The following is a 522,661-nucleotide window of genomic DNA, read 5'->3' as shown; positions in this document are numbered from 1 at the left end:
GAGTAGATTATTTGTTAAATAGTGGGTTCTTTGGTGTAGGAATGAAGACGCGTAACTGAGTACAGGGTAACTCATAGTTTATTTCGTGCAGAAACTGTACTGGGGAAATGGCTGCAACTAGCTGCAATATATAGTCTAGCCCCTAGGTGGCAGCCAATAGGTGTGAATCAACCATTGCCGCCTGGAGATAGCCAATTGCAGCACAGGAGACTTGTAGTCTGGGTTGCTGGAGAGCCATTAGCTGCTCCAGCACCCATGTGGTATTCCTCAAGAGCCCAGTATATAATACCCCTCCCCTCTTAGAACAGACCATAATAACACCACTTAGTCTCAACAATTGTCAAGACTCATTATCCAAACACACTAAAGTAAAAGTGATAATAATAATAAAAAACAAAAAACAATGTAGGTTACAATGTTATTAAACAATGTCTGAATGAATAGGCTTCAAAGATGGCACTTTTAGAGAGTTACATCATAGCACTAGTTTCTGTAGTATAGTGGCAAACAGGAATTACAACAATATATAGCTCTTTATTTTACAACGTAATCTGCAAGATATGAAGGAGGCTTGTGTGCCCTAGAGGAACGTCTCGGAGTTCCCATCACTTTGTGGTCTACCAGTTTACCCAGTGGGCTGGGTAGACTTGTGTCCCTTTCTGCTCCTGAGTCAAGGGGATTCGATGCACTCTGGCTGGCCTCTCCAGGTTGGCCCACCCCAGAGTCAGACTGTTCAGCAGAGTAGGCAAAGCGGTTGCTGAAGTTTGGTTGGCTTGCTCCTTCAAGGGATCCATGTTGCATTCCAGGGCTCCCCAGTTCTCCCTCCGGTTCCACCTCAGTTAAGAAGGAAAAGTCCTGATAGTCCATGTGAGGACTGGCTTGGCCACAAGTTTGAGGACCTTGGGAGGGACTTATGATGCAGTCCTCACTTAGCGCCGTTCTGGAAACCGTTTCCTGAGCTGATCAATGTGTCATCTGACAACTCGCCCTCCCCCCAACCCCACTTCATAAGATAGGGGTCCGGATGCCTTGGTAATTTGACCAGGAACCCACAGATTCCCATGACCATAGTTCCTGGCCCAAACCCAATCGCCCATGTGCAGCCCCCTCAGGGATTTTGGTCAAGAGTCTTCTGCTGCCACTCTATCTGGATGCAACCTGTCCAGTTTAGTGATCAAACGCCTCCCCCAACATAGTTCTGCAGGACTTTTGCCTGTAGCAGTGCAGGGTGTAGAATGCTGGCAGAGTAAAAAGTCTGCCAATCTGTGATGCCAGTCACCTGTGACAATGCGCTTGAGTGCTTCCTTCATTGTCCTCACCATGCGTTCAGCTTGACCATTAGAAGATGGATGAAAAGGCGCAGACGTTGCATGTCTGATGAGATTAGCTCTAAGGAAGGCCTGAAATTCAGCAGCAGTGAATTGGGCCCCATTGTCTGAAACTAAGACATCTGGCAACCCATGTGTGGCAAAGAGTTTTCTCAGCACCTGGATGGTCCTAGCAGTAGTCATGTTAGGAACTGGAATTACTTCCAGCCATTTGGAGTGGCTATCCACTACTATAAGGAAGAGCTGTCCCTGAAAGGGCCCAGCGTCTATGTGAATCCTAGACCAGAGAGTGTGCGTTTCCTCCCACCTGTGAACTGGAGCCTGTGGCATTTCAGGCCTAGATTGCTGGCATGTATAACAACCATGGACTTGAGCATCAATGTCCTTATCAACCGATTCTCCTTCATTTGTGGAAAGAAGCCAAAACTGGGAAATGGCCTTCTGCTCTGTAGGTATCACATAACACTTGCTTTCCAGATTGTGGTAAAGGAATATTTTGAAGATCACACTTCAACGGATTTTAAAGCCCTGAGGTAAGTTCACAGAAGGAGTTTGCTCATATAACAGCAACTGCTTCCACAGAGGCAGCAGGGAGAGAAGCTCAGTTGAAATAGCAAGCTTGAGAACTTGTTCATTTCTCTGATGTTGTCTGAATGTATCCTGAAGTTATGATGTGAGCAACTACCAAAGAAGGAAGCTTTTCCAGCATTGTTAAATGCTTAGTGTACTCATGTATTAAAATGTAAATAAAACTTAAAGACAAAGCATATGTTTATACTTACTAGCCCTTTCCAAACCTGCTGTCCAGCAGGCTTAAACTGCAAAACACATGTGGTCCTCATTTAATGACCATTTGCAGTTATGACAGTAATGAAAAAAGTAACTTTATGACTAATCCTCATATTTATGACCTTTACAGGTCTATAAAAGCTGAAGTAAAAACATAAGCACAGTCTAGGTTTCATTTAGCAATCATTTTGCTTAACAGCTGGTCCCAATTGTGGTCACTAAACAAATACTACCTATATTAGTTTTTAGTCAGGAAGAGCGTTTCTCAAGATTTTTCATTAGGTTATTAAATGGACTGAGAAACTAGTCAGCAGTGCATTTTATATTTGTGAAGTTATCAGAAAAAAAGTTAAGAATCAGAAATTAAATGAGAAAATGCAAAATAAATTCCATTTTCTTCTTTGAAGACTGGAGTGTCCAACTAAGTACATGGTCCAAGTTTTCTGATAGTAGCTAGATTTAATCTCTGCAAGTATTTGGCAGTTGGGTTCAGAAGGTCTTGGCTTTGTAGTCAGTCACATTGGTGCTGATGAGCTGAAGAAGATCAGAATCCATTTTGTTAAAGGCTACTGACCTTCAAAGTAAGTGGAAATCTGAACAAAAAAAGGTTGCTTGATCCATCTGATTTCCATTGCTGTTCCCCTTCTAAGTCTCTAGCCCTTCAAGAAGAAGCAGGATGAGGCAACGAGAGGCCCAAGCCGTGCTTCTTCTGTAGGCCCTGGGACTGGTCCCCAGGGTGGGTGGTTGCTAGCATGGCTTGCTAGGCCGACTGAGGTGGGGGGGAACGCGTTCCCTGCCAGGCGCTTTGCTGGCCTCACCCCCTAGTGACTTTCAGCTCTTCTGAAGAAGCAGGATCCCACCTTCGTCGCCAGTGTTGTATAGTGGATTCTTGGGAAGCAGGAGGTGAGACAAGAGGGTTCAAACAGGAACATTGCTTTATTGAAGTAACAGGAACAGAACTGAGAACAGAGGCTTCTACGCAGCTACTTATACAGTTGGCCACTAGGCGCCAGTCAATAGGTTTAAAGGAACCTATTCCCGCCCCAGAGGCAACCAATGATCATTCTGGAGACTGCATGTCTGGGCAGCCAGTGACCGTTACACAGACACCCTAATTAAGCAATCTCAAGCAGCATTCAAAGACACGTGAAAACAGTTCAGGTAAAAGGCCCAATACATTACAGTTTCCTTTTGTGAATTTTTTTAGTTCATTTAGGTTTTACACCAACCCTTATTGTCCTGTGATCATTTCCACCCTCAGAGGATGTGCTCATTGACAATGTTTGCACACCATTCTAAGCTGAAATGTGATTGCTTGTTCACAGTTCAGTATGAACCAACCAATTAGATCAATTCAGTTAACAAATAAATTATGTATTAGTAAATGCAGCTATTGAATCTATTTGTGATACAATTAACATATATATGATCATACAAACCTTTTTATAGAGCGGGTTTTTAGTATAAAGTGTTTGCATTATCTCTAGGATCTTCAGCTACAGGTGCTTAGCACTGAATCTGGTTCCTCTGCATTCAAAACATGAGCTTTTACTCCTATGAAATGTGAATATTGCACAGGTTTTTTAAAATTTCCTATTAACACCTACGTAATAATACTGTGAAGATAGTGAAGGACACTCACGTTGGAGTTTTTTCCAAGGCATATGAATGAGGACTTCAATGACTTTATTGGTGTTTATTGAACTAGAGATTCTCACAAGATAAGTCATTTAGGAGCAGGTTACATTCATCAAGGTATACTTGCTAGAAAATCAGTGCAATTTCTAATAATTAAATTTATCCTTCCAGTAGATATGCTCTATTTCTATGGTTAGCTAACAAGGGAAAGCTATACTAATAACTTTTTTAATTTTTTAAAAAATAAGTGAAATCAAGTACATTTATCACTCTTCTGCTACTGGGAAGACTGGTTTCTCATGGGGGAATTACTTAAATTAAGTAACCATTAATCTCTTGAGCTAATCTACAATGATATATACCAAGCATATTGAACAGGTGGTCTATTTTCATCTATAGATAAGACATTCAAGACTTTTCCACCCAGGAACTAGAGCTTAAATTAAAATTCTGTTCTCATCTCATAATTTCGATTTACACTGAGGTGTGTTTAGTGTGGCTATTGTCAGAGCGATCCTGCTAGCATGGGCAAGATATGTATACACTACAAAGAGGAGGGTGGGAACTGTGCTACCTAGGAGGGGAGGGAGCGAGAGAAATTGAAACCCATTTCAGTTTCAGATTATTGGACGGGGAACGCGATGACATAAGCCCCATGTAATACGACTTTTTCCCAAGGAATTGTGCTTTTCAGTCGTATACGCACGAGTCCAATTCTAACTTCCCCACCTCCATCCTCTCTTTTATTGAACAACGCTCCGCCAAATAGAGGGGGGGAAAACCCCCATAATGCAATACATCCTTTCTAGCGTCTCCAAGTGCGGCTTCAAAGGCTGCCGGAAAATGTAGTATCCTCTTAAGAATCCATTTCTTCCGCAACATCCCTCTCCTCCCCGAAGTAAATAGCACTCAACCAATAAAAGGAGATTCACCCGCCTCTTCGGCTTCCCGTTAGCCAATCGAAGCCCATTTTGCCTCCAGAGGCGGGGACGGTTGCTGGGGCTTAGCGTGGCGTCATTCGAGGTCAAAGGTAGAAGAGTTTAAAAAAAAAAAAGAGGCGGTGGTTGCTGGCGCTGCTGCTGCTTCCTGCCCGTGAGAAGGAGCTGGCCGTCTGGCCGCGCCCTAGTCAAGAATGGCGGTGGAAGCGGCGCTGGCAGCGGTCGGAGGGAGAGACGGGGCTGAGCAGGTCCTGAGCCGCTTCAATGAGCAGGTAGTGACAAGATTCCGCTGGTCCTCGCTCTGTTAGCGGCACCGCCCCCCTTTGTCAGCCGGTAGCCTTCGGGGCATCCTTCCCATCTTCCGCCCTCCAGGTGCTGGAGAAGCAACGCCCATAATTCCCGCTTGGATTAAGTCTGGCGCACTGGGGAGAATGGGAGTTGCAGTCCATGCATCCTTGCATGACGCTAGGATAGAGAAACCTCTGAGGGAGTCCCTACCTCTCCCGCCCTGGGCATCCTTCCTGAGCCCTTCACTAGGGTCTGGGCTGCCTAGAGCAAAGATGGACCCTCCCTTGCTGCTCTCGAGCGAAGCCGGTTCTTGCACACACCCCCCCGCCCCCACCCCGACACTCCAAAGCAAAGTGCACAATCTGGGTAATAGTGCATAAGATTGCCACCTCCTTACCTCTTCCATGCCATGCAATGCTGCGCCATAATTACCTTTGTCTAATGGAAAGCTGACCTTTTTTGTTCTGCCAAGCATGAGCATTCAGTTCTGCCTATCGTCCACACCAAGGATGTTTTTTCCCCCCCTAGGCTTAATCCATTTCTTGTATCTTTCCCAGTAATAATATTGTTTTCTCTTATTTTGAGCCAATGCTATTAAATTCTACCCATCATGCATTTCTGCCCAACATCCAGTACTGCCATGGTGATCACCATCACTATTGTAGGCTGTAATTTCTGCTATTTCAATATATTTTTCCAGAATATAATGCATAGATTCTCAAAAAATTTTCCCACTTCCTTTAGGTTCACGTTACTTCCTCTTCTGTGTGTGCATACGAAAATGCAAGCTTACGCAATGAATTCAACAAAGTCTGTACCAAAAATCCATGACACTATTAACCACAGTAAAGGGTTCTATAACAGTTAGAATTATAATTTTTCACTTTGTGTAAAAGTGACACTTCTGAGACAAAAAAAATTGCCAAACATTAAGTTCCATAAAAACAAGTAACTGATTTAATTTTTCTCCAGGATCATATTTTACACCTTTTCTCTTTCAGCTTTTCTCATTTTTAGGATTTGGGTTTTCTTTTTGTTTTTTTTTATAATTTGAAGAATGGAAAGCAAAATTCCTCATTTGCTTAGATATAGACCTATGTTTGTTTTTCTGTTATGAGTTGAGTAATTAAGTTCTTCTACTCCTTTGGGTACTCCTCTACACAAAATTACCTTTGGCAGCCCACCCCCACAGGTAGTTGCTTGGCTACTAAAAAGACAGCTCTAGCAACACTGCTAATCAATACTGTGTGATAGTATATTGTGAAGATAATTGAAATGTCTAGTTAAAGTAATTTGCTAGGCCCTGGTTGAAATATCTATTGCTTGATGGTGATCTCAAGAATTTTTCTAACTTGGGTCAAAACACATCCTGTAGTTTGTTAGAACATATTACTACTTGCATTATGTAGTCCCAGATGTTTGTATGCGGATTAAAATTTGAGATGCTTCTTGCTACGTATTTGATGCAATAACTCTTTCACTGCTGAATATTTTAATAGGCATATTCACTTCTAGCTTCCTTTTTGTTGCCATGGTTAATAGTCATGGTAACCTGTTGTCCATGAACTCATACTTTGTAAAATCCATCTTGGCACTGTCTTGATAAGGGCCTTTTGCTAATAGCTCTATTGTAATAATTCTGATAGAGCAATCCTGTATAAACCCCTCTGAGCTTGATGGGGTTTCATTCTAAGTACACATCCTTAGTATTGCACTGCCAAGAGTATTAAGGCTGGCATTTCAGAGGATGGTTTGTCAACTGGTTGGGGAAAAATCGCTAGCTGTGCAGTCCTAAGTGGGTTAGGGCTGCTCTGTCCAACATGATCTTTTGTAATTGTAAAAGAAATGTATTAAGCCTCAGTAACTGCCTCAGATTTCTATTTCTCCAATTAAACATAGGTATAGAAGGCAAATGAATTGCTAGCTAATCTGTATTCATGTTTAATTCAAAACTAACTCAATTTTGCTAAAGGTTCAGACATTGAATTAAAGTTTGTTTTAGCAAAATAAACTGCAAGTGTGTACGAAAAATGTATATTCACCATTTTTTTAAAAAAAATGACTTGCTTATCTCTTCAGAATAGGGCTACTTTCAAATTTGAGTCATCAGATGAAGAAAAAAGAAAGGTAAGCATGTTAATTCTGGACATCAAACTGTGGGTACATGAAAAAATATTATGATATATGAAGTTTGATTGAATAGTACCCATGTGATTGAAGCTGACAGCTTTTACATCAGCAATACAATTATGTTATTGTACTTGAAGGTATAGGGAAAAAAAACATTTTTCACACATGGCTATTGAATTGATAATACCAATAACCAACATTTCATTCCCAAAGAGGAATCAGGCATCCTAAACACATATGATCTCATGGTTCCGACAGATGAAATTCTTCAAAAGAACTTTGAGGCATTGTTTATCTTAAAGAATCTTTTATTCGAGAAACAAAGTATTGGTGCTACATAGTTAAAGCCAAAAACTGAATTCCTGTCTCCTGGGCACAAAGTAGCAAAGCACAATTTCCTCCTCATAAATCACATTCCCCAATTAGTTTGAAGGTAGGCTTTCTCCCCAGCTCTCCAGCCCACCAAATCTTTATCAACTCTGGGTGCAATAACCTTGGATTCCCATGGCTGAGTTATTATTGTTATGACTAACTGGACTCTCATCCACATTCCCCCTCGCAGCATCAACTAACTCTAAAAGCGAAAGAGAAAAGATGGCTACATTCCCATCTGTTGTCAAAGCAAGAACATCCGATGTTAGCAGCGTTGACATATGAGTTGTTTAATTTGGTTGTTTACTTCTCAAGCTTTTTTGTTTAGGTCATGCCTGGAGACTAAAAAACGTGTAGTTATTTAGTTTACTTTTTGTACAACATGCAAACTGGGTTATTGTTGGTGATTCAGGATGGTGACTGCAGGCTTATTCTGTACTGTACCTAGGGGATCCCAAGCCTACATTTTCTAGTAACTATAGTTTCATGATTTTTTACATTATATGCAAACTTGTCCCTTTTTGGAAAACACTTATATGTACATTGAGTTTCTCTGGTTGTGGGATCAGTACTGCAATCATAGAAAAAAGAAAAATGAAACAGACAAATGAAAATTGTATCCTTCAGAATGGTGTCTGCAGATGGTTGGTATTGAGAACAAGTGTTTTTTTTTACAAATTTTATTGATTTTCTAATATTTATTGTTGTTGTTGTTAGTTGCGAAGTCGTGTCTGACCCTATCGACAATGTTCCTCCAGGCCTTCCTGTCCTCTACCATCTTCTGGAGTCCGTTTAAGCTCACGCCTACTGCTTCAGTGACTCCATCCAGCCACCTCATTCTCTGTCGTCCCCTTCTTCTATTGCCCTCGATCTTTCCCAGCATTAGGCTCTTCTCCAGTGAGTCCTTCCTTCTCATTAGGTGGCCAAAGTATTTGAGTTTTAGCTTCAGGATCTGGCCTTCTAAAGAGCAGTCAGGGTTGATCTCCTCTAGGACTGACCGGTTTGATTGCCTTGCAGTCCAAGGGACTCGCAGGAGTCTTCTCCAGCACCATAGTTCAAAGGCTTCAATTCTTTGGCGCTCAGCCTTTCTTATGGTCCAGCTTTCACTGCCATACATTGCAACTGGGAAGACCATAGCCTTGACTATACGGATTTTTGTTGACAGGGTGATGTCTCTGCTTTTTAGTGTGCTGTCTAGATTTGCCATGGCTTTCCTCCCAAGGAGCAAGCGTCTTTTAATTTCTTGGCTACAGTCCCCATCTGCAGTAATCTTGGAGCCCAGGAAAATAAAATCTGTCACTACCTAATATTACATTCACATATTTGAAAAGCAACGTGATGGCTGGGTAGTAGTAATTCATTATATACAGATATCATTAGTACAGATTTCAAATTGCTACCATAAACATTTCCTCTCTTTTTCCCTTCATATATACTGTCTATTTGTAGGTTTAAAGACAAGTTTTATCCTATCAGTCACATAGAAAATAACTTTCTTACATATATCCATAGTTTTTAGTTTACACATATTCTAATTGTTTTAACATACAATCTTTTAGACAATCAATGACCTAATAGATTTTTCAATTTTAATTTCCACTAACAATTAGATTTAACGTTTGATATTTATCATTCCCAAGATTTTTAGTATACTCCCAATTCATCTATCACCATTCCTCACAAAATCTAATATTCAAAATACACATCCCATTTACTTAACTTCTCACCCTCTATGTCAACAAATTAAGGATACAATATGATATCCTTCCTTTTTGCTAATTTTCAGTTGTTGTTTTTTAAGTAGTAATCAAAATTTCTTTTTATTTCAATATTTAATACTTCCTCTCTTCCTCTTTGTATCTGCTATCTCTTGCTTAAACTGTTAATTTTCGTTTTTAACATTCCATATAGACCTATTTATTACTTTCAACAATAGTTTTTTAGCTTGTCTACATTATTCACCTTTACATGATCTTTATGTACAAATCAATATTCAAATTATCTATTAATATTTATACTGCTAAATTTTAATGACCAATTTTTTTCCTTTATCTCAGTTCATAACAATGTCTTGAGTTCAACATATACATCTTAGCTATTTAAGTACATTCTGTTTCAGATTTCAATAAGATGGTCGAAACTCCATTCTTCTTGAGTCTTATTCTGGCTTTTTTCCTTTGCGAAATCATCTTCCATGTCCTTGTTTTTGGGTCATCGAACCAATGTCCTTGTAATGTCACATATATTATTTGATGTTGGCAAAACCATCCTGTCACCATTTTTTTGAGATCTAGTAGGTCGTCTCTTTATTCTTCCATATCGACGTAGTTGTTCTGAATTGTTTGTCTTCACATCCAACTGTTCTTTTTCTAGATCCTCTAGTTCCTTCTAAGTTGTATAAGAAACCTTTTCCTTTTTCCAAGTTGTCAATGTCTTTTCTGGATTTTCAAATATTAATATTTGTTTAATAGTAGATTCTTCTGTCATCGTACTTGAATGTTTCATTTTTTCTATTGCATTTTGTATGGATGATTCTTTAGTTGTGGCCAAGGTTTGGGCTTTCATATCTGTCTTCTTGTCCTTCACGTAGCCTCTTAGTATTTCATTGGTTGTGGTAAGAATTTGGATTAGTGTTTTCAACATAGAGAGAATTTGTTGATCTTCATCCATAAATAATTTTTGTTCCTGGTCTTCTTCCGTATTGGTATTTTAAGCTAAAGGCTTTACCTTAAAAAATCCAAAAGAGAGATTTTTTTTTCTAGGTAGGGAACACAAAACCTTTCACAGCTGTTGTTTCAAAGTTCTCAAGGTTATGTATCTTATCTATTTCCCTGGGCAGTCAGCCAGGCCCCTTTTAAAGTTTCCCTTTGAGTCCCAAAGTTGTCTTAATCTTTTCAGGTTTTTTTCTTTTCATAAGAAAGAATCCAGATTTCCAAGAGAAGTAGACAATGAAAAATAGGAAATAATTTTTTTTCAATCCACATGCTTTGAGAAATAAGGTTCCAATTGGGATTCAGTTACTTTTTCAACATTTAAAATGCCCCTGGGTATTTAGTCTCCGCTCTTTCTGGAGGGAGGGCTGAAATCCCTTTTCCCTCACTGCAGGGGGGAAAATGCTTAGCAGCTTAAGGAGGTACAGAAAGTAAATAGGGTGTAAAAGAGGTAGATCTCACCCATAGCAGCTGTGTGACAAACTGGAAGTCTCGAGAACAAGTTTTACTATCCTCAATTTATGACCATAATTGAGCCCAAAATTTCTGTTGCTAAATGAGATATTTGTCAAGTGAGTTTTTCCCCATTTTACAACCCCTTCTTGCCACAGTTGTTAAGCGAATCACTGCAGTTGTTAAGTTAGTAACATGGTTATTAAGCAAATCTGGCTTCCCCATTAACTTTGCTTATCAGAAGGTCAAATAGGTCATCACATGACTCTGGGACACTGCAACCGTCACAAATATGAATCAGTTGCCAAGTGTCTAAATTTTAATCATGTGACTATGCAGATGCTGCAACAGTTGTAGGTGTGAAAAACTGTCATAAGTCACTTTTTCAGTGCCATTATAACTTTGAATGTCACTAAGTGAATGGATGTAAGTCAAGGACTGCCTGTAATATTTTCTTAGAATAAACAATATTAATCCAAATCGTCCTATTTTATTAGAAGTAGACAGTAGAAAAAAATGTAAAGGAATGTTTGTAATGTTTTTTATTGCATAACCTGTTAACATACCGTATTTTCCAGCGTATAAGACGACTTTTTAACCCATGAAAATCTTCTCAAAAGTTGGGGGGTCGTCTTATACGCCGGGTCGTCTTATACGCCGGAAAAAAAACAAATCAGTCGAGCGTCCCCGTGCTTGCAAAGCCGGGCCACCCCGCGCAACCGAGCTATCTCCGGTGCGGCTCCGGGACACTGCTGGGTGGGAGCGTCGGGCGGCTCTCCCCACGCGAAGGCGGCGCTGCCCGTCGGCTCTTGTCCGTCGCAGAGGAGGCGAAGGCCTGACTGGCCCCGCTGGCCCTCCCGCTGCTCCCGCGCTTCTGCCGGCCCCCGAGGCGCAGCGTTTCCCGGGCGGCAGGCAGCTCTGGAGGGCAGCCGCCACCCTGCCACGGCCGGCGCCCCTCCTGTTTCCCCCCCCAGGCCTTGAACTTTCATTCGGCGCAGGGCGGGGCAGCTCCGCCCGCAGCCTCTTTTTCATGTGCCGCTTCCCTCTCACCGTCGGCCGAGGCGCGCTCGGCCCGGGCTCCCGGTCCCTCTTCCCGGCCGGCTTCCCACCCTACCCCTCATGGAGCTGGACTGGGCGTGCAGCCTCTCGGTGTGGCTGCTTTTCCTGGGCAGCCTGGCGGTGCGGCTCCTGCGCTCGGACCTGTTGCTGAGCCGGCGGCTGCTGCTGCGCGTGCGGCTGCTGGCCGTCCTGCAGGCGCTGGGCTGTCCTGCCGCTGCCCGAGGGGAGGGCCTCGCGCCCGCCGGACTCACCTGTCACCAGCACCGCTCTCCCCCCCGCGGGAATGCGCTTCCACCGGGCGGTGCTGGCCGAGACGAGCCAGCAGGCAGCCGCCGTGAGCGCGGCGCTGAGGGGCAGCGGCAGGACGGCCCAGCGCCTGCAGGATGGCCAGCAACCCCATGCGCAGCAGCAGCCGCCGGCTCAGCAACAGGTCCGAGCAGCCACACCGAGAGGCTGCACGCCCAGTCCAGCTCCATGAGGGGCAGGGCGGGAAGCCGGCCGGGAAGAGCGCGCCTCGGCCGACGGTGAGAGGGAAGCGGCACATGAAAAAGGCGCTGCCCGTCGGCTCTTGGCAGCGGCAGGATGGCCTGGCCCAGTGCCTGCAGGATGGCCAGCAGCCCTACACACAGCAGCAGCCGCCGGCTCAGCAACAGGTCCGAGCGCAGAAGCCGCACCGCCAGGCTGCCCAGGAAAAGCAGCCACACCGAGAGGCTGCACGCCCAGTCCAGCTCCATGAGGGGCAGGGCGGGAAGCCGGCCGGGAAGAGGGACCGGGAGCCCGGGCCGAGCGCGCCTCGGCCGACAGTGAGAGGCGGCGAGCGGAGCTGCCCCACCCTGCGCCCAATGGGAGAAGTTCAAGGTTTGGGGGGGGAAGCAGGAAGGGCGCCGGCCGTGGTGGGGTGGCAGCTGCCCTCCGGCGCTGCCTGCCGCCCGGGAAACGCTGTGCCTCGGGGGCCGGCAGAAGCGCGGGAGCAGCGGGAGGGCCGGCGGGGCCAGTCGGGCCTTCGCCTCCTCTGCGACGGACAGGGAGGGCAGGGCATGTAAGTATTTTCAGGCGTATAAGACAAAAAACCTTGAAAAACTTCTTAAAAGTAGGGGGTCGTCTTATACGCCGGGTCGTCTTATACGCCGGAAAATACGGTAATCAAAGCCTTCTGGAAGGTATTTGGGATTAAAATTCTTAAATTGGTTATTTAGCATTTCAGAAAAAGCCTACTATCTAGGTTTTGGTGAATCTAGGAAATAAATATTGGGAAATTGATGAGAGCCCCAATTCCAAAAGACATCAAGCTGTTGGATCAGAAGAACAAAAGGAAACAAAATTTATGGTTCCTTTGAGAGTATCATAGTGTACTTAAGAAGATGGAAATTATAGGCAAGTCTCTGAATAGTGCAGCTATAAAAACTCAGCAAAAGTGTTGCATATAAAGGAGTTGCTTTCTGCATTGCTAGCATCTAATTAATGTTTCATAAATCTGAGACCTTTTGCTGTTCCCAGGAGTTAGCATTTTTCACATAAATCCTAAGCTTCCCTCAAACTTGGATTTCTTTTAACTGTAAAAAGTACATATATATGTAGTAGGACTGATACTTGTGATTTTTGCAGAAAAGAAGGCTGCTGGAAAAATAAATTCTTAAAATAGGAACAGAGTATAAACACATGGTATGAGGCTGCATGCATTCTCTAGAAACTGGGGAACAGATCCAAAAAGCATATATTTGCAGATAAGCAAATTGTAACTGGTTAATTAGCCAGTTCCTGGTTTCTTTCCTCTTTATTTTTGCTGTTCTCACCTGGGTCTCATTTGAGGAAGTATATTTCTTATTAAACCCAAATGACCAGCATGTATTTTAAAACTTCACCAGAGGAATGTTTATGATCAAAAACATTAAACATTATACTGTAATATTTTTAGTATTATCCAAAGGTAGAAAATCCATCCTTCTTGGTTGTTTTAACTAAATACAAATCCTCTTGGTGTGTTTTAATTTTATATGTAGTTTGTACAAAGAAGCAGTCTTTGGGCAGCAGTTACCATCCATGTTCTCTGTCAAGCAGTCATGTTAATCTGTTGGAGCAAAAGTCACAAATCATCCTGGTGTCCTTTAAAAGCTAATTCATTTATTACACCAGAAAGTTTCATATGCCAGACAGCCCACTTCTTAAGATTCATCAAATCTTGTGGCTTTCTCTAGACCAGGCATGTCAAACTTGCGACGTATCGTGACTTTTTCCCCATTGCCAGCAATGGGGTGGGCGCAGTTTCAGTATGATGCATCCAGCCTGCGGGCCGGCAGTTTGACATGCCTGCTCTAGACAGTGGCAAATTACAGTGATCAAAGATCAGACCCTTTGCTATTTCTCGTCTGATTATATTCTGATCATACCATTCTAAGATAAGCCTTCCCCCAAGCTGGTGTCCTCCAGATATTTAGATTAAACCGTCTCAGATATTTGCATCCAGGTTTGGAAACACCATGTTAGACAGTATGGTTAGGCTCAATGTGGAGAATGAATTTGGGCATTGTATTTTGTAAATTATGATTTATAGCTTAGCACAGTTTATCAGCCTAGCAAATTAACATACAGTGGTTTATCTGGGTAGGATGCTTTTTTCTTTTCTTTTTTTTTTGCTTTTCCCATTCCTTGCCTACCTGAACTCAGTTAAAATTGTGGTTGCTAATGTCAAGGACACTAACAGCAAGGATTAGGTAAGGTCTTGTAGCTTCACTTTGTTCTGTGCCATGTAGAATCAATAGTGGGAATGATGTTGACTTTCTACAGTCTGAGTTGAGTTATAAAGAAGCTGGAAAGGGGAGATCAGCTAATTATTTAATTTATTTGTAGAGTTCTTATGTACTTCATTATAACATAACTTCCTAGTTAAAAGCTACAAGCCTCTATTGAGTTCAATAAATTTAAAAACATTTGATGAGCCTCCTACTGAGGAGTTAATCAAAATCAATTGAGAATTTAGGATTGGGATGTTCCTGGGACAAAAAAACCCCTCACCATAATGAACTACAAAATCTTAAAGCCAATCGAGCATGACACAATGACAATTATTTGTGTAGGAGGCAAGGAACATCATGTACTTGGCAAACAAATCTTGGTGAATCCAAAACACTGTGGACTGCCTGGGGTCTTATATTTTGTTTTCCAGTTATTAGACCCTTTTTGCAATAATTGCTTGTTTCTAAAGAAGAGACACACCAAACTGTGGAAGGAGTTTACTGCAGATCAGTTTTATTTTATTTTAGTTTCATTTACATAGTTTTGATAGTAATAGCTGCCAAATTCAGCTAGATTGTTGTTATTCTGTTATTTCTAAACTAAATCTCTGACAGTTACATACAGTATATAATACAGTGTTTCTATTTGGTTGACAGTGATTATTCCCAGCACATGCTTGCACAAAGGTAGCAAAAACAACACCCAAAAAGCACAAGAGTGAAATGGATCATAGTTTGGATATAAGCCTTCTTGATTCGAGCAGAAATCCATAGGGATGAACTGCCTATAGATATTACTGGAGAAATACAAGTTTTTAACTGAGATGTGAGAGTTTTCATCTCATGAAACACCAAATGGAGCTGAGAAATGGAGAACAGCCTAAAAACTGAATATAAACATTCTGATTCTGGAACATACTTTCTATTCTTTTAGTCATTGTCTTTGTAATAACAGTATTATGTTCAAAATAAACAAGATTTTATATCTGGTTACGGATGGGAGTTGGGTTTTTTTTAGTGATACTTTCAAGACTTATTAATAACTTTCTAGCAATAAACCAGGTAGAGGACACAAGAAACAAACATTATGAAGATCATTAAAACTTTGTGATTATGGATTTGTATATTCCAGAGGAAATAATATTTGATTTTCCATCTTCTTTATTTAGCAACTATGTGAAGGAATATTGCAACTATTAAGCAAAGATATAAACACATCCTATAGAGTCACTTGCCTAGAAGCTCTTCGCATTCTCTCAAGAGACAAGAAAGTCTTAGTTCCTGTAATGACAAAGACCAACATGCAAACCTTGATGAAGCTAGCAAAACTGGATACTTTGGAAGATCATTTGGAGGATGTGACTGATTTTCCCGTCATAGTGGAAGCTTTAAAATGCCTTTGCAACATTGTTTTTAATAGCCCGGCTGCCCAGAAACTCAGTTTAGAACTGAACTTGGCAGCTATGCTTTGCAATCTTCTGAGAAAGTGCAAGGACCAGCAATTTGTGGAAGACATTAAATGCTTTGATCTACGACTCCTCTTCCTCCTTTCCCTCTTGCACACAGATATCAGATCCCAGTTGCGTAATGACCTCCAGGGTTTGCCCCTGTTGACTCAGGCCTTGGAAAGTGCGTTTAGCATAACGTGGACAGATAAATACATCACAGCTGAAGACCAAGAAATGTCACCATTGTCTCTTCAAGAAACAGATTGTGCCATTGAAGCATTGAAAGCTCTCTTTAACGTCACTCTTGACAGCTGGAATGTACACAGTGAGGTAAGGCTTGAATTGAGATCATTCCGATTATATTTATTTCTGTTTGTAGATTTCTGTGCTGATGTTTATGGATGCAGCTATGTACAGCCCAAAGATGCAGGCAGGCCACAGACAGTAAGTTTATCCAGAACAAACCACAGGTAGTCCTTGACTTACAACAGTTTATTTAGTGACCATTCAAAGTTACAATGGCACTGAAAAAAGTGACTTATGACGATTTTTTACACTTACGACCACTGCAGCATCCCTGTGGTCATGTGATCAAGATTTGGATACTTGGCAATTGGTTCATATTTATGACAGTTGCAATGTCCTGGAGTCATGTGAACAGCTTTTGCGATCTTCAGTTATTCATTTTGCAATTATTCACTTAACTGCGGCTAGAAAGGTTGTAAAATGGAACAAAACTCACTCAACAAATGTCTCAAGAACATAAATTTTTGGCTCAATTGTTGTTTTTTTACAAATTTTGTTGAATATACAATTAAAAACAAAAGTGGACACGTTACAACTTCCCTGGCTTCAACATTACTATTAGTATTACCTTATATAAAGAAATAAATGAAAAGAAAAAAGTTACATTGTGCATATAACATCTATGAGTTTTCTAGTGAACAGTCTTTCATTCATCTACGTTGTGATTAAGTATCTTTCAATTCTATCCTGTAAAAATTTTCTAAACTATCAACTAATCAGTCAGTATTCATTCCAGCATTCCTCCTTAACTCTAGCCATTTGTACACATTGTTCCAAATTTCATAATAGTCCGTTTCGGTTTTGTTTTTGATCTCTAATGTTAACCTATCCATTTCAGCGCAGGATAGGAGTTTGCTTATTAATTCTTCTTCGGTAAAGGTTTCTTTCCTTTTCCATTTTTGAGCGTAAGCCAATCTTGCTGCAGTCAAAAATGTGCAGTACTAAGTATAAAGATCCTTTGCTGAATTTATTGTTAATAATCCCTAGTAGGAAGGTTTTGGGTTTTGGTAGATTAGATTTTATGCTCTGGAACACTTTCGAGGATTCACTAGGTACTCACGGCACCAGGTTAGTTGTGAAGGTGTCCCACTAATTCACCGCTATTTCTGTCCAGCTGACAGCTGTCATTTCTTCGCGGCCGCCATGTTGGGCCATCTCCTTCTCCCGGCCGACTTCTCTGAGGCTTTCCTGCTTTTTACAATTTGGGCTGCCATCCAGAATCGTTCAGCTGGGTGCCTCCTTCCCATCTCCCTCTGAGAGATCTGGGGCTTTAAAAAAAACAACTGGGCACAGAGAAATGGCTGTGGAATCGGCGCGCTCATTCAGAGCAGCGTCTCAACACAGCCATTCAGTTTGCCAGCTGGCTCCGCCTCCCAATTTCTGGCTCAATTGTTGTCGTAAGTTGAGGACTACCTGTATGTATGGATAAAATACTCAGTTGCTTTTTCATTCCCAAATGGCAGCAATTTAGTTCTGTTTCAAAACATTATCTCAACTAGTGATGGAAAAACCAAAGGATATATTTACTCTCTATTTCACTGGCTTGCAAATAGCATAGCCAAAAAGTACCAAACTACTAATGGAAAGAATAGCTCTTTCCTTTACTTGTTTATAAATATTTCTGATAGGTATTCCCATAGGTCCTAGTTAAATATGTGCATTTATTTCACTGTGTACATGCAAAAACCAAATTAATTAGAACATCAAATTGTTGCAAAGTTAATTCATGTCAAATTTATATATAACAAAGAAACCTTACATTAATAGATAGATTGAGGCAAAGATCAGTAGATTAGCATTTCAGAGAAATATATTGTAGTGTGACATGAAGAAAAATAATACTTAAGCTAATAATTCTGATTCCAGAAATTACATACTTCCAATAAACTATTTGAATGCTAAATTTTATTGCGTGTATTTTGACAACATTCTGCCATCATTGATGCCCCAAAGAGAAAAGTCAAAAGCCTACATAAGGAGAATGCAAGTTAAAACTATGATCTGGAACTGTCTGTGTATTGATAAATTACCGTTTCCATCATTACCTTCATTCCTTATATTGATTGAGATTGCTGGATGTTGAAGTAAAGTATGTCTGAAAATCAGTAGGTTGTCAGCTCTCACTGTTCACATTATAGGAGAGGAAAAAATTAATTGGAAAGTAGGGAGTGGAAATTTATGAATATCAATCCAATGTCTGTCATTTAGTGGTGCAATTTTTTAAAAAATTAAAGTAACAGACATTCTGTATTTTGAACATCAGTTTTGGGTAATATAACAAATAGATTCCTTAAAACAGAGCTATCTTATTCTAATAGTAGACTAAACATCTCACTATATTTTTAGAAAACACCTTGCAATTTAACTAAATACATACAGTTGTATGCAAGAGGTTAGGCATCTCTGGTTAAATTGTACATTTCAGGGAAACCCTAAGTACTGATACAGCCTCATCTTACTTCAAAATTAAACATTACCTCTTTCTGCAAATTTGAATGTGAGTCATTTATAGGTTCAAAATAAGACAATAGTGAATATGATATATGCAGAAGTCTCTTATAAATTTTTAATTGCAAGAATAAAAATAATACAGATGGAACTTAGAGAAAGAGAACAGAATAGAAAGAATTAAAAAGTGCAAGAAAAAAGTAAAAGAAAAGGCAATGTATTAAGGAAAAAGAAAAATGTATAAAGAGGTGACTTGCAGTATTCCTCTCATAAGTAAAAATAAAAAGTTGTTTAATGGTATAAGGTTAAACAGATACTGTATCTCTTCATCTGATATTCCATCTCTTATATATAAATAAATCCATAAAACATCAACTTTTCAAGTCGGACATCAGCAAAAAGTCCATAAAGAGTTACCAGAACATTGCCAAAAAAAGTCTTATTTTAACTTTGATCAAATAAACAAACTTTATATTCTTTCTATTTATGTATAACAATCTTAATCTTTAATTCAATGAAACATTTGTAGGATTTTATTTCTCTTCAAAAGTGCTTTTTCAAGAGGCAACTGGACTTTCTTGTTTTTCTTTGAACATGTTTCATTCTCATCCAAGAAGCTTCTTCAGAGCTGAACAAGCTTCTTGGATGAGAAACGAAACGTCTTCAAAGAAAAATAAGAAAGTTCAGTTGCCTCTTGAAAAAGCTACCTTTGAGACAACCATGACCTGGATAGACTTTTATTTTTCTTCAGTTTTTCTTTGTCACAGTGCACAGATTCCATCAAGGCTTTAACAAACCTCTTTTGCACATATAAGGAAACATTTTGCTGGTCATTCTTTCAGTTTATCATTTGTATTTCCTTTTTAATTTTTAAAACTTCAGACAGTTACTTTTATATAGTGTCATTTTTTGGGTAAAGTGTCATTTTCCAAATCATTGTCTTGCCCTGTCATTTATAGTTCTACATTCTTTCATTTATCTTGTCATATAAAATTTGTTCCACATTCTTTCATTAACATTCTGTAGACATAGTCTATCCATAGAAGCAGACATCATTGTTGACGATGTTGATATTGTAGTTAATTTCTGGCTCCATTCTTCAATGTTCTTTTTTGTTATAACATTTTATAAATTCCAATATGAACATCAGACTTGTATTTTTTTTCTTCGGCTTACAATCTTTAATCCTTCTAGCGCCCAGTTTCTAAAATCATCATTTATCTTTTGTTGTGATTTGTATTTGTCAAGATAGGCAAAATTGTTTCCTAAAGTTTTTGTTTTTTATAGTTAATTCCAAAATCTCATAGTAAAAGTCAATATTCCAAATTTCTCTGGACTCTTATAACATTTTAGATCAAAATCTTACTTAACTTTTTGCAGTACATTTCAAACTCTTCTTATTTATTTATTTATTTATTTATTTTATTGGATTTATATATCGCCCTTTCCCGAAGGACTCAGGGCGGTTTACAGGGTATTTAAAACAAAGATCGATACAAAAGTTAAAAACAATTAAAAAAGATTAAATCAATCCCTGAAAAAATAAAAACCCCAATTAAAATTAAAATTATGCTTGTAATTAAATTTTCTTTTTTTTTCAGAGCTGGATATAAACTCACCCAATACGTCTTTTCAAATTTGTCATTTTAAGATAGTTAATAGGCCATTTTTGAAAGTAATTAGTGAATTTTGCAATTTTAATGTGCTTTAAAATGCTGTGCTGCAATTACAAACAAGATGGCTAATCCTGTCTTCCTAATAATAATCCTCCTGGCGTTCAAATTGCAGAAAACTGCTGTCCTGCTTTCCCTTTGTCAGGCGCAGCCATCCAAAGCACATGTGGGCAATCTCCCATCCTCTCCTTATCTGGAGAGTTTGCAAGGAACTGGTCTTCTCTTCAGTTCCTTGGCCTTTGTCTCATCTTTACTTCATATTCATATTCATATTGAGCCTTGGTGGTGCAGTGGGCTAATGCCTCCTTAAGTAACACCAGTTGCCTGCAATTAGTGCAGGTTCGCATCCCACCAGGCTCAAGGTTGACTCAGCCTTCCATCCTTCCGAGGTAGGTAAAATGAGGACCCAGATTGTTGGGGGCAATTAAGCTGACTTTGTAATAATGCCGCTTGGGGTGTGTGTGAAAGCCCTAATAAGCAGGCATATACATAGAATGAAGGCTACTGCTAAGCTTGTAAGCCGTCCTGAGTCTTCGGAGAAGGGCGGGATATAAATAGAATTAAAATAAAAAAAATAAAAAATATTCAGTTCACCATACCACCCCAGACATTATGGTAAAATGATTAGTTACCAATTATTGCCTTACTAAAACATTCAGCCTCTTTTCAGCTTCAGTGCATAGCATCATCTTTAAACAATCCAACTCCATTAATTAACCAAATTTAAAGTTAAATAATGACTTTTAGATATCTTTTAAAAGTGATATAGGGCAAGTAACTGAGATATTTTGAAAAAATACGAACTCCACATTTTAGATCCCATGTTTATTTATATATTTATATATTACTGTTTTTTTTAAAAAAGGTCAGCAAGGTTGGTGCTGATCTAACTTCACTTGGAATACTGTTCCAAATGAGGGGAACAACAATGGAAAAAGTGTAGCATGGCTGTAACACTGCTTCAAAGTTGGCACTCAAAGGATATCTCTGCCATCTCATTGGACAAGCAGGAACAGCTGGGAGAAGGTGGTCTAACACAGGGCTCCCCAATCCCTGGTCTGTGGACCATTACAGCATGCCAGCAACCGGTCTGCACAAACAAGCAAAGCCCCATCTGTGGGATACAGGCAGCACACAAAACCACACACGGAAAAACCTCTCTCCATGGAACCAGTTCCTGGTGCCCAAAAGGTTGGGAACCTCTGGTCTAACATATATCCCCGACCCAAGATATGTAATTAAAGGTGACAACCAGCAACTTTAATTGCATTTGGAAGCCAACTGGGAACAACTTCTCAGTTCTTGCAGTTAGCATGCCCCTAGCTACTCAAACTTCATTCTGGACTAGTGTACCTTCTGAGTAGTCTTCAAGGGCAGCCCCATACAAATATATTGCAATAATCCAATCAAAAGATGACCGAAGCATGAGTGACTGTGAATAGAAGCTTTTCATTGTTTCAGTTACAAAATGCTTATAACTGGTGTGTGAGTTGCAAAGGTCCTTCTGTAAGTCTCACAGTAAGCAAAAAAAAAGAAGCAAACAATGCGTTAAATGCTAAATTTTCAGAAAGTTGCTGCATCTAAATGTTTATTCTCTGGAGGTGTTTATTCCATCATAGATTCGTTGAAACATATGACTTGACCAGAGGAGGGAAAACTTTTATTGTAGATGGCAAGGCTGTATTTGAAAAATAGCGTTTTCCCAGTTCAGAATCTCATACAAATCATTTAAGAATGGCTAGTTAGATTTTTCTTTTTTAAAGAGAAAACTGGTAGTACCTGAACTAAATCTATGGGCAAGATTTAGTTCAAAAAAACAAATTCAGGGGCAATGATAGTATTCTGGATCAAAGCCGTTGTACTGTAATTAATCCCTTGTTAAGACTTCTATGGTCTATATAAGCAGATGCCATTACCATTAACAGCTCTCTCTCCAGATAGTTGAACTCGTGGAAACACGTTTATCATTTAGAAATACCTTTATTGCATGGAGAATAGCTTTCTGCATGGTGAGGTGCACTCAGATGATGTTTGTCAGTATTTCCAAGGTCAGAAAATGGTAATATTCCCAGCGTCTGCACATGTCTGCTGTAATCACATGTTTACTGGTTAAAGGAGAAGGAGAAGTCTCTAGGGACAAAGGAGGAGCAAGTCCATCCCAGAAAGGGGAGGGAAGAGGAAATACATCTTAGGGTAGGAGGGTCTGACTGCCCACATTGTAATTTCTCCAAAACAGCCATGTGGTGGCAGCACAGATAGATCCCTGGACTGAAAGTCTCTAGGGGAATGTATTAGGAAGACGTGTGGGCCATCTTCTGGAGATTGGTCAGGTTCATCAACAGTCCAATATGGGTTGATGGTGGCAAATCTGCAATTTTCCAAATTTTGTTGTGTAGTATTAGTTACTCAGGGAATAGCTAGATTAAAGGTGACAAGTAGAAACTAGAAAAATAGAGCTAAGAGGCTGGATCCTGGCATTTATAAGGATTGGTTACTTTATTTAAGTCTCATTTAATGTTGAAAAGAATGATGGACATAAGTGACATAATCCTGCATGAATAACAGCGCTGTGGAAAAGGGCAGTTTATGGGATGGAAGGAGGCTGCTGCCTTTCATGAACATGTAGTTTAAAACAAGAATAATCCAAAATATGTGCATCAAAAGCTTTCAGATTGATTAGGATTCTACAGTGTGATTGTCTTCTTATTTTATGTCTTTTCATGATTTTGAATTTCTGCTTTGGAGCCTTCATAATATAATATGTTCCTCTTTATAATTGGATTTATACAGAATGATTCTCATGAATTTCGTTATATGACTGCCATTCTGCGTCATTGCTTATTGAGTCTGGGCCCTACCGAAGTTAAAACTGAAGAATTACACAGGTTAGTGAAATTACAAATTCAGTTATTCTTAAAAGGACATTCTAGTTAGGTTTGGTTCTCAGCTATTATATCTAAATAACGATGAGTAACTTAGTGCTTTTTGTACATAGTGGACAGCTTCCACAAGTTTTAATATTATGATTAATCATATGGATTCTGAAATGATTGGTCTCTTCTTAAAGTAGTCAATTCCAGGGACTGTACAAAAGAAAGCATGGCTGACCATCTGAAATTTTGTTTAAAACTGAATTAATGTAATGAGAGCTTGTTTGTTCAATAATGTATAATGATTTATGTTTTACTCCAGTGGTAATATTGTTATGATACAGACTTGTCCAATATCTTCCAAGATATCATTTTTTCCAAAACATTTTAGAAAAGAATTGTCATTATTACAATTTAAAGATTTTTTTTCTGTAAAGTTTTGGTTTTAGACCTGTTGAAGCTAGCCACATAAAAAAAAAACTTCAAAAGCCACCTTGCAAAAGCTTCCAGTTTTTGAAAGTAGGAAACTGCAGGATGTTTATGCAGTTAATGAATTTTTATCATTTATTTATTAGGTGAGCCCAAATATAATATCATTCCAGAGTCTCATTAGATGATCTAGAAGGGACCTGAAGCATATCTAGTCTGTGGGCGACAGGCAGAAAGTACTGGAGACAAGTATCTCACAAGCCCTGTGGCATGCAAGACTTTAAAAGTAACAACTTGCATATTGAATTGCATCCAGAAACCTACTGGAAGCTAGTGTAGCTCTCATAGCAGTGCTGCTACATGGGTGTATCACAGAGTGACCAAAACTGCATATGCTACCACATTCTGGACCAGGTCAGGTGTATCTTCCAAAAATTTTACACATAGACTGTATTTTAGTGTTGAACTGAGAATTAAAGTCATTAATGAGTAGTGAGCAGTACAGAATATCACCATGTTGGTTACAAACATACTCAGGGTGGTTGGATGTGTACAAAGAATAAAATTCAAGCACGGTGGTTGGGTGTGGCATCAGATACAAAAGAGGAACAGGATGGCCAAGGATGATCAAAACGTCTTCATATAAGTAACAGTGGCACAGAAAAGATGGAAGGGATTCAGAATTAAGAGACGCTGGGTTGTGTGACTCAGCTTTCAGCTGGTTGGTTTCCAGAGTAGTGAGCAGTAACTCCCATGGGTACATTTGGTGCACAAGATTAAATTATGCAAAGCCCCTTTTGACCACAGTTTGTCAGGAGCCACAAGGAATCTTAAGTTGAACACCAGCTCTTTCTGGGGTGGAAAGGCCAGATCCAAGGATCAGGTCCTGACCCACAGTCATTTTGTTTTAGGGTTCACTTGGAAGGTTGAGTTAAAACTCATTCTTCCCCATCCAGATTTTCATAGCCTCCAATCATGAGAAAGAATCTCAGAGGCATCCTTTGGATAAAACTGGTTTCAGAAGTCATAATGATAGTGTATTTTCTACAGCTTTTCCCTGAAAACCCTGTAAATTAAAAACTTTAAAATGAACATATATTAAATCTTATTTTGTACATCACATACTTGATTCATTGTTCTTACGTTATCACAGTAAAAGCTCTGTTTAAACACTATTTTGAAATATGTACATTATTGCGACACTTATTTATTGCTATTGTTATTCTAATACAAATAACCGGGAGATAACCTAAACTTTTCATTGCATAGCTCTTCTTTGTTTGAGAGAGCAATTGTGAAAGACAGGATTTATATCCAGGTAAGAACTTAATAAAAATCCCATAGTGCCCAAATATTTAAAATTAAGATAGTTCAGTGAAGTGGTGTACCTGAGTGACATAAAAAATGTAGACTGTTTGACAAAGACCTCAATATTCATAAGTTACTCAAAAATAAATTCAAATAATGCTTGTTTCACATTAAATACAAATCAATCAGCTGCTTCTTAGCTTTTGGCTAATATTAAATGTAATATAGATCATGGAAAAAGCCTCTGCCTAGACCTTGGTGAGCTGTTGAATGTCAGAAAAGTGTGGATGGCGAAGGATCTAATCTTATCCATTCATTTGTGTTCTAGTTCCCTCTTGTAAAGTGATTCTTTCAAGTATGCCTGGAGGGTCTGAATTTAATTTTAACTGTGAATGGAGACTTTAAGGTATATTCAGATATTACTATATAGTTTTAATAATAATTTTTAAGAAACAGTACTATGTTTAGAGGATAAATCTGAAGGAAGTCTCTTTTTTAAATCTCTTATGAATATGAATTTAAATTAATAAAAGTAGAATATTCATCTTATTAATTTAAATTTGTATTTATGGAGACATTTAAAAATTATTTTCCCTTCATTAATTAAGAATGAGTATAGTAAAGAGATTCTTTTAGTTCTGTGCATTCTATCACATAAAATAGCCAAACTTCAGTGAAATAAGTTATGGTAAATGCCATGTTTGCCCATTCTGAAGATTTTAATCACAGCTTTCGCTAGTGCTAAAGTGTTGTTTGCTTTCACTTTTGCATATCAGGAGGGGGCTGAGAGCCTGAGTAGGTGGATGTCATGTCTCTGTGATTAATGATCTTTAGGAAGCTGAGAGAGAAAATAATATACACAGCATTTCTACCCCCTGGAGAAGGAATGCAAACACTATTGTGCCGATCTATGCATAGTCAGTGACTTCCTGGTAGGTGGAGAATTTCATACACTCCTCTGCCACAAATAAAACTGTCAGGTGGAGTGACAAAGTTCAGAAAGCCAGACTCCAGTTATTGAAAAGAATAACTCAAGCACAGTGATCCAGAAAATTAATTTGGTAGGTGTTTGAGAACACCATTGCTTCATAAGAAACTAGCAAAAAGAAATGATCCAAGCTTCCTTTATTTTTCTGAATTAAAATCCTATTGTTCTTGACCAGCCCTTGTTTTACTTCAAGCAGATTATTTTGTAAAAAGCAAAACTCAATCCCACGTGCGTTAAGCATTTCAATTTAGATTGGTTCTGCTTTAAGAAAGTTAAATAAGAGCACTGGCTGAAGAGACAAAATACTAGTAGACAGATACAATTGCACCCTAGTAAAATTCTTGCTTTAAGTGAAATAAGGGATCCAAATACAGCAGTCTATAACTCTTAACTAATATCTGAACATAACAATACTAGTATATAGTTAGGTGAATCTGTTTAGGCTTACAGAGAAAGTTAATGGACTAAATGAATTGGAGTGGGAGGGAAATGTGATATAAAATGCAAGAATTCTGAAACTGCTAACTAGCAGTAGCTTTACAGATAGATATGCCATACTGTAACTTACAGTATACATAATATACATCATAATAAAATCCAGCATAACAAGATCTAAAACAAAAAAATTAAAAAATAAAATGCAAGATATGATAAAAACAGGTTAAAACAAAATCTTATACAAAACAGAGGTTCCGGTTTGCCACGCGGCCAGCATGGACAGCTGGGAGATTTGCTGTCCCCCGTCCAGTTTTGCATCGCTGCGGGGCCCTGAAAAGGGCCGAAAGTCACCCCAAAGAGGCGACCAGCAAGGAGGGGCGTTCGCTGGATCACGGGAGAGCCACAACTCTCCCGCTAGACCTAGCGATCCCTCCAAACCAGCGGACGAAAGGACTGGCCATTATGGCTCATCCCTAGGTTGTAAACAGCTGAAGTCACATTTTCCACCAGGCAACTTTTAAAGCAGCGCGGAAGAGACTGGGTGAGATCTACCTCTTTTACATCCTAACTATTTTCTGTACTTCCTTAAGCTGCTAAGCATTTTCCCCCTTGCAGTGGGGGAAGGGATTTTAACCCTCCCTCCAGAAAGAGCGGCGACCAACTACCCAGGGGTGTTTAAAACATTGAAAAAGTAACTGAATCCCAATTGGAACTTTATTTCTCAAAGCTTGTGGATTGAAAGACTTTTTTATTTTTTATTTTTTACTTTTCATTATCTACTTCTGTTGAAAATCTGGGTTTTTCCTTATAAAAAAGAAGAAAAACTGAAAAGATTAAAATAACTTTGGGACTCAAAGGGAAACTTTAAAAGGTAGAGGCGACACCGTGTGGTCAAATTTGGTATTTTAATCTGTTATTTTCTAGGGGCCTGGTTGACTGCTTAGAGAAATAGATAAGATACATAACCTTGAAGATTTTGAAACAACAGCTATGAAAGGCTCTGTGTTCCTTACTCAGAAAAAAAAACTTTTTCTTTCTTTTGGATTTTCTAAGTGTAAAGCCTTTAGTCTAAAATACCAATGTGGAAGAAGACCAGGTGCAAAATTTCCTTATGAATGAAGATCAACAAATTCTCTCTATGTTGAAAACAATAATTCAAACTCTTACCACAGGCTATGGGAAGGCACAAGAAGACAGCCCAGATGTGAAAGCCCAAACTTTGACCACAGCTAAAGAATCATCTATACAAAATACAGTAGAAAAAATGAAACAGAAGAATCAATTATTCAACAAATATTGACATTTGAAAATGCAGAAAATACACCAACAACTTGGAAAAGGAAAAGGTTTCTTATTCAACTCACAAGGAAGTACTAAATACAGCAAAAACTCCAAACTCATGGAAAGAAGCAATCATCTCACTAATTCCTAAAGAAAACTCTGACCTGCATTAAAAACTATAGGCCCATTTCTTTACTGAACACGGATTACAAGATTTTCACGACTATAATGGCAGAAAGATTAAAAAAATATTTAGCTGAATTTATCCATACTGACCAAAACAGCTTCTTGCCTAAAAGACAAATTAGACATAATGTCAGGATCATACTAGACATCTTAGAATATTATGAATTACACAGCAAAAAACAAATGGCATTGATTTTTGTTGATGCTCAGAAAGCGTTTGATAATGTCAAATGGAATTTTATGTTGACTCAACTCAAACAGATGGAATTCAGGGGGAAATTTATAAATATGTTTAAAGCAATATATTCCAAACAAGAAGCAAAAGTAATCATAAACAGAGAATTAACAAATAGCATTCAAATACAAAAAGGCATGAGACAAGGCTGCCCACTATCTCCTCTATTATTTATCCTTTCTTTAGAAGCACTCACAAGAATAATCCGAAAAGATAAGCTGATTAAAGGATTAGAAATCAGAAAAGAGACATTTAAATTACAGGCTTATGTAGATGATTTAGTTTTCATTCTGGAAGACCCCTTAGAATCTGAAACAAGATTATTACAGGTGCTGGAAAATTATGGAGATGTTGCGGGATTGAAGATCAATAAAGAAAAAACTAAAATGTTAGTTAAAAATATGTCCAATTTACAAGAAACTGAGCTAGTAGAAAAAATTAATATCCAGACATCTAAAAGAGTAAGGTACTTGGGGATCCAACTGTCGGCAAGATGTATTACACTCAAAAGAGAAAATTATGACAAATTAATAGACCAAATTACAGCAGACCTAGACAGATGGAAAAACTTGCAGCTCTCCTTTATGGGGAGAATAGCGACAGTCAAGATAATCACTTCCCAAATTACTCTTTTTATTCCAATGTGTACCAATTAAATTAGGGAAGGATTTTTTTTGAAAACTTAAACAGAATTACATCCAAATTTATCTGGCAAGGTAGAAAACTGAGAATTAAATTAAAATTATTACAGGATGCAAAGGAAAGAGGAGGGCTCGGCCTCCCGAATTGGGAAAAATATTATCAAGCAGCAATAGCGGTATGGATAAAGGATTGGATACACTTAAGGAACAGAAGACTACTAGCATTAGAAGATCATGACATGCAAATTGGGTGGCATGCTATAATGTGGGATGGAAAATATAAGGCTCATCAGTACTTCCAGAATCATCATATTAGACGGGCACTATTAGACGTGTGGATAAAAATTAATTATATAGAAATCCCCAAATGGCTATCCATATTAGAGATATTCATGCACCCCAAATTCATAAATTTAGGAAGAGTAATCACATATAAAGATCTCTTAGACGAAAATGGAGACCTGAAAACAAGAAAAAGACTATTAGAAGATGGTATAGAGTTGGAATGGTGGGCATACTTACAAATACAGTCACGATACAGAAAAGACAAAAAAGAACCAGGGATAAAATTAGAGCATACACAATTAGATAAAATCCTTCTAGGAACAGAAGACCAAATGATAAGAAAGATGTATCAATATCTATTAGAATAAGATTTGTTAGAAGAACAGGTAAAAGAAAAAATCTTAACCTGGAGTAAAATTTTTGGTTACAGTATTGACCTAGATAATTGGCAATCACTATGGGATAGAAACAGGAGGTTAATGCTAGCCACCTCCTATAAAGAAAATCTGTACAAGATGTTTTATATATTGTACCTTCCCCCTACAAGTTTAGCAAAAATAGATAAAAAAAATCTCACCAACGTGCTGGAAATGCAGAAGGCTTCCAGGGACTTACTATCACATGTGGTGGGAATGTTCAAAAGTGCAAAATTTTTGGCAGCAGATAAAAAATTGGTTGGAAGAAATATTACTACAATAAATTGATTTAAAACCAGAAACCTTATTAGGGATTATTAATGATAAACTCAGCAAACATCTTTCTACTTATTATTGCATATTTTAACTGCAGCAAGATTGGCATATACCCAAAAATGGAAAAGAAAGGTAACCCCCACTGAAGAAGAAATAATAGATAAAATTTTACCCTGCGCTGAAATGGACAGGTTAATCCTAGAGATTAAAAATAAAACTGAAATGGAGTATTATGAAATTTGGCAAAATTTGTACGATTGGTTAGAGATAAGGAGGATCGCTGAGATAACTATTGTTTGATTAGTTGATAAACTAATCAATTATTATTAGCACCTATATCAGGACACAACTGAAAGATATGTAAATATAACGCTGACGACTGAAAGACAGTTTACCAAAAAATTTACAGATGTTATATGTACAGTTTGTTATACTCTGTCCTGTCATAGAATATATTTTAAGTTTTTGTTTTTTCTTTCTGTAACATAAGGTAATACTAATAGTAGTGTTGTAGCCAGGGAAGTTGAATCATGTCCACTTTTGTTTTTAAATGTACATTTAATAAAATTTTCTAAAAAGGAAAAGGAAAAGGTTTCTTATACAACTCAGAAGGAATTAGAGGATCTAGAAAAAAAACAGTTGGATGAGAAGATAAACAATTCAGAACAACTACGTCGATATGGAAGAATAAAGAGACGACCTACTAGATCTCAAAAAAATGGTGACAGGATGGTTTTGCCAACATCAAATAATATATGTGACATTACAAGGAGATTGGTTTGATGACCCAAAAACAAGGACATGGAAGACGATTTGCAAAGGAAAAAAGCCAGAATAAGACTCAAGAAGATTGGAGTTTCGACCATCTTATTGAAATCTAAAACAGAATATACTTAAATAGATAAGATGTGCATGTTAAACACAAGACATTGTTATGAACTGAGATAAAGAAAAGGTTTTGGACAGGCCTTTTTTTCTCATAGAACACTCAGAATGGCATTCCGGCACCCTTTTTTTTGAAGAAGAAGAAGAAAAAAAAGCTCCCTCTATTGGCTTTAGGAGTAGGCAATCTTGGCTCTTTTTTATGACTCATGGACTTCAACTCCCAGAAATCCTGAGCCAGCCACGCTGAGGGGAAAGAGAGAGGTTTCCAAGCTGAGCCATGCTGGCTCAGGAATTCTGGGAGTTGAAGTCCTTGAGTCATAAAAGAGCCAAGGTTGCCTACCCTGCACTAGAGGAGGACATTAAAATTATTTACAAGGTTACTTCTTTAGGAACTAAACTTTTAGAATCTAAAACAGCTAATTCAAAAAAGCCAACAGGAAAGAACCTCACACTTTTCATCTGCTTCTGTCTTTTGGAAGGTAAAATTAGATAACAAAATAATCTATTTCCTATGTTAACATCTCTGCAATGAAATCAATAAAAGTAACAGGAAAGAAATGAGAAACATTTTTCTCAATGTAATGTCTAATTTAGCTGATGCTAGAAAAAATAGTATCTTTTGTACACTCTTGAAAACTATTTTGAATCTATAACCATCTATTACAACTAAACCACTTTAAATTAAACAATTCTTAAGAATGAAATATTCTTAATTTGGACTTTACTTTTACTGTTTGGACTGTTGTGTGTTTTGAAAAATAGATTATTTAGAATCTAGTTATGTTGCACTTCAGTCTTTAAATAATTAACCTAGTATATACATAACAATATATGATGTTTTCCATGGTGAGCTTAAATCAATAACAACATTTATTAAAAAGGCTAAAATAATTTCTGGTGGTATTATCTGTACATTAATTTTGTTTAGTCACAATCTTTCACTTTTCACATTCTGGACAAGCAGAATGCTAGCAAAAGATGTTACATATGTGCATAAGTGTAGTCAGTAGCATATGCCTTTTTAAAAATATCAAACATGCAAAGAAACAAAAATAAGTCCAAAATATCTGTATTACATCCAGAAATGCCAACTTTGCAACCAATATTTCTCATCCATAACTATGGCACCCTAAGGATACCTGCATACATGCAAATGCTTCTCTGGGATCAGTAACACAGCAGGGATTGCTTTTTCCTTCCAGTAACAGATTGCTGGGAAATACCAAACATGGCCTTGAGAATTCCAATGTTTGTTACAAATTTTTCTGGATGTGGTTGGAAAGAGGCTGTTTGGCGCCGGAGACCACTGCCATGAGGAACACAGCTCTGGGTCGGGGTTCAGAGCAGCTCCGGGTGGGGGCTCAGCACGGGCCGCAGCGTGGCAACTGCAGGGAGGGGAATCCCCACGGCGGCTGTGGGGAGGGGAATCCCCGCGGAATGTGGCTCCGAGCCACAGGGGTGAGGGTGCAAAGGATGGGCGGCAACGCCGTAGCAAGACACCGGCATCGCTCCCTCTGAGTTCCAGCACCTTTTTTTTTTAGAAAAAAAGCACTGGTTTTGGACATTAAAATTTAGCAGTATAAATACTAATAGCTAATTTGAATATTGATTTGTGCATAAAGGTCATGTAAAGGTGAATAATGTAGATAAGCCAAAAACTTATTGATAAAAATTATTATCTATATGGAATGTCAAAAACAAAAATTATTAATTTAAGCAAGAGATAGCAGATACAAAGAGGAAGAGAGAGGAAGTATTAAATGCTGAAATAAAAAGAAATCTTGATTACTACTTTAAAAAAACCCTGAAAACTAGCAAAAAGGAAGGATATCATATTCTTAATTTGTTGACATAGAGGGTGCGAAGCTAAGTAGACGGGATGTGTATTTTGAATATTAGATTTTGTGAGGAATGGTGATAGATGAATTGGGAGTATATTAAAAATCTTGGGAATGATAAATATCAAACGTTAAATCTAAATGTTACTGGAAATTAAAACTGAAAAATCTATTAGGTCATTGATTGTCTAAAAGATTGTATGTTAAAACAACTAGAATCTGTGTAAACTAAAAACTATTGATATATGTAAGAAAGTTATTTTCCATGTGATTGATAGGATAAATAGACAGTATATATGAAGGGAGAAAGAGAGGAAATGTTTATGGTAGCAATTTGAAATCTGTGTTAATGATATCTGTATGTAATTGAATTACTACTACTCAGCCACCACGTTGCTTTTCAAATATGTGAATGTAATATTAGAAAATCAATAAAATTTGTAAAAACAAAAACAAAAAACAAAATCTTACACAAAACAATAAGAATTGTTGTAATTTATAGCTATGGCTAATAAAATCTCACTTAAAGCAGCAGTTCCAAAAATGCCTGTTAAAATAAAATGATCCTTGCCTGCTATTAAAAGACCATAATGTAGGTACCAAATGAACCCTTCTGGAATGTTCCAGAAATGGGCTGCTAGTGTTGAAAATGCCATTGTCTTTATTTCATCTTACTTCACCTTTATAGGGTTGGAGAACCTGGCGAAGTGTCTTTAATGGTCTCAGTGTAGAACAATTTCTTAACCTTGGCAACACTTAAGATGTTCGGACTTCAACTCCCAGAATTCCCCAGCCTGCATATTGGCTGGGGAATTCTGGGAGTTGAAGTCTATACAGCTTCAAATTGCCAAGTTTACATAACACTGGTTTAGGACAATAAACACCTCAAACCTTTAGGCGTTATAGATAGAGACAGCATTTTAAATTTGGCCCAGAAGTATACTAACAGAAGAAAGCATAGGCCTACTATTTCATCAGTCACCCTTTGAACTAGATTCCAAGGCAACTCCATATATAGTACATTGCAATAATCTAAGTAGAAAGTTACCAGAATACTTTTGCTGAGTTGTATGGCCGATTGGAGTCTTATCTTTACTTATATGCCACAGAGACTATAAAAATGATGATGTGATCAGGCAGCTGCTCTTTCCATGTCCACCATTCAGTCTGAATCATGGGTGACAGAAGAAGCATGCTAGCAGAAGCAGCTACTAGCATACCGCTTCTAGACAGCATTGTGACTCTGGTTTTCTCTATCATGGTGCCCAGGGTGGGTAAGCTTTTGCTTGCATGCTTCTGTACTTCTTCCCTAAAAGTGCAAAATTCATAGCCAAGACACTTCTGTGTTTTGATTCCACATTGCATCCTGAAAATGCAAAACAACAATTTAGTGAATTTCTGAAAATACCAATTAGAAAAGTGTAAAACAGTTGAAATGTAACTTGTAGTATTGAGGTGCATTAGCTGTTGTGTAAAATTATAACATTATAAACCATGCGGTTATGTCCATGTTTCAAGGACTTCATTTGCATATTATGCACAAAAGTATGTATTATACTTACATTCAGAGAATAACTTTTAAAATTTCTTTCAGCAATGCGATCAACCTGTTAAGTAATGTTCCAGTCTCTTGCTTGGATGTCCTTATCAGTCCATCAACTCAAGAAGAGGCAAGGGAAACTGATGTGAAATACAATGGCATGAATATGGATGCCATTCAGGTGCTTTTGAAGTTCATGGAGAAGAGAATTGACAAGGTAAGAATTTTTGAATTTGGGAGCCTTGTTCCATTGTTTGCAGCATAATGCTGCTTGGACTTTAATTGTGCAGTATCATAGAATGCTTCTTAATCAAAATAGTCCTTGCGTACTAACCCCCAGGTTTTAGATGTTTGAAAACAAATCAAGGTTGTGTTCTGTACCAGCCTGCTACTGGCCCTGCAGAAAAGGCAACCCCTTTACAAACGGCAAGAGGCTGGAATACGTCTGCCAAATTTATTACTACAAAAAACAAGACACGAACCAAGATACAGGAGCTTTGAAACACTATCTGAGCGGTTGCTTTCAGCAAACCAGCCCTCCCCACACATTCCCTTTATAAAGAGTTCAGGGCGTGGCCTCTCTCTGCCTCCTTCCGAGAAGCCCCACAGCCTTCCTCTGTTTACTCCTACTTGACTGCCTCCTGCGTCGGGCGTCCTTGAACAGGGCCAGGTGTGGGTCATTTTCATCCACACTGTCAGGCTCACACAGCTGGGTCTCCATGGTGACCAAGTGGGAGGGGCCTGCCTGAGGGCTATCATCAGCAAGATCTTCAACCCCCTCAGCAAGGTCTTCAACACCCCCCTCCTCCTCTGAGTCGTCCGACCCAACTGCCGAACCCACAGGCTGACCCTGCATCACAACAGGTTGTAACATAGCCATGAGAAATACATGGTCATGGAACAAATTGAATATTCATCTGAATACCCAAACCCAAACTAAAACTCTGACTCAGTGTTGCATGTGGAGAATAAATAGTTCAGTTGGTTCGTTCAGATTCTTTGGGAAGTGCAAAATATAAAATAATTTTCTGCTTACCTTCGCTTTATTTATTTTCAGTAAAAAGTATTGACTGACACACTACTTAATACTCTGCTCAAAAATGCATTGTGTTGCAATCAGGGGATGTGACGGATGTTCCTATATCTGGAAAAAAAGGCACAAACATACACTGGGGAAACATGGTTAGTCATAGCTGCTGGTGTATATCCTGTGAGCTTTCAGATAAAGTTTTGAAATATTTTTTAAAAATGATTTTACATTTTAAAAATGTTTTAAAGTTTGGATGAGCCATCATGGAAATAAGTGACCCTATCTACTAGAATTAAGATTTTTCTGTGCCGCATTTGAGTTATGTTGTTGGAAAAATGTTGCTAAATTCTTTATTCTTTAGGGGAGCAGCTATAGGGAAGGCCTCACTCCAGTGCTCAGTTTACTAACAAGATGCTGCCGGTCCCATCGGAACTTCAGGAAGTTTATTAAAGCTCAGGTGAGACATGAGGATATCCAAAGACTAAAATGTAATGGAATCTCTTGTACTGAATACGCATAAATATTAGTTTCTATTCATTAAACAATCTGATCCTTCTTCAGCATTTTTTTGGCATTGGACGTGTAGGACAAACATAAAGCTGAATAAGGAATAAATGCATGAAATTGCTGATTTTGTACAACGTATATGTTTTCTTAAAAGTAAATATGAACGTTGGTCAGTGGAACTTGTTTACAACTTAAGCAGACTAAAACAACTATTTAGAAGAAATGGAAAATGATATACAGGTAGTCCTCATTTAACAATGTTAAGTAGGGTTGGAAATGTAAAAAAAAAATCACGTGAGCATGCTGCTTAGCAACGGCAGTTCCAGTTTTCGATACTAAGTGAGGACATGTGATCGCTGCTTCCAGCTTCCTTCCAGTTTCCCCATTGATTTTGTTTGTGAGAAGCCAGCAGGGAAAGTCATGAATCATGATCAGGTGCCAAGCGCCTGAATCATGATTCCATAGTCTCAGGGATACTGTGATGACTATAAGTACAATGTATATTCAAAACTACCATTCATTCAGCACCCTAATAAGTTTCAGCAGTGGCTGAATGAATGGTTATTAAATGAGGACGACCTCATATACTCACAAGAGCATGAAAGCAGCAGAGTTAAAATTGTTGAGTCATAAAAATGGTCTATTTTTATTAAGGTTATTATTTTATTAAGATTATCGCCTGTCAGACTTTGCCACCAACCAGTTGGATGCAGGCCAGGGCTAGAGGGAGATGGGCAAAAGGGTGCAGTTTAGTGCTCCCACTTTCTCTTGCCCTCATGCAAATTGTTTTAGGTACCCAGGAAAAAAAGTGGAATTATTTTGAGGAATCCAAGGGAATAAGTGTGACAATACCTTGCATTAGGCTTAATTCCTCTTCTTATCTTTCTGTGTCTTTAGGTGCTGCCTCCTTTGAGAGATGTTTCTAATCGTCCTGAAGTGGGCACAACACTGAGAAACAAATTAGTGCGTCTTATGACTCATGTTGATCTGGGAGTGAAGCAAATAGCTGCAGAATTTCTTTTTGTTCTTTGTAAGGAGAGAGGTACAGAGGTTTTTACTAGACCATGTGGGTGGTTATAGCATATGTGCAAATACAGAGTGTCCTCAGTTAATGACCATAATTGGGACTGGGAACTCTGTCACTAAGCAATGCAAGCATAAAGAATGACCATTCCGACTTCCAACAGCAGCTCTAGTTGCAACAATTAAGCCTAACTCTAACCCATTTCCTTTGCTTGTTGGAGGCTGGAGGTGAAGATTGCAAATGGTGATCATGTGACTGGGATTCTGCAACCGATTCACAATCACATGGTTGCCAGAACTCTTTGATGGCTGCAACTTCGAGGTCCAGCTATAAGTCGTCTCATTCAACATTATCGTAACTTCAAACAGTTGCTGAACAAGTGTTCACTAAATGAGGACCACCTGTAATCCCTTGCTGAGCTGGCTATTTGTTGCCAAATAACGTTTTTTAATTAAATCTAGAAGTACCGGAAGATGCATTTTTACAGATGTGACAACAACAATTTATAAAGCGCACACAGGCATTTTACTTTTTATGGCAACTAATCTATTATTTCTCTCTCTAGAAATATCTTAAGCCAGATTAAATTGAAGACAAATAGAAGTTATTAAATTTAGGCTTAGCCTTTTCTTAGCTATAAAGTCTTAATTAGTGAGTACAGGGTATAAAGTTGCATGTAGAGGCCTTCCTTTTAAACTGACCTGTTAAAACCCCAATCTAAAATATGAATACAGCTTTCAATAAGCTTATGCATTCTGCTTTATTAGGGTCATCCCCTGCTGTTTGCAAAGTCCTCCTCTCATTCTCCTCCCCTGAAAAACTCTTCAGATTTACCACTCAACTACTTTGGTTGAAGTAACCCACACAGTTATGTGATCCTTATGTTTATAAGTATCTGTCTGTCTGTCTGTCTGTCTCAGTTGGATTTAATGCCCAAAGAAGGAATTTTCTAAAATTCCAATCCAATAATGAAAAATGTTAATCTTATTCTATCTTCAAGCCACAGTTTGATTGTTTCCTATTGTTTTGCAGTTGACAGCTTGTTGAAGTACACTGGGTATGGCAATGCAGCAGGCCTGCTGGCAGCCAGGGGCCTCTTAGCTGGAGGAAGAGGGGAAAACTGGTACTCGGATGATGAAGATACAGACACAGAGGAATACAAATCTGCAAAGCCAAAGTACGGCATGGCTTGAATTCTGCCTTCCTTCCCTTCACCTAGGTCCGTGTTTCAGCTCCCAAAATTTCCCAGCCAGCATGTCTTAAAGTTGCCAAGTTTGAAAAACACTGACCTATACCATTTCTCCCCTCCCCTCCACCTTTGTCAGAGAACTGGCCCCTGACTTTTGGAACTGGTAGTAAAAGAAGGACTAGGAATGAAATGAGAGCAGCATTCCAGTATCTCAAGGGTTGCCACAAAGAAGAGGGAGTCAAGCTATTCTACAAAGCATCTGAAGGCAGGACAAGAAGCAGCGGATGGAAACTATAATCAAAGAGAACCAACCTAGAACTAAGGAGAAATTCCCTGACAGAACAATTATTCAGTGGAACGATTTGCCTCCAGAAGTTGTGGGTGCTCATCTCCAGAAGTTTTGAAAAAAAGATTGGACAACCATTTGTCTGAAATGATATAAGGTTTCCTGCTTGAGCAAGGGGTTGGAGTAGAAAACCTCCAAGATCCCTTCCAACTCTGTTGTTCTGTTAACAGCAATCATTGGTACTGGAATTTTTGTTGCTAAGCAATATGGTCATAAAGTGCAATGTCACATCACCACATTGTTCAGCAATAGCAATCCCGGCAGTTTCCATTGTCATCATTAGCTGAATTCCACTGATAGTTAGGTGTGGACCCACCCCAATCCAAGCCATTCACACCAAGTCCCTCCAGGCCCCAAGCCGCCTCTGCCTCCTCTTCAGCACACACACACATGCACACACACTTGACTATTTCCCCCTTCATCTTTTGGCTGCCAAATTACTGTTGCTGCCAGCTGACCCTACCACCCAACCTTGTCCATGGCTCCTCCACTACACCACCTGTCACTACTGTACCAGTAAGGGCTTTCTTTTGTGCCACTTTCCTTTCTGTCAGTGCAGCTGGGGCTTCTCTCATGGATCACCCAAGGCCTCCATGCACCAGCCAGGGTGCCATTAACACACTGCTAAGGGTCTTCTTTTGCAAGACTGGTGCATGAAAGAAAACCCCAACAGCACCAGCACAAAAGAAGAACACAGCTGGAAAAATTCTTCTTTCAGCTGGCGCAGCCAAAGCCTGCCTTCACACCTCAGGCTCCTTTTTGTGAAAAAAAGGCCTTGGTTGGGAAATAAATGGAGGCCCTGGACAAGGTGCTGGCGGGGGGGGGGGGTTTCTACTGCACCAGTGCAAAAGGAGTACGTTTGTTCATGTGACTGTGGGGGAAGCAACAGCCAGAAATTTGAGGACCAATCATAAACCCCTTCATTTATCATCTTCATAATTTTGAACAATCGCTGAAGAAAATGGATGTTAAGAGAGCAGTACTTATATAAGTAATGGGTTGTAACTAACTATGAGCAGAATTAGTTTGAGATGCAAAGGCTGAGAGAAGCCATAAAACTTAAATTAATGTGCATTTTTGAGAACTAAAAGTGCTTTCCAGTTCTGGAAGGCATTTGGAGGTGTTTTGGGATAAACTGATATTTCCAGTTCTACTTTAAAACTTGTGGAACAGTGTTCTTGAAAACTCTTCTTGAAGATGTTGTTTTTACTTATTCTTTTCTCTTTTCCCACTTCCCAAAGCATTAACCTAATTACAGGTCATTTGGAAGAGCCAATGCCTAACCCAATGGATGAAATGACTGAGGAACAAAAGGAATATGAAGCAATGAAGCTGGTCAATATGTTCGATAAGCTTTCTAGGTATTGTATCTCTTTGCATGTTCATTTCTTTATCCTTCATACTATTTCATTATCATCAAGAATTTCACTATATTTTAGTTAGGTTTGCATCAGTGAAGTTCTTAATTCAGTACTCCACTGGCCAAGGATCATTTTCCTATAAATTTTGGCAGATATGCAATATCGGATCATTGACCCTAATTAAATATAAAAATATATCCAGTAAGTACATTAAGAGTTTCACAAATTGCAAAATGCAATCCGACAAAATGCAATTCAGTGGTAAGAAAAGTAAGGCAACAAAAACAAATGCACAGGTATAGAATAAGTGGCATCTGGCTCATTAGTAGTAACTGTGAGACAGCTACTTAAGTATGAGCCAGCAGTGTGCTGCAGCTGCCCAAAAAACAGTGTAATTTTAGGCTGCATCAACAAAGGGATAGCATTAAGATCGTGTGAAGTATTAGTACCTTTTTGTAATTCAAGTTTTATTGGTTTTTCAGTATTTACATATACATGTACTTGTGAAGCAATATGGTGGTTGGGTAGTGAAAAGTAACAAATAATAAGTTGTTTGTAAATAGTTCAGGTTGCATCAATAAGGATTCCCTCTCTGATTCCCTTAGTTTTCACATAGTCAAAGTAATCAAATTAGTACATTTCTAGATATAGCCTAATCAATTAAGAAAGTTTGCAATGTAATTAGACTGATATCAAAATCCTGTTTTTTAAGTTTTACCTAATTGCAATAAAATACTCTAAAGTGGCCTATAATATACAGAAGAAAGCTTACTTTTTGCGTAACCTACAATTCCCTATTTCAGTAAAGAATAATTCTCTTGTCTACAAAACTTACATTGTTCATTACAAATCATTCTTATGCTTTAGCAATAAATTCAAGTTTTCATCTTCACAAATCACCAATTGTTAGAAAAGATTTTTGTCTTAACCATTCAACACTTATTAAAATACTGTCTTATATTATAAGATTCTAAATTCTATAGTATAATTCAAAGTTTTATTCTAAAAGCTTAATTTTGTTTTCCTTTAAAAATCTAAAACCTAAATATGAAATCAGTTTATATTTTTTTAAGATTCCCCTTAGTCCATCAAAAAAGATTTTTTTAAGTTCTGTCCTTACAAATCCCCCCAAAAAAGACAAGTCTATATCTTTAAATCTAACTCTCGCCTTCCTTTTGTGCCAATCAAGCTTCCATCTTAGTGTCTTTAAATTCTTAAATGTGTCTCCCTTTCTTCCTCCACCTCTTATTTGAATCCACAGAGACCATCCAAATGACAGTTTTGCGAAGCTGGTGTCCCCTTTATAATCATTGAAATATTGCTTTAATAGTTCAGTTTTTGATGTTTGCTGTACTTCTTGTTCCATTTCCATCTGGGTTAGGTAGAACGTAGTAGCTAATGTTGTTATTGTTTGATTAGCTGAATCCTCAACATACTGTATTTCAAGGCCTTTGATATCTTCACTCTTAATGTTGCTTTCTTCTGGTGGTGTTTTTTGAACTGTAAGTTTTGTAGTTAAAGTTGGAGTTTGGACTTCAAAGTTCTCTGTAGGTTGTGTTTGTTGCTCTTTGAAGTCTCCTATTTCAGTGTTAATTTCCAGTTCTTCTATTTGTTTTTGGGTTGTCAGTTCATCATTTAAGGTCAAAGTTTGGTCTGGTGGCTTTAAGTCATCAGGTTTATCATGCAATTTGGCTTTAATTTGCTCAGTTATAGCCAAGATTGTGTCCAAAATCAATTTGTAATTAAGTGGTGGGATATAGTCATCCATTTCGTTATTGTTTACAGCTAAGTCTTCCATGGAGGCTATTTTAATAGAAGTCAGTAATTTTCCACCTCCAATGCTCTTAAAAGTTGTTTTCAGTGCCAGGTGTTCCCACATTTGTCTTGGAAGATAATATCAAGGACAACTTCGTTATTAAGTCAACTGTCAGAATAAGCAAAAGATTTACTTGCAAAATTGTAAAATTCTTTTTTTTTTCAAATTAATATAAAGCTTTTATATAATTAGTCCATTCTTTTTTCCTTAGTTCACATCTTAAACAGAAAATAGGGTAGTAGATCCCCACAAAAATATAAGCTTTTTAATAGGTAGGAATAGGATTGCTTAGTTTCATTGCTTGATCAGATGGTGTTTTTTTTCCCTTCGCTTTAAGGCTTAAAATGTTATTCCCCCAGGTATATAAAAGCTGTTTTTTCAAAAAGGGGGAGGGGAAGAAATTTTTCAGAAAAGTCCCACAGGCAGGCAGTTAGAGGGATAAGAAAGGAAAGGTCTCACCCAAGTCCTCCAGATTGCTTCGTTGTGCTAGATGGTGCTTTGGCTTTCGGCAGGGAACAGCTTAATGATCAGCCATGTTGATGGCCGGTCTCTTCTTCTTCAGGCCCAAAGGAGCTGCTCCGGATTCAAGCGGAAGGCTGCTGCCCTTCCACGATCACAGGAGGGCCTCCTAACAGTGGTCACCCCTTCAGGGCGACTTTTGACCCTTTTCAGGGTCCTCCAATGAAGAAAGATCGGATGGCAGGGAGGGAGCTCTCTCTGCGCGTCCGAAAGCACCATGCACGCAAACCGGAAGCCAAGTATTAGTACCTTTATATACTCTCTTGGTAAGACCACACTTGGAATACTGCATTCAGTTCTGGTCACCACAATACAAAAAGATGTTGAGACTTTAGAAAGAGTTCAGAGAAGAGCAACAAAGACGATTAGGGGTCAAGAGGCTAAAACATATGATGAATGGTTGCAGGAACTGGGTATATCTCGTCTAACAAAGAGAAGGATTAGACACGATAGCAGTCTTCCAATGTTTGAGAGGCTATCAGAAAAGAGAGAGGGACAACTTATTCTACAAAGCACCTGAGGGCAAGACAAATAACAGATGGAAGCTTAACAAAGAGAGTTCCAACTTAGAACTAAGGAGAAATTTCCTGACAGTGAGAACAATTAATCAATGGAATGACTTGCCTTCAGAAGTTATGGGTGCTTCAATACTGAAAGTTTTTAAGAAGAGATTGAACTGCTTGCTATTTGTCCGAAATGGTATAGGGCCTCCTGCTTGAGCAAGGGGTTGGATTAGAAAGTCCCTTCCAATTATGTTAATTCTGTACAGAATACTCTTTTTACTGCACACTCTTGCACTTTGCCAAAAATAACTAAATGGCTGTTCCTGAAAGGATTTCCTTTCTGCCTGAAAGTGGGACCATCATGGAATGGCTACTCACTGCTATTTTAGACAAAAAAACACCATCTGATTCCTTTTGAATGGAAAGGGTAATACTTACAAGCAAAACTGATTACCTTTGGTGAAACTGCAGATTCCACCGTATCAAATTATATCGTGGGATGTTGTCAGTATTCCTAAAAAGCTAGAGGCTTTTCTAAAATACGAGAAGCACATTGATTTATAAGGAGAGAGTATTGCAAATATTTCCTAATAAAAGACACTATGATTACTTCCAGATTATTAATTCTGTTAACATGTTTAATTGGTATTGCTGTATTTCATAGATCTGGGAATGATTTAATTCTGGTTTTGCATAGATGGGTAACATTTAGTTCATAACTACTCTGCACAATACAAGATTTAAATTGATCCAAAATTGAATAGGTGAGCTGAAACTCACTCTTGTTTCAGTTATTTCATGTTTTGAGGTTGGGATATCCAATTAAGATTAACCCAAAGAAACATATTTATGCATAGTGCAGCTAAGAGTGTCTCACCCTTTCCCAGCTCCCAAATCCAGGCCCCTTTCTGCTATGCTCTTTAGAATCACATTTCTCTCTCATTCTTTTGTGTTTGGTGCATATTCTTCTCTCACGCTGCACCTTCCCTGCAGTGCTGAAGATTTGGTTTTTGTTCCATTCTCTGTGTTTGTAATGCTACTTCTTGGTCAGGAATTTAACACAATCCAAGATCATGTGTGTACTGCCATCAGGGAATATAAATTTATGGCATGTAACTTTTATCAGGTCCTTTACTTCTTTGTTTCTGCTGTATCTTTCTCATACTTAGTGTTGTAATTAAACAACAGATAATGCATCCCCAGTGTATAATTCACATCACTAGTCATTAGTTCTAAAATTGTATTCAAGACTATAGATGCTTGTAGAAGAGAAACCAGTTTAAGATTAAAGAGGAGAAAATAAGCCAGTTTCAACTTGTGAAAGAAGGACGGAACAATGTTAGAATCCAAATTTTAGCTTAGTTAGGAAGTAGATTGGATTATTCCTTGTAAGTAGTTCTGCCTCCCATTTTATTAATGCAAATAATAACAATTGGGCCAATGGCAGATTGGAAATTGTCAGAACATGTCATTGTCACCTTTACAAACTAATTGTTATAGAACTCACAAAACATTTAAGAGAAAGCAAGCTGAATACAAAGATCTCCATATTCTTCTAATCTTATGTAATGATTCAGGTTATTTTGATATTTTTCCTGGACTGAGGCCCCATTCTAACAAAGCTTTGGATTGCAGCCATGTACAATTTTTAGTATTATATAAATTATTTATAAAAGTGCTTCAATTCCAGTAGAAGGCATGCATGCAGATCTGGGAAAGTTCTCAAAATGGCTACACCAAAGCTTTACCACAATATTTCAGTAAGTGTTGTTACGATCAAAGCACTATTTCAAATGATGCACATATTATTTCATTTTCTAAGAATATCTCTTAAGGTCATGTATGGTCCTAAAACATCTTAAATAAATAAATAAATAAATCTTTGGGAATAAAAGATAATGCTAGAAGCTGGCTGTGTTTTGCAGCCTGGCAACAACCCATTTATTTATCTTATAAGATTCTTAAAAAAAAAAATCAAAATCAGGTGGGGCATTGATTCTTGTGGGTATCAAAAAGTATTTTTGGATATGCTGGAACACACTGGAGACCTAAGCATTGAGTTGGATGACTGGTTCTGTTGACTTTTTTGGCAGAATTGATTATTTTAGATAAGCCATGATGTTGCTATAAAGCAGACATGTCAAACTCGCAATGTCATGTGATGTCGCGCAATGTATCGGAGCTTTTTTGCCATTGCTGGCAATGGGGTGGGCGTGGTTTCTCGATGAGATGTCCGACCCATGGGTCGGCAGTTTGACACCCCTGCTATAAAGTGTTAAATAGAAGCACAGCCTCAGATGACAATTGGGTTTAAAAAACCAAACATTCCAGAGTATACCTCTGTAAACATGAATATTTCTAAATATTTGGCACCATATTTTTACTCTTCTCTTAGCAAGGTTTCATTCACATGCTGGGTGATTTGGGCACTTCAACAAAATGCAGGAGAGATCACATAGTACTTCAAGACAGCCTGAGATATTTAAAAAATGGTGTTGTCTTTGATGCTATTTTCTGATTAGAAGTGTAATAGTGACCAGCTGAATCTTTATTTCAGACCAGTAGCTGTTTAATATAACATGAATTTTGTGACATGCATGCAGCTCTTTCTCTACTTTGTGTGTTTGGAAGTTTTCTGTGTTAATTAAAATGCTTTATAAATATTTTCTTGCTATTATAAACTGGTGGCACAGCTATGAATTCACTGAGTAATTATAATGCCATGATGCTTTTTCCAAGCCAACCCTGTATTAATACTAGGAATCCTTTTGCTGATGAAATAGTCCCCAATTATCATAGTTTGGGTTTTGTTGTGCATTGACAAGAAATCAGTAAAACAAGGACGTAACTAAGCCTAAGTAACAGCCTTGCTCATTAAAAATGCAGAATTAATCGCAGTGATGGCTATAAAAAACAGTGCCTCTGTCAGGTTTTCTCTCCTTTTCTAATTGTGGAACAAAATAGTGTATAAAAGGGTCAGCACTATTATGTAGCATTCAATTATAGAGAGGTGAATGGATTCCCCAATACACTATTTTATCAAAGGAACAGACCAATGTTTGCAATATGTTTGCTTTATTATAGGCAACTATCATTAGTTCCATGTGTTTAATACTGGCTGTTTCATTCACAGAGCAAGCAAGAAAGACCCTTGGAAAATAAAGCAATGGTTTGGGAGTTGACCAACTAAATGGCAGGCAGAAAGCAGAAACAAGCATTCTATGAATAAATTTGAAGAGTTAGTGAAAGATTAGTGAAAGTGAGGAAGAACATGTTTTTTTTAAAACTGTTTCATTTTGTCATGTTTGCCAACAAATAGTATTGAATATATCCTTTTTTATTTGAAAGAAAAAGCAGTTTTGGAAGTTATCCAGTCATGTGAGGATTAGTTGAGTAGATTTAAAAGAGTATATTTATATACATAGGCGTTCACTTGGAATATAGTTCTGGAAAGAGTTGCTTATTACAAGCAAGAAGAAGAACGTTTAGGATGATTATTTTTTTATTACCGGTAGTCCTCAACTTACAACAGTGTGTTTAGTGACTGTACAAATTTATAACATACCTGTGTGACTGTTTTTCACACTTATGATTATTGCAGCTTCCCCGCAGTCACATGACCAAAACTCGGCCGCTTGGCAACTGGTTCACATTTATGACGGTTGCAGTGTCCCAGGTTCATGTGATCACTTTTTGCCACCTTCAGACAAGCAAAGTCAATGAGGAAGACAGATTCACCTAACAGTCGTATTGCTGTCATAACAGTTGCAGTGATTCACTTAACAAACGGGGCAAGAAAAGTTGCAAAATATCTTGTTTAACAACAGAAATGTTGAGCTCAATTGTAGTCATAAGTGGAGGACTACGTGTATTCCTCTGTGGGTGGCTAGAAGAGGCATTGGGACTTTGAAGATAACTTTCAGTGCCCTATACTAAATGTTTAGACTTCAGCAACTAGGCATTTGGAAGGTACAAACAAGCATATGAATATTTAACACATCATAAGTTTTCTATACTAACCCCTGGTTACATTAGCAGAAGAGCTGGAGCAGTTTAACTGAAGCTAGGGCTAATGATTGTAACCTTGAAGCTGCTGCTCTAACAGTTTTCATTTACTACAGTCCTCTAACATCTCTCTCTGACTTAAGTTCTGTGTGTTTAATTATCATACTCCCAAGTGATTGTATTCTAGGGAATACTGCTCCCAATTTTTTCCAGCCACCATGCTGCCTGAGAATTCTAACAACCGTAGAGCCAGCCCATCTGAATGTGTTAGGTTGGTTGAATGGCCACGTTGGGGGTGTTGTGCACAACACCTGATTTCAGATCTATTTTTAATGACTTAGGGGAATGTCAATGACTGTTGTGCACAGTGATTTCTCTGTTGTTAGGTTCTAATGCTCAGGTAAGCTTTTGTAAAATAAGGATGATGGGAAGGATGGTACACTGTGATGTCCTTGTTTGTTGATTTATAGCATCTGTGAAAATATGGAGAAAACATTTTCAGAAGATCAGAATGTAACTGTCCTGGCAGTTTTTGCCATAACCCACAAATATTAAATAAGATTATGAAGAGCTTAAATAAATCTGTGCTAATACCGTTTGATTGGCTTAATCAATAATTAATCATCTTGATAGGAGGCTGTAGCTTGTGGAGTAGATATAATTGGATTAACGGCGAGAGGCCCCGGGTGCTTTTGAATAGATTAAAATGGCTGTCAAACGTATAATTAAACAGCTGCAAACAAAAGCAACTGTATTTTTTTTAAAAAAGGGACTTGGAAACAGAAAAAAAAATCTGGCTGCATCTAAGTGAATGCTCTAGTACTTAAGCTCCACTAGAAGCAGGTTTGATAGGACAAATCTCTTTTCTTGATTGATTTCTCATTCAGTGAAATTCATATGTATACAGTTGTGATTTTGAACTGAGAGAATTGACTATTCTCTGGCAGGTGGGACTTCAGCATATTAGCAGAGATTAGGAATAAGCAACGGCTGCTTTTTATTTCCTCGTTTTTTTTTAAATTTAATCAACAGTCATTCTGTTCTTTGTCCTTATTCCATTGGTAATTGATTTCTCTTTTCCAGATAGGTCTTAATTGACTTAGTACATACGTGCTGTCTGAATGGAGTCTTTATTGATGTTATTCCCCACTTCCCCCAATCAGCCAGTACCTATTTTTGAGATAGCCCTATTTATGTTCATATACTTGAGATCTAAATTCCCTCAAAACTTTAAACTGCATATTGGCATTATTCCCCTGCCCTGTTTATTGATAGCATCTAGTGGCTCTGAAGATTTTGGTTTTTATACTTGATGAAGATCTGGCTATCTCATTTATTATTATTATTATTATTATTATTATTATTATTATTATTATTATTATTATTATTATTATTATTATTATTATTATTATTATTATTTATAAACCTTGAATTACTGAGGTGAGCTAGAACAAGCAGGTAGCAATTCCACACTGCACATTTTGTTCTACTGCATTTGTATGTGAATATACTAATGACGTTATTTGCCATTTTTAACTATATGACAAGACAAAATCTAAATCTTTTTCTTTCCACTTATATAGGGACAAAGTTATAACACCCATGGGAGTACGACCAGATGGCACCATGACGCCTTTGGAAGAAATCGTCTGTCAGCATCAAGCCAATGAGCATGAAACTTCAGATTCTGACTAAAATATTAGCTATTTCACATTCTTTCACTTATTTTCCTTTACTCGTGGCATTGTTCATTATCTGAATGTTAAAGCACTCTTGCAACCATTTTATAAATTGAAATGTTCAAATTATAAATTATGTGGTGTACTTATTAGCATTTCTAAGATACCAGTTTATATAGCAACAAGAAATAACATTAACGTCAAGCTAACTGTGTTCAATAGGAGATGAAAAATGTGGTGTAAAATTGAAAAGATTACAATGTTGTTCTTTAGTTTTGAAATCAACCCTATAAAGAGTCATTCATGAAATAGGAAAGTAGAAGGTGTTTTAAAGCCCTTCATGCACAGCTTTTTTCTAAAAAATAAAATAAAATCAGTGTTTTTCATGTAATTATAATGGTTTGTACTGCTTTTTATGTTTTAAAGATACTCTATTTCCTTTTTTTGAGGACTGAAATAGAATATCTAGATTTTAAAATTATGAGAAATCTTTAAAATGATGATGATTAAACTATCACTTTAAAGAAACATCTATCAGATGGCTTTGATTTATTATTGATTGTTTTCTTATTTCCTCTATTATTTTGCCCTTTATTTCCATACCTAAGGGATGCTGAATTTTGATGAATTAATGTCTTTTTACCATTACCTTATATAAATGGATTCAGTGTTTTTATACAGTTACAGCTGCAGGTTCACATACAGTACATCATTATTTTGTCCTCAGATCCAGCTTAAAGAAGAGTTTTGTCCCCTGTGTTTGCAGGATAGCTGCTGAAATGGCTAGTTCATAAATTAAGTAGGAACACACACCAATCCTAGTACAGTCTCAACCCTGTCACTAGTTATGTGCTTGTCGATAATGGTTAGCCACTCTTCAAAAAGTTATATAAAGTTTAAGACAAGGCAAATACTGTATTAAAAATTCCTTCCGAAAAAAGTATAGATACAGTAAAATTTTATAATATGAGGAAACAAAAGCAATTTGTCTCGAAGCGTGTTAATGTCAGAACAATTTAGCTGTGTAACAAATATGGAAAATATATTGCAATCTCTCAATAAAAGTTTATATACAATGTAAGCATATGGTTCTACTCAGTTGTTCCCATTTTCTCAAATAGTATCTCATTAGGGAATGGTCTTTTTTCACCAGGTACAATGTTTGATTTGTGCCCTTTCCATCTCCAGGGTAAGCTAAAGATATTCTTGTTGCCAATTTGTAGTCTCTAATTAGGGAAAAATTTGTTAAGTTCCTCCAGTAATACAGTGACTCTAATAATATGATGATCCTATGATTTCATCACTAATCACAATTTTTCATGAGAATGATGTTCAAGATGGTTGTTCCAGGAATACAAATCCATCTACTAAATATCAAGTTGCATGCACTATTTCTGATTCCCAATTTCAAGGTCTCCAATTGCACAAGCATTCAAACAAACAATACCCTATCTATTACATTTCTAATTTGTCCAAAGTTAGGAACAAGGGGGAAAGGGTTGGGGATGACCGCCAGAGCTGTGTTTCACAATCATGGCAAATTTAAGATATATGGACTTCAACTCCTAGAATCTTCCAGCCAGCATTTAAGTCCACATATCTTAAAGCTGCTAAGATTGAGAAACACTGCTTTAGGGCAGGGTTTTTGTCCCACATAAGCCCTAAACACTAATTTTACACAGGTGTAAATACCAAACAGTCCAATGATCACTGGAAGCATGTACCTATACCACTGAGACATACACACAACTACCATTCAAATGTGTTGGTGTTTTACATGAAGTTGTTTATGACTGCAGAACCACATCACTTCTGTGATAGTTAAAGTAAAAAGAGTTGATATTTTTTGTATGTGAAAATTAAACAATTTGCCATCAATCTCTCTCAGAGTGAATTGGCCATGGGTAGAGATGACATATGGAAGAATTACTTAAGTAAATAGATTATTTGTTGCATTATTACCTGGTAATTTGCAACCTGGAAACAATATTCAAATCGAGGCAACACCATATCACTTTAATTACAGATTATGTGCACTCATTCCCTCAAATTTGGAAAGGTTTTTATCACCTCCAGAAATCCATTAGCAGTTTTGATCTAATCTTTCATTATATGGGTGCTACAAGAGAAACACATTGTCCTCTGTCCCTTGGTAATAGTAAACATTTAACAGAGTTTGTTAAGGAGTACACACCATACCAACCAGCAATTCTGAATAAACATTACATGGAGGTTTCTTATATAAGTGATCTTTAAGAGTTCATTTGGGACCGTTTCTTTCAGGATGAATCTATGGATTTTCAGAAGAAAGCATAGCTTCAGTTGAAACGGGGACACGATAACTCAATGGTTAAAGATGGATGCTGAGCTTGTCAGGTTTGAGAACCGAGCACTGCACAATGAGGTGAGCTCCAGTTATGTGTTCCAGTTCCTGCTCCTGGCCCTCCCTCCTTGACCAGTTCACCAGTGTCCAATGGTATTGGTTTTTGGTGTTTTGGGAATGGCTTTGAAGTTTGGCACCTCTCTGGTGTAATTTTGTATTCTGTTCTCAGGCTCCATCCTTGATTGGCTGGTTTATTCCAGATCGACACCTCTGATTCCTGTCACCCTGTCATCCCCCCCCCTCTTTTCCTGTGCATTCCCATGCCCATTCCTTTACTTCCCCAATTGCCTTCTCCCCTCCCTAGCCTTTTATGGCAGTATACATGTGAAGCGAAGTATGCTGAAGATGGCAGGCCTGACAATAGCATTCACAACACTGCAATCAAAGCTCCCAGGCCATCCTCTTGACTTTTTTGACCACAGTCTACAGAGTCTCCGAGAAGGTGCTGGAAGACCTCGATAATTGGACTTGAAGGTATGAAAGGTTGAAAAACCAAGCACCACTATATGGAAAAATTCTCTGAAAAATATATTGTGCTCTGCTGTACTCCAGTAGCAAGTGATTGAGATTTTTTTATGGATTGGTTTGGTGTGATACATCCATGTGTTAAAACTAAAAACCTGAGAAAATGTAGAGTTTTAGAAATTAGCCTTAAAAATGATACGTAAGGAACAATTTCTCAGTGGTGCGTATACACTGCTGTTCCTCCTTTGCTTTGGTGTCTTCACAGTTTGGACTGTTTCTTTTGTACAACAGGGATGTACAACCTGCCTTCCATGCTACCGGGTGCCAGAATGCAACCTAAATTGTGCCCGAGAGAATGCACAGAGATAATACACTACTTATCTATTCGAGCCATTTATAGATCTTAATGAGCATTATAGATCTCAGTAGCAATTAAATTATTTATAGCTGACATCCAAGCACAACTTCTAAATGATGTACAAATAGGGCTGTATAAAATTATCTCATTGATGGAGTACCTGCCATCAGGTGTCTTGAATGTTACTCTGTAGCTAGAAGTTGGTATAAATATACATTGAAATGTTATCCCTTCACTCACTAAATTATTGACTAAAAGCCTTTTTCCATTGGATTGGCCTAATTTTCTTTTATAGTTTTATTAGCAAATAGAAAAGCTCCATTCTACATAAATTACTTGAAAGATCCTATACTATCCGGAGGCCCTGATCAAACTGAGGCAAAGAATAATTAACATTAAAAAAAACAGGAAGATCAATCTTGTGTGCTAGTAGGGGTCTACTGAGTTGCTCAGCCTTTCAATTTCAGTCTAGTCAGATATCTGGGATAAATCAAAATATCTAAATATAGACTAGCTGTGACACCAATATAATTTAATCTCCTGTCTTGGAAGGGAATTACAAGAAAGTTCTATATAATAAATGCCTTTGTCATTGTTGAATGGGTTAATGTTGAGGCCGCTGCTTACTTTTTTCTATATTGTCCCTTTTACACAGATGTGTGTGCACATTATTTAAAGAACACTATTAGCAAATCATCCATACACCAAGACTATGGTATCTGTTCTCTGACACATATTATTTAGGCAGTCCTTTAGCAACCACCATTTGGACTGGCAACTCAGTCATTAAGCAAAGTGGTCACTAAGTGAAACCCCAACTGTGCTTATGCTTTTCCTTCAGCTTCCCTTTGTTCTGCAGACCCGCAAAAATGATAATGTCAAAGCAACAACATCCGATGCTAACAATGTGAGGATTGGTTGCACGGTAAAATTGATTTTTCATCACCACCATAACTGCAAATGGATGCTAAACAAGGGAGTTGCTAAATGAGGGGGTGCCTATACAGTTTTCCTTGCTTATCCCTAAATACTCCTACATTGTGGAGATTGAAAGGAGATGTTGGTGGAATTGTCTGAGAAAGTATAGTATCTGTGCTATAATATTATACACTAACTAGTGTTCTTTCCTTGTAGGAGGACAGTTATGAATTAGTATGGTTCAGGACCATCTCTCCAAAACTTCTGGTATCTTGGTTTTTCCAGAGATACATCCATAATGATGGGGTGTGAACATGAACTTAGTACATTTAAACAATGTATCAAAGGTCTGGAAGCCCAACCAGATCAGTCTGCTCTTCCTAAGAACTTTTTTTTTGTTTGAGCAGTCAAATTCCTCTTTTCAAAGCAGTGAGATATTTACATCGTGTAACTGTCCCCAACCTGCGAAGGGCGCTAACTTTAGCATGCTGCAATGCCCTTCGCGCAGCAGTTTTGAAGAACTGATGTAAAAAAAATTCCATACAAAGTAAGACTGTGTCCCTGTGGACAAGGGGCTACCAAAACTAAACCAGGCATCCTATTATACTGTACCTCCTGTAGGGACTCAAAGACCGATTTCATCACCTGATAAAATACCCAGGAAACATCAATCTTTTTTATGCAGAATCAGTCCAATGTAGTCTCTTTGAATGTAGTTAAATTTTGTTGTCTGCAAAATTAGGCAGGCAAATTTGACTGCCCACTGACAATCCACCACTAATTGTAATATATGATCTTGTCTTTTTATTATTTTTAATCCTTTTTATTTGTAATGCTGGTCTGCGATCTTAATGAAAATTACTTACATGCCTAAGTAAATGGTGTATTTGTTTAAATACTATCGTTTGCATATTATATTTTATTGCACCTTGGTACAAACGTTAGCCTTCACACACCAGAATAACCGATTCTTTCTTTTTTTACATCTATAAATTAATAGTTTGTAGAGGCTCAGTTATATATTATTTATTTATTTATATACATTTATATAGTTGCCCCTTCTATAATTAATTCTGGGGAACTCCAGTCTAGACTTATGTAGGTTTATCAGTTATATAGAGTTATGTTTATAATGTTTAATTTTATTTACTTTATTTGAATTATTTGTACTTACTGAATTTTATTTTACTATATGTTGGTCACTGACCAAAATAAAGTCTCTCTCTCTCTTTCTCTCTTTTTCTTTCTCTCTCTCTCTCTCTCTCTCTGTCTCTCTCACTCTCTCTCTCTCTTCTTTAATGCAAGATTTGCTTTAAAGAAGAGAGCAATTAGTACTTGATTTTTCCAAACAAATGATTTTTTTTAGTAGGACCTAATCATCTTTTTGAGTTGCAGTGTGCACATAAGATGGAATCATCATGAACCAAATAAACTCACATCTTCTTGGACATGCATATTTTTATGGTTTACACCAATTAGCATATTAACAAATAAAGTAGTTTTCTTTTTTTCCAAGAACGAATATCTGAGCTTTTCTCAGGCTTAGAAGTCTTCCAAACTTTTTTCCCTTCCTTTACTAATGGCCAAGTGACCCATATTTAAAAAACATTTACAATAAAATTATAGCTCTTGCTTTTGTATTCCTGGCTTTCCCAGTAGAAAGCTGAAATGTTTTAAAATTGTCACTTTTTGATGGAGGTAATTGCTGTAATATATTTAGTCCCGTTCTCTGATTGTTCTTGAAATGGCTGCCCTAATAAAGGGCACAGCTGTAGATTCTTTATGACCTGCTTGGGGAAAGGAGGGAGGGAGGGGGCGGCCCAGATTGACTGTGAGTGTCAACAAATGCAGCTGGGGGAAAAAAGCCCCTTGATGGCCTCTGCAACTTAAAAGTGCAAGATAAATGATGTTCCTGGTTGTTGGTTTTTTTTTAAAGGAACAGGAAAATGGAGAGTGGAATTCAATAAAAGGCAAGCTGAAAAAGAATTGTTTAAAAGCTTTTCTTCCCATCCAGACAGCTTAGAAGAGAAATGAGCAAAACTGAACACAGAAAGAGGGGAACAGTTGAGAAAGAAAACAAAGGCCTATCTTGGGAAATATATTACACTACCAAATTATCTGGAGTGCATTATCACTGGGGGATTGGAGAGAATGTAGTTTAAATGGAGATGCAATAGCCAACTTTTGCATCCTTTATTTCTTGGCAGGGAAGGAATAGTACCGTAGGTGGCTTTGTTTATTTTGGTAGCAAGGTCAAAAAGAATCAATACTTCAGAGCATTGGAGAAACTATGGTGCCAACACCCTGTTGGGCAAGTTGCTTCAAAAGTAGGGATTCAAACCTTAAAATATGAATTCGGGGGGGGGGGGAGGGAGGGAGAGAAGGACAAGCAATTAAGAAGGTTTTATTCCTAAAGGAATGAAAAACACTAATGGAAATCAACCTCTATCTGAGCAGATGTTCTTAACGACTGCAGTGGAGCCCCAAATTGCAGTTTTCAGTCACTGAGGTTGCAAGTCAAGGCACCATGTGATCAGACTCAATTTTATGACTATTTTATGATGGTTGTAAAGTGAGTCACCACAGTCAAAGAGAATCATGTATTTGTTAGGTGAATCACATGGTCATTAAGCAAATCTATTTTTCCAAATGGGTTTTTTTTTTTTGCTAGAAACTGCCAGAAAACACCAGGAATTGGCAAAAAACATTGCAAATCACAGTCATCTGAACACAGGATGCTGTAGCTGCTCATAAATGCCAGCCAAGAGCCAAGGGCCAAGTTCATGAAAAGCAATCGTGACCTCAGAGGAAGGGGGCCGCAGTTGTAACTTTGAGGACTAATAATAATAATAATAATAATAATAATAATAATAATAATAATAATAATAATAATAATAATAATAATAATTTGGAAGGGACCTTGGAGGTCATCTAGTCCAACCCCCTGCTCAGGCAGGAAACCCTATACCATTTTAGGCAAATGGCTGTCCAGTCTCTTCTTAAAAACTTCCAGTGTTGGAGCATTCACCACTTCTGGAGGCAGGTTGTTCCACTGGTTAATTGTTCTAACTGTCAGGAAGTTTCTCCTTAGTTCTAGGTTGCTTCTCTCCTTGACTAGTTTCCTTCCATTGCTTCTTGTCCTGCTTTCAGGTGCTTTGGAGAATAGCTTGACTTCCTCTTCTTTGTGGCAGCCCCTGAGATATTGGAACACTGCTATCATGTCACCCCTCACTCTTCTCTTTGTTAAACTACACATACCCAATTCCAGCAACCGTTCCCTATATGTTTTAGCCTCCAGTCCCCCAATCATCTTTGTTGCTTTTCTCTGTATGCTTTCTAGAGTCTCGACATCTTTTTTACATCGTGGTGACCAAAACTGGATGCAGTATTCCAGGTGTGGCCTTACCAAAGCATTGTAAAGTGGTATTAGTACTTCACTTGATCTTGATTCTATCCCTCTGTTAATGCAGCCTAGCACTGTGTTGGCTTTTTTGGCAGCTGCAACACACTGCTGGCTCATATTGAAGTCATTGTCTACTAGGACTCTGAGATCCCTCTCACAGTTACTACTGTTGAGCAAGGTACCACCTATACTATACTTGTGCATTTGGTTTTTCCTGCCTAAATGTAGAACCGTACTTTTTTCACCACTGAATTTCATTTTGTTAGATAGCGCCCAGTGTTTGAGTCTGTCCAGATTCTCCTGTATTTTAAGCCTATCTTCTGGAGTATTGGCTATTCCTGCCAGCTTGGTGTCGTCTGCAAATTTGATGAGTTCCCCATCTATCCCCTCATCCAAATCATTAATGAAGCTATGGAAGAGCACTGGGCCCAGAAGAGAGCCCTGGGGCACCCCACTACACACTTCCTTCCATGTAGATGCAGTTCCATTGAGGACCACACGCTGAGTACGGCCTGTCAGCCAGCTACGAATCCATCTGGTGGTGATGCTATCTAACCCACATTTTTATATCTTATCAAGTAGTAGGTTGTGATCTAATTTATCAAATGCCTTACTGAAGTCCAAGTAAATTATATCTACAGCATTCCTCTGGTCCACTAATTTTGTCATTTGGTCAAAGAATGTAATAAGATTTGTCTAGCATGATCTGTTTTTGACAAACCCATGTTGACTTTTAGCGATGACTTTGTTTGCATCAAGGTGTTCGCTGATTTGTTGTTTGATTATCTTTTCCAGAATCTTCCCAGGTATTGAGGTCAGGCTGATAGGTCTGTAGTTTCCTGGATCTATTTTTTTTCCTTTTTTGAAGATGGGAACTACATCAGCTCTCTTCCAGTCCTCTGGTAGTTCCCCAGTGCTCCAGGATCTTTGAAAAATATAGTTCAGTGGTTCTGAGATCACGTCTGCCAGTTCCTTGAGAACCTTGGGGTGTAATCCATCTGGTCCTGGTGATTTGAACTCGTCTAGGCTGGACAGGTGTTCACTTACCATTTTTTTGCCTATCTTAACTTGCGTTTCTATTCTGTTTTTTATGGCACTGGTTTTGGTAGGTTGGACTGTTTTTTCCCTTTGTGTAAAGACAGATGCAAAAAACGAGTTAAATAGTTCTGCTTTCTCCCTATTGCTTGTCACCTTCTTGCCACTTTCCCCCACTAATGGACCAATCATTTCCTTAACTTTTTTCTTGTTTTTTATATGTTGAAAGAAGCATTTTTTGTTATTTTTGACTTTGGTCGCAAGCCTTAATTCATTTTGAGCCTTAGCTTTCCTCACTTCATCTTTGCAGGCATGGGCTATTTGCTGATATTCTGACTTAGTTATGTGCCCCTCATTCCAATTCTTATACTTGTCCTTTTTAGCTTTCAATTTATCAGAGAGTTCTTTATGCAGCCATGCTGGTTTCTTTTGAGAGCTGTTATTTTTCTTCTTTGTTGGTATTGTACTAGACTGGGCCTTTATTATCCCACTTTTCAAAATTTACCAAGCTTCTTGAGTTGTTTTCCCCTTTAGGATTCTCATCCATGGAATTCTTCCCATGGTCTCTCTAAGTTTATTGAAATTAGCTCTTTTAAAGTCCAAGACTCTAGTTTGGCTGTGTTCTATTGCTTGTGCTTCCAGAATGTTGAATTCCAATATTGCATGATCACTTCCCCCCAAGGTCCCTGTGGTTTCGACATTCTAAGTACATTTTTAAAAGTCCGTCATAACTTCGATTAGTCATTAAAAGATCAATTGTAAATTGAGGACTACCTATATGTCTGCCTTCCATCTTACACATGCCCATCTCCTACTTTATCATGCTCCTAGCTTAAGAACTTAAATCTCAGTCTCTTTCAGTTTCAGTCTCCAGTTGCCTCATTTCGCTAAGAATGAAAATCCTAAATTCCTTCTTCTCACCTTGCCTTTACTACTTGGTTCTTCAGAAAGAGGCACTACAATAATCTATCCAGATTTAAATGTGGACTTTGCAATCTATTTAACCAGATCCTTTCTGCTTAGTTCCATTAAGACTTTGCCAAGTGCTGTATCTTAGTTGAGTGAGGTTCAAAACTGTATCTTTAAACAATTTGTCTTCTTTTTCAAATGATTTACCTGCTAAGCTGTCAGTTATCCCTCTGCCTTATAAGAATCAGGCAATTTGTTACCATTCACATGTTTCAAAATTGCAATTCTTACAGTTTCTTGTCACTGCTGACTGAGACTTTAATAGAACTTGTATTCCAGGTCCTCTGACACTGGGGTAGCAAATTTTAGCATATTCTAGCAGTCTGTAGCATATTCTAGGACAGTTTTCAGGCTGATCAGATCTGTTGAACTACAGATTCTATCAATCCAAGCCCATCAGCTCCATACGATTACTTTTAATTTGTCACATCTACATACTTATGGCACCTACGGTATAACCTGAGAGTCTATTTCCTGCCATCTAGTGGCCATCTTGATTTTTGCAGCCCAGATAAATCAGCACTAAGAGAATCAAAGCAATAAACCATGTTGTTGTTGTTTTAACCATTTAGTTGTATATGACTCTTGGCAACTTTATAGACACATGCTCTCCATGCTACCCTGTCAAGCACAGTTTGTGTCAATTGTTGGATGTTCAACTTTGTATCAGATTTGATGTTATCAAGCCAGCGTATTCTTGATAAACTATGTATAAAACTGACATTTTAAGAACTTGGTCTCTTCTTTCTTTTGCTTCCACCATTGGACATTTTCCATGTTTAGTAATAAAACTGAAATCCAGTCTTAGCCCTTTGCACTTCAGTGATGGACTTAGCTACAATAAATGTGTTTTCAGTATGACAAGATAGCAGTGGGTATTATTCCAAATCTTAAATGTTAATTCAGGCACAGTTGCTGCCTGAAACCTATAGTGCTATTACCATTTTGTTAATACACATAGGCTAGACTTACAAAGCAGTTAAGTCAGTATAGTTGGAATTTACAACTGAGGCCAGAATTTATTGTTGAGCAATAGAGTACTTAAGATAGACATATTTTGCAGCCACAATTGTTTTAGTGCTGCTTAAGCCTAGAATCAAAATTATCAAAATTATCAAAAAACTAGCCTTCCTGTATGGAATTTCAGATGTGAATGCATCCCAGTAATACTACATTGTTTGTCTGTACTTCCCTGCCCAAAAAACAAAAAATGCATTTTTAAAATATAAAATTTATTGAACAAATTTTAAATAACAATTGGGGAAATTAAAGATGAAAAAAAGAAATTTTAAAAAGTGACAAGAGGAAAAGAATAGAAAAAAGATATAAAGAAGCACCTTCAGGTGTTCTTTATAGTAATTATAAATGCATTTATATTTTATCTTTTCTCTATAGTTATTGCATAGCTCCCTTCATTTCATTATCACAAGACTGGAATGGGCTACAAGACTATTGCCAAGCAGCTTGGTGAGAAGATGACAATAGTTGGTGCGATTATCCGCAAATGGAAGAAACACAAAATAACTGTCAATCTCCCTCAGTCTGGGACTCCATGCAAGATCTCACTTTGTGGAGTTTCAATGATCTTGAGAATGGTGAGAAATCAGCCCAGAACTACACAGGAGGATCTTGTCAATGATCTCAAGGCAGCTGGGACCATAGTCACTAAGAAAACAATTGGTAACACGCTACGCCGTGAAGGACTGAAATCCTACAGCACCCGCAAGGTCCCCCTGCTCAGGAAAGCACGTGTACAGGCCTGTCTGAAGTTTGCCAATGAACATCTGAATGATTCAGAGGAGAACTGGGTGAAAGTGTTGGGGTCAGATGAGACCAAAATCGAGTTCTTTGGCATCAACTCACCATGTTTAGAGGAGGAGGAATGCTGCCTATGACCTCCAAGAACACCATCCCCACCATTAGGTAGAAACATTATGGTTTGGGGGTGTTTTTCTGCTAAGGGGACAGGACAACTTCACCGCATCAAAGAGATGATGGATGGGGCCATATACTGTCAAATTTTGGGTGAGAACCTCTTTCTCTCAGCCAGGGCATTGAAAATGGCCTGTGGATGGGTATTCCAGCATGGCAAAGACCCAAAACACACAGCCAAGCAACAAAAGAGTGGCTCAAGAAGAAGCACATTGAGGTCCTGGAGTGACCTAGCCAGTCTCCAGACCTTAGTCCCATAGAACAGGGGTCCCCAATCCCTGGTCCATGGACCGGTACCAGTCCACGGCAACCGCCAACAACCGGTCTGCACAAAGCCCCATCCACAGGATGCAGCCAGCACACAAAATCATGCCCCCTCCATTCCGTGGAAAACGTCTCTCCAGATTTAACCAGTCCCTGGTGCCTCAAAGGTTGGGGACCTCTGCCATAGAAAATCCATAGAGGGAGCTGAAGGTTTGAGCTGCCAAACATCAATCTCAAAACCTTAATGACTTGGAGAGGATCTGCAAAGAAGAGTGGGACAAAATCCTTTGTGAGATGTGCGCAAACCTAGTGGCCAACTACAAGAAACGTCTGACCTCTGTGATTGCCAACAAGGGTTTTGCCACCCAGTACTAAATCATGTTTTGTGAAGGAGTTAAATACTTATTTCACTCATTAAATGCAAATCAATTTGTAACTCTTCTGAAATGCTTTTTTCTGGATTATTTTTTTGTTATTCTGTCTCTCACTGTTAAAATAAACCTACCATTAAAACTGATCATTTGTCAGTGGGCAAACATACAAAATCAGCAGGGGATCAAATAATTTTTCCCTCACTGTATCTTTTCCAATTATCAACCCCATAAATACAACTTAATTTTTTCCAGCAAAAAGTTCATAAATAGCTAAACTGACAAATATAGTTGTTGTCTTTTCTATTCAACTATCTGGTATTCTTCCATTCTATAAGATAGAATTCATCATTTTTGAATGGGTTCATCTCAAAACATAATAGGGAGCTGGTAGGCCATTTGGTCAAGATACTTTCCCTATTTTAGTATATTTATAGCTTCACAAATTATTTTGTGAATAATTATTGTTACAGTTCTACTCATTATTTGTTTCCATGTATCAGTAATCTCCCATAAATTTTGTTTCTTTAGACAAGAATCAACTTTTGCCAGGGAAATTTCTAAAATACAGCAAGCTGCTTTAAGCAGTAAAACTCAGTGTATCTAAAAACAGTACAGTACATCAAAAATAATTTAATTAAATACATTGCTGCTGATTGTGAGGGAAGAGTGAGGTTTTTTTCATATACGTGTGTGTGTGTGTTGAGTGTTTTTATGATGCACCCTGTCGACCCAAATATGTAGCTGGCTGATGAGAGCAAAGCAGCTTGAAATAGCTATACCAGTTTCCCTTTAATTCTTTGTTAGCAATCCAATATATATATATATATGTGTGTGTGTGTGTGTGTGTGTGTGTGTGTGTGTGTGTGTGTGTCCTTAATTAAGCTAAAAATGCGAATCCTGGGCATACTCATATTTAAAAGAGAACAATTGAACACCAGGATAAAATATAAACAAGACTGTTTAATACACTAATACACTTAGCTGTCGTTGGCTAGCTGCCGACATCATCAGAGTAAAAAAATGGAGTTCTGGGAGCTTGCTTATAAAGCTGGTTGTTTTTGCGCCCTGCTCATTGAGCGGGTCACCGGTCTACCCGCCCCTATTGACTGTATAGTTTCTAGCTGTCCCGCATCAGTCTGCATATTTGTAGGCTTGGGAATCATTTCTTCACTCATAGTCACTCTCCTTGTCCACCTGGCTTGTATCCAAATACCCCTAGGTTGGCTCCCTGAAGGTTCTTGTTTTACGGCCACTCTCCCTTTTTGCTGGGTCCGGGCACCCATCTTAGGGTCTTGTACAGGGCGCATTGGAGACTCCTCCCTTCCGAAGGCAATAGTTCTTTTCTGTGTGGGCACACCGTTCCGATCCTGCAAGTGTATTAGTGTATTAAACAGTCTTGTTTATATTTTATCCTGGTGTTCGATTGTTCTCTTTTAAGTTTGTGTGTGTGTGTGTGTGTGTGTGTGTGTGTGTGTGTGTGTACAACTATATATATATAGTTGTACAACTCTTGGCTCTCCGGATAGAGAAACTCCAATGTTAGAACACAAAGAGGAGGTATTCCATAAATTCTCCCTAGATCTGGCAGAAGAGCATTCCAACTTGCAATCCTTTTATGAATCCTATGCTCAGTGGCCTTCTTCCCAACTGAATCTTTGAGTGGCCCCACCCTGCGGGAGACGAGGAATCATTTAATGGGCTCCTGTGCCTCAGAAGGAAGTTATCAACGGGTTTAGTTGCAGTGGAGAGCAGTCCTGTCAAGAAGGATGACAGAAGAAGGAAGAACCGCAAAAGAACAACAACATTTCAAGTGAAGTTGATTGGCACTTTGTATTCCAATACATCTGGAAGGATGGGTTGGGTCAACCATATCCAAGCAGAAGTAGATCGGCTATCAATGCCTTGTTGTTGTTTATGCTTCTGTCTTCTTTGCGAAATCACTTTGGGTTTCGTTTTGTTGAAATCAACAGGCTGTTTTTTAAAAGCTCCTCAAGCTGACACTCCTCCCCCTTTTCTTTTTTGAAAGGTCAGGCTAAGAGTTGGCAGTTGTATAGGAGCTGTCCTCTGTATAGAAAGTCTTAACTAGCCAGGCAGAGACTTAACCCTGCTGCTGAAAAACTAACACTGTCACTAGGATATGATGAAACCATGGTGAAGAACTAGGAACAGCCCGACCACGGCAGAGTGAGCAGTTGGAATCTGCCCGGTGCATGTTTGTTTGCCCAATTCAAAATGGGGAGAACGATTGTTGAGATGATGTAGACAAATTGACTCAAATTAGTTTAGGATGGGCTGAGCAGAGTTTAAACATGTTGAGTCCAGACACATAGCAACAGTCCGCTGTAGTTTTGGAAAGGAATATATATCAGAATAGCTAATTTAATGGAGTTGGAGAAGAGAGAATGGGAAGGAATAACAAAATCATTGGAAATCCAACAAGGGCTACACTTACTTTTTTTATCCATAATGACAGCTAAGCCTGGGTTTTAAAATATCATCTCTATTAGAATATTCTAATCCAGCAATAAATTAATTTATAGACATTCTTGTGTGCACTAGCAGTTTTACAAGCCTTTCATCTTTGAAACATTATTTAATGGCTAAAACAAATCCCCAAGAACTGATATGCTAGGCTCCTCTGGGAAAAACAGATTGAAAGGATTTTGAGATTTTTTTTTTGCCTTTTTCTCAGTCAAATTGTCCTAAATCCTGCAGCACAATAAGTTAGTGCCTTATGCAAACAGCAGGCCACCATGAGTGAGGGTCTGACTGAACGTACAGTAATCTAATTAGACCAGGCCTTCAATTCACAGCCTGATTCAGTATACAGGCTTTATCCTTTTAATAAGGATTTTACTTAAAAAAAAACTTTTAAGAGATGAATAGAAGTGAGGAAAAGAGCTCTGGAAAAAGTATCTCTATGAATGGGCACTGTCCAATATAAATGAGTTGAGACTAATCTCATTCTATTGTTTTTACAAGTAATATTTGTTAAACTGCTATAATGTATCAGAATCCATATTACCCTTTCATTCTATTTAGAAAACACCATATTTTAGCTAATAAAAGCCCTACACTTTCCAGGAAGTTGACTAATATTAATTCATAGCAAATAAAAATTAAGCAACCTACCAAGATCAGTGGATTTGTCACGAGCATAATTTGCCTTTGGATTTTAAAATATTTTAAACTCTAAATAGGCAAATTAATGACAACACTAAAATTACTTAATTGTTCCACCATAGAAAAAGATTTGTCATAAATATCTTTTCCCCACAAGCAATAAACTAATGTGTGATTTAAATGCTTAGAAAGTTTGTAAGCACCCATATGCCTGACCAAATCTTCCTTCAGAATAATAGTCTGGGATTCAGAAGAATGCTTGCATTGGGGAAGGATTCCTACTGCAGCCCTGCTTGCTTGCTTGTTCATTCAGTCATAAATATATACTGTACATACATACATATATAAATACATACAATATCCTGCCTTTACTTATTTTTTTATAAATTACCCAAGGCAGCATAATAATAAAACTAATACTTCTTCTTCTTCCTATTTTCCCCACAATAACAAGCTTGTAAGTTGTGTTGAGTTGAGTTTAGCTGAGAGTGAGTGACTGGCCCAAAATGACGGAGCTGGCTTTCATGGCTAGGGCAGGACTAGACTTCAGTTTCCTGATTTAGCCTGGTGCCTTAATCACTAGACCAAAGTGGCTGTCCTTGAAATTCTTGTGTTTATATTTTGTATTTGTACAAATTCTTCTCTTTCTATCCTACAATAAGATGGTATTTTTTTTGTTTGAGCTTTAATGACCTAATTTTTCCAAATGTCCTGATCCTCTTCAATTATATTTCTTTTCAGGATTTTCATTCATGAAATCCTTTCTATTATCCTCCTAAACTTATTGAAAGCTGGGTCTATTTATTTGTATATAGGTGGGTTCCATCATTTATTTATATTCAGATCTGAAGTATGTATTTCTACTGAATATCAGGTTCTTTACTTTGGATATGTATTTAGAGTTGTACAGTAGTGAAACACCCAAAGAACTACTATATCAAATAAGAATACCAATCTATGAAATTTATACTATTTTTTCAGTCTGGAAGTGGCTCCTGAGGTTTCTTTGAGGTGTTCCCAGTTCTAATAATTGAAATCCATAACTCCATATGCCTACAATTTTCTGCATGTGAAACATATATTTTACTACAACTCTTTCCATGCAAAATCAACATTAATGTAATAGGGTAAATTATTACTCTTATTATTTAAATGTATTGAGTTCACAATTCCAGTGAATAATAGAAACCATCACACTCACACATTGTTTGTACACACACACACGAAATGTTTTACTTATCCAAATTTTGAAAGCTGTGGAACTTAGCTCTGTCTTAAAAAAGAATTAACACAGGATATTACAAAAAGTAGAATTATGCAACACAAAGTCACACTTATGGAAGTATGATTATCTTTTCTTTCTGTGAGTTCTTGTGAGCTGGATTTTCCTTCTACCTGTTTTGCAAAGATGGTATCCTGATCTAATAACTTATTTTTCCCAGATTACATTGCCAGGCTTTCTTATTTACTCCTATTCTCATTTCAGTGTTTATATTATAAATGACATGCAAGAGTTTAATTTAACATTTTTATGTTAATAAAATAAAGTTGTTCGGAGGGGCGGATTTTCAAGAAGTTACAAAGCTGAGCCATACTTTGAATGTGCTTTTACTGCCATCTAGCTGCAATACACTGTTGCTGCTTCCTCTGGCTTTAAACATGTTCATATAGTAATTAAAATAAGGGAAAACAGAACAGTATGATAGCAGCAACATGGAATGTAAAAGAAAGAGCAGCAAAGGCAAATTCCTGAAGTAGAGTACCCATGTGTGATTATAATAATTATCAATGAGAATTGATAATAAGGTTACTTATTCTTTAGTTAAAAACAAAGAAGTGCAGTTGCACTGTTTGCCTCTTGCCACATTACAAGTAGTCCTCAACTTATGACTGGTCATTTAGCAGTTCCCCAAAAACGGATTTATGACTTGTTTTCCTAATTCCAGTGTAGAGGTCTCCAGCGATCACATGACCACATTTTTGGCACTCAGCAAGTGGTCTGCAATTACATTTGCAGTGTCCCATGGTCATATGACCACAATTTACAATATTTTTTCTAGTTTCTGGCAAAAAAACACCTTATTGTGAACAAAGGGTACACTTAATGACTGTGACATTTACTTAACAACTGTGGCATTTAATTAATGACTGCTGCAAAAAAGATCATAAAATCAGTGATGTGGTGAGCCTCTTTATGACTGTTGTGACTTACAACAATAATTGCAGACTCAATTACAGCCATAAGTTAAGGACTACTTGAATTTGTCTTTCTGATCCAGGATTGTCTTATCTTGTCTTGTCTTGTCTATATTCTGCCTGGTATTCGGGGTCAGATCAAGGCACAGCAACAATGGGCATTGGCCCCCTCAAAAGTAAAACTCTTTCAATACTTAAGACAGAAGTACCTCTTCCAAGGAAGGAAGGAAGGAAGGAAGGAAGGAAGGAAGGAAGGAAGGAAGGAAGGAAGGAAGGAAGGAAGGAAGGAAGGAAGGAAGGAAGGAAGGAAGGAAGGAAGGATAACGTGCAAGGTGACATTTTGGGGCATTTAGAGCATATCTTCTATATATCCTTATTGATAATTCATAAGTTATATAAAAATGGCATTAGTTGTAACCAAATTTTATTGATATCAAAGGACAAATTACATTCCAGCAGCAATTAAATTGTTTGCAGCTAAAACACATGCTCATCTATTGAACAACGTGGCCCATTTATAAGAATAAAGATACATGAAATCATTCAATCAAGCTTCCTTAGGACTCTGGTTCTCCAAACTGCCTCCCTAATACAGTTTTTAGTCTTGAAGGTAATGTCCCAACCAATAAGGCCACGTCTTAGATCAACCTTGTGGCTCAGAATCAGGTTTGATCCTACAGGGTGGTTACCTCTGCTGTTGATGGACAGCTATCAATCTTATTGGCATCAAATTAATATGGAGGAATTATGTAATCTTGGCCATTCTCCTGAATATATAATCCAATATACTGCCTGTCAGTATAACCAATGCTGAGCTAAATTGCCAAATGTTTTAATTTGGAGTAAGGAAGCTTCCTATCTTCTTGAGCAACAAAAATCGTTCTCTTTCCCCCCAGTAAAGCACACATAATCAAATTAAGCATTAACCAATGTTCAGATGCATGGAGTCCTCTCTTAGTATCATGGTATCTTTCGGAGGTATTAGACGACAGCTCCCATAGTCAGCATCCTCAATGCTTGTGCTGATTCTGGTTCATAAAAATCGTAATCCAAAACACATTTAAGGATATGGGGCAGGCTGGTTAATACTGGTTCTTCTCATAAATTGGAGCATGTTTTCGGTCAATTACAAGCACTCTTGTGTGAATGAAACACTGCCCAGGTTTAGTGGTTTAAACCAAATTTTGCATGGTCTAATGGTGTGGAGATGTTTAAATCTATAACCAATCTGATTGCATTGGTTATCCAGAAAGTTTCTGTTGCTTGATTTAAATGCATGTATATGTTTGTCATTTGCTTTCTAGGATCCAAATTATCACCATTATCATTACCATCACCATTGAGGTATGCGTACATGTGTGTTATTTCTTTCAATAGTGTTTGCTGTTTAATAGGATTGCTGCTTGGAAGTACAGTTGCAAGAACTCCACTTTCCAATATTTGTAATTACAGAATTGATGATGACTATTAATATCTGCTTCCAAACACACACAGATCCTTGGATGTATGGTATATAGTTATGAATTAGCCTGAATTATGAACTAGACAACGGGCATCAAACTCGCAACGTCACATGATGTGTCACAACATATCACGACTTTTTTCCCATTGCCGGCAATGGGGTGGGAGCGGTTTTGGCGTGACGCAAACAGCCCGCATGCCGGCAGTTGACACCCCTGAACTAGACTATAGAAGCATCTTGGATAAGCAGTGCAACATTTCAAACCAAAAAAGAAGAGAAGTCCAGTTGCCAACAAGTCTAAACAACTCTACCTGGATGACCGAGAATTTTCTTGGTGTACACAATGTACACATCAACTTATAATGTAGTGACTGTACTTAGGATGGTAACTTATACTAGGATTCCTTGAAATAAAGCTGTGAGTGTACTTGTTTATTGCCCTCATAAAAGAGTAAAATATTGTCCCCCCCATATGAGTCCACTGAAGATATTACTGTTCATTCACAGACTTATACAGTATGTGTCAGAATCCATTTATATCACATTTCATAATTGTATAGGTAGAACAACGTGCTATTTCTGAGGATTCTGCCATCTCTCCGAGGGGGGGGAGAGGATGGTTACTAAAGCGATTTTCAAACAACAGGGGATGTCTTAACTGGGGAAGGGAGGGAGACAGACAGGTCTGGATTGTATCTTCATTTACAACTGAAAAGGAAAGCAATAACCATAAAACCAAGGAGAGTTCCCTTTCCCATGGAAGGCCCTGACACCTAGCAACTGACGACAGCCTGACCAAATGGATGAGGGGAGGGGCTGAAATGGGAATGGTTTATATAGGATTGAAATGTAACTTTTGTCAGATTCCGTCTTGTATTCCCACAATCGATTCCATCCTAGTAAACATTTTCCTTTTGGACTAAACTTGCATCCAAGAGTTCTTATTTCCTAAGATGTGGATTGAGGTGGGTCCTGACAGTATGGCATATCACAACAATGATGTTCCATTGAACATGAAAAGAAGCCATAGATGTTTCCAATTAATTTATTATATTTTATTTATCGGTGAATTAATAAAAACCTTTAGTTGTAACCCTGAACTAAGTTAGTTTCCAAAGACTGCAGCAGAACAAGGAAAAAGGACAGCTGTCTCAGGGAGCAGCAACTCTTTCTCTAGAATTATGGAGCCTTTCTGACATCTGCATGAGCAAAAAAAAGGGCTTTGCTTTCTAATCAGCTGTTTGGATGACTTGCAGCTGGGATCATCCCAACATTCTAAAATAAAATCCAGGGCACATATATAATCTTTCCAGCACAGAGGAGATTGTGTTTGTAGCCTGTCAATCAACATCTCAAAAATAGAATTGCTGTAACCTTTAATTTTATCAAAAGATATGTGCTAGTTGACCCTACTAATATCTAAATTTGGTGTATTGAATGCTGGTGCATCTAAAGAAAGCCATCTGGAATAGGGTTGACATTCAATTAAAATCAATGTGCTTCTGCAATTGACCAATTTATTCAATCTATACGATCTCTCATCTCATACAAGTAACAAAAAAAATACAAAATAAAATGGGCAATCAGCAGCCATGATAAAAACAACAAATAACCATCAGTACAAACATAAACATTTCAGTGAAACCTATTCTGACTGGATCCAGCTTCCCTGCAGCAAGAGAGATCACCATAGACTCCAGGGCCAACAAGAGTCATATGACTTGACAGATGAGTGACAACAGTCTCCCTCAATTTCAAATTATTCCAATTATAGTATGTAAAAGCAACCATTCCCAATCTGATGTATCTGACATATCTAAACTGCATCATATACAGCTGCCCTTAAGATTTCTGCCTATGTAATAATTTTAATTAATTTCATTAAGTTTAAGAAGGTTGATTCATTGAGGGTTAGTAATATTTTGCTTATTAATGTTATAAAGGCAAACTAAATTTCCACAGCTTAGTAACCCAGATCTAGAAATCAGACTTGACCAGGAAGACTGATAAGAGAGAAAAAAAATCTTATTAGCAGCTGACAGCAAGGAACGCCTTCATCCTTAAGAGGCTGGGGAGCCAGAGTGGTGATGAATAGCAGTTTAAAAAGTGCTGAAGGAGATAATAAAATTATGCCAAGGTTCTTGCCTAAAGTACACTCCCAACTGATTGGTACAGTGATCCAGCTATGCCAGCATGTTGAACTGAAGTGTGACTTACCTTCCGAAAGGACAAACTGGGAAGGGAACCTCTGCCAATTAGATAAGGGCCAGAAAACATAATTTTCATAAAAAGTATGTCATCTGGGTAAGGCAGGCTGAGGCCTGCGTCAAGACTTTTGATTGCAAAAATGGCCGCCACCAGTGCAAAAACAAAAATATGAACAAGGCTATTCCAAAAACTAAATTTGTTTTTGATTCAATGTTAAGTCCCAAGCACCTGGCTCTGTCAGTTGGCTTGGGGCCTCAAAGGGGGAGTATCACGTTAGAAGTGGTTGAGAAAGTAAAAGAAAATACCACTTCCCTCACACCTGCTCCCTCCTTACCATCTTTTAACTGTAATTTTACTCTTAATTCTATGTTGTCTTTAGAAATATTTATGCTTTATGGTCTCACAGCTTTTAAAGTTGTAAACTGCCCAGAATTGTCTCGACAAGATGGGCAGCAAACAAACAAACAAACAAATAAATAAATGGAAACTAATTGTTTCAATTAATTAACTTAATTAGTTAATTGTATTTCCCCAGTATCTACTAATTTTGCTTTTTTTCATATTGAAAATAGTAATTCAGCAGTGTGTTCTAAAAAATCACCATGGCCTTTGGAAGATGAAGTATGACTCTCCCATCACAGATTCTAAAGCCTGCATTACATAGAAATTGGCTAAATGAATCAATCTATTCTATTCTACTCATTTGAGTCAAGTTTGCAGAGTACTGTACAACTAGTCCTCAACTTACAACCATTTGTTTAAGGACCGTTCAAAGTTACAATAGCATTGAAAAGTGACTTATGACCAGTTCTCACATTTGTGACAATTGCAGCTTCCCCACTGTCACGTGATCAAATTTTGAGTCCTCAGCAACTGGCATGTATTCACAATGGTTGCAGCATCTCAGGGTGTCGAGATTGTCATGTGCAACCTTCCTACAGAGCTTTTGATGGAAAATCAATAGGAGAAGCCAGATTTGCTTAACAACTGCATGTTTTACTTAAGTATTGTAGTGATTCACTTAATAACCATGGCAAAAATGTTGTAAAATGGGGCATAATTCACTTAACAACTATCTCATTTAGCGACAGAAATGTGCACTCAATTATGATTGTAAGTTGAGAATTACCTGTAAACACCATTGACTTGATGGAATTTAGTATCAAGCATTTAGCATGTAGAGGTTGTTTGGATTAGTGTATCAGGTACCATGTAGGAAACCAGGAGATTGTGAGTTCTAGTCCCACCTTATCATGAAAGCTGACTTGTTGACTTTGGGCCAGTTACTCTTTCTCAGCCCAACCGACCTCACAGGATTTATGTGTGGGGAAATTAGGAGGAAGAAGGAATATTATGTAAGTGTACTACCTCATTTATAAAAAAATAATGACAGAATAAAAATAAATAATATATATATAAATCTCCATATGTATATTTGGCCATTTATTTGACAGTATAAAATATAAAGGAGTTCTTTTTATTTTGGTGCTTTTAAACACACTAGCTTACTATCACATCTCTATGTTGTGCAACTGTTGCTGTATTTATGTCTCTCATAGTTGTTCAGGTAAAGGTAGGTCTTATTAGGCTATTTGATAATAATAGAGAACTGCCATATTTTATGCAGCTATTAATGGTGCAGCACCTTTGTCTAGAAAAAGATAGTAACTCTACTTTGATTCTGCACTGTGAACTCATTCAGAGTTCTTTAAATAATATTCACTGAATTGTCTATTTAAAGCCCCAAAACAAAATACTATATTCATTCATTCAATTTCTATAGTTGTCCATTTTAACCCAAATGATTTTTAAATACCTTTTCAATACAAAAAATATGTTGAGACTCTGGAAAGAATGCAGAGAAGAGCAACAAAATGATTAGGAGGTTGGACATATGAAGAACTGTTACAGGAATAATGTCTAATCTAATCAAAATAACAACTGGGGTGACATGATAGCACTGTTCCAATATTTAAGGGGCTCCTACAAAGATGAGGGGGTCAAACTATTTTCCAAAGCACCAAAAGGCAAGACAAGAAAGAATGGTTGGAAACCAACCAAGGAGAGAAGCAACCTAGAATTAAGAAGAAATTTCCTAACAGTGAGAGCAATCAACCAACGGAACATCTTGCCTTCAAAAATTGTGGATGCTTCATCATTGGAGGCTTTCAAAAAGAGACTGGACAACCATTTGTCTGAAATGGTATAGGGTCTCCTGCTTGAGCAGGGGCTTGGACTAGACTTCTGAAGTTCCTTCCAACTGTATTATTCTATGTTCTAAATAATAAATACAGAACAAAATGTCTTAATATGAGAATTACAATGGAGAATGTGATTTGTTTTTTTAAAAATAAATTTGTATTTCATCTGAATGTGGGACTTTGCTCCAGATAGATCTTACATTTGACAGTACAAAGAGGAATTAGGAGCTGAGAGAATATGATCTCTGTAACTATTCTCTAGTGCAAAGAATAGGAGAGAACCCTTTAAAATAAATTTAGTACGGGTAGTCCTTGACTTATGACTGTAATTGGGTCCAGAATTAGTGATAAGTTGCATCTGTCAAACGGGACACCTTATGGCTTATGATATGCCTGATTCAACAATCTTTTTTATTAAGCAAATGCCACGGTTTTAGCAAATCTATTTTAACTAATGGGTGGTTTTTTTGCTGGGAACCAGAAAACACCAGTCATGTGATCACAGTCACAGGTTCATGAGACACTGCAAATAGTTGTAAGTGTGGATTGGTTGCCAAGTGCACAAAATGTGATCACTTGACTGGAAGGGGTAGCTGTCAGAACTTCAAAACCAGGTTGTAATTAGTTCTGAGGAGGTCCATTGTAACTTCGAATGGTCACTAAGTGAGTGGTCATCAGTCAAGGACTACCTGTATTCAGATCCTCACTAGAAAGACTAGTAAGTCTGAGAAAATTGTTCTTATATTTCTGCAACTAAAGATGCAGCTTTGATGTAGCAGGCCAAAATAATCCCATTGTAAACATATAATTACAGAAGTACCTGTTGTACTGAAGAAGGCAATACCAACTCCCTTGTTGGAAAAAAAAAATCTTCCACATCAGGAAGATCAATTTTGCCTTTGGATGTAAAATAACTAAATCTTGAGGCCATGATGGTACCTGATTAGAAGGGCGGGATATAAATGGAATTAAAATAAATAAATAAATAAAATAAATACTTTGATCATTCCAATCTTTCCAACACAAGCAGGGGAAAAACATTGTTTTAGTAGGCCTCATAGAAGTTTGTCATCTGGAAACTAATCAAAAATGACCTCCCAGGTGATTTCTTAACTCACTTTTTGGTCTATTTTTATATGCTCCAGGACCACCAGATAATTACCACAAAGTAGTTGACTTCTGTCTGAAAAAGGGAACAAGTACTGTCACAATTTAAGTTGCAGAGATAGATGCAACTTTTAAGCCATAGTAACATTTGTTTTCAGGCTGCATAGAAACTTGAAGAGTCAAACTGCTTTACGGTATAGGTGAGAAATGGAGGCTGAGCCCTTGTTATTGTCTTTCGAAATTATTTTCAGACCACACAGTCTTACTAAGAAATCATTAACATTACAACCAGTCATTGTTAAACCTGTCCTCAGAGAAGATATGAACTCTGCTGAACACAAAGTTATGCTAATCTCCAGCCCATGACTGGCTGTCAATCCTATTTCTATCTTTGCTGTATTACTTTTTAAAATGGTTACGGTAAACTGTTTTCCCACTTGTTGGAAATGCTCTCAGGATAGTAATACAATAAAGACATTCCCTACTTTCAGAAGAGGATGGAGAACACAACAAAAGTGAGAAAGGGATGAGGAGAGAAAACAAAAACCAATTCATCCAGAAAGTTGCAATCAAGCAGCTAGGAGCCTGGAAGAGCAATGCTGCTGAAATTGTCAATTCTTACTGGTCAAAAACATTGCCTCTCCCCAAAGATGGATGGACATCCCACCCCATAAACTCTACTGGCTACTGCTACACTCCAATCAACAAACACTAATTGAAGGTATCGGTTGTATTTGCTTTAGTTACATATATATTTACTAATGCTATCAACAAGAAGCAACAACAGGCCTACAGGCCTCCTCTATTCTCAAATGCAGAATCTAATATAATCTAAAATTATCCAGTATTTGTTCCTACTTTCCAGGGCGCTTAAGTAACAGTTTCACAGCGCCCATCCCCACAACTTATCCCCATTTCCAATCACTGCCTATAAGGCTGGCAAAAGCTCCTTGACACCAGATCACTGTCATAACATCGTCCTTTTCTTCCTTCTGGTCTCTCCCTTGCCTTTAGCAACTTCAGGCAAAACTGGATCATAATTCATAGCGGACACAGTTGCACTTGTTGAACTTCAGCCTGACACGCAGCTGTCAGGAGCCTGCCTACTTGAGAGAAGGGGTAATAATTTGCAACGAGCTCAGGTCGTTATTCAACATCCTGGCCGTAACGTCCAGCCAGGGCAGGGCGCTCAAGGTGAAACAAGAAGCAGAGGGAAGAGGAATCATTGATCGCTGCTGTCAACTTCATTCCTCCCGTTGGCTCCTTAGCATCGCTCTCGGAAGAGGAGGAAGAGAAGAAGGTGGAAGCGGAGGAGAGGCAGTCCAGTTCCAAGACGGCCCGGTCGGGCTCAAGCGCCTGCGCGCCCCTCCAGAGCCCCGCCGGGGGGCGCGGGGGGGCCAGCCTGGGGCGGGTTCTGCGGGCGGGGACAAGCGAGGTGCGTAGGGCGCCACGTCGGCAAGCGCTGAAGAAGCAGCCGCCAAGGGGTCGGAGTCGATTCGGGCTTGCCTGGCCAAGTCCTCCGACGTGCTGAACCGAGCGGCGCGGGCATCCCAGCGAGGTGAGTTTGGAAGGTGGCCTCCTCGTCTGCAGCCTCCTCTGGGCTTTGCGCCGAAAATACGGGGTGGAGTTGCCTGGGGCATCTTCTCCACCCCTTTTCCTTCCGGGGTGGAAGAAGAATGGGACGGGGATCTGTCGCCTGCCCCCCCCCTCCGCGGCTCGGCGAGGCCGGGGTCTCTTGCCGGCTGGGGCCGCGAAGGTGGGAGCGAGACGGGATGAGGCGCAGGTAAAGGACCGCTTTGGGCACAAGGGAGCCGAAACGCCATCCGTGCAAAATTGGCCCCAGAGTTGTTCTGGATGTGGACGGAAGGTGCTTCCCGCTAGCTGCCATCCCGTAGCAAGGGGGGGGGGGAACGTGAGAAGCCCAGCGAGGACAAGGGGGTCGCTCTTGGTGTTGTTGGGGGAAAGGAAAAGCCTCAAGCAAGGAGTTGTGGTTCTTGCCTGATCTTGACCGAGCAGCCGTGCGCTCCCGAGGTTCCCGAGGGGACCGTTGCAGCGTTCGGAGGGAATATTCTCCCCGAGGGCAATTTCCTCGGATCGCCGCCTTCCAGTGGAAATCGAGAAAGCTCGGGTCAATGGGAGAAGCTCCCCTTAATGGCGTTGTCGGTAGATCTTAACTGTTGAAAATATCCACCAGCCTTCCCTGCAGAGCCAGTTTCAGTAGCATTGGCCGCTGCTGTGATTGGAAGGAAAGGAGAGAGAACGGAGCGGGGTGGCGGGGGGGAAATTAATGCGGCGTCTAGAGGTTTTCTCCCCCGGGAAGAGAGCCAGGCACACGCAGCACTGCTAAGTGCGGGTGCAAAGAGAGGTAAAAATAGGTTACGCAGGAGAAAAGGCAGAAGTGTGGCCAATATGTTCTGGCAGCGGATATTTAGATTTTTTTGGGTTCAACGTGGAAGAGCCCGTGAGGAGGTGGGGAAAAGAGGCCAGGCGGCACGTCAACAGCAGTATGGCTCCAGGTCCTGCGCCTGCCTCCTCTGCCACGTCACTGCTGCGTGCCATCCATCAGCCTTTTGTGTCTGCTGGGCCCCCATTTGGAGCCTTTTGCAACAGGGAGGCTGCTGTTTACGCTTCTGTTCCTGAATGTGTTTTCAGGTTTGGTCCCGGTGGGGAAGTTTATTATTACTCTCGGTGGAAAACAGGGTTGGGTGTAATGCATGTCCACGGATTGTCAACTAGTTCATTGGATGCTCTGAAAATTAAAAATGCGACTTCATTTGATAGTTTACTGTATGCCTGTAAGTGTATTCCTGCTTTTACTCTATGACGCCGAAATTGTAAAGTTATTTAATGTGCAAGTCAACTTTGCCTCGCTAGTGTGTGGGTTCAGAACTCTTCCAGGATGGTAAAGTGCCTCAATTTTAAATTAAGCATTGAAATGTACGTTTGACAGAAAGGAGTGGGAATTTTCTTCTTTAAAAGTAGTCTGGGGCCCTACACGTTGTTGGGCAACACCCACCCAATATCATAAAATTAAATTACCAGCTGGGGAGTTGCATGGTGAAGCCCACAAAAAGATGCAATAATAAAATAAGAAGTTCTCCAACCTCTTTGGAAACATTGCTTTCCCTTGTGGGAATGATGAGGAATTTTAAAATGGTTCTTTGAATTAAGTTTGGCAAATTTCTAAAGAGAAACAAAATGGCTTTCATTTTTAATATTTTAGTAATTGGCTTTTTTAATTTTACTCATAAGTTGTCTTGATAAAATAATGAAGAAATATTGTATTGGACTTCTCTTGGTATTGAAAAATTTAATTGAACTGCTTTTCCAGTCAAAGGGTCTTCATTGTATAATGCAGCTTTCTCCAACTTTATGCCTAAAATGTCTTGGATTACAATTTCTGGAATTGCCAGCCAACAATTATAAAGGTTCAACACATCTGGCTACTACCAGGCTACCACCAAGGTAGTATGGTAGCAGTAATACTTTAGTTGTCCCCAAGTATCAGCTTCTATGACTGCAAACTTTTCTAGGTGCAAGGAATGAAATGTGATTTACAGTTCTGTTTTAGTAAGAATGAACACAATAATCAGGATTATTAAAATAATGATAGCCATGCAGATCTCTGTTCAATGATAGTTAGGCCTGAATCTGTTTTTCAGATTTTGTGAAAACCGAATATTGTGAATTTGTTTCTTACACAATCTGAATGGGACTGCTGGGGAGAATCTGAACAGCCATATAATTCTGAGCAAATGTTTAAAATATTTGTATGCTGCTTTAAAAAAATTGAAGCACTATATAATTAATATTCACCTAAAGCAATTAAAGGTCATTATCTAGTATTTTGCTTAGAATATCTGAAAATATTTTTTTATGAATCCTGAATCTTCATTCTCAAGCTAGTTCAATGGTTGCTTGCAAATATTTTTCTGGAAGATAAGTTCACCCTTCACATAATTTGAATTGAGTCTGTGTTGTATTTAGATTTCTTGTACTGTAACATTTTGATAAATCTTTATATTAAAAAAGTTATATAATTTCCTTTGATTTTATATAGGAAATCACACTGGGATATTTCAATACAGTAACATTTGGTAAGTATGGATATTAATAAAATGTGTTTACAAATAAAATGTATAAATACAAATATTTACAAAAATACCCAAGGTAAAACTTTAGTCAAATATTTTATTGTTGCATAGTGTAATACTCATCCTATCTACAAATATGAAGAATTCTTTTGCAAAAGTTTAGATAGGAAATGTCTCCTAGAAATGAGAAATGAATCAAAATATTTTGGATTTTATATGTTATTTGAATTTATTAGCTATCCAAAACCAAAGAACTTGGGCAATCTAAAGAATTCATATTGTTGTTTCTTATTTATGCTATAAGATTTTTGTGTTATTATGGAAGAATGTTAACTATAATTAGACTTTCTACAGATATGGGAAAGAATCTGCAGGATGTAAAGATGATTGTTGTGTTTGTGCTAAAACGTGCAATGAAAATAAAGGATCATCTTTGCATGATTAAAGATGGCAGACTTTCCTGAACAACATTGTCAAATTTATTTGTTATATAGCAGGACATATAAATGGATTGCGCATAATTTTCTACATGTTATGTAGTCATTATAGCATGTAAAGGCCGTGTGCAGAAGCAGAGAAAGGCACATACCGTATTTAATTTTCAAGTACAATTTTTCCACCATGTAACTATATTCTACTAGTGCTCAGCGGTGCTTGGATTTGATTTGGGAGAAGTTCTTTAGACCTTGTGAGAGCTTGAATACAGCCGTCTATGGCTCATTAAAGCAGTTGTACTTTTTCCCAGAATCATGCATCCTAGAAAAAGACAAGGCCACCTTAATGGATCACAAATGTTGCAAGTGTTTCAAAACACCTTTTCCAAATCAGTTGAAGCATTGCACAGTCCTAGATTGCATTTTACCCTTCCCTGACCTACTTCAACTGAGTTGGGACTACGACTCCCAGAATCCCTTCAGTGTCTGCAGGCTTCTCTAACCTATTTGTGTATTATTGCAAAACTATTGAATAAAAATATTAGCTCTTTCAGGAGATTCTTATTTGATACAATAAATAGGAGTATTTAGCACTTTTTTATAATTTGGTATTTGTAATTGCAATTGCATTATTAGACTGCATAGCAATAATGAGGTATATATTAAAGTGTTGCACAGCTGCATATTTTTATTTTTACATCAAAATATCCCAGAGGGGAAGACGCTTGTTCATTAAGCACATAGGCTAAAAATAGCAACTGAACAACTGTGTCGCTAAAGGAACACATTACCAGATACTACATTGTCTAAGCTATAGTTGTTGAATTGGCTCAGCAGTTTTTCTAGAAGGTATATCTTGTAATATATATTGTTTTTGTTGACATAGGTTAAACTTTTGTGCAACTTAAAATTGATGTCATTTAATTAGAAGAAAATAAGATGAGGGAACTTGTCATTCTGAAACTATATAACTAGGCATTAAATACAGTAGGTATGAAAGTCACATGAAATATAATTTTGATTTATATTGTATAAATCTCTAGAAATGATTTTTAAAATATTCTAATCATAATTGGCTACTTACTAGATTTTAGAATTCAATATTTGCCTGACTATTAGTTTTAAAAAAGCTAAAATAGAATTTGAGCCATACTAAAATGGTAAGTTTTGCCATTGACTTGTTATTCTAGACAACAGTGCTTAAAAATTCTTGCTGTCTTTTTACAGAAGGAAGAAATCTGTAAAAGGCTTTTATAGTTCTGTCTATTTAATTCTTCACAGTATGTTAAAGAAAAACCATGCTGAGACAGCAATGGGAAGGACATAAAACAATCCTACCCAATTCTGTAATAGCTTTGTTCCCTATGCCATCTGTCTGGTAAACTCGTAAGATTTGTTTTTCTCGCCATGCACATATATACATAATCTGAATTAGACTGTGTTGTTTTTCTGTGTCATATAATATATGTGGGTATATGCATAATTCTGTATTTTTGTCATATTTATGTAGTGTATATTGGAAGTATATTTGAGAGCTGTGTGCAATGAAATTTCATTTTAATGTATGCTGATTAGTGTACGTTCAAAGTGACCATAAAGTTAGTATTCTATTCTAATTCACCTGTTAGCATCAGGTAAATCATGTGACATTTTAAAATAGCTCAAAAATCAAGGTAATGCTATTGTATTCCAATTTAAGGACAGGAAGTGGAAACTATTGTTATGTCCTGTTAAACCTGTAGGCAATAAGTCCCACTAATAAAATAAATAAATAAATAAATATACAGTTATTCATAGTGAAATCTATTTTCCATGTTGAGAGTTAGGTTAATACCACATTACTTGGCAAAATTCCATATGATCTTGATAATCCTGAATAAGGTTCATGAAAGATTTCTCCACGGTAGTACTTTCCCTCAGCCTTATTGAATTGCCTGTGTAATCAGATGTTACTTAACAATATTGCTTGTGCAATGCTTTCATGTGGCAATCTGATTTGTATAAGGATAGGCCATTTCAGATTGCTGACATCTTTATCTTGAATGAAATAGAAATGAAATTTTCTAAATTGAATAGTTGAGTCATCTTTACACGCAAATCCTTTTATTTCAAAATATTACATGGTTATTATAACTTTAATGATACATTATTCACTGAATGTATTTTCACCTTGAGATTGAACTTACGTGCTTTTAAATTTTACACAAATATGACAAAGTCCTAATTCCAATTCCAACATTACTTCAGTATTCCTAATGTGTGCATTACAATTTATTGTAGTGATACATTAATAAATGACATAACCACAGTCTTTTTCATATTCTAATTACTTGATATTCAAGATAATATAGGCTCAATTGTTCTCTAATTATTAAAATTGCAGAAGGTGTTGAGAATGAGGATTAGCCTCTCTTTTTCTTATTTAAAAGAAGAAATCTGTTCTAAATTTGTTAAATTATTATATAAGGATTTACGGTAAAAGATCTTGATTCAAGCAATTATATTTGTGGCTTGGTTTACAGCTTTTCACTATTACAGCACAGCTGAAAGTACAGAATTATTATTTCCTTACCTCTTGTGAGGCAGGGTTTAAGAAATTCTTCAACCGACAACAGTTGTTCTGTCATTGAATGTTATTGCTTGACATGTTCAAAACAAGAATGCAAATTATCCTGACTCTGAATTAGATAACACTTTTTAGTTTAGTTTAGTTTTATTATATTTATATACCGCCCTTCTCCCGAAGGACTCAGGGCGGTGAACAGGGCACATATAAAAAATACGAAATACGAAATTTTTCTTTTCCACATTAAAGCTTACATCCTAGGACTTGAAGGAAACACTGGAAGTTGCACATTTTTGCTTAGTCTGAGTGCCCCTAGGTACAGTCATGGTGAACCTTTTGGGCTTGGTGTGTCAAAAAAATTATGAAATGAATAACTTGGCTGCTGGCATGTCAAATACATACAAACTAAACAAAAGAGGAACAATTCTCTATCTCCTTCCTCATTGATCCCCTAGCACTGTTCCCCAGGATCTGCCATGTGTCACTTACCTTCAGGCAGTGTTTTCTTTCTGTTAATAGGTCCCTGCAGCCTATCCAAGGCTTCTCCCGGTCTCACAATATCTTCATTTTTGAAGTGGCTTTGGAGGAAGCTCTTCTGCAGCCTCTTGCAGCCTCCAGAAACTATGTGAAAGCAATGTCCTTTTCTCACAGGATTTTTGGAGGCTCCAGTGGCCACTCAAGAACATACTTCATTTTTGCCCAGCCTTAGAAAATCACATGATAACAAGACGTGCTTTGAGAATAGTTGTCGGATGTTGGTGAATGTAGGTATAAGAACTGGTGTATTACCCAAAACATTGTGGCATGCCAGCTTTGAGGTGACTTACGTCTGCCATCAATGCTTTAACATATTAATTCTTCACATCCATAAAGTATTGTATTGGTGATTGGAATGCCATGGAAAACGTGTCCCAGCATATGATTTCATTGAATTATTAGTGAGCAACTTTTCAAAGGAACATTAAAAAGAGCTGGTATAATCTAGATTCTATACATTTCTGAATTTTTAGGCAATAATGAACCAGACAGAGAAGAATGAGCAAGATGTTCCTCCATATCTTAACAGTGAACCCCCAGAAGGTACATTTTGCAATAATAGTACTGTTTACTCAAATACGGTGCAGTAGATTGTTCTTTTTAAATTGTTATTCTATTCTCCATGAGCAGACTTTAATTTCATGATCAAAGCTGACTTTTATAAATTACAAAAAGTAACTTTTTTTACTTTTAAAGACATGTTTGTTGTGTTTTGCTTGCTTAAGGATAATTTGGTCACACAAACCCCTCAAATTCATGGCAACACACTGAATTACTAGTCTGCCTTTCTCATGGTTAAATACCTAAGCTAATACAGTTAAAATAACCTAGGTTTATGCAGAATCTGAGTTATATTGATATGTTGCTCTCCTAATATATTGTCTTTTTAAAATAGCTTTTTATGACTTACATGTGATATGGCTGCAGAGAAAGGAGCACTAATTTATGCAGCTTGGTTTTGAACCAAATCATTTGTAACCTGTAAATGCAAGTAGATAAATTTATTTGCACAAATGAAATCTGTCCTATTCAGACTTCCAGGGCAGTCTTGCTTTTTTCAGAATCTCTGTCATCATTGGTCTTCCATTCACATGGAAGGTAATTGTATACCTGCTTTTCTCTCTCAGAGAGTGGTTTTACTATTGATTAAGAGAGCTAAACACATAAGATGGACAAATATGTTTGTGAAAATATGTTTTTCTTCTTTCATTTTTGATACATAGACTTTGTATATGTGTGTGTGTGTGTGCGTGTACACACATGTACATAAATGTATGTTTCTGGCTCTGCTGGTTGTGGTGGACAGTGTAGTGCAGCTATGTCTGAACAGCCATCAGCTATTTTCACTTTTTAAAAAAAAGGATTTTTCATTGGAAAGCATTCAATACATGTGATTTTTCTGAAAAAGCTCTCCTTTGGTTTTTTTTAATTGCATGATAATATATTTCATAAAGGATTCCAAAATTCAGATTTCTCAGTTAGATTTGCCTCTAACTTCTGAAATAAATGGAACTACAAGTTCAGTTATGAAACAGGAGTGATGAAGTGAAGGAAGTGTTGTTTTTTCTGCTATCCTGGAAAGGTGTTTGCTTATTACTAGTGCTAGAAAGCATAATATGCTGACCTTTCTAACCCATTAAGGTATAGTAAATAGCTATAATGCTGAGTTCACCTTTTAGGAATAAATTTTAATATGGTATGTCAGATATCTAAATGGTCCCTGACTGGTATTAACAAATTATGATGAGTTATAATGTAATTTCCTGACTTTGGCTCAGGTAACGTATGAGTATATTCATTGTGTCTTATAGATAATGATTTATAATTTGCCATTTTATGGGTCAACGTGCCATAATTAAAACCCCTAGTTTAGCGTATTTGAACCCAGCAAAGGGTTAGCAGTTCTGTACTAGTATCTCAAAGAGCCTTGACTCTGCTCCAAAATAATTTATCCCGTAGTTAGTAGACAAAAATGCTGAATCTCTTAATTATAATAATTTAAAAAAACCAAAACACTTCCATAACTTTCTTTTGCATTGTTAGAAAATATGGAGACTCTTGCTATTTCCCCCCCCACCCAAATGCTCTTCTGCCAGTGATAGATCATAGGAAAGAGTTGTAGAGCAAAATTTCACTGGGACTTTCATTTGCAAGTGATGCTTTTCTACCACATTTAAACTAATTCTGAATACTGACACTGACACTGTTTCTCTTCCTTAGATTCAGTAAAAGATCATCCACAACAACAGCCTGGCATGCTTACCCGGGTGACTGGTGGCCTCTTCAGCATAACCAAGGGAGCTGTCGGTGCGACAATTGGTGGTGTAGCATGGATAGGAGGGAAAAGCTTTGAAGTGACCAAAACAGCAGTAACAGCTGTGCCTTCCATGGGAGTGGGATTAGTTAAAGGCAGTGTTTCAGTTGTGACAGGAAGTGTTGCAGCTGTAGGATCTGCTATCTCAAGCAAAGTGCCTTTAACTGGGAAGAAAAAGGATAAATCTGATTAAAGAAATTCAGTACTGTTTGTATGAGAACCTTGTGTAGTTATGGGATCTACACGATTTGGATTGCTGTAAGGTCACCATTATGGAGGAATATCTAAAGAACTGAAAGAATCACTTTCTCCTACGAGGGACATAAGCAGCCTGTTATCACAGAAACTAGATTTCTTCAGGAACTTGTCTGGTGAAATGTTACACTTGATTTTTAAAAAAGGAATCAACTACATGGATCTGAAGGAGTGGCTCACGTTTGAACATTTAATTCACTTTTCAAAATCTTGAATTAAAAATGTGAAAATAGAAGTGAAGGGAATGACTTGGCAAAAAGTTAAGCACTTCACAGTTCTGATGATATAGCTTCCTTTAAAATAATTTCAGCATTAAAGTGCTTAAACATTAGCCTGATTATGCCCTTAATTGGTTGCCTCTGCCATACACAGATACATTGATGTTCTAGCTTCAAGCCTATGATGTCTGTATTTTTTGGGAAACAGTCCTTAAATTCCCTATAGAGTTCTTGTGTATCTTTGCTTTTTCAAGCTATTTTTATACACTAAATTCTTTAGAAGTCAGCTGTCACAAGGGTGTGTTTGTGTGCACACGCATGTATATATATAGTATATTGAGTCATCATTCATGCCTTATGGTGAAAAACAATATTTTTTACTTAGAGAACCTTTTAAAGTTTTTGTAATGTCTTGTCATTTCAAAGCAGTCTGTAGAAGGACTTTTACACTTTTTTAATCTGTTGATACTGACAAAGAAAGACTGCTAAATCTCAGGTGTAGCTTACTGATGTTCTCACCTGCAAAATGAAAAGCCCTTTATGTTGTTAGGTTGCTTAAACTGAAAATTAATTCCAAGTTTACATTAAGACAATATTGAGTAACTTTCCGCTGTAAAATAAAAACACTTCTGTGATTTCCAGCCTCAAGGTACAAATGTGTACAATCTTATTTCCTGAGTACATAATGCAAATACAGCAATTGCTCTTTCTGCGCATAATCTGTTGACTCGAGTATCATCCATTATCACGATTTTGTAGAAGTTGATGAATTATGTTTGACATTTTCAATGCTAATTAACATAAAAATACTTTATACAAATAATACCTCAGCAGGTTAAGTTTGCTGAATGACACCCATGACCAATAATGATAAAAACAAGTGATTTGCAGAGAAATGTATTTCATGCATACACTTTCAAAGTTTTCTGAGCAAGAGATATAGTAGATACGTCTATTCCTGTCTTGTTCCTAATCCCTAATCCATTAAATCAGGATAGGTAGTCCTTTGTACTCAGTGGGCTATATTGTGGATTTATTGGACTGATATCTCAGTTTCATTTAGAAGTTCAGCATGTTTCTGTTGACTGTAGCATTTTGGTAGTCCTTAAAAAAGACTGAAGTTCACATGATTATTCTGTATGCAATGTTTCTTAAAATATGAAAATCTGGTTGGAATAGTTATGATTAGGGTTCGCGCTGGTGAATGATCTCTGGAGGGCTAGGGACAGGGGTTGCTCCTCTGTCCTGGTCCTATTAGATCTCTCAGCGGCTTTCGATACCATCGACCATGGTATCCTGCTGCGGCGTCTCAGGGGGTTGGGAGTGGGAGGCACCGTTCTACGGTGGTTCTCCTCCTACCTCCAGGGCCGCTCGCAGTCGGTGTTGACAGGAGGGCAGAGATCCGCCCCGAGGTCTCTCATTTGTGGAGTTCCTCAGGGGTCGGTCCTCTCGCCTCTCCTGTTCAACATCTATATGAAGCCGCTGGGCGAGATCATTCGTGGTTTCGGGGTGGGGTATCACCAGTACGCTGATGATACCCAACTTTTTCTTTCCACCCCGAACCAACCCAGCGATGCCCTCTCCGTGATGTCCCAGTGCCTGGAGGCGGTTCAGGTCTGGATGGGGAGAAACAGGCTTCGTCTCAATCCCGCCAAGACTGAGTGGCTGTGCATATCGGCATCTCGGGTTAACCAACTTATTCCACCTCTAACGATGGGGGGTGAGGTGTTACCCCCCGTTGATAGGGCTCGCAACTTGGGCGTCCTCCTGGACTCACGGCTCAATTTTGAAGACCACATAGGAGCCGTGACCAGGGGGGCTTTTGCACAGGTTCGCCTGGTGCGCCAGTTGCGTCCCTATCTGGACCGAGACGCCCTACGCACAGTTACTCATGCGCTTGTTACCTCCCGTCTGGACTACTGTAACGCTCTCTACATGGGGCTGCCCTTGAAGACCACTCGGAGGCTTCAACTGGTGCAGAATGCGGCCGCGCGAGTTGTAATGGGGGTCTCCCGATACTCCCATGTAACACCTCTACTCCGTGAGCTGCATTGGCTTCCGGTTGCCCTCCGGGTGAAATTCAAGGTGCTGGTTATTACCTATAAAGCCCTACATGGCCTGGGTCCGGGCTATTTGAGGGAACACCTGCTGCCGGCATCAAACGCCCTTCGCCCAGTGCGCTCCCACAGGGAGGGTCTGCTCAGGGTGCCGCCGGTGAGAGATTGCCGGCGGGTGACACCCAGGGATAGGGCCTTCTCAGTGGGAGCGCCTGCCCTCTGGAACCAGCTGCCGGTGGAGCTGAGGACTGCCCCCGACCTCCGATCATTCCGCCGGGGCCTGAAGACCTGGCTCTTTGAGCTCTCGGGCCCAGGCTGAGGAGAAATTTTAATTGGGGTTTTAAGTATACAGGGTCAATTTAATATTTTTTAATTTGGTTTTTTAACTTTTGTATGGTGGATTTTTTAATTTCCTGTAAACCGCCCTGAGTCCTCAGGGAATAGGGCGGTATATAAATGTGAATAAATAAATTATAAACACTAGATTAACAGATGATATCTTGTAAAAGTAATGACCAAAAACTGTCCCTCTAAAATTACACATCCATAAATTAAATTAATGTGATATAATTTATTATATTGTTGCAATTTGTATTCCATAGCTCAGTGATAAGAATATACTGTTCATGGAATGGATTTATATTTAATTCTTAGCATCTCCAGTTGAAAAGAATTATCAATACTGTGCTGTTGATAACTGACTTGGATTTGCTAAACCACTAGCTTGATGATATCAAGCAACATCATATGCTCACCAGAACACAGAATATTTTATGGCCCAAAGGCATCATTAAAACTTCAACTAAAAACATTATAAAACAGATTTTATAATAATACCATATGAATTAGGAGTTTGTTTGTAAATAGTATTTAATTAGGTGACTGGATTACAATAACAATGTGCCTAGATTAGAGAGTTTATCAGACAATCTTCATATTGGATACCTTGGCTAGCACTCTTGTCATTTTACTACTCAACCAATCCCTAATAAATGTGTATCTTAAAAGCATATGTAAAAAGAATAAAATGTTTATGCGTTCTTTTTAGAAATGTTTACTAAAGGTTTTAGTGTTCTCAACACCTGAATGGTTTGCATACGGAAATTGTATTTATAGAAGGATTAGCCACAGGCATAAAAATTACAAACATATTGATGTACTTTAAGAACTGACATTTGGTATTTCTTTGACATTGACTTTTAATGGTAAAAGATCTTAAGGTACAGTATCTGAATTAATGTGCTTAGAATAAGGAATAGAGAAATCTAATATCAATAAGCTCTAATGTCAATATGCCCCAGCAGGCATCTCTCTTAGTAGCCATCAGATTCCTTATCCCTCCTATTCATATCAAACATGTCTGGAAAACTATTTTTCATTGAAGCAAATCTCATTGTGATTTCTGATAAATGGACCCCTTGTAACATTCCCATGCCAACTACTTTGTGAGATCCTGTCCTCATATACCTGTTAATCCAATAAAGTGTCTTTTTACTGATGGACAGAATGACATAATGAAATATTACCCTCATTTTTTGGTTGATTCTTGATTGCATTATCATTTAAAATTGAGCTGAAGACACTACTTGGGAACAATTGAGTGGACCCTATGAAATCAAGAATACTAAACTCCAGGGCCTCATCCCATTTCTATACATCGAGTTCTTTTTAAATGCATGAATTTTCATGTAGTTCTAAATATTAAAGTTTGTCACGCTTGATATTTAGAAAGAAAAATAGGATAGTTAAATAAACATAGTATGTGCTACATGCAAATTCAAAGCTAGGCTTTCTATGTAGTTGTGAGATGTGCCATTCTGTTCCATGTGTCTTCATTCCTAAAATCATTGAATTCATATTTACCAGGTTGATTCCAAATTATTTAAAATGCCAGAGAGAATATTGATAAAATAGATCATGCATATATATACTCGAGATCTGTGAAAGAAAGATTATGTGGTTACTAAGACATGACACTGACTTGATGGCACACAATAGTCACGAAGGTATTTCTAATTAGCAGAAATTACACAACACTCATTTGTGCATAATCTAAGCTATTTATAAAATGAACAATATATTCTCAATATATTTAAATTTTATTTTAAATATTGCAAAAAGCAAGCATGTTATAATTTAAACAAATGTTCGGTGCATCTTGTCTATCAGGGCACAAATTTAAAACTCTTCCTTCCCTTTCCTAGATAATTTATATATTCTGTTGACAACCCTATAATAATCTTATATAAACTATATTGGAGTACTATTTCCTACTCTAGTGCTTACATCTTAAATATAATGTAGGGTTAAGAGAAGCAGCAAAAAAGAACAATGGTAATTATCAAAGGACTACTTTGTAAGGAGATGAGTGGCATAGAACTTTAATAAATAATTGCTTTTATGAAAAGTTAAAATGTTGAGATTTACATTTATACAGGATGCAGAAAATAAAATATTTCCTTTTAAGTGAAAGACCTTTAGATACAAATAAAGGTACTACTTCATGCAACATGAAACTACAGAATCCCATCTCACATATATTTGTTTTGAAGAGAAATTGAATCCATGGAATATAGGGTTCCGTGCGCCTTTGGTGTCTAGTCATGCCGGCCACATGACCACGGAGACGTCCTCGGACAAGCGCTGGCTCTTCGGCTTTGAAACGGAGATGAGCACCGGCCCCTAGAGTTGGAAACAACTAGCACACATGTGCGGGGGAACCTTTACTTTTACCTTTATAGTTTCTAGGCAAATTGCTATCAATTACTTCCACATCAGAAATATGCCTTTTAATATTAGTTCCTAGAGAACATGAGCAATGGATGCTACTGGACTAGTGTCTAACTTGTAGGTTTCACACAGAAATGTGGTTGGCCACTGTAGGAACAATGTTAAATCAGACAGGCTTTTAGTTTGATCCTATAAATTCCATGACAGTGTCGCATATTTAGAAACTGATGCAGGAAAAAAAAGCCTGAATACAAATTCATTTTCTAAGTAACAGTTACATCCAATTTATTTGAATGGTGAAAGACAAACTGGTCCTGTCATTTTATTAAGCAGGTTCTGGAAACTAATCTTCAATACTCAAAGGAGCAACTGGATTATATATGGGTCTCTCACTTTTTGCTTGTATCTTTCCATAGGTAGTTTCAAAATCTTTTTTTGTTCCATTGAGATATTTTATAGTTCCATTCTTCAGACTGTATCCTAGGGCATCTAATTTTTTAATCCTATATTGTATTATCTCTGTTGATAATTCTAATACAGCAGGCGACTCTTTAATTTGTTCTATAGAAATTCCCTCCTTCAACAGTTCATTTAGTCTTTCTTTCAGAACTGGAGCTGAATAATAGAGAAGGGCAGGGCACTGTAATATTAGCTTTTTTAATTCTTGATCATTGCAGTTGAAGATGGTCTTTGAAAATAAAAGGCTACTCTGCATATTGCTAGGATTAAGTTGAAAAATAAATCCTTTGAGCTTGGACAACAAGCTTAGAACTTCAGAATTGGTGAATTGATTGTTTTGAAGAAACTCCAGGTTTTCTTGGACAGTAGTAGAAGTATTTAATAAAATAAATGGATTTTGACTCAATAATTTCAGTAGCCAGTTTTTCAAATTTTCCTGTGAACCACCTAGTCTTAAATAGTTTCTTTGCAGAGATTCTATCATATGCTTATTCTTCTCAACAGGATTGTGAAAAATATTTGATGCACTTGTTAAAAATCGGCAGATGATAGCATTCTTCAGCCCCAATGCTTTGAAGAATCTAATGTTGGCCTTCTGATTTTCATAATGTTCAACATTAAAAAAAGCATCTGGAAACCGTTTTATTAACTCCACTATCTGCTTTTCATTTTGACAGACAGATAACCACAAATCTCTCTGACAAGTGATATTGGTAGGACTACAAAGAATGGCTTCAGGACAGCATTCAAAAATATGTGCTACTGAAGGTCGATCAGCTCCAATTGTTTGCAAAATATTAGCTATTTCTTTAATATATGACATCTCTTTTGACAACACCCATGGCTTCAGCCTACGGATTTTGTTTATATCCACAGATAACATGGACAGATTTTCTACAATGACTTTATTCTCCTTTCCTAAAGAAGTATCAGTTGCATATCTCAAATGCTGTAAAAGGTGTCCATTCTTTTTTTGATAGAAGACTGATAAAGCTGGCAATAATAGGCAGGGCTGAGTTCTAGCCAAAAATTGCATATAGAAATTTGGGACAATATAAGCCATTTCATTCTATCGTCAAGCGCCACATCAGGAAAGGCCTGTAAGAACCAAAGCATAAAATATTAATGCTATGTCAAATTCAAACTTGGAAAAAAGCAAGAAAAATAAATTCAATAATCTTAATAATCCCAGATACATGACTAGAATATGCAACATTATGCAACTATTTTTTCCTCAGTTATTTATTCAAGCAAAAATGCTAATATAATGTAGCAGACATGACTTAACTGAAAGACTATATATTATTAAATCTCATCATGACCTTTAATTGGCTGGAAGGGTGCATCCATAGAGCTACAATTTTTGAACCAAAGCACCTGAAATGGGCTAACTTACAGAATGTGTCCAAAATCCAGGACCAATGATTCCTGAGGGAATGAGATTTGGATACGTTAGGGCTGCTTCAATACTACTGACTGCTGCTGTGTTACTACTAAGATGGTCACATGATCTTCATTTTGAACATTCCATGACAGTTTCCCAGCAACTCTGGCAATCCCTCACTCCCTTTCCCCTAGCACAGGGGTCAGCAACCTGAAACAGTGAAAGAGCCACTCGGAACCGGTTCCCTCACAAAAGGAAAAACGGAGCCACAAAAAATGTGTGCGCATGTGCGTACATGCGCGCATGCGCAGAACAGGGTTTGACTGAAGAGTGGAGCCAAGGCGAGATATGCACCTACCCTGCATATTTGAATTGATTGGTTAAACTTTTTTAGTCCCACTTTTTTTTTTTGGACTGCACATGGCAGAGGACTGGGAGCCGCAGGAGACGGCTGAAAGAGCCGCATGCGGCTCCGGAGCCGCGGGTTGCAGACCTGTGCCCTAGTAGCAGCCACTTCAACTGCCTGCTGGGGAGGTTTCCAATATTCCATCAAATTCCCAAAAGGAAACTCAGTGGGGAAGCTAGTAGGAAGTCAGAAGTAACTGCTTTTTTGCCCCTCCTTGGTCATTCTGTTTCTCTGCTTAAGTAAGGAAATATCTCTGAAAGGATGACCCAGTGGGGCATGGATTGTCTAAAGGTAAAGGTTCCCCCGCACATGCGTGCTAGTCGTTTCCGACTCTAGAGGCCGGTGCTCATCTCTGTTTCAAAGCTGAAGAGCCAGTGCTTGTCCGAGGACATCTCTGTGGTCATGTGGCCAGCATGACTAGACGCCAAAGGCGCACGGAACGCTGTTACCTTCCCACCGTAGTGGTCCCTATTTTTCTACTTGCATTTTTACGTGCTTTCGAACTGCTAGGTTAGCAGAAGCTGGGACAAGTAACAGGCACTCACTCTGTTATGCGGCACTCAGGATTCGACCCGCCAAACTGCCGACCTTCTGATCGACAAGCTCAGCGTCCTAACCCACTGAGCCACCGCATCCTATTATGGATTGTCTAGTGTCATCTAAATCCTTTCTCTTCAAATAAAATGCTGTGATTGTGATACAATTGATGAATTCCTTCTCAATTGCCTCTTAAAATATTTTTGCCTATTTAACAAAAAATCCTGACCTTCCCATTCCATTCAAATTAAATTATGTGAAAGCTCGCTTTGGATTGTAATGATATACACATGATAACTAAACGTTAAGTAGCAGCAAAGGTCCAAACAGACATATTTCTTTTTTTTAAATAATATTTTATTAATCTTCCAATTTTACATTTAAGTATTTAAAAAGCAATGTGGTGACTGGGTTAATCAATAGTTCAGTAACAAAATCTTTAGTGCAAATCTCAGGTTACAACATCAAATATTCCTTCTCTTTTTCCCTCAACATTTACTGTCTTGTATTCAAGCTAGTACAGTTCTAGTTATATCAACTAAATAAAAACATCATTACATTTATCAATGAATTTTTAGCTTATACATATCTTACATTCAATCTTCATAAACAATCCATATCCTGTTATTAATTTTTACCCAATTTTTAGTTTCTCATTATTCAAATTTAACGTTTGATATTTATAATTTTCAGGCTTTGGGTAACCAAGATTTCCCTTGTCTCAATTCATAACAAAATATAGTATCAATATCCAAAATACATTTTATCTATTTGAATGTAATCTTGTTCTATTTCCTAAAAGCTATTTCCCACCATATTAAATCATCTACAATAACATCCCCTTTAATAAATCAAAACCATTATGTATGTTACCTGGGTTAATCAATAAATCAAACATATTCATAATAATTTTCTTTTCCCATTTAGGTCTAATTTTTAAATATTAAATAGATAGATAAAATCTTTATTTTCAACTAATTTCCATTGGTCATTTTAAATCTAATGACCAAAATTCCCCTTATTTCAACATCTCTCTTTAACCCTCTAATTAATAATATGAAATCCCCTCTAATAAGTTAAAATCCCAATTTTCCTCAACCTTATTTTGGCTTTCTTCCTTTGCCAATGAGGCTTCCATATCAGTACTTTTAGATCGTCAAATAGATCTCCCTCTATTACGGTATTATATATGTTATTTGGAGTAAAGGAGACTATGTAATTGCCAGTTTTCTGGAAGAACCAGCCCATTTGTAGTTGTTAAATTGTGTCCCTGTTATTCCAGCTCTCCATGCTTGCTTCTCTTCCATTCAATCTCTTCTTCTTCTTTCTCAAATTTCTTCTGATTTATATATAAAGTCATTTCCATTTTCAGTGTTGTCACTTCTTTTTCTGGATTTTCCATCAGATGTATTTGTTGGTCAATTGAGTCCTCTGTCTTAATAATTGATTGTCCCACTTCTTCTGTTATCTTCTGCATTGTTGGTTCTTTGGTTGTAGTCAAAGTTTGGGTTTGTGTATTTAAGCTGGTGTCTTGATCTTTTATATTAGGTCTTATCACAAGCTGAAAGAATGGTTTCATGTATTGCTTTCAACATGGAAAGAACTTTTCCTAGTCTTCATCCATCTCTTTCACATGTTTATAAATAGCCTTTCTAGTAAAAGTTGTTTGTCAAGCAAAATTTTATAGTCCAGGGTATTTCAACATCTCATATAGTGACCAATATTCCTCAAGTAAAGAGATAGGAAAGCAATTTCCCACATAAAACTTTGAAAGTCAGTAAATGTTTGCATTCACAGTTCAAGAAGGCCAGTTATGCCACCCAGCTGTTCTCTTACAGTTAAGTCTCTCACAGGTGGTGCCAAGGTCAGAAAACTCTTATCTAAGGTCTGGGCTTCAAGCCAAGTCTCTTTTAGGAAATAACAAGTTGTAATACCAAACTTCACCACAAGATGTCACCAAAGCCATTTAAGGTTTTCTAAGTCCAAAATTTTTCTAATCCTTTTTCCAATTTTATTTCTTTTTTGTAGATAAAAAATAGAAATAGGAAATAGTAGAAATAGGAAAACTTTTGGTCCCCAAGTTTCAGGAACATGTAAGTCCAATTAGATTAAAATTGTTCATTTAATGCTTTTGATTCCCCTGGATAGTCAAACGCCACTATTCTTAGAGGGTGGGATAGAAAGTCCCTTCCCTCTCTCTTCACAGGGGGAAAGATATTTCAAGTAGCTTTTACAGGAAGAGAAGGTAAAGGGTAAAGAGAAGATCAGATCTCACCCAGTTTCATCCGCACTGCTTTTGAAGTGCTTATGGTGAGTTTGACTTCAGCTGTCTGCAGCCTAATGATGGGCCATATTGCTCTGGCCGGTCTTTCCTCTGCCAGTTTGGAGGGCTGCCCTGGATCGAGCGGAAGTGCTGCCGCCCTCCTGCGATCAAGCGGGGATTCCCTCCTTGTTCGCCGCCCCTACAGGGCAACTTTCCACCCTTACCAGGGTCCCCCAGCAAAGGGAAGTGGGATGTGGAAGACGGAGCTCACCAACCGGAAATCCAAACAGACATATTTCTTTTGTTGTAATAGTATATGTAGGTAGCAAACAAATCTGAACAAAATAACACCTCTGTAATAATTCCTGCCTTATTTCCTCTTTGATCACACAGCTCTGCCTGCCATGGAAACTGGGAAGAGTATGTAAACAAATAAAATACTAGAAGCAACTGTTACCAGGTAACTTTTCTGATTGTATGTCTAGCAGCTTTCTTTTTGCCAATATTTTTGAAGGCATTTGCAGACTTTTTAACTGTTGTTTCACATAGTGGCATTATGCCACCTTTTAAGTGGGAAGACTTACATTTTTAAAGCTTAAAAATAAGCTTTCCTCGAATCAGGCTCAAATACTAGTGGGCAGGTAATATGAATTTCTTAACCCTGTAATAATAAAAGTAGTTTTTAAAAATATTTTTAATATTATCTACATTTTTGAAGGTTCCTGGGGATTCTCTATTCAAATACCAACTAATCAACCCACCTATTCCACTGAGTGTTATGTTCCTATATTAAGAGCATTTAATAGCATTCCCTAACAAATCTCTAGTTGAGATTTCCGCCTTCCCGTTTTTATTACCTAAAGCATTTCAATTTTTCCCGTAAAAAACGTTGAAACGGCAGCCGCAGATAATAAACAAGTGACAATGACTACACGTGCAACCGCACACCTAACTATGTTTAACTCAATCCTGCGTTATTCAACGTAGCTGGCGAGCCGAAGTGTTTAAATCACGCAGCCAGAGATCTCAAAGCGGGGAGTGAAGGCAGCCAGCATTGTTTGTGATTGCAATGCGCCAAAAATACCGGCAGGAGCTCGACGACACTGTAATTTTGCGAACGAAACGAAGCGTCTCTACACCGGATCGAGTCTTGCCTTCCTTGGTAAAAAAGTCTGCGCAAGCTTCGAGGCGAAATGTTCCGGAGAAACCATATCTACGTAACAGAGCGCATCTACCCCTGTTGAAAATGCAATAGGTTCGCCACGTCCTGCCTAGAAGCAGCCGGCCCTAATCCTGCCCTAGGCCAGGGGTCGGCAACCTCGGCTCTTTTATGACTCGTGGACTTCAACTCCCAGAATTCCTGAGCCAGCTATGCTGGCTCAGGAATTCTGGGAGTTGAAGTCCACGAGTCATAAAAGAGCCGAGGTTGCCGACCCCTGCCCTAGGCAAACTAGCAGGCCTTGTCCCCCTTCCTCTGTTGACCCAGCACCGCCCTCCTCCCCTACCCGAAGACGGACAAACTTCCTAGCCAAGAAGCCACCGTGAGTCACGACTTACCGGGGGTGCCAGCTGCAGAAACTAGGCTACTGGCGTCACAGGCCGTGTTCTTGAGCCATACCAATGCCCGAGGTGGGGGAGTTGCGATGGCAGAACAAACCATTTCCGATTCAGCTTAGTGGCTGTATTCACGTGCTTTCAAATCGTACATTTTACAAATTCCGACGAGTTTTTGAACTTTTTGAAAGATTTATTCTAATATTAGTTTTTGTATCTAAAAAGTAGGGTGTTTTTTTTACAGAAATGTATAGATGCATTGAAATCTTTCCCCGCTTCTAACAGCAGAGCCGCAGACCAAATATGACTTTTTTTAAAAAAAAACTTCCTTATTCTGTGATGTATGAACTGCATTGTCTCCATCCGGCTCTCTTCCTCCCAGGAAGGAAGGAATCAGGACTTTCTCATTAGCAAAATTCCTTGCTGCCAATACAAATTTTTACCTCTTTGTATTGTTGTTGAAGCGGAACTAGCAAAGCGTGGTGTCACTCCCACAAAGGCTTGTCTATACTTTACAAAAACGATTTCAACAAGCCTTAGGATGTTTGTAAAGCAGCCGGATTGTATTGTGGGTTACTTTGTTTATGCTGAAGAATAACTTCACATACGTACATTCGGATTGCAACATACATTTTGCTAATATTTTAATCAGATGCATTTCCTGTTGTTAGTTACTTACTGTTTACATTGCAATATCAATCTACACAATAATTTATGGAATATTTTAGGAGCAAAAGTGAACTTTGCTACCGAAATATATACAATCAGAAAAATAATAAGAAAAGGAACATGAGGTCAATAGAAGTTGTTTTGCTTTGTTTTTCTGTGGTGAGGAAGCCATTTGAAATCAAGGCTGGCTTTCGGTGGCTGAAGAAGTAGCAGCATGCAAGGATTTCACAATACGAATCAGTTCTAATTAGAATTTCCATAGAGGAATTCCATGCTGGTTTATTTGACATAGTTTGGACACTTGGAAAAATTTCATAAGCCAATGCTGCAATGTAGGAATGCAGATTTTAATGTTTTGCTCATAACTGACAGAAAAGTAGGATGGAATTCACTAAGCCAAGATCTGTAATGACCCTATCCACCTCAGTAGTTCTTCAACTTTAAAGTTTTATTTATTTATTTATTTTCATATAATATATTTGCACACGTGCATTTTAATTTCAAATAAATTTACTGTAGGTGGATACAGATGTTTTCTAAACATGGCTGGAAGTTTTACTTGCTTCCATACCTTTCCAAATGTGCTAAACTTTATTTGAAGTTTTGGGAAACTGTGGCCTTAAAAGTAGCACATGGCATTGTCTGGCAAGGTAAATAAATGTTTGTATCCAATGGAGTCACCAATATTCCATTGCAAACATATCAAAGAATGCCCAATTTGGGCCTGACATCAAAGGAGCATGACTGGCAGGATAGTGGACCATAAGAACTTTCAGTGATCATACAGGTATTTCTCCATGAGCCATACTGTACGTGATAGGACTCCAATATGCCAATGGTGCAAGGTTTCCACAATATCCTCCATTTCATCGCAATCAACACATGCTCTGTAGACTGCAACTTAAAACTGATGGTGGCTTCAGTTCGTTCATTTCATCGATACTGTAAAAACATTCATTGGATGCTCATTTTTAATTTGCATCAAAAGAAAATGAAAATTTCCTTTCTAAATCCATCAAACATACAGCTTCATATATAACTTCCTAATTTAAAAGTAATATACTTTTAAACCAACGTAATAGTCACAATACTAGATGCAGAGATTCTAATTATCGTAAAACTTAATTGTATAGGAGATTAAAAAAAGAATTAAGACTATTGAGAAACTTAAAAAGAAACAAGCATATAAAGGTGTACAGCACATAATTAAAAACCCACAGAATGTTAGCACCACCTTGCACTAACGTCATAGGACAACCATAAGATAAGAAAATTATAGGTTTTATTATACTTCCAACTTTAAGATAATTTCATGTGTAGATATCTCTCCCTTCATGCTCTTTAAATAATGTTAGATGTTTGGTGTCATTGTGCTTAGTCACTTCTTGATTGCTGTCACTGGCCAATAGATATAAAATTCAATTAAAGTGTGATAGAATCCTTGCTACTTGTTAACTGCACAGCCAAATATTGAGATCTCTTATTCCTAGAACTTGATTGGAAATCCATGACTAGAAAGAAGCTTCCTAATTATTCTTATTAATATTTTATATATTCTATGTGAAATTGGAAATTATTACTATACCTGGACCAGGGTCATTCAAGACATTTTGCTTGCTTAGTCATAGAGTCCAATAAAGTCCACCTGTTTTCATGTGCTAAAGACAACAGGACTAGCAGTGAATCTTTATTTTGTGCAGTTTGCACAGAAGTGTCTGAATTTAATTCTCCCAAATCCCCTTTTCTGAGCTGGAAACAAAGACCCTACCATTAAAATTACAACTTAGAAGTTACCGAATGACATTGGCAGGAGATTTGGAATAAATAGTCTAAAAATATTTTTATAGTATTTTTCTTTACCCAAGTTTCCCCCCCCCTTAAATGCAGTGCAAAAAGAGGTCATAGTACTATCTCATTTGATTTCAAGAAGGGAAGACTTCTTGAAAATTGGAAATTTTCAGATGTTGTATGTCCTTGAATAAAGAATTCCACATAAACTGAAAGGTTGAGTACTCATGTCCAATAACTGCCCAGAGAAGTTTGAGATTGTTGATCTAGTTTGGGAGTGGGGAAGGGTAATATGCATATGTTCCATTGAACTGGAAATAATAAAAATGGAATAAACCCATATTTATAAGCTATGTACAAGTAGACATACAATATAGGGTTTCCTAGCTGTACATTCCTATGTATGTATCTATCTTGCCTCTCAAGTAAGTGTGCATGATTCTGCAGGTTGAATATATAGTTGAAAATACTGAGCTGAAAGCACTCATTTGCAAATAGGGGAAGCTATTTCATGGTATCCCTTCCTTAAATTAATCTTGGATCAATTTCCCTTTGAAAGTGGAAAGTACTAGGGTTTTATGGTGGATTTATAATTATTCATTACATTTCAAATGAAGTGGCTAAGCAGAATTTCACAAAGTACAAAGTAAAGTATATGGGTAATATCAGATTTGCTGTCATATTCTTTTTGCGTAACACAACTCTTAACACTGCTTTTTCAGTGCTATCAGGACAGTTTTCCAAATGGGACTGATTTCCCAAAAGTAGGAAAATGATCCCATATATGTAGATATAAAATATATTGTCATAATATACAAATCCATTCAGCAAAGGTGACCAACAAGCAAGTACTAGAGTGCATAACACCAGACGTCACCAGAAGGAAAAATCACAAAACTCTGTCCATTTATTTTGGCTATGTCATGCAGGGGAATTCACTGGAGAAAGCAATTATGTTGGGAAGAGATAGAAGTAAAAGGAAACCAGGCTGCCAGAGAACATGATGGCTGGACATCATCAAAGCTGACACCAGCCAGAACATAGAAAAATTCAAAGAAGCAGTGCAAGATCGGAAGATGTGGAGAGACCTGGCCCATAGAATTGCCAAGAGTTGGACACAACTTAATGGATAACATCATCATTGTACAAATTCAGGGACAGCTATCTTCACATAATAAGTCTCTAATCTTCAGAACTGCCATAAAATCAACAGATCTATTTATTAAATCATCTATTACAAAGGTGATACTAAATGTAAATATATGCTAAAATGATGTGTAGAAATGTTTGTTTTCATTTTTTCCCCCCAAGCATGACACAGAATTTTTTTAAAGAAACAACTACAAACTATTTGCAGTAGTCAGGAATTACTGGGTGTAGGCTTATTTTTGTGGAAAATAAATGAAGGTAGACTGGCCTTGCCTAATCTAATGACGTTTGCCACATCAAGTACTTCCTGCTATTGTCTACCTTTACTTAAGAGCAGGATCAAGGCCATCACTTATTCCATCTAGCAAAGTTATAGCTTAATAATTTTAAACTTTAGAGAGAATATATAACTCTTCCTAACTCTATGGTTTTGTTCTTCTTAGGAGATGTATATATGGGATCAGACTTGCAAGTCAAAGCAGATATATATACAACTAACTTTATTCAATTATAATTATTTTTGTAAATAATTAATAAATAATTATATTTATTTCTTTTAAACCAACCTGGAAGGATTTTTTTCCAAAATGATTTAGTTGTTTAGAAAACATAAATAAAAGGTAATTTAGTTGCTACAAGATTCTACACTATGACCACAACTGAGTCCAAAATTTGTGTTGTTAAGTGAGACATTTGTTAAATGGGTTTTGCCCCACTTTACGACCTTTCTTGCCACAGTTGCTAAGTGAATCATTGCAGCTGATAAGTTACTAACCCGGTTAAGTGAATCTGGCTACCCCATTGACTTTACTTGTCCGAAGGTCACAAAAGGTGATCACATGACCCTGGGACACTGCAATGGTCATAAATATAACTCAGTGGCCAAGTATCTGAATTTTGATCACATGATTATGGGGATGCTGCAAAAGCCATAACTCTGAAAAGTCACTTTTTTCAGTGTCATTGTAACTTTGAACAGCCACTAAACAAACCGTTTGAAGTCGAGGACTACCTGTATTTGCAGTGGTATACATTGGCCTATACATAACTGTATGATTAAACTGATACATATTTACAAATGAAAAATATTTCTGAAAAATACTTTTCACTATCTATAATTGGTAATATATGTAAAACATTTACATCAAGTTTATGGAAAGTAGTACTGAAAATATGAAAATATTCTCTCATAGGGACTTTAACAATGCAGTACAGGTGATGAGGAGCAAAAATGAGGAAATTTACCAGAAAGGTCAGTGATTGCAAACATAATTTCATGCAAATAAAAATCTCAGCAGGCAGATAATCGCTAAGTGTGTTGCAGAGGCTTGGAATACATCTACCGTACTTTGTCAGTCAGTGATATGGTCTTCTTCTCATCTTTATCTCTAATTTTTGTTTGTTTAGGAAGAATCTGACTTTCTAAGCCTGAAACAGTTTTTCCTTAAATATACAGAACAAACAATGCTTGGAATATTACATTCAGTTACCTTTTACAGGGGTCCCCAACCCCCGGTCCATGGACCGGTACCAGACCGTGGCATGCCAGCAACTGGGCTGCCCAAACATACATAGGGATGCAGGCAACAAACAAAACCATGTACTCTCTGGTCTCTGGAAAAATCTTTCTCCATGGAACCAGTCCCGGGTGCCCAAAAGATTGGGGACCTCTGGCCTATTAGTATACTACTAAGCACCACTTTTGCTAAATGTAAGTCTATCATGTGTTTTCAATGTAGTCATCCAGGTGGCTTTTTATGGGCATGGCAGCTCCTGGACCAAGGGTTCAAATATAGTACTTGCAACACATAGATTTTTGCAGGTTTCTTCATCATAAGAGAGAGAAAAAGAGCATGTTTTTTAAAGAGAATGTAAATTATGTCACAAAGACCCAACAAAAAAGAATATTAGATTGCATGCTAGTGTGTTATATATTGTATATACATTGTAATATACTTGGTGTAGTAGTTCAGGTGCTGACCTAGAAACCAGAAGACTATGAATTGTAGTCCCGCCTTAGGCATAAAAGCTGGCTGGATGACTTTGGGCCAGTGACACACTCTGAGCCCAACCCATCTCACAGGGTAGCTGTTATGGGAAAAAGAAGAGGAGGAAAAAGTATTATGAGGGTTCACTGCCTCCAGTTACTTATAAATTTTCTACGGTACCCAATTTCTCTCCATCCAGAAAAGCTCCCCACATCCCATCTCTGGTGGTCCAGGTGATGCAAATGTGGTACCACTTTCTGTCACTGATGAAGAGGGAAGCTGGGTGACCTTGTCATTGATTAGGAGTTCAATGGGGTTGTTCCCCCCACTTGATCAATACTATTTCATTGGTAAGAGAAGGGTGTCCCAATTCCAGGGGATACACCAGATTTCAGCCATAAACAGATGGTGAAGGCATAGAGCTCAGGAAGCATCTTCTTGATCTTCCTGTACAAGTAGTTGGCGCGAAGAGGGAGGGAGATTTTAAATTCATCCAGTGCTTTAAAGGCGCAAGTTACTTATAAAGTATTAAAGGTGGGATAAAAATCTAATAAATAATAACTGTTTACAGATACAATATAAGGACTATCTTATATTTATTCTGATTGTTTTCCAATTGCAAGCTACCTCATAAGGTTATCATGAGGCTAAGATATAAAGTAACATTTAAGGTTGCCAGCTGATGAGAAAAATATTTGGTTATTGTTTATTTAAACAAAGATTTAAAAAATGGTAGGCTATGGATCAGGGGTGTCAAACTCAATTTCATTGAGGGCCGCATCAGCATTGCGGTTGCCCTCAAGGGGCCGGGTGGGTATGGCCAGGGTGGGCATGGCCTACTGGGTGGGCGTGGCGAGTGCTTATGGCATACCGGGTGGGCGTGGCCAGCTCTACATCGTTCGCATCAAGGGTGCCTATGGGGGCCTGGGCACTAGTGGGACAGATCTGAGAGTCTCTGGGCCAGGGCCAAGGCAGTGGGGGCCGTTCCCTCACTGTTTCCAGGATGGTTTCGCGGGCCACATGAAACCACTCCACGGGCCGGATCCGGCCCCCGGGCCTTGTGTTTGACATGTCTGCTATGGATCAACTGTGAGAAAGATGAAGTAGCTCTGCTCAGCTAAGTATTTTGACCTGCAGGAGGTTGAGAGACATTTCCCACCACCACCACCTACCATAATTGCTGTAGATTCTTCAAATTTCAGCCTTCTTTGAGATGGCAACCTCTATGGAAGAAGCAGGGTAAAGCAAGAGCCAACACCGCCCTGTAGAAATGATGTCCACTTCGCTGAGCAGATTAGATTGAGCAAAATAATAAACAGAGGATTTGAAACTTAGACTAGTCTTTAGCAGAAAAATGGAAAAGTATCAACCAATCCTTATGCCACCTAACTAGGGGCTCTTACTTATGGGAGAATGTGATGGGAGAAGGAGACAAATATAAGTTTCAAACTTTAGGTTTTATCTATTTTGAATCATAACCATTTGCAATTCCTGGTGTTCTTTGTATTAGAGGGCCTTTATACTACCTGAAATAAAAACTAGTCGATTTAAGAATTATATCCCTGAATCCCTGCCAGCCAGCCTTCTAGTTTAAGTATGAGTCTGGGAGAAGTCTGATGCTTTTCTGTTCCTCCCTTTTCCTTATGAGGGGAAAATGCTCAATGTAAACAAAGCAAAACATCAGCTGGAAACCCTCTTGCTTTCTCCAGTTCCAGATGTGGTGTGGCTCACAATTCTTGCTGGTTTACCTGTCATTCATCTTGTATAACAGAAGGAAAGCCCTTGAAGGTTTCCCTAGGTTGCCTTGTGTCCTCACATATGGAAGATTGAGTGAGAGTAGAGAGAGACACCAATATACTCTGGAATCGTTTGGCCTCCAGGTTGGATATGGGGCTGCGTGCAGCCTATAACAGTGATGGCGAACCTTTTAAAGACTGAGTGTCCAAACTGCAACCCAAAACCCACTTATGTGTGAGCCCCACTGATAGGGCTCGCAACTTGGGAGTCCTCCTAGACTCACAGCTTTCCCTAGAAGACCATATAATAGCTGTGACTAGGGGGGCCTTCGCCCAGGTTCGCCTGGTGCGCCAGTTGCGGCCCTATCTAGACTGGGATGCCCTGCGTACGGTCACTCACGCGCTCGTGACCTCTCGTCTTGACTACTGCAACGCTCTCTACATGGGGCTACCCTTGAAGACCACTCGGAGGCTCCAACTGGTACAGAATGCAGCCGTGAGAGTTGTGTTGGGAGTTTCCCGACACTCCCATGTCACACCTCTGCTCCGCGAGCTGCATTGGCTTCCAGTTGTCTTCCGGTGAGATTCAAGGTGTTAGTAATGACCTACAAAGCCCTACATGGCATGGGTCCGGAATACCTTGGGGAGCACCTGCGGCCGGCGTCAACTTCCCTCCGCCCAGTAAGCTCCCACAGAGGGCCTCCTCAGGGTGCCACTGGTCAAAGAATGCCGACTGGTGGCCCCCAGGGGGAGGGCGTTCTCTGTGGGCGCGCCGGATTTATGGAACCATCTTCCGGTCGAGCTCCGGATGGCGCCTGATCTCTGCTCCTTCCGGCGCGATCTTAAAACCTACCTCTTTGAACAAGCTGGCCTGGCCTGATGGGATGGGGTCGGGTTTTATAAACTGATCTTAACCTTTTAATTTGTATTAATTTATTACGGGCATTGCTATTTAATTACTTTTTAATTTTTGTATCTGGCTTTTTATTATGTATTGCCCTGTTCACCGCCCTGAGTCCTTCAGGAGAAGGGCGGTATACAAATTAAATTAATAAATAAATAATAAATAAATAATATGTAGTCAGGTGCTGGGTGAGCGTGACCCATTGGGTGGGTGTGGCCTATTGGGTGGGTGTGTCTGTGGTGGTAACGGCAGACTGGGTGGGACTAAAAAGTTAAATCAATCAATTCCAACTTTTTGAGATTTTTTTTTCCCCCGCGAGTTGAAATTGATTGATTGAACGGGTTTTGTTTTTTGTTTGCACATGGCGGCAGAGGCCTAAAGCGAAAAATTTTTATGAAACTCAGCTGAAGGCCTAGGACTGGGGCGACGGCGCGTGTGCCAACAGAGAGGGCTCTGTGTGCCACCTGTGGCACTCGTGCCATAGGTTCGCCACCTATGGCACGAGTGCCACAGGTGGCACACAATATAGCCTATTGAACAAATCCAGTTAGCAATACATGCTGCATCCTGAAAATTGCTGCCATATCTATATAAAAATGGAATGCACAAATAATATCATTTATCACAGCTGAACCAAATACTCTGTTCTTCTTAAGGGGCTTCAGAAAAAAGAAACTGAAGAATGTAGAGAAGAAATGATGTTAATCTGTTGTAGGAATGTCCAGGGCATATAACTTAATAACTCATAAGTTTTTAATTGAAAAACCGAAGTATTTTTGTGAAATGTTCACTAAAAATGTATCATTCCACCCCAAGGATAAATGTGCATTGTAGAAAACCACCCGACTGTCTTTATTTTGTATTTAAATTTTCAAATATAATTTCTGTGCACAGCATAACATTATACATTGAAAATCATGCACAATAAAGCCAAGTTTATTATAAAAATTCAACCCTGTGCAGAAAAAAAATACTTTGCTCAAACATTAATCTGAGATGATAGTCAAAGAATGATATATATGGAATCCATCTGAAATCTACTGTTCTAAGACTTGTTCATCTTTTTAAAGCTTATTTAAAGTAGCTTCCTAGTGCTATTATCTGTTTTTCCCCCAAACATCAAAACCATTGTGCAACTAAAACATTCAAAAGGAAAGTTAATAGGGGAGTTATCTATCATCCATTTTAAATGGCATAATTGTGGTCAATTCTAAAATGTCTTTCTTGATTTTATTCTAACAGTAAAGAATCCCTGATATACATTCTCTATTCTTATCAAAACATTAAGAGCTAAATCATACAAATATTAAAGTGGCTTCATTTTACTCTTCCCTTTTTCTTAGTCTAAATACCTCTATAGCTAAATTAATCTCTATTATAGAGTATGAGGCAACTGCCACAGGCAGCTGATGCTGTAGTTCACAAACATGTTATAGTACCTCCTTCCTAGTCATTTCCCCTGAACTTCTTATGCATTCTGTTGAATGGAAAACAAAGCTGATTATGCTACATTACCTGTCTTACATCCTTTAAACTAGGGTGGATTATAGGCTGCATCGGACTTAAAATAATCTATATGGCTCAAAAAACTTTTCCACCAGGCTGGGAAATGTTTTTGTGTTTTGTAACCCCTAGGGTTACTACAAATTCAGGTCTCTAATATTGGTATCGTCATTATTTAGATTGAGATTATGGACTTCTTGTGTACAATATTATGTAATGATACTTGTTAGCTTCTCCATAAGGACGAAGTCCATTGCTATATTAAATCACGTTTCATAGTTGAGACATTTATTGTATTGTCCCTATTTATGTTTGCACACAAACCCCTCCCTGCCCCTGGAGTTTCCAAGTCTGATTTTTTGAATGGACTTTTGTGATTGTATTATTTGCTTTTAATCGGTTAAAGTCGTCTTTAAAGTATCATGTGCCTCCAAGTGCGGGGCAGTTAACCTGATAGTCTGCAAACACAAACACACATAGACACTCAAGAGAGAATCGTTTGGAATGGACCATTTCATATTATTATGTAATGAGCAACCATAGCCACGAAGATCCATGTTAACGTGCTCGCAGACCTTTGAAGACTCTGATTCTCGTTCTCTTTTGGCTTCAATTGCCTACTGCAACCTTGCAAGGGGGCATTCGCAGAATCCACGCGCCCCTATCCAGAAAGAAGCGCGGGGAAGGGGAAAGAAAGCGGACCCGCAGTTTCCTCTGTAGGTTGGAGCTTCTTCGCACGTGCGTACTGTGCACGGATCCTTTCCGGATTCGTCTCGATGCCCTAATCAACTCGCTTCATAGAAACCTCCATGCAAACCCCGTGTTCACACTCCCTCCCCCCTCTGAGGACAGAGGGCGTGGTTAGAGGAGCCACTCAGCCCCCCCCCACCCGCGCGCGCTCTTTGTCCTAGCTTTTTTGCGAGCACGCGCTTTGCTTCTTTCAGAAGTGCGCCCACTTCCGCTCCCGCCTCTTCCTTCGGGCCGGGTCTTGCATAACGCCATGGCAACGTTGGAACTCGGCGAGACCCGCCACCGCTCCCCACCAGACAAAAACACATTTGAGAAACGTGAGGCGGCGGCGATCACGTGGAGCCGGCGGCCAATGAGGAAAAGAGGGCGGGGCTCGGCTGTCCCGTCATTCAGCAGAGGTGCGTAGAGTCACAGGGCGAGCGGCGAGGAGAGAGAGAGGCGCTCGGGTTGCGGCGCGGCGAGGAAGCGCTTGTGGGGAAACGCCAGGAGGAGGAAGCCTGGCCACCGAGCCGCTCCCTCTCGTTGCCGCCGCGTTTACCAAACGTCGTGGGGCTCCTTCCCCAGCTGTGAGTGGGCGTGTGAGGCTGAGGAAAAAGGGGGTGATGCGTTTCCCGCTGGCGGCCATCTCCACCGAAGCCGCTGCTTCGACCGCCGCGGCCGCTGCCTCCACCGGGTCTTAAGAGACGCGCTCGAGCGGAGGCTTCCGCCCTCGGCTCCTCTCGCCCCCGGGTTCACCGGAGAACGGGCCATTACTGTAGCGGGATCCATCCCGACATGAGCCGCGAAGCCGACTTTACTCGTCACTGAACAGCCGGCGACGTTCTTTCCACCTGGCGAGCCAACTTCTCAGAGATGGGAGTGAATTCGGTGCACTGGTTCCGCAAGGGGCTTCGACTCCACGACAACCCGGCGCTGAGGGAAGTCATCGAGGGGGCCGATACGGTGCGCTGCGTCTACATCCTGGACCCCTGGTTTGCGGGCTCCTCCAACGTGGGAATCAACCGGTGGAGGTGAGTGGGCGACGAGGCGGAGGCGACGGCTCCCTCGGACGGAGCGGCTCGCTTCTCAACCCCGTTGGAAGGCGAGGCGCATGCGCGCCGGCGTCTGTTATACAACCTCGGGTCTCCGCGGCCTCCTTAGGACTCGTTGCTGACGTCTCAACAACCTTCGGCAGGAAGGGAGGGGGATGGCGACTCCCCCGCCTGCTTTCGGTGAAAACGGGCTTGAGGGGCGCTTATTTCCTTCTGAATTCAGCCCTGGTTTCCTAGGAAAGGCGTAAAAAGGTTACATAAACTGCAAAAGGCTAACCTGGTTTTTCCTTACGGCTTAGAACAGGGGTCTTCAAACTTGGCCCTTTTATGACTTGTGGACTTCAACTCCCAGAATTCCTCAGCCAGCAAAGCTGGCTGAGGAATTCTGGGAATTGAAGTCCACAAGTCATAAAAGGGCCAAGTTTGAAGACCCCTGGCTTAGAAGATTAATACCAAATCATCGGTATTAGGTAGCTTGTGTTGGAGACGTTGAAAAGGTTTTGCATGAATCCAATGGCTCTGTAATCCTTTAGCTCATCCCAAATGGATGTTTATAATCACATTTCTTGAGACAATAGACCTGGGTAATATTTACCAAGGCCTCATGAGATGAAAATTGTGTAAGAGATGATTTTGATTTCCATATTATTTTCCTTACACTGTAAAAGACACTTAGTTGTTGCTTGGTTTTATTTTTTATCTTCATAATCTTTATTGTCATTTTTTACTGTAGGCACAATGGCACACATCAAAAATGAAATTTAGTTGCCCACTCTCAAAGTGAGACACATACATGACACACACCTAAAACATACTACAAACAGCATATGTATAGACCCACACCCCTACATATGCATAACAATAAACTATTAAATATTGCCCATCTTGAATATATAACGGAAGGAGGAAGCCTGAGAGTTCACAAGGTTAATGCTGTATGGAATGAAACTATGGCTGAATCTGGATGTTCTGCTGCGGATACCACAAAGCCACCTCCCAGAAGGTAACAAGGAAAACAGGTTGTGAAGAGGATGAGTAGTGTCCCAGATAATCTTATGGACCCTGTTCAAACAACGCTTCTGTGCTATGTCCTGGATGGGAGGGAGGGAACTGCCAATGATCTTTTCGGCCGTCCTCACCACTCTGCACCGTCTTCCTGTCTGAAGCAGTGATGCTTCCAAACCAGACTGATGCTGTATGACAGGATGCTCTCAATCGTCCCCCTGTAGAAAATGGTCAGAACACGCTGCTGTCCCTACTTTTGCTTGCCATGCCCTGTAATGTTCCTAACTGGATCTTTTCCAGTCCCTTCCCAATGCTGACAGCAAAGAAACAATGACATATGCAATCCCTTCTGTTGCTATGCACTCACATGCATTTCAATTGGATGTTTCATAACCAGTATTGAGTTGATAGAATTTGTGAAAGATCTGCCCAAAATTCTGGAGTTAGAGTAAAACATTGGATGTACCTGTTTGAATGTAGTGTTTAATAGGAAGTATATTGAGTAAAAATACAAGCTTTTGTGAACTGCATCAAAATTAGATCAAGTGAAAGCTTCAAACGTGTATTCTTTAACACAAAGGCTCATGCCTTTCAACATTTGTTAGTTGGAAATAATGCTGCTAAACTTATTTTTAGCTGTTTGGTTCTGTTTTTTACTTTAAAAAGATGTAAAATTAGGAAATACATGCTGTGTTATAGATTTAATTTAGCACAGTGAGTGTAAACATACTCCTTTAGGTGTATGGAAAGCAGATATTCAGTAATAGCAGAAGTATAGAAGTATAGCTATTGTTCATCAGTAGAGCATCTCCTTTGCATGTACCAGTAGAAGTTTAATCCTTGCCAATCTCAGGAAAGTGTTATCTTAGAAAGCCATTCTCAGTATAGACAATTTTGCCAATGATGCAAGGCATCTTTTGAGGTGTAGCAGATCAGGGTATAACTGGTACAGTTTCAGAATATTTTAAAACATTCTAAAGCAAGGATCAAGGCATGAGTCATTTTCAGATATTTATTAAGGCTTAGTGGTTTTAGAATACCATATTTTTAAAGTCTGAAAACACTTTTCTTTTTGTTTTGACCTAACAATGATCAGTGTTATAGGACTTGTATAATGGCAACAGCAGTAGTAGCCAGTAGGCAAGAAAAATAAAAAACAAGGCTATTTTCCATAATATGAATTGTGCAGCTTCTTGTGCGATTAACAGTAATTACCTGTTTGTAGTATCCAGATTTTTTTGCAGGCCTTTATAGATCCAATGTTAAGCACTTAAATGTCATTTATTTGAAGTCTAGTCCTCCAAGGATTCTGAATTTTCCAGAAACAAGTAAGCATGCTAATAAATTCTGCTTGATCACTATAATTTGATTCTCAGCAGTTGATTCATTGTTGATTTAGCATTATATGCCGATAGTGTTCCTGGTTTGTAAGTTACAATGAATTGTGGATGGAATTGCCAGAGACCTTTCACTATTAGGGAGACCAAGAGAAAGAGATTGAACACGTGTCAATGGGTTTTTTTCATTGGTCATTCAATAGTCATTCACAGGTTAGTAAGAATTGTATCTTATTTTCCCTCAGCACCCTGCCATTGGCAATTGAAAGTATCCTGGAGAAAGAAGTAAATGAAAAGGAAATGGTTAGAATGTATAGAAAAATTCTGGGCATGATGAAGTGAGGTATATTGGAAACATTGTGATGTAAGATGTGCTCAAAATTCATATTAAACTTATGAATGAATTTCATTATAGCTGACCTACTGACATGCTGTGTATAATTGCTAGCCTGCTGTGACATATAGCAATCATTGACCTATTTTCATTATTTTCCTGTAGCATAGGTGATGATGTTCACATTGTGAAAACTTAGTACAGTATTCAGTCATTTTACTGTGACTCATTTTTTTCTGAATGGGCCTTATTTCTTTATTAACAAATTTTAAAAAAATAAATTTGCAGCAAGTTACCTTCTTGAAGTCTGTGTTATATGTTCTGTTAAGGTTTTCTGTGACTCTTATGTAAAATGTCATATTTACTAAATACTCTATAAAGTATTGTTCTATTTTGATATAAATAAGACAGTTCTTCAGATACAATAAAATATCAATTATTTTATCTTATTGATATAAAGCAGAAATCATCAGTCCTACATATTTCAGAATTTGAAGAAATTGTTGACATGTGACTCCGGCTAGTCACAAAAACAAGTTGCACAGGAAATTAAATACAAGGCAGAAATTTCATATAAGGAAAACTAGCTATTTTCTGTAACCAAAAATAGTAATTTTTCAAAAGTAAGAGTAATTATATTTTAGGAGTTGCACTAAAATTTTTTTCCAAGTGATGAGAAGATGTGTTGTTTTTAAGTGGTCTTGGGATAGTCGTGTGAAGTTCTGAAATTGCAATTTGTATGATTCACCAGGAAAATGTAAGTGGAAAATTGCAATCAGTTTTCACAATTGTGATAGAATCCTCCAGGGGGCACAAAATTACACTTCAATACTGCAGGTAGATTGGACCCTCAGTTTGCCTAGAAGTGATAAATAAATATTCATCTGTTTTCATCTCTATATTGTGCTCTTTTTTCTTAAGTTTATTGCATATTCATATATATTTGGTGTAGAATTAGGAATATCCTCACAACTAGCAATTTATTGAGGGTTATTCCTGTAAAATGTTAAATGTCCAATAAAAGAGCTTCTTCCTCAACACTCAATGGTTTTAGAAAAGGGTAAAATGAAATAAAGGTGAGGTACCCTTATGGAGAAATACACTCATGAGTATCTTATTTATACTTGATTTCTGGGGAGCTCAACTCTAAAAGAACTTGGGTAGCTGACTATTTTAAAACTATATAATGTAGAAGAAAATAAACTCATAGAAATAAAAATCAAAAGATCACAATGAGCTCTAAAATTTTAATGACAGGGACGAAGCCAGATCTGCAGAAATTTAGGGAACTTTTGCTTTTTCCTAGTGTGTCACGTTATTGGTTTGAAACAAACCAATAGTTGAATGATAGCACATGTGCTGTGTTGAGGGTTGGAAGAAGTTGATTGAAATAGTAATGCTTCCTGCTTAGACACAGAAAAGGTCAAGACAGTATTAGGATGCACAGTTCTCCTGGTTCTTAATTCAGTTACATATCTATGTCCTAAAGCAGAGGTCCCCAGCCCCAACCCCTTGGCCATGGCCCACTACCAGGCCTTGAGCCTTTTAGAACTGGGCTGCCGAAGTGGCAGGTGAGCGCGTGCCATCTCCTCCCCTCCCCCAGGTCCGCAAAGCCGAAAAGGATGGGGAACTCTGTCCTGAAGCATGTCACAAACTATATCTGTGTCATATAGCATCTGTGCATAGTAAGTACATACATATAAGTCAGATTTTGTTCTGGAAAGCTATGCTAAAAGAAAACCAGTGAAGATACTTTCTTTTGCATAGATTCCAGATGTATGGACCTCAAATTCCAGAAATCCACAGCCACCATTGTTTTCAGAATGTCAAAAATGAAAATTTGATCTTGAGGAACATGTCAGAAAGGAGCTTATGGACAATGTCACTTCCTGAGGGACTTTGACATCAAGGTTATTTTTGGAGGGAGGGGATATAACATTCAGGAGGGTTGAGAAAGTCATTGCCATTAGCATCTTTCTCTCAGTGCTCTACTTTCTAAAGTCAAGATACAAATGCAAAAATGTTAATAATGAAAACCAAAATATGTAGAATGGCTTATTTAATTGTTGCTGATTCTGCTACTAGATTAATGTTTCCCTTAATATAGGTGTCTCATTAAATTAAAAAAACTATGCTGCAAATAAATTTATTTGTGAAATATTATTGATATATTTTAGGATTTTTTTTATTCTTTTAATTAAAACTAAAAGTTCTTTTTAAAAAATGTTCCATATTCAGCAATGGGGAATTTTGTTTTGCCTGGCACAGCTTGCAAAAATAAATTACACTGTTCACAAGTGTTTATAATACTTGCTAACTATATCCTGTAACTGTAAGCCGCCCTGAGTCTTCAGAGAAGGGCGGGATATAAATGTAATAAAAATAAAATAAAATAAATATCCCATGTTATAATGGAAAAGTGCTTTCTGTGGAGGAGTTGAGTTTCCTAGCTATAAAGTATTTTGACAAAGAAAAATGTGTATTGCTTTGATTCTGCTGCTGACTTAAAAACATCATGCAGGTGAAACATGGCCTTTCAAGAGCAGGATTAGAACCATACAAGTCTGGGTAGAATAGGTTTCAATTTAAGTTATTTATACAGAATAGGATTATTCTTGCTAAGATTGATATAAACCGGGAGGAAATTAACCTTTTATTCAATTATTTGAAAGTCAGTTATATATATGGTATATATTTTTCTTGTCCATATTTTCATAATTGAAAGTTATGTTACAACTTAGTTGATTTTAAGAATCAGACTTTAATAATTGATAACCAGCCCTAAGAATTTTGCTTGGAACAAAACTTTCTACATTCTGCACTTTTCTCCAATAAAAAAGATTTTTGTTTTATTGCATCTTGGCTTATTATAGTAAATTTAGGTCTGTAACCTACATTTAATCTGTTGATGTCCTTTTTGTGATCTTTGAAGTTAAAATAGGTGCATTTACCATTGATAATTGTGAAAATTTAGCAGTTTTATTCCCATTTTTGCTCTCTGAAAGGAGCCAAATTTTTCTTTCCACCATAGATTTTAGTGGGCCGAATATGTGTTTCTGATGGTCTGTACTAGCACATGGTAAATCTCTTGGACCTAAAATATTATCCAGCCCTAAGTTAGATTGTCAGAGTAGAATTGTGTGAGAGAAGAGTTATTTAGGGATCCATGACCTTTTCTAGCCTAGATACGCTTTCAGAAGGTTTTGTTTTTAAAGGGATGCCTGAGTGGATGTTATGATGTTAAAACCACCATTAGTATGTATCTTCATAGACATCATAGACATCTTCTGTCTTTGTAGATATTAGAACTATGTTGCTTTTGATTACATGTTAGTGAGAATGGAGGAATATTGAATGGAAAAGCTCCTTAATACATTTGTGTCAATAGTACCAATAATTCATTTTACTGTATTATTTGGCATTTAAATTGCTTAAGCTTTAAAGATGCAGTTGTATGAAATACTGTAGAATAGTTTGGTAAGTTTTTATTTCCTTTCTAACAAATGTCTGAGTTTGTTTAGAAGTGTAGCCTGATCTCTTCAAAACACTGTGGTGATGAACTTGAAATTCAAGTTATGAAACTGTGTTGTAGCATGATCTCTAAAGTAGGTCATTGTGACGGGAGTAGTCCAAACAGCCTGCTAGTTGCTAGAGCAACGGCCTATTTAAAAATTTTTCTTGTTGATTCATATTGAAGTAAGCCTTTAGAAATCATGTAACAAAACTGGATAAGAGAGACACACCAAAGGTAATAATAGCAAAAATTTATTAAACTGGCTGTCTTTCTCTACAAAGTTTAAGGGATTTGAGGGATGAAATGATATATCTTTATCTTATTACAGTAGATCAGACATGTCAAACACAAGGCCCGGGGGCCGGATCCGGCCCGCGAAGTGCTTTCATGTGGCCCGCGAAGCCATCCTGGAAACAGTGAGGGAATGGCCCCCACTGCCTTGGCCCTGGCCCAGAGACCCTCCTTCTGCCAGAGACCCTCAGATCTGTCCCACTCCTGCCCAGGCCCCCATAGGCACCCTTGATGCGGACGATGTAGAGCTGGCCACGCCCACCCAGTAGGTCATATGCACTCTAGCCACATCCACCCAGTAGGCCACGCCCATCCTGGCCTTACCCACCCGGCCCCTTGAGGGCAACCGCAATGCTGATGCGGCCCTCAATGAAATTAAGTTTGACACCCCTGCAGTAGATGATCTCTTTTCCCTATTTTGGCCATCATTATATTTTCAAATGAATGATGCTATTAACATCTTGAAATAATAAAGAGAAAACCAAGTTTGGACATTAAACTTTTTATAGTGCTTAAAATAAAAATTATGTAAAGAGTAAAGTGAGTTATTAGAGCAGAATCTTATATATCAATACATAGAGATTTCTTTTATTTTGATTAATATCTTATTAGCATCCTTCAATATTTTCCAGATGTGTTGTGCTGTTAAGATAAATTTTGTGTCCCAACAGTTTATGTTGGACACATTGTAGTTTTCTGAAAAAAAATTCTGAAAAAAGATTTACTATCCTCTGAACTTTTGCATTGCACCTTAGCTCAGGCAGAGAGATAATTAGGGCCAGTTGTGTATTATAGAGAGCTGTTTTGCTTCCTATCATCATAGTGAAGGTATTGCCACAGAGATTCTATTTGTTTAGAATAATTTTGTTAAATTTTACAGATACAAAGATAAAAGAAGTAATACAAACTTAAAAATATATAAAAAGTAAAGGAAAAGGAAAATTAATAGAAAAAATAAAAAAAGAAAAAGATGCAGGCAGTCCTCAATTTACAACCACTCATTTAGTGACCATTTGAAATTACTGAAAAATATGACTTATGACCATTTTTTGCACTTATGACTATTGCAGCATCCCCATGGTCATGTGATCAAAATTCAGATGCTTGGACAACTGGCTCATATTTACTGCTGTGTCCCAGGGTCATTTGATCACCTTTTGAAACCTTCTGACAAGCAAAGTCAATGGGGAAGCCAGATTCACTTAACAACTGTGTTCCTGACTTACCTGCAGTGATTCACTTAACAACTGTGGCGAGTGAGGTCATGAAATGGGACAAAACTCACTTAACAACAGTCTTGCTTAGCAACAGAAATTTGGGGCTCAATTGTGGTAGTAAGTTGAGGACTACATGTATGTAAGAAATAACCAGTATACTTTATCTACTACTTCAATTAAAAACCCTCTTCTTGCCATGTCTCACCCCTTATCAATAATGAAATTGCAAAAAGACATCATTTAGTTCTGATTAGCAAAAGTTTATTAAGAGCTACCAAAATTATTAACATATTTTAATCTTAATTAAAAACTTCAATTTTATAATCCAAACTTATTTGTCACTCTAAAAAAAGAAAAGAAAATCTCTCCACTTATAACAGATCTTTAAAGTCTCCTCATTCAGTTCTAGTAAAAAGGAAACTCTTAACAGCTACCAGAAACTACAAAATACATATTTTAACTTGATCAAACAGATTCACTTTATAAATCTTTTTAATTTTTAAAAGCTTGAGCTTTAATCCCATCAACATCAAGTAATGTCCCACAAGCTGATTTTGTATCATTTTCTTTCTCTTTGTCTCCTATCAGAAATGGCTTGAGTACTGTAATTCCTCTTTTGTCTCTTCCTAGAAAGAGTTTCCTTGATTTCATGCATTCCTTTTGTAAATTCAAGATAAGAAGGCTTTCCAAGTCACTTTTCTGATTTATTATGTCCTCTTTCATTATTAATACTTCAATTGGTTTCATTTATAAATCCATTTTGGCATCGTTTACCATATCACTCTTATAGTCTGGCATTTTAAAATCCATTTTCAAAACAATAGCATCTTTTTCCATTTCAATTTTGTAATCCAACATTTTTTAAATCTCTAAATCCACATTCAAATCAGTTTCAGTCTCTGTTTTATGCAATAAAATCTGTCCTTCTACATGCTTTGCATAGTATCTATCTTGTAAGTAACTTATTATAAGTAACTTATGAGTATATTGTTCCCAAACAGATTTAATATCTTTTATAGCCAAATATTGTTGCTTTTTTCCCTCTTTAAGAATAAACTTTTGTTCTCTCCTTCAATTTCCTTCTTATCATCTATTTTCCAATCAACAAAACCTGGGGGTGGGGGAAGGGAATGGATTTCTTAACAATTAATTTTAAAGATCTCATATATTCTTTTATAAACCTCACAGGTAATATTTTTTCAAGCCCATCTAGCCCCTTAATTTTCCAAGATCCACATCCTAGTACACCCTTTTGCCGTTTTCCAAAAAAAGTAAACCTTTTCTTCTTAATCCTTACACTAACATTGAAGCTATTTAGGCTAATGACAACTGCAGAATTTACCAAATGTATAACTATAGATTCCTGTTGTAGATAATCAGCTTCTTAGATCTGTTTGGCAGTATCTTATAAAGGCATACTTTCATTCCTAGCTTAAATCCCTTGCAATTCATGAATGCCCAATAATCAGAGTATATTCTCAAGTTCAACGCTTCAGCAATAGCAGTAGCAGCCTTTGTTCATTTTCAGATGCATACTACAGTATTGGTTCATGAGAAATTAAGGTGGTATTCTTGGTACTGGACAAATAGTTTGTTCATCCAACTACTTAGTCTGGGAGATAAATCAACAGAACTTTTTTTTCTATCACACAACTCACCTGGAGCTTGACCAAGGATGTCTCCATGATCAGATGGAAATTCCTTGTAGGGATTTCAGAGTCTCTGAAATTTGTATGCCACCAAATCACATTGCTGCCTCCAAGACCTAATATTCTACTTCATTTTCTTGAACGGAGTCATGTAAATAATAGTAAAGTCATAGCAAAAGGGAAGCTATTCACAGATGTCAATTCACTTTATCTGACCACTGGGCCATATTTTTCTGACATAGAAAATTTTTCATCGCCTCAGTAAAGTCAGCATCATATTATGCAGGCCCCCCCCCCCCGAATTGAATTTGCCTTGTGTGCATGTATGCAGTCATGCACATATGTGACACTCAGGAGCAACTTACAAAGTTCTTCATGAATTGGAAAAAAGGAATAGCTGCTTTACTAGGGATGCTTTATACTACTGATTTGTACAGTTCTAGTAAACAACCTGTTGCTGAGATGGGGCAGAGGTGGTGGTTCAAGAAGATCAGCAGCACAGGACAGAAGGAGTATTTAACATTTTAAGAGACTGCTGTTGCCTTTTTCTTTAAAGATTTTGTTTACATGATAGCCAGTGTTTGCTATGTGTAACCCTTTAGAATCAGTATTTTTGTACAATAGCAGTTTCATAGGCAGTCACTTTAAAATAGTGGAACTTCTATGAGTGCACCTGAAGAATGTTTGAAAAACAAGTTGAATCAGCGTAAACAACAAAATACTATGAATAGGGAGTACATTGTTTTAGGGACAGGATGAAGAAGAGAAGAGAAACAAAGGACCCTTTCTATGCATAGGTGGAGCCTAATACAGATTCATGGTACAGTATCAGTATCCAATAAAAATTTCCAATTAACATTTTTTTTATTTTTAAGAGGAAACAGAATTATAATTCTATATTGTGTGTAACGTACATTGACCCAAAATACTTGGAATAGCTGTACATCATTATCAAAGTTTGCACACTCTTTCAAAGCTGTAGTCCTCTATTTGTATAATAGCAACATTATTACATCATCTGTGACAGTGTCTCTAAAGATTTCTGAATATACTATGGATTATGATTGTTTATAACTCTTTCTTCACAAATCTTGCCTTTGCAGCAAACTTTTTTTAAAAAACATACTTCCTTTTCATGTCATCTTCCTTACAGATTTCTCCTTCAGTGTCTTGAGGACTTGGATGCCAACTTACGAAAATTAAACTCTCGTTTATTTGTGATTAGAGGACAGCCTGCAGATGTATTTCCTAGGCTTTTCAAGGTAAATTTGGATTATTTGAAGATGACTTGAAGCAAATACAAAAGTGTTCACAAGATTCTGGAATATATGTTCAGTGAGATAATTGCCAAACTGAGGTTTAGGTGAATAGAAAAAAACTTTCAGGATTTTTGGTTTTCAACTTACTTGAATATTGTGATTATACTTAAAAAGTAACCTTTGTAATATTTATTGGGCATAATTTGGCCAAGATTAGCATCACAACATTGGGAATTAAAAATAAAAACCTGGTCAAATTGCTTACTTTTTAATTTTGTATCTTACTTTTTCATATTATAATGTGATTAGATATATTAGATATAAACATTTACCATCTGTAAATTGCATTGTTGCGACCATTTATAAAGATGAAGCAAAAACCGAACTTACAATACCTTGTTGTTATAATACGTATTCATGAGACCCACTTTTTCTTTCTGTTCTAGCTTCATTCTTTCAGCTTGTTACCTCTTGGTTAAATCTCTTCAAATTAAGATAAAATTAGCATGCTGTAAGAGCACACTCTTAAAAGAGGGAGGGAAAGGCTTAATTGCATACAATCCAGTTTTATGAATATGGACATTTTAAGAGGGAAATAATAAAAATATAGTTTGGAATCTCAAGGGGATCCTATATTGATTCAGAATTATGAATGGTAAAGTCTATTCAGTGCTAGGAAAGGGGCTAAACCACTCAGGGTTATTAAATCACACTACATTTTAATGTAATATTCATTTTATAGGGTTCAGTTCTGTTATATTTGAAAAAGGAGGGCTAAGGTCTGCTCCAGCTTGCTTAAAACCTCCTGTAGCATAATTCTTGGCTTGTACGTGGAGAATATTTTTTTCTGCATTTGCTGTTGAAAACAGCCATTTGTTTTTATGCATTCAGTTATGTTAGTATTTTTATTCCTTCTTATTCCTTGACCTGGGACAATTGCAGTTTTGAAAATCACATTATTATTTGAAATTATAGGAATGGAATATTTCAAAACTTTCTATTGAATATGACTCTGAACCATTTGGAAAAGAGAGAGATGCAGCAATTAAGAAATTGGCCACTGAAGCAGGGCTGGAAGTCATTGTACGAATATCGCATACCTTATATGACTTAGACAAGTAAGTTACCAATTTCTTAAGTGTAAAAGGGAAAAATAATGTTTTATGTAGTATGAATAGATACTGATACTGACAGAGGATATAAAATAATTCTGAGTGAACATTTTTTATTACAGCATTTTCTGTAATATATCAATTCTTAAAATTATTTAGTAGCATAATGGATATTTCGATGCCAATCAAATTTGGCAGTTTAATTTAAGCACTGTGAAACATTTATATTTACATATGAAACTTGTATACTGCTGATTTCAACAAATTGACTCATGGCAGTTTACAGTAGAAAACATAAAACAGCCATGATAAAGAGAAATAAATCATCCATGGTAACAGGATTCAGACAAACACAATATTAAAATGGTCAGGATAGCTTTAAAAATAAAATATTTTAAACATTGGAGATGTGAAACCATAGCAGAAAAATTGATATTTGTACGATAGGGAAAATCTCTATGGAAAAACTGTCTTTAATTGTTTCTTGACTGGCAAGTATGAAGTCAATAGAGAAGCTGTTTCAGAGAACTGGCGCTGTAACAGGAAAGCAACACCTCTTGGTAACAGCCAACCAAATTAGGGTATCAGCAGCAGCTTATTTCAGTGCAATCTTGCTGTTCAGGGCAATTCTAACTGGATAATGTAGTCCTGGATAAATCTAGCCAGATATGCATGCAGCACGTGCTTGCAGTATCTTAAAGCAAAAATGTATTTTCCTGGGATAGAGGTTCAGCTTGTCTGTCCTTCCTTCCTTGGACCTATTTGCCAACAATCCATTAGAAAGTACCTGGATTTACCTTTTTAAAGCCCTATATTTTTTTGGGGGGGGGGATAAAAAACATGGAGTAGAAATAGACTGCATCTCTTCATTTTGACAATGTCATGAGAAGGACGTGAGCTACATGTAATTCACAGGACATAGATTAACCATAGTATTCACCACAGTATTTATACACAGAGAATATAGAAAATTATACTCAACTGCTTTTGTAGTATTTTTAGTAATTACTTTGTAACCAATTGTTAAGTAACCTTTCTAGTGATCTGTTCATTCATTTGCTGAATAACCAAATTATCATTGATCATTTTATTAATTAGTGTATTAAGATTATTGGATTTGTTATATTAGTTCTGCCCCTTAGCCTTTTCTATATTTCTAACTGTATTCACAATATGAAGTAAATGTCATAACATAATATAGGTAATAAATGTACTGTAGAGTTGCATAATGAATTTACAGTGTTTCTAAACTGGCATTAAATTCTTTGTATGTAGAATTATAGAATTAAATGGAGGCCAGCCGCCTCTTACTTATAAGAGATTCCAAACTCTGATAAGTAGAATGGAACCATTGGAGATGCCTGTGGAAACTATCACTGCAGAAGTCATGTCAAAATGTACCACCCCAGTTTCTGACGATCATGATGAGAAATATGGTGTTCCATCACTTGAAGAACTAGGTAATCCAAGATATATTATCCTCATTCCTTGACCATTATTAAAAAATTGTGTCTTCTAATATGTGGTCATAAGTAGGAGACTCTGCATAGTTTGCTTATACAAGGTAGTAAGATCTAATACAAGGATCTGAATGATAGTACAGGTATTCTCAACTTACGACCACAATTGAGTCCCAAATTTCTGTTGCTAAGCAAAACAGTTGTTAAAGTGAATTTTGTCCCATTTTACGACCTTGCCACAGTTAGGTGAATCACTACAGTTGTTAGTAATGTGGTTAAGTGAATCTGGCTTCCCAATTGACTGCTTGTCAAAAGGTTGCAAAAGGTGATCACATGATCCTAGGACATTGCAACTATCATAAATACATGCCAGTTGCCAAGTGTCTGGATATTGATCACGTCACCACAAGGATGCTGGAACATTCCTAAGTATGAAAAATGATCATAAGTCACTTTTGACAGTGCCATTGTAACTTTGAACGGTCACTGAATGGTTGTAAGTTGAGGACTACCTGTAACTTGTCATTTAAAATGTTGCTTAAAACTATAAGAAACTGATTCTGTCTAATTTATTAATCCATGCTTCTTCATAGGCAGTATTCTAGAATATGTATGTAACTTAAAATTCAGTAGTTTCCAAATAACCAGGTAATGTAGTTCATTGAAAATATTTGCTTTATTTTGAGGGGAAAAAGAGCATGTTCCTGGTTGTTAAATTTTGAAGACTTGCTCCTAAATTGGGTGTTGATAACTCACCAAGGATTTATAATTTATATAATACAACATATTTCAGTTTTGATAATATGTGTAACAATAGTTTAACATACTAAGGTTTTATAACTTGTACGGACTGTAGCTTGACTAATAATATTTGACTAATATATTTTATTTTGGTTTCTGTACTATAGGTTTTGATACAGATGGGTTGCCTTCCGCTGTTTGGCCAGGGGGAGAAACAGAAGCACTCACGAGACTGGAAAGACATTTGGAAAGAAAGGTACATTATTCACCTTTGTCGTTTATCAACTATAAGGGTAATCCTTGACTGATTATTACAGTTGAGACCAGAATATCAGTCATAAATTACTCCAGTTGTTAAGTGAGATGTCCACATGACCACTTCACTGAACAACTACAATCCTGGTACTCATAGTTGCAGTCATTAAGCAGAGCACGACAGTTCCTTGATGGTGGAGGCTATGAGCTGATTATGTGTGTCCTGCAATACAATACAAAGTCATAGACGCCCCAGCCCAGCCTTGCAGTGTGGCACTCGTCAGCAGAATTGCCAGGCCTAGCCCTGAAGTAGAGCTGCCAGCCAGCTGCCACTGCTCCAGGCCTTGACTTCAGCCCTAGCACCACCACTGACAATAGAGGCTCTGAGGCTGCTTCAGGAAAAAAAAGACTTGGTGTGACCAGGAGCTGCATTGGATAAGCTCTGTGGGCCTCTCCACATCAGGAAAAAACTTGTCTGAAGGTAAGTGGCGTGTGACAGATTCTTGGAAGTGCTGGGCGATGGGAGCAATTGTGCTGTTTTCCAAGGCTTGCACATCTTAGAAATCAATGCGAAGGAGCATTTCTGAGTGGCAGCAGTGATGGCCGCTGGCTAAGATTACTAAAGGCCCCAGGCCTATACTTCAGTCCCGGGCCAGCATTGTGGCTGAGTGCTGCTGTGCAGGATGGCCCAGATGCACGGGGTTGTAGGCAGGCACTGCCAAGTGCCCAAATTTTTATCATGTGACCAGAGAGGTACTTCAGTATTTATAATTTTGGGTAAAGGTCATAACTCCTTTTGTTCAGTGCCATAATTTCAGACATTGAACAAATTACCATTAAGCGAGAACTATGTAGTTTATTATTATTTCAGACAGGAAGGTGGTGCAGAGTGTAGTGAGGATGGCTGAAAAGATCATTGGCAGTTCCCTCTCTCCCATCCAGGACATAGCACAGAATAGTTGTTTGAACAGGGTCCATAAGATTATCTGGGACACTATTCATCCTCTTCACAACCTGTTTTTCTTGTTACCTTCTGGGAGGTACGGAGGCTTCGTGGTATTCGCAGCAGAACATTCAGATTCAGCCATAGTTTCATTCCATACAGCATTAACCTTGTGAACTCATCAGGCTTCCTCCTTCCGTTATATATTCAAGATGGACAGTATTTAATATTTTATTGTTATGTACAGGGCTTTTTTTGTCATAGAACGCTCAGAACGGAGTTCTGGCACCTTTTTTGGATGGAACCTTGTAGGGTAGGCAAGGCAGATTGTATGACGTGTGAGTTCCAGCACCTTTTTCTTTTACAAAAAAAGCACTGGTTATGTATATGTAGGGGTGTGGGTCTATACATAAGTTGTATGTAGTATGTTTTGGGGTGTTATGTATGTGTCTCACTTTGAGAGGGGGCAACTAAATTTCATTTTTGATGTGTGCCATTGTGCCCACAGTAAAAAATGACAATAAAGATTATCTTATCTTATGGAGACATGAAAAAATTGAGCCAGAGTGCTAGTAAAACAAACATGAAGAGTGCTATCTTCTATGGGCTTGTTGTCAGGTATTGAAATACTATAATTTTTATTGAGAAATAATTCTGAATGCTTTAATATTTGATAAGCTATAATTTTACATGTCAGTATACAGTTAAAATTTTTGTACTGTGTAGACCCCTGCAATTCCATCTATCTATCCTTTGTAGCCCTTGAGCTTTTAAATCGGCATAGAGTATCAAACAGAAAATTTGGGACATAGACCCTTTGAAGACACAAAAGATCTACTTCACACTGTAGAATGAACATTGCTATAACAATTTTATTTCAGTAAAGTAGTTTTTTAGTCTTGTGTTCAAATGCTGGAGAAATAAAGTGCTGCAATGTAAATTTATTAAACATCTTCAATATAGGATAAATAGACTTCATGTGTAAATGAGTTAAAATGTTATGCATAAGTAATTCTCAGATTTTGAGATGCTGATATATAGCTGTTGCCAGGTTAGTTTTTTAAAATGCTGTTAAGAAACACATATCAACAAATAATAAGTATAAATATCCCTTTCTTTCTTTTTTTTCTTTTTAAGGCCTGGGTAGCAAACTTTGAACGCCCTCGAATGAATGCAAATTCCCTTCTTGCAAGTCCAACAGGACTTAGTCCTTATCTACGTTTTGGCTGTTTATCTTGCCGTCTATTTTACTTCAAATTAACAGATTTGTACAAAAAGGTATGAATTGACTAGATTTATCAGAAGGTATTTAAGACATGTATTAAAAAAGTGAGTTTTTAATCACAATCTTATGATTTACAGGTGAAGAAGAACAGCTCTCCTCCTCTTTCCCTCTATGGCCAATTGTTGTGGCGTGAATTCTTTTACACGGCAGCAACTAACAATCCACGATTTGATAAAATGGAAGGCAATCCCATATGTGTGCAGATTCCATGGGACAAAAATCCTGAGGCTTTGGCCAAGTGGGCAGAGGGTCGGACAGGATTCCCTTGGATTGATGCTATTATGACCCAGCTGCGTCAGGAAGGCTGGATCCATCATCTTGCCAGACATGCTGTGGCATGCTTCTTAACTCGAGGTGATCTGTGGATTAGCTGGGAGGAAGGAGTGAAGGTACAATAATCTTTTAATTAACACATTTTGGTATTGTCCTTAAGATTTGATATTCAAGTTTGTTTCTAAATAATGTTAAGAAAAGTTTGCATTACATAGCTAGTTTGTGGTTGATTCTTCTGCAGAACGTGAGGCATGTAAATCCTTTTTATTATTAAAGTCTTGACATATTTGCTTCTTTAATCAAAAGGAAAAAAGCCTACCATCCTTTATTTGCAGTTCTGTAACCAAGACTCTTAGACTGAGTTGTGAGACAATAAAGTTTTGGAGTTTGCTGCAAGTGTAGTTAATGCAGAACTAGTGGGGTAAATGCATATAACTGCTATCAACAGCAGTAAATGTTAGATAATATAAAATAATTTAGCTAAGTAGCGACACCTAGTGGTGAGTCAATACTTTATGCATTATAATGTGCATTCAGAATATTTCCTCGTTTTCTCTAATCTGTCCCACACTCAACTTTCTTTAACACGTTAAAACATGTATGATAGTGTTCAATAGAATACATATAGGCTGATCTTGAGGATTAGATTGTCCTGTAGTATTGTGACTGATTGCTTATTCTAGTGGTTTTAAATATTATGTTTCCAGCAGTATATTTGCATTATCTGTTTTTATAAATATGTGAGCTTCCTTGAGTCTTTTCTGCAGATAAATGAGTTGTCTGCTGACTTAGCACATTTCAAAAGTGGGCTGTATAGAGTATGTATTTCTCCTCAACTTTCTTCTCATATGATTAGACATGGATATTTTAAAAACCAGCATGCCAGCAAATTGCTACTTGAAACTGTATTCCCAGAGGGGGAAAAATAAATACAGGGTTACATTAATTCAGTGGTTTGGGGTTGTTTTCTTTTTAATAGGTATTTGAAGAATTGCTTCTTGATGCAGACTGGAGCGTGAATGCAGGCAGTTGGATGTGGCTGTCTTGTAGCTCATTTTTCCAGCAATTTTTCCATTGTTACTGTCCTGTGGGTTTTGGCAGGAGAACTGATCCTAACGGGGACTATATCAGGTAAAGAACCATTATCAGTTTAAAATGCAACATTATATTGGATTATTATGATAAATCATAAAAATGATAGAAAGTTTCTTTTTTTTAATTTAAGACGGTATCTACCTATACTGAGAGGTTTTCCTGCAAAGTATATATATGATCCTTGGAATGCCCCTGAGGGAGTCCAGAAAGCTGCAAAATGTATAATAGGAATAAATTATCCAAAACCAATGGTAAATCATGCTGAAACAAGTCGATTGAATATTGAAAGGATGAAACAAATCTACCAACAGTTATCCCGATACAGAGGATTGGGTATGATGGAAAGCTTTGATTTTACTTTTTATGATTTTTGGCCTGAAAGTCTTAATTGCTGAAATCCTGGTATAATATTTATAATTGGCTGACTGAGGAATGAGAAGTTATTTCTTTTGCACTTTTCTCTAATTTCATCTTTTTTAAAGTTGTAACTTTTAACGTTAATGAAGGGCTAATATATTAATTAAGATCACATAAGCTCTGGTCCTTTCAGGGTCAGAACATTGCAAAAAAGAAAAAAAAGCATTGGCTTTTAATTTTAGAAACACAGTTAACTGTTATTTAGGGAGAATTTTCTGTATTTTCAAGTTAAGGATCAGTTTATTATTAATATTTTTAATTACTACTTGGAGGATAGTTGTCTTCATTGTTCTGAGTGACAGTTCCAACTTCATTGATATTGAATTTAAAATACTGTCTGTATTGGCATGGGATTGATTCTTTAAAAATAATGCTCTAATTCTTATTGAGAAAATCTAGTCCTTTTTTGGTTGAAATGCAAAGATATGCATTTGAAAAGGGGGCCAGAAACACAGAGAAGCCCTCAAAAGCCTGTACTTACTTTTGAGGCCGCTGCATTTTATTTTGATTAGGCCTCCTTGCTTCAGTGCCTTCTAATGGAAATGGAAACGGAAATGGAAATGGTGGCCTAATGGGATATTCTCCAAGTGAAAATCTCCCTGGTTGTGTTGGTACAAATGGTAAGTTACTCCAATGTTAGAAAAACTAAGAAGCATAAATAACAATCTGTCTACCAACATTATAATAATAAGCCAAAGTTTCTGAAGCCAAAGTTTTAATACTATATAATACTTAGAGCATTTCAATTATGGAAAGATTTATAATTACCGTATTTATCGGCGTATAACACGCACCGGCGTATAACACGCACCTCATTTTAAAAAGGTGCGGTATTTACTATGGGTCATTAACATTATATCGGCGTATAACACGCACACATCATTTGCCCCCTATTTTCAGGAAGAAAAAGTGCGTGTTATACGCCAATAAATACGGTAAGCACATTAAATTAATCAAATTAGAATATCTACACACAGCTGTACTGGATTAAAATGCTGAGGAATAGTTATTGTAGGGCAGTTTCAGTACATTTCTTTAGCTTGACACACAAATTACCAAAGAATGAGGGATTCAGAATGATACTACCTCTTTTTTTTCTTGGCACAGTGTCCATTTTTGCTAGGCCTTTAATTATAGGGAACTAGTACACAGATATTAATCCTAGCTGGTCTATTCTTTGGACACACAGTTAGGCACCAGATTGAATTGAACTGGCAAAACATTTATTTGGTGTGTTTCAGGCACAATTCCCTAACTTCTCTGATATCTTTGGCTATTATTTATGCCTCTTTTTTCCTCCGGAATATACTGTATAACATATAAATCTCTAAAGTAATATGTAATGCATATATAAGCATGAATCCTTAAAATAGAAAAAAAAAGTGAAGGTGTATACAGGTAGCCCTCGACTTACAACCACAATTGAGCCCAAACTTTCTGTTGCTGAGACATCTGTTAAGTGAGTTTTGCCCCCATTTTATAACACTTGCATAGTTGTTAAGTGAATCACTACAGTCATTAAGTTAGGGACACAGTTGTTAAGTGAATCTGGCTTCCCCATTGACTCTGTTGCGAGAAGTTTGCAAAAGGTGATCACATGATCCCAGGACAATGCAACCATCATAAATGTGAATCAGTTGTGAAACATCTGCATTTTGATCACCTGGCAATGGGGATGCTGCAAGCAATGGTTGTGAGTGAAAACCAGTCATATGTCACTTTCTCCAGTGCTGTTAGTAACTTTGAACAGTCAATAAATGAACTGTTGTTAATTGAGGACTACCTGTATTTCATTCTGCATCATACAAAATGCATATTGTTGATGATAACATAATCTTTCTCAACTGGAAAGAAGTTTAAATTTTATTGTATATTTTGGCTTGTAGGCCCTTTGGAATTTTACAAAATAGCTGCAAAAAAGAGTCTTGTCCATCCATGTAATGACTACCATGAGGATATAATATTTATTGGAATGCTACCTGTCATCTGCTCTAGATATCTCCTCTCCTTTTCCTCTCCCCTCCCTCCCCTCTCCTTTCCTCAGTATTCCTCTACTCAATATCCCCAAATGACTCAATTTTTACAGCCATGTGAAAAAGTTAATACACCCATATTGTTTTTTCTTTTCCAACCTATGTGAACATATCAATATTTTCATTCAAACACTATATAAAGGTAATGTACAATTGAACAAAAACATTTATAAAAAGTTGACTTTGCAATCATGTATTTAACATCAAATTAATTGATACGCCATTTCCTTCTGTGGAAAAAGTAGGTACATCCTTGGTTCTAATATCTAATATTTTCCCCTTTGGCAGAAATGTCAAGTAGGCTTTGTTATAACTGTTTACCAGTCTCTACTTTGCCTGGAAAATTTTTTCCCATTTATCCATGCAGAATTTTTTCAGCTGTGCATTGTTGGAAGGGTTTAATGCATGGACAGCCCATTTCAGATTACCCCACAGCATCTTGATAGGATTTAGATCCAGGCTCTGATCTGGCCATTCTAAAACCTGCCTACCCACCTTTTTTCCCTTGGTGAATTTACTGGAATGTTTAGGGACATTGTCATATTCATTCATTCATTCTTTCACTCATTCATTCAATGTATTTGCCAGCTGTCTTGCCATGGGACTGCTCTAAATGGCTTACAACAATAAAAAGGAAGAAATAAAAAGTGGGAACAGAAATAAAATAATAGAACAATAAAATAAAATGAAAAAGAACCCAATAAGAATACATCAATATGATGACAAAAAGATGGATGGGTGAAAAACAGAGAGATGAATCTGCTGGGTTGGGCCAGACAATCTGGCAGTTGTTTGAAATCTTCTTCACTTGTAGATAATATTCTGGACAGTGGATTGATGTCCAAATGATTGGCAATCTTTTAAAATCCCTTCCCAGATTCATAGGCATCTTAAATCGTCTTTATGCAGACCTCAGGGAGCTCTTTCAATCCAGGCATTGTGATGCCACCAGCTAGCTAAATATGTGATAACATGGGTGATCCTCTCTAACAATATGGTAAACATTTGCATCTGATCTGGTACAACTGTTTTTAATTTTAGGTATTTGAGGTAGTGATAAAAGTAGGGGTATACTTACTTTTCCCACATGTGAAATTTGCATTTACCGGTAGATTTATTTATATTATACAAGTATAAACTCTGCATGATATTAAATATATCCCTTTTATGTAATTCTTATTTTGGAAAACAATATAGGTTTGCTTTCTTTCAGGCACTCAAATGGGAACCAGTGAAGGACATACAGGGAATGTTCAAGCATGTACCCTTGGAGAAACTCATACAGGAACAAGTGGAATTCACCAGCAAGGTGGGATAACTCAAAACTGCATTCACTATTCCTTCACCCTTAAATAATAAAGTGTGATGCTCAAATCCCTTTGTCAAATCAAGATATACTGATTTCAGTTATGTAGTTTCTGCATAAGCATGTTTAAGGATAGTGAGTGAAAATAGGAATTGCTCTGGGGAAACCATTGTATTACTAGCATAGACTAAGCAGCTAATATACCTAAAACAGTAAAGTTCAACTGATATGAAAGGAAGTGAGGTAGGCTTGACAATTACTGTTTACTATGCAGACTTCTAATGCAGAGCTCCTCAGTCTTTCTGGATTGGTGGCCTGGAGGGAAAGGGAGGAGCAGGGAAAGGTGCGCATGCATCCACAAATGGGTGCACACACAGCGTAGGCACCCATGCGCTAGAGGACAACACGCACCTGTGGGGGTGCTGGCACAGTGCCAGCAGCCACTAATGCACGTGCAAGTGAGCCACTAGCACCCACACACAGGCACAAAGGCCTCTAGTGCCCACGTGATGCTGCTGGTGGTGCTATTGCTCCCGTGCATGCGCAAATGGTCCCACTAGCACCCACGCGGCAGCACTAGCATGAGTGGGAGGTGCACGTGCACGCACTTGCCAGCCATTCCTGCGGCCCAGTGGCCAGGCCGCACCCTTGGTACCAGATTGCAGACTACAGGTTGGAGACCCCTACTCTAATAGACTCCGAATGAAGGAGTGATGGAAGAACTAGTTAGGCAGTTTTATTTATTTATTTAATAACAGCTCTTCATTGTTTTTATGGTAGCCAAGAGTAATGTTTACCAGGTAACTGAATCATTCAAAGAGATACTTGCTTTAAGATGCAGAAATAGTATCTAAATAGTATGCTTAGGACACTGTGATTTTTATATCTAGGATTTACTTATTTTCTGTAGAGCATATGTTATAAATCAAATAAAAACTAAGCTTAAGAATACAAAGTGGCAACCTTTGCTTTCCAACAATCTTAAATAAAGATACAGAATGGGGCGTTATTAAGCAAGGAAACCAAAACAAGAAATTGTAGTGAATATCTTAGAGGTGCCCTCTCAGATACTTTTTGCTTTATTTTGTACTTGTGATTAGGGATAAGGTTAGATTTCACATTCAAAGATATCATAATTTGAGAATGTTATTTGTTTGTGATGGAAAATGTGACCTAATAAATTCAGTACAATATTTCAAACTGTGACAGAAAAATTAGTAATACATAAATATTACTTATTAATACTTATTAAAACTATAACAAAATAATTTAATGTTGCTTTCTAAATACTTTTGTTCCGAAATTAATGCACTTTTTTTTAATAGGTTACTCTCAAGGGAACAGTGGAATTTTACATTATGCTCATGGGGACAGTAAAAAAACACACTTAGTGCAACAAGGTATGATTTCTGTGCATTTATGATTTTGAGTTAAGTAAAAGTCAAAGACAACATTAAAGTACATGTTTGTCTTCAAGTTTTAGGAAGAACATCATTTAGCATTGGAGGGTGTACTGGGAAGCGGCCAAATCCAGAAGAAGGAATTCAAAGTATTGGTCGAAAAGTCCAACGACAGAGCAGTAATTAATGATTGACTACATTCTAGTCTCACAAAGAGAAACTAAGTGTGCCTGCTGCATTTTTGGGAGCATAACTTTCTTGGAAGAAGTGGACCAAACACTATTGCATCCTATTTGACGGTGGCCAAGAACTCCTGTCATTAGTTTCATACTTCTAGCAGTCATATAATCTTATCCTGAGTGTGACCTGTATTGTCATTTACACCTAGTTTCTATTTTTCCATTAAATTGTGAATTTAATGTGTGTGTTTTTTCTTTAAATTTGCTGAGAGATAAAAAAAACATTCATTTGAAACTCACTAGTTTTTTGTGTAACATCTTGGGTAATGGGCAGTATTTATTTTTTCTTGAAATTATTTGTTAATTTTTATGTATTCCCGATTTATTTTTATAGTGGGAAGTTTTCAAAAATTATTTCATCTGTTGTAATTTTCTACAGATGACACTTTCCCCTAAGCTTTTATAGTCTAAGTGGTTTAATATTTTCCAATTTTTTATTCATTTTCCCCCCTTTTTCTTAAGATAGACTATTCTAGATGCATTCAGGCTAATGTATATGTAGCACATAGATTTAGCTATGCAACTTGGAATATTTTTCTCTTAGAACTTTTAAATTCTTGCATTGCTTCTTAGGTGCATCAGCAGCAGATTTACCAATCAGTTTAGAATAATTAGCCATGCATATTCCCAAACACATTTTGGTCAGAAAAAGCTTAGGCTATTCCTTCTTTCTTGAAGCTTGGGAAGGCATGCGATTCCTAAAGCATTTTGAACTAATAGTATCTTAGAAAAGATGAAGAGCTTAGAGTGACTGTTGAACAGTTTCATCTTTATATTTTGGATAAATGTCAAGAAAAGTTAATAAAATATTTATTGTTCAGGGTTTTGTTTTTTACCATCTGACACACAATGATGGAGTAACCTATTTTCTAGGTCCTCAGCATGATTCAGGTGCAAGATATATCTTGACGCCCACCAAGCATACTACCTTTTTTTTTTTAAGATGGGGCGGAAAGCTAGCATGTTGAAGAACATCACCTTCAGGCATAATTTCTGACTGTGCTTGATATACAAAGGCATTCTTCACCAATAAAATAATAGATGGCTACAATACAATGCATTCCCCCTACCCTGCAAATTTCATTGCCTTTGCAGTAAGAAGGGCATAGATGGGGGGAGATAGGGATAGTTAAAGTGCCCCTGCAGTTGAGTACAAGTGAACCTAAATTTTGATTATGTAACTTGGGGAGGGGGACACTGCAAAAGCTGTAATTTCAGTACAGGTCTTATCTCCCTTTGCTCAGTGCTGTAATAACTTTCAACAGTCACTGAATGAATTGTTGTAAGTTGAGGATTACCTGTAATACAGCATGAACCAAATATTAATGATTTAATATGAATCAGACTTCACTGATCAACGCTTCTTTTACAAATTCAGTTTCTTTCTTTACTCCCCATTATCCAGTCAATAGCATCCACTTGTCTGTTGCTATTTCAGTTTTTTCTTTACGGTGGATCTTTGGTTTCTGTATTTGAAATATATTAGTATTTGCATTTTTAACCCCTAAAGGTTAATTTTTTTGGTTGCTGCAAACATATAGACCTTAAAGTTTAGTTATGGAAATTAATTTCATACAGCATTGCATGAAACCAGTAAATTTTAAGTTGAAAGTTCAAGTGATTCAAGTACTTTAATGTACTTCAAGTACATTCAAGTCATTTGAAAAAGAGTATTTTTCTTATTTATATTTTTTTCCTGTGCTCACCTTTCATAGCAAATATTCAGCTGCAGTCTTATACACACTTACATATATGTAAATGCAGTTAAACTTGTAGGTTTATGTGTAAAACATACATAGAACTATGATATTTTTTAATTCGCGTGATTGTGTATGGGTTCCTTTTCATTCTTGCCTTTGTTTCCATTTAACATTCTGTTGACAAGTGTTAGCTGCTTACCGAAATCCCTGTATCTAGTTCCTATGCCTGTTTTCTGCTTCTTTTTGTCTTCCAGTTTCCCTATGCCCCCAGCCACCTTTGGATTTTTCAGTGTTAAAAGACACTATGTTTTGGAGTCTTATAGCATCTTACAATCCACTTTTACCATCTGCCAGTCAGGTATTCCAAAGAGAGTTTGTATTTTTAGTTAAAAGTATATACACTTTGCTAAGCATAGCAACTAGTTTCAGTACTAATTAGCAAAATTTATTAAAAGGTTTCTTGAATTATTTTCTAATGGGTTGATTTATTCTTGCCTCTACAGAATTGATAAAAGGGAAGGATCCACACCCTAAATTTCTTTTTTTGTGTGTGAGAATGCTTGTATTAAAATATGCATTTTTATACATTTATTTTCACACATTCTGAATGGTTCTAAACAAGTATGAATTTTTGGACTGTATGGTTTCTAACTGATCTTTCTATGGTTTTTAAAATTTTAAATGACTTTCACTAAGGAAAAAAATAGAGATTTGTAAATAAAAGAGTTGACAATGAGTTCAGTTGCAATGTAAATACAAGCATTCATGAAAAGTGATATTCATCTATTTTTGATATTTCATGTATGGCCTTCATAAATTCCATGGATGGATAGAAAATAGAACATGTCTGAACTACAATGTTGGTTTTTTCACATTTATTTAAAAAACTTGGAACAGAATTTTTGACCACTTCATGCTCCAGGCTCTTACTTTTCAAATGTCTTCTTATTTTCCAATGTATAAAATATACTAAAGATTTTACTTTTTGAAAACCATCTGTATATAAACCCTTTCTGCCAATATTTTTGTTAAAAGTACAAAATTGTCATGAAATGTGCTCCATCCTTGTGTTTCCCACTGCCTTTGTGAAATCAGTGAGGATGCTCTGATTAATAATAAAAAAGTATATATACAGATTATTTCATCTATACCCCAATTTTGGAAAATAAATTAATTGTCTTAATTGTTTTTATAAAATGAGCCCTTGTACAATGAATTTCTTTACAGCTTTTGTTATTTAAAAAAAGCTGAAAGTTTTAAGCGGCGATTATGATTTGAATTTTCCATCATGGAAAAGAAGTACAGAGCACAACACTCAGGAAAAGAACCCATGTTTATTGCAACAGTGGTGCCTGCTTTACAAAAAGATGGATACTGAACAATGGGAAGGCAAAGATTTATACAGGCTGCGAGGCAAGAAATCCTATGGATCTGATTTGCTGCCCAGTTTGGGGAAGGTCCTTGTCTTTGTACCTGGGCTATTTCTGTTGTTAGGAAGAGTGGCTCTTTCACAAATAGCAGCAGAGCTGGGGAAGTTTAACTCATCTATTGAGGTACAATGTTGAGATAATCAGGCTGATGGATTCTCATCTTGTTATTACGCCACTATTCTCTTACTAGAGCTGCCCTTTGGCTATATACTGTGAGTTAGTGAAGTTTCTGTGGTTTAGATGGGATTGCAAGGAGCTTTCTGTGGGAACAGGGAAGGTCCATTTGGATCTGATAGGACTAAGTAAAGAGAGGAGCTGAGTTGATATTTCCAAAAGAGAGGAGGAAAAAGGATGCCACCTCCATTTTGTTAAATTTATCTTCTCTACTACATTCTTAGACTAGTATTCGTTCATATGAAACAGATTTCCAGACATTTGCAGCAGGATCGTTCTGGTTTAATCAACAGAACTAACAACACTTATTTTCTTGTGTGAGTAACATTTCTTTTACCAAGATAACCTGCTTCTATTAGGTTGTTTGGTTAGGTACGTAGGTTGAATGCCTGGATCCATACTGTTCTCTGAAGTTTCACACCATGCTAGTTATCCGTACTGCTTTTGTCACACACACCAATCTTCATATTTTTGCCATATTCCTTATATATTATACAGTGTGACTTCTAGAGGTAAATTTATTTATTTTAATTCAATTTATATACCGCCCTTTTCCCGAAGGACTCAGGGCGGTTTACAGGGCAAAATTAAAACAATACAATATAAAAATTAAAATAAAATTAAATCAATAGCCCCAAAATTTAAAATTAGAATTTAAAAACCTTAAAACCCCTCAGTCCAGGCCAGCTAACTCAAAAAGCCAGGTTTTAAATTCCCAGCAAATGCCCACAGAGAATGCCCTCCCCCTTGGAACCATCCGTCGGCATTCCCTAACCGGCGGAACCCTAAGGAGGCCCTCCCTGTGGGAGCGCACAGGACGCTGGGAGGCTGATGCTGGCAGCAGGTGCTCCCTGAGATAATCCAGACCCATGCCATTTAGGGCTTTATAGGTCATCACCAGCATGGAGGGATAAAAACTGATCTACACAATACACAAACAATTAAGAATTAAGTGTTTCAAACTTATCTTTCTTGAACATGATACAGTTTTTTTGGAGTGCAAATGTTTGTAAGTCTGAACAAAGCTGTTTCAAGCTTGAAGTATGCTGTAAACCACCCATTGACTGCAGATGTGTTATTTTGGAAAGGACATGGGAGTATTTCAAAAGTAAAGCACTTCAATTTATTCTAAGTATTATAAAAGAAGGAACTTGCTGACAACTATTTGACCTATAGGTGGTGTTCTTTTTTTCTGTCACACTTTTCCTTAAAATAGCCTAAATATTTGAAAATAGCATACAGGGAGAAAATGGTGATCAATGCATTAATTTATCCTTTTGCAATTCTACATTCTTCTGACAGAAGACTTATAATTTTACAGTTAACGACATGTAATCAAGTAGTTACTTTTGTTGTGACAGTAAACTTTTATCTGCTTAAATCTCAAATTTATGCTTCCATCATTAATTGTAATTTTGGATTATGCTGAATTATTTGGATTTAGTGATAGTGAGCAATCATATAAAAAGTACTAAAATGCTTTTAAAATCATATAAATGATGAGTTCAGCAACTGCTCATGTATGCTATGTTACCTGGCATTTGTGTAAATTCATAATTCAACTTCTGGAGAGACACTGTTGCTCTTGTTTATTAGGACTCTACATTTGGAAGAGATGTTTGACAGTGCAGTGAACCTGCCTTTAAAACATTAAAGCAGTTGAGTTGCCTTTGAAGTAGCATGCAAGCTTTCCGGAGAATGACGCTGCTTTAAAACTTCAAGAGGGTGCTGCACTCTGTTTATCTAGGACACTGCAGATAGCAGTATATATAAATTCAATATATAGTTCAAAATTTGTATATATCATGTATTTTATAGTACTTTTAACATACTATGTAGTCGTTTTGGCATCCTGCAAAACCTTATTAAGGTTCCTAATATACACATGGCAAAGAGGCTAGATACTTTGGTCACTGGCAACAGAATGAACTTCTGTTTAATAATCAGATCTGTTTTAATTAGGAATTAAAGTACTAGGTCACTACGTTTAATCTGGAATAATCCTAAAGCTGAAACATAGTAAAGCTCTCTATTGTATGATAGCATTTTAAGACTAGGATACTGTAGTATAGAAATTAATGTATGCTAATTTCCAATTACCATAGTACTTAAAGAGACTTGGACACCAGCCTAGTACAAAGGATATTGAACAATTTAATTTGGTTCATGCTGAAAATAAACATACCCAGATTTGTGCTAATAAAAGGTAAACAAAATTAACATTTTTGGTTATGCACTTTTCTGAATGTTGAGCTACTGTATGGTTTTCAGTTTAGGAAATGTATGTAAATTATGTATTTAGAATATTTGTATAAGTAAAAAAGAAATGTTCACACTTTAAGTTGATTGAAAGCAGGATGGAACATACTTGTGGTTGAACATTAGAAACTAGCATAGAATAGAATAGAAATTGATTATCTAATAACATTAGTGAAGGACCTCTTTCTCTAAGCACTTCAGCATCTATTGTTTTCTCTGTAATTATAGTTCTCTTTTTAAATTCAGGCTGAGTATGCTATATCCCCAACAATGTCAGTTGCTATGTGATTTAGTAAGAAAATCAAACAAGACTGAAGTCCAAAGCGCTGCTTATTTGTAAGGTGAGTTTTGTGAAACATTTTATTTCCTTATATGAATTTATATGCTGGAATAACAGCATGAGTAAGGAAACCAGAATTACAAATTTCTTCAGCAGGTCAGTTTGCAGTGAGCAGATGTAAAAATGGCAATCTGTTGTTCCTGTGAGTTGGACTGGGCCAGGAAGAAGGCCACACTTGGAATACTGCATCCAGTTTTGGTCACCACAATGTAAAAAAGATGTTGAGACTCTAGAAAGAGTACAGGGAAGAGCAACAAAGATAATTAGGGGACTGGAGGCTAAAACATATAAGGAACGGTTGCTGGAATTGGGTATGTCTAGTTTAATGAAGAGAAGGGCGAGGGGTGACATGATAGCAGTGTTCCAATATCTCAGGGGCTGCCCCAAAGAAGAGGGAGTCAAGCTATTCTCCAAAGCACCTGAAAGCAGAACAAGAAGCAATGGATGGAAACTAGTCTAGGAGAGAAGCAACCTAGAACTAAGGAGAAATTTCCTGACAGTTAGAACAATTAACCAGTGGAACAACCTGCCTCCAGAAGTGGTGAATGCTCCAACACTGGAAGTTTTTAAGAAGAGACTGGACAGTCATTTGTCTGAAATGGTATAGGGTTTCCTGCCTGAGCAGGGGGTTGGACTAGATGACCTCCAAGGTCCCTTCCAATTGTTGTTGTTGTTATTATTATTATTATTATTTATTATTATTATTATTATTATTATTATTATTATTATTATTATTATTATTATTATTATTATTATTATTATTATTATTATTATTATTATTTGTAAAAGAAAAAGGTGCCGGAACTCACACAGATTGTTGGGGGCAATTAAGCTGACTTTGTAATAATGCCGCTTGGGGTGTGTGTGAAAGCCCTAATAAGCAGGCATATACATAGAATGAAGGCTACTGCTAAGTTTGTAAAAGCCGCCCTGAGTCTTCGGAGAAGGGCGGGATATAAATGTAATAAAAATAAATAAATAAATAAATAAAAATGTCATACAATCCGCTTTACCTACCCTACAAGGTTCCATGCAAAAAAGGTGCCGGAACTCCGTTCTGAGCGTTCTATGACAAAAAAGCCATTATCATCATCATCATCATCATCATCATCATTATTATTATTAATTTTCTTCCCCTTAAGCAGGGAGGAGCCAGCCTACTTTCTATCTTCCAGAATTTAGGGAATACTTTTTCCCTTCTTGTTTACATACCAAATTATGAATATTGACTTCAGTGCCATATCCCTGGCTCAGACAAACAGACAATCTTGTTAAGAGAGTAGTTCTCTGTTGTTTGTTTTATTAAAAGTGCTTTATTAGTCAGTGACTGAAATAAAGTAACTTGTGTCCCTGGCTCTGTACACAGTACCAAAGTAAGTAAATTTGTGAACTAACCTCTTTCTTTCTTTCTTTCTTTCTTTCTTTCTTTCTTTCTTTCTTTCTTTCTTTCTTTCTTTCTTTCTTTCTTTCTTTCTTTCTTTCTTTCTCTTTCTTTCTTTCTTTCTTTCTCTCTCTCTCTTTCTTTCTTTCTCTTTCTTTCTTTCTTTTTTTCTTTCTTTCTTTCTTTCTTTCTTTCTTTCTTTCTTTCTTTCTTTCTTTCTTTCTTTCTTTCTTTCTTTCTTTTCCTTCCTTCCTTCCTTCCTTCCTTCCTTCCTTCCTTCCTTCCTTCCTTCCTTCCTTCCTTCCTTCCTTCCTTCCTTCCTTCCTTCTCTCTTGGAGGATCAGATTGGATGATCTGAAAGACATTCCCAGTTCAATTATTTTATGTTCATAAAAAAGAGGCCTGAGTGGCAGTTGGGTATGGGTTAAAGAACTGGGCTAGAATGTGAGAGACAGAGCTCTAGTCCTGTTTTGGACATAAAACCTAAGCAACTTTGAGCAGTCACACTAAACTCTAGAAGGAAGGCAATTATAAATCACTTCAGAAAAATTACTAGATTGTCAAATCTGCTGGATTTAACTACCTTTTTGCAGAGATTATTCAGCAAATGAGCCTTTTCCTCATGGATCCTGCTAGGTGGCAGCAGCTAGCCAACTTTGATTTAAAAGTACTAAGCGAGTCTGGATTTGGTTAGTTAGTACTTGGATAGGAAATCCCAGAGCTGTATGTTAGATTGGAAGTGTGTGTGTGTGTGTGTGTGTGTGTGTGTGTGTGTGTGTGTGTGCGTGCATCCTGGAAGAAGATAATGTCAAGCCTCTTATATTGTTGCAGAACTGTCCCCTGAAACTAGCGGATGTCAAGTTTGAAATAATGGATATTTTGTTTTAACCTTCCCTTACATTGAAGGGTTCTCTTAATTGCTATAGCTTTTCACCTGCTTCCAAGGATATGTAAATTCTTTTGCAAAGAAAAAACAAGACTAATTCTTGAAGGAAGCAAAGCTATAGGTAAGTTAAGATTTCAGAGCAGACTTGGAATCAGAGTTTAGCTATCTCATAGTAGTCTTTTTTAGGGATGCGGTGGCTCAGTGGGTTAGGATGCTGAGCTTGTCGATCAGAAGGTCGGCAGTTTGGCGGGTCGAATCCCGAGTGCCGTGTAACAGAGTGAGCGCCTGTTACTCGTCCCAGCTTCTGCCAACCTAGCAGTTCAAAAGCACGTAAAAATGCAAGTAGAAAAATAGGGACCACTATGGTGGGAAGGTATCAGCGTTCCGTGCGCCTTTGGTGTCTAGTCATGCTGGTCACATGACCACGGAGACGTCCTCGGACAAGTGCTGGCTCTTCAGCTTTGAAACGGAGATGAGCACCAGAGTCGGAAACGACTAGCACGCATGTGCGGGGGAACCTTTACCTTTTTATAGTAGTCTTTATATAAAGCTTATCATAAGAATACCATTAATATCCAGTGACTTTATGCCAAGGACACTGAAGCCCTGAAAAATCAATTCTTTTGATCATGTGAGGGTGTCCTGTGTGAGAGAAAGGAAGAGAGAATAAAAGTTTCATAGCAAGCTCAGCCAGAGATTTGGGAAAATAGCCTTTCAAAAATTAAACATATTTGGCCCTTGAACAACATAGTTCCACTTCCTCAGCTAGAAGATTGTCCTCCATAAATTAGACTATTGTTGTAATGGGTGAGGTTCATTGTAGCATCTTCTGGACACTCGGGCACATCATTTACTACCAGGAAAATGCAGCAGGCGGTTCAACAGTGCTGGCATGCTAAAGGAGGAGCAGCCCCACAAGCTTACTGTCCTAGCAGTCAGCCCACATCCAGCTCTCGGTCACCTTGAAAACTGAAAAGGCCCTAATAGCGGGGGACTGCTGAAGAAAGAGAGATCTTTTCAGGAGCTCCTTTTCTTGATTGAAAGGCAAGAGGTGTGTATAGATGTAGAGAAATGTATATTGGCATCTTTCATGTATTTGCATATATATTTATTAGTAGCAGCTCCTAAGATGAACAAAAACCACCAACATGAGTCCCTATGTGCATCATCACCTTGGAGATGTAGTTATTGGCTAATACAGAAAAGAGCCAATGAATAAGCACTTTAATAGAGAAGTCTCTGGCCATCTCATAGTCTTTATTCTTCCATCGTTATCTGTAGTAAGTGCTAAATTACTCTGTAATTTAGATGAAGGAGACTGAATCATTTTTATTGGCCCCTCTGGCCAAAACAAAATCTTTAAGAGCATACTTGAAAGCAGTGCAGACATCATTAATTACCGAATCCTCAATAATTTTAATGCAAAACCTCATCTCCAAATACGTAAAAACAATTGTGACTATACAATTTCTGATCTTATTGCTTATTAGTTTGTCCATGGCAAAGTATTCCTTTTGCTAATTAGAGGACTTCCTCGAAGATGAGGAAGTTTTAGTAATTCTCTTGAAAGTATAAAAATATAATTGCGCAGTGGAATTAGTACATGGATTGAAAAATAATGACAGATGAAAATTAATGGCTGTGTGTTTGAGAGGGAGAGACATCGATATCATTTACTTGAGGCTTGCAGATCAATAAGGAACACATTTTTCCTCTTACACTCTCCCAGGAAAAATAGTGATCAATTTTTAATCAAAGCAGACTGGATTTCACTAAGGATTTAACTTCCTGAAGCAAGAAATGTCACCTTGACAGAGAAAACAGAACGGATTCTTGGTCTTCTAGGTCCTTGTTGGTTCTTCCCATTTCTGTCTATTCCAGTCTTTATGGTACGTAAGAGATCTCAAGGACTCACCCTGGGGCTTTCTGCATGGAAAGCAAGTGTGGCACCATTAAATTGCAGCCAGCTCACGACTGAAAATTATAGGCTAGGAAGCCTTCTTGCTACTGTTTAATCATTTCTTTGCCAAAATTAAATACGTGTAGTTAGAAATACCATTACCACTTGAATTGTAAAGAAAAAGAGAGGAAAACCTACTGATGGCTGTGCTGAAGACACAGCAATCTTTGGATTCTTCACTCTGTGGAAAACTTTCCATTTGAGTTGTGTAGGAACTTCATAATCAAGAGATAAAGCTTTGGTGTTTTTCTTTCTCCTTTCCATTCCTTTTTCCTTTGTTTTGTAACCTTATATCACAAGCTTCTAAGGAATGTTTGTATTATTCCCTCATCTAGGTCATATTGCAAAACTTTTTTGGTCAAAAGCAGGACAAAAATCTTCAACTAAATAATGAGTGAATGAAACCTGGGCTTCTTTAGAAGAAGAGGCTTTACTACTGAAATAGATTGGCAAACTGGGACATTTCTATGTCAGAAATCAGAAAGAGGACAGAACAAAATGATGATGAAAAAGTCCAAACTGCTGAATAGAAAAGGCATTTTCAGATTTCTGGTACATTTCATTTCTTCAGGTTAAATTACTTGGAAACTCTTTTTTAGTGCTGCTAAAGTCTTGAATGGAACGTTCATCCCTTGTATAGTTGTTGAATATTGGACTGTAAATTGTGTATGCAAAAGTTAGACATATTGTAGAATGGGATGCAATGCCTGGAAATCAAGTCTGGGGTCCCACCTTTGAGGATTTGCCTGTGCATGGATTCCCAAAGTTAAGATCTTGAGACAAAGACTTGAATAAAACAAGCCAATAGCAAGCTTAGAAGAAAAGATCCAGACAAAGATTTACAAACCTTGATTAATCTTAGAATAAATTGGTGGAACACTTATGAAAATCTCTCCTGAAATCCATATCCAGTCTTACTTTCTCTTTGTTGAACTATTGTGGTTCACCACAGCAGCATTCTATGCTGGTACAATTCTAAGCTGGTTCAGTCTAGTGGAGAATATTTTAATTCAGCTATGAGGAGGCTTCATACTATTGTCATGGTGTTTATTTACCAACTGACTATATCATCCTATCAATTGGACTCAACTGAAAGTAACAAACTCCCTTTCCCATACACAGAATGTTGAATCACTGTTTCACAACCTTCTTATTAAGCTAAATAAGAAAATATCCACCAAAGAAGTTAATTTGTGCACTTTCATAATGATAAAATAACTGTTGTAAATATGCTTGTTTGTGAGAGAAACCACAAAGCATGGCGTGGTGAAAACCCTAGGACAATAACTCAAATTATGAGCAGTCAATCACTGGTTAAGTTTCTCTGGATTTTTTAAAAAATGTTTCCAGGCAAAGCCAAGAGTGCAATGTCCAAGAGCATAATTACAAGAAAATTGTGGTTTATCCTCATCACCCAGTTTTAATTAGGTGGCTAGATTAACATATCCAACAGATGCAGATATGAGACATTCATAAAGGTATATCTGAGATAATTACAAGCATGCAGACCTATTCAGCATGAGGCGGGGGGGGGGGGAGACTAATGTTTAGGTTGACTCTAAATGCATAGAGCAGGGGTCCCCTACTCCCAGATCACAAACTGGTACTGTTCTGTGGCCTGTTAGGAACTGGGCTGCACAGCCGAGAGTGAGCGGTGGGTGAGCAAGTGAAACTTACCGGCATCAACTTCCCTCCGCCCTGTGCGTTCCCACAGAGAGGGCCTCCTCAGGGTGCCTCCGGTCAGAGAATGCCGGCTGGTGGCCCCCAGGGGGAGGGACTTCTCTGTGGGCGCTCCGGCTTTATGGAACCAACTGCCGGTTGAGCTCCGGCACCGGACCTTCGCTCCTTCCAGCGCGGTCTGAAGACCCATTTATTTGAACAAGCTGGCCTGGCCTGATGGGGAAATGTTAGGGTTTTAAATGGTTTTTTATACTGTTGCTGTTTTATCTGGGCAATTATTTAATTCTCTTTTAATTTTTGTATTTTCTATTTATTTATGCCCTGTTCACCGCCCTGAGTCCTTCGGGAGAAGGGCGGTATATAAATTTAATAAATGAAATGAAATGAAATGAAACTGAAACCACCATCCCCAGTCCATGGAAAAATGGTCTTCCACAAAACCGGGCCCTGGTGCCAAAAAGGTTGGGTACTACTGGTATAGAGTCCTTGTTAGTTTCAGCCTTCTGTAGAAAAGATGTTCTTCGCTCCTCCCTCTAATGAAGAACTATTGTGAGAGTGAAATGAAGTTGGGTTGGACATTACGTATGCCCTAGAAAGGCCGATATTAGCTCCCTGGTTAATCGCCAGTAGTTTATTTTGTTCTTTGTCGTTAACCCACATTTTTAGGCTTATACATAATGTAAAGTGTGGAATGAATCTTGAGCATCCTTCCCAGAGGGATGAAGTTCAGTCTATAAAACTTGTTTATCTGTCTGTCATTGCAACACAGTATACCGGTATGTGCATTATGATTAAAGAGACAGTTGTAGTATTGCTAAAGTGAAAAGGAGTGAGAGTCTATAGTTTCAGCTTCTGTCATTCTAATACTGAGTTACCTTAGGTGTTGTTCAAAGATGAGCAAAATGGAGAAAAAAAAACCCTACACACAGAAATACTGAAATGTGACAGTTCTCTGGAGAGCTATTCACTTTCTAGTATAAATGAAAGGATAGTTTATGTTGCACCTGCTTGTGTCTGATTGTCCATAGCTTCTGGGAACTTCCTGGGCAGCTGGAAATATAAAAGCAATTGAAATATTCTGACTCTACCTCCCTATTCCCCGTCCCTGCTGTCCTTAGGCACATGAACAATTTGTAGAAACTTTCATAATGACCTTTCAAAGAAAGCCCGGAGAGGCAGTTAAACCAGTTGTTCTTTTACTTAGGTGTTTTCAATACTATGTTATGAAGGACCCAGGAGTTTCTCAGTCAAAGCACAAATGTGACAGATACCTTTATCAAAAGAATAGTCGACATGTTTTTGTATCTCTTCCCCAAAGATGTAGGGATGACTTTCTAATTCACATATGGAGGTCTAAGATGGCCTGTATGATCTCTCTCTGCATTGGGAATAAACTTTCAAATATTCTGACACAAAAGGATTTTCATAGCTGATATATTGAGGGAAAAGAGTCCCTGAAAACAGATTTTTTTTTACACCCATATTTTATTGCAAGAAAAACTGAGGAAAGAAGCAGAAATTAAATGAGGATTTCATTTCAGCAGTCCTTTTTGCTATATTTTCTCTCAGAGATTTCCTAGTACATTCCTTCTTATTAACTAGCAGTTTCCCTTTATGAATTTTGGGAAACTATAGATCTAATTTAGGATCTGACTGGTAGAAAAATACTAGAAATAACATCTATATACAGTATATTCACATGAACTAGTGAGACATCAGTGCAGGCCTGGGTATGTGTGGCCATTACGAGACCCATTGCAGTGGGCTATAAAGTTGGATTGGCCTTCAGTGTTAAGATTCATCTGCTATACATTACAATATGGATAGGTAAAATTAAATGATTGACCCTGACATTTACAGAGTCAAACTATTGGCTTTTTAGATCATTGGGTCTTCATCAAATCTCTTCATTTTATTATGAAATGAAAATGCCAGATAGTCTATAATTGAGCTAAGATTGATTCTAAGCCTCTTGGTTCCTTTGATCCAGAAAAGAGTGATTTGCTTTAGCATTGCCCCTGAAACCTTTCTTGGCACCATTTTCCTCAGTCAGTATTTTCTCCTCACATTTATTCCTCAGGTCTTCTCCCAAACTCCCTTAGAATCTCTTCTTCTGCTCTTTATCTTGCTGAGAGTGCATAAAAGTCACACAGAGCACCTGAAATCCAGCTGGAGTTTCTGACCCTGGCCAGGTGTGAGGACTGATTTTGGTAATTATGGAAAGACAAGGTAGCAGAACAAGAAATGGATGTGCGGTTTCTAGGCAACAGCCCTAGTAGAGGGACATAGTATGGAGGTAGAGCACATGCTTTGCATGCAAAATAATCAGTCCCTCAAATCTTCTGTTAAATGGAGCAGATAACAGATAGAAAAGATATTTACTTATTTGCTAAAAAGGTACTGTATGTGGATCAGGCATTTTGAATTATGATATTATATCCTTCATGGATATGTCCATATGGTCATCAAAAGTCAAGCTTAACTGTTACAGGCTGAAATTACCCAATTCAGTATTCAGGAAAAAAGTTGCTATTCTATTCCTTGCATACCTCAAAGGCTAAATATAAACTGATGAAAACCTCTTTCCCACCCTGAATGGATAATGTTAATATCATGGATATTAACATGGAATAATATTCCACCAAATCCTCATCACCAAGTGGAAAAGGGAATGCTATCCTTCAACAAATTTGTTTTTGCTTAGCTATTTTTGTGCTGGTCAGAAGAAAGGGTCAGAGTCCTTTGCAACTGAGTTAAAATGCTACCCATGATTCTTTGAATTGGCAGAAAATTGTGCTGATAACAACCGTGCAGTCCATATTGCCATACCCCTATTCTGCCTTTGTAACAAGCCAAGTGAATCATTCTGACCTTATTACTATGGTTCAAGTTAAGCCCAATTTGATCATCAAGCTTTATTTTCCTTCCATCATGCTTCACCTATTGGCAGAAAAACAATTATTAATCAGTCTTCCCAACATGGGATGGTACAATTTTAGATGGCTATTGTGAGTTTAACCCCTTGTCAAGTTGCCTATTTTTAAAGTCACTCGCAGCTGGCAAAACCAAGTAGTGAGAACCACACAAAATTCAGAACAGCATTAATACTCATTACAGTAAAAAAAGATCTTTAAAACTATAAAAGTTCCCAGCAGCTTTATAGAAAATTAAGGGAGAGTCCCTTTTAAATATCATTTTCCTTTGACTTTCATTTAGGCTGTGCTGCCTGTTCTGACACCTACTGAGGTTCTTGAAGTCTCTTCCACCAGAGGAACAGATAGTAGGTACTAGGTGTACTTGGGACAAGGAGAGAGGATGAAATTCAACTTCCCTCTATAATTTGTTAGTTGGACTTTTTCAAAACACAGATATAATGCTCCTTTGAAGAAACAGTAAACCTATGTCCAAAATTAGCTTTGCTGACATGTAGGAAGCACTGATGAGATGTGCAGTGAATTGGGAGAGAGCAATCAAAGATAAACTAGTTCCATCACTGACTGGTCATGCAATGGGAGTGTGAAAGAATGTAGACCTGATATTGGGACAGGAAAGAATGAATGAACTATTAAAGGGGACTTTCAAGGAAAGGTTACATAGTTATGAGAAAGAGGAAATGATGAGGGGAAAAAAACCCCTTCAGAATAACTGAAAAAACCCCCTTCAAAGAAACTCTGATGGGCTTTTAGGATTCTGTTATTGTGCTCTACAATAAAAAAGAGCATTTCTGGAATCTCTCACCTGCCTATTCTTGACGTAGCCTGTTTGTGGTTGGTTGACTGGAAGGACAGAGCTGGCAACAAGTGATCAAGGATTCAAGTCCTGATCTTGTGGTTGGTAGTGTACCAAAGTCACCCAGGAATAATAATGAAGAACACATGCTCTAGAACAGACTACCAACATCACAACTGTAATTGACTTGCCCAGTCTAACAACAGTCTTTGCCATGGCATGTACTGTCATCAAACCCATCAGGGAGTGAGCAAAATAGCCCTTGTCTCCTTCAAGGAGGTGAGATTCAAGGTGCTGGTGATGACCTATAAAGCCCTAAATGGCTTGGGTCCGGATTATCTAAGGGAACACCTGCTGCCGGCATCAAGCTCCCTTCGTCCTGTGCGCTCCCACAGGGAGGGCCTTCTCAGGGTGCCGCCGGCAAAGGATTGCCGGCGGGCAACACCCAGGGGGAGGGCCTTCTCTGTGGGCACGCCTGCCCTTTGGAACCAGTTACCCGTAGAGCTCAGGACTGCCCCTGATTTTCGTTCGTTCCACCGGGACCTGAAGACCTGGCTCTTTGAGTTTTTTGGCCAGGACTGAGAATTTTTAATTTTTAACTTATTGTAATTGGGTTTTTTAATCAGAGTTATAGGGGTTTTAGATTTTTTAATCAAGGATAATTTAATTTATTTTAATTGTTATTAACTTTTTGTATTGTAATGTTGTTTTAATTGCCTTGTGAAGCGCCCTGGGTCCTACGGGAGAAGGACGGTATATAAGTTCAATAAATAAATAAATAAATAAATAAATAAATAAATAAATAACCATAATGCATTATCCAGGCAATCATAGAAACTATAGAGACAAGCCCCAGAATTGATATCTACTCTGTTGTGGCACTCTTGTGCAAATCTCAGAAATAATAAAATTAATAAAATGGTGAAAAGTACAACCATGTGAAAACTCTTGCTGGCAAAACCATTAGAAAGCCCCTTGATAAATATCCAATAGTGACAAAATAAGCAACACATAGCTTTCTTTCCCAGATTAAATCAACCTTCTCTGCAGCACAGCAGTACTTTCTCAAAAGATCACTAACTAAATTGTGTTTATGAGGAGTCGAAACACCTGACAAACTATGCATACCATTGGGAGATGTCTCTGGGGAGCCAGCTGTCTCCAAAACTCTCTAGTGGCTATTAGGAACTAACCAGGCAAATCCCAGCTACCGTTTGTGTAACCAAACGGTTGGTGAAAGATGCCAGTTTCATTGTACTAATACCACCTCTTTTGAGGACACTTTTTTTGCTATAGATATCTATAGCAAAAAAAAGTGTCCTCAAAAGAGGTGGTATTAGTACTTTAAATAATGAAACTACCAGGGATGACTTTAAACTGCCTTAGATATGAACTGGGGACAAGATGCTAGCAATGTCATTAGGACCAAGCTGTGGGGAGGGGAATGTTGCTGGGGCATGTTCATGTCATGCTGCAAGAGAGGAATAGGCCTCAGATTAACGAATAGTTAACTGCACTTAGGCAACAAAGATGGGAAATTGTAAAAAAAATGGTAAAATCTTCAGAACTGATCATGCATTTAGATAAAATCTTAGTGACAGATATTGAGATGGCCATTCCACTCATTAAATAGTGCATAAATACTCATATTGAGGCCAGGGTCCACATGTTCGAACTCTGAAAGCTGATGTTACATGGTATCCCCAGCTGTATGTTTTATGCTGCTAGAATCTGCTAACCACAGAACAGCCTTCTCTCTGACTCACTGCAATGCTCCTCCCCTTAGCTGTGTGAGAAGTACAGAATATCCCCTTTCATCAAAGGCATAGATGAGTTTCACGCTGTCTGTGCCTCTGCAATAATGGGCAAATCAAAACTACCAGGCCCATCCACCTCTTCTCATTTTACAGAGATATCCCAGTAGCCTTATTCTCCTACTGTATACCAGCCTACTAGGCCAGTGTTTCTCAACCTTGGCCGCTTGAAGATCGGTGGACTTCAACTCTCAGAATTCCCTAGCCAACACAGCTAGTAATTAGTAATAGTGTGAACAGGTGAATTTTGGGAGTTGAAGTCCACCCATCTTCAAACGGCCAAGGTTGCACCAGCTAAAAAGACCAACTTTACATCTCCATACCACTCTTTGATTACAACCTCTAATAGCATACTGTATATTGTTGTTAATTCTTTACAGTAGCACCCAAAATCTACTGAGTATTGATGGCCAGCTAGGCCCAATCAAGATCAACACAAATCATACCTATTACCGTATTTTTCCATCTATAAGACACACCCTTGTATAAGACGGTCTGGCATGCGGAGTGCCGAACAGCTGAGCTGGCAAATCCGGAAGTTCAGCCGATCGACGATCTTGCCCCATCCCCCTCCCATTAGTGGCAAGCCCGCAGGGGCTTGACACCTGCACCAGGCAGCATGGCAACCCACACAGGCATGCCCTGGGTTGTGGACATCACCATTATTTTCCCATGTTTTAGACGCTGCACTTGTATAAGATGCACCTGATTTTTGACAGGGTGTTTGCAGGAAAAAATAGCATCTTATACATGGAAAAATATGGTATTAGTTTCCAGTTACCCAAATTTACAGGTTTTCTTGCAAAAGATTATTTTTTGTTTTTTAACTATAGATTTTCATTTCATTTTGTCTTTCATTTTTTAAAAATGATCACCCTTACAGTATTCATACATTGTCTACTTATTTCTTTCATAATTGTTAATTTCATTGTTCCCATATTTTACCTTAATCAAAGACTGAAATTAAAATATTTTAAAGCATTGACATTGAGACAGCTTTGAAATATATGGAAGAATTCACTGAAGTTTCATTGTAATATCTCAGTATTTAAAACAGATTGCCACACTGATTTATTTTAATTACCATACTTAAGCCAGTCCCAAATTAATTACACATCAAGTAGTATCTAATCCAGGAAAATCAGTGTGTAGTTGAGAAATTTTAAAATAAAACTTTTCAGGCAAAGTCTACATTATTTGATACACTCTTGTATAATCTATCAGTATCCTGAAAGGTATACCAACTTTCATAAGGTTGTTTTTTTCCTCTCTGTCTCCATATTTGTTTGTGTGCGTGTGCACGCACTTGTGTATTTTAATATGTGCATTTTTGCCCACTTTTCTGGGTAAATTTTTTTTCCTAAATGAATCCTTTTGCAACATCTAGGGAGGTTTTGCATTACAAAATAAGCAGTACTTTTTGCTTATAAGTTTAAAAGTTAAAAAATAAGTTATATAAACAGATGAAAAGCATGGGAATGACCAAGAGACAGCAAAAGATTCACTTACTACTGAATAATTGCATTTATCTCACATGCTCAAGGTTTTACAGCCCAATATTGCATGGAATTAGAAATGCCAGACATACAACCTGGATTCAGAAGAGGCAGTTTGATCAGGTGCAGTCGTTAAAAGAAAAGACAAGGAGTTTTTGCTTCATTGCTTTATTGATTGCACAACAACTTTTAACTATGTAGACCACAACTAATGCTGGATAGCACTTAAAACATGAGTGAATCAAGCCACCTCATTTGCCTAGAAGAGTGTGTATGATGGCCAAGAGTCAAACAGAATATCGAACATAACGGCTCAACATTAAAGAAAGGAATGCACCAAGGCTTCATATAATCACATTATTTACTTCACTTATCAGAATATATCCTAAGAAATTTTGGAGCAGAAGAAATAGTAACTGGAATTAAAATTATTGAGAAAAAACATCAATAACCTCACACCAGCTCCATTCTGATGGCTGGAAGAGAGGGAGTTTTAAGGCAGTGTTTCTCAACTTTGGCTGCTTGAAGATGTGTGGACTTTCCAGATTTCAAAGCTGGCTGGGGAATTGTTGTGATTCAGGGTCAGCCTGTGGGTTCGGATGACTCAGAGGAGGAGGGGGGTGTTGAAGAGCTTGCAGAGGGGGTTGGAGAGCTTGCTGATGAGAGCCTTCAGCCAGGCCCCTCCCACCTGGTCATGACGGAGACCCAGCTGTGTGAGCCTGACAGCGTGGATGAAGATGACCCACAGCTGGCCCTGTTCAAGGACGCCCGACGCAGGAGGCAGTCAATCAGGAGTAAACAGAGGAAGGCAATGGGGCACCTCGGAAGGAGGCAGAGAGAAGCCACGCCCTGAACTGTATAAAAGGGGAATGCGTGGGAGGGCTGGTTTGCTGAAGGCAACCGCTTGAATAGCTCCTGTTTCATGGTTCGTGTCTTGTTTGCTTTTGTATCCATAAATTTGGTAGGCTTAGTTCCAGCCTCTTGCCTTCTTGTAAAAGGGGTTGTCCCTGCTTTTTCTGCAGGGCCAGTAGCAGGCTGGTACAGAACACGAATTCTGGGAGTTGAAGTCACACATCTTCAACTGGCCAAGGTTCAGAAACACTGATTGAATAATCTTTTATTGAAGGTAAAAGAAGGAAGTGCAAAAGCCAATCTGCTGCTCAAACTTCCTTTAAAAAGGAAATGTATGTCAAAAGGCAAGGGCAGACTAAAAGAACCAGGCAGAGAAGAATTTGTAGTAGTACTGTAATAACAGGGATGATATTTCTAGGCTCAAAAAACCCCCACAAGAATGGCTACTGGAGTGATGAAAGAAAGTGATGACTGCTAATTGGGAGAAAGGCTGTGACAAATCTGGGCAAAATATTAAAATGCAGAGACATTACATTGACAGCAAAGACATATATTGCCAACATAGCCCTGTGAAAGCTGAACCACCATAATGGCTAAAGAAAGCAAAATTGATGCCTTTGAATTGTAGTATTACAGAAAATTGTTTAGAATGCCTTTGGATCGGAAGAAGAATGAACAATTCAGTACTAGATGAACTACAACCAGACTGTTCAGTGGAAGCACTAATCATGAAGCTAAAGTTTAAACACAAAATATAAAGATAAGAATTATTGGAGATAATACTAATACCTTATTAAACTTGCATGCCTGATGCTTGGAAAAAAAATGAGTGCAATTGAAAAAAAGATCGATACTATCACCAGCTAGATAGCAAAAAGATGACTAAATAACTGTCACTGATGACAGAAGCAGGAGCTTATAAAGAAGCAATTAATGACAGACAATCCCGGTGAAATGTCTAGTGAGTTACAAAGAGCTGGAAACAACTAAATGAATAAACAACATATTAATGTAAAACCCATATTAATATTTTCTCCATTTCATAATCTAGATTCCAAGTTGGTCAGGAAGCTACTTTATATTTACTTTAACAACAACAACAACAAGAAAACAACCCAATTTAATTTAACTCAATGAAGATGTAGATAGGTATCTCGAAGCTCTTTCTCTGTTTGAGTGGATGGGCTGGATATCCACATTGTTATAGTTTATTGAGGAGGGTGTTCATACTTGAGACCAGAGTGAAATCATGAATTTGGGAATATGTTTATCATGAGAACTAACTATAAATCTAGATGTCAGCTAGCAGCTGCTGGACAATCCTTGCTGGAAATAGTGGGAGGTTTCATTCACTATATTTGGAGATGCAGTAGTATCTCGGTACTCATCATTAATTGGTTCCAGGATGCACGATGAGTATCAAAAACGATGAGTACCAAACATATTTTTCCCATAAGGAATAATATAGTGAGTCTCAAGGCAGCCGACACCGACACATTCTAGTTTGTGTGTTGAATATTAAACGATGAATACCAGGACAAAATTTTCACATCAAAATGTCTTAAGTACCAAGTCTGATGATTTTCAAAGCAGTTGAGTACCAAGGTACCACTTTATGTGAACATAAAAACATAGCATTTTTGTGTTATAATTCTGGAAGCACAATGTTGTTAGCTGCGAAGTCATGTCTGACCCATTGCAACCCCATGGACAACATTCCTTCAGGCCTTCCTGTCCTCTACCATCTTCTGGAGCCCATTTAAGCTCACACCTACTGCTTCAGTGACTCCATCCAGCCACCTCATTCTCTGTCGTCCCCTTCTTCTCTTGCCCTCAATCTTTCCCAGCATTAGGCTCTTCTCCAGTGAGTCCTTCCTTCTCATTAGGTGGCCAAAGTATTTGAGTTTCAACTTCAGGATCTGGCCTTCTAAAGAGCAGTCAGGGTTGATCTCCTCTAGGACTGACCGGTTTGATCGCCTTGCAGTCCAAGGGACTCGCAGGAGTCTTCTCCAGCACCATAGTTCAAAGGCCTCAATTCTTTGGCGCTCAGCCTTTCTTATGGTCCAACTTTCACAGCCATACATTGCAACTGGAAAGACCATAGCCTTGACTATACGCACTTTTGTTGACAGGGTGATGTCTCTGCTTTTTAGTGTGCTGTCTAGATTTGCCATGGCTTTCCTGCCCAGGAGCAAGCGTCTTTTAATTTCTTGGCTACAGACATTCTAGGATGTCTGGCTCGAGGTCAGTGACCATCTCATCGTGGTTATCAGGGATGTTAAGATCATTCTTGTATAGTTCTTCTGTGTAATTTTTCCACCTCTTCTTAATCTCTTCTGCCTCTGTTAGGTGCCTGCCATTTTGGTCCTTTATCATTCCCATTTTTGCATGAAACGTTCTCTTCATCTCTCCAATTTTCTTGAAGAGATCTCTGGTCCTCCCTATTCTATTGTTTTCTTCTATTTCTTTGCACTGTTCACTTAAGAAGGCATTCTTATCTCTTCTAGCTATTCTCTAGAATTCTGCATTCAATTGGGCATATCTTTCTTTTTCTCCCTTGCCTTTCGCTTCCCTCCTTCCCTCAGCTATTTGCAAAACTTCCTGAGACAGCCATTTTGCTTTCTTGCATTTCTTTTTTTGGGGGATGGTTTTAGTTGCTACCTCTTGTACAATGTTGCAAACCTCTGTCCATAGTTCTTCAGGCACTCTGTCTATCAGATCTAATTCCTTAAATCTATTTGTCACCTCTACTGTATATTCAACAGGGATATGATTTCATTCATACCTGAGTAGCCTAGTGCTTTTCCCTACTTTCTTCAGTTTAAGCCTAAACTTTGGAACAAGAAGCTCATGGTCTGAGCCACAGTCACCTTCATGGATTACTGCCTTGTCGTGGCAAAGGGACTTGCGTAATTCAATGAAGCTATGAGCTATGCCGTGCAAGGCCACCCAAGATGGACAGGTCATAGCACAGAGTTCTGGCAAAACGTGATCCACTGGAGAAGGAAATGGCAACCCACTCCAGTATATTTGCCATGAAAACCCCATGGACAGTATCAAAAGGAAAAAAGATATGACGCTGGAAGAAGAGCCCCTCAGGTTGGAGTACAAAATGAAGCAGGGCACAGGCTGATAGAATTTTGTCAAGAGAATACGATGGTCATAGCAAACACTCTTTTCCAACAACCCAAGAGACGGCTCTACACATGGACATCACCAGACGGTCAACACAGAAATCAGATTGACTATGTGCTCTGCAGCCAAAGATGGAAGCACAATACTAGAGTGATTTCAGTAGAACATTTTGTTTTGTTAAATCAACATTGGTCAGTCCAGCAGTCCCAGAAGTGATATTTTTTTTCACTTGCCCAATATATATTAGCGATCAACAAAGGTATGACAATATGGGGTCTGTTCACATTTTTATTGCTAAAGTTAGTGTGACAAATTAGGTCATTATTTCTCATCTCTTCATAGTCTCAACCCACAGCATGGAAATCTAATAATTTGTGGTTCAGAAGTAAATAGCAAAAACTGTTATTAAAGCCCCAAATGTATTTGAAACAATAATTGTTTCTGGAATAATTTGTTAAAGTGACTATGAGGTTCACCACACCTATATCATCCTAATCAAGAATACAGAACAATTGCACTGAAAACTAATATTTCAATAAAAGCTTATGAAATTGGTATGGATAGTAAGGAGGGAAGAGAAATGTGATAATTCTCTCAGAATACAGGTAGTCTAAACCATTCATTTAGTGACTGAAGTTACACTGGCAAAAAGTTACTTATGATAGTTTTTCCCATTTACTACCATTGCAGCATCCCCCTGGTCACATGCTCAAAATTTGGGCACTTGGCAACTGGCATGCATTTATGACAGTTGCACTCTCCTGAGTCATGTGATCACCATTAGTAACCTTCCCAGCCAGCTTTCAACAAGCAAATTCAATGGGGGAAACTAGATTTGCTTAATGACCAAATAATTCACTTAACAACTGCATTGATTCATTTAACAACTGTGGCAAGAAAGGTTGTAAAATGGGCAAAACTCACTTAACAGTTGTCCTGCTTAGCAATGGAAATTTTGGACCAGTTATGTGATTTGAAGACTACCTGTATCTGTTTTAAGCTGTTACATGAAAGAGAACAGTAATTCTTTATTGTTTACAGAAGATGGAGGGTTTTTTTTATTTGACAACTAGGAGGAGTTTCTTGCTAATAAGAACTTTATTAATTATCTATTAAGGTATTGATCTCCTTTAGGTAATCTTCTAGCCCTTTTGGATAATTTTATTCTGGTTTCCTGAATCAAGCAGGGGGTTAAATTTCCTTGCTTACAAGAAAGAATCTTGCCTTAGAAGACAAACTCCTGCTTTGTCTCCTGCTGCACACTTTAGCATCATCTAGTTTTAATATTTAGTACCTTTGAGCTAGGCCAGGGGTCAGCAACCTGAAACAGTGAAAGAGCCACTCGGAACCGGTTCCTTCACAAAAGGAAAAACTGGGAGCTGCAAAAAATATGTGCGCATGTGCGTACATGCGCACATGCGCAGAACAGGGTTTGACTGAAGAGTGGAGCCAAGGCGAGATATGCACCTGCCCTGCATATTTGAATTGATTGGTTGAACTTTTTTAGTCCCACTTTTTTTTTTGGACTGCATATGGCAGAGGACCGGGAGCCGCAGGAGACGGCTGAAAGAGCCGCATGCGGCTCCGGAGCCGCGGGTTGCAGACCTGTGAGCTAGGCCAAGACAGCCCCCCCAGTGAAGATGGATGAACATTGAAGAGATTGATACAATGGGCTGACTCTGTATAAGGCAGCATTTAAGACTTGTTTCAGTTCTACACCTACGCTTCTGCTCTAAAGCTTCTGTACTTTATTACTTCTACAGTATTTCTCTGCCTCAGTGGCCCTTGATCAATGTCAGCCAAGTGAATGTTTGTTATTGTTGGGGGTCTGTAAAGTGGAATCATTTCAGTCCACTGTAACAAACTGCGATTATTGGTCTCATTGTCTATAGGAAAATGTCACCTCCATTTGCTCTGATGCCAATGTGTTGATTTGAATAGAATCAAAGGTGCCAAATTACTGCCTGATCCTGTTCTTATGAATATCTTTCAGCTTGTGCAAAATGTGCAAGTTTCTAAGCAAGCTGCTAGCTACACCTGCTCCTGGGATACTTGCCCATCTTGGCTTTTGAAACTGGCTACAGCTAGGATTACATTACAAGTGTCAAATGTGCTAAATGTCTCATTACAGGAAAGATATTGTGCTTTGTGTTGTTTGGATTAGCTGTTTCTGACATCATCAAACATGATGTCCTTTCAAATCATTTCACTCAATTGTGGCGTCTTCAGTCATACTTGGAAGACAATATTAGGAAAGGATTAAGCAACTCAGGAGCCATAGTTTAAACTGCTTTCTGAGTCACTATACCAGGAAATGGATAAATGTGAGAGACTGGAAGTCTGGTTGGAATAACAAATGTGTCTAACGATATCTACCTGACAGAGGAAGGCTTGGATTTGGTGTGGAATATCCCTGGAATACTAATATTTAAGGGATGTAGCAACACACTGAGACCAATCTCTCAAGGGTAGCTCAAGGGTTCATAATTATTGGGACTTCCATAGATTTGTGGCAATTGATACCTGCTTTCACTCACCAAGTAGGACACCTAGTAGACCTGATCAAGGATGATGTTCTGAGGTTAGGGGAGTAGTTGATAGCTCTGTCTTTCTTCTGTAGGGGAATGGAGACTTGGGGGCTTTGGGAGTTTATGGAATTTTGAGTATCTGAAATCTGAAAATTCACTTTCATAGGCAAGCCTTTCTTTTAAATTTGTCATTATGGTTTAAGGTGGGTGTATTGGATTCATACCGCTATGTAAGATGAAGAGGTTTTTGTTAACCTGGTGTGCTAAAGATATAAATGTGTGCTGGCATTTATAATAATAAATAAATGAATAGCAATGAAAAGCTGCATCATGCTGAGCCACACTGCAGAACAGTGTCAATGGTAGTATAGCCAAGCTATACTATTTCTAGTTCTAAATTAATCTTTCCTAACTTAGTCCCCTCTGCGTGCTGTATTGATGCTATTCTACAGCTTCCATCATCCACACACAGCTAATAGCCATGGGAGAGAGAACTAAAACCCATAATGATTTTGATAGGTTAAAAAATGGACTGAAAATAAGGATTGACAAGATATGGCTATTAGTTTGGTAATGGGTTGTGAAAAAGATGAGGGGATAGTGGTTGATTACAAATTCAATATGAGTCAGCAGTATAGTATATTTCAAAGGAAGACAAATGCAATCAACAGAAATACGATTTCCAAATCACAGGAAATTGCATTTTATTCTGCTTTGGTAATCCCACACTGAGCACTGCATCCGCTTTTTGGAACCTATTAAGAATTCAAAGAAACTAAAATGACTTCAGAGAAGGGTGTACCAGAAGATCAGAATCTAAGCCAGTTCTTGCTCAGGATAAAGATTTCTATAGCTCTAAAATTCCACTCTACTGTATGAAAGACCTTTTCCATAATTCTCTCATACTTCCTACTTACCCTATAGAATTCTGCTATACAGTACATAGAACATTATTTACATTAGCAAGGTTTAATGCATAATCCTCAGTACTGACATGGTAGTCCTACAGTAGTAACAAGCGGTAGGTTTCTGTATCTGTTCCAATTCCCCAAACGAATCAGAAGACCCCCCTCTATTGTTATTGGAGCAAAGAGCTTATAACTCCACTTCTTACCCACTGTGCAGGCTATGCTGAAATTGAAGTTATCTTTTTACTGGATAACTTCACTGAATTTTCCAGGAATGTAATGAAGTTTTGCTTGATTGCAATTGGTATTAGAAGATTCTAAGTTTGACTCTTACTTTGATTAAGGTTTGGACCTACATACTTATTTCTCATCTCTATATCCATCCCCATCACTTTTATTTGTATTTTTATTCTATTTTACTTTATTTTGTTCTATTTTTAAATAGACAGTGTCATGGTATCATTAATCTTCTGTAAGCTGTTTTGTCTTCTAATAATTTTAGGGCTTCTGGCTGAACATGAATAATGAAAAATTAAGAGAAACCCAACCTTACGAAAGGTATTGGAAAGAGCTATGCATATTTAACCTTGAACAGAATAGACTAATTGGAAAGTGGAAAAAAAATAGCACTCTTCAAATATCTGAAGGAATGTAACATCAAAGGAAGTAAAACTTCTGTTCTCTATTGTTCAGGATTTCATTATATGGACTAATGGATTTAAGCCACAGGATGGCATATTCCTAACAATAAGTTTCACAATGGAAGCAGTTACCCAAGGGAGTAGTGGACTTTTTTTTACTGAATGTGCTCAAGCAAAGATGAGATAGTTATCTATCTGGAATGCTCTCATTTGGATTCCTGGACTAAGCAGAAGCTCAGATGCGATTTCCAGCTCTCTAAATTTATTATCCAATGTTTCAGCAATGGTTACACTTGCTAAAGAGAGGTGGTTCCCAGATCACCACACTCCTCTTACAACTACCGCATGGAACAGGATGAAGTTGCATGAAAAGTACATTTAAATAATTACAGCTATTTTTATACAAGATTGGGATGGAAGTGTTGCATGTGGAAAAAATAACAGTACAGACTTCGTATCTCTGTTCAGTTTGGGCTGATTAATTACTCTTGCACAATCAATCCATAGAAGAGTTTGTAAGATTAAAAAATTCCTAAACCTTTTGTGGTTTTTACAAAACCACAGTTGACTGTTAAAAGTACTACAAGAAAAATACCAAATGCTCAGTGAGACACAACACTTTTTTATTCCCTATCTTTTTTAGTCAGTCTAATTTACTGCTAGTAGTTCTGCAAGGTCCCAGATTTCTTGAGCTATGAATTTCTTGAGAATATGAATATGACATAATTGGCTCATACATAAGCAGGGATTTGGATGAAAAGATTAGACAAGCTCTATTGGTTAAAGTTTGATTTGAATTATGAAATTGTTGTTTTAATCTTTTATGCCATCTGGAATAGCTGCTGAGAGACAGGTACCACATGAATCATTTAAACAAATAAACATGAATAATGTGAAGACTATAGAGAACACAAGAATTCAGATTCTTTCGTCAAGGAATTTATAAATTAATAGCAATCTTTCCCAAACCACCTTCTAGATGTGTTGGGCTGCCATTGATTTCATTTCAGCCAACAAAGCTCTGTTGAAAAAGTCAGTGGATGTTATAATAGAACAGGGGTCTTCAAACTTGGCCCTTTTATGACTTGTGGACTTCAACTCCCAGAAATCCCCAGCCAGTGCCTGGCTGAGGCATTCCGGGAGTTGAAGTCCACAAGTCATAAAAGGGCCAAGTTGGAAGACCCATGTAATAGAATATATCTGGAGGGTGTTGTTTTGGGGAAAGCTGATAGTGTAGATTTGTTGGCTCCTCTGGAATTGCAAGCTCTTAGTTGAATACTGTTCTCCAACGGGGGACTATCAAAAAAAAGTAGGATCTTAGCTACTATTATCCCTGGCCAATGAAGGCCAAGTTTAGTTGAGGATTAGAAGAACTGAAGTCCTGCCAATCGCCAGTTTGGGGAATATAGGTTTGATTTGCACCCTCGTCTTCATAATTATTCCCAAACGATCCCCAATCTCTTTCTGTGGCTGTGGGAGACTCTATTACCAGGAGAGGTTTTGTTTTAGTGCATCCTCGAACCTTCAAAAAAGTTCGCTGGTACTGCAGGCTGAAATCAGGGGACTGGGGATCATACTAGGTACCCCCGAAAGGTCGGAGGTGGTTCCCTTTGGCTCTCCACTTACAGGCAGTGCCTTCCAAAGAGTTCGATCCTCCGTTTATTCTGAGCTAGTGACGAACGTCTCGCATAAGCCCAGTTCCTCGATAAATTTTCCGAAAGACGCTGCTACAACACCTGGACTTGCTTGATCGCCCTGAAGGGCAGGCGCTCCAATCTGCCACTGTCGTTCCTCCCTGCCCTCAAGCGAGGTAAGTGCGATTAAAGGAGAGGCAAAGAACGCGAGGGAGATTGCGGCTCGGCACCTGCAGAGCAGCTTTCCCTCCCCCCTCCGCCCTCCCGCAAATCCCAGGATCCGACGGTTGGCGACAGCGTTACACCTCCAGCCTGGGAAGCCAAGTGAAGAAGCAGGAATTGACAGCAACTTAGCTAGAGTCACCGCTCCTGCTTTTTTCTATCTGAATCTTAATGATGTTTCGAATTTATTTTTTATTTTATTTTAATTCCATTTATATCCCGCCCTTCTCCGAAGACTCAGGGCGGCTTACAAGCTTAGCAGTAGCCTTCATTCTATCTATATGCCTGCTTATTAGGGCTTTCACACACACACACCCCAAGCGGCATCATTACAAAGTCAGCTTAATTGCCCCCAACAATCTGGGTCCTCATTTTACCTGGATGTTTTCTCCCACCGCTTGCTGCGTAAGCATATATTCGAAGCTTGGCATTTTTCAAAACAAACCAACAACAACAACAACAACAACAACGCCACTGCTGCTTCCCGGGCCATTGAATCAACCCTCGATCTCTTTTGGATTTACTACAAGATCTTGCGGGTTTTCGATTTCCTCAGCTCGCCGGCCCCGACCCCAGCGGTAGAGTAACTCAAAAAACAAATCCTAGGGCCGGGATGGCGAGATCAAAACCCCTTCCCCACTCCCGAAAACGGCGAATTTAGGAGCGCAGAGACGGAGCCCGTTGGAGAAATATGGATATTCTTTTAAAGAGGGGGGGGGGAGGAGGAAAGAGAGAAAGCGACCCGGCTCCGCCGTCTTAGCTGCCAGGGGAGGGGGCAGGTTCCAGAAGCTAGAACTGAAGAGCGTTCCCATTGGTTCCCTTTGGAAAGAATTTGCATGGCCACGCCCCCCGTCTTTCCCCACCTCCCCTGCCTCCTCCGGCTGGCTCGAGCGCGCGGGGTAGTGCAGCGGCGGAGTCGGGGAAGAGCGGACGGCGGACTGGGAAGCGAGCGAGGGGCGTTTCGTGGTGCTTCTTCGCCGCGCATTCTCCTGCCCACGCGGAGCGCGTTTTTTTTTTTGGGGGGGGGAGAGACTGCGTTTGCCGGGCGGACCCGGTGGTCGAAAGTCAGGCCAGACGTGGGTGGTGCGAAGTTCAAACCCGCGAGAGAGGATCTGAGGCTTTCGGGGCGACGCCGACGACTTTCTCTTTTTAAAGTTTCCTGCTGGTGCAGCATGAAGAGCAGCGATGGCAAGGAGAGGTAAGACGGCGGGGAGGACGCTGGAAGATCTGACGCTGGACTCGGGGTATGGTGGTGCCGCAGACTCCGTCCGGTCTTCCAACTTGTCCCTCTGCTGCTCCGATTCCCCTCACTCGGCTTACCCCTATGGAGGAAACAGCTGGCAGCAGCCTCTAACTGACTCCATGCACAGTCGGCACAACAGCTTTGACACCGTCAACACTGTCCTGGTGGAAGACTCCGAAGTGCTGGACTGCTCCGGGCAGCACTGCTCCAGGCTCTTGCCTGACCTTGAGGAGGTTCCCTGGAGCCTCGACGAGGTGGAAGCGGTCCTCCTCCCGCAGCGCAAAGAGGCCAGAGGGCTGGGGGTGGCCCTCGCCGCCAGCTCCAGCAGCGCCGCCAGCTCCACCACCGTCAGCACCAGCAGCGGCGGCGGCGATGGCGGCGGCCCCCCTTGCAGAGACGCCTTGGCCAGACTTTCCACCTTGGTCAGCCGGGCGCTCATCCGGCTGGCCAGGGAGGCTCAGCGGCTGAGCCTGCGCTTCGCCAAATGCACCAAGTACGAGATCCAGAGCGCCATGGAGATCGTCCTGGGTTGGAGCCTGGCGACCAGCTGCACGGCGTCGGCCCTCGGCGCCTTGTCCCTCTACAACATGAGCAGCAGCGGCGGCGACCGCTTCAGCCGGGGCAAGTCGACCCGTTGCGGCCTCACCTTCTCGGTGGGCAAGTTCTACCGCTGGATGGTGGACAGCCGGGTGGCCGTGCGCATCCACGAGCACGCCGCCATCTACTTGACCGCCTGCACGGAGAACCTCTTCCGAGAGGTTTACGCTAGAGTCCTGCAGCTCGCCGCCTCGGCGTCGCACCAACAGCCCCAGACGCAACCCCACCAAAACAACCCCCCGCCGCAGCCGCAACAGGCTCAGCTGCACCACAGGGTCCCCTGCTCGAGCGCCGGCTCTGGCGGGACCTGCGCTGCCGCCGCCGCCGCCGCCGCCAGTCTGCCCCCTGCTGCTGCCGCCGCCGCCGCCGCCAGCAAGGAGCGAGAGACGAACAGCGGCGGCGGCGGCGGCAGCCTGGCTGCTAACGAAGCGCCAAAGTTTACGCTCGAGTACCTGGAGCAGACGGTCAACAACGACTCGGAGCTGTGGGGCCTGCTGCAGCCCTACCAGCACCTCATCTGCGGGAAAAACGCCAGCGGTGAGTCAGGCGGGCGCTGCTCGGGGACCCTGCCCACCTGTTGTGGCGGGGGGAGGGGGAAGGGCAAGTCTGCAGACTTGGCGCGCCGGGCCGCCCCACGGAGCTGAAGGTGCTCCCTGCAGCCGCGAGCCTCGAGAGAGGGAAAGGATGCCTGAGCTCTACAAAGAAAAGGGGTTATTGGGAACATTTAGGTGGATCCGGATGGAAGGGGTTTGAAAGGCAAGATAATCAGAATGCCTTGTCCCCGTTGAATGCAGCTGACTGCTCTATGCAGGCTTACTCTGGAGTAATTACTATTAATTACTACTATACTAATATCCACTTGGGCCTGGGGCAGTGAAACCAGCAGGAATGTGATAATGTCCCAGAATAATTGATTAGCTTGAGACCTAATTAGTGGCCTTCTGATCTGTTTGACTGCAAACCCCATGAGCCTTAGCTAGCACAGCAAGGGATGATGGCAGTAGTAGCTTGTTAGATCTGTTGGCCATCAGAAGGCGGTTGGGTTTGATGTATTCAATGAGATGGACACCTGTCTATGGAAACTTTTAGCTAAGAATGTTAACTGGGACATTTATGTAAATTCTGCTTGAGTTTTGTTACCAATCAAATCAAGGTTGACTTCAAATCAACCTGGCTGTTTTGGTGTCATTCATTGTGTTGAAGTTCTATGTTTGGAGTGTGGAGTTGTTGCAATGTTACTTTTCATTGTTGCTTCTGATGCCTCATATCATTATCGATATAACAAACTGCCCATCATTAATTTATTCTAACTTGTAAGGTGAACTGTATTCCAAAGGTTGCCACTTATTTTTCTGTGTACCCTAATAATTGGGCCTCACTTACTGAATTTGTACTCCTGATTCTGTCAAATTACAGAATGGTAGCCTGTCCCCTATAGTATGTAGTGTTTGAGAATGCTGCAGCTTTTGTTTGATGTTCCTAGAAATGTTGGTGACAGCTGTACTTTGTATCCATTTTTATCAGAATGGTGTTTAAGGTGGTTAATTTGGAGAAGTCTGCCCTTTCTAGAGAAATGTTACTATGCTAAGCCACAGGATCCTAGGAGAGGCTGAATTCAGCTTCCTCCCATGATTTGGGTTGGGGGGGGGACTGAAGAATATTTGTTGTGTTTACAGATCTGCCACTATGAAGGGTGCATCTGTTGCCTTTCAACCTTCCTATGCTGAATGTGACTGGATTGCTTTGGGGGCAAAGATTATATCTTGCAGTATCCTATAGTAGTAAGAACTACACATCTATCAGCCCTGCAAGGTTATTTTGTCTTCTGAGTGTCAGCTAAATACTGAACGTATTTGTGCACTATGTTAGCCCATGATTAACTGAATCTGTTGTTTGGATTGGATCAACACACTGTATTATAAAACTTAAAGACACAAATTGGGATGCTTGGCATCCAGAACTGCACATTTTAGCCTACACTGAGAAATATTATATTCTTGAAGTATTGAGAAGAATTGTATCCCAATCTATCTCAACCTCTTTACAGAGATTTTGGGTATACATTTTCTTTGTGGGGGGAAAAGCAATACTTTTCTCCCATGGAACAAAAGTGGTATTTTTCTTGAAACATGTGCAAACTATTTCTGGGAATCTCTGCAACTGACTGTACTTCTGCTCACTTACCTATTTCTGAGGGCAGCACTTGTTTCATCTGTCTAACTCCTTCTTCCTATATTCCTTGCATCATTTTACTTGCATTGCTAAAGCCCATTCAACCTCAAATCTGTGGATCAGGGTGAATCAACCTTTCTCTACATGCAACATGTAGACATTAGAAGCAGCAGTCATGGGGATGAGCAGAGGAGACCATGAAATTTGCATGTCTTCCAAATGTGCCATAACTAAGCAGGAGTTCATCGGGTTTTGCACGTTATAAAAGAATAGGACTCCTTAGCACTCTAAGGTCTGAACTTCAGCTTATTGGTGCCTTTGCATAAGCAGTTTAAAAAACAATATTAACTATCATAGGTGCCTCCTTATTACAAGCTGATTCTCTTTTGCAAGCACAGTATATTTGTGATCCTTCTATTCCAGGTGGCTGGGGAATTATGGGATTTGAAGTCACACATTCTGCTAGATCCAATCTGGGTCAGTCACCAGGACAAGAGGTTTACTCTTCTGAGCTTTTGGACTCTGCTGGAGCCCATCTTCAGGAAACTTCTCTCTACTGAAATATGTGCTTTGGGCTATTCTATGAGTCGTATTTACGTGGTGCTTTCCTATTGGTTGATTGGTCTGTTGATGGCTGGCGATTGGCTGTTGTTTCCTTGTGCTGCCAACAGGCCCCTTGTCCTAACCCTAACCCTTGTCAGTCAACAGGAATGCTGATTTACTACCAGTTTATCAGGTACTTAGGAGCAGAGGACTTGGCAGCACAAGGAAACAACAGCCAACCACCAGTATTTATTTATTTATTATATTTATTTATTTATTTATTACATTTTTATACCACCCTTCTCCCGAAGGACTCAGGGCGGTGTACAGGGCAATAAATATAAAAACAGAATACAAAAGTTAAAAAATGATTAAATATAATGCCCAAATTTAAAATTTAAAACAATACTTAAAACATATTAAAACCCCAACCCTAACCCATCAGACCAGGTCAGATTGCTCAAATAAATACGTTTTTAGATCGCGCCGGAAGGAGCGAAGGTTGGGGGCCATCCGGAGCTCAACCGGCAAGCGGTTCCACAGGTCTGGAGAGAAGTTCCCTGAAAACGGGTTCCAACACTAGTCTAAAAGCTGGGAAGAGTAAACCTCTGGAGACTGACCCAAATTGGATCTTGCAACATTATCTTGGGACACATATACTTCCACACATTCTATTCACTGCTTAGTTTTGAATTGTGGACTTGTTTGCTTCAATTAAAAGGGTTTCTTAGATTCTAAATATTAGGTGGTAAACCAGCAGTCCTCTATTTGAGAGCTTTCCTACTAATTTTCCCGAACAGATTCCTGAACTACTGCCTCAGAGTGCTGTTTGATATTTTTGGACTACTTTTTTTTGGTCCTCCTATAACGCTGGCCATATTCCTAGACTACCTGGTTTGAAAGGTAACACTCCTAGACTTGCCTAATCTTACAAATGTGCAGCTCTTGTTATTAACAGTGACAGATGAAGAGCAAATACTATATTTCAGGCAAAATGCTTCTCTTGACACAGAATACATATGGTACATGAAATATAAATGTAGCCCTCGGTGGATTCCAAAATCCGGATCCCTGGATATTCAAAAATGCATTATAGTCTTTTATATGCGCGCATAAATTACAGGAGCAATAATATTAGCAAATCTCTTTTAAAATAGTTCTTCTCTTCATCCTCCTTTTTTGGGGTGTTGGTAGTTTACTACGTAGGATTCTGACTTTCTTCAGGTTTGTGCTTAAGGCACTTTGTGACTTTGGTGGTTTGGGCTTCCAAGGCTTCCAAGTCTTTCTTCTTTTGAGACTGCTATAATTAAGTAGGCTTTATTTTGTTGGATGGAGGGAATCATGCATTTAAAAGGTATTCTTTGCATGGTGATCTTTGAAGTCCAACTCATTGGTTTTCTTGGCTTTGTCTTTACCCAATTTCAGAAGAACATGAGAGGACTGCCTGATTGATGTCCTTCCTTCTCATGATGTTTTACCTTATTTCAGTCTGTCCTCCTCCTTTCCCACTGAGTCCCAGATATTCATGTGCAAAGCATTAAACCTGGAAGATCCACGAGATATTAATAATGCTAGTCCATAAGGCTGAGAGTGAAGAAAAAAAATAGGTGGTAGCATTTTATGCAACTACTTTTCTTTTCATTTGTCAGTGTTGACTTTTGGCGATTGCCTCAACAAGTCCCTATCGTTTTCTTGGCAATTTTTAAAGAAATGGCTTGCCATTGTCTTTTTCTTAGGACTGAGAGTGAGTGACTGGCTCAAAGTCACCCAGCTGGATTCATGCTTAAGATAGGACTAGAACTCAGTCTACTGGTTTCTAGCCTGGTGCCTTAACCACCACACTGAACTGGCTTTCATGCATATATTAAAATGTGCATTCAAAAGAGTGAAGAAACTGATGGGGAAGGTTTTTTTTTAAATATATATTTCTGATGTTTGCTTTTGATCTGTGTATCTGGGAATAAAGACACCAAACCCCAATAATGGCAAGAGGGGATATTTCTTTTAAAGGCTGTGAAAATGGATTAAGGGATATATTCTCCATAACCCCTGCCCTGAATCTCCTAAGTGACTTTTTGGCAGAGTTGTTCTGCTTTATCTTTCTTTCTCTTTTCAATTCTTTCTGTGTCAGCTTTGTGTATGTTTGAGCTGCCTATATCATAGACACACAGGCTTCAAAAGCTTTCATTTTTCCACAGGAAATGTAACTGAAGCAGAGAGAGAGAGAGAGAGAGAGAGAGAGAGAGAGAGAGAGAGAGAGAGAGAGAGAGAGAGAGAGAGAGAGAGAGAGAGAGAGAGAGAGAGAGAGAGAGAGAGAGAGAGAGAGAGAGAGAGAAAATAAAACTTTGTTATATGCAGTGGTTTGGCCAGCTAGAGCCTGCCTGATCAGACCTCTGAGATGCAGTCTTTTGCTGGGATAGCTGTGTTCATGTCTCTGCTTGTTTACCAAAAGCTGGAGGCGGAAGGTGCATCCAAGTTCACCAATTTTCCTTGGATAGTTTCTTTTTTTCTTTTAAAGCAGCAAGGTATCAAAAACATGACAGTATCTCCCTCTCCCCACTGTCCAGTCTGGAAATCTTCAATCTGCAATGCCTAACATTGTTCAGATGCATGCACAGCATAGATAAAAATGGAGCAGAGCTGCAGTATCTTGTTAATGTTCAAGGACATTCAACTCAATATTTTTATGTGTGTCTCCTTCTCTGGGAAATCCATGCTCTCTTACAACCACAGAGATAAAACCAGAATCAAAGCAAGCTGAACAGGAGAAAACCTGGATTTTATGGAGCCAAAGCCATTGACTAGAATCTTTTGGTGATAGCCTAAAGAGCATATCATATTACCTGTCATAATACTTGTCAAGAACAGAATTATTGTTTGAACCAGGTTTATATTCAGCACTTGCTTTTGCATTTGGTTCTTTTGGTTTCTTTGTGTTCTGCCATATTTGGATATATTTCACTGAGGGATTATGTTTGGTGCACAGTTTAACTGTCTAACCTTAACCAGATGTGATGGAATATAGTAGGCTGGATTGCAAGGCAGAGAGGGTACATGCCAGAAGAATAAGAGAGAACTCAACCCAGATATTAGGTGTGAGAGAAAGAAGATGAAGACAACCTCTCCCATATAGCGCTCAGAGTATATGGTAGATGCAGATAGTCCAGTGCTTAATCTGGCAGGATTCTGTTTATAGGTGGGGAACAATAAAGAATTCAGGTTTGAAGAATCATGAAATAATTGGTTGTGGTCACTGATGATCTCTGATGGGAGTGGGATGGAGGTGATGCATCCATCCTTGTTTTTCTTGACCACTTGGTGGTTTTCAATACCATCGACCATGGTATTCTTCTGGGCCAATTTAGGAAGTTGGTGATGAGTGGCACAGTTCTATGCTGGTTCACTTCCTTCCTCCAAAGTCACTCCCAATTGGTGGTGTTAGAGAATGATAGGTCCAGCTTGGTGCTTTCTCTGCTCTTCTTCAACATCTACATGAAACCGCTTGGTGAAATCATCTATCACCATGGGATGAGGTATTACCAGTAGGCTGATGATACCCAGCTATACATCTCCATTCCTGTTACTATGACTTCAACTGAACCCTGGTAAGGAGTGGCTGTGGGTAGGAGCCTCCTTTACATCCAGGAATTTATCATCTTTAGTTTTGAATGGAGTTGGGCTAGCCAGATGGACCTGGTCATAATCTGGGAGTCCTCCTGGAATTATGGCTCCTCCTCAAAGAACAGGTGGCAGTCATAGCTTGGATGGCCTTTGCTCAACTTTGCATTGGGTTACACCCATTCCTGGATAGGGATGCTCTCTGCTCAGTCATTCATGCCCTGGTCTGTGGCAATGCACTGTACATAGGGCTATTTTTGAAAAATATCTTCAGCTGGTACAAAGAGTGGTTGTGTGGGCAATCTTGGGCACCCAAAGAATGGTGCATGTAACATTTCTGCTCCGTGTCCTTCATTGGATATTGGTTTGCTTCCAGGTCCAATTCAAGGTGGCAGTATGACCTTGAAAGTCCTATAGGGCATAGAGCCAGATTACTACAGAACTGTCTTCATCCTAATACATCAGCCTGTCCCATCCGGTCAGGCAGGGAAGGTATGTTGTGGAGCCTGACACCCAAAGAATTTCAACTGGTGAGGTCCAGAAAGAGAGCCTTTTCTGCAGTGGCCCCCACCCTATGGAGCATGCTTGCCCTGGAGGTGAGGTGGGCCCCCACTTTCCTGGCCTTCTGTACAGCCATAAAAATATGACTCTGAATCCCTGCTTGGCATGCACAGATGAGTATGCAGCCATGAGGTCGGTTGGTGCCCTCAAAGCCCTCTCTTGCCTTTTAATTAATTCTTAGCATCTTCTTGCCCCTTTTAAATTTTATATATTGTTTTTACACTTTTAATATTTTATTGTACACCATCCAAGTTCCTTTGTGAGGGAGATGGGCAGTTCTTAAATATGACAAAGTTCTAGGTTAGAATTAAATGTCCAGGAGAGGACAAAACCATGTAGAATAATGCATTCATAAGCAACAACTGGTGTAAGTGTTCTGCCCGCATGCATATTGACTAGGACTTTCCATTTAGGAAGGAATGGAATAGTTGCAAACTTCAAGGCTCTCCTGGAAGAGATCATTGTTGATGGAATGATGGCTGATAAGAGGCCTGAAAGGACCAGGAGGGATACATTCCTTCTTATTCATAAGCTCACAGAGGTCATCCACAGTATTACCAAAACAATTTCTATCCTGTACCAAGTATATTATCTAATTTTCACTATCCACTTAAAATCCTTCCCTAGCAAAGAAGTGCAGACCAACTACAGAGGAATCTAGAGGAAACCTGGATCTCTTGCAGATATGGTTCAGGCAAGTGCATAGGATAGAAACAGATCGCTAGCACTACACCAGGGGTGTCAAACTGTCGGTCCGCAGGCTGGAGGCGTCATCCAGAAGCCACACCCACCCCATTGCGGCAATGGCAAAACTGTCCCAATACGTTGTGTGACACGTGACGCCACGAGTTTGACATGTCTGCACTACACCATCCCTTACTGAAGGATGAATAATCTCCCAAGTTCAGTCCATATGCTACTTCCAGCTGCAGGAATGAAAGAGTTAAGTGGGGTAGTAAAACTCATGCCACAGAGAGCTGTATCTTATAATTGCAATTGTTACAAGCCAAAAACAAACAATTCACATTATGGCTTAATATAATGTGGGAACCCATCCTGTGAATTGAAAGTCTTCCCCAGCATAGCATCTTTCAGATGGGTTGCACATTAACTCCTCAAATTCCCAAGAATTTGAGGGGCACTAAATTGGAATTTAAGGAATGCAATGAGGATACAGCAAAAACAAGGCTGGCAGGAAATCAGCCCTAGGCTAAAGAAGAAATTTATTTAATTCTTTAACTGGATCTGCAAAAAGCTTAACTTCCAAACCTAATTACATTGTGTTGGCATAGTTCTTTAGCAGATATTTAATTCTAGGCAAGCTCCACTTTAGAAGGAAGAGTTAAATCACTGCACAAGTCACTGACACTACATAAAATCTCATCACTGTTTGCCATATGTGCTTATAACTGCCCCATTCCAGCCCCGATATTACTGCAAGGCCTCAAGATATTATCAAGACTTGTAGGCATTATATTACTTTTCTTAATACCTTTTAAGTTTACATGGTCATGAGTAGTTAAAAATAGCTTAAGAATAAAAAAGGATGTATTTCATAGTGCGATCTGAAAAGTATATTTTTTTCAGGTATGTATTTTTTCCTGGAAATTAGGATTATTTAACTCAAGGTGTTTGGGAACCAAGACTATGATTTGAGGCTGTGTTACTGTAGGTAGTTACTAAACTAAGCTTTAACGTGAACAATTTGTAAAAGTGAAAACAAAAGAAAACGGTGAAGCTAATTCTAGGTTTGTACCCCAATATTTTACCCTTAAAATGGGATCTTCTAGGAGGCAGTAGTTTTGCACGATTGTTTAACATGTGTAAGGGGATTTCTTTTTGTGTAAATTTTGTATAGCTGCTATTCATTGTAAGTATGCAACTATAGTAATTTGGAGAAACTTAACACTGGAAAGTATTTTAATGCATTGATCTATTAGCTTACAGTATGAAAAATTCCTGTTAAGATCAGTAGAGTTTATTTCTTACTTGTTGTTGTTGTTAGCTGCAAAGTTGTGTCTGACCCATCGCGACCCCATGGACAATGTTTCTCCAGGCCTTCCTGTCCTCTACCATCTTCTGGAGTCCATTTAGGTTCATGCCTACTGCTTCAGTGACTCCATCCAGTCACCTCATTCTCTGTCGTCCCCTTCTTCTATTGCCCTCAATCTTTCCCAGCATTAAGCTCTTCTCTAGTGAATCCTTCCTTCTCATTAGGTGGCCAAAGTATTTGAGTTTCAACTTCAGGATCTGACCTTCTAAAGAGCAGTCAGGGTTGATCTCCTCTAGGACTGACCGGTTTGATTGCCTTGCAGTCCAAGGGACTTGAAGGAGTCTTCTCCAGCACCATAGTTCAAAGGCCTCAATTCTTTGACGCTCAGCCTTTCTTATGGTCCAACTTTCACAGCCATACATTGCAGCTGGAAAGACCATAGCCTTGACTATACACACTTTTGTTGACAGGGTGATGTCTCTGCTTTTTAGTGTGCTGTCACATTGCTTTCCTCCCCAGGAGCAAGCGTCTTTTAATTTCTTGGCTACATTCCCCATCTGCAGTGATCTTGGAGCTCAGGAAAATAAAATCTGTCACTACCTCCATTTCTTCCCCATCTATTTGCCAGGAATTGAGAGGGCCAGATGCCATGATCTTGGTTTTCTTAATGTTAAGTTTCAAGCCAACTTTTGCACTCCTTCTTCACCCGCAACAAGAGGCTCTTTAGTTCTTCTTCACTTTCTGCCATTAGAGTGGTATCATCTGCATATCTTAGGTTGTTAATATTTCTCCTGGCAATCTTAATTCCAACTTTTGATTCATCTAGCCCTGCCTTTCTCATGATGTGCTCTGCATATAAGTTAAATGGGCAGGGTGACAGTATACAACTTTGCCAGACTCCTTTCCCAATCTACACCTATTCACTGGCTACCAGTTCTTAGCCATATACTCCCCCCGCACGTACGACGACAAGAAGCTCTCATTCGGGAGTATAGTAAGATCCTGCTAAACTCCTCCCTACCCATTCATGGTTATGCCTCTGCTCTCTTAAGATGTCGACTAAAGTCAAGAAATCCACCACTCCTCACAGCGCTTAAGCTGCTGGCCGAGCATCAGAACACCACACAAAAGTGGATGGAAGCATGGAATAGCTATACCTCCCAAGATATTTTTGAGCATAGATGTCGATGTTCAGTCTTGTCATCTCTTATTTGACCACGTCCAGCTTTACTTGATTCATGGATCTTACATTCCAGGTTCCTATGGAGAAAAACTCTTTACAGCATCGGACTTTCCTTTCACCACCAGATACATCCACAGCTGAGCATCCTTTCGGCTTTGGCCCAGTCGCTTCATTCTTTCTGGCGCTACTAGTACTAGCCCTCTGCTCTTCCCCAGTAGCATATTGGACACGTTCCGACCTGAGGGGCTCATCTTCCAGTGTCGTATCGTTTTGCCTTTTGGTACTGTCCATAGGGTTTTCATGGCAAAGATACTGGAGTGGGTTGCCATTTCCTTCTCCAGTGGATCACGTTTTGTCAGAACTCTCTGCTATGACCTGTCTGTGTTGGGTGGCTCTGCACAGCATAGGTCATAGCTTCATTGAATTACGCAAGCCCCTTCGCCATGACAAGGCAGTAATCCATGAAGGGGTATTTCTGACTAAACATATGTAAAATTGTTCTATTTTCACTCATCTTGGACTACAGAAGAAACTGCTTAATTGTGAAGTCCCTAAAGAATGTTCTTACTCACATCCAGAATTAGATACACAGCAGTTTGTGCACAAGCTCTCTTTAAGTTTGTCAGCTTTCTTCAGCCAACATAGTAGAGTTTATTGGCCAGACAGACATGAATTTTTATTTTGGCAGAGTTTATAAATCCTTGGAATTTGTCTGATTTTATTTTTAAACAATTGCTGTTAATGTGGTTTCTGCATGGTGAACAGCATCAGAACTGTGCTGCTAATTAGCCAATGGTTAATTTGTATTTAGATATTAACTAGATGGCTATCATCCTTCATTTGGTAGAAATAAAGACTATTTGACTTTAGTGACATTTTTCATTGTTTCCTAGGATCTCTGTCTCAGAAAACTGATTCCAACAGATTTTTGCAAGTGTTTTCTGCTAAGACTTTCTTTTGATGTTTCCTAGAGTTGAGTTGAGATTGTTTTGTTGAGTTTAGTCTGAACTAATATGCATAGTATTTTGTAAATAGTACACTCCTGTTGCAATATAGGAAAATAAAAACTGAATAGTGGTGATTACTCAATCCAATAGTGGAAGATCTTGCAATTACATTTTTTGTTTCTGGGGGATGATTGACTTTTATCTGTTCTGTTCTTTGTTCATATTTTCCATTCTTTAATCTTCTGACATTAATAGAGTGATCGTAATAGACAGTTTCATTCTGCTGCTACTGGAGCCCCAAGGAACGGCTAGCAAAGGAGCAATTTTTTTGAGATGCCGTTGAACTTAAAAAACCTTATTTGGATTGAGGCGATCTGTAGTGAAGTAAAAATGCACTTTCTGCATTGTGGAAGAGCTGGTTCTTGCTGCTTGTCTTGTGCATGGTCTACATCAGTCATCTCATCTATTCATTCATGAGACTTAGTCCAAAAGCAAAGACAGTGGGTAAAATTCATGGGTGAATTATCTTGCACAATTCCTCACTGAAATGCTAGGGTTTATGTGCAAGAAGTACTTTTATTTTACTCTGGTTGATCAAGGATTATAGTAAAAGAGCTTGTGGTGGCCAGATTGCGTTCAAGGTATGGGGAGGAGCAAACAAATTGTATTTATTATGCACATTGCATAATATTTTTCATACATAATTACTTAAAATAGCTATGAGGAAACATTTGATAATCAAATGAAAGGAATGAATAGCTTCCCTTTGAGAAGTCAGAGTAGTGACTGGGTAGCCTACTTTAAGCCAATAGATTGTATTTTGGCACTGAGGTCTTCTCAGGATCACATTCCCCAACCAGAATTGACCTATCTTGTATATTCAGATGAAGCTGCTGTTGCACCTCTACTTTTCTGAAATGAGGAACTTATAAGCAGAGGGGGTTTTTTTGGTAGGAGTGTCCACCTTATGGAACAGCTCTCTCAAATATTATTTTGGGCATCCATGTTACCATCCTTCTGAAACCTTTTGAAAAAGGAACTCTTCTGGAGACCATTTGGAATTTGATAGATGCTATCAATGTTATAGTTATTACAATCTGTAAGTTACATCTTTATTGTTGGTGTGTTATTTAGTTTTAACTGTTTTACAGTGTTCATTTTACAGGTATTCCTTGACTTATGACCTCAACTGAACCAAAATTTTCTAATGCTAAGCAAGACAGTTGTTAATTGAGTTTTGCCCCATTTTATGACCTTTCTCGCCACAATTATTAGTGAATCACTGCAGTTGCTAAGTTAGTAACATAGTTGTTAAGCGCGTCTGGCTTCCCCATTGACTTTGCTTGTCGGAAGTTTGCAAATGGTGATCACATGACCTTGGGACAGAGTAACCGTCATAAATAGGAGTTGCCAAGCATCTGAATTTTTATCATGTGATCATGGGGATGCTGCAATGGTTGTGTGAAAAAAAAATGTCATATGTCACTTTTTTCATTGTCATTGAAACTGCTATAAGTCGAGGATTACCTGTACTATATGATTGCACTCTGTGGTCATTATGTGCCAAAAATCACTGTGATTGTGATAGGGTTTGAACTGTGATACAGTATATTTGAAAGAAAAGTACCAATTATCAGTGATTTAACTATGATCAGGACCGCCCCCAGATTCTGTCTGAAATGGAGAGGAAAATCCCACTCATACTGCCCTTATCTGATTGATTATTCCCCCTTTCAACAACTCTCTTTAATTACCTCAACATAAATAAAACAGTCATCCAAAAGATGGCTTCAACTTGATAGAACCAAACTGATCTTTCAGACACAAGGAGTACAGACATGGAAGGCTTATTTAAAGAAATTCTGTACTTTGTTTGGAATATAACAGCAGAAGCCATAGCATCAGTCAGTCCAAAAGCTGTAAGGGCCCCTAATAGACCATCTATTGCTTGGCAAAAATGGTCTGCTTCTACTGCATTTGGAACCATGAAAAATTATGTGTTTATATTAGGTTAGTTAGGAGAAAACAGGGTTCTTCCTGGTGCCATTAACATAGTTCAAGAAGAAGCTTAGGATAGGTCATCTCAAAAGAAAATGTAAGATTAGTTTATTGGCATTTATAATGATGGCACTTTTTTATTTTTAAAATATTCATGGTTGAAGAAGGAAAAGCATTTAAGTTGCTTTAGCTTTTTTCCATACAAACCATGGGATAGAAAATAAGAAAAATCTGTTTTAAATTTTAAATTCGCTGCTTCCACATAACATAAGCAAGAAGGAAGAATGCGGTTGTTGTCATCATTGAATAAACTGGAGAGATGATGGATTGGAGAAAACTATAGCAAAGTAGCTCTGTCTATGAAGCTATTCTCACTGGAATCATGGCTGACCTGAAAGAAGTTCAAATCATTAGTGTACCCAATAAGCTTAAATGTTTTCCGTCTGTTCAGTTTTCTACAAAACCACTGCATGAGAACAGTGAGATGCTCCTTTACATGGAGAGAGAGAGAGAGAGAGAGAGAGAGAGAGAGAGAGAGGGGGGGGGGGGAGGAATACATAGTAGTTTGAAGGAATAATATTAAAATTAAAGCTGTAATCCTAAAGCTATAATCATATTATAGCTTTTAAATAATCATATTATTTAAAACCGAAACTGTGACCCTAACCAAAGGTTAAAAATTGGAATCTTGGAAAACATATATTAGTGGCACTAAATTTAAAACTTCATATGGCCAAGAGGGAAGTGTAAATCTACTTGCCAGTGTATTTAGCAATAGAGCTCTTTATTGTCCATCTGTTGATGTCTTTGTTTGAATCAGCAAGAGACAACAGAGGGGGCGGGTTTTGTATGCCGTTTGCATAGTGGGTTAAGATGCTGAGCTCGTCGATCAGATGGTCGGCAGTTTGGTGGATTGAATCCCGAGTGCCGCGTAACAGAGTGAGCGCCTGTTACTCGTCCCAGCTTCTGCCAACCTAGCAGTTCGAAAGAACGTAAAAATGCAAGTAGAAAAATAGGGACCACCACGGTGGGAAGGTAACAGCGTTCCGTGCGCCTTTGGCGTCTAGTCATGCCGGCCACATGACCACAGAGATGTCCTCGGACAAGCGCTGGCTCTTTGGCTTTGAAACAGAGATGAGCACCGGCCCCTAGATTTGGAAATGACTAGCACGGATGTGCGGGGGAACCTTTACCTTTACCTTTACTGCATCCTTGGGTTTTGCTTGTTTGTGCAGACCGGTTGCTGGCATGCCGTGGCACGGTACCAGTCCACGGACTGGGGGTTGGGGACCCCTGTTTTACAGTATGTTTCTCAAAGGTCTTTCGAGTCTTTCTATTGTGTACTCATCACCGCTGTAAATAAATCTAGTGACCTTGCTGCTAGTTATCATCATCTTTGCTGGCTGGGGAATTCTGGGAGCTGAAGTCTACACATCTTAAAATTGCTGAGGTTGAGAAACACTGGCATAATGTGTCAGAAGTCAGATAATTTGAGCTTGGTGATTTGTGCCTTGAGTGAGAACTCTGGGTTTATCTGTTTGATCATACATTTGTTTGTTTTCTTGGCTGTACACAGTATTCTCAGGAGTCTTCTTCAACACCAAAGTTCAAAAGTGTCAATACTCTTCCTGTCCTGCTTTTTCAAGATCCAATAGGATAACATTATATTTGTTTATTTTTTTTTGTAACCTGATTTGACAGTTCAAAGAAAATAAGGTAGATAATGAATCCTGGACAAGTTTACTATGAGGGAATTTACAAATACACTCTTGGCTAATTCCTTGTGTGACTTAAAAAGAAAGAAAGTGCAAAAGTTATTTCTAAACCCTTTTTATATTAAGCCATGCTGATAGCAGATGGAGAAGTAAATAGTAATAATGGTAGCAGTAACAATAAATTTAAATCCCTATTCAACCATATCTGGCTTTGTTTAAAGGTAGCATAATGTTACTTCTCTGCTTTTAACAGACCTAAGAAATAAAAAGGTGGATAATTAGCAATTAAAATAAAAACCTGCTGAACCACTTGCAGTGCAATGCAGAGGGGGTTGGAAAATAAGCTGGGTGACATTGAGCAACTCTTCTTTTGCTGAAAACTTGCTAAACTTTTCTGTGGCATCACAAAGCTAAAAGGTATAAAATGGATCTTTGTGAAGTAAAAATGAAATATAAAAGAATAATGAAGAAGACAGGAGTTCTAAGTCCCTAAAACATTCTTTATCACACTAGCTTACTTTTCTCTTTTAGAAAGGTGGGAACACTCCAGTCAGATTGAAAATCCTATATAAGATCATTGGAATTCTTGAAAGTTTAGAGGTTGATGCTTTGTTTTACAGTGCAGAATCACAGAATTGTGGAGTCAGAAGAAAACATAACAATGTTTTCCAGCCCTCTGCTGTATGCAGGAAATTCATCCTTGAGAGTTGGATAACCAAGCTTTTCTTAAAAGACTTGCAGAAATGGAGAACCCACAGGTTCTCCATAGGTAGAATGTTCCCCTGTTCTACAAACTTTACTACCTGAGCACCTCAACACATCTATTATTTCCTGGTCATCTTCCTTACAGCCCTTTTATGCATCCAAACATTAATATCATGTCTCCTCCATGTTATATCATGGAATGGATAAAATGGATGGAGTTTATTTAGGATAAGTATAGGGTTGAGAAGGGTTTTTTTTTTCTTTTTCCTTTTTTTTGTTTTTAATATATGTTTAATACTATTAAGGTTTGTTCCATTCTATATAAGCTAGAGAGTGTCCTTTTCTTATTCTAGTTTTTTTTTATATATATATTTAATATTGTTAAGGTTTGTTTTATCCTATATAAGCTAGAGAGTGATGGATTTTAGAATTTATAGTTGTTAGTATATGGTTGCTTAGGTTTGCTTTTTTTATATATATATACCTTGTATTCAGCTCTGGGAAGTAGGGGGGGGGAGGGGGGGAGGTAGGGGGGGAGGAGGGAGGGGGGAGGAGGGGAGGTAGGGGGGAGGAGGGAGGGGGAAGGGGGGTTTTTCAAGGGAAAATTGTATTTTAAAACTTTTCAATAAAAAAAAAAAAAAAAGAAGACAGGAGTTCTAAGTCCCTAAAACATTCTTTATCACACTAGCTTACTTTTCTCTTTTAGAAAGGTGGGAACACTCCAGTCAGATTGAAAATCCTATATAAGATCATTGGAATTCTTGAAAGTTTAGAGGTTGATGCTTTGTTTTACAGTGCAGAATCACAGAATTGTGGAGTCAGAAGAAAACATAACAATGTTTTCCAGCCCTCTGCTGTATGCAGGAAATTCATCCTTGAGAGTTGGATAACCAAGCTTTTCTTAAAAGACTTGCAGAAATGGAGAACCCACAGGTTCTCCATAGGTAGAATGTTCCCCTGTTCTACAAACTTTACTACCTGAGCACCTCAACACATCTATTATTTCCTGGTCATCTTCCTTACAGCCCTTTTATGCATCCAAACATTAATATCATGTCTCCTCCATTTTTTTTCTGGATTCAAGTCTTCAAATTACTTCATCCTGTTCTCCTAGGCCTAGGGCATGTCTCTGTATCATCTTTGTTGCCTTCCCGAACCTGTTCTAACAGATCAATACCCTTCTACAAATACAGTGCCCAGAACCGTACATTGTATCCTAGATATAGTCTGGAAGGATTTCAATAAAATGCTTCATTTAATGCAATCCAGAACTACGTTATATCCCACTGCTACTACTATTTCTTCTTCTTATGTTTCAAAGTTTGTTGGATGCTAAGGAAGATATCCATGGGTATTTAATAAAGTTAAAATTGTTTTACAAAATAACGATCATCACAATTACAGTCCACAATTACAATTTGTGGACACAATAATATTGTGTACCCTATTAGGGTTAAGGATAGTATCTGTGCTTGGTATGACTGAATATCACTGAGGGACATATGCCTGCACAGTGTCCATCATATAATTGATTTTGAATCAATTTCCCATATCCCAATAGTACAAAAATCCCTTTACATTAAAAGATGGGGGAGAGAAAGAATTGTCCTGAGTCTCTTTTCCAGGTTGAAAATTTTCTCCCAAATTAGTTAGGAAACACTGTTGCAGCAGTCCTCTGAGGCATCCGGAGAGTTTGTAGAAAATCAACTTCTTTTTGCTTTGTTTTTCTAGCCATCAGAAAGGAAAAGAAAACAGTGTGGAGAGAAAACAAGGGTTAAGTGTCAGATTCCCAGGGAGACAATGATTAAAACCTGTTAGAACTTTCAGTCTTGCTTGCAGTTGTAGCATTCCAACCAAAATTGGGATAAGGAGCAGAAATTAGTAGCAGTTTGGGAGAGAGAAGAAGTTGGGGTTGTTTAGCTATGGCATAGCATCAGAATTTTATCCCCCTCTTGGATAGTGTGTGACTGGAAGCAGAAACAACTGCAGGCTGTAGAAGATGATCAGTGCTTTCTTTCTGACTTTGGGCCTCATGTTCTCATTTGCTAAACAGTTAGGCACAGTTAGGCACAGTTAAGCTATATGTGCCTCTTAGCTTTGATCAGGAATGATATGGGCACATGTTTTATATCTCACTAATTCATTCGGTCTGCCTTGCACAGACTTAACTGTGAAATCTCTTAATGTGATATTGATACCTCAGGGTGGCATCAAGAATTAGATTTTTGAATTTAACTGGGCAAAACCTGTGCTGATTGCCCTAAGATATCTTTTTCATTCCTAGCTTATACTTTTGTAACACAATAGTTTGTAATGACCCTTTTTAAAATTGCACTTTGAAAACGGATCAATCACTTTCAAAGAATCCAAGTGTCACAAATCTCTTGGAGGGAAAAGATTTTTTCCCCCCTTCCTTTGATGCTGAAATGGCTGATTTTTAGTTTTTTTAATTTATTTTGAAAGCAAGTGTGACACACGTTAGTTACATTATGTAGGATAGAGGTTTTTTTCCTCCTCTGTTTGGTAGACAACAACCTCTTAACATAAAACTCAGGGGCTTTCTTCGGATCAGATGCTTATTTCCTGACTTAAGTTTCTTCTTCTAACCATAGAAACAGAAGGAAAGAAAGTAGTCATAAAAATAATATAGGAATGAATGGTAGGATGGTGGAAATCTCTGAAGAGGTGTTTTCCTTTGACGGTTTGTGCAAGGCACCCCTTCAAAGGGAGTAAAACAATGCAACCCTTCCTTTCCTCTTCTAAGTGTGAAATGAAACTACTGCAGTGCTTGTCCCAAAGGTGCTTTTTCAAGAGACAACTGGACTTTCTTTGTTTTTCATTGAAGACGTTTCGCTTCTCATCCAAGAAGTTTCTTCAGTTCTGACTCATGCAAAATGTCTTCAAGGAAAAACAAAGACAGTCCAGTTGCCTCTTGAAAAAAAACCCTTTGGAACAACCATGACCTGGATGACTGAGAATCTCTGTAGATATTACTGCAGTGCTTTACTTGTCCCACATCCTGGAATTTTAGTAGCCAAAAGAGACTTCTGTACTGTACTGTATTGTGCATGGACAAAACATCTTCCTATTCTAGCCAGCTTCCAAAAGCATCAGAATTGGTTTCTGGGCAAACACTGGATATGTCCAAAATTCTCATTCTCTCTCTCTCTCTCTCTTTCTTCTCTCTCTCTCTCTCTCTCTCTTTCTTCTCTCTCTCTCTCTCTCTCTCTCTCTCTCTCTCTCTCTCTCTCTCTCTCTCTCTCTCTCTCTCTCTCTCTCTCTCTCTCTCTCTCTCTCTCTCTCTCTCTCTCTCTCTCTCTCTCTCTCTCTCTCTCTCCTCTCTCTCTCTCTCTCTCTCTCCTCTCTCTCTCTCTCTCTCTCTCTCTTTTGGCTTTTGGAATTGTTAGACAGGAAGCCCAGTGTCTTCAGGAGGAGAATCACATTATCTCTTTATCTCTGTAAGTAGAATTATGTTGGTCCTGTGACAGAGAAAGCTTCCAAAAGCAAAGAATAGCTGGTTTGTACAGCCTAAAAAAAAATTAAATGTATCTCCTTGCATTTGACGTGCAGAACACATATGCAAGAAATTACAGTATATGGAATAAATCACATCAGATTATAAATGGAACTGGATTTTCCATACTGGAATAAGCAATTGGCCTAATATTAGACTATTTGTTTATCTGTTGTTATATCTTCATGACCTCTGCTTTAGTTCCAAAGGATGTAGTCTTTCTGAAGTTGTGCCAATCTCTGCTAGTCTGCTGGTCTGACTCATACCATATTTGGTCTCTGATTTGCAAGTCAGGTATGAAACTCAGCTGCTTACATGCCTTTCTTCTCAATTCCTGTGTAGTTTCCACTGATGTTGCTATCTTATTGGGCTGTGCCACTTAGCAAACTAACAAGGAAACAAAAGAACTGCCATGCATAGTGTCCACTCAGTATAGTTTATTTATTCTATTTAGATCAGTCCTGAGTTACTTAACAGAGAAGAAGAATACTTAGTTTGATGGAGTGAGTGACTTGATTAAGTGAGGCTTCAAACTATGCTCTCCTCAGTTCTAGTCTGGCATTTTAACTACTACCTAGAGTTGTGTCTGTGGGAGATAATTGAAAAAGATTTTTTTCTTTTGTAGTCAGATGTTCTTTCTCCATTGAAATGGATAGGAGTATTCTATGTATGCCTTGGCACCTAAAAAAAATGTTGAGCCAGGGACATTCTCTAAGCACCTAAGCAGCTGGATCTTAGAATAAAAACACTGTTTTAATTTTGATAATTGAAGTAATGCCATGCTTTTTCCTCACCTAGAAGTCCCTTGATAGGGAAGATGGGAAGAAAAATGTTACTGGTGGAAATTTACCAGCTTTTCAAGTCAGTTCCATTGGAGACTGAAGATGTTGAAAAGAGATGCAAATAAAGAAAAGGAAAGAATGGTGGGCTGGTGGGCTACTTGCTTTGCTTAATTTGTTGAATATACTAGGGCAGGGGTCTTCAGACCTGGCCCTTTTATGACTTGTGGACTTCAACTCCCAGAATTCCTCAGCCAGTGTGTCTGGCTGAGGAATTCTGGGAGTTGAAGTCCACAAGTCATAAAAAGGCCAAGTTTGGAGACCCCTGTACTAGGGAGTTGTGGTTTACATGTAACAATATTTTAAGCCATAAAGCTTGGTTGAGAAAAAGCAGTGCTAAAATCCCACTTTGTGCTTGACAAAATCCAAGTAATTAACCTATGATCTGTGGAGTGTATGAACTCACAACTGCCAAGCAGTTACTTATCACAGCAGAAATGAATCAGGAGATAGTCATAAGTCAGTGTAGGTCAGCAACCATGTTTATTGATATGTATTCAACTGTTAATGTTATGTTATCAACTGTTACGTTATTAATAGTTATGTTAAACTAGTTGTGAATCAATTGTTAAACGCTACGTGAGGTAATCGCCGCTGACAGGAAAACACGCGGCAATTTGACAGCTGTCAAATTGCCGAGAGCTACCACGCAGGCGCAACGTTTGACAGCTCCACACGCGGACTCAGGCTGTCAAAATCCGACGCAGCCGATTGGCCCAAACTGACAAGCGGGAGACAACAGGTTCCGGATTGGTGGAGCCAACATTCAGCTGGCTATATAAGGGAGTCAAACCCCTACTGTTTTGCCTTGTGTGTACCTCAATAAATCTAAGTAGCAGAGCCTGCTGTCTCCGCGTGATCCTTGCCCACCAGACTGACCATTTATGGTAGGTGTTATCTATATTTAAAAGGAGGAAAGCATCAATGTTTAATTATGGTAATATGTTTCAGACTGAATCAGGGAAAGGTTTTTGAAAGGCCACTGAAGAGCTTGACAATGTATGTCCGAACTTGGTTTTTATAAATAGCTGTGTATGTTTGTTCCTTCTACTAATGCACCATGCATTGGATCCAGGTTTTGGTTAAGTCCATTTTTTTTAGTTGTTCTTAATCACTATTATTATGAGAGCCAGTTTGGTGTAGTGGTTAAGGCACTAGGCTACAAATCAGAAGACTCTTGGTTGTAGGCCTCCCTTGGATACAAAGTTAGGTGGATAATATGTTCACTGTTTTTTTGTTATCAGCCAACAGTGTGATGTTGATTGAGAGAATATCAAATATATTAAAATAATCATTTTATGCTGTTGTGACTTTTCAAATTTGATCCAAACCTTGTTCCGTTGGTAAAACATCATTCATAAATTGGAGTGACCATTCAGATTCAAGCTCTCAGGCTTTGCCAGTCCTGTTTCTCCTTAAAAACTGTTTCCCTACTTTGTTTTTGCATGTATCCATTAAACAAATCTTTGGGCACTTGGTCTGATGCAGTCCCTGACCTTATCAGCAGTGCTTTTTTTGTAAAAAAAAAAAAGGTGCCAGAACTCACACACGTCATACAACCCGCTTTGCCTACACTACAAGGTTCCATCCAAAAAACGTTCCGGAACTCCGTTCTGAGCGTTCTATGAGAAAAAAAGCCCTCCTTATCAGCATATGGACAAGACAAGTGAACCTGAATGTAGCCGATTCAGATGGTTGTATGCTGTACCAATGCAGTGATGCCTCTGCTAAATAATTACTTAAATGTAAAATTAGGCTATCTGAGCAATAAATGAAAAGCATGGTAATATGCCTTTACTCTCTTGATACTGGGAAACCTTGGATCAATTTATTTTATTGTGGCAATTTATTGTACTGTTTTGCACTAAAACCAGATTCCCGAGTGCTGGAGCAGAGAGGGTAATGGAAACCAAATGGAAATTAAACACTATTTGCTTCAGTTGTTTTATGCAAGGAAAAAACTGCAGGAGGAAGAAATATTCTCTTCTAGTCTTGGGAAACTGCTGGACAATTCCCTGAATGAAGTTGGAGCTGAGATGTTTTGAAAGCCTCCTCTTTCCCATCTGTATAGCTGCTTCTTACAGTTATTCTCCACCTCAAACTGCAAGATGGGCAGCAAATAAATATTCTGAAATTAAACAAAATTAAAATCTTCATCTGTAATTCTTTCCAAAAGTTGCCAGCCTACTAACTAATTTCAAGGACCCCTAAATATGGACCCCTAAATACTTTGGCCACCTAATGAGAAGGAAGGACTCACTGGAGAAGAGCCTAATGCTGGGAAAGATTGAGGGCAATAGAAGAAGGGGACGACAGAGAATGAGGTGGCTGGATGGAGTCACTGAAGCAGTAGGCGTGAGCTTAAATGGACTCCAGAAGATGGTAGAGGACAGGAAGGCCTGGAGGAACGTTGTCCATGGGGTCGCGATGGGTCTGACATGACTTCACAACTAACAACAACAACAAATATGGGAATGTAGAATTTCAGTCAAGATACTCTACAACTAGTGTCTGTAAAATTGAAGGATTGATACAGATGCCGGAGTGAACAAATATTTTGTAGCATTCTAATCCAAATTTTTCTACTTAATGGAAGTTTTGCAAATGTTAAGTAGATAACTTTTCCAGTTTTAACCTGGGCCATTCACTTTCCTTGCCAGAAATCTGGCAAGGAAAGTGAATAGCTCAGGTTTCTTTCAACCATAATTAATTTCTCTGACTCTTGCATGTTAAAACATTTTTTCTACTATAAGTAAAGGATCTTATCCATTCTTGAAGATGATTTCAACATTATCTGCTTATATCTTTAATTCTGCTTTATTTATATATAGAACAATTTTGTATTCTAAGGCAGAGGTCTCCAACCTTTTGGGTACCAGGGACTGGTTCTGTGGAGAGAGGTTTTTCTGCGGACCAGAGGGGGTGTGGTTTTGTATGCTGTCTGAATATCGCGGATGAGGCTTTGCTTGTTTGTGTGGCCCAGTTGCTGCCAGGCCGCGGCCCGGTACTGGTCCATGGACCGGGGGTTGGGGACCCCTGTTCTAAACTACCATTGTGATTGGTTTAATCTTCGCTGAGATTTTCTAAAGACAGAGTACACAGAATAATTATAAAGTGCTTGTTTGTGGCATTGTCAAAAACATGTATGTGCCAACAAGTAATGCCAGTTTCTAAGAACCAGTTTCATGTAGTGGTTAAACCTCAGGCTAGAATTCTAATCTAAATTAGGAGTCTAAATTCTAATCCTGGTTTAGGCATGAAGCTAGCTGGAAAAACCTCTCTCCACGGAGGAGGAGTGGCATGCAAAGCCGCTATCTTGATTCCTTTTAACCACTGCCTGAGTGATGTGATTATTAAACCAATAGATTAATAATCAGTACAGGAAGCAAAACAATTATAACACAGAATCTCTCATAAAACTCACTGGAGAACACAGTAATTCAGAAGTAATATTAACATTCACTCTCCAAAATCTTTGCAGAAAGCAATGTTTCAACTGCCCAGGATGTAACAGAGGAAAGGTTTAATAATCCAAGTTTGGAAGACAAGATGTACCACCTGAAATATCCATTTTCTAAGAGATATAGGGACTTTGCCATGACTCATTTTTCTACTTTTTCCTCATTTAATTTGTTGATGTTATTGAAAACTTCCATTGGCAAAGAAAGACCGCCCTCTGATATATATTGAAACCTTCATATTAAATTGTGGGAGCTGGTTTCTCTGCAACTTAGCAGTGGTCAGTTTGGAAGCAAGTAAATGGTAATTCGTGCAGTACAATCCTGAAAAAAATTACTTTTGCTGCAGTGTATGCTGTGGCCAAGTAGGAGGAAGAAATGGGCCATTGGAAACTTTCAAAGTTTTTGGAGATTCTGGGAAGATAATGATCAGAAACATATTTTCAAACCATATAAGAAGTATTTACAGATTTAAACAAAAAAGATTTTGGAATGATTTTCATGATCCTCAGACGTAAATAAATTTGGAGGAGATTTCAAATAACCAGTGCCTGCAAGGTAGGCTGAGAATATTTCTGAGCCAGAAGCATTCTGAAAGAAAGAGTAGGAAAAAAAGAAAAAAGAATAGAAAGACTCTTACTTGGCTGCAGAAAATGGAAATGTTTATTTCTGCAAAATGGTGCTTATAAAATATTGACGGATATATGTACAAACCTTTCCACCATAATCAGTAAACAACTGCTCATAAATAGTACGGTAAGTAGGCATTCAGATGCCACAGATGGACCAGCTTCTCTTTAGTTAGGGCTTCATTGAAGCATACAGTTTGCTGGGGCTGCCTAAACTTACATAAATTATAATTTCTCAGGAGAACCTATCCATATGTCTTTTCTTTTTAAAAAGATATTTCAGCTGCATTATACCTTTGACAAACAGCAGCGCGATAGCTTTTCCTCCCCAATACTTTATTATATATTTTAAAAGAAAAGAAGTAGCTCAAAGAAGAAAATTGGTTATAGAATAGATATCAAAATATGGGCTAATAAACAAGTCTGAAATATCATAAAACTAATATATTCCAATACATCACTATATTATGGCAATATTATGAAATATATTATTTTTTTATTCGGAATCCACATATCTCTCTTTAGCTTTAAACTGAAAAATACTTGGTTAACATCCAACTTATTAAAAGAAGACCATAGTAAAATGCATTCCACTAATACTATAAATTATACAAAAAATAAAATATCTCTAAAAACCAAAATTTGAATGTAGCACAATTCCATGTAAGATATTGTAATCCAAAAATACTTCCAATAAGAATTACGGTAAATCCTGCAGATTTATTAAAAAACACACAGTGTTTTTGGACATTGAATATACTCCCACAATTTAGTTAGCTATTATTCCAAAGAAGGAATCAAAGATTTTTTCCAATGAAAGTCTTAGAAATCTTTGCAGCTATTAATGTACAATTCAAATTCAGTACATTTTGAAGGGATGCATGGTTGGTAAAATTTAATAAAAATATATCTGGTTGTAGTGGGATTGCATGTTTCAAAATTTGCTTCTTTTTACATAAGGGAATCATTTTCAATATTATTGGACTTTACAGCAGGGGTCCCCAACCTGCGGGCCATGGCCCACTACCGGGCAGGCCACGGAACAGGCTGGCCAGGGTGCACACGTGACTGTGTGCACTCACTCCCACTTGCGCTAGAGCCACTGCTGCAGCAAAAATGGGGCGTTGCATGGCGAAAATGGGGCACAGCGTGTCATGTGGGCACTAGCACTACACCATTTGTGTCGCATGTGCTCACGGGCCCATTTGTGTATGTGCACATGTGTAAAATGCTGCCTCCTCCCTTTCCCTCTGGTCTGCTAACCAAGAAAGGTTGCAGACCTCTGCTTTACAGCATTGCCACCAAATGAAACTTTGTTTGGGGAAAATGATTATTCATTTCGCAGTCATGACTGGAATGATATACCAGTGATAAACGCTCATATACTATATCTATTCTCTTTGAGTATAATCTTCAAGATAAATTTGATATTCTTCCATGAAATTCCCACTGTTGCATCACCAGAACTACATTTCTGTTCTATCTGTATTTTATCATACAATCTAGCTTGTTCAAATTCTAATCATACTTGATTAATAATTATATATCATGCATAACAAATTATTGTTACTGTATTACATCTTTTGAGATTATCAAATTAGGTTAAGCTTCTGATTGACTTTCTGAAATTCTTTTCCTGGGTATCTGAAGACAACGAAACCATTTAAATGAAGAGGAGTACTGATGTCAGCCCTACTAGATAGACTAAATCAGACAGCAGATCCACAGGAAAATAAATCTGTTCTGAAATCCATGTAAAACAACTAGAAATCCTTTTCAAACAGTTCACAATTTGAAGTTGTCAAGCCATCTCGTTCTCTTGAGTCCTGCAAATTTTTGAATTTAATTCTTGGTTTTTTGTTGGAACCAATATAATTATTTGTTTTCTGTGTCAGATGTTTAACAACTTATTCTAAATACTGGAATCGTTTAAAAAAGAAACTTTAGTTTGCAATAGTGGTGAATATCTGTAGCTCGAGTGTAGGATGAGAGTGAAGGTTTGTTCTCCGAGCTGGTGGATTGGTTTCTAAACGTTTCGTTACCAGGCTAGGTAACATCTTCAGCGGAGTTTAGGGGTTGTCAGTGTTCTTCTGTTTATAAGGCCTTCAGGTGTGGGTGTGTCAAGTGAAGGTCTGTGATGGGTCTTGTGATGGGGAGGTTACATCAGGCCAGGGTCACTGGGACGTGAACTGGTGGCAGGAGGGAGCTTCTGTGGGTCAGTTGAGGGTCAGTACTGTCTCTGGTTAGCTGTGCGGTTGATTTGGATCCTGAGGGGTTCATAGGCTGGTTGTAGGTCAGTGTGTCTGTTGATGGAATTGCTTGTGGAGTGCCAGGCTTCGATGAACTCACGAGTGTGGCAGGTGGTAGAGTGGCCAATGATTTTTGTGTTGCCCAATCAAAGTAGTGCTATTTGGTGTTGGTGTGAGTAGAGATTAAGGATTTGGGATCACGATGTTTGACTGCCAGCTGGTATTTGTTGAAAACCTTAGTCTTGATAGGATATTCCTGGTTGCTAGGGGGTTTTGGGGTGAGGGCAGAAACCTTAGTCTTGATAGGATGTTCATTCTAAAAACTAGTTCTCCCTAACCTAGACAAATGCAATTTTCTCCATGTAGAAATGTCTGCTGATTTTTTTCCCCAGGTTGGTAAGAATTATTCTAATATCTGTATTATTTTTGGTTTAAAACATCCATATTTTGCCTTCTTAGCTGTCATGTTGCATTTATTTCTTGATAGACATATCCTGTTTGAGCTTTCTTTTTATTAATTTGGTAGCCTGACCCTGAACCCTACTGTCTGCATTCCATCAACAGTGTTAAAGGTTCTCTGGGCTGAGTATTTGGGAATACAATATCATCAGCAAGTAATTTCAATTACTGTTCTTTTGTAATTGATTTAACTCCTCAAATTCTATTTTGTTGAATTGCCAATGGTTCTAATGTTAATAGAAATTAAAAAAGGGAAAAAGGAACAAGGAATGAATTATTTCTACTTGTTTCAAACCAATCAGTCATACGTATTTTTATTTTTGCATGGCGTTCTTTCTGTTGGATGATAGGGAAACTAGTGTTTTATGAATCCTTTGCTGGCCTCCCATATGATGGCTAGGGAAATCTCAGAAGTCAGATGAGTCTAAAAGATACTTTTTAATTCCTGGTGACCCTTCAATTTTATGTGTCCCCTTGTAGTAGTTACAGTTTATCAAGTCATCACCTGTTGAATCTGGGAATTTCTCCATTTAATCTTAGAATTATTGCATTACAAGTGTGATGACTTCTTTTCAAATGAAAAGACAGGAAGATGGTTATAATTCTGAAGAAAAGGGAAGCTTGGCTGGTCAATACAAAGATAGAAAAAAGTATTATTTCTAATTTTGTAAAGGTGTGGAATCCTAGTCTTAACAAAATGTTATACTGTATTCAAATCAATATAGAAGTAAATGTGCAAAGAAAACCGTGAGTGTCTGTTGTATTGCTACTTGCATCTAGTTTTCTGTCATAATATGGGAATTATTAAACACAATCTGAAATAAAGTTAGCAATTTTTGCTATTTCATCCTGTACAGCAGATTAATAGTGAATGATTAATGATGGAAGAACAAAATTTCTCAAACTTTTATTAAATATGTATTGACTATAAATAAGTAGAATAAAAACATTCAACTATATTCTGAGTGAATTTCCATACATAATCAACCATTTATACTAGGCTTTCGAAGAACATCTAGAAAGAAGAAAAGGTGCACTTTAAATGTTTTGAATTACAACTTTTATGGTGCCTTACCTAACTCACTGAGAGTTATTGGATATATTCACCCAACATGCTTACACTTGGCTAAAAAACATAGTTGTTGTATTCACATAACATTTTTATATCCAAACAAAATGTATGGTGTATCTAATATGCTAAGACAATTTTTGATTTTCCCATAAATTGTTGAACCATTATTTGTTTTGCATAGTTCAAAACTTGCCATATGCATCCAGGATGCAGAGTAGGTGGGTGGAGACCCTTCTGAAAGAATCCAATTATGTTCCAAATTATATTTAATAATTCATTACTAAAAGATCTGCTTTAATCTATATGATTTTCACAGTGGTTTGATTGTGAAAGTGATAAAGTGATTTGTTCAGGATTTTGGGAAACACTACAAGAAACAAGGATTTTTCCATGTTGAGATCTTGTAAATCAACATAGCTTTGTGGAAAAAGGAACAGAACAATAACAAGTGTACAGAAAAAGTATGGAATTGTTTTATGATATTAAAAGCTTAGAATGAGCTTAAATTGATGCTAAGAACAATGATAAAAAGCCCTTCTCTTAGAGCAGGGTGTCAAACTGCCGGCCCGTGGGCCGGATGTGTCATCCGGAAGCTGTGCCCACCCCATTGCCGGCAATGGTAAAACCGTCCCGATACGTTGTGCAATGTCACGTGACGTCGTGAGTTTAACATGTTTGTCTTAGAGCAGGGCTTTTCAACCAGTGGTATGGGTACCACCTGTGGTACATTGGCACCTGGCAGGTGGTACACGACCATCCTAGAAAAGTAGTGGGGGAGGGGAATGGCAACACCACAGAAGCCTGAGCGAGAGATGGCTGGAGCTGCAGGGCTGTCAGGGCTCAGCAAGGATCAGTGCTTTTTCGGGGCTGTCAGGGCTCAGTGGAAGTGCCAGGATCAGTGCCAGGCTCCAGCTGGAGCTCGGCACTGATCCTGGCATGTCTGCTGAGCCCAGAAGAAACACCAATCAGCTGGAATGTTGCAGCATCTCCAGGGTCTTGTGATTAACATTCAGATGCTTGGCAACTCATTCATGTTTATGAAGGTCACAGTGTTCCAGGGTCATGTGAAGTGACCAAAATCTGCTGCAACCACCCAGCAGACGGGGGAAATAAAATCTAAACACCCCCACCCCACATCCCACTGCCAATCCTCAACAGAAATGCTTACAACAATGAAAACCTCGGAAAGGAGGAAGAACACCGCCGGGCGGGCAGGCAGGTGTCTTGCTCAGCTGTGGCTTGGGGGGCACTTTTTTCAGTGCCATTGTAACTTTGAACAGTCACTAAGCGAACTGTTGTAAGTCGAGGACTACCTGTACTTCATCACTTTTTTCCTTTTTTTTTGGTCATCAAGTTTTTGACACTTTGCTAGGCGATGTGGTACTCGGATGTTGCCATATCCTAAAAGTGGTACAATGGGTGAAAAGGTTGAAAAGCCCTGTCTTAGAGTGATGCAAAATAAAAAGAAAAGAAAAGAAAAGAATCAATGTAATACAGATACTTCCTTATTTACAACAGTTCACTTAGTGACCATTTAAAGTTACAATGGCACTGGAAAAAGTGACTTATGATCATTTTTCACACTTATGACTCTTGCAGCCTCCCCACGGTCACCTGATTTATATTTGGATGCTTGACAACTAACTCACATTTATAACGGTTGCAGTGTCCCAAGATCATGTGATCCCTTTTTGTAGCCATCTATCAAGCAAAATCAATGGGGAAGCCAGATTTGTGTTCCAAACTTAACAACTGCAGTAATTCACTTAACAAAGGTGGGCAAGAAAGGTCGTAAAATAGGGCAAAATTCACTTAACAATTTTTTTACTTGACAACATAAATTTGGGGCTCAATTGTGGTCGTACATTGAGGACTACCTTTAGTTGCTCATTGAAGATATCAATGCTAACAGATAACCAGGAAAGGGTAGAGATACTCAAGTTCTGTCATGGCTCTGCTGTGGCAAGAATGCATTTGTGAAGATCAGAATGGAAGCTAAGAATTGACAGAAATATGGATTTAATCTCTAAGGCCATATTTCTTATGATACTGAAGGATCTGATAATTTGGTTGAGATTTTATTAAGCTCTTTAAGAATTCCTGGAATTCTTATGTGAAATTCTTTATTCTTAAATGAAATATGAGAAAACTGAAGCAGATTAAATGTCCCCATAAAAGTGAATGTGTGTGTGTATGGGGATGCATGCCTGGGAAGATTCTTGAGTAAAGCAATATGTAAGTATCTTGAAAAATGCTAAGCCGAAATTTACCAAGAACAAGTGTTTTTTCCCCCCGACAAACCTTTTTTGACCAGTACGTTTCCTTGGGAGTAATGTAGACATATTTTGAGTTTTGTAAAAGATTTGGCAAAGTACCAATGGAAGACAAAGATTTGGCAAAATATTCCAGTTAAATATTAGGAAAAAAATCATAACAGTTAAAGGAGTTTTATTTTATTTATTTTATTTTAATTTCATTTATATCCCGCCCTTCTCCGAAGACTCAGAGCGGCTTACAAGCTTAGCAGTAGCCTTCATTCTATGTATATGCCTGCTTATTAGGGCTTTCACACACACCCCAAGCGGCATTATTACAAAGTCAGCTTAATTGCCCCCAACAATCTGGGTCCTCATTTTACCTACCTCGGAAGGATGGAAGGCTGAGTCAACCTTGAGCCTGGTGGGACTTGAACCTGCACTAATTGCAGGCAGCTGGTGTTACTTAAGGAGGCATTAGCCCACTGCTCCACCAAGGCTCTTTGTCTATATGGAACCAAGTAGCTAGAAAGATGGTGGGCTTCCTTTCCATGGAGGTGTTGAAATACAGGTGGACAGCAATCAGTGGGGAACACATGCTTTTCTTTGGCTGCATAGAGGGAGTCCTGTAGGATTTCAGACTTGATGTTCTAAATGGCCTCTTTCATCACTGTGAGTTTTGACAAAGGACAAGGAATCAGTACAAAAGAAAGAAAATAAATGACTACGTAGGTGGCCTACTTCGGTATATTTAATTGCTTTTCCAATAAATATCATATATTGTGATGTTTTGACTTAATAATTATTATACCAAGAAAAGTCTGGCTGTTGTATAGAATAATTTTATCTCCTAGGTTATAAGAGTTGCAAAAATGAATCCTGGGGTTATAATTTCTAATGTCATGCTTTGGCAGTGCAATCAATATTTCTGTTATCATCTATCCAAGGTAAACAGAGGGATGATATGTGAATACAGACTCTGTCTAGATTGGCAGTTGGCTGTAACAAGGTGTGGATAGAGTGCAAGTTTGTTGTAATCATCGCTGTGACTTCTAAATACATTATTTCTTGTAACTTTCTGACTGATCATAGGGTGTTTCTTGAGTATTAAAACATTTTTTAAATACAAACAGATACATTCTGGGACCAACAGTACAATATGTCCATCTAAAGGAAGTAGGAATATTTTAAATATTTGGTACTAAAATATTTTGTTCTGTATCCCTGTTCTTTTAAAGAAGCAACCTGTGGGCCTGCTATACTGTTGGGCAATATAAGGTAGCCACTTCAGCCCCTTCCTGACCTGTCTCTTAACTATTCCCATCTTCCAGAGTCAGTTTGTTTGCTGCAGCTCTAAGCGGTCCATCCCTTTTGTTGAGTCACTTCTGTTTTACATACCACAAATGTACCATTGAAAGAACATCCATACCGCTTCTGGGTTAGACGTCATGGCGTAATGGGCACAGGAAAACAAGGCTCAGTTTTCCATGTCTGATTTTGCTCTGCTGGGGACTCTAAAAAGGGTCTAAAGTTGCCCTGGAGAGGCGACAAAGAAGAAGGGGACCCTTGCCGATTGTGAGGGGGTGGCAGCCCTTTCCATTTGATTCGAGGAAGCCCATCAAACTGGCGGAAGAAATGCGGCCATCTAGAAGCCACCGACAACCCAAGATAAGCACTAACTAGCAACTTCTAAACAACACAGATGGAACTGGGTGAGAACTTTTCCCTCTTTATAACTTTAAAACCTTTTCCTGGAAAAAAGAACTCCCAAAGCAAAGAATCCCCCAGATGATAGAGAGAAGGAGAATTTCCACCCTGTTCTCTCAGAAAAAGAGAAGCAGCAAATAACTTTCTTCAGGGGGAAATTAGAGAAAACTACAAGATTAATTTGGATTTAATATAGAGACATAGCTTTGACAAATTTGGGGACTAAAAGTATTTTTAAGACTTTATGTTCGAAAAGATATTTGGAAAGTTGGTGAAATAGGTTTGGATTTAAAAAGTGGAAGATGGATATTAACGACATCTAGTGGTGAACCTTGGCATTACAATTTATTATGCTTAAAGAAAATTTGGCACAAAGCGCCAACATAGATAAGGCTCTTTGTTGTTTCTGGAAACTTTCACTTTTGCAGACTGCAGCTGGGAAAAGGGGTGTGTGTGGAAAAAAAACACCCTTGGGCTGTTTTATCTGTATGAAGGAGACAATAAACCATTCTAAATTGGTCAGCTTGCATTACAAATATTGACTGACTTTTAGTTTCAAGAATTATTAAGAAATATTAAGAAACAGTGGGAAAGTTGCTTCTGGACTATTTCTCTTTGGAAGAAATATGGATAATCAACAAGAAAATGTAAATGGACTCCAGAAAGAAATTGTTGTAATCAATTCAAGAAACAATCGTTTTAAATTATGAGGAGACTAAAAATAATTTAAATAACATAAAAGAACAACTCTCCAACTTAAACTTACAAACAAAAAACATTCAGAAAATGACCATAAAGAATGAACTAGAAACTGAGAAAAAATAGGAAAAAATAGAGGAAATTGGCATAAAGATAAGAGGATTCGAATGAAGAAACCAACAGACAGGTGCAGATAAATAAAAATTTGGAAGACCCAAATATAACATCGGAAATGGGAAAGACATTTTACTTTTCAAGACTTCAGATCTTATTTGAGGACAGAATTGATCAAATGGATGACAGAGCTATTAGGAAAAATGCTGAAAACAGGAACAAGAAATTAAAAGAGAAACTAAAGGAGAAAGAAAAGGAGGCTGTTTTATGAATATAAATGGATTAAGCGTTTTTATAAAAATACTTTAATTAAATTGTCTTTATTCCAAATAATATATAAAGAAACAGGAAGAAATACGTTGACTTAAATGTACTGACTTGTAAAGTCATTTGGCAAAGGAAGAAAGCTAGAGTAAGACTGAAGAAAATAGAGATCCTGACTAACTAGATGAGGTATTATACCATCTAATGGATGTTTGAATATGATTAAAAGAATAGACAATTGTTAGAAATAAAAGGACCATTATAAAATAGAAAGGATGTGATTTGTAACTAGGATAACATAATTTTCTATAAGATGGGAAATATGAAAATACCAAGAGGGTCAGTATAAGGGAAGCTTTTAATTACCCAAATGTAATTATGAGAAAAATGATAATTGATAAAGTTATTTTGAATATTGATGGGAAATTAAAATTTAAAAAAAGAAAACAGGATACGGATTGAATAAGGGAACTCTGATTGCAAATACATTTGAGATATGTTTTGGCTAGAGAAGATATTATAAACTGATATTATTGACACTGTGTGACATTAGAAACATGTGATGAAGTTGTTTATATTTAATTGTATAGGTATTAATAGCAGTAAGAATTATACTAGCATAGTGGGGGAAAATGATTATTATTGGAAGAAGAGAGGATCAGGGAAATACTGGATGGTGTTGTATTGGGTATGAGTGAAAATTAATATATACCACTGAATGATAAAGGAACCCAGACACCAAGTTGTTTATTAAGTACTTAATGACTGTAAAACTTGAAATAAATAAAATATTTACAAAAAAAAGAACATCCATACCGAGCAAGTTGACAGAGAGGCAGCCATCCTGCGTAATATATTCCAGCAACATATAACCTATAGCATGGGCATGAATTGCTTTGTTTCATGTGATGCATGCTGGTGCCATTATGACTGCATTGCAGCAGAACAAATGAAGCAATGGGTGAGCAGTACTGAGTGCTAGAAGACAGTCCTGTTTATGCCTTTGGCTTGCTTGCTTCCCTTAAACTAGCCATCTTCTTTCAAGTCGCATAGGTTGCTGTCTCATTTTCAGCAGAGAAGTAAAGGGGTGTCATCATACCCTGCACTTTAAGCAGCAGACTTGCACTTGTATGCGTGCCTAATGCACTGTACTCTAACCCGAAGCTGTGCATCTTTAAGCTCACCCATCCTGCAAGTGCCTGATTGTATACATTCCAGAGAAGCTTTTGCTTCACTGCTGCAGTTCCATTCCGTTTGTTTTTCATTTGCTACCCTCGCCAATCATCCCTTCAGAGCTCAGTTGTCTAAGCAGAGGCCTTCCATTTTACCCTTGTGTTATGATTTGTTTTCTATTGCACATTTCTCTAACGAAATCGGACGCTATTTGAATTTGCCCGATTCCCTTAGATTCTCAGGCCAGTTTGTCTTTTTAGTTTGTGTGCCACTACAACAGCAGATCCTCATAGCTTTATCTGTAAACCTGATCAAAGAACAGTCTACTTTATCCTCTTGGCTGTTAATGAAGGCACTGAGTAAAAGCTCTACCAAGCAAGCAACTCTGTCTGGTTCTTATCTTCTTGTGCTGTGAAGCTACAGTATATAGGTAAGATCCTAGAGGAATATTAACCAGACAAATGTCTAGGATACTGAGGAATTTATTTTTGTAATTCATGCTCAGTTCATGCTCAGCTGGAAGTTGCCGTACTTGCCATAATTGCATGGTATTTGGTGAGCTGAACTTCAAACTCTTTGACAACTACAGCTTTCGTCATTTTATGTAAACATCTAAATATGGCGACTCCAGACTGGGTTTGTGTAGTATGCAGTACATCTGTATTTGTTTAGTTTTGGTTAAGTATGTGTGGTGCAAAGGCAGCCTTTTTGTTTCTAAACCAGGGTTTTTCAACCAGTGGTACGGGTACCACCTGTGGTACGTTGGCACCTGGCAGGTGGTACGCGACCATCCTAGAAGATTAGCGGGGGAGAGGAATGAGCTGAACCGGTGGCAGCACCACAGAAGTCTGAGTGAGAGACGGCTGGAGCTGCAGGGCTGTCAGGGCTCAGCGGAAATGCCAGGATCAGCGCTTCTTTGGGACTGTCAGGGTTCAGCGGAAGCGCCAGGATCAGCGCCAGGCTCCAGCTGGAGCTTGGCACTGATCCTGGTGCTTCTGAGCCCAGAAGAAGCACCGATCAGCTGGAATAATAATAATAATAAAGTTGGAAGGGACCTTGGAGGTCATCTAGTCCAACCCCCTGCTCAGGCAGGAAACCTTATACCATTTCAGGCAAATGGCTGTCCAGTCTCTTCTTAAAAACCTCCAGTGTTGGAGCATTCACCACCTCTGGAGGCAGGTTGTTCCACTGGTTAATTGTTCTAACTGTCAGCAGAGGGGGGGGAATAAAAACCAAACACCCCCACCCCACCCCTGCTGCCAATCCTCAACAGAAATGCTCACAACAATGAAAACCTCGGACAGGAGGAAGAGCGCCGCCGGGCAGGCAGGCAGGTGTCTTGCTCGGCTGTGCCTTGGGGGGCACTTCTGTGCCATTGTAACTTTGAACAGTCACTAAGTGAACTGTTGTAAGTCGAGGACTACCTGTACTTCATCACTTTTTTCCTTTTTTTTTGGTCATAAAGTTTTTGACACCTTGCTAGGTGACTGGTGTTACTTGGATGTTACCATATCCTAAAAGTGGTACAATGGTTGAAAAGGTTGAAAAGCCCTGTTCTAAATCAATAATTTAACATGTATAACTCTAGCTAACTGTGGTTATTTTTAAAATATATTTAATAATATTTAAAGCTAATTTACTATCTGTGAATCCAGTCGATATATTGTGGTCACCTGTATGCATCTGCCACATCCTAATATCCTTTGTAGATGCCTTTCTCTGGATATATCTGTCTAGGTATGTAGACAAATAGTGTTTAAAATCTTTTAAAATCTTAAGAGGTGGTTGACCTAGTAAAGTCAGAATGAGCTATCTAGTTGCAAGAGAAACATTTGGAATAATCCTAAATATGGTTATCAGGGTTGGGTAGAAAATGATCAGGCATATTTACTGATTCAGTCAAAATCCTGCCAGGTAGTTCTGATTGTTTTTGCAAAGGAGAGTAGTGTTGTTGTTTTTTTTAGCCTAGCAAGTCTGTGCATGTGTTACAAGGTTTTCACCTATTGCCTATGATGGGGAACAGCAGTCAGGCTTGAACTGGGTATTCCTGGAGGAATAGAATTCCATTATCACAGACGGACACATCATCGGGAAGCCACGCCCACTCCATTGCCGGCAATGGCAAAAAAGCTCCAATATGTTGCGCGACATCACATGATCTCGCGAGTTTGACGTGTCTGCTTTAAACTAAGTTTAAATTGATCTGAGTAGTTTGTGATTCAGTACTTGTTTGAAATCAGCCATTGTTTTGACCTGTGGTGGGAACCAGATTATTGCATTGCTATATTTTTTACGTTATATAAATATACTACTTGTCTTTGTTAATCTTGGTTTATGGTATAATTGTTTGTGAATCTGATCTTTATTATTTCCTGCTGGGTGTGATGGGGATCCAGCATACCTAGCTGGGGAATTCTGGGAGTTGAAGTTCATACATTTTAAAGTTGTTAAGGTTGAGAAACATTGATGTAGATAGATGCCTTGAGGGGCTGGGAACATATTCTCTTGATCTGAGCAAGGTTTCTGAGTAAACTTGTATAGAATTGCACCATTGAGCTAAGAAGGTATTTTATAGTGAAATTCTAAACAGGTTTATTCAGAAATAAATCCCACTGCATATTGTTGCTTCACTTCCTAATAAGTGGGTATAGGATTCTGACACAGTAGGATAATTCTTTATATGCTTTATATGAAAAGTAAATCTCATTTAGTTCAGTGGAGTTTAGTTCAGTGACAGCAGAACTGAACAAAGCACACCAGATGCAATGTCTACAGCATTATTAGAATCTCAACAGGATCTTAATATTCTGCCATCCTTCCTTGCTTTTTTCAGATCAGATACAGTACGGTAATTCCTTTTACCGTATTTTCTGACGTATAAGATGACGGCGTATAAGACGACCCCCCAACTTTTGAGATGATTTTCAAGATTTTTCGTCTTATACGCTGGAAAATACGGTATACATATTGCTCATTCTTCCTTTTGCTCTGATAATGTACGTTTTTTTCCTAACGTGAAGTTACATCATTTTTCTGAATGTGTACTTTTTAATGAAAAAAAAATCAGTGTATTATATTTAGTGTATTCAGTGTATTACATTTATTCTCTACAGAAGCTCTTGTGGGAATGTTGTCTTTTCTCTGTGGAATTCTGGAATGATAGTTAGCTGATGGGCTGAGAAAATACTGTACCCTTTCCTGTCCCCCCCAAAAAACTCCCTAGCAACCAGGAAATTACCAATATTGAGTTCAATTATATTTACTTTTTGCTCAGTGTTGTTATTGATTGGCTGCTACATTCCAGGTTTTCCCAGCCCTATTTGGGAATTGTACCTGCTTCAGTGGATCCTTTTATTTTTTAAAAAAATAAAATAAATGAAAATAAGCCTTGGAAGATATGAGACGGAGAGTGGTAAACTTAAATGTATTAATATGAATCAAATGGATGTCATAAATCTATAAGAAATGACAAAATGGCAACTAGCTAATTGCATCTGGGTCAGTTCATGCATTGTATCATGTAGGTATGTCATTTATTTTATTTGAGATTCACTGCAGGAAAAAAATTGGCTCATTACCTTCAAACAGTCATTCTGTCAGTTATCTGTTACCGATTATTTTCCTTACTCTTATGAAAATGATGAATTGCATATTAACCTCTCAATCTTGTGATTACTGGCTCTTCAAGGTCAGGAGAAAGATGAAGAGATCCTGTTTCTATTTGCAAATGCTGTCTTGTCCATTTCACACTCTTTTGGGTAATTCTAGAAGATTTGCAACGTAGTAGCTTTGGATGTGACTGCTATATGTAACTACAGTGCCCTGTTCCCTTACAAGGAAGAACTGATTGGTGCAGCAGTTACAGATTTTCTTTAGCAGAATATCAGAGGGACATGTCCTGAATTGGTCTTAATTTTTGAGAGCAATAATAGAATAAAGCAGGCAGCACAGCTGCACCTCCCCCCCTTTTTCCTTCCACAGTGGAATTGCAACCACCAAAGTAAGAGCTCTGGTGCTTCAGTGGTTAAGTGCAGCATTGCAGGCAAACTCTGCCCACCGCCTGGAGTTTGATCCTGATGGGGCTCAAGGCTGACTCAGCCTTCCATTCTTTCAAGGTTGGTAAAATGAGGACCCAGATTATATGTAAATAACGTTTCTTCATTGTAAACCTGCCCCAAGAGTGCTGTAAAGCACTATGGAGCGGCATATAAGTCTAAATGCTACTTCTGTTTCTAAGTCAGAACATATATACCACAGTCCTCCCTAAACAAGTCAATCTGCTCTCATTCTCTCTCTTCCCTCCACTCCAAAGCAGCAAAGATTTGCAACAGTGCTTACTCTATCTTTCCCTATTCTTTCCATATTTAATGGCTGAAAGCTCTTTCGCAAGATAATAAAAGCTCCATTACTCTGGGATGTACAACACAATATGTTCTTTAAGAAGAAGAGATCTGATAAAAATTAAGAAATGGTCCTGATGAACTGAATGGGCTAAATCAGTGTTTCTCAACCTTGTCAACTTAAAGATGTGTGGACTTCAACTCCCAGAATTCCCCAGCCGATCTCTTAAAAGTTGCTGAGGATGAAAAACACTGGGCTAGATAATTCCCTTGAGCCAACACTATGAAGGGCTGTACTTTGTTGTATTGTGCCATGTTCCAGTTTCTGCAATCTGTAATTGGAACTTTGTCAGAACGCTGGGATAATCTATTCTAGAGGTAGCTATTTTTGATTAAGGAGAGTATAAAGCTGCATATTCTGTGAACTGACTTCAGAAAGCCACGTATGGAAAGATGTTTCAGAATTAAGGTTGTAGTTTCCAAATGAGGACAAGATAATGATGTTGTTGATGATAGACTACTAGATATTCCTCCTCACCTCTTTTATACATGGCCCATCTCCTTAAAAATAAACAAATACGCAATTTCAGAAAAAGGTGGTAGGTTTTTAGATGAGCCTTGTCATGTTGGCATGATTATCAGTTTCTTGCAGGGCTCAACATCTCTGCCTTCTTCTGTTTCCCAGTGCAAATTATTGTGTGCCAATGAGCTACTCAAATGATAGCAATTCATAACAAAAGTTCTTAAATAATCATGCTCTCTGGGAGCCTATTAGAAAGTAGCATTGCTTTGAAAAAGTTTGCCATTTATTTTGTTAGCCCTTAATCATAAGAAGTGTGTGCAAAAAAGCATTATTAATAAAATGCAGTATATCACCATAAAACACTGCACATATGTATTGTATAAAGTTAGACAATATATGTGCCTATGTGTGTGAAGTAATAATTTTGGGGACTGTTCTGGATGACCTCTTGCCTTAGGGCCAAAAGAGATCGTACATACTGTTTCAGACTGTTTAATACAGGGATCCCAACCCCCAGTCCATGGACCGGTACTGGGCCATGGCATACCAGCAATTGGTCCGCACAAACAAGCAAAGCCCCATCTGTAGGATGCAGGCAGCACACAAAACCACACAGTCTGTGGTCCGTGGAGAAAAACCTCTCTCCATGGAACCAGTCCCTGATGCCCAAAATGTTGGGGACCTCTGGTTTAATACTTTTAGCTATAGCTACTATAGATTAAATATATGTTTTTATCAAAGCTTAAGCATTGCATGAAAACATTTATGTGATACATTATCTATCTCACCTTTTACTCCCATTTACTTCTCTGTTTTCCAAAAACTTCTATATCTTTTCTCTCTCCCCTGGCTAATTTTATCTGCAATTGCTTTGCATTCTTGAGACTAGAGCATTGCTAGAGATTTGAAAGATTGAAAAAAATGTACCTGTATGCACATTTAGTTGAATTTTCAGCTGGGAAAAATAGCTTTGCCATCAGAACTTCCAAAGCTTTCTTTTTCACAATTGTCTTCATCACACATGTCACTATGTTATTTTATTCCTTTATTTGCTGTATAAACAGGACTATAGAAGTGATTGCATTTAAGCCCCTGGAAAGCCAAGTTGCAGGTCTGCTATGCAACATTTGACTTAGCATGTCGCAAGTTGCAGATTTAAAGTGTGTCATTCCTTTTCAGCACACTTCCCTGCCATAACACTAATTAGGTTTTTGCTGAATGAAACACACCATGTTATTTTAGTAGTTCTGTATGAATCATACGATTGTGGAACTCTTAATACCTTTTACCACCTCCTTATTCATGGGATCTGCTATTTTTGAACACCTATTACAATCTGTGGATCTATTTATCTTAAGGAATTCATTTCCTTTCCAGTTCTACACTTAACAAAGACAGCACTATCAGATTAGAGTGGAAGGAAACGAGGGTATGCTAGTCATTTCCATACCAAGCCAGAAAAGCCTTTTGCCTCCATTTACCAAGTTGTGTGCACATTAACAATATTGATAAGAGCATCGCTAGTCTGTTTATAATATGAGAATCATTCCTGAGAGGATAATGTTAGTACAGCATGGTTTCTCATCTTATCTTGCAATATTTTCTTTAAAATCGTATCAAAATCCCAGTGCATGTTGAAGTTGGCTATTATTGCAAAGTAGTAATCTCTTTGTAATTCTGCTGTCTGAACATGAACGAGTAGAAAGAGATCATTGGTACCTTAGACATTGACTAGTGTCTTTGCAGATTTAAACAAAAACTACACTAAAAATCAATGTATCCACCAAGTTTATTAAATTAACCACAGTTGTCTCCTGTTTTTAAAGTATTCTTTGACTCTACTAGTAAGTTCAATATTTATACAAAAGAGGCACAGCTGTAAGTTAAAACAATTCCCCCTCACCAAGGGAATATTAGATAATAATTTGCATTTGTATGGGACTGAACTTTTTCTGAGGCCAGCGCAAGTTGCCCAAATGTATTTTTGAAGAAGGAGGGGAACTGCCTCATTGATGCTATTAATTAATTAATGTTAGGTTGCTGGATTTCTTTTCTTTTCTTCTTCTTTTATTTGTTTTATTTTATTTAGAAAGCTAAAATACAAATTTCAAAAACAATAGACGAAACATTTAAAAAATGTGCATTAAAAAGGACAAAAGTCTATAGATTTAATACTATATAGCTATATATATATAGCTGTCCATCTCACACAGAAAACTGACTCTGGGCAGCTTACAAACAGAATAACAATTAAAACCATATTTATGACAACATTAAAAAAGAGACATAAATAACAACAAAAATGAAAACATAAAAAAATAAAAACGTAACAGAACCCCAATATAGTGTGAGGACAACCATCATTTAGCCTCATTCATCTACTTTGCAGGGTCTCCAGATGACCTCCAGAAATGATGGAAGAGATTTTCAAAGATTTCTGGAACAGATGGGGCTAACCTTACCTCAGGCTAATGGCTGATATACAGGGTGGAGTTTACAGCAGAAAAGGTGTGTCTCCTGGGTCCCTCCTTACCAGATAAGACCTGGAGCATACTTTTTCTACTGGATCTGATGGGATGAGTAGATGTAAGTGAGAAAAGACAAAGTCGCTCAAATGACATGGTTCAATTTCACGTAGGGCTTTAAAAATAAAAAAAAAAACCAGCACTTTGAATTGCATCCAGAAGCAAACTCACAGCCATTGTAGCATGCTGAACAGATCGATAACATGTGCCATCCTAGAGGCACACATAACCGCCTGCTTTCATGTTCTGCACCAGTTGAAGCTTCTGGATGCTCTTGAAGTGCAGCCCCATCTAGAGAGGTGGGGGGGCAGGTGAGCAGGGTATCAGTGAGTTTAAACCACCAAGAGCCTTGGTGGAGCAGTGGGCTAATGCCTCCTTAAGTAACACTAGCTGCCTGCAATTAGTGGAGGTTCGAGTCCCACCAGGCTCAAGGTTGACTCAGCCTTCCATCCTTCTGAGGTAGGTAAAATGAGGGCCCAGATTGTTGGGGGCAATAAGCTGACTTTGTAATAATGCCGCTTGGGGGGGGGGCGAAAGCCCTAATAAACAGGCATATACATAGAATGAAGGCTATTGCTAAGCACATTGATTTGTGCTTTAGATTGTAAGCCGCCCTGAGTCTTTGGAGAAGGGCGGGATATAAATGAGATTAAAAAAAAACCTGGTCCAAGAAGGGGTGCAACATGAGGAGGGGGGGGGTCATGGTTACAGTATATTTGTAGCCTCTATTACCCATCAAATGTTAGCTATTATAAGGCTAGGCTGACATCTAGACTAAAATTTATATATGAGAGCTAGTTATTAATTAGCTTACATCACTTTTCATTCAGTAATCCTCTCCAGTGGGACAAAAGGCAAAAAATGTTGCACTTAAGCCAGGAAAGCTGGGATAGATTTTGAAGTATCTTCTCTCTGATATAAAGTCATTTAAGGCCACTTTATATAATCTCTGAATTTTTTGATTGCAGCTGAAAAAAAAAATATTTCTAGGGCTTGTAAGAGGAGATCCAGTGGGCTTGAAGTCACTTTCCAATGCAAACAGAGAGCTGGACCTGTGGCCTCTAAGGTGCCGCCAAAGATACCTTCAGAGCAATCTCTGCCACAAAGTCCTTTTGCTCAGGTTGGTAGTAAGTGCAGCTGTAAGAAACGGATGACTGGGAGAGGGTAGAATTAAGGAGAAGGGATAAAGGCCCTTCTCTTCCACCGATGTTTTTCAATGTTTAGCAATACAACATGCCAGGTTAGTCCTATTATTATGCAAAATAAGACTGTTATCTCAGGCAGCAGATGCTAGGAGACAAGAAATGGTCAGAATTATGTGTGTAATATAAAAGTTGCTCTGTGCTGCTAAGCTGAACTCCTGTCCTTGGGTGTTTTTGAAAAGCTTTCTCAAAAGAAAATTTAACTGCAGGTCTGTTTATCTTTTGTATATAAAATAGAGTGAGTCTTTTGCCGAGTGGCAACATGTCTTTTGCCAGCCGTGGACAAGTCTACATTTAATTTCTTCAAGGCAATGCTTTAGCAATTGCATGAGTAGGTCAGTTGGGAGTTTCTTCCCTTGAAGCCGATCTTAAAGCTGGCACAGTCCATAATGAGAGTCTGGAAAGCAAGAAGAGTTTGGGTTGAGAACTACCTCTGGGGTTTTGTTTGCTTTGTGCAGGAATAGGTAATTTCTGATATTTATCCAAAAGTGATTCTCTCTCCCCCACCTCCCATTTACACTAATTCAGGAATACTCTGCAAATTAAAAAAAAAAGTCAGATGTGGTCCACTAAATTCCAGAATGCTCACTGTAGAATCCCAAAGTTGCTTTCTAAAAAGGCAATTGGACTTTCTTTTTCCCCCCTTAAAGATGTTTCACTTCTCATCCAAGAAGATTCTTCAGTTCAGAGCTTCTTGGATGAGAAGCAAAACATCTTCAAGGAAAAGCAAAGAAAGTCCAGTTGCCTCTAGAAAAAGAACCTTTGGGATAACCTTGACCTGGGTGACTGAGAATCTCCATAGATGCTCTCTAGATAAATTTTATTGATGGCTTCATTCATTCATTACAGGGCAAATTATAAATACATGTATTATATAGAAAATTAATATATAAGATTTTTCTTATATGGATGTTGAGTGTCAAACAAATAGATTCCTTCCTTCCTTCCTTCCTTCCTTCCTTCCTTCCTTCCTTCCTTCCTTCCTTCCTTCCTTCCTTCCTTCCTTCCTTCCTTCCTTCCTTCCTTTCCTCTCCTTCACACAAACATGCTCTTATACATACATACATACATACATACATACATACATACATACATACATACATATTATTTGTCCAAAAGTTCAATTTTATTGTAATAATACACCCTCCAAAACAGTTACAATTATTAATATTGTGGCTTCCTCCTGAACATAATATTTCCAGCTCATAAAAGGTTATTTTAAAACTGTTACATGGGAACAGTGTTTCACAGATCCTTTTAGAGGTTTGTAATCTGATTGCTCATTAAATTTAATGTGCAAATTGGGTTATCAAATGTCTTTTGGGTGTTTTTGAAAACCACCATCAATTATATCTACCTATAATAATACATTTCCATGTGAACAGTTAGCTTATCTGCCATATTTATGTAATTTAATATTTTATGGGCAAGAATGTACATGAGGTCTTTGCAATAGTAAATAAATACAAAAGGGGAAGACATATTTGCTTTGCAAATTCTTGTTTAGACTTGTGAAATACATGCCTTCCTCATATCTTTATCACAATAATTTGTTAAATAACCAATAGGGTTGTATATTTCCATTGCAGCTTTATTTACTTTAATCCTTTCTTCAAAATATTACCTAGTGTGGTGTGCGTATGTGTGGGTATTTTGTTTTGTTTAAGAATCCCCTTCCCCATTTTTTCACAGGTTTGCAACCTTCAGCTTCATTTGAGGTCCTTCAAACAAATTATACATATTTACATAACTGACACTTGCTTAATTTATGTCATGTTGTTTTCAGAATTCAGGGTGATTTTAGAATTGTTAATGGTGACAAAAAAACAACAACAAGAACACAAAAATTCTGGAACATTGCTGAGCTTAAGTATTTTGTTAGACATATACAACTTAAGTAACTTATTAGATTGGTGATACAGAAAAGAGAATGTTGCAACAGAATCTCAACCTATTAGACATGGTCTGAAGCTTTCTGAAACATCCTTTCCAAGGTTGAGTAGGTCTGGGTTTGATCAGCGATCCTTCCTTAGGAATGCTAGGCACAACTATGGAGGAACAGTGAAAGTTTTGTTCCTTGCTTCTATATGAATTTTCAGTATTATATGAACAGGTACAGGTAGTCCTTGACTTACAACCACAACTGAGCCCAAAATTTCCATTGCTAAGCAAGGCAGTTGTTAAGTGACCTTTGGCCCATTGTACAACCTTTCTTCGCCACAGTTCTTAAGTGAATCACTGCAGGTGTTAAGTTAGTAACATGGTGTTAAGGAAATCTGGCTTCCCCGTTGACTTTGCTTATCATAAGGTCACAAAAGGTGATCCCATGACCACGGGATACGGCAACCATCATAAATATATGCCTGTTGCCAAGTGTCTGAATTTTGATCATGTGACCACAGGAATGCCGCAATGGTTGTAAGTGTGAAAAACAGCCATAAGTCTCTCTTTTCAGTGCCATTGTAACTGAATGGTCACTGAATGAATGGTTGTAAGTCGAGGACTGCCCGTACCAAATATTGGTTATTCTAAGTTTAGTCAAGTGCCCATTTTGGAGAGTGGGTTTTTACAAACACTCAATTTTCATTGTTGCTAAAGCAAAGTTGCCAGGAGGGCCAATAAAAAAAAACTTGATTGTCAGGGGCAACAGTTTATTCCTGTGACATGACCTATTTCCAGCTGCTGCATCTGCCATGCAGCACTCTGTTGGAAAGATTTGTTAATGTGCTTCATTTGGTAATGTGTGGAGTACAAAATGAATGTTGCCACTGAGAATAAGATTGTTATTTGTGCAGCAGTGCCATTTTCTTAGAGCCTTTTTCTTCCCTTCCCTTGTGATTGATCCTATTTAACAAATTATCCCGTCATTGTGATTTTTAAACACTCTAAGGGAGGAATCTATTTCCGAACATTCTGCTTAAAACTCTACAATATTACCTTCATTGTAAGACTAACTAATGATCTTGCTGATACAACTTTCTTTTGCATGTGCACACTTGCAATAAAATAGTTTTTAATTGTTCTTGTCTGTATTTGCTGTTTCATCCTCTGTTATGGTCACTGGCGGTGCAATCTAAAATTAACAAGACTATGCCCACACCTTATTGAAAATTACTCACACCGTTTTTGGGAAGTAGGTAAATTAAATTAAATAATTGGAGCATTCACATTGTTTTCCAAAATATTTCCCCCCCAAAATGCCACATTTGATAATGAACATTTTTAATATTGTAGGGAAATATGAAATAGACAACTATGACTCTTGTGTCACATATTTTGGGAACAGGGAAAAATGAGGGAATATGATTACTAGTTGCGTTTCTGATTGAATGTATAGAAAATAATGTCTGAAATTGCATCAAAGTGATTTCTTTGAACCAAAGACTCTAGTTCATTTTCAGCTATGGTTGAACATGATTCCTGTGAACTAGCTTCATCTCTACATCAAAAATATCTTTAAGCAGGTTAATAACCTTCTTTTCCTCCTCATTTTATAATGGGTTGCAGTTTCTGAATCTCCCTGTCCTAGTAAAAATAGTCTACTCTTCCTTGCCTGTATTTTGGGTGTTTATAGAATACTCAAAAAGTGAGGCAAACTTGGAGAAAAGCAGAATATTTTGAAAGGACGCTTCTCAGGAATTTTAGCCAGTACAAATTACAGTACTACTCCTATTCACCATGTGATCTACGGCATCCTTGACAATACTTTGACTGGCAAAGCAGAGTTCAAGAAGCCTTTATAAGTTTTAATTAAAAGGACTAGGGGTGACATGATAGCAGTGTTCCAATATCTCAGGGGCTGCCACAAAGAAGAGGGACTCAAGCTATTCTCCAGAGCATCTGAAGGTAGGACAAGAAGCAATGGATGGAAACTAATGAAGGAGAGAAGCAACCTAGAATTAAGGAGAAATTTCCTGAGTTAGAACAATAAATCAGTGAAATACCTTGCCTCCAGAAGCTGTGGGTGCTCAAACAGTGCAGGTTTTTAATAAGAGATTGGACAGCCATTTGTCTGAAATGGTGTAGGGTTTCCTGCCTGAGCTGGGGGTTGAACTAGAAGACCCTCAAGGTCCCTTCAAACTCTATTATTCTGTTAAGGCAAACATTTTGAATGATTGGCATCATTAGATATTCTAGTTCAGTAGGATGAAACTATAGGTTATCCTGTCAACCAAGCAGTCCCCCCGAAAAGAATGAAATATATGTTTTTAATGCCTCTCTTTGAGGTGTTCTGTTATAGAACAACAACAACAACAATAATAATAATATAATACTAATAAATAAATAAGAGACACGGTGGCTCAGTGGATTAGGATGCTGAGCTTGTCGATCAGAAGGTTGGCAGTTTGACGGGTCGAATCCCGAGTGCCGCGTAACAGAGTGAGCGCCTGTTACTCGTCCCAGCTTCTGCCAACCTAGCAGTTCGAAAGCACGTAAAAATAGAAGTAGAAAAATAGGGACCACTACAGTGGCAAGGTAACAGCGTTCTGTGCACCTTTGGCGTCTAGTCATGCCGGCCACATGACCACGGAGACATCCTCGGACAAGTGCTGGCTGTTCGGCTTTGAAACGGAGATGAGCACCGGCCCCTAGAGTTGGAAACGACTAGCACACATGTGTGGGGGAAACTTTACCTTTACTAATAAATAAATAACAAAGATATTTGAGAAGGTTTTTGGATTTTTAAATCTCATCAGGCTACAATGCATTAACCTGAAATCTAAATTCAATATTTGCAGATTTCGCAGATAGAAAGCAAAATATAATCCTACTTCAAAAGCATTATAGTCTTTGTTATCAGCTGAGATTAAGCAGGCAAATAAACAAGGGGAAAAGTTGGATTCCACGCAGAAGTCAAGTTTTTACAGACTTCTGGAAGGCACGGAATGGTAATTTTAATTAAGAAAATATATACATCTCCCCTGCCAGAAATATACTGAGGGAAGTATAGTCTGAACATTATGTGTCAGTGCCCTCAATCTTCTCCTTTAGAAGTAGCTGCTGGGTAGAACTGTGAGATGTTTCTAGGCTGCCACTATTAATTTTCAACATTCATTTTGAAGGGAGGAAAAAAATAATAGTAAACAATTAAGTTGTATAATTCTGCCATGCCTGTAAGTTACTACAGTATGTCCTCAGTAGAAAGTCAAAAGCAGAGTAATTTTGAAGTGTTGATTCTCCAAAGTTTTATGGCTTTCCTTAATTAGTTTCTGAAAAAATATTATTATATCAGGAGCCCTTTCATTGTCTGAATAGCAAGGAACTGGAGTTTCCTCTTACTGGTTTGTTGGGTGGTGTCCTTTGCAATGTGAACAAAAAAGCAGACCACAGTTGCCCAAAAATGGAAAAGAAAGGAAACACCCACTGAAGAAGAAACAATAGATAAAATTTTATCCTGCGCTGAAATGGACAGGTTAACCCTAGAGATCAAAAATAAGAACGAAACGGAGTATTATGAAATTTGGCAAAATTTGTACAATTGGTTAGAGTTAAGGAGGATCGCTGAGATGAACATTGTTTGATTGGTTGATAATGTAAGGATTTCTTATTAGCATCTATATAATGGACATAACTGAAAGATATGTAAATGTAATGCTGAGGACTGAATGACAGTTTACTAAAAAAAACGACTGATGTTATATGTACAGTTTGTTATACTCTGTCCTGTTATAGACTGTATTTTAGGTTTTTGTTATTTCTGTTAATATAAGATAATGCTAATAGTAGTGTTGTAGCTAGGGAAGTTGAATCATGTCCACTTTTGTTTTTAAATGTATATTTAATAAAATTTTCTAAAAAAAAAGCAGACCACAGTTTAATGATAATTACTGTGAAGCGGGGAAAATGAAAGAGGTATCAAAGAAATATTTCTTTAGAAATGTAAATTAGCAGAAATCTTTACATTTCCTGACAAGTCTATTTTTTCCTGTTGAGCAGTACCTTATTTTTCTGTTACCAATACCACATTCTCATAGAACCTGTCTGTAAAGTTAATGTTTGTGGTTAATTTACCAGCTGCTTTCAGAGGAGTTAATTGTAAACTAGTGTTAATACTGTATTATTCATACCATGCTAAATGTGTACAAGTTTCATTTGGTTTGCAGTTTTCGGCAAGGAAATCTAATTTGTGTTTTCCACACTACAAGTAGCCATCGACCTACAACAGTTCATCTAGTGACCATTCCAAGTTACAACGACATTGGAAAAAGTGACTTTATGGCCGTTTTTCAGAGTTATGACTTTTGCAGCATCCCCATGATCATGTGATCAAAATTCAGATGCTTGGCAACTGATTTATATTTATGACTGTTTTAGTGTGCCGGGGTCATGTGATCACCTTTTGTGACTTTCTGACAAGCAAAGTCAGTGGGAAAGCCAGATTTGCTTTATAACCGTGTTACTAACTTAACAACTCCAGGGATTCATTTAACAACTGTGGCAAGAAAGGTCATAAAATGGGGCAAAACTCACTTAACAACTGTTTCCCTTAGCAACAGAAATGTTGGGCTCAATTGTGGTTGTAAGTCAAGGACCACCTGTAATAGGTTGGCTGGAATGCATGTACCTCTTAGGTTGTTTGCTTTTCCAAACTTTGCAGTACATTTCTTACTCAAAAATGTAAACAAAATGTTTAACACTGCCTGAAAATAAATTATTTTAGGGGAAATTGCATACAAAATGGCCATTGTAAGAAAACAAACTTGTGCCTTAAATATACAGACTGAGATTTAAATGGGATGAAATTGATTTATAAATGAATACATGTGGATTGGAGGTAGATATATTTCATTTATGTGGTCATTTAAATTCTAGTTTCAGTTTTGAAAAACTTTCCAGGAAGAGAAAAATCTCCAGTGACATAGCTCTTTTCCATTAATAACATTTGTGCATCATTAAAAATCTTTGATAAAATTTATAAGCTGGGGCTTCTAGGCCAGATGTATTCCCTCAATGTTTTAGCTGTGACTCCAGAGTCCATCAAAACCTGATAAAGTAAAGTAGCCATCTGTAAGCAAGTTTCTATATACTTAAGAGCTGGATTGGCTGGGGAATTCTGGGACTTGAAGTCCATCCCTCCTCAAGTGGCCAAGGTTGAGAAACACTGTTTAGAAAGTGGGTTACTGTTTCAGGAACTCCTTCATCCCAAGGGCAAAGTTGTTCAAATAAAATACTCCATAATTGCTGCTTAGGAGCATCTGTCGGAGGGCATTAAATCTTGTCAGGGTTAAGATTTTTCTTAATTTCAGAATCACTATTTGGCATAGAATCCAGTTGGCTTGAAAAAAAGTGAATGACACCCTTTTTTAAGTATGAAAGCCAGGTCTGATTAGGCTTCCAAATCCTTGATACACTATTTAAGGGCTGCCTCTGTATGTTCAGTCAGTGTCCTCCTGACACATTTATCCAATGCCCTGTACTTTACAGGTGAAGTTAATGGCATTTCAGTTTATGTTTATCTAATGAAAGGAGCAAATTTTGATCTTTGAATTGCAAATGATGGAGCCTGTGCATTTATGAAGTGTCATTATGGACAAAATGTTGCCTTTGGTGACTGATGTCCCTGCATTCACCAAAGCAAAACTGAATACAGTCTGTATTCATTTATATTATAACATATGTGCTAGAAGATACTCTAGAAAAGTTGAAACCTGTTCCTTTTTTGTTTTTTTTTTTGTTGTGCTGACAGATAAACATCAGGGTCATAAAAAGAAAAAAAACTAAATGAATTGGCAAACACCATTGTTTGTTGAAATTTTTCTTCTTATCATATACATTGTCCCAAATACATTTTGGTATTTTTTAAAATTATGTTACAGAAATTAAAATACGTTTTGGCCCTAACAATATGCTGTTATTTGTATTTTTGCCATAAAACATCTCTAGTAAGGAAATCTCTCTCTCTCTCTCTCTCTCTCTCTCTCTCTCTCTCTCTCTCTCTCTCTCTCTCTCTCTCTCTCTCTCTCTCTCTCTCTCTCTCTCTCTCTCTCTCTCTCTCTCTCTCTCTCTCTCATCTTGACATCACAACATTGTAGTCACAGAAAAATTGTCTGAGCATATTGCTCAAGTTACTTGGGGCCAGACTTAGATATGATGTTAAGCAGATGATTCATGGCTGATTTTAAAAATTCTTTTTGAACTACTGAGCTGCTTTGGCTTCCTCGCTCCTCCACCCTTGTCTGGGAGAGGAGATTTGGAGCCTTGCAAGGATAGAGAGAGGATTGAACATGCTCTGGTTCTAGTAAAAATCTCCTTTTTGTTAAGTGGTGAGTGACCCAGCTGCAAAATTGCCACTAGAACAACACCAACACCAACAAAAATTCCCTTGGAAAAATAGTAGTTGGGAAAACAGTCCATAGCTAAGATAGTCTGTTTTAAAATATTGGGATGAAGTCTTTTCATAGGCAGGATAGGTCTCTTCCTTGCTTCCACATTCATGGAATTTTCTGGATGTTGTCTTATATACTCTTCTAGCCCTAACTGGCAGAACTGAAATGTTTTGACTTTACAATAGCCTGTGAATATCCTTATTTTCCTTACAAAACTAAATATAATTTGTTATTGTTTATGGGCAAATATTCAAACCAGTTCTGCATATTTAGTTCCCTATTTACGTACAATAAAAAATATTCAAGTTTTTAAAAAGTGAGATATTTGCTCCTTAGATTATATCTATGACTTTACAATGATTTCTGGGTCTTTATTGATAAAAAAAATGAGATTTTAGTTTTACCTCAAATGAAGTTGCCAATATCAGATTTAATTTGCAGAAAGTTTCTCTTTGTATGCTATCAAAACACAGTTCCTCATTAAGTGACTTAGTCATCTTTTATCAGCATCATCTGACTAACATTCCTCACACACCCTTCTAGGAAGATTTTTTTTTCCTCTCACCAAGGGAGTTAACCCTTGGCAGTGCATTCCTAAGAGAAGCAACAACCCCATAATAGGCAGAAGGAAACATGTTAGAAATAAGTCCACCATTAAGAGAAGTAATTTTCCCCATATGTCATTTAAACACATTGTTAATTTAGTTAATTCAAATCACCCCCAAATCTTAACCAATTCATATGCAGCAACACAAGTATGTTGTCCCTGCTGTAGACCTGAAAAGAGTGGTGGCTGATTTGACATGCACTACTTCAGTTGACTGATGGAATAATACAGAAATTGGCATCCAACCAATGCCATGAGCTATTTCATCCTTGGTTGGTATATTTAGGGGGGAAATGGTTAATTTGTGTGAAAACCATTCTTCTGCTCATTTGGAAAAGTGAGGAGAAGCAGTTTAATTGCAACAAGGTGTCTCGACCTCAGCATGGAAGAGGGAGGGAAGCTAGGAGCAGGGAGAAAGGATAAGGAAGAGATAAGGAAGATACAATTGCTTGTATCCATGGTCAACTGTTGTCATTGCAGAATCATCTTTTCAGTGATTACTGTCCTGGTTCTGCAGAGATAATCAGCTTATGCAGAGCTTCCACTGTGGTTGGCTGTGTTCAGTTATAAAAGTGTTTAGGGTTGTTTTTTTTTAAAGAGCAAAACACATATGGCTTTCCAAACATATACATCCAATTATAGCCAGAGAAATTGGATGGATAGCTTCTCAAAATTTCCTCAGGAGAGAAGAAATTTACCTCAAGAGCAGCTTTTCTTCCTAGTAAGGATAGTAACTTCTTGTGGGAAGAACCCAAACTAATCAATTGCCAGTTGAGATCTTCCTTTGGGATTTAATAAAAGAGTGAGATGCCAGAGAGGTTGAAGATGAATATAGAGATGATGGTTAGGTTAACGAGGGATGTTCACATTCATCTCCTGGCTGCTTAGTAATTAAACAGATGCAATAATGGCGCACTCTGCCAATGAGAATGTCTTCAAAATTATCTTCTCTTTTGAAACAGGATTTTCTGGAAAAGAAAAAGTGGTGTTTTTTTGCCTGATACTACTACTCTTGATTTATCATTTCTTTCTCTCTTCCTTGCAAAGGCAGTCTGGTTCCAGTGGTATAAACCAGATGGAACTCACCAATAATGGAGACTATTTGTAGCCCAGGGTTGAAATGAGTGGTCTATGATGCCCTCTGTCCTTGGTTGTTTTCTTGCAGATGTTTCATTACTAGGGAACATCATTAGTGCTAGTGATGGTCTCTTCCAGCTGTTCCTTGAGGTTTGCTAAGGTTTGCTAATATTTGTTTAATGTAAGGTGTGCATCTGTGATCATGATCTACATAATTTTTCACCCACCTTCTTGGGATAGTCTATTGAAATTTTGTATTTGACACTGGTAGGTAGGGCATGTTGGTGTAGGTATTCATGCAAGAAGAAAAGTTGTTTCTTGGTGAAAGTGTGCCCACAGACATTTCCCCCCCATTTCCCAGTGTTGATGATGTAACTTAGTTTGGGTAATGAAAATTCTGCAAGAAAACAACCAGGCTCAGAGAGCACCCAGAACCCCTCAGACGTAACTCAAATTTGAGGGGTCCCAAGTGGTTCCCCATTGAGGCTTCTTGATAGCGGGCTTCAGCAGGTTAGACATTTCTGGGGAACTGCAGTACTTCTTTCTCCAACCTTAAGATTCTTTCTAACCCTATTTCAGGGAATTGGAAGAAAATGTGGTGACCACCCAAGTTCTTCTCAGAAGTGGATGTATCAGTCTAGTTCAGGGGTAGGCAACCTTGGCTCTTTTATGACTCGACTTCAACTCCCAGAATTCCTGAGCCAGCTGGCTCAGGAATTCTGGGAGTTGAAGTCCACGAGTCATAAAAGAGCCAAGGTTGCCTACCCCTGGTCTAGTTCATCCATAAAATTTACCTGTCATTAGAGATGGGGACAAAGGCAACTTTTAAACAGTTGTATAACTTCTACTGTATATGTTACTGCAGTAATGTATATATGTGTGTGTATGTATTCCACACTGCTCACAGCATGCACACCATTGTTAGCCTTCTCCAATTTGGCACGCTTGAGATGCATTGGACGTTGTGAACACATCCAGTGAACATATCTGCAGGATGCCAAGTTGGAAGAGACTGTTTTAGAACTAAATTCAGACTAGAAAAATGTAGAAATTAATTACATTCAAGTACAAATCTAAATCAGTGGCTTGACAGTGGTTCTAAACCTTTAGAGAGTTCAAAACATTTGAAGAAATAAACATTCTAAATGTCAGTGCAAGGAAGGGCTGTTTATTATCTCCAAAAGCACATCTTCCCAAAGCTCAATAAATAGTTTTGAAAATAATGAAAACTTTATGTAAAGAAAACACTAAATATCAGAGGCAGATCATCAGTTATTAAAATATTTCTCCATGTACCATATAGACAGGCCTTTTTTCCTCATAGAACGCTCAGAAAGGAGTTCCGGCACCTTTTTCGGATGGAACCTTGTAGGGTAGGCAAGGCGGGTTGTATGACATGTGTGAGTTCCAGCACCTTTTTTCTTTTACAAAAAAAGCACTGCATATAGATAACATACAATGGCCTATAACAGATTAACTGTATATTCAGAGATGTGCACAATCCTAGAGGAAGAATATTAGAATAAAATTTTTAAATGCCGCATAAAATGAGCTGGTGATAAAATAGGGTAGTGGCTTTGACTGTCATGTGCTCTTTTGAAGAGCTGAATGGTTAATTGTACTGCAGATTTGGTCTTCCTTTCATAAAACATAAGAACTTGCTTTTAATGACTCAATTTATTCATCTGTGCAGCCCAGTACCATCTACTTGAATTGGTTATCTTCTCAATCAGAGAAGCATATAAGCAAGAAAATTCTCTCTCCCTCTCTCTCTTTCCCCAGTGTGTGTTACAAAATGCTAATGAGCTTGTAAAGAATGGCTATATCTTTCAAAAAATGATACCGAAGAGCATTAAATATATTTTATCTGAAATGAGATACTACCATATTAATTTGGGGTGTGAAACAATGAGTAGTTAGCTTAAAGCTGGCAGCATTTTCTGAAAGCATTTTTTTATTTCCTCATTTATCACATTTGTATCCCACCAGAAACATGAAGAGGCTCTCTGTGGCTCACAGCATACAACAGAACAATGTATAATAATGAAAAACAAGAATACAAAAGTTTACAGCCCAAACAGAATCTGGGATTGATCCCAAATACCTGCCAGAAAAGCACCAATTTAGCTACTTTCAGAAGATAACTAAAATTGGATCTGTTGGACTTCTAATAGGAAGCCACTTCAGAGATCTGGCTTGATTATAGAAAAACGTTTCTTAGCTTCACCCCCTCCCCCCACCTCCCCACAGCTCCCCCATAAATGGTGGATAACCAGCTGCTTCTCTTGGCATGATCAATGTGCTGGGCTAATTCCAGCAAGAAAATTTAGTCTTGAAGATTTTCTAGGTAGATTTGCTATCTTAAACATTCCCTAAACTTTATTTTTGCTTTTACATCAATAGGAAAGCTAAACTCCTGGAGAAGGGCTAAACTTCTCCTCCGGGAGAAGGGCGGTATATAAATTTAATTAATAATAATAATAATAATAATAATAATAATAATAATAATAATAATAATAATAATAATAATAATAATAATAATAATAATAATAAACTGAATAAGAGGCTAAACTGAAAGAGAAGAAAAGGGAAACCTGATAAAACCAGAAAATACTAATTCCTCTTTCTTTCCTCTCAGAAGAAAGTGATCATGTAAAGAACAGGGTTGTTATCTTTTGGATTAAAATTATTGGATTACTGGAGATTCCCATCAAACATACAATGAGTTGAGCAACAAACAAACTGGAATTCTTTGTTTTGTGTCATGCAAGAATCAAAGGATTTGATTTATGCTAGTAGAGGCTGTCTTGGTTTTTTAAAAGGATTCATTTGTAATATTACATAATTAGTCATTCTTTAGATGAGGAGGGATTTGGCTTTGAGAGAGTAAATTGGAATTCATTACCATCGAGTCAGGCAGCCTATAAATCACATAATAAAGAAAGAAATAAAAGCAAAAGAGGGTGCGGTCATAAAAACAGATATCAAAATGTTACATCTTCTTAAAATGGTTAATATTTATTTATATCTCATACTTCTTGACCTTGGAGCTATAAACCTGAGATCTGAGGTTAGAATTTATTAGAAATGAATTGAAAAAATGTGGAACTTATTGGCTTTGCTTTTTTAGTAGAAAGTACTAAATTTATTTGCAAATAAATAAACTACCGGTATATCTTCCAGATATGCGGGCTGGTGGTTCATAGACCTGCTGTCTGGATTATTGGTCCTGTTTGATAAGTATGGACATTTGAATGATGTGAAATTGGGGAAGGTTAAATTACCATATTGCTGTTTTTCTGTTTTCTATTTTTAGGGTGATAGTTAATTTGGACATTAGCAAACGTTTGTATCTCTGTTACACTTGCATCAAGTACGTTTCAGCCTTCAGAATATTTTATAATGCATGGTTCACAAGAAGCTGTAAAGCAGGTTAGGCTAAAAGAACAATTTGCTCCAGGGTATCAGCAATTATTGAGAAAATATTTAAATTCAGACCTTCACTGTTGATATACTGTATATTACTGCTGATATTTACATATATGTTATACTGTTATTTTCTGTGATGTTCCAATAAGCAGGCACCTGACTCTTGTTGGTCTGTTTCTTTCTAGGAAGGCTATAACGGAGTAACACATGGTTATTTAGAAATCACACTGAATATAATAGAATTTGCTGCAAGTAGGAATGTAAAATATGCAGTACTAGAAAGTCAGCAGAAAGGTTTTTCTTGCCCTTCTGTTTGAATAAATATTTTAATTTATTTGTTATATACTGCACTTTATTATTGCCTGAGATTTTAATTGCATTCTTTCACTCTTGAAAGCCTTTCAGAGGTGCATCTTGTTTAAACCATGGCAAAGAAATTAAATAAGATGAAATGAATTTGATTTCATGGGGCAACTTCTCTGGATTTTCTTCTTAAACATCCAGGAACCGATCATGCTATTCCTTACCAGCGTTTTCTACTGCAAAGAAAAGAGAACATGTGATGAAATATTTATCCCCCCCCCCCGTCTGCTGGGTGGTTGCAGCAGGTTTTGGTCACTTCACATGAACCTGGGACACTGTGACCATCATAAATATGAATCAGTTGCCAAGCATCTGAATGTAAATCACAAGACCCTGGAGATCGCTGCAACATTCCAGCTGATCGGTGCTTCTTCTGGATTCAGAAACACCAGGATCAGTGCCGAGCTCCAGCTGGAGCCTGGTGCTGATCCTGCCGCTTCCGCTGAGCCCTGACAGCCCTGCAGCTCCAGCCGTCTCTCGCTTAGGCTTGTGGGGTGCTGCCACTGGTTCAGCTCATTCCTCTCCTCCGCTACCACTTTTCTAGGATGGCTGCATACCACCTGCCAGGTGCCAATGTACCACAGGTGGTACCCGTACCACTGGTTGAAAAGCCCTGATATAAATCATTACTTGGTCAAGGTTAATGAGAAGATCAAATTGTGGAATGGATGCAAGTCAAACAGAATCTTTGAGAGACTTTGCTCTCAACTCAGGAACTTTCCTTTACAGATAGCATCTGGATTTCATTTGTTCAGGTGTTTTACATAGCAAAGTAGCAGTAGTGAAAAGTTGGTAATAGCAATCTGTAGTTAAACATAGGGGTTATCTACATCTAGATTGGCTCAGTGTTCATGTGATCACATATGGTTGATGCTCTTTGTCAGGTGAGCCAGTTAATTTTGGCTTACATGTAGTACAGCAACAGGATGTTACATGTAGCCAACGTCCATGACAAAGACCAAGGAACTGGTGAATAAATTGGTTCCTTGGAACCTCCCTAGATAAGGAGAGGACAGAAGATTCCCCACATGTGGTCTGAATGGTTGCTTCTCACAAGGAGATTGGGCGATAGTGGTTTTCTGCAGGTTCGAAGGGATTAGCCATCTTGCTCACTCCTGCAGCAGACTTTTAAGGTGTACTAAATTTGCAAACCACACTTTCTAATCACTTTTGGAAATTGCCCATTAACTATTCTAAAGCTATTGGGTAATTTTGAAAAATCTTTTGACTTCGAACAAAAGAAAAATTAATTACAAGCTTAAAGAATTTGAAATAATCAGAGAAGCTAAATAAGATTTTTATATAAAAAAAGGTATAAATGGATTAAAGGTCCATGTAAAGTTGTGCCTTTCATACTATAGGTTGAGAAATGAGTGGCAAGAAGTCTATTATTTCATAAGGGTGGGGGAAAAAGACCTAAAGTTTCAGCCCTGGGACAGTTTTAAATAAAAAGCTTGATTGCTTGATTTTATAGTAGCTCATCTTTGTTATCATTGGGGTTTCGGTATCTGCAATGCAAGCAATATGTCTCTTCTGCTGTTGGCTCTTGAGAATGGAATGCATTTTTAGAATATAAATGCTTTGTTCTAGATGAAGTTCTGACAGCAAATGTACCGTAGTTTTGCAACTGAACTGCTAGAGCATACTGGAAGGTAGTTTTCTACTGCAATGTACTTCCACATCACTCCACCCTCTGGTTCTTCAGTTTTATTTCCTTCCTGTTGGGGTTAAAGAGCTATGTTACCTTTTTCATCACTATGAAAGAAATGCAATGCAGAGTTAGTGTGTTGAATATCTACTAATTTTTGCATTCCTTTGTCATCAGCAGAAGGGAGCAGTGTTGAGCACATGAGCTGGTTTTGGCACTTGAAAAATCACAGAATAGATTCTGATTGTGAAAGACGAGGAGTGCCAAAGAAAACTACGGGAAAATACCCTTTCAGAACAATTAATAAATATTCTACCTGTTGCTGCTTGTTATTGACCTGGGCAATAAGAGGTGAATGAATCTTCTACAGAGCAGAACATATGGGTTGAAATTCTAAACTGGAGTGTCTAACCTTGGCAATTTTAGGACCTGCAGACTTTAACTCCGAGAATTCCCTAGTTGAATAGTCATTAGAAAGTGTGTATCTGAGTCATATTAGTAATGTGGACTAATATGGACTTTTAGAAGAAAAATCATTTAGTACCTTAAGAGATTTGTTCTGTCCTAGCAGGAGGAGAAGAAGGAGAACAAGACGTGATTAACTATGAAATTAAACGTGACATTGGAGAAACCATTCTGACCCTGAGAACAGCATCAGATGCAGTTTAATCTAAGGCTCTTGCAGGGTGATGTAAAGCAATGATATCCCCTCTCTTGAGGCTTCATCTCAAACAGAGCAGTGATCTCCTGGTAGCACAACACTGTAGGAAATTCAGGCAGAATGTTAAGAGGGTCATAAAAAGAAAAAAAAATAGCATTAGAGAAAAGTCCAGAACTCTCTTCAATGGGAACGAGGGAGACCCCGCAAACAAATTGCGATCTTCAGCCTCATGAATATATTTCACAGAAGACTTTTTTGATCAGATCATTAATTTTCTCTTTCAGTTGCTGATTGTCACACAAAACAGTGTACACAGAAAAGCTCGATACTATTAAATATGCACTGAACTGTTGGATGAAGTTTCAGAGTAATTAATGTGAGGGAAGAACTGTCAAAATGTAGATTTGTAAACCATAACTCGTAGCTCATGTTTCTCTCGTTAGAGGATTTTATTTTTCAGGAAACATCCAAATATCACTGCATTAACTAAAGAACTAATTTGCTAATCAAGGGCCTTTTCATTGGGGTAGGAGATGGGTGGGGTTGATCATGGAAAACAATAGAAATATTGCCATCTTACTGATTGAGCCTTAAATATTAAACAAAACACAATGTAAAAATAAGCTTTACTTGCGTATCCCCACTTTAGTGGAAAAATAAGGCACTATTATAAATGATGCAGATTTTCAAACACAATTCTTTTAATTTGATGCAGCAGGGAGCAGCCTTACAAAAAAAATGCGAGTTGTATACCCCAGTACAAGAATTGTTGGAATAAATCAGCACTAAATACAGCAGTGCAATGTCATCTGCCCTGATACCTTTGATTTTTTTGGTTCCAAATAGTATCAAAGAGTCACTTTGCTGACCTAAGTGAGTCTGGGACTGAGTAGATTTCTGGGTAAGAATTGTATTGATACTACTGTGGGTTCGATGACAGGAAACAAAACAGGATAGAATTATATGAAATTATTTTTGGCTAAGTGTTTCATACCTATATTTGTTGGTGACTCCATTCCTATCAAAAGAAGGCAGCCTGTACAGTACCTCCCAGTTACTTTTATTTTCTAGCCCCTATCCTACTAATAAAGGGACGTGGTGGCTCAGTGGGTTAGGACGCTGAGCTTGTCGATCAGAAGGTCGGCAGTTTGGCGGGTCGAATCCCGAGTGCCGCGTAACAGAGTGAGCACCTGTTACTCTTCCCAGCTTCTGCCAACCTAGCAGTTTGAAAGCACGTAAAAATGCAAGTAGAAAAATAGGGACCACTACGGTGGGAAGGTAACAGCGTTCCGTGCGCCTTTGGTATCTAGTCATGCCAGCCACATGACCACGGAGACGTCCTCGGACAAGCGCTGGCTCTTCGGCTTTGAAATGGAGATGAGCACCGGCCCCTAGAGTTGGAAGCGACTAGCATGCATGTGCGGGGGAACCTTTACCTTTACCTTATCCTACTAATACCCAATTTTGAGTATATTTTTGGTGTCAGTCATTGAGAGAATAGCTGGCGGGTGGGGAAAGAAGGTTCTTGATTCTGCTGCTGATCACGCCTAAACACTTTGAGCTGAATTATGGACAAATATAGCAGAGATCACCCGAGCTGCTCATGTTTTATATCAGTCTTCCCCAACTTGAAGTTCTTCAATGCATTGGGACCACAATTTTCAGCATTTCCTGAAGTCAGAGTTTCAGTGTATTTGGAAGATTTGTGACTGTTGTCATAAAAATTATTTTTTTTCCCTCAGGGATTCTTCAGACTCTCCAGTTTCAATTATTGTAGCTTGCAGTTTAGTAATTTCTTTTTAAAGTCAAGGTGACCTTAAAAAGCTGTTTTTAGGCACAGATTTTTACTTCCATGAATGAGTCAATCATGCAGTAACATGTGGGATATGACAAAAGCAGCAAATGCAATTTAAGCAGTACATCTTGGACGTCAAACAGCAATAAGAAAGCCACTTGAATTTGCTATATAAAGGCATTTTTGCCTGTTGTGTTGGCCAGGCTACTTATCTTTTGCTATACTTCTCATCCATATATTTCAGCTTGACTCTTCTTTTCCTGAATTCATTATTCCAGTAGTAATGTGCCGTTCTTGACCTGTCGTTCCAAAATAATCAACTTTATGGAAATGAATCTCTAGCCAAATTTCATCATGACTTAAACAACTTCCTCCTTCTCATCAGCCTTAGCCTAGCCCAGGGGTAAGCAAACTTGGCTCTCAGGAATTCTGGGAGTTGAAATCCATGAGTCATAAAAGAGCCAAGGTTGCCTACTCCTGGACTAGTCCTATCCATAGAACAAATTGACTTCTTTGAAGTCACAATAAAATTTCAGCATGGACATATAAACATCATATTTATACAGGAAATGTGTGGATTGTCGTGTATACCTATATACTTCCAGCTTCTACCCAGAATGCACCAACAGATTTATAATCTATAGCCCAGTCTACATGTTACAACTACACTTTTTCTGACCCATTTCACAGGAATGCTCAACTGATGGAATTAAACCAGGCGTTCAGGATACTGAACTGTTTACCCCAAAAGATCAGTAGACAAATCAGTAGAGCCCGATAATTTCCCAGCAAGGACCTATTAACAGACAGATACTGAACAATTACTGATTGTCACCTACAGCTCATTGCTTGTCAGGCTCCAAATCAAGAAAGACACAGGGTAATTCCTCCAAGCTGAGTCCTTTATTGTTGTACTTCTATAGACAAAACCTTGCCAGACTGAGCAATCCTCAACTTATAATCACAATTGGGACCAGAATTTCTGTTACTAATCAAGGCAGTGGTTGTGAGTATTGCACAATTTTAGGAGCTATTTTTTTTGCTATGATTATTAAGTGAATCACTGTAGAAGTGAATCATTACAGTTGTTAAATGAATCATGCAGTCAGCTTCCCCCATTGACTTTGCTTGTCAGAAGCCAGTTGGGAAGGTCGCAAATGGTGATCACATGACCCCAGGATGCTATAACCATTATAAATACATGCCTGTTGCCAAGCACCTGAATTTTGATCATGTGACCATGGGGATGCTGCAATGGTCGTAAGTGCACGGACCAGTCATAAGACACCTTTTTCAGTGCTGTTGTAATTCGAACGGCTGCTAAACAAATGGTTGTAAATTGAGAACCTGCACTATCTGCATCTACATTATACTCTGTGAACTCCTCCCTTCTTTCTCTCACACACCATATCTGGGCTGAGTTGTCTTTTATTCTTCTGGAATGCGCCCCTTCCCTCCTGGATGTCCATCTGTTTACTGCGTTCCATCATCACACTGCTCCAGCCACCCAAATGCATTATTAATAAGCTTAAACCCATACTCAATAATGGCATCAGGCACTAGATAGCAGGTCTATATTTGTGTACAAACAACCACCCCAATCTCAAGTAGATTTTCACAAGCAACAAGAAACAATAGGACAATGATGCCAACATGGGAAGCAGTTCTTGCAAGAACCTCAGATCTCTACTTTGCTCCAACATCTCTACCATGCATACAAGCTATTCCTCCAATGTGATATATGCCATATCAACTGCTACCAATGCCTCTGTAGATTCTACATAGGACAAATGGACAAACTTTGTGTCAAAGTTTGTCCACTTGTCCTATGGACAACTTGTGTTAATGGACACAAGATTGATATCAGGACTCAAAGAGAAGGCATAGTATTATCTGAGCATTTCAACCTCCAGGACTCTCCATAACAAACCTCAGAGTGACTATTTTAGAAAAACAGGACTTTAACAGCACCATTGAGTGAGACATTGTCCAAATCATATACATCAAAAAATTTCTGGCAATCTCAAAGTCTCAACACAGTGGGTTTTTAACATATTAGAATTGTTAATTGATAAGATTCTTGCAATTTATCTCACATATAACTGCATCTATATAGCCAACCTACCTTTTTCTCTCTTTCCCCTTCTTTCCCTCCACCCTAGTTTCAATTTTTCATTAGCCCCTAGCTAGCCATTCCATGCATCTGATGAGGTGAGTTACAGCTCACAAAAGTTTAAAAGTAATACTAGAGAGCTGTTTTTTTGCCATGATAAACTGACGAGGGACTCCTCCTACACAAGCAAGAAGTATATTTATCTTCTTTATAATGTGTAGGTGCTGAATATGGCAAAACTGTACATTCATCTCCTGTTCTGTTCCAGCCTACGACCGGCCCTGTTTGAATGTCAGGGACAACCCCTTTTTATAATCAACAGGCTGGAAAAAACCCAACCAAATTTATTTACAAAGAGTTCAAACAAAAGTTAAACAAAAAGTTCAAACAAGACTTAAACCAAAAGGTTAAACAAGAGTTAAACAAGAATAACAGACCAGGACTCTAGCAGAAGATCTTCAAACGGTTGCCTTCAGCAATCAGAACCTCCCACACATTCCCCTTTTATCAGCAGTCCCAAGGCGTGGCTTCTCATTGCTTTCTCCCGAGTTGCCTCATTGCTTTCCTCTTTTCTGTTCTGCTAGATTGCCTCCTGCTCCTAGCATCCCTGAACAGAGCCAGCTGTGGATCATCTTCTTCCAATCCCTCATGCTCACACAGCTGAGTCTGAGGAGGAACAAGACAGGAGGGGCCAGGCTGAGAGTTCTGCAGTGCATCAGAACCTTCCTCTGACACCAAAGGCTCTCCAAACCCCTCCTCCTCCTCCTCTTCAGAATCATCCGACTCAGCTGCTGGAACCACAGGCTGACGCTGAATCACAACATCTCCTTTATCCCTATTTTAAAATGTATTTCCTTTCTTGGGATTCTCTGAAGTCTTAAATGGATCAGTTATCTCATAAAACACTTACCATTTTTAACGTAGGCAATTGAAATATAATTGCATTTAATTTCCTCCTTTTTTACCACATGCTTATAGAGAATAGAATTCTTAATATTTCTGCATCTATATTCTGCAGATTGCAGCATATATTCCAGCTGAGTTCATTCAGAGTAAAATACATTAATCCAAGGGGTTTGGATAATGAAACATCTGCAAGAATACAACCAAGCGCAGAGAGCACCAAGGACCCCTCATTTCAACCCTGAGCTACAAATATTCTCTTTTATTGATAAATTAATCTCATATATGTTGCCATGCAACTGTATTCTACAGATTGCAGTATCTATTCCAGCTGAGTTTATTCAGAGTAAAATAAATTAATCTAATATTTGCTGTCATACTATGGTCTGTTCTTAATAGGGAAACAGACAAGTCACATTTCTGCATGTTACACTAATCTCCATCAAGGGAAACTTGCTTGTTTGTTGCCTTGTCAGTCTTTCCAGGTGGATCAGGTCGAGAAATTGGAATGTCAGAAATTCCAGGAATGTTCTTTATTATAAAATGGTGCAATAATAGAATCTTGAAAATATATCCAAGTGTCGTTCTGTTCCATGTTATAGTAAACAAAATCAAGGTGGTCCCAAAGGTGCTTCTCTAAAAGCTAACTGGACTATCTTGGTTTATATTCTTTGCAGTCATCTGGTTGTTAGCACTCTGAGGGTCTGTAGTTAGATCTCTGAGAATTAACATAAGTGAAAATTCAAACTCTTTTAAAGACAGCAAAGTTCAAATTCTGGACAGAGGGGACCATTGGCTTGAAAAGAGGGGTCAAACAGGCATCTATGCTAAAATTGAACAGCCCTCTCTCAACAAAGGGGGAGGGATACCACACCACCTATCTCCTGTTTACAATGCAGCCCTTTCAGCAGTCCCAAGAAGCTTCCCCACCCTTTTGCTCTCTGATTCAGGTGGCTCTGAGGATACAGCTAAGACCCCAAGTGGCCTCAGCTGACCTTTAGAACCTTAATGACAAGATGACTCCAAAGAATATAAATCCTTCCATTACCTACCATTCAGTTAGAACTGAAGAAGCTTTTTGGATGAGAAGCAAAATGCTTTCAAGGAAAAAAACCCCCAGAGAAAGTCCAATTGCTTTTTGGAAAAGCACCTTTGGGACAACCATGACCTGGATGATTGAGAAATATCATAGGTAAAAATCAAGGTGGATTACTCTAAGTTGCGTTCTCACACATCCATCTTGTTTTTCCATCTATCCATCTATCCATCCATCCATCCATCCATCCATCCATCCATCCATCCATCCAGTGCAGTGACTTAGCAGGCTTGCATTCGAGACCCATTGTTGCCACGGGCCGGAATGAGCTCCCGTCACATGCTCTACCTCCTGCTGACCCAGCAGTTTGAAAGCAGGTGACTGCGATTTGATTAATGGGTACCACTTCAGTGGGCAACTTCATGGGGACACAAAAGGAGCCCCCAACTGAGTGTCCCCTGGCAGTGGTGATATCACCAGCAAATCCTTTTGCCACTTCAATGCTTCCAACACATACAAAATCTGTCTGTCTGTCTGTCTGTCTGTCTGTCTGTCTGTCTGTCTGTCTGTCTGTCTGTCTGTCTGTCTATCTATCTATCTATCTATCTATCTATCTATCTATCTATCTATCTATCTATCTATCTATCTATCTATCTATCTATCTATTTCCTGCTATTATTATTTTATAAACATGGTGAATATATCCAACACACCTCCTGTTGCTATTTTGCCCACAACAATAATCCTTTGAGGTGGGCTGGACTGAGAGCGACTAGCCTAAAGTCATCCAGCTGACTTTCATGACTAAGGCAAAATTTGACCCACTTTCTAGCAAGTCCTCGCTTAACAATTTACTTTTTCTTTCCCATCATAATGGCTCTTCCTTACCTTCTCAAAGTCAGTTCTAAATTCCTTTACAAGCCCACTTTGGTGACGCCAGACTATGAACATGCTTTTAATTAGGTTGGAGTTACTCTGATATCATTTTCATTATTCCACAAATTTAATTTTATTGTTGATTTATAATTCATCCTGAAAATCTTTTATGCTGAAGACCAAGATGTAATTTTATTAAATCAACTCATACATCAATCAATAATTGAAATGTTCAACGTTTTTCTAAAAATCAATACAAAACAAAGCCGACTTAAAATAATTGATGTTCACTTTCAGATTCAGAGCACAGAATCAGTAGAAGGGATGTATGTTTGCCTCATGGGAGATTTGAAGGATTAATAAGTGTATTTTTAATTATCTCAAGGTAACTTCTCTCTTCCTACATTTACAACTTTTTATTATCTGCACATTTTTTAACACAAAGGGATGAATTCATTTATTTAAAATAATTTGACATTGCTCTTCAAGTCAGTGACTACTCTAGACAAAGTACAAATAATGAAAATGCATAAAGTATAATAAGCTGAATAATTTCTTGCATAATAAGGAGGAATGCATTGTAAAAATTAGAAAGTGTCATTAATTCTGCAAAGCTATGCAAAATGATGCATAACATGTTAGCCAAATCCCCTTGGAGTTAAATGTGAAAGACCCTTTCTTGAGTACAAAACAACCAACCAAGATTGTGATGTACTACTTTGTTGTGTTGATAGCTGCACTTGAATTTTGAGCAATATGTTAGGGCAGGGGTCCCCAACCCCTGGTCCATGGACCGGCACCGGGCCACAGCATGCCAGAAACTGGTCCGCGCAAACAAGCGAAGTCCCATCCACAGTACATGAAACCACGTCCCCTCTGATCCGCAGAAAAACCTCTCTCCATGGAACCGGTCCCTGGTGCCCAAAAGGTTGGGGACCTCTGTGTTAGGGGTAATGAAGGACAAAATCTAATTCTGGTTTAATTTAATTGAAATGGAATGTAAATGAAATTAATTAATTACTGCTAATAGAATTTACTTTCTGTGTATTTATTAATTTTCATAATACTGAAGATTACATTTGGAAAGGACTTTGGAGGGCTGGACACCAGGGTTTGGGGAACTGGAGTCTGCACGCTCTAAATTGATTAATGCAACTTTTGAGTAGACTCATATAAGGATAAATTATCTTTCAAATTATCTTGCTACAGGCTGTTTAAGACTGTGCACATAAGAAACAGTGTTTTGATTAGCCTGGAAGCCAGTGCTGTTCATTTAAAATTGTTATGATTTATAAAAGATGAGAATTCCAGAAACTCTGAAAAAAATTAGGAACATCTAATTCATGAAACTAATTTTAAAATGCAATAATTACGCAATGGATTGTTGTGGATAGATTTCTTTTTCCCAGGAAGTGAAGGAGCCATTCTTCCAGCTTATGCTAAGCAAATACATTTTTGATGACTACCAAGGTCATTCAAAATCAGCGTGGGATTCACAATACTTTTGGCTTCATAGCTAGTATTTCAGAGAGTAGTTATGTTTTTAAAGACTTTATACATAAGAAACAGTAGTTGGCTTCAATTGGTTTTATTATATTTATTAATATGGACTTTTCTATTTTATATCTGCATTTATGCTTGTTCTTTAACACAGAGGTCCCCAACCTTTTGGGCACCAGGGACTGGTTACTTGGAGAGAGGTTTTTCCACAGACCAGAGGAGGTGTGGTTTTGTGTGCTGCCTGCATCCTGTGGATGGGGCTTTCCTTGTTTGTACGGACCGGTTGCTGGCATGCTACAGCCCGGTAATGGTCCACGGAGCGGGGATTGGGGACCCCTGGTTTAACAGATTGTTGTGCATTGTCCAGAGTCACATTTGCTGGGATGAGCTATATATCTGTATAAATTGCATTAATAAACAAATAAATGGACACAAATTCCATTTTACCAAGATTAAACCTCAGTGTCTTCACATTCAGATTTTATTTCAACCAGACTTATGGAATGTGTAATGAAGATTATTTTGTGCAGTTGCAAAGAACTAAGCCCTAGGGCCTAAATGGTAACTTTTTAAAATTTATTTTAAAAAAACACTAAATACCAATATTAGGGCTATAATTTTAGGTTAAGTTTTATTCTGTCTTGTTTGGACTTTTGTAGCCCCTATTTATATGGCATCCCTTACAAATAAAAGTATCCCATAATATCTAGCCCAGAATACATGATAATTGAATACAAGTAATGCCTCCAATGTTATAATGGAATAATACCTCCAAAGTTATATAATCATTAACAAATGTTAGTAGTGAAGTGTTGGAAGCACTAACATGTTCGTTAGTATCAGTTCTTTAAGTTCAATCAATCAGGATAGAGCTGGAAGAAACCCTGGAGGTCTTCTAGTTCAACCCTTGGAGGTCTTCTAGTTCAACCCCTTGCTCAAGCAGGAGATCCTATATCCTTTCAGATAGATGGCTGTCCATTCTTTTCCTAAAAACCTCCAGTGAGGAAGCACCCACAATTTCTGAAGGCAAGCTGTTCCACTGGTTAATTGTCCTCACTGTTAGGAAATTTCTCCTTAGTTCTTTCTAGGTTGCTTCTCTCCTTGATTAGTTTTCATCCATTGTTTCTTGTATTGCCTTCTGGTGCTTTGGAAAATATGTTCAGTTGGTAGGAAGTTTCTGTGAGAAAATGTTCTGCTGCTATTCATGAAAGAGAAGCTTTTGATGATACTTGTTATATCTTCAGTTCTTTAGGCATTGAGCGAGACAAAGTGTTGAAACAGCAAACAAGTTTATTAACTCAGAACAGAAGCAGCCCTAATGCCTGCTTGCTGCACAGCTATTTATATTGTTAGCCTCTAGGCGGCGACCAATAGGTTTAAAGTAACAGTTTCCTGCCCCAAACCTAATTATCAGCCTGGAGACAGCAAGCCTGGCTTTCAGTAACAGCAACTGTTACATAACAGAGAAATCTAGGTCAGATATTAAGAAAGTGATTTAAAACAATTATGACCAATACATTACAATACTGCTGTTTAAGTAATGCCCCATGATTGTGCCTTTAGCTGCCGAAGGAGTCCTTTTAATTGAAATTCACTATCAAAAGCCCCTTGTTTACGGTTATGGCAGTGTTAACAGGGAATACTGTGCATTGCTGTAACAAAAAATGTCAAGATGGTAAAATGGGAAGTGCTTATTTATGTGATTAAAAACCAAGTTCCAACAAAAGAAAATATCTGAAAATGTCTAAGAACAAAGTAAATAAGCTGTGACAGCAACCGATGTGTTTTACATTAGAAGGGTTGATGAACTGATTAAAGACAATCGGTGGATCACTCAAAGGGAAGTTAATGTAAAGCCTGGCGTTTCACAGGAACATGTGGATCACGTTATTAATGTTCTTCAATATCCAAAGGTTTGTGCAAGCTGAAAGCATTGCATTTGGAAAGCAGAGATGAAAACTTCAGAAGCCGAAAGTTGCCATGCTACAAGAATAAAAGTGAAGAATTTCTTCACAGCATCTCGACAACCAATGTAATATGAACACATAATTATAACCCAGAAACCAAATATTAGATAACAGAATATTATCACAAACTTTCATCTGTATGTGTATGTGGAATCCAAGTTGAGGATTTGTAAAAAAAACACCTCATAGTTAATGTTTCCAGGGATGCAGAGGGTGTTATTTACATGGTGGATTCTTTTGGACTTTGCAATGGTACCAATTCAGAATGCCACATTGCCTGATTCAGTACTTTGAAATAATAATTAAGCAGAATTCAGAAGCACAAGAAGAAATTTTGCTGCAAAACAATAACATCAAAATTGCCTCTTATGAACTGATCAAAAGATAATTGCAAAGTTGGATTTCACATTTTCTCCTCGTCCACTATATAGTCCAGACTTGATCCTATGTGACTTCTACCTTTCCCCAAAATTGAAGGCATTGGTTTGACTCAAATCAAGAAGTGGAAAGTTCTGTCAGGACCTAGTGGAACAGGCAAAGCATTTGTGATGTGTTCAAGTAGTTGTCCATTGTTGTCAGAAGCGTGCAGTGAATGGAGGTGATTGTGGAAAGAAGCAAAATCAGGTAACAAAACAACTCATCTCATGGATTAGTTTTGTTTCATTCATTGTAACATCTCTATTTAAGCTAAAGTCATAAAGGTGAAGATATTATTTTCCGTGCAATTATTGTAGCATTGCATAGCATCAACTTGCTGCAAATCTTCATGACAAAGCTGGGTTTTTGAGTAACTTTTAATACTAATTTCAAAAAATTAATATAACAAGTAACTAATATATAAATGGTATTTTTTATGAAATATTGATTCTTATGATTTATAGAGTGTTTTTTCTGTCTCTATCACCAATCAGCTTATTTTATGAAAAGCTCTATCAAACAGGCAGTTATGACTGTATGAAGTTTTGAACTTTGATTTTTCCTGATTATAAACAAGAACTCATGGTAGTCTATACAAGTGTATGTGCAGATAAATAGATGTAATAAGGTACCATCAGTTTTTGTTTCTGCTACTTAACAACCTAACTTGAAAACATCTTTATCTTACTTTAATATAGCACAAACACATAAGGTAAGGTAAGGTTGGGTAAGGTAAGGTAAGGTAAGGTAAGGTAAGGTAAGGTAAAATAAGATGATAAGATAAGATAAGATAAGATAAGATAAGATAAGATAAGATAAGATAAGATAAGATAAGATACTTACCCATAAGATAAGTAGTGCAGCACCTAAACCAACACAGTTTTCTGAGCTACTTGTCTATTTTCCAACTAATGCATCTGTTTGTATTTGCATTTTATGCATGAAGAGTTGTAAGTGAGATGATAGAGATTTACTGCAGCCATCTTAAATACTAAATAATTTAGTCAGAATTTGAAAACAAGGTCCTCAGGTCAAAACCAGTCATGTTTTTTGGAGTCTTCGACATGTATTCTCTCATTAAAAGGTAAAGGTAAAGGTTCCCCCGCACATGCGTGCTAGTCATTTCTGACTCTAGGGGCCGGTGCTCATCTCCGTTTCAAAGCCGAAGAGCCAGCGCTTGTCCGAGGATGTCTCCGTGGTCATGTGGCCAGCATGACTAGATGCCAAAGGTGCACGGAACGCTGTTACCTTCCCACTGTAGTGGTCCCTATTTTTCTACTTGCATTTTTACGTGCTTTCGAACTGCTAGGTTGGCAGAAGCTGGGATGAGTGTGTGTGTCTGTGTGTGTGAGAGAGAGAGTGAGTGAGAGAGAGAGGAGACCCCAAAGATACAGAATTAATCTAGTTATTTTCATCCAGAACCTCGTCAATTTAAAGTAGTTTTTAAAGATAAAAACAAGAAGAACTGAGTGCAAGTTTATAAAATAACAGACATTGAAACTGGATGATGAATAATATCAGATGGAAATTCTTTCCTTGTCTCCTTGCATTAGCAGTTATATTATAAAGCTGAATATTATTATTTCTTTACTATTTTATTTTGTATATTTACCATTTGCTGCATCTAGCAACATCCAATATTAAAGTCTCTGTATACAGTGATGCAATTGCAAATAGAATAATAAGAAAACAATGAATATACTAAGTTTAAATTAATGCCCAAGACTAATAGCATGCAACCATCATGAGATGTCATAAATCAATATGAATGAAAATGAATTCAGCACGAGTCTAGCAGCTGAAGATATCCAAATGGGAAAATTTTGACCAATATTTCACTCTGATTATTGGTTCTGTCTTTCATTGTTTAGGCTCTTATGTTTTTTCTAGGTTCCAGTGTTGAGGATTGTTCCCAGTGTTAAAGATCCCCTTTTCTCTGATGTTCCAAGGTTTCTATGTTGTTCAGGTACTGTATACCTGTATTTTGTTTTGATAGTATTTACACCCAGCTCAGGCTGATGCAGTTTTACAGAATGGCTCCATGCCTTTTCTGAGTGCTGTTTTCTTCACTTGCTGTGCTAATGTGTGGAAATATCCTCTGTTAATGGAAAAAGTCTCTGCACACTGCAACATCCTCTTGGCTGAATTCATATGCATTCACAGTAGGTTTTGTACATGCTCCTAAGACACATTGTAGTAAACTAGGATTTATGATAGCCCAGCTCTGTAAACTTTAAGCATATGCCTATAAATAATTAAATGACATAGTGAATTGCTTTCCACCAAGTCTGCTATGTAATGTAATTATCTCCAGAAATATTTGGGTGAAAACCTTGCCTCCAGGTTTGCTGAAGTGAAAGTGGCAGTTGAGTGGCAGCTCCACCTTTTTCAGGGGAACTAACACTTTTGCAAGTCAGCTGATCCATTTAAGCTACCTGAAAGCAAGGCTTTGGTCAGGTTACCCTAGCCAGGTGCTTCATCTCAAGACTCATGTGGACCATTCTGCTTTTCTTTGGGTTTAGTGCTCAGATATTGAATCTGAAGAACAAGCCCCTGTCAGGTATTTTTCCTTCAATTATACTCTAGTGAAATATAGTGAATAATAACATTAACCAGGGTCTTATGGGGATTGAAATTTTATAATGATGGTGGAATGCTTTGGACATTTGAAAAACAATATAGAGATATTAAGTACTTATACTATTACCCTGGCTGTTGCTTTTCCCCCGTTTTGAGTTTCTATAGATATACTTGTTAACACTATTGTTTCTCCTGTGTCGAAAAGAGGAGAATTACAATGAGACTACAGGTAGTCCTCAACTTACAACCACAACTGAGCCCAAAATTTCTGTTGCTAAGTGAGACATTTGTTAAATGAATTTCTCCCCATTTCTTACCACAGTTGTTAAGTGAATCACTGCAGTTATTAAGTAGAGTAATACGGTTGTTAAGTGAATCTGGCTTCTCTATTGATTTTGCTTGTGATCACATGACTCTGGGATATTACAACTATCATAAATATGAGTCAGTTGCCAAGCATCTGAATTTTGTTCACATGACGTATGGAGATGCTGCTATGGTTGTTAAATGTAAAAAAATGGTCACAAGCCACTTTTTTCAGTGCTGTTGTAACTTTGAATGGTTACTAAATAAGCATGAGACACATGGTCCTGAAACTTCAAGGACTGTTCAAAACTACCACTTGTTCAGTGCCATCATGACTTTGAACAGTTGCTGGATGAGTGGTAGAGAAAAGACAAATGATGAAAAATTTGCAGACTTTCCTTTGCAGCTGTAGCTGCACTTTCCCATTAGTGGAACATCCTGCCTAGCCTAACTCCTGGCAATGGTATTAAGAGGAATGTCCATCACTGCCTGGTGTCTAGGAGAAAAGAGCAGCATTGGTGCTTTCCCTCCATGATTATTCCCTCCTTTTGGCAAAAGCAAACACAGTGATGAAATGAGGATGTGGGTGGGTGGTGGGTGAGGTATTGTCCGAAGTGCTGATTGTTCTGCTCCTTGGTTGATGAACTAGGCAGCCTTCCTGCTCTCTCCCTTCTCACCCAAACAGCAGCAGTGTCAGGCTCTTTGACAGCTGTCTGAAACTGCAAGCGATTGTTTGCCAAGCACGATACTCACTGAGTTCTTTGTTACTAGATTTGTTGAGATCAGAGGATGGAGCTAGAAGAGACTTAAATACATTCCGTTGTTCAATCAGTTCATTCCTGGGTACATCAGGGCAGAGATTGCCTCACTATTTCCATCTGTCTATGATCTGTTGTGGAGGTGAGTCTCTCACCTTTAATGGAGAGGCTTGCAGCTGGCTGTCTAATAATGGTTTTGAATTCTTATCAGTCTGGGAACCAGTTCTTAGAAGCCTTGGTGACACTCATGAAGGAGCTTTAAAATACTGCAGTGAGTAAGACAGAATTGCTCTATCTTTAAACAAAAAGCAGTTTGATATCTACACGTAGAAGAAGAGGATGAACTGGAAGGCAGGGTTAAATGTGTCCTCAGTTTAGAATCACTGCATTGACACAAAAGATCTAAGTCCAGGCCCCCCCCCCAATGAATTCCATTGAGCCTTATCTAGGGCCAATTTACCTTTGACCATTAATTGACTAGATTCTTGTATTAGATTCTTGTATCATATTTTGAGTTTTGAACACAATGAATAGCTTCTTACTATTTGCACTTGACAGCCTGTTCTAAAAGAAAAACAAACTAAGGAACAAATGGAAGTCTTGAACGAAATGGAAATGGATGTGCTAAATCACATGTCCTGGTATCCTTGATCTGCAGGACTATGATTCTGAGAATAGAAATTTAGTCCAATTAGGTAAAAATGTAATGAAGTCTTTTGTTTCATATTTAACCAGGAAAGATTGTAAATAAAAACTGTAAGATGCATCTTTCTTAGAAAGAAAAAAAGTTTCCTCTCAAGAAATGAACAGATGCACACATAGACATATGGCCTTGTTTTCTTCTGTCTGGTATTTCCCATTATTCAGTCATATCCATTTTTAGCAATACGGTCCCACTGATGCTGCCAGTGTCATATGAATGAATGTCATATTATGCAGATGAATATAATGGAACTAGGCAAGATATTCTGCTTGACATTTGCACTTTTCTAAATGATAGGTAGCAGCACACAGAGAAAATATGAACATTTGTCCTTATTTGAATCTAGCAAATACTTACAATGGGAAAATCAATACGAATAAGATTTTAAAGCATTCTGTTTGTGTATCTGCCTATCCCATCTGATAATCACCCATCATTATTGTTGTGTAGTGAGTTCTTTGTGCAGGAAAGGAGACGAAGCAAGTGAGTTCAGCGATGGTCATGTTTATTTGCTTGCAGGATCTGAACTGAGAATTAGGCTGCAGCCTGCAGCAATTTATAGCCTGGCCCCTAGGCGGCAGCCAATAGGTTTAAAGCAACCCATTGCCACCTAGGGGCAGCCAATAGCAGCACTGGAGCCGGGGAGTCTGAGTTGCTGGAAAGCCGTTAGCTGCTCCAGCTTACCACGTGGAGTTACAACTGAGCCCAATACATAACAATTATAATCTTCAGCCATGCTGCTGCAGTTACTGGGAGTTGAAGTTCAATCCATAGCTGAGCCTGTGTCCAACTCTATTTTACAGGCAATGCCTTGTAGCTCCACCTGGAGTTTAAATTTGGGTCTGAGGGGACGTCGGGCCCTGGTGCGGCATACTCTTCTGCGGCTTTCACAAAACCCCACACTAAACAGTCCCTGGGCCCCGGTACCTCTCCTGGTTGGATCTTTTGACTGGTGTTTCGGTGGTTGGTCCCTCTGGCAAGCTCTGCAAACTGCTGTGATGTGACCAGTTTTGCTGCAGGCCCTGCACGTGGCTGACCAGAATCTGCAATCAGCGCGTTGGTGGCTGCTGCCACAACCTTTACATCTAGGTAAGAGAACTGCCTTGTAAGGAGTCTCTTGTTGCTTGCTGCAGCGGTGCTGTGCGTTGGGTTGCTTGTGTAGCTTGTTGACTTCATCCTGTTCTTCCTCGGATGATCCTTCTGAGCGTTTGGCATTCTTGTGGTGGACTGTTTCTTTGTGTTTCGTCGTTTTGATGGGGTGGACTGTTTGGACTGCACCCCCAGCAGCTTTGTCTGCCATGACTTCATCCTGGGCTTCAGAGAAGGTTAAATTTGGCAGCCTTCAGCGCATCTTCTGTGACCTTGTTTGCCCGGAGGTAGTTTTCTACCTGGTACAAGTAGGATGGCCATCCCTCCGAATGCTTTCTATCGAATTCATGCAGCCTTCTGACCTTGGGCATCTTCTGGTCTTCTTGGCTGGTTCCTGCATCTTCTGATCCTGCTTCTCCAAGGCCTAGGGATTGATCCACTGAGCACGTGGTCACTAGCATGTCTGGCTAGCCGACCATAGGGGGTGGGGAAATGCCTTTTCCTGCCAGGCATGCGTTGCCTCTCCCCTAATGGACTTGAGCTCTTTCGGAGAAGCAGGATCCCACCCTCGTCGCCAGTGTTGTGTAGTGAGTTCTTTGTGCAGGAAAGGAGAAGAGGCAAGTGAGTTCAGCAATGGTCATGTTTATTTGCTTGTAGGTTCTGAACTGAGAATTAGGTTGCAGCCTGCAGCAATTTATAGCCTGGCCCCTAGGCGGTAGCCAATAGGTTTAAAGCAACCCATTGCCACCTAGGGGCAGCCAATAGCAGCACTGGAGCCAGGGAGTCTGAGTTGCTGGAGAGCCCTTAGCTGCTCCAGCTTACCATGTGGAGTTACAACTGAGCCCAATACATAACAATTATAATCTTCAGCCATGCTGCTGGGGTTACTGGGAGTTGAAGTTCAATCCATACAGACAAAACCTGATTAGGAAAGGTTACATTATGTTATTGTCTTGTCTTAAAAAGTTTCAACATACCCTCCAGATGAGCTCAATTTCTGGTGATTACACCAAAACACTCATTCAGGTTCTTTTTGATAATAGGGCATAAATAGTTGGCTGTTGCTATATTTTTATTTATTTATTTATTTATAGTTACATTTATATACCGCCCTATTCCCTGAGGACTCAGGGCGGTTTACAGGGAATTAAAATCCACCATACAAAAGTTAAAAAACCAATTAAAAAAATATTAAATTACCCTGTATACATTAAAACCCCAATTAAAAATTTCTCCTCAGCCTGGGCCTGGGAGCTCAAAGAGCCAGGTCTTCAGGCCCCGGCGGAATGATCGGAGGTCGGGGGCAGTCCTCAACTCCACCGGCAGCTGGTTCCAGAGGGCAGGCGCTCCCACCGAGAAGGCCCTATCCCTGGGTGTCACCCGCCGGCAATCTCTCACCGGCGGCACCCTGAGCAGACCCTCCCTGTGGGAGCGCACTGGGCGAAGGGCGTTTGATGCCGGCAGCAGGTGTTCCCTCAAATAGCCCGGACCCAGGCCATGTAGGGCTTTATAGGTAATAACCAGCACCTTGAATTTCACCCGGAGGGCAACCGGAAGCCAATGCAGCTCGCGGAGTAGAGGTGTTACATGGGAGTATCGGGAGACCCCCATTACAACTCGCGCGGCCGCATTCTGCATTTTGGTTTTAAAGACAGAAGAAGAAGAAGAAGAAGAAGAAGAAGAAGAAGAAGAAGAAGAAGAAGAAGAAGAAGAAGAAGAAGAAGAAGAAGAAGAAGAAGAAGAAGAAGAAGAAGAAGAAGAAGAAGAAGAAGAAGAAGAAGAAGAAGAAGAAGAAGAAGAAAGCAGCCCTTAAATGTATCTGTGAGATCTGTCTGAGCACTATTGAATGCACAGCTGCATTATTGAGGTCAAATGGCAGAATCAATGACTGTTATGGTATTTGTGATTTACCAATCAAATAAAATGGTCACCACATTTCCAAGCTATTTACTAATATAATTAATTTGGATCAGCAATAGCATTTTAGGAAGGCAGTCAAAAACTGCACAAATTTCTGTAATGAAAATGGATTGTTGTTTTTAGGACAAGAATTTCTCTGTTCTGCAGATTGAAACCCTTATTGTGCCTTGATCAAGAGGTAAAATAATCTTGCAGTCAATTCATTCTGGAGGGCTTAGATACTCAAGAGAGCTAAAAGGAACAGCAGTTTCTGCATCACTTTTCCTCTAGCATTCTTCAGCAAATGGAATATGGAAATCCTGTCCTCGCTTTAAGTTTTAACACTGGAGTATTCAAATACTTAGAATTGGGGAAATCTGTGGAGCTAAAGTCAACTTTTCAAAATGAGAAAGTGTATTATCTCTTAGGGAGCAATAGCAAACAAAAGCCAAAGTCCAAGAGGAGATGAATGTGAGAAGTGGGATCACACCAGGGACCCATCTGTTTCAGCATTCTGTTCACCACTTGGCAGCCAGATGCGGTAGGAAGTCCGCATCTGTGAGATGTCAGCATCCTTCTGCTCATAATTTCTACAATTGAAATTTGAAAGTGCACAGCTTCTGTTATTGTTGTTGTTTATGAAAGTTATGGAATCCCTAGACACTTTCAAATAAGTTGGTAATAGGCACATTATTATTTTTTTGAAACTTGTATTAAAAAAAATCTATCTGGGTACGTATCAGTACAACAAATACTACTTGTCTCTCAGTTAACCAAGGGTATTATGGTAAATGCAAGGCGATCAAACCGGTCAGTCCTAGAAGAGATCAACCCTGACTGCTCTTTAGAAGGCCAGATTCTGAAGTTGAAACTCAAATACTTTGGCCACCTAATGAGAAGGAAGGACTCACTGGAGAAGAGCCTAATGCTGGGAAAGGTTGAGGGCAAGAGAAGAAGGGGACGACAGAGAATGAGGTGGCTGGATCGAGTCACTGAAGCAGTAGGCATGAGCCTAAATGGACTCCAGAAGATGGTAGAGGACAGGAAGGCCTGGAGGAACATTGTCCATGGGGTCGCGATGGGTCGGACACGACTTCACAGCTAACAACAACAACAATTATGGTAAAATCAAGGTCATTGTGCATGACTTGGATTTGGGTGTTTTAGGTTTATAAAGCAATGGCATTTTTGCCAAAGCTAGTTCTTGTTTCTTATTATACGATTATCCTGAGATCTTACAGAAAGATTCTGAGAATGCAACATGGGAAGAACAGATAATGTGGATGTTAGGAGAATACAAGTCTGATGCATCTAAAGTCAGTATTTGGGCTTTAGCCAATGTAATACTGAATACCCATTAAAATTCTGTCTGAAATGTTATCAGATCTTTGGATGTGATCATAGCTGCCAGTCATTGAGAGAAAATACACAACCTTCAAAGACCTGCATTGAAATTCTATAAGAATTTTACATCAAGCCAATTTCCCTTATGAGAGTAATCAAAATTATACAAATGAATAGAGTAAAAAAAACAAAAACCTTCCTCAAGCCGCTGCTGTTCTCCAGATACGTTGGATTAGAACATCTGGAGGCCACCATAGGATTTCTGGCCAGGTTTTAATAATCAGTGGTTGTGTCACCCAAATATTAGGCTGAAAGTGACTTCATGTGATAAAACACATTATATGTTATATTGAGTTGAATATATTCTTGAAAGAATCATGGAGGAAGGGGGACGAGGAGGAGGTCACTTCATCCATTTGTCTGAAATGGTATAGGATTTCCTGCCTGAGTAGGGGGTTGGACTAGAGGACCTCCAATCCCTCTTCCAACTCTGTTATTCTGTAAGGAGCTACCATAAAATATGAATTGCAGCCATCTCCCCAAAAAAGACCCACCCCCACCCCCAGGGAGGCACCTTTGTCATTCAAATATCCATTTTTATGGCGTAAGTTGCACTTTGCTAATTAGTTAACAGTTTCAGGAAAGTTTAAGTGCATTTTCAAATACATAGATTTGGCTTTTCAGAATGGGGGAACACAAGTATGTTTAGACTACACAGTTTCTTCAACCTACTGAGGATGCTTATGCTTTGTTTTTATAATTAATAGGTTAGATATGCCAACATTAAATAAGCACCCAGTAAATGAGATTTTTTTTGTCATGTGTGCCAAGTCATTTATCATTGAAAACAATAATATATTTAGTTCTGAATATATGCCAAGAACTGTTCAAACATTTTGTTCTGAGATTCAGGATTGTCCTTGTTAAACTGCCAGACCCTACACTCTCCCTGCTAGGATTCAAGCAGAAAATGAGATAACTAAATGACCATTGGTAATTTCTATGTATGAAAGCAGTGAAATCATACTTTAGAGATCACACTTTAACAACCTTTTACATTTTGTGGTCTCCAGGTATGTTGGACTTTGGTTTCTATATTTTTTTGGCCAGAATGGACTTCAGAATTCAGTACCACCATCACATTTGAAAAATCTTTCTCCTCTCACACCAAAGCCGAAGCTTGTACAAAACTAGTACACATAAGAGAGAAAAGTTAGTCTCATTTTCTGCATTATGTGGCAATTAGACATTTTTATAATATATAAAGAATGGCATGAAAAATACAAACCCATCAAAGGCAATTGTGATTCATCACTATAATGATGTTGAGGTGCCTGTTTGATTAATCAACTCCCTTGCTTTATTGGAAATCTATACATGCTGTTATTTCCCTCCCCCAGTACTTTCACACCGATTATTATCAATGTTGACAGGACACAAATGACTTGTACAGAATTTATACTTACAAGCAAAGAGCTTGTGTGCAATGAATGGTAGTAAAATATTGCCGTACTTATAACTAATTACTAATGACCTTAGGTTGTCAGTAATCAGTGCCTGGAAACTAAGCTTCTGTTCTCATTGGTGATATAGAACTATCCATATGGTGTAGTAACAACAACTTGCACCTAAACATCGGCAAGACGAAAGAGATGGTGTTAGACTTCCGGAGAAAAAAGGAGGAACCTGCCCCACTTCACATCGGAGAGAACTGTGTAGAGAGAGTTTCCTCCTTTAAATTTCTGGGAGTCTACCTCTGTGAAGATCTGACCTGGAAAGTTAACACAACTCAGGTGGCTAGAAAGGCCCAACAGAGGCTTCACTTTCTTAGGGTCTTGCGGAAGAACAGGGTAGAACAACAGAAATGACCCTCTTTTACCGGTCTACTATAGAGAGCGTCCTCTTGTATGGTATTGTGGTTTGGTATGCTGGTCTGACAGCCATGGATAGGAAAGTATTACAGAAGGTAGTGAGCACAGCACAAGACATTGTGGGATGTTCCCTGACACCACTGGATGACATCGCCAGGGCTCGTTGCCTTGGAAGAGTGAGGAAGATTCTCAGGGATGACTCACACCTTGGACGGTATCTCTTTACTCTCCTACCATCCGGTAGGAGATATAGGAATATAGCCAGCCGTACCAACAGGCTGAAAAATAGCTTTTATCCGTGGGCTGTTAGGCTTTTAAATGGGACATAATCTTATGCAGAATTGACTTGGGAGGCCGGTGTGTGGTGTAGTTGGTTCACATAGTGTGGTGGGATGGAGGGTTTGTTGTCACTGTGTGTTGGGGGGAGAGAGCACGGGGGGGGAGGCTCAGCTAATCTCAATGTACACATGTTGTACTTTGACAATAAAGGTTTATTATTATTTTATTATTAATCTTTTCATTGCATAACTTAAAATATCCCTTTATCCAGTGGTGGGATTCAGTCAGTTTGCACCAGTTCTGTAAGACCCGATAGTTAACTTTTTGTTGACTTCGGTGAACCGGCTGATATCCTAGCCTTTTTTCACAAGGCCCAGAATGGACCGCTGGAAGAGCATAGACACCACTTCTGGAAGTCCATTCTGAGCCGGGGAGGCTTCCCAGGACCAGAATGGACTTCTGGAAGTGGCGTCCATGCAGAGAACCGGTTGTTTAGGTATTTGAATCCCACCACTGCCTTTATCAACTATCAAACACCAGCATTTCATTCTGATATTGAAACACATTAAACCAGGATTTTTAGACCTCTGCACTTTTTACATCTTGTTTAAAGATTCACTTTAAAATATTTTGAATTTAGCTGGCAAGGATGGATACTTTAGAGTTTAGAGCAATATTTCCTTGTCAGTAACTTTAATTTCTGCTCTGGTACTATAAAATGACAAAGTACTTTAAATTTTTGAGACATTTGCATAGGCATATCAGAGTCTTTATACTAAATAATATAAACTGCAAATGTAATGCTTGGGAAACAGAAAGTATGCAAAAATGTTAAGAATGGGATTTTTAAAATACATAGAAGGAAGATAGTGAGGGGGCATAAAAACTTACAAGAAACAATGGAGAACAGAAATGTATTATGTGTGCAAATGAACTGCAAAGAATTTAAGATATTACAGGAAGAAGCTAGCAGGAATTAAGCAAATGACCATATCTGAAAAGGAATAGAACCTGACATCACACATTACTAAGATAAACTGTATATCTTGGACTTGACTCAACTCTTATGCTTTGCTCAAACTATACTTCATTAGAATTAGATCTTTTTCTTTAAAAGTTGGTCTGTCCACTCATATATGCTTGTGCTGGTACTGCTATTGCTTTTCCTGTTTTGTGGGGAGGGGAGGAGGTTTTCTAAGATTAACTAAGCATCATTTGAAATTAAATGAATAATACCAAAGAAATAAGAATGTTTGCTTTCTCCAGTAGCCTGTTGAAAGACATTTTTTTCCAGAAAAATAAACTGAAGATCCTGGTGCACTTTCTTATTGAAAGAACTTCCCCTTTCTCATATGCTTCGCAACATCATGTCATTCATACACACACACACACACACACACACACACACACACACACACACACTGTTTAAAATACTCCTTTTGTGCAATTCAGCTGTTCAGTTCTGCATGTGAACCAAAACCCTTGAAATAGTATTGAGCAGCTGCGGTCTCTGAGGGAGAACTCTTGATTGATCTTTACTGATGTAAACACTGAGAAGAGGGATGGTATGAAGGAGATCTTTGGTTGTGCTTCAGGAATGCTGAAGTTGGGTGTGTGCATTGCCACAATCTTTTTCCTTTTGCTCATATTGAGAGGAATGGGATACGGAGACTAGAGTTTACATCAGCTCACAGAGGGCGTTCATAATTACAAGCATAGTCTCTGTGAGCTTTCTGTGTGAGGATTAAAGGAATCATGAATCAGAATTAGAGTTATGGATAAAGATGTGGGTTGGACTAGAAGACCTCTAAGGTCCCTTCCAACTCTTCTGTTACTTTGTTATTCTGTTATAGAATGAGTTGGAACCAGCCTTATACAGTATAGGCTGAAGTAAGGTGGTTCCCATAGGCAGCAAATACAAGGGACAGGGAAATGTTGGGGGACAGAACTGTATAGGGATTGAACCTGTTCTACCTCTCTTAAACTTTTCTCATCTATATAGTGGAAGATTATATATACTTATAGATTGAGAGCTTCTTTCTCAACTTCAAACACTTATACAATGGACATCTAAAAAAGAAATATTTGGAGTTGAGAACTACTGATTTATCCATAGACAATTGTTTTAATCATCTTTCATTTTATGAGTTAAAGATAAGAAAAAGAAACCAGAAGATTAAATAGAATTACACAATTAGAGTCGGAAGGGGCCTTTGAAGTCTTCTAGTCCAATCTCTGGCTTAAACAGAAAACCATATACCATTTAAGACAAATGCCTGTCCAATCTTTTATTGAAAACTTCCAGTGATAAGAGTACCCACAACTTCTGGAGGCAAGCTGTTCCACTGACTGATTGTTCTTCCAGGATATTTCTCCTTATTTATAGGTTGGATCTCTGTTTGATAAGTTTCTATCTGTTACTTCTTGTTCTGCCCTCAGGTGCTTGGGAGAATAGATTGACCACTTCCTCTCTGTGACAGAGAGGAGGTGGTCAATCTATTGGAAGACTTCTATCATGTTACCCTAATCCTTCTCTTTGTTAGACTACTAGACATACCTAGTTCTCTCGACCATTCATTGTACAATACTGTTAAATTTAAGTTCTAAAACAAAAAAATTATTCTTCTATGGATGTTTGCAGATTTAGTACAGTTTTAGCTACGACTAAATCTTACATTTTGCAGAATGCATAGCTATCACCCATCTAAGTTATCAAGGACAGTTACCTTTGTGTGTGTGTGTGTGTGTGTGTGTGTGTGTGTGTGTGTGTGTGTGTGTATGCTCTGAAAAGATAAGGAACAAATGACAAATTGTAAAATCCACAGTTTTCCATATGCCAAAGCAGATGTACTGTAACCCAGTTCTTTTCTTCTCCAACGAATAACTTCTTGACATGGAAAAAGTAACATTAAAATAATAGAAACAATAAGAATTGCAGAAATAATTACTAGGAAAAATTGTAGTTGAATCTAAAATTATTGTATAAAATGGAGCATCCAGAAGAAACTATTATAGTTGTGATGCACTTCAAGATGGTTTGGAAGTGTTGCATGTTTTGTAAAACCACAGCACCTCTTGGAATTTTATTAAAGTAATCAATTATTTCAGTCTTCCATATGAGCTTTAAAAAGCCACTTCTTTAAGAATTACAAAATTAACTCAAATTAATGGATTCCTTCAATCAGTTTTGGTTTTGTGCAAGATCTTGGGAAAAAAAACTTGGGTTACTTTAATGAATAGAAAAAAGTCCTGATCCTGTGTTCTTCAGAGCCTTTCTGCTGAACTCTTTTTAAAATATGCAGTCTTAGAAAAATAGTTAAATTCCTGAAAGATCTAGATATCCTTTGTTTGGATGCCCTGTGATATCTCTCCATTTCAAGTATAAAATATGTGTGGTCTCTAACAAATTTTCCTAATCTGTCTCATACCTGATATGAAATGTTATGAGATTAAACAAAAATCTCACATAAAAAGTATATTTTCCTATGCTTACAATTTAAATATTTCCAGTACAGTTAGATTAAAAGTTTCAATAATTGTTTGCAGCTTTTAGGAGGGAAGTCAGCGTTTGGTATCTTTCATATTTTGCATTAAAATGTTTTATCTACTTTTCCAAAGTATTCCATGCTGGCTTGGTAAATATTGGAAGGAGAAGCCCATTCATCTTAAAATTGCCACGACTGAGAAACACTACTTTATTGCTTTGAATATTATCTTAAAACAATACTTGTTTATGGTTTCTGAGATCCTAGAGATATTTACAGCTATTACTCTCCAATTGTGTGTTGCTTATATTTATCATAATCCAGTGTTACAGTTCTTTATTAGCTCTGTTACTAATTTATCATCTTTCCTATCTGACATATTAAAGAAAGGAGACCTGGCACATTCCAGATGATGACTATAATTCCTAGTGTACCAAGGATAAGCTAGCAATGAAAAGTGATGGAAGTTCATTAATATCTGGATGTCACAGATTTTTTTACACCGAACATGAACAATGTTCAGAACAAAGCTTACTGCACCTTTATTTTTTGTAGAGGCTAGATAAGAAAATTTGCAAACATTTCATAGTTTTTCTAACATGAGTTTTCTATGTTTTCCCCACCCCAATCATTGCCTTTTCCATTTTTACCAACCATACCATCTTTTCCTACTTTTTATGGTATTGTTTATTTGCAGTTACTTCCATTTTTATTACATAATAAAAATGCCCCCAAATAATTGATATATTAACTACTTGCAAATGAAATTTTATAATGCACAAGTATTTATTAAGTTTCCTGAAATACACATCCTCCAAATTATGGCACAGGCTCTTTTAGTGCATTTTTTGTAAGATGTCAATCAATCAATCAATCAGAATAGAAGTGGAAGGTACCTTGGAGATCTTCTAGTCCAACCCCCTGCTCGTGAATGAGATCCTATACCCTTTCAGATAGGTGGCTGTTCATGCATTTCTTAAAAACCTCCAGTGATGAAGCACCCACAACTTCTGAAGGCAAAGCTGTTCCACTGGTTGATTGTCCTCACTGTTAGGAAGTTTCTCCTTAATTCTCTCCTTGACTAGTTTCCATCCATTGTTTCTTGTCTTGCCTTCTGGTGCTTTGGAAAGTAAGTTGACCCCTTGTTCTTTGTGGCAGCCCCACAATATATTTTTGTGCTAATGAATTAGCACAAAAATTAGCACATTAGTGATGTATTTTGTGCAAATGAATTGTATCAAATTATTTGTCTACTTAGTGTGGCACCAGTAATAAATATGTGGAGCTCAGGGACTAACCTCATCCACCCATCAAACTTAGCCAGAATGAGCTTTGTTTTTGTCTTAAGACGGATTTAAAACAATTTATAAAATATTCCATCATGGCTTAGGGTAATATGAGTATCAGGCCACCATGGCTGGTTTAAAACACCATGAACTTGAACAGTGTTTATTAAAATCCTATATTAAGTATTATGTAAAAAGACATTCATGGATTAATGCCAGTAGAATATCTGCACAGAGCTATGGTGTCTCCAGAATAAATGGAAATGGCTGTTGAAAATGAGCTGTTAGACTATTTCATTTTTCTGATGAAAATGGAGCAGTTGTCCATTTTACTTGCACTGAGAAGCCAGAAATCTGAATTTCTAACTTTCTAGCTGGACGGCTGAGTGATATATGAGCTGGCTCAGACATATTAGTAGAAGGCAATTTTGACAGAATTGCCTAAAAGGGTATCTGCTTGGAGATACATGTCCATTTCCCTCTCTGGGGAGACACTGACATAATCTTAATTTGTTCCTGTAAAATTATGGGAGAAAGTTTTAGCTGATTTATCTGCAAGATGCAGTCTAAGGAAAGATCTTAAGCTGTATCTGTCTATAATGCAGAAAGCCTATGGCTGAGAGATCTCAAGGAATGATCGCAATGAAACAGAGCTGCTTTGAACGCTTCTAAAATATTTATTTATTTATGCCTGCTTACTTACTTATTAAAGCTTATTTGCTGCTCCAATCAAAAGATAACTCTAAGCAGCTTACTAACCCTATTATAATAATCAGATTAAAATACATTGCCAGGAAATAAAACCAGAAAAAAGCAATTCTGTGTCATAATCACTTATTTGACAGACTTCAAATTCCTCTACATATATCAGGTTTCACATCTTTGGATGCCATTTATTTCTCCAAACCATTCTCAAAGGCCCTCTGGAAGAGGCAAGTCCCAACTGCCTGCTAGAATAATTATCAGAGAAGAGATGCCCCTATCTCTGGGCATACACTGTTTCAGAAGTGAAAGGACATTACAGAGAAAGTTGCCCTTGGTGTGTCTAGTGATACTGTTTCCTAGGAACTGAGATCCACCGCTCGATCTAACTTGACGAGCAGATTCCACTTGGAGAAGGAACCAGTGCAGTTCCTGAAATAAGTGTGTAATTTGGGCATACTCAAGTCCCTTATTGTGTAGGCCACTGCACTGTGGACCAGCTGTACCTTTCCATGTCTTCAAAAGTAGTCTCATGTAGGGCAAGGTGCAATAATCCCAGGCTAAGAATGGATTAAGTCCAAGACTCCAGTTTTGCTATCCAGAGTCTAACAGTCTCCAAGCACGGAGAGAACATTTCAAGCTGTGTCTAGAGATGTGTAACTGTGTATTATCAGCATAGTGATGATAGTTTCCCCTGTGCCAAAAGATGAACTCTTCTGTTGGCTTTACATAAATATTAAATAGATTGATAGATGAAAGATAGAGCTCTCAAATTCCAAGCAAATAAATCTCGCATTCCTGGCTGAGACAGGTAAGAAAATGTAAGGCATCAAAGATGGCTTAATAAATTATTTATTCTTCACTGTGATTTATATCCATGGGTTATACAATTACACAGAGTCATATTTGGAAACTACTGGAGATGGTATCGACAGTTAGGTTCCTGTTGTCAATAATAGACAAGGAGGGCAGGAAATTGAATATTTTCGGGTGTAAGTTGTGTTCTCTGGAATGCTCTTTCTTCTTGTTGCCTGTTATCTGGCATGTATAGCATAACAACAATTTTTGTTGGGGAAAAATATCCCTACTCCCATTTCATTTGCTAGAGAACAAGAAGAAATAGTCTATGCTCTTCAGACAGAAAGTATATTTTGCCAGCAGGAATTAAGTACAATTCATTATGCAAGTGACTTGGCAGCTAAAGTTATAGCATTTTCTATTGCCTTGATTCACTGTGACTGGCTCCATTGTGTTGGACTGACACAATGGAGCTAAATCTAGAAGTGAAGACCTTCCCTTCAGATGGGGTGAATAAAGTTTACCTTGAACAGGGTTCATGAACAATATCCAAAGGGGGATATATATATGCGTCTTCTAGAACTAATGAGCTTCAGATTTGATTGATAATTTCATAGGATAGAGATACCACACTGAATTATAAGCTAACATGGCACCAGACCATTCTGTTAATTTTCTGGCATCTCCAGGGGTTTCCTTCCTTCCACCCAAAAAAAGTCCTTAGTTATTTTTGAAACTATGTTTCTGCCTCTTTTCTAAGCAATGTATTGTTCTTGAGGAGGATGGCAAGCTTGGAGTTATACTCAACATTCACCCCGTATCAATTACTGTTGAGGTGTCCTGACTTCAGAATGATCTGGTGAATTCCATTCTTTTCTGTCTTACAGAAGGAGGTATGGCCTTAGGCATACAAATTTACTTTTACATATTCCTAATACCCGAGAATCACCTTCTCTTTCATATTATAGTAAGTGGATTCATTGACCAATTTTGTATTTTATTCCTTATCTGTAAATGAATGGGACCTATAACTGCATTTTTCCACCACCTAGTTATCATTCTGTTCCCTTTTTTAGATTACCAGTTCCTAATTGCACACTGCTGTGCTTAGCTTTCTCTCCACATATCTCAAGTCCATCTGATCAGGTCCTCCTTTTGGTCAGTGATGTTAAATTCTTCCTTTCTTCTCTTCCAAGTTGTCCAACACATAGGGATAATGATAGATGGCATTAGAGGAGCTGTTTTCCTGTCATTGCTGTTACTTCATTCTGGTACAAAAATGTTCCTTGATAAGAAGGCCAGAGTCCATTTAACTATTGCCTACAAGTTCACCCATTTTTGGATGTCCCCTCTATAGGCACCCAATCTTGTAGGACTAGTCACTCTATTTCCAGGTGCAGATATAAGACTCAAGGAATCTCTGTACTGGTGGCTGAATTCAAATAATACCACTAGCGGTGTTCCCTTCATGACAACTTCCCTCAGAACTCTGCATCCACATGCAGTTTAAGCCCTTGAAATATCAGACCCATCACACTGTAGCCTTTCTCTTTCATTTGAAATAGTGTGACTTGGGCTCTCTTTCTTTAAAGATATCTCTTTAGATCAGGGGTCCCCAACCACCAGGCCGCAGCATGCCAGCAACCGGTCCACACAAACAAGCAAAGCCCCATCCATGGAATGCAGGCAGCACACAAAACCACACATTCTCTGATCCGCGGAAGAATCTTTCTCCATGGAACCGTTCCCTAGTGCCCAAAAGGTTGGGGACCTCTGCTTTGGATCATCTCCTCTTCTATTACTTTACCAGGGTTCTTTCCTTCCTTCCTTCCTTCCTTCCTTCCTTCCTTCCTTCCTTCCTTCCTTCCTTCCTTCCTTCCTTCCTTCCTTCCTTCCTTCCTTCCTTCCTTCCTTCCTTCCTTTGCATTGGGGCTGCCAGCTTGGAGTCTTTCTCTTCTTCTCCTTATATTAATCCCAAAACCCTTTGAGTTCAAGGCTAATTCCTTGATTCACCACCTCTCAGAGAAGGTTGCTTTTTTCGTAGATCAGTAAGTTTGTGAAGCTGAAATATTATGTGCCTTATAAATGATTCTATTATCTTTCTTTTTCAAATGGACAGACTAATGCTTCACCTAGATATTTACTTCTCCCAAATTCAGTCTAAATCAAGAGATTATATTGCTTCCCCCCCAATCCCTCAACATTATTGGAAAATATGGTTTTCCATTGCACTGTTGCTTTTACCTAAATCCTACAGGTCCATTTAACCATGACTAGCATTCATTCCAGGCCTTCCAAAACCCCAGATTTTTCCAAATGAATGGCAACTTTAAGCCTTGTTGTAAGCTGCTCAAATAATTGTATTGCACTGATTCTCATTCACTCTATAAGTGTAATGGCAGCTTCAGCAGTTTTCCTTCATGGTACCTCTTTCTGCTGGGCTCCTGTATGCTTTCACCTCCACCTTCATTCAGCATTATTGACTGGATCTCCAGGCTGACAGAAATGCATCCTTTGTAAGTAGCACTGCCTTCAGAAAACAGTTATTTACCCATTTGTGAATATGAATCAAACAAGGTTTTACTTACCTAGAACTGTAGCTGTCCAAGAGGATCTGTGGATTCATACAATCTGCTCTCTTATTCTGCCTGGTTTCAGGTGATCTAACAAATTCTTCTGATGTACTATATCTTAGAAACTGAAGGGGCTCTGTAGAAACACACTTAGTCGTGTGGTATACAAAGGGTGCAATTTCCCACCAAACAATTCTATCAGCTCTAGAAAATTCTGAATTGAGCTCTGCATATCCCAAGTACATTACCCTTATATGTGAAAATGAAGAGATGACCAGTTAATAAATTTGTATTTACCAATAAGAAAGCAATTCTTCAAGTATTCCTATAATTTATTACTTATCAAATAACATTTTAAAAAATGGGTATGCTCCTTCCAACTGTGTTATTCTGTTATTCTATTTTGATTGATACAAGAACATTATTATGCAGTTCTTTATGTATTTATTCAAGATTGAAGCACTCTTGATTTCAGTGGCATTTCTTCCCAGTTATGTAGATATTTTATGTATGCAAAGATATGGTTATATGAATGTTATTCATTTCTCCCAGTTGGAGTCAGAAGCCAAGGATAGTAGCTACACTTTTCTTGGGGAAATCTACAGAATGGCTAGGAAGTGTTTGGTGACATCCTTGGAAATTGAGAAATATTGTACAGAATACAATACAATACAAATTCACTTTTCTTTAAAGTCCTTTTTCCTGGGCAGAATATTTAGCTTGTCATTCTTAACAAAAAAAATAATTGATATTAAGCTTCATCATGAACAATGCTCCTGAGCCATTTTGTGGAAACAAATGATCTTGTGTAAAATTTAATGCCTCTTTCTGGTTTGTTTAATACTAGGAAAGTGATATGAAAGAAGATCGGGATCATGTGGTTATAAACAGATAAGGGATATATATTCAGTCAAAATTTTTAGCAAAATTGACTGCTGTGCCATATATTATGAATGTTTGAAGAAAAATACTCTTCATCTCTCATCCTTCAAAGACATTATTTATCAGCAGAGGTCTTTCTGGTACTCGAAATAAGCTTTTCCTGGGCAGTTAACTTATTCTATTGAAAGAAGGGACTTGTGCAGTTGATTAGGTCTTTTCATCATGCTGGCTGTGCAATCAACCTGCCTCAAACAGAAAGTTATAGGGAGTTGAAATTATGACTTATTTTAGTTGTGATCCTTTTGAATATTCCCATTCCCTTTGTCTTCATAATAAAAATAAGAGGAAAAATGCAATATGTCTTTTTGACTGATCTCATTAAAAGCTGTCCTTATAGAGTTCTCTATTTCAAATATTCCCAATAAGATGTACCGTAGTACACAGCAGATCTTGGCAAGTTCGTCTGCAGATATTTTGACTCTTCTATGCTGTGGAGTGGGTGAAGTAGGAAGTTTGGCAATGCTGAATAGTAGGAAGACTGGCAATATTTAATGGAGTGATGGCTCTAAATGACAACATTTGTCTTTACTTGTGTTTCAGTTACAGATTTATTAAATAATCTGATTTCAAGGGTTTGCAGGAGTCGTTTTAAATAGAATTTAAATTTAATGAGATGCAGAAAAAGCATCTCATTAAATTATCACAAAATATGTGACAATAGCTATTTAAACTTTCAGGATGCTCTGACAGTTTTGTGTTTGTTCCTATAATTCCTAGTTGATCATTGTTCAGCATTTTCCTAGTTGATCTAAAATAATTGATCATTCATAAACTGTTGGTTGCATTTGCATACATAAAATGATATCTTATGGAAGCAATACGAGTTTTAGATCATTATATACAAATATTGTAGCCAGCATAGTTGTATGTTTTGCCAACTCTTTACTTTTAGTAATACCTATTTTAAAATCTGCTTTAGTAATTGGTGAACCTTTGAATGTTACTATCTAATAGATTATACATTGCAGTTCTACTTAGACAGTTTTTTAAACTGTCCTTAGTACCTTTTCAAACTGCAGTTCTACATCCATGTATGAGACATCTAAAAATTAGAAGATGTGATGAGCTATAAGTGAGCCTCTGTCTCCTTCTCCTCAGACGAAACCACCTGAAAATCTGATTTTCAGCAATCTGAAAATCCTTGGCTCAGTATTTGTCGCATTAGCTGTCAGATTCTTGGATTCTAATGTAAAACTCATTATTATAGCAGTTCCCCCTACATTTTACAGCTTCCTCTCTCCTCCCCAGCATTAAATGACTGGAGGGAGGCCACTGGCAAATAAGATAGGTCTGCCTTGGAGAATTCCCTTAGGAAGCAAGGAAGACACCACTTGCTGCTAGCTGGAAGATTAAATTCCTTGGAGAAATAGCAGTTGAAATGGATATATGTAAAATAAATATACAGAGCTCACATATCTTTCTTTATAGGATTTGTTTTAGATGGAATAGATTCATAATTGTGTCTTTGTTTTCTACCATTAGGAGGTATAGATCCAGAGAGGCTTAGAAGGGAGGTAAATGGGCTTCTATGGATTTCTTTAAATACATTAGTATCTTCTTCAGGTTTAGGACGGATAACTTTATATATCACAATCCCAATATTGAAAAGGTATATATATTTTTGATGAGAGCAGAACAACCATCATTTTTATAATTTGTTCTAATAGCAAACTCAATTACCTATCAGCAGAAAAAAACATGGAGGTGAAAGTACTCGACTTTTTTCAAGTTTCCACATGAACTTGAAAAGGAAATGCCATTGCTTAAAGGAATTCATTTATAAACGTTAATATGATTATTAAAGAATGCATGGAAGCCTTTTAAAAAGGGCAATTTAATGAATGGCACAAAAGTGCTTCAGTTTCAATGGGATCTAAAGCCATTCTTCTGAATCATTTTGAAGCATGTTGAGTCTTATTAAATTGTCAATTTATGCTTAGTGTGCATATTTGTGGCCCAGTGTTATCCAGATGGCTTTCATAACTAAGATGGGATGAGAACTCAGTCTTCCAATTTCTAGCCTGATGCCTTAACGGCTACACCAAACTGCCTTTTTTGTATGTTGATACTACAGTTTTTTAATTGATAGAAGGATAAAAAATTTAATTTTGATAAAGAATTGATAAAGATTTGTTAGCAAGCACACTTTTTATATTATTATAAGAGACAATACTGAAAACCTTGTAAAAGCCTTCTCTGCACTAGGAATCAATAAAATCAGTTATTTAATAAGTTAGATACTTTTCAAATAAGATTTTATGTTTTATTCAGGTCTTAGGAAGTTTGTGAGGAATCAGTGAGACAACTGAATTTAATCCTTTATCCCTGAAAAAGGAAAATGCTTAAGAATTCAAAGAAAATAATAGCATGAATTCTTGGAAGTTAAACTGACTTACAGAAGAATTCATTGTGAAAATATAAAGACTTTAGATCAGGTTTTCCTAAACTGGTCATACTATGTAAGACTATAATTCTCATTGTCTTCAACAAACAAGATTCTTCAAGATGTTTGTTTTAGATTTTTCATTGATACTTATTAACTCTTTCTCTTCATTATTCATAAAATCTAGAGTGTCTGAGAAAGGGGTTAAAAAAGGCAAGATGGCATCAACACACATAAAAAAGGAGGTTTTCAATCCCATGGTTGAATCCCATTTTGACACACCCACCTGATCCAGTACTTGTGCTGGGTTGATCCTGCTCTTCATCCTTTATGGGGAAAAAGGGCATATGTGGCACTGGCAACCAGAATAATGTTCTGATATGATTCAATTAAAAAAGAAACTTTTTAAAGATTTTTCAGTAATAACACCACTATTTTTAGCCACACATAAATGTTCTCCTTAATATCAGTAGTGATGATAATTCAGTTTAGGGAAGGAAATGGATATTCAGTTTTGCACTGAAAAAGGACAGATGTAATATAAAAAGCCAGTTTTCTTGAAGACATAATAAGAGACATTTGACTTCTGCTTTCATTTCTTTTAACCAACAACTGCTTTGCAGATTGCTTTTCAAGCACAGTGCTGAAGTAACTGTAGAGAAAGAATTCTGAGAAACCTAGCAGTTTGGGGAAGAGTATACCGAGGGAGTATTTTAGTGAGTCATTCATTGCTGAAAAATTTGATGACACATTATTGCAGTATTAGATTTAAGGGAGCAAGTTGGAGGCCTGGTAACATAGCTCAATAGGAGCCATCTTTCTTTCTCTACGAAAGCTATGCTTGCAGAATGTTATAATGTCATTTGTCAGGCACACATTTTATAGTACAACCTCTGCTCTAACCTCAGAAGACCTCGCTTCGGTCTTGTGTATTATGCTAAGTGGTGCTGTCGTTCACACTGAAATATCACAGGAGTCAGCAGCACTTTTTCACCAAGGTTATCATGATGCTGGCCCAGGAACGTTTCAGGAACAAAATCTTGCAAGACCACACAATCTTTTGAAAGTTTGGTATCCTAAGATTTCAGATTTTATTTAATTTCCAACTCTTAGAGGCACTAATTATGATTCAGTGGGTGTTTTGAGGTTATGAATGCATACATATATAGATACACATTCAGCCATTGTGTAATTCTTTTTTTTTGCAGGGGGAGGGGTAAGAAGGTGTATAGAAAAAGAGTAAGAAATAGTACACCAAAAAATTAAAGGTATGAAAGGAAAAAAACACAATGTATAGCCAAAGTATCTTACACCAAGATTATTCACACATTTCCATATGTTTGTATCCATACAAGCTATCCTTATTTCTACTGCATCCAAACATATTTCACACATTCCTTTGCCCATTCAGCTTCTCACACCTCTCTTTTACAGGATCTCAACAACCCCATCCAACACCAATGTTCTTGGTCTTCCCTTGCTCATAACCCCTTCACTCATTCTTCATTTATTTATTTTGCAGTTCAGTCTTCCTTCATTGTCTCTGAATGGCCAAATCACTTCAGTGTATTTCTTTCATATTGGGTATCTATCTATCTATCTATCTATCTATCTATCTATCTATCTATCTATCTATCTATCTATCTATCTATCTATCATCTATCTATCTAAAATTAAAGGTATGAAAGGGGAAAAAAAACAATATATAGCCAAAGTATCTTACACCAAGATTATTCACACATTTCCATATGTTTGTATCCATACAAGCTATCCTTATTTCTACTGCATCCAAACATATTTCACACATTCCTTTGCCCATTCAGCTTCTCACACCTCTCTTTTACAGGATCTCAACAACCCCATCCAACACCAATGTTCTTGGTCTTCCCTTGCTCATAACCCCTTCACTCATTCTTCATTTATTTATTTTGCAGTTCAGTCTTCCTTCATTGTCTCTGAATGGCCAAATCACTTCAGTGTATTTCTTTCATATTGGGTATCTATCTATCTATCTATCTATCTATCTATCTATCTATCTATCTATCTATCTATCTATCTATCATAGCTGCCAGCCTTATGCAACATAACCACAGAAGGCCCACAAACTACAGTAAGTAAATTAAAAATATATAAAAATTTAAGAAACAGCATAGACATTCCTAGTGTCCACAACTACAATATCTCCACACAAGCACGAAGAACTTTTCTGGGCTCCAGCTTCAAACTCAACCAATGTTTGTGAGAAATTCAAGGTCATGAAGGCCGGGAGGAGAGGGGTCTGTCAGCATTCTGCAGGAAGGGTGTCTCATATTTCATCTACATTCATTCATTCAGCAACCATTCATTCTTGACTCTATTTCTTCTTGTTTTATCACACACACTTCTTAAGTGCCCCATTCCCATTGCATCCAACTCATTTTTTTTTCATTTCTCTTGACAAATGCAACCCAATTTCCATACAACAAAAATGATTTATACTTTGCTTCTAACAAAGTATAAGTCATTTTTGCTTCTTTTGGCAAACATCCTTTCCTTGCAGCAGACCATATTCTCTCCACTAATATTTGCACATCCATATATTAATTGATTATGTACTATCAAGCTGTGTCAGTTGTGGGTGACAACATAGTCTTTCTTCATTATGATTGGTCTCTAACCTGGTCCTTCATGTCTTCCACCAGTGTTCTCATCACCAGTGTAACTGAGTTCATACACTTTGCTGCTGAATATCCTCTTCTCTTTCATTCCACTTTCCCCAGAATTAGGGCCTGTTCCAGAGAACTAGGCCTTTATATAATGTGTCAGAAATTGGATAATTTGAGCTTGGTCATTTATGCCTTGGACGGGAAGTTTGATTAGTTTGATGATCCATTTGTTTGTTTTCTTGGCTGTTTTCTTGTATTTTCTCTAACACCAAATTCAAAAAGTGTCAGTACTCTTTCCATCTTGCTTCTTCAAAGTCCAACTTTTGTGTTCCCATTTTCTGCACTGTTACGATCTTTTTACCATTTATATTGCAGCTCATCTCATGGCAGTGAATCTGAGCAGCATGCAGTGTTAAAAACAATAATTTAAACAATCCAAATCATAAATAGCTGAGTTTACAAACAGCAATTCCACTCATAATAAAATAATATTAGCTGGCAGAATGAATTTTCCCTCCTAGGTGCAACACCTGGGAGAACAGGCAGGTCTTTAATACTCTGTGAAATAATAGCAGGGCTGGGTTCATCTGGAAGCATGCTGTTCCACAAGGAGACTATCACCGAAAAGTCACAACTGCTGAAATCAACAAGTTGATATTATTTAATAGAAAAGATCTGTTAGATCAGTTGGTTGAGAAGAGATGATGGGAGAAAAGCAGTCCCACAAATAGAATTCAATAAACCATCTACTACTACACATAAATTCATTTATTTTCCCCAATTTTGTATCATTTATATGGAGTAGAACTTGCAATTCTTTACTCCTTTTCCCTGCCAAACACAACAGAAATAGACATAAACTTGATACATGGAATGCATTAAATTCTTCTCATAATATCAATGCAATCTATCTGAAATTTGTTACAAATAATTCAGGCTCTCAGCCAATAATATATCGTAGTCTGCAAACAAAAATATGCATATGTTCATATCTATAAGTGATACACTTTGATATAACTACTAGCATTCGTTATGGATAACTATATTAAATAACTAAGGGGGCATCAGACATTCTTACCTAATGCATACATATTGAACCATTTGCAAATCACTTCTATTTTTACTCTTATCTCATTCAGCACCTAACTTTCAGCTCTCTACTAATATAAAACAGTCTGTAATCTCAGCCTCCTGTAGTTTTTGCAATTCACTTTTGTTACTTTTTCTTTTCTGTAGGGGAACAATCATGACAAGCTTTTCATTGTCAAGCACAGATACAATTTTCATACCTGTTTAAAAAAGTCACATGATGTAAATGGGAAAGCCTGCAGCTGCATAACAGGCAGAGAAAGAAACTTAGAAAGGAATTTTCCTAGTTTATCAGGCTCTTGAGATAGACACCAGGAGATGTGTACTTTCAGACTTGCAATTGTGTTAATGTAGCCTGAATCCATTTGTTTTGTATCTAGTCTACCTGGTTGACACCCAGCCCCTCCATAAGCAAAGCATATCTGAATTTTAACATTAGTTTAATTCTATCATCCACACTTTCAACATTACAATTTTTGAACATTTTCACAGAATTAATGACTTCCTTTTCACCAGTTTGGGCACTAAAATTCTAGCACTCATTTCAGTTCCAGTCTTTGATATCATTTAGCCAGAAATCACTAAGTTACCCCTTCCAGCATTTTGTTCCTTTGGTTTCATCTCAAGTTAGTTTATCACTAACTTCATTCATTCTGCTAGAGGCTCCTTGTTTAGCCCTCTTTACCCAATTCCAAAACAATGTGTTATTTCCATCAAAAATGCTCTATGTTTATTCTGCTTCTTTGGATTGCAACGGTCACTTTTAGTCTTTATCAACATGCTCTTTAAGTATCTTTTTTTTCTTTTTGTACACATTAAATAATATGTTTCCTCCATCATTGTGTAGTATCCTCTTATATTTTCTCATATATTATATTTTCTAGTCACAGCCTTTTTATTTCATTCTGTCAAGCATCCTTTTCATGTTTTGCATTAGTCTAAGTCCACATACTTCTCTCCCATCCTGTAATATAATTCTTGTTTGTTCTTTTATAAAAGATTATAATTACAAAAGTAAAGGCTGATGCAAACTGAAGAATGGAAAAATAAAGAATAGAAGCTGTATAAAAGAAAGGGAAAAAAATAAAAAATAAAGAACTAGAAAAGAACAAAAAATAATATAGCAAAGAAAGGGGAAGGAAATATATAAAGAAGTCAACCACCATTGTGGTTGACAAAATCTCTTGCAGTCAATTGCAAAAGGCAGCTTTACTTGGAGCAACCAGTTTCGTCTAATGCCTAAGCACCAGATTAGAAAGTGTGAGGCAGTGAATTCAAGTCCTATCTTAGCCATGAAAGTCAGCTGGGTGACTTTGGGCCAGCTGCTGTCTGTCAACATAACCCACCTCACAGAGTTGTTGTGGGGAAAATAGAGGAGGAAAGTGTGCTGGATATGCTTGCCACCTTGAACTATTTGTAAAAGCAATAAAAGTATATAAGTATATAAGTAAATTAACAACAACAACAACAACAGCTATCTTGTGACAATACCATTAACATCATCAAACAGCATCTGCCTATCCCAGGTTTTTGGGAAGGACTCAATAATTTGGACAAAATTGCCAAATCCAGTCTAAACACGAGGCTGACTGTGCGACCAACATAATTTATTAAATGTATATGCCACCCAACCCTTACCCTCTGTGTGTAGCTCACAACAATCAAACAAAGAAATTATAATTAAAATCAATGAAACATAGGTTACTCTTCTAAACAAGAGTAGAATGGGGGCTGTCTGGATCTCAGTGAGAATCTGCTACAGAGAAATTCCAATTCTCTCCAGGATCAAATTGGCCAGACAGATGTTATGGAAGATAGATGGTCCCTCCAATAATCATGGCCCTGTGCCATGTAGGGCTTTATAGATAAAAAACAGCACTTTTATCACACCTGAAAGCAAATTAAAGCATCTTGCAAAGCAGATGTATTACACAGGCCTATTACTGCTCATGCCATTGCATTCTGGATCAGTTGAAGCTTTTTGTGGTCTAGTTTTGCCTCACTATAAGTATGCTAGTCTAAACCAGTTAAAACATCTACTGTGGAAACCAGTTTGTAACTCAACATTCTGTTGCCCAAATCCCTCCAAATAGGAGGTTCATGTAATCTACTAAAACACTATTGTTAGTGTCGCCATATGCTATCCAAATTCTGGCTTTTAATTGGTGTTCAGGATGTTCAGAATTTAGTGTGTTCATTTTTAGGATTTTGCTCTTAGAATAGCTTTTATTAAAGCAACACTAACTTACTTTTAGTACAGGAATAATAGTCTTCTATTCCCTTTGGTAAGGTGGGTCTTGACAGCTGCTGATTTTGACTAGGACATAGATATAATGAAACAAGAGGACCAAGAACGCAGAATCTGAGGGCTGAAAGGGACATTGGGGGTCTTCTAGTCCAATCCCCTGCTCAAGGCAGGGGAGGTTATACCATCCCAGTCAAAGAAGAATATGAGAAGAAGAGTATGAGAAGAGTATGAGAAGGTCAACAGAGCTTCTTACCTGGGCAAAGTTCGAGAGTTGGTGGAATATTTTTTACTGGTTCTATGTTATCTGTCCAATGTCTCAATCTGTGCTAAAGAATTAGAAGACTTTAAAGCAGAATGGCAAGGTGGCTGCAATTAAGGTTTTTGGGTGAGAACTGTAGATACAAATTGGGTAGCACTCTGAAATGTCTTATAGTTGGCATATCTAAACTTTAATGGAAATTAAATTCTGAGAGATTATAAATGATTAGATATTGCCTTTAAAATTACCACATATTACTATGATGTTTTTGTTGTTGCTGCTCCTAGGACAAAGAATAGTTCTTTAAATTGTTTATGAAGAGTGACCCAGCAAAGGAACTTTGTATTAGATGTAAGTCCGATGTCCAAATTTACCTAACATTGTCACAGATTTTGTTGTTTTGTTGGTTGATTTTGATAACAGTTACAACTGCATGTAATTTATATACCTAATTGTATATAGTGTTATGCTTTCTGACTAGTTGTCCCCATCAAATTTGTATTGATTCTTTAATTTCCTTGAAAACTTGTGTGATTTATTTTAGAAGATTGTCCAACTAAATATGTATGAGTGGATTTCTGCAGCAAGGTGAATTGCTTAGTAGTGTTTTTTCAGCTTTCAATTTATAAGGTTTCAGATTATACTCAAAGGATTTCAATAGAGAGGATCTGGCTGATTTACAGAGTTAATTTATAAGTTGATTTGTAATCCCTTGCCTTAAAAAAATAAGAATAAGATTAAATTATTGGGCACAGAAAAAAATATATATGTGACCAAAAATACAACAAATCCTTGCAAGGCGGTGTTATTACAGAATCATAAATTGATTCCATGCAGAGAAACTTAAATAAATAGAATTCAGTTTTTAATTACCTCCAAATGTCATCCATGTAAATCTATTTATACAATGGCACAACTTCTGAAAACTGAACTCTGCCACTATCATTCACCAGAGGACTTTAGGAAGGCAAGCTTAGCCATTAAGTAATTTGTGATCTTTTTATACAGAGATGTAGCATTAATCTTGGCAAAGCTACTGTTATATACTGGGTTCTGTGCTTGATTGAAGAGACGAGGCGAGTGAGTTCAGCAAGAATCATTCTTTATTTGCTTACAGGAACTGAACTGAGAAACAGGGCTGCGAATGTAGCTATTTATACCCTGGCCTCTAGGTGGCAGCCAATAGGTTTAAAGCAACCTATTGCCGCCCTAGAAGCAACCAATGGCGGCACTGGAGACGGGTTGTCTGAGGAGATGGGAGCCGTTAGCCAGCTACCCTGCTTAAACAACCTTCCAGCAATTAACCCCACATGATACTCTTTAGTAAGACAAAGCCCAATACGTTACACCCCTTCCCCCTAGAATGTACACACATTATAATAACAAAAGGAATGATTACAGCAATTACAAGATTTACAGAGATACAAAAGTAGTATGCAAAAGTACACGTTTTTCCGTATTTTGCTAATATAAAGGCTCTCTTGGCTAGCAGCAATTCAATGACACATACAATCATTATAGATCAGTTATTTTGGAACAAAATCCTGTAAATACCAAGGAGGCTTGCGAACCCTCGTGGAACGCCTGGGAGAGCCGGGCATTCCCTGGTCTACCACCTTGCCTACCGGGCTGGGTAGACCAGGGTCCATGAGTTCAAGCGAGTCTGGCTGACTCGGAATTCTCTGGCTGGCCATTCCAGGCCGGCCCACCCCAGAGTCTAATCCTTCCGCAGAGTTAGCACAGTGGCTGTAGTGTTCTGGTTGACTTTCTCTGTCAGGGGCCCCATGTTGCACTCCCGGGCTTTGCCCCTCTACAACCACCTTCCCGTTGCTCTGACTGCTTGGGACCTCAGAGCATGTGGATTGTTTGGCCTGGCTGCCGGTTTGAGGTCCGTGGATGGGACTTGGGATGAAGACCTCATTTTGTGAGCGTTCTGGAAAATGTGGTGGATGGCTTCCTCGTGCTGTGCTGTTTTGGCGGGCTACATGGCTCATACGGCCCCGCTGGTGGCTTCGTACGCCATGATCTCTTTCAATGCATCTGGGAATGACGGTCTCTTTGGCGAAGTGTTTTTGCTATAACTCTCGATTCCGGAGGCCGCAGATAAGCCAGTCCCGTAGCCTCCTCTACGTCGGAGAACTGGCACAGGCGTGCAACCTGCCTCAATGCCGCGATGAATTCAGATGCTGTTTCACCTTGTTGCTGAACCCTCTGTTCAAATGCGTGGCACCAAGCGATTACCGACAGCTTGGGCTGGAAATGGTCGCCGAGCCATTTCTTCAAGTCCGCGAATGTTACGGACTCCAATGGCGTTGGCGCGAACAAGTTCTCCGTGATGTCAAATGTGGCTGGTCTGCATACACACAGGAGCGTAGCGGCCTTTCTCAACCCTGGATAGATACGAAGACCATCTTTCTGGGTGAGCTATATCAAATTCTTCCAGCTTTCCGACCTTTGCCATTTCTGTTGGTCTTCGTGGCTGGGGTCATTGTCTTCTTATCCTGCTCCTCCGTGTGCCCAGGGACTGGTCCTCTGGGCATGTGGTCGCTAGCGTGGCTGTGCTAGGCTGACCATGGGGGGGAAATTGCTTTTCCTGCCAGGCGCATTCAGCCTCTCCCCTAGTGACTCTCAGCTCTGATGGAGAAGCAGGATCCCACCTTCGTCACCAGTGTTATATACTGGGTTCTGTGCTTAATTGAAGAGACGAGGCGAGTGAGTTCAGCAAGAATCATTCTTTATTTGCTTACAGGACCTGAACTGAGAAACAGGGTTGCAAATGCAGCTATTTATACCCTGGCCTCTAGGTGGCAGCCAAAAGGTTTAAAGCAACCTATTGCCACCCTAGAAGCAGCCAATGGCGGCGCTGGAGACGGGTTGTCTGAGGAGCTGGGAGCCATTAGCAGCTTCCCTGCTTAAACAACCTTCCAGCAATTAACCCCACATGATACTCTTTAGTAAGACAAAGCCCAATACATTACAGCTACAGTCAACCCCACCTCTTAAGAAATGTTAACTTATTCTCCTCTATCTTGTGGAAAGCTGATGAAAATAAAGGAGGAATGTCCAAGTAAGAAGCCCAAAATAATGTATTTCTAACCATGCATGCTGAAGACCTGCTATTCATGTCCTGGTTGGTACAAAGGGTCTTTGTTGAATAATAAATGTTCCAATAAATAATAGGAAGTCTCATTCTGGTGAATATAACCTGAACATCTTGAAAATTCTACCTTGAGAGATAACACAGCTAAGTTATAAATCTATAATCAGCCACATAATCTCGCAGTTACACAGAAAAACTGTGTGCTGCATCTAGTGGCTATCTAGAGTTTTATAACCCAGATATGATTGCCCTAGCTTATTGTTAAAAGCTTATACATAAAATTTTGACACCACACTTATAAGATATGTTTTTGCTGCATTAATTTTCCATTTTAAAAAGGAGGCAGCATCTTCTACAACAGGACTAGAGAATATTAAAATATGTGAAACTAATTGATTAAGCACAATGAATCCTTAAACAAATGTGCATTTCTGTGTTTGACTTTCTCAATAACAAGAGTAAATTCAAAGTAGAATTGGCCCTAATCACTCAGCCAAAGAGATCAATTACATTCACATACCCCATTACATTTCTTTCTGAATTTCTCTGCCTCCCATCCTCTTGTCTGATCTCCTGCAGAAGATACATGTACCTAGAAACAGGCTATGATAAAATATTTTTAAAATCTTGCTACCTTTCTCCCATTTATGGACAAGAAAACATATATTTAAGACTGCAGTTTTACAAACTCTCTCTTAGCCAAGGAAAGAGAAGGAAACAAATTATTCATTTACCAATTACTGAGGATATATACCTCATCCCTTCATTGTGACCACAATGCTCAAGGCAGGCATTAAAATCCATTACAAAATAAGTTAAATAAATAACAATAAAACAGGAAATAACTAGATAAATGCATTGACAACACAAGAACTTTCATTACAAATTCTGAACTCTGCATGTTAAATACTTGCAGGAAACACTTTGGATGGATACTGGAAAACTAGAAGAAGAGATTTCAATAAGGTTGTCTTCTCCGACTTGGAATGAAAACATCTCAAATTCCCAGAGCTAGTCATCTCAACACATTTGTAGGCCACTAAGTTGGGGAAGACTGCCATAAAACAAGGGCACATAAGGCAGAGAAGCCTGACATTTTCTAATAAAGTTGTCAGGTAGAAAGCAGTGAATCAGAAAGCATCTCATCTGGTATTTTGTGGAAAGAGAATATAGTCCAACTATATTCCACGGGAATTAGGAAGGTCTGAATTTAAAGATTTGGAAAACAATGGGTAGGAAAAACTATAGTAGATAATATAGTAGTTGTCCAGATACATAAAAGTCTGAGTGGTACACCACAAACTAACGTTTGGTATAATAATAATAATAATAATAATAATAATAATAATAATAATAATAATAATAATAATAATAATAATAATAATAATAATAATAATAATAATAAATTGGAAGGGACCTTGGAGGTCATCTAGTCCAACCCCCTGCTCAGGCAGGAAACCTTATACCATTTCAGGCAAATGGCTGTCCAGTCTCTTCTTAAAAACCTCCAGTGTTGGAGCATTCACCACCTCTGGAAGCAGGTTGTTCCACTGGTTAATTGTTCTAATTAAGATTAGCCATGAAGGACTTGGAAAGAATATTCAGATGCCAGGATATACAAAAGACAGAATGGTACAGGCAGTGTTTTTTACTATGATGGTCCGTGGAAGTGAAAGTTGGACTTTGAAATAGCCAGATAGGAAGACCTTTTGAACTTTGATCGTAGAGAAGACCTAAGAATACTTTGGACAACCAAGAAAACAAACACATGGATCATCAAACTAATCAGTTCTGAGTTTTCACTTGAGGCACAAATGATGAGATCTGGAAGATCTGAAGGACTAGGTTGGAGACAGATCCTCCTAGAGAAAATCTATCTGTGATCAGTAAGAGTTAATACTGATTTGACTGAACATAATCATCAATCAGTTTAAGAGATGCTTAACAAGCAATCAGATTGGTCTGTTACAATAATGTATAGGTACCAATTACTTGTCCTCTGAGAAACAAATGGCTTTCAGTCCATTATGACAGTGAAGGGAGATACAGATATACAGTAGGATTTATATCTAGGGATCCAACCAGAGTTTTACAATAACTGGTTTTCTTAAGTTACTTAGGATTTTTATAACATCTGCAACAAAGCAAGTCTTTTAGCCAGGTGCATCCATAAAGTCACTACGAGTTGAACTTGATGTGAAGGAGACATTACTCTTAAGAAATTTTATGCTAAAATGTTCTGACTATGTAAATATATTAGAGTCTGTGTGTCCTCTGTATACTTTTCTTTCTTAGAACAATGCCTTCTGCTTTGGTTTTCTTTGTGAATATTGGTGCCAATAACTCATTTGCAAAAAAGGGAGAGTTTTAAAGGCTGCCATAATTTTTTTGCCTGTTGGCATTTCAAACTTGAAAACTATTTAACATGAAGTTTTATTAACTGTAGCTATAGCAATTTCAGAGACACTGGTTATGTTGGAAACTTTCTTGACACAGTGTACTCATAATGTTCTGAGTGTGTCAAAGGCAGTATGATCTATAGCTTTTAATCAGCTAATGGTTTGATTCTGTCTATAAATGTTGGTGCATTTAGTATTGTTAGAACAGTAAAGATTTGCTTAACTTGGAAGAAAATTAGATTGGTTTTAGACTAAAGCTAGAAAGTAATGTTGAGGCTTTGGAGTGACATAGTAATTAATGTCAAATAATTTTTTAAAATGGTTGATTTGCATTTTACACTAAAAGCCACAAAATTGTTCAATCACAGTTTGTAGTCTAGGTCCACAGTGAACCTGGACCACAAAGAAACCCCGTGAGTCATCCTTTATATATTTGCTTGACATCTTGTGAGGTCTTCAAATCTTGCAAGATTCTGACATGATTTCAGTGTTCTTATGTGAAAAGATGATAGCATATCTCAGTAGTAAGACTTATAAGAAATCTTATAAGGTGTTGTCCATTTCTATAAATAAGATATAGGCCTCACTTAGTGAGTGCCTTGTTTAACAGTGATGAAAAAGTAACTTTATGGCCAATCCTCACATTTATGACCTTCGCAAATCTGAAAAGCAAAGAAAATCTGAAGTAAAATCATAAGCACAATAATGTTTTAACTTAGTGACTGCTTTGTTTAGTGATGGTTGCTGGTCCCAACTGTAGTAACTAAACAAGGAATGATAGTGCCAAAATCCTGAAAAGGTTATTGACTGTTGACATGGTTTATTGAATAAACTATAATAACTGGGTTTGTACAACATACATATTCCAAGATTAATAGACCATAGTGGCTGGACTTACCGGTATATTAGGAGAAAACTCGCCTCCAATGTATGAAGACATGGGTCACCTTAGAATATTTTAAACTTGGGCCTATTACTCTCAAGAGATCTACTCTCAAGAAGAAAGCTTTTCCTGTTATGCTAAAAGAGCTAAAAGAGCAGAGTGCCATTAATCAAGCAGAAAATTTCACCTCTGAAATCAGAGATGGGGAAGGAGTGATATATGCATTTGATAGCTTCTTGCTACTCCTCATTGCTTAACTGCATGGAGTCATTTCATTTTATTGTTTACAAACAGGGCTTTTTTCTCATAGAACGCTCAGAACGGAGTTCCGGCACCTTTTTTGGATGGAACCTTGTAGCATAGGCAAGGCAGGTTGTATGCAATGTGTGAGTTCCGGCACCTTTTTCTTTTACAAAAAAAGCATCCACAGATGTTGATCATGACTGAATATGTGAGATGGACTTTAAGGCAATTGGGGAAAAAAGATTAAGAACAACTGATTCTAGACCCAACAAAGTCTCATTTTTGGAGTGCTGGTATTGCAATGCCTTCTCTCCATCTTCTCTCAAATGTTCAGGATGGCATAGGTTCACATCACATTATCTTCACAGCACATCTTCGAGGTAGAGTTGATACAAAGCTAAAACAAATAAACAAGCACAAAAATATCTAGAAACAATACATCCAGCAGGCAGCCTAGACTAAATGCTCAGCTAACAAAAAAGAGACCATTAAACAATGACCAATATCAACCTCAGTCCTGGAACCAAAGCCAAGTTTTCAAGGATTTCCAGAATCCTAGGAGAGAGGGCACCATCCTTTGAAGAGATCTTGTTCCAGAGGATGGGGGCTGCAAGAGAAAAGGCATACTTCCTAAATTTCACAAGATGGCAATATTTAATGGAAAGGCTGCTGGAACGCACTGCTGGGGCCAGAATTGATTGAATTACCCAGTCTCTCAGGCATCCAGAACCTATACCATAAAGGGCTGTATACATAATAACCAGCATCTTGAAATACACTTGGAAGCCAATTGCTAATCACTATAGCAGTGGTGAACATGTGAGCACAAATTGAATCAGCTGTACTTCCAGGTGGTCTTTAAAGGTAGTTCCCTGTAGAGTGCATTGCAATAATCCAAATGTGAAGTGATTGGACATGAGGGACTGTTTGAAATAGGAATTTCTCTCATATTCTCTCACCCCCATTCTTGTCTCTCTTATGCGAATGTACACACACACACACACACACACACACATGTTTTGAACTTAGATAAGATAGTAAAGGGACGCGGTGGCTCAGTGGGTTAGGACGCTGAGCTTGTCGATCAGAAGGTCGGCAGTTTGGCGGGTCGAATCCCGAGTGCCGTGTAACAGAGTGAGCGCCTGTTACTCGTCCCAGCTTCTGCCCACCTAGCAGTTCGAAAGCACGTAAAAATGCAAGTAGAAAAATAGGGACCACTACGGTGGGAAGGTAACAGCGTTCCGTGCGCCTTTGGCGTCTAGTCATGCCGGCCACATGACCACGGAGACATCCTTGGACAAACGCTGGCTCTTTGGCTTTGAAACGGAGATGAGCACCGGCCCCTAGAGTCGGAAACGACTAGCACGCATGTGGGGGGGAACCTTATCCTTTACCTTTACCTAAGATAGTACTTCATTTTTCTTGAACTGATCCATTGGTCCCCTCTGCTAGTCAAGTTCTCCTGCATTCCTCAGTAAATTCTGCTGTACCGATATTTTTCTCCCCTACAGTGGAGAAAGATCTCCTCTTGGTTCTAATAAGTCTGCTACATTCTTTGTCTGCACTTTCTGACTTCCAGCAAACCCCTTTATCTGTTGCTTGGAGCTTCTCTGTCTTCCTGCAGTATCAGGTTTTCTGTTGTTTTTTTATTCCACAAAGTCTCAAAATGACAGAAGTATGTGGACAGGGTGATGCTAGGTAAGAGAATATCCCTTTCATCTGTTGCTGCTTTTGAAGCTTAAGTGCCCACTCTTACAAAGTGTTGCTTCAGGCATCTGATGCTCTTGTAAACCTCCTCATGTTGGGGGAAAAGCAGGATGGAAACACAAAACAGAACCGAACCAAATGGAAATTGTAATAAAATATTTTGATACAGAATACTTGAGTTCATGTTTCCAACTAGCCATGTCATTAATCTTAATTCCACTCCTTCCAATTAATTATCATTATCAAGGATGGATGGAAGGGAGCTAAAAAGGTGAAGATGATGGTTGTGGATGCATATGGGAGGGAAGCTTAGATTTCATGGTCATGGCCTTCTTGATAAACATGCAGACTCACTTGCAGATATTTTCAATAACTATTCCATGAGAAATGCTCTCATTGGGCTGGATTTCGGAATCTCCACACTATTAGATTTCCTTCCTCCAACCATGGCTGTGGGCAACATGATAGCAGTGTTCCAATATCTAAAGGGCTGCCACAAAGAAGAGGGGACCAAGCTATTCTCCAAAGCACCTGAGGGAAGGACAAGAAGCAATGGATGGAAACTAATCAAGGAGAGAAGCAACCTAGAACTAAGGAGAAACTTCCTGACAGTTTGAACAATTAATCAGTGTAACCACCTGCCACCAGAAGGCAAGGAGGTTTTTATGAAGGGATTGGACAACCATTTGTCTAAAATGGTATAGACTTTCCTGCCTGAGCAGGGGGTTGAACTATAAGACCTCCAAAGTCCCTTCCAACTCTGTTATTCTGATGCTGCAGCTAATTTGTCTATCTTTGTAAAGTTGGAATATGCAGACCTTACCTAACAATTTAAGGACTCCAAACAATACGGTTTTTATTTGTATGTTTTCTCCTTTTCTTATTACTTTGTATTTGTATTTGTTGTTGTTATTGTTATCTTTCCTATCCTTGTTTCACTAAAAAAAAGAGAAGTTAGAAAAATAGACTTAAGTGGTAATACTTCAGAATCAAATGGTGGCTGAAGCAGAGCAATGGTCCAGATAGCTGAGAGGTGGTATCGTCACATTGTCTTGAACATAAATAATTGGGTGAGATAGAAAGAAAACAACTAGCAACAAAGAATCATGAGTTAGAATGCTATTTGCCAGCGATGGACTTTCTGCTTCACCTCATGTGGAGATGATCGGATGAAGGCAAATGAAAACTTCACTTTTATTTTCATATAGTTGAAAAGTCTTCAAGCTGAACTTATCTTCTCTCTATATACTCTGGGGTGATGGTGCTGGAATAGCTACAAACTCTGAGAGTGGGAGACATTGTTAGCCTACAACAGGGGTAGGCAACCAGGGCTCTTTTATGACTTGTGGACTTCAACTCCCAGAATTCCTGAGCCAGCCATGCTGAGGGGAAAGGGAAAGTTTCCAAGCCGAGCCATGCTGGATCAGGAATTCTGGGAGTTGAAGTCCACGAGTGATAAAAGAGCCAAGGTTGCCTACCCCTGGCCTACACATAGAGAAAAAAAAATCTGCTTCCTGAATATATCCTCTTTACTGTCCTTCCTATTTTGGTTTTCCCCAAAAGCACTGAATGAGCATTTGAAGAATTGCCACCTGTGCCTGTGCCTGCACTTGTTCCATGAATCATAAGAAGCTTCATATTTAATGTGCCTGCCAAATTTTAGAAGCTTCTATGTATAAGCAGAAATTGTGTTAAGACGTAAGGTGGTTGTCACTGTACTATCAATACTTTTTTCATTGACTTCAAATTTCCCCCCTTTTCTTTAATGGTGATATCTCAGTTGAACATTTTTCCAGATGTCAAAGTGGAGTTTACCCAGTCTATTTAAAAAATGTCTGCCTTGTATGTTTTATATTTAAGTGCAGAAGTGAGTGTCTCAGGAAGAATATACTTTAATTGGTACAAACCAACCTTTTAGATACTATGTTTGCAAGCAGCATTTCTTTCTGCCCTCTGGTAACTATGTCACTTTATTCTCATTCGTTCTTGTGGAAGTTGCAATATGTAAAATAGAATTCTGAATAATTTGGTTGCCAAAAACAAGAAAGGAGAAGAGCGTAATCAGTTGAAAATATGATTCTCTATAATTCTCTATTTTGATTCATGATTCTTTTCTCAGTATTTATATTTGTTCTTATTGTTGCAATACTGTGTACTAACCCTGTCAAGCAATTTTACTTCACAATTGATTATTCTTAATTTGGAGAGAGAAAATTCCTATTGGCTGGACTAACCTTTCACAGGTTAGTGTCTTCCAGATGTGTTGGACTACAGGTGCTAAAATTTCCAGATGGCATGGCCAATGGCCATGATGTTTGCAGAACCTGATAATTTTAGATCAGTACATATGCAAGCCATGCAAGTTTGTAGAAGGCTGAGCTAGACACGTACACTTTCATAGCATAAGAAGCTGCCTTATACAGAATGAAACCACTGTTTCATCTGCCCAGTATTGTTTATAGAAAGGAAAATAAATCTTTCTGGTGAGGGCCATATTTTCTTAGGGATGATCTGTTTAGCATCACATGTCCATGAGAAAAGGAACTGAACTTTGGTGAGGGATCAGAGTTTAAAAGAGAATTAAAATTTGGAAAAATGAGTTTGCATCTAATTATCACAACTAGTTACCAATCTACTAGTTACCATAATGTGTGAACCCATCCAGGGATGCCAGAGAACCTTGCTGCATTCAAACATTCAGGATTGGTTTACTCTGGTTCATTTACAAACATCTTCCTTAATCTAGTCTATATGTTTTGGCTCCCATGTTACATTTTATGAAATGCTGAAATGTTAGACTCAATGACAACAATGTTTGTAGTTTCATGCCTCTTTGTGCTTTTAGAAGCCCCGAGCACAGTACAAAAAATGCTATGCAACCTTCCCTAAGGGGGAAAGAAAACTTCCTAAAGCTATAAACTGGCTTTTAATTTGAAGTGCTAGCTAAACTGCTTTTTGGGTTTGTATGAATAATATTATTATAATAACCCATTTAATACACACCCATCTCTCCAGCTGCTCTATTTACATTGATGTATGTTGTTATTTGGACCACCTGGTCAAAGAGAGCATCTGTTTAAAATTAATTGGGCTCCCCATTCTTGTTTTTTGTCTTTAACTAAGAGGCTTCCTTGACATTTTCTTCCCTTTCTTCCAAATCCTTTCCAGTTCTTTCAGTCTGACGGCCAAAATGAAGCAAATCATCTATCAGATAAAAAGCAATGTCATATTGGAACTGAACTACAGTAAATCCTGACAGAAAAGATGCAAAGAGTCTAAATCCAGCAACTTTGCCCTCTATTTTTCGGCAGTGTTATAGCAAAAGAAATAGGACATTAATTGAGTGAAGCAATATGGTACATATTATCTAGCACTGAGTGACAAAAGGTCGGAAGAGATGAAAAAAAATAAGAAGTATTCATTTCAAAATTTAAGTAAATTGAAAACTTCTGTCCTGGCCAAGAATTGATGTAGCAGATTCTGCAAAAAGATCACTGAGTCTAAGTGAAAAATGTATTCCTTGTTAAAATGTGGTTAGATTGGTTTTTATTCTTATGCGTAAGGATGAAAGACATATCATAAGACAAGCTGACAGCTAATAAGGAAAAAAAGTATATACAGTCAATTCAACATAATAAACAGCTGCACAGCTGAAACAGTGGAAAGATTAATAACATACATCAAGAAGAAGTTTAAATTTGCCAGCAAGAGAAAGATTACATCTGTGGTAGTCACAGTTGATGTTGGATTCATATCTCTTATCAGCTTCAATAAGTATAATCAGTAACCAATACTCCAGTAACATGGAGAGACAGCAACATGCTGTCCACCTTAGCCACATGGGAAGGGAATTCAATAATTGGTGCCATGGTGGCCGAGTGGCTAGAATGCAGTATTGCAGGCTAATTCTGCCAACTGCCAGCAGTTCGATTTTCACTGGCTTAAGGTTGATTCAGTCTTCCATCCTTCTGAGGTTGGTTAAATGAGGAGCCAGATGGTTGGGGGCAATATGCTAATTCTGTAAACTGCTTAGAGAGTGCTGTAAACCACTGTGAAGTGGTATATAAGTCTAAATGCTATTGCTATTGGGGTAATGCTATAGAAAAGAGGAAATCAGCTGGTACAGTAGTTAAGGCATTAGGCTGGAAACTGAGAGACAGAGAGTTCAGGTAGTCCTCAACTTACGACCACAATTGAACCCAAAATTTCTGTTGCTAAGTGAGACATTTGTTAAATGGGTTTTTCCCCATTTTATGACCTTGCTTGCCCCAGTTGTTAAGTGAATCACTGCCAATGTTAAGTTAATAATACAATTGTTAAGTGAATCTGGCATCACAATTGACTTTGCTTGTCAGAAGGTCACAAAAGGTGATCACATGACCTTGGGACACTGCAGTCGTCATAAATATGAGACAGTTGCCAAGCATCTGAATTTTGATCATGCGACCATGGGGAGGCTGCAACAGTCATTAAGTATGAAAAATGGTCATAAGTCATTTTTTTCAGTGACATTGTAACTAAACCGTCACTAAACAAACTGTTGTAAGTCAAGGACTATCTGTACTCATTCTGACTTAGGCATGAAGTCAGTTGGGCGACTTTGGCCCAGTCACTTTCTCTCAGCCCTAAAAAGAAACAGCCATTGACAAACCACTTCTGAAAAATGTTGCCAAGAAAACTGCAGGGACTGGTCTAAGGAGCTGCCAGGAGTCAAAAACTGACTTGAAGGCACAATCCATACTATAGAAAGGACAGCTTCTTTATATGTGTCAGAAATTGTTAGATCTCTTTCTGTCTCTGTCTGTCTGTTTGTCTGTCTCTCTCTATATATATATATGTAATTTTTTTGGCTTGCTAACAAAGAGAGACCGATATGATCATTTCAAACTTATTTGTTCTCATCAGTCAGCCATACCCTTCTGAGATTCGAACCTGGGCCGACTGCATCTTAAGCAGTTGTTTTAACCCCTAGGCCACAGGCTCTCTCTCGCTCTCTCTTTGTTAGCTGAGAAGCAAGGAAGATATGTGTTAAATGTTTGTTAAGCATTCAGAATACACTTGCTTAGTCCCAGACACGGGACAAATCTTATTTCCTGTTTCAGCTGCCACTGCTGTGGCTACTGCCTGTAGATGGCCTTGGGCTAGGGCTAGGCTGAAACAGAAAATAAGATTTGTGTCTGGGACTAAGCAAGTGTATTCTGAATGCTTAACAAACATTTAACATACATACACACACACACACACACACACAGAGAGAGAGAGAGAGAGAGAGAGAGAGAGAGAGAGAGAGAGAGAGAGAGAGAGAGAGACAGAGAGAGAGAGAGAGAGAGAGAGAGAGCTCTGTTTAGGTCTTAAATATAAACACTAGCTGGTGCAAGATTTGCTCCCCAAAATATTGTCTTATATGATTCCTTCTGGTAAATGTTGAGCAATTGGCAACTACATGGTCATTTTGTCCAATTCTTGCTCTCATATTAGAAAAATGATCATGCAAAGTTTAATGGGCAATGCAGTGCAGGAATTAAAATATTATTGGAAGAAGTTGGTTGGCGGTACATTTCTTCTGCAGGAAATATGCAGTGCCTCTATTGAAAATAGCTTAGCTGGTCTGCAATATTCATCAATGAAAGAATTGAAGATGAAGAACAAAATTAAGACAGGGTAATGACATTGAGAGCTTCTGCACTGGAGACAAATCCCTTGTGTGTCTCATCTCACTTGGCCAAATAATAAAGTATTCTGTTCTAAATATTCTATTCTAAAGTATTTTCCTCTACTACACTACAGCCGTTGATTATTATTGTTGTTGATGATGATGTTCATTTCACAGTCAGCCAGATGTTTAGACTGGATTTGACATTTTTATCCACCTATCAAATCCTTTCCAAGAACCTGGGCTAGGCAAATGTTGTTGCTTGATGGTGCTATAAGTATTGTTGCAGGATATAAGATATTCCAGGTAAAGCTGCCTTTGGAATTGACTGATAGCAATTTTGTCAAGGCCGATAGTATTCAAATGATGCAGATGTTTTGGGATTGCACCCAGGATGCCTATTAATATTGGTATTATCTTTGCTTTCTTTTGCCACAATTGTTCTCCTTCTATTTGCAGAACTTTATATTTTTATTATTATTACCAACATAGCCAAACTTCAGGTTTAAAGTTTGGTCAGTAGCATTTTTTTTTTGGTTATGTCACAGTGTTAAAGCACAGACAAGGCATCTCAGTCGATATTTCTCAATATTGATAAAAACTTTAGAAGACTCCCTTGATACATGTTCTTTCAATATTATCGACCAAACCCAGGGGAGTGTAGCAGAAAAAGGAGCAATAATTTAAAATATATTTAATATTCCTTTAATTAAAAGACATGCTTAATGAAATGTCACAACAATGATATAACAATTCTTGGCCTATTGCAAAATATTAATTGGTAAAGAAGCTAAATTATACTAAACGTTGATGAGAAGTGTATCTACAGTGTTTTATTTATCAAATTACTTTGTATACTGTGGGAGAAGGAGTGGCAGAACTCCGGGGAGTGGGGTGAAAAGGGGGATCAGTCTAGAATCCTTATGTAGCCACAAACAAACTAAAGCCAATCCTCCTTGAGTTCCATTGACCCTTATCTAACTCTAACCAACTCTAACTATTAGGTGAAAAGATTCTTGTGCAAAAGCTATAGCAATAAATATGTTTAATTGAACCTTCAAAAGAGGACCTGGTGTAATGTGCCTGACAGTACCCCCCAACACATAAGGGACTGTAGAAGTACACATAATACTGTAATTATAACAATGAGGCAGGATTGTGACAAACACAATCCATAGTCAAATCCTTCCAGAAATTACTATAAACAATAGTAAACCTAATAATAGATGCACTGATGATAGCTCTTAGCTAGCTATCTTTTGAACAGTTCAGTTTTGTTGTGTTTTTTTTAAAAAAAACAACAGAATATTTTTTTTGTTTATTAAATTTATATGTTGCTCATTTCCCCAAGAAGGTAACTTTGGGTGGCTTATAGATAAATAGAAAAAGTTAAAAATTTAAACTATGCAAATTATTTTTTTTAAAACTATGCAAGAAATCAGGAACCAAGGACAGTACAGAGATGAGGTCTTCCTACCCTGTCAACCACCTCCAGTGGTGAGCACCCCTCAGGGCCCCAAACCAAGCAGCAAAGCCAAGTTTTAATACCCTTCTGGAAGCCCAAAAGGGTGGGTGCAGTTCTCCCATCCTTAGAGTGGCCCACAGGGCCGGGGCCACAATGAAAAAGGCTTTTCTTCTTCACTCCTCCCATTGGAATTCTTTGGGATATGGAGTCTGTAGCAGGCCTCTTCTACTGGTGCAAGAGGCCAGGCTAGTCCCATTGGGTCAGATACCCTGAACCCATGCTGTATAGGCTTTAAAGGTAATAACCAACACCTTAATGGAATCCAGAAGCAAACTGATAGCCAAAGCAGCTCACACAATCACTGTTACGTGTGCCCCCCCCTAGGGTGCCTAGAATGGTGCACATCACTGCAAGTTGCAGCTTCCAAATACTCTTCAAGGGTAGTCCCATGTAGAATGTTTTGCAGTAATCCAATCAAAAGATGACTAAGGCATGAGTAACTGTGCCCAGGGCCTCATGATCCAGGTAAGGGTGCAATTTGCACACAACACAAAGTTGCATAAAGAATGCAGAAATTTGATGATTAGTCTAGCCTTTTTCAGTTCAGTGTTCCTAGATGTGTTGGCTTATGCCTTGGCCTGAGACATTCAGTATGTTAGTTCAGTGTTACTTAGCAGATACTCGCTAGGAAAATATTTGTAGCTTTGAGAACAAGAGTCAGAGCAGTCTGAGTTCATTCAACATGCTAATTCAAAACCCACATTATGGCTTAGTATCTTGAGTGTTCCTAGCCAATGTTTTCTAAGGCACAACGTACATTTTCATGTTTATCAATTTGCTTCTTATAGCTACATGTAAGACACAGAACTATATTTAAGCAAATTGTATCTTAATATGCTGTATGAGTCCAGATAGTAGGCATCTATTTTCTCGCTAAGCTATCTACCTCTCTCATATGTTACTTCACACAGCCCACTCCCCCATCGGAAGTAGGCCCTGAGGCCCCAACTCTTCCGAACACAAGATTAACGTAAATCTGCATGTACCTTGAAATCTGTGTTGTGATTCAGGGTCAGCCTGTGGGTTCGGCAGTTGGGTCGGATGACTCAGACGAGGGGGAGGAGGGGGGTGTTGAAGAAGAACTTGCTGATGATGGCTTGGAGGCTCCGCAGAGCCCCCAGCCAGGCCCCTCTTACTTGGTGGAGACCCAGCTGTGTGAGCCCGACAGTGTGGATGAAGATGACCCACAGCTGGCCCTGTTCAAGGACGCCCGACGCAGGAGGCAGTCAAGTAGGAGCAAGCAGAGAAAGGCTGTGGGACTTCTTGGAAGGAGGCAAAGAGAGGCCACGCCCTGAACTCTTATAAAGGGAGTGTTTGGGGGAGGGCTGGTTTGCTGAAAGCAACCGCTCCGATAGAGGATCAAAGCTCCGGTATCTTGTTTCATGTTTTGTTTGTTTGTGTAATAAATTTGGCAGACGTATTCCAGCCTCTGCCGTTTGTACAGGGGTTGCCTTTCTGCAAGGCCGGTAGCAGGCTGGTACAGAACAATCTGCATGTACCACTTGAAAGCAGGATGATGGAATCTACCTAAATTTTGAATGTGGATTAATGAACCAGAAACAGCTATAATGAATAAGTGCTGCACCTGAGCACAATTTTTGCCACTACTAAGTCAAATTGTATCGTTTTGTGATAATACTGTTCATTACAGCTGAAAAATGCTTTTCTTTTCAGTTCTGTTTTTAAAGGCTCCTATGATGTTTCTGCTATTTTTCACTCAAGTCCAAGATGTATATCACTGATTGAAAGGAACTTTTTCATGAAGCTGTAAGGTCCATAGTGCCTTTTTAAAATAACACTTTAAAATGTCCAGCCTATACATTAAACAAAAGAGCTGATTTGTGGAAATGCTCTTTCCTTAGTCCACAGAACTGTGAGTAAAAAGATGGCCGATATCATTATATGGTCCAGTACAGTTCTCTTTCTACCCAGTGGGATTCGGCCTGTAGAATGTCCTGGTAGATTTTGTTTCTTGTTTTACACTCAAGTTTCTTTAGTTGCAGCATCTCTGTGATGTATTTCTTATCTCCAGTGTCACTGCTGTCACTGGCATAGGAAGAGAATGGACCATCTGGACAGAAATGAAACTCCTGCCAAAGGAATCTGCAGTTTAAGTATTTTATTCCAGCTTGACAGAATACTATGTCATTTTCTCTCTCTCTCTCACTCGAAGAAATGCACAGAATCAGGAATATTTAGTTTAAAATTAGTTTAAGAGTCAAACATACTTTGAGACTGTAAAAATAGAGCGCAATTCGCCTTTTGCTTTCTTCTCTTTCTGTTTGTTACGAACAGACACACTACTGAAATCATAAGGCTGATGGCAACAATAAATATCAGCGCATGATTTGCAATCAAATAGCACCCCAAAGGGGGAAAAAAAGCTCAGGGTAATAACGTGGTTGGGGTGTTGCCCTAGAATAGGCAATTCCTACATATCTAAAAAAGCTCACTGGATGATACAGTTAGTTACTTTCTCTGATCCTGGTCAATGGCACTGAATGAAAATATTACATTTGATCTTCGCCCAAAGACCAAGATCTGACATATAGAAAAGCTAAAAGATTTTGGATACAAATACGTGTATTAATTCAGAAGATGTTAAAGCAGGGGTGTCAAACTCAATTTCATTGAGGGCCGCATCAGCATTGCGGTTGCCCTCAAGGGGCCGGGTGGGTATGGCCAGGGTGGGCATGGCCTACTGGGTGGGCGTGGCTAGAGTGCTTATGGCCTACTGGGTGGGCGTGGCCAGCTCTACATCGTTCGCATCAAGGGTGCCTATGGGGGCCTGGGCACTAGTGGGACAGATCTGAGGGTCTCTGGGCCAGGGCCAAGGCAGTGGAGGCCGTTCCCTCACTGTTTCCAGGATGGCTTCACGGGCCACATGAAACCACTTCGCGGGCCGGATCCGGCCCCCGGGCCTTGTGTTTGACATGTCTGTGTTAAAGACTGGAGAACATTTGAAACCAGAGCTTATCTTTTGGGACTGATGAACAGGGAACTAGAAAAAAAAACTTTGTTTCCATACAGTGAGATTATTATGCTCTAAAGTGGAATGGTTCAGCAGAGCCCACTTCTTTCCCATGGAGGAATGGTTGATAAAGATGGAGGAACATGCAGAGATGGTTAAATAACTTCTTTGATTAGAGGAATGATAATAACTACATTTATGGCTGACTGGAAATCCTTTAAAGACTTTTTGCATGAAACAGGAAAAATGCACTTATGACTTGTGGTTTTGATGATTAGGAAAAAAAATAGTAATAAGCTTTCTATTGCAGTCATAGAGTAAGAGATAACTTTGTGACCGAATTTTTATTTTCTGCAAAGGAAATTGGAAATTTCTTTCTTTTTCTTTCTGTTCTTTTTTCTCCAATACATTTATCATTTCTTTCTTCTTTCTTAGTTTTCTTTATTCTATATTAGTTTGTGTTAGTATTTATGTTCTCTTTAAAACTTTTAATAAAAATGTATACAAGAGCAAGATTTATACAACAGCCAAGGGAGTTCCTTGCTCTCCCAGGAAAATAAGATGTGCTCCCTTTTTTATATAGTTGCTTACTCTTCTAAAAATGCATTACATATGGAATTTCTGCTTAAGCAAAAGAAAAAAAACCAATGTTAATACTTTATAATAATTTATAATTGTGACATTTCTGTGAGACACAATTAAATGTTTCTATTATTCCTCTATAGATATTTTTTTAAAAAAAACAAATATTGTGTTTTTAAGCTGACAATCAAACCATTAAAAAAACTTGTCTTTCTGTGAATTCTGTTTTTATCTACCTGGTCAAAAGGGCAACTAATAAATGGATTTGTGAATCTTCAAGTATATACTGGTCAATGGTGTTTTGTATTTATTCTTAGATAAAGGCAGAACACTGGAAATAGGGGAAAAACATAAGAATTTATCAAAATCACAAGAGAAATTAAGAACATAGATTTAAACCACTGGTCAATGCCAGTTTCTATCTTCTTTCAGATTTAAACTACGTTAAATTATTGAAAATAAAAATACAGAAAGAGGCTGGACCATTCTTCATTCTTCTCTTAATGATCAACTAGTATCAAAAACAGGACAGAAGCACATTAACATTATTCAGTTAAATTAGTATATTTCTTAGTATTTTGATAGATAACAATTGAATATAAACATTTTTCTAGTATTTCTACAAATAACAACCACATCAATATAAAGCCTCTTTTCTAATTGATCATCTTAATTACCTTGTCATAAATCCTGTTTTCAAAGTTCTTATTTAGATTTGTATTCCCCGCAATGTTCAAAACATTCTTACTAGTTAAGGTTTTCTCAGAGTTAATTACATTTAAGTATTTAAATCTTTTTCCTCATACAAGCCATCCCAACAATTTTACATTTCTCATATATTAAAATAAAAGAAAAAGAAAAAAGAAAAAAGAAGAAAACAATATACTACTTGAAAAACATGTCCCCCTAAAGCTAAAATACTTGTATGTCCAAAGTTTTTCTATTCTTTTTAACCATATTCAAACATATTTAATCTTTAAATATTCCATCTAATAAATCCAATCATTTAATCTTTGAAATCTATTCAAAACATTCTTATCAATTGAAATTTTCTCAAAGTCAATTACACTTAAGTATCTAAGACAGACATGTCAAACACAAGGCCCGGGGGCCGGATCCGGCCCGCGAAGTGGTTTCATGTGGCCCGTGAAGCCATCCTGGAAACAGTGAGGGAACGGCCTCCACTGCCTTGGCCCTGGCCCAGAGACGCTCCTTCTGCCAGAGACCCTCAGATCTGTCCCACTCCTGCCCAGGCCCCCATAGGCACCCTTGATGTGAACGATGTAGAGCTGGCCATGCCCACCCAGTAGGCCATGCCCACCCTGGCCATACCCACCCAGCCCCTTGAGGGCAACCGCAATGCTGATGTGGCCCTCAATGAAATTGAGTTTGACACCCCTGATCTAAGACATTTCCCTCATATAAACCATCCCAACATTTTATATTTCTCATATCATAAAAAATACTATGTTACTCGAGGGGCCCATCCCTCTTAAACTAAAATTCATTTATATCCAGAATTTTTCTATTTCTTTAACCATATTCAAACAGGTGTTTAATCTTTAGATATTCCATCTGATAAATCCCATCATCTAATTTCTTAAATCTAACTTTAGCCTCTCTTTTTTCTAATTTTCAATTTTTCAACATTTTTATCAGCTACTTGGAATGTTATTTTAATCTTTTTCTAAAGCCAAGCAACGCATCTTGAAATTATATTCTGTAAAGATTTAATGGAAGCCATTGAAATTCTACTGGGCTTAAGTCTGCTTAGACTTGATGGTAAATAAACAGCTTTATTAAATGTACACTTAAATAGTACTTTGGTTGGAGAAAGATAATTAGCAAGATTGGAAAATGTATGGAACAGGAATTCAACGGTTTTATTTTGCCCACAATAGGGAAGAAAACATATTTCTGTGAAACACTGGAATAAATCCTCAGTTGTTGGCAGAGGAACATAATTTAAAATAATATTATTATACGATACAAGTTTTGCAATGGAACTGTAGGAAGAATCCTACTAAGTGAACTCTATAGGACTCATATTTATATTGCGGCCTATGATTTGGGACTCAGGTTTTGACTTAGTTTTTACAAGTCTGGAACACGGGCTTTGCAAAGCTCTTATGTTTTATAGTAGAAATAATCAACAACTGAAACCACACCAGCCATCAAGATTGATTATTTTCATATCAAAGAATCTTCAAGATTTGTTTAGCAAACACTCTAGAAAAAAAGAAAAGACGGGGTGACCGACACATAGAATGAAAAGCACTCTGCAAATACACTGTTTCAAGTAATGGGAAGAAGGATGTTTTGCTTTATTTTCTATATAGTTTTTCTTGGTTTTCTTTTGGTCACCAATTTACCCAGATGTACATCTTCTTATAGAAAAAGTGCATTTCAATTACTGTACAAAGGAAATAATATTTTCATTCTTTCTTTTAAAAATTCAATTATGTTTCTCATTTGTTTAGTCTAAAATATTTTCTTCATTAATTTTAGGGTTAATACCTTTAAGAAGCCTTAAGGGACATCTGGATTCCATATGGTTTGCAGGGCTATTATTCATTACTAGATAAATTCACATGTCACTGGTAATCTCCTTCAGTACTATAAAGTTAGATGATCTTATTTTAATTGATCAGACTTATTTTACTTTTTATATATTTGTACAGTTATTTAATATTGTGTTTATTTATTGGAAATAAATGAGATGATAGATGGCATATTAAACAACCATTGCTTGATTTTTTCCCCTCTAAAAGGAAGTTTCCAAGTAACAAAGAAAATTATATAAACTACATTTACCACTGCATCAAATAACATATATAATATCAGTTCAAGGAAAGCTACTGTGTGGATTATGGAATTATAGAAATTAATTGTTATTGAATGTTTTTAAATATAAACCCAGACAATACACAGTTTACCAAATATTAAGGTGATTATGTTAAAAAATAATAAAATATATTAAAAAAATGTTGAAAAATGATTTAGAGAAATTCTCTCTAAAAGAAAGATTAAGCAGAGAAAGAGAAATGATAATTAAAAGTAAAGCTTTCCTATTTTGAAAATTAATGATGTTTTATAAATGTACAGAATCAGCATCCTCATAAATTTCAGACAAACCGCTATGCATAATTCTGGACATTAATGTGTAGCATTCATAGAATATTTCTGATGCTTATTATAGTAAGGAACCTTAAATTGACCTTACACTATGCGATATAATGAAGTGGCTGTCATTGCAATAATTTCATTTTTAAGCATCTTTAGAAGAATTCATTTTAAACTCTTAGAATGGGAGGGGCAGATTGCTGTTTCAGAATATTTTTTAGTTTTTAGCAGCTAATCGATTGTCCTACTTAAGGCAGAGAAATATGTTGCCTTGATTTACTTAGTATTGTAGCCCACAGAAAGCCCTATTCTATTCTGTGTGAATATTTTACAATTCTTACACCTTGTAATACAGACCGTGTTTCCACAGAATTGAAAATGTTTCCCAATTTTGATCATTTGTTCATACTCAAAAATAAAACAGAAATAAATTAAAAACAGATCCCCAAAAGAGAAACACCTTCAAAAGAAAACTAAGAGCTGTTAGTTGTAGGAATATTGTGGCAGCTTTTTCTGTGCCTGGAAAAGCCCATGACCAGTGCCTAGGGGTCTTAAAACATCAGAAAGGGTATACAAAATATTGAAACCATTCCCAGGTCTTTGACTGTCTTTTGTTTTTAGTAACCACTCCTGGTATAAAATTCAGGAGTGAATGTTAAAAACATAGGACCAAAAATGGAGCTACTGAAAAAGAAGTGGGATCTATCATTATTCTCAAGAGATTCTTCTAGTAGGCAATGGTTCAACAGGATGAAAAAATGGGTTGGCAAGTGTTAACAAAAAAGGAAACAAGGCAGTGGTATAATTGGTATTGTAGAAAAGGGCATGGCTGATTGACTGAAATCCTGAATAGGGATACATTTTTAAGAGACGAAGCTATACTGCAGCATTTTCTTTAGTTCAGAATAGTTTATATTTCTCTTCTCCTATATATGGAAACTTCTGAAGTACAGTAAATTAGGGAAGTAGCACTGTAGGCATAACATCAAGCCTTAAATATGGATTAGATTGCAGCCATACCTTTTCTGTTATGTTATAGGAACAGAAGAAGAGATAGGGATATGTGGGAATATCCTGTCTATTTGCCTTAACAATTGATTTGTTCTCTCTTTTTGTGAATTGTATGCTATATTGTGATATTTGCACCTTGTTAGGGCTTGTCCTATGAATTACTGAGTTAATGAAGTTTCATTGTTTGGAGTAGTATTGTGTAAGTCAGATGTGTCCAGCCTGCAGCCTGTGGTTTGCATGTGGCCCTGGACAGCTAGTAATGTGGCCCTACAAGATTTTAATAAAAATATGAAAAATAAGGGAGTTTGTTATTTACATATATTAACTATATTATATATTTTATATGTGGCCCAAGACCATTCCTCTTCACTCAGAATGGCCCAGGCAAGCCAAAAGGTGGGACAACCATGGTGTATGCCATAACTACATTCATGACTGAAAAAGAATGCTTTTTAATGCCTTAGTTGAGAACACTGAAACAAGCATTTGTATTCAGTCTTCCTAACAAATATTATTATCAGTATAATTGAAACAACAGCTATACAGTACATAAAAACTTGGAAACAAGTGCTATTGAATGAAAACTTCCATTTGTATTTTCATGCACAGAATTGTGTTGCAAGTATGGTTTGCATGGAAAGACAACAACCATCCCACACAGTCTACCACAAATATATTTGGTGAGTTCCAGAAAGAAAGCTGATCAAAGGTGGGAGGAGGGGAATACTCTAAAATATTAAAGTGGATACGGAAAATAATCCATAATGTGTCTAGTAAAATATATAAGACCCTATACAAGCCTTCAATAAAATTTGAAGCTGTAAAGCTAAGTTACAAATTAAAATATTGAGAAGGCTGTTCACTGAGGGCAACAGAGAAAGTAAGATGTCCAATTATGGATCTCCAGAAAAGATGATTATTAAAAGGAGGAAAAAAGAAGACATTAGTGTGTGTTTATGTTTATGTTATAGATGAGATCAATTTTAGAAAGGTTCCTGAAATTTAAATAGAAATAAGATATATTTCGGTATAGTAGGAGAAGCTGTGACCAAAGTATCTATATGTGCACACTAAGCCTGCTGTCCATGTGCTAATCAATCACCGATGGTCTTTCAGATAAAGAATATTTTCAACAAACTTTGCCCTCAACAATTCTTCAATTCTAGACTGTTTTCTGAAAAATACAGCTATTAGAATTGAGAGACAGAGTTTCTCAAAGTAAAGATTTTAGTTATGTAAACCACCAATGCTTTCCCAATTTCAAGTCCAAAAAGCACAAAGCAAATAGTCCATTAAACAATGGGAAGAATGGGAGGAAAAAGCATAAGAGAAGAATATAAAAAAAGAAATTGTAGAGGGCAGTGAAAAGTTTCAATAAATTCTTTGTAGTATACAATAAAGATTCTTATCTTGTCTGAAGACCTTCATCCAACTGTGATCTTAGATAATAGTCATGCTGTGCTGAGCTGAACATCTGGGAAATATGTCTGAGATCTTGCCAGCTCAGAACCAGACAAGAGTATATGAAAACTATATGAAGAATTAGCTTTATGTATACTGTACATTAAAAAGTTATACTTTAGCAACTTTTCAGATTTCTTTGTGTATAGAAATATAATAGGTTAAAATATATTTTCAAAACATTTTTGATAAGGTCTGTAAAAGTTGTGGTTGTATATACATAACAGCAATGAGAACCATTGAATGTAATAGAATTTTGACGTGAATAAAATTGTCCGGTAAGCAAACTTGTCAGTCATGAAAGCATATGGATGGGCAATCTGTAGCCATAGGCTGCCTATGCCTCTTGTCCTTTGAAACCTTCTTGTATATGTTGCCAAACATTGGTAGAATGATTGTCAAAAATTACTTTATGGGTGGGTAGCTAATTAAGCTGGAAGGTTGGACAAAAACAACTGTATGGTTATGTGAGTACTGCATTGTTTTTCACCAAAGAAATAAGATTGTTTTATTTAAATTGTTCATATCATCTAGGATGTCAACTAATGTAATGAATTTATGGATTATGTCCAGTTGTCCAGAAGGATAAAATTCGAAGCAAACTGTCAAGAGCTTGAAAAAATTATGTTCCTACAACAGAATTATGAAGAACGTAGATAAATGTATAATAATACAAAAATAATCCAGTCTTCATGTACATGATGGATATGGGAAAACTCTGTAAGCATGTATGAAGGTTGAGGAAATGAAAGTCTTAAAATATTATTCAATATTCTGAATATTTCTGGCCATGGAGCAGAAAACAGTAGGAATTCCATAGCTACTATATTATATTTTGACAAGCTAGTCCTCAATGGAACTGCATCTACATGGAGGGAAGTATGCAGAGGGGTACCCCAAGGCTCTGTTTTAGGCCCAGTACTCTTCAACATCTTCCTCAATAATTTGGATGAGGGGATAGATGGGGAACATATCAAATTTGCAGGTGGGTAGGAATAGCCAACACTGCAGATGATAGGCTTAAGATATAGAAGGAACTTGACAGATTTGAACATTGGGCACTATCTAATAAAATGAAAAACCAAATGCAGTATTCTAAGGTATAGCATAGGTGGTACCTGGCTCAATAGTGGCAACTGTGAGAGGGATCTTGGAGTCCTAGTGGATAGTCATTTAAATATGAGCCAGCAGTATGCTGCAGCTGCCAGAAAAGCCCGTATAGTTCTAGGCTGCATTAACAGAAGGATAGAATCAAGATCATGTGAAGTGTTAATACCACTTTACAATGCCTTGGTAAGTACACCACACTTAGAATATTGCATCCAGTTTTGGTTGCTATGATGTAAAAAAAATGTTGAGACTCTAGAAAGGGTGCAGAGAAGAGTAACAAAGATGATTAGGAGACTGGAAGATAAAACATATAAAGAACCATTGCTGGAATTGGGTATGTCTAGTTTAATGAAAAGAAGGACTAGGGATGACATGATAGCAGTGTTCCAGTATCTCAGGGGTTGCCACAAAGAAGAGGGAATCAGGCTATTCTCCAAAGCACCTGAAGGCAAGACAAGAAGCAACGGATGGAAACCTATCAAGGAGAGAACCAACCTAGAACTAAGGAGAAATTTCCTGACAGTTAGAACAATTAATCAGTGGAATGACTTGCCCACAGAAGTTGTGGGTGCTACAACACCGGAAGGTTTCAAGAAGAGATTGGACATTTGTCTGAAATGGTATAGGGTTTCCTGCGTGAGTAGGGGTTGGACTAGAAGATCTCCAAGGTCCCTTCCAACTCTGTTATTCTGTTACTCTGTGTTTATATTTTCCTGGAATCATGAAGAATCTTATAACAATATTCTACATGAATGGAATACATGGAGGGACAGCTTGGAATTCCCAAGAGTACTAAGGGCTACTTTAAAAAAATATATATCAAGGACCACAGTGATAGAAAGAGGGAACTAAATTCGTCCTATTCCTATTTACACCCCTTCTTTCCAGACTAAAAATTATTCAGTGTTGTACTATAGAAATATACATTATTTTTAGTCAACAGATTGCCCTTTTGAACCAAAGCTCCACAGATGTTAGGGTCATAGAAACGAGTCATAGAAATACAGCAGGAAAGCATTACAAAAATAATGAAATAGATGCAGTCAAGGGTAACAAATCCAAACTATTATCTGCTTCAAAACAAATTGGGTTCATGAGAAATAATCTAATTTCTTTCTGGCTCACTACTTTCCTTTTTTGCCTAACAATAAAAATATGGAATGGAATGCATGGAGGTAGGCACAAAACATATAAGCATAATTTTCTGCCTAGACATGTTGTCTATATCGATCAATTTCTCATGAGCCATAGAAATAGATCAATTTCATAGAGTGTAGATCAATTTCTATGAGTCATATAAATACAGCAGGAAAGAGTAGACATAGTAGGTACACTATTCAAAAAGTTTTCAGCCAAGTCTACTTAGCGAACGGTGCAGTTGTATGTAAAGCTAAAGATTTATGCCTACCTTATGGGTGAAAAATGGCTTGCATCTTTTGTTAACACCTGTTTGGATGGGCCAGACTTTCAAAGTTTATAGCACTGCAGGGCTGAAAATAACAATGTGATAACTTCTAGACAAAGCATCATATTGGTCTACCTCCTACATAAGTCTTGGAAGCATTAAAATAATGTAGGGGCTCCTTTTTGCTTTTTCTCAAATAGATATCTTGGCTTAGACAGAAAACAGTATATGCTGCTTACTTTTGAACATTCCTTGTTGAAGAAAGAGTTCCTCTGCCTTTTGAAACTGCATTGATTTTGGGTTGGTTTTTTTGATATTCTACTTCCTCTAGAGGGAGATGACATGGAGCCAGAATAGAAGCTTCCACAGAACGGTCCTACATGCAAGTTGTATCTGTGTCAGCCATTCCCATTCCAGTGGTGTACCTAATCCATGTGCCAGGACTGTAACAGACTGTATTTCACCTGGCTGGCAGGGAAATGGAGAACCTAAACATTTGAGAAATTGATCAATAAAGATAGTTTGTCTAAGCAGAAAATTATGCTTAGGTTCTATGCATTCCATCCCATACTTTCATTCTTAGGTGGAGGAAAAAAGTAAAGTAGTGAGCCAAGAAGAAATTAGACTATTTCTCATGAACCTTATTGGTTTTGCGGCAGATAATACTTTGGATTTGTTACCCCTGACTGCATCCATTTCATTATTTTTGTAATACTTCAAAACACATTTAATTCAGATTAACATTATTTCCCTATAGTTTGTGTAGAGAATTATAGCTACCTTTTTGTTCTGTATATTTTATTTTAAGTTGCCATTAGGAGGACTAAATGAATTGTCATTTAATTGCCAAATGTGCAAAAGGTGTGCCAGAAATGAAACAAACACTGATGGTGATGATAAATTTTCTGGCAGCAAATAAAAAGAAGGGCTACTATTCTTTCCCCCCCCCCCCAAGGGCTAGGAGACACTAAAGAGTAGAACAGTATTTATACCAATATGACTGAAATAATTTTTTAAAGATAAATACAGATAGTCCTTGACTTACAACAATTCATTTAGTGATCGTTCAAAGTTAGCATTGAAAAAAGTGAGTCATGACCATTTTTCACACTTATGACCGTTGCAGCTTCCTCATGGTCATGTGATTTACATTTGAATGCTTGGCAACTGGCCCAGACTTATGATGGTTGCAGTGTCCTGGGGCCATGTAATCCCCTTTTGCAAACTTCTGACAAGCAAAGTCAATGGGCAAGCCAGATTTACTTAACAACCATGTTACTAATTTAACAACTGCAATTTAACAAATGTGGCAAGAAAAGTCATAAAATGGGGGAACATTAGTAATTAACAAATTACTCAATTAGCAACATAAATCCTGGGCTCCATTGTGGTCGTCAGCCGAGGCCTACCTGTAAAGCACTTCAAGTTCGTTGCTTGCTTAAAAAGGTTTCTGTTTCCTTCCATTTGTTATTATCATCATATTACTTGGTCACTGACATTACTATTTCCTTGGTCTAAATGCATGGTTACTGAACCCTCCATTGTAATATCGCTTCAGCGAACACTATTTTTGTTAGGAAATCAATTTCATTGCATTATTAATCTTGGGGAAATTGTAATGTAATGTATAATATTGTATCTTCCATTAGGACAGTGAAGCCCTGCACATGCTTTTGACATCTGAGCAGGTCTGTCTTAGCATGTCTCACAAAAAGCTCAACCATTATTCACAAATAGTTTTTTGTGTTTCTCCCTACAATAAATCCCCAAACCACATACAACCTACTCAATTAACCAGGGCTTTCCCCCTTAACTTCTGTAATTCAAGAATAAGCTTATCAGTTCTAGTGGTTAGTATCATTGAAAACAGAAATAATATTATAGTCAGTATGGTCTAGTGGTTAAGGCACCAGACTAGAAAATTGGAGACTGTGAGTTCTAATCCTGACTTAGCCAGCTGAGTGATTTTGAGCCAGTCACTGTTTCTCAACGCACTTCATTGGGTATTGTTGTGGGGCAAATAAAGGAGGAAGGAATATTAGGTACGTTCACTGCTTTGACAAATTTCTAAAAATAGTAAAAGTGGGATAAAAATAAATAAATCATCCTTGGAAAATGGCAATACCTAGAAATACAACCTGGCTTGATTGTGTTTTACATCTATAGATGAGCAATTCATATCTTGTTGTAAGTGGTATCTTAAAGTTATTTTAAATATTTGTTTCAGTTTCATACCATATAGTTATTTTACACTGCAGGTCTCATTCCTGAGACGCTGAGCATGGATTAGGGATAAATTCAGATAGGAGGGCATGCTAAAATTAGATATGTTCCTTCCTTCCTTCCTTCCTCTAGTTATACTGAGAGAATATTAGAGAGAAAAGAACCAAGTCAAAAGAAAGCATATTTCTTCATTTGTCCACCTGTGATGATATCAGTCAAAAATAAATATTTTTTCTTGACATCTGCCTTTGCAAATCTAGCAATCACTTATTATCTAAGCCTAGCAGCCAAGTATTAAATATAAAATATATATTTTCTCTTCTGCCTAGTCACATTTCTTTTTCTCCCTTTCATTTTTGTTTGAAGTTTGCATAGATTTGGTTGCATTTTGGTTTGCATTTCTTTCCCTGATATTTTCCCATCCATAATCAGATACAACAGTCTGTTGTCACATAGATTTGCAAAAACAAACATAGAAATAACCTATTTTTTCACAGTCATTCTAGAGATTTGCATACAAGGAAGGAAGGAAACAGATGAAAAAAATATTGCAAATGGTGCAAGCTTGATTGCTGCCATATTCTGATAATCTTGTTTCTCTCCAGTGCTTATATTTTCAATATCAAGAAATCATTATTTCTAAACCCCTGCTGTTAATATATGGAAGAAACGCATGATTAATTAAATGTGGCTGTGTTCCACATAACTAAATAATACTTGCAGTGGAGAAGTAGGGTCAGCTGTTTTCCCAACACAAGGATGTATAGACAACACACAAACAAACATACAGTATCTAACAAATACAATGTCTAACAAAAAATTCTCTATTAGATGCTATCATAATGAGACTGCAGTTGGTATCAATAGCAGCTTCATTAATATCTTAGGACCTAATCCCCAGCATAAACCCCTCTCTTTAAGACCAAAAGATTGGAGAAGTGATAGTACCACTTTACACTGCGCTAGTGGGGCCACATTTGAAATACTGTGTCCAGTTCTGGTCACCAAGATACAAAAATGATGCTGAAAAAAGCAACAAAGTTGATAAGGGGTCTGGAGGCTACATTATATGATGAATGGTTATGGGAACTAGGTGTGTCTAGTCCAGACATGTCAAACTCGTAAGTCACATGACGTCGTGGGACATATGGGAGCTTTTTCTCCATTGCTGGCAATGAGTTGGCCACGGTTTCCTGGTGACACGTCCGGCCTGTGGGCTGGCAGTTTGACACCCCTGGTCTAGTCTAATGAAAACATGGATTAGGGGTAACATGATAGCTTTCTTTTGGTACTTATGGGGCTCTCACAGAGAAGAGGGAGTTGACTTATTCTGCAAAGCACCTGAGGGCAGGAGAAGAAGCAATGCTTCAAAGAGAGATCCCATCTGTAAAGGAAATTTCCTGACAGTGAGAACAATTAATCAGTGGAACGAACAGCTTGCCTCCTAGAGTTGTGGATGCTCCATCAGTGGAGATTTCAAGAAAAGATTGGACAACCATTTATCTGGGATGGTATATGGCCTCCTGTTTTAGGCAGGGAGTTGGGCATCTGTGTTGCAAATTCATGAAAAGAAAAATGGGGAGAGGTGGAATTCCAAGTGATATGATTTACTTATTTCCTGTTGTATCATTAATTGCTTTGAAAACATGCAATGCTTAATGTGCATTTAGCATTAAAAGAGATACATGACTATAGCAAAGGCAGTAAGATAAGAAGCTAACAGCAAACAGCCCAACAAAAGAACCACCAAGACCACTCCATTAACACTGACAGGGCAAGCCACTAGAGAACATAAATTGAGAGCAAACCCTACTCCTTACTAGCACTGATGTTACCTGATGATGTTGGATAGTGAAATATCTGCAAGAAAACAACCAAGCTGAGAAGGTTCCAAGGACCCTTCAACAGCATTTGTTGACAATTGAAATTTCCTGAGTAATTCTAAAACTGGATTAAGCCTATTTTTTATTTTGCTATTACAGGTAGTTTGACTTAAAACAGTTCAGTTTAGTAACTGACAGTTGCATCTGTGTTTAGAATAGTTTAATATGTAACAAGCAATTTGAACATATGAAAATGGAAGGAATCTGAAGCAGTTAGTATAGGTAGCCCACAGTGCAGTTTGGAAGTTCCATCTGCATTATTTCAAATTTCTACAATATACAGGTAGTCCTTGACTGACCACCATTTGTTTAGTGACCATTCAAAGATACAATGTCACTGAAAAAAATGACTTATATGCATTTTCCACACTTATGGCGGTTGAAGCATCCCCACGGTCACCTGATTTACATTCAGGTGCTTGACAACTGGTTCATATTTATGACAGTTGCAGTGTTCTGGGGTCATGTGATCATCTTTTGCGACCTTCTGACAAGCAAAATCAATGGGGAAGCCTGATTCATTTAGCAACCATGTTACTAATTTAACAACTGCAGTGATTCACTTAACAAATGTGACAAGAAAAGTTGTAAAATGCGACAACAAATTTCTTACTTAACAACATAAATTCTGAGCTTAATTGTGGTCATACATCAAGGACTGCCTGTACTTACATGACTTAAATCTCTTATTTCATACTTCCTAGAGAAAAGGCAGGATACTGATGGTGGTGGTGATGGAGATAATGGAATAGGAGGGGGTGGAGGCGGGTGGGAGAGACAGACAGCATAAAAATGGAAACAGCTTTTTCTCAGGAGCAATGGGAAGACTAGGCCTATGTTTTCTGTTGGCTGGACATTTCCAAAATCTATCTTCATTTATAGCAGATGAGATTACAAAAGATGCCTTCTCTAAATTTCTAGTTGAAAAATGAAGGCCTGCTGTCCCCAGAAGAGCAGACACCTCTAAGAAACAGATGTGGTCACTGCCCTGGGTCAACATCAAAGACAGAGGCTTTCTGTTGGAGAATTAGTGAAGCATCTTTGATGAATTAGGAAGGCAGTTGAAGTTCAGAATCTTTTCATTACACATCTCTGAAATTCTGCAAAAGATGGTACATAGCATAGATTAAAAATTGTATGTTGAGAGACCTCAATGTGTTTTGGATAGTTGTAAAAATAACTTCAGTTACATAGATGAGAGGTCCTCAACCTTTTGGGCACCACGGACCGGTTCCATGGAGAGAGGTTTTTCCACGGACTGGAGGGTGCGTGGTTTTGTGTGCTGCCTGCATCTCACAGATGGGACTTTGCTTGTTTGTGTGACCCGGTTGCTGGCATGCTGCGGCCCGGTACTAGTCCACGGACCTGGGTTTGGGGACCCCTAACATAGATGATATTTCCAGAAAAGGATGGAAATAACTAGAAGGGAATTATTTGGCAGAAAAAATTAAAATGGAATGATTGCTATGATAGCCCCACACAAAGCCTTAAGTCTATTAACACCTCTAAAACTCAGAATTAGGCTGGCCTTTGACTACATATTATTCTTCTCTTTGGAATTCAAAGTGATAGTTTCTTTAAGGGAGCCAGTATGACCTAAACATTTATACTGCTTTGTTATTCAGATTATGATGATATCCCTACAAAAAGAGACTGGATAAGCAGAATGATGTCTAAATTTGACATGGAAAATTGTGTCTTGAATATGCAAACTAACATTTGTTCCACTGATATATTGCATTACAGTGTTTTTTTCTTTTGCACTCAGTCATTCATGAAAAACAGGTGTGTGTGTGTGTGTGTGTGTGTGTGTGTGTGTATGAGTTAGTATTTCAACTGAGAAAATGTAGTTCCAACAATTTCACTGCTGTTTATTTCAGTGACATAAGAATGGATTTATATTGCTTTCATGCTAACAAGGAGCAATCTGTCTTTTTCCTCTAATTGCTTCTTAGTTAGAATAAACAAGATTGGAAATAAGAGGTGCCTGATTTGTTAGACACGTGGGAAAAGATTTGGGTGAGGAACGTAAAATTTACTCAAGCTCAAAATCTAAGAGAGAATTTTTACAAAATGTTCTACAGATGGCATCTAGATCCTAAAAAGCTTGCAAGTATGTATCCGAATTATCAGCCTAAATGTTGGAGGTGTGCTGAGGAAGATGCAACATACTTTCAGATATGGTGGACATGTAAGAAGGTTAAGGCTTTTTGGATAAAAGTCTGGTGGAATATGCAGAAGATTCTTAAACAGAGGATAAAGTTTTGTCCGCAACTTTTTCTGTTGGGAATAATTGCAGACGCTACAGTTGTGGACACCAAGCTGATGTTGAACTTAATTACGGCGGCAAGACTTTTGATAGGCCAATATTGGAAGAAAGAGGAACTGCCGACCATAGAAGAGTGGACTTTAAAGGTTTCCGACCTGGCAGAGATGGCGAAGATTTCGGCCTATTTGAAAGATCATTCGCAAGAACGTTATATTATGGAATGGAGAAAATGGATTGAGTTTATCCAGAACAAGTATAGGGTTAAGAAGTTTTATGTAGCATTCGAATAAGTCTTCTTTCGTTTTCTTTTTTCTTTTTCTATTTTAGTTTTTTATATATATTTAATAATGCTAAGGTTTGTTTTATCCTATATAAGCTAGAGAGTGATGGATTTTAGAATTTATAGTTGTTAGTATATGGTTGTTTATGATTGCTTTTTTTTATATATACCTTGTATTTAGCTCTGGGAAGTCGGGGGGGGAGGGGGGGAGGGGGGGAGGTAGGGGGGAAGGAGGGAGGGGGGGAGGGGGGGTGGCGGGGGGAGGAGGGAGGGGGAAGGGGGGTTTTTTAAAGGAAAACTGTATTTTAAAACTTTTCAATAAAAAAAAAAAAGAAAAACAGGTGTGTGTGTGTGTGTGTGTGTGTGTGTGTGTATGAGTTAGTATTTCAACTGAGAAAATGTAGTTCCAACAATTTCACTGCTGTTTATTTCAGTGACATAAGAATGGATTTATATTGCTTTCATGCTAACAAGGAGCAATCTGTCTTTTTCCTCTAATTGCTTCTTAGTTAGAATAAACAAGATTGGAAATAAGAGGTGCCTGATTTGTTAGATTATTAATCATACAAATGTTTACTGTGACAGACTTCTTTATCTTATGCAGAATTTTAAAAAGCTGCCAATCAGATGCCTCCATGCAACTCAGTGGTTTATTTAGATTTAATGTAAAGGGGTGTCTGAGTAGCATAGTCCCATAAGTAGAAATGTGCATTTGCAATGAATTAATGTACTCTTTTTGTGGGGATGCTAAAGCATGCAGGAGCATGCATCGTAATGCGTGGTTAAATAATAGATTAATAATTCCTTCTTCATTTGCTCCAATGAACAAGTGCTGTATGTGGATTACTATACCATAATCCCAACAGGAATATAGATTAAATGAGTTTTTGTTGGTGTCAGCTCTTGTCTTGTTCTAGACACCTATCTTTGCAAAAATCAGTGACCAAGCTGTTGGAACACCAGAATGCCCAGCCAATTAAAGCCTTCTTCAACTGACAGCATAACAATAATCTCAATAGATACTGTAACACATGAGCACTGCGATCTCTTCCATAAAGTCGGAGAACATGGCCATCCCATGGTAGTACAGGGATCTCACCTTTTTACCTACCGTATATACTTGAGTATAAGCCGACTCGAGTATAAGCCGAGACCCCCCAATTTCACCCCCAAAAACTGGGAAAAGTTGTTGACTCGAGTATAAGCCGATCCGCCGTTCTGCAAGCCTCCGCCACCGGCGGAGGCTGGATCCGCGCTCTGCAAGCCTCCGCCGCCGGCGGAGGCTGGATCCGCGCTCTGCAAGCCTCTGCCGCCAGCAGAGGCTCGATCCGCCATTTTGCAAGCCTGAATACACAGGAATACCCTGTGTGGCCGCGGCTCTCGGGGAAGCCCTGGCTGTCCGCTTCCTCGCTCCACGCTGCCATTCGGGGCCCGCGCGTTCCCCGGGCAAATCGCGGCGCCCAGCAGGCGAGGAAACCCACCCGCTCCAGTCGCCCCCCCTTCCCTCAGGAGACGCGAAGCAAGTGACCGCCCGGAGCTTACCGAGGACTTGCGCGCGGCCGAGGCTTCGGTGCTTCCAGGATCGCGCGCACCTCTCCCAAGCCGCCGCCGTCCGGAGACCTGCCGAAGTTTGGGGAGGTTTGGGGAGGTGCGCGCCCACCTCCCCAAACCTCCCCAAACGTCGGCAGGTCTCCATTCCTCCGCACAGACCTGCCGACGTTTGGGGAGGTTTGGGCGCCTCCCCAAACCTCCCCAAACGTCGGCAGGTCTCCGTTCCTCCTGCCGACGTTTGGGGAGGTTTGGGCGCCTCCCCAAACCTCCCCAAACGTCGGCAGGTCTCCGTTCCTCCGTGCAGACCTGCCGACGTTTGGGGAGGTTTGGGCGCCTCCCCAAACCTCCCCAAACGTCGGCAGGTCTCCGTTCCTCCTGCCGACGTTTGGGGAGGTTTGGGCGCCTCCCCAAACCTCCCCAGGTCTCCGTTCCTCCTGCCGACGTTTGGGGAGGTTTGGGCGCCTCCCCAAACCTCCCCAGGTCTCCGTTCCTCCGCGCAGACCTGCCGACGTTTGGGGAGGTTTGGGCGCCTCCCCAAACGTCGGCAGGTCTGCGCGGAGGAACGGAGACCTGGGGAGGTTTGGGGAGGCGCCCAAACCTCCCCAAACGTCGGCAGGTCTGCGCGGAGGAACGGAGACCTGGGGAGGTTTGGGGAGGCGCCCAAACCTCCCCAAATGTCGGCAGGAGGAACGGAGACCTGGGGAGGTTTGGGGAGGCGCCCAAACCTCCCCAAACGTCGGCAGGTCTGCGCGGAGGAACGGAGACCTGGGGAGGTTTGGGGAGGCGCCCAAACCTCCCCAAACGTCGGCAGGAGGAACGGAGACCTGGGGAGGTTTGGGGAGGCGCCCAAACCTCCCCAAACGTCGGCAGGTCTGCGCGGAGGAACGGAGACCTGGGGAGGTTTGGGGAGGCGCCCAAACCTCCCCAAACGTCGGCAGGTCTGCGCGGAGGAACGGAGACCTGGGGAGGTTTGGGGAGGTGCCCAAACCTCCCCAAACGTCAGCAGGAGGAACGGAGACCTGCCGACGTTTGGGGAGGTTTGGGGAGGCGCCCAAACCTCCCCAAACGTCGGCAGGTCTGCGCGGAGGAACGGAGACCTGGGGAGGTTTGGGGAGGCGCCCAAACCTCCACAAACGTCGGCAGGAGGAACGGAGACCTGCCGACGTTTGGGGAGGTTTGGGGAGGCGCCCAAACCTCCCCAAACGTCGGCAGGTCTGCGCGGAGGAACGGAGACCTGGGGAGGCGCCCAAACCTCCCCAAACGTCGGCAGGAGGAACGGAGACCTGGGGAGGTTTGGGGAGGCGCCCAAACCTCCCCAAACGTCGGCAGGTCTGCGCGGAGGAACGGAGACCTGGGGAGGTTTGGGGAGGCGCCCAAACCTCCCCAAACGTCGGCAGGAGGAACGGAGACCTGCCGACGTTTGGGGAGGTTTGGGGAGGCGCCCAAACCTCCCCAAACGTCGGCAGGAGGAACGGAGACCTGCCGACGTTTGGGGAGTTTTGGGGAGGCGCCCAAACCTCCCCAAACGTCGGCAGGAGGAACGGAGACCTGCCGACGTTTGGGGAGGTTTGGGGAGGCGCCCAAACCTCCCCAAACGTCGGCAGGTCTCCGTTCCTCCGCGCCCTGCCTGCCTGCTTCTTTCCGCTGCGGAAAGAAGCAGGCAGGCAGGGCGCGGAGGAATGGAGACCTGCCGACGTTTGGGGAGGTTTGGGGAGGTGCGCGCGCACCTCCCCAAACCTCCCCAAACTTCGGCAGGTCTCGGACGGCGGTGGCTTGGGAGAGGTGCGCGCGATCCCGGAAGCACCAAAGCCTCGGCCGCGCACAAGTCCTCGGTAAGTTTTTTTGTTGACTGGAATATAAGCCGAAGTGGAATTTTTCAGCCCAAAAAGTGGGCTGAAAAATTCGGCTTATACTCAAGTATATACAGTACTTTATTTTTATTAATTTGTTATATTTATATCTTGATTTTCCTCTAGCAGCTCTAAGATGCATTTTGCCCTTCATATTTGCTCCAAAATAGGCAGCCTGTTGAACTGAGAGCACCTGGCCCAGGTTCACCCAGTGAATTTCTGTGCCTAAGGATGGATTCGAGGTCTATTTTCTATTCATCTCGTAGACCAGGGGTCAGCAACCTGAAACAGTGAAAGAGCCACTCGGAACTGGTTCCCTCACAAAAGGAAAAACTGGGAGCCGCAAAAAATGTGTGCGCATGTGTGTACATGCGCGAATGTGCAGAACAGGGTTTGACTGAAGAGTGGAGCCAAGGCAAGATATGCACCTACCCTGCATATTTGAATTGATTGGTTAAACTTTTTTAGTCCCACTTTTTTTTTGGACTGCACATGGCAGAGGACTGGGAGCCGCAGGAGACGGCTGAAAGAGCTGCATGCGTCTCCGGAGCCGCGGGTTGCAGACCTGTGTCCTAGACAATTCTTTAGCCACTAAACCACACTATACTCCCTGATTCCTTGACTGCCTGCTTGACCCGTCACTCAGTTAGCCAGTTACAACATACTGAGATTGTCCATGTTTTTATCATCTTTCTTCAAGAGGCATATACTTTGTCAGGCAAAAGTGCTTAATTCCAGAATGCTTACTTTTATCTCTGGTACAGCAGCAACAGTTCTAGGGTTGTGTGGGTCAAAAAAGGCAAGATGGTAATTCATGTAGAATAGTTGAAGCCCTGTCATATTATATCTGTACCATGTTAACATATCAACAAGTGGGTAACACTTTAGTTGCAATGCCACAACTGATATCTTACCTCTTGCAACATCTCTTCTTTCTGCAATAGAATTAACTTTTATGCAGAATATTGGATTACATCTTCGTTGTTGATCTATTGTACATTTTTTACTGAAAAATAAAAAAAATGTTAAATTTTATTGAGAAAATACCGTCCCCCCCTCAAATTCTTCTTTTGTATTTTTGAGAAGAACATGTTTATTTTAGATCTGCTGTTCTTTATAGTTTTTATAAAGCTATTCTTTAGGTCTTTATGAAGAATTATTTTTCCTGAAAAGTTTCTACTGCAGAAACATAGTGTTCTTAGAGTTCATTTGCTGTCATGGTCTGGTAAAATTAAGTTTTTGCTTTAATCTGCTACCCTCTGGTGTGAGGAAGTTTAATCACCTCCTACCTCACATTATTTGAAGAGATGTGATGTCTAAAAAGAAACACACGTGACATAGTAATAACAAAGCACTGGAAAAAAAAGAAATACAGAATTCAAAACAAGTAGAGGACTCTTATTTATTAACACGTGCATACAGCATCATTTCTGAATAGGAACATTGGAGTCAATTTAAGATAATTTCAACTAATTTTTACAACATTTGCTTATTGTAAACCAAAGCAACATGTCTAGATACACTTTAGCATCTTATGATTTACAAACCTATCTTACTACTAAGGCATTATTAAAACGTAAGCAAAGTTCATCAGTGATCCATTGAAGTGTTTCATCGAAAAATGTTTCTACAGGGAGATTTCACTAAAATTAAATGCTTCATTTATTTAAAGGATGTATATCCCTTCTTTCTGGCAACAAATGACACTCAGTACAACTAACAAAAATAAAAGTGGTATAATTAGAAATATAAGTAAAAGTATAAATATTTAAATTCCACCTCTGGATTTTTCAGACATGAACAGGTATATGTTCTTAACTATTAAAAACATACATAGAATAGCAGAATATTTTCTGAAGTTCTACAGCCTAAATACATTTACATATCAATGATCTGTCTAAAAATATTTTGCCTGCTGTTAATAAAATAATTGAAAGAGGAACCAACCCACTTCTTTTGCTAAAGAGTTGTTAATTGTGAGAATTCTGAAATATTGTATATTGTAAAGTAAGACAAAAGTGGTCTCCTTCAGTCAAGCTTGACTTCTGATGACTTCACGGAAATTATTTCCCAAATGTAGAGGTCAGTAGTTCACTAGTATTGTCAAGTTAATATTTCTAAACCCCACTCATGATTAGTCATTTCCTTATTGTAAAGACCTGTCTTTACTGTTTGGTTTGCTACCAACATCATGCTTCATTGTCATAACTGGCAGGAAATAGTCTATATTACCACAGCGTCTGGGTTAGCAAGGTAGGAAGCTTTGTCACAAAGCAGAGAACGGATACTTCAAATTGTGTCATGTCAAATATGAAAACAAAAGACTTTTGTAGCAAATCAAGACCCATTTTAAGTCAACATTTATATTTCTAACAATAACATAACAGAGTAGACAACCAATTCTTCTAGCAATCATTATGCACTGTGAAGGACTATTTCACTAATTCACCTTCCAGTTAGCATCAGGGTCATTTTTCATTCATTTTCTTTGTACCTTGCATAATTTTATACAACTGTTATCACTTCCCCCCCCCCCAAACTAATGGATTCCAATATTTTTGATGGGCCCTGATCATCTTGCTTAGTCTCTTCCAAATTTCATTCAGTCTGCTGTATCTTTTTCCAATGTGGTAATAAGAACTGTATGTAGTATTCCTGGTGCAGATGTAGCATATATTTCTATAGGGGCATTCTGGTGTTGGCAATTTTCAGTCACTTTCTCAATAATCCCTAGCATGGCAACTTGACTTTTTCATAATCACCATGTACAGAGATGACAGGTTCATTGATCTATTCACTATGACCTGGATAGTTAGAAAAAAACACATCTGTATATATCCAAAGTCAGTGGGATTGTCAATCTTTCAAGGGCAAAACAGGCCACGTAACAGAAACCAAAGACAGAAACTTATTTGATTGATATAAACTATAATAACAGAACCTTGAAAGCCCAACAGGTTCTCTTTTTATACTAATGAAAATCAAGGCAAGACAATCATAAGTTTCTTTTTCACTCTCCGCACTTAAGGATCTTTCTGGCCTCATAGCTCTTACTCAAAAAGCAGGTAGAAGCTGTGGCTAAGTCTTTGTACAAAATCTTGTATATCAATTGTAACATACTGCATCTTGTCATGCAAGTGTTGTGTGATTGTATGCTTGGCATGGGACTTTTTTGCTATTCAACTGGTCATTGAAAAATGTATGAATGTAAGAAAGTAGATTTAGAAAAATATATATGGTAAGAATAGGTTTGAATTATGGAAATTTCTCACGCCTGTGGAGAATATGGTCTCTGAATTGATAAGAATATTATGTAATGTAAATAAACCATATACTGTATGAGCATATTTGGAGTACTTAGACAATAAATAAATAAGATTAATAGTTGTTGAATGGTAAAAAATAAGAGCAGAAAGAAAAAACTCTGAAATGTGGAGAAATTTTAAAGTATGCCAATTCTGAAAAAAAGGCAATGGACAGGATATGGTCTGTTGTGAAGAACTAATGTTTGTCAAAAGAAATGGAAATATCTACAGTATGTATACGAGTGTACTTTTGCCTAATTTGTTACATAGATGTGGGAGTTGGATATATCAGAAGAAACCTGAAGGTGGATATAGTGAGAATATGGTTCTGAGAAATATTTGTGATAAAACAGGGTAAGGTCAAGAATTAATGGATGGTGAATAAGCCATGAGCCGAAGTATGATGCTCAAGCATGTAATGCAATCCTGAACAACACTGATCAGCAAATGCAGTTCTAAGTAATAAAGTTATCATTCAATTACATAAGTTCCCAATGACAAATGACACCAGGTTCTATTATTAAAGGATATAAAGATGTGTCCGAATCTTTGATTTAGAAAGACAGATAAAAACAAACCAGTAATTGCTAGGGAAACAAAATAAATTTCTCATTCTGCAGCTTCATCAATTGCTGGTATCCTCCCAGGTTCAATTCAAGGTGCTAGGTATAAGGTAAAAAAGCATTTGTGGCATGGGGACAGGTTATTTGAGGGACTGCTTTCCCGTAATTATCTCTGCCCATTAGCTCCAGCAGACAAAGCTTGCTTCAGGTTCCCTCTGCTAAGAAATACCACCTATCGGGGCCAGGAAGAGAGCCTTTGAAATATGATTTCCCCAGAGATCAAATTGGCCCTGACTCTGCCAGCCTTTTGTAGGGCCTTAAAGATTGGCTTTGTCCCCAGGCTTAGGGATCAGGAAGTAGGGCTGAGCCTGTGGATTGATTATATTGATTTGTGACTGATTAGTCTTGTTTTAACCCAGACTGCCATTTCTTGTATTTTGTTTGTTTGGTTTTACATAGTTGGCCACCTAGAGTGATACATTTCAGATGGGTGGCCATATCAATGGAATAAATAACTAATTCAAGTTTGGAAGCCTTGAATGTCTGCATGTTTGTCAGATTAAGCTGTGTGGCTGAGGCAGGGAAAAAATATACAGCTTATTAAGATTATGCTGAAATAAAACCTTGGAATAGAGAGCAGACATAGTCAGTAATCACTTCCCCCTGGGTTACTTAATTTTCAGTTTGAACAGGTCATCTTTAGTCAGTATTTTCTGGAAAGAACTCATGTGGATACTCGTGCAGTTTCAGAGTGAATGTATGGGTTTACAGTATCTCATATATCCTTGCTGTCATCTGTCAGTGAAATGGAACTGAATGTGTTGCTTACACAACCGTTCTGACCTTATTTCAGTTTAAGCAACTATTTCTTTTTCTCACACGGACTGAATTTTAGTGAGTCACCTAAGTTGGGACAGTCTACTAAACTGTTCTCATATGTGGCTTTTGCCAAACTTCTGTTTTTTCCCCTGATTGTGCTTTTTAGCGTGCATATATATTTGGGGTTTTTCTATGTATTTGACAGATTGAAAATTAGTTTCTTTGTGTAGAAGCTGTGCCCTGACCAATTTCTAATTATAAAGAAAAACTAACCCTTTGGAACAGCCTCTGGAATCATAAACCACTAACCTACATGCCATATAATTCATAATGTGCAAGTTATAATTTTTGCACTCAGAACAGCTGGTGCATATGATGAGCTCATAATGTGCATGGCTCATGAAGTTGGTTAGTGGTAGCTAGTTAGAGCAGGATAATAGAGAGCTGTCATAGAGAATCAGTATTTTGCTGTATTTTCTTTATGGGATTGTGTGAGGAAATTAATGACCAAGGGACTAAAACACTTGCCGGGTTGAAATACCATAGAAACTAGGCTGGAAATAATTGTTTTAGGAACTCACTATGGATTGGATGAGCTGTTTCAAATGTATAATTTTATGCTGCACAGTGGGCTAAGACCCCAGGGTTCTATATTTATATATTTTTAAAATGCATTAATTAAGAAGTCCTGTGATTAAATCTATTTAGTTTTAACTTCCCTGCAGCATTTCCTGGACTCATAATAAAAAACCCAGTTTTAGTAGTAATAAAATATGTACATTATCACTCTTTCTATGAATCTCTTGCTTGTTGGCTGAACATTTAAAAACAATTATCAGAGAAGTTAGGTGGCCCATTGTAGCAAAAGCAATGAAAAATTTCATCTCCCCTTAAAAGCTTTCCTATTAATTCTCCAGAGGCATCTATAAAAGCTTATATACTATAACCATTATGTTCATTTTTGAATATTTCTCAGAATTTTTTTTAGTATGCTTCTCTACACGAAGTTTACTTGTATCCTTCAGAATATATGATTGATGGATGGACAGGAATTCATTCTCAATATAAAGATTTATTGAAGGTGGGGTTGAAATAAAGATTAGACATAAAGATTAGAATCAGTTTTCTGATGTGCAATTCTGCTTGCACCAACCTGTCAGCATTAGGAGATGTCGTGATGATGCTGGCTTAGTATATTTAGCTTCTGATAACTGCTTCCAAGGCTAGGATAGTGTCCACATGTTTATCTATTATCTACTGTGCAAGAGAATTGGCACTTACTTTATTTTCAGAGATTAACCTGGATAATTGCTATAACTGCAGGGTGCTTTACACAGGCAATGGTGTTTGCACTTTCATCAAAGAAGGCTAACTGCTTATGAGTTAGAAGAAAATGTGTTGTTCTTCCGTTGATCCAGAACAAGAATATTTTAAGAGAAAAAGAGGCGAATTATCTTGTGTAGAATTGATTTTGCAGGTGTCTCTGTTATAGCTCTGTTAGGCTTTGCTTTTGAAAAATAGGGTCACTCAAACATTTCTCAGTCATGTTTGTATACTTACATTGAAACAGATATTTCAGGATGGAACAGTCACCTTTTGATTTGGAAGATAGATGGTCTTTTGAACTATTGTTTAGTCAAGCACATACAGTGAGAAACAATGAGATATACTGTGAGCATTGAGGTCCACAGGGAGAATGGACAAGTCACAAAATATGTGCCCCGGTATAAACTATGCCACTTAGGTACTTGCACCCGACATCACATGTATGTACAAAAGTGAGAAGCTTGCATTGTGATATAATAATAACAACAACAATAACAACAACAACAACAATAATATGTTGGAAGGGACCTTGGAGGTCATCTAGTCCAACCCCCTGCTCAGGCAGGAAATCCTATACCAGGCATGTCAAACGCACGATGTCACATGATGGTGCACAATGTATTGTGACTTTTTCCCCATTGCCGGCAATGGGGTGGGTGGGGTTTTAGGATGATGCATCTGGCCCACGGGCCATTCTCCGCTTCTGGAGGCAGGTTGTTCCACTGATTAATTGTTCTAACTGACAGGAAATTTCTCCTTAGTTCTAGGTTGCTTTTCTCTTTGGTTAGTTTCCATCCATTGCTTCTTGTCCTGCCTTCAGGTGCTTTGGAGAATAGCTTGAGTCCCTCCTCTTTGTGGCAGCCCCTGAGATATTGGAACACTGCTATCACGTCCCCCCTCGTCCTTCTCTTCATTAAACTAGACATACCCAATTCCAGCAGCCATTCTTTATATGTTTTAGCCTCCAGTCCCCTAATCATCTTTGTTGCTCTTCTCTATACTCTTTCTAGAGTCTCAACATCTTTTTCACATCGTGGTGACCAAAACTGGATGCAGTATTCCATGTGTGGCCTTACCAAGGCATTGTAAAGTGGTATTAATACTTCACATGATCTTGATTCTATCCTTCTGTTAATGCAGCCTAGCACTGTGTTGCCTTTTTGGGCAGCTGTAGCACCCTGCTGGCTCATATTTAAATGATTGTAAACTAGGACTCCAAGATCCCTCTCACAGTTACTACTATTGAGCAAGGTACCACTTATACTATACCTGTACATTTGGTTTTTCTTGCCTAAATGTAGAACCTTACCTTTTTCACTATTGAATTTCATGTTGTTAGATAGCGCCCAATGTTCAAGTCTGTCCAGATCCTCCTGTATCTTAAGCCTATCTTCTGGAGTGTTGGCTATTCCTGCCAACTTGGTGTCATCTGCAAATTTGATGAGTTCCCCATGTATCCCCTCGTCCAAATCATTGATGAAGATGTTGAAGAGCACTGGGCCCAGAACAGAGCCCTGGGGCACCCCACTACACACTTCCCTCCATGTAGATGCAGTTCCATTGAGGACCACACGCTGAGTATGGCTGGTCAGCCAGCTATGAATCCATCTGGTGGTGATGCTGTCTAACCCACATTTTTCTATCTTACCAAGTAGAAGGTTGTGATCTACTTTATCAAATGCCTTACTGAAGTCCAAGTAAATTATATCCATAGCATTCCTCTGGTCCGCTAATTTGGTCACTTGGTCAAAGAATTCAATAAGATTTGTCTGGCATGATCTGTTTTTGACAAACCCATGTTGGCTTTTAGTAATGACTTTGTTTGCTTCTAGGTGTTCGCTGATTCATTGTTTGATTATCTTTTCCAGAATCTTCCCAGGTATTGAGGTCAGGCTGATAGGTCTTTAGTTTCCTGGATCCATTTTTCCCCTTTTTTGAAGATGGGAACTACATCACCTACATCTTTCCAGTTCTGTGGTAGTTCCCTAGTGCTCCAGGATCTTTGAAAAATATAGTTCAGTGGTTCTGAGATCACATCTGCCAATTCCTTGAGAACCTTGGGGTGTAATCCTTCTGGTCCTGGTGATTTGAACTCATCTAGGCTGGACAGGTGCTCACTTACCATTTTCTTGCCTATCTTAACTTGTGTTTCTAATCTGTTTTTATGACACACATTTCATCACTTAAATGTTATCCTGGTTAGGAACAAGTAGCTATGACTGGGAGGGAATCATGGTTTGGTGTCAGAGCACATGCTTTCTCCATAACAGGTGCCTGATTTGATCTCTTGTCATCTCTAGTTTGAAACAATGTCTGGATAGAAGGGCTGAAGTTGAGCTGAAGATCTTAAAAGAATAAGAATAAAACTTCTTAAAATCCCACTGGCAATCAAAATACATAGTATTAGGCTTGATTCAACAATACTGTGTCTCTTATTGTAGGACAGCATTGTAGATTTGAGTCTGTTAAACTAAAAACCTGGCAGCTGTCCTGATTTTATAACCACATTGAACTTTTTGTCTTCTCTTCTTTCTGCTTTAACACCAGGTGTTCCATGTCTGCCAGAGAGTCTGAATCTTCACAAAGAACAGCAAAGGTCAAATAAGCCAGGAGATGTCCAGATGTTTAGCCAATCAGAATTGAGAACCATCGAGCAGTCACTGCTTGCTACACGGGTGGGAAGCATTGCAGAACTTAGTAAGTGCACATAATGTTTTGTAACTCTTTTCTCCTTTGGATTTTTGAGCAACCACATCCCATTTTATAAATACATACCCCGCAAGAGAACAGGTTTGTGGTGAGTACCTACTTGTAACGTCAATTCATATTCTTTTGATGAAGTTGTTCAGAAGACAGGTTTTGAATCAAAATGAACCTTTTTGCCATGTAAGAAAATAAAGTACAGGATGAACCAGAACAATGCAAATTTATTTTTTGGTTTGCTAGAATATTAAGATTACCTTGGAATATTAAGAATATTAAGATTAGAATATTAAGATCAAATTAAACATAAATAAAGATTCCCTTCTGGTTCAAGGTTACGGAGCTGAATATAGTATGTTTGAGGTTAGGAAGATGGCAGATAAGCAAAGAGTTATGTATATGTCACAGAGAGTAGGACTTTGCATTCAGCCTTGAAAAGCACACATCAAATTGTTTATGTATAGGTATGTGTGGATACATGTAGTCCTCGACTGAAAAACTATTCAATTAGTGACTGTTCAAAATTATAATGGCATTGAAAAAAGTGTCTTGCAGCTGATCCACATACTTACAACCATTGCAACATCCCCACAGTCAATATTTGCGTGCTTGCCATCTGGCATGAATTTACAACAGTTACATCTTGGGAGTCATATGATATAGCCATTTGCAACCTTCTCAGCCATCTTCCACCAAGCAAAGTCAATGGGGAAAGTTGGAATTACTTAATGATGGCCTGGTTCACTTAACAACTGCAATGATTTGTTAACCAGCCGTGGCTAAAAAGATTGTGAAATTGTAAAACCATCTTGGTAACAAGAGCAATTATGTGGGAGTGTATTTGTGTGTATAGTTCCACACATATTTATAAGCAGAAGCACAATGATGTACAGTTAAAACAGTTCATTTAGTGCAAAGTTACAATGACACTGAAAAAGTGACTTATGACCATTTTTCACACTTACAACCATTGCAGCAATCCCCATACTCATGTGATCAAATCCAGATGCTTGTCAACTGACTCATATTTATGACAGTTGTAATGTCCCAAGATCATGTGATCCCCTTTTGCGACCTTCTGATGAGCAAAGTCAATGGGGAAGCTGGATTCACTTAACAACCCAGTTACTAATTTAACAAGTGCAGTGATTCACTTAACAACTGTAGTAAGAAAGACAACTGTGGTCGTAAGTCAAGGACTACCTGTATTTGTATTTGGCTAGCCCTTCACCCAGCAAAGTGCTGTTCTTTCTAACCGTCACTGACAGCCTTCTCTGGGCTCCCTCCAATACCAAGCGTCACCGACTGGCTGATTCCACATGTCTTCAAAGAGACAAATAAACTGTCATGTTTTATTGGAAGCTACTACTGTGCTCTGCAATGTTCAGCTCAGATGGATTGAGACCTGGGTGAGGCAGGAAACAAGCAATAGGATTTAAGAGTGCCCCTTAGCTTCATTTTACATCCTCTGGCTGTGTGACCAACTTGGTCTTGTAGGCATGAGGCCTCATGCCTTTGTTTACACAGTCCTATACCCCAGATAAGGGACGCGGTGGCTCAGTGGGTTAGGTCGCTGAGCTTGTCGATCAGAAGATCGGCAGTTTGGCAGGTCGAATCCCGAGTGCCGCGTAGCAGAGTGAGTGCCTGTTACTCGTCCCAGCTTCTGCCAACCTAGCAGTTCGAAAGCACGTAAAAATGCAAGTAGAAAAATAGGGACCACTACGGTGGGAAGGTAACAGCGTTCCATGCGCCTTTGGCGTCTAGTCATGCCGGCCACATGACCACGGAGACGTCCTCAGACAAGCGCTGGCTCTTCGGCTTTGAAACGGAGATGAGCACCGGCCCCTAGAGTTGGAAACGACTAGCACGCATGTGTGGGGGAACCTTTACGTTTTATACCCCAGATGGTTCTGCCTGACAGACTAAGAGACTGGATTGGGCCTGTTTTGCTGCTTCTGGACCAGGATGGCTTGCCATCATTGATGGAATTATGGATTTTGAATTGTACTAGCAAATTCTATAGGAAAATGACAAAATATTTGTCTGTGAACTAAAGCTCAAGAGAAAGTGGGTCATGCAGCAAAACAACAATCCAAAAAACACAAGTAGTGTAAACAAAGACTTATTAAAGCAGAAGAATGGCCAAGTCAGAGTCTTACCCTTAATTCAATAGAAATTGTGAAAGGACCTGAAACAGGCTGTTTGTGCAAGAAAGTCCATCCCCATCCTGGAGCCATTTTTAGATCATGCTTATGCGGAAAGGGCTTATGCGAAAATTCAAAAGGGCTCACAAACTTTTAAGCACCATTGAACATACAAATATCCACATGAATGCCCATCCTGTAGGACAAATCTGGATGGACAGCTAACTTTAAAGCGATAGCAATAGGACTTAGACTTACATACCACTTCATAGTGCTTGCAGCACTCTCTGAACAGTTTACAAATGCCAGCATATTGCCCCCAACAATCTGGGTTCTCATTTTACTGACCTTAGAAAAATGGAAGGCTGAGTAAACCTTGAGCTGGTCAGGACTGAACACTTGGCAGTGAGCATGGTCAGCCTGCAATATTGCATTCTAACTACTTTGTCACCAGGGCAATGAATAAATGAATAAAAACTGACATCAAGAACTGATCTGTGTTGAGGAGTAAAGGGATAACCACTAAAACTGTCTGCCTCCTGGTCCATACTCTTCTCTAGATATCGTCTTGGGATCTGCAGATTTTATTGGATACAGCAGCTTCTAATTTGGAGTATAGACTTCTTTTTTCACCTTATCTGCCAGCTAACTGTCAGTTCTCTGCAGATTACAAATGCTCAGTATTTTGATGTGGGCCATTTTTTCCTATATTTTCCTTATTTCAACTTAACTTTACATTTAATTGCAGCCGCACCCCCATTTTAGCTACTGTATTGCAAAGATTGACTTTTTTTGTGCTTAACCCTCTTGTGTTAGTGTTATCATTGGAAATAGTAATCAGAGTAACTGATATACATTAAAAAAAGATACACAGCTATAATAATTTGCTTTCCCTACTTGGAAATTTTGTTCTGTAAATGCTTGATTGAGGACTTGCTGTTGCTAGGCAACCATAGTAGGAAATGGTCCCTTGTTGAGATTGCTTTGGTGTTAAAAGAAAAGCAAGACAAGATAGAAAGGGGAATAAAAAGACATATGATATGAATAACAAAAGAATAGGGGCCAGAACGCTTAGGGCCTCAGACAAAGCATTGTCAAGAGCCTAATGTTATAAAGATAAGAAAAAGAAATTTAACTCCTAAAAATGGTTACGATACTGATTTGTATCAGTTTCTGTTAACTTCTGTTTTCAAAATTGGTGTTTGTTTGAAAAGAGGAAGCATTGCATTTATCTGGCATGGGAACCAATTGAGCATCAATCATTGCTAAATCTATATAGAAAAATCACAAGGAAGTTTGCAAGTTAATTGTTTTATCAGTCATCAGTTTGCACAAGATCTAGCTGATTTTATGAAATGTACATATTGTTGGATTTCATCATAAGAATCTGATAAACTAACCCAGCTATGAAGTGGCACAGCTCTATTTTCAGTATAGATTCTTCAGTTTAGATAAAAATGCTAAATATTGTTTTCTTTAACTGTGATTTATTAACTGAATTCAGTAAACATGTTAAACCATAAACATGTTTAATGAATGGTAATGACTAGATTTATACAGCATATGAAACCATTTTAATGATAATGACATTTAAAACCAACATATATTATGGTTTAGCATGATATGTGAAACCAAATCTGTAAGGTTAATTAGAAATTGTATATAGAAGTGTAGGGTTGTATGTAGAAGTTCTAGAGTTGTTCAAAAGGAGAGAAAATATCATCTCTTTCAGCGTTTTGGATGCTGTGCATAATTTTAAACAAACTCACCTCTTTTTTCTCAGTTTATAAACATGTAGAAAATCACTTGCTTATCTGAATCAGTTAATTAGTTAATTAAATTAATTAGTTGGTTTAATTAATTAGCACCACACATTCATTCCATACTCTCCCAAATCTAAGTTTCCAAAAGTACTAAATAAATATTTGCTCTTATACATATATTTTTAACCAATCTCACTATGAATATAGCAGATTGGTTAGAGGGTTTTGAAGAATAATTAACTTTCATTCAATGATCCTGAAGCATTTATTTATGGTTGCATAGAAGCAAAATATAAAACAAATTAAAACTGTAAGAAACAATGTAGACTGTAAACAATGACAATAACAAAATGTTTGTGGTATGGTACCCATAGTTACTTAGGGCTGAAATAATACTAATTAATTTGTTAGCAAAATGCACAAACCTTTGACTCATTGACATCTGTTCTTCTCTTCCCTGAACTCGTAACTGGAACCACTCAATCAGGTAGGAGTGAAACTACTACAACACAGAGTTTCTAACTCCCGACCTTTACAGACAGTCCATAATGATTCCATAGTCAATACAGTACTGAACATTGCTGAGAGGTTTAATTGGACTGAGAGGGATCATTCCCCAGTTCTATAGAAGATTATCCACCTGCTGACCAATAGCATTTCTGTCCCATTACAAGACTGGTTCTTGATTAAAAAGAATTTGGATCATACATCTTGGATGTATGGTCTTGGATCCATGGTATATGCTACCACTACTTCCCTTAAAAGAGAAATCAGACAAAAATGATCAAACATCATCAGGAAGGACCTCATGGCAAGGTACATTATGTCTTCCCTCAGAAAATATAGGCTACATCTCAAATTCACTCACTTGCTTCTCACCTAGTCACCTGAAGTAGCCAGGAGAGGCATGAGGCAAGTTTGAGACTTTATCTCACCATAGTGGATTCCCTCCAACTAGCGTCGAACCAAGAGTGCAACTGTCTTGTGAGAAATTCATCCCTGGTGCTTGTAGGATCATTGTCGTATCTTTCATTAAAAAGATTCAGGTTGCTCTGAACAGCATCACTGGGTGGTAACGTCTTGATGCAATAAGCAAGGAAAAAAACTGATATTTTGATGACTCTGTAGGCTCAAACATGAGCTCTTACCTGTAGCTTTGTTGTTGTTGTTAGTTGCGAAATTGTGTCCGACCCATCGCGACCCCATGGACAACGTTCCTCCAGGCCTTCCTGTCCTCTACCATCTTCTGGAGTCCATTTAGGCTCACACCTACTGCTTCAGTGACTCCATCCAGCCACCTCATTCTCTGTCATCCCTTCTTCTCTTGCCCTCAACCTTTCCCAGCATTAGGCTCTTCTCCAGTGAGTCCTTCCTTCTCATTAGGTGGCCAAAGTATCTGAGTTTCATCTTCAGGATCTGGCCTTCTAAAGAGCAGTCAGGGTTGATCTCCTCTAGGACTGACCGGTTTGATCACCTTGCAGTCCAAGGGACTCGCAGGAGTCTTCTCCAGCACCATAGTTCAAAGGCTTTAATTCTTTGGCGCTCAGCCTTTCTTATGGTCCAACTTTCACTGCCATACATTGCAACTGGGAAGACCATAGCCTTGATTATACACACTTTTGTTGGCAGGGTGATGTCTCTGCTTTTTAGTGTGCTGTCTAGATTTGCCATGGCTTTCCTCCCCAGGAGCAAGCATCTTTTAATTTCTTGGCTGCAGTCCTCGTCTGCGGTGATCTTGGAGCCCAGGAAAATAAAATCTGTCACTACCTCCATTTCTTCCCCATCTATTTGCCAGGAATTGAGAGGGCTGGATGCCATGATCTTGGTTTTCTTAATGTTTAGTTTCAACCCAAGTTTTGCACTCTCCTTCTTCACTCGCAACAAGAGGCTCTTTAGTTCCTCTTCACTTTCTGCCATTAGAGTGGTATCATCTGCATATCTTAGGTTGTTGATATTTCTCCCAGCAATCTTAACTCCAACTTTTGATTCGTTTAGCCCTGCCTTTCTCATGATCGGCTCTGCATAGAAGTTAAACAGGCAGGGTGACAGTATACAGCCTTGCCGGACTCCTTTCCCAATTTTGAGCCAATCAGTGGTTCCGTGTCCTCACTGTTGCTTCTTGATCCGCATATAGGTTTCTCAAGAGACAAATGAAATGGTCTGGTACTCCCATCTCTTTAAGAACTTGCCACAGTTTGCTGTGATCCACACAATCAAATGCTTTAGCATAGTCAATGAAGCAGAAGTAGATGTTTTTCTGGAACTCCCTAGCTTTCTCCATGATCCAGCATATGTTGGCAATTTGATCTCTAGTTCCTCTGCCTCTTTGAAATCCTGCCTGTACTTCTGGTGGTTCTCAATCCACATACTGCTGGAGTCTAGGATTTTAAGCATAACTTTACTAGCATGTGAAATGGTGCAATGGTGCGATAGTTTGAACATTCTTTGGCACTGCCTTTCTTTGGAATTGGAATGTAAACTGATCTTTTCCAATCCTGTGGCGACTGTTGAGTTTTCCAAATTTGCTGGCAAATTGAGTGTAACACTTTTACTGCATTATCTTTTAAGATTTTGAATAGCTTAGCTGGAATACTGTCACCTCCACTAGCTTTGTTGTTGCTCACCTTTCCTAAGGCCCATTTCACTTCACATTCTAGGATGTCTGGCTCAACGTCAGTGACCACCTCATCATGGTTATCTGGGATGTTATGCTCATTCTTGTATAGTTCTTCTGTGTAATTTTGCCACCCCTTCTTAATCTCTTCTGCCTCTGTTAGGTCCCTGCCATTTTGGTCCTTTATCATGTGCATTTTTGCATGAAATGTTCCCTTCATCTCTCCAATTTTCTTGAAGAGATCTCTGGTCCTCCCTATTCTATTGTTTTCTTCTATTTCTTTGCACTGTTCATTTAAGAAGGCATTCTTATCTCTTCTAGCTATTCTCTGGAATTCTGCATTCAATTGGGTGTATCTTTCTTTTTCTCCCTTGCCTTTCGCTTCCCTCCTGTCCTCAGCTATTTGCAAAGCTTCGTCAGACAGCCATTTTGCTTTCTTGCATTTCTTTTTCTTTGGGATGGTTTTAGTTGCTACTTCTTGTTCAATTTTGTGAACCTCTGTCCATAGTTCTTCAGGCACTCTGTCTATCAGATCTAATTCCTTAAATCTATTTGTCACCTCTACTGTATATTCATCAGGGATATGATTTAGTTCATACCTGAGTGGCCTAGTGCTTTTCCCTACTTTCTTCAGTTTAAGCCTAAATTTTGCAAGGAGAAGCTCATGGTCTGAGCCACAGTCAGCTCCTGGTCTTGTTTTTACTGACTGTATAGAGCTTCTCCATCTTTGGCTGCAGAACATATAGTCAATCTGATTTCTGTGTTGACCGTCTGGTGATGTCCATGTGTATTATTTTTAAACTTGTGTAGAGCCGTCTCTTGGGTTGTTGGAACAGAGTGTTTGCTATGACCATCGTATTCTCTTGACAAAATTCTATCAGCCTGTGCCCTGCTTCATTTTGTACTCCAAGGCCAAACTTGCCTGTTATTCCGGTTATCTTATGGCTTCCTACTTTAGCATTCCAATCCCCCATGATGATAAGGACATTATTTTTTGGTGTTAGTTCTATAAGGTGCTGTAGGGCTTCATAGAACCGGTCAATTTCATCCTCTTCAGCACCAGTGGTTGGGGCATAGACTTGGACTACTGTGATATTGAATGGTTCGCCTTGGATTTGAACTGAGATCATTCTGTCATTTTAGGTATTGTATCCCAGTATTGCTTTTCCTACTCTTTTATTGACTATGAAGGCTACTCCATTTCTTCTGAGGGATTCTTGCCCGCAGTAGTATACCTGATGGTCATCTGAATTAAATTCACCCATTCCTGTCCATTTTAGTTTGTTGATTCCTAAGATGTCGATGTTTAGTCTTGTCATCTCTTATTTGACCATGTCCAGCTTTCCTTGATTCATGGATCTTACATTCCAGGTTCCTATGGAGAAAAACTCTTTACAGCATCGGACTTTCCTTTCACCACCAGATACATCCACAGCTGAGCATCCTTTTGGCTTTGGCCCAGTTGCTTCATTCTTTCTGGTGCTACTAGTACTAGCCCTCTGGTCTTCCCCAGTAGTATATTGGATGCCTTCTGACCTGAGGGGCTCATCTTTCAGCGTCATATCTTTTTTCCTTTTGGTACTGTCCATGGGGTTTTCATGGCAAAGATACTGGAGTGGGTTGCCATTTTCTTCTCCAGTGGATCACGTTTTGTCAGAACTCTCTGCTATGACCTGTCCGTCTTGGGTGGCCCTGCACAGCATAGCTCATAGCTTCATTGAATTACTCAAGCCCCTTCGCCACGACAAGGCAGTAATCTATGAAAGGGTACCTGTAGCTATTCACTTCTAAACTTTATTTTTGCACTGTAGAAAAAATGCTGTAGATTTCTTTTCAGTCACTTCCCTCTGGTTCTTAGTAAGCCGAGGAGTCACTTAGGGTTGGCAAGTGGGATGAAGTTTCACGGGTGCAATATCATCCTGTGCTCTGCTTTTCCCCATATTCCATTAACCAGGCACAGGATGGAACTGTCTGGAGAAGGTTTTAGAAGCACCCTCTGGAAAGCCTCCTTACTCATTTGATGCTGGGGTGGATCATTTTAATAGGTTCACCCAGAGGAGCTTTGGAGCCTCTGTGATGTGCAATTTGATAAGGAAGGGGTAATGAAAGCAATTCATTGTGTAAAGGACAGTTGTTGATATCCTTAATTTTCAGATCACAATTTCTCTGCAATAGAGTAAGGAACAAGTTCAGTGGGTACCTTCCAATATAGGTTGTGGCTGCATTTGTAGTAAGCCCAAGATCATTGTGGAATCCATGAACAGCACTAAATTATTTCCCCACAGTATGGAGGTTGAAGAAATGAAGACTAGTGGACTTGTGAACTTCAGTGCCAACTCAGAACTGAGTTCCAAAGGCTCAAGAAAGGCAACTGCTGGGCAGGCAATTGGTTGATATGCAGCCAATTGCATGACATGTCTGGTGCAGAGCTCATCATCATTACAAGGTCTTGCAAAATTCTCCTACTTGTCCTTGATTAGGTGACTGTTGCGCTTAGAACCTGAAATATAAATTGGACATGTTTCTAATAGGGCAATATGCTTCTTTCTAACACATGCCAGATCTGCACACTTGCCTGTCACCATATCATATATGGATGCAAGCCTATCATGCACAGACCTGTTGTTTACCAGAAGCAGGAAACCAAGGTATCCAAGAATTTAACCACCTGGACTTAAGTCCTGGTGGAAGAACCATTAACCCTAGGTTGCCCTGTATTTTTCTGAAAGTTTGATATAACTTTGCTAAAATGCTATTGATTTTCAGGGAATTGTTATGCACTGAGGAACACATCCATTTGGAGTTAATTTTGCAGGTTGGCTGCATATAGGATCGACTTCCTGCTCATCAAGCCACTGAGAATTACAGACTTCTAAGAAGTATAGGATTCATTCTGAGCATAGTAATTTCCTACCAGTAGGAAAAGAAAAATGAATTCTTTAAAATGAAAGGTTTGAGTCACAAGATATAATGGAGTAAGCAGAACGTACAGTACATTGGAATCACAGCCTCTGTTTGTTTTTTCCATCCAGTGTTCCCTCACTTTTCATAGCCTTGCTACGTATTTCACTAGGAGCAAACAGTAGCAATCTGTCTATACATTATCATGCTGTTCTGTAGCTACATATAGACTATTGTTCATTAGACTGACCTTCCCTATTCTGGCAGCTAGCAAGTTGAGGCTAGAATTTGACATTCTTGCTCAAATCCCTGTGAGCTGCAATACCAACCAATCCAGAGGGCATAGGAATGGGAAGATTTCTGTTGATCTGCATTAAAAAATCCCAGAGATATTTGAAAAATAAAATAGATGAGTGGTTGTAGTCTATGTTTGTTCTGGAGTGTGCTGTGACACACAGAAAAAAAAGAAAGGAAAAAAAAAACATGGAGATGTGGACCTGAACATTTTTTTTTACCATTTATTAGGCTGATTAGAAGATACAGGCCTAAGATTCAGACCCAATATAGGATTGAGAATCAAATCCTTGATATTGTATGATAGCCAGTAGTACTTAAATTGTTGTCCCTCACAGCTCTTTCACTTGCAGTTATTTGTGTTAGCATTGCTATTATTCTAAAGCCCATGCCACGTTGCATGGAATATAGTGCCTGTTAAAGATTTCAGGAATCTCCAGAAATCTCAGTTATGCAATCCTAATTTTCGACAGCAGATAGCAGACACAGAAACAAAGAGGAGACTCTCTTAAAATAAAGGGGGGAACTTGGCCACATGCTTTCTGTCACAAGCAAAGCAAATATTATGTGCTGCAATGAATTTCTTGCCAGGCGCAGCATGTTGGAATGTGTCTGGCTTCTTTTGCTAAAGAAAATCATCTGCCTCTGAAAATGTGTTTTATGAATAATACCATTATTTTCTATTTTAAAAACTGTGGGGTTTTTTTTCCAGTTGGCAAGACTATTTAGAACAGGGGTGGGAAACGATGATTCCTTTATGACCTGTGGACTTCGACTCCCAGAATTCCTGGCTCAGGAATTCTGGGAGTCAAAATCCACAGGTTGTAAATGGGGCCATCATTCCCCCGTCCCTGATTTAGAATGTATGTTGTAGAGGAGTATGTTTATTTGGTAGATTTATCCGCATATTTGCTTAATGCCATATACTGTATGTATTCTCATTCTATATTTTATTTGCTATTTTATTCCATTCTTTCTCTTAAAAACAAACCAATTCCCCTAAGGTAATCATCTAACGTAAGAAGTAAGAAAACGGTCGAGAACTGTGAGCATAACAGTAAAAAAAGACCCAGTTGGCAATAAATAACAAATTTGATCAGTACATCAACTTTAAGATCCCCCCAATAAAGCATAACCCAATATAGAGCAGCATAAAGGTTTTTCTGCCTCAAAGGCCTCTCAAAAAAGAACCGTGACTTGGCCAGGAGTGGAAAACAACATTAACAATGACTAGACATAGTTATTTGTTGAAGGCATTATCCATGGTATTGATCACAACTGAAAAGATCTCATTTCTTTTACTTCACGCTGGAGAGGAACAGAGATCAAGGCAGTGAGGTATTTATAACGCAGAGGAGATGACATACAGGTTAACCTAAAATAGCTATCTATCTAGATCTAAGGAGATTTGGATTTCAAGGCAAAAACAACATTTTCAATTGGATCCGAAAACTAACTGATAACAGATTGATTAAGAATAATGCTATTTAATTAATCCCAGAATAATATATTTTTAAGTCATTCTTGGCAATAGATAGGTGAAGGTATTTAGAACCAAAGGAAGTTCTATTTAGGGGTAACTATGTCTCCATTTTAAAAATATCATTGAATTATATTTAGCATCATAGATAATCAAATCATAATTATTATCATTATAAATAATCTATGTGTATTAAAGCAATTTCTCATCTTTCAATGCAAGCTAGAGAATACTAGAAATTAAAATCCAATTTTTTCTAAGAGCCCTAATTTAAGATGGCTATTGTAAAGCATAATTCTGCAGCAATAAATGATATGTTATCTAGATATAATCTATTCCACAGTTTCCCAGAATGTCCTAGTCCAAACCTTTCAGGTTTACATAGCCAGAAGAACATCAAGTTGGGAAAAGTTTGGGTTAATCCATTGTAGAGAAAAGGATTGTTTCCTAAGTGGAAAACAAAGACAAAAGGTACAAGTCTTTTTTGAGTTGGGGCACCTTTAGTGACTATCTCAACACAATTGTACAGGTTTTTCCAGCAACAGTGTAGAGGTTTTCTGCCACTGTCATTGCTTTCTTGTATTGAAATATTGTTGTTATTTAGATTTATTATAGTCACCACTCCAAAAGACTCTGAGTAATTTGCAACATATTTGAATGTACAATTAAATGAATTAAAAATATAACACCAAAATATAATAATCTGAACAAGAAAACTGAAAATGTAAAGAAAACACACAGCAGAGTGTCCACTAACACCCTAACCTCAACCTCTCTTAAGATTTGACATTGCCTGGGTACAGAATCGGGTTTTCTGGAACCCCAGGAGACTGGCCACCACGTACGTCTCATCTCTGGGAGATACAAGATTGTAAGTTCAAATAAATTCAGCCAATGCCATTACCTGCTGAGATGCTTCTGGAGTACCTTTCCATGTTCTGAATGATGCAATCAAGGGCTGGGGCAGAACAACAAATGTCTTTTTTATATTTGTGGTGGAGTGAGGGATATCCTACTGTTGTTTTGAAAGACCTTGAAAACTTGTCTCTTTACCCAGGACTTTGGCAAGGCTGAGTTATGCCCCCTTGCATTATGTGTTTTTGTTTATTGTTTCTATCCAGCTCTTGTCACCTTTGCTATCTCTTATTTTCTTATTTTTGCCTCTTAGTGTATTATTTTATTGTTTATTTATTTATTTATTTATTTTACTTTTGAGCCACCCAGACTTGTTGGGAATTGGTGGCATATAAATTGAAACAATGATCTTGAACACCGTTGGCATTGGAAAAATCATCATCAGTCAATTTGCATAAGGCAACTTTACTTAGAACAATTACATCCTGCCATAATAACTTTCATACCACAAACAACAATTACTTATCTTAGGTCCTTGAGGAGGACTCAACAGGTGGACAATAATGCTAAATCCAATCTAGACATCTGGCTGACTATGTGACCAACCACAATAATAGGATAGTGTTTCTGCTTCTTAATAAATCTCAAGCTGTAACTTTCATGCAGTTCATGCACTCTCTGCTTTTATATATGTCATGATCAGTGATTACCAAGAAGGAAGGCTCTACTTGAAGTAGAATAAGAAAAGCCACTTAGTGACTTGTTTTCTCCTTTTCAGGTGACCTGGTGTCTCGGGCAATGCACCACCTCCAGCCGCTCAGTGCAAAGCAACATGGCAACACGACACCCTTGCATCACCGGCAGGGGTCACTGTACTGGGAACCGGAGGCCTTGTACACCCTGTGTTATTTTATGCACTGCCCACAAATGGAATGGGAGAACCCCAATGTGGAGCCTTCCAAAGTCACATTACAGACAGAAAGGTAATGTTTATATTGAATGGATCCACAATTTCTTAATTACTGTATTTACCCAACACACTTGTCTTAAGGTTATTTTAAAAAAGATTAATTAAATAATATACTCTTAGTAACTCTACCACAATCCTTTCATTTTAAGGATACATCATCATTTAGAAAGAAAATCTAGTCTTTTAAGTAAATATAGTAGTTACCAAATGCTGCTAAGTACTGTAGGTTTCTTGACTCCAACTATTTTGGTTGGAGTTGCTTCTTCTTGCTGGAATACACTTTGTTTGCCATAAAGTTCTCTGTGGCTGATACAGAATATATCAAGAATGACACCAAGTGGCTACACAGGCTGCTGATTGGTTCCAGATGTCTCTATTGGAGTGATCTTTTCTATATATATTTGGTTACTTGGCTGAGTCTCTGTAGTGGAAAGGAAACATATTAGATCTGTTTGCAATTTAATAGGTTTAAAAGGTTTGGTCTTAAATGTATATTTTTTACAAATTTAATGGACTTCTGCATCTGTAATTTGAGAATGGCACCTGAATAAGAGTCATCATCAAAAGAATAAGTGTCATGAGAGCAGCAGATAGCTAATAAAGTCTGTTGAAACACAGAAGTGACATTGAACAAGTTCATCATTCATAATTTTTTCTGATTATATCTCTAGATTCAAATCTATGATGCCCATAGCCAAATTTGTTCATTCAGCAGAACTGTTCCAAATATATGTTTTCTGCTGGGATTTCTTTTTTCTCACTTAAAAGAATCTATTATTGTGCCTTTAAAGGATCTATTGAAAACCATCCAGTGAAACTTTCCTAATTACTTAGTAATTTTGCCTCTTTATTTCTTGGTATGTTTTTTTCTATTTTAACACGTGAGAATATCAAAATGATGGCCTCCTTCTTGAAGTTCTCTACAATGCCTTGATGTAACTTCTTCCTGGGTTGTATATGGGACCATCAAATTGGTGGATTCCCACTTGCTTACTTTAAACCAGCTAGAGTTGGTTTCTTGCTCACCCTTGCAGTTTTGTGAATCCATGACACTAGGCACTCTTTTTGTTTCTTCTTTTCATTGATGTATAGTTGTATTCCAGAAATTAAATTACTTCCCCTTCTTCTTTGCTGCCTCCTGCTACCCCCAAAACAGAAGATAAGTAGTTAGACCTCAGTAAACATACTGTAGTAATACATAGTATTGAATAGTACCTTTTATGAAAAGTGGTCATCCCAACAATCTCAGAATAATACTCCAGATAAGAAAAGTTAATACTAACATAGTACATTGAACATCAGTATACCGTTACTATCTACTACTGTATATATTTAGTGATAGTAAAGTATACTAAGTAATGTAGAGGACACAGGAATGGTGTGAAAAGATTAACATTTAATCTACACATATTTTATTTTCAAATTGCCTCCTCTATTTTTATATCAATTTTATTTCCCACCCACCCACCCCCCAAAAAAATTCTGGCCAGGTAAGTTAAAAAGAATGACAGACAGCAACCTTATTCCATAATCTAGTTATATTTCTCTGCACATTATTACAATTTTAGCAGTTATGAAGTAATTGGAACTATATTAAAACCAGAGGAAGGTCTGTTCCTTCTTAAACCTATTTGACAAATTCCCTTTCCCTGGAAAACCACTTTAGGAACTGTGGTAATGCGGTTAAAGCCAGAATAAGCTTTCTGTATGGTTGCCAGGAACTTGTGGTTGATTTGGAAAGAGCAAAGATTCCTTCTGCCACTTAATCAGATGTGCCTTGGTCTTCAGCAACGAAAATCTGGAGTGGCCCAGATCTCTTTTTAATGCTTTTCTTTTTAGCTTCAGTTCTCATGCAGCCTCACAAATATGATTGGTTAAAGTGGTTTCTATTAGTACTTTCAAAAGTTCCTTTTGTGTTTTAGTTTTTCCAAAAAGATATCATTATTTCTAGCATATGATTTACTGCTAGCACTTTCCTTTCTGAACAGTTCATTTCTTTCTTTTATTTTTTTTGGGGGGGATGTTTACAAGAAGGAATTGTTTTTAGCTTTATATTACTTGCTTTTATATTAGGAAGGGGGGGAGGGAGGGAGGGAGGGGAAGAAGACAGGGCAATGTCTCATCACCAGCATCAAAGTTCAGTAGAGCTGCTAGTATGGTTGCTTTCCATATGTGGGTTGCTTTTCTGTTTCATCCTATAGAGGAGTATTTTGAGTTACTCCTATATTTAAGTTCTGAAGATTGAATGTGAAAGATGCACATCTGCATCTCCTGGTTGGTGATGCCAATAACATCTGAGGGATATAACAAGTTCATGTAAAATGTTCCTTGTCTGAGTTTCCTTTTCCCCAATCCCAATGGTCCTTAAAAAGCTTCTTGGATGATAAGCAAAACATCTTCCCAGGAAAAACAAAGTCCAGTTGCCTTTTGAAAAAGCATCTTTGGGACAGTCATGACCTGGATGACTGAGAATCTCCATAGGTATTTCCCGCGAAACTGTTAATGATTCTGTTGCTCCTTTGCCTTGGTAATTGATTGGTTTGTACACTATTCCATTCTTTTCTATGTCCAGTGCTTGAGTGTCCTGAAGTTCTTATAGGGAAATGCTTGGACTTAGTTTGCATGCCCATGGTGTACAGCCTGAAGCCCAACCTCTCTTATTTACAACCCTTGATAATTAATGCTGAATCCCTCATAAAAGCTTCTACAACATGGGTGTCCAATCTTTTGGATTGTTTGGGTTGCATTGAGGGAAGAGGAATTGTCTTGGGGTGCATATAAAATATCTAATATAGTTAATGTATATAAATCACATTATAGTGTTATTTGGGCCCTGAGCTTTATGTTGAACACACCTGATCTAGAATCTTGTGTGACATTTCCCCACAATTAATGTTCTCAATTTGATTCTTAATTCTGCAATTTGTTATCAGTCTATTATTAGCCCCATGGAAAAGTTAAAAGTAGAACAATGTAATCTTAGTGAACAATCAGTGCTTGGTACACATTCTTTCTTTTTGAAAGGTGCTGCGGCAAAATGCTAGTGTGGAAATTTCCTGTTCTCTGTGATTTCACTTACAGTTTACTTTATATGGATTAACTAGTCTCAGGATATTTAATCTCTTACTTTCTTCCAACTTTGTGCATGTTTCTCATTTCCATTCAATTAATAATGGAAAGACAAAAAAAATGCATTCAAGCAGAGAGGATTTGCAGAGCTTTAATACAAATTGATAAAAATCATGTAATTTTAAAATATTTTTCCTAATATGTAAGCAAAAACAGGGATGGTTAGAAATGCAGTCTGAAACATTTTTATCATTCCGTTGATCTTATTATATAAACTTTCAACCAAGGAGTCTAATCATTTCCTCTGGGCAACCAGGCACCCCAGATCACCAAATAGATTCTTTTGAAAGGTAAATGAATTCAATCTTAATCTGCTCACTGAAAACCTGTTTTATAATATTTCTTCAGTGGAACAGAGATTTTTTTAAAGTCAAGTAACAGTAAGCATTCATTCCTAGGAACATTAGTACTCACTTTGAACTAAAACTAGACACGTTATGACTATTGGGTCATCCTTTATTAATATTCAATTACCTAAAAATATTTAATTACCTAGAGCCATGGCAGCACAGTGGAGAGACATAGTAGCTCAGTGGTTAGAATGCAGTATTGCAGGCTAATTCTGCCAATTGCCAGCAGTTCAATCCTCACCGTCTTAAGGTTGACTCTGCCTTCCATTCTTCTGAGGTCACTGAAATGAGGACCCAGATTGTTGGGGGCAATATGCTGACTCTGTAAACTGATTAGAGAGGGGTCTAAAGCACTGTGAAGAGGTATGTAAATCTGAGTGCTATTGCTATTGCTAAAGAGATAAACAAAATGACCATGGCAAAAAAAAAAAAAGTGGGAGTGGAAGTGACTTCTGACTTCCTGTCTGCTTCCCCATTGACTTTGTCTGTAGGGAGCATTGAAAATCACAATCATGTGACTGTAGCTGATTGTGGCAGAACTGCAGCAGTCAAAAGTTTGCAAATACAATAGAGTTGAAGGTCCCTGAAATTTCAATTCCACAGGAGTAATGGGTTCTGGGTTTTGTACACATTCTTTAAGTTAGCATATTTGAGGTATTTTGATTCAAGAACTGTTCCCTATGATGCATTGCTTTGGGCAATTAAAGGTTACAAATAGATAATCACAGAGGAGAATTTTAGTAATATATTGATTATTTTTGTCAATCAAATGATGTATTTTGTCAATCAAATGATGTATTTTTATTATGACTCCAACATGATAATATAGCAAATATCCCTGAAAAGAAGATAAAGGTTCTTTAAAGAGCCTAGTATATATCTGTTTGCTTATTCATTGTTCTTCTGAAAGCCCTCAGCCACCTTTTATGAGATGTTGAGGGAAAAGTCTTCATCAAGGCCCAGTCCAAGCCAGGAATAAACAACATGGCGACTGCTTTAGAAAGAAGGTTGTAGTTTATTGAAAAAGAGAACCAGACAGAAAGATGGCTCTAGAAGAAAAGAGAGAGAGCACATGTAGGGAGTGGGTTTTTATACCCTCTGGAACTCTTGAAGTTGTTTCCTGTTCCTGTTTGAGGCTTTGTATTTCCTGTGTCATGTACTTTGACCTGAGTCTGAGTGTGCCCCTTTGGCATCTGTGGGTTAATCCTATTATGTCCTGTCTTAGAGTTTGGGTGGGGTATGTAGATTTTAGGTGTCTTTGCCTTTCCACAGAGATAACTGGATCAACAAAATCTTTTATCACATAACTCATTCTATAGAACTCTTTTCCTATTAATGTCTCAATGAAAATGTATTTTAATAGTTTCTTTATCAGGGTTAATTTTACAAGGCAACTACATTACTTTCTCTCTAGAGACTAACCCCAAAGTCCTTGTGCAAAAAAATCCTATTGTTCTACAGGCTTTAAATTTGCTGCTCGAGGTTTAATATCTTTGCCCTTCAATTTCCCCCTGACTTTTAATTTTCAGCTCAAGGGTTAATGTGTAGGGAATTTATGAGAGTGTGTGCAGCATGCTGAATATTGATCAACTCCATGTAAAGCCTGCCTTCACATATATTGCAAGTATATTTATTGTGTTGATGTTCCTTAGTCTCTAGTACAGTATGCACTGTAAAATATGGGAACAAGATGTTGAAAGTTCAGAAGTTTAAGGGCAATAATGTTGGGAGAAAATTTAATTATCAGCAAATCATGGTGAGAGAGTTCTGAAGATAAAGATAGTGAGAGACAGAGAGAGATAAACAGACAGCCACATGCATGACAGCTTTCTCTTCAGATGTATTGGGGCTGCATAGCCAAAATGTGAGACATCTGGCAGGCACCTGTTGGGGGAAGCTGATGTATACATAATGCATACAAATATAATACTTTTATGCTGTGAATATATTGGCAATGGCTAACTTCTTCTTAGACATTTTAATGAATACACACAAATATACAATAAGGAGAGGAGACACTGTCCTTATGCCTTTCAAACGCATCCATACTTAACCACCACAATCATCTATTTCCCAATAAATTCTTGGAGAGAAAAAAGAATGAAAAAGAGCAGAAGAAAACTAAAACAAGGTTTGGAGAGATGAAAGAGAAAAGGGATCACAGGGACAGCAAAGAAAGAGTTACCTAGAAAGCAAATGAGAACATGACAAAATAAACTTAGAAAATGCTTTATACCAGGCTGTCCAATCTTGGCAATTTTAAGACCCGTGGACTTCAAATCCCACGGTCGAAGTCCATAAGTCTTAAAGAGACCTGGTTGATATATATCTTTATACCAAGACACAGGATTGATAAATCTATTTCAATGTTGCCTACATTAACTAGTAGCAAATCCTCCCTCAGTCAGACAGAAGACCTTCTCAAATATCCCGAAGATGTTGGAGACTGAATGGAGATACATTTGCTCCTGCTGTGATCTGATATAGGCAGGTGGTTCATCAATTTTTTAAAATTTCTCTATAGGATGCTTCTGATTTGCTTTGTACAATAGGCTTCTAACCCAGCTAGAAAGCAGCACATAAATCATGGGTCTTCAAACTTGGCCCTTTTATGACTTGTGGACTGGCTGAGGAATTCTGGGAGTTGAAGTCCACAAGTCATAAAAGGGACAAGTTTGAAGACCCCTGACTTAAATATTCTTGTTTAATCTCAAAGTACCTAAGCAAGGTAATTCTTGGATAAGAGAATATCAGGAAATTCCACAGTTTTACCAAAAACCTGGATTGTGGAGAAAGGGAGTAACAAACCACTTTTGTATTATTGCCAAGAAGTTGAGTTGAAATTTTATTTTTATCTCTTTTAACATATTCTCTTCTTGCTTTACTTTAGTAGACAAGCAAATTACTTTGCAAACTTGTATAAAAATATATGTATTTCTGAATAATCTTAAAAGGTTTTCAATTGGCCATTCTCATTTGATGGCTTAGCTTTACTGCACAATGTTCTCATTGTTCTTACAGCAGTCACAAACTTCAAAAATCCTCCCAAACTATCTGCATATCACCCTTTGAAACTCATGTTTCTCCTTCCCTAGAGACCATACCAAAGCAAAGTCATCCTGTTCTTATAGCCGAGGGCTTTTTCATTGGACAAACTGCCTACCTGACCAAGCGAATTAAAAGAGAATTAAAAGAGAAAAAAGGCACATTTATTCCCTTGAAATACTTATTGGTCTAAGACATTTTAAAACCTTCCTGAAATGAACATTGTTGTTTGTTTTTGCTTTGCTGCTTCTGTCTTTGTAAAGGACAAGGAGAGGGTCAATTGTTGTTCACAAAGCACTAAAGTGTGATTGTGGGAGGGTGTGAACTCAGCAACTAGCAGCATTGATTGAATAGCTGCAAAAGACCAGGCTTAGTAATCAGAGGTAGCCACAGGATACGGCAAAACAAAAGTTAAGATACAATGGCCAAGTACAGTGTACATAAAAATGGATGGAACTTAGTTGCATTGTTGAGGCCACCATCTTGATTTCTTTGATCATACTTTGTAAACATCCCTCTTAGTGGGAGGAAGGGTGTACTAAAGATGCTCTCTAGAAGTTTAACTCTGTGCCCTAAATCTAGGATCTCCAAATGGTGAGAACAAGGTGGGGAAAATTTATGTTGGTTTTAAAGGTAGTTTGAGATCTGCAAATAGATTACATAGATTACAGATTATGTGAGCCAAACCTTTTGAAGAAAGAAAACCACATGTTATGAACCTTGCAGTTTAAAATTGTAAATAAAAATAAAAACTTGATTTAATCCTGTTGATTCAGTCTTGCTAATGTAGCCCCAGGTTCAACCAGCCTCTCCAACATATTATTTATTTATTTATTTATTTAATTAGTTTTCTATACCGCCCTATTCCCGAAGGACTCAGGGCGGTTTACAGGGTAGCATATAAAAGACAATATAAAAATAATATAAAATTAAAATGAATTAAATTAATTAAAGCCCAACAATTAAAACAATATTAAAAAGCTAAAACCCCTTCAGTCCAGGCCTGATAGATCGAAAAGCCAGGTTTTCAGGTCCCGGCGAAATGAACGCAGATCGGGGGTGGTCCAGAGTTCCACAGGTAAATCATTCCAAAGGGCAGGCGCGCCCACAGAAAATGCCCTCCCTCTGGGGATCACCCGCCGGCACTCCCTAACCGGCGGCACCCTAAGGAGGCCCTCTCTATGGGAGCGCACAGGACGATGGGAAGTTGATGCTGGCAGCAGGTGCTCCCTAAGATAATCCAGACCCATGCCATGTAGGGCTTTATAGGTCATCACCAGCACCTTGAATCTCACCCGGAGGGCAACTGGAAGCCAATGCAGCTCGCGGAGGAGAGGTGTTACACGGGAGTATCGGGAGACTCCCATCACAACTCGCGCGGCTGAATTCTGCACCAGCTGAAGCCTTCGAGTGGTCCTCAAGGGCAGCCCCATGTAGAGAGCGTTGCAGTAGTCTAACCGGGAGGTCACGAGCGCATGAGTGACTATGCGTAGGGCATCTCGGTCCAGATAGGGCCGCAACTGGCGCACCAGGCAAACCTGGGCAAAAGCCCCCCTGGTCACGGCTCCTATGTGGTCTTCTAAACTGAGCCGTGAATCCAGGAGGACACCCAAGTTGCAGGCCCTATTAGACATATGAGTTACGTTTTTGACTCCTTAGCATTCTCATATTTCTTTTTTTCTTTACTTCCGAATAAATTTATAGAATTATTATTAGCCCAAGCAGCTTTAAAATAAAAAATTTAAATCTCTTAATGATGTCAGGAGATAGTAAATATCACACTGTATCACACTGAATTGCTATTCAGTGTTTGCCCAAATAGAAAATTTCTATTTCTGAATCTTGGAAGAAAATACTGAAATATGGGCTTCATTCTATGTTGTTTGACTCTCTTGCTGATATTACCTGAAACCAATATTCCTTCCTTCCTTCCTTCCTTCCTTCCTTCCTTCCTTTGAATAGGCACCTCTGAAAGATCTGGGAATGACTTCCCATTTCTGGAAGTGAAATCTTCTGGAATGGGAAGTGATCTGCAGCACTGTAAATGTAGTCTAGTTAAAGGCTGTAGGAGATGGTGGAAAACAGGAATAACTATGGGAAGTTGAATATGACAGTCCATAGTGGAAAAGTCTAGAAGAGTATTAACTAATGTTAATCATGCTAGAACACAGCAATCCATCATAGCTCTTATTTTAATGATTTTTGTCAGGTTGCATGCCAAACCCTGATTTATAGACGTGATTCATATCACACTAAATCCAAAGTAACCACAGTATCTTGTAATACAGTATATGAACCATTATGTCCAAGATGGGGGAAACGGTGAAAGGATTTGAATGGAGAAGAGGTTGGCTCACATACTGAGAAATGGTATAATTTATTTTAAATGAGCTCAGACATAGCACTCAGCAATGCCACTGTGAGAGGTGCACTATGAATAAACTGGAAAATTAGGGATCTCTTGCTAATTGTGCTGTAGGCAAGACCAGGAAAAAACAGGGACAAAATATGCAGGGCAGGTAGTTCTCGACCTGCAACAATTGTTTAATGACTGTTCAAAGTTACAGTGGAACTGAAAAAAGTGACTTATGGACATTTTTCACCATTTCAGCATCCCCTCAGGCACAAGATAAAAATTCTGACGCTTGGCAACTGGCCTATTTATGACTGGATCATGTGATCCCCTTTTGCAACCTACTGACAAGCAAAGTCAATGGGGAAGCCAGATTCACTGAGCAACCAGTTACTTACTTAACAACTGCACTGAGTCACTTAACAACTGTGGCAAGAAAGATTGCAAAATGGGGCAAAACTCACTTAACAACCATCTTGCTTAAGTAATGGACATTTTGGGCTCAGTTGTCATTGTAAATTGAAGACTACCTGTATAGTAAAAGAGAACTTATTTACATGGATTAGTGAGAACGAGGCAGGTGTTGCAAAGGAGAAGAGTGAGTCTAGCTCAGGAGGTGTCCAAATTCTTCAGCTCATTGACCCCCTTCATGAAGTTTCAGATTATTCATGACACCAAACATTACATGGAAATAATTTTAATTAATATTACTGTGAATAACAAGAATGATAATAATCACCCACACTTTAGTTAGACCAATCAAACCTTGGGGGTTAACATTGACCACTCTGAGGAAACTTGATCTAGCCCATGTAACATGTGGCCTAGGGAACTTCCTTTGTGCCCACTAGATACCTTGTTGCACTTAACTGTTTTAAAGATTATTTTAATTAATTAAATCACATAGGGAGGTGACTTGCCACATCTGCCTGTAGCATCTCACAAATTTGCAGGAATGTCTTGGAGCCTCTCAAATTTTCTCTAGATTTGTACATAGCATCTTTGGAGCTAGTTCTTCTGGTGAAGGAGATTTTGGTGCCATTCCTACTACTATACAGCAGTCTTTTTGTGAATAAACAATTCTTTCATGGCAGCCCCTTTGTAAATCCAGTCTTCACCCACCTCTGCAACTAAATTTAGTTGCAACAAACATAAATTAAAAGCAACAGTTTGGAGGCATTATTCTTTAAAAATTGAAATCAGAATCCAATAACCTTGTTATCTATGTTTTCACTATTGTATTTGTTTATTTTTGTTTCCCAGGTTCTTGCTGTAATTTAACTTTCAAGTGTTTAAAAAAAGATTTAAGAAAGCTATTAAAATAAGCTTGGGAAACAGAAGTAGCTAATTACCATAAAGCAAATTAAAATATTTTTTGTTTTTATAATAAGATGTGCTATTGATTCACCATCTTTCATTTTAGCTTCACAGTCGCCTTAGAAAATAAAGCATAACTAATTAAATTAATTAAACTGGCAAAGTAGCACTGGCTAACTTTCCCCATTGTGTTTCTTTCTTGGACTTATTTCCTGCCTTTTGTCCAAATCTTCCATACATATTTGTGCCTGTTGAAGTGTTTCTCAACCTCAGCAATTTTAAGATGTGCGGACTTCAATAATCAACATTTCTAAGAGTTGAAGTACACATAACCTAAAGTTGTTGAGGCTGAAAAACACTGGCCTATATGGATTTTGCCATTTCTATTATTCTTGCTTTCCTGGTATCTTGGAAATGGTCAAATTTCATATAAAATAATTTAAACAAAATTTCTTCACTACTTATCTCATAGAGGTACTTTGGTCCATTTTTTTAAAAAAAGTTTGAAAGTCCAGGAAAGCAAAATTTCCCAAGGCTGTTACAGATTGTGATGCAGCTAAGAAATTTCTGGTACGGGAATCCTTTCTGAGTAATGCATACTGTAGTATCTACAGTACTTAACTCCTACAATGCAGCTCTTACCAGTGAATCCTATTGCATCTGTCATTGCCTTTGCCTTCACTAGCTAAGTTTCAGCAGGAAATTAAAGCATGATTAATTAGAGAGTGAGCTAATAAGAGGTATTGACTCAGCTCATAATTAGTCTGGACATTTCTAACTGCAGATTATGCTGCTAACTATTCAGCTGCTTTTCTTTGCATCATTTGTCATCACATATTTATTGTGATCCCCAGAGTGTATCATATATTACTCACATGCCATATCACCAGATGTTTTTCACACAGGCTGAATAGGCAGAGTTTAATAAGCTGCCTTTTTGGAGTCTGCAAGATATGTACGTGTGCCTCTCTTTTAAGTAGCTAAACCAAGCCCTAAGCCTTTCTTTTGAATTCTAGTATTTTCTGTCCTGCTCTCAAATCCTGTATTTCTAATGAGAGAGTGCAAGTCTTGTCCTTCTGCCAGAGGCAGGACAGGTTGCAGTGTTGGAATTAAAATAAGAGACTGCTGAATTTCGAAAAAGGAAACTAGTGGCTGTCAGTGGCGTAGCGTGGGGGGTGCAGGGGGGGCGGGCCGCACCGGGCGCAACATCTGGGGGGGCGCGCTCGCACTGAGCTGCTCAGGGAGCCCCAAGGGCTGCACAGAGTCGGCTTGGCTCCGCTCTCGAGCTGCTCTTTCTTGCAAAGCGAAACGAGTCCGGCAGGTGAGATGGGCGGCCACATAAACTGAATAAAATAAATAGAAGCGCCCAACTCTCCGCCCAGGCTCAGGCCAACCGCAAGCGCCCCGCAGGCGCCCCGGCAGGCTTGGCCGAGCGAAGACGGACCCGCCGGCTGGCTGGCCTAGCTTCGTGCGCATGCGTGGCTTTATTTAGCGGGGCTCATGTGCGAGCTTGAATGCAGCGGCTCTTGCAGGTCGGAGCCCCGCCCAGCCGCCCTCGAGAGGGACCCGGAAGCATCCCGCATGCGCGCGACTCTTCTTGGAAAGTCTACGCCGCTGCGGGGCGCGTCTTTTCGGCGGTGCCATGACGTCACCGGGTTAGGGGGCGCAAATTGCCCCGGGTGCTGACAACCCACGCTACGCCACTGGTGGCTGTCATTCTGAAATTTATTTTATTCCAAAGTACTTGCTGTGGACTGCAACTTTAAAAGCAAAATATTATTCATGAAAGAATTATAACTTCTCAAGGTCATTGCATTTTTAGTATCAGGCAGACATGTTGTGTTCAGGACACTGAATATTAAGATTTATGTTAACATCACACACCTTTCAAAGTAAATATTTCATCATTCTTTCTATCAGATTGGTTGAGAGGAAGGAGGGGGCTATCCTATTACTCTGGTTCTTTGTTTATATCTGAAAAACAAGCTTTGATAAATACTATCCCTCTGACTTTAAAGAAAATGAGTAGCTGTTTTGACTGTGAGTGGGATTTAAGTTTTTCTTAGTATGGAATAAAAGTGTGCAAATCCCAAAGGAAATACAGATGGATTGGAAACTAAAACAGAGACTCATGTGCAAACATTTGGGAAATGTTATTACAAGGAAAGGAAACCAACTTCCATAGAAGAAAAACCATACTTTTTAATAATTTAATCATATGCTATTATTTTATAATAACCAGAGTCATTGAGAGTTGAATAAATTATTGGTATTATCCCACTATATAATAATAATTATAGTAATCCCAGGTCCTTGGGAAAGATTTGATAGGTGGATAAAAATACCAAATCCAGCCTAAACATCTGGCTGACCATGCAACCGACCATAGTAATAATAATTGTAATGTAACAATACATTATCATTGCTATTTATTGCACTATTTGCTTCACTGTGTTGTTAGGAGCTTTCAGCATGTCTGAGAATCATGGGCAGATCGTGATTTGCCCAGGGAAACCTGCTTCTTTGTTTTGCTTTGCAGGCCGTTTATAGTGCTGCCCCCTCTGATGGAATGGATAAGAGTCGCTCTGGCTCACGCAGGGCACCGTCGCAGTTTCTCGGTGGATAGTGATGATGTACGGCAAGCAGCCCGGCTGTTGCTTCCAGGAGTTGACTGTGAACCTCGGCAGTTAAAGTAAGTCTGTGCAAAGCAGTGACATTATTTGATAAAGAAATTGTCATGCTGTAACAACACAGAACAAGAGGTCAATTGCATATGCAGATCTAAATCTCTTTACATTTTTTAGCCATTTCATGACATGCATTTCTTTCCATACAGCAACTGAATCTATGAGGCTGATATGCTTGCATGATTACTTGGATCAAGCCTTAAGCCCTTCCCTTTGAATCCTTGTTTGTTTTTCTCATTTGTTATCAGATGCTATTCTTCTCTTCCGAGAGACTGAAATGTTCATCTGATTTAGCTCAAGCTTATTCTGCCTGTTTGCAAAATTTGGAGCTGCTGCTTCAAAGGCTGTAAAATTGCTCTCTTCCTCTTCCTTGCTGTAGCTGGGCCCTTTTCCACTTAGATCCTGCTATAAGATTTTGCTTTTCATGGTGCTGTCTCTTTCTGAAAAGATGCAGTGTTGCTATCAGTTTGGCTTATTTTTAATATAATAAATAAAAGGCACCATTTCATCTCGTAATTTCATAATGCCACTATATATTTTATATGTTGGCTTTTATAAAGAAGGCTGTTGCCATGGTTCTCACATATGTGAAAGTTTAAAAAAACCATAAAAGTCGATGTATTTTGCATTCTGAGAGATTTCACCCACCCCGCCCTTACACAAGATGACTTGGTGTTTGGCATTAAGAATCTGTCAAGGCAGGAATTATCATGTGGTTGCTGAATATCTTCAGAGGAAAACAGAAATGTCAGTTTGGAGGTCTTCTTTGGAGATCAGTGATTTCAACCCCAAACATCCATGAATATTTTTGTCAAGATCGTCACAGTCAATTACAAGATCTTCTTTCGCTATATGAGAAAAGGATCATCTACTGTGTATATGTTAGCAGATTTCAACCTTTCTTGTATCAACGCTAAAAATTTTTTTTCTAATGAAGTTTTAAAGCATAAGACTTAATATATGCCACAAGTGGGTGTTTGGGTTACGGGTGTTAGTGTGTTTTTCATCATATCTTATAAGTGATGAACTTTGAAGCTAAGTAAATAGCCAACCTCAGATTTTATTTATATTTCAGTTAAAAAGTTGAAACTCTTTATTGTTTATTGGGCAGTCACAGTTACAGTCAGTGCTTTTTTTGTAAAAGAAAAAGGTGCCGGAACTCACACATGTCATACAACCCGCCTTGCCTACCCTACAAGGTTCCACCCAAAAAAGGTGCCGGAACTCCGTTCTGAGCGTTCTATGAGAAAAAAAGCCCTGGTTACTGTAGAATAAACAGAAATTTGCCAGATTTTTGCTTATTCCTAATATATGCAATTACTTATGAGAACTTGGTGTCATGTTCATATTCTAGAAATCCCTTATTCATATTCAGGTCTTTTACTAGAATGAGATTAACTTCTCTCCCACTGATCAGATGATGTTGTAGCTAGAGACTGAACATTGCAATAAATTCCAAGTTTCTTTGTTCTTTCTGCAAAATGAAAGGAAACTGTTTCAAGGGAGATGTGCCACTCCTCAATCAAGAATGTAACATTGCCTTGCTCTGAAGACACAATCTGTGTTTCTTGCTCTTCCCTTCTAGCTGTTATCCTATTTAGGCATGCTGGTTTGATAAAGAAGTCCAAATGTTGTAATACTTGCCTGCCAGCAGTTTTAAAATAATACACAATTGCCACCATGCTTGCGCATATCCTCTCTTTTTCATCTTTTTTCTCTTAACTGGGTGAACAGAAGTTTGTATTTAGACACAAATGGTTGGATCAAAACAGTTGTCACTGGTGGCTGATTACTGATTGGCAGTTGTCTATGCTTGGGTATTGACCAAGAAGACCCAAGTCTTGAGCTGTTTAATATTCTGTAGAGGAGTTACCATGATGCTACCATAAGCCTCAGATAGCACAGTGATTTAGTAGGATCTGAAGGTGATAAATCGGTGTTTAGATTCTAAGAATGGCATGTAGTTGGATGACTCAAGAATGGAAAGAGAGTAGACTATAATTGTTATATATTTATGAAAAAACACTTAGGTCCATGATCCTTTTATGCCTTCCACAACTTACTTCCTGAGAGTCTAGTTTGGGTAGATGTAATGAGCAAGCTGAATTGACTTAGAGAAAGCATTAATAACCTTACTTTATTTAAATAAACAAGGAAGAGTAATAAAGTAAAATAATATAGAGCCAAAAAATACAGTAAAACAATATAGGTTTCTCCAAAATAGTTTCAATATCCTGTTCATATGTTTTTCTCCTTGAGTGTCCTTGTCCGCATCTCAAATTTTGACTAATTCTCTAATTTCAGCCATGAGAGCTGCAATAATTAGGGACAAAAATATCACCCCAGCGTGTGGCTGTAAACAAACTCCTTGACAACCCAGCAGTCTTCTGTTGCTGATGATTCCAGAGGATGAATAGGATTTGCAAACTTACTTGATAGGAAATTTGTCTAGATATTCTTATGTTTCATTGCCCAGCCTGAAATGCAGTTTTAAGACTTTCTGAATTGAATCAATATAGCAGAAGAGTGGTGAACTGAGGCCCCTTCCGCAGACCCCATTTCCCAAATATAATTTTCTTCCCCAAACAGTTTTGCCCTACCAGAAGAAACAAGATACCAATATATTTCTTTAACTTTTATGCACTGGCCTGTATTAGGTGTATTAGCTTATTAGAAATTATGTTCAATGCATCTGGAAGGCACTAAGTTGGGAAATTATTGTATGGAAGCAATCCAGTGCATGAAATGTGCATCATCTTGTAGGTCACTTTGCCTCGTAACAATAATAAGAATTTGCTTTCATTCTGTTGCAGTTTCCCTGTATAACTCAAATATAGTCATAGTAAGAATTAACCTAAATGTTATCTTAGCTGCATGTTGCTTGCCTTGGTTGCCCTATCCTATAGACACCTACTCAAATTGTTAGTTCTGACCCTTCAATATAGAATTTTGCTAGCAATGAACATAAGCTTTATTCATTTCCCTTTCTATGTTCCTGATATACAGTAGTTCAGTCCTTTTCAGCAATATCTGCTATCATAATAGCTATGCTGCTATTAATCATTGTAATAATCCTTGATTTACAACTTTAATAGAGCCTGGTCATTACAGTTGTAAGGCACTATGGTCATAAAGCAGGTCATCACAAGATCAGATCCAATTTTATGATTTTTTGCAGTGGTTATTAAGTGAACACTGGGGTTGTAAAGTGACTACCATAGTAGTAAAGTGACCACCACAGTCAAGCAAGCCCATTGTTTGCTATATGTAAGAGATGACTAGGCTGACCCTGAGGGAGGGGTCAAATGTATCATTAGTCTTGAGTCATTTCATACCCACAAAAGATATAAGTCCAGCCCACCTTGAATTCCATTAACTCTTATCTACCCCCAATTTGCTTTGACATTAGTACATCAGGTTCTTATAAAGAGCTTAAGCTTACAATAAACCTATATATACATTTGAACTGCCCGGACTCCTAATTTCACTGTTTTACAATGAGAAAGCCTCAGAAATGAAAGTAGCTAAATTTTATCAGAATTGGGTCACTAATAAAGGAAAATTAAGTCCTGAGTATGAATTAGCTCTAGTTTCCAAGATACAGCTTCAGATCAAAACTGCATCAAAATAATTCAAAATTATGAGGGGGTTGTGCGATTATGCTGTATAACTTCTCTACAAAATGTGATAAGCAATGAGAATGGTGCCACAACAATCATTATAAATTTATTTTTTTATTGATACCAATAACATAACTTTGCATTAATTTATCGGTTTTTCTTGTAACATTTTTATGCTTTTTAACTCTGCAAGAGGTCCCACTGTTGTAATCTGGAGCCAGTGATGGGATTCAGCCATTTCTCACCACTTTGTCAGAACCGGTAGCTAATTTTTTGTTGCCCAGGCCCAGAATGGACTTCCAAAAGTGACATCCACCCAGAGAACCAGTTGTTCACATATTTGAATCCCACCACTGTCTGGAGCAGGGCTGTCAAACTGCTGGCCCTTGGCCTGGTTGCATCATATGGAGGCCGCACCCACCCCAGCTCTGCCAATGAAAAAAAAAAAATCACGATACGTCCTGACACGTCACATGACGCGACGAGTTTGACTCCTGTGGTCTGGAGCCTAATAGCTCTGCCTTAAGGTAAAGGTAAAGGTTCCCCCGCACGTGCGTGCTAGTCGTTTCCGACTCTAGGGGCCGGTGCTCATCTCCGTTTCAAAGCTGAAGAGCCAGCGCTTGTCCGAGGACATCTCCGTGGTCATGTGGCCGGCATGACTAGACGCCAAAGGCGCACGGAACGCTGTTACCTTCCCACCGGAGTGGTCCCTATTTTTCTACTTGCATTTTTACGTGCTTTCGAACTGCTAGGTTGGCAGAAGCTGGGACGAGTAACAGGCGCTCACTCTGATACGCGGCACTCGGGATTCGACCTGCCAAACTGCCGACCTTCTGATCGACAAGCTCAGCGTCTTAACCCACTGAGCCACCGCTCTGCCTTACTCTTAGGCAATTCCAAATCACTGACCAGGTCATTTAGTTCACTCTGTGAAATTAGTTGTGGTTCAGAAGGAGCATACGGTGGGCTAAAGTTTGGGTCCACTGACATCAAGAGCCATAGATCAGCTGCATCTTTAGCATCATCTGAATCTAGAGAGTAAGATTCTGGTGTATCTGGAATTGGCAAGTCATCACCATGGGGTATAGGATGCAGTGCGGATGGAATGTTTGGATATTCCATGGTCTGCTTCTTTCTTGAGATCCCTTTTGCAACTGGGGGAACCATGTGAAAAGATCAGTGGCTACTATGAATTGGTGGGTTCCTCCCACACTATTAGAACTGGGAAAGACATGGACATTTTCTTCTTGTTTACCCAATGACAGAGATAAGTTGCACTTGTAATGCAACAATAATGAGGGGCCCAACTCTTGTCCTGATCCCCTATTTTGCATCCAAAATATAGGTGGTATGCCTTTTTTACCACTGCTGTCATACTGCACTTTTGAGATGCAAATGTAACCTCACCACAGAAGATGGTAGCAGAAGATTTCTGCATTGTTTACACAGTTTTGAGGCATCTTGGCTTCTGAGGGAAAATATCATGCAACTGTTCCTTGGAAATGTTAGGCAATGACACTTTCACAAGCCACCAGATGTAACTATATGATGAATAGATCTGACCAAGACAAATGTACCTTGCTATAAAAGAACAATAAATTACTGTTAGGTAATAATCTTTAGCCTTAAAGTGAAGATAAATTTATACACTTCCATGTGGTACCATTTTCATTGTTCTACCGTACTTTGTCAAGAGGTTACGAGGCATCATGATCATTAGATGCCTCCTTCCCTTATAGGGAAATATACTCGCCTGTATATAAATCTTTATTGTGAAATATCTTGAAAACTTTAGCTAACCAGCACCTTTACCACCTGTTTTTAAAATGCATCTAATCAAAATATGTAAGAATTAACACATTTTATCTGGGAGGTTGATAATTTCCTAAAATTTGTAGATCAGTGTTTCCTGCATTTGACACAATAGGGTGTTTTTAAATTAACTCTTTTCAGTATCAGAGGTTGATAATATAAGCATCAATTATTTTTATGTATGATAGGAATTCATAGGATAAGAGTTTTGGAGGCAGTGTATATTTTTATAACAATTTTTGGAGTTCTTCATTATGATTCTGGACCTGTTATTACAGTTCATTCTGCTCTGGCAAAGCCAATATTGAAATTTGGTTATCCTTTGCATTGCATAGATGTGATTCTGTGGCCTTTGCAAGTGATTCTTTTTCCTGTTAGTTGAAGTGTTGTTTCACCTTGTCTCCCAACATCTGGATTTAAACCAGCTTCTTCCACTGTATTATCCATTCGCCTCAGTATAAGATTAATATCTTATTGCTGGAGTGCCCAATGTGCATGGATTGTTCAGAAATTATATTTCTTCTCCCTAGTTCTAAAGGTCCACAACCTTTTGGGCACTGGGGTGGAGAGAGGTGTTTCTGTGGACCAGAGGGTGTGTGCTTTTGTGTGATGCCTGCATCCCACAGATGGGGCTTTGCTTGTTTGTATGGACCGGTTGCTGGCATGCCACGACCTGGTACTGGTCCACGGACCAGGGGTTGGGGGTGCCTGTACTATACTATACACACAATTATGGTTTTAATTATTGAAAAAATAACTTATATGCTGTTATTTCACCTTTGGAAGTCACAGAGGCTTTTTAAAGGCAGAGAGCAACCAAGAAACCATTTTCAGACTTCAGCACTTCTATTTACATTTTTGCAATCCACTTTCCCTAACATAGCTAACCTTCATACATAGATATGATCTGCATTTCAAGGATGGCTGAAATTTACACTGACAATAATTGCAATTCTGTTTCAAAGAGCTTTGTGAGGATTCACAAGATAAAATTGTTCATAGTATGGAAATGTCCAATGACTGTGAAATTTCAAGGCAGTACACAACTATATTTAGCACTATATAATCACAAAATGTAGGCTCTAGGAATTCAGATTAAGGTAAAAAGCACTCCTAAATCCCAATATTATAAATTGTCTAATTTTGAAAATGATCAGGGATAAGATGCTAAAGTAGCTATTTAGAAAAGGAGACAAAGATCACTTTAAAGACAATGATTTAATTAGACCAATTAAGTGCTTATGCAACTATTTGCACAGTTACAGTTTTACATGAACAGTCAAAATGATTTTACAACGTCTAAAAAAAGGGAAAGAAAAAATGGCCCTAAATTACAGTCCTTGATAAACTGTAGGAAGTCTGCAGAACTGCAAGAGTGCCCCATTAAGTGCAAAAGTAATGTTAAGATGCCTCAAGGGCTTTCCAAAGTCATGCTTAAGAAGAGGGAACAATGAAATGATTGCTGGATCCCATCCCCAAGTTGCTTTTTCACGAGGCAACTGGACTTTCTTATTTTTCTTTGAAAATGTTTCGCTTCTCATCCAAGAAGCTTTAGAGCTGAAGAAGCTTCTTGGATGAGAAGTGAAATATCTTCAAAGGAAAACAAGAAAGTCCAGTTGTCTTGTGAAAAAGCACCTTTGGGATAACTATGACCTAGATCAGGGCTTTTCAAGCTTTTCAACCATTGTACCACTTTTAGGATATGGAAACATCTGAGTACCACCAGTCGCCTAGCAAGATGTCAAAAACTTGATGACCAAAAAAAAAAAAAAGGAAAAAAGTGATGAAGTACAGGTAGTCCTCGAGTTACAACAGTTTGCTTAGTGACTGTTCGAAGTTACAATGGCACTGAAAAAAGTGCCCCCCAAGCCATAGTCAAGCAAGACACCTGCCTGCCTGCCCGGCGGCGCTCTTCCTCCTGTCCGAGGTTTTCATTGTTGTGAGCATTTTCTGTTGAGCATTGGCAGCGGGGGTGGGGTGGGGTGTTTGGTTTTTATTTCCCCCCCTCTACTGGGTAGTTGCAGCAGGTTTTGGTCACTTCACATGACCCTGGGACACAGTGACCGTCATAAATATGAATCAGTTGCCAAGCATCTGAATGTAAATCACAAGACCCTGGAGATGCTGCAACATTCCAGCTGATCTGCGCTTCTTCTGGGCTCAGCAGAAGCACCGGGATCAACGCCGAGCTCCAGCTGGAGCCTGGCACTGATCCTGGCACTTCCACTGAGCCCTGACAGCTCCGAAGAAGCACCGATCAGCTGGAAAGAGGCACTGATCCTGGCTCTTCTGCTGAGCCCTGACAGCCCTGCAGCTCCAGCCGTCTCTCGCTCAGGCTTGTGTGGTGCTGCCACCGGTTCAGCTCATTCCCCTCCCCTGCTACCACTTTTCTAGGATGGTCGCGTACCACCTGCCAGGTGCCAATGTACCACAGGTGGTACCCGTACCCCTGTTTGAAAAGCCCTGACCTGGATGACTGAGAATCTCTATAGACATTTGCTGATCCCATGTTTGGTATAATAAAACCTAGCTGTTAACGCTTAGCTGGTTTCATCCTGTTTCCTTCCTTCCATAAGAGATAGAAAACAAAACTGACAGCAACCAGGCAGACTTTATGGTAAAAGACTTGATGTAATTTTTTATGTTTACTAGGAAAGAATTGTTAATAGAGGCCAGATCTAGAACAGTCATTAGAAATTAAAGGAAATAGCAGATGTACATCTCTAGAGCAGTGTTTCCCAACCTTAGCCAATTTAAGATGAGTGGACTTCAACTCCCAGAATACCCCAGCCAGTAATGCTGGCTGGGGTATTCTGGGAGTTGAAGTGTACACATCTTAAAATGGCTAAGGTTGGGAAACACTGCTCTAGAGTATCACAGGTTGAAGATGCTACGGTACTTGGCTGCGTGCAAGATGGAGTTTTTCTTCTCCGTTAAATGTTTCCATCCTACAGTCTACTTTTTTCTCATCAGACAAAAAAAAAGGGGTGGGGTGGAGACTCTTTCCAGCTCCAGGAACCAGTATTTTATGTCCGAAAGCCTCGCCTTTAGCCCAAATCTAAAGGTCTCTGTCTATTAGCTCTAATCTGTCTTGAGTTCTTGCTTTTTCCTGACAATTACTGGGCTCCTTTAAAATTTAAAATAACAATCAAATGTCATACTGTAACTGCAGTTCTATATTAAGGGAAAGAAACTCAGGGCAAAAATGTGGCACACCCATCTAGAAGAACCTGGTAGGAATAGTTGTGGTTTTGGGGGTGAGATTTTCTCTACGTAAATCCTCCTTGACAGTACATTATTTAGGTTTTCTGTTGCAATGGCAGTGTATGTCATTCAAAGGCAAAATGTGGCAGTGGAAAAACGAGTGGCTAAAATCTCTTTCGAAAGAATGTTCTAACGCTTTTCTTCGGTTCGCAGGATTGATGACTGCTTCTGTGCTTCTCGGAAACTGGACGCAGTAGCCACAGAAGCAAAGTTCAAGCAAGACCTAGGGTTCCGGATGTTGACCTGTGGCCGAACAGACCTGGTCAAGCAGGCCATATCTTTACTGGGGCCAGATGGAATTAACAGCATGAGTGAACAGGTATAAAGAATTATAAACCATGTAGAAAAAAAAGAAACTTAGCTTTAAAAAAAAAGAAAAGTTTGAAATTAAATATCAATTTTCTGAACAGCTCAAAACAAAGCGCCTAGGGGAGAATGAGTTCCTTTTACTTGGATGGGTTGCTTATGTGGGGAGTTTATTATAGACATATTCATGATCAGACATTGGTAACATAGATAAGGGCGAGTTTCCCTGTTCTGTTTTCACCAATAAAGAAATAATAAGATTGTATACGCACATTATTCATATTTGCTTTAAAAATCTCTAAAGCAGGGGTCTTCAAACTTGGCCCTTTTATGACTTGTGGACTTCAACTCCCAGAGTTCCTCAGCCAGGCACGCTGGCTGAGGAACTCTGGGAGTTGAAGTCCACAAGTCATAAAAGGGCCAAGTTTGAAGACCTCTGCTCTAAAGAAACAAAACAAAAACTTTAAGAATCCTGAAACATTGAGGAAAACTTAGCCCTACCATAAAAGAGAGGTCTCTTTGCAGAATGGAAGCAAGTTATTTTTTTCTTGCTCCATCCATTTGTTGTCTTTTTGGTGCATGCACCTCTCTTTAATTCGAACAAACAAACAAAAACCGAGTTCTTTTTCTTTCTTCATTCATATTTTTGGGTAATGATTAACTCTCCCTTTCTGACACATTTGTGCCTAATGCTGTCAACGAAATATTAATCACAAAGGATATCTTGATCAGCTGCACAGAGTATTTCAGATTAATATAATTTTTCAGCTAGAGTCTCTGTAGTGAAGAGCCAGTTAATCTAGTTTTCCTCCAAACAGGGCAGCATTTCCCTAGAGCTAGGAACTCTCAGCAGAGCTGCCTGGCATTTCATTTCAAATTAAATCAGTATATATTAAAGGCAAGCATAGCAAAGCTTCTACTCCTCCAATTGCAGTTAGTAGTTTGGGCAATTAATATAAAGCTCCAGCCTAAACTGTTAAAATAACCACATAAAAATGATGAAGGACTACGTTACAAAATAAATGCCTAACACTAGAGTGGAGTCCAGACTCCATAAAGGTCTTGAGATTAAAACCTTCATCTTGGCAAAGAAGTTGATCAAAATTTAATAAACGGCTGTTTAAAAAGAATGCTTTACTGGTAGTCCTTGATTTACAGCTACTCATTTAGTGACCATTTAAAGTTACAATGTTACTGAAAAGGTAACTCATGCATAACTATCGCAGCATCTCCATGTTCACAGGAGCAAAATTCAGGCACTCGGCAACTGTCACGTGTTTACAATGTTTGCTATGGTTGCCATTTGTGACTTCACAGCTGGTTTCTGACAAGTAAAGTCAATGGGGGAACCAGGATTCACTTAACGACCACATGATTCTTTTAATAACTGTGCCAAAAAAGTTTGTAAAAGCAGTTGTGACTTGCCTAACTACCCGTCTTGCTTAGCAATGGAAATTCTGATCCCAGTTGTGGCTGTATGTTGAGGACTACCTGAACTCATCCACATTTTGAACATTGCACATATGTTTTTCTAAATAAAATTTGAAAAAAAAGGTTTGATGAAATAAATGGGCAAACCCAGACACACAGATCAACTTCATATTTCATAAGGCTATCATTTGACATAGAGACTCATGGACACTTATGGGTATTTCTTGTGAGATTATTTTTCCTGCCTATCATGCTAGTGATTAGGTTAGCTATATAGTTATCTCCGGTCAATTTTTCCTCACGTATCAAATAACACTAAATAAAACTTGTCTGAATCAAATAATATTAAATAAAACTTGTATGAATCAAATAATATCAAATAAAACTTGTATGAATCAAATAATACCAAATAAAACTTGTATGAATCAAACAATATCAAATAAAACTTGTATGAATTAAACAATATCAAATAAAATTTATCAGAATTAAATCATATCCAATAAAACCTGTCTAAATCAAACAATATATTTGTGGACTGATAGCTGTTTGCACATGGTCTAATATCATGCTTCTTGTATTTGAGCCCTAGTCTGGTCACTAGGGCCTCACCTTGTGATCCTGAATAAAATATAGGTTATAAATCAATGATTATGAATACTGCTATCCACACAGGGTATGACTCCATTGATGTATGCTTGTGTGCGGGGTGATGAGGCCATGGTCCAGATGTTACTGGATGCTGGAGCAGATCTAAATGCTGAGGTGAGACTATTCTTATGATTGCATCTGTTCTGGGAAGACAGGTTAAAAACGCAGGAAGCCAAAGATAAGGGCACTCATGTTTTAAAATGCTGCGTGTCTTTGTTAGAACAGCTAAAATGTAAAATCCAGGTTTAATCTTTTTTTGAACCATCATCAGGAACATTTTTACCCTCTGATACATGTAACACTCCCTCTCTTTAATAATGGTTCTTTCATACAGGGATGAAAAATAGAATCCTTGAAAGCCAAAAGTTATTGAGCAAAGCAGCAATGCTCATTCAGCAATGACATCAAGACCTAGTATTTACTGATAGTAAACTCAGGGGTTCTCCACCTGTGGTCTGTGGACCTCTGGGAGGGCCTGTCATCATAGGGGGTCCGTGAAGGCTTTAAGAAATGTTATGATTTAAAACTTGAGTGAAGTCTTGGGGGTCCTTGGCTATTGTCTGTGGCCACAAAAAGGATTTAAAAGGGGTCCATAGTGAAGAAAAGGCTGACAACCACTGCTCTATGGTATCTTCCAAATGCATCACTTCATATTATCAGCAGTATTATTTAATGATCAAAACATTTTAGTTCCTAATTTGTTAAACATGGCCAGACAAATCTTATTGCATTCTTTGACCAAGTGACCAAATTAGTGGACTGGAGGAATGCTGTGGATATAATTTACTTGGACTTCAGTAAGGCATTTGATAAAGTAGACCACAAACTACTACTTGATAAGATAGAAAAAAGTGGGTTAGACAGCATCACCACCAGATGGATTCGGAGCTGGCTGACTGGCCAGACTCAGTGTGTGGTCCTCAATGGAACTGCATCTACATGGAGGGAAGTGTGTAGTGGGGTGCCCCAGGGCTCTGTCTGGGCCCAGTGCTCTTCAACATCTTCATCAATGATTTGGATGAGGGGATAGATGGGGAACTCATCAAATTTGCAGACGACACCAAGCTGGCAGGAATAGCCAACACTCCAGAAGATAGGGTAAAGATACAGAAGGATCTTGACAGACTTGAATATTGGGTGCTATCTAACAAAATGAAATTCAATAGTGAAAAAAGTAAGGTTCTACATTTAGGCAAGAAAAACCAAATGCACAGGTATAGTATAGGTGGTACCTTGCTCAATAGTGGCAACTGTGAGAGAGATCTTGGAGTCCTAGTGGACAATCACTTAAATATGAGCCAGCAGTGTGCTGCAGCTGCCAAAAAAGCCAACATAGTGCTAGGCTGCATTAACAGAGGATAGAAGCAAAATCACGTAAAGTGTTAATACCACTTTACAATGCCTTGGTAAGGCTACACTTGGAATACTGCATCCAGTGTTGGTCACCACAATGTGGAAAAGATGTTGAGACACTAGAAAGACTACAGAGAAGAGCAACAAAATGATTAGGGGACTGGAGGCTAAAACATATAAGGAACGGTTGCTGGAATTGGGTATGTCTAGTTTAATGAAGAGAAGGACAAGGGGTGACATGATAGCAATGTTCCAATATCTCAGCGGCTGCCACAAAGAAGAGGGAGGCAAGCTATTCTCCAAAGTGCCTGAAGGCAGGACAAGAAGCAATGGATGGAAACTAGTCAAGGAGAGAAGCAACCTAGAACTAAGGAGAAACTTCCTAACAGAACAATTAACCAGTGGAACAACTTGCCTCCAGAAGTGGTGAATGCTCCAACACTGGAAGTTTTTAAGGAGAGACTGGACAGCCATTTGTCTGAAATGGTATAGGGTTTTCTGCCTGAGCAGGGGGTTAGTCATCACAAAGTGAGATGTTTGAGCAAAACTGCTGTAGTGACCAGAAGAAGAAAAATAGGCATAGAACCAATCTTAAACTACAGATAGAAAAAGAGCCAATAAAGTGGCTTGCTCACCTGGAAAGGATGGCACAGGATTCCATACCATACAAGACATACACAAAAACGTCAAAGAACGGGTAGAATATTTAGCCTCTTTTCAACATCCAGCTGAAATGAGTTGCTCTTTCTTTTACAGTCATTATTTCTGTCTCTCTTCTGCTGCATCCTGTAGAACAGCATCTTTTTTTCAATCTATTAATTTTTGTGTCCTTATTTACAAAGCTCTTTGGCAATATAAAAAATAGGACCATATGAGAGTGAGTGATACATACCGTAGTTTCCGGCGTATAAGACTACTTTTTAACCCATGAAAATCTTCTCAAAAGTCAGGGGTCATCTTATACCCTGAAAATTTAGGGACAGGGCTGGCTGGAAAACCTGGAGCGGATCTCCCATTTAGTCTGCGCAGGGAAAGCGGGACCAATTGGAGAAGAAGCTGCAGTCTGTGATTTTTTACAGGCTGGGGTCTGGGCGTCTTTCTTTCTAAAGTTGAAGAGCAGCTGTAGTATATCCCAACTTGAAAGGCAGGTGGGGAAGGCAGCAGTCAGAGCTTAGCTCTAAGGACACATTTGACTCAGGAACTGGGCGGACTGGCTGGAAAACCTGGAGCGGATCTCCCATTTGGTCTTTTTTTTTTAAATCCCATTTATATCCTGCCCTTCTCCGAAGACTCAGGGTGGCTTACAATTTAAAGCACAAATCAATGTGCTTAGCAATAGCCTTCATTCTGTGTATATGCCTGTTTATTAGGGCTTTCACCCCCCCCCCCAAGCAGCATTATTACAAAGTCAGCTTATTGCCCCCAACAATCTGGGTCCTCATTTTACCTACCTTGGAAGGATGGAAAGCTGAGTCAACCTTGAGCCTGGTGGGATGCGAACCTGCACTAATTGCAGGCAGCTGGTTTTACGTAAGGCTCTGCACAGGGAAAGCTTTAGAGTGAATTAGGAAAAGTGAAAAAGTGAATTAGGAAAATAGGGAACGGTTGCTGGAATTGGGTATGTGTAGCTTAACGAAGAGAAGGGTGAGGGGTGACATGATAGCAGTGACCCAATATCTCAGGGGCTGCCACAAAGCAGAGGGAGCCAAGCTATTCTCCAAAGCACCTGAAAGCAGGACAAGAAGCAATGGATGGAAACTAGTCAAGGAGAGAAGCAACCTAGAACTAAGGAGAAACTTCCTGACGGTTAGAACAATTAACCAGTGGAACAACTTGCCTCCAGAAGTGGTGAATGCTCCAACACTGGAAGTTTTTAAGAAGAGACTGGACAGCCATTTGTCTGAAATGGTATAGGGTTTCCTGCCTGAGCAGGGGGTTGGACTACATGACCTCCAAGGTCCCCTCCAACTACTTCTACTTCTTCTTCTTCTTCTTCTTCTTCTTCTTCTTCTTCTTCTTCTTCTTCTTCTTCTTCTTCTTCTTCTTCTTCTTCTTCTTCTTCTTCTTCTTATTCTTATTCTTATTCTTATTATTATTATTATTATTATTATTATTATTATTATTATTATTATTATTATTTAATCCACTTGCACTGTTTTATGTTTACATGTTTGATGACAAACAGCCTTATGTTTATAAGTGACAGTTTTCCTACTAAGCACCTGCATGTCATAAGCATTTGAATTAAAATTACCATATTAAAATCAAATCTGATGTTTTTTAATTTTTATTTGGTGTGCGTTGGAAGAGGGGTAGTCTTATACAGCGAGTATAGCCCAAACCCTATAATTTAACAGGAAATGTAGGGGGTCGTCTTATATGCCCAGTCGTCTTATACGCCGGAAAATACGGTAATTTCAGTTCAATGTCTATGGAGATTCTCAGTGATCCAGGTCATGGTTGTCCCAAAGGTGCTTTTTCATGAGGCAGCTGGACTTTCTTTTTTCTCTTTGAAGACATTTTGCTTCTCATCCAAGAAACTTCTTCAGCTCTGATTGGATGGTGGGGAATGGAAGGATTTATGCTTCTTGCAGACAGCTGGTCATTTACATTCATTTAGAGAGTGGTTGATGCCTCCTGGAGGCTTATCTGTGTTGTCAGGGTCACCTGAGTAGTGCAAATGGGTATGGAGCCTTCTTGGAACTGTTGAAAGGATTGTGTTGTAGACTGAAGATAGATGATGTCGTATCCCTCCCCCTCTGTTGAGACAAGGCTATTCAGTTTTGATTTAGATGGCCTCTTCGACCCCTCTTTCAAACCAGCGGTCCTCTTTGTCCAAAATGTGAACTTTGCTGTCTTCAAAAGAATGGCCTTTGTCTTTTAAATGCAGATGGACTGCTGAATCTTGTCCCGATGGGTTTGTTCTCCTATGTTGTGCCAACCACTTCATAAATGTATGGCAGGCTCTTCAAATCTAAAAGATCCAGAATCATTGGGCTGGGATGAAAAAGATGATGCAGCATTTTTTGTTTACTTTTTAGCTTGCCCAAGGCTACCCACAATACAATGAATGAATAGTAGCTTGTTTCAGAGAAAAATTATGCTTTCTATTGCTGACAGTGCAGTGAAAACAGAAAGACTTAATAATGGGAGATTTATTAATCTTTGATAGCTTCTGAAACTTTATCTAATAGGCTGTGACCATTGTAGATATATGACAATCTCCATATTAAAGTAATATATATCGAAGGCTAATTGAAGATAATTACAGAGGGTGCAAACATAATTTTCATCATACAAGAGAATACTGAAAGAAAATGAGAATAGAGGAAAGAGTGGTTAAAGTTGATTTAATCATGCTTTGTTGTAAATCATGCTTTGCTACTTGCAGAAATTATGATGGAGAAATGGGGTAGATTAAGTTAAGGTAAATGTGGTTTGTTGTTGTTGTTAGTTGCGAAGTCGTGTCCGACCCATCGCGACCCTATGGACAATGTTCCTCCAGGCCTTCCTGTCCTCAACCATCTTCTGGAGTCCATCTAAGCTCACGCCTACTGCTTCAGTGACTCCATCCAGCCACCTCATTCTCTGTCGTCCCCTTCTTCTATTGCCCTCAATCTTTCCCAGCATTAGGCTCTTCTCCAGTGAGTCCTTCCTTCTCATTAGGTGGCCAAAGTATTTGAGTTTGTATGTGGTTACAAAATGCTAAAATAGGACCTAGTGCTGGACTTTTCTGTTGCTCTGCTAAATATCTTTTAGTAACTGAAAATTGATGCAATCTGGTTTGCCACTTGTTCAAATATTTAAAATTGGTTTTTCATGATGTTTGTACAACAGAGGCTCTGGTGGAATGCTTCATTGGAAAATAAAGTCAAATTGGAATAGGAAGAAGAGTGGCCTTTTAAAAAATAGAAAATATTTACTCTGGTGTGAAAAATTGCTGTACCAATATAAAAAACCATCACCTTTAAAACATTAGTATTGCATTGCAGTACTGAAGTAGCATGTTGTCATTAGCTGCGATGGGATATCTGTAATGAGACAACATTCATTTTTAACCTTCAAGTCAACAAAAGCAAACCATGCTATAGAAGGGATTGAAGAGCCATTTGTATTTCCTTAAGACTAGTTATAAAAGAAGGGACAGAAATCCTATAGCTGGGTGATACTAAGTACTAGTTATAAAGTCTTATTTATTTGTACCAAAAAGGAGGCAGTAGATTCTGACAGAGAGAAAAAGTGCCAGTTTGGTTTAATAGTTAAGGCACCAAGATAGAAACCAGGAACTGTGAGTTCTAGTCCTACCTTAGCCAACTGGATACCTTTGGGCCAGTCATTCTCTCTCAGGGTTGTTGTGGAACGTATTGTGGAACTTTGGAAAGTGATTGAATAGATGTATAATTTTAACCTTTGTCCACATGGTATAAAGTTACAAGCTGGCAAAATCAGAATTTGAAAAAGTAAATCTGGGGTGCAGCCAAAAATATTTTTTTGTTAAAGAAGATAATACTACCTAGTTTTTTTATATAGGATTAGCTCTTTATTGATATGCAGGAAAGTTTAATTAATATTATCTCATGTAGTCAAGGTTTCATGCTATGTTTAAAACCTGAGCTGTGCATTATGATAATAGTTTTTATGTTTTGTTCATTTGGTTATGGATTAGGACTTTTTTTTAAAAAAAAATGATATGCAGCAATTTACATCTTTTTTATGAGTTTATGAGATGCAGGGATTTGTCTATTCAGAATTTCAGATACCTCTGCATTATGATGTTACTTCTTGTCTTGAAACAAGCTGAAGTGCAGATAATAGAAATTATGCTATTATCGAAATATTTTCATATTGAGCTGGTGAGAATTTCATTTGAGAACTAATTTCCAATATATAGACACTAAATATTATGGTGTCTTTTTAACTTCCTGGTCTAACCTTAAAAAACTCTCAAGTAGCCTAGCATGAGGCCGTTCCTGTGTGAAGCTGACATTTGTAGGCATCCTTTTTTACATGTTCCAACAAATAATCAATTACAGCTAGTACGGTGTTGTCCTTGACAAGTTTACAATTGATGATTGACTAGATAGTAAATGCTATCATAGTGTTTTCCTGCCAGCAATGGAATAATGAAGATTACAAAGAAAAAATCGAGATGGTTAGTTCAAGATTCTAAACTTAATTGAAATCTGCTGAAGCCAATCCTCTGCTGTTTAGGATGGCCAGAACAAGAAAAATGTACACATTGTATAGATCATGGCACTCCCCCCACTCCAAGCCAACAATATCTTTTTAGGGAATTATTTCAGGCATCATAGTAAACCATCTTTAATGTTAATATAATTCACAATCCTGACTTTAAGTTAAATTTACTTATTATATAGTTAAAATTAACTATAGTTTAAGGTTCAGACTAGAGAATGGAGTATGGTAGAGAGCTGGGAAGAATGGCAGAAGAGCCATAGAGCAGAGGTCCCCAACCTTTTGGGCACCAGGGACCGGTTCCGTGGAGAAAGGTTTTTCCACAGACCAGAGAGTGTGTGGTTTTGTGTGCTGCCTGCATCCTACAGATGGGGCTTTGCTTGTTTGTGCAGACCGGTTGCTGGCATGCTGTGGCCCAGTACCGGTCCACAGACCAGGGGTTGGAGACCCCCACCATAGAGCTTTCAGCACTCTATCTGATGCCATAGCAGAGTAGAATAGGCAGCAGAGAATGGAGTATTCCCTGTCTCTACTCTGCTTAAGCTGGTGATGGTGCCACAAACCATATCTAGTTTAGACAGCCCATTGAACTTCTTCTAAATTTAAAGTGGGACTCTACTGTTTATTTCTGTCTATTTAATAGGAGAAAAAGGGTGTGTTTGAGACCAGGGCTCTCAAAAACCTTTTCTTATAATGTTGTGTCTAAGTCAGAGCATTAGCTGATTTCTGAGGAGCTCATAGCCTTCAGGTCCACTTGGTATGGTAGAAAGGTTGTCCAACATTGTATGAGTGTGATTGTGATACTTTGGCAATGAGACGGAGAGTAGCATCTCCCTTTATCTTTCTGTTTGTTGGAATGTAGTTTGAAGCTACTGCTGTACTCATGTGATCATCAGATGAATACTAACTGTAAGAATCATATCTAGGTGGGTTAAAAGGATCTAAGGGAAATGGTTAAGGAAGTCTATTTTCTTGCCCAGGAAAATTTTGATTAGATTAAAAATAAAACAGGGTTTTTTTAGAATTTATTTTGCATGCTTTTTTTCTTTTCTCTGTATCTTAATGTGTCAAGCATTCTGGCAAGTTTGTTTTGATTACACATACAATGGCTTTTGCTGAAGAGTCATATATAAAAGAAACCTGCTTTATTTGTTTATAGGTTGTCAATACTCCTCATAAATATCCATCCGTCCATCCTGAGACCCGTCATTGGACCGCCCTGACATTTGCTGTGTTGCATGGACATATTCCTGTAGTCCAGGTATTACTGTATTTCCCTTTTGCTCCATCTCATAGTTTATTTCTCATGGTTAGCTTTTAATTGGCAATCATTCCATACTTGGCAGACATTTTCATATTGGTTTCTTTTGCTACTTCTTTCTTTGCTCTGTAGATATATAATAACTCTATTATATACAACTACAAGTATAAGGCTGCAATCTTAAGTATATCTATTAGGAAGTAATCCGCATCGGATAGCTAGAATTAACTCTGAGAAATCTGCATGCAATTAAGGGCTAAATCACTGCGAAGTGTAAATAGGGCAATTAAAAATGAAATTATACCAATAATATCCTATTGGCACTTTTTGATAATTTTTGACCATGTGTTTTATGTACCTATTTATTTATTGTTTAATAATATATTATCATATCACATATCACGGAATACCTTAGGGAGCACCTGCGGCCGGCGTCAACTTCCCTCCGCCCAGTACGCTCCCACAGAGAGGGCCTCCTCAGGGTGCCACTGGTCAAAGAATGCCGACTGGTGGCCCCCAGGGGGAGGGCTTTCTCTGTGGGCGCACCGGATTTATGGAACCATCTTCCGGTCGAGCTCCGGACGGCGCCTGATCTCCGCTCCTTCCGGCGCGATCTTAAAACCCACCTTTTTGAACAAGACGGCCTGACCTGATGGGATGGGGTTGGGTTTTATAAATTGGCCTTAACTTTTAATCTGTACTAATTTATTACGGGCATCACTGTTTAATTACTTTTTAATAATTTTTAATTTTTGTATCTTGTTTTTATTATGTATTGCCCTGTTCACCGCCCTGAGTCCTTCGGGAGAAGGGCGGTATACAAATTAAATTAATAAATAAATAAAAGAAAGGTACCTTTCTTTTCCTCCTTTTGTCCAACCTTGTTTTAAAAAAGAAAAATAAACATAAGGAATAGAAAGGATAGTACTGTAGGAGTTTAGGGACCACGTAGAGTTGTTGTGGGTTTCTAAAAACCCTCATTCAATGAGTTTCATTGACTAAAACTTTATATTTTCTTTATGCTATATAGAACAGAATAATGGATTCATGGCTATCAATGCTAGCTCCAAGTTCATAAGATGATGAACGATGATGACAGTTTCATAAAGGATACGTTTATCAGTGGTTATTATAAAAACTGGAAAGAAAGTTTGCTGTATCTCTAATTACCAATATTTGGAGAGAAGCAAAATATGACTTCTCTATGATATACTGCTTCTGAAACTGAAAATAGCGTGTCATTGTTCATTCTCTATTAGCAAGATCTAGGAAGAAAGTTCTTACATTATTCGTAGGTTAAATATCAGTGTGGCACTATGTAATGGGCAGTGGTCTGCATTCTAGATAGATGTTTTTCTGCCTTTCTGGAATTCCTGTATTTCTTTGTAATTTAGAACACCACAAACACTTTATTTATTTATTTATTTGATTTGATTTGTATACCGCCCTTCTCCCTAAGGACTCAGGGCGGTGAACATTGACATAAATGTCAAAATGCACAAATACAGAAAATTGAAAATAAATTAAGCCCTACTGCCCAAATGTAGAAGATAAGTTAAAACCACAATTAAAATTAAACCCGTCAGACCAGACCGGATTGCTTAAATAGATATGTTTTTAGATCGCGTCGGAAGGAGCGAAGGTCGGGAGCCATCCGGAGCTCAACCGGTAAATGGTTCCATAGGTCAGGCGCGCCCACAGAGAACGCCCTCCCTCTGGGAGCCACAAGACGGCATTCTCCGAACTTTGGTGTCCGAAGCAGTGGACAGTTATGCTTTTACCCACCCAGCTCTTTCACATATATAGAAGTGAATTGAACCAGCAACTGAGATTACTTCAATGTTGCTGACAGAATAGTGCCTTCCATCTCACTTCAGGACAGCAGTCTAGTGCCCTCAGCTGCATCTGAATACAAAATAATTCTAGCTTATAATAGGAGAGATGGATTTCAAGTTCAAGCAGGATATCTGGAAGGCTGATTGCTACTTTTCAACATCTGTTGTCTCACATTGCCTAGTGGCAGTGCTGCTTTTGGTGGAACTGATAAGGAAGGCCAACTGCAAGACCACCATGAGATGCTTATGGCTGATGCAATCATCAGTGCTGTATATTACTGCTCTCTCTTTCAACAGCAGGATTCCTTTAACAGTGTCAAGCACATTGTGCTTTCGTGGCTCCTAGTCAAATGATTTTAATCCAGCACAAGGCTCCTAAAATAAAGAAATGGGCAGTATCCATTTAAAATCAGATAGATTGAGCTCTTTACTAGTGATAGATAATATACATCAATGTATGTATGAGATAATGGTAATAGTTTAGCATAGCTTAGTCTAGAACAAACTAAACCAATTGTTTGTTTAAATTTTGCTTTGTTGAATCCGTCTTGAAATGTTACAGATTGTGAAGCTTGTATTGGAAAGACTGGGGAAAAACTCTGATTTGAGTTAGGGTTATATAAATAAGGAGCAAACCTTATCCTCTTCTAGCACTGATGGTGTTACCTAGTTGGATAATGAAACATCTACAAGAAAACAACCAATTTCAGAGAGCACCAAAGGACCCCACAATTCAACCTGAGCTACAAATAGTTTCTTCTATTATATCAGAGTTGTTGGGATGGATCAGATGGGGACAGTTCCTTTGGCAACAACAAAGAACATGGAATGGGTGAATAATTCATCTGGCATCCACCCAATAACAATAAGAACATAAGTGGAAGATAGGTCTTAGATTGAATAGTTATGTTTCTGAATCTTTGGATTTTTTTGGGGAATGGATTAAAAGTTGCAATGGTAGAGGTTATATGGTGCCCTACATCTATGATACCACTTCAGGTTCTTGAAAAGTGTTGCCCAGTGGTGGGATTCAAATATGTGAACAACCGATTCTCTGTGTGGATGCCACTTCCAGAAGTCCATTCTGGGCGTAGGCAACAAAAAATTAGCTACTGGTTTTGCCGAAGTGGTGTGAACTGGCTGAATCCCACCACTGGTGCTGTCACATTCTTCAGCTGTTTTTTCTCCCTCAGGCTTAAACATATTTAGTTCCCTCAATCTTTCCAGTATCATAATAATCTGAGCTGACGTTTCTGTGGTGGTGAAAATAATTGTTCAGTTGCTACCATGTGGTATGTTGCCTTCTCAAACTACTTTAGGATAATTTGTGGTTGTATCATAAATTACTGTTTATTTGCATGATAGAATCCTCATGTGTCTGCTCCTCCCAAGATACAGGGACTCTAAAGATGTTCTGTTTCTGAAATTCTTGAACTTCTCACCTTTGGTATTTGTTTTAATGTATAGTCCATTCCAAACACCCCCAGTTTCTGAAGAATGTATTACTCTGAAATCCTTTAGGTTTCTCCTAACATAAAATTCTATTTATTGTGTGAAAATGGAATATTAGGTTATGTGAAAAGAGAAGATTTATGGCTGGGCTGCAGTTCCTAAGAACTCTCAAGGAAGACACTTGCCCATCCACTTTACCGTCGTTGGGAAAACGTAATAGAAAGCTTTTGGGAAGCCAATCATAAGCTTGTTGAAGCAAATATAAATCAAGTTGGTAGATTAACAAAGAAGTCATAAGAGAAAGCAGGGAGTTGACCAGTGTTTGGGACATTTTTTGAGAAAAAAAAGAGAAGAAGGGCTGATCCTTTAGAGACCATTATTTGGAGTGATGACTGTGAGCATAACACAGTGGATACAGTGTCCTCACTCTTCACCAAAATATTGCACATTTACTGTTGTGCAGTATTCCTGTCTCAGCAGTGGTACAAACGAAAAAGAGATGTTAGGGGGGAAAAACTGCAAACAAGTTGAATAACTGCATGTTCCTGTGTGACTCTATGGTTCATTTGATACAGAGCATTAAAATTTGGCTGTTCTTATCACCTTTTCTCTTGATATTTAATGCTTTCTTGGAAACCAAAAATTACAAGTATATTGTTTTGTGAACTGGCCCCTAATTTGATGGCCTTTAACCTTGGACTTCTCTACTTATTTATTTTCTGTAACCAAATTTGAGCTGGAATATGCACTAAGTCGTACCAAAGAACTAGACTTCCTGCATCACTTTGTTAGTTATCTGTTGGTCATCTGGATTTTTGCAACCCATATGCAATAGCCAGTATTTATGTATTTTGCAGAATGCAGCTACTTTAATTTGCACTTCCAGAAGTTTTGGGACTGCAGATTCTGGCTAAGAATTATGGGGCTTGCAATAAAATGGATCTCAACACTGCATTGAAGAAGATTGCTCTTCTGTACTGGATGAGCATTTTAGTTCTTGTGTAGATTTTTTTTAAAGAAAAACGATGGAATTCTTTTATAGCTACTACTGGATGCAGGAGCCAAAGTAGAAGGTTCTTTGGAACATGGTGACGAAAATTATTCAGAAACACCCTTGCAACTGGCAGCAGCTGCTGGTAAGGATTATCTTATCATAATATCTTACTTAAGATTGTTTGATTGAAGACAACAAGAAGCAGACTTTTTAAAAAGGCTTTCATTGTTACTGATTTGTAGGGAATTTTGAATTGGTTAGTCTGCTTTTGGAGCGAGGTGCTGATCCTATGATTGGAACAATGTACAGGAATGGAATTTCCATGACTCCACAAGGTGATATGAACTCCTTTAGCCAGGCTGCTGCACATGGACACAGGTATAATTGGTATGCTTTTAGTTAAGTGCTAAAACAATGCTTGAATGGGATGTTTAAAGCATATGACATGCAATTCTTCTACATTAAGATTCATGTATATAAATTTGCACTCAATTTTTTCTTAAACATTATTTTTAAAAAAATAGATAAAGTACCGTATATACTTGAGTATAAGCCGAATTTTTCAGCCCACTTTTTGGGCTGAAAAAATCCACTTCGGCTTATACTCCAGTGAACAACAAAAAAAAAGAACTTCCACCCCCCAGTTTGGAGAGCTGCTGCTTTCATCAAACATGGACGAAGGCAGCAGCTCTCCAAACGGGCTGCGGCGGTTTGGAGAGCTGCACGCGCAGCTCCGCCGCCACCTCTGCAAGCCTCCGCTGAGAGAATGGGGCGGTGGAAGCTTGCCACCCATTTTCTCGGCGAAGACTTCTTTCGGGGGATGCAGCCTCTGTCACCCCCTTCTCTCAGCTGGGCAGCTGAGAGAAGGGGGCGGCAGAGGCTGGATCCCCCGAAAGAAGTCTTCGCCGAGAAAATGGGCGCTGAGACGCCTCATTCTCTCGCTCAGCGGAGACTTCTTTCGCGAGATCCAGCCTCTGCCGTGCTGCAAGCAGCCCCATTCTCTCGGCGGAGCACTCCACCGCCCCATTCTCTTGGCGGCTTGCCACCCCGTTCTCTCATCTCAGCAGAGACGTCTTTCGGGGGATCCAACCTCCAGCTGCTGCATTTCCCAGCCTCGGCTTATACTCGAGTCAATAACTTTTTCCAGTTTTGGGGGGTAAAATTAGGGGTCTCGGCTTATACTCGAGTCGGCTTATACTCAAGTATATACGGTATACATTCTGTGAATGGTTATTGTCCATGAAAACTAAACAAAAGTAAAGAGGTAGTATGTATAACATTAATAAGGCAGGAACAGACCCCACTGAGATGCAGTTGAGTGGCAACGAGTTACAAGTTGGACATTGGTATTAAAACAATTCAAAAATCAGGATAGCCAAGAGTCAGAAAAAATATTATTGTCCAGGCAAACTCTTACCTTAAATGCTTAAAATATCTATTTTACTCTTTAAACTTTCTGCCAGATCAGATTAAATGTCCCATTTAGGGGATATTTGCAGGGCTAGATCAGTTTTTTTAAGTGTAAGGTACTCATTTTGCTCCTTAAATTATCTACAAAACAAATATAGCTAAAAGAAATTGGCTGCACTCTCTTCTGATATCATTTTATTATGATATCAGTTCTGAGGCTGCCAGACTGGGGACAAAGACAAAGAATTGACCAGTAGGCCAACTCAAACAAGGATCTATCTAGGACAGGATAGAACTTTTAGCTCTCCTGATTTTAATAGACTGCAACTTGTATCGTCCAATGCTTTGGTCCATGGTATCTAGGGCTGATGGGTTAGGAGACAAAAAAAATCTTGAGTAAATTAATTTTCTGTCACTTGATATTTGTTTCAGCTTTATAACTCAGCTGCTCTATCACCTGAAATAGCCTTGCAGGAGCACCTTTCAATGAGATTTCAATGAAAGACAAAGACAGAAGTATTTCTGGAGTTAGAACCATTGCAGTAGAGAGAAGTCTCATAGATGTACAACTTATATAAAGCACAGGAAAGAAATATGAGCTACTAGGTTTGATCAGGAAATAGTCCAGATGTTCTTCAGATCTGGTAGAATCACAAGGAAAAACAAAATAACAGATCTGCCAATTTTGTTGGAAATAGCCCTGGCCGTAGGGAACTAATGAACCATTAGGCAAGTAACAAAGGGGAAAGAATAAGAACCAGCTTGTGAGAAAATATGACAAGTTTAAGGCAGGAGAGTAAGCATGCATATATATGAATCAGAAAGGCACAAACCAGGTAACACATGATTGTAAATCATCTTGTTACTAAGCGCTTAGTGAATGAGGTGTCTAAAAATGCCATTAAGTCATACAGAATTTCAGTCTGTGCTGCTAAACCCAGACATCTTATTTGCACTTATAAATCATCCCTTGATGATGCAGTCATTGGATAATAAATAATCATGTGTAGAATTAGAGAGGAAAGATTAGTATTTCTGTATTAGGGCCAAGAAAATATATGAGCTGAAGGTACAAAAAATAAGCCCATTGAAAGGCAACTGTCTATGATTTGTGGTAACACAGGATTGAATAGTTGTCTTTGCCACTTCTAATGTTTTTCATTTACCAAGGTCTTCTTCAATTATGCCATTACATCCTTTAGTTTTAAAGATCCAGGAACTGATTTCAAGTGACTTAGTTATAGTGATATCACTATAGAGATTTATGTAGATTTAATATAACTATAGAGATTTATATAGAAATTTATAGAAATACAATTATAGAGATTGATGTTCCTGTGAATGGGATGCACTTGGACCCTTACTTATCCCTTTGGGATATAGATACTGTAGCTTAGCACTACCTTCCACTGATTGATGCCATCCAGATAAGAGGAATCACAGCTCTCATAATTTCAACAACCCCAGAACTCTTTTGCAAATGGCTTTATATTTCCATTATAAAAATAAGGATGGATGGATTGATTCTGTTCAAATTGGGAAATAACATCTGAAGTTTAAGATGGAGGAAAGGTTAGATCTGGGGCACACTCAGTCTTCAACTTGTTGCATCTGTCATAAAACAAGTCAGCCAGATGTTGAATAAAGAACTCATTGTAGAACTTTTTAAGCTATGAGTTACTATGAGCTACGACACATTTAGCTATTCTTGTCTTCACCTGGAGAATTCTGGATTGCAATTATAAGAGGTGTTTTCTCCTTTTATTGCATAGCATAATAGACACATTATTACAGATAGCAAAATAAACATCCTCCTCCCTGTGTAAACAAACACAGAGATACATACGCTTAGCCCACTTGCTTTGGATACATTGCTTATTCTATCCCCCACAGGACTGAACATGTGCAGCTAGCAAGATGTAAGCGTATCAGGTAGGTGGGAGGTAAGGGAGAGGAAACACACTTGGGTTCTGTTGCTTGTTTCTAATTATTTGTTCATTGGGAGCAACTCCATTGAACATTAATGGCATTTGGATATAACCCTGTTGATGGACAGGATGTGGGGTTTTTGAATTTTTGACTTGCTACTATAGCCTCATGTACTATACAGAAAAGAAAAGAAAATACTTTGTTTACTAGATCTTGTTGGATGAATTAAACAGAATTCGTATTAGCCAGATGGCTAGTTGTCTTCTGTTTCACTGTTAACAATTCCCATCTGGTGGCCTCTGCCCTTCCCTTTTCTGTCTTTTGGTTTGTGATTGACAGGAATGTGTTTCGTAAGCTTCTTGCTCAACCGGAGAAGGAGAAGAGTGATATCTTATCCCTGGAGGAGATATTGGCTGAAGGAACTGACTTGGCAGATAGCACGCCTGCTCCTTTATGTGCAAGCCGCAACAGCAAAGCCAGACTCAAAGCTCTGAAAGAGGCAATGTATCACAGCGCTGAACATGGATATGTGGATGTAACCATTGACATCAGGAGTATAGGTCAGTTTGGGTTTCCCCTCTCATGAGAAATGCCTGGTCAGAAAAATGGTTTGATGTAAGAGACCCTTGTCTGTTGAACTGAGAATTTTTGACTGCTCCCGAGTTCTTGTCAAAGCCGAAAACAGGCAACTAATAAACATACTTAGGAATACCAGAAATCAAGTGTTAAAAACAACTATTTCTTAATAATTATGGATTTATTATATGAGAAAAAGTACAGCTCCCACTCCATAAATTTATAAATACTGTATTTATATTGTTGCAACCTTCTGGAGCCAAAGTGAAATACATTTTGCTCTTGGCCAAGAAACCAAGAGTAGCTGGGAACATTTTTTACAATCATGACCACAGCAAGGGGGAAGGTGTTAGGTCCCATCCAATAAAGGAGTAGATATAGACTGTTATTTTTTTCCCCTCTGCCCACCTCCCCCACCAAAAAAACCCCCCCAAAAAACCCTTTCAGCTCAACTAGGGCTTCTGGTTCTGTGGTTTGAAATGTATACATCTGGAGATAATCACAACAGGTTTTAGCTTGCCTTGACATTCATTTTCTGAAAAGACAGAAAGCAAATGAATTTAATAAATTGAGTAAAGAATTGTGGTCCTCAATATGTTGCTGAACTATACCTCCCAGCTTTCTTCACCATTTTGGTTGTGACTCCTGTAGATAGCAGCTCAGCAGTATATGAAGGGCTTTGGGCTACTCAACTCTTTCCTAATTAAAAAGTATTTTAAAGTAAACAGGTGTGCATGTTTTTGAAAAAGATCATGCTGGTTTCAGTAGTACCACAAAACATCCTGCTTTTAAGCAAATGCCCCAGTCTATCCTAACAGATGACAAACTGGGTTGCTTAGAAGGTAGGAGGACGGTAGTTTGACTTTACAATGTAGAATCTTTCCACAAGTAGCAATTCTGGTTTAATCCAGTTCTTCTTTGAAGAGCAAAGAAGTTGATTTTAACCCGGGAAATGAAATTGACTAGGAACTGCTTATGAAAAAACAAAAAACTTGAATGGGCAGGCTGGATGTTTGGACAAAAACAGATGCTGCATATGTTTAAGAAATACAAAGAAGACAGCTGGGAGGAAGAAAAATAGTATATGCCCTTTTTCAGAGCAATGCTTTTTCAAAGGATATGACATATGAGCAATTAAGAAATATCCATATATAGTATTTGTTAAATGCATACATTATCCAACAGCGTCAATAAGTACCCTAAATTGCATGCCTATCAGAAATTATAGTTATTTTTGCCCTGAATTTTAAGATACTGAATAGGCCAGAAGTTCAACAATAAACATCTTCTCTTATTATCATCAAAGAACATGCTGATAATGTTGCTCTAAAATCAGCATCTCAGAATTTCTATTAGATAGTTGAATTCATGAGTTATTTTGGTGAACGGGAAACTCGTAGCAGAAAGGAAAACATTTAGTCCTCCCCATTCTTAAAATGGGGAGGATCATGAGGCCCTTTGGAACCCTGATCATTTGGGATTCCAAACTGTGACATCCCACCAATATAGGAGTGACCTTGCTTTTCTTGGCAACAACAGGGACAACATGGCAGAAGCAAAGGTAGAGGTGAGAAGTGTGGCCCCAAGCAGTGCAAACCCCCTTGTGTAAAAAATTATCCTGGCGGACAGTAGGCAGTTCTTACTATTACAAAATAATTATATAAAATTTCAACACCGGGGGCTTTACTTACATAAAGCCACAGCACCAGGGGTTCCGTGTGGGATTTGTCCTGCCTTGTTTATTTCGGAAAGACTTTATTTCCATTCTTAATTCTCCGATGGTTACCCAGTTCTTCTTCCTGCACTTTTTTTTTAACTGCAGAAATTCTCACTTTTTAAAAAAAAAAATGTGTGGAAGTGTTCAGTTTCTGCAACTTACAATTATTCTCCCATTTCTTTTTGAGAAGTGCAGTTCTGATATGGCGCAATTATACTTCAGGCAGGTAAACATTGTAGGGTACCATTTTACAATCCTGTCATTTCTTTTAATTATCCTTTTAGTTAGGACTAAAAACACTTTTCCTAATCAGAAAAACTTTTTGGGCACATGTCTTAGAACAATGAAATAATAATAGAATGATTCTGTTAAATCATTGTCACTGCAATGTGTTTTTTCTAATTAAACCAGCTATTTTGTAATCAACTCTAAAATGCAAGTTACCTGTTTGACATTCCATGGAGAATTATATTTAAATTACTAAACATTTAACAAACATTATTGTTTCAAATGGCTGCTCAGGTAAATAGAGTTTTGTCAGTTAGCAGAAGTGTGGAAAAACATAATAAAAGAAACTTGAAATTTGCAATATCTTGATTGTGTAGAGCAGATTTTCCCACATTAGGTTCCTTCCAGATATGAGGTTTACAGTTCCATTAATGCCTCAACCAGAGAATTCTGGGAGTTAAGGTCTACATACATGGAGGATGAGATCGAAAAAGACTGCTATTAAAAGATAATTATAGTGGCATAGTGGTTAGAATGCAGTATGGCAGGCTAACTCTGCCCACTGCCAAGGGTTCAACTCTGAAGGTTGACTCGGCCTTCCATCCTTCCGAGGTCAGTAAAATGAGGACCTAGATTGTTGGGGACAATATGCTGACTGTAAACTTCTTAGAGAGGGCTGTAAAGCACTATGAAGAGGTATATAAGTCTAATTGCTATTGCTATACTTCTGGTGGGTTTCCAAAAATGAACAGTAGATCATTATTTATTGGTCATGATGGTTCCAGTTTTCAGTTTTAGTCCTACAGGCAAGGTACTTTCAGCTAGGCATTCGCTCTCTCCAAACCATTTTCTCTTACCGCTGTTGCTCTGTCTATCCATCTGGCTAGGTTTTTGGATTTCAATGTCCACCATGAAGCCATTGTTACTCCTCCTTGTTCTTTTCACAGGCTGCTTGTTTAATAAAGGCAGATGACCTGGTAACTGTACCCAAAAGGAAAAGCACACAAAGCCATAAAAATTGGCAATGGATTCTCCATTTGTGTTATTGGCCCAGAATCAATGCTATTAGGCCTGATAATGAGTCCCAGGAAAGAAAATAGATGCAGAATCACATTCATAAGTCAAAGACCTGCATGTTATAATACTGATTCTGATTTTTTAAAAAATAATCAATGGAAATTCTTGGAATACTTTTTGTTTTAAATAGGTGTTCCGTGGACTCTCCATACGTGGTTAGAATCTTTGCGAACTGCTTTTCAACAACATAGAAGGCCCCTCATCCAGTGCTTGCTAAAAGAATTTAAATCTATCCAGGAGGAAGAATACACTGAAGAACTCATCACACAAGGATTGCCTTTGATGATTGAAATATTGAAAGCAAGTAAGGTAGGTGACACTACAGACTTGTCATTTTGCAGCTCAGATAATAATAACTATTTGTAATGGGCTTTTCTGCTTTTAAGGCAAATAGCTTGTACAGCAAAACAGAAGCTTTTTACAACTGCAAAGATACAATTAAGTGTAACAGTAAAACTTTCACCAAAATATTGCCATTTAAGGCAATCTTTATAGCAGCAAACCATCAAGTTCTACAATCCAGGGAAAATATTTTAATCAGAAGCAGATTAGACAGTGTATTCAAAACGCTCTGTCATGCTTTTATGTTTCAGATTACACTGCCCTATCTGGTTATCCTCTCTCTTCCTCTCCCTTATTAAGTAACACTTATTTTGTTAGTTACTTTAGACTGAAATTGCAAATTAGTTTCACTGTGATCTGCAATATTAGTGTAGAGGGAAAGCAAACCCCATTGGTTGCCAGTTTGAATGTAATGGGAAACAATTTGTGATAGCACAAAAAATGAATAATGAAGGGGATCATACAAGAAGAAAAGTTAGGGGGATCATAGAAGCACTGCTCCATGAATGGCTTCACATTGAATGCCATCCTGTTTGAATAACCATGCATTATTGAACAAGCAACTATTGGTTGGGTTCCCATGACATCAGAAGTCAACCCCTGAAAATTAAGCCAGCATGTACGGCATTTAGTGGGTGTAACCAAACAAGCCTTTTATCATGCAATAACTTGTCAAAATTTCAACAATTATGTGGGATGCAACTGGCATTTCTGTTTGGGAACATTTATTTTTTTCTTTATTCCTACCATTTGTGCCTACTACTTTCACATTAAGAATGATAAGAAAGAGAAGACATAACAGCTGCAGGATTTTTGACTAGGGCCCTCCTTCTGGAGACACCACCCTCCCAAATGCATAATGTATGCTACCTGCTACAAAATAAATATGGCAGATAAGTCAAGTAAAAGGATGTATGGATAAAATTGGCATTTTTTAAAAAAAAATCCCCTGAACAATCTACAATGGAAGTGAGCCCTGGAAATGTAAATGTGGAATTGTTAGGCTATTGTGGAACTGTGATGTGATATGTGATGCTATTGTGGGTTATATTTATTCTGATTTAATGGAACTGTGTGAGCTACCTAGGAGTATTATGTATAAGATAGGCAGGCATATATGTTTTCTAAATAAATAAAAATAAATCTCAGGTTAGAATTCCTTAGAAGAAGAAAGGAATGTATTTAAAGTGAAGACATTGCGAATTGATTAATCTGATAAATCAGAAGTTCTCAATTCTTGGAATAGATCCATTCAATGCAGTGCAGCAAGGACTGCATGTTGTATTTAATATCACAGATTGTTAAATATATTTCTTAAAAGATTTATTTTTAAGGATTAAATTTCTCTTTTCATGGAAAACAACCAGTCCCAAGCAATGTTCTGCTGGTTAAAAATGAACTGTGTACAGTAAAAGCAATTAATATTAATAATTTGACTAAAAAATCAGATTCTAAATAATTTGTACAATTTTTAATTATTTTAAAAACTTTTAACTTCCAGACTAGAGTACTACATCAGACCTGGAAGATATAGCAGTCTATATCACTGTGGTTTAATGCCTTAAAAGGAAAATAATAATAACTGAAATGCATATTTGGTTTCCTAGTATTATTTTGATAAAATATGCCCTTTGAAATATAAAACAGTGTAATAATGAAACATGCATTATTCAGAGGAATAAAAGATTTTGGTTGTTAATACATAAATGCTGTTTCAAGGAAATATCCCATCTATTTTGGAAAGTACCCTGGTGGAGATTTGTTATAATTTGAAATTAAATACACTTTTGTCTAGATTATTCATGTCTCCATCTCTCTCACCCAGACAGATTTTTTATGGTCTAGTGACTATTGTAACCTATATATTACTTGTCATCAATGTCAGTACTTCTGTATCTAAACAGTTCAGAAAATCCAGGATCCGCAATCTTCATAAATGTGCATCTTGCATTCTCCATATGAGAAGCAAACATCAGGTACACTAGTGTGGCATGCCAATATACTCATAATTAACCAGTGTCGCATAAAATGATTGATTAGCATGGTGTTGTCTAGAAACTAACCTTGGATTTGATGGATTTGCGTTTAAATCCTTACAAATGATTCCTCCTAAAACATAGTTCATCAGTGACCCTTCTGTTTTGTTTTGTTTTTTTACGAAAAGGAAATATTTACTGAAATTTCCCAAAGAACCAAGAAGTATTGATTCTGTATCTTGTATGCCGTCTTTTGATCTGAAACATTTTCCTGGACCTGAATTTTTGAGGCACCAATTAAAAAAAACTTTTTAAACTGAAGTCTTGGCATTATTCCCAGTAACCACTGAAAGACATTTTATGTATCTCATTTGATTAATGGTATTCTCTTTGGCAGGGCTATAATTTAGTTTTGTCAAAATAAAAACCTATTTCCTTAAAGTTGACATTGCCTCTGGCTGTTCTCTTCAGCATCTTAGATTCCCTACTTTACATATATTGACTAGTATTAATGATGTATTGAATTTAAAATCTTCTGATAGAAGTTTTTCAAAGTAGTATTTAATCATGAAACACTGATACTGGAGATTTTCCCCAAAGACAGTTTAACAAGTTTGTGGCAATCCTCCTTTTTGTGTTAACAATACCATAAGTTCAGAACGGTCTCAATAACATCTACTGGAAATCTACTTTATTAATTTATGGCATAATAACAGATTCTTGAAAGCCTGACAGAGATTCTTTTTCTTCATCTTATACTAATGACAGTCAAGGTAGGGCAAACTTGAATTTCTGGCTTAATCCCCCCCTCACTTGCAGGTTCTAAGCTTATATTTTTGTGAAAGCTGTTGAGATCTTTCTTCAAGGCCACCTTCATACTCCTCTGGGTGTGGCTGGAAGAAGATGATAATCACATTTGTGTGGCTTATGACAAACTGAAACTCCTAGAATATAGTTATCTTTTAATCAGTAACCTCCCTTTCCCAGTTTGTTTTTATTCACATATGGACTGATTTCTCAGAGACAGGAAGAAAAAAAATGCATGCCTCATTACAATACATAATGCAGTTGTCTTATAAAAACTCAGGAATTGCTCAAAGGTTGAAAGCATGTTCATCTGAACAATATTTAAAAAGGTTCTACTGATATCAACACAATCTTCATCATCATTCTTTCATCCATTCATTTTAATATTAGATGGCTCATATTTCTTTAGTTTACAACCTGTCTTTCTGCCCATTTCTGAAGAAATTAATTTTGTCTTGACAAAAATAAAAGATATTTTTATGTCATCAATTCATGGTCACCAAAACTTAAAAGAACTGAAAAGCAATTTGCTTTGAATGACAGTGGCTGTCTATATTGTTAGTTAGGACAAAAGTAGGATGAAAACTATAATTTGATTATTTGGGTTGGTTATTGCATTTGGATTCTAGCCTTGCAGTAAGAATGCCTCATTTATAGACCAGAAACTTCGAAGTTCATAGCTTCAATGGACTATTCAGCAATAGAGAGTTATTTTCATCTGTCTTGCTGCAGCCATTGCTCCTTCCTCTACTAGTTGATTATTTGAAATCACTGGCTACAATAACATATACCTAAAATGCATTTATTAGCTTAGTATATCAGAAGAACATCTACCTAGACTTTTGACAGAGTCACTCATTATATTCTCTTTAATAAAATGGTAAAACGTGCACTATACTACTGTTAGATGAGCTCACAATAGACCACATGACCTGACTGAAAGACTGCTTGTTAATTGCTCAATTTCAGCTCGGACAGCAGTATTGTACAGAGTGTCATAGAGTTCTGTTCGGGGCCTTGTGCTATTTAGTAATTTTATCAATGATTCTATTGAGGAAGTTTGAGAGAATGCTTTTCAAGTTTGCAGATAATGCAAAGCTGGCAAGGATGAAGAAAGAAGAGAGGGAAAAAATGAAAAAAGATGTAGACAGGCTTGAGTGATAAGCTGAAATGAATAGGGTGAAATTTATCACAGAGAAATGTAAAGGTCTGTGAGTAGAAAGAATTGGAGGTAGGAGGAGAAAAGGATAAGAGAAACATGTAAAAAAGACTTGGGTGTCTTGGTTAACTATAAGTTAATCATGTGTCTGGGGTATGATGCAGCTGTTGAGGGGAAAAAAGTCAAATGCTGTCATGGTGTGCAAGAAACATACATTCCATGTCATGAGAAATAATACTACTCTGTCCTGATTGTATCCCACTTGGAATACAGTGTGTGTGTGTGTGTGTGTGTGTGTGTGTGTGTGTGTGTGTGTGAGAGAGAGAGAGAGAGAGAGAGAGAGAGAGAGAGATTTCAGAGTAGCGTCATCACGATGGGAAGGAATCAGGAAACCAATTCTAATGAGGAATGGTTAAAAGAACTGGGGATGTTTAGCCTACAGAACAGATGATAAGGAGAGATATAAAAACTTTCAAATATCTGAAGAACTGTCTAATAGAAGCAGGAACAAACTTATGTATTGTCCCAGAGGTTAATATCAATACCAGTGGGTTAAAACTTATGAGGAATAGATTAAGCTATATTATCAAGGAAAAACTCTTGACTGTACGATCTGTAAACTAGTGAAATAGGCTACCAGATTAACTGGTACCAATTTCTTAACCAAATGCATATTTTCCTGGGGTTATGCTGCAGCAGTGGAGGAGAGAGACAGAGTCATGGGAGAAGACGCAGCTGCTTTAAGGAGTCACATGTGATACATGAATGTCCTCATATGCTTCACAGTACAGTTTTTCCTAGCAATTTGAAGTATGGCATAGCACATTTGTGTCTCTCCTTGGCAGCCAACCTTCAGTGCCTGATGCATGGATATATGCTGTTAATCCCCTTTTTACTAGAGTTGCCAGGAAATGAACATATATTTACAGTTTTATTGAGCTGTGAAGTTGGCTTAATTTCCTCTGAATTCTCAGGTGAAAGGCATAAAAACAGATTTGCATTATGTGGTTTTATCAGAGTATCATTCTGCCTGATGAGGCATAATTACCTATAGCAGTCGTTCTCAACCTGTGGTCCACCCCTGGGGGGAAACACAATGTCATCACAGGGGGCCCACGAAAGATTGAGGAAATGTTATGATTTAATCTTGAGTTACGTCTTGGTGGTCTGTGGCTATGGAAGATATTTAAAGGAGGTCTGTTATGAAGAAAAGGTTAAGAACCTTAGTAAGTCAATATCTGCTCACATTTTAGTCCTCAGCAACGTATAATATTCATCATTTCCTGTGACTGAACCATAAAACATTTGTGTTTATTTTACTGCATTTTCATTTCAGAATGAAGTGATTAGTCAACAACTGGCTGTCATTTTCACTCATTGCTATGGACCTTATCCTATTCCCAAGCTTACTGAAATCAAACGCAAGCAGACATCTCGTTTAGGTAAGTGTGCTGCCTGGGATCTTTGGTTTCACACTCACAAAAACAAAAGAAAGTCAGCAGATGAAAACAAGCAATATACACTATTCAATACAGTATAACCACTGGAAAGCTCAACATCACTATTTTTCCTTCCTTCCTTTCCATTTCCCATTCAAATCCCAGTCATTTATTTCACCAATTTTCTACTTTGGAATATGAGTAGACTTTAATAATGATTTTTCTCCTAGAGATCAAACTAAGAGACAACACATCATTTACTCTGTTTAGCAGAACTTACATTCGCAACAGTGATATGCTGACAGTTCTGTTTGAGTTTAGCAGCCACCTTTTTCTTTAGAGTAGTTTAATATGTAACAAACAATTTGGACATATGAAAATGGAAGGAATCTGAAGCAGTTGGTATATTTGTATGTTTGTATGGGTAGCCCAAATGGAAGGCATCTGAAGCAGTTTGGAAACTTCATTTGCATTATTTTAAATTTCTGCAATATACAGGTAGTCCTTGACTGAGCATCATTTGTTTAGTGATTGTTCGAGGTTACAACAGCACTGAAAAAAGTGACTTATGATTGTTTTTCACACTTATGACTGTTGTAGCACCCCATGGTCATGTGATCAAAATTGGACGCTTGGCAACTGCGGTCATGTGATCAACTTTTGGGACCTTCTGACAAAGTCAATGGGGAAACCAGATTTGTTAAAGACTGCATGATTCACTTACATAAAATGGGGCAAAAACTCACTTAAAAGCTATCTCACTTGGCAACATAAGTTTTAGGCTCAATTGTGTTCATAAATCAAGGACTATCTGCATTTTCCAGATTTATTTGTTTTATTATTATTAATCTTCTCTAACTTTGTATCTTCTGTAAACTAAGACTGGCATGATCACTGTTATTGAAGCTGGAAACAAATTGTATTAAAAGAAAGAGACCTGGCTTATATATTGATGTAAAATATATAACCCCACCCAACTCCTTTCTCCAGACTTTAGCAGTTCATAATCCTCCCTGCAGAAAAAATAAAATAATGTATAACATTCAGTTTTATTATTTAGCATATGGCAATCTTGAATATAAAAATACGGCACTCCAAAATTTATCACTGTGCTCAGAAATGTTGCAAAGTGCAACTGTCAGTTTGAGCCTTTAGACAAAGCAAAGAAATTGTTTTCTTTTTTTAATACATATTTTATTAATTTTCTAATTTTACAATCATGATCACTTAATTAATAACGTGTTGTCTGGGTCTATTGGTAATTCAGTGGTACATATTAACTTTCTCAGTCTAGTTCCAATACTACACCATCCAGTGCTTCCTTGGTCCTGTCTTCTTCCGATGATAAGCATTTTTCCACACTGGGCAAATACAATTCTTGTTACTGTTAATACATATACAATTAAATATAGACATCTTCATCACATTTTTCTGGTATTATACATTGTTGTTGTTGTTAGCTGCGAAGTCGTGTCCGACCCATCGCGACCCTATGGACAACATTCCTCCAGGCCTTCCTGTCCTCTACCATCTTCTGGAGTCCATTTAAGCTCACACCTACTGCTTCAGTGACTCCATCCAGCCACCTCATTCTCTGTCGTCCCCTTCTTCTATTGCCCTCGATCTTTCCCAGCATTAGGCTCTTCTCCAGTGAGTCCTTCCTTCTCATTAGGTGGCCAAAGTATTTGAGTTTTAGCTTCAGGATCTGGCCTTCTAAAGAGCAGTCAGGATTGATCTCCTCTAGGACTGACCGGTTTGATAGCCTTGCAGTCCAAGGGACTCGCAGGAGTCTTCTCCAGCACCATAGTTCAAAGGCTTCAATTCTTTGGCGCTCAGCCTTTCTTATGGTCCAGCTTTCACTGCCATACATTGCAACTATGAAGACCATAGCCTTGACTATACGCACTTTTGTTGACAGGGTGATGTCTCTGCTTTTTAGTGTGCTGTCTAGATTTGCCATGGCTTTCCTCCCCAGGAGCAAGCGTCTTTTAATTTCTTGGCTACAGTCCCCATCTGCAGTGATCTTGGAGCCCAGGAAAATAAAATCTGTCACTACCTCCATTTCTTCCCCATCTATTTGCCAGGAATTGAGAGGGCCAGATGCCATGATCTTGGTTTTCTTAATGTTAAGTTTCAACCCAAGTTTTGCACTCTCCTTCTTCACCCGCAACAAGAGGCTCTTTAGTTCTTCTTCACTTTCTGCCATTAGAGTGGTATCATCTGCGTATCTTAGGTTGTTGATATTTCTTCCGGCAATCTTAATTCCAACTTTTGATTCATCTAGCCCTGCCTTTCTCATGATGTGCTCTGCATATAAGTTAAATAGGCAAGGCGACAGTATACAGCCTTGCCGGACTCCTTTCCCAATTTTGAACCAATCAGTGGTTCCATGTCCAGTTCTCACTGTTGCTTCTTGACCCGCATATAGGTTTCTCAAGAGACAAATAAGATGGTCTGGTTCTCCCATCTCTTTAAGAACTTGCCACAGTTTGTTATGATCCACACAATCAAAGGCCTTAGCATAGTCAATGAAGCAGAAGTAGATGTTTTTCTGGAACTCCCTAGCTTTCTCCATGATCCAGCGTATGTTGGCAATTTGATCTCTAGTTCCTCTGCCTCTTCGAAATCCTGCCTGTACTTCTGGTAGTTCTCGATCCGCATACTGCTGAAGTCTAGCTTGTAGGATTTTAAGCATGACTTTACTAGCATGAGAAATGAGTGCAATGGTGCGATAGTTTGAACATTCTTTGGCACTGCCTTTCTTTGGAATTGGAATGTAAACTGATCTTTTCCAATCCTGTGGCCACTGTTGAGTTTTCCAAATTTGCTGGCAAATTGAGTGTAGCACTTTTACTGCATCGTCTTTTAAGATTTTGAATAGCTCAGCTGGAATACTGTCACCTCCACTCGCTTTGTTGTTGCTCAACCTTTCTAAGGCCCACTTCACTTCACATTCTAGGATGTCTGGCTCGAGGTCAGTGACCAACTCACTGTGATTATCAGGGATGTTAAGCTCATTCTTGTATAGTTCTTCTGTGTAATTTTGCCACCTCTTCTTAATCTCTTCTGCCTCTGTTAGGTCCCTGCCATTTTGGTCCTTTATCATGCCCATTTTTGCATTAAACGTTCCCTTCATCTCTCCAATTTTCTTGAAAAGATCTCTGGTCCTCCCTATTCTATTGTTTTCTTCTATTTCTTTGCACTGTTCATTTAAGAAGGCATTCTTATCTCTTCTAGCTATTCTCTGGAATTCTGCATTCAATTGGGCATATCTATGTTTTTCTCCCTTGCCTTTCGCTTCCCTCCTTTCCTCAGCTATTTGCAAAGCTTCCTCAGAGAGCCATTTTGCTTTCTTGCATTTCTTTTTCTTTGGGATGGTTTTGGTTGCTACCTGTTGTACAATGTTGCGAACCTCTGTCCATAGTTCCTCAGGCACTCTGTCTATCAGATCTAATTCCTTAAATCTATTTGTCACCTCTACTGTATATTCAACAGGAATATGATTTAATTCATACCTGAGTGGCCTAGTGCTTTTCCCTACTTTCTTTAATTTAAGCCTAAATTTTGCAACAAGAAGCTCATGGTCTGAGCCACAGTCAGCTCCTGGTCTTGTTTTTACTGACTGTATAGAGCTTCTCCATCTTTGGCTGCAGAGCATATAGTCAATCTGATTTCTGTGTTGACCGTCTGGTGATGTCCATGTGTAGAGCCGTCTCTTGGGTTGTTGGAAAAGAGTGTTTGCTATGACCATCGTATTCTCTTGACAAAATTCTATCAGCCTGTGCCCTGCTTCATTTTGTACTCCAAGGCCAAACTTGCCTGTTATTCCAGTTATCTTTTGCCTTCAGTTTATTATATATTTTCTAGCCAGAACATATCTCAATTGCATTTGCACTTAAAATCCATTTGTTCTATCAATATCCTGTTTTTCCCACTTTAAAAAAGAATTAATTTCCCATCAATGTTCAAAATATCTATATTGTTTGTAATTTTCTCATAATCAATTATATTTGGGTAACTAAAAACTTCCCTTATTCAAACTCTTTTAGAATTTTCATATTTCCCATCTCATAACAAAGTATAATATTTTAGTTACAAATCCTACACTAATTATAATAATACTTTTATTTCTAAAAGTTATCTATTTTCTTAACCATATTCAAACACCTGTTTAATAGTATAATATCCCATCTAATAGGTCAAAACCTCTATTTTCTTCAGTCTTACTCTATCTTTCTTCCTTTGCCAAATAACTTTCCAAGTCAGTGCATTTGAATCATCAAGTAATTCTTCCTCTGTTTTTGTATATATTGTTTGGAATGAGGAAGACAATTTGATTGAAGTAGTTTTGGAAGAATGCTCAACCCATTTACATTCATTAAAGAGCCTCCATCCTTTTCCTTCAGTTTTTCTTTTCATTTCTTGTTTGTTGATATTCAGCATTTCTCCTACAGCTTTCTCATCCATTCAATCAGCTCTTCTTCCTTATCTTCAAATATGTTCTGAGATCTTGACAAGTAAGATATCTTTTCCATTTCCGGTGTTATCACTGCATCTTCTAATTTTTCATTTGTCTGTATCTGTCTGTTAATTCCTTCCTTTAGGGCCTCCATCATTGGATCCGTTTCTTCTAATTTTCCTTCTGTTTTCTGGATTACTAGTTCCTTCTTTGTAGCCATTGTTTGGATTTGTAAATTTAAGTTAGAAATTTTTTATCTCATTTTTATTATTTTTAGTCTCATCATGAAATAAAACAATTGTCTCTTGGATTAATTTCAACATAGAAATAACTTCTTTGTGAGATTCATTAACATTTTCTTGTTGGTATATCAAGCTGGGGGCTTCGGAGACAAGTGTTAAAGATGGTTTTTTTACCATTTGAGGCTAAGTATGAAACTTAGCCTCATTTTGTTTTTGTATGTAGCCTTTATAGTCCAATAGGGTCCCCAACACAGATAAGCAGCCCAAGAGTTTTTTTCCCAGCTGCAGTCTCAAAAATAAAAGTTTCCAGGAACAACAAAGAGTCTTATCTAAGTCTGGGCTTGTAGTCACGTTTCCTTGCGTACTAAACTGTAGTGCCATGATTCACCACTAGATGTCACTGACACCATCTTCCAGTTTTCCAAATCCAAGCCTATTTTACAGACTTTCAAATATCTTTTCTAAAAAGCTATATATCTGTATTAATTCCAGATTGATCTTGTAGTTTTCTCTATTTTCTCCCAAAACAATTAATTCATTGATGATCTTTTCCTGAGGGAATGGGGCAAAAACTTCCCTTCCCTCTCTCATCGGAGGATTCTTTGCTTTGGGCATTCTTTTTTCCAGGAGAGTAGTATTAAGGTCATAAACAGAGGATAAAGTCTCACCCAGTTCCATCCACATTGCTCAAAAATTGCTAGTTAGTGCTTATCTTTGGTTGCCAGCAGCTTCTGACTGGCCACATGAATGTAGCCAGTCTTTCCCCTGCTGGTTTGGAGGGCTTCCTCAGATGTAGCAGAAGGGCCGCCCCCCTCCGTGATTGACGAGGGTCCCCTCCTTCACTGCCTCTCTGGGGTGACTTTTGACCCTTTTTAGGGTCCCCAGTGGGGTGAAATCAAACATGGGAGCCCCGTCTTCCTGTGCCTGTCACACCACGATGCCTAACCAGAAGCAAGAAATTGTTTTCTTAATACTGGCCTTGGGTGTCCTATAAAGGTAGCAAACAATTATTTTTACATTTTTATTTCATAGGAAAGATGCTTGTGGGGTTGTCTTCCCAAGATAGCACAATAATTTGATTATTTGGGGTGCTACGGATGGACTTGGAAATGGGGCATCATTTCTCCTTCTGTCTTAGGTAGCACAGTATCTTAGACTGCCCTGAAGCATGTCTGTCACCTTTAAAAATAGTTTTAGAATCTCTTTCAGTGGCTTGGAATGCATTTTGGATGACAATATTTCGGTATATGCCCTATGAAGAACATCCTACTTGAGTAGGGGGTTGGACTAGAAAACCTCCAAGTCCCTTCCGACCCTATTAGTTTATGTTCTGTTTTTCAAAATAAATTCAAAGGTGTATTCATCTTAAATTACGCTTTTTTGTAATGAGGACCAAATATATTGGTGTTTTAATTTACTCTAATTAAAATGTCTTTCTCTTGTTTTTTTGTTTGCTTTTTTTCTTCGGGGTGGTTTTTTTTAAAAAAATAATCTGTTGTTTTTTGTTATTTCAGATCCTCATTTTCTCAACAATAAAGAGATGTCAGATGTTACATTCCTTGTGGAAGGAAGACCATTTTATGCACACAGAGTATTACTATTTACTGCATCCACTAGGTATTTATACATATTTATAGATGAATATGGCATAAATTTGGTTTTAGTATTTTGGATTACAAAAGGCAGATAGATTTATGAGTTACCCAAGAGGTATTTGCAATTAAGTTTATATTTCTTCATTCGCTGAAGAAATTGCTGGCTGAAAAGTGTGCTAGAATCCAGAAAGGGACATGAAAAGCACAAGGAGAAAGAATACAGATCAGTCAGTAGTTTGGTAGTCTTCTTAGGGAAACTATGTTCATCAGTCAAAATATGTTTCTGCTCTAATGCTAAAAGTCTTACGCTAAAAATCAGTATTAACAATTCAGCTCCAGATTAAAGTTGGAGAAATATGCTTGCCATTATGAATGTAGAGTCATTGTGGTATGCATGATTAGACACTAGTTTTCCTACTAGCTTTGGAGCTGAATAAAGATAGACCTTTCTGGACAGTACTCCAGCAATCCCTTTCACAACTGGAAGGATACTACCATTTTTTTTACAATTATGAATATAAGGTATTGGGAGCCAAGCATAATTTTTCCTCTTTGCCAAGGCCTTTTCTTCTCTGAAGAAGAAAGGTGGGCTGACTGTTGCTGAAGGCACTTGAGATGATCTCAAGAAGCTATTGCTAATTACTATTCTCTTACCCTTCTCTGAAGCACTTCAGTTCTTGGCTACCTTCTTCTTAAAAAGGGCGGTGGAAGTGAAGAAATTAGATATTTCTTTAATATCTAATTTGGCCTTTCTGAGTCTTCTGCCTTCAAAATGAGATGCCAGAATGACTACTTAGCACAAAAAATGACTATTTGAACAAGGCTGGCTAGTACAACTTGTGATCTGGCATTCCGAAATTAAGCAGTTCATAGCTTTGGCTGCTACTGACAGACCCTGGAGTATATCTTTTCTGCATTAAAAAATGCAGAGTAAATGAGTCTTCAATACAAGTATTGTCCTTGTATGTGAACTTTATACCATGCGGTTGCAAAGGCTAGTTTTTACCCCAAAACTTTTTTTCCTTTTCTTGGTGATGGTGTATTTTTTACAAATTTACAAATTACAAATTGTCTTGAAAAAGCAAATATATTTGGATGTTTCTGTTTAAAGGTTTAAAGCCCTGTTGTCCAGCAAACCCGCATCTGATAGCACTTTCATTGAGATCAGCTATGTGAAGTATCCCATTTTCCAGGTAACGTGAAGAAATCTCAATATAAATAATAGAACAAGAGAAATTTCCTGAAATATGGACTCTAATTACTATTTTCAGCTTTGTTATTAACTGGAACCAAACTGCATATGAATGACATTGATCTACTTTATGGGCTGGTTATAGAATTAAATATTTTAACATTTATATAGGAATGGTGATCAGGTTTAAAAAGTGAAATTATTAACAAAGTTTGAAATCTGACTTTTATCAGACCTTAATTATTTTGTAAATAGCTCAAGGCAGTGAACCTACACCAGGGGTGTCAAACATCTGGAAGCCACGCCCACCCCATTGCCGGCAATGGCAAAATAGTCCCGATACGTCTTGCGAGATCAAGTGACATCGCGAGTTTGACATGTCTGACCTACACAATACCCCTTCATTGTCCTCCTATTTCCCCACAAAAACAATCTTGTGAGGTGGGTTAGGCTGAGAGAGAGTGACTAACCCAAAATTACCCAGCCATTGTTTCACACCTAAGGCAAGACTAGTACTTACACTCTCCTAGTTTCTATACCAACAGCTTAAACACTACACCAAACTGCACTTTTCATCTGTCCACCATAAGTGCTTCTAAAGAATTTCTTAAGTATCTGGGGCACCATCTATCCGATCAGGAATATATCTAAATGTTAAGAAACCCAAGAGAGGCTCTTTTGAACATACTTTCTTGCTTTTTTCCCTGTTGCTTTCGTGCCTTCTCTCATAAGCTGCATTTGGTTCTCACTCAACCAGCAGTTCAAAGCCATATAAAGATGCAACTTTTTCACAGACTTTTAATTCTTCATTGATTTTATGCCACTTCTAGTGCTTATTTCAGTTTATGTTTTTAGTTTTTATATTTTGCTTTTTAAATTTGTTTGGCTGCCTTTAGCAATAATAAATCAATTAAATGAACATTTTATTTCAGAAGTGAGCTCCTTCAATTACTGACATTACACATTTCTTTTTTAATTTCTCATATTGAGGTTTTCAGCAGTATGAATAATTAAGTGTTCCTTAATTATTTTGAAAGAGGTATGTTAAAGAAAAGTTGGCAGGTTTAACTTGCTTTTCATAGGATCATGCCTGGCAGAGATTTACCAGGTGAAGACTTCTCTTGTGTTGCATTTGCATACTATAGTGAAATTTTTCCTTGCCCTGCTTTTGCATATCAAATTTCTTCCCACAAAACTGCTGCTAAATAGAGAATATGAGCTCTCTTAAGAGGGAAATTAGTTGTTAATTTTCCGGTTGCAGCCAGTAGGTTTCCTTTTTTTTATTGAAAAGTTTTACAATACATTTTATTTTTAACAAAACACAACCCCTCCCCACCTCCTTCCCACTCCCCAACCCTCCCCAACCCCTCCCTCCCTTCCCCCTCCCCCCTCCCCGACTTCCCAGAGCTAGATACAGGGTATAAAAATACAAACAATCATAATCTACCTTATGCAAACAATCATAAACTATTAAAGTTTTACAATACATTTTATTTTTAACAAAACACAACCCCTCCCCACCTCCTTCCCACTCCCCAACCCTCCCCAACCCCTCCCTCCCTTCCCCCTCCCCCCTCCCCGACTTCCCAGAGCTAGATACAGGGTATAAAAATACAAACAATCATAATCTACCTTATGCAAACAATCATAAACTATTAAATCTATCGCACTTTAACTCTTATAAATTAACTACAAGCAGTATAAATATCACATCAATAATTATTCAAATGCTAAATGATACTTTTTAGTCCCATATTTACTCCACAATATATCTCTGTTGCAAATAGTCTTTCAAGTACACTGAAATCTTTGCCATTTCCGCCAGGTTGGAGACTTTCACAGTCCATTCTTCTATAGTCGGCAGTTCTTCCTTCTTCCAATATTGCCCTACTAAAAGTCTTACTGCCGTAATTAAATTCAACATCCGCTTAATGTCTACAACAGTAATGTCAATAATAATGCCCAATAAGAACAATTACAGACAAAACAATCTCTAATTTACTTTACCAAATTTACATCAGTCATTAAAAAACCAATTTTCTGATCTTCTTTCCACCTGGCCTGTAATTTTCCATACTAAAACCAAATTTATACAATCTTTCCTTCTCTTAAGATATTATACAGCTTCAAATGCCATACATTCCTTTCCAAACTTAAAATTTCCTTATATGTAGTCACATCATGTTTATATTTTCTATTACGTGTTTCATTATTGCCCATATAAGTAGCTTACAAGTTAACTTGTGTCTATACTTTTTCCAAACTCGCAACAGAGCATGTCTTAAAATATATACCTTAGACACATTATCCACCTTCTTATCACACAATAAATATACATACCAACCAGATAACAAATCATGGCCTTCAAAATTTCAGCAAGACATTCATTTTCACTAGTACAATTCTTCCCAGTTAACTTTTCATAATTATTTTAAAATTAAAGCAACATAAAATATTACAAAACATAATTATTTTATATAACTTTACATTTGAGGGTGAAAAATATATCCCCAAATATTTAACCCTTTTAACAATTTCAATTCCCGTTTACTCTTCTAAAACAGCCTTTTATGATACTATCATATTCTTAAACAACATTTTAGCTTTTGTATGTTAAGCTTAAATCCAAAAACTTTCCCTTATTGCATTATTATCTCCTTCAGTTCTACAACTAAATCTTCAGGCTCGTCTCATTCGTCTAGAAGCAGCACGCCTCATCCTCTGGTTTCTGGCCTCCTCCGATGATACTGAAATTTGAGCCACTCCTGTAACTTTCACATCTATCTGCATTGTTCCTTCAGCACCTTGTAAATTCTCTCTGCGTCGTTGAGACTCTCCCTCACCTTTCTTCTTTGTAGATTCCAAAAATGGTATGGGGGCTGCTTTTAAAACATTACTATAAAAATCATGTGCCTGCAACACTGTAGTAAGACGATGTCTCATACCTTCATACATCACCACCATACCCACTGGTACCTCCCATCTGAACTTAATATCATGTCGTCTTAATTCTTGTGCCAAAAAAGCAAATTCCTTCCTTCTCCTTAAGATTCTTGGAGGGATCTCTTTTAAAATCAAGACTTCTTGCTCAACAATTGCAAATTTAGTATTGTAGGAGGCTTGAATAACCTCATTTCTAATCGCTCTCTTTGTAAAGTAAGCCACCACATCTCTGGGTAATTTCCTTTGTCTTTCAATCCACAAATTAACACGGAAAATTTTGTCTATATCTTCCATAATTTCATCTGCTAGTCGCCCCAGCACCCCTTCCAGAGCCTCAGAAACTATTTTCTTCAAATTTTCTTTAGGATCCTCTTTTAAGCCTCTAATTCTCACAGCAAACTCCAACTCATGATACTGTACCAAGGTCAAATCACAATCAATTTTCTCCACCGCATTTTCAGTTTCTGTCATTTTTACATCTAGTCTAATATTATTTTGGCTGAGATCTTCCACTCTTTCATCCAAACGCTCAATACATATGGCCATGCCTTGAAATGCAGATAAGATGACTGCCCTTATTTCTGTTAATTTCTCATCCAGAAGCTCTGTGAACTTTTTATCCATAAGCTCAACTAATTGTTGCGAATGCTTTTCCATAGCCTCTTGCATCACATTCTGTAAGTCTTTAACTGTAAAAGTTGATGTAAGTACAGGTACAGGTGCAGGAGGAGGGGGCAATAAAGCTTGTAACGAAAACTGCTGCACCGGAGAAACCCCGGCGCTTCTAAGAGCTTTAGAGGATTTGGTAGCCATTTTCACCCACTATTGCCTGCTACGCACTTTCACTTTCAAACTCCGCAAAGTCCATTGAGTTAAAGATCATAAATTCTCTTTCACCTAGATCTCCTGTGTCGCTCTGCCTGCATCCTGGTTCTCAAAGGTTCTCTCTTGCTGGCAGGGATGGTTGCGGACGCCCTGCTCTGCTCCAAAAAGCCCGGAGCACAGGCGCCCCGCAGTCCGGAGCATACCCAGGCTTCGGGGGGGCTCAATCCTTCAGCCGCCAAAACTATTAGCTCTGGCGGCCCTGGAGAGCTCTACCCCTACCTGGGCGCTCACCCCCTCCTCTTCTCCCGAGGAGGGGGCTTCCGAGCTGCCGAAACAGCTGATCGGCGCTGTTTTCGGCGGCTCTACGGAGCCGCGGGGCTGACAGCCTGAGAATGGCTGCCTCTGGCGACACCTTGCCACCCGGAAGTCCCAGTAGGTTTCCTTTATCAAGAATCCTTGAGTAAAAATAACAGAAACAAGAATTACTCACCAGGCATAAAGAGTTAAGGGTTGTCTTTTCAATATATCCTAAAATGTATTAATACTATTTCATTCTTTTCTGTTTTCCATTTTGGAATAACATTGCTTTATCATTTTTCCCTTAGCGTTCAACAACTTCAAAAACAAATGTATTTTTGTAATTTATGGATTTTTGTGGTTTCAGCTTATTATGCAGTATCTCTACTGTGGAGGTTCAGAGTCTCTTCTCATTAAAAACAATGAAGTTATGGAGGTAAGAAGGCTACTGCTAAGCTTGTAAGCCGCCCTGAGTCTTCGGAGAAGGGCGGGATATAAATGGAATTAAAATAAATAAATAAAATAAAAATAAATAAATCTTGTACTAAAAACTGCTATTATTATTGTGTGTGCTAAATTACTAGATTTGGCTGACTGAAAATATTTGGAACTGACAGCAATGATAAATTAATTGAATTGATTTAGCAGCCTGGAGTTTGATGAAATGGGCATCTATGTAAATATGATCAATAAATTAATAAAAAAATCTTTCCTACATGTAGAATTTTTTTGACTCATAGATTTTTTTTTCATTTGTAAAGTGCTGTAAAAGCATGCAGTTACATTCCCTGGTAACTTTGGGGGAAAAGAAAAAAATAAACAAGACAGCACCCATAGTTTTCAGTTTCAGTATATACTATTTGAAATACTACAATATGTACAAAGACAGACCAAGAAGATGAAAAGAAAATATTCCTTTCGGTGCCCACAAAAATGGTTACCCTCCCCAAACCTGTAATAATCTTTTTTCTCATTTTTCAGCTCCTATCTGCTGCTAAATTTTTCCAGCTTGAAGCATTGCAACGTCACTGTGAGATCATCTGTGCAAAAAGTATCAACACAGAAAATTGTGTGGATATTTATAATCATGCCAAGGTAACCCAATATTACTGCTCATATATATTCATTGGTGCAAATATCCATGCCCAGCCTCAGTAGAAAATATCCTTGGACAGGTGTTAAGGTCTAATTGTTGCAATCCTGGCCTAATTTTTGCCTCTGCTTTGTTGCATCTTCCCGTGCCATTACAGTGAGAAATTGCATTGGCAAAAAACCCTAATTTTTCCCTTGCCAGAAGTATTTAATATTCCAGAAGGAAAGATAAAATAGTTTTTTTTCTGGTAAATTAGTATCAGGAGGTCAGATTAAATTCAATGTTGTTTGTTCTAAGTGAGACTTTTGTCACATAGACTGTAATACCCATGAAGTTGTACCTTAGTTTGCCAAGAGATATATTGGATACTGTTGAATAAGCCTAAAACACAGTGAGCTGAAGAATTAGCTTCAGTGAGCAGTTACAGTTTGTATATTTATTTGTGTTTCTTTTTCTCTTCCTACCCTTCATTATCCATCTTCAGTTTCTTGGAGTCACAGAACTAGCTTCTTTTTGTGAGGGTTACTTTCTAAAAAATATGATGGTCTTAATTGAAAATGAAGCTTTCAAACAGTTGCTGTATGACAAAAATGGAGATTCACCTGGCCAAAATGTTCTACAAGATTTACAGAGGACGTTGGCAACACGGATCCAGTCGATTCATTTATCATCCTCGAAAGGCTCCATTGTATAAAGTTCTGGAAGTTTTTGAAGTTTCATCAGAGACGCTGCACGTGAAATGTTGCTGTTGTATTATCTTAAGCAAATATATAATTCTTTTCCTACTGGAATATTACATTGCGGTTATGGGCCAAAGGTGCTGCCACTTACTTGAATCTTCTTTTGGGCAAGATGTTGTGGTACAAGTGACTCCTGGGCATTTTTGGAACTACAAGGGTGCGTTGGTGTCCTGTGAATAACTGTTATTCACATTCTGGATGCAGAAGTGCTGTTGTGTAGCTAATGCCAGCAGAAGATGGGCTAAGTGCTGATAAGAGCAGAAGCCCTGAAAGAACAAGGATGCCATGGAACAATTCTTTGACAAAACCAACACATCAGGTTTTTATTATACAATGTTCTGTTCTGTTTGTTATTTGCTTGTTTGGGAGGAAAAGCTAAGTCCTGTAATAATTCCCACTTTCAAAATCCATTGTATTACACATTTAAGAAATATAGGACTGGATTACTTGCATATTAGAAAAAAAAAATGATAAGACTGTTAAAAATGTGAAAACATATTTTCACAATTTGTTAGTGGTGGGATTTTTAAAAAATGGTTCCTAAATACATGGGATGGCTCTAAATTGTTTTCCCCAAAACATATATTTAAAATTGAATGTAATATGTTACGTTTGGTTATTCTTGTTTTTAATGGTGAAACATGCAGTGTAAACATATATATGAAAATGGATCGGTTCATCGGCTTTCTTTAAAACTGATATAATCTTGCCCAAATGTTCTGATTACACCAAAGAGGTGCAATTACCAAGAATTTAATATTTGGGGTAGGGGGAAAATCTGCATGCTAGTTGTGGTTTGGGACTTAAAACAGCAATGAAATTCAACATGCATTTTGCATGGTAATGGTACTCGTGAAATGTTATGTTTGTGCTTAATTTTTCCAAGCAAAATGACAATGCAATGTTAGTTCACTGTCAATTCCATTTGTGAAGTTATATTTCAGGATTTATTTTCTAGATGCATACAGTTCCCACAGAGCAGAGATTTAAAGATGAAGATTTCTAATTATGTATGAAAGGTCAATCCTGGGTCTTTATTAAGGGAAAAGATGGTATTTTGTTACTAGGAAGAGGTTATGATCAAGATGATTTATTTTAATTATATATTAAATATATGCTATAGAGTGATTTCTTGCCATAAATTCAGAACGAGTCAACTATATGCTTATAGAGGCCTGTACCAGGCCTTGGATTATTCAGTGACAAATATTTTTAAGACAACTTAATAAGTGCCACACAAACTCGACAATGTTGATTGGATCAGTTGTTATTTTGTGGACTGCAGGTGCACTAGATTCCATCAGAATCTTTTATCATGCTAACTTTCCTTTGATAAAAATGAATTGTGGCTGGTTCATAAGCTTTGAAATATTCGTGATGATGATGGCGCAAAAGAACAATTATATTCTTTTATAAAGGTGCTACTTCTCGTTTAAAGATTTTTTAAAATATATATATATATATATACAGGAATCCAATTTTTGTAATAGAACGTAAGAAAAGAAAGCTCTGGACAATCCTCCTTAGTTGCTACATAAACCATTGTAAGCAACAGCACTTTCAAAAGTGCCTAAACTACCTTAATGTTCCAGAGGCACAGTTCGGGGACTGAACAGTCTTGCCCAACTCTGCTATGTGTTCTGTAATTAGCCTCTTCCTTTCTCTGAATGTTGCAGTGCTAAAGAGGTAAGAAGCTGACCACTCTTGTGGCTGCCTCGTTGAAATCTTTCCCTTATGGCTGTTGTAAAAAGAAAGTAAGTAAGATAGCAGATGGGCTGTTGTAACATCAATCTGAAAGCCTCGTATTCATTAATTGCCAAGTTGCCAAACAGTGGTTCAGGATGTAGGATCATACAGCACTAAAAGTGTATAATTTATTATTATTATTATTTCAAACTAAGGATGCATTTTAAGGCCAATTCTCGCAACATGGTAGAACCAGGCCAACACAATGAACCACAATATGGTTTGTTTGGGCATAGCACGTTATAAGAACCCCACCATTTATTTTGTGAAGTCAGATTTAGAACTAATCTTGTAACGAGAATCTAATTTAATCTAAATAGTTATTGTGATTAACATTTCTGAATATAAGAAACAAAACAAATGGTTTTTAAACTGTGTGCATGTCCTGTTCAACCCTGAGGGCTTGTTCTGTTTTGAAAGGAAAAAGGAATGATAAATGGCATTTGTGAAAACAGTTAAGACATATTTCCATCTTAGCGGTACTGGCCTATAAATACCAAAGGAAGTGGGGCAGGGAAGAAGAAAAGCTTATAGATGGATCCTCTTGATAAGAAGTTTTAAAATCCAGAAATACAGAGACTGTTGCACAAATCTTTGAATTCTCATATAATGGAAGAAAGCTACAGGTAGTCCTCAACTTACAACGATTCATTTAGTGACTGCTCAAAGTTACAACAGCACTGGAAAAGTGACTTATGACCGTTTTTCACACTTACCACCGTTATAGCATCCCCATGGTCTCATGAGCAAAATTCAGATGCTTGGTAACTGTCTCATATTTAGGATGGCTTCAGTGTTCCAGGGTGATGTGATTATTTTTACGAACTTCTGACAAAGTCAATGGGGCAGCCAGAGTCATTTAACAACTGTATTGTTACTTAACAGCTGCAGTAATTCACTTAACAGCTGTGGCAAGTAAGGTAATAAAATGGGGCAAAACTCATTAAAAAAGCAGTAGAAATTGTGGGATCAATTGTGGTCATAAGTTGAGGACTACCTGTACTTCTCTACTTTTTCAGTGTGGCTGCCAATGGCCTCTCCCCTCTTATTGACCCAGGCCTTGGAGGCTTTCAAAAGCACCACCATGTTTAAGGAGGGCCAAGTGAGATCCTTTCTGGGCTACTCGGCCATGGATAGCAGCAATTACATTCTTTCATCCTTTTCCGACAGGAAGAGCATGCTGCAAGACAATGCAAATTAAAATTGCCTAGCTACAATTCGCTGAGGGTTTGTCCAAGTATACTGCTGTGGCTTTTCCATGTTGTGCAACTGTCTTTTTACTTAAGTTCTTAGGTTCTGGGACTCCTGGTTATCTACAGGGAGAGAGAAAGAAGGTGTTTATTTTTCTTTCTTTTTCAATGCAAATTAATAACAACAACTATTTTGGTTACTGTTCCAAAACTGATGTCATGTTTCAGTGTCAAATTTCTATTTTACATATTTACATTTCTTTGAAATTGAAAGTATACTTACCTTTTATTGAAGTTACAAACTGATTGAAGGATTTAAAATGAAGATAGTATTGGTTTAGTATTTAATCCGCATGTAATTAAATTAATTTTATCTATTTTCAATGAGCTGCCTTTTGATAGACAATGAAGTGGATGTTTCATATTTTATGCAACTCCTGTTTGGTATGGCTACAGGTCTCCAAAGACTTACAATTCTGCCACATCAAAATAAATAGACTTTAAAATTCAGCATTCAGGTTTTTCAATGCACCAATGTCTGCAGTTTAAAAGACCCATGACATTTCTTCACAATAAAAGTGATGTGTAACGGTGAGATATGATTTCTTTTCTTAACAAGCTGACATTAGCCAGCCATTACAGACTATATACACATTTAGTTATGCGCACACATATTTTGTATACACATACATATACATTTCTCAGATACCTTTTTTGCTGAGTTAGAATAGAGATGACTGGAAATGACACGTTTCAAAGATTCATTACCGTTAAAGAACTGACTAGAATAAAGTAATCAAAATAAGACCAAATTCCAGCCATAGCTGTCATACTGCACTAAAGATCCTATCTATTTCCTGTCTCACACTTTAGTATGATGCTGTAGAATATTCAAACCTCAGTGTGGCTGTGTTCAAAATACAGTTTTGGCTACATTCAAAATACAGTTTTGAGAGTGAAGTAATTTGGTAAAGGTCTGTGTTATCCAAAGCTCTCCCTTTTCCTGGCAGTAAAAATAGAATAAACAGTTGGAAATATAATGATACCTCAAATCTGCTGACTGAACTGATCTTGCTTCTACTTTTTTCTGTCTCTGTTCTCTGAAGTTACACACAGTCTAGTCTTAAAGATCCAAAAATATACTATAGCAATAGCTCAGGAAATATCCTAAAGATCTCTTCCATAGATACTTGGATACTTTTTGAATAAGCTGAGATTTTCTCCAATACATTGCAATCTAAAATATTAAACTATCATATGAGACTTCTACAATTCTATGTACTATATGTACAATACATAGATCAGAATAACAGAATAACAGATTGGAAGGGACCCTGGAGTCTTCTAATCCAACCCTCTGCTGAATTTCAATTTCAGACAAGTTGCTGTCCAGTCTTTGCTTAAAAGCCTCCAGTGATGGAGCACTCCAACTTCTGAAGGCAAGCCATTCCAATTGTTCTGTCAGGAAATTTCTTCTTAGTTGTAGGTTGCTTTCCTGCAAAGCACAGAGTGCATTGATAATGTTATCTAATTGAATAATGAACTGTCTAGAAGAAAACAACCAAACTCAGAGAGCAGTAGGATCCTGGAATTTGTATGACCTAGATGGGATTTTCTCTGCTTAGCTCAGTAATAATGAGGCCAATCAGAAATAAATGCATTTTTGATTGCAAATTGCTATGGCAAAATGAAATTGAGCATTACATATCCTGCTATTTTTGTCACTATCAATAATGGTGCATTGCATTCTCCTGGACAACCTTCTCACATTAAAATTGTGATACTTAATGCATTTGGGACCAATCTTATAAGTGTGCACAAGTCAACCATATTAAAGAATTGCCACAAGAAACAAACAATAATTGTAACCCAATATCCCCCAAATTACTGATGTGTTGATGTAATTTAGCCTCTGGCCAATGAGATGAAGAGAAGATCCACACTTTGGGTTCCTTTAATTAAACAGTGTCATTTATCCAGAACCAGGAAGTGTGCTTTTTCTGTTGTGATACCTGTCTTCTGGAATGTAATTCCAGAATATAAACTCTGAACACATATCAGAAATGTTATTCCCTCTCCCCCTTGAAAGTTCATGGAAATTATATTCATGACAGGAACAGAAAAACTGTAATTTTCTTGTCTTACTCGTTGAACTGTGTACAGGATTCTGATGATGTCATCCTTTATTAAGGTGCCTCAAAGTTTTCCACCAAGACATCCATCCTCTGTTATCAGCAAAATCTATTATGGAGGAAAAGATGAAAACAGTTATGCAATGCTCTATTTTTTGTAATAGAAGCACTTTGTGATTGCCTTTAGAAAGCCACATTTACTTTTGGATGAGAGTAAAATGCAGAGAAAAATATTTTTGTCTTTGCTTATTTTCACATTAATAGAAAAACCGAACGTGTCAGTAGTGCAGAAATAGCACCAGGCTGATAGCATTATATTTGGTTGGATTAAAAAAAAACAACCCAGCATATCTCTCTAGAATGTCATTATAACTTCACTGACCTTCAAACAAAAGGGCTACTTTCACCAATGTTTCTGTCCTATCCTAGTTTGAACAATGTCACAGCAAGTTTTGTAAGGTTTTTTTCTTAAGTTTTTTCAACCAGTTACAATTAAAGCAATTAAGAAGGCAGTTAGAATTGTCAAATGATCGGGAAAAGTAAAGGGAAGGTGAGATCTTGCTAGGGTGGCATTAGAGGTTGAAGCCAATAGTTCAGATATCCTGAGCCCAAGGTCCAGAGAGCTCAGCCATAGCCATTAGAGACTAGAATATCTGCAAATTTGGAAAAATAGGGCAGATAAGCAAAAGTGGTCTGCATCAATCTAGGATTCAAATGTCAACTCAAACCATAAAATTTAGAGCAAAAATAAAGGAATAAGGTTTGACATTGAAGAATGTCTATAAAAAAGCAAGGACCTAGAGATCCTTCTTAAGCAGATGTGGTTCAGTTAAATGCACTATCACCCTTGCATTCTGAATAGTCAAGCAGGCCATCTTGGCTCTCTTCTTTGAAGTTGCCAATGTCTCCTGAGGCTAAGTTAAAAAGAGTTGCCTAAGACTTTGGAGAACTACTTGCTTTATGTTGCCCTCTAATTCCTGTATTGTCCAGGCCATGCTGACTGGGGTTAATGGAAGCAGGTTCAACATTGGGAGGCAACAGGTTGGGGAGGTTTAAAATAGAGAGTGCCAAATAGATGGACCGGTAGTTTGTTGTTTTACCAATTTGCTGTACACGTCTCATTAAAATATTGTTTCTTTAAGATTTTTTTGACTACACCATTGGCTGAATTGATATAATCAACATTAGATTACAGTTTAATATAATGTGCTAATGCAATTAATATAAGGCAGTCATATAAAACTCAAATGTTGTGATAGAGGCCAAGCGGTAGATGATGGCCTTTCTCTTTTTTTAAAAAAATTGTTATCTGTGAAGAAGGGAAACATTAAATACAGTGATTTCTCAGCTGAGTCTAAAATGCTTCCTCCTTTAAACTAGGAAGCATGTTATCCTGCTTTGCAGGCAGACTGGGATGTTAAAGATATAAAAGTGGGTTGGCTCATCCAGTATTCAATAAACTCATGAGTCATGCAATATCCTGCAAAAGGAATACATAATTCTAATGAATGATCTAAAGTTAAAAGCTGAAAGCAAATGTGGAATGTTTCTTTTTCTAAAATGTGAACACTTTTAAAATAGTGTTTTAATATATTTTTTAAAAATATATTTTTTAAAACCCAATTTTAAAATTCGATCGTGCAACTTTTAAAATAGCTCATTGTAACAACAAACCAGTAAAATTAGGATTATATTCCTCTGAGATCTAGCAGATGTTTATCCAGACTCCTTATGAATAAGCATATATAACATGATTTAGGATCTACAGCATTACTCTGATGCTTTGAGTGATTGGGCAGACTCTCCTAAAACTGCTACAGTGTATTTCCAAGATAAATCTGCTTACAATACCAACAGACAAATAACTAAGCAAATAGAATAGGAGCTGGAAAGTATATTTGACTTATTTACAAGATTATGCTCTCAGAGATACTTGTCAGAGATACTTCGCTCTTTTCTGGGGGGAAAAACCCCCTATCCTTTCATCCTGCAAATATTTCATCTGTCTCATTGCCCTTGTTCTAAACTAGACAGTTGGCCATTAATATGGTGCCAAACCAATAAAATTATATTCCAGCAGTTATGAAAATTTGAAGGGGGATTTCTATATTTTTTTCACCAAAAAGAATAATATAGGCATGCTAAACCTCAATTTAATGCATTTCAATTAAATTCCCTCAACTCTAAATGTGTCAGATTCTCCTCACTACTTCCAATGCTGAAATCTTGTATCACATACCCTTTGCACTCTAGAAAACACAACAAAAACTACAGGGAGTGCAGAATTATTAGGCAAATGAGTATTTTGACCACATCATCCTCTTTATGCATGTTGTCTTACTCCAAGCTGTATAGGCTCGAAAGCCTACTACCAATTAAGCATATTAGGTGATGTGCATCTCTGTAATGAGAAGGGGTGTGGTCTAATGACATCAACACCCTGTATCAGGTGTGCATAATTATTAGGCAACTTCCTTTCCTTTGGCAAAATGGGTCAAAAGAAGGACTTGACAGGCTCAGAAAAGTCAAAAATAGTGAGATATCTTGCAGAGGGATGCAGCACTCTTAAAATTGCAAAGCTTCTGAAGCGTGATCATCGAACAATCAAGCGTTTCATTCAAAATAGTCAACAGGGTCGCAAGAAGCGTGTGGAGAAACCAAGGCGCAAAATAACTGCCCATGAACTGAGAAAAGTCAAGCGTGCAGCTGCCAAGATGCCACTTGCCACCAGTTTGGCCATATTTCAGAGCTGCAACATCACTGGAGTGCCCAAAAGCACAAGGTGTGCAATACTCAGAGACATGGCCAAGGTAAGAAAGGCTGAAAGACGACCACCACTGAACAAGACACACAAGCTGAAACGTCAAGACTGGGCCAAGAAATATCTCAAGACTGATTTTTCTAAGGTTTTATGGACTGATGAAATGAGAGTGAGTCTTGATGGGCCAGATGGATGGGCCCGTGGCTGGATTGGTAAAGGGCAGAGAGCTCCAGTCCGACTCAGACGCCAGCAAGGTGGAGGTGGAGTACTGGTTTGGGCTGGTATCATCAAAGATGAGCTTGTGGGGCCTTTTCGGGTTGAGGATGGAGTCAAGCTCAACTCCCAGTCCTACTGCCAGTTTCTGGAAGACACCTTCTTCAAGCAGTGGTACAGGAAGAAGTCTGCATCCTTCAAGAAAAACATGATTTTCATGCAGGACAATGCTCCATCACACGCGTCCAAGTACTCCACAGCGTGGCTGGCAAGAAAGGGTATAAAAGAAGGAAATCTAATGACATGGCCTCCTTGTTCACCTGATCTGAACCCCATTGAGAACCTGTGGTCCATCATCAAATGTGAGATTTACAAGGAGGGAAAACAGTACACCTCTCTGAACAGTGTCTGGGAGGCTGTGGTTGCTGCTGCACGCAATGTTGATGGTGAACAGATCAAAACACTGACAGAATCCATGGATGGCAGGCTTTTGAGTGTCCTTGCAAAGAAAGGTGGCTATATTGGTCACTGATTTGTTTTTGTTATGTTTTTGAATGTCAGAAATGTATATTTGTGAATGTTGAGATGTTATATTGGTTTCACTGGTAAAAATAAATAATTGAAATGGGTATATATTTGTTTTTTGTTAAGGTGCCTAATAATTATGCACAGTAATAGTCACCTGCACACACAGATATCCCCCTAAAATAGCTATAACTAAAAACAAACTAAAAACTACTTCCAAAAATATTCAGCTTTGATATTAATGAGTTTTTTGGGTTCATTGAGAACATGGTTGTTGTTCAATAATAAAATTAATCCTCAAAAATACAACTTGCCTAATAATTCTGCACTCCCTGTATTTGAAAATAATTTATTCACTCCTGCCCTAAATTTATATGATCAAAAGATGGTTTAGAAATATTGTTATAGTATATATAGTCTTTATTTAAACTGATTGATTAAGGCTATATAATACCAGACAATTTTTCTTCACCAGCAATAGATAGCAAAATATGTCCTTTGCTTTGGCAGAATAGCCCAGAACAATTCATCGCCCTGATTCTCATTTTTATGCACTTTTCTTCTGTTATGAACTATGGTATGGAAATAGCAAAATAAGATTGCGTTAATCATGGTCTGGAGAAAAAACATGAGCAGAGGTTAAAACTTGAGTTGCCAAGTCAATCCAGCAAATCATGGTGACACAAAGCTCTGAATTTGTATTCATTTTCTGTCTATAAATAGACTTATTAAAAAAATCCATGGTGTTAGTAATGAGGTTTGAAGCTCAATAAATATTACAGATTGAATAGGGCTCTATTTCTTAATTCTGGAACTGTGTTTTAAGCTGCTAGAACTTTTAAGAGAACCTGCAGCTTAATGCATTCAGCCTATTCATTGTTTTTTGGGGGACGGGTAAAAGTGCAGATTTAGGCATGTTTTAACAGCTTAGAGCAGTGTTTCTCAACCACAACTACTTTAAGATGTCCAGACTTTAATGCCCAGAATATCCCAATCAGAATTGGAAAATTTAAGTCCACAAATCTTAAAGTTGTTGAGGTTGAGAAATATTGACTTAGAGAAATCAACATTCCACTTATTAAAAGAGAAACAGGGGCAATGGTAATTGTGGAAGATTAGAGAGATGTAGGAGGGGAATGAATTTTAAAATAATGGATTTTAAAAGAAATATAGTGCTTGATTGTCCCCAAGGTGCTTTTTTTACAAGGCAACTGGACTTTTTCTTTGAAGAAGTTTCAAAGAAAACAAGAAAAGTCCAGTTGCCTTGTGAACAGAGCACCTTTGGGACAGTCACAACCTGGGTGACTGTGAATCTCCATATACATAGTGCTTGATTCAGAATAGGTTGGTATTTTTTCCTGAATGATTTTTAGTGAATTCAGACCAGCTAACAATGTAAAGTACATGCAACTTGTGAGTGAAAATGAAAGAGAAAATAAATTCTAAATTGTATCACTGATAAGGCATATAATAGAATGTGATCCACCTCTTCACTGAATTTTTAAAGTGATATGTAAGAATTATATAAACTTCTTTCTTTCAAATCTTATTTGTAGCAGAGTAGCATGAAAATCCATTTCCTTCTACAACAAATACTTTTGTTTCCTTTCATTTTAGTTAACATCAAATGAGTAGTTTTAGTGACACCTGTTGTTCTGTCAATGCAATCTCTTATGTAAAAAAAATGTATTAGTTGTAACTATGGGGTTTGTTGCCAAGGATTGCATTGATATCTAGGTCAGTAGTTGGCTGTTTTATGTCAATGGTCTTGTGGCACAAAAGAGTTAAGCTTTTATAGCTGTACTCAAAGTGTTAATTTTTGTCAGCTTCAAGTTTCAGCATGATGGCTTAATTGCTGTATAGATCTTACATATATTGATTTTGCAATAAAAGATAGAACAAAAATTTGTTAGGAACACACCAGGGTAATAAAAGAAGTAAAATATGTTGCATCTTGATATTTTTTAAAAAAATGCTTGTATTAATATGCATTCTCTATCCTGCTCAATTGATTGTTGGTGCTGTGCACTACTGAAGGAAATCCAGATTCTTGAGGTTATGCTTCTCAGTTGGTGGCTTTCAACTTTTGTAGTAATGAAAGCCTTTTCTAATCAGTTTCTTTACTGCACAGGACCTGATGGTTTACTCTGAATTCTTATCCTTTGGAAAGGATTCCAAGAGAACTCAAAAGCTACAGAGCAGCCGGGTGCTTATAGAGGTGAAACACTGCACAAGAACTGAGTGTGCCCCCTAGAATGTATCTCATGCTCCTCTGCAATGTTGGAATTTCCTGTAATACAGATTAAAACTCATAATTTTTTTGGTTAAAATATGAATGCAGTCAGGCCAAGGGAAGATTTTATGTGACGAAGACAACTTCTGACTTGAAATAATCCAGAATTATAGAACAGAATTAATATTTGTTCGGAGGTGAATACTTGTGTTGGCTTTTCCTGTCCCAATTCTCAACCAATGGTTAAGTGCCTCAAATATAGGGATTTAAGGTTAGATATCTCAAGAATTTATACTGGTGGTCAGTATTGGTAGAAAATACTCCAAATCCTATTTTTGGATTTGTCTTTAATAAGGACCTGGCAGGGCGGGAGCAATGCTTTAATATATTTAGAAGGGACCACAAAAAGAATAACAAAAATACAGTGTATGTATATATTTATCAAATGACTGTTTATGTATTTGAATGATTTTGGTAGTGTCAACAAGTGATTGCTCCTGTTGTGTTTACTGCTCTAAAATTATTTGCATGACTTCTGGTATATTAAATTCCTTAAGAAAGATATCTATCTCTAACCATATTATCTGTCTATACACACACATACCGGTATATATAGTCAGCCTGCAAAACATTCTTGTCAGATCAGCCATGTTTTGTGTGAATTGTATATTACTGTTGTGAGCAACAATGGTACATGATCTTTAATTGTTAGAATTAAAATATGTTTTTATGGATAAACTTGTCTTGTGTGATCAGATGGCAAAATCCTATATTTATTAGCTATTGACTTTACAGTTTGACAAAAGACAGGAAATCTTTTCATTTTCATTGGGTCTACAAAGACATTTTATATGGTCTTGTGACTGGTATAACTTCAGTTTAGTGTGTCATGTCAATCCTGATATCATGATTAAATTATAGTTGTAACAAAGCATAAACTAACCCAATGAATCAAGGTAATTGGAACACATTCTGATGAGTCAGAACTCTTTTATGAGAAGTCACTAAAGGAGACATAAGAAAGATGGCAAAGCACAAGGAATAAGGAAAAAGTAAGAAAGAGAAGCAGGAAAACAGGCACAGCCATTTTTAAAGCCTTGATTTGTGGTGTCGTAATTGGCTGAGCTTGCAGAATACTCTACACTAAATACCAGTTTAAGCTAGAAACCACTTTATACATCTGTTCACACCACAATATATATTAGTATGAGACATGCTGTGGTAAGTTGAAATCTTGTTCACCACAATTTCTAACGAACCATAAATTTATCATCTTTGCTGTAACAGATTTACATACCTACCATTCTGCAAAATTAGACCCTTTGCTGTATGCAGTGATCTGCATATAAACTATATTGCACCACTTCGGTTTCTGAATTACATACAGTAGTTGCAAGGCATTTACAAAGTCTCCAGGGAAGTCAGATCAGATGTCAGCATTCAAAATTCTGCAGTGCCTTTATTAGAAACAAAACAGCTTAGCGAAACGGTGGGGACAAAACTTTCTTATGTAACATGCCAGAAAATTACAGTACCGTACAAGTATAATCAAGAATAGACTCAACAGCAACTTCAAATTAAATTAAACATACCCAAAGATCGCCGAGTCCCTAATCAGCGATCAATTCTTGCAACTAACTGTTTTTGGTTGGCATTATAGGGTACTTTCTGTTATGTGTTTGCATCTGTCAGAAGGTCATATTCGAGTTAGGCGGCCATTTAAATACTTTAAGAAAATAAGTAAGCGTAAAAACAGTTTTCCTAGTTCAATATGGATCAGAAAGCAAAATGGAAATCAGTCCAAAGTACAGTGGTAACTTAGACATGAGATTTCCCATGAATTTTATTTAATTCCTTCCCTTTTGGCGGTTCGGGTAAAAAGCGGGGGGGTAACATTCAATCTGGTAAGAAGCCGAAACTTGCATAATACACAGAGAAGGACGGGAATCGCTCCGCAGAAGGTCGCCCAGTCCAGGTTGGACTTAAAAGGATGTCCCTCCCGCCACTCAAATGTCTACCAGTGACGTTGCAGGGTGGGTGGGGCGTTGCTGAGATCGCTTTCTTGATAGCGAAGGGGCGGAGACTCATGTGTCGCTTCTTGATGACCTCACTCCCCGAGGCCTATAGTATTTTGTAGCGTTCTTGACCGGCGACAGGGTGAGTGTTTCAGCTTCATGGAGACGTCAGCTGGGAGACTCTGTGGGCTGAACAGGAAGTCGGCAACGCACGTGTCGGCGTACGGGGAAGCCTTCTTCAGCTGCTCGGTTCCTGGTCGGTTGGAGCCATGAGTCGTCCCGTAACTTGTGTTGCCTGGGTGTCCCAAGGTGTTGCCAAGGAGACGCCCGACAAGGTGAGGACGGAAGAGAGCCCCACCGCCCCTCATTTCAGAGCTCCTACAGACATTTCAGGCAGCAAAGCCGTGAATGCTTTAGTTTTAGGCTAAATTAGTCGCTATGCGAAAACAAACAGGGACGGCAGTGTGGAAGGCGAAAGAAGAGGAGATGATTGTATACATTTCCACCTTGTCTCATCTCTGAAAGGAAGTCAGCCAAGTTCGAGAGCACGTATTTCGTATATATTTGTTTTAATTAAAGCTAATTTAAATTTAAGGATTCTAAATTAAGAAAATGGTTTGTGTTTTTTTTTTTTGTTTTTCCTTTGAAAATCAGAAACCAAAAAAAAAATGCATGGTATCAGTTTCTGGTACTACTGAACTTTGCAAGGTAGAGTACACGCTGCTCTTGTATTTTGTACAGGAGTAATATTTTATCCCCGTTTATGAAGCCAGTTCATAATATCTTACAATTATGTGTAGTGAACAAAGTAATCTTCCAAAACAATTTTGAATTCAGTAATGTAACAGTATAGAACAGTAATAACTTTGGATTTGGGTTTTCATGGAACACAACTATTTTTTTCCATTCTTCTTGTTTGTATTACATAGTATACATAATTCCCCAGGTTTTAACTTAATACTTATATGTAATTCTCTGCATTTATAGTTGTCCCTCATATAGAATTGTTTAGTTTACCATCTTTGAAAGGCCTTCCCTCAATTTACAGTGTTCCAGAGATTATATAACATGATACTTTAACTATTTCATTTTGGTTTGTTTCTATAGTCATTCTTGCACCTAAATGTCTTCATTTGCATTTCCTGGGCACATTTTTTTGTATTTAATAGTTGTCTTTCTAGAGAGTTTTACAGCTTATTTTTTCAGACTGGATTTTTTTTAAAGCAAGCTGTCAAAAATGGACTGTTGGTTGGAATAGAACTGTCATACTTGCAGACCAAGAATATGGGCAACCAGGAGGCAGTAGTAAAGCAATATAAAAAACTGTAGATTTGCCATTTTATTTTAAAACTTAGATATAATCAGTGCTTTTTTTGTAAAAAAAAAAAAAGTGCCGGAAATCACACGTCATACAAGCCGCCTTGCCTACCCTAACAAGGTTCCATCCAAAAAAGGTGTCGGAACTCCATTCTGGGCATTCTATGACAAAAAAAGCCCTGGATATAATAATCCTAATTAAAATATGTTGGATGAAACTCATTTCAAAAATGGCTTTGTTTTTCAAGTGTCAAGCATGATTTAACTATAGGAGGTTTTATTTTTCATGTTTATGTTGCAGGTACAACTTGACAAGGAAGAACTGAAGCGTTTGATTACTGAAGCTAAAGACAGATTGCAGTATGTTTGGATTGCATTTGAACAAGAGCTTGAGAAAATTGATGTTCAGTGAAAAGTCAATTTACAGCAAAACATCTGTATTTCTTCAATTTAATAATAGTCAAGTTAAAATCTAGTTTGTGTCTAATTACATTTGTCCAATGTAAATATATAAACTAGACTGAGTGATCTATAGCATAAGTCTAGTAGCATGGAATTGTGGTAGCAATATATGAAAATGATATATGTATTTTTAGTGTAGAAGTAGTAATGGAAAAATCTTTGTGATTGAATACACTATTGATGCAAACTGTCAAAAGTAAACCAATCAGTTCAGGTTTGAGGGGAAAAAAGAATAAAAGCAGGGATACTCTATAATAAAATTTTGGAATAAAAAAACCCCAGATAATTACATATGATTAAAAGTGCTGATGTCTAATAAGGTTTTATAACTATTAAAATATATTGAACACACATTTAATGCATTGAAACCCTGTTTTTTGTGAGGAAGAGACTGCTTTGGAATGTAATTGTTTTTGACACAAGCATTTTCCAGTTAAAGGAAATAAGTTGTTGATTGTTAAGTCTCTATGGCAGGGGTGTCAAATTGCTGGCCACAGGCTGGACACATCATCAGGATACCGCACCCACCCCATTGCCGGCAATGGGAAAAAAGCTCCGATACGTTGCATGTTGTCGCGTGACATCATGAGTTTGACATGTCTGCTCTATGGGATTGCAACTGTCATTGATCTAAATTTATCTCCAAGTGCATAACATCAGATTTACAACTCAATCCTGTGCTGCATATTTACCTGGGATGCTATACAGTGCGATAGGTGGAACCTTCAAAGTTATTGACACAGAAACAATTTGGAATTGTACAAACAACTAAAGATTAGACAGTGACATTTTAATGTTAAGCTATGCAAAATTCGTGAAAATGTTAACTTCCTTTTTTACATGAAGGACAGAAGATGATGGTGATGATGATGATGGGGGTGTACAAGAAGAAACGTCAGGTGCCATGGATGCTGCTGATGGTGAGGAAGCTAGCTCTGCTTCCAAAGATGAAGACAATGATAAGCTAGATAATGATGAATTGGCAGAATATGACTTGGATAACTATGATGAAGAAAATGCAGGTATTTATCTCTCCTTCCTGCTGTACACAAACAGGTTCTCTGTTGAAGAATGTGCAGTTGTGTGTCTTTACAAAAGATGCTACTTGTTTCACAGTTATGAGTCTGATCAAGAACAATCTGTTTGTCATATGATAGGTACGGAGGGCATTGGAGAGATCTTTGCAGGGCTTGCAGTATATGGAACTAATGAAAATGATCCATATATCACTATTAAAGATACTGTAAGTATTAAAGCATGGTTTAATAACACTGGAGATTGTTTAATAACATAGTTTTAATTCTGGCTAAAGATAACATTCAATATTTCGAGTGATAGGTATATCATAAGTGTTATTTGAAGAAATTTTTCAGATTAATCAATTTGAAAAGAATTAACATCTGTCTTTAATATTGTAGTATTTCTGGGTTTCTTTTTCAACAACATACTCAATATAAACTGCATTTCTAATATATGTTAAGTACAATGATAAAATAAGAATTTGAAAATTGGACTAAAAATAAATAATATTCAACTTGCATTCTTTTAGGACCAATATGAAAAAGAAGACTTTGTGATCAAGTCAAATGACAATCTTGTGGTATGTGGCAGAGTGGATAAGGACCACTGCAGTCTAGAAGTTCATGGTAGGTATTAAACTGTTGTGGCTTTTAACAAAGAACTATGGATGGTTTATTCATTAAGTTAAGTTAATTCCCTATATTTTCTTTATTCATAACATTGAACTCTATGCTTAAATTCTTCCTCTCTTTCCAAAAAAAGGATTTTATATACAGGACATGGATTGCTGTAGGAGTACAATTGCAAATGTTTTGTATTTACTTTGAGGCCCTATATTTTGAGTTTGATGTGCTATGTGTTACTGTCATATTTTTTGACAGATTCTGATCAGGTGGTTCATACCCTTTCCCCAAAATGAGAACACAAATACTTTGCATAATATTATTTTTATATTACAGATTAGTTTTGTGTACAGTTGGTATTGAGTAAAACTATACATATTTGTTTATAATCTTTTTCGTATAATCATGTTGTTTCTTGTAAATCACTTCCCCATATTCTCTTAATGCACTTGGTGGGAAAATACTTTTATAGTCTTGCATTTCCTCACAGTTTCTTTTCAATATTTTGGAATAATTTATACATCTTCCATAATATTGAAACATAACATCGAAATATTGCTTATATTCAATTAGGCTACTTATCCGTTTGGTCCAGTTGTTCCTTGGAGCCTTAGCATGTTTTATTTCTGCCTTTGAGCTCTGCTGTTTCTTGTATTGCTTATTGGATCTTCTCTTGTATAGCATAAGACTAATAAATGCAGAGGTGTAAATAAGTAAATCAAATATGATTAGTATTGATACTGTCAACCTGTGGAGACTTGTTCAAACTGCATTGCTTTTGAGTTCTATTTATCTAGAACAGGGCTTTCCAACCTTTTCACCCATTGTACCACTTTTAGGATATGGCAACATCCGAGTACCACCAGTAGCCTAGCAAGGTGTCAAAAACTTGATGACCAAAAAAAAAAAAAGGAAAAAAGTGATGTAGTACAGGTAGTCCTCAACTTACAACAGTTCGCTTAGTGACTGTTTTAAGTTACAACGGCACTGAAAAAAGTGCCCCCCCAAGTCACAGCTGAGCAAGACACCAGCCTGCCTGCTGGGCGGCGCTCTTCCTCCTGTCCGAGATTTTCATTGTTGTGAGCATTTCTGATGAGGATTGGCAGCGGGGGTGGGGTAGGGGGTGTTTGGTTTTTATTTCCCCCCCCCCCGCTGGGTGGTTGCAGCAGGTTTTGGTCACCTTCACATGACCCTGGGACACTGCAACCATTATAAATATGAATCAGTTGCCAAGCATCTGAATGTAAATCACAAGACCCTGGAGATGCCGCAACATTCCAGCTGATCAGCGCTTCTTCTAGGCTCAGCAGACATGCCGGGATCAGCGCCAACTCCAGCTGGAGTACGGCACTGATCCTGGCACTTCCGCTGAGCCCTGACAGTCTCGAAGAAGCACTGATCCTGGCACTTCTGCTGAGCCCTGACAGCCCTGCAGCTCCAGCCATCTCTTGCTCAGACTTGTGCGGTCCTCTTACCGGTTCAGCTCATTCCCCTCCCCCACTACCACTTTTCTAGGATGGTCACGTACCACCTGCCAGGTGCCAATGTACCACAGGTGGTACCCGTACCACTGGTTGAAAAGCCCTGGTCTAGAAATCAGTAAACTGTAGGAGAGAGGGAAGATTACAACATATGCTTGATTATCTTTTTGTGATTAAAAATACAGCTTCTATAAAGGAACTCGGAAATATCTTCCCATATTTTATTTTTGATTTGTGATATATTGATAATGTTAATCTTATTCTTTTCTCAATCACAAGCGTATTATTTGTTTTATATATTTGTGTAATGGGAGTATGATATTTTTATTTACTTAAAGGAAGTTACTTAATTCTTTCAGTTTATAATCATGAAGAAGATTCCTTTTATGTCCATCATGATCTTATTTTATCTGCATACCCCTTAACTGTGGAATGGATGAACTTTGATCCTAATCCCAATGATTCTGCAGGTAAGTTGGTGTACCATTTTATTTCTAATAATACCCAAATTAGCAGGGAACATCTATATGAAAGTGCAGAGAGAGACAGTTGGGAACAAACATTTTTTGTTTGTTTTTTTTTGTTTTTTTTCTTGTTATCACATATTTTCATTTTTTTTCACTGAGCATTTTTTTTACCTCAGTAGTCATTTTCTTCAGTTTCCTGATTTTATTCTAGATTGTTTCTCTTCTAAAACTGTGTAACTTAGAAGTAGATTTTCCCAGGCATTGCTGTTTAGGATTGTAGGAAAGAGATTAAATGTTACAGTAGACTAGGGAATCTTATTATCCAGTATTAATGATAATCATATTATTTTTCCAATGACTGTGATAACCTATCAAATGGCTAACTAGGTTTCAGACACTATTTTCTGATGTCTTTTATCTTTCCTGAGGAAGTAGAGTCTCTCAGAATATCACTGTGTCCCATATTACGTAACATAATAAGACTATTGGGAGAAATTATGTGTAGCTTCAGTGTTTAAGCACACATCTCCTTTTCATCTAAATCCAAGGAAAACTGATCAAGTTCCAAAACTGTAACAGATTTCGATAATTAAATTAATGACCAAAGTGAAACTTAAACATGTATTCATCCAGCATTGAATGGATCTGAATGAGCTCCCCTTCAAGATTCATTTGCCTCAAACCTTGCAATAAACAGAGAACTTTTCTATTATCTCAAGAAAGCTTAAAGTAACAAAAATAAAATTCATTCTTTACAGAGACATCAGATGATAAATTTACTAGTAGAAATTTACATTGGTAGATGTATGCAGTGCTTTGGATCTGGCATAAGCAATTTTTTCCTGGGCCTGCATGCTAACACCATGGACCTGAGAAAATATATGCTTTATATATATGATTTATGAGGCTATACATTATTAACATGGATATTTCTTTAGGGAATTATATTGCTGTTGGCACAATGAATCCTGTTATTGAAATTTGGGATCTTGACATAGTGGACTCTTTAGAGCCAGTCTTCTCACTAGGTAATAAGAAGGCAAAAACAAAGAAAAAGAAACAAAAGGTTGGTATGAACAAACCTCATATTAATAAAGTTTAAACTTTTTTAGTAAAAAAATTGCTTGCCTTTTCAGTCTTTGTCACATATACACAAGCTACAAATGTTACTCTTGGAAACTTTATATTGCCTGCTGCTGGTCACCAAGTTGTCAAACTTCCTGGAGATAACAGTTGGTGAGATTTATCCCAGCCTGCTGTCTTCCTTAGTACAGTTATCTCAAAAATTTTCTTGAGATAACTATAAGTGTGCACAGGAAAGCATCTCCATACATGTTCCTGTGCGTGGTCCAAGCTGGATCTGGACACTTGCAACGTGGTTCCTGAGATAGAGAAGATTGCCTTTTTTTACATAGTGTACTTTCAAATTTTCTGTTTAATATTTAGAAATATTTTAATTGTTAAAAAAATGGGTAAAGATTCTTGTCTGGGTCTCAGAACATTTGTTGCCAGCTGTCATGGAAAATATTGGATTAGAATGATCTTGTATATTTGAGACTATTTAAGATAATCATCATCAGCAGGCTATAGGAGCAAAGGCAAGGATTGGCTCTCAAGTTTGGAAACCTGTGCAAGAGTTATACAATTAATATCCTTTATTATATTTAGAAACTCTAAAAAGTTCTTAATCTTTTTACATAAAGAATTTATCCAGAGAAGACCATCAGGGGCATACTGAAGCAGTGCTTGATCTTTCGTGGAATAAACATCTCAGGTAAAAAAAAATATTTAAAGATAAATTAGTATAAATGATGTTTTGTAAAAATATTTTTAATATATTTTATTGAATTTTTAACATAGTCACCTTAATATTTGATAAACAGCATATTGCCTGGGTTTATATTTAATTAACAACAATTTCTATAATTCCATAATCCACATAGCAGCTTTCTTTGATTTTCTCTTCTTCCAATAATATTCTCTTTTAACAACCTTAAATTAGTACATTTCTTAGTATTTTGATAGATAACAATTGAATATAAAGATTTTTCTAATATTTAATAACCATATCTATATAAAGCTGCTTTTCTAATTGGTCATCTTAATTACCTCGTCATAGATCCTATTTTCAAAGTTCTTATTTAGATTTGTTTTCCCCAGTGTTCAAAACATTCTTACCGGTTAAGATTTTCTCAAAGTTAATTACATTTAAATATTTCAGTCTTTTTCCTCATACAAGCCATCCCAACAATTTTACATTTCTCATATCTTAAAAAAGAAGATAAAAAAGGGAAGGAAATAGTATACTACTTAAGAAACATGTTCCTCTTAAGCTAAGATATATTTATATCCAGAATGTTTCTATTCTTTTTAGCTGTATTCAAACAAATGTTTAATCTTTAAATATTCTATCTAATAAATCCAATCATCTAATCTTTTGAATCTATTCAAAACATTTTTATCAACTGAGATTTTCTCAAGATCAATTACACTTAAGTATCCAAAACATTTCCCTTATATAAACCATCCCAACATTTTTATATTTCTCATATCATAAAAAATACGGTGTTACTTGAGGGGCCCATCCTACTTAAACTAAAATACATTTATATCCAAAATTTTTCTATCTTTTAAACCATATTCAAACAAGTGTTTAATCTTTAGATATTCCATCTGATAAATCCCATCTAATTTCTTAATTCTAATTTTAGCCTTTTCTTTTTGCCAAACATCTTTCCCAATCAGTATGCTCCGCTGGACCAAAAAGTTTTCCCATAGTTTGTAGATATTGCTGTAGGTACAGGAGATAAATCCAGTAACATGTTTTTGTGGGAGGGTTTTGCCCCTTCGTATTCATTCAAAATCTTTTTCTTTCTCTTAATTTCTCTTACCATTTTTGTTTGTTTCTCAAGTTCTCGTAGTTCTCCTGACAGCTCTATAATCCATTTTGTCGAATCTTTTTTCTTGTCCTCAGATTTATATTGCAGTCTTGAAGTGTAGGTTAGCTTTTCCATGTCCAATATTTCCTGCAAGTTTTTCTCTGCCTGGGTTAAGTCATAATTCCTTCTATTGTTGGATTCCACCTTTAAATTTCTTTCCTTTGATTTATATTCCATTGTTTGCTTTATCTGATTGCTTTGTTTTTATTTTCTGAGAGTTTTTTTGTTGTAAGTTTAAATTAAAGATGTGTTCATTTATATTTTCAAAGTTGTTTTTAATTTCATTGTGGTTTGAAATCATTGTCATTTGAATTAGTTGCAACATAGCATACATTTCCTCCTGGAAAGTATTTGTATTTTCTTGATATGTTTTTTCTGCAGATCTCTGATATTCCATGATAACCAAAAATTCTCTGCAAACAGCTTTAGAGTCACAGTTCAATAAGTATTTATAATCCAGGAAGGTCAATTTTTTCCCCTAAGGTTTATAGTTCTCACCTTGTAGGTAGCCCAAAATGTTTTCTTCTCTTTGTTGCAGCTGTTCTCTGTTTAGTTAAGACATTGAAGTCACTAAAACAAGTTACCTTTTTCTGGGCTTTCTGCCAATTCCTGTATTAGAGCAATTACAACTGTATATTTTCATCCACCACTAGATGTCAACACCAGTTTGTTTTTTCAGCTTTCAAAACAAGCAATTACTTTCTTCTGTTTTTGTCAAGAAAAGAAAATCTTAACAAATTCCACCAATTTCAAAGTTACCCAGATTTAAGTCTCATATTCATTTCATTTCAATATATTTCTGTCCCCCATAAAAGTTTAATTTGCCACTTCCTTCTGTGGGAGAGTGGGGCAAAAGTCCCCCTCCTTCTCACTTTCAGAGGATTTTTGCTTCTTGGGTTTTTTCCCCCCAGGAAATCAATTATCAAGTAGAAGAGAAAGAATCAATATTCTTACCCAGTTCCAAACATGTTGTTTACGATCAAGCTTAAATTAGTGCTTTTTGGCTTCGGTTACTTGTTGCTTGGGCTAGACTCTGGAGTGAAGCTAGCCTTTCTTCTGCTGGTTTCTGGAGGGCTTTCCACGAACAACCGGATTGACCGCTGTCTCTCCGCGGTTAGTGGGGCTCCTCTCCTTCTTTGTCGTCTCTCTGGGGTGACTTTAGGCCCATTTAGGGTCCCCTAATAGGAAAAAAAATCGGTCCACAGGTTGCAGAGCCCTGTGATCCCTTGGCTGCTGCACTACTGTACAAAACTAGAAGCCTGTAAAAATATTTCTGTAGCTCACATACACATTGAAGTAATGTGCAGTTGACTTCCATTACATCAAAGTAAATCATAATTAAAGGTATCTTTAGGACAATTGCCATGGATGGTGCAATTGTGTCTTTATTTCATCATCTTATTCATCTTCCTGAAGACGTATTTTTGAAATATGCTTTTGACTTATGCAGGTTTATTAATTTGTTTGGCTTAATTTAATCACTATGAAGCCACATAATTTACCTTACGTTTATTCATACATTTAATTCATTGGGCAATTTATCTGTCACTCAATTAAAACAAAAATGTCTGAGCAGTCTATAATACCTGAATAGTTTCAGGTATTCAACTCTATTCTTTGGACAAGAAAGGTAAAACATGAGTTGACACTGTTTGCAAATCAATATGCTTGTTTCTTTTAGATCTGTCTTGGCAAGTGCCTCAGCTGACCATTCTGTAATTCTTTGGGATATGTCCAAGGGCACAACAGCAGCAACTCTTTCTCTTCACACAGACAAGGTATGTTGATTCTAAAAGCAGAGCCGAATTAATCTATTGCAGCAAAATAACAACAAAATCTGGCACAATAGGATATCATACAGATGTATTGCAATTTTTTTTTCTCTAATACTGTTGGGTTTTTTTTGTAAAATACAAAAGAAAAACCAATTTCATTCAGAGAGTTTGTATCTATTCTAGTTGCCATTAGAAAATTAGCTTCTCATTTTTCTTACCCCTTTCCTGAAAGAGCTTCAGTACTTCATGGTTAGCATCTTCCTATTCCATGTGTAAGCAATATAAGCAAAACTATTTAAAGTTTTTTTTATTTGTATGTGTGGTTTTCGAAGAAACATTTATATTCCCCTCAGATGGTCATTATTCTTTAATAAGCTAGGAAAAAGAGAGAAGGAGTGGGGTATTGAGAGCCTTAATAAGTGAGGATTTATGAACCAACAAATTGTTGCCATGCTGTTGTGCAGTTCATCTGTGAACGTAGAAGTAGCTGTACAATCCCAATCTGGAAGCACAAAGTTTAGCACAATGGAAGTCCATTGTTGTAATAACAGTTTTCTATTAGTTTTTGGCTGTGCCTGTTTTCAGAGCTGGTGGAGACTTCATAACACAGGCTCAACCACAGGGTTCTGTCAATAGCCAGTTTCTAGTTCCCTTGGTTGGATGTTACAGAAGTGTAGAGTTTCCCTCACAGTGACTTTGTAGTGCTTGTGTAGACAACCTCGATGTCTCTTCTCAGTCTCTAGTACATCAGAGAGGAACTGGTGAGGCATATGGTTGCTTGTCCATTCTGATGATGTATCCCATCACATCTGGGCTTTGATAATCAGAAACTCAATGCTGGTGGACTTTGTGAACCTCCAGTCTGGAGACATGGTCTTGCCAACGAATGTCAAGAATGCAGCAGACAGCATGTATGTGAAATTTCTTCTCTTGTTTGGTGTGTCATCAGAGTCCAGTATTCATAACCATATAGGAGCAAAGGGATAACCACAGCTCTGTAGACATTTAGGTTTGTAGAGATACAGACATTATATTGATTGAGCACTCTAATATGCGGCCAAGCCAGACCCTAGTTGGCCTTGCTGATTCTGATATTTCTTTGTCCAAAGACCACTCATTCAAAATTATGCTTGCCGTATATTGAAACTGTTTACATTTGTCAGCTGGGTGTTATCACCAGTGATACTTGGTTTTGCAGGGTTCATATTTGAAATGGGATGATAAGTACTTTAGTTATCTTCAGGCTGATAATCAGGCTGAAGAACATAGCGGTGTCTGAAAATTTGTTGAGTATCAACTATGGATCATCATTGTCATTGTGTGCCAGAATCACACAGTCATCAGCAAAAAAAGTTTCTTGAATGACCATATGGAGGCACTTCATCTATGTGTTCAAGCAGTGAAGGTCAAAAAGAGACCTGTCCAATGGATACCTGAAATATATTCCCTTCTTCAGATCTTGGACAGCACATGATAAAATGCAAGCAAAAAAAGATTGAACAGGACTGGGATTGCTATAATAAATATTTTTATTTAAATATTTAGTATTAATATAATAATATTATAAATGTTTAAATATTAATTTAATGAATGTTTAACTATTGAGATTTATTAAAATGTGACTTTGTATATTGTATATTCCATAGTTAAATAAATTTCACCTTAACTGATGTTTAAGCCTAACTGCTGCATCTATGAAAGGATTTGCTTTATGAGTGAGATTTATTTATTTATTTATTTTATTACATTTATATACCACCCTTTCCCAAAGGACTCAGGGCGGTTTACAGGGTTATTAAAAAGCAAAATACAAAAGTTAAAAACAAATTTTAAAAAAGAAATTATATGTGTCCCTGCCTAAATAAAACCCCAGTTAAAATAAGATTAATCCTCAGCCTGGGCCAGAGAGCTCGAAGAGCCAGGTCTTCAGGCCCCGGCGGAATGAACGGAGGTCGGGGGCAGTCCTCAGCTCCACTGGCAGCTGGTTCCAAAGAGATATGCAGTCTTTAAATTTGATATTTATAAATGAATAAAGAACTAACATAGAATTGGGAAATTTGATTTGGGGTTTAAAAACTGAAAAGAAAATAATGAAAAAGTCAAAGCAAAATTAGGTTCAAAAGCTCAATATTAATTGCTTTTGAATTCTAAGAGATCAAATGATCAAGTGCTAAGAAGAATGGGACTTTTTATCCATTCTATAAAAAAAGTTATGATAGGCAGCTTTAGGGATGAAAACTGCATCTGTTCTTATGTCCCTATGAAAAACTCATGCATTTTAACATTCATTAGCCTTATTAAGTACAGGTTTAGTATTATCATATTCCCAGTTTGATGAGCCAAGTAAGTTTATAGAAAAAACTCTCAAATTTTAGATGTAACTGGCTAATTTTGTGAGAAGTTATGCAATCACAGCCCCGTGGGAGAAATTAATATCAACTCCTAGTTAACATAATTATTCATTATTCAAACAAGATTTGATCTTCGTTTTCCATGGCTATTACCTTAGATGTTTGCATTCTAGTGAAATGAGCTCTGTAGAAATAACATTTACCGTAATTATAAATGTTCCAGCCAATTGTGAAAAAAATATACTGAGAATTATTTAAAATCATGTACACTGTAAAACTACATTTTGATACAAATATATTTCTTATTTTTAGGTGCAAACATTGCAATTTCATCCATTTGAAACACAGACTCTCATTTCTGGCTCTTATGACAAGTAAGAACATGCTTATTCTATTGCGTCTATCTATCACACGTTTAAAAGTACAGGTAATATATAAACCATACAATGGCAGAGATAAATAATAAAATGTAATATAGATAGTCCTCGATGTGCGAGTGGTTACTTAGCAACCATTTGAAGTTATGACAACACCCTCAAAAAGATACTTTATGACATTCGATGGCTAGCCCACCCATGGTCATGTGACAGAATTTCAAGCACTCGACCTGTATTGCCATTTGCAGCGTCCTGTAGTCACATGACCACAATTTACAACATTTTTGCCAAAACCTAGTGTTCGTTTCAAGTCCTATATCAAACAATGGGTTTGGTTTACAGTCTCCATTGTTGTTTAACTGCCACAAAAAGATTATAATATGGGATTGGTTATATGGGTAACCCATTTTATAACTATTATGACTTATAATCATAATAAGTAGATTCTATTACAGTTGTAAGTCAAGGACTACCTGTATTTCCTTCATAAGCTATTTGACACAAAATATTTTGTTAACAGTGTCTTTAAAGCACATACTAGAATTTTGGTATGATTTATGGAAGTGCTTCTCTGTGTATTCTTAATGGGAACGGTCACCCTGATTTTAGCATCAGGTTACATTAGCATTCTGTGCATATTTATTTAGAAACAAGACCATTTGAAGTCAGTAATTTCACTTAATAGGCTTGCCTTCTCTGTTTATTACTTTTATAATCAGTGAGATTGCTGTGTTTTTTACTAATGATTCAGCTGGAATAGAAGTATTTTATTGTTAGGAAAAAATGACCTCTCTGTTCTCATAGTTAAATTAATGTTTTAAAAAATCTTGTGCCAAATTTGAATAAATATTTATTGGTACTTTTCAGATCAGCCATTTTATATGACTGCAGAAGTCCACAGGACAACCATAGAATCTGGAGATTTAGTGGACAAGTTGAAAGAGTGACTTGGAATCATTTTTCACCTCACCACTTCTTAGTAAATACAATACCTGATGGTTCTTTGTGTTTTGTGTTATCCATTCTATTGTATGCACTTATGCTGGCTATGCAGCATTTCAATTCGTTGTACGCCATCCAGAGTCATATTGTTTAAGTTAGGCAGCCCTAAAACCTATTAAATAAGTAATTAAGATAAAAAGACAGTGCTTCACAAGATCAGGGGTGAGGTGCATTGCATTTACATCATTTCGTAACTGTATTATATAACTTCTGATGAGCTGTAGTGGCACAGTGGTTAGAATGCAGTATTGCAGGCTAATTCTGCCCATAATTAGTAGTTCGATCCTGACTGGCTCAAGGTTGACTCAGCCTTCCTTTGGTACGAGGACCCAGATTGTTGGGGGCAATATGCTGACTCTGAAAATCGCTTAGAGAGGGCTGCAAACAACTATGAAGTGATATATAAGTCTCAGTGCTGTTGCTATTATTATAAGTGCAGGGCAATCTTTGGAAAAAGTTGATTAAAGGGTTTCCAGTTAGTGACCCTAGCAACAGGTGTCCCTGTGTACTCTTGGAAGCATCTTTTTTCTTTAGAATCTGAAATGTTGCATAACCCTATTATATCCATCATCCAAGATTTTCAAGGCAACCAGCATATTTTAAGATATAAAATAATGTGTAATATAGTAAAACACTAATAAATGGAAGTCTTGCTGCTTGGGATTCGATAATGTTATATTACCTTTATTTCATTAAGAGACGCTTTGGTAATGTAGAGGTTCCTGTCAGTGAAGTCTAAAATCTACTCAAATATAGCAAGTTATGCTGCCATAGATAGCAGATCATCCTGATCTGTGGCTTGTTATCAAATCAGGAGTAACAGTACCTGCATGGCTAGAGTTGGCCATCAAACATCCAGCTGTTTATTCTGTGCAGTGTTTCCCAACTTCAGCACCGCCCTTTCAGTTTCCAGAATTCTCTACAATGGCCATTCAATCTGGATGGTTCGGTTCTGGGATTTCATGTCTGTACCTCCGCAAGATCACTCAGATTGAGAAAGGTGGCTTGCTTGTTGATTTTATTTTTAAAATCTCTGGAAATGATTTGTTGTAGGCTAGCACAGAAGATGGATTTGTGTACTGTCTTGATGCTCGTTCCCATAAACCAGTCTTCACAATGAAAGCTCATGATGAAGAAGTATCTGGTAAGCCTTTCTTTTCCCCATTCTAGTCAGATATCTTATATAGTTACATCATATTTTGAGGCAAAATTATATTTGCCATTCTACAGTGCATAAAGAACATGCGTTATTTGGTTGGATCCTAGTAATAATTAACTCTTTGAGAGATTGGTTGTTCTGCTGCCCTTTAAGGAGACATTGTCTTGCCACCTCCTCAAGAAGCCTGTCATGCCTCCATCGGAGCCTGAATCTGCTGAGGAAAATGAGCTGGAACTGGAGCCCATGGAAGTCGAGGTGTCTATGGCAGACATGTCAAACACAAGGCCCGGGGGCCGGATCCAGCCCGCGAAGTGCTTTCATGTGCTTTCATTCCAGCCATCCTGGAAACAGTGAGGGAACGGCCCCCACTGCCTTGGCCCTGGCCCAGAGACCCTCCTTCCGCCAGAGACCCTCAGATCTGTCCCACTCCTGCCCAGGCCCCCATAGGCACCCTTGATGTGAACGATGTAGAGCTGACCACGCCCACCCAGTAGGCCATACGCACTCTAGCCACGCCCACCCAGTAGGCCACGCCCACCCGGCCCATACCCACCCGGCCCCTTGAGGGCAACCCCAATGCTGATGCGGCCCTCAATGAAATTGAGTTTGACACCCCTGGTCTATGGCTTCAGAGGAATGTGGGGAAGAGCAGGCTGAGGCAGGCCAGGGCCTTTCAGGGTTGGGACAGGATGAACATGAGAGACAGAGCTCAGGCAATGAACAACGGCCACCCCCTCCTGATCCTAGAGCACAGAGTGGAGAGAAGGAGGGAACTGCCTGAAGAGTTAAAAACTTGTGAAGCTACTTGCAGCCAGAGGCTGCTGAAAGTGTGTGTGTCTTACTTTGTTCTGGCACTTGCCCAAAACGGAGCATTTGGGGAAAATCTGGAGCAATTAAAGGGCAGTTTGAACTGCCAGCTGACTGTGTTGCCTCTGCCGTACCCTGGGTCATCACAAAGCCACTCCTGGAGCCCACCATACTGGATTATTTTCATCCAGTATTTAACTTTCCTTTTCTAGAGAAGGTTGTGCAGCAGCTTGTATCGGCTGGATAAAGCTAATTATCTGACCCTTTACAGTTCAGATTTTGGGCATTGCCTAATTTGGCATTAGCCACACTTTTGAATTCTCTCTAAGTGGCAGCAGGACAGAAGTACATCTGTCCTTGCTCTCTTGACTCGCCCCCCCCACCCCCCGGAAGGTGAACATTATATCTTTATTCGGCGAGATGCACTGCTTGCCAGTTTGTTTGGGGTCCAATTCTAGGTGTTGCTTTTGATCTTTAAAGTCCTACATTGCAAATGTTATTTGATGGGCCGCCTCTCCCTGATTATAGCCACCAATCCCATCATGTCAGGTAGGAGGGGTATGCGTTGGGTGTCATCACCAAAGAAATTCCATCTGGCTAGACCCAGATGGTGTGCCTTTTCTACTGTGGCCCCTGCTCTGGAACATAATTCTCCCCGAGATGAGGCTGGCCCCATCCCTGTCTACTTTCTAGAAGGCCCTTAAAACTTTCCATTGACTTTGGGATCCCATGAGCCTGCAAGATGGTTATGTAATGTCAGCTGATTGTTTTCTTCCACATTCTTGGGTTTTGTAATTTGGGGGGGTTGTTGTGTGTTATATGGTTTTAATTCTTAATATATGTTGGCACCCAGAATTATATTTCACAAGCTGGGTGGCTATATATATCTACCAGTAATAACTTAAATGAAATGAATTATTCTAGCTTTTGATATATTTGTCAAATTTTTAAGTATCTGTCTTTTCTAATGGCAATAGAAGTTGTTACTTTTCAGTTGGTATTGCTGCACCATGAATGTGGGATGCCTTTAAACCATAGATCCCTTAATGTAAAGGAATGAGGCCTATAGGCAAGAGTGTTGTTTTCTTCCTGACTTAATACTAAAAGCACCTGCTTATGTTTTCCAGGACTACACTTAAGTAGCCAAATCAAAGGATGTCTTGTAACAACATCGTCTGATAAATGTGTGAAAATTTGGGACATCCTAGGAAACAAGCCATCTTTAGTCTATTCCAGAGATATGAAAATGGTAATTTCAGTTTTTCTGCACTTATACCTATAAAGCCTTAGTTTTTGGAGTGTGAAGAATCAAAGTGGTGAGAATCTGGTCTGTTAATATTGTAATTTACTAAACTAATATTGTGTATAATATTTATGTGAAATAAAGTGGGTGTGGCCTTTGTATGATGCTGCAGGCTGGCAGTTTAATTTAATTTAATTTAATTTAATAATATTTATATACCGCCCTTCTCCCTGAGGACTCAGGGCGGTTCACAGGGCAGAATAAAATACTAAATACAAACGTTAAAACAAGATTAAATAATTGCCCATATTAAAACAGTTGGAATCAAGTTCTAAAACACCAAGTTAAAATTAAAACACAAGACTAAAAACCCCACCAATCCCCATCAGGCTAGGCCGGCTTGAACAAACAGAAACGTCTTGAGATCGCGACGAAAGGAGCGAAGATCGGGCGCCATCCGGAGCTCTACCGGTAGCTCTACCGGTAGTTTGACACCCCTGTTCTAATACATAAAGTCTAAAGACGTTGTATATGTGCTACCTCTGCTAATTTTGATTTTAGTTCACTGATTTGAATTAGAAATGTGTTTGTTAAAAGATAGCTAATATATTGAGTCAGCAGAAAATCAGAAGAGAATGTGTCTTCTGCCCACAGGGTGCTCTGTTTTGTGCAGCTTGCTGTCCAGATCTACCATTTGTCTATGCCTTTGGAGGAGAAAGGCAGGGACTACAACTCTGGGACATAAGTACAATTTCCACAGGTGACTGTTCTCGTTCATTTTCTAGTTTTGTAATCCTAAGAAATAGGTCAATTTCTTCTTTAAAATTAGAATTTTTAACCTCTCTCTCTCTTTTTGGCATTACAGTGAATGATGTTTTTGGAACTCGACAGAGGCTAACAGTTACCACATCAGGTTCTGAAGGAAGTAATTCTGCTAATAGCAGTAGCAGCTATGGGGAAGCTGCAATGGAATCATGAAATAAGCATATGTTTTTTATGAAAATACTAAGTAAACCATTTTTTACGTGCTTTTAAGGTCATGTTACCATGATGTTCAGCCTTGATCTTAAAAATTGTCTGAGGTGTTAACCAGCTAGAAATTGGAATATGCAAAACATTAGCAATAATATAATAAATTAATTTTCTGAACATTTTCATTTGTATTAAGATAAACTTAGGCATTCTGATGCATGTAACAGCTACTTAAATCCTTTGACACTATCTGTGGTTTAAAAGCTATTATTTAAAGGAAGCGCTCTATATGGTGGAAGATTTTAAATGCATTATTATTAACCAGGACTGGATACCTTGTGAGAGCATGATTCTCTGATCTTATATAAATATACTATATTTATAGTATAGGCATATGCTAATTAATAACATCCAATTTGGCATAAATAAAATGGCTAAGATTAACAGTATTGAGATTTTCTCCCCCCCCCCTTTCCATTTGTATTCAATTCTTGGAGACTGTCTATTTTTGTAGAAGTAGATTGCCATTGCCTCCTTCCTAGGGCTCAGAGAAAGTAACTGGCTCAAGGTCACCCATCTGGCTTTGTGCCCAAGGTGGGACTAGAATTCAGTGTCTAATGCCTTAATTACTATACCATGGCTCTCATCTCTTTAATTCAGACCATTAATTTAAACATGCTTCTAGGAGAACCATCAATGTTAGCATACTTAACATTGACTGAAGATCATCATGTATAGAACATTGACTGAAGATCATCATGTATAGATGAATAAATGGTTTAATAAAGCAAAAATGCTATGATGGAAAAACAATTTCTATATACTGGAAAAATTGAAAGGAGGGGAAAAAAACTAACAAGTACACACATTAAAAAGCAGTATTTTAATTTTCTATAAGAAAACAAATCTTAATGATATCTTCATTCCATAAATACAATAGCAGCATAATTTCCCTTTTAAAATAAGTGGTTACCAGTTGCAGTATAGACAAAGCTATATGAATAGCCTTTGTATGTAAAATTCATGCTAAAACTAAGCTTGCATTTCAAACGCAAGCATTAGCATGCCTTACTCTGATTCCCATACTGTATTTTTGTTTTCTAATTCTCTGAATGCTCAGTTGTCAACAAATGAGCAAATAATTCACTGATATACTACAAATTTCAATTTAATGAACTAAGTTAAATTCCGAGCTTTTTTCCAATAAAAAAGCACTTTAATGAAAAAAGTTTGGTTTGTGCATATTTTCACATTAAAGATATCTTTAGCAGAGACAGCTGATGCTGTTTCAACTGTATCCATCATGCATCCACCAAGTCACCACTGATACCATTTTAATAGATGAACATGGTAATTATATTATTTTTATGTTCTTGGCAATCACTCTGAAAACAGATAAGCCGTTTTCATAGATGAGAATATGGCCACTGAGCGGAAGTTTAAATAAACAATAATTTTAGAAACTGTTTTATTTGTGACAAGAAAGTGTATCAGCCGTCACATACATAGTGGTTCCGAGTTGGCAATTTTCATTTGTTGTAGAATTTATCAATTCTTCTTCCTCCGAAGAACCTTCCTCCTCCTCTTCTTGGGCTGAGAGACTAGAGGTTGGTCCTTTACAAATTTTTAGGTGGCGAGTAAGGTGGTATTTTGTTAGGTAAGCCTTGGAGCACTTTTCACACACATAATCCCTTTTTCCTTCGTGAGAGTTTAAATGTTTCTTTAGGTGATTTGTCCTTAAAAATAGCTTCTCACATTGTGGACATTTGATTTGACGCTCTCTAAACAGGAATGGGTATGGAAAAGAGATACAACATTTTAGTCATGAGAACATGAAGACAATTTTTTTATATTAGATAGTTCTTTTGAATTTGAAGGCTTATGGGACATAGATTTCACAGTTGTTCAATTCTTAAATTACCCATTTAACATACAGAAAACTACTCTTTTGCACGCATAAGGCTTTGCCATAATCTGCACATTCAACATTCAGTGAGTAATAGTCAGAGGTGTTCTTTTTTTGTTCAACATCGCATACTTAGAATTTCAGTATTACAGTGGAAGAATTCCTGTCTATAAAGTATTGGAGCAAACAGACAGCATTGATTGATCTTGAAAAGCCAAATGGATTGGACCTAGTAACTATTTGGATGGGAGAAAACTAGGTTATCCCAAGGCTGTACCGTATACTAGAAAGTCAAAACATCATAGAAAGTGGCAATAATGAACTGCTTCCATATTATTGGCAAGAAACCTACAAGGTTAAAGTCACTAGATGTTAAGCTTCTTAAAATATTAGTTTTGCACCTACCTGCTATATCTAGATTTTGCATATAATATTTTTAAATAATCATAATTTTAGTCTTATTACTACTGCATAGTGTTGGCCTGATAAAATGGTTACTGGAAGAATTCCAGATACATAAAAATTATATTAGTGGAATAAGTGAATCCAGGCTAAAATTGGATTGGGTAGTTTATAGTTTAGTGTCTGGAAGTTGAGTCACAGCAACTGGACTTCTTTTCTTTTTGGTTTAAAACATTTCACTGCTTATCCAAATAACTTCTTCAGTCTGAGCATGTTGGTTATATACAATATACACAGTACGTCTTCCAGGGTGGTTTCATTTCTCACTAATTTGAATAGGCCTGTTAGGTGAGTTGGCAGAAAGTCGTTAAGAGTGGTTGTTGTTAAATCTTTTCTCTTGAGTCGGTCGTTAAGTGTTCACCTCTCTGGTGAACCTGTGGTCTTGATCTTCCTGGGGACTGATACAAGAACAGCATAAAAAATGGGTGACAGGTTGTGCCTCCACCTCTATTGAGGGAAGGAGTTTCCACTTTGATATAAATAGATTCCTTCACTCCTCTTTCAAACCATTTATGTTCCTTGTCCATAAAGTGAACATTGTGGTTCTCAAAGGGCTGTCTTTATTCTTTTAAATGAAGGTATGCTGCTGATTCTGGTCCTGTGCTGTTGCTTCTCCTGTGCTGGGTTATCCTCTTGTGTGAAGGCTGCTTGGTTTTCTACAATGTAGAGAACATTCCTTACTTCAGGGGTCCCCAACCCCCAGTCTGTGGAGTGGTTCTGGGCTGTGGCATGCCAGAAACTGGGCCATGCAAACAAGTGAAGCCCCATCCATGGGATGCAGGCAGCATACAAAACCACACCCACTCCAGTCCATAGAACCGGTCCCTGGTGCCCAAAAGGTTGGGGGCTGCATACACTACATTACTCTTACTCTACATCCAGTCACCTAGTACTTTGGGTAAATCAGGCAATCATTTTAAGTTATAATAAGTCTTTATTGATTAGCCCTTGGGCCATAAGTTATAACAATTGGTAGGAGACAGCGTTATGGTAACAGTATTAAAATTAAGCATATTCCATCAATTTATTATTTCTATTTTCACAGCACTAATATAAGTTCTCTGTACTACATACATATATACCCCATTTCCTTTTTTATGGATGCAGTCATTCTTGCTTTCTTCTCCTTTATATAGGGGAACAATAAGGCCATTCTTCCATTTCCTTACAAATATTTCCTCAAGTTTAATTACATTTACTGCTAGAGGCTCTTTATTAATTCCTCTTTGTCCATTTGCAAAACCAAATTTTTATTTCCATTAATATTGCTCTGTGTGTTCTCAATTTCATTTTAAGTTAGTTGCTCTTTGATTATTCCTTGCAGGAACAGATACACATTATTGAATATCTTGTCCAGGTTATCATCTGCCACCTGTGTTTTAATCTGTGTCCATCCTGGTTGTTGCAAGGAATAAACAAAGAACTGACCACTTATCAGGGAGCCTTTTGCCTCCTTATGGGAGGGGAGACTGAGCAGCAGCATTGAAGGAAGCCATGGTATTCTGCATTCTGAAGATGTCATCTCTGGATCCAGATGTATTGGAAAACAACTGTTTGGTCTCCAACTTTTCCTTTCTCTGGAATGTTGCCGAGACATTGATGCAGACCCTGGATTAAATACTGTTTTGTCTGGACCTGTTTCAGTTGGGGTTCAACATTGGATAGGGAACAGAAATCACAACCGGTTCCTCTCCTTGATGACTTTTGCTGGGATTTGGATGGGATTAGTCAGTTTCTGTTTCTTACATATCCATTTTCAACCAAAATCCTCTTTTGATACTAGCAAAAATGGTCTGTGTCACATTCAGAATCTCTTACCATTCTTGTAAGATCTCTCATTTCTTCATAATCAAACTTATAGTTTTAAGATTTATATTAATTTCTTTTACATGTATATGAATAGCCTTATGCTTAACTTTATAATCAAAATAGACTTTTACTTAAACAGATACTCATCAAACCATTTCATGTCTGAATAGCCCATTTCTCTATATTAATTCCCACACTTGTGTTATCTAGCAAAATACATTTTCCCAATTGCATAAATGTTCACAAAACTCATTGTACTTACATGAGTTATTTCCACAAGACTACATTTTCCAATGAGATTTATATTTCTCCCTTTGTCTTAGTTTCACAGGTGGCACAATGTATCTTTAATTTTGTGTCACAAATTAATTCATGTCCTTTACCATTTACTCCTCTTCTGTTCCAAATAACAGTCTTATATATGCAATGGTCATCATTGATTTCTACCACTCATCATGGGTTTTCATATGCTTTTTTGATAAGGGAATTAAATACCAGCTTATCAGCCTTCATTTTGACACTATTTACCATAATACTTTTTTCTTCTGATAAATCTCGGTTTCTTCTGAGAACTGTCATTCCTATTACTATCATGAGTCTTTTAAAAAGGACCTCTTTAGTTTGTAGGCACTAAATTAAACACACAAATAAACACACACAAATAATTTGGAATGTCTCTTGAATGACTCACTGTGTATGGGTGAGCACATGCTGCTTGAGATCTTGACGCCGCATAAATAGTTTATCACAATAATCACATTTCAGATTTTTTTCTCCAGTGTGGATAACCATATGTGTTTCTAGGTGTGCCTTTTGAGTAAAAGATTTTTCACAGAGTGTACAGCGATAGTTTTTTTGACCTGAAGAGACAAAGTTTTATGTAAGAGCATTTCATCCCATCCCATTCACACAACAGTAAATATAATTGAAATTCCAAGTTAACAACATGTTTAATATTACAATAGGGCTATACAATAGATTGTAGTGGTGTGTAAGTAACTAACAGCATGTAATACGCATGAATCTTATGTTGTGCTATAGGCAAATACACATAACTCTACAATTATTCAAAGATTTCCAAGTTGCTTTTCTAAAATTGCTAGATATTCTGCTCTTTGTTAGGTTCTTTTAGTTTTAGGACAAAAGAAAAATAGTTTCCTAGAGATAGTCACTTAAAAATTTGGGAGCATCCAAAATCAAAATCCAATTGGTCTCTAAAATACTGTATGTCACACATGATGCAAATCTGAAAAACAAGTGAACACAATTCTCCATTCTAAGAAAGAACAAATAAGACGAGTCTTCACTGACAATATAGTTCAATAGAGGTTCTAAATGCTTGTTTGGAAAAAGAACTTTAAATTTGTTCTTCCTCACTTACCTGTATGAATTTTAAGATGAGTACGCAGATTGCTGGGGTCACTAAAGGCCTTGCTACAGAAATCACACTTGTGTGGCTTCATGCCTATATGCCCCATGAAGTGAACATGAAGCTTAGAAGGTGATATAAAAGCTTGAGGGCACATAGAGCATTTCCATTTCCTTTCCTTACTGTGTCCTGATCCATGGGTACTGCTGTGTTCTTGACTGGGGAAGTGGCTGTGAAGATGACTACTCAGATGGACCTTAAACTCTGCATAGGAGGCACATTCTTTTCCGCAGTGACAAGTGTGCACATCAGGATGCTCAGGAGCACCTTTAAGAGAGGTAATTGTGTATGATGCAGGAGAAAGTACGACCCCCCCCAAATAACAGGAATGTAACAAAAGGCATTATAAATTTAAAATTCATAAGCTTCAATCTTGTATTTTGTTGAAGTCTGAAGAAAGGAAATAGCTTATTACTAAATCCAATCAGATCTGATAGAGGAATATATAAATCAGCAGCTAAAATTTTATTTATATCGTATTTAAGCTCCCCACTTGGATCATACTTCCAGAAATAATTTTCAGTATGGTCAATGTTCCAGGTCTAGATTTAGCTACAGTCTAAATTAAAATATTTGGAGAATGCCGTATTTGGAAACTAACTGCTTACCAATCTGCCGGGCATAGTCACGACTATAGTAAAAAAGGAGCTCATGGTCTGGAGGGATGTCACGTGAAGTGCAGAAGTAAATCTTTCCATCATGAGGATAGGCGACCAGATTCTGTTCTTCCCGGTTCCTATTTCACAGAGGGGAAACTCTTAAAATGTAAATTTGATTTTCATCACAAATATCCCTCAATTATTTAATATTCTTAATTGAAGCCAATTTGCAGCAACACCACTGAACAAAACTAAACTGATACTTTTGTGCTGCAGTGCTGGAGAAAACTGCTGAGAACATTTGAACCTGTTCTGAACCAGCCCTCTTCTCCCAACCCCTAATTAAGAGACGAGTCTGGAAAGCGTCCAAGGCTAAAAGGCTTCTGCCAAGGTTTAATTACGCAGATAACAAAACACAAGAGCTTGTCTTCTCAAACGAAAAAGTTGCTTTCAGCAACTAGCCCCTCCCCAAACACTTCTTTTATAGAGAGCTCAGGGCGTGGTCTCCCTGTGCCTCCTCCCGAGGAGTCCCATAGTCTTTCTTTGTTTGTCCCTGCTCGTCTGCCTCCTACGTCGGGCGTCCTTGAACAGGGCCAGCTGTGGGTCATCATCCTCCGCACTCTCGGGCTCACACAGCTGAGAAGAGGTCCCCGGCTGAGGACTCTGCAAAGCCTCCAAATCATCATCAGCCGGTTCGTTTCCCTCCTCCCCCACATCTGAGTCCTCCGATACATCGGACCCGGCTGTCGGACCCACCGGCTGGCCCTGAGTCACAACACTATCCCGCACCGCAGGGCCCTTCCCTCGGGTCTGCCGATCCGGATGCGGTCGGGATGGGAACTGTTCGTGAAAAGCAGTCACCAACGCAGGGGCATGAACGGCGGTCGCGTCTTCCCATGTGAAGTCCTCCGGCCCGTACCCTTTCCACTCGATCAGGTACTGGAAGCGACCTTTCAGCCAGCGGGAATCCCTGATGCTGGCGACCTCGTACTCGGGGGTGCTGCCTCCATCACGAGTTCCTGATGGGGGAGGTTCCGCTTGGCGAAGTGGACAGGCCGGTTGTTCGGGGACCAACAAGGACCGATGGAAGACGGGGTGCACGCGCAGGGAACGTGGCAGAGTTAAACGATAGGCGACCGGGTTGATGACGGCCTCGACTGGGAACGGTCCAAGGTAACGGTGGTCCAGCTTCCTCGCCGGCCGAGTGGATGGTAGGTTCCTGGTGGACAGCCAGACCCGATCCCCCACCGATAGTGGAGGCGTATCCCTTCTCGACCGATCGGCGAACCTCTTGTAGTCGGCCTTGGCCTTCTCCAGCTGCCGTCGCACCAACCGATGGATCGCCTGTAACTCCGCCATGAATTCGTTCGCTGCCGGCTCCGGTGAGTCCACGGGAGAAAGAGGGAAGAACCTGGGGTGATAACCCACGTTGGCCAAGAACGGTGTCATCTGCGTGGAGGTGTGTTGCGAGTTATTAAAGGCAAACTCGGCTATGGCCAAATAGTCCACCCAGTTGTCCTGCTGCAGGTTAACATAGCAGCGCAGATACTGCTCTAAGATGCCGATGACCTTCTCGGTACCCCCGTCGGTCTGAGGATGATGCGCGGACGAGAGGCAAACCTTAATGTCCAACGCCCGCATCAACTCCTGCCAGAAGCGGGCTGTAAACTGGGCCCCCCTATCGGAGACGACCCTGTCGGGAAGGCCGTGCAGCCGGAACACCTGTTGGATGAACATGCGACTAGTGGCGCGAGCTGACGGTAAGCCGCGACAGGGGATGAAGTGCGCCATCTTGGTCAACATGTCCACCACCACAAACACTGTCGTGAAGCCGGAGGATGGGGGTAGATCCGTCAGAAAGTCCATGGACACAGCCCCCCAGGGTCTCTTGGGCGTTGGCAAAGGCTGCAGTAAACCAGGCGGGGCCCCTGTCGCTGACTTGGCCTGCCTGCATGGGACGCAGGAGGTGACATAAGACTGGACATCGTGTCGGACTCGGGGCCACCAGAAAGTACGGGAGACCAGGTTCAGAGTCTTGAACAGGCCAAAATGCCCCGCAGCCGGGTTATCATGACATTGGCTGAGGACGAGTCCCCTGAGTGGCCCTCCTGGAACATAGAGCCGGTCACGATAATACAGGAGTCCATCCGTGACCGACCAAGGCGAATCTGGCCCCACCTCTTCCTTCCGCTGAGCCACCCACGCCTCCTGCTGCTGCGCCTCCCGGATCCGAGCCCGTATATCCACCGGCTCCCGTACCGCAGCAAAAGACTCGACGGGGATCACTGTCCTGGGCGGAAGCTTGTCTTCCACTCGGGTGTACTCGGGTTTCCTGGACAGAGCATCCGCTCTCTGGTTGTGCCCGCTTGGTATATACCGCACCCGAAAGTCAAACCTCGCAAAGAAGAGGGACCACCGGATCTGGCGTTGGTTCAAATTCCGAGCGGTCTGCAGACTTTCCAGATTCTTGTGGTCCGTCCGGACCTCGATTTGATGCCGCGCCCCCTCCAGATGATGCCTCCAAGCCTCGAACGCCGCCTTGATGGCCAGCAGCTCCTTCTCCCAGATGGTATAGTTGCGCTCCGAGGGATTCAATTTCCGAGAGTGATACGCGCAAGGGAAAAGGGTACCGTTGGGCGTCGCTGCCTGGAGTAACACGGCCCCAATGGCAATGTCGGAGGCGTCCGCCTCCACGACAAACGGCCGTTGCGGGTCAGGATGCTTCAAGATGGGCTCCTTCATGAAGGCGTCCTTCAAAGCTTGGAACGCCTGTTGTTCGGGGGCGTTCCACTGGAACCGAGTCTTCTTCTGCAGGAGCCGGGTGAGGGGGGCTGTCAAGGCAGCAAAGCCAGGGATGAATGTCCGATAGTAGTTGGCAAATCCAAGAAGTCGCTGAACATCCTTCACGCGACGCGGGGGTTGCCAACTCTGCAACGACTCAACTTTACTTGGATCCATGGCGATGCCCTCGGGAGAAATGCGGTGGCCCAAGAAATCAATGGTCACCTGGTAGAACTGGCACTTCTCCAACTTGGCAAACAGCCGATGTTTCCGGAGGCGCTGCAGGACCTGACGGAGATGCTGATGATGCGCTTCACGCGACGGGGAGTAAATCAGGATGTCGTCCAGGTAAATCACAACAAACTGGTCCAACAGATCCCGAAAGATGTCGTTCATAAAATGCTGAAACACAGCGGGGGCGTTGGTCAGGCCAAACGGCATCACCGTGTACTCGAAATGTCCATAGCGAGTACCAAACGCTGTCTTCCACTCATCACCCGGCCGAACCCTGACGAGGTTGTAAGCTCCACGCAGGTCCAGTTTCGTGAAGATCTTAGCCTCCCGGAGTCGGTCCAAGAGCTCGGGGATGAGGGGCAGCGGGTAGCGGTTACGCACCGTGATAGCGTTGAGTTTCCGGTAGTCACAGCAAAGCCGTAACTCGCCCGACTTCTTTTTGACGAAGAGCACGGGCGCAGACACTGGCGAGGACGAGGGCTGGATGAATCCACGAGCCAAGTTCTTTGTCAGGAAGTCCCGCAATGCGGCCAACTCGGGCTCCGACATGGAGTACAAACGCCCCACTGGGAGAGGCGCATCAGGGACTAGGTCAATGGAGCAGTCGTAGGGCCTGTGCGGGGGTAATTGGTCCGCCTCTGACTCGCTGAACACGTCAGCAAAGTCGGACAGTACGGGAAGCAAGGAAACCCCTGAGGAACCCTCCACCTGGCCGGCACAGATATGGCGGGTGTGGTCCACGCACTGCAAACTTGGGAAGGTGACCAAGTTCTGAGACCAATAGATCTGTGGATCATGCGCCCGGAGCCACGCCAGTCCCAAGACCACGGGGAAGTGCAGATCCGAAGTGACGTAAAACTGAATGGCCTCCACATGGGTACTGATGGCCATACACACGGGTTGCGTGGCGGCCGTGATAGGCCCGGACAGGAGCACTCGACCATCGATGGTCTCCACAAGCATGGGCGGATCCACCGGACACTGGGGAACAGCCCATTTGGCCACAAAGGCCGAATCCATAAAGTTAGTGGTAGCCCCAGAGTCAATTAAGGCATGGACCGGAATCCCCTCTGGCTTGCCAGGAAGGATCAGTCGTGCCTCCAAAATCAAATGCCGTGGAGGTTCACAGGCACCGTCGGAACGGCGTCGCTCGGCGTGATCGTTGTGGGTCGCCCGATCTTTCACACCGTCTAGATCGGGCTCGGACCGTTTCCCGATAGCAAAGCAGGGGACTTTCTCGGAGCTGGCTTGGTCACTGACGCCCGCTGACGCTTCTTTGGGCAAGAAGCAGCCAAATGTCCAGGGTCCCCACAGTAAAAACACAACCCCTCCGATCGTCGTCTGTCCATTTCCGTCACCGATAGACGGGACCTGGCGGCACCCAGCTCCATTGGCTCCTCCCTCTGGACTGGGGGCTCACGCACAACAGGGGCGGCAGGGGTCTGTGGGGTGGCACGGCGACTCTTACGCTGCTGCAGCCGGGCATCGATCCGCAGACAAAGATGGATCAGCCCATTCAGATCTGAGGGAATGTCCACGCGGGCCAGCTCATCCAACATCTCCTCTGACAAGCCATCCTGAAAGGCATCCACGAGCGCAGCCTCATTCCAGGCGGAATCCTGGCTAAGCAGCCGGAAATCGCTGATATAGGCCTGTAGGGGGCGCTGACCCTGCCTCAAAGCTTTCAGACGTCGGGTGGCGGTCTGCGCCTTAATCGGGTCCTCGTACATGAGGCGCATATGGTCACAAAACCCCCCAAAGTTATCCAACAAAGGGCTAGGCTGTGCCAACAGAGGCGTGCCCCAACGAGCTGCATCTCCCGACAGAAGGCTCAACACGAATCCCACCTTATCACGGTCAGTGGGGAAATCAGCTGCTCTCACGCTGATATAAAGCTGGCATTGTCCCAGGAAGGCAGGAAACAGTTCTGGTTTACCAGCAAACTTATCCGGCATAGCTAACTGACATTTCCTCCTGGGTGGGGGGGCAGCATGTACCTGAGCCTGCAGTTGTGCCACCTGAGTGGCCAGCAAGGTGAGTTGCTGGTTGAGCTGGGCATTCTCGGCAAGAAGCTGCTCCATCGTAGTATTAAGGGGTGGGTGGCTGAAAGCAAACTGTTCTGAACCAGCCCTCTTCTCCCAACCCCTAATTAAGAGACGAGTCTGGAAAGCGTCCAAGGCTAAAAGGCTTCTGCCAAGGTTTAATTACGCAGATAACAAAACACAAGAGCTTGTCTTCTCAAACGAAAAAGTTGCTTTCAGCAACTAGCCCCTCCCCAAACACTTCTTTTATAGAGAGCTCAGGGCGTGGTCTCCCTGTGCCTCCTCCCGAGGAGTCCCATAGTCTTTCTTTGTTTGTCCCTGCTCGTCTGCCTCCTACGTCGGGCGTCCTTGAACAGGGCCAGCTGTGGGTCATCATCCTCCGCACTCTCGGGCTCACACAGCTGAGAAGAGGTCCCCGGCTGAGGACTCTGCAAAGCCTCCAAATCATCATCAGCCGGTTCGTTTCCCTCCTCCCCCACATCTGAGTCCTCCGATACATCGGACCCGGCTGTCGGACCCACCGGCTGGCCCTGAGTCACAACAGAACCATAAGAACCAACCAGATGAAGTAAAATCATATTGCAGACTGATAACACGGAAACAAATATATTCTGGGCATATAATGTGACAGCAAGAGTCATTGGAGAAGACTCTGAAAAAGAAGCCCAAAAAAGACAAGGTGGCTATCCCTGGTTACACAAGCACAAGGTTGTAAGAATTCACAGCAGTAACTGGAAGAGAATCCTGACGTTATGTTGCAAAGAATCAAAAAAGTCCAAACAAATGAACAATGAGGTTTCACTGATCTACTTATCAGAAACAATTTATTTTCAACTGAAGGGACAGACTGCTAACAATATTTTATCATACCGCAGTCCAAGCATAAGAAAGCTGAAATGATAGGGTTTTTTTTATTTCTGCCTAGAGACCACCCTTCTTTTACCTCCATGATGAACTTGCAGCTTTTAGTATTTGATCAGCTACCAAACGTGCATTTCATTGCTCGGCTGTGACTTGGGGGGGCACTTTTTCAGTGCCATTGTAACTTTGAACAGTCACTAAGCAAACTGTTGTAAGTCGAGGACTACCTGTACTTCATCACTTTTTTCCTTTTTTTTTTTGGATCAAGTTTTTGACACCTTGCTAAGCGACTGGTGGTACTCGGGTGTTGCCATATCCTAAAAGTGGTACAATGGGTGAAAAGGTTGAAAAGACCTGGACTAAAAGACCTCCAAGATGCCTTCCAATTCAATACGTCTATGAGCCAGTCATCTAAGTTGCTAAGAATTCTACCGAAATGGCTCCAGATAAGCAGCTAAAGAAAGAAAATATCAGGAAGATACTAAGATAACATGAAGACTACATAGGAAGATGCATTTTCCTAAAGGTAATAGATTCAATCTACCTAATCATCTAACAAAATAGTAATGCAAACACATGATGAATCAGTCCCATAAAACATTTGATCCACTAATCCAATCCTGCAATGGTAGGTTTTGTTGAAATATAAAATGATTTTTCTTACAACTATTCCAGAGAACTAGTTTGGTGTAGTGGTTAAAGGCACCAGGCTAGAAAGACCATGAAAGACCACCTTAGGCATGAAGCCAGCTGGGTCAGTTATTTCCTCACAGGCCTAGGAAGCAGGAGGTGGCAAACCAATTCTGAAAATCTTTCCAAGAAAACTGCAGGGACTTGTCCAGGCAGTCAATAGGAGTCAATGCTGACTTGAACGCATAAAAAAACAAAAAAACCTCAATCCTATTCCAAGTCCAGATTTTTTTCTTTTTATGACAATGTAATCCCTTAATTCAGGGTAAAGTTGGGGGTGACTGGATGGAGCTGAGTATTTACTGGCCAGATGACCTTCCTGATGCCTACATGGAGTTTGCACCAGATATTTTTTTCTTTGCGCCCTAAGAGAGAAACATCTGCCATTATCTGTGATTGAACTCTCAACCTTCCAAGTGGGAGGCCAGCATCTTCACCACTAGGCCAGCACACCACTTATTCCAAGTCCAGAATATTGAGCAATAAATATTTAATCTTATTTTTTTTTAGAAAAATGACAGTATTATGTTATAAAATATCTAGTGAGATATAATATGATTATCATGTAATTACTTAGAAATCTTTGTTGTTGGTTTTTGTTGTTGTAGTTTTATCCTTTTCTCACCTGGCCTTCCGCACAAACATCATCCAGTTACATTCATTTTCATCTGTTGTGATGATGTAGAATTCCAGAACATTATTGTGATACATCTGAAAGAAGATAATTAGAGCCATCTCAGATGGTTAAAAATCTCCCTACGAAGTGCAGAGAGCACCTTAGCAGCTGCATGAAGTTGTTTTGATTAGTCATCACTTCCTTTAGGCAAATAACATAAGCACAAAACATATGATAACAGTCTCCACTCCCTATGACTTTAAAAATCAAAGTAATATGTATAGACCAGACATGTCAAACACAAGGCCCAGGGGCCAGATCCGGCCCGCGAAGTGCTTTCATGTGGCCCATGAAGCCATCCTGGAAACAGTGAGGGAACAACCCCCACTGTCTTGGCCCTGGCCCAGAGACCCTCCTTCTGCCAGAGACCCTCAGATCTGTCCCACTCCTGCCCAGGCCCCCATGGGCACCCTTGATGCGAACGATGTAGAGCTGGCCACGCCCACCCAGTAGGCCATACACACTCTAGCCACGCCCACCCAGTAGGCCACGCCCACCCAGGCCATACCCACCCGGCCCCCTGAGGGCAACCCCAATGCTGATGCGGCCCTCAATGAAACTGAGTTTGACACCCCTGGTATAGACGTTTGGATGAACCTCTGTGCCAGGGGATCATCTCTTTTGTAACAAGATACATTCTCTTCTACCCCAATACCATCTGAACCCTGGTATTTGATAATGAGTTGATGGAAGGAGGACACCAACAGCAAAGACCATAGTGATAAAGCTGATTTTGGACTGCAATGCTTAAGATAACATTCCTTTCCCAAGCACTATTTATTGGGGAAAAAAACAGGTAAGTGTCTTTGGAATATAGGAACATGAGAGGAAATCCACATATGGCAATTAATCATTTTATTCATTAAAATACTTTTATCACTTATTGTAATAAATGCAGTGTTCCAATTTTGTATGTGCAGAAGAGCCTAATGCAATTAAGTATTTTTGCTTGGGAATGATTTAAAAAAGAGTATTATACAAACTGACCTTCCAAATGTGATTGGCTGCTTTATCTGTCCAGTCAGCTACTTCTACTGAGTGACTCTGTTGACCAATGAGTGGTCCAAAACAGGTACGGACAGGAATAGTTTCCCGAGCCCACACACCTATGAGTAGTTGGGAGAAAAATCATAGTCCTCTGATTACACCGAATGAAATCTAGTAACAACAAGCAATATAATGTTGTAAGTTTCACTGTTAAGCAAAAATCTATGAAAGCTTCTACAAATTGGAAATCACAAAAATTATATTTTTGTGAGTAAACTTATGATAATGCATTGATCCACTTTATTCTAATATTAATTCATTTGAGGTGACTTTAAAATGACCTGTGAAAGTGAGAGTTGGAATTCTTGCACTCATTAAAAATTTCATGCTGCTTTCAGCAAGAACAGAAAATTCATAATTCAGCTGTAGAAAAAGACTGTAATATAGCAAGCGTATATGAATGTCTGTAATTCTACGAGTTGTTTTAAATAAGAGCTCCATAATATTTTATTATAACATTCCCATCTTCAGAAAATAGTGCTCCAAGTACCTCAATAAATGACAGTGCTTAAAATTAATATATAACTAAAAAAAGGTTTCAAGCTTCTTATGAATATTGCTTCAGCAACAATGTTTGATTAAGCACTAATGTAATCACATTATATTTAAATTTCATCTAAAAATAGAAATAAAGCCAAAAAATAATTAAATAAGCAGCTAAAGCAGACGTGTCAAACACAAAGCCTGGGGGCTGGATGCGGCCCGCGAAGTGGTTTCATGTGGCCTGTGAAGCCATCCTGGAAACAGTGAGGGAATGGCCCCCACTGCCTTGGTCCTGGCCCAGAGACCCTCCTTCTGCCAGAGACCCTCAGATCTGTCCCACTCCTGCCCAGGCCCCCATAGGCACCCTTGATGCAAACAATGTAGAGCTGGCCATGCTCACCCAATAGGCCATACGCACTCTAGCCACGCCCACACAGTAGGCCACGCCCATCCTGGCCATACCCACCCAGCCCCTTGAGGGCAACCGCAATGCTGATGCGGCCCTCAATGAAATTGAGTTTGACACCCCTGAGCTAAAGGGAAAGGACATTTTTGAAAATCAGACTAGTAAAGTAAAATGTAATGGAATATAAATAATATATAATAATAATATATTAAGCATATATAAAAACCCAAGTGCAACTATATTATTTTTTATAAATACCTATTTCCATTCACTGCTAACTTGAGACTCATTGCCAAAGTAAAGGTAATAGTCATACCTAAGGAAGGAGATCCAAGACAAGTTGATAATTGACAATACTGCCCATCTAAAAGAAAGCAATAATTCTTCATTACCATCAATTTGCACATATGAAATTTTGTTATTAGATTGGGAGATATAATATAGTGTTAAAACATATCTTTTTCAGAAACAATTAGACTTTTTAATATTATGAGGATATTTAACGTAACTGCTATGCCTCTAATAACTGTTTTCATAAGAAAATACATTTACCTGCAAAGATTAGACATTCCTATTAAAGCATTATGTTTGAATGAATTCCCAAGTGAACAAAAACCACAACTTCAACATGGTACAGAATTAAGTACAATATATTTCTGGAAATCTGATTGCATATTTATGATTTGTGTGCAGTTGCTTACACTTTTAAATAAGAAAACGTCGGATAACAGGCAAAACTTTGAATTCTCAGTTAATTCAGTACTATTTTTATTATAAAATCATTTGTAAAATCTCTGTACCCTATAATTAATCTGAGTAAAACAATTCCACATATGAACAAAAACTGTGCAAATGCTTATTTTCAACAACCACGAGATCATCTGAATAACCGTCCGAGTGTTTGAACTGATCAAGGCAAAACAAGATCTGGAACACCAAGATAAATCTTAGCTACAATTGCCTAAAAGCTATTCAGATCTGCAAAACAGAACTTGAAAACCACTGCAATCTGCTAAAAAGATAATGCAGTAGTTATCTGTCAGCTCACAGTACAGAATTGGTAATACAATAATCATCTGAATGAGAGAATTATCTGAAAGTCCGCTTTTCTCCAAACTCATCATAAAAGTCATTATTAAAAAAGAAAATCCTGAATGTTTTGGAATGCAGTCCTTTGGACTGAAGAAGTAAAAACTGTGCTCTCTGGTCACAGCCATTCAAGATTCATTTGAGAAACAAGAGTGCAACTTTTGGAGAAAAGTTGGAGAAAAAAAAAAGACACCTGCCAACTGTTAAGGAGGAGGTAACTCTATTATGCTTTAGTGCTGTAGAGCAGTAAGTGGCACAGGAAATACTGTGTGGAAGGAAGAAGGCATTTAACTACATATCAGCACATCTAGAACCTAAAGTCAGTGAAGAGTTAGTACTGCAAAAAGATTGGATGTTCAAACAGATCATGAGTACTTAACAGGGAAGGTACCAATTCTGGAATAGCCACAATCCTCAAGCCTGAATATTACTGAAAATCTGTATGAATAGTTGAAGCCTGAAGTGCATGCAAAAAGACCTAAGAATTATTTTGGAGCTAGGAAACTTGGCTACAGAAAATGTTTGGAAAGTGTTATTCCCACCAAAAGAGGGATTACAAAGTACTGAATGAAAAAAAAAACATCTGCATCGGCAATATTCACTATTTTATTTTGAATGTGTAAACAATTGCAAAGAAACAGTAATTGCATACAAATTTGCAAAAAAATATGTTTAACTTTTACCACATAGATTGCATTGTACTGTGTGCTTAATAATAAAGCTCCGTCCAGATTCACAATCTTACACCAGTACAATAGACTTCTATTGTCCATGTTTCAAAATGAGAATAAACAATAAACAACCTCTTACCAACTTCAGGTCCCATGACAGCATGACGGATATTAAGCTGTTTTGGGAGAGAAAGTCTGGCCCTGCTCTCTATTGGAGTGTCAGAAACGAAAGTCACTGGCCCGTGATCTGGGCAATCTGATGGGTAAGCCTTGTCGCACAAGGTGCACCCTGTGGATAAGAAAAAAGCACACAGAATGAGAGAATTGTTTCTGCCAGTTACTGTAACATAGGGGCTCCCAACCCCTTGTCTGCAACCCTTTGCCTGGCCTTAACTCATTTGGAACCAGGCTGCAGAAGTGGTAGGTGAGTGTGCATGTGCATTTGTGAAAGTGGCACATGCATGTGCGCGAAACCATCCCCTCTTTTCCCCTGCCACCACCATCTCCACTGGTCCACCAAGACAGGCAGGATGAGGGTACAAAAAAAACCCTCACACAATAATATTTATTAGACCTATGCTTATAAAATGTTTCTTTTCTTGATGCCAGCGTCAAATAAAACTTGCCTTGAAGTGATACAGAAAATTTATAAACATTAGCTTTTGATGGGGAACAGGGTTAGAGACATATTATAACATAGGTTTGAGTGGACAACTAAAACTGGTTAAATATTTTTATAGACTGTATTGAGTATAGTCCATTAGTCCATATATTGAGCATGGGAAGCAAATTTATTTGCAAAATTGAGATATGAACTCCTTCGTGAGGAAACAGGTCATGTAATTGCAGGTGAATTTTCTTCTACAAATTCTAGTTTAATGAAGAGAAGGACGAGGGATGACATGATAACAGTGTTCCAATATCTCAGCGGCTGCCACACAGAAGAGGGAGTCAAGCTATTCTCCAAAGCGCCTGAAGGCAGGACAAGAAGCAACGGATGGAAACTAGTCAAGGAGAGAAGCAACCTAGAACTAAGGAGAAACTTCTTTAAAGTTAGAACAATTAACCAGTGGAACAACCTGCCTCCAGAAGCTGTGAATGCTGCTACACTGGAAGTTTTTAAAAAGAGACTGAACAGCCATTTGTTTGAAATGGTATAGAGTTTCCTGCCTGAGCAGGGGGTTGGGCTAGATACTTCCAAGGACCCTTCCAAGTTTATTATTGTTGTTGTTGTTATTATTAAATATACTCTTCTTCACATTCAACTTGCAAGTAAGTAAGGAAAATCCACGACGGCAGTCCACCTATTACAACCATAGAACTTAGGAAGATGAGTTTTCTCTCATTTACTTGCAGTACTGACTAATGAAAGATGTGCATAACTGAAGAGAAAGTCATCTTTCTTCTCTGGAAGATTTACAAGTAAACAAATGAAAATTGGTGCATGTATTTTGAATAATTATAATTAAACATTAAATGTAAAAGCATTCATGACATATGAAAAACAGATGCTTACACACATGCCAATTTCTCTGAACTGAGAGGAGAGAAAGAAGTGAAAGTTGATCTGTTCAATGACTGAAACCCTGCAAAACAATCTACAGCCTCTTTAACTTTTTTATATCTGTATCCATCCATTCAGAAGAAGCGTTGCCTTCCCCTTGCACCCAGAATGGATTTCCATTGTGTACTAAGCCAAATTATAGTTGGTTTTTCACTTAATGAGCTATGCCAACTAGGATGCGTTAACCAGTTAAATAATGGCTTACAGTCCTGTGTAAATTCAACCATTGGTTAAAAGTTTAGTCCCAGTTTTACACATTCTATAAACCTCTTCTATAACTCCATTGGATTTTGTCTCAAGTATATACATTTAAATGCAGGATAAGTTAATTTTTTTGAAGTAGCTGGAAAACACTGTTTAAGACATACTGACACATACTCACATATTGTAAACAATGTAGCCATATTCTCCTTATTGGAATTGGAATCTTCCATTTGCAATGATGATGGCACAAAAGCAAGATTGTCTGAGGAGACATCCACATGATTTTGTCCCATGCCTACTTCCTGGTTAATGGAGGATACTGTTACAGGCTCCAAGCTGAGACCCACTTCGTGCAATGAGACAGATTCCAGGGAAGTGAGATTATGTGAGGTAGAAAGCGCAACACTGACAGAATTGCTGCTCATGGCCACTGTATGAATAGAATCCCCAAGTGTTTGGTCAGGCATCCCATTGACACGGCCTGAAATGTGGTCAGTCTCCATAACAACAGGAAGTTCCAAACTGTTACCATGGATAGGGATGACACCATTATGCCTTACAGTTTCTGAGGCTAAACTGCCATCCACTGCTAGAGGCTCATGATTACGACTGCCATTTGCAATCTGTGAATGATCTCCACCTACATCACTCATCCTAAGTTCTTCAGCCATTCTGTCGCTAGAGATTGGACTGGTAACTCTTGAAACACTTTCTATGGTGATTGTTGTATCCAGAGCTACATCATGGCCATCACTGGGATGCAAACTTTGAGTGTTATGTGCATTCACTGAACGAGAATCCATGGAGACAATGCCTGCTTCAAGACCTACGGATCCATTGGGCTGGTAGGGATCTAAGTCTGAAGGATTATTGGAGACAGATAAAGCTGAGTTACTATCAACACTGATATTGTTGGGGTGAATACACTGAGGTGGAGGTCTGTCAGCTAAGTAAGATATGAGACCTGAAGAAGAGAAATGAAAGAAAGGCAAAAATAAATAAACTCTTTCATACTAACAAGTCAAATTTTAAATTGCTGAACACAAGGAAAATCAGTCTGCATTAATACATCCAATAAGCCTTAGGTTCAGTATTTACACCTCTCATGACTTGCAAATAAAGAATCCATGTAATTTAAAGAATTATTAAGGCATGAGTAAAAGGAATGCACAGGTTCATTTCCACAATCCCAGATCATATGTATTATTGTAATAATTGTCAAATAAATAAAACAGAATTATAAATCTAGAATGTTCAACATATCCCTATTCACCTGTAAAATATATATCCTGTTGCCTATTCAATTGAGGCTTTCAACTTACAGTTGCTCCATATTACTGATCCTAAGATTTTATACAAAATCTATTGTATCACACTACATACCAGGTAGAATGTGTCTAAAGTAGCTGCTTTCTAGATGAGGGTAAGGTGGTGGAGGTAGGGTATAATTTCTCTCTGGTATACCACACATCACTCCTCGATCACCAATGCCCATTGGAAGCATCAGAGACAAAGCAGATGGTAATGAGGGCCCCAAATTTGGAATTGCAACTGGTAATCCTAGTAAAAAACAAAATAATTAGTCTACAACTGATAAAACATTTGGGGAGATTGGATGCACAGAGATTACGACTGGAAAGGTCATTAGAGATTTTGATTTCAACTCAAATGGAGTAAACTTGTCTTAAAATATACATTTACTTTTGTCCACAATATTCTAATTGGGTCACATTTCTATTGCAAGTTGGCACTGGCTTTTTAATAATGGAAAGATGCTCAATTCTTGAAAATTACATCTACGAGCCAATAGCAAAATACTGAAGAAAAAGTATTAAAGCAAAATCAACTCTCCTAAAGCTGGTTTTTGACATGTCACATCATCTCCCAATTTGAAAAGCACAGAAATGAAAACATCAACAAAATTTCTCTTTATCCTGACTTGATACATTACCTGGTGCAGGTATAGCATTATGGGTGGGTGAAGAGGTCAAAGCTATGTGATTTCCTGCAACAGCTAGAGCATTGCTCACAGAAGAAGCTGCCAGTTGTTCCATCCCCACAGGGCTTAGACTCATTTCATTCATCCTAGACAAAAAAGGGATATTCAAAATGTACACAATACATGACTTTGGCATTTAACAAACATATAGAACATGGTACAAAACAGGGTTTTACCGCTTTAGGTTGAGAACTACACTTTCTTTTGAATGACAAGGGGCTGCACTCTAATACAGAAGATCAAGGCAAAAACTAAATTTATTTAAATGTTATTTCAATACTATAAATGAGTATCAATTTCATGATTTTAATATCTCTTTGTATCATATTAAAATTAAAATTCACTGGAAATTTCTGAAGAAGTTTTAGGGAATGCACATCTGGTGTAGAAAAATAGATCATGCTGTTTTGCTTTTCTTCCTCTACTCCCTTTATCTTTTCTATTTCTCCAGCCATTTAATAAAAGACTCCAAAGAAGCTGAGGTGAAACTGGGACAGTGAAAGAGCTGAGAAGCAGGGTATTTCAAGACTGTTTGCCAAAGGGAAACCAGACTGCCACACAAATGCTGTAGCATTACAACGCCGCAAAGAAAAAATAGCTTAATTCCAATTTCAAATAAAGTGCAATGGTACAAGATAAAACTGACTCAGATTTTAAAATATCCTGACACTGTATAAAAGCAATCTGGAATTCCAAATCAGGATAAGTATGGAAGTTCCTGCAAGTTAAAATCTTTAAGAGTTTGCTAACGTTTTAATTTCTCATACTTCTGTGTGCTTCTTAATGGTTACCAAAACTAAACTGTAATAAATTCAGTACCAGTAATAGCGGTACCAGTAATAAATTCAATATTAAATATAAATCGATTTAAAGAAAAAACATTTATTGGGCACTGGATGCAATGGACATTTCTATCGGGGCATCCCTCAACATAATAGACAAGTTCATTAATCCAAGCAGTTTAGATCATATACTTAAATCTACATTACGTACATTGTGACAGTTTACATAATTCATGTCATATTATCATACAAGTACTATACACCACTCTGATTGACACTGTTCAAGTTAAACAAATATTTGGGAATTAACACTCCACCTCTGAATGATCTGTTAAATCTGCAATTTTTAAAATGTTGTAGGCATATATTGAGCAGATCACAGCAGTTCCAAAAGCAGTTTCATGCTTATAATTCTTATATGTTAACTGCCATCTTTAAAATGTTGCTTGATTATTTAAAAAGCTATTAAGCACAAATAAAAATCGCAATCTTTTTTAGACTGATTGGAACTATAACTTTTAAAAAGAAAAGATATTAATGGATTTTATCCTTATTACTGCCACAATTTAGAACCCACTGCAAATTAGTTGTCAGCAAAACATTTGTAACCCTGATAATTATCTAATCAGAGTTAAACATACAGAATATGTTTCTGTATGAACTAGGCTCTGAATCAGTCCCTTTTTTGAGCATACCTCCTATTTGAAAGAAAGCAAATTAACAGCAGTGATTCCCAGAGGCAAAATGGCCAATGTCTTCCAAAGACAGATAATTCTGTGCAAAAAATGTGAATCAGTATAAGGATTTGACCACATTAAATACAACAATGTAGATTCATCCAGTCAAAGCTCACAGACAGTAAGCCAATAGAGATGTACTCAAAAATTTTCTCAGAAGCAGGATCCCACTCCCACTCGTAATGTCCCCGAGATTAACCACATCTCTCAGGACAGAATTTTTTTTCTTTCTCTCCTCCTTTGTTTCCTTCTTCCTTTCTTCCTTCCCTTCCTTTCTTTGAAAAAGGACCAGTCCTTTCAGAGAAGCACAGGCCCCAAGAGGTACGGTTTAGAAAAAGAGCCTCTGCCCAACCCTAAGTTGCGAAATGGACATATATTGCCATCACCTATGCATCAGATATGAATAAGAGCCCCTTACTGTGTACCATAATGATAGAAAAATCCCAATTATCCCAGGCCCCTTCCTATCAGGGAGGAATTTGATGCCATACTTCATGTCAAAATTCAGTTAACTAGAATTTGTGGCAACTATATCAGTCATAAACAGACATGACAACTAGGCACTATCTTGATCCACCCACACATGAAGGATAATAATAATAATAAAATTGGAAAGGACCTTGGAGGTCATCTAGTCCAACCCCCTGCTCAGGCAGGAAACCCTATACCATTTCAGACAAATGGCTGTCCAGTCTCTTCTTAAAAACTTCCAGTGTTGGAGCATTCACCGCTTCTGGAGGTAGGTTGTTCCACTTGTTAATTGTTCTGTCAGGAGGTTTCTCTTTAGTTCTAGGTTGCTTCTCTCCTCGATTAGTTTCCATCCGTTGCTTCTTGTCCTGCCTTCAGGCACTCTGGAGAATAGCTTGACTCCCTCTTCTTTGTGTCAGCCCCTGAGATATTGGAACACTGCTATCATGTCCCCCCTCGTCCTTCTCTTCATTAAACTGGACATTTATTTTTTATTTTTATTCCATTTATATCCCGCCCTTCTCCGAAGACTCAGGGCGGCTTACAAGCTTAGCAGTAGCCTTCATACATACCCAATTCCAGCAACCGTTCCTCAAATGTTTTGGATTCCAGATCTCTAATCATCTTTGTTGCTCTTCTCTGTACTCTTTCCAGAGTGTCAACATCTTTTTTACATCGTGGTGACCAAAACTGAATGCAGTATTCCAAGTGTGGCCTTACCAAGGCATTGTAAAGTGGTATTAATACTTCACGTGGTCGTGATTCTATCCCTCTGTTAACGCAGCCTAGCACTGTGTTGGCTTTTTTGGCAGCTGCAGCACACTGCTGGCTCATATTTAAGTGATTGTCCACTAGGACTCCGAGATGTTCTACGCTATAAGAAATGTAATTGAGGAAAAGATGCCAATTTATCAACTCACTTAGACCTGAGTTTGTGACTAAATCTTCTTTCAACTACAGCTTCAAATATAATTTTGCAAAAGTAATAAAGCTTGCAGATAGAATATGAAGGTTTTATATTTCTCAATCTCAACTACGCCTTTTTACAACATTTTTAGCATTGCTAGTATAGGAATAAGTTAGACATAACACTTCACTTACAGTCAAATGAAAGAGTTAATACGCTGAATAGGATCACTACTCTACACTGTCTTTATCAATATCCTCATAAGAAATTTATACATTAATATCTACAATAAAAAAGGATTAATCAATCACATTTTGTATAACAGTTCCAATAAAACCTGACTGCATTTCTACTGACTTCACATCTTTTCAATTTACATATACTTTGGTTTATATATATACTTTGACTTGCAATTAAGTAGATGTTAACATCCATACTGTTAAGAACCACAGCCTGAAATAACATGTCATTTGGGAATCTTCTTTCACTTTACTAAAATTTAACAGAAGTATTACTCACAAAATAACAGCAGCTGCTGAATCTTTGAAGAAAACTGGTTCATCAAAACATATGCCACAATGATATTAATCTTCATTACCCAATGTTATCTTTTAAAACTTCTGCTGTTCAGGTACAGAATAATTTGTGATCTGCATAAATTCCCGTTTCCCCTCAAACTGTAGTCATTCCTGACAGAACTCTAGACATGTTCAGAGACACTCACCAAAAGTCAGACATCAGAAAGAGATTCCTGGCTTAAGCCCCAGAATTATTTCGTCATTTATAAGAAGCCATACACACATGCCATGGTCCCACCTGGGATGCATCTGCCGTCGAGGCCGGACCTACGAGGGCCCCCGTGGCGACAGCCTTCTTTTCCTCCACATCTGGTTCTCCTTTGCCAGCTTTTGTCCTCCAGCACCTTCCACCGCCGCGCTCCAGGAAAGCCAGCATCAGTCTCAAGGCGGACCCAGGCACCTCCCGCAGCACCTGAGCCCAGGCCCCGGACACGCCACCGCCCACCGCCGCCACCAGAACCGCCTTACGAGCTACCCGTCGGCCCTCAGAAAAGGGGGAACGGGGAGAGCAGAAAGAATTGGCGCACCAACTGTGCAGAGCGCCCCCCTCCGGAAAGGGCGGTTGTGCAGCTGTGGACGAGCTCCTCCTCTGAGAGGAAGGGGGCGGGGTCAAAAGCGGTGCGGAAGATTACTTCCGGTTTGTGCCATATCCTGGAAAAGCCCCCCTCCCGCTCTTTCCGCCAGTAGCCTATCCTCCCTTTGCTCTAAGCGCGGACATTACGTTCCGCCCGCCGCGCGCGAGAACTCTGTGTAAACGTCTGACCGGATGCTTTCCGCTGGTTTTTCTTCTCCGCTGAACGTGCTCGGCGCTTCCTGATGCAATTTGCGCAGTGTGGTACTATGGTTGAAATTCCACTGAAGATTACTGGAATTTAAACCGGCAGTCTGGTGTGCAGTGTTTCTCAACCTTGGCAGCTTTAACGTGCGTGGACTTCAACTCCCAGAATTCTCCAGTCAGCTTTGCTGGCTAGGGAATTCTGGGAGTTGAAGTCCACGCATTTTAAAGTTGCCGAAGTTGAGGAATACTAGACTACACGTCGAAGTTATACGCTGTTTTGAAGACAAGAAAAGCTTAGCTGTATGACAGATAATGTAATGAGAATGATTTTTCTGACAGAAGACCCCAAGACACCTTAGCTAAATTTCGTTAGCTTATTTACATGCTATGTTAGTTGTTAAGAGTAAAGTCTGATTGCAATTAAAAAGAGTTCCTTTTTAAAATTTTGCTGTTTTTCTATCATTTTTAATTATAATAAAGGATGTCTTCAACTTAAAACGAATTGATTTTTTTAAAAAACATTTTTTTGCATTTTACAAGACAGGCAAATACATTCCTAATACATTTCAGAAAAATATGTATATTGGATAGTATTATGCTATAGTGTTCTGACATAGAATTGGGAAAATCGGGTGCTGAATGCTTTTTAGATCCAGAATGCAGCCAAACTAAAAGGTCGGATCAGAAAGCCATGACCCAACGGTTTCTTGCAGAAATATTTTCCAGACATTACAATAGTATATTTACCTACCTTGACCACCAGTTGTAACTGAAATCACCACATAGGATAGGAAAAACAGTTCCCTTCTTCCTGGAGAGTGTGGTTTCAGGAAACCAACTATAAAAGACACATTACAAAACGTAACAGCTATATCTCTCTCCTCTGACAGCTGAAGGGATAGTGGATTTCTCATAGCAATGTATAACTAGGCCAGGGGTAGGCAACCTCGGCTCTTTTATGACTCAGGGACTTCAACTCCCAGAATTCCTGAGCCAGCTATGCTCAGGAATTCTGGAAGTTGAAGTCCATGAGTCATAAAAGAGCCGAGGTTGCGTACCCCTGAACTAGGCAGTCAACTGGAGTTAAGTTTGTATGTATTATGATCAATTATCTCACATGCATAGAAGCTGCATGCTTTATTTTTAAAAATCTGCACATTTCATTCAGAATCAAACAGCAGTTTCTCCCTAGACATGTTTTTGTGTCTATTGTAATCTGGTCCTGGTTGTCCTCGAAGTTTCAAAGGCAAACGCCAGAGAAAAATGTATATCTATATGTATGTATGTGGATCCTTGGTTTTTCGGGTTTTCCCCCGCGTAGAACTAAAGGTGTGGGCGCAACGTTTCGACGGAGTCCCATCCGTCATCATCAGGCTTTAGCTTCCTTCTGATGATGACGGATGGGACTCCGTCGAAACGTTGCGCCCACACCTTTAGTTCTACGCGGGGAAAAACCCGAAAAACCAAGGATCCACATACAGGCACCCGCGAAAAGTTAAGGAAGCCTGGTTTAAGGAAGCCTGGTTTTCAAACCATTCCTCCATCAACCGGCATATAGACCTCCCCCCTGCATACCAGGCACTAAAAAATTGGGAAGAGCAACGACGTGCGCGACATGAAGACAAACAGCGCAAGAATTCACAAATTATCTCATTGCATCAAATCCAAGGTTGCACCAGCACACAACCACTCTGCAATGTCGAACACAAGGAAGAAGAGCAACAACCATTTAAGATCCCTGGCATGAGAACACGGACAATGACCAGGGTTATGGCTACAACACATGGAGCTATAAACAATTCACTTTTAACAACAGATACCCAGAGACAAATACATCCCAAAAACGGATGCGCGACAACTCAAAGAAATACGGCAGACCTCAACAAACAGATCTGAGCATGCTCCATGAGCAGAGTGCAGACACCAACAGTACAAACGGAATCTCCCCACCCCAGCATCTCCATCCTGATGACGTTGGCAGTTGGCCAACGAAAGCTTGATTTTTCAGCAATAAAAACTGTTTTAGTTTTTAATTCTATCCCAGTGTTCATTTGTTTGTTAATTTTAACATGCCTGGGATTCGTATTTTTAATCTTATCAAGGAATATATATATATATATATATATATATATATATATATATATATATATATATATATATATATATATATATATATATATATATATATATATATATATATATATATATATATATATATATTCTGAGGTTTTCGCGGGTGTTTGTATGTGGATCTTTGGTCATTCGGGTCTTTTCCCGCGTAGAATCAATATATATGGATCTTTGGTCATTCGGGTTTTTCCCCGCGTACAGTTGAAGGTGTAGGAGCAATGTTTCGACGGAATCCCATCTGTCATCCTCAGGCTGGTGGCTTCAGCTTCCTTCTTCTGGGAGAAGCATGTGGTAGTGGCTGTTTGTTCCTCTTTTTTAAACTGCCAGAGGGGGTGTGTTCTGTGGGTGGAGGTGTGCTCTGATTGGGTGGGGGATTAAGTGTGTTCTGATTGGGTGGGAGTGTGTTTTGAATGGTGGGTGTGTTCTGATTGGGTGGGGGTGTGTTTTGAGTGGATGGGCTGGTCTCAGCTGCCAGCCTTAGACCTGAGCTGGTGAGTTGTGCTGCTTTTGTTCGGCTTCGTGTTTGTGGTGGTGCTATGTTTTTATAGTGGGTGTCAGTTTGCTTATTGTGTGGTTTGGAGGGGTTTAAAGTGGCTGATGTTGCAGCTGTAGTTAGGTTTCTGTTTTGTGGTTGTGCGTCGTTATCATTGTGGGTTCGGATTTGCTTTTTGAATGGTTTGGTGGTGGTGTCATGTGATGTTATCATGAGTTTGGGTCTGGTATCATTCTTGGTGGTTGGGACTCATCTGTCAATCAAGGCGGGTTTCCAAATGGCTGGTAGGCGAGAGGTATCATCTCGTTTGTTCATGCTGTGGGGCCGTTTTTCTATCTCAATGGCTTCTCTGATTATTCTGTTGTTAAAATGTTCAATTTTGGCGATAGTTTTGGTTTTTTAAAAATCAATTTCATGTCCCGTGGCTTCAAAGTGTTGGACCAGGAATGAGGTTTGTTCTCCCTTTCTGAGTGAGTTTTTGTGCTCTTCAATGCGTGCACTTATTCTTCTGTTGGTCTGTCCAATGTATGTGGTGGGGCAGGCGGTGCATGGGATTTCATATACTCCTTGGTTTTCTAACCCAATTATGTCTTTGGGGTTTCTTAGGATGGTGGATATTTTTCTGTCTGTGTAGAATGCTGTTTTGATGTTGTGTTTTTGGAGGATCTTGCTGATTCTGTCTGTGGTCCCTTTTAAGTATGGGAGGAGGGCTTTGCCATTTTCTTGTTCTCTGTCTTGGGTTTTTGTGGGCGTCTCTCTTCGGATTAAGTTGGTAATTGTGTTTCTTTGGAATCCATTGGCTGTTAGTACATTAGTGAGAGTGTGTAGTTCGGTTTTTAGGTGTTGTTCGTCAGCTAGGTGTTTTGTTCTGGAGATGAGTGTCTTGGCTACGGAGTTGATCTGTGCTGGGTGGTGGTGTGAGAGTGCGTTCAGATAGCGGTTTGTGTGTGTTTTTTTATGGTAGATAGTGTGTCCTAGGGAGCCGTTGGATTTCTTGTAGACTAAGACATCAAGGAAGGGAAGTTGATTGTTAGCTTCTGTTTCCATGGTGAATTGTATTTTGGGGTGTAGGCTATTGAGGTGTGTGAGGAAGTCATCCAGTTTTTCTTTGCCGTGTGGCCAGATTACGAAGGTGTCATCTACGTATCTGAGCCAGAGTTTGGGTTTGTGGTTGGATTTTTCTAGAGCGAGGGTTTCAAAGTGTTCCATGTAGAGGTTTGCAATGACAGGTGAAAGGGGTGATCCCATGGGTGCTCCTTCCATTTGTTTGTATCTTTGTCCATTGTAGATGAAGTATGTGTTAGATAGGCAGTGGTTGGTCAGATCTAAGCTCTATGGTCTGCCCAAGATACACAAAGAAGAAACCCCACTCAGACCCATAGTCAGCTCCATAGGCTCACCTCTACAAAATCTAGCCAAATTTCTTGCCAAACAACTACAGCCTTACGCAAATTCCATCACCTCACATGTACAAAACTCATTCCAATTCATAGAGATAATAAGTAAACTAAACTTACAGCCCTGTGACCTACTTGTGAGCTTCGATGTCGTATCCCTCTTCACCCAAGTGCCAATCAAAGAAGCCTTGACAGCTATCCGAAATAAATACAACCCCCCAAAACACATCCTAGATCTAGTTTTGTACCAAATCAACACTTGTTTACAAATTTCAAACATGTTCAGCTCTACTGCTACCTCCTTATCTAAAGGACAATATCTAAACACTATGAAAAATGGGTAAATAATATAAAGGTATCCATGAGCATAAAATGGAGAAATACAATGCTATTATAAAGAAATTTTTAAATAAATGTTTTCTTGGGGCAAATAAAGCTGTACCCCAAATATTCCAAAGGACAAGTCATAATCTACATGGAGAAGAAGAAAGCACAAGGTACATTAATTATACTTAGTATTATTAACTTTGTAGTTAGCAGCATCTGCATAAAATGATGACACCAAAATGATGGCATATACAGTGATGTTTTATTCAGATCCTGTTTTCATGATAAGTTAACCATTACCTTCTCCTGCCCTTTCTGTGGCCACCATGCCTCTTCTTTAGATCCAAGTAGCAGAAATTTCACTTCGGTTCATAAAAAGACACCCTTTTTTGTTAAACACTACAAGGATTTCATCAAAAAAGAAAAAAAATAGAATGATCCATTAAAAAACTGAGTGAAGAGCCAAGATTCAGTGTTGGCTGCATTGAAACAAGGAAATAAAAATTTCTTCTTGCAGTTCTATATTCATTTCCATGCGGAGAAAAGGAAAATAGGAATGGCTTGGGGGGAACCTAAAGAGCTAAGGATATCTTTAAAAAGGAAAAAAAATACTGACCTAGAAACTGAGTCAACTTACTTAGATTAATATCTAACACAATTACATTTATAATATTTTTTAAAATTACAGTTTGAAGAACAATTCCTTTTTCATAAGCAAGACAGGATATGCTCAGTAGGGTATGTTATTCTGTGATATACATCTGTTTTGAAGTGGAAAATGTTTACATTTCCTTTTGTTTCATGAACAATACCATTTTTAAAGTCTCTAAAGTTACATTTTCTTTTTTTTATTGAAAAGTTTTACAATACATTTTTTTAAAAAGACAAAACCCCTCCCAACCCCCTCCCCTCTCCCCAGCCCTCCCCAAGGGCTCCGGATGGCGCCCGATCTCCGCTCCTTCCGGCGCGATCTTAAAACCCATCTCTTTAAACAAGCTGGCCTGGCCTGATGGGACGGGGTGGGATTTTTATAAATGATTTCAATTTTAAATTTGTATTAATTTATGGGCATTGTTTAATCATGTTTTAATAATTTTAATTTTTGTATCTAATTTTTATGTATTGCCCTGTGCACCGCCCTGAGTCTCTTGAGAGAAGGGCGGTATACAAATTAAATTAATAAATAAATAATAAATAAATAAGTGCCACCTATAAAACATTTTATAAAAGTTCTCTCTTAAGTTTTGAGCCTGCGTAAATTTTACATTTCTCACCCAAATCTTTTCCCAAGTATCCATTGTAATGACTTCTTGAAAATTCTGAGCCCACTTTATCATGCAGTCTTTAACAAGTTCTGTCTCTGAATCAATTTCTATCAATGCAAGATATATCCTTTTAATATGTGCTTGGCCTTGATCTCTAATTTGCTTTACCAAATTTTCATCAATCATTGAAAAACCAATTTTCTGGTCTTCCTTCCACCTGGCCTGTAATTGCCCATACTGAAACCAAGTTTTCTTCTCTTAAAATATTATATGGCTTTAATTGCCATACATACTGTTTGGTTCGAATTGACGAGGACTCAGAGTGGTTAACACTAAACGAGTTTATTGAATACACAAAGTCAACTGTCAACTGTCAAATGTTGCAACCTTTTATAGAGAAAGCGTTTGAACTGTAACCAATAGAAACAGTCTCTTTTCCCGCTCCTTGGTTGTGGCGTCCAATGAGTGCACCTTATTTTCCCGCTTTAAACCTTGCAAAGCTGCACTGTGTTTGCAATCTCTTCCATGGCTTATTGCTAACTATTTACATACACAACACCCCTTACCCCCCAGTTGGTGTCATTTCTTTACAAAATCCATTAGGTATTTTGGTGGCCTATGTATTCTGGACGGGTATCTGTTACTTTGGCTATTAGGGACACTTCTTCCTGGTTGACTGCTTGGCTGCTGGTTACTACTAGACCTGGGCTCTGGGTTACTGGCTTCAGATGTACTGTCTTGTGTATTAGGTTGTGTTTGGGATTCATTGGTCACTGGCCTACTTCGCAGGGGTATTCCCCAATCAATTGGACTGAATTGTTGTTGTTGGGCATCAGAGAATGTGTCATCTTGCCCAACCTCTACACCGCTTCCTGGCCTACTGTTGTCTGTACTGTTTCCCCTTACTGAGCTTTGGTCCCCCTCAACAGGCACACACCCACTAGATCTTTTCCTCAGCTGGTCTATGTGTCTTTTACAGATCCTATTCCCTTCCCCCTCAATGATGTATGATAGGGGACCTAAGATTTCAGTTACCACCCCTGGAATCCATTTGTCCCCTTGGGCGTAGTTCCTGGCCCAAATCAAGTCCCCCACTTCAAATGTTCTGTTAGGAATGTCTAATTCAATGTTTGGTTGGAGTCTGTCAGGGTGTAATCTGTCCAACTTGGTCGATATTTTCCTGCCCCACCTCATTTCAGCTGGACTTTTCCCTGTAGCCGAACAAGGGGTTGTGTGTTGAGCCAACAAGAACTCAGCTAGTCTCTGATGCCAGTCACCTCGAATGATTCTTTTAAGCGCGTCCTTCGTGGTCCTCACATTCCTTTCAGCCAATCCGTTGGTGGAGGGGTGGAAGGGTGCAGAAGTCTTGTGCTTAATCGAGTTGGCCTTGAGGAAATCCTGAAATTCAATAGATGTGAATTGTGGCCCATTATCAGACACTATTAAATCTGGCAACCCATGAGTGGCAAAGAGGCCCCTTAATGCCTGTATTGTTCTGCCTGCCGTTACTGAACTGACCGGTACTACTTCTAGCCATCTAGAGTAGCTGTCGACCACTACAAGGAACGTTAACCCCTGGAAAGGTCCAGCGAAATCAATATGAATCCTGGACCAAGGATTCCTAGCTAGCTCCCATTTATGTGTGCGGATGTGTTGTTGTTCAGGCCTGGAACGTTGGCACAGATGGCAATTGGCAACGCATTCCTCAATGTCGTGGTCCAATCCTGGCCACCACAAGTGACTCCTAGCCAGGGCCTTCATCCTTACTATTCCGGGGTGTCCCTCATGCAATTCAAATAGAATAGCTGATTTGTGGATTTCCGGAATTACTACACGAGTTCCCCAGAGTAAGCAACCCATATGAACTGATAGTTCATCTTTCCTTCTGAAAAATGGACTGTATTTTACGTCCGGGTTGGCGTTGGGCCAACCGCTCATGACCCAGGCCATTACTCTCCTTAAGATGAGGTCCTTATTGGTTGCCTCAGCTATGTCTTTAGCAGTTAGGGGCAAATCAGGAATATCTTGTAGGGACATTACTTGTCCCACTGGGGCAGGGTCCTCCTCTGTTGCGCTAAGGGGCAATCTGCTAAGAGCGTCTGCATGACCCATGTCCTTACCTGGTCGGTATTGGAGGGAAAATGAATATGCTGAGAGGAAAATGGACCATCTCAGCATCCTGGGAGACATAATTTGGGGAGTCTGTTTATCTGTGGTAAACAGTCCCAGCAGGGGTTTGTGGTCAGTCAGTATTGTAAAGTTCCTGCCGTACAGGTAGTCGTGGAACTTTTTAACTCCTGCCACTATGGCTAAAGCTTCCCTGTCAATTTGAGCATAGTTCCGCTCTGCCTTGGTTAGTGTGCGGGAGTAGTAAGCAATGGGTCTTTGCATTCCCTGGGCGTCTAAATGGCTGATTACTGCCCCAACGCCATAAGGCGAAGCATCGCACGCCAGGTAGATTGGTCTATTTTCTATAAAGTGGGTTACAGTTGAACTACTGGAAAGGATGTCTTTTAAGGTCTGGAAACTCGCTTGGTGCTTGTCTTGCCAATGCCAAGGGGTCTTCTTATCTAAAAGCCTGTGCAGAGGTTCTGCAATGGCAGCCTTATGTGGCACAAAAGTGTGATAAAAATTTACCAAGCCTAGGAAGGCCTGTAGCTCCGCCTTGTTCCTTGGTTCAGGAGCCCCTTTTATTGCTTTAATTTTTTCAGGGGTAGGATGGACTCCACTTTTGTCAATCCTGAACCCCAAAAAATCAGTGGATTTAACCCCTATGCTACATTTTTCCTTTTTTAATTTTAATCCAGCCTTTCTAAATCTGCCCAGTACCTGTTCCAGCCGCTCTACTAACATTCCTTCATCTTTTCCAGCTATTAGGACATCATCAAAGTAAGGGCATACTCCAGGTATGCCCTTTAAGGTCCTCTCCATCACTTCTTGGAAGATGCCTGGAGCTGCTGCAATTCCAAATTGCAGTCTGTGGACTCGGAACGCCCCCTTGTGGGTAACAATTGTCTGTGCCTCTGCAGCCTCCTTGGAAACAGTCAACTGTAAGTACGCATGCACCAAGTCGAGCTTGGCGAAGATGGCGGCGTCCTGGATCGTGGCGAGGACCTGCTTCACCGTCGGGACCGGGTAAGCATGCTTTTTCATTCCAATGTTGAGGGTGGCCTTGTAGTCGGCGCAGATTCTCACATCCCCATTGGGTTTGAGGGGTGTGACAATCGGCGTCTCCCACAAACCGCCCTCAACAGGTTCTAAAACTCCGAGGCCTACAAGCCGGTCGAGCTCGGCCTCGATTTTTTCTTTTAAGGCAAAAGGTACCCTCCGGGCCTTTAGCCTGATTGGATTTACTGAGGGGTCTAGGTTAAAATTAATGGGGGGCCCTTTGTACTTGCCTAGAGATCCATCGAATACGTCTGCAAATTCTTTTTCAGTGGAAATTATCGACACTGAAGCCCCTGAGTCGATTTCCATTCTGCAAGGGACCCCTTGCAGAAGGACTGTGATTTTTAATTTTCCGTCCGGAAAATTGTGACCCCTTCCCCGCCGTCTCCGATTGACTCGGGCCACCTCCCTTAGGTTTGGAATTTTCACCCGGGTTTTAGGGGTCTCCTTGCCACTGGCTTTGGGGGTTACCTTACCCTCTGGCCACACATCGACTTCATTCAGACGGGTGTCCCGAACGCGGTTTCTGCAGATGGCCTGGATGTGGCCGGTCTTGCCGCAAGCCCTGCACTTGGCGGTACGGAATCGGCAGGAAGCGCGGGGATGGTTGCCGCCGCAGCTGCCACATCGGTTCTGAGTTTCGTTGTCGCGCGGTCTGGTTGCTGTGTCCCGCCACGGTCGTTGTGCCCCTGTCGGTGGTCTTTGCGGTGTTGCGGGTTGTTGCCGGCGGCCAGGTTCAGGCCCCTCGCTTCTGAGTTGTCTTGGTGCCATCTTTCCGAATCGCCTGGAGACTTCGGCGATCTCTTCCTCCCACTGCTGATCCACCTCCCCGCAGTCCACATAGCCCTCTTGGTTAATTTCGGGCGCTGCCGCCATGCTACTGCGGGGGGGGTCGCGATACCCGGTTGACTCATACGTTAGGAGTTCGTCTAGCACTTCCTGTAAATCGCCGGTAGGTTTGGCGATTATTCTATTTTGTAATTGTTCATCGCGTAAGCCCAGCACGACTCTGTCCCGAATTCTAATTTCTAAATTATCGTATTTGCAACGCACTGCGGCTTCCCTGACGGCAGCGACGAATTTCTGTATGGACTCCCCCGGTCTCTGATTTCTCTTTTCAAAGATGCGCCGCCAAAAGAGTTCGGACCTTCGGGGAGTAAAGTGAACTTTTAATTTTGCGAGGAGGTCGGCATAGGGCACGCTGGAGACTGGTTGTGGCTGGCACAGCCCGACAGCAACTCTGTAGACCGGTGTGCCGCAGATTGTCAAAAGTGCCGCCGCTTTTTTCCGGTCGTCAGTGATTCCGTTCACTAACAGGAATCCTTCGACCTGACCGATGTATTCTTCCCAATCTTCGGGGAAGTTAGGGTCGAATTCCTTCAGTGACCCGATTTGCGCCATTCGGAGAATTTTTCCCTATTCTGCCGCGGCCACTCGGTTGACTGTGACTCGCTCTGAATTTGCCGCCTTCGCGACAATTCTTCCTAATCTCTGGTCTTCTGTCAATCCCACCTTCGTCGCCAGTTGTTTGGTTCGAATTGACGAGGACTCAGAGTGGTTAACACTAAACGAGTTTATTGAATACACAAAGTCAACTGTCAACTGTCAAATGTTGCAACCTTTTATAGAGAAAGCGTTTGAACTGTAACCAATAGAAACAGTCTCTTTTCCCGCTCCTTGGTTGTGGCGTCCAATGAGTGCACCTTATTTTCCCGCTTTAAACCTTGCAAAGCTGCACTGTGTTTGCAATCTCTTCCATGGCTTATTGCTAACTATTTACATACACAACACATACCTTTCCAAACTTAAAATTTCCTTATATGTAGTCACATCATGTTTAAACCCAACATTTATATTTTCTATTGCGTGTTTCGGTATTGCCCATATAGGTATCTTATAATTTAACTTGTGTCTATACTTTTTCCAAACTCGCAACAGAGCATACCTTAAAATATGTACCTAGAACACATTATCCACCTTCTTATCATACAATAAGTATGCATGCCATCCAAATAACAAATCATGGCCTTCAAGATTTAGTAATCTCACTTGTGTTAAATTAAACCAATCACTTATCGCTGACAAAGCAGCAGCTTCATAATATAAATTAAAATTAGGCATTTTAAGACCACCTCTCTCACGCGTATCCTGCATAATCTTAAATTTAACTCGTGGCCTTTTCCCTGCCCAAACAAATTTATTAATACCTTTTTGCCATTCCTCCAGGTTTGAATCCTTTTTAAGTATAGGTATCATTTGAAATAAAAATAAAAATTTTGGCAAAACATTCATTTTCACAGCTGCAATTCTTCCCAATAAAGATAATTGTAATTTTTTCCAACTATCTAATTCTTTTTGAACATTTCCCCATAACTTTTCATAATTATTTTTATATAACTTTACATTTGAGGCTGACAAATATATCCCCAAATATTTAACCCTTTTAACTATTTCAAATCCCGTTAGCTCTTCTAAGACAGCCTTTTGTGATACTGTCATATTCTTAGACAACATTTTAGTTTTTTGTATATTAACCTTAAATCCAGAAACTTTCCCATATTGCATTATTATCTCCATCAATTCTACAACTGAATAGTCAGGATGAGTCACTGTAACAACCAGATCATCTGCAAATGCCCTCAATCTATAATCCTGGTCTCTTATTTGAATTCCCTTAATTTTGTCCGAACCCCGTATTTTAATCAATAATATCTCCAATGTAAAGTTACATTTTCAAACAATTCATTTCTTTTCCTTAAAAAAATAGGAAAATGTATTTTTAAATGTGGGCTAGAACTCTGCATGAAGAGATGCATATAAAACAAGGAATAATTATAGTGGAACAAAAATGATCAATTGAATAGTGACAATGATGCACATAATTTATGTAGTATATTTGAAGTACAGATGATTGCGCCAAAACTCATTACATCTACAATTCACCAGAGAGAACAAGGGAGAAAGGGTTGCGAAATGGGTAAATGGAAGAAGAATCAGATGCCCTTATTGCAGTTGCATATATTGAATTTAGCAAATACCTTCTTTTGCTGCTGCACACATCTTAAAGAATGCTAGACAATTCCTACCAACCTTGTTTGCAAATATGCCTCATCTGTCAAACTCTCAACCACAAGGGAGCACTCTTTCCCTTAATACTCTATATATCATATTTCTGCACACATTCACACACATAGGGACATACACATCACATCACAACTTGTCAGATGCAGTTTAAATCTGCAAACTTCTATGAACTGACTGATGCCATTATTTTTAAACAGCGGAAGATGCAAATCTGCCCCTGTGTTTTGGATTTCAACAAAGAAAGCCCTTGGCTATATTTTTCAACTGACAGGAGATCCTCGATTCTTGAGGAGAAAGAGGCGGAGCTTTGTAACTCTTTGCAAATGCCTGCAAACTTTTCAAGTTATCCATCCTTTTAGAGGCAGGTAATATCAAAGGACACTGTGGATTACAATATGTGAGGAGTGTTTACTGCCTAGAAGATTATTTATGTTTAGTTTTATCTCTATAGTCATACATCCAAGCTTGAAGAAAAGAAACACAGGAACCCTCTCATTATCTTTTGAAATATGAAGATCAGAGGAAGACCTGGGTTTAGAGTGTGGAGTGATGTTCCTAGAAGCCTGCTTATAAATTAGAAGGCATCCTCATTCACTAATAACAGACTAAGGAACAGAACTGATACGTGGATAGAAGAGCGGAATTTCAGGTCATTTTTACTGCCATGGACCTTAAGCCAATGCCTACTTCTCTGATCACCACAAATTGTGGAGCAGAACATCTGGCGTATTTGACCTTTCCTTCAATGGATAAATTCCAAAAAGCCTATTCTGGAATCTGACCTCTGAATTGCTTCAAGATGGGAAGTAAGAAAGATGATGGGCTCTTGAACAGGATCTCATGTTCAGGACCAGCATCCCTTGGAAGCAGTCATGTTACCGGCTCTCATGGTTTACCACTCAGAGAATCATTTGGCATCCCTCTTCCTTTTGGACAAACGTACTGGGACCATCAACCTTATAATGCGTATTCAGGAAGATTCTCTTATTTACCCTTTTCTGGGTATGTGGGAGTTTATGACTACTCGTTTGAGCCTGCTTTCATTCGGAAAAGGAATGAGAGGGAAAGGCAGAGGGTTCGTTGCGTAAATGAAGGCTATGCACGCCTCAGAGACCATCTTCCCAAAGAGCTTGCTGAGAAGCGTCTCAGCAAAGTGGAGACTTTGAGAGCTGCCATCACTTACATCAAACACCTTCAGAATTTGCTGGAATATCATCCTCTAGGAACAAATAATAAGGCAGCCATTCCAGCTACAGATGCACCAGGAGTTTCTGGTCCTAGTTTAAGAAGAGAATGCAACAGTGATGGAGAATCTAAAACTTCGTTAGCTTCATCTCCTTACAGTGAATTTGAGGAAGTTTGTAGTTAGGAAAACAGTCTATAGAAATAAACCATCAATCTCTTTAAAAAAAACAAAACAAAGAATTTCCAATTTTTGGTGGATCACCTGGAGGATAAAAATTCATCTCTAGCAAAAGAGTGGGAAAAGATATTGAGAAGACTGTTTCCAGTATAATTCATTCTTGGCAATCTTCAGGTGTTTATGTAAGAAAAATATAACATTGTTCCTAACATTTCCTTATTTATATTATTGCATATTTTATGACTGAACTATCTTTTCTAAAATTGGAAACATTATTGACTTGTGATCTTTGTTTTCTTTTGGTTTAGTTAAAGACAACAATAAAGTCAGATGTGTTTTTCCACCTCTCTTGTAATAACATTATGCTTATTAAGACACTCTGCCCAGGTTTAGTGAACACTGGACAATAATGCTGTAATTCTGAATAATAATTAGCAGAGGATTATATTTAAATAAAGTGAATTATATTTACACCCCAGGGAACGTTTTGAAACGGGATTAAGTCACCATTATCTTGACTTTAACAGGGTTTAAACTAAATTGTGCTGAAATTGTTTAACTGCTTACAATGGGATTACTGCCTTCATATTTTAAAGTTTGCATTTAGGATATGCTAGGATTAAAAATGTAAGCAGAACTTTTTTTTGTCAGTATGTGATTTCAATGTGTCAGATAATGATTAAAATTAATAAAATGTGTTTAGCTGTAATTTCACTTTAGATAGCTCTAATATAAGAATGAAATACATTGTTTCTTGCGTATTAACAACCAACTTATATGTGCATATAAACTCAATTACTATGGCATTTGGTTGATGACCTGTATATATGTAGGTTTCATGTGTATACATACTAATGTGTCAAAATGGAAGGAGCAAAATGAATACAGGCACATAATAATGGATAATTTTCAAAATGCCAAAATGATGAAAAATATGGATTAAAAAAAAGCTACTGCTACATGGTTTCAGTGTGATGAGGAAGGGAATAAAAACTAAAAAAGAAGATTTGGATGCTAACGTTTACGCTTATGCTCAGATTTCAAACAGCATGTTTGATTTGATTTGGCAAACAGGCGGAAAACTTAGTTGTACTTACTAAGCGAAAAGAATCTGAGTGTGTCTTAAAAAGGGAGGGAAGATTCCCGTTACTGTGAATTAATTATTTTGCAAACCTAGCCAAATGGCATCATAACAAAGGAAGCTAATTTAAAATAAGCCAAATCATTAGTCTATCAAGTCTATGTATTTATCATAATTCCCCCATCCCCATTCATGTCTTACTTTGCTTATACATCACTATGTGACACTAAAGGAACAGTAACCCTAATATCACATCTTTGGGCAGATCATACTCCACCAAACTGCTGGTAAAGAAAAAGTTAACATGAGAACAACAGTCTCTTGCACACAAATCTACCAAATGTGCTTTTCAGAAGGCAAACCGGAGGCACCCTGAGGAGGCCCTCTCTGTGGGAACGCACAGGGCGGAGGGAAGTTGCTGCCGGCGTCAACTTCCCTCCGCCCTGTGCGTTCCCACAGAGAGGGCCTCCTCAGGGTGCCTCCGGTCAGAGAATGTCGGCTGGTGGCCCCCAGGGGGAGGGCCTTCTCTGTGGGCGCTCCGGCTTTATGGAATCAGCTGCCGGTCGAGCTCCGGATGGCACCTGACCTTTGCTCCTTCCGACGCGGTCTGAAGACCCATCTATTTGAACAAGCCGGCCTAGCCTGATGGGGGATATGTTGGGGTTTTAATGGGGATTTTTATATTGTTATTGATTGTTTTAGTTGGGCTACTATTTAATTCTTTTTAATTTTTGTATTCTGTATTTTTTATATGTGCCCTGTTCACCGCCCTGAGTCCTTCGGGAGAAGGGCGGTATACAAATCAAATCAAATCAAATCAAATCAAATCAAATCAAATCAAATCAAACTGGACTTTGGAAAAAGCACCTTTGGGACAACCATGACCTGATGACTGAGAATCTCCATAGACCTTGCACATAGGTGTAACTTTTGAAATGCTTGTGTTCTATATACATGCTGAAAATAGGACTTATAAGGGGTGTGGTCTAAGGGATGGAGCCAAGAGCATGAAGCTACAGCTCCTTGTCCACCCATGACTTAAAACGGATGGATTTGCTTTCAGGGAAAATATTCTGATCCAACAAATTTTAACTCCAGTGATGTGGAACTTTGAGAAAAGAGTGCCAAATTAAATCAAATCGAGTGGTTGCATTTACCTTCTAAATTTTGTGAAGTGGTTTGAAAGTTTGTTCTTTTTATCCAGAGTATGCATTCTATGGTATGTGTGGGTTTTCAAATTTTCAGAAGCTAGGCTCATATTGTTCTTAGGCTTTTGGGAGAGAACAAAATACTTTTACAGTATTGATACATTTTAAGCTGGTTGTGTAATATTTTCCATTGATTTGTCCAGTTCTTAATTAGTACCTTTAAAAGAGCTCCACGTGGTAGCAAAAATGCTCCTTTTAGTAAAAAAAAAAACCCATAGATTTCAGTAACATTATAATGTTTCACTTTGGTAGGTGTTTCTGACACATATATTGTAGTAGTAGTTTTGAAAACAACTTCACCCCCAATCACCCCCAACACAGATACTTTACATGTAAGGATGAAAGCTAACTGAATATTATTCCGTCGAATGTTGATCCTGTCCTGCCATAAAATGATTGCAGCAAAATCCCCAACTTCATATCCAGCAAGCTTCATGCTGGAATTATTTTTAATCCTTATAATGAGTAGCAAGTGAATAGGGTTCTTGTTACAGAAAACAGATAATGATCCAAATTTACACTCTTTGAATTAATGTTTGAATTAAAAACAAGACCAGAAGATGTCTCCCCATGTGATGTGATTACCATTTGCCACAAAAATACTTCACAGATACCCTTAGATACATGCTCAATTTTATCAGTAATTAATTAGCAACCCTAGAATAAATGTTGATCATTATCCACATGTGTTATATCTCAAAGATGGATTCTAATTTATGTCATGATTATATAGTTGCTATTAAGAGTAATATGGTCTACATGGCAGGAAGCTTGTGTGTGTAACATGAGTTGCTTTTTCATTTAAAAGCAATGTTCAAAAAAGTATTATCTTTGATTAAAGTACATAAGTACAGAAACATAATAGGAGTGCTGTGAAATGAAATTGGTAATAAAGTACCACGAAGATGAAAAGCTTTAAACAAGTATAATTATAATATATATTACTATTACCAGTAAAAGAAACTAGAGCAAACTGCTAAATATAATTAGATGGATCCAGATTTATGTATGTGGAACTGAGCAAGCTAGAGCAGATTAGTTTGATCCTTAAACCCAACATTGTATTTTAAAGATTCTATTAAGAATGGACTATCGTTTTAGCAGAAGCTGAAGTCTTCTGAAACAAGTGTAGGCATTTGTTCTGTCCAGAGCTTTGCTAAATGAATAATGTAGCCACCTAATTACTGGGATCTCCCTTTGCTTACATTCAGCAATGTAGTCCGTTGCAGAACCTCTGACTCTTTGGTATATTCTCTGGAGAGGTGGAGGCAGAGTGAAGCTACCATGAGAATCTATAACTTGTTTATATTGAGTCCATTTTAATGGCTGTGAAGGTTCTTTAAAATCAGTTTAAGAGGAGATATCACACAGAGTTCAGTCTATAATATTTGTACTTGAACGTATGAAGCTAACTCTTTGGCCCTTCTATAAACTTAAAATACAATAATTAAAGTTTGGTGGAACTGGCACTTTGTCTTAGGGCTACTTTTAACCTCCCCCCTCCAATTATTAGTTATTTTCCTCCAGCCCACCACTTGGAAGAGAAAGGGTGGTAGAAAGAGAGAAGGTAAAAAAAATATGGATTTACTACCCACTTTTGGTTGTAGTCTCTCACAGTGCTTTTTCCATCAGCATGAAACCTCTAACACATAAGTGTCAAACTCTCCTTGCTGCGGCTGATGGAATTCAGTTTTCTTTTAGGCATTTACATCTAGCAAGAAGACAACAATAGAACCAAAGACTTACTGTATATCAGGCAAATGTGTATGTTACCCAAATATATCTTTTGTGGCTCACTTAATGGAAAACTATATAATTCAGGCAAGATGAATGAAATTTTTAAGTGGGTAAGGTAGGATAAGATGGGACAAGTTTTGTTCTGGATTCTGAGATTCTGGATTCATTTTAATATTTTCTGGAACTAAAATTTCACATACAATATTACAAATTTTCCAGACATTGTTATCTCCCTTATATCTGGGTGCCAGAATTCTCTGCTAGGTCCAACCTGGCTAGGAAATTCTGGGAATTCCACACATGTGGAGCACATCTAATTTGGGAATCTGCTGTAGCCCTGGGAGTCATCACTTGATCCTAATGAACACAGCTACAACTTAATCATGGCAAAACCCCATGCTATTACTTTCAAACAGATGTTTGTTGACTAGTTATTACTAATTTGTGTCATATGTCTACTGAATGAAAACTTAATATTTCAATGACAGAAGACACCGAGACCATGTGACTGTTTGCTGACGAAGTTAGCAAGTTTCAAATAAAGCAATGTATACTGAGTCTTTGCCTATATTCTCTTTTGTCTAGACAAATGTTTATTTCAATTTAGTGTGGAGTATATTATTATTAAACTTTGGCACAGATAATGATCCAATCTTACATATTTTTAATTAATGTTTGAATAAATACAAGACCAGGAGATGTCTCTCCATAAGACATGATTACTGATTGCCATAAAAATACTTCACAGATATCTTTTCATACATGCTCAACAATTTTGTCAGTTTGCTGCATGATTTAATCTTCTTATCAAACATTGGGAAAGAAAATTTTCCATTAAATTAAAAATCTACAAGCACTTTGATACTATCACTACCCTTAAAATATATAATCCAAGTCATATGATTGTTTGGAAATTCCAAACAGCTTATTGAGTTGATTTTCCCCAGCCTTCCAGTAATAGCTTCACTATGTTCCTTTCAAGTTAAAGTAATCCATGTCAATAAATGGCCAGAGAAAAACAGAAGGAGCCATAATAAAATACACAAAACCAGTGGTGGGATTGAAATATGTGAACAACCGGTTCTCTGTGTGAATGCCACTTCAAGAAGTCCGTTCTGGGCCTGGGCAACAAAAAATTAGCTACCGGTTCTGCCAAACTGGTGCAAACCAGCTGAATCTCACTACTGCACAAAACTTGATATCACCTTAGAATTAAGGAACAAGGGCTGGAACAAGAAAATGGAAGGAACATCTGTCTCTGAATAACTACAAGTCCTGAAACATCATAATTCCAATAATGTGTCACAATATTATATCTGAAGTATCATAATTCCTGTTATTCAGGAATGTCATGAAAGCAACTTTTTCCCAACAACAATTTTCCATCAAAAAGATAACAGGTTATAGCTGAAAACATGCTATTTAAAATATATGGCTAATTATAAAAACAAACTACTTCAAATTCCCAGGTATAAAGAAAATGTACATATTTACATTTAAGGATTAAATCAGAACTCTGCAGGAGAACAAGAAAAAGAATAAATGAATTACCTTAACCAGAACAGATTAATAACATATACTGTACATTAATACTTCCCTAGGGGAAAGATTATGGTGCCTCTTACTTATACAGAGAACAATCCGTTTTCTAAATATGGTTCCTATGCAGCCAAAACAACCAACGGCCATGGGCAATGGGCAGGTATAACATAGACTGTCAAATGCCACAATTTGCATGAAATTTTGTACTACAAAACATTTAGAACCAACATCCCATTTGAAAAAAATCATGTATTAAACAAAACATCACAGTGCTCTATATTATGCTTGATAGCCATAAAAAGTAAAATACTATTAGAAAACAGAAATGATATAATTTATTCAATTTAGAACTCAGAACATAGAATAACAAGACTGGACAGGACTTTGGAGGTCTTTTAGTCAAGCCCCCTAATGAAGCATGAGACCTTATACCAGTGATGACGAACCTGTTAGAGACCGAGTGCCCAAACTGCAACCCAAAACCCACTTATGTATTTTTGGGTGCCAGGTGGGAGTGGCCCATTGGGTGGGTGTGGCCCATTGGGTGGGCATGGCTGCAGTGGTAATGGCAGACTGGGTAGGACTAAAAAGTTCAGTCAATTCCAACTTTGCAAGATCTTTTTTTACTGCGAGAAGTTGAAATTGATTGATTGAACCTTTTTTTTGCACACAGCGGTGGAGGGCTAAAGCGAAAAGGTTTTATAAAACCCAGCTGAAGGCCTAGGACTGGGGCTACAGCGCGTGTGCCCACAGAGAGGTCTCTGCATGCCACCTGTGGCACACATGCCATAGGTTCGCCACCACGGCCTTATACCATTCTGGTTGTCCACTCTCTTCTTGAAAACCTCCAGTGATGGAGTACTGACAATTTCTGGAGGCAAGCCCTTTAACTCTTTAATTGTTCTCATTGTCAGGAAATTTCTCCTTAGTTCTAGGTTGGATCACATTTAATGATCTTTCACCCCATTACTTCTTGTTCTGCCCTCAGGTGCTTTGGAGAATAAGTCAGTCTCCTCTTATTTCTGAAAGCTCCTCAAATACTAGAAGACTAGTATCATGTTACCCCTAGTCTTTTTTTTAGGTATACAAGATATACCTGGTTTTCTCAACCATTCATTGTACTCCTTCTCATCTTTGTTGCTTCTCTCTGCAGTCTTTTTAGGGTCTCAGCATCTTTTTTGTATCATGGTGACCAGAACTTCCCTATTTTTAAGAAATGAAACCAAAATGTTTGTTGAGGTTATATTGAAATTTAGAGAATATATATCCATGGTGACATAAAATACATAACAATCAAGAGAAAATAAAAATGTTGTCTTTCATAAGCAGAATAGCATCAAGAAATCCCTAACTTCATTCAGATATAACCAAGTCCAGCTCTACTTAGATACTATATTATATAATAACATTATTCTCATACATTCATATGCTTACCACAAACTCAAACCAATGTTTAAAAAGTATTTGCAATATACAAGTGTATATTGCAAAACTAAAGTAGGAACAGCTAGGAACAATTATTGAAGTGAGATAATATAACAAGAACACTGGAACGTGAGTTTAAATCTTTATTTGGCCAGATCAGGTCCATTATTACTTTTGAAACATGCCTAGAATTATCCCACAATGTTATTTTTTGTAACAAGTCTGTTCTTCTCTGTTTACCATCAGCTTTTCCAGTACATCTTTCTAGTTGTTTTGAATTATAACTTACATTAATCCTAACCAATAAGGCCAATGGGCAGAAATAATAGGTATATAGTAGGATATATGGAGGAATGAAAGTTTTGGAAGAATGGAATGCTGATTTAGCCAAATTATCAGTGACAACAAGATAGGTAAGGTAGTTGTTCGATGTATGCTAAATAATGCACTATGAGATGTATTACTCATGAGAATTTTGAGGGAACACCCACAAGAGAAAAATCAAAACCATTGTCTACGGTTTCTCACTGGGAGGGATTTATTCCCTCATGAAAGAGTTGGCAATTCCTCTTAATACCTGAACTTCATCCAAGTCATAATTACATCCGTTTGAAATTCCATAAACTGGGAACTAGCCTTCAGCTATTTAACAAATGTTCCTGTATACCATGTGCTTTAGCAACATGCCTTTGGCAACCATAGAGTTTGAGCTGCTCCAAACAGCCAGCCATTCCTCACTGGATACACCATGAGATCACTGACCTGAATTCTTCAATGTGAGCTGAGGATTCAAGAGAAAATATCTGCTTAGCATTGGTTGCTGGAACCATGCAAAAGCAATTAAAGTTCTTATATTGCATTTATTGAAAGGGAGGCTTCTCTGTATTTCTTGGAAAGGATCACCTCACGGGTCCAAAAAACATTTTGGAAATTCCCTCATGTACACAACTAGTAATAGTACAAGAATTCTAATGCATTGATCACCACAGGAGCTCAATCATTGCATTTTCTGTTTCAGCAAATTAGTATTTTTCAAAATCTACTAAACCACTTCTATCTAAAGTTCATTTCAATCTCATGATCAACAAGAATAAAAGCTAAAACATAGCTACTATTTCCCTCCATTTCAGGATCTTCTCTTGTCTGCTGCCTCCCTGCTTTCAAACAAATTAACTACCTTTCATATTTTCAGACAAAAACTTAGCAACCTTTTAGCTTTCTGGTTGCTGAACTAAGGCAGCATTATACTGGAAAAGGAGAAAGAAAAGGTGATCCTTCAATATGGTTTTCTCAGAACCAGGATTGGTTCTTCACAGTATCAGGGAGCATGGTGGAAGACTATTCCTTATTTCTCTTAATTTTATATCAGCTATTTCTAATGAAGCACTCGCCAAATCTCTTGGCTTTGCAGCTACCAGAATTCTCAAATATTATGATATGGTATTTACACACATGATCAGCGAAGACAGCCTGGGCCAGTCTGGACCCTTAGTGCATCTACTTGTAGAGACTTCCCTTAATGTCCTTTGGTCCCCCAACCTCATCTTTAGATACATTTGGAATACAGCCATTTACTCTACTCAAAAATTTATCTCAGTATAACTATGGGACCATTATGGAACAGCCAGATTAATACACTCAAAAAAAGATTATTCTAGAATTTCCAAGATCAAAAGTTTATCCTTGAAATGGTGTGTTTTGCACTTTCCTAACCTACAAGTTGTCCAAACTCTTGAACAAATGACAATATAATAGAGATAATTTGCATATTAAGTCATAATTGATTAAAACCATCTGAAAACTGATGCTAACACAGATACATATGCATTCTGTGTTATTGTTGTTGTTGTTCACTTGCTAAGTTGTGTCTGATTCTTTGCAACCCCAAGGACTATAGCACATCAGGCTGAAACTCATGTCCATTGCATCAATGACACTGTCTAATCATCTCACCCTCTACTGCCCCCTCTCCTTTTGCCTTCAGTCTTTCTCAACATCAGGGTCTTTTCCAATGACTGTGTACATTGACCGAATTTAAGCACTAATGATGGGGAGAGAGCAAGGGAAAGAGCAAAGTCCAACATAGGCAAATAGCATTTAAGTTGGATTAGAAACTATCATGAGAATATTTTAAAAGTTCAAAAAAGTGGTGGCCTACCACAAACATACCATTTGAAGAAGTGGAGAACAATCTCTGCCAAATCCAGACAGTAAACAGTAACAGATCATTTACACACAAATGAAAGTGAACTTAGTTCTTGGGATTTCCCCCCCCCTTCTTTCTGAAGGGGAAGATAAAAAGAAAATTCACTTCAAAAAAGAAAATTTCCATTTGATCTATTGAGAACTCAAAGCAAAAGTGAAGTACCTACTCAGCAGCAGGTCTTTCTCCCAAAGCACATCAAATCATTCCCCCCACCAAGTTTTGATTTTTATGGCTTTCAGATAATAAGAGCCACTGCATTGGTAGTATAATGTATTTATCTATAATCATAAGTGATGAAGGAAAATTGTTAAGGAAAAAAAGAATTGGTCCTTTTTTGGGGAAGATTTTCAGAGGCAGCTTGTCCTTGCTTACTTTCTAGGGCTGAGAGAGAATGCTTAACTAAAGGTCATTTTGTAAGGTGGTTGTTGTTGTTAGCTGCAAAGTCGTGTCTGGCCCATTGTGACCCTATGGACAACGTTCCTCCAGGCCTTCCTGTCTTCTACCATCTTTTGGAGTCCATTTAAGCTCACGCCTACTGCTTCAGTGACTCCATCCAGCCACCTCATTCTCTGTCGTCCCTTTCTTCTATTGCCCTCAATCTTTCCCAGCATTAGGCTCTTCTCCAGTGAGTCCTTCCTTCTCATAAGGTGGCCAAAGTATTTGAGTTTCAACTTCAGGATCTGGTCTTCTAAAGAGCAGTCAGGGTTGATCTCCTCTAGGACTAACCGGTTTGATCGCCTTGCAGTCCAAGGCACTTGCAGGAGTCTTCTCCAGCACCACAGCTCAAAGGCCTCAATTCTTTGGCGCTCAGCCTTTTTTTTGGTCCATGTAAGGTGGTACTCGAACTCAGTTTCCTGCTTTCTCACCTGGGGCCTTATCCACTATACAAAACTACCGTATATACTTGAGTATAAGCCGACTCGAGTATAAGCCGAGACCCCCATTTTCACCCCCAAAAACTGGAAAAAGTTCGTGACTCGAGTATAAGCCGATCCGCCGTTCTGCAAGCCTCCGCCGCCAGCAGAGGCTCGATCCGCCATTTTGCAAGCCTGAATACACAGGAATACCCTGTGTGGCCGCGGCTCTCGGGGAAGCCCTGGCTGTCCGCTTCCTCGTTCCACGCTGCCATTCGGGGCCCGCGCGTTCCCTGGGCAAATCGCGGCGCCCAGCAGGCGAGGAAACACGCCCGCTCCAGTCGCCCCCCCTTCCCTCAGGAGATGCGAAGCAAGTGACCGCCCGGAACTTACCGAGGACTTGCGCGCGGCCGAGGCTTCGGTGCTTCCAGGATCGCGCGCACCTCTCCCAAGCCGCCGCCGTCCGGAGACCTGCCGAAGTTTGGGGAGATTTGGGGAGGTGCGCGCGCACCTCCCCAAACCTCCCCAAACGTCAGCAGGTCTCCGGATCTCCGTGCCTTGCCTGCCTGCTTCTTTCGCTCACCCGTGCTTTCTCTCCCCATCGCTCACCCGTGCTTTCCCCCCCCATCGCTCACCTGTGCTTTCCCCCCCCATCGCTCACCCGTGCTTTCCCCCCCCATCGCTCACCCGTGCTTTCCCCCCCCATCGCTCACCCGTGCTTTCCCCCCCCATCGCTCACCCGTGCTTTCTCTCCCCATCGCTCACCCGTGCTTTCCCCCCCCATCGCTCACCCGTGCTTTCCCCCCCCATCGCTCACCCGTGCTTTCTCTCCCCATCGCTCACCCGTGCTTCCCCCCCCATCGCTCACCCGTGCTTTCCCCCCCCATCGCTCACCCGTGCTTTCCCCCCCCATCGCTCACCCGTGCTTTCCCCCCCCATCGCTCACCCGTGCTTTCCCCCCCCATCGCTCACCCGTGCTTTCCCCCCCCATCGCTCACCCGTGCTTTCTCTCCCCATCGCTCACCCGTGCTTCCCCCCCCATCGCTCACCCGTGCTTTCTCTCCCCATCGCTCACCCGTGCTTTCCCCCCCCATCGCTCACCCGTGCTTTCCCCCCCATCGCTCACCCGTGCTTTCTCTCCCCATCGCTCACCCGTGCTTTCCCCCCCCATCGCTCACCCGTGCTTTCTCTCCCCATCGCTCACCCGTGCCGCCCCGAAAATGCCGCTGCCGCTCGCCCGCTTGCTCGCTTCCTCGCCCGGGGACCAGCACCAGCCAGCCAGCCCGCCGGCGAGAAGCCCGGCCCGGAGGTGAGGGGAGGGAGCGGAGTCGCTCACCCGTGCTTTCCCCCCCCCATCGCTCACCCGTGCTTTCTCTCCCCATCAAAGATCCTTGGAAGTAATGGTTGGAAAAGTTTGCAAGTCTTTGGGAAAGTTCAAGAAGTGAAAGGAATACCCTCCTCTTGAAAGACCAGATAAGGCAGACAGGGAGATGAAGAGTTCAACCGAGTTTCCTCTTTTGTTCAGGCATCTGCACCCGCTGCTTTTAAACTCGCCTGGCGCTGCAACGGCACCCGTTTTCCCCGGCGAGTTTTCCCTACCTGGCCCCTGCAGAATCGCGGCGGCGCCCCCGGAGAAGCCTACCCCGAGGCTGCGGCCGATTTTTCCTTCTCCTAGACTCTGCCGCCCAGAGCGTTGTTTCTCCCCCTCGTGCGTGCATGGGATGAGGCGAGAAACCAACAGCCTGCGTCCGTCTCTCTTTATGTATATTTCTGTATATATCTTATCTCGGGATCTAGACCTTTCGAAGGAGAAGGGGCGGCTGGAGTTCGTGAGTTGCTGTGGGACCCAAGGGTTGGGGGAAGAGAGATGGGAGGGAAAAGGGGAGAAACCTGCCGCTGGCTAGTTCTTTGTCTGATCGGGGAGCCTGAACAAAAGAGGAAACTCGGTTGAACTCTTCATCTCCCTGTCTGCCTTATCTGGCTTTTTGAAACGCACCACCGGCTGCTCCGTCCAGAAGCCCAGATTCGGGAGGGCTGCTTGGCTTCCACTTGAGCCCATCTATGTCCGCGGGCCCCCCCCCCACTACCCCTAGACCTCCGCCGCCGGCGGAGGCTGGATCCGCGCTCCGCAGCGGCAGGGCGCGGATCCAGCAGAAAGAAGCAGGCAGGCAAGGCACGGAGATCCGGAGACCTGCTGATGATTGGGGAGGTTTGGGCACCTCCCCAAACCTCGGCAGGTCTTCGGATCTCCGTGCCTTGCCTGCCTGCTTCTTTCTGCTGGATCCGCGCCCTGCCGCCGGCAGAGGCTTGCGGAGCGCGGATCCAGTGTGGGGGGGGGGAAGCCCTTTAGCAGGATTTGCCTGCATGCCGGCGGAGGCTGGATCCGTGCTCCACAAGCCTCTGCCGGCGGCAGGGCGCGGATCCAGCAGAAAGAAGCAGGCAGGCAAGGCACGGAGATCCGAAGACCTGCTGAGGTTTGGGGAGGTGCCCAAACCTCCCCAATCATCAGCAGGTCTCCGGATCTCCGTGCCTTGCCTGCCTGCTTCTTTCTGCTGGATCCGCGCCCTGCCGCTGCGGAGCGCGGATCCAGCCTCCGCCGGCGGCGGAGGTCTAGGGGTAGTGGGGGGGGGGCCCCGCGGACATAGATGGGCTCAAGTGGAAGCCAAGCAGCCCTCCCGAATCTGGGCTTCTGGACGGAGCAGCCGGTGGTGCGTTTCAAAAAGCCAGATAAGGCAGACAGGGAGATGAAGAGTTCAACCGAGTTTCCTCTTTTGTTCAGGCTCCCCGATCAGACAAAGAACTAGCCAGCGGCAGGTTTCTCCCCTTTTCCCTCCCATCTCTCTTCCCCCAACCCTTGGGTCCCACAGCAACTCACGAACTCCAGCCGCCCCTTCTCCTTCGAAAGGTCTAGATCCCGAGATAAGATATATACAGAAATATACATAAAGAGAGACGGACGCAGGCTGTTGGTTTCTCGCCTCATCCCATGCACGCACGAGGGGGAGAAACAACGCTCTGGGCGGCAGAGTCTAGGAGAAGGAAAAATCGGCCGCAGCCTCGGGGTAGGCTTCTCCGGGGGCGCCGCCGCGATTCTGCAGGGGCCAGGTAGGGAAAACTCGCCGGGGAAAACGGGTGCCGTTGCAGCGCCAGGCGAGTTTAAAAGCAGCGGGTGCAGATGCCTGAACAAAAGAGGAAACTCGGTTGAACTCTTCATCTCCCTGTCTGCCTTATCTGGTCTTTCAAGAGGAGGGTATTCCTTTCACTTCTTGAACTTTCCCAAAGACTTGCAAACTTTTCCAACCATTACTTCCAAGGATCTTTGATGGGGAGAGAAAGCACGGGTGAGCGATGGGGGGGGGGAAAGCACGGGTGAGCGACTCCGCTCCCTCCCCTCACCTCCGGGCCGGGCTTCTCGCCGGCGGGCTGGCTGGCTGGTGCTGGTCCCCGGGCGAGGAAGCGAGCAAGCGGGCGAGCGGCAGCGGCATTTTCGGGGCGGCACGGGTGAGCGATGGGGAGAGAAAGCACGGGTGAGCGATGGGGGGGGAAAGCACGGGTGAGCGATGGGGAGAGAAAGCACGGGTGAGCGATGGGGGGGGAAGCACGGGTGAGCGATGGGGAGAGAAAGCACGGGTGAGCGATGGGGGGGGAAAGCACGGGTGAGCGATGGGGGGGGAAAGCACGGGTGAGCGATGGGGAGAGAAAGCACGGGTGAGCGATGGGGGGGAAAGCACGGGTGAGCGATGGGGGGGGAAAGCACGGGTGAGCGATGGGGGGGAAGCACGGGTGAGCGATGGGGGGGGAAAGCACGGGTGAGCGATGGGGGGGGAAAGCACGGGTGAGCGATGGGGGGGGAAAGCACGGGTGAGCGATGGGGAGAGAAAGCACGGGTGAGCGATGGGGGGGGAAAGCACGGGTGAGCGATGGGGAGAGAAAGCACGGGTGAGCGATGGGGGGGGAAGCACGGGTGAGCGATGGGGAGAGAAAGCACGGGTGAGCGATGGGGGGGGGAAGCACGGGTGAGCGATGGGGGGGGAAAGCACGGGTGAGCGATGGGGAGAGAAAGCACGGGTGAGCGATGGGGGGGGAAAGCACGGGTGAGCGATGGGGGGGGAAAGCACGGGTGAGCGATGGGGAGGGAAAGCACGGGTGAGCGATGGGGGGGGAAAGCACGGGTGAGCGATGGGGAGGGAAAGCACGGGTGAGCGATGGGGGGGGAAAGCACGGGTGAGCGATGGGGGGGGAAAGCACGGGTGAGCGATGGGGGGGAAAGCACGGGTGAGCGATGGGGGGGAAAGCACGGGTGAGCGATGGGGGGGAAAGCGGCAGCGGCATTTTCGGGGGCAGCGGGTGAGCGATGGGGGGGGAAAGCGGCAGCTGCATTTTCGGGGGCAGCGGGTGAGCGATGGGGGGGGGAAAGCGGCAGCGGCGGTTGTTGGGGGCGCAGCAGGCGAGGCAGCTTCTCTCAGCAGCCTGTTCCGAACGAACGGACAGTTCTTTTTTTTTGTTGACTGGAGTATAAGCCGAAGTGGAGTTTTTCAGCCCAAAAAGTGGGCTGAAAAATTCGGCTTATACTCAAGTATATACGGTAGTTCTCAGATGGTTAAGAACAATGTTTGTAATGAGAAAGTAAAGCAGGTCATACCTTAGTAGGCCAAGAGCCACGTTTATTCTGGGGCTGTGGACCAATGGATACCAGCTGAAGGATAAAGGTTACTCTTTTATAAATTGTATAAAATGTAACACCAATGAATTGTAACACTAAGGTATGAGGCTAACTGTATCCTGCCCATAAAAGTGACTCACAAATGGTGATCAGTAAAAACAATGTATTATGACTTCCTAAAAGCTTCCCAGGAGACTGGAACTTACTATCAGTAAGAAAGGAACATTGGCCCAAGGTGAAAATTACAAGTAAACAAGATAAGATAGTGACGGATGTAAGGAAGTTGTCAGAATAAGTCTTTTTGAACTGTTAAAAGTTTCAAAGAAGATCTTTTAGAGATGTATAACGACTTCAAAGAATGGTTTAAGTTTCTTAGGGGTGGCATGTATCGTGAAAAAGTATAAAATGCCTGGTTTGAAACTTGCTCAGCGCACTCTTGGAACCCAGTCCAACTTGGGAAGGGTCTAAGAGGCCGCGTTTGCAAACGCCTTTCTTTTTTTTTCAATTTTCTTTTCAATAAATCTTTGTTTTTGTTAACCAGACTTGTCTTCGAGTTGTGAGTATCAAATTTTGGGTTTTTAAATCTCACACAGCCAAAAAGGGAACAAAAACCCCCCAGGATAGGGTGATGATACAAAATTTATTTATTTATTTATTTATTTATTTAAATAAATTTAAATTTAATTTTAATTTAAATAAATAAATAAATAAAATAAATGATACAAAATGATGGACCCATGTTACAAACATAGCTGGGCTAGGGTTTTTATTGCTCCATTACCTGTATTTCTATAGGTTACTGAAAACTACAGTACCTGTTCCTATATTTAAACGATAGGTTTGCTTTACTATTTTATTTATATCCTGCCACAGTTCAGTATGGACATGGCTTCTTTAGGATGTTTATCACAGTATTTCTTGACTTGGAAAAACTGAGAAACCACATCACTGATTTCAACATCATGGCTGGAGTAGGTTTCAGGAGCTGGGTTTATAGTGTGCTCCATTTTGTATTATTGAATAGGGAGGAGATGACCAAACCTATGAATTTTATAAAATATTTTTCTATTTTTGTATTTCTTGAATTTTTGTTGATCGCTAACACTGATTATTGTAAGCATATCAAGTGAATCCTATTGAGTGAATAAATATCACCAAGTACGATGCTTGCCTAGTTTATTACGTAAAGTCATTTACATGTAATATGCCATATTATAATGCCATTGCCTTTTAATACTGCTAAAGACTTCTTGTAATTATTTCTCAGTCTGTTATATTGCTGTGGAGAAATTCTGACCAATTTCTCCATGGTGAACTGCTTCAGATCAATAACATTGGAGCAATTTCTTGCACAAACTGCTGATTTCAAGTCCTGCCACATTTTTAGATATCTGGACCTTGACTTGAATGATTCAAAACATTGGATTTTTTTCTTCATCATTCAGTTTCTTGTAGACATGTTTGAAATCATTGCCTTGTTACACCATGCAGACACACTTTAGTTTTAGGTGACAAATAGCCTGCATAGTTCATTTTGATACAAAACAGAAGTCAGGCTTCCTTTGATGGCAATTCTCTTCATCTTAAAACACCAAAGCAAACTCCAATTGTATATTTCAACCTTGGTGCTTGACAGTTGTGAAGTGGTTTGCTTGTGGAGTGAATTGTTTGATTTCAGCCAGTCATAACAACTAGCAGATAGCTTCAAAAAAACAGACTTTTGACTCATTGTCACAGAATACTGCATGAGAGGCTGGAGAGTCATCCAGGTGCTTTTTGACAAACTTGAGAGAAATCTTAACATATTTCTTAGTAAGCCATGGCTTCTGCCTTGCTATTCTCCCATGAAGCACATTTTCTCCAGCGCTTTCCTAATAGTGTAATCATGAATATTGACTTCAGCCAAGGCAAGAGAAGACTGAACATTCCTGGGATGGTTCTGCAGTTCTTTGTAACTTCATGAATGATTTTATGCTGTGTTGGCAGACTGAATTTTATAGTAGCCCATTAGAGAAAATTCAGTCTTGTCCAAATTCTTCACTTCAAAACTATATCTCTAGATCTGTGAGGCCCAAAAGGTTTACAGACCTTTTTGAACCTGCTTGGGATCAATTACTTTTCTATAGAGATCTTTAGGAATTAATTTTGAATGCGGTATCTTCTAGAATCTGTGTAATGAAAACTTCCCTGAGAAGAGGGAAGCTAAAGTTTATGAGCCTCAAACAGAGCTGAGCCAAATCAGCCCTGATTATTTAAAGAAATGCTTACATAACTGGTCTTAGTTACTTGTCAGTTGAATTCACTGGATTAGGGGATTGATTAAGTTTTTCACACAAGTACAATGAGAAGGGTTATTTATTTACAAAATAAACACAACCCGCCTTAAACTTTTTCAGATTGATACTCTCTGATTTCCTTTATGTATCAGAAGAATCTTTGTGCAAATTGGTTCATGGCAAATTCTGTTCATGTGGCATAGATATGGTAACATTTAGAAAATCTGCAAGTGGGCAAATAATTTTGACAGAATTACAAATTCAAAAGTAGATAGATGCTCTTACTGAGTGCTGGTTTACTGGAATATATACAGTTTGCTGGAACCAATTTGTGCACACTACTGCAGATTGGAAAGAAATTCTTGCCTACAGCAGAATTGGGAAATTTCCAAGTCTCACTTGAAATCATGCCAGATCTTGTGTGCAACTACTAAGGCCCAACTCAGATTTCCATCTTCTTACATGAAAAATTAATTTTATTCAAGAGGACAAGAGTGATTTTCTGGAACCCAGGAAGCACATCTTGATGTTTCTTAAGTATAAGCTTATTATTAAAGTCTGTTGGTTGATGATTTGGAAATCTGACTAGAACGACAGGACTCCTGCTTAAGGAGGCAAGTTTTCTGATTCTAATTAAGTGTAGCAACTTTCATAAATACATGCTAGTTGCTGAATGCCCAAATTTTGATTATGTAACCGTGGGGATGCTGTGACAGTTGTAAGGGTGAGGATCGGTCATAAGTCATTTTTTAAAGTGCCATTGTAACTTTGAATGATTGTTAAACAAATGGTTGTAAATTGAGGACTACTGTAGTAACTGTACAGTTTCATTAACTGTCCCTCACTTCCAAGTTAACATTTTTTTTTAATTAAATGGGATCTATGTCTGTGCCTCATACGCTTTTTCCCTATAAATTGTGTCTGTAATTGGCAAAGATCAATTTTCCTCTGATTAAAATTGGAAAGATGGTTTATTTGCCCAGCACATACCGCACCCAGAAAACAGAAGTTTTCAAATTCAAATGGAAAGTTCCTCTGGGAAAAAAAAAAACAAAATAAAAAACTGAGTGACAAGACTAATTTAGTAAAAAGGTGAAACCCGTTTCCATGGGCATGTTGTGCCAGGCTGCAGTCAATAGATTACTGATTCATTGTTGTGAGGCTACTCTAATTTCAGCCATTGCAGTTAAGATGATAGACTCTTTACCTTATTTGAAAATCAATGCTAGTTTAGGTCTTGGTTGCAAATAAATGAACTTTTAAGTGTTCAAAGCTAGGATGGGCCGGCTATGTGTTTTACTTCACTGAAATCAGCTTCCAATGTAGTCCTTCTGCTTTGATTAAATGTTTTCAGAATAAGTTTTTTAATAAACTTATTTAAGCTCTGAACTAATAAGGCTTTCCTATAAAACAAAATCTTTCTAGAAAGAGGGCTTTTTTTTTACAACTTTTGTTGCTGCTGAGTTATTAGATAGTTCTTTGCTTACCTAGATGATTGTGTATGTATTGTGTTGTTTTTTTTTCCAGAGAAGGCAGGCCATGTGCTTGTTGATAAAGATCTGACTTTTTTCTTCTCTGGTAACATTAGTGGAAGAGTTTTGGCTCCAGCCTGAGGATTCACAAAATGATGTATGTTTTCAAAACATGAATGCTTTGACTTCTGCCTTAACTTTATTTGATGTTTTCTGAAACCAGAAAACAATTGAAAATAATTCTAATCCAGTTCAGGCTGTAATGGGATCAGAGTCATTTTTGCTCTGATCTCTGATCAAGGGCTTTTCAGCTCTTCAATCTTCCAACTTCCTTGATCTACACTTACTTATCTGAATCTCAAGTTGCAGTGAGCATTATGGTCCTGATTTACCTTTGTTTATCATCAATAATTGTATTCCCCCTCCCTTTCTACTGCTTTACTGGTGTAAGAATTAAAATTAGTCAGCTACTTTTAGCATGAACTGAATTTTATAGTCTCCAGACAGTGTATGATAGTCATAGAGCAGGACTGAGAGTGACGCATCCAATGGATTATACAGTATTGAGGGTAGCGTATAGTTTATAGAATCTCCCCAAACTATTTCCAAATGCATTAGGACTGCAGCTCCTAGAATTCCAAATCTAAATCTGGTTTAAGGATAAGGGATATAAAAAAAATCTAGCACTTGGTAAACAACCTAGTTGCACCTTTAAAAAGTTAGTTGTAGTAGTTATTTTTAAATATTTTAAAAATAGGAATGTGATGGCTCAACAATTAAAGATACCTGGTTCGAGACCTGAGTGCAGCATGACGGGATAAGCTCCCATTACTCATCTCAGCTCCTCCCCACTTAGCAGTGGAAAAGCATGCAAATGTGAGTAGATAAATAGGTACCACTTCCACCTTAACGGAAACAAGTGGACAGGAGAAACCTTTACTTTTTAAAAATAATATGCATCTTGATAAGCTCTTCCCAAATGTATTCATTCCAGATATGAACTGAGTATCCCAACATCCTTGACATATGTGGTTGAAAATTTTAATCCAGTATATGGGAGGTCACTAGCTTGGGAGATGCTGATATTTAGACTTGGAAACTAACACAATCTAATATAAGCTCAGAGGGCTCTAGCAATGACTACCCTAGGAAGAAAGTTGGAACAGGGCCATGTCTGGAGTAGGAAGAATCATAAGCAGCAATGACACATAATGTGCTGAACAGGTCTTTGGATCAACTGATTACAAGGTAGCCGAGTTCCTTCTGTTCCTGTTTCTGAAAAGGGATTTCTTTAGGATGAAAAGACTTCTCTGTGAATGTTATTATAGCCTCTCAGTTTTAGGAAAGCACAAACCATTTTTTTCTGCACAATAAAAACCAAAAGCAACTGTTTGGCTGCTTTAACTAATCCTTCATAATAATCAGTGGCAGGTAACAGGCTGCTTTCAAAATGACAATTATAACATTCAAAATTATTACTTTTATATTCCTCTCAAGGAAGAGGCAAAATGTACTGTTTGTGGGTGGCAAAACCTTGTAATAAAAATATAGGCAACTTATATTTGACTTTATTTTGCAAGAGAACAAAGGGAGAAAAAAATAATAGCACTCTTTTATTTCTATGTCCATAGATCAAGATACTTCTTGGTAATGTGTGACTGAAATGTAGAACCCTTCTGATGCTTACAACAAATTTATATGTAAGAGAAAATTGTGGCCAGTTGAAGTTTGGCCTTAATTCATTGGAGAAAGCAGAGATGAAACCCAGCTGAAAAAGATGAATAGGATTTATATTTCAATAAGAAACAGACAGATGCTTGATGTGTGAATTTGTGCAAATCTATTTTACAATTAATTTTCCAGTCCATCATTTTTCTCCAACGAAGTGGGAAATTGTTTCAGAGACTAGACAACATAGTACTAGAAAAAAAGCACATAATGTACCATTTTAGGTCTGCAATATAATTTTGAGATTCTCATTTTCCTACGCTTTCAGAATCTTAAAAGCATTCCATTAAGCACACAATATTAAGAGGATATAAAATCACAACTCTCTTGAAGAGATTATGAATTCAGGCTCAAACCATGAGGTAGATAGTTAAACAGACAGATATTAAAAATATATATAGGTCAGTCATCCCAATCATAAATTTTCTCATCCCTTTGGATTATATTACAGAATGTAATTTGTAGAACTGTTTTATGGATTCAGTAGGAAGAGGTAAACAGTTTTTTTGTTCATGGGATTGTTTAAATGTTACTTTTGCATATTTCTTTACAAGGTTTGCTTATTATCCACAACAATTACTATTTGTACTATCATTTAATGCAATAACGCTTTCCATACTTTTTTCATGTTTTAGACATGATTATATTCCAACCAATTTATATATTTTATACACAAACTTTTTAAAATAACAAACATATTAGATGTAACATGTAAGATTAAAATAGTGTACTTATTTTAAAATAAACTGAACACCTTTATTTTAAACTTTTCAAAAGTTTATTCTCTAAATTAATTTATCCTCTTAATCAATTACTCAAATTTTTTAAATGTTTGTCTTCAGTACATATTCATATTGTTTAATACTGCACTGATGCTGAAGCTGAATTTTGATCCGCACCGTTTTATACACTTTTTGGTTTCTTCAAATAATGTCAGCAACTTTGGGCTCATTCCATGTAATAATCCTCTACCGGAAAGAGACAAAGCAAAGTACCAGCTACAGACTGGTCTCTTTTTTTCCTCTCTGCAACAGAAGGCTCCCATCTGAAGTTTAATGCACATGCCAGTACATGCTTGACGAAGAGTATTGCTTTGAAGAGAACAGGGAGCTTGTTATGCATGTTTATATGAGAAAGAAGAAAGGTAATAGCTCATCTGTCTTTGCCAAGATGGAGTATGAGACTATACACTGCCACTCAAGTGAACAATAAAACCACCAGTTGTGGGATAGGTCATATAGGAATAGAAAGTAAAAATATAGGATTCAGAAGTTCTTGCCTGTTATGGCCTAAATGCGCTTTGGATATAGTGGGTAGAATTTATGAGAACTACAGTTAAGAAACACTTAGAGCAGGGGTCTTCAAACTTGGCCCTTTTATGACTTGTGGTCTTCCAGAATTCCTCAGCCAGGTACTCTGGCTGAGGATTTCTGGAAGTTGAAGTCCACAGGTCATAAAAGGGCCATGTTTGAAGACCCCTGACTTAGGAGATACCATATTATGAGAACTAAGAACTAATTCTTGTTCTTAGTTCTCCAAGCAAAAGTTATGATAAAACAAGAAGTAGCAGGCATATAGAGAATACTAAGCTTGGCGCACTTAGATGAAAGAAATACATGCTATTTGTCGACTTCAGTTCAGCATTTAATACAATTGTTCCTCAGTATCTAGTAGACAAATTTGGCCTTTCAGGCTTTAAATACACCTTTGCGCAACTGGATTCTTGATTTTCTTATTGATAGGCTCCAATATGGGTGAGTTGGGACTAATATTTCTAACACCATTTTCTTGAGCACAGGTTCTCCTCAGGGCTGTGTCCTGTCTGCTGTTGTTCTCCCTGTTGACCCATCACCGTTGTGGTAGGTTTGCCGTCAACCATATTCTGAAATATGCAGGTGATACAATAGTGGTCCTTATTCAGGATGACAATGAGGGTGCTTACCTCAAGGAGGTAGAGGTTTGGTGAACTGCTATAATTAAAACAGCCTTGTTTTAAATGTTGAAAAAATGAGATAATTGTCATTTTCAGAAAAGGCAGGCACAGCCACACACCTCTGTGTATTAACGATTCACCTGCCAAGGTGGTTAACAACATCAGGTTTCTGGGTGTGCAGCTAATAAGTAGGCTAGCTTGGTCACTCAACAGACAGTGGTGAAGCAGGAACAGCAGCACCTGCATTTTCTGTATCACATCAGAAAAATACATCTTCCTTCCCGTCCTTACCACTTTCTATGGGACGATCGAGAGCATCCCGTCATATTGCATTACCGTCTGGTTTGGAAGCATTACTGCTTCAGATATGAAGGAGGTGCAGAGTGGTGAGGATGGCAGAAACAATTATCGGTAGTGCACTCCCTTCTATTCAGGCCATAGCATATAAACGATGCTTGAGCAGGGTCTGCAGTATTGTTTGGGATACTACACATCCTCTTCACGATCTGTTTTCCTTGTTGCCTTCTGGAAGGCTTTGTGGTATCCAAAGCCGAACACACACACACACACACACGATGTATATGTGGGTTATTTATGTGTATGGGTATATATTTTCTTTTGAGAGCAAGCAACAGAATTTCATTTTTAATGTGTGCCAGTGTGCCCACAGTAAAAAATGACAATAAAGGTTATCTTATCTAACTGAATTAACTAGGTAAGAAAATAAGTGATATTTTGTTTTCTTTGATGTGGGAACCAGAATCATATATTATTCCAGTTAGAAAAAGTTTTTTTTAAAGAATATAGTATGTATGAGCCTAGATGGACTCCAGAAGATGGTAGAGGACAGGAAGGCCTGGAGGAACATTGTCCATAGGGTCGCGATGGGTTGGACACGACTTTGCAACTAACAACATGAGTTCTCAACATAGGATGGTAAAACACGCGCACAACCAAGTGAATTCATTAACAAAACCCACTTTATTCATACTGTTCTCCTTCAGTGGTACAAATATCCCTAATATACTATAAGCCATATACTGTAATTCATCTTTTCTGATGCAGTATTAGGTAAGCAGGCTGGATGGCTAAATCTATATTGTCTTTAGATATACCTGCTGGCACACATAAACAAAAGGAGTTCACATAAATGTAGGAGATTTTTTTTGTCAGTAATTAGAATGTCTAGTTTTTCAGCTTTGTCTTTGTACTAACGACAATGTGATCTTATTTGCAATAGTGCCAAAACAACATAAAGACACACAAAGATTCAACAGACATAAGTCATGCTATTAGCTTGAAGGGTAGATTTTATGTAGCTTTTACAAACTATTTTGTTTCTTTTTATCCCAGGTTTAAGCTTTATTTTATTAGGCTGATTAAGTTAATTTCAAACTGCTAGTGAAATCAGTGAGTATCAATTTACCAATCTTTTTCAAAATACATAAAGGCCAGGCTGCACTCTTTATCCAGGGTTTCTTTCAAAATTTCTCTAGTAGTGGCATTCCTTTCAGTTTATCTTTATTAAGCTGCCCTCTACTGATGGTACTCTGATAAACATTGTACACATTTTACACTGAAGTAGAAAAACCTACGATAGATTCTGTAAAATCAACAGAGATTAGTCCAAACAAACAGAATTTGGAATTGCAGCACCAAACAACTAGAGATTATTTGTAAAGTTCAAATTAAATTACTTATACTACAGAGTAGTAGCAATATCATCTCATCACAGTATTTCAGAACATCCATTTTATTCCTAAATTACAAATACATCTGATTGTCTTTAAATGACAGGTTAACATTTGCAATTACTTCCTTGCAGCTTTAAATATTTAGAAAGTTTCAAGATCTGGAAAAAGATCTTGAAGACAGACTTGGGAGAGTTTCAAAAAAGCATAAGTAAGCAGCCATTTAAATGTATATGATTTCCAGTTTGCCATTTTAAGAAGTAAACTCTCTCTACTCGATCTATTTAGCCAGTGGGAGTAAGAAGATGCAACAGAACACTGTGTTTTTGTATTTTAATGACAGCTTGGAGGATAGCAACAGCAATAGTACTTAGACTTATATACTGCTTTCTTAGCCCTCTCTAAGAGGTTTACAGATTCAGCATATTGCCCCCAACAATCTGGGGGCAATTTTAATGATCTTGGAAAGATGGAAAACTGAGTCAACCCCGCGCTGATGAGAATTGAACTCCTGGCAATGGGCAGTTAGCCTGCAATACTGCATTCTAACCACTGTGCCACCATGGCTCTTTATCAATATAGCTATTATGTCTGTTCTAGACATGTGAATGGCTTGAAGCATTACTGAAAACTATATAGATTTTCAATGGAAAGCTGGTTTCTTTTCAAGAAAGTAGTATTGTTCCTCCACTAAAGCACAAGTAAAGCTTCAAATCAGGGATACTACTGGCATGTGATGTGCACAGAATCATCTGCTCCTAAAGTACCCACTGTCATGTAGTGGGGATGCAACAGAAACTGCTGAGTCATGGACTTCTCCAGTAAGAATATTTGCAAATTTTCCTACATCCTATAGACTACTAGCTTAGTCAGTCTTAATTTATTGGTCAAAACAAAAACCTGTTTGCCATGTTATATATTATTACTGAAGACTCTATGTCTTTATTAGAGAGAAACAACTGAAGTTAGGGGGGGAAAAACCCTCCAAGAACTATCTTCTTGAAAAAAGGTGGCCATCAAATTAGCACTGGTCAGAATCTCATTATAGGTATAATGGACCATTTATTAGGATCAAATAATCTTCTGAAAAACTGTTTCACATCTTTCTCTCAAAGAAACTCTGTCAGCTTCACACAATTTGCCATCAGATCAAAACAGCAACATATCTTGATTTATCTGTTCTTGTACCATATTTCTTAAGTCCAAAAGTTCTAACAAACAATTTGTCAGAGTTTCCATCTGAATGGACACATAATTAACGAGTAGTCTGAGTAAGAAGAGGTTCTGTCAGATTCTGCTTCTTTACCCTTTGATTACTGCAATGGGCCTCAGTTTAATCGCTTTCTTGCTGATGCCAGCTGCATGGCAGGTGTTAACCACATCTGTCACATTCTTATAAGATTCAGGTGCCTAGGAAAAAAGAGATTAAAAAAGGAAATGATATGCTTTGAGGTGTTAAGAGAAACAATTTACCCCAAATTAGAGAAGGAAAAGGGAGCCCTTTCAGGCAGAAATTACAGCATTTAATTTGGTAGATTCTCATAATCTCATATTTTTTTCTTCTGATAATAGATGCTAATACTTTGGTGTGAAAAGAAATCCACCCCAGAAATAAAATTGTCCAAAGAAAGATGAAAGAACTCTCACTTCTTCCATGACTAGTTTGGGAGATGCAACACGGATTGCAATCCCCATATCTGCCAACTTGTCCAAGACATCCTGGAAATCCAAGTTACGTCGTGATTTGGCACGGGACAACGCACGGCCCTGTAGGATAATATATTTCTTTAAGTACCAGTCTTCAAATTGAAGCAAACATTAATAACATGAATGAAGAAATCAGTTATATGTGGCCTTGGCCATATATTAAAATAAACAGAACAGACTCTTTAAGATTCCTAAATTTCTTAAAGGTTTCTAATATACACACAGTTGCTTAGATATGCTCCATCTTGGACTTTGACAGGCCAGGTCCAACCAAGGTGACAAGGACTCAGTCTTGTATTGCATTATGAGTTTGAGTCAGTAAATCTTGAGGAAGTGGACAGGTTCTCAATTCAGTTACTTGCAGCTACCTCACTGTTGAATCCTAATTAAAACAGCCAGGAAACTGATTTGTAACTGAGTCACTCATGCCCTACTCACTTTATGGATCAATACTGCAATGTGCTCTATATGTGGGGCTGACTCTGAAGATCACTTGGAATTTAACTGGTCAAGAATGTAGCAGTCAGGGCAGTAATGGGCATGCTTTGGTGTGCCCATTTAATACTTGTAAGTCTGTATTTGTTACCAGTATTCCTCTGGGTGCAACTGAAGATAGTATCTCTGACCTACAAAATGTTAATAGGGCACAGAGCCTGGTTATGTGAAGGACCAGCTATTTCCTATGGTATCAGACTGGCTTGCTTGATCTAAGAGGATTAGCATGCTCAGGGTTCCTTTATTAAATTATGTCATTTATTGGGATCCAGGAAGCATACCTTCCCCTGCCTTCTGGCATGAGATCTCCCCTGCTATTGTGTGAATCACACCCTGATAGTATTCTGGAACACTTGTAAAACTGGCTGTTCTTCCAGGCCTATGGTTAGGCTGGCAGGGGTCCCTGCCAGATTTTATGCAGTGTGGATGTAGTTAGACTGTTCCTCCCTTTGGTTTTATTGTACATTATCCAGAGTCAGTTTAGAGTTGGGATTGAATAAATTAAACACATACACTAAATCTAAATCATCCTGGACATTCCATACTACATTGCCTACATTTCTAAGTTACTATAATCTCTCCGCATCTTCATTTGATCCCACAGCAGTCATGGATTGCTGATCCCATTCCTCTTGCCAGAATAACTGAAGCTTTATTTTAGCTAGTATATTATCCAGATGTACATAAATATGAAGCAAAGACACCATGATTTAGAATAAAGCAAGTTGTTTCCTACTCACTGCTCCATGGCAGGTGGTTCCAAAGGTTTCAGTCATGCCTTGTTCAGTACCAGTAAGGACATAACTGCAAGTTCCCATTGTTCCACCAATCAACACTGGCTGGCCAGTCAGCTGGAGACACACATACAGTCAGTGTTAGTTATGCTGGAATGGCTGCAAATTATTATCAACTAATAAAAAAATGTTGATGAAATACAGTTGGTATATATTTTTTATTAGAATCAGCTAATTTACACTGTCTACTCTAAACTAACCTGCAAAAGAGGATGTGATATGTCTGTGAAGAAATTACATTAGGCTGTGCAGCCAATTAAGTGAAAAACTCCACCAAGCATGCAAAGGGAAATGAAAGCTTATGAATGTTAACAAGACAGAAATCTCAGAAGTTCCTACTTGGTAATCGACAGCTATAAGAGGGTGGTGAGGAGGGAATGCTCTGGTTGATCCTTTCCTATGCACCAACAGGGTCCGTTCTTTGCCATCTACCACGTGCTGTTCTACTTTTGCAATGTTGTGAGACACATCGTAGATTACATGCATGTCCAGATCATCAGGAGTGGTGTTGAAGACTTTAGCAAATGCCTAGAAAACAATACAGGCACACAAAGTAGTTCTAATATGTTTTGGGGGATTGGTATATATGGAAACTGGCATTTTAGTTATAATTATCTGAAATTCTTCCTCCAACAATCAGTTTATCTCAAGCTTCTTGCATTCTAAGTACAGATTTTAACAGCAATTCTTGAGAGACATTCTCTAAACTAACTGATAAATATGAAGAGACAATTATAATTATATTGGTAAAATGTACTTCAGACGATGGCTGGAATGGAACATATAGTTCAGCGGAATCATTAACAAAACCTTTTTTGAATGCTGCCCTGCTGCTCAAGATCGTAAAATCCTTCAAGCCTGCTTTTTTCAAGACAGAAAATAGCCATTATTTATGCAAAGCTATTCATATACACTGTGAGCAATCATCTCAAGTATTGCTCCATCCATGCACAAAATAGGCACGATCTAAATCTAAAATCTTAATGAACTAAAGTGAATTGGCTTTCAACCCTAAAGATCTAGACAGTATGACCCAAATTTAGGGCACATCAGTTTTGGAGAAAAGGGATATAATTAAATAAAAACTCAACTCAGTTGACACTTCATGTTTAGAAACAAAAGCCAAATGTATTCATACCATGGGTAGATCCAACCTGGAAGCCCATATATTGGAAACTGAATCTCAAACTCATCTGTTAAATAAATGTAGTACTTCTGAAATTACTATCTGGTGTCACGAAGCAGAATGCAACTGAGTTTGTATACACTGATTAGCAACATGGTTGCTAAGCAATGAATCAACTAACTGTGAGTTATGATTTTACTTCTACCTTCTGTATTCTGCTTGTCACAAACCAGTTAAGCACACAAATGGTAATAACGTGACTGCAGGATGCCACAACAGTTGTAAATATGCACCTAGTTGCAAAGCACCAAATGCTGTGATGGTTGTGAAGGTAAGAATTGATTGCAAAGCTACTTTTGGCACCATTATAACTTTGAATGGTCACTAAACAAGGCAGTCAGTAAGTAAGGACTACCTGTACTTCTTTCAAGATAGATATATCACAGACCAACTTCACGAATCCATGCTTTCCAGTTATTCTGGGACTGAAGTCTACGTCATTCACCATCAAAACACATCTAGAGAACACCAGGTTGGGAAGAATACCTTAGCTAGAGCTCAATTTCCCCATCTTAGCCAGTTATACCTGATTATTTTTAAAGACTGAGAAGCGATGAGCTATCGCTGTCCCCTCTTACCTGTCTAGTAAGAAAAGTCATGGAGGAACGATTGACCCATGCATAGTTTCCAGCTGCTGCCATCCCTTTCAAATAATCTTGGCCCTCCTGAGAAGCTATCCTAGCACATGCCAATTGGCGGTCATTCACTATAATCTTGTCCCGTTTCATTGCTTTTTCCATAGCTACTAAGGCATCTGAAAAATATGACCAGATAAATTCAGAAATTGTGATCTGGACCAGCAGGCCTAGAACTTAAATCATAATTTTAGATTCCATACGTATAAGCTAATTGCATAAAGATGTTATATTTTTTCCACATAAAGACTGTGCCGTAGAAACTAGCTCTAATATTATATTGGATAGTCACATTTCATTTCCAGAACGAAAAAGAACATTAGCCAAATACCTGTAGCTACTTGGTGGCCAAGGCCTCTGCTCCCACTGTGGATCATCACACATATTTGTCCCTTATGGTCTATACCCATCTTTCGGGCAGCATATTCATTATAAATGTCATCCACGACTTGTATCTCAGCATAGTGGTTTCCTGCTCCCAAAGTCCCCAGCTGTTAAACCGAAGAGGAGAACTTAGCTTTTCCCAACAAGAAAAATGAAATATTTGTGATTTTTACTAGAAGCCCTGGAAACTGAATGCAATTTAACATCCATTAGTCTTATTAACGGACACTGAGTTTTTCCACATTCCAGATGTTAAGGGAAAAGATTCTCTTTATTTTCTGAACTGTTAAGCTTCTTTAAAAATGTATGTTTCCTAAAAAGTATTAGACTAAAATCAAAACATTAGATAAGATGTAAATTGAAAAATCAATAATACTGAATCACCAAATCAAACATATATATAAGACAATATCTAAGGCTCATCAATCAAAAGGTGAAATTTCATTATCACAAAGTGGAGTCCTCCTTAATCAATGCAAGAGCCAGTGTGGTGCTATAGTTACAGACTGCTAGACTACAGCAGCGGAGAGCCAAGTCTAATTCCACACTCAGCCATGGAAACTTACTGAGTGAGTCACCCAGAGTATGACACATGAAAACCAAAAGTGAATGGGTAACCTTTTGAACCATGACATCAGCTAATCAAATCTCTGGTCATTGTTCTGTAATTAAAATCAACCTGATTAAAATTAAATTAAAATTAAATTCAAATCAGCATTAAATGATCACCCAACATTATATCTACAGTCTGATTACCTGAGGTAAACCCCTTTTCTTAGCTCTTGCTGACACTTTATTTGGATCTGCCTGCAACATCCTCCCATATTCTTCACAATGCTCTTTATCCTCAGCCCAGGCATAGCCTTCTCGTAAGGACCAGTCTACCCCCATCTCTAAAGCTTCCTCCAGGTCCCTGGGTATGAAAGACACTCCAATTAGGAGACCACAGACAAATACAGAATGAAAGCACAGACTCACTCCTACATCTTGGTTCACAATTATCAGATTACTCCGAGTAAACACTCTCCAGGTTCCATTGCTTCATTGCTCAAGTGTGGTCATCTAGTGGGAAGTAGAATGTGTCCCTTTTCCATAGAAAACCCTGCCCTGTGGAAGAACCTTTCCCTTGGGATCTTGCAGCTCCCCATCTCCCCCCCCCCGCAACTTTTAGCTTTCCCGAAAGTTGAAAAGGGCTGGCTTTTCTCCCAGACTCTGGGATAGGGTAAAGTTGGAGCCTGAGGATTGCATAGTTTGATGCACTGATATGATGGAATAAGTGCTTAATGTTCTGTTTTTTGTTTTTGTTTTATCATTGTGACCCACCCAGAATTGTGTTCTGTAAGGTGGGTGGCCATGTAAAACTTTTAAATCAAGCATTCATTAGCCAACACTTGAACTTAGAACACAATTATGTAAAATGCTTTCAAATAAGTGAGGTTCATTTTCATTTTCCTCTATAAAGAAAATGGTGACCAAATCCAGTATATTGTTCTCACACTGCAAACAAAATAAAATAAAGCTAGATAGGTTGGAAAGTTTCCTTTCTCCTCACCTTATAGAGGCAAAAGAACTACAATGCAGCAAATGTTTAAAGATTTGGCCAGCATAGGAGAAAATAATGAACATCAAGGAAAAACAACAGGGATGTCTCAATTTAAACATGATGTCATGCTTTGGTGGCATTAGACTGGGCTGTTCTAATTGGTCCCAGTCCCACCTATAAAAAAGTTTCCCTGGTGTTTACCTATGTCAGGCCTGCCCAAACTCAGATCTTTAGGAAAGAAAGATCCTCGACTCCATTTGGTTGAAGTGATTCTTTTACTAAAGTTAAGTGGTTGCAGCGAAAGTAAGGCTAGATCTGAATAGTCCCATGCAAAGGTTACACTTTTTCTCTTTGCATGGATCTCTCCCCTTTGACCAGTCTATCAGTGTCCAATAGCATGCTGTTTAGATGTTTTATTTATTTATTTATTTATTTATTTATTAGTTTTTATAAACCGCCCTTCTCCCGAGGGACTCGGGGCGGTGTACAGAGGAAGGAAGGTATACAGATGAACAATAAAAATAATAAAAACAATAGTGAAAACAAACTGGGACCCCAATTAACGCTATCATGCCAGGCCGGACTGCTGGAACAGGAAAGTTTTTAAGTCGCGTCGGAAGGTACGGAGGTCGGGGGCCATCCGGATTTCGGTTGGTAAGCTGTTCCAGAGGGCTGGCGCACCCACTGAGAATGCCCTCCCCCTGGGGGCCACCAGCCGACATTCCTTGAGCGGTGGCACCCTGAGGAGGCCCTCTCTGTGGGAGCGCACAGGACGGTGGGGTGCTGACATTGGCAGAAGGTGCTCCCGTAGGTAGTCCGGACCCATGCCATGTAGGGCTTTGTATGTCATTGTTAGCACCTTGAACTTCACACGGAAGGCAACCGGAAGCCAGTGCAGCGCACAGAGGAGAGGTGTGATATGGGAGTATCGGGAGGCTCCCAAGAGTGTCCGTGCCGCTGCACTTTGCACCAGTTGAAGCTTCCGAGTGGATCTCAAGGGCAGCCCCATGTAGAGAGCGTTACAATAGTCTAGGCGAGAGGTCACAAGGGCATGGGTGACTGTACGTAAGGAATCCAGGTCCAGATAAGGCCGTAGTTGGCGAACTAGTCGAACCCGGGAGAAGGCCCCCTTGGTCACAGCTCCTATGTGGTCTTCTAGGGAGAGCTGCGAGTCTAGGAGGACACCCAGGTTGCGGGCCCTATCAACAGGGGGTAGTAACTTGTCCCCGATGTTAAGCAATGGGACGTTCTGAATATCCTGGCTTGCCGGAACGTACAGCCATTCAGTCTTGTCCGGGTTCAGTTGAAGCCTGTTCCTCCCCATCCATTCCCGGACCGCTTTCAGGCAGCGGGACATCACGTCTAGGGCATCACTGATATTGTTTGGAGTTGAGATAAAAAGCTGGGTGTCATCAGCATACTGATGGTACCCTACTCCAAAACTGTGAATGATCTCACCCAGCGGTTTCATGTAGATGTTGAACAGGAGAGGCGAGAGGACCGACCCCTGAGGGACTCCGCAAGCGAGAGGCCTCGGGGTCGACCTCTGTCCCCCTGTCAGCACCGACTGCGAGCGACCCTGGAGAAAGGAGGAGAACCAACGCAGAACCGTGCCTCCCACTCCCAGTCCCCTGAGGCGTCGCAGCAAGATACCATGGTCGATGGTATCGAAAGCCGCCGAGAGGTCTAATAAGACAAGGACAGAGGAATGGCCCCTGTCCCGGGCTCTCCAGAGATCATTCATCAGAGCAACCAATGCCGTCTCCGTGCTGTAGCCCGGCCTGAAACCCGATTGGTACGGGTCTAGATAAACCGCTTCATCCAGGATCTGAGGAAGTTGGTGCGCCACCACGCTCTCAACAACCTTCGCAAGGAAGCGAAGATTGGAGACTGGACGAAAGTTATTCAAAGAGGATGGGTCCAAGGTGGGCTTCTTGAGGAGAGGTCTCACCACCGCCTCCTTCAAGGCGGTGGGGAAGTGACCCTCACTCAGAGAAGCAGAGATGACCGCTAGGAACCAGCCTCGTGTCCCCTCTCGAGCTGCATAGGCCAGCCAGGAAGGGCACGGGTCCAGTAAGCATGTGGAGGAGCTCAACCTTCTCATAATCCTGTCCACTTCCTTAGGAGTTACAGGAACCACTTGGTTGTTTGGCGACACTTGATGCAGTTTCACATTCTGTTCCCAGACCAGGTGTCCTTGGTGACTGGTTTACTTTGGCTTGGCATCTCTGGTTTCTGTCAAGACTGTCTCCCCCTCCCATCGTTTGTCTCCACATTCCCATGTCTTTTCTCCCCCTCCCTCCTTGCATTTTACAGCAGGATGCCAGCAAAGTGTAGAAGCTGAAGATGGTAGATCTGACATCCTGAGAGTTCGCTCAGAAATGTCTGAGAGTCTAGTGTTCAGATATTACTGTCTTACAGATTTTAACCTGTTTTCCTGATGATGCCCTTGAACCAGCTGACCATTGCATGCATACTACGGAGTCACTCTGACAATTAAGAAGGCAGAGAAATATATTGTGGCAATTGTTATGATCCCAAATCTTTTCTTGTTACTCCAAAATATTTGAGGACTAAGAAACATGGTTCTTAAATAAGTACAATTATCAGTAAGAGTGGTTGGTTGAAACATAGAGCCTCTTAGCAGCTATAACCACCAAACTACAAGTGAGTTTACACTAAGACAACTTTTACCTATCTAGACGCCTTCCAGATGCACAGACATAAACTGCCACAATTCCCAGTCAGAATGGAATTCTGGAAATAAAAGTCCTCTAGATATATGATGACTAACCTATGCAAAGCTTTCAAACAGCTCTGAATCAATAAGTGACATTTTTACTTGTTTGCTATCAACAGATCTGTAATGCATGTGATAAGCTACATTTCATTTTCTTTCAGCCACCTTCTCCTTCAGAAATGAAGCAAAAATACAGACATTTGAGAAAATACAAAAATAGCTCTTACTTGGCATTCATGGGGATGACACCCTTGGATCCCACCCCTACAGGAATGTGGTCAAACATGGATTGTGCAAGCTGCTCCTTCACTGGCTGGACATCACACTCATCAAGGTTGGTCCGCAATAATCTAACACCACAGTTAATGTCAAACCCTACACCTCCTGTATGAGTAATCAGAACATACCTTTTAAAACTCAGCTCAACAAGTCATTTTATGCAATTGCTAATATTATGAACTCAAAATACTCAATTATCAGAATATGAACTTTAAAAACTCAGAACTCGTCACTGCAATCAACTGCATTTTTGCCGCAGCTATAATTACATTCAGTAAACTTTATATAGTTAGATATTCCGATAAAGAAATATATTTGTATTACATGGAAAGAACAGAACTATTCTGCGCTAGTTCAAGGGTAAACATACTGAAATGTATGTAGATCATTTATTTATCCTCCATAATTACACTTCATGAAAGTTATTTCAGCTTAACATTGGATTTTGCACTACAAGCACTTGTTATTTTAAGATAAATCTAATAGACACTGTCCTCAAAAGGTCAATGAGAGCATTTTGCTTTGGCCAGCATATGTATACTGGAAAAATATCCACCTGTTTCTTCAAATCAGTCCAGATTAAAAATATGGCATCAGTAATACAAATTCTTTGGATAATTAAGTTTTTTTTGGCCTTAGAACTAAAAACTTCCTAACAGTTGAAAATGTAACATTCTACAGAACATATCACCAGTCAACTGTTACTTACACAGAATGGTTAACAATATCTCTGTACAATTGTCTGAATTGGAGCCTGAAACATCTAAAACATATTTGGAGGTACCTAAGAGTTCTCTTTCCAAACAGATAATAACTATAGCTGTCCATACCTGGTGAAACTACTGCTTCTGGGTCACTCATATCAAAGGCTGCCATGTTGCCAATAGCAAAGCCATACCCTGAATGAACATCAGGAAGTCCAATAGATCGCTGAAATACAATTTTTGCAAAAAAAAAAGGAAAAAGAAAGGCAATCAATATAACAATTATGAATGATATTGCTGTGCTATGAAGTAACCCTAGCCCAGTCATATTCCCATTGCAAAGCATCCAAAAGCAGAGGTTTCAACATTTATATCAAGGGGTGTACCATACTCAAAATGACAACTGGAAATAAAGAAATCATTTCATTTCAAAAATTAATGGCAAATACTCTACTTCCATCATATCCTTGAATATCTGAATTTACTTCAAGAAATTGTTAGGATAAGAAAGTCTCACAGTATTCTTATTGTGAAGTTCTTGATAATTCTGAACTTGGTTGTTAGCTTGTAGATGTTTCATTATCCAACTAGGTAGCATCATCCATCCTTGCACTGATAATGGTACCTACTTGGGTAAGAAAATATCTGCAAGCAAACCACAAATTTCAGAAGCTAAGGGCTTCACTGTTCAACTCTGAGTTATACATATTCTTTTCTATTGGAAAGCATCCTTATTTCTATTTGAAGCAGTAGTTCTACTAGTCTTCTAACACTTTACTACATAGAAGAATCCACAGCAAAGTCCTCCTATAATGGTTTTATTCTGGATTTAAAATAACAAGGACTCACGTGAACAATACCAGGTAATGCAGCTACATTTCCAATTTGTTTCATGGCTGGAAGAAAGCCACCAGCACCTAAAAAAGGTAGGAATTAATTTCCTGTTTCCTATGAACATGGAACTCAGAATTAACATTTTAAGGATAAAGAACAGTGCTATTCTCTTAACGTTTACTCAGAAGTACAAATGATGGATTTAAATAAGGCTTACCCCTAGATAAGCATGTAGAGGACTATAACTATAACCACTTGCATATTTCACATGCTAGGCCAGGGGTGTCAAACTGCTGGCCCACGGGCCGGATGCATCATAGTGAAACTGCACCCACCCCATTGCCAGCAACACGTCACATGACACCCCTGTGCTAGGCCTACAGAAAATGAAAATGTGAAACCTGAGGTAAATTGGGTATAAAACATATCAATTCAAAATTGGAATTTAAAGGGTACATGTCTTTACATTTAAAAAAGCAGAACTAAAGAGCAAATGGTTATTTTCTCATGCCCAACCAACAATTCTTTGTAAATCAAGACCTTTTTAAAAATGTGTTAATCCAAGCAGCCTATTAACCACAACATATTTATGATAACTAAACATAGAAGAAGCTATATTGGACTTCTAGATATATTTGTTGAATATGTGACAGATTTAAAGGAGAAAAATATTGGAGGCATTAGGAAACAAGGAGATTCCTGCAATTAGTGCAGGTTCGCATCCCACCAGGCTCAAGGTTGACTCAGCCTTCCATCCTTCCGAGGTAGGTAAAATGAGGACCCAGATTGTTGGGGGCAATTAAGCTGACTTTGTAATAATGCCGCTTGGGGTGTGTGTGAAAGCCCTAATAAGCAGGCATATACTGTACATAGAATGAAGGCTACTGCTAAGCTTGTAAGCCGCCCTGAGTCTTCGGAGAAGGGCGGGATATAAATGGAATTAAAATAAATAAATAAATAAATAAATACATACCTCCACCTCGACATGCATTTCTTAGTTCTTCAAACATCAACTTCTCCAATGAATCATTCACATAAAACACACCCTCCACCTAGAGACAAAAAGAAGAAAATTAGGAAAAAGGACCACATATTCAAAATTAGGATGCACCATTCAAACAAATAATTTGAAGTAACTGTATCATGAAAACTAGAATGCTTCCATAATTAGTTATTTTAAAAATATATTCTTCCAGTAAATATTTAGATTTGTTCTTAATAGTTTAAAGCAGGGGTCCCCAACCTCTGGGCCATGGAGAAGTATTTGTCCATGGCCTGTTGGGAACTGGGCCGCACAAGCAGTAGGCAAGCAAGCAAAGCTTTGTCTGCCCATGTATGGGATCTATGTTTCATGTGAACCGTTCCCGCCCCTCCAAATCTGTGGAAAAACTGTCTTCCACAAAACCTGTCCCTGTTGCCAAAGAGGTTGGAGACCGCTGGCTTAGAAGTAGCTTCCTAAATAACCAGAAATGCCCATATTTTGAACGAAGTAAATAGTCCACTTGTAAGAGAAATTATCAATATCACAATTGGTACTCTGATTAGCTACACCTACAGATCAAATTTCTCCCCACCAGGAAACTGGCAATTCTAGATGCACTATTTATAATTATAAATCACCTTTCACCATTTGAGCCAATATCATTTGACAATTATACAAAATAATAAAATGCAATCGTACGCACTGCAGTAGGCTAAAAATTGAGCAGAGCCAAGCAAGTGAACCCTCGACATTTTCTCTTCGACGCCCAGAGCAGGGGTAGGCAACCTCGGCTCTTTTATGACTCATGGACTTCAACTCCCAGAAATCCTGAGCCAGCTATGCTGGCTCAGGAATTCTGGGAGTTGAAGTCCATGAGTCATAAAAGAGCCGAGGTTGCCTACTCCTGGCCCAGAGGAATGAAAGGCACTCGGGGGAGCTTTTAGCTATTAATTATCATGCTCCAGAACGAAGTTTAGCGATGAAAACAGCAAGACTTCATCGCTCGCCCCATCGCCTCTAACCAACTCACGTTCATGTTGGGCACAAATCCTTTCTTGATGCGCCAGGAGTTCTTATCCAGTTTATCCAAATATTGCAATTCATCGTTGTAGCTTCGGCTCATGGCGAAAAGCACAGCAAACGCTCCGAAGTAACTTAACAGAACAACGTTTTTCTCAGGTGCTTCTCGGCAAGGGGCGGCCACGTCCACTTACGCCAGTACGGAAACCGAGACGGCTCTGCCCCCCCCCATTCTCTATCAGAACAACAGGAGAGAGTACGGAAGCCGAAAAGGCTCAATTTAGGGTTCCTGGAGTAACGCTGCGAAAACTCGGACGACTGTTGGACGGGAATAAAGGGATACTGCACCTTTGCTTATGTGTAGTGGTCGTCTGTAGTTTTGAAACTACTTTTGAAACGAGTCAGCTGAGATTCCTCTTCTGCCTCTCTCTCGCTCTTTTTAGAAACAGCTAAAAGTTGGTGTTTTTGCGTGCTGTCGCATATCAAATGAAACAAAGGCGGACACGCTCACAAGAGTCAAATGAGGGAATACACTATTGAATAAAGGAGAAATAGCCAAACCACGACTCTATGCGTACTTTCACTAAGAGATGGCTATCTATAGATGCACATTAGTTGCTGGAGAATGGCATTTAACTATATAAGATTTCATGGAATATATAAAGATGATAAAAGAGACTACTGTAACCCAGGAATTCATGTAAAAATTTATTAGTCTTTAAGGTGCCACGATGCTCCAGGTTTTTGCTGCAATGTAGTACAAACTGAATATTTTTAATTATTTGTTGCTAGCTGCGAAGTCGTGTCCGACCCATCATGACCCCATGAACAACGTTCCTCCAGGCCAGACATGTCAAACACAAGGCCCCGGGGCTGGATCCGGCCCGAGAAGTGGTTTCATGCGGCCCGCGAAGCCATCCTGGAAACAGTGAGGGAACGGCCCCCGCTGCCTTGGCCCTGGCCCAGAGACCCTCCTTCTGCCAGAGACCCTCAGATCTGTCCCACTCCTGCCCAGGCCCTCATAGGCACCCTTGATGCGAACGATGTAGAGCTGGCCACGCCCACCCAGTAGGCCATATGCACTCTAGCCACGCCCACCCAGTAGGCCACACCCACCCTGGCCACGCCCACCCGGCCCCCTGAGGGCAACCGCAATGCTGATGCGGCCCTCAATGAAATTGAGTTTGACACCCCTGCTCCAGGCCTTCCTGTCCTCTACCATCTTCTGGAGTCCATTTAAGCTCACGCCTACTGCTTCAGTGACTCCATCCAGCCACCTCATTCTCTGTCGTCCCCTTCTTCTCTTGCCCTCAATCTTTCCCAGCATTAGGCTCTTGTCCAGTGAGTCCTTCCTTCTCATTAGGTGGCCTAACTAGTTTCAACTTCAGGATCTCTCCTTCTAAAGAGCAGTCAGGGTTACATTTATATTGCTTGTAATTATTTTATAAGAGCTAAAGTGCGATAGACCTAATAGTTTATTGTTGTTAGCATATGGTAGTTTATGATTGTTTTTTCTTTTTGTAGTGTATGCTGCTAGCATACACAGGAAATGCCAGCGCAGCAGGGGGCTGGACAGCTCCAGGCGATAACCGCTGAGGCGGGAAAAGCCAGATGGAGCAAGTTTGACAGCCCCCGGCATGGTCAGCTCTGGCGGGAAGCCAGGGTTTAAACCTATTGGCCACATGCACTGGCGGGAAGCCCAGGTTCAATTCTATTGGCCATCATTCACCTGGGCAGGTATAAGAAACACCAGGAAAACCCCTTTGTCTCAGATTCATTCCTGATCCGAATAAAAGAAATACTACCCAGCTCAAGTGTCCGTCTCTCTGTGCGACCACGCGACTTTGCACTGGCGACGAGGGTGGGATCTTGCATCGGACAACGCTAGCCACGGACGGAATCCAATCGGCAGCCCCGGATCCAGACGCAGGACAACCGAGACGACGGGATGACACAACTGGGTCAGTATCCCCTTTTCAATAGCGGCCGCCCCGAGGAGTGGGAAGCCTTCGTGGGGCAGATAGAATGCTACCTGAGGGCGAACGGGGTAAAGGAGGACCGGCAGAGAGCGGCGGTACTGCTCTGCAGCTGCGGCACAGAAACCTACCAGCTGGCGGTCGGTCTCTGCGCACCCGATGACATCCACTCCGTCGGCTACAACGAATTGCTGGCGAAGCTGTCTGAACATTTCAAGCCCGAGACGTCCGAGATCGCCTGGCGGTATCGTTTTGAAAAACGGGATCAGCGACCAGGTGAGTCTGCCAAACAGTATATGGCAGCTCTGAGGCTGGCAGCTCGCCTCTGCAATTTCGAAAATCTAGAAATTAGGCTGCGGGATCAGCTCGTTTGTGGGGTGAGGGACAGGAAGCTGCACCAGAAACTTTTTGCTAAGCAGAAATTGACCCTGAGGGATGTCCAAGACGAACTCCTAGCCTGGGATGCAGCCGAGGAGCCCGAGACGAGGGAAGGCGGATCCATCCACCAGGTGAGAAGAGGCACCGACGCAGACGGGGCAGAGCTGGAGGTGGATGCCATCAACTGACCTCAGCGATCCTTCAACCCCGACCGAGAACAGAAAAGAACCGAGACCAGCCACGGCAGGCGAGAGAGACCAGGAGTGCAGATGCGGAACGAGCGGACCCCGGTCTACCCAGCCTCATGGCCACAGCGCGAATCGCCCTCGATCTACCCAGCAATGCGGCTGCAACTCCCGGTCTACCCAGAACAGCGGCTACGGACAGCCCCGGTCTACCCAGTGCTCCGGCTGCGGCGCGAGCGGCTCCCGGTCTACCTATTGTGCAAGCTGCGGAGGACAGCATCCCCGGTCTACCTGCCGTTTCAAGTCGGCGAAGTGTCGGTCGTGCGGAAAAACGGGGCACATTGCGGCGGTCTGCAGAAGCAAGCAGCGGGACAGCCTACACGAGGTGGAAGCCGAGTTCCAGTATGCCACAGGTACTGGGAAGCGGTCGCTGGGGCTGACTGTGAGTCACACGTCGGGATGGCCGGGCGTTTTCAAAACAGGGGCTCCTGCGGCGCTAGCCTGAAAAATAAAACTGAGGGTGAGGCTGCAAGGGGTCCCCTGCTTGATGGAGCTGGACTCAGGGTCAGCCGTATCCATCATCTCCGCCAGAACGTTTTTAGACATTTGCAAGCGGAGCGGCCAACGGGTTCCCTTGAGGACATCCAGACTGACCCTCTCTGACTTTCAAAATTCACCGATCAAAATCCGGGGGGAGGCGTTGTTGTGGGTGCAGTACAAGGGATTCCAGGGTAAATTAAGTGTGTTGGTCGTCGAGGGCCAGCGGACTAGCCTTGTGGGGTTAGGGTGGTTTAACGCCTTGGGCATCAAAATCACAGGGATTAATCAGACACGGAGCCATTTGTCCCTAGAAGCAGTCTGCGAGGAATTCGCGGACGTCTTCGATGGGCAGTTGGGAAAGTACACGGGTCCCCCAATCTCATTTAGACTAGATCCCCAGGTACAACCCATAAGGATGAAGGCGAGGCGTGTTCCATTCGCGTTAAAGCAAAAGATAGAGCGGGAATTGGATAAGCTGGTAGACCAGGGGGTGTTAACACCAGTTGATGGAGCAGATTGGGAAACTCCCATCGTAACACCAATTAAAGCAAATGGGGAAATTCGTATCTGCACTGATTATAAAGGGACTATAAACCGAGCTTTAAGTGCCCATTCCTATCCGGTCCCTGCAGTCAGCAGCATCTTAGCGTCCCTACAAGGCGGGTCCGTGTTCGCTAAATTGGACCTCGCCCAAGCTTATCAGCAATTGCCGGTAGACCCAGGGGCTGCTAGAGCACAAATGATCATCACTCACAAGGGAGCGTTCCGGGTAGGCCGGTTGCAGTTTGGGGTTAGCGTAGCGCCAGGAATATTTCAGGTGGTGATGGAAAGGACGCTTAAGGGAATACCAGGGGTTTGCCCTTATTTTGATGACGTCCTGATCGCAGCCAGCTCCCCGGACGTGCTGGCGACCCGTTTAAGGACGGTCCTTGAGAGGTTCAGGGGGGCAGGTCTCAAACTCAAAAGGGAGAAGTGCAGGATTGGGGTCCCAGAGACAGAATTCCTGGGGTTCAGGATAGATGCTCAAGGCATCCACCCATCTGCATCAAAGGTGAGGGCAATCAAAGAAGCCCCTGCTCCCAAAAACAAGCCTGAATTGCAGGCGTTCTTGGGGCTCCTCAATTTCTACCACACATTCCTGCCTCACAAAGCCTCAATTGCAGAACCCCTACATAGGCTACTTGACAAGCAAGCGCCTTGGGAATGGACTGACAAACATGCAAAAGCATTCCAAACACTAAAAAACATGTTAGCAAGCGATGCCACTGTCACCCATTTCAGGGAAGATCAGCCAATCTGTCTTGCGTGCGATGCATCCCCTTATGGGATTGGAGCAGTGCTCAGCCATCTCAAGGAGGATGGAACTCAGGCTCCCATCGCCTACTACTCCAGAACCCTGTCAGCTGCAGAGCGGAACTACGCCCAGATAGACAAGGAGGCACTGGCAGTGGTTGCTGGAGTAAAGAAATTTCATGATTACCTGTATGGCAGAGATTTCATAATCTTCACAGACCATAAACCTTTATTAGGACTATTCAAAACAGAGAAACAAACACCACAGATTTTGTCACCTAGAATGCTAAGATGGTCAATATTTCTCTCTGCATATTCTTGTAAATTGATACACAGACCAGGGAAGGAGATGGGGCATGCTGATGGTCTCAGCAGACTGCCCCTAATGGACAGGGAGCCGGACCCAGCACCGGCTGCCCAAATCCTGGCAATCCAAGAACTGCCAGAATGCCCCCTCAACGCGAAGGACATAGCCACAGAGACACCAAAAGACAAGGTTCTGAGCAGGGTTCATTCGTGGGTGAGTAGTGGGTGGCAAGACAAATCACCAGGGCAAGAGTTCACTGCTTACTTCTCAAGAAGGTTTGAACTGTCCACACACAAAGGGTGCCTTTTGTGGGGAAACAGAGTCATAATTCCCACAAGGCTCAGGGAAAGAGTTCTCCAATCACTACATGAAGGACACCCAGGGATAGTAAGAATGAAGGCTCTAGCAAGGAGTTACCTGTGGTGGCCAGGGTTGGACAAGGAGATAGAAGCACAGGTAGCGGGGTGTTACACATTCCAGAGGACACGGCCAGAACAACCACATGCACCAGTCCATAAGTGTGAGGAAACACACTCACCCTGGTCCAGGGTGCACATAGACTACGCTGGCCCATTCCAAGGTCACACATTTCTGGTAGTTGTGGATAGTCATTCAAAATGGCTTGAGGTGGTACCTGTAAGCAGCATGACATCAGCAGGGACCATCCAAGCATTGAGGGGGATATTTGCTACACATGGGTTGCCTGATGTAATCGTGTCAGATAATGGAACACAATTTACTTCCTCGGATTTCCAGGTGTTCCTGAGGACCTTGGGGATTAGACACGTCACCTCGGCCCCCTTCCACCCTGCCAGTAATGGATTGGCAGAACGATTCGTGAGAACAACAAAAGATGCACTCAAGCGCATAGTACAGGGAGATTGGAAGCAAAGACTAGCCACATTCCTCCTTCACCAACACGCAACACCTTGCACTGCCACAGACAAAAGCCCAGCGGAACTCAGATGGGGGAGACGCCTCATTACAACTTTAGACAGGCTCCATCCAGACAGAGTAGCCGCAGACACGGGGAACCCCAACATCAAGACACATTTTACCTCAGGGGACCTCATTTGGGCCAGGAACTACAGTACGGGTTATCCATGGGTGCCAGGGGAAATTATAGAGCAAACAGGGCCCCTTTCCTACAGAGTAAGGGTGGAGGGGGGACTCCTGTGGAAAAGGCATTGGGATCAACTGAGGAAAAGGACTCCTGAAAGGGGGGCAGAGGACACACTGGGGGGTGAGGAGGAAGATCCAACACAAAAGCCAATACAAACACATTCACCAAGGAGGATGGTTGGGGGGGAGCAATGGCAACCCCTGTACAGGCAGGAGTCTGATACAGAAACCAGGCAGTCACCAGGAATCAGCAAATCACACACACAGACACACAGCAACCTTCCTCAACAGGAGCTTCAGGAAGGAATGAATAGCCACGCCACCATACCTCCGGAAGATCATGTACCAAGAAGGTCAAGTAGGCCACACAAAGCACCAAGCTACCTCGCTGACTATGTACGTTCATAAAGGGGCAACAGATCAACAAGTGTATCCATTGTAACTATGTTTTGTAAATATGTGTATATAGTTGGAGATGGTATGACAGAGGAAAATCCTCACTATGGGGGAAGGGGTGTAGTGTATGCTGCTAGCATACACAGGAAATGCCAGCGCAGCAGGGGGCTGGACAGCTCCAGGCGATAACCGCTGAGGCGGGAAAAGCCGGACGGAGCAAGTTTGACAGCCCCCGGCATGGTCAGCTCTGGCGGGAAGCCGGGGTTTAAACCTATTGGCCACATGCACTGGCGGGAAGCCCAGGTTCAATTCTATTGGCCATCATTCACCTGGGCAGGTATAAGAAACACCAGGAAAACCCCTTTGTCTCAGATTCATTCCTGATCCGAATAAAAGAAATACTACCCAGCTCAAGTGTCCGTCTCTCTGTGCGACCATGTGACTTTGCACTTTTATACCTTGTATTTAGCTCTGGGAAGTCGGGAAGGGGGGGAGGGTTGGGTTGGGTAGGGGGGGTGGGGGTGGGGAGGGGTTGTTTTGTTAAAGATAAAATGTATTGAAAAACTTTTCAATAAAAAAAAGAGCAGTCAGGGTTGATCTCTAGGACTGATTGGTTTGATCGCCTTGCAGTCCAAGGGACTTGCAGGAGTCTTCTCCAGCACCATAGTTCAAAGGCCTCAATTCTTTGGCGCTCAGCTTTCTTATGGTCCAACTTTCACTGCCATACATTACAACTGGGAAAACCATAGCCTTGACTATACACACTTTTGTTGGCAGGGTGATGTCTCTGCTTTTTCGTGTGCTGTCTAGATTTGCCATTGCTTTCCTCCCCAGGAGCAAGCGTCTTTTAATTTCTTGGCTACAGTCCCCATTTGCAGTGATCTTGGAGCCCAGGAAAATAAAATCTGTCACTACCTCCATTTCTTCCCCATCTATTTGCCAGGAATTGAGAGGGCTGGATGCCATGATCTTGGTTTTCTTAATGTTAAGTTTCAACCCAAGTTTTGCACTCTCCTTCTTCACCTGCAACAAGAGGCTCTTTAGTTCTTCTTCACTTTCTGCCATTAGAGTGGTATCATCTGCATATCTTAGGTTGTTGATATTTCTCCCGGCAATCTTAATTCCAACTTTTGATTCATCTAGCCTTGCCTTTCTTATGATGTGCTCTGCATATAAGTTAAATAGGCAGGGCAAAAGTATACAGCCTTGCCGGACTCCTTTCCCAATTTTGAACCAATCAGTGTGTCAGAATCCATTTATATCGCATTCATAAATGTACGTTTAAAATACTGTGCCTTCCCTGGATTCTGCCATTTCTCCAAGGGGGAGAGGAGAAGGTGTTTATTCAGCCTGGCCAGAGACTGCATTCAAAGACCAGGGAAACCCCTTTTGATCTTAGGACAACAAAGGAGGGGAAGGGAGGGGGGATCTGGTTTGTATCTCCATTTGAATCTGAAAAGGAAGGACGCAATAATCATAAAGACACAGGAAGTTCCCTCTTTCCCACGAAAGGGTTGACACCGAAGTTTAATTGATGTGGGTCTGGCCAAATGGGTTTTTAGGGGAGGGGGTTGAACTGGGAACTCTTTATAAAGTATCAAGTTGTAACACAATGCCAGATCCTGTCTTGTATTTCCACAACCGATCACATCCTAGTAAAACCTCCTTTTGGACAAGACCTTGCTCCAAGAGTTCTTTATTTTCCTAAGATGTGGATTGGGGTGGGTCCTGACAGTGGTTCCGTGTCCAGTTCTCACTGTTGCTTCTTGGCCCACATATAGGTTTCTCAAGAGACAAATAAGATGGTCTGGTACTCTCATCTCTTTAAGAACTTGTCATAGTTTGTTATGATCCACACAATCAAAGGCTTTAGCATAGTCAATGAAGCAGAAGTAGATGTTTTTCTGGAACTCCCTAGCTTTCTCCATGATCCAGCGTATGTTGGCAATTTGATCTCTAGTTCCTCTGCCTCTTCGAAATCCTGCCTGTACTTCTGGTAGTTCTCGATCCACATACTGCTGAAGTCTAGCTTGTAGGATTTTAAGCATGACTTTACTAGCATGAGAAATGAGTGCAATGGTGCGATAGTTTGAACATTCTTTGGCACTGCCTTTCTTTGGAATTGGAATGTAAACTGATCTTTTCCAATCCTGTGGCCACTGTTGAGTTTTCCAAATTTGCTGGCAAATTGAGTGTAGCACTTTTACTGCATCGTCTTAAGATTTTGAATAGCTCAGCTGGAATACTGTCACCTCCACTAGCTCTGTTGTTGCTCATTTTTTCTAAGGCCCACTTCACATTCTAGGATGTCTGGCTTGAGGTCAGTGACCACCTCATCGTGGTTATCAGGGACGTTAAGCTCATTCTTGTATAGTTCTGTGTAATTTTGCCACCTCTTCTTAATCTTTGCTGCCTCTGTTAGGTCCTCTGTTGGTCCTTTATCATGCCCACTTTTGCATGAAACGTTCCCTTCATCTCTCCAATTTTCTTGAAGAGATCTCTGGTCCTCCCTATTCTATTGTTTTCTTCTATTTCTTTGCACTGTTCATTTAAGAAGGCATTCTTATCTCTTCTAGCTATTCTCTGGAATTCTGCATTCAATTGGGCGTATCTTTCTTTTTCTCCCTTGCCTTTCGCTTCCCTCTTTTCCTCAGCTATTTGCAAAGCTTCCTCAGACAGCCATTTTGCTTTCTTGCATTTCTTTTTCTTTGGGATGGTTTAGTTGCTACCTCTTGTACAACGTTGCGAACCTCTGTCCATAGTTCTTCAGGCACTCTGTCTATCAGATCTAATTCCTTAAATCTATTTGTCACCTCTACTGTATATTCAACAGGGATAAGATTTAATTCATACCTGAGTGGCCTAGTGCTTTTCCCTACTTTCTTCATTTTAAGCCTAAACTTTGCAACAAGAAGCTCATGGTCTGAGCCACAGTCAGCTCCTGGTCTTGTTTTTACTGACTGTATAGAGCTTCTCCATCTTTGGCTGCAGAGCATATAGTCAATCTGATTTCTGTGTTGACCGTCTGGTGATGTCCATGTGTAGAGCCGTTTCTTGGGTTGTTGGAAAAGAGTGTTTGCTATGACCATCGTATTCTCTTGACAAAATTCTATCAGCCTGTGCCCTGCTTCATTTTGTACTCCAAGGCCAAACTTGCCTGTTATTCCGGTTATCTTTTGGCTTCCTACTTTAGCATTCCAATCCCCCATGATGATAAGGACATCATTTTTTTGGTGTTAGTTCTATAAGGTGCTGTAGGGCTTCATAGAACCGGTCAATTTCATCCTCTTCAGCACCGGTGGTTGGGGCATAGACTTGGACTACTGTGATATTGAATGGTTTACCTTGGATTCAAATTGAGATCATTCTGTCATTTTGGGGATTGTATCCCAGTATTGCTTTTCCTACTCTTTTATTGACTATGAAGGCTACTCCATTTCTTCTGAGGGATTCTTGCCCGCAGTAGTATACCCGATGGTCATCTGAATTAAATTCACCCATTCCTGTCCATTTTAGTTCGCTGATTCCTAAGATGTCGATGTTCAGTCTTGTCATATCTTGTTTGACCATGTCCAGCTTGCCTTGATTCATGGATCTTTACAGCATCCACCAAGGAGCCTTGGTGGAGCAGTGGGCTAATGCCTCCTTAAGTAACACCAGCTTCCTGCAATTAATGTAGGTTCGCATCCCACCAGGCTCAAGGTTGATTCAGCCTTCCATCCTTCCGAGGTAGGTAAAATGAGAATCCAGATTGTTGGGGGCAATAAGCTGACTTTGTAATAATGCCGCTTGGGGGGGGGGGCAAAAGCCCTAATAAGCAGGCATATACATAGAATGAAGGCTATTGCTAAGCACATTGGTTTGTGCTTAAATTGTAAGCCGCCCTGAGTTTTCGGAGAAGGGCGGGATATAAATGGGATTAAAAATAAATTTTTTTTAAAAAAAATCAGACTTTCCTTTCACCACCAAACACATCCACAGCTGAGCGTCCTTTTGGCTTTGGCCCAGTTGCTTCATTCTTTCTAGCGCTACTAGTACTAGCCCTCTGCTATTCCCCAGTAGCATATTGGACGCCTTCCGACCTGAGGGGCTCATCTTCCAGCGTCATATCGTATTGCCTTTTGGTACTGTCCATAGGGTTTTCATGGCAAAGATACTGGAGTGGGTTGCCATTTCCTTCTCCAGTGGATCACGTTTTGTCAGAACTCTCTGCTATGACCTGTCCGTCTTGGTTGGCCCTGCATGGCATAGCTCATAGCTTCATTGAATTATGCAAGCCCCTTCGCCACAACAAGGCCGTAATCCATGAAGGGGATATTTTTAATTGGGGATGAATATCAGCCACCAAGATATTTGCTGAATTTCTGGTAATTAATTATATCAAAATAAAGGAGCCCTTCAGAATCAAGGGTTTTCTTGTTGACGCTCAAAGGTCCAGCAGTGGAAACTATTTTAAAAGATGTGGGCTGCCTGTGTTCTTATACCCCCTGGACTACACCTCTTATCATCCCCAAATATTGGGGTTGATGTGAATGAAAACATGAATACCTACACTAGCTCTCCTTTGATATTTGAAAATTAAAGTGCTGCTTGGGTCTGCAATACAAATCACTATTTCATGATAAAGTTGGCTTGATTTTGGGGATTTTTTTTTAAAAGGAACATGTCCTCTTTTCCTTAAGGAAAGTGTCCAGTTTCATGCCATAATTCAAGAAAAACAAGAAAAACAAAGCGGTTTTATTAAATCATAATTAGTTTGTGTGTTAATTCCAAGGCATATTTTGAAGATATGCAGTAGTATCTTTGCTGATGTTAGGCTGTTCTCTTTCTGGTCCACATCTGGTTCATGACCGTCCATCTGACTCTTCTCTATGTTGTTGTGAATCCATATGAAGGAAGACAGGATAGTGGTGCTGATCTGAAACTGCAGCTCCCAAATTTAAAACCAGAATTCTCTGCTTATTTGGTGAATATCTTTTTTTTAAAATCCCATTTATATCCCGCTGTTCTCCGAAGACTCAGGGCAGTTTACACTCTAAGCACAAATCAATGTGCTTAGCAATAGCCTTCATTCTATGTATATGCCTGCTTATTAGGGCTTTCGCCCCCCCCCCCAAGCAGCATTATTACAAAGTCAGCTTATTGCCCCCAACAATCTGGGTCCTCATTTTACCTACCTCGGAAGGATGGAAGGCTGAGTCAACCTTGAGCCTGGTGGGATGCGAACCTGCACTAATTGCAGGCATCTTACCAAAGGCTACATGTAAGACATGACCAATCCAATTTTACGATATTTTTTACGATGGTTATTAAATGAACATTACGGCCTTTAAGCAGACATTAAGCAGTGAACCCATTGTTCACTATGGCACAGTTTGCTGAAAACTGGAAGTGAGAGCTGGTTTTCAGCAACACTGTCATAAAAATTCAATCATGTGACTACCAGACACTGCAAATGGATATAAAAGTGGCTGTCTTGCCAAGTTCCCAAAGTATGGCCTCATGAGTTGAGAGGGCGATTGTCAGAACTTCAGATCTGGATTGTAAGTCCCTTTTTTCAGGTAGGCTGTAACTTTGGTTGCTAAGTTGTAAGTCAAGAACTACCTGTATTACAATGTTCATTGAATACAATAAGACTTGCCAGGAAAAATTGACATTGAATTAAACAGAATCTTTGTGAAAGTTCAGTGGCTCTTCAAAGAATGAGGAGTCTTATATGCAAAGTGTTGTCTATTTTTATATAATAATTTTTAGTTGGGCAAGATCTGCAATATTGCAGTAATAATATGATGATGAAAATAGTAATTAGAGAAACATTTTTTTCCTATATAAGTTGGACACATTGGGCCAAACGATTATTTGTTTAGCCATGACTTATTCAATAAATTACAATTAGGTTGATTTATATAACACATCCAACAATAATTAGATGTAGCATCGTAAGCCAGAACCAAACAAACTAAATTGCATGAATCCAGTCATAGTGTAAGTGAAAAAATAAGTAGCAAAATTCATTCTGCAGTTATATATTGTTTTATCCCAAATAGACAGTGCAGACAATTGAAGCCACTTTAGGTTTGAAGTGGTCCGTTTTTGTCCCATAATCCACAGCCAGCTAGATTGCACTCACTTGGAATTATAGGAATCATATCCAGGGGATCTAGAGGACTCCAGTGTAGTCTCTATTACAGAATCTGTTTTTGAGCCAGGTCTAATGTTATACATAATGGTTGTCAAATCTCTAAATGGGTTATAATAATTTTTTATATATTTTTATCCCGCCTATATTATTTTTATATTTTTATAAATAACTCAAGGCAGTTAACACACCTAATAATTTTTCCACCTCTTTTCCACACAGCAACAAACCTGTGAGGTGAGTTGGGCTGAGAGTGTGACTGTTACAAAGTCATCCAGTCAGCTTTCTTGCCTAAGGTGGGACTAGAACTCAAGAGTCTTCCTGTTTCTAGCCTCAGAAAACTCAGATTTGAGGTTTGCTGTAGCTTCTAGATTTGGCTAAAAAAACAAAAAGAAAAGAAAAGAAAAAGTTTTGTATGTCTGCTGACACCTAAATCTTTGCAGCCAGGCAGCTGTATAGTTACCGTTATCAAAGATTTCTCTTACACAGAAATTAGATTCACTGATCATACAAAATTATAACATGGTTTCTTTTTAATCTTGTGTGTTGTGACCATATTTAAAGAACTATGGCTTGTTTGAACCCAGATAGCAAATTCAGTAAAATACTACATATGCTTACATGATCTTCTCCAATTCAGGAAGGACGGAACATGAATAAATAATGGTATTTCTAAAACAAAGTTTCTAATAGCAGTGCAAAACTCTCAAATTCTTCAACTTTCCTAATTAAATTGTCATTTCATATAATATACTAGAACAGGGGTCGGCAACCTCGGCTCTTTTATGACTCGTGGACTTCAACTCCCAGAATTCCTGAGCCAGCATAGCTGGCTCAGGAATTCTGGGAGTTGAAGTCCACGAGTCATAAAAGAGCCAAGGTTGCCGACCCCTGTACTAGAATTATAAATCTTTGGGCCATATAAAACAGGGATAGGCAATACATAGGAGGAGTAGGACTGGGAACTACAACTCAACTTCTTGACCATCCACATGGCCGCAAGAGGCTATCAAGTGATATTGTTATGTCCCTGAAAGGCCTGGGGAGGGGAAATTGGGGAGGTTAAGGTATACTTAGAAGCAGGAGACTACTAGCTATGCGCTTAATACCACTCCATCTCTTGGCTAAAACCACACTGGTGAAATCCAGGGATTTTGCCTGCAAAGCTGAGCAGCTCCATTTTGGGCACTGGGGAAACTCATTACCCACTCCCGATATATAGTTGCGACAATGTTGGGCCAATATTTTCAGTTTCAGTTTGTTGCTATCTTAAACCAATGTATTATGCATTTCTGAACTTCTGGTTGAACTATTAAAAATTTCATTCACCTATTTGCTCACCCACAAATGCCTATTGGCTCTTATGCATTTTATGCATCTATAGTGAAAAAATAGTCAATGTTTGCTTGGAGATCAAGGTCTTCCTCATTATCGTAGGCTTTGAATATCAGTGGAAATCAGCAAGAAACCCTAAGAACATATACAAAAACATATTTTATTGCAGGTTTATAACAGCTTATTAGAAATTTTACTTCAGCTGTTCTGTGAATTGAACTCTAGAAATAAGTAGCTTATGATTGACACAAAAAAAGAAATAAAACTGTCATGTCATTGTATTATGGAGTCACTGTGTATGGGTTGGGTGGCTATATACATTTGTTTAATAAATAATATAAATATTGTACTTACAGAAACAAATATCTGTGGATATGTGTCACATTTACGTTCGGTCATAAAGGGGTCTGAATAAGATATACTGAAAACTATCTATCTAATCTATCTATCTATCTATCTATCTATCTATCTATCTATCTATCTATCATCTATCTGTCTGTCTGTCTGTCTGTCTGTCTGTCTGTCTGTCTGTCTGTCTATCTTTCTATCTTTCTATCTATCTATCTATCTATCTATCTATCTATCTATCTATCTATCTATCTATCTATCATCTATCTATCTATCTAAAATTTGGAGACCACCTATCTTCTTCACAGAATGACTCACTGTATTGGAAGTACACGACAATTTTCTAACAAATATCATCTGATCTCAGTACATCATCCTAGTCATCTAAGAAAAGACATTACCAAATCTTACCTCGTAAATTCTAATACTGGGCTTCATAAGAATGATTGTGTCTAAGACAGGCAGAGGAAATCCACCCTTTAGTTTAGCTTAATAAAACAGGAAAAAAGAGAAAGAAAAAGATTTAGAGTAACTATGACTAGAATAGATTTTGCAAACATATTCTTTAATCTAAAAGTTGAATATGTTGTATATTATTGCTCATATATGAACATTTTAACATTCATTTTATTTTTTATTCAGCAGAAAATAGTATATAATTAAAGAAATTTATATTATATCTCACTTTAAAGATAGAAAAGGGAGGCACTGAGATATACAATTTTTTGCAGCTATTATGCTATATTCTGATTCCACTAACTTTGGTTGTGAATAGAGCATGGACAATAGTAGTGATAGATAGTATAATACTGATCACATGAATGGATATAAATCTGAGTAACTATTAAGCAGGAATAAAAATCTAAGCTATACAACTGATACATTTTAACCACCAGTCTTAGACATTCTTGATTAGCCTCTCCACTTTCTTTAACTTTATTTATGGCCATGCTGACTGGAATTTACAGGACTGTTTACAAGTCTTTAGTATATTTGAAGTTGGCTTAGAAACAAAAGTCATTAAAGAAAGAGAAATTGAGAGAAAGAAAGATGAAGCTATGCTTACAATTGACTGCTGGAATTATTCCAGTTCGTAAAATGTAAGACAGGAAATTATCCAGAAGTGAAGCCTGCAATGCAAAATGAAGATTGACTTTGCTTCAGTGTCGGTGTTTAAGCAGAATGTACAGTATTTGTTTTTATGTAATGGGTCTTTTAGAATTTCTGTGAATCTAACATCTCAAGAACTTTATAATCAAAGGAGCAATAAACAAAACAAAAAAAACCCAATTCCTGGATTGAAAGCCAGCAGATGCTGAATTTTCTATGTATCTAGAATAATATGTGGCCTGATTGTCAGCATACAGTGTGAGGGGAAATCATTTTCTAAACTTTCAAAATAGTTGTTTTTTTTGCCATCTCTGCAAATTTTGGTTTTTCCTTCTGCTTATCTCAGTGCCAGATTAAGTTCACATTCAAATTAATCTACATATATGAGGATGTTTTCTTGCATTGAAGGGATCGCCTGCCACCCCTTCTATTTCCATCACTATCCTGATTGACTATCCTCAGGGAGAAATTCTTAAATGCTGCTTCTCACTGAATTGGTGCAATGGATAATATATTTCACAAGCAAAGCGACCTGATACAGAAGACAACTTTCTTAGTTTCCTAATAATTTGTAATTAGTTTGCAAATTATTTGCTTGCCTTTTCTATGACCCTTCTCTAAATCCTATATAATATTATATTTGTATATTGTTTTATTTGCATATTTTATATATCATTTATCATAAATTTGGTTCTATTTGTTGCGATAATATGCACATTACTGAAAGAAATTAGCTTGAAAATGAAACTTCAACCTCTTATAGAATTCAAATTCCCAGCCTGAAGCATGCTGAATCTCAAGAACTGTATAAAATGTCTCTGTGTGTATCTGTCTCTGTCTGTGTACGTATGTGTCTCTGTTTGGGACATCCTCTGACCCTAAAGGTGGAGGATGTCCCAAACAGTTCAGTGAAGAGTGAATATGCTTGATAATAATACAACAACACTTAATACCTGTAGAAAGATAGAAAATGGAAGATTGTGAACAGATACTAAATACAGCAGGGCTCCCCAACCCCCACGCTGTGGACTTGCACCGGTACGTGGCATGCCAGCAACTGGGCCATCAAACAAGCAAAGCTCCATCTGCAGGATGCAGGCAGCACATGAAACCACGCCCCTTCTAATCCATGGAAAAATCTCCCTTCCTGGAACTTGTCCCTGGTGCCCAAAAGGTTGGGGGCCACTGAAATACAAAATCTAAGAATGGTAACTGAGTGGTAGAATCCCCACCAATTCTTTGTCTCACAAATTCCTTTTTCATTTTTTAGATGAAAAACATTATATAGTGAAATAGTTCCCAAGAAAACAATAGAGGAAGGGGGCAATGATACTGAAATATTATTGGAAAGAAAATTAAAATTAAAGGAAAGGAAAAAAATATGATGGGACCAATCATGAGGACAGCATATTTTATAGAATTTAATAGTTCTATGAAGAAAATTTAAAAGGTAAAGGAATATATTTTGTAAACAAGTTTGCTACAAGTTGCACCTGCTTATTTTTCCTAGAGGCTGAAATTTACCTCAAAGAGGCCAACATTGGAATGAGCCAAGGAGATGTGGAAACTGAAAGAAAGAAAGCATAATGCAGAGATTACTGTACATGACCAAAGATAGTAATATCAGTGTGGCATTGCTGATGAGTTGTTGGTCTTGAATCAGAAAGATTGGGGTACAGTTTTTTCTCAATGACCTTGACCACTCACACTGGGGCAATCCACACTTCTTTTTTGCCCAAGTGCTAGAACAACCCACCCATTGTTTCAGGAAAGCAGGCAGAGTTGATATCACCCTTAGCCCACCCCTAGGCTGCTAGTAAGACAAGCTCACCCCATGTTTGTATCCTTCCTTCCTTCCTTCCTCCCTCCCTCCCTCCCTCCCTCCCTCCCTCCCTCCCTCCCTCCCTCCCTCCCTTGTAACCTGTTGAAATCCTGGACTTTTTAAAATAGATTCAGCAGAGGAAGGATGGCATATTGGTCCTTTTCCCCATTTTTTTCAAACAGGGAGGTCCTTACTCCCATGTTTTTAACTGGCTAAAATTAACAACAGTTTTGCCAAGTTTCCCTTCTGAGTCCAAGAGACAAGAAATGAAATTTTTTTAAAGGATTTGCACTGGAATAGTGAAATTGGGAAGATTTCTTTCTGTCTATCTTAAACTGGGTGTAATTGACAAAAGTTCAGCCTTGTACAGGATGTAAACCATAATTTTTCATATATGGTAAAATTTTAATTGCATATTACTGTTAAATTCACAATTGTGATATGTACTATCACAATTACTCAGTGGTTTAATAATGATTTTTGTACGTAATATTTGCCATCAATACAACCATACAGTCATATCCAATCATTGAATTTTGAGCTCCTTTTTAAGCAATCAAGACTAATCTCATGTGCATTTTGCTTGATGAGAGTTAAAGTAATTCTTCATGATTCAATTTGAAAGAGAATGTAAAATATGTGTTGGCCATAATACTCCCTTTATATTGCAAAAGTTTCTTTACTACATTTACATCGTAGATTAGTCTTCCTCTACATGTTGCTCTCCATTAAATAAATTCAGTTCCATAAGACCATTTCATCATATCCTGTTTATATTTTTTGTTTATTTTAAGCTGCCATACTTTTAAATACTAGATTAATCAATTTAAGCAGTTTTGGGAAAACAATGGATTAAAAAAATCTAACAAAGGTTTTTACCTGTTCAAGCACAATGTAGTTAGCAACCTCCGATCAAATATAGTCAAATCTGCATGAGTTCTAGTTGTCTATGGAAAAAAAGGTTATTATATAATAAGTAATTCTTTTACAGTTAGACAGGTGCTGTAATAGTATCTGGGAAAGACCCTGGGATTTGAGGCAAAGTGATGTTGCCTGGTCTAGAGAGTGGTTGGATAAGAGACAGCATAGCCCCCACACCATCCCCAGTTAAGAGGCTCTGAAGGAACCCACCTTAGTATCTTAGACTGTAAATGAAATGGTGGGAGAATTGTGCTTTCAGATGTGCAAGATTGAGGTCAGCCTTACCAAGTAGACCAGACAGGAAACACTCAGATGAGCTAATTTTACTTTATTGTAAAGCTACATTAATAGAATCTTGCAACTCTGAAAATTCATTCCTTCTCTCTACAATTCTTGCTGGGTTCCCTAGTTACTTTGCTTATAGAATGCTTGCAGGGAGAAAATCAGCCAGCAGGAAATTGAAGTCCAAGCCTGGCCAGGAAGGAAAGTGGCTGCTGTTGGGTGGAGGAGGAAATGAGGATGTGTGTGGATGTGCAGGTTAGGAGGAAGGATATATGGGAGTGCATGAGAGGTGCCATGTGGGTCAGGAAAGATATACAAGTGTGCACAAGAGATTCCAGGTGGGTTGGTTCGGGCACATGGGGGGATGACATGAGTCAGGAAATAAGCAGAGGTGCATGAGAGGTACCATTCAGGTGGGGTTGGGCATGCGAGGGAGGCGTTGTGGGTCAAGAAAGGTGCATGTGAGTACACGAGAAGTGCCGTGTAGGTCAGGGACTGTACCCGGGGAATAGCATGGGTTGGAAAAGATGCATGAGGGTGCACAAGAGCTGCACATAGACTCATGAGGGCAGAAGGGAATGCATAGTGGTCCCTTCCCTTCGCTAGTGCTGCTGCCAGGTGGGGCAGAGACTGAGAAGTTGCAAGAGTGGCTGGGAAACTGTCACAGAATGGAATGTTGAAAATGAAGGTCATGTCTGGCAGCTGAAGCAGCCACAACTTTCTAAATTTCATTTTATTTTATTTGGAGATATTAGGTATGGAAACAGATCACTATGAATAACATAGACTTTTTCAGTGACCTTTGAATAATATAAGCAGAAGTTGTTTTGAACTTTAACTTTCATCAGGACAAGTGAGGCAAAATACTGTATTCTAATCTAAAACATCTGGGTTACCTATAGCCTGTTTTTAGAATAGAGTTAGATATGAGATGAATTGGAGAACTATTTTATAGCCAGCATCCAAGTATTGGGGCTCTTAACAATCTGAGTAAGATGAAAAAATTTACAGAATGGCTCATAACTTCACAGATTCCTACAAAAAAGGTCTAGAGAGAGAATTGGATATTGTAAGACTTACTATGTTCAAGGTGAACATGGATTCAGTGGTTGAGTTTGGCATCTTTGCCAATACTTCCATAGAAGTAGAAAACTCCAGGATGGATTTATTGTCATGTAGACTAATCACAGGTGCATCAATAATTCTTATGTTCACAATTACTGGAAGTGGCTTTGCATAAATATGAGAAATCTGTAAAGTTTAGAAGTAGAGACCAAGTTTCAGAAAAATTAGAACAAGTTTTTAAAAATGCAAACAGTAAGTTTTGAAGAAATGAAAAAACACTTACAGTGGGAATGATGCTATTCAATGTATCTGTAGTTAACTTGAAATAAGAATAAAGCTGTAAAATGAAATTACATGTTAGGTTATCTTATGAAAATTGTGTGCCTTTGTATGAACTTAATTATCTGGGGAGACAATGCCTTCCTTTTCACCTAATGCATTTCAACAGAGGCTGGACAGGTCAATTATTTACCAGGGTGTTTTAATTTACTGGCTAAATGCATTTCTCTGTTTTTAAAAAGAATGTACTGATTCAATGTTCTTACTAGCAAAGAATTCTACTAAGTATTTGTTCAGAAATGCTTCTGTTTCACAGAAGCCTTTAGTACATGTGATAGCCATAAGCAAATTAAACCTGCAAAATATTGTTTCTATTTCCATTTGGATATGGAAAACGTAATTAGCAAGGAAAAGTGGGGGGAAAAGAGGGAGAGGAAGAGGGAGAGGGAGAGAGAGATTGATGAACAAAGATGAATTTGTATAACTCTCAGATTTTTAGGTTTTTTTAATTGAACCCATAAATATTAAGTTATAGGAGTTATTAAATCGTTCTGTACTAAGGCTCCCACAAATGAAAGCAAGTCATTAGATCCCATCCCAATCTCAAGATATTACTAAAGATTAAAGCTTGATACCATTTGGAATTCTTTTGAACATCAGCCAAGAGGTGCTGCATGAGCTGTCATCTGATAGAGAACACTTATAAATAAATAGATGTATTGGAATTGCAATTTCCGGAATCCCTATGCTTCAGAATGTAGTTGTCATGGAAAAATTCCAGAGGGCTAATAGAGTATGTCCATACAAAGCCAAGAGATCAGACAGATGTGAAGGAAAAAAATGGCTCATATTACTAAGAACAGTTTGGAAATCCTAGAGGCCTTTCTAGGGATGCTTCTGCATCCAGATCCCTTCTTCAGCTGTTTCTATTTGGCAAGATGAAGTCCTTCTCTTCATTAATTTCTGTCTCATGCAGTCCTGCCCACCCAATCTTGAGTAGACAGAAACTATATTTATATCCTTACTGCCAATCCCTAATTTGCTTCTCTTGCCTTTGTTCCCAGTTACTTTCAAGCTCCAATTTGAAGGTGTCAGAACAAGGACAAACATTCTGCTTCAGCCCCAGCATTGTTCAGGACAATTGAAGTTTCACTCAATCATGAGCTAGAGAGGGGATGAAGACAATGCCATGGAAACATAGCAGAAAACAGGCTTCACTGTTAGTTGCAAGTGGGGGAAAGGCCCATAGTAAACTATGTCAAGGAGAAGGCTGAGCTTGGGTAGGATTTTAAATGGCAGACTAATATATAACATTAACATCCCTTTCTTTGAAACATAGCATTTTGCACTTACCATTTCCTCTTGCTCAGCAGAGATAGTAAAACCCCCAGAAATGTAATAAGCCAGTGAAGCAGACTGCAAGAAATATTCTGAGATTCCTATATAGAACATAGAGTTGTTCTCATTCAGAAGAACAAAGGGAGTTGGGTTGAAGTGGGGTTCTGTAATTTCTTCCACTGGATAGACTGTTCCCTGAAAAGAATGGCAGAAGTGACAAGATATCATAGCTTGCAAATTTTGGCCTTTAAAACAGAATCAGAAGTTTTCAGGAAACCAGATCACTGAAATGCATCCTTGAAATTAAGAGCATAATTCAATAAGACATGGCCAGAACACCGAGTACAGTTCTAGGACCCTAAATATGGAAGACTCAAAAGTCAAACTTTTTTAAAAAAATTAAAAAATGAACTGTGACTTGAAGACATCCCTGAAGTCTTGGACTATTTTGGCTTCACAATTCTTGCTACTGGCTAGAGTAGGAAATAATAGGTGCAGCAAAAATTGCACTAATTAATATACTTAAATATCTTTTGATATGGCTTGCCATCAAAGTTATTGAGAAAAAATAATGATGCTTATTTCTTCAAATGAGTAACAACAGACATATCGTAATGCAATTTCAGAAAATTATGAATATATTAGACTTTACCTTTAAATCCAAGTTAATTGATGATTCCAAGATAGTTGAAGAGTTTATCAGGGAATAGTCTATTACTGCAAAGTGACCAATCTGAACTTGGACTGTTGGGATATGGGATAAAATTGTCAGATGCTTAATGATAATAGGCAGGATGCAAACTAGTCCTGATAATGAATTTTTACAAAAGCAATGGTATTAGTACAGGAAAGTGCTTGAATAGTTAGTACATAAATATTGTAAAGCTATATTTTCAACATAATCCTAAACATGTTTGCAAAATTTAGGTACTTCTGCCATATAAGTTCATTTAGCATCAACCATAATTTAGGTCTTTTTGATGAGACTGCATCCTCCAAAAAGTTCTACCAGAACAAGCTATTTCTCATTCACCATCTAACCAATTTTCCTGTGCATTGAAGAAGGCTGGATTAGATCTGTGTGTCCATTCTGACTTTATAATTTTATGATTCTATAAAACAAGCAAGTTTATATTTTTAATTATGCAAAAGTGTCATTCTAGCCATTATTTTTATTTTCAGAAACTCAACCATAGCATGGTGAAATTATTCCATCACTAGTTTACTAGAACTGGAAGCTTTCATAACAACTAAAATCATTAGCTCAGTTTGCTAAAACAACCCAGAAAACATACCTGGATATTGGGTGAATTTTTTATTAATCTTTTGGATCACAAAATTCACTTGATGACACAACTATAGGAATGCAAGCAAAAATTATTATTCTGGTCAATGTTTACTTATATGTTGGTAATAAGATCTTCCTAAGACTTCACAATTCTGCATCTCTATACTTATAGCTTGCTTTATCTTATATTTGAAGAATAGTGATTTTAAAAATCCATCATAATTGAATACATTTGTTGTAATCAGTTAAATACATAATCAGTGCTATAAATCTCACTCTAAATGCATTGTCCCTCATCAGTGAACTTTGTAGAAACAAAGCAAAACAGAATATTTCTGAAAAATATCCAAGCATGGCCTCAGATACCTTTCAGAAGGAAGGAAGCTCTATAATTCTGGAGCCTGTAAAAAGCTTTATTCAGCTTTAGAAAGCCAAATAATTCATTCAGGGGGAGTGCCTCACTATAGTCAGAGAGACTATATTCAAGCAGAGAATATAATGTACAACAGCAATCCATAAATAAAAAATGATGACAATGATTCTGATGTTTATGGAGTTGAATAATAAATATCCCAAGTGAGATATTTAGAATATTTCAAGTGATGTATTTTGAATGTCTGGATTTATCTTCTGGTATATTACATATGTAATGAAAATAAAGACAAGAAAATATTTGCTATAGATGTTTTAAATAAATAACAAATAATGTATACACTCATTTGAAATGCATTGACCCTAATTTCTAAGCCACTAAAGGTTCCTTCACTTCCTGTTCTACCATCTGATCTGAGCAAAATAAATCATGCCTAATTTTTTTATACACACACACACATACATGTACATATACATATAAATATACATCCTATTTATTCAAATAATGCACATGAAACAGCCTTATGAAAACATTCATATGCCACATTAAATCATCTTTTCATTCTGAAAATGTCTTTATGGCAATGTGTGCACATAAATGGTACACAAGTTATAAACTGCAAAATCCTTATCACATTTTTGCATATATTAAGGCTTTTGTTATTTATTTTAATAAACACATTTTTAGAAGAAATTGGTTGAAGAAAACATGAAATAACTCCTTGTGGCTTACCTTTGAGGCCAGCATGCTACACAGCGATGTTACCATAGAAGTAGTAGGGTATGTATATAACCATCTGGAAAAAAGCAAGAATATTGTTAACTTGAGTTAATTAAATTTTGTATGTGTGCATCTATTATATGAGGAAATGATTTTTTAAACTGATCTCCAAATTTTAGGAGACAAAAGGTGTTCTCATGTTCTTGAATACGGTTGAATCATAACTGAAGTCCTGTATCAGTTTTCCACTAAATGTTTCCCAATTAATTTTTACTTAGAATATTTATTGCAAATAAATCTGAAGGTTTTTTTAGTGAGAAACTTCTGCTATGTGTTCAAGATTGTGGCCCTGTACCTGATATTTCCTGATAGTTCTTATTAAAATTATTAGACATATTTTTCCTTTTCAGTCAAATGACTCACCTATATCTGTTGAGTCAATTATGCTGAACCATCAGGAGGAGTGAGCCTCAGAAATATACAGTAATTACTAAGCGTGCTTTCTGTAGTATTATGGAATATGGTATTTGTAAGCAATTATCAATTTGGTAATGTACCTCAGTTTATGTAGCTTCCAAAATAGCTCTAAATTTGAGTTAGCGGTATTTATTTTAATGTTAACTCTTGATATTTGATTTTTCAACATGGCTTCTTTTGTGAGATTGAGAACTTTTGGGAATATTAGCAGTCTGGAAGCTACTGAAATATACCACTTATGTGCAGTGCTTTTTTTGTAAAAGAAAAAGGTGCCGGAACTCATACATGTCATGCAACCTGCCTTGCCTACCCTACAAGGTTCCATCCCAAAAAGGTGCCGGAACTCCATTCTGAGCATTCTATGAAAAAAAAGCCCTGCTTATGTGAGAATCTGATGACTGTGCAGCTCCATCAGAGGAATGACTTCTGCTGTTAATCTTTATCATACTTGAATCAAGTCATGTGACAATTCCCAGTCATCCAACAACATTGGCCACTTTTATCTCATTTCAGTGATGGCTGGATGATATTATAAGGACAATATAAATTGCGAGACAGGAAATTATCTAAAACTGGTATAAAAAAATAGCAGTGAATGCATATACCATATGTTCCAGAGAAAAAAAATAACATAACAACATAATAGGACATGTAATGCAGTGGTTTCCTTACAGTTAATATCAGTAAGCGTTTTCATAGAAGCATAAGCAATTGCCCTATTTTATGTCAAACCAATATAAATATTGTTGCTATCTATCTTTCTCATTCTGGCACAAGTGTGATGATCTAGTTGAGCTGTGTTTCTCAATGCTGGTAGCTTTAAAAAGCATGGATTTCAACTCCCAGAATTCCCTGATATAGGTATATTGCTAGGGAAAGCTCAATTTATATTCTTCATTTGATATTTCCCAGCCCTGAGCAAAAATTCCAGAAACTGGAAAATACAGAGATATAATTTTAAATTTTAATTTTAATTTGAAGCATGGACTTTAACATTTGCTGGATTTAGGAATGTGTTCCTTTCATTTCAATTCTACTTTATCCTATACTTACTGTAGGGGGAAATGAGGTTAATGCAGGTTTAAGGTACATTTAGGATAATAGTAAAAGCTACACAATTAGAACATTTTCCATTATACCTATAAGATTGATTCAGTTTGATGTCCATATCATCTACATCTCCTTTACAGCTGTCAAGCGACAATTTTAAATGACCGAATACATTCTGAGACACTTTTACAATTGCTGTGAGAGATATTCCTGAAAAGTAGCCAGCCCCACTTCCAGAATCTTTGCTGCGGACAATAAGACACAAAATGCTCATTTTATCATCTTGTTCTCAAGAAAATGCCAGGATTGCTTTAGAATTACATTACAAAATAACCTCTAAGTTTAAACATAAACACAAAAATGTATACAATATACATGTCTAATAATGAAAGTCAAAAATATTTTATTTTGTATTTTATTTCTCATTGAGATTTAATAAAGTTAACAAAAAAATAAAATGCCAGGATTGCTTATGCTGAAGAACACATGTTAGCAGGCAATATAACATAGCTAAAAATCTCAAAGCCTGCCTTCCAGATGCATCACATTACAACTCCAATCATTTCTTGCTGACATCTCTGGATAGCAGTAAACTTTGGAGAGTTGATGCAAAATCAACTATGCCTAAATACATCAGAAGTATCTGCCAGAAAGGCAATTCCACCCACCTGAAACAATGTACAGGTAGTCCTCAAATTATGACCACCATTGAGCCCAACATTTCTATTGCTAAGCGAGACATTAGTTAAGTGAGTTTTGCTGCATTTTACAATCTTTCTTGCCACCGTTGTTAAGTGAATCACTGCTGTTGTTAAAGTTAGTAACCTGGTTGCTAAGTGAGTCTGGCGTTCCCCACTGACTTTGCTTGTCAGAAGGCTGCAAAAGGGGATCGTGTGACCCTGGGACTCTGCAACTGTCATAAATATGATTCACTTGCCAAGCGTCTGAATTTTGATCATGTGACCATGGGGATGCTGCAATGGTCATAGGTATGAAAAATGGTCCTAAGTCTCTTTTTTCAGTGCTCTTTATAACTTCAAATGGTCACTAAACAAACTATTACAAGTCTAGGGCTACCTGTAACATCCTGAGGTTTATTCAGTGGGCCCACGTTTGCATTCTTACAAAGTTGGTTCTATTTTTAGGCAGGATAAGATCATTGTCTGTGGTTGCAGATGCTGAGGGCAGGGGGATGCAGCTGTTCTCCTTAACTGCTTGCTCCCTTTAACTCCCTGAATCTCCCTATTTGCTACAGTATGTGAGCCAGGATAAAAATATCTTTTTAATTAATCCAGGTTTTCCCTTTGCTTGCAAAAATCTAGAAGTTGGAAGTTTTTTAGTCTTAAATATGTCTAAATATGTATTTCTTCAAGAGGAAGACTGTCTGATCTTGCAAGAAGGCAGAAGTTTTTATCCCTTTGCAACACCTTCCAAGGAACTCAAGATGAAACACATAACCCTAGTTCTGTTATTTATTTATGCTGCAATACTGGTGATGTTTTTTTAAATCAAAATATAATTATGACTTAGTGGTTGTCTAGTATGTTCACCTGTTCTGGTACTTTCTCCATTCTGCCTTGACAATTGTCCCTTTTGATTCAAACAGCCACTTTAGGGGACATTTTTTGACAGGACCACAATTGAACAAAAGACTTGCATTTCCACCTTCTCTTCCTGGGACTTTTACTTGCGCTGTATAAAATGTGTGCCAGCATTTCAATTTGTAAAGCTGACATGGTATTAATTATCTGCCTTCATTATTCCACTTACAATAGCCAGGTCTCCACGCTCCAATCTGCAAGAGCCATTGCTGAAGCATTTTCCACTAATAGTTTAATCCCAGTTCCAGAGATGAGAGACAAGGATGTGTTGGGAAATTCCATGTTATCAATTCTTATCCTGTCAAACACCAAAATTATGTTAGCTTGATTTACACCACAATCCATGAATATAGGTAAGGCTAGCAGGAATAGTAACCCAAACTATTCAATTTCTGCTGAAACACTAAGCATCTACAGATTTTGTATCATGCACTTATATCTATTTTTCCTAGCACTGCAGGACTCGATGGGCTCTACGTGTACCGGTAATTTCTTTTTAGGTGACACTAGCCAAACTACATTTATTTATTAAATTTGTGTACTGCCAAGCTTAAAAAAATGACTGGGTGACTTGTCCTACAACTATATAAAACAAAGATAAAGATAACACACATTTTTTCATACTATCACAAAGTGAGTGGCTAAATAAGAGCCTTGGTGGAGCAGTGGGCTGATGCCTCCTTAAGTAACACCAGCTGCCTGCAATCAGTGCAGGTTCGAGTCCCACCAGGCTCAAGGTTGACTCAGCCTTCCATCCTTCCGAGGTAGGTAAAATGAGGACCCAGATTGTTGGGGGCAATTAAGCTGACTTTGTAATAATGCCGCTTGGGAGGGGTGTGAAAGCCCTAATAAGCAGGCATATACATAGAATGAAGGCTACTGCTAAGCTTGTAAGCCGCCCTGAGTCTTTGGAGAAGGGTGGGATATAAATGGAATTAAAATAAATAAAAATAAAATAAATATCTATTGAGATTCTCAATTGTCCAGGTCATGCTTGTCCAAAAGGTGCTTTTCAAAAGGTAACTGGACTTTCCCAAGTCCTGCAAGTTGTTGATGTGATGGGTGATGTTACTGACCACAGGAGCAAGAAAGAAGACCAAGAAAGTCGAGTTGCCTTTTGAAAAGCACTCTTGGGCCATAGTATCTCAGATAAGATGCTGACTATTCCCTTTCCAAAGAGTCTCCAAAAAAACTTAGTTTCAAGTTTCCAGAAGACCAGTCATTCAATTCAGTCAGGATATTTAGAGAGAATGCTGCACTAGGGGAGCCATCACTTGATAGGTTTTTTTTTTGTTTACAAGTAGTCCTCAACGTATGACCACAATTGAGCCCAAAATTTATGTTGCTAAGTGAGAAATTTGTTAAGTGAGTTTTGTCCCATTTTACGACTTTTCTTCCCACATCTGTTAAGTGAATCACTGTTAAATTAGTAACCCAATTGTTAAGTGAATCTGGTTTCCCCACTGACTTTGCTTGTCAAAAGGTTGCAAAAGGTATTCACACGACCCCGGGACACTGCAACAATCATAAATGTGAGTCAGTTGTCAAGCATCCGAATGTAAATCACGTGATCCTGGGGTTGCTGCAATGGTTGTAAGTGTGAAAAATGATCATGTCACTTTTTTTCAGTGCCGCTGTAACTTCAAATGGTCACTCAGTGAACTGTCATAAGTTGACGACTACCTGTATTTGTGTAAGAGAATAACTAGGCCTTCTATGTTCAATGCCTGGATATATATTGCTATGTGCTCCGAGTGCTCTGAGCAAGGCTGAGTTTGCTCAGTTAGTGACTCAAACATGGCACCAGTTTATTCTTCTAGCATCATTTGAAATTACTGGTTTAATTTTATGCAGAAATGGCTTTTGCACCTTGTCCATAATAGAAAGACAAGAGAGGCACATTATAAATTGGGCTATATGAAACATTAATCAGGAACTGGGAGAGGGCTAGAAGATAGCTATACTAGATAATCTCTTCAACTGGAAATCAGATTCCAATAAGCGCAGAAAGAATGTCTACATTCATTCATCCATTTCAAAACTAAAGCTGAAAAAAAGGATCAAATGGATTTGCTGGGTGTAGTAAAGAACTGGAACTTTGAGAAATCTATATTAAAACAGTGCTTGCTCACAGGCAGGGTTATGAGTTTAATGAGGTGCACACTGCCTAAGAGGAATAGAAAAACATTGGAAGTACTTAACACTGAGCTATACTAAAAGGCCCTGTTATGAAAACATTTCTTACTTTGAAATTGTGTAATTGAGTGCAAAAAGTGCATATGTAGATTCTCCATTCCAGTCTTCAAAGATCTTTTCCTTTAATTTCTGCTTCAGAAGCTCTATTCCAACTTGATTACCTATAAACATACATCATATATTTCACTGAAATAATAATTTATGATACTTTTTCTTCTGCTTCTTCTACATTTTCATCAGTCTGGAGTGATTGCTATGAATGACTTATAGCATTTTAAGTTGCTAAAATATTTTGAAAATGCCTATGCAGAATGCTATTGAAGATCTCCTAACAGTGATTGAGGGTCATGCATTATTATATCACTGAATATGACAAAAAAGTTTGGATAGTGGATATTTCAGTACTGGAGGCAGAAGAGAAAGAAGTGGAGAATCATAAAATACAGATATTTACAAAGAAAAGTAAACAACTGTGGCAAAAGAAAGAAAAGAGTCTAATAGTAACAGGTGCTTTGGGTGCAATCCCAAAACAATGGAGCACCACATTAAAATTATATGCTGCCCATTTTGTCAAGGTTAAATCAACCACTTGAACACCATCTCTAATGATAAAATCACCATCAATCAGTTGCAAAATGCAGCTTTACTTGGAACTGCTTACATTCTGCAATGATACATTAGCACCTTTAAACAACATCTGCCTATCCCAAGTCTTTGGAAAGGACTCAGTAGGTGAATAAAAATGCCAAATCCAACCTAACATCTAGTTGATCGTGTAACCAATTATTATAGTATCCCATATTTCTTGTAAGAACTCAGAGGAAATTTTCTCTTAAGGATACATTATTTATTAACCTTAACTGGTACAATGAGGGTTGGCATTTAATTCAACATCTTGATTAAATGTCCTGTGGTGCATTCCTTCTTCTGAAGTTTACAACATAGTCATAATTCCAAATTTTTCTTCCATACTCACCATAGTCCAATGCTTTCTGTGTGATTTTCACCTTGATTCCTGGGTTGGCCTCAAGAAGCAAGATGAGTAAGCCCAAGATAAGGAAGGTGACAGAAACTTTCATTCTCTTTCTTCCCCTCTTTCTCCCTTTTTTCACTGAAATGTATAATTTCAAAAAAATTGGTCACTAAATATGTACTGTTTAACTAGCTGACCGCAACTGTTTAATTTTTTTTCTAGAAGGAGAGAAACTTCCCATCCTTAAAAGTTAGCATCTTGATCATGAAAAGACAATTATAAAGATGTGAAGACATTCTGCATATTCTTGGATTCACATTTATATATATATATATTAGAACTGAACTTTGGAATAAAATATTGGCAATATTAAACCTTCCTTCATTTCTAAGTGCTTATATTGTTGACTATTGTGAACATCCAGAATTATTTTTTCTTATGACAGTTTGCTGCAGTGAACTGGAATCAGTGAACACATTCTAATTTAGATTAGGTTGAGGTTAAGCTTCTCACAAAAATTAGCAATAAAATTATGCACAATAGTGAATGGGCAAATTGACTTCCTTTCTGATGAAAATAAAGGCTGCTTTGATTGTTGAGAGACAAGTGTCATTTAATTGAAGCAAAACTTTCTCTCAGGTTAACATGCATCAAACCAGGTTAATTATAACTATACATTTTGCTGGAATTAATCTTCATGCCAGAATATAATATTCTGCTGGTCAGTTAACTAAAGGGCAAAGAAGCTAATATCATTGTGCTAGAATTTCAGTCTGAAACATGAAATGTCTGGGCTGAGTTACACTACCTAGTCTGGGCCATACAAATATAGTTTACTATTAATTAGTAACAAGGAAATACAGAAAAGTCTAACACAAAAATCCCTTCATGTTTGCCATATGTGTGGCTCCTAACTCCCTGCCTAAAGGTGTAAGGGTTTATACCACACACCTGTATAAGATCCCTTTAACATAGTAATAATCCATTACTTCTCTTGCTGGAAGACTACTATAAGTTCTCAAAGCCTTTCCCATTAAACATTTATTCGCAGGCCATTTACAAGAGGTACTAATTCAAACATAATAAAGCAAGCTTCTATTGTCCTCTTCCTCTGTCAATTTAAAGATTTTTATGTCTTTGGTACTACTTCCTCTATGTTCTGAAAATCCTAGCAGTGAATGTGCCCCTTCTGGTGACTGGATCCCTTTAAGTCAGCCCACCCATCCTAAACTCTTTTCTTTACTCTTTTCTCATTGTAGCTTATCTTTTCTCTCTGTCTCCCTCCAAAGCTGCTCTTTTTCCTCTTTTAATTAATGAAAGTCTTTCCTCTTGCTGTGGCTTCAACATTTTTGTAATGGTATCAGAGCCTAGCCCAATTACTGGTTGGTCTACTTTCTTTGGTTTAATTACAGGTGTAAAGTAAATGTCTGTCTCTACAAAAGTAGTAATCTCTTCTAAGGGAGAATCTGTCCCTTCTATCTTTTCCATGTCTGCTTGGTGTAGGCTCTAGTGAGATGTCTGGTTTTTGTAGCCAGGATGTTGGATATTGTCTGCAAAGTGTGAGCATTGCAAGGGCCAAACTCCCTTTTGCCACCAAGGTTTGTTTTCTTTCCATGGAGTATCTGATGATTTCCTTGAGTTTAAGCCAATTCCACTTGTGTGGTTGCTTGCTTGTGTTGAATGTCCCACCACTAACACTTTGTCACAGGTTCTTTTAAGTATACCCAATTCAGTGGACTCAAAACACAAAAGAACCAGCACAACACAGATCCCTAGCCAACACATACACATGCATTCACAGGCTATTCCTACTCACCCCTACTCTACTCCTACTCTTACTCACCCCTACTCCAACTGCTACTCTTTGTGAATCTTACTATTCCTACTCCCTGTATTGCTAGAGAAAATGATCTCGTTCAAGCTGCTTTACTTCCACAAACACACACCTTCTCCTTCTTGCGCTGTGTCTCTTCTCTCACACAAATGTGACCACCACAACGCTTCCTCAGCACAGCTTTTATAGTTGTCCTGCTGACTGGGGAGAGGTCTTAAAGAAACAGGATGAATGCAGCACAACTGCTGGCTATTTTCTAGGCAATCCACCCTCCCACACCTACATTGTTTTTTCGCTATTACAGATAGCAACTCAATAATTGGACAACTCTTTGTAAAAAGATAATGAAATAACCTTTTCATATTTTAACTGAATAATTTTTCTTTGAATTAAAAATATTGATTTGGTCATAGTGAGTTTTATATTTTGAATGCAACACTGTTCCCCAAAGAAAGAAAATTATACTGTCTCAGACTTACAAGGCTTTAATTTTAAAGACACTGAGAAATAGTCTGAGGCTGAATTTATGCATAATTCTGAGACAGAAAGCCCCACTGAAATCATATTTCTGACTTAATATGTTTGTAGCCATATTGTATCTGTAAGAATTTGTCATACGAACACATTGTAATAGAATATTTATTTTCATGCCTTATTCATATTAATTTCAAAAAGCAATTCACAAAGGCAAATAATTATTATTAGATTTAGGGCCTGTATTTTCTGTAGAAACTCATGGCAACTTACATATTAGACTTTTATTCCAATACCATCCTGTGAGTTGTGTTGGGCTGAAAAAGATTGGCCCAAAGCCACCCAGTAAGCTTTCATTGCTGATGTGAATTTGAATCCTCCTATTCTTAGTCCAATATGCAATCATTATATATTAGCTTTCAATCTGACACGGTGGGTAATTTTTTTATCATAACTACTTTCTCTTGCTTCTAACCTAAAAAAAATCTCTCTATACCAGGGGTGTCAAACTTGCAATGTCACGTGACATGTCGCAACATATCACAACTTTTTCTCCATTGCCGGCAATGGGGTGTGCACGGTTTGGCAGTTTGACACCTCTGCTCTATACAATGGCCATCTTTAAACAAGATGCTTACCATCCAGAACTCAAGGCAAAAGGACTATGTATCACTCACATGATCCACAAATTGTAACAAAGGATAGAAACATAGATTATCTGTCTTTCTAATGACCTGGTTGATTTGTTATCTAGAATTTTCAGCTTCACCATGAATTTCATTCATTAGTTATTACGTTTACCTCCTAAATTAAGTTTATTTCACAGAGAGTACTTCCTCATTGAATAGTTTGTGAGAAACTGGCTTTTTCTTTAAAATCAATGAGCAGAAGTGGTGATCCAGCTCACTGAATTCAATTAGGCCTTGCTACACAATAGCACTTATTTTGGCCATCAGCTGCTGAAAGTTAATTTTGCTTGGTTCATTTTAGACCAGCTAAGAATTTTTTTTCTTTCTGTTCTTGAAAGACACCCAAATAAATACTTCCCTTAGAATCAAAGCTTCTTTTCTCCCACCAGCTAACCATCTGATTAATCACCAAATCAATGGGTTTCCATTACCTTAGTTTTGTTAGCATGTATCTCAGTGAGCACAGGATGAATCTTGTCTGTCTCATAAGAAAGCACCTTTATTTATAACCCAGCTGTGATGGAAACTCATGCAATGAACATAATCTGTAAGAAATCTTTAATTATATGTTAAGTTCCAGCAAACATTAACTATTCTAGTTAAGATATTCCTTAAAAAGGTAAAAGATTACTCCTGTATTTCCATCTTTGTAGATTTCTGGGCTGTTGCTATTGCTGAATGGCTTTGTCACACTGTTTCCTATCTTTTTAATGGTTCATGACTCCTTGGACAAATAAAACTGCTGGTAAATGGTTTCTAAAAGGGGGCCAAAAGTTTAATTACCGTGGAATGAAACTCTAACATATAATAATTTTATGCATAATTATTTTCCTTATTAAAGCAAAAGCCTGATTATTGTATTGTTGGCCAGAATACAAAAGGCTCCAGAGTTAAAAATAATTTTCAGTTCCGCTTGTTTGTCTTGATGGGCTTTCAACAGATTTGGTCTCTGAAACAGCAAACATTGCTGATAACATTGCTTCTGATATTAGAATAAGGGCAAAAACTTAATATGCTTTATGGTTGCAGAATTTAGCCTTATGGGATAAAGGTTGTTGTTTTGTTGGAACTCCTATATTGAGTGACTGAAGCTAGGTTTACAACTAGCCAAAATGCATAGAATTAAGAACGGGAACACTTTTGGAAATAGCTGAGTTTCAAAGAGTAGTTTTTAGTTTTTTTCCTATAAACATTTATTCCTGGTCCCTCTCATCATCCATTCTTCATTTCAAAATCCTTGTTTATGATAGAGAGAGAATATATACTTCTCCTAAAGAAACTCCTTGATCTTCCCATGATATATTTTCTGTCTACTTCTAGAGCTTACAAAGACAGACTAACTAGGTATTTAAATTTGCAAAGGGAAATCTCAGTATAGAACAGGGGTCTTCAAACTTGGCCCTTTTATGACTTGTGGACTTCAGCTCCCAGAATTCCTCAGCCAGCGTGCTGGTACAGAAGGTCAGGAACTTTAGAGGTTTGATAAAAGCCAATGAATCACCCTTCCTTGACCTGATAATGGTTTATGGAGACTTTAGTCTAATAGAGTTTGTGGGTCTCATAAAGCGTGAATTATAGAAAAGGATAGCCTGATGAAGATGTATAAACTCCCAAGTGCTGAGAACTTGTTAGACTATTGACAACTGAAGTCACATTTCAAATGTTGGATATTTTTGCAAAGTTGTGTGTTCATTATATAATTGTGAAGTAAAACAAAATAAAGAAAAAATGTTATTTCTAAAATATGGCAGTTTTGTAGGGTCTTATTTAGAATACTGTATATATTTGTCACCTGTGGGAAATAGGCCAGGATACTCAGGTATGTTCTGGCTTTCATGGTCTATATCCATGTTGGCAAACCTATGGCACGGGTGCCACAGGTGGCACACAGAGCCCTCTCTGTGGGCACGCGTGCCATTGCCCCAGTCCTAGGCCTTTATAAAACGCGTTAGGCCTCCACCACCTTGTGCAAAAAAAAAGGTTCAATCAATCAATCAATTTCAACTTCTTACAGGAAAAAAAAGATCTCACAAAGTTGGAATTGATTGTTTGAACTTTTTAGTCCCACCCAGTCTGCCGTTACCACTGCAGCCACAACCACCCAATGGGCCACACCCACCCAGTGGGCCACACCCACCCAGCACCCGATGATACATAAGTGGGTTTTGGGTTGCAATTTGGGCACTCGGTCTCTAAAAGGTTCGCCATCACTGGTCTCTATAGTTTGGTTCCTCCAAGAGGGCTTTACCCATACAGAACATTTTGAAAGTTTGCAAATCTTTGGTTCTCTAAACCTCTAAACCTAAACTTTGGTTCTCTACCTCTTTCTTCTTTATGAATGATATCTGCTGAGATTAAAAGAAGACACTTGGGGAATTCATTAACCACAAATGTAGTTTTGACCACTATGCTGTGTAGCTTTAAAAGAAAAAAAATAATAATTTCATGTTTAATAAGGGATCCAGTGATACTTCTGGTTAGAGGTAGCATGTCTTCCAATATCATTTGCAGAAGAACAAGAGTGGAAGCAAGTTATGTCTCCATCCCAAAGGTATTCTGGTGTGTCTTTGGATCATACCATAGATAATGGTTATTATCTATGAAGCTCTTCATGGTGTAGGACTGGGTTATTTGTGGGGCCTACTTGTGGGGCCTATTTCTTCTTGTCCTGTATAAAGGAAATGGAAAGGTCCTTAAAGAAAATATGTGGCAATCACTTAAAAAACTTAGTATAGAAAATCAGGAAGGCATGAGAAAGAAATTCTCGATTTTCTTTGTTATAAGGGAGAGAGGCAAGGAAACCAAAAAGCCTCACTGTCATGTTTTCGAGATGCTGCTATTATAGCTTTTACCAATAAAGTAGAGTTCTAATATTTCTTGTAGTGTCTGTTTCTTGACCTGGTCTCCCTTGAAGGGCTGATTCATAAAGATCAATAGGGAGGGCATACTGAACCATCTAGAAACCATTTCATCTAATAGGACTCTGCAGGCATGCAAAAATAAAGGACAAATTCAAAAAAGGAAACAACCTGAAAGAGGTTCATTAGGATATTTTTAAAAAATTGTTTATAATTTTTTCCTTACAAAGAGAAAATTAAGCACAAAAACCCCAAATAAATTAAGTTAAATAAACCTAATGGACAGCTTTCTGAATTAAAGGCATATCTTTTATAATAAAAGACATAACAGCCTCCCTGAGTCCTTCGGGAGATAGGGCGGGATATAAATCCCATCAATAAATAAATAAATAACAGACTCTCTATCCATGGATGAGTCTATCTTGGTGGTATAGTTGCATGTTTGTTTCAGAACCATCCTGAATAATATGAGTTGTTTCTAAATTATCTTTATTATTGGTTATTTGTAAATGTTGCATGCCCAGAGTCATGTGTTAAAAAAGTGGGCTGATATGCAAATTTAAATAATGAATAAAAAATAAAAATAATTAAATCTGGTTGACTTCAAAATACTGGACTAAGCTGGGCCTTGGCTTGATGCAATAGAATTGTTCTTATTTTTTATTTTTCACTAATTATAAATGACACTGCATGGTAGATATTGATATCTGGTTGATATTCTATATCATAAGTTTCCTACATGAATTCAAAGTTCCAGATTACTATCTCGTGGCATTCTAGTTGATCCTGCCATTCATGTTCCTCTTCCTAAGTGGAACAAGAATGAACATAGAAAGGGATAAGGAGAATCCAAGAATTTAGGCATGCTGATTGCTTGTATCTATCACTGGCAAAAGTCTTTGTCTGAAAGGATTTCAAGATAAAGATTCTTTAATACTGGCTGAGACTTTTAACTTTTTATACAACAACGATATGGTAATCACAGAATCTGGATGTCTAAGTACTGAAGGGAAACTGCTAACTACAATAGAATAGAATAATAACTTTATTGTCACTTTGAATGTACACTAATTGGCATACATTAAAATGAAATTTTGTTGAATTCAGCTCTTAAAGGGTCACCACCTCCAATATACACTACATAAATATGACAAAAATAAATAAATACATACAGAATTATGCATATATCCACATGCATTATATGACACAGAGAAACAACAGTCTAGTGTGGGTTATGTATACATGTGCATGACAAGAAAAATGAATCTTGTGAGTTTACCAGATGGATGGCATAGGGAACAAAGCTATTACATAATCAGGTAGCCCTGCTAGAAATACTTCAAAAGCTCCTTCCAGAGAGGAGCAACAGAAACAGACCATAAAGTGGGTGTGTGAGGTCTCTAACAATGCTTTGAGCTCTAAGCACATAGCACTTATAAGCAGCATCCTGAATACCAGGAAGTGAGCTTCCTATGATCTTCTCCACTGTCCTTACCATTCTGTGTGTGGACTTTCTATCTGAGGCACTGCTGCCACCAAACCAGACAGTGATGCAGTTTGTTAAAATGCTTTCAATTGTGCCTCTGTAAAAAGTGGCCAGGACAGAAGGAAAAAGGTGTGCTCTCCTCATCCGACGCAAAAAATGCAGACGCTGGTTTGCATGCTTCACTAAGGATGACGTGTGGAGAGACCAAATCAGATTGTTAGTTATCTGCACCCCTCGATCCTTAATACTGTTGACCACCTCTACAACTGTATCTTTGATACTGAGTGAGTATGACTATGCCGGCTCTTTCTGAAATCTACAATTATCTCCTTTGTTTTAACAAGATTTAGAAGCAGGTTACTTTTATTGCACCAGTCCACCACAGCCTTCACCTCTTCCCTATCAGCATCTTCATTGTCATCCCAGATAAGACCCACCACTGCTGTGTCATCTGCATACTTCAAAATATGATTCGTAACAGATTTGGCACAGCAATCATGGGTCATCAAGGTGAACAGTAGCGGACTCGGGACACAGCCCTGTGGAGAACTTGTACTCAAGG

General features: G+C 38.8%; 10 protein-coding genes across 16 annotated transcripts; 6 read left to right on the top strand and 4 right to left on the bottom strand.

The window, feature by feature from the left end:
- Positions 1 to 4,803: 4,803 nt before the first annotated feature.
- On the top strand, positions 4,804 to 48,983 carry RIC8B (RIC8 guanine nucleotide exchange factor B). Of its 2 annotated transcripts, none has more exons than XM_081331719.1 (10): positions 4,804 to 4,965; positions 7,061 to 7,108; positions 15,608 to 16,216; positions 23,104 to 23,198; positions 33,984 to 34,146; positions 35,321 to 35,416; positions 36,364 to 36,508; positions 37,523 to 37,667; positions 39,267 to 39,386; positions 47,813 to 48,983. In XM_081331719.1, exons 1-10 carry the CDS (start codon positions 4,888 to 4,890, stop codon positions 47,922 to 47,924), a joined length of 1,611 nt encoding a protein of 536 aa, XP_081187845.1. In that variant the 5' UTR covers positions 4,804 to 4,887; the 3' UTR covers positions 47,925 to 48,983. The 2 variants fall into 2 exon arrangements, with proteins under 2 accessions (XP_081187845.1, XP_081187846.1); XM_081331720.1 differs by having other exon boundaries at positions 4,854 to 4,965; positions 7,066 to 7,108.
- Positions 48,984 to 72,193: 23,210 nt separating this feature from the next.
- Positions 72,194 to 83,365, top strand: TMEM263 (transmembrane protein 263). Of its 3 annotated transcripts, none has more exons than XM_081332015.1 (4): positions 72,194 to 73,864; positions 76,367 to 76,403; positions 80,411 to 80,480; positions 82,158 to 83,365. In XM_081332015.1, the coding sequence occupies exons 3-4, from the start codon at positions 80,417 to 80,419 to the stop codon at positions 82,442 to 82,444; spliced, it is 351 nt and encodes a 116-aa protein (XP_081188141.1). In that variant the 5' UTR covers positions 72,194 to 73,864; positions 76,367 to 76,403; positions 80,411 to 80,416; the 3' UTR covers positions 82,445 to 83,365. The 3 variants fall into 3 exon arrangements, with proteins under 3 accessions (XP_081188141.1, XP_081188142.1, XP_081188143.1); XM_081332016.1 differs by lacking the exon at positions 72,194 to 73,864 and adding an exon at positions 73,959 to 74,089; XM_081332017.1 differs by lacking the exon at positions 72,194 to 73,864 and adding an exon at positions 74,897 to 75,101.
- Positions 83,366 to 86,786: 3,421 nt separating this feature from the next.
- On the bottom strand, positions 86,787 to 94,167 carry MTERF2 (mitochondrial transcription termination factor 2). 2 transcript variants are annotated; one of them, XM_081332041.1, is made up of 2 exons: positions 94,118 to 94,167; positions 86,787 to 89,068 (listed from the first exon to the last, which is right to left on the bottom strand). In XM_081332041.1, the coding sequence occupies exon 2, from the start codon at positions 89,031 to 89,033 to the stop codon at positions 87,855 to 87,857; it is 1,179 nt and encodes a 392-aa protein (XP_081188167.1). In that variant the 5' UTR covers positions 89,034 to 89,068; positions 94,118 to 94,167; the 3' UTR covers positions 86,787 to 87,854. The 2 variants fall into 2 exon arrangements, with proteins under 2 accessions (XP_081188167.1, XP_081188168.1); XM_081332042.1 differs by lacking the exon at positions 94,118 to 94,167 and adding an exon at positions 93,145 to 93,865.
- Positions 94,168 to 104,672: 10,505 nt separating this feature from the next.
- Positions 104,673 to 131,697, top strand: CRY1 (cryptochrome circadian regulator 1). Of its 3 annotated transcripts, none has more exons than XM_081330303.1 (13): positions 104,673 to 105,611; positions 116,133 to 116,241; positions 117,214 to 117,356; positions 118,626 to 118,810; positions 119,719 to 119,807; positions 121,887 to 122,027; positions 122,112 to 122,423; positions 123,287 to 123,438; positions 123,533 to 123,735; positions 124,332 to 124,439; positions 127,066 to 127,161; positions 128,484 to 128,558; positions 128,636 to 131,697. In XM_081330303.1, the coding sequence occupies exons 1-13, from the start codon at positions 105,454 to 105,456 to the stop codon at positions 128,743 to 128,745; spliced, it is 1,881 nt and encodes a 626-aa protein (XP_081186429.1). In that variant the 5' UTR covers positions 104,673 to 105,453; the 3' UTR covers positions 128,746 to 131,697. The 3 variants fall into 3 exon arrangements, with proteins under 3 accessions (XP_081186429.1, XP_081186430.1, XP_081186428.1); XM_081330304.1 differs by having other exon boundaries at positions 104,759 to 105,611; positions 128,642 to 131,697; XM_081330302.1 differs by lacking the exon at positions 104,673 to 105,611 and adding an exon at positions 106,435 to 106,635 and having other exon boundaries at positions 128,642 to 131,697.
- A 26,687-nt stretch (positions 131,698 to 158,384) lies between these two features.
- On the top strand, positions 158,385 to 393,447 carry ABTB3 (ankyrin repeat and BTB domain containing 3). Its single transcript, XM_081330650.1, has 18 exons — positions 158,385 to 159,943; positions 303,611 to 303,760; positions 316,596 to 316,800; positions 329,521 to 329,673; positions 338,518 to 338,683; positions 340,774 to 340,863; positions 348,458 to 348,559; positions 352,889 to 352,982; positions 353,083 to 353,218; positions 356,519 to 356,739; positions 359,908 to 360,086; positions 365,398 to 365,503; positions 371,716 to 371,818; positions 372,908 to 372,989; positions 377,421 to 377,489; positions 378,035 to 378,148; positions 378,631 to 379,205; positions 393,320 to 393,447. The coding sequence occupies exons 1-17, from the start codon at positions 158,752 to 158,754 to the stop codon at positions 378,838 to 378,840; spliced, it is 3,372 nt and encodes a 1,123-aa protein (XP_081186776.1). The 5' UTR covers positions 158,385 to 158,751; the 3' UTR covers positions 378,841 to 379,205; positions 393,320 to 393,447.
- PWP1 (PWP1 homolog, endonuclein) lies at positions 391,867 to 409,877 on the top strand. Its single transcript, XM_081331723.1, has 15 exons — positions 391,867 to 392,036; positions 393,320 to 393,378; positions 394,327 to 394,502; positions 394,638 to 394,723; positions 395,030 to 395,126; positions 396,964 to 397,074; positions 398,010 to 398,137; positions 398,775 to 398,845; positions 401,692 to 401,788; positions 404,449 to 404,510; positions 405,381 to 405,492; positions 406,569 to 406,659; positions 408,609 to 408,730; positions 409,379 to 409,484; positions 409,590 to 409,877. The coding sequence occupies exons 1-15, from the start codon at positions 391,971 to 391,973 to the stop codon at positions 409,700 to 409,702; spliced, it is 1,497 nt and encodes a 498-aa protein (XP_081187849.1). The 5' UTR covers positions 391,867 to 391,970; the 3' UTR covers positions 409,703 to 409,877.
- Positions 409,878 to 410,560: 683 nt separating this feature from the next.
- Positions 410,561 to 435,071, bottom strand: PRDM4 (PR/SET domain 4). Its single transcript, XM_081331716.1, has 12 exons — positions 434,359 to 435,071; positions 430,601 to 430,734; positions 430,033 to 430,209; positions 428,828 to 429,613; positions 427,021 to 427,170; positions 425,438 to 425,485; positions 424,173 to 424,291; positions 423,135 to 423,220; positions 415,911 to 416,038; positions 415,255 to 415,569; positions 414,565 to 414,733; positions 410,561 to 411,477 (listed from the first exon to the last, which is right to left on the bottom strand). Exons 1-12 carry the CDS (start codon positions 434,367 to 434,369, stop codon positions 411,165 to 411,167), a joined length of 2,436 nt encoding a protein of 811 aa, XP_081187842.1. The 5' UTR covers positions 434,370 to 435,071; the 3' UTR covers positions 410,561 to 411,164.
- A 12,490-nt stretch (positions 435,072 to 447,561) lies between these two features.
- ASCL4 (achaete-scute family bHLH transcription factor 4) lies at positions 447,562 to 448,131 on the top strand (the record flags this gene model as incomplete). Its single annotated transcript, XM_081330357.1, has 1 exon — positions 447,562 to 448,131. The coding sequence occupies one exon, from the start codon at positions 447,562 to 447,564 to the stop codon at positions 448,129 to 448,131; it is 570 nt and encodes a 189-aa protein (XP_081186483.1).
- Positions 448,132 to 471,212: 23,081 nt separating this feature from the next.
- Positions 471,213 to 485,466, bottom strand: RTCB (RNA 2',3'-cyclic phosphate and 5'-OH ligase). Its single transcript, XM_081330753.1, has 12 exons — positions 485,255 to 485,466; positions 484,216 to 484,294; positions 483,258 to 483,325; positions 482,535 to 482,634; positions 481,653 to 481,809; positions 477,899 to 478,055; positions 477,090 to 477,249; positions 476,702 to 476,877; positions 475,277 to 475,465; positions 474,884 to 474,994; positions 473,589 to 473,708; positions 471,213 to 473,351 (listed from the first exon to the last, which is right to left on the bottom strand). The coding sequence occupies exons 1-12, from the start codon at positions 485,345 to 485,347 to the stop codon at positions 473,244 to 473,246; spliced, it is 1,518 nt and encodes a 505-aa protein (XP_081186879.1). The 5' UTR covers positions 485,348 to 485,466; the 3' UTR covers positions 471,213 to 473,243.
- Positions 485,467 to 497,882: 12,416 nt separating this feature from the next.
- LOC308669774 (BPI fold-containing family C protein-like) lies at positions 497,883 to 514,864 on the bottom strand (the record flags this gene model as incomplete). Its single annotated transcript, XM_081330649.1, has 13 exons — positions 497,883 to 497,957; positions 501,898 to 501,940; positions 503,075 to 503,142; positions 504,479 to 504,649; positions 504,747 to 504,800; positions 506,096 to 506,275; positions 506,733 to 506,824; positions 507,376 to 507,436; positions 508,474 to 508,537; positions 510,078 to 510,233; positions 511,759 to 511,887; positions 513,835 to 513,946; positions 514,762 to 514,864. 13 exons carry the CDS (start codon positions 514,862 to 514,864, stop codon positions 497,883 to 497,885), a joined length of 1,308 nt encoding a protein of 435 aa, XP_081186775.1.
- Positions 514,865 to 522,661: the final 7,797 nt, after the last annotated feature.

Source organism: Vipera berus, assembly GCF_964194415.1.
Source record: "Vipera berus genome assembly, chromosome: 6".
Classification (NCBI taxonomy): domain Eukaryota; kingdom Metazoa; phylum Chordata; class Lepidosauria; order Squamata; family Viperidae; genus Vipera; species Vipera berus.
Note: the sequence above shows the minus strand (reverse complement) of the source record. Positions and strands in the feature narration are given on the sequence as shown.

Coding starts and splice junctions, on each gene's coding strand:
- RIC8B (XM_081331719.1), top strand. CDS start 4,888: ATGGCGGTGGAAGCGGCGCTGGCAGCGGTCGGAGGGAGAGACGGGGCT. Junction 35,417..36,363: donor GGAAGTTTATTAAAGCTCAG/GTGAGACATGAG, acceptor CTGTGTCTTTAG/GTGCTGCCTCCTTTGAGAGA. Junction 36,509..37,522: donor TGTTCTTTGTAAGGAGAGAG/GTACAGAGGTTT, acceptor ATTGTTTTGCAG/TTGACAGCTTGTTGAAGTAC.
- TMEM263 (XM_081332015.1), top strand. CDS start 80,417: ATGAACCAGACAGAGAAGAATGAGCAAGATGTTCCTCCATATCTTAAC. Junction 80,481..82,157: donor TAACAGTGAACCCCCAGAAG/GTACATTTTGCA, acceptor TCTCTTCCTTAG/ATTCAGTAAAAGATCATCCA.
- MTERF2 (XM_081332041.1), bottom strand. CDS start 89,033: ATGGCTTATATTGTCCCAAATTTCTATATGCAATTTTTGGCTAGAACT.
- CRY1 (XM_081330302.1), top strand. CDS start 106,460: ATGTATAGACCCACACCCCTACATATGCATAACAATAAACTATTAAAT. Junction 123,439..123,532: donor CCTAACGGGGACTATATCAG/GTAAAGAACCAT, acceptor TTTTAATTTAAG/ACGGTATCTACCTATACTGA. Junction 124,440..127,065: donor TGGTTGTGTTGGTACAAATG/GTAAGTTACTCC, acceptor GCTTTCTTTCAG/GCACTCAAATGGGAACCAGT.
- ABTB3 (XM_081330650.1), top strand. CDS start 158,752: ATGGCAAGGAGAGGTAAGACGGCGGGGAGGACGCTGGAAGATCTGACG. Junction 340,864..348,457: donor GAGCAGATCTAAATGCTGAG/GTGAGACTATTC, acceptor ATTTGTTTATAG/GTTGTCAATACTCCTCATAA. Junction 372,990..377,420: donor TGAAGTATCCCATTTTCCAG/GTAACGTGAAGA, acceptor TTGTGGTTTCAG/CTTATTATGCAGTATCTCTA.
- PWP1 (XM_081331723.1), top strand. CDS start 391,971: ATGAGTCGTCCCGTAACTTGTGTTGCCTGGGTGTCCCAAGGTGTTGCC. Junction 394,724..395,029: donor ATATCACTATTAAAGATACT/GTAAGTATTAAA, acceptor GCATTCTTTTAG/GACCAATATGAAAAAGAAGA. Junction 408,731..409,378: donor ATTCCAGAGATATGAAAATG/GTAATTTCAGTT, acceptor TTCTGCCCACAG/GGTGCTCTGTTTTGTGCAGC.
- PRDM4 (XM_081331716.1), bottom strand. Junction 423,221..424,172: donor CAGCCAATCACATTTGGAAG/GTCAGTTTGTAT, acceptor ATCTTCTTTCAG/ATGTATCACAATAATGTTCT. Junction 414,734..415,254: donor TCATCTTAAAATTCATACAG/GTAAGTGAGGAA, acceptor TTGTCTCTTCAG/GTCAAAAAAACTATCGCTGT.
- RTCB (XM_081330753.1), bottom strand. CDS start 485,347: ATGAGCCGAAGCTACAACGATGAATTGCAATATTTGGATAAACTGGAT. Junction 483,326..484,215: donor AAATGCATGTCGAGGTGGAG/GTATGTATTTAT, acceptor TACCTTTTTTAG/GTGCTGGTGGCTTTCTTCCA. Junction 473,709..474,883: donor GAACCACCTGCCATGGAGCA/GTGAGTAGGAAA, acceptor ATTATCCTACAG/GGCCGTGCGTTGTCCCGTGC.